The following is a 491,512-nucleotide window of genomic DNA, read 5'->3' on the forward strand; positions in this document are numbered from 1 at the left end:
CTTGATGCCTTAGCTTTCCTCACGTCCCTCTCTCAATCTGTCCCTCAGGTGGGACACTACCCGCATGGCAGGCAGCTCGAGCCTTTTTCAGGTGTCCCTCTCTCGTGGTGACTCCGGGCTCTAGTCTGCTGCTGTGCCTTTGGGTGTCTGTTGTGGCCAGGAGACCTGAAATCTCCTGCCCTCCGGTTTCAGTTGTGGGGCCTACAGCTCCCACACAACCTTGAACTCCGGTGTCCGGTTTCCTGGGCTCAATCGTGGGGTTGAGCTCAATCGCAGCTCCACTCCCAGTTTCTCTCCCACTTGCTCCTCCTTTCACTGTCTCACACAGACTGACCTTAATTCCTCCTCCAAGCCAGAACTTATACGAAAGCTACCCTGAAACCAGGTCTAGAGCTCCCCCTTCTGACCTGGAGTCAGGAAAGTGTTGTATGTAAGTGTTACCCGCTAAGAGGATTCCTTCTTGCTTCCAGGCATGGCACCTCGGGAGGCAGGCAATACCATTGTGGCAACCAGATTCATGGGGTGCCACAGAGGCATTACTGGAAAAAGGGAACATGACTCCAGGGTAAAAACATTTGGAGTGTGTGATCCTCCTGGAAGGATAGATGTAGAATAGTGATGATCGAGCACTGAACTGTTCGAGTGCTCAATACTCAAGTTCAGCGAATCAGACGCTCCAACCGTCTGGACTCCAGTAACGAGCATACTGGAAGTGTATGGGAATCTCAAGCATTTTTTCAGAGGACCCTAACTTGTGGACTGGTGAGAGCCATGAGAGGGAGAGGTAGAGGGAAATGGGCACGCTTGCCTATCACTGATGAAATGAAACTGAAAGTGAGAAGATACAGATAAAATATTATAAAAAAAAAACTTTTTGACAGTGAGGCTCATCAATGAGTGCAACAGGCGGCCACAAAAGGCGGTGAGTGAGTTCTCCTTCAATGGAAGACTTCAAACAGAGGCTGGACAGTCATCTGTCTGAGATGGTTTAGTGAATCCTGCATTGAGCAGAGGGTTGGACACCATGACCATGGAGGTCCCTTCCAACTCTAACATTATATGATTGTATGAACACCGAACAACAGAAGCCGCCCTCATAGCTGCAATAAGGACTATGACAGGTTGGGCTACATCAAACTAATCCAACTGTTTTATAAACAATATCCACTGATACATATTCAACATCATTTAAGGTATAATACCTTTATGGCAAGGACATGATCATATTGATCATGGACACTCCCAAATACATATTTTCTACAAAGACTCACGGAGTACTGTCCAAATTTAATAAATGATAGAAATACATTTTATTATTCAATGAATCAACAAAGTCAAAAATACAGACATGTCACTTTTGTGTCACTTGTCTGTATTTTTGACTTTGTTGATTCATTAAATACATTTGGACAGTACTCCACGAGTCTTTGTAGGAAATATATGTGCAGCGCCCCAGAGTCCTGGTCGTTGCAGTAATGTTATTCTTCCACCAGGGGGAGTGATGTTACGTCTGATGGCACCAAAGGAGTTCACCTTACCAGGTATCACAAAACACACAACACACTTCACACTCCAGCCACCAGGGGGAGCAAAGGTTCTATCCATTAGGCCACTCCTCACATTAGGGTAAAACTGGTAGTTGTAGGGAAAGTTAGGCAGTTCCTGGCTGGAGACTAAGGCAGAAAGGTCTCCCAGCCGAGCTGGCTGGAGTGATCTCCAGTCAGATCCAGACTGCGGTCTGAGGAGGACGAGGGTACACGGAGCTGCACCTGCCCCACGTGCGGCAGCATCCTAAGAAAGGATACAAAGAGAACTGTATTGTAAAGAGTGAGAAACGAAGTCATAGCACAAGGAGAAGAAAACCAGAAGGAGTCTTGTCCTGGGAGAGGCTGCCTCCTTCTGAAGCACAGTACCGGTAGCCAGAACACCGAGGGAGTAATAGACTCTACGCTTTAATTCAGAGACTGGCAGGGCAGTTAATTCTACGTTGGCTGCCTGACCATCATACACAGGAGGCAAGGTGGCAACTTGTGGAGGCCGGGGCGTCTCTAGGGTCCCTGTAAAAAGCCGCAGGCCACCAGTCATACGTGTTTTGTTCTATCCGACTACGGGGAACAGTGAGAGGAGTAATAACAGTGAGGACCTTATTGGAGCTTATGCAAGTAAGGACCTACTGTGTTACTGTGCGCTATAGGAAGGCTACTGAGTTCCACCTGGATAAGGGGACTCTGGAATTGCCATCGGACCGGCTGGACTCTGCCTACCCCGTGGTCTGCACCCTGGACTGTGGATGCTGAAGCCTTCAGTAAAAGTAAAGAGACTGCACCCTTTGTATCCTCGTTATTTGCCGCACCTTATACCATCCACCATCACCATCTACACTCCTGGGAAGCCCTGGGGATTCACTTCATCTGTGGGAAGGTACACCATCTAGCTGCCATCACATCACCCCAGTGGACCCCTAAGCAGCGTCGGTCACCCTGACCGAATACCACAGGTGGCATCACGAACACTATCAATCCATCCAAACTCTGCCTTTTATTGGGCGCCCCTCTTAGGGCCACGGGCCGGGTCAGCCACCGTGACATCCCCGCTGAAGAACCGAAGGACCCGGTACTGAGTACCCCATTACCCTTACGTGGGGGCGCTCCATATAATCCAACTGTTTTGATGGATTTAAGAAGTAACACATTTGCTGCAATGATAGCAAAAAAATATCATGATTGCGGCCAGAGGGACATGCTCGCCATTACTCATCCAGAGAATATGGGGGAATATATCAAACACTAAGCCCTCCTATCCTAAGACTGCATAGATCATAAAACGAACAACCAACTAAAGTTAATGCCTTCCTGCAGTAAAGGACCATTTCCATAACGCGGCTTGTGCTCCATAGGTTCCTAAATTGCGATGACATGATGCAAAACTAGCATGCAGCCCCATTTTGATATTTTGCCATCCTTCTTCTTTATGATCCCTATAATTTGAAAGTATTTATCCCTTTTCGTGCAATTTCATTATTTAGAGCAAAGTTGAGCTTTCCCATTTGCCCATAAACCTGAAATGATTATTTATTTACAGACATAACCTTGTCTGCAGTGAGATTATCTGAAGATAAAATACCAGCCCAGATGTATCTTATCTACGACTCCTTACCTCTATTACATGTGTGTCTAATAAGCAGCATCTGCAACAGCAATAACCGGACATATAGCAAAGCATCTGAGCTGTCAGTAATTAGAAACTAGGCAACAATCCTTTCTTCATCAGGATCACCTGAGAACCTTTTTTTGCAATAGTTTTCCTGTTTGGAAAGTCCTATCTGGGTTATTGAGGGAGTTCCTTATCTTTAGGGCTGTAGAAGTGTAAATGTCAAAATTCCTGGTGGTCTTGTAAATATGTTACTTGGGATGCAACGGCGCAGAAGATGAGGACACAGCGGGAACTTAACCAAAGATTATTATTACTCTAGCACAGTAATCTTAATGATTAGGATACAAAGTTAAACAAGGTTAGCAGATTATTAGAGACCAATATTAGAGAACTTAAGTCACTTCTGATTGAAGCAGCATTCAAAGTTCTGTGTACCGTACTTCTGCACCTCACGTTGCCGATCCCACGGAGGTCCCTCCAACAATCTACTCGCTTCTCTTGTCTCCGGTATTGCTCACTCAGTTCTGGCCCCAATCACTGAGCTCTGTTCCTGGTCTCCCAGATCTTCTCTCTGGTCTGGTTATTCGATTCTTTACTTGGGTCTGGTCACTCGTTACGGCGGCTATAAGCCAATCTCTCTGCACCACACGTCCATCCTCCTACAGGTTAAGGCACTGTGCCCTACCCTACACTGCCCTCCTTGGCCTTTTGCAATTACTAACTGTACCAGAGCTATCGCCTGACCCGGTGTCTCCTCTAATTTCTTACCCAAGGGAACATGCACTTCACTTTTCAGTTCCTGCTAATGCATTTCTCTCTCCTCTCCCTTTTCCTATAATCTTTGATGTTCACTTGCACTCTGTTAGGCATTAACTGTGTGAGTCTTCTCACTTGTCCAGCTCCTTACATTCCTCCCCTCTTTACACTTGCCAGTCCTCAGGCATCAAAGATCACTTTATGTCTAGATGCACCTCGGGGGCAGTCCCAGCGTCGCTAGTATCTGTTAAGCATTAACTGTGTGTCTTCTCATTTATCCATTTCCTTACATTCTTCCTCTCTTTAAACTCACCAGTCCTCGGCGATAAAGATCACTTTATCTCTAGATGCTCCTCGGGGGCGGTCCCATAGTTGCTAGTATCTGTTAGGCATTCCTTAAGTGAGTCTTCTCACTTGTCGATCTTCTTGCAGTCTATGGTCAACAAGCTAAACATAAATAAAATGCCTGTAACAAGTGAAGGGCTTTACATCTGCAACATATAAAGAGCCTAAACAAGAGAAAAATGGGCATGTGATAAGGGCAGAAGGTAAATAAAATACACAAAATGCAAAATAAGTCCAAAAGAAATAAAGTTTATTCAAATCTGCACATATAAGACCAAACATTTATAAATAATTAAAAAGAGCACATAAGCTCCATTAATACCCTTGGTGTTGCATCCTGATAAGTTCCCTGACCGAAATAATGCAAGTAGACCAGGGCGTCTCCAGGCACAGCCGGATGAGCAACGGTTACATCACTGACTCCATCATAGCAGGACGGAATGGAACCTGGTGACTTCACAATGGAGGGACGGGTGATGTACAGGAGATCCGCTGGGTGACCCCTTTGAGGGTTTATAGTGAAGGCGAGTGAGGATGTCAGGTATGTACCGGGAGAAGGTTTCACTTTTTTTTTACGTTTCCTCCCTTAGTGCCCTTACCCACTATTGGGGAAGGATTAGGAGAAACTTTGGGGCCTGGACAGAGATCTCCTTTCTGGAGCCGTTTATCAGAATCGGGAATGTGCAGACCTCCATGATAAGTCGGATACTTGTTGGGCTTCTAATTTAATGTAAACAATATTTTGAAAAAAAAAATGGGGGGTCAGGCTGCCTCATTCAGGGGTTCACCCAAAATTTGAGCTGAGCCTAAATTTGGTAATTTGGGGGATATTTCTTGCAATGATGAAAATTCGCTATCATACAGTAATAATATAACTTATAATGCCAATCTCTTCCTCCATACCCCGGGGAGGCCATTACTAATGGATGATGGACGACGTCATTCTGAAATCTCTTCTGTCTCTGTAGGTGTTTGCGAGAAAGTGAGGACTGTAACTACAAGCGTGCTTGTGACAATAAGAGATGCTGCTATTAAATGGCTGTCTCATTGTTCCTAGTAAGTAAATGGTTAATACAGTGGGGGCCACATCTACGGCGCCCGTAGTTCTTAATAGGGTGCATTTCCTGGGGTTGGACAATGCATTATTCTACACATTGCTTCCTTCTATAATTCCTGTCCATGATCTGGAGATTAAAGATTTTCTCTATTTCCTATTTTCAGTAACAAAACAAAGGTTCAGGAAGATGAGCTGATAGAAATAAAAACTGATGACCCAGGTAAGGACAATAATGTGGGTCTATAAAAAAAAAATCAGCAAACGGACTGCATCCATGTGGGATCCTTTTTTTAGTGCTTAAAGTCTAGGGGAACTTATTTTTGGGGTTGAAGAAAAAATGATGCTACCGTAATGGAAAAAGCGGACACGTGGACCAAAAAAAGATGACATTTTTCTCTTTGCATGCAAAAAAACCCCAAACATCTGAATGAGGCCTTACTTATTTTGAATTGGCCTCCTCCATTACACCCATAGAAATAATTACATTATCTTCTCTTGTTTTTCGCCAACAGATCATCCCATCTATATAAAAAACGAGGAAACAGTGGACTGGGTAAAGTCAGTGGAAGGCTGAAAGAGAAGAAGAAAGAACAAAATCAGGATTTCTAGAAAACATCAACAATATCATCATTACCACCAGTGAGATCATCACTACTATCATCATTGTTACCACCAGTGAGATTGACACTACTATCATCATCGTTACCACCAGTGAGATCATCAAGACCATCATTATCAATACTACCAGTGAAATCATCACTACTATCATCATCGTTACCAGCAGTGAGATCACCACTACCTACTGTACATCATCGATACCACCAGTGAGATCACCACTACCATCATCATCACTAACACCAGTGAGATCATCACTACCTACATCATCGTTATCACCAGTGAGGATCACCACTACCATCATCATCACTAACACCAGTGAGATCATCACTACCTACATCATCGTTATCACCAGTGAGGATCACCACTACCATCATCATCACTAACACCAGTGAGATCATCACTACCTACATCATCGTTATCACCAGTGAGGATCACCACTACCATCATCATCACTAACACCAGTGAGATCATCACTACCTACATCATTGTTGCCACCAGTGAGATCATCACTACCAGGGCCGGACTGGGACTAAAATTCAGCCCTGGCATTTGAAGTTATACAGGCCCACTTGTCACATGGTGACTATATAATATCTTTGTACACTTGTAGGTTACAAGAAGTGAGGGGAGTGTAACACGACTATATAACATATAATCACAGCTGTATCCAGCATTACAGCTTGGTCCTATTTATTGCTTTTAGTTGCAGTACCAAGAAAAGCCGCTACTTTACCTACATAACTGGATCTTGTAGATAATGAAGAGATTGAGACAACCAAAGGCTGTGGAACCTCATTCTGATGCTCCATACACTTTGCCTACAGCCACTTGTGGTTCCGCTTTGCAGCACGAGACCCGGTGACTCTGAAGAGCGGTGACATCAGTAACGTCACCGTTCTTCAGATATTCCGGGTCTTGCGCTGAGCTCGGCGACTGTGAAGAGCGGTATTGTTACTACCGTCACCGCTCTTCAGAGTCGCTGGGTCTCGTCAGGTCTGGGCTAGTACTGGGGGTGTCTGATAGACACCTCTCCATTACTTACACCAGGGATTGATAGCAGCTGACATCAACCCTAAAAATCATTACACATAACAGAAGTAAATGCTTTGGCGGCTGGGAAAAACAGTAGAGTTAGCGCTATTCCCAGGTGCCGGGTGCTAACTACAACTGTCATCATCCTTGCCTGGTCTCCCTGCGAAGCATTTCTGTTGTATTTACATGCACTGATCTCAGGCCACTAAACGAGTGTGATCGACAATACTGAAGTCGTTCGCTTGTTTCCCGGCCACTTTACACCAACAGAGAAAGAATGAAGGGAACAGAACAATCACAATTAGATCAATCTGTCACCATACAGTATCATGTTATCAGCAGCACAACTACAGTTTACATCGGCGCTGTGCTGCTGAGAACAAGGATTTCTGTTCCCACATAAACAATCCAATCACTCAATGAATAGGCAGCATTTTGCTTGTTTAGTATAATGCACCCCATAGTCCTCCATATATTATAATGTGCACCTCAGTCCTCCATATAGTATAATACACTCCTCAGTTCTCCATATAGTATAATACACTCCTCAGTCCTCCATATAGTATAATACACTCCTCAGTCCTCCATATAGTATAATACACTCCTCAGTTCTCCATATAGTATAATACACTCCTCAGTTCTCTATATAGTATAATACACTCCTCAGTCCTCCATATAGTATAATACACTCCTCAGTCCTCCATATAGTATAATACACTCCTCAGTCCTCCTTATAGTATAATACACTCCTCATAGTCCTCCATATATTAAAATACACTGCTCAGTCCTCCACACAATACAATACACTCTTCAGTCCTCAATATAGTACAATGTACTGCCACAGTCCTCCAAATAGTATAATACACTCCTCATAGTGCTCTATATAGTATAATGCACCACCATTGTCATCCATGTAGTACAATTCACTTCCCATAGTATAATGCACCTCATAGTTCTTCATATAGTATAATTATTCCCCATAGTCCTCGATACAGTATAATGCAGCCCACATATAGTATAATGATGCCACTCCAGAGTATAATGCAGCCACCCCACAGAATATATTGTAGCCCCCTGAGTATAATGTAACCCCCCCAAGAATATAATGCAGCCCCCTCATATAGTATAATGCAGCCCCTGCATATATATGGTAGCCCCCTCATAGAACATAATGCAGCCCCATAGAATATAATGTAGCCCCTCCATAGAATACAATGCAGCCCTCCTCATATAGTATAATGCAGCTCCCCATAGAATATAATGTAGCCCCCTCATAAAGTATGATACAATCACCCCTCATAGAACATAATACAGCACAGCCCACAGAAAATGTAATACAGCACAGCCCCATAGAATGTAATACAGCCAGCCCCCATAGAATGTAATAAAGCCCCCCATAAAATGTAATACAGCCCTTCCCCATAGAATTTAATACAGCACAGCCCCCATAGAATGTAATACAGCAATGTAATGCAGCCAGTCCCCATAGAATGTAATGCAGCCAGCCCCATAGAATGTAATGCAGCCAGCCCCATAGAATGTAATGCAGCCAGCCCCCATAGAATGTAATAAAGCCCCCCCATAGAATTTAATACAGCAATGTAATGCAGCCAGCCCCCATAGAATGTAATAAAGCCCCCCCATAGAATGTAATACAGCACAGCCCCCATAGAATTTAATGCAGCCCCCCCCCAATTGCCCCACAATCTAGTTATCACTCACTGATATATTAAAAAAAAAAAAAAAACAAAAAAAAAACACTCTCCTCACCTCTCCTCGTGCCCCGTGCTGCTCCTGGCTCCAGTCTCAGCAGCTGCAGTCTGCCCGCCCGACACACAGCAGGTGCGCGATGATATGATGTCATCTCGCACCCGCAGTGTCAGCGCGAGGTAGTGCGGGGAATGATGGGAGAGGAAGCGACAGCAGACGCTCCGGTATAGTTGAATGTGGAGTCGAGAGGAGTCGGCCCTGGCGCCGCTGATAGCGGCAGCAGCCCACTCCTGGCACCGGCCCTTCTGGCATTTGCCAGAAGTGCCCGATGGCCAGTCCGGCCCTGATCACTACCATCATCATCACTACCACCAGTGATCGGTTTTCTCAGCAGATCGTCAGCGTCCTCACAGATGAATCTAAAGTGAAAATAACATCATAAAGTTTCCTGAAAGCAAAAAAAACAAACACTTTCCTTAAAAATAAAAGCAGAAAATGTGATATTTCCACATTTATTCCTGTACGTACTGTGACAAATACTGTCTGTGTTTTCATGTTATAATATTAATTGCCCCCAAATTTTTTTAACTCTCAACATGTTTTTTTTTTTTTTTTACAATTGAATGAACACACTAGCTCTCACCCACCACAAAAATCCTCAACGGCTGGGATCAAGACAGATAAATTGCCAATTCTGCCAGTAGAAGAACTAAGAAATAATGTTAGATGATGCCGTGCTTGAGGATAAGTAAGCGGAAAGAACATGCAGCGCCCCAGAGATCTGGTCGTTGCAGTATGACACTCTGCCACTAAGGGGAGTGATGGTACGTCTGATGGCACTGGAGGAATTCCACTGACCAGGTATCACCAGCACACATTACACTTCACACTCCAGCCACTAGGGGGAGCAAAAGGCTTTATTTATTGGGCCCCTCCTCACACTGGTAAAACTAGGGGTTGGATAGAAAGTTAGTCAGAAGCTGACTAGGTTGGATTCAGGCAACATGCCGTGGCAGGGGGTGTTGCAGGGAGAAGACACAGGGGGGTCCCTGTCAGGCGTGGGAACCTGGCAGGCACCTAGCGACCAGAACAGAACGTTACGGAATCGCGCTTGCACACCCCGCGGCGGTATCCTAAGAAAGAGACACGAAGCAAAGGATATTGTGAGACAGTGAGAAACGAGATCAAGCACAAAGGAGAACCAGTAGGAGTCGTGCCGTGAGACCGAGGCAACATCCTACTGAGGCGTGTAGCCGGTGGCCGGAACACCAAGGGAGTAACTGACTCTACGCCTTACTTCAAACTCCGCAGGACAGTTAATTATAGGTTGGCTGTCTCACCTAAACACCTACGAAGACATAGGGGGCAACAGTGGGAGAGGGGCGTCTCTAGGGTCCCGGAAGACCTCCAGGCCTTCCCGTCATACGGGTGCGTCCTAGCCATAACATACCTGGGGGACGTTGAACTAGAAACATCTGGAACACATTAGAAAGAACGAACGAACGAGAACAGAAGTTGTGAGGACTATTCCGAATGCTCAGCAGGGTAGCACTACAACACACAGGCGCTATTGGTAGGCAACGATTTCCACCTGCAAAGGGAATTCTGGAAGTGCCCATCGGACCGGCCGGTCTCAGATAGCCCTATTAAGCGTGCTCTGGATTGCGGATCCTGAAGTCTTCAGTAAAGAGGTAAAGAGACTGCAACCTTGTGTCCTCGTTATTGACGGCACCTCACACCATCACCATCCACCTTACTGGGAAGCCCTGGGGACATACTTCACCTGTGGGAAGGTATACCATGCAGCTGCCATTCCATCACCCCAGCGGACCCCACAGCAGCGTCGGTCGCCCTGACCGAACACCACAGGTGGCGTCACGAATCCCTGACAGACTGTACCACCTTTATTGGACGCCCCTTAGCAGGGTCACGGACCGGGTATAGCCACCGTGACAGCTTCAGAACTGAACCAGAGAGGCCCGGTACCGAGAACGCGTGGCCCTGTGTCTGGGAGCGCTCCAAACACTTAGAATGATACAAAGCAATGGCCACTTGATGGTGCAGTATGGTCCACCACGATGTAGACCCTTTAAAATACCGCTAAGGCTTTGCCTGGGGTACTGTTGTGAATTCTGCTCTTGGGTTCCCTCCAGTGGTTGTTGGTGGGAATGCAGTTGTCTCTGACTCGCAATCCTGGCCAGGTGTGTCAGATAATTACAATTCTGACTGGGATATTTAGGTGTGCAGGATCCTTTAGCCCTTCCCAGTTGTCAATGTTTCTTTGGAAGTGTTGGATCTCTGCCTGGCCTCTCCTGCTTATCTGCCAGTTCAGCAAAGATAAGTGTCTGTTTCTTTTCCTGTGGCACACATGCAGTGTGCTTATTTTCAGTACTGTTCATTTGTTTTTCTTTTGTCCAGATTAGACTGTGTCTGTGTTTTCTCAGTCTGGTTGGTTTCACTGGAGTTGCAGATATACGCTCCTACATCTTTAGTTAGATGTAGGAAGTTTTTTTGTATATTCTGCTGTGGATTTTTTGAAGGGTTTTAATACTGACCGCACAGAACTCTGTCCTATCCTGTCCTTTCTAGCTAGAGTGGCCTCCTGTGCTAAATCCTGTTTTTTCTGCCTGTGTATGTTTTTTCCTCTCCGACTCACCGCCAATATTTGTGGGGGGCTGTCTATCCTTTGGGGATTTTCTCTGAGGCAAGACAGTATTCCGATTTCCATCTTTAGGGGTATTTAGTCCTCCGGCTGTGACGAGGTGTCTAGGTGTGTTATGTACACTCCACGGCTACTTCTAGTTGCGATGTTAAGTTCAGGTTTGCGGTCAGTATAGTGGCCACTTTCTCCAGTGAAAGTTCTCATGCAGCTCCAAGGTCACCGGATCATAACAGTACAACTGGCAACGGCTAAAGGATCCTGCACACCTAAATATCCCAGTCAGAATTGTAATTATCCGATACACCTGGCCAGGACTGCGAGTCAGAGACAACTGCATTCCCACCAACAACCACTGGAGGGAACCCAAGAGCAGAATTCACAACAGGGTACTGCAAATTGGCTAGCACATATGGTCATTCCAGAGGACCCCTTACAAAAGCTGATGCTGATTACTATGCTACCCAGAATGTACAAAACACAAGTGGCAAATAACAAATACATTGGCAGTCACCACAAAAAGGGTATAGATCCTTAGTTATAGGTAAACCAACATATGGGATCCACCCAGGGAGCTACTTGTTCCAATACTGCAGGTAAAGCAATGCCCAAATTATAGATATTGCGGGCAAGAAGACAGGAACATGCGGCCACTGGCTTACCTTGGGATTGCAGAGTAGCGTTCGGTCATGCGGATCGCGCAGCCAGTGTGTGCTCATAAGGGCCGAGAGGCCGCGAGAGTGTGGGGTGCTGTGTAGAACCAGGGAAGCCCTGACCGGTGGCGTCCATGGTTACCAGATGAGTAGAAATAAAATGGCCGACAGGCCCTGCTCACTGGTTACCAGATGAGTAGAAATAAAATGGCCGACAGGCCCTGCTCGCTGGTTACCAGATGAGAAGAAATAAAATGGCCGACAGGCCCTGCTCGCTGGTTACCAGATGAGTAGAAATAAAATGGCCGACAGGCCCTGCTCGCTGGTTACCAGATGAGAAGAAATAAAATGGCCGACAGGCCCTGCTCGCTGGTTACCAGATGAGTAGAAATAAAATGGCCGACAGGCCCTGCTCGCTGGTTACCAGATGAGTAGAAATAAAATGGCCGACAGGCCCTGTTCGCTGGTTACCAGATGACTAGAAATAAAATGGCCGACAGGCCCTGCTCGCTGGTTACCAGATGAGTAGAAATAAAATGGCCGACAGGCCCTGCTCGCTGGCCACCAGTTGAGTAGAAATAAAATGGCCGACAGGCCCTGCTCGCTGGTTACCAGATGAGTAGAAATAAAATGGCCGACAGGCCCTGCTCACCTGTGACGTCACACTAACTACGGAGCAGCGCTGAGATAAAAAAAAAGAGGCTAACCAATGCGTTTCGAAGGACTACGTCCTTGTTCGTCAGGGTACCGGCCTTAGTGTGAAAGCCATTATAAGCCGATAAGATCTGTAAGACTCATGCTGGTGTGGTAGATGGAGGCAGGTATATCTCGCCCAGGTGTTTGTCCTATGTGAATAAGGCCACTCAGTATCTTCAGGGTGCTAATGGGTTAATGATTGCAGGAATAAAAGATGACCAGCTGGGCGTTTCCAGTGTCTGCCTGGGGCACACAGATTGCCTGCCTGTGTGAGACAAACGTGAGTGAAGAGCTCTGCTCAAGATCTGTATGATGTTAGCTGGGTGGGAGAAGCCCCCCCAGTTGTTGAGATAGCAACGTATTTGTTTAGTTAGTGCCGGACAGGCTAGGGTTTATTTTTATGTTTTGTTTTTTGTGTTGCTTTCACGTTAATAAATCTGACCTGAGGTCAGCCTGCTCAGAAACCTGCTGTACGCCTCAGATTCAATGCACAAACCACGTGTCCTTTGACCCCAGCAAAGGCGATCCCAGAGTGTTTTGTCACATTGTGGTGGAGAATGCGAGCATACCGTGGCACAGGCGACAGCATGGAAGACGTGGTGAAAGCCTTAGTACAGTCCACTGCCGTACAGCAGCAGGCCACTGCCGCACAGCACGAAGCTAATCGCTTGATGGCCGCACAGCTGAAGGAGTTACTGGACATGACGGTTGCAGACCGCCAACTTCTCCAACAGGTGGCGCAGCGCCTGGTGAGCATGCCTGACGCTGACCCGGAAGCAGAGTCCAGAAGGATCCATGTGAGTCGATACTGGCAAAAGCTGACTGCAGAAGATGACGTCGAGGCATATCTGACAACTTTTGAGCGGACGGCATTGAGAGAGAAGTGGCCGAAGGCACGATGGGCCGATTTGATTGCCCCGTTTCTCTCCGGCGAGGCCCAAAAAGCTTACCATGATTTGGACCCGGAGGTCGCTCAGGACTTTGAGAAGCTGAAAGCTGAGATCCTGGCCCGGCTGGGTGTGACGACGGCTGTCCGTGCACAGAGGGTACATCAGTGGACATACCAGCAAGATAAACCAGCGCGGTCTCAGATGTTCGACCTGATCTACTTGACAAAGAAATGGCTGCAACCCGAGGTACTGACAATACCCGAAATAATCCAGCGGGTTGTCCTGGACAAGTACCTGAGAGTACTACCCCCAGCGCTGAAAAGGTGGGTAAGCCAAGGAAATCCCACGACAGCGGATCAACTTGTGGAGTTGGTCGAGCGTTATTCCGTGGCAGAAGGACTTCCCGACGACACCGCCAAACCCCGGACTGTGCCTCCTCCTCGTGGAACCGGTAAGACTGTTCCAGGGACCACGGGTGAAGGAAAATCGCTTAAAACTGTGGGGGAGGAGTCCGGGACTGCTTGCACTCCGAGACCAAGAGTATTGGACGGTGGTCTCAGTAGGGGACCTGTTAGGTGTTTCCGCTGCCATGAGAAGGGTCATGTTTCTGCGAACTGTCCTGTTACCGCTGAACCCATGCAGTGCGACGTTATAGACTCTAGAAAACGCATGTCTTTGGTTACACAGCTAGTGAGTGTGAATGCGGGTCAAAATGATACAGTGAAACACCTGTGTGAATTATCTGTTGATGGGAAAAATGTTGTGGCATTACTAGACTCTGGAAGTGTGGTGACTCTGGTGAAAGCTAGTCTGGTGGCACTTCCGTCTGGTCCGTCTGACAAGTTTTCTGTGACGTGTGTGCATGGTGACACCCGCTCGTACTTAACAGCGGTCATATGGATTTCTACTCCCTATGGGTCAGTGCAGCACAAAGTGGGACTCGTTCCCGCATTGTTACATGATATAATCCTGGGCAGGGATTTTCCCTATTTCTGGCAGTTGTGGGAGAATCAGTTACTCCTTCACGGTAGCTGTACCCGTGAATCTTCTCCCATGCCATCTGGAGGTCCCGAGTCCCTAGAGGAGACCCCACAGGAAGATGTTGCTGGGGAGGTTAGTGAATCTAACCTTCAGTACCCCTTCTCCGTCATGGCGGGGGAAACAGAGGAAACTGAGGAACCTCAGCGAGAGGCGGAGGCAGACAGCCATCCGGCACCCTGCCTGCCAGATTTGGGAGTCCAGGTGGATGACTTCCACAGCAAGCAAATGAAAGATCCTACCCTGACTCCGGCTAGGAAAAATGTAAAAATGATAGATGGGGTACCCGTAGAACCTGACACTAGGCTAGCGTACCCGTATATGGTTCTTGAAAATGATTTGCTCTACCAGGTAGAAAAAAAAGGGGAAGACACAGTGCAACGGTTAGTGGTACCCAAACCTTATCGGCGGAAGGTACTGGATTTGGCCCACGGACATATAATGGGGGGACATCTGGGGGTACAGAAAACCACAGAAAGGATATTGCATTGTTTTGTGTGGCCTGGAATACATTGTGATGTGCGTAACTATTGTGAGTCCTGTCCAGAGTGCCAAATCGCGGCCCCTAAATCTCAGTTCCGTAGCCCTTTGGTACCCCTTCCTATCATCGGGGTCCCTTTTGAGAGAATTGGGATGGATTTGGTTGGGCCCCTTCCCCGATCCGCACGTGGGCACCAACATATCCTCGTCATCGTGGACTATGCCACTCGTTACCCGGAAGCCGTCCCTTTGCGTAACACAGCTACCAAGACGATCGCCAAGGAATTGGTACAAGTGTTTAGTCGGGTGGGAATTCCAAAACAGATACTCACCGACCAGGGGACTCCCTTTATGTCGAGGGTAATGAAGGAGCTCTGCAGGCTCTTACAAATAGACCCGTTGCGTACGTCTGTCTATCACCCTCAAACAGATGGCCTGGTTGAGCGCTTCAACAAAACCTTAAAACAGATGCTCCGGAAGGCGATAGACAAAGATGGGAAGAACTGGGATTACTTGTTACCCTATTTGCTGTTTGCCATTAGGGAAGTTCCCCAGTCTTCCACAGGATTTTCGCCTTTCGAACTGTTGTACGCCCATCGTCCCCGGGGACTGCTGGACGTCGCAAAAGAAACCTGGGAAGGTCAAGTCACTCCCTTTAAAACGGTGATCGACCATGTAACACAAATGCAGGATCGTATTGCCGCTGTCATGCCCATTGTTAGGGACCATATGTTACAGGCCCAGGGAGCCCAGAGGCAAAGTTATGATAGAGGCGCTAAGGTCCGTACATTTGCACCCGGCGATAGGGTGTTGGTCCTAATCCCTACGGTGGATAGTAAATTCCTGGCGAAATGGCAGGGCCCATTTGAGGTCCGAGAAAGAGTTGGTGAAGTGAACTATAAAGTGTACCAGCCGGGTAAGAGAAAACCGGAACAGATTTATCATGTGAATCTGATAAAATCCTGGAAAGACCGCTCTGCCCTAACGGCGGATCTGCCCCGTCCGGTTTGTTCACCTACTGTACCAGAGGTGCAGGTTGCTGAGACTCTCTCAGAACGACAAAAATCTGAGGTTAAGCAATTTTTGTTACAGAACCGACAGTTTTTCTCCGAAAAACCTGGCCGGACGAAGTTGGTGAAACATGAGATTGTCACAGAGCCTGGCGTCACTGTTCATGTGAAGCCCTACCGGATTCCGGAAGCCCGCCGTGAAGCCGTCTCCCGGGAAGTGATGGCAATGTTGGACTTAGGAGTCATTGAGGAGTCACACAGCGCCTGGTCCAGTCCAATTGTGTTGATACCTAAACCGGATGGCTCCATCCGGTTTTGTAATGACTTTAGGAAACTGAATGCAGTTTCTAAATTTGATGCGTACCCTATGCCCCGGGTCGATGAGTTGATCGACCGGCTTGGTAAAGCCCGATACATTACGACCCTCGATTTAACAAAGGGGTACTGGCAGATTCCTCTGGCCGAGGCGGCCAGAGAGAAGACGGCATTTGCTACACCGGAAGGTCTGTTCCAGTATGTCTATATGCCGTTTGGACTTCACGGAGCTCCCGCAACGTTCCAGAGATTGATGGATCGTACCTACCTGGATGACATCGTAATTTACAGCATGGACTGGGAAACTCATCTCCAGAAGGTACAAGCCGTGATTGATGACCTGCGAGATGCAGGTTTAACGGCAAACCCCAAGAAATGCCACATCGGGCTTGAAGAAGCCCGATACTTGGGCTACGTGATTGGCCGAGGAGTGGTTAAACCCCAGATCGACAAAATACAGGCAATTCAGGGCTGGCCACAACCAGTGAACAAGAAACAAGTGCAGGCTTTCCTGGGGATTGCCGGCTATTATCGCCGGTTCATACCCAATTTTGCAGCCATGGCTACTCCCTTGACGGATCTTACCAAGGGGAAGGGTTCCGTCATGGTAAAATGGACCTCAGCTGCTGAAGAGGCCTTCCACAGCCTGAAACGGGCTTTGTGCTCTCAGCCCGTACTAGTGACTCCTGATTTCAGCAGCGAGTTTGTGGTACAAACTGATGCCTCTGATACTGGTGTCGGAGCTGTACTTTCCCAGGTGAGGGATGGAGTCGAACACCCGGTCCTCTATCTCAGTCGGAAACTGAATGTACATGAGCAGAGGTATGCCGTGGTTGACAAAATGGGCTCTCGACTCCCTCAAGTATTACCTGGCTGGTAGGAAGTTTAGGCTGGTCACAGACCATGCCCCTCTCAAGTGGATGCACCTCCACAAGGACCGTAATAGTCGGGTAACCCGGTGGTTCCTTGCCCTGCAGGCTTACTCTTTTACGGTGGAGCACCGACCTGGGGTGCAGATGGGGAACGCTGATGCCCTATCCCGAGTGCACTGTTTCAAAAGTGTTCTTGCTCGACCGGAGTGGTCTGAGCAAGGGGGGGGGGATATGTAAGACTCATGCTGGTGTGGTAGATGGAGGCAGGTATATCTCGCCCAGGTGTTTGTCCTATGTGAATTAGGCCACTCAGTATCTTCAGGGTGCTAATGGGTTAATGATTGCAGGAATAAAAGATGACCAGCTGGGCGTTTCCAGTGTCTGCCTGGGGCAGACAGATTGCCTGCCTGTGTGAGACAAACGTGAGTGAAGAGCTCTGCTCAAGATCTGTATGATGTTAGCTGGGTGGGAGAAGCCCCCCCAGTTGTTGAGATAGCAACGTATTTGTTTAGTTAGTGCCGGACAGGCTAGGGTTTATTTTTATGTTTTGTTTTTTGTGTTGCTTTCACGTTAATAAATCTGACCTGAGGTCAGCCTGCTCAGAAACCTGCTGTACGCCTCAGATTCAATGCACAAACCACGTGTCCTTTGACCCCAGCATAGGCGATCCCAGAGTGTTTTGTCACAGATCTCATAAATCATCAAGTAAAGAATTGTGTATAGGCTTATAGTAAATCAGTTATGCAGGTCTAGATCATTGTTGGTCATTTATTGTTTTTAGAAGACGCTATAAAGGTGTGTGCACACGTTGAGTCAAATTTCTGCACCTCTTGGCAGGAAAAATGCGCATTTCTGGTTAATTTTTGCCGTGTTTTTGGTGCGTTTTTAACTGATTTGAGAAAAGTCAATTGTAAAAAACGCACAGAGAATTGACGCTGCAGATTATCTTCTGCGTCAAATCGAAAGTCAAAAATACTCAACGTGTGCATGACGCTTCCCGTTTCTCATTCACTTAGCTGGCATCAGGATTGTTTCAGGTTTTTTCACAAAAAAATGAGACAAAAACGCACCCAATCTGCACCGTGTGCACGCAGCCTAATTCTACCCAATATTAACCAGCCGTGAGGCAAAACAAATCCGATAAAAACTACGTAGATCGATGGGGGACTCGAAGGCGAAGAGGTTGCACCAAGTGTGAAGAAGTCTGCAGCAAAAGATCCATGTATAAAAGTTACTTTATATGCTTTCTAAACCTACAGTACTTTCTGTATGTGGTTTTACATGTTTTTATATTTTTTGTCTTGATAGTATTTTATGTTTACCATAAAGCCCATTTTTATGTAATAATTCCCAGGGTGTGCACGATCTACATGTATTTTCCTGTCTCTTTTTCTCTGGTATACTCTTGTGTTTCCATACATAATGTAGCACCCTTGGATCTTAGATTTACATACAGCTCAGATTATCGTTCAGCGCACCCTTTTCTTGTTTATGAAACTTTGAACTTGAACGTCTGGTTAGAAAAGAGTTAAGAAAAGAAGATCTTCCGCTCAACAATCTGCAGAATGGTGCTGCCTGTATGTGAACGCCTCCTGCCCTCCCACTGACACAGGACAGTCCCTTTTAGCTATTTGTGATCCCTTTAAGCCATTTGTGCTCTCTACCTTTAATCCCCAGCTGATCTGCTCCTGCTCCTCCTCACTCCTGCCCTGTACTAAGAGTCCTGCCTGTGCAAAAGTCACAATCCAGGACAGTCCCAGAGCAACCAGTGCAAAGGCGCAGCTCCCAGTACACAATGGCCTGGTGGAAAGTGAGTTCTGCAGGGAGAGACGTCAACCCTGACCTTGCCAGCGAGAGGGAAAGCCCTTCCTTCAATGTGGAGACCCTCACTAACATTCTGGATGAAGGAGCCGAGGAAACCCGCGTCAGAAGAGCAGTAGGTAAGAGCTTCTTCAGGACCCCGGTCTCTGTGTAGGACTTCGCACTTATTCGGCTCGGTTCACACGTTGCTGATTTTGTGCACGTTAACTCCGCAGCATTTTATGGTATCGGCAAAGTAAATTAACTTTAATTTATTATTTTCTCTCTTTTTTTTTCTTTTGTGCAAAATTGACACGGAAACACAACTTTTACAACTATATTTCAACGGAGACCAAAAATCTGAAGGTTACGCTGCTTCTCTGGCATTGCTTTTTTGCCCTTTTTCATGACAACAACAGCAGCCGCAACAACAGCAGCAGCAGCAACAACAACAGCAGCAGCAGCAGCAACAACAACACACACACCTGGCTGCAATTTGTTTGAAGGGGAGAAAAAAGCAATCAGTATTTTACTCACCGTGCCCAGGTCCGGCACCGAGTCTCTGCTGCTGCCCTTAGTGTCTGTCACTCACTGAGCTGAGCAGCTTTGCCCGCGTTGACAGCACATGCTGCTCAGAATCGCTGACTGGGACTAAATGCTGGACCTAGGGATGGTGAATAAAGAAGTTTTTGTTTTTTTATAGGTTTATGCTGCAAATTTTAAGTGTCGTAAAAAAAAAATAATTCTGTATGTAAATGTAGTATAGCTGATTGTCGTTAGATAAAATGCATGGGGATGCGTCTTCTATGCCTTGATATACAGCGAGATGACGGTTTAACCTGCAGCGATGCCTCCAGTTGTGTAATAATGTACCCGCAATCAGTCACCTGGCAGCAAAATGATTATCAGATGTTTCTAAACTACAGGCTGTAAATGTGTTGCATAGTCAAAGCTCGAGAGTCACAACAGGCACGACTGTGCTGAAGTTCATCGGTCAGAAGTAACCTGCACCGATAATGACCACATGCTCCGAACACAATGCAACAGCACCGCAGACAAAGTATCCTGAGCGCCACAGTTTTTAGCCTAAGAGTCGAATATTCCTGAAATGGAGTCTAACCACTTTTCAACCATTTTGTTCAGCTTAGAAAGTTATGAAACTTTGCAAATAACTTTCTTAGGGGGCTTAGTATTCATTCTTGTAAAAAAAATAAAATAAATAAAATAAAACATGCAAGTGGCTTCTAACCCCTGTTTTTTTTATTATTTCCCTGACTTTAGCTGTACAGATATCATAACATGACCATTTGGAGTACAGATGATTGCAGTGATGGGTCAGCTGACCCATTACTGCCATCAGCTGTACTCCAAATGAGTATTTTATGATATCTGTGCAGGCGAATAGACTGGGCAGAGGTTAGACGCCAACTTTATACATTTTTTTTTCAGGAATGAAGACAAACCCCCCCTAATAAAGTCATTTGCAAAAGTTTCATTACTTTCCATGAAGGACAAAGGAGGAGAGGAGGGGGGGGGATAACTCCTTCATTATTTGGCATTCTAATACATGTACGTATCCACTCTAATTTCCCTAGTGAGCGCCATTAACAAGGACCCTGTCTTCAGCCGAGAATTCCTGTACTTCAAGACCCGCGCGGAGAGATATGAAGGAGGCATCAAGAACAGTATCCACTTAAGGCGAAAGATGAAGGAAATGGGATGGGACGAAAACGGACCAGAGATTACCTATATAATCAGGTTACTTATCTAGATCCTTATATATGACTGATAAATGGGAGGCATAATGGGCATCCACCAATGTACCCCAGGGCGGAGCTCTCCAGGTTGGGTCTTTGGCTGCCTGCCGTGGACCCTAAGGAACAGACAAAAGCTATCATTCAACGCTTCTGTCCTCTCCTTTCCAGGCTACATTGTGCTCCTTTCCAGGCTACATTGTGCCCAATGAGCTCTTTGTATTGTTCTCAGTGATCAAATGATCTCTGCCAGCCCACGTTGGCGCTGCCAGTGATAACAAATTATTTCAAGGAAAGCACGTAAACAGGAAAGAAAAAAAAGAAAAAAATTTGCTGCAATACCTGAGATTAAACAAAATAATGCATTTCCACTGTACAGGGGCTAATATTCCAGCCCAAGTTACAGGGGAAATAAGATAAATATTTTTTTTTTACAATTTTTTTTAAGTGTTGAAATGCACCCCAAAGGTCTTTTATGACTTTATGGGGGTCACAATGTGTGAAACTAAAAATAATTAAGTAAAAAAGCCAGTCTAAATTGTGGTTACTAACCCCACTTTCATTGTGGGGTAAAAAAAAGTCTATTATATCAAAAATATTATTATAGAGAGGGGAACATATTTTTTGTGGTCATAAAAAAAAGAAGTGAAAAGCAGACGTTTTTTTTCATTTATTTTCACACTGATAGCAATAAACAGACAGTATGGTAGTAACTTAAAAATGTAGACCTGTGTATGGCTAAAGAAAAACATTTCATGGTATTTGGAAATCTGAACGATAAAAAATTGTTGGCTTTTGAACCGCATGTACTGGGGGGAAAGTGCCTGGTCAGGAATGGGAATAAAAGGCTTCATTAGCCAGTTGAGGACTGAGACAATCTATACAAGAAAGTGCAACTTTCCAATAGTGACACCACTGTGGGTCATTGTTAGTGCGAGTTGACTCTTGATATTCCGGCCTTTTTTTTTTTTTCTACTATTATAGCGCACTGGGAGGAGAAATTGGTTTTAATATACACCATATTTTCAAGAAAACTATCAGTGCCTTGGGCACAGATGAGCAAATTTCCAAGTGGCTGCCTCTTGCAGATAATTATCAAATTTTTGGAACCTATGCACAGACTGAACTGGGACATGGTAAGTTTGTCCATGTCTGTATCTTCAAAATGTATCTGTTCATACATTTATTATATTGACTACCTGTAACTGAGGAGGCTGGTGACCTTGTTATGAAAATACATGTCAGAATGGCTGTATAATCCTCATTTTAAGCTTTAAGAATTCTGCTGAAGAGTTAGGGCGTATGTATGATCAAAAGGGCTGGCAAAGTTTGTTTTGATATTTTTTCCACAAATAAGTAGTACATGTGAAAATAAGAAACTTTTGCAATATATTTTATCAGAGAAAACATCTTCTTTCTCCTACTGACCAATCATGTTCAATTCACTGGTAAAATTTGTCTTCAGTGAATGTAGACTATCTCATAGCTGAGAGAGATGACAGTTAGTGCTTATAAGGTTCTATGGAACTTTCTGTAGAATGTCTTTGGCTCCTCCCCCTCTCTATAGAATTTTATAAGCACCAACTGTCATTTTCTTTCTCAGCAATCTGTGAAAATATTGTCTTCCCTGAATACAGATTTTACCTATGAATTTCAATCCAGGAGGTGAAAGAAGTCGATTTCTCTGATCATCTTATCACAAATGTTTCATATTTTTATGTGGACTATTGATTTCTGAAATAAGAAAATCTAAACGGTAATTACTTTTTAAAAGTTAATAATTGATCCAGGGACAAACAGAAAAGTTAATGACAGATGCATGATTCCTGCCGGTGAAGGCAATCGCTGGAGGTAAGAGGCCAGGATCCGGCGCCATGTCACGGGTTACCAGCTGTGTCGCCATGTTTGTTTTATGTCTCTAGAATTAATTTCTGCGTCGCCGACGCATCGTCTCGAAGCAAATTTTAACCGCTTCTGTTCTGTATTTGCAGGGACATATCTGCGGGGATTAGAAACCACAGCCACTTTTGACCCTAGCACCCAGGAATTTATAATAGACACCCCACAGATAACGGCGACAAAATGGTGGCCCGGAGATTGTACGTAATATCTTTAATTAGTAACGCCTCGAATTTTAGTCTTTTTATTTTTTAGAAAAAAAAATATATTTTTATTTTTTTTTTCATATGTACAGTAGGAAAAACCAGCACTCATGCTGTGGTCCTCGCCCAGCTTTGCAGCAATGGGAAGAAGTACGGCATGCATCCGTTCATAGTCCAGGTTAGAAGTCTTAAGGACCACACACCGCTCCCAGGTAACATCCCGAGTTTAATAGACCATGTAAAGGGAATTGTCTGAGAGGAGCATAATGTAGGGGCTGAGACCCTGATTCCAGCGATGTGTTAGTGGACTGCTTGGTGCTGTTTTGCTAGAATCCTTTCTGTAGATGTAGTCTCAGATTGCAAAATGGTGTATAGCTCTGCCCACAGTCCTGATTGGCAGCTTGCTGCCAATCAGTAGTGAGGGCGTGGTTAGACAAGTTGGCTGGTTTGGCCTGTGACATCTTGTTTTGCAGATAAAGCACTGATTGTATTAAAGCTACAGCCAGCACACAGCCTAATAAGTGAGACATCCCTGTAATCAGGTTTTATTGCCCTACTTTATGCTACTCTACTTTATGCTATGCAAAAACCTGCCGTCAGATTCCCTTTTATTATGTGGACTCCTAGTTTCGCCTTCCAGGACATTGTGGGAAAGGACAGGGCTGCCACCAGGAATTTCAGGGACCCCATACCGGCAAAATTTTGGGGCACCCTTGAAACTTCACCTAGCTCCACCCCAGATCATAATCCATCCCCCCTTCCCATCTGAACCTTCCACAGTCGCACTGCCCACTCTTGGAAAAATTTCACTTCTGCACCTTGGCCTCACCAATTACACATTAACAGTTCCTATCACCAAATCAAATTACATAGCCATCAGTTTTTTGTTTTATGTCGCCATGATGACTCTTGTAGCAGGCCTCTACTGTACTGTAACCTATTAAACATTTCTTAAAATATCCAATACTCTTTTTTAGCTATATCTTTATTTATTGTTCTTTAAGGGAATTTTTGATGTACATTTTTTTAAATGACCAAGAATATCACATACAAGAGACAAATACATCACACCCTGACCAGACCCCATATTACCACCACATAGTGACCAAATAATACCGCATACAAGGCACAAATATCATTACGCCATGACCAGACCACATACTACCACCACATAGTGACCGAATAATAACGCATACAAGGCACAAATACCATCGCACCATGATGAGACCACATATTACCACCACATAGTGACTGAATAAAAGCACATACCATGCACAAATACCACCACACCTTGGCCGGGCCACATATTACAGCACACAGTGATTGAATACTACAATACTGATTTTTAATATACAAAAACCCCCACAATATTAAAATTACCATAAGTGACAAACAGGAGCTCTGTACATAGTACACAGTGTACAGTATATTGTAAGTATACAGGTAATTCAGTGATGTCTCTAGCTGAAGTCCTTCATCTTTGCTTTTCTTCATCAAGCACACACTTTTTCCAGCCAGGACTCGTCTCTGCAGAAAATAACACGATTATCTAGAGCACCGCTTCCAGAGCACATTCTCCCAACTTATGCACTGAAGAAAATAAGAGACATCGTGTCGCCCTGCACAGTAATCACCCCCCTGAAAACAGTATCCTCAAAAATAAAATACATAGTATCCCTTAATTAGCCCAGCGTCGGACTGGAGCACCTTGGGCCCACCAGAGAAAATCATTCTTGGGGCCCACTATGTAGCTGCATAGAAAAAGATACAAGACCACCAATTGTGCCGTAAAACAAGCTAATATCAAGGTATAATATAATGTAGTACACATCTTAATTATGTAGCAGGGGTTGGGGTAGCCCCCTCGTAGAATATAATGTCGCCCCCTCATAGAATATAATGTAGCCTCTCTCATAGAATATAATGTAGCCCCCTCATAAAATATAATGCAGCCCCCTCTCATAGAATATAATGCAGCACCCCACAAAATATAATGCAGTCCCCACCATAGAATATAATGTAGCACCCTCATAGGGTATAAATAATGCAGCCCACCTCATATAGTATAATGCAGCCCACCACAGAATATAATGCAGCCCCCCATAGAGTATACTGCAGCCCCCTCAGAGGGGATAATGCTGCCCCCCCCTCAAATAGTATGATGTAGCCCCTAGAATATAATGTAGTCCCCTGAGAGAATGCAGCCCCAATACAGAATATAATGGAGCCCCCCATAGAGTATACTGTAGCCCCCTCATATAGTAATATGTAGCCCCTCAGAATAGAATGTAGTCCCCTGAGAGAATAATGCAGCCCCACCACAGAATATAATGCACCCCCCCATAGAGTATACTGTAGCCCCCTCATATAGTATGATGTAGTCACCCAGAATATAATGTAGTCTCCTGAGAATAATGCAGTCCCCCCACAGAATATAATGTAGCCCCCTCATAAAGTATAATGCAGCCCCTCTCCACCCCATCATTGTCCTCATCACCACCTCCATCATTGCCTTCTCCCCCACCCCTATCATTCTCCCCCACCACCCCATCACTGCCCATTCCACCACCTCCATCATTGCCTCCTCCCCCACCACCATCATTGTTCATTACATCATCTCCATCATCACCTCCGTCATTGCCTCCCACCACCATCATTGCCCATTTCATCACCTCCATCATTGCCTCCCCCACCACCATCATTGCCTCCCCCACCACCATCATTGCCCATCACCTCCATAATTGCCTCCCCCACCACCACCATCATTGCCCATTTTATCACCTTCATCATTGCCTCCCACCACCATCATTGCCCATCACCTTCATCATTGCCTCCCCCACCATCATTGCCCATCACCTCCATCATTGCCTCTCCCACCATCATTGCCCATCACTTCCATCATTGCCTCCCCTCACCATCATTGCCCATCACTTCCATCATTGCCTCCCTCACCATCATTGCCCATCACCTTCATCATTGTCTTCCCCACCATCAATGCCCATCACCTCTATCATTGCCTCCCACACCATCATTGCCCATCACCTCCATTATTATCTCCCACCACCACCATCATTACCCATCACCTCCATCATTGTCTCCCCCCACCAATGTCATTGTCCTTCCCCACCACACACACACACACACACACACACACACACACACACACACACACACAGCACAGCTCACCTCCCCACAGCAGCAGCACATCCCGGCAGCCTCTTCCTCGCCGGCAGCTTTCTGTATGAGACAACGCGCTGGATGATGATGTCATCCAGCTGGGCTGTCTCAGACAGGAAGCAGGATGCTGGGATGTGCTGCTCTGTGTGTACGTATGTGTATGTGGTGTGCTGCTCTGTGTGTGTCTGTGTGTATGTGGTGCGGTGCTTTGTGTGTCTGCGTGTGTGTGTATGTGGTGTGGTGATTTGTGTGTGTGCATGTGTGTGTGTGTGTGGTGCAGTGTTGGGGCTTTACATGCGGGCAGTGTTATCTGCAGCCTGTGGTTAACGCCGCCCGCTATTAAAGAGAAATGGTATTCAGACCTCTCCACGCCCATAGGGGCGTGGGGAAGCGTGAATATTCATTTTGCTTTAGCAGCGGGGACAGGATCCTGTCTCCAGCTGCTGCTACGATGGCACAGGGTGGGTCCCCTTGACTCAGGGGCCCCATAGCCACTGGTTTGGAGCCCCTGGAGCAGTGGGGACCCTAGGCAGCTGCTGGCCAGTATGCCAGCAGCAGGTGTCAGTGCCTGGGCCCACCGAATAATCCTCTGGTTCTCCGGTGGGCCAGTCCGAGCCTGCATTAGCCCCTACACCTACAGTGATAATGTCCCACATCCTTGCCCCTTCCTGTAATAATGTGCCTCATTCCTGGCCCCCATGTGTCTCCATCCTACAAAAAAAATAAAAATTCTCCTTACCTGGCCACAGTCCCGCGATGTCCTCTCTTTCTCATCCAATTGAGGAACTGGTGCATGGCAGTGACGTCATCCGACATGCGCACCAACGTTAGCTGCTGGCCTCTGATTGGCTGGCATCTGTTAACTAACGCAGTGCAGGAAGATGATGGTCGAAGCAGAGGACGCACGTTCAGTTACTGAATTGGCTGGATTTTGCCCCTGTGGCCTGATGAGAAGAAGCAAAGAGACGTGGGGTTTTGACAGGAACCTTACCCTCCTTGCTTCTGCTCACTGGGCCCCATACGCCAATATGTCCTGATGGCGGCACTGGGCAAGGAAACCGAGCAAGAAGTTTTCATTTTCCCCTACTGCACCACCACTGGTGAAATGAGGTATTACACAGTGTCTATTCAAATCAATGGTTTGTGTGTGGCCTTGACCAAGAGCAAAAATTGGGTACTTTTGAGCTAACAAACCTTCTTTAAAATAAAATACAGACCCCTTCAGGGGTAATTAAGATTGCCTTGTGCAGGCATGTACTACGGAGGACAGAGAATGAACGTCAATCCGATATTGCAGCCAGCATGCAGCCAGCGGGTAAGGAAAGGGCGAATCAAACACCCGAAAACCCCGCCCCTATGGCTGAAGATTGTTCCCTCCAAATTCAGGTGACAGAGTCCCTTTAATCACCAGGACAGATCATGTTTCCTTTTGTTCCAGGTATATCTGTTGGGGACATTGGGCCTAAGATGTCCTTTGAGAATATTGACAATGGTTATCTCATAATGAGGAATATTCGAGTCCCAAAGGAAAACATGCTGAGCAGATACTCGCAGGTATGGAGGCTATTCTGTGTATTCAGCACCACAGAGCCCATATAATATTAAAGAGCAGCTACAGTCAAGGACTAGCATTGGGTGGGGATGAACTGGGGAACTGCCCAGGACTTACATCACCAAAAGGGCCCCTGGCCAGAACAAGTCAGAAACCGCACTAATAAAGCCAGTGCTGCATTATAGGTCCAGTTTTGAAGGTTAGAAGAATCTTTGGCGATTATTGTGGTCATGTGACCAAAGGTCCTTCACCAGAGGTGTAACTAGAGTCCAATGAAAACATTTTAACCTCCCGTGTCCCCTTCCCTCAACCCTCGTATGTTGGTCAGATGTATGGGTCTTTTGTAGCTTTCTGAATCCTAAAGCGACATACGAGTTGCCCCTCCTATTTATGTCATAACTAGATGGTGGCCCAATTCTAACGCATCGGGTATTCTAGAATATGCATGTCCACGTAGTATATTGTCCAGCCATGTAGTATATTGCCCAGCCACATTGTATATTGTACAGTGACGTAGTATATTGCCCAGTCACGTAGTATATTGCACAGCGACGTAGTATACAGCACAGAGCCACGTAGTATATTGCCCAGCCACGTAGTATACAGCACAGAGCCACGTAGTATACTGCCCAGTCACGTAGTATATAGCACAGCACACGCAGTATATAACAGTGGCCACGTAGTATGTAGCACAGCCCACGGAGTATATCACACAGCCCACATAGTATATAACACTGCCTATGTAGTATACAGCACAGAGCCACGCGGTATGTAACACAGCCCATGTAGTATACAGCAGTGTGGGCACCATATCCCTGTTAAAAAAATAATTAAAATAAAAAATTAGATATATACTCACCTCCTGGGATCCAGCAGAGCTCCGGCGATAGGCGCGCGGCTGGCGCCATCTTCCGTTCCCAGGATGCATTGCGAAAGTACCCAGATAACTTAGCGGTCTCGCGAGACGGAAGATGGCAGCAGGCGTGAGCGGCTCAGCGGACAACGAAGGGCGAGTATAGCAGAATTTTTGTTTTTTTTTTATTATTTTTAACATTAAATTTTTTTTACTATTGATGCCGCATAGGCAGCATCAATAGTAAAAGGTTGGGGACACACAGGGTTAATAGTGGCGGTAACGGAGTGCATTACCCGCGGCATAACGCGGTCCGTTACTGCCGGCATTAACCCTGTGTGAGCGGTCAGTGGAGGGGAGTATGCGGGCGACAGGCACTGACTGCGGGTAGTAAGGAGCGGCCATTTTCTTCCGGACTGTGCCCGTCGCTGATTGGTCGTGGCTGTTTTGCCACGACCAGTCAGCGACTTGCATTTCCAGAACACACAGAGGCCGCGACCAATGAATATCCGTGACAGACAGACAGACGGAAGTGACCTTTAGACAATTATATAGTAGATGTCTCCATTCCTGGGCCCTTTCTAGGTATGTACTGTATGTGCTTCATCCTTGGCCCCATCCTGGTATATATGCACCCCCCCCCGGTATATTAATACCAGGAAGGGGACCAGGATAGTGGAGCAAATAAATCAGGAAGGGGCCCAGGATGAAGCACATATATATCAGAAAGGGGGGACATATATATACACCCCACGCACTTCCTACAATCCTTAATGGTATATATATGTGCTACATCCCGAGCCCCTTCCTGGTATATATGTACCCAATCCTGGGTCCCTTCCTGCTATATATGTCCCCCCTTCCTGATGTATATATGCTTCATCCTGGGCCCCTTCCTGGTATATATATGCCTCTAAACTGGGCCCCTCCTAGTATGTATATACCTCTATCCTGGGCCCCTTCCTGGTATGTATGCATCTCCTATCCCGGGCCCTTTCCGGGTATGTATGTACCTCCATCCTGGGCCCCTTCCTGGTATGTAGGCCCCTCTATTCTGGTCCCCTTCCTGGTAGTTAGGCCCATCCATCCTGGTCCTCTTCATGGTATATAGGCCCCTCCATCCTGGGCCCCTTACCGGTACATATGCCCCTCCATCCTTGGCCCCTTCCTGGTATGTATGCCCCTCCATCCTGTGCCCCTTCCTGGTACGTATGCACCTCCATCCTGGGCCCCTTCCTGGTATGTATGCCTCTCCATCCTGGGCCCCTTCCTGGTACGTAGTATGCCCCTGCATCGTGGGCCCCTTCCTGGTACGTATGCCCCTCCATCCTAGGCCCCTTCCTGGTACGTATGCCCCTCTGTTGTGAATTCTGTGGCAGAGCTCCCTCCTGTGGTCACAAGTGGTACTTCGGCTGATTCTCTCTGTGAGCTTCCGTTGGTGGAGGAGAGTGGTACTGCGGCTTCTGAGTTTCCTTCCTCAGGTGATGTGGTGAAGTCGTTAGGTGCTGCTCTATTTAACTCCACCTAGTGCTTTGATCCTGGCCTCCAGTCAATGTTCTAGTATTGGACCTGTTTCCTCCTGGATCGTTCCTGTGGCCTGCTGCTCTGCATAGCTAAGTTTCGCTTTTGCTATTTTGTTTGCTGTTTTTTCTGTCCAGCTTGCTTATTTGTTTTTTACTTGCTTGCTGGAAGCTCTGGGACGCAGAGGGTGTACCTCCGTACCGTTAGTTCGGTACGGAGGGTCTTTTTGCCCCTTTGCGTGGTTTTTTGTAGGGTTTTGTGTTGACCGCAAAATTTCCTTTCCTATCCTCGCTCTGTTCAGAAAGTTGGGCCTCACTTTGCTAAATCTATTTCATCTCTACGTTTGTCTTTTCATCTTAACTCACAGTCATTATATGTGGGGGCTGCCTTTTCCTTTGGGGTATTTCTCTGAGGCAAGGTAGGCTTATTTTCTATCTTCAGGCTAGCTAGTTTCTCAGGCTGTGCCGAGTTGCATAGGGAGCGTTAGGCGCAATCCACGGCTGCCTCTAGTGTGGTTGGAGAGGATTAGGGATTGCGGTCAGCAGAGTTCCCACGTCTCAGAGCTCGTTCTATGTTTTTGGGTTATTGTCAGGTCACTGTATGTGCTCTGACTTCTATGTCCATTGTGGTACTGAATTACCTTATCATAACACCCCTCCATCCTGGGCCCCTTCCGGGTATTTAGGTCCCTCCATCCTGAGCCCCTTCCTGGTATGTATGCACCTTATATGCTGGGCCCCTTCCTGGTATGTAGGCCCCTCCATCCTGGTCGCCTTCCTGGTACGTATGCCCCTCCATTCTCGGCCCTTCCCTGGTACATATGCCCCTCCATCCTGGTCTCCTTCATGGTATATAAGCCCCTCCATCCTGGGTCCCTTATCGGTACATATGTCCCTCCATCCTGGGCCCCTTCCTGGTATGTAGGCTCCTCCATCCTGGGCCCCTTCCTGGTACGTAGGCTCCTCCATCCTGGGCCCCTTCCTGGTACGTATACCCTCCATCCTGGACCCTTCCTGGTATGTATGCTTCTCCATCCTGGGCCCCTTCCTGGTATGTAGACCCCTCCATCCTGGGCTCCTTCCCGATACATATGCCCCTCCATCCTGGGCTCCTTCCTGGTAGATATGCCCCTCCATCCAGGGCCCCTTAATGGTACGTATGCCCCTCCATCATGGGCCTCTTCCTGGTATCTTGGCCCCTCCATCCTGGGCCCCTTCCTGGTACGTATGCCCCTCCATCATGGGCCTCTTCCTGGTATGTTGGCCCCTCCATCCTGGTCTCCTTCCTGGTATGTATGCCCCTCCTTTCTGGGCTCCTTCCTGGTATGTATGCCCCTCCTTCCTGGGCCCCTTCCTGGTAGATATGCCCCTCCATCCTGGGCTCCTTCCCGGTACATATGCCCCTCCATCCTGGGCTCCTTCCCGGTAGATATGCCCCTCCATCCGAGGCCCCTTCCTGGTAGATATGCCCCTCCATCCTGGGCTCCTTCCCGGTAGATATGCCCCTCCATCCTGGTCTCCTTCCTAGTACGTATGCCCCTCCGTCCTGGGCTCCTTCCTGGTATTTATGCCCCTCTATCCTGGGCCATTTCCTGGTATGTAGGCTCCTCCATCCTGGGCCCCTTCCTGGTATGTATGCCCCTCCATCCTGGGCCCCTTCCTGGTATGTATGCCCCTCCATCCTGGGCCCCTTCCTGGTATGTATGCCCCTCCATCCTGGGCCCCTTCCTGGTAGATATGCCCCTCCATCCTGGGCTCCTTCCCGGTACATATGCCCCTCCATCCTGGGCTCCTTCCTGGTATGTATGCCCCTCCTTCCTGGGCCCCTTCCTGGTATGTAGGCTCCTCCATCCTGGGCCCCTTCCTGGTACAGTTAGGGCCAGAAATATTTGGACAGTGACACAAGTTTTGTTATTTTAGCTGTTTACAAAAACATGTTCAGAAATACAATTATATATATAATATGGGCTGAAAGTGCACACTCCCAGCTGCAATATGATAGTTTCCACATCCAAATCGGAGAAAGGGTTTAGGAATCATAGCTCTGTAATGCATAGCGTCCTCTTTTTCAAGGGACCAAAAGTAATTGGACAATGGACTCTAAGGGCTGCAATTAACTCTGAAGGCGTCTCCCTCGTTAACCTGTAATCAATGAAGTAGTTAAAAGGTCAGGGGTGGATTCCAGGTGTGTGGTTTTGCATTTGGAAGCTGTTGCTGTGAGCAGACAACATGCGGTCAAAGGAACTCTCAATTGAGGTGAAGCAGAACATCCTGAGGCTGAAAAAAAAGAAAAAATCCATCAGAGAGATAGCAGACATGCTTGGAGTAGCAAAATCAACAGTTGGGTACATTCTGAGAAAAAAGGAATTGACTGGTGAGCTTGGGAACTCAAAAAGGCCTGGGCGTCCACGGATGACAACAGTGGTGGATGATGGCCGCATACTTAATTTGGTGAAGAAGAACCAGTTCACAACATCAACTGAAGTCCAGAACACTCTCAGTGAAGTAGGTGTATCTGTCTCTAAGTCAACAGTAAAGAGAAGACTCCATGACAGTAAATACAAAGGGTTCACATCTAGATGCAAACCATTCATCAATACCAAAAATAGACAGGCCAGAGTTAAATTTGCAGAAAAACACCTCAAGAAGCCAGCTCAGTTCTGGAAAAGTATTCTATGGACAGATGAGACAAAGATCAACCTGTACCAGAATGATGGGAAGAAAAAAGTTTGGAGAAGAAAGGGAACGGCACATGATCCAAGGCACACCACATCCTCTGTAAAACATGGTGGAGGCAACGTGATGGCATGGGCATGCATGGCTTTCAATGGCACTGGGTCATTTGTGTTTATTGATGACATAAGAGCAGACAAGAGTAGCCGGATGAATTCTGAAGTGTACCGGGATATACTTTCAGCCCAGATTCAGCCAAATGCTGCAAAGTTGATTGGACGGCGCTTCATAGTACAGATGGACAATGACCCCAAGCATACAGCCAAAGCTACCCAGGAGTTCATGAGTGCCAAAAAGTGGAACATTCTGCAATGGCCAAGTCAATCTCCAAATCTAAACCCAATTGAGCATGCATTTCACTTGCTGAAATCCAGACTTAAGACGGAAAGACCCACAAACAAGCAAGACCTGAAGGCTGCGGCTGTAAAGGCCTGGCAAAGCATTAAGAAGGAGGAAACCCAGCGTTTGGTGATGTCCATGGGTTCCAGACTTAAGGCAGTGATTGCCTCCAAAGGATTTGCAACAATATATTGAAAATAAAAATATTTTGTTTGGGTTATGTTTATTTGTCCAATTACTTTTGACCTCCTAAAATGTGGAGTGTTTGTAAAGAAATGTGTACAATTCCTACATTTTCTATCAGATATTTTTGTTCAACCCTTCAAATTAAACGTTACAATCTGCACTTGAATTCTGTTGTAGAGGTTTCATTTCAAATCCAATGTGGTGGCATGCAGAGCCCAACTCGCGAAAATTGTGTCACTGTCCAAACATTTCTGGCCCTAACTGTATGTATGCCCCTCCATCCTGGGCCCCTTCCTGGTATGTTGGCCCCTCCATCCTGGGCCCCTTCCTGGTATGTTGGCCCCTCCATCCTGGGCCCCTTCCTGGTAGATATGCCCCTCCGTCCATGGAGAACATGTCGTCGGGGCGGCTACCGGTATATTCACATTGTACCGTACAGACATCTCATGTGGGTTTCCTCCTGGTCACCAGGTTCTGCCCGATGGCTCTTATATCAAACGTGGATCTGACAAGATAAATTATTTCACCATGATTGCGGTGAGGGTTGGCATGCTGCAGGACGAGGTGCTGGAGGCGCTGATGAAGGCCTGCACCATCTCTGTCCGATACTCGGCTGTCAGACGCCAATCGGAGTTAAAGCCGGGGTAAGTCTGCCGTGTATTTGTCGCCAGGAACCTATGTCTACATTTTAAGTCAAGTTTTTTTAAACTTCTATTCAGCCATTAAAAGGGATATTCCATCTCTAAGATCCTATCCCAATATGTAGTAGGTGTAATCATAATATTAGCAAATACCTACAATTAGAAATGTAGTATAGTTCTTCTGATTTGCTATGTTGTTTACCCCATGTGGAGGGTATTGCAGTAGCTTCGGTATCCATGGTTATGACCACTAACTGTCACTATATGAGAAGTTTCCATGGTTGCGCCTAAAGTTACTTCAATGCCCTGCACATGGGATAAGTGACATAGTGAATCAGAAGAACTATACATTTCTAATCGGAGGTATTTAGCTACTATTATCATTATTACAACTACTATATATTGGCATAGGATATTGGAGATAGGTATACCCCATTAAATAAGCAATCACATTTTTTTTTTTGGATAACAAATAGCAACCATAACTGTCACCCAACTTTTTTTTTTTTTTTTAATATCCGAATTAAAAACTTCCATAGTCCTGTGTAATATAGACAGTCTTATCAGTGACTTTGCATCAACTTCTAGTGACATCATAGGTTCACTTGGTGACATCACTCGTACTTGTTTATGCTCCATAATGGTAGCCTCTGCTTAAAGGGGTTGTCCACTTTCTGTTATTGATCTGTTGAAATGTTAAGTGTGAAGTGTACAATCTCCCTGCGGCGCCTCCGCAGGGGAAATAAGTAATAACATGGTTCTAACTGAAATGAATGAGATATCTGTGCAATTCATAGGACACCAGAGAGGATGAGTTTTACTAAATAATTACTCCCTGAAATGGTAGTTGAAAATTGGTTTTCTAAACTATACAATCCATTGTAGCTTAAGGGGAATGTGTCATCAGAAAATTATCAATTGTTTAAATGTAATTTTAATTTTTCATATCACAATTTGTATTAAAATTAGAAATGTTAAAACTTTCACACTGACCATGATGGTCTTTTATTTATTTTTTTTAAATTTTTTTAAGACTAACTTCCTCTATTGGGAAATTCACAGGTACATTAGCAACACAAAACCTGTTTTGTGTGGGGTGTTTTTTTTTAATATATATATTTTTTTAATACAGCTCTTTTTGTGCCGACACATCCCCTTTAAATAGAAACTAAAGCTTTTCCCGTAGTAGAATAATTGTATGAAAACATCAGACACTTCAATTGTGGTCACATTTTTATGTTCATTATTTTTTTTTTCCCTAATTTTTCTGATCTTTATTAATTTTTTCCCGTAGGGACCGAGAACCAAAAATCCTTGACTACCAAACTCAGCAGCAAAAACTTTTACCCATGGTGGCAACCTGTTATTCCATCCATTTCACAGCCAAATATGTGGCAAAATTTTATGACGAAGTGTACGGCGAGATCCGGAAGGAGAACTTCAGCTTGCTTCCCGAGGTACCATGATGGTTTTTGTTAAAATCTTGTATTTTGGCAATAGAATGTGAATAAAGATCTGATATACAGTATATATGTGCACTACGAACCAAACATTGCATTACTTTAGATAAAAAAAAAATTATAAAAAAACTGCATGGAAAACAGTGTCCCCATTGAATGGCACCTATACCTTATTGTTGGTCCCTTGTGGGCTGCAGAAAAAAATGATTTCTCTGCCAGTGCAGAATTCAAGAACACAACTAATCCATTCATATAAGTTGAGCTGAAAGGCGATTATACCATGAACAACCTATGATAAGTGAGGATTCAACTGGTGGCACCCGCACTTATCACCAAAACAGGGTTATTAAATTTCAATAGGAATATAAATGCAGCATAAATATAAATAATGCAGCATTAACTATGTGTGTATTCACTATATGAATAATAGAAATACTATCAATAAGGTGAATAACCAGAAATAAAAAAATATATATGATATTTTATTGATTTATATAAGAAGTGATTTTTTAAAAATAGGAAACAGGGGAAGGGAGCCATACAGAATGAAAATTCACAATAAAATGTATAGAGAGTGGGTATAGTATTAATGGAAACATGTTCCCCAAGTTCTGTGTATAAATATGGTACAGGTTCATTAAAAATGCAAGTTAATGTTAAATTGAGGGTCTCTAATACTTACCATTTACCTGTCAACAAACATTAAAAAGGCAAACATGCCATGCGAATAACAGAAGAAAAAGAAAACCCCAGGACTCGAAACGTATGGAATATGATAGTTATATTCCCAGAATTAAATTTTATAGGCCTAGTACTTCTTGAGAAAGCCACCTGGCGAAACGTACGTCGGAGTCCTGAGCTTTCTTTTCTCGTGTTGTTCCCCATTACTTGGTATGTCTGTATTGATCTATACGGAGGATATTCTACACTTGCCATTCTGTCCATTTGACAATTATTTGTAAGCATAGAAAATACTCATTACATATCAAGACAGACATGCCATGTAATAGGGAATAACAGGAAACATAACCTCAAGACTCCAACGTACGTTTCGCCAGATGGCTTTCTCAAGGAGCGCTAGACCTATAAAATGTAATTCTAGGAATAGAACTATCATTTTCTGTCCTGGGTTTTTTTTTTTCTGTCTTATTCCTATGTGTGTTTGCCTTTTTGGTATGTATTGAGGGTCTGTTATACTTGCCGTTTAGTTGTATTTTTAAATGGTCCTGTTACCATATTTATACACAGACCTATAAATTTAATTCTCTAAGTTGGTCCGCTCTAGATTTGAATGAAGCGACATGCAATCGTGGTCCGTGAACTGGGACTTGAAGAATAAAATAAGTAGAGCGCCTCTGTTTAAAACTATGGGCACTGCGTCTGAGCTCCTTTTGCCTGTGCCACCATATGATTCTGCATTATTAGTAACCTGTTGGGACCTGGTCACCCTGATACGACTCTATAAAAATATCTTCTAGACTGTATAACACACTTTTGTCCTCTCCATACTTTTAGCTCCATGCTCTCACATCCGGAATCAAGGCTTTTGCAACAGAGATAAGTTCCAATGGCGTAGAAATTTGCCGCAAAGCATGTGGTGGCCACGGCTACTCCCTGTACAGCGGTATACCCAGCCTCTACACCAGGATTTGTGCCTCATGTACTTACGAAGGAGAGAATACCGTCCTGCACTTGCAGGTGGCGAGGTACTGCTAAGGAACGAGATCTGATATTACTTTGTTATTTTTATGTTTTTAAGTTTTCATTTATTTATGTTCTAGATTTTTGCTTAAATGTTTTGCTGGCGCCCAGTCAGGGACACCATTACCAACCAGCACCGCCTATCTCTCCTCTCCACCTGCCGGCGGCTGCCATGCGAGGACGCCCGCTGACTTCCTGAATCCAGAGGTGTACTTGAAGGCGTACGAGCACAGGGCGTACAGGTAAATGGAGGTTGTCACACGACTTTACTAACTTTTAAGAATGTTTTAACTCCCAGGATTTTTTTTTCCCCTCCAAAAAAACAAACAAAAAAAAACAACAAAAAACATTACAAGAGGGTCTCAATGTGGACTATACAAACTACCCTTGCACAGGAATTTTGCTTTCCAGCTGTGATTTTGGAGGTTAAAAGAAGGGGGGATCCCAAAATATTCAGGATGATTAGGAGGTAATGGTGATGGGGACTGGCGGACAGATCAAATACTCCCTCCAAACATAAGGAATTGGAGCAATGCCTACTTAAAGTAGTTATCCCCCAAAAATACATAAGATACAGGTGATCAGTGCATGATCACTGGGGGTCTGACTGCTGGTATTCCCACCAATCCCCAAAACGGGGTCCCAATAGTCCCCCGTCTGAATGGGGCACATGCTATTATTGCTCCATTACTGTCCATACAAGGGTCGCACATGCTCCATTTTCTTCATTCTATGCACATAGTGAACTTTGTCACATCCCCTTTCATTTTGGGGGCTCAGCGAGGGTCTCTGCAGCCAGAACTGTAAACTTCTCATTCCCCCCGATAAATCGGTGATTAATGTTCTTTATGGGACAACGATTTTGAAAGGGAAACGATCATCCAAAAACGGAACATGTACTCACCGGGACCGGATGCAAAATCATTATCTGGTTCCGACAACCATCACTCCCCACTAACATTTTAGTGCCGCGTTCTTATGTGGCGGAGGGGCTGTTGTGAAATCGTATATATAATTTATATTTTTCAGTCTCGTCGCATCTGCAGCAAACAAAATGCAGAGCCTGTTGAAGTCGGGGTCTGAGCAATATGTGGCGTGGAACAGAACATCCGTTGAGCTTGTGAAAACCTCAATAGTAAGTATGTGCTCACATTTACTGCCTGGCTACTTGACGTCGGGAGGCAGGAAAAAAAAAACCTTTTCTTGTTTATATCCCTTTGAGGATGGAGTGGCCTTACGCATGGTTGACCGCTGCTCCATTCATGCTCTGCTGAGCGCTTTTTTTCAGGAGTGGTGGTGGAGAGTCTGACCCGGTGGTCGGTCGAGCGTCGGACCCGGTGGTCGGTCGAGCGTCGGACCCGGTGGTCGGTCGAGCGTCGGACCCGGTGGTCGGTCGAGCGTCGGACCCGGTGGTCGGTCGAGCGTCGGACCCGGTGGGCGGTCGAGCTTCTGACCCGGTTGGCGGTCGAGCTTCTGACCCGGTGGGCGGTCGAGCGTCGGACCCGGTGGGCGGTCGAGCGTCGGACCCGGTGGGCGGTCGAGCGTCGGACCCGGTGGGCGGTCGAGCGTCGGACCCGGTGGGCGGTCGAGCGTCGGACCCGGTGGTCGGTCGAGCGTCGGACCCGGTGGTCGGTCGAGCGTCGGACCCGGCGGGCGGTCGAGCGTCGGACCCGGCGGGCGGTCGAGCTTCTGACCCGGCGGGCGGTCGAGCTTCTGACCCGGCGGGCGGTCGAGCTTCTGACCCGGCGGGCGGTCGAGCTTCTGACCCGGTGGGCGGTCGAGCGTCTGACCCGGTGGGCGGTCGAACTTTGAACCTGGTGGTCGGTCAGGCTTCTGACCTGGGGGGGTCAGTCGAGCATCTAACCTGGTGCTCCATCCTGGGCTAAAATTTCCCCCTTATATCAACCCGCGCAAGTCCTAGCGGTTGGACCTAAACCAGTCAATAAGTGATTCCCTTAAGGAATGCAAGAACTCTGACCTTGTCCTCTGTCTTTTAGGCGCATTCACATTTGTTGACAGTGAAGATTTTCATCTCGGCTCTGAATTTGGTCTCCGATCATCCTGAGATTAAGGTCGTCCTGAAGCGACTGTGTGACCTGTATGCGTTGCATGGGATATTCACAAGTGCTGGGGACTTCCTCCAACATGGCTACCTATCAGGGAAACAGCTGGACATGGCCACAACTGCTTACCTGGGGCTCCTGGCTGAGCTGCGGTGAGCGCAATATTTGGTGCATAGCGTTGTACAGGGATTTTGAAGAAATATTTCAATGTAAATTATTTTTCCCCTTTTTATCTGCAGGAAAGATGCTGTTCTACTTGTCGATGCGTTTGATTTTACAGATGACCAGTTGTTATCAGCTATCGGGACCTATGATGGGAATGTATACCATAACCTGCTGGAGTGGGCACAGAAAAACCCTGAGAACAAAAAGGTGATGGTGGCCTAGTTCTGGAATTGTGACCAATACTATCTTCTTCAAGATCTGCAGTCATCCTGTCAAAGGACAGATAAAAGTCATAACCAAGTAGGATCCCTTTAAGAAAAATAAAAAAAAAGCAATTTTATATATCCAATAAGAAAGTTGATCCCTTTTTCTCTCACATCTAGAAGTGCACTGAGGCGTGACTATGCACAACTAGCTCCTCAGCCTCACGCTGTATTCCCTGCCTAGCGCCTCTACCCTCTGGTTGATTGACAGGTTGTTTGCCCCCTGCACACGGCAGGGAATACAGCGTGAGACCGAGGCGCTGTAAGCAGATCATCACGCAACGATGTTCCTCCAAACACATACAGAACTTCAAAATGTAATTTCTCGCTGCTAGACTCATCACTTTAAGATCAACTTCCTTATTGTCCTTTGTTGGAGAAAGCGTGGTAGTGGTTAGCGGGGTGGTAATACCCCTTTAAATCCCCTATAACAAAAGTTCTGCCTCTGCTTGTGTAGATTTTCAATTGACTAAGGAAACCTTAGGCTGCGTTCACATGTTGAGGCCGCAATGTGGCTTTTTTTTTTCTTGCTGGAACAATTTTCTACAGTTTTCAAAACAAAAAAAGACAGTGTGAGCATAGTCTTACAGACCAGACAATGCTTCTGTCACGACACAGCTGTCGGGTGACCCAAGACCAGGGGCTCCTTCTCTGTTCTTAACACTTGGGGGCGCCCTAGCTCGCCCTGTTCCTCGAGATACTTCTGAAGGTGAAGATGTCAGGGCCTCTACCCTTGCCTAAACTCCCTCCGTCTGTTCTCTTCCCCCACCCACGGAAGAGGGGGCGCTACTGTGCACTGTAATACACCAATGCGACAAAGAAGGAAACACAGAAAATTACAGGCATGCAAAATATTCATTCACATGTAACCGCCGAATGCATCGGGGCATGGAGGTAGGGGAATAAACCAAAATAGGGGATAAGGAATTACCACTCATACAAACCAAACAACAATCACTGATAACTCCTCCAACTCGCCTTCTCATAAGAACTCCTCTCCCTCTATTAGCCATGCAGCAAATGCTAGCTCTGACAAGGATTTGTAACAGAGCCCAGATTATAAAGGGAGCGGCTAACCGAGCTCAGCTGTGAGCACAGGGATTTCCAACATGGCCGATTAACCCCTGTTCTGCCAGAAGAAAGAAACATTTAAAATTAAGGAGAAGTTCTTCTCAGCACTGGAGTAGGAGCAATGAGATGTTGCGTTCTTCTGGCTCCACACTGTCGCGGTAACCCTGTGACAGCTCCCTGATAGGGAAAAGTATGTGAATGGGTAGGAAGAAAGTAGCCTCTTTGCACCACATGCATCTAGAATTCAGTGTCTGATCCTTTTAATGAGTCTCTACCCGTGACTTATGCCCCAAAAAAACCACCCCACCAGGTGCAGATTTCAGTTGGAGACACCTTTTAGTGAGCAGAACTGCAGGGGTTACATGTTCTCTCTGCAGGAGACACCAGCAGTCCAGATACAATACTGATTCTCCTCTGCTATATGTGACCCTGGCCTCACTTTTTTTTATTATTTATTCTCGCAGGTGAATCCAGTGTTTGAGACCTACCTGAAGCCATACATGCAAAGCAACCAATCCAAATTATGAAGAGGATGCTCCTACAAGACCCTAGATGCTGCAGGAAGTTTTTTTTTTCGTTTTGCTTGCAGTTCTTACCAGCCGCTGATACTGGCAGCTTCGATACATTTTTTATATTGTAATACATAAGAGTGGCGGGAAAGGACCCAAGACCTCGCCTCTACTGGCGTTGGCCAACGTCTGGAAGCAGAAAATGAATTCATCTGGACTTGGGTCTTGTGAACCCCCGAAACTGCCCTCTTTGTGGCAAATGTCACGATTGTCCCACAGCGTCGTGTGCAGAAGGAAAATAGAATGTGAAAACTAAACTAAATCCATAATAACGTGTCCTGAGTGTCGACTGCGATCTCATGTGCAATTGTATAAAAAGAAAAAAAAATATATTGTATAATGCCAATAATAAGATTATAGGTTTATTCCCTTCTTCAGAGATGGATATGGCCGGCTAGTGCCGCTCTTGCTATACTTTGTTGACTTGTATTGCAGTGATGACCGCTGCAGCCAATCACTGTTCTCAGCGGTACACATTTACATCACTGCTGAAGTCAGTAATTGGCTGCAGAACTCGTGGCACATCACAGCAGCTGCGGCACAAGTCAACAAAGACTGTTGGGACCACCAAAGAAAGGTACTGAAGAAGTAGTGGGGTATTTACTAGGTTATTTCTTTACTTTTTAAAGTGGTTCTACTAAATCCTGGACTACTCTTGCGCAGGTAGCCTCTTCTCCTGTTCCGTCCGTGGATCTAGTACCGTTCTGGCAGTTGGCGCTGGTTCCAGAAGCAACGGCTTAACCATCTGGATGTCATGGGACCGCTGAAACCTACGATTGGCTGCAGTGGTCAAGTGAGTCAAACACCGTGTCTTCAGACGTCCTGTGCCAGTCATCCCAGCACTGCAGCCAATCACCATTCTCGGCAACCCTGTGACATCTGCACGGTTCATTGCTTCTAGAGCTAGTGCCAACCACCCAATCTGCCAGCGCGGGGTCTACGGTCCCCCCAGAATAAAGCATCTATAAAGCAGACGATCTGGATTGTGACCTGAACAGGAATCTTTTATTAGAATATCTTACGCAGGCAATACATTATTTCATAATTAACCAGATTTACAAATTGATTAATTCCACCATTTCTGTCTGAAGACTATCTAGAAAAACGAAAAGGTCTAATCTGAGAATAAAGAGGGGTTTGTACATTTGAATCTGCATAGATTCGGCTATGAGACCTGTATGCTAATACTGACGTATGTGCGGACAGCGCCCAATAGAAAACCTTCCCCGACCTTCAGGCTAAATATTGGTGATTACCGCCGGTGCGGTGAACGTGACCATCATGTCTCGACTCCATTTCATGCACTAAATACGGAAATAATGGTGGTCCACTGATGGGTAAAAGGGGCACTACGTGGTATCTGCTGGAGGAGTCTGAACGGAGCGATGGTCTAAAGTGCGCCCGACCAATCCTCTATGGCTGTAGACGATACGGACGAGCGCTGCACTTGCAGTTTCCGCCAGCGCCGCTGATGCCGTCCAGCAATCGGAGTCCTACTGACTTTGCATTGAACACACATTTAGTGGAAAAGTGATTCATGATTCGGAATACCCCTTAGGACTCATCCAGACGTCCGTGAGAATCGCTCAGATCACGGATCCCAACCGTTATGAGGCTATCGCGCTCAGATCAGCAGAGCCGCGGCCAGTCTGTGCGGAGCGATCCGTGCTCGGACCAATTTGCAGACATCTGAATGAGCCTTTAAATGCATTTTTTTTTTACAACAGCACACTACTCCCCTGTTTCCAGTTTGTTGGTGGCGGCGCGCTTTCGACACACAATTTTGGTTGGCGCCATCTTTGAGCCGCGTTGTGCGCATTCCGATGCTGCGAGAAGAGGCATCTTTGCTTTGCAGTGACATGAGGCTGACAGGTTCCTGCAAATCATCAAGCCGCAGAACATGTAAATGCCGAGTGTCTAGGAAACCGGCCACTTCTGATAGATAGACTGCAGCGGCGGCCGGTAACCTAAACAATGAGCGGTAAACGATAAAATCAAAAATCTTTCCCTTCCTTATTATAAGTCAGTGGGGTCCATTAGGTGCCACCAGATGGATCTGAATTGGGAAGAGAACCCATTTCATTAATGGTAGCTGCCGGTACAAAGTTTTAACCAAGTAAATGTAAACTTTCCAGTGGTGGAATGTTTCAACTTTTTTTTCTCCCTAATACATTACAATTGGTCCTGACCAACCAAAGACGTGGCCATGATCGCACAAAATAATTGGTTGGATGGTCACAATTACCCACCCATGGCCACCTTGTGCAAACCCATCAGGGTATTTCTTGACGCCGTTATCTGCCTGGGCCTTATCCTAAAATAACGGATACCAATATGGCAGCACCGGCTGTCGATCCGCATCATGTCGGCCGTGATTAGCGAATGTCCCGTTAGCGTAATTGGCGACAGTGGTTGTAAATTGCCGAGTCTTCTAAGGTACGCCCAAATGGCAAAAAAGAAAAAGTAGGCGCGCACTTACCCTGTTGCGGTGAATATCACTTTATTAGGACATATAAACAAACGGATAGCAGGGAGGGATAGGGTCAGCCACGGACAACGATCGTTTCGTGCTCTACGGCACTTCAACGGGTCCTCAAAGGTACGCCGCCAATGGCTTCTGCTCAAAGTCTCTCCCGCAAATTTGTTCTCTAACTTATTCAAGGTCAAATTTCGGAACGTCTACAAAAATTGATCATAAAGACGAAACTTCAGATTCTCCCCGAAGTTCCAGCACTAATCATCGGCCCGCGTTACCAACGTGAGGGTTCACATATCAGTATTAGGGGGTGGAGGAGGGTAATGTGCATTTCGGGTCGGAAGCCAATGTGGAAGCATGGAAGTTCCTCCATGTCTGGGCACATGCATACGTGCTGGGGAACAGGACGATGGAGGAGTTACGTTAGCGAGGCGATCCAGTTAATAAATAGGGATGTGCGCAGGCGCGGACGGGTCATCGGGGAGCCCGCATCAGTCATCCGTCTTCCTCGCTAGTCTGCAAAAAGTCCAGTTGTGCTCCACCGTGTTCTCGTTGGCCCGCTCGCTCATGTGGTGCACCCGCGTGTTCCGGATTGTGAAACCTTGCTTTGTGATATACTCCATCAGGTGGACCCTTAGGGAGACCTCCTGGTGGTAGTCGCACGGCCCGAAAGTAAACGAGACCTGGCAATCCCGAGTGTCCATCATGTGCTTATTCCATTTAGTGAAATGGTTGGCGATGCCCTCCAGTAACGCGTGCACCTTGGTGGTGATCGTCAGCTGGGTGATGATTACGGCCACCGGGTTGGAATACTTGGACAGTTTCCTCGTGCTGGACAGTTCCACCACTTCTTCAAAAGTGTCCGTGGGGTACAAAGGTTTGGGGTCATTGAGGCATTGTATTAAGGGTTCGATCTGGAAGAAATCGGCTTCTTTCCGCAGCAGATCGAACTCTTTGAAGTCTACGGGCAGAGTGAGTTCTGACGTCCGGAGGAAGTTCAGGACGTAGCGGAAAAGGGATCCATCGCGGTCAATGAAGTAATTGCCCTGGGAGTCCCTGGCGGTGGGGAAGTCGCCGCGGAACATCGCGCCCAACATGGAATCCGGATAACGGGTCAGTGTTGAGAGTGAGGTGGTGTACACGTGGCCCCCGACATTCAGTGTGACGGGATCGGTCATCTAAGAGACAGAATGACATTATTTAAAGGCTCACAGCAATAAAAACCTATTGGAGTCTTAAAGGGGTTTCCAGGACTTCCATACTAATAACTAGAGTTGGTGCAAATCGATTTGCAGGACCAGATCCAACGGTGAGAATCTCCCGGGATCCGCGGCTCTTCTATTGACTAGCCAGCCTGGTATGACGTACATGTGACATCGTGCCAGGATGGCGAATCAAGTCAAGAGCCGGGAGGTAGGCGGAAGTTCTTGGGGGTCCCGTACAGTGACCACAGATTACCAGTGTCTCCGAGGGACCTGGTCCTGCACCAACTTTACTGATGACGGTTGGGTCCTGACACTCGGTGTCACCGACGATCAGAAGCTTACAGCTCCAAGGTGGTCGGATGTACCCACTGTAAGGAGCCGGGACCCCTCAGACCCATACACAGCACAGTGGTTGTTTTCTGGTACTGGAGCTCAGCTCCTATTTAAGTGAATGTGAACTGAGCTACGGTACCCGAATTGTTATGACCTGGTGGTTAGGAGCACCCGGAATGACCTGATAGTTAAACCTCATACAGGACGAGCTCTGGGATGTGGGAGCTCTGCTGACCGCAAGCCCTAATCCTATCACACACACTAGAAATAGCCGTGGAGCGCTCCTGACCAGACCTAGGCGCCTCGTCACAGCCTAAGAACTATCTAGCCCTAGAGATAGAAAATAAAGTCTACCTTGCCTCAGAGAAATTCCCCAAAGGTAAAGGAAGCCCCCCACATATATTGACTGTGATTAAAGATGAAAGTCACAAACGCAGAAATGAAACAAGTTTCAGCAAAGGGAGGCCAGACTTACTAAATAGACAGAGGATAGGAAAGGTAACTTTGCGATCAGCACAAAAAACTACAAAAGACCACGCAGAGTGTGCAAAAAAGACCTCCGCACCGACTCACGGTGAGGAGGGGCCACTCTGCATCCCAGAGCTTCCAGCTAGCAAGACAAAATCATGATAACCAGCTGGACAAGAAAACAGTGAACAAATAAAGACTATCGGGAACTAAGCTAATGCAGGAGAAGGCAGGTCACCAGAGAGATCCAGGAGCGAACTGAACCAATGCAAAAACATTGACAGCTGGCATGGAGTAACGATCTGAGAGGAGATAAATAGAGCAGCCAACCAAAGGATAAACCACGTCACCTGTGTAAGGAGCCTCAGAAGCAGCAGCTTCACTCACAGCCACCAGAGGGAGTCCATGGACAGAACTCGCCGAAGTACCATTCACGACCACAGGAGGGAGCTCGACAACAGAATTCACAACACCGAATATTGCCCCTACACAGTGTACGGTGCGGTGGAAGCTGCAAACATCAGATCACTGCGGCGGCCAAGTGTCAAACCCCCACCAATATGGATGACCCCTCCTAAGCATAGACTAGCAATATCAAAGTCTTGGAAAACCCCGTTAAATAGTGACGGTATAGGAAATCCTGGCCCACTCCCTCTGGTTATAAACATGGATGGCCAAGCCTGTGCTGTAAGTGAGAAGAAGAAACAAAAAAATGTCTGGAGGAGACTTGTATCCCTACAGAAACAAAAGAAAAAAAGAATCGGGCATATCAAAGTTCAACATGCCCAATCCCTGGGATCTGCCATTGGGAAGAATCAGGACGTCATCATACTCGTTATATGGTCAGTGCGTCCTGCCAAATTCAACACGTTTATCTGACTTTCCTCTAAAGGGCGTCACCTGCACACACAGCATTTCACAGCCGGGAACAGTCTTCACTTACTTCGTTCCGCCCCAAGTATCCCCAGTCTCCATTATCCATTTGATCAAATGACTGATGCTTGGAATGAACCCGACGCTTGAATGCTGAGGAATGCATACACCGATCGGAGTCCTGCGCCTGCAAAACACATCAAAGGATTTCCACATTAGAATCATTACAGTCTTAAAATCTGTAGACATCTTCGAGGGGGAAAAGGAGGTGGATGCATTTTTGGCAAAAAAAAAAAAAAGAATAAATCTTTTTTTTTTTTTGCAGTGTCTACTGTTGATTGTAGAATGAGCTAAATAAGAATCGTTCAGTGAGCTTGTTCTTATAAGCGAATTAATAACTCTTATCTTTCTTATTCTGGGCTTCTCTCAGCTGATTCATAACAACGAAGTGCAGCGCCAGCTTCCTGTGGACATAAGTCATTAGAAGGAGGTATAAACTCTCTGTACGGGGCTTATAAAGTCATCAATGCTACACTGTCTATTGCCGGCTGCTGAGTTAATGGAGAATCCTTCAGTGAGCTTGTTCTGATAAGCGAGTTAATAAATCTTATCTTTCTTATTAGGGGTTTCTCTCAATTGATTCATAACCACGAAGTGCAGCGCCAGCTTCCTGTGGACATGAATCATTAGAAGGAGGTATAAACTCTCTGAACGGGGCTTATGAAGTCATCAATGCTACACTGTCTATTGCCGGCTGCTGACTGAGTTAATGGAGAATCCTTCAGTGAGCTCACTCTAAAGTCAGCGGATCTCGGTCCGAGCATGAACCACTGCCTGGCCGCGGGTCTCCTATCCCGAGTATGACAGCTTCATATATTTCTAGGAGGTGGTGACACTCGTGACCAGTCCAGGCCTTGCAGTCTATGCTCAGGCCGAGATCCACGGACGTCCGCATGAGCCCTTAGAATGAGCTCGCTGAATGATTCTCCGTTAACTCATTCTGCTACAGGAAGGCTATGGAAGGCAAAAGTGCAACATTTCTAATGAAGCCCAATAGCAAACACGATTTTAACCTAAAATACATGCATTAAAGTAAAAAAAAAAAATTACATTATAAAATTAAAAAAAAAAAAAAATCCCCAAAAGTAAAACAAATACAAAGATAAAAAAAAACCATAGGGTATCACCGAGTGCAGTAATTATTTGCAGGGTTTTCTCACGACGTCCGTCCAGTCCAGTGCATCAGTCCTCGTCCGGACGAACGCGTTGATCCAGATATCACAGAAGGATGGAAACCTGGAATAAAAAGGTGGAAGTGATGGAGCAGGAGGTTCAGACCACGGACATCTCTGCCGGCAGGAGCAGGACCCTTCCAGCTGGGCAGTCATCCATTTCATGCTCTGAAAACCGTGCAGGTGCAGTCTCCTCCTATCACCGAGTTAAAGAGGAACCTAACATTTGCCATAAATCATTTATTACCTGGAGTAAAAGCCGCCGTTCTCCTGAATCCGGCGTTGTTCTTCTTTTCTTCCTGCGCCTCTGCGTTCCCTAGATACGGCCCCATCTGCATTCTTTAGAAATGTAGCCCTTTTTACCAAGTGGGTGTGGTCATCAACTCTTCTTCTTGACGACGACCCCCATTTGGCTAACAAGACAAGATTTACAAGCAGGGAAGAAGAGGTCGTATCTCAGGAACAGAGAGGGGCAGGAACAAAAAAAAAAAAAAAATGACGCCGTATTCAGGAGAACAGCGCCATTTACACCAGGTAAAAGAAAGTTACATATGAACAGAGTGGATGACCCCTTTAAGAAAACATTCTTCAAATTAACGGAAATCTTGAATTTAGGCCATAATCCTAGTTTGGTGTTACTCCTATTTTTCATAGTTATATTAAAAGAACAAACAAAAAAAAACCCCAAAACATTTCATTCTTGTCTTGTGGCACTTGTTACCTTTACTGGCAAAATAGAAATATAAGACTTCTGGCAAAGGAATCGTTTTTCAGTAAAAAAGTCTTTCTTTATTTAGAAATATTCAGCGATAAAAAACAACAACATAGGAACCCCCCATAGGCCTGACGCGCTTCAGACCCAGTAAAAACAGGCCTTCCTCAGAGGATCAGCAATGTATGTACACAGTGACTGCACCAGCAGAATAGTGAGTGCAGCTCTGGGGTATAATACGGGATGTAACTTGGGATCAGTAATGTAATGTATGTACACAGTGACTGCACCAGCAGAATAGTGAGTGCATCTCTGGGGTATAATACAGGATGTAACTCAGGATCAGTAATGTAATGTATGTACACAGTGACTGCACCAGCAGAATAGTGAGTGCAGCTCTGGGGTATAATACAGGATGTAACTCAGGATCAGTAATGTAATGTATGTACACAGTGACTGCACCAGCAGAATAGTGAGTGCAGCTCTGGGGTATAATACAGGATGTAACTCAGGATCAGTAATGTAATGTATGTACACAGTGACTGCACCAGCAGAATAGTGAGTGCAGCTCTGGGGTATAATACAGGATGTAACTCAGGATCAGTAATGTAATGTATGTACACAGTGACTGCACCAGCAGAATAGTGAGTGCAGCTCTGGAGTATAATACAGGATGTAACTCAGGATCAGTAATGTAATGTATGTACACAGTGACTGCACCAGCAGAATAGTGAGTGCAGCTCTGGGGTATAATACAGGATGTAACTCAGGATCAGTAATGTAATGTATGTACACAGTGACTGCACCAGCAGAATAGTGAGTGCAGCTCTGGAGTATAATACAGGATGTAACTCAGGATCAGTAATGTAATGTATGTACACAGTGACTGCACCAGCAGAATAGTGAGTGCAGCTCTGGGGTATAATACAGGATGTAACTCAGGATCAGTAATGTAATGTATGTACACAGTGACTGCACCAGCAGAATAGTGAGTGCAGCTCTGGAGTATAATACAGGATGTAACTCAGGATCAGTAATGTAATGTATGTACACAGTGACTGCACCAGCAGAATAGTGAGTGCAGCTCTGGGGTATAATACAGGATGTAACTCAGGATCAGTAATGTAATGTATGTACACAGTGACTGCACCAGCAGAATAGTGAGTGCAGCTCTGGGGTATAATACAGGATGTAACTCAGGATCAGTAATGTAATGTATGTACACAGTGACTGCACCAGCAGAATAGTGAGTGCAGCTCTGGGGTATAATACAGGATGTAACTCAGGATCAGTAATGTAATGTATGTACACAGTGACTGCACCAGCAGAATAGTGAGTGCAGCTCTGGAGTATAATACAGGATGTAACTCAGGATCAGTAATGTAATGTATGTACACAGTGACTGCACCAGCAGAATAGTGAGTGCAGCTCTGGGGTATAATACAGGATGTAACTCAGGATCAGTAATGTAATGTATGTACACAGTGACTGCACCAGCAGAATAGTGAGTGCAGCTCTGGAGTATAATACAGGATGTAACTCAGGATCAGTAATGTAATGTATGTACACAGTGACTGCACCAGCAGAATAGTGAGTGCAGCTCTGGGGTATAATACAGGATGTAACTCAGGATCAGTAATGTAATGTATGTACACAGTGACTGCACCAGCAGAATAGTGAGTGCAGCTCTGGAGTATAATACAGGATGTAACTCAGGATCAGTAATGTAATGTATGTACACAGTGACTGCACCAGCAGAATAGTGAGTGCAGCTCTGGGGTATAATACAGGATGTAACTCAGGATCAGTAATGTAATGTATGTACACAGTGACTGCACCAGCAGAATAGTGAGTGCAGCTCTGGAGTATAATACAGGATGTAACTCAGGATCAGTAATGTAATGTATGTACACAGTGACTGCTCCAGCAGAATAGTGAGTGCAGCTCTGGGGTATAATACAGGATGTAACTCAGGATCAGTAATGTAATGTATGTACACAGTGACTGCACCAGCAGAATAGTGAGTGCAGCTCTGGAGTATAATACAGGATGTAACTCAGGATCAGTATTGTAATGTATGTACACAGTGACTGCTCCAGCAGAATAGTGAGTGCAGCTCTGGAGTATAATACAGGATGTAACTCAGGATCAGTAATGTAATGTATGTACACAGTGACTGCTCCAGCAGAATAGTGAGTGCAGCTCTGGGGTATAATACAGGATGTAACTCAGGATCAGTAATGTAATGTATGTACACAGTGACTGCACCAGCAGAATAGTGAGTGCAGCTCTGGAGTATAATACAGGATGTAACTCAGGATCAGTAATGTAATGTATGTACACAGTGACTGCACCAGCAGAATAGTGAGTGCAGCTCTGGGGTATAATACAGGATGTAACTCGGGATCAGTAATGTAATGTATGTACACAGTGACTGCACCAGCAGAATAGTGAGTGCAGCTCTGGAGTATAATACAGGATGTAACTCAGGATCAGTAATGTAATGTATGTACACAGTGACTGCATCAGCAGAATAGTGAGTGCAGCTCTGGGGTATAATACAGGATGTAACTCGGGATCAGTAATGTATGTACATAGTGACTGCACCAGCAGAACAGTGAATGCAGCTCTGGGGTATAATACGGGATGTAACTCGGGATCAGTAATGTAATGTATGTACACAGTGACTGCACCAGCAGAATAGTGAGTGCAGCTCTGGGGTATAATACAGGATGTAACTCAGGGTCAGTAATGTAATGTATGTACTCAGTGACTGCACCAGCAGAATAGTGAATGCAGCTCTGGGGTATAATACAGGATGTAACTCGGGATCAGTAATGTAATGTATGTACATAGTGACTGCACCAGCAGAATAGTGAATGCAGCTCTGGGGTATAATACGGGATGTAACTCGGGATCAGTAATGTAATGTATGTACACAGTGACTGCACCAGCAGAATAGTGAGTGCAGCTCTGGGGTATAATACAGGATGTAACTCAGGGTCAGTAATGTAATGTATGTACACAGTGACTGCACCAGCAGAATAGTGAGTGCAGCTGTGGAGTATAATACAGGATGTAACTCAGGATCAGTAATGTAATGTATGTACACAGTGACTGCACCAGCAGAATAGTGAGTGCAGCTGTGGAGTATAATACAGGATGTAACTCAGGAAGGATCAGTAATGTAATGTATGTACACAGTGACTGCACCAGCAGAATAGTGAGCGCAGCTCTGGGGTATAATACAGGATGTAACTCAGGATCAGTAATGTAATGTATGTACACAGTGACTGCACCAGCAGAATAGTGAGTGCAGCTGTGGAGTATAATACAGGATGTAACTCAGGATCAGTAATGTAATGTATGTACACAGTGACTGCACCAGCAGAATAGTGAGTGCAGCTCTGCGGTATAATACAGGATGTAACTCAGGATCAGTAATGTATGTACACAGTGACTGCACCAGCAGAATAGTGAGTGCAGCTCTGGGGTATAATACAGGATGTAACTCAGGATCAGTAATGTAATGTATGTACACAGTGACTGCACCAGCAGAATAGTGAGTGCAGCTGTGGAGTATAATACAGGATGTAACTCAGGAAGGATCAGTAATGTAATGTATGTACATAGTGACTGCACCAGCAGAATAGTGAATGCAGCTCTGGGGTATAATACGGGATGTAACTCGGGATCAGTAATGTAATATATGTACACAGTGACTGCACCAGCAGAATAGTGAGTGCACCTCTGGAGTATAATACAGGATGTAACTCAGGATCAGTAATGTAATGTATGTACATAGTGACTGCACCAGCAGAATAGTGAATGCAGCTCTGGGGTATAATACAGGATGTAACTCAGGATCAGTAATGTAATGTATGTACACAGTGACTGCATCAGCAGAATAGTGAGTGCAGCTCTGGGGTATAATACAGGATGTAACTCGGGATCAGTAATGTATGTACATAGTGACTGCACCAGCAGAACAGTGAGTGCAGCTCTGGAGTATAATACAGGATGTAACTCAGGATCAGTAATGTAATGTATGTACACAGTGACTGCACCAGCAGAATAGTGAGTGCAGCTCTGGAGTATAATACAGGGTGTAACTCAGGATCAGTAATGTAATGTATGTACACAGTGACTGCACCAGCAGAATAGTGAGTGCAGCTCTGGAGTATAATACAGGATGTAACTCAGGATCAGTAATGTATGTACACAGTGACTGCACCAGCAGAATAGTGAGTGCAGCTCTGGAGTATAATACAGGGTGTAACTCAGGATCAGTAATGTAATGCATGTACACAGTGACTGCACCAGCAGAATAGTGAGTGCAGCTCTGGGGTATAATACAGGAGGTAACTCAGGATCAGTAATGTAATGTATGTACACAGTGACTGCACCAGCAGAATAGTGAGTGCAGCTCTGGGGTATAATACAGGATGTAACTCAGGATCAGTAATGTAATGTATGTACACAGTGACTGCACCAGCAGAATAGTGAGTGCAGCTCTGGGGTATAATACAGGAGGTAACTCAGGATCAGTAATGTAATGTATGTACACAGTGACTGCACCAGCAGAATAGTGAGTGCAGCTCTGGGGTATAATACAGGGTGTAACTCAGGATCAGTAATGTAATGTATGTACACAGTGACTGCACCAGCAGAATAGTGAGTGCAGCTCTGGGGTATAATACAGGATGTGACTCAGGATCAGTAATGTAATGTATGTACACAGTGACTGCAGCAGCAGAATAGTGAGTGCAGCTCTGGAGTATAATACATGAGGTAACTCAGTATCAGTAATGTAACGTATGTACACAGTGACTGCACCAGCAGAATAGTGAGTGCAGCTGTGGGGTATTATACATGAGGTAACTCAGGATCAGTAATGTAATGTATGTACACAGTGACTGCACCAGCAGAATAGTGAGTGCAGCTGTGGGGTATAATACAGAATGTAACTCAGGATCAGTAATGTAATGTATGCACACAGTGACTGCACCAGCAGAATAGTGAGTGCAGCTGTGGAGTATAATACAGGATGTAACTCAGGAAGGATCAGTAACGTAATGTATGTACACAGTGACTGCACCAGCAGAATAGTGAGCGCAGCTCTGGGGTATAATACAGGATGTAACTCAGGATCAGTAATGTAATGTATGTACATAGTGACTGCACCAGCAGAATAGTGAGTGCAGCTCTGGAGTATAATACAGGGTGTAACTCAGGATCAGTAATGTAATGTATGTACACAGTGACTGCACCAGCAGAATAGTGAGTGCAGCTCTGGGGTATAATACAGGAGGTAACTCAGGATCAGTAATGTAATGTATGTACACAGTGACTGCACCAGCAGAATAGTGAATGCAGCTCTGGGGTATAATACGGGATGTAACTCGGGATCAGTAATGTAATGTATGTACACAGTGACTGCATCAGCAGAATAGTGAGTGCACCTCTGGAGTATAATACAGGATGTAACTCAGGATCAGTAATGTAATGTATGTACATAGTGACTGCACCAGCAGAATAGTGAATGCAGCTCTGGGGTATAATACGGGATGTAACTCGGGATCAGTAATGTAATATATCTACACAGTGACTGCACCAGCAGAATAGTGAGTGCACCTCTGGAGTATAATACAGGATGTAACTCAGGATCAGTAATGTAATGTATGTACATAGTGACTGCACCAGCAGAATAGTGAATGCAGCTCTGGGGTATAATACAGGATGTAACTCAGGATCAGTAATGTAATGTATGTACACAGTGACTGCATCAGCAGAATAGTGAGTGCAGCTCTGGGGTATAATACAGGATGTAACTCGGGATCAGTAATGTATGTACATAGTGACTGCACCAGCAGAACAGTGAGTGCAGCTCTGGAGTATAATACAGGATGTAACTCAGGATCAGTAATGTAATGTATGTACACAGTGACTGCACCAGCAGAATAGTGAGTGCAGCTCTGGAGTATAATACAGGGTGTAACTCAGGATCAGTAATGTAATGTATGTACACAGTGACTGCACCAGCAGTATAGTGAGTGCAGCTCTGGAGTATAATACAGGATGTAACTCAGGATCAGTAATGTATGTACACAGTGACTGCACCAGCAGAATAGTGAGTGCAGCTCTGGAGTATAATACAGGGTGTAACTCAGGATCAGTAATGTAATGTATGTACACAGTGACTGCACCAGCAGAATAGTGAGTGCAGCTCTGGGGTATAATACAGGAGGTAACTCAGGATCAGTAATGTAATGTATGTACACAGTGACTGCACCAGCAGAATAGTGAGTGCAGCTCTGGGGTATAATACAGGATGTAACTCAGGATCAGTAATGTAATGTATGTACACAGTGACTGCACCAGCAGAATAGTGAGTGCAGCTCTGGGGTATAATACAGGAGGTAACTCAGGATCAGTAATGTAATGTATGTACACAGTGACTGCACCAGCAGAATAGTGAGTGCAGCTCTGGGGTATAATACAGGGTGTAACTCAGGATCAGTAATGTAATGTATGTACACAGTGACTGCACCAGCAGAATAGTGAGTGCAGCTCTGGGGTATAATACAGGAGGTAACTCAGGATCAGTAATGTAATGTATGTACACAGTGACTGCACCAGCAGAATAGTGAGTGCAGCTCTGGGGTATAATACAGGATGTAACTCAGGATCAGTAATGTAATGTATGTACACAGTGACTGCACCAGCAGAATAGTGAGTGCAGCTCTGGAGTATAATACAGGGTGTAACTCAGGATCAGTAATGTAATGTATGTACACAGTGACTGCACCAGCAGAATAGTGAGTGCAGCTCTGGGGTATAATACAGGAGGTAACTCAGGATCAGTAATGTAATGTATGTACACAGTGACTGCACCAGCAGAATAGTGAGTGCAGCTCTGGGGTATAATACAGGATGTAACTCAGGATCAGTAATGTAATGTATGTACACAGTGACTGCACCAGCAGAATAGTGAGTGCAGCTCTGGGGTATAATACAGGAGGTAACTCAGGATCAGTAATGTAATGTATGTACACAGTGACTGCACCAGCAGAATAGTGAGTGCAGCTCTGGGGTATAATACAGGGTGTAACTCAGGATCAGTAATGTAATGTATGTACACAGTGACTGCAGCAGCAGAATAGTGAGTGCAGCTCTGGAGTATAATACATGAGGTAACTCAGGATCAGTAATGTAATGTATGTACACAGTGACTGCACCAGCAGAATAGTGAGTGCAGCTGTGGGGTATAATACAGAATGTAACTCAGGATCAGTAATGTAATATATGTACACAGTGACTGCACCAGCAGAATAGTGAGTGCAGCTGTGGGGTATAATACAGAATGTAACTCAGGATCAGTAATGTAATGTATGTACACAGTGACTGCACCAGCAGAATAGTGAGTGCAGCTCTGGAGTATAATACAGGGTGTAACTCAGGATCAGTAATGTAATGTATGTACACAGTGACTGCACCAGCAGAATAGTGAGTGCAGCTCTGGGGTATAATACAGGAGGTAACTCAGGATCAGTAATGTAATGTATGTACACAGTGACTGCACCAGCAGAATAGTGAGTGCAGCTCTGGGGTATAATACAGGATGTAACTCAGGATCAGTAATGTAATGTATGTACACAGTGACTGCACCAGCAGAATAGTGAGTGCAGCTCTGGGGTATAATACAGGAGGTAACTCAGGATCAGTAATGTAATGTATGTACACAGTGACTGCACCAGCAGAATAGTGAGTGCAGCTCTGGGGTATAATACAGGGTGTAACTCAGGATCAGTAATGTAATGTATGTACACAGTGACTGCAGCAGCAGAATAGTGAGTGCAGCTCTGGAGTATAATACATGAGGTAACTCAGGATCAGTAATGTAATGTATGTACACAGTGACTGCACCAGCAGAATAGTGAGTGCAGCTCTGGGGTATAATACAGGATGTGACTCAGGATCAGTAATGTAATGTATGTACACAGTGACTGCACCAGCAGAATAGTGAGTGCAGCTCTGGAGTATAATACAGGATGTAACTCAGGATCAGTAATGTAATGTATGTACACAGTGACTGCACCAGCAGAATAGTGAGTGCAGCTCTAGAGTATAATACAGGATGTAACTCAGGATCAGTAATGCATGTACATAGTGACTGCACCAGCAGAATAGTGAGTGCAGCTGTGGGGTATAATACAGAATGTAACTCAGGATCAGTAATGTATGTACACAGTGATTGCACCAGCAGAATAGTGAGTGCAGCTCTGGGGTATAATACAGGATGTAACTCAGGATCAGTAATGTAATGTATGTACACAGTGACTGCACCAGCAGAATAGTGAGTGCAGCTGTGGGGTATAATACAGAATGTAACTCAGGATCAGTAATGTAATATATGTACACAGTGACTGCACCAGCAGAATAGTGAGTGCAGCTGTGGGGTATAATACAGAATGTAACTCAGGATCAGTAATGTATGTACACAGTGATTGCACCAGCAGAATAGTGAGTGCAGCTCTGGGGTATAATACAGGATGTAACTCAGGATCAGTAATGTAATGTATGTACACAGTGACTGCACCAGCAGAATAGTGAGTGCAGCTGTGGGGTATAATACAGAATGTAACTCAGGATCAGTAATGTAATATATGTACACAGTGACTGCACCAGCAGAATAGTGAGTGCAGCTGTGGGGTATAATACAGAATGTAACTCAGGATCAGTAATGTATGTACACAGTGATTGCACCAGCAGAATAGTGAGTGCAGCTGTGGGGTATTATACATGAGGTAACTCAGGATCAGTAATGTAATGTATGTACACAGTGACTGCACCAGCAGAATAGTGAGTGCAGCTCTGGGGTATAATACAGGATGTGACTCAGGATCAGTAATGTAATGTATGTACACAGTGACTGCACCAGCAGAATAGGGAGTGCAGCTCTGGAGTATAATAAAGGATGTAACTCAGGATCAGTAATGTAATGTATGTACACAGTGACTGCACCAGCAGAATAGTGAGTGCAGCTGTGGGGTATAATACAGAATGTAACTCAGGATCAGTAATGTAATGTATGTACACAGTGACTGCACCAGCAGAATAGTGAGTGCAGCTCTGGGGTATAATACAGAATGTAACTCAGGATCAGTAATGTATGTACACAGTGATTGCACCAGCAGAATAGTGAGTGCAGCTCTGGGGTATAATACAGGATGTAACTCAGGATCAGTAATGTAATGTATGTACACAGTGACTGCACCAGCAGAATAGTGAGTGCAGCTGTGGGGTATAATACAGAATGTAACTCAGGATCAGTAATGTAATGTATGTACACAGTGACTGCACCAGCAGAATAGTGAGTGCAGCTCTGGGGTATAATACAGGATGTAACTCAGGATCAGTAATGTAATGTATGTACACAGTGACTGCACCAGCAGAATAGTGAGTGCAGCTGTGGGGTATAATACAGAATGTAACTCAGGATCAGTAATGTAATGTATGTACACAGTGACTGTACCAGCAGAATAGTGAGTGCAGCTGTGGGGTATAATACAGGATGTAACTCAGGATCAGTAATGTAATGTATGTACACAGTGACTGCACCAGCAGAATAGTGAGTGCAGCTGTGGGGTATAATACAGGATGTAACTCAGGATCAGTAATGTAATGTATGTACACAGTGACTGCACCAGCAGAATAGTGAGTGCAGCTGTGGGGTATTATACAGGGTGTAACTCAGGATCAGTAATGTAATGTATGTACACAGTGACTGCACCAGCAGAATAGTGAGTGCAGCTCTGGGGTATTATACAGGGTGTAACTCAGGATCAGTAATGTAATGTATGTACACAGTGACTGCACCAGCAGAATAGTGAGTGCAGCTGTGGGGTATTATACAGGGTGTAACTCAGGATCAGTAATGTAATGTATGTACACAGTGACTGCACCAGCAGAATAGTGAGTGCAGCTCTGGGGTATAATACAGGATGTGACTCAGGATCAGTAATGTAATGTATGTACACAGTGACTGCACCAGCAGAATAGGGAGTGCAGCTCTGGAGTATAATAAAGGATGTAACTCAGGATCAGTAATGTAATGTATGTACACAGTGACTGCACCAGCAGAATAGTGAGTGCAGCTGTGGGGTATAATACAGAATGTAACTCAGGATCAGTAATGTAATGTATGTACACAGTGACTGCACCAGCAGAATAGTGAGTGCAGCTCTGGGGTATAATACAGAATGTAACTCAGGATCAGTAATGTATGTACACAGTGATTGCACCAGCAGAATAGTGAGTGCAGCTCTGGGGTATAATACAGGATGTAACTCAGGATCAGTAATGTAATGTATGTACACAGTGACTGCACCAGCAGAATAGTGAGTGCAGCTGTGGGGTATAATACAGAATGTAACTCAGGATCAGTAATGTAATGTATGTACACAGTGACTGCACCAGCAGAATAGTGAGTGCAGCTCTGGGGTATAATACAGGATGTAACTCAGGATCAGTAATGTAATGTATGTACACAGTGACTACACCAGCAGAATAGTGAGTGCAGCTCTGGAGTATAATACAGGATATAACTCAGGATCAGTAATGTAATGTATGTACACAGTGACTGCTCCAGCAGAATAGTGAGTGCAGCTCTGGGGTATAATACAGGATGTAACTCAGGATCAGTAATGTAATGTATGTACACAGTGACTGCACCAGCAGAATAGTGAGTGCAGCTCTGGGGTGTAATTGATGCCAGGAGGACAGGTATGATGGCGGTCTATGTGCAGGAGACACAGGCATAGATATACGGACATTGTACAATAATAATCGTGTAGATCGGTCATAATGATCAGTTGCATCATGTGAATTGTGGTGTGATTGATATCAGGCAGATGTGACTACAGCAGGCGGTGACAGCCTCCATCCGCAATGATAGAAATAGAGCAGTGGTGCGATCGGAGCCCATCCCCGCCTGCCACCCCAGGCCGCACATCCCCGCCCTCACCTGATCGCTGTCTGCCCGGGTGTGATGTGTCCCCAGCAGGGAGATCCTCAGCTCTGCGATCACCCCGATGTGCACAGCGCCAAATCCGAGGCCTGGAGTGCCAGCCTGCGACTCCTCCCACAGATCCGTGGGAATTATACAAATGGTCCTCTTTCCTTCCCGTACACTTTTTTTTTCTACTCCCGTTCCGTGATTGGAGGTTGCATGGCAACAATTTCTTTTCCACGCCCCCATAACTCAATCGAAGGCACGATAGAGGCGTTGTACCGTATCTCACTTGTGATTGGTCTGCTCTGGTCACCTGCTGAAGAGGCTGTCATTGCAGGGCTCTGATTGGAGGAGGTCTCAGGCGAAGGGCGACGTCTTGTCAGAGGACAGAAGGAAGATGGCGGCGCTGAGGAGACTGCTCTGCGGGGGGAAGGTGAGGCGGGCAGAGGGGATGTGGGGGTCTGGGTGTGAGAGGACCCCGGTATTAACGCTCTCCGTGTCTTCACAGAGCCACGTATCCGAGGTCCTCCGGAGAGAATTCCACAGGAGCTCGCCCGCCGCGATCCAGGTGAGGAGCTCACTGCTCTGACTGACACTTGTCAGGGACTGTATGGAGCCTGTCTGTTCGTGATGCCCCACAATGCTGCCCTCCCCCCAGTGCTGCCCCCACAACACTGTCCTCCCTCCAGTGCTGCCCCCACAATACTGCCCTCCCCCCAGTGCTGCCCCCACAATACTGCCCTCCCCCCAGTGCTGCCCCCATAATACTGCCCTCTCCCCAGTGCTGCCCCCATAATACTGTCCTCCTCCCAGTGCTGCCCCCACAATACTGCCCTCCCCCCAGTGCTGCCCCTACAATACTGCCCTCCCCCCAGTGCTGCCCCTACAATACTGCCCTCCCCCCAGTGCTGCCCCCATAATACTGCCCTCTCCCCAGTGCTGCCCCCATAATACTGTCCTCCCCCCAGTGCTGCCCCCACAATACTGCCCTCCCCCCAGTGCTGCCCCCACAATACTGCCCTCCCCCCAGTGCTGCCCCCATAATACTGCCCTCCCCCCAGTGCTGCCCCCACAACACTGTCCTCCCCCAGGTGCTGCCCCCACAACACTGTCCTCCCCCAGGTGCTGCCCCCACAATACTGCCCTCCCCAGGTGCTGCCCCCACAATACTGCCCTCCCCAGGTGCTGCCCCCACAATACTGCCTTTCCCCCAGTGCTGCCCCCACAATACTGCCCTCCCCCCAGTGCTGCCCCCACAATACTGCCCTCCCCCCAGTGCTGCCCCCATAATACTGTCCTCCTCCCAGTGCTGCCCCCGCAATACTGTCCTCCCCCCCCCAGTGCTGCCCCCGCAATACTGTCCTCCCCCCCCCCAGTGCTGCCCCCGCAATACTGTCCTCCCCCCCAGTGCTGCCCCCGCAATACTGTCCTCCCCCCCCAGTGCTGCCCCCGCAATACTGTCCTCCCCCCCCCAGTGCTGCCCCCGCAATACTGTCCTCCCCCCCCAGTGCTGCCCCCGCAATACTGTCCTCCCCCCAGTGCTGCCCCCGCAATACTGTCCTCCCCCCAGTGCTGCCCCCGCAATACTGTCCTCCCCCCACCCAGTGCTGCCCCCGCAATACTGTCCTCCCCCCAGTGCTGCCCCCGCAATACTGTCCTCCCCCCCCAGTGCTGCCCCCGCAATACTGTCCTCCCCCCCCCCCCCCAGTGCTGCCCCCGCAATACTGTCCTCCCCCCAGTGCTGCCCCGCAATACTGTGCTGCCCCCACAATACTGCCCTCCCCCCAGTGCTGCCCCCGCAATACTGTCCTCCCCCCCCAGTGCTGCCCCCGCAATACTGTCCTCCCCCCCCCCCCCCCAGTGCTGCCCCCGCAATACTGTCCTCCCCCCAGTGCTGCCCCGCAATACTGTGCTGCCCCCACAATACTGCCCTCCCCCCAGTGCTGCCCCCACAATGCTGCCCTCCCCCCAGTACAACACTTTGTACCCATGCTTCAAAGTAGGAAAAAAAAAATTGTTGCACTCGTCCGATCTGTAGTATTTGCGGTAATTTGTTGAAAAAAAAAAAGTAAAGCAGGGGAAAGCGAGAGAGGTGGCAGACACTGAGAGGTGATGGCCGTTTTGTGGACATCAGTGCTTCCATTGATTTTGTGATGGGAGACACGGCCGACCATTTAGGCCACACGGGCTGCTCATAGGGGCACGAGGAACGTGCGGCCTGGAGTTGTGATGTTGAAAATCAGCTCTTGGGGACACTTTTTGGAGAAATGACCGTACCACTGGTTCCACCATCAAATGATTGTAACACCAAGCTGAAGACTTGAGGGGTCCAACTCCCGAAACATTATCACCTCAAACTGTAATCTTGTCAGTAGGAGCGGTGTGACGTTCCCTCTTGTAGCAAAATCTCCATTATTTCTTGTTGTAGGTGACCGTGCGAGATGCTATAAACCAGGCTTTAGATGAAGAGCTGGAACGAGATGAGAAGGTGTTTCTGTTGGGGGAGGAAGTCGCTCAGTACGATGGAGCATACAAGGTACGTGTATATTTAAGGTGTTTCTTAATTTTGGTGTGAACCAACTCTGACCCAGTCCAGTGATCAAGTCTGTAACCTCTGACTGCTGGATGTAATTCCTAAGAATCCTCCTGGAATCCATGGTTTATCGTTGCATGGTGTCGCATATGAGAGCAGCCATAGATTACCAAGGAGGCGATAGACTGGGTCCTGTAAATCGATGTGCACCATATTGTATGGGGATACACGAGGGGCGGTCATTAAAGATTTCCCCGATCCCACATCCAGAGCAATGGAACTTGGCACAGTTATTAGTCCTTCTCTCCATAGGTGCCATCTAGGGACACGCACTTTTCCCATCTCTTAAGTCAACAGGTTGCTCCAAAAGCCACGTTGTGACTTCGGAAATCAGAGTCTCATCGTCTGGAAAATGCTAGCCCTTCAAAAATAACAACTTCATTGTAGGAAAGAGGTGGCAGTCCGATGGTGCGAGGTCGGCGAATTAGGGGGATGCGGTAGAATTTCAAAGCCGCAGGAGCATGCTTCCATTTGGGCAGCATGTGAGTTGTGAACTGGCGCATTGTCTTGCAGAAGGCGGACACCTTTGGTCTCTTGGTTTTGATGGCCTCCTGCAATTTCCGCAGCAGTGAAGCATGGTATGCCCCAGTGATCATGGTGCCCTTTGCTAGGAAATCCATCAAAACTACTCCGTGTTGGTCCCAAAATACTGTGAGCATGACCTTGCCTGCCGAGTGTTGGGCACGTGCCTTCTTTGGAGGTAGTGAGTCATGATGCTTCCATTGCATCGACTGGACTTTAGTCTCAGGATCCTGGTGATGGATGCTGCTTTCATCCTGTGTGATCAGTCTGCTGAAAAAGTCTTACGTTTCAGCGTCCTGTGATAAATAGCAGTGGGTCGGGGGGAATCTTTAATGAACGCCCCTCGTATCGTATAACACACAATGTTGCCTTATACAAGCCAACAGCAGCTTCAAAGCCTGACTCTTTCAGTGTGTACAGGCACCGCTTCTGTAGTGTGATGAAGCCTGACAATCTTTCGTTGGAGGATGAGGGAGAGTCCAGGTCACGACTAGTCCTGTTTTATTGGTGTGTAAGTCCTATTCTTGGAGTCACAGCTTGAAGGGAGCACTAATTGACTGTTTATACCAAGTGCAGGAGTTCGATTCCGCGATTAGCAAAGTTCAGCGCACCTTCCCACCTACGGTACTTGTTTTCCATCTATCTCTGCCTCCCTCTTCTTTCACTGATTTGGTTTTTGCAAACCAATGAGTCAAGGAAGAGGAGGGAGGCAGAGATATATGGAAAATAAGTTGGTGAGAAGGTGCGCTGAACTGCTTGGCCGCACCAAAGGTGCACTGAGTGCTTGAGCTTAGTTTGAACAGTCATTCTTTCCTTTTTAAAGGATCTGCTGCTGTTATCATGGTGCCAGATACCACAGGAGACCTATAAATGTTTTGTGGAGTCCCTACCTCAGTTGGTCAGCCCGATACTAGCTTCTGAAGGAGGACCTACACAATATAATGCAGAGTTCACACCACCACGTGTTCCATTTACGTGCTGTCCGTGTGCACAATGGATAGCACAAGCAGCAGCGTAAGCAAAAATGCTCCCTATTATATTTTTTGGGGGTTGAGACTTGTCCATAGAACTCAATGGGAATGTAAAAGAGATGGGCAGAGCCATATCAAAGATTTTGTGGTAAACGGAGCTGGGCCTTCTTAATATTTTAACCTGGGAAGTAAAAGAAAAAATGGAGAAGGACAATGTTTCACATGGTTTTTGTGAAGCAGGTGGTTTCATGTTATGGGTGACGAAGGCAAGACATACCTTTCTACAAGTCTTCTTTCAGTGTATACAATAGTCCCCTTTTTTAAAGGTGTTTTGGGGCAAACATAAAATTTTTCCAGGTAGTTGAAGCTGTAAAAAAAAACAACAAAAACTAACTATGTGATATTTCCCTACCGGCACCCACCAGTATGGTCTGTGCTGATATTGGAAGAGGAGATGTCACTTCCTCAGCAGGCAACTGATTCGAGCACTGCATCCACACCGAATCCAGGGTCTGTGCCTTGTTTCTAATTTTTTTTTACATCTCCAAGATTGTGGAGAAATATTATTTTTACCCAGCCAACTCATTTGTTAGTTGTCCTCATTAGTTTTGGTCTGGAGGAAAAACAGAAGAACATCACTGCAGAGATCTAAGAAAGTAGGGAAGGAAAGGATTGATGATTGTTTTATGTTTTTGTTTGCGGTGGTTGGGTCTTTGTGACAATCTTTACCCACTATTGGGCTGTGTCCCAATGAATGAGGGATGTCCAACAAATCGCTGGTCATGGACTTTTGTCTCTGCTGAGGCTAGAAGCGCTGATGAGGACACGAGAACCATCCTATAAGCCAGGAGCCGTGATTCCTGCTCTGCTCCTGTTGTCTTACTGGTTTGTCTGTTTCTGATTTTCTTCCTTAACTCTTTTTCAGATCAGCAGAGGTCTTTGGAAAAAGTACGGTGATAAAAGGATCATGGACACTCCTATATCAGAGGTATGAGGCTTCTGTGATGATGGAGGTGATGTCGTTGGATGTTGGTTCTCTGAACCCCCAAAAAATAAGTGCTTGGCAAATTCTCATTGAGGATGTAGAAACATATAACGATCCTCTATAAAATCTAGAGTCCCTTCATTCAACAGCATTTGTAACCTTCAAGAAGAATCAATGGGATCCAAAGTTTCCAAAAAGTATCAACATTTATTTTCCAACAAATGCATCAATACCATAAAAAAGTAACCCTAAATAGATCACCACAAAATTATACAGTAAGTATAATGGACAAAAAAGAGAAGAAAGAGTAAAACTGTGCACCCTAAGATGGATGTTCAGAAAGAGTTAGCTAAACATATAAAAGGCCATATGAGATGAATGTGGGTGGCACACACAGAATGAAGAATGATATAAAGAGGTAAATACCCTTATAAGAAGCTGTGTATGTCACACCAATATACGTTGTATAGATCAAGTGGCCATATATATGTAGGACCGATACTATAACAGAACTGAAATTGCTGCAAATATAGTGTGTGAATACACCCTAATATTTGGGTATGTGCTCCCAGCCTGGATTAAGGCTTTACGTTAATGAACCTACTATAAGGGTATGTTCACATTCGGCATGTTTGTTGCAGATGTTTTCTGCAAAGAGTTTGCCACATTTATATAGGATTGTGTGTGGGCCAACCGGTCTTACACTTTTAGTTTGGGCACTACGGAGACTTGATGGTATCTATCATTTCAATAAAGTTTGCTCTTACAATGGGCCAAAAGTTAACAAAATTGCAAAGTACTTTTAATTACCCAAAGTGACATTTTCGATGCAAGCAAATCACGTTGTGCTGGTCGATGAGTGTCTCCCTATTGTCTAAAGGTCCCTTCACATGAAGCGACGCTGCAGCGATACCGACAACGATCCGGATCGCTGCAGCGTTGCTGTTTGGTCGCTGGAGAGCTGTCACACAGACAGCTCTCCAGCGACCAACGATCCCGAAGTCCCCGGGTAACCAGGGTAAACATCGGGTTACTAAGCGCAGGGCCGCGCTTAGTAACCCGATGTTTACCCTGGTTACCAGCGTAAAAGTAAAAAAAAACAAACACTACATACTTACCTACCGCTGTCTGTCCCCGGCGCTCAGCTTCTCTGCTCTCCTCCTGTACTGGCTGTGAGCACAGCGGCCGGAAAGCAGAGCGGTGACGTCACCGCTCTGCTTTCCGGCTGACCAACGCTCACAGCCAGTACAAGAGGAGTGCAGAGAAGCTGAGCGCCGGGGACAGACAGCGGTAGGTAAGTATGTAGTGTTTGTTTTTTTTTACTTTTACGCTGGTAACCAGGGTAAACATCGGGTTACTAAGCGCGGCCCTGCGCTTAGTTACCCGATGTTTACCCTGGTTACCAGTGAAGACATCGCTGGATCGGTGTCACACACGCCGATCCAGCGATGTCCACGGGAGATCCAGCGACGAAATAAAGTTCTGGACTTTGTTCAGCGACCAATGATCTCCCAGCAGGGGCCTGATCGTTGGTCGCTGTCACACATAACGATTTCCTTAACGATATCGTTACTACGTCACAAAAAGCAACGATATCGTTAACGATATCGTTATGTGTGAAGGTACCTTTACTTGCTGTCCGCTGCCTGTTGTCAAGTGTAATCCGTCTCTATCAGCAGAGACGCCAAGATTACAGGGAGTGGGAGGGTCTGGGCTTTGGGCCTCTGCTCCTGCTCTCCTGTCTGTCAAACTGCATCCCGACAACAGAAACGCGGGCTGTGAGTTTAGGGTAAGCAAGATATTGGACAATGGCAAATGCAATTCATGCTGGGAAATGAGGGGAAGGGATGGTCCATCATCTATAGTGCTGATAGTAGGAACTGGCAAATAGGAATAGAATGACGATTTCTAGATAAAATCGGGGTACGTTCTTGGACAGATTAGACCTATGTGCACTGAAGCAATTTTAACCCACCACAACATGACATACAGTTGTCACATGCTATGTTCCTGACTGATGCGGGCTGGCACACAGTCTCCATCTTTCTCCGCAGATAACAGATGACTTAACCCCTTTCTGACAGTGGACGGAATATTCCGTCCATGTGACCTGGGCCTGTTTGACCATGGACGGAATATTACATCATCACGATTGCCCGCGCTCATGGGGGTGCGCGGGCAATCGCCGTCGAGTGTCAACTGATTCTGACAGCTGACATCCGGCACCAGGGAAACTGTACCAGGACTTTCTCCATAAGCGGGTCATGTAAACTCCGTGTTTACACTTAAAAGAATCCCCATGATGTGGGGCACGTCCTGATGATTGTGTATTTCGTATACGAGATTCATACAGCGAGCTAGGCAAAAAAATAGTTGCCATAGCTCTAAGTAAAAGGGAGGTTTCAGCCTCTAAGTGAGGTCACCACAGGGAGTGCCTGGGTTTTGGGCTGTGAGATAACGTAGTGAGACTGCAGTCTTGCAGTGTCTTATGTCCAGGGTCTAGCTGCTTTACAGATGTGTGATGCATCTAGACTTGGCCCTTCCTCCTCAGCACACGGCCAGCCATGCTGACGCAATGATATAACGACCTGTAAGTGTTCTTTTCAATTTTAATCCTTTTTTTAATTTGAAATTGTATTGTACATATGATGTCTCCTTTATAATATCTTTTTATACCTCTGTAAACACTGCCTACCTACCTTTTCTAGAGCAAAATATAAAATTACTAGCTTGTCTCTCCTTGTTCTATAACGAACTGTTGCGTCCTCTGAGGTGAATTATGCTACTGATTTGGGTTGGCTCCGGACCCGGTAATAATTAAGAAAATCGGAGCTGGTAGCAGCATACTTTGTCCTATGCAATTGGACGTCTTTGCAGCGACCGGCGGCGTTGATAATTATTGTTCCCGCCTGTGTGGGAGTAGTTATATCGCCCTCGCTACAGCGTGCCCAATAGTCAGTACATAGCAGGCAGTCTTTCTGGCGACTAATTACCCTAGGTGCAGTACCCTGACGGACCTGAGGGTAAGGGGGCGCCAGAGAGCTGCAAGTTCCATACCGGAACTGGGATATAGATAAATCCCCTTCAGGAGGAACCAGGGCAACCAAACAACCCCGGTGTGTGACAAATTGGTGTTGGTTGTGGGGATGATAAAGGTATCCTCCCCATGAACCGCGACAGATTGGTGGGACACATGACATTTCCCCTCGCCGGGTGCTGAACGTGGCTCTTAATCATTCTCCCCTGCTCTGCCGGCGAGCAGGGGAGAATGATGAGTTGTATTTAAGTGATAAGAGACAACAAGCGGCGACTGATGGGACTGTTACTCCCATTAGCCTACCCCTGCTGCCGCTAATAACAGTGACAGCAGCAGCGGCTGATGGGGGTATTCATCAGCCGCCGCCTGCGCTATAAATAAATGAAGAAAACCGGCATGGATTCCCCCCGTATTTTCTATAACCAGCCAGGCAAGACTCACACCTGGGGGCTGCAACCCTCAGCTGTCAGCTTCAGGAAGGCTGGTCATCAAGAATAGAGGGGTTCCCTTTTTTTTTTTTTTTTTTTTAAATTAAATAATTAAAAAAAAAATAAATAAAAGCGTGGGTTCCCTCCCATTTTAACTACCAGCCTTACTAAAGCTCACAGCTGGTGGCTGGTATTCTCAAGCTGCTAAGGGGCCATGGATATTGACACCCTTCCCCCCCCCCCCCCTCCCCAAGCCTAAAAATGGCAGCCTGCAGCTGTCCAGAAAAGGTGCATGTTTTAGATGCACCAACTCTGGTGCTTTGCCCGGCTCTACCCACTTGCCCTGTAGCAATGGCAAGTGGGGTAATATTTGTGGGGTTGATGTCACCTTTGTTTTGTCAGGTGACATCAAGCCCACTGCTTAGTAATGGAGATGTGTCTATAATAAAAAAAAAAAAAAAACAGCATGGGGGACCCCTCTATTCTTAATATCCAACCTTCCTGAAGCTGACAGCTGAGGGTTGCAGCCCCGAGCTGTGAGTTTTGCCTGGCTGGTTATAGAAAAAATTCAGGGGAGCCCACACTGTTTTTTTTTTTTTTTTTTTTATCATTTATTTATAGCGCAGGCGGCGGCTGATGAATACTCCCATCAACCACTCCTGCTGTCACTGTTCTTAGCGGAGCAGGGGTAGGCTGATGGGAGTAATAGATCTCAATTCCAGCCAATTTGGGTGGATAAGAGGAGTAAAGGTACCTTCACTCATAACGATATTGTTAACGATATCGTTGCTTTTTGTGACGTAGCAACGATATCGTTAATAAAATCGTTATGTGTGACAGCGACCACCGATCAGGCCCCTGCTGGGAGATCGTTGGTCGCTGAACAAAGTCCAGAACTTTATTTCGTCGCTGGATCTCCCGTGGACATCGCTGGATCGGCGTGTGTGACACCGATCCAGCGATGTCTTCACTGGTAACCAGGGTAAACATCGGGTAACTAAGCGCAGGGCCGCGCTTAGTAACCCGATGTTTACCCTGGTTACCTTCCTAAAAGTAAAAAAAACAAACAGTACATACTTACCTAACGCTGTCTGTCCTCCAGCGCTGTGCTCTGCACTCCTCCTGTACTGGCTGTGAGCGTCGGTCAGCCGGAAAGCAGAGCGGTGACGTCACCGCTCTGCTTTCCGGCCGCTGTGCTCACACACAGTACAGGAGGAGTGCAGAGCACAGCGCTGGAGGACAGACAGCGTTAGGTAAGTATGTACTGTTTGTTTTTTTTACTTTTAGGAAGGTAACCAGGGTAAACATCGGGTTACTAAGCGCGGCCCTGCGCTTAGTTACCCGATGTTTACCCTGGTTACCGGCATCGTTGGTCGCTGGAGAGCGGTCTGTGTGACAGCTCTCCAGCGACCAAACAGCGACGCTGCAGCGATCCGGATCGTTGTCGGTATCGCTGCAGCGTCGCTTAATGTGAAGGGGCCTTAAGGGTACCGTCACACTATACGATTTACCTACGATCACGACCAGCGATACGACCTGGCCGTGATCGTAGGTAAATCGTAGTGTGGTCGCTGGGGAGCTGTCACACAGACCGCTCTCCAGCGACCAACGATGCCAAAGTCCCCAGGTAACCAGGGTAAACATCGGGTTACTAAGCGCAGGACCACGCTTAGTAACCCGATGTTTACCCTGGTTACCAGCGTAAAAAAACCAAACAGCACATACTTACATTCCGGTGTCTGTCCCTTGCCGTCTGCTTCCCGCACTCACTGACTGCCGGCCGTAAAGTGAAAGCACAGCGGTGACGTCACCGCTGTGCTCTGCTTTCACTTTACGGCCGGCAGTCAGTGAGTGCGGGAAGCAGACGGCAAGGGGCCTGACGGACACCGGAATGTAAGTATGTACTGGTTTTTTTTTTGTTTTTTTTTTTTTACATTTATGCTGGTAACCAGGGTAAACATCGGGTTACTAAGCGCGGTCCTGCGCTTAGTAACCCGATGTTTACCCTGGTTACAAGCGAACGCATCGCTAGATCGGTGTCACACACACCGATCCAGCGATGACAGCGGGAGATCCAGCGACGAAAGAAAGTTCCAAACGATCTGCTACGACGTACGATTCTCAGCAGGATCCCTGATCGCTGGTTCGTGTCTGGTTTTGGGTAAATTGATAGGTATAATCTAGATGTAGAGCCTACTCCTCTGCCCGATGATTATGATAATAGCATTTTAAGGATTTTTCTTGTTTTTTTTTTTTTTTCTTAATCTGTCGGGTTGACACATTTTATTTTTCTTCATGTTTAGATGGGATTTGCTGGGATTGCTGTTGGTGCTGCTATGGTAAGTGGATGAGCTTTGTGCCATCAGAAGCGTGTGTCTGTATAATTAATATATATAATTTTCCACGTATAACAGGCTGGGTTGAGGCCAATCTGTGAGTTCATGACTTTCAACTTCTCCATGCAAGCCATCGATCAAGTGATTAATTCAGCTGCCAAAACCTATTACATGTCGGCGGGCCTCGTGCCTGTCCCCATTGTGTTCCGGGGGCCCAATGGGGCATCAGCTGGCGTCGCTGCCCAGCACTCCCAATGCTTTGCGGCCTGGTACGGACACTGCCCTGGATTGAAGGTGGTGAGCCCCTGGAACGCCGAAGATGCCAGAGGTCTTATGAAGGCTGCGATCCGAGATGACAACCCAGGCGAGTTCTCTGATGATCTGCCATTGCTCTGCTGTTGTATTGCAGCTGTGCTGACCTGTTCCTGTAACTTTCAGTGGTCGTACTGGAGAACGAGCTGATGTACGGCGTCCCCTTTGAACTATCTGATGAAGTCCAATCTAAAGATTTTGTTATTCCTATTGGAAAGGCAAAGATAGAGCGACAAGGTAAGTTCAGATTGTTTTTTTTTTTTTTTTGTTTTGTTTTTTTGTCTTTACCTTACAGTGGCTTGTAAAAGTTTTGACACCCCTTGTCAGAATGACTGTTACTGTGAATAGTTAAGAAAGATGAAGATGAAATGATCACTAAACTGCCTAATAATTAGATTTCCTTTGTATTTTAGGCAAGAAAAAATATAATGCATGGTTAGCACGTAGTGCACCCCCTTTTGAAAGTATCACAGCTTGTAAAAACATTTTGTAGCCAGACAAGAGTCTTTCAATTGATGTTTGAGGGATTTTCATCCATTCCTCCTTGGAAAATTCTTCCAGTTCTGGAGATTCCTGGGTCGTCTTGCATGCACTGCTATCCACAGATTTTCAATGATGTTCAGATCAGGGGACTGTGAGGGTCGTTGTAAAACCTTCAGCTTGCTCCTTTTGAGGTCGTCATTTGTAGAAGCCATCCTCTTCAACTTCAGCTTTTTTACAGATGGTGTTATGTTTGCATCAAGAATTTGTTGAAATTTTATTGAATCCATTTTTCTCTGCAACACAACTCTGAAGAATGATTGATCCACCATCATGCTTAATGGTTAGCGATATGTTCTTTTCCTGAAATTCTGGGTGCTTTTGTTTTGTTTTTTTCTCCACACATATCTTTTTGATCATTGTGGCCAAAGAGTTCAATTTTAGTCTCATCGGTCCACAGGACTTGCTTCCAAAATGCACCAGGCTTGTTTAGATGTTCTTCTGCATACTTGTGTCTAGAGTTGAGCGAATTTTTAAAAAATGTGTGTCACGACCCATGTTTGGATTCGTGGCAGCTCTGGTTTTTGCTCTGTTTTTTTTTTTTTTTTTCTTTCAGGACCAGCAGGGGTTAATATCAGTTTTCCCCTGCTGGCTATGAGCTGTAGCTGCAGTATGGCTAGGTCAGCTGATATGGGTGGTGAATACTCCCATCATCCTTTAAATGGTCACCTGATGCATCAGCTGACTGTTGGTGATGGAACAATATACAGTGACCAAGCCTGAAGAAAGGATCTTGCTGGCTGCTATGGTGTATCAGCTGGTTTCGTGAGCTCATTATCCTGGTGCCTTTATTCTGCTGCGCGGTGCGCTGCAGCAGAGGAAGTTGAAGCTACGTTGTGTTTTCTCCTCGTCCCTTTCGTGTTTGTCACTGTCCCTTTGTGTGATACTATCTGCAGTGGTGAGGCTAGCGCCCCTTGCCGGCCAGTGCACTAGCCAGGGCAGTATTAGGTGACAGCGAGGGACAAGGTTCTGATGGTGGGGAGAAGGACCCACTTAGGGCGTTGGGGGAGTGCAGGGACAGGCTCAGGTTTGAGCTCGGGTGGAGACCATCCCCCATTCCCCCATTTCCCTATCAGTAGGGCCTTCCTCTCCCCATTTCCATCCCATTGTTAGTGTTGTGCCATCCGCTGACCGAACCCCCATTGGGTCGTGTCACATTGTGACATTATCACCTACCGTCACTTTTTTTCCGGTGAACCTGTGGCACAAGCACAGGCTTTTGCTCAGCTGATCCAGACCCTTGCTGATGAGGTTAAGGAGCTGCAGTGTCAGGTGGTGCAGCAGCTTCAGCAGTTGTCGGGCTTCTGGGTTTCGGTTCATGTGCAGGCTCAATCGGAACCCAAGATATCTCTCCCAGACAGGTTCTCTGGAAAGAGAGAGAAATTCTTGTTTTTCTTCAGGAGGCCTATAAATTGTATTTCAGGCTGAGCCCTAGTTCTTCAGGGAGTGCGGAGCAGCGTGTGGGGATTATAGTCTCCCTTCTCAAGGGTGATCCCCAATCTTGGGCCTTCTCCCTAATGACCGATTCACCATCTTTGTGGTCGGTGGACGAGTTTTTTTGTGGCATTGGCGCTGGTGTATGGGGATCCTGATGGCGTCTCCGTGGTGGAGTCTAGGTTCTGTAAAACTAAGCAGGGGGGCCGGCCGGCTGAGGAGTACTGCTTGGAGTTTAGGAGGTGGGTCACTGACAATAAGTTGAACGGCCCTGCTCTTAGGAGTCATTTTTGTCAGGATCTGTCACCTAGGCTGCATGATACTCTGGTGCCGTATGCTACTCCTGGGTCGTTGGAAGCCGCCATGGCCCTTGCTATCCAGGTGGATAGACGCCTCAGGGAAAGACATACACCAAATCTGCCCCCTGTTGTCCTTTCTGGAGAGGAGGACACATCGGTGCAGACGGACAAACCTATGCAGTTGGGAGGAGTCTCTTCTCAAACTGGTTCGTGTGGTATAGGGGCATGTTTCTACTGTGGTCAGACTGGTCATTTCAGCAATGTCTGCCCAACTGGCCCCAAAGTATGTGCACCAACTCAAAAGCCACGTCCCCCTGGTTGTGAGGAGGGAGGTGACCAGGGTGTGTGTATTTCCTCCCTCTTTTTCACCTCGGTGTACCATACCTGCTGAAGTGGGGTTACTGAGACTTTTCCGGTGCTTGTGGACAGTTGAGCGGGAGTCAATTTGGTGGATTCTCGCTTTGTTCAGACCCATGGCCTGATGGGTAGGACTCTGTTGCGACCCATTAGGGTTCAGGCAATTGACTCTGTTCCTCTCAGCCAGGGCAGAGTGGCCCAAGTCATATATATTAACCTGTGTGTAGGGACTGTTCATGAAGAGTCCCTGTCATGTAATGTCTTGGAGGGAATGCAAAGTCCCATCGTCCTAGGTCTTCCCTGGCTGAAGAAACACAACCCGGTTAAAGATTGGTGGTCCAGGGAGGTGGTCAGTTGGGACCAGTCTTGCAAAGACTGCTGCCTAAGAGCTACTGTCTCTACCGTCCTTCTTAAACCTACTTCTTTGTCTCCATTGGAGGCAGCTAAAGAGCTGCCAGGGGGTAGGGGCAAGACTCAACCCTCACCACAAGTAAGCCCTGAGTCTCGGAGTCCTCTTAGGAGGAGGGGTCAGGGGAGGGTGGTGGTACCTTCTGTGTATAGTGGGGGTATGAATTTGGTGACAGTGGGACGCCTCTGTTGTCCGTTTCTCAAAGAATTCGCCATCTTGTGGCAAACGCATGCGTGGAAATAAACGTTCAGGCCCGGACCTGGGTGTGAATAAGTATGGTGGGTGTCCACCAAAAACATCAGCTGATAGTCTGTGTCTGGGACCTGGAGTTCTAGGGTGATCGGGCCATTTCTGGTGGGATGGGTAGGACTCTGGTGAGACCCATTAGGGTTCAGGCAATTGACTCTATTCCTTTCAGTCAGGGGAGAGTTGCCCAAGTCATAGAAATTAACTTGCGTGTAGGGACTGTTCATGAAGAGTCCCTGTCATGTAATGTCTTGGAAGGTATGCCAACTCCCATCCATTCTCAGCCCGGGGACTTTCCAGCTGGAGTTAACCTCCATTAATGTACGTACACAACGTATTCCTCAGGTCGACGCTCTGGAGATTTGTGGTGCCGCCGGAGTCTACGTTATTACCATCTCCATTGGGCTTTTGCCGTAAACCTGAGAATCGGGTGACTGCAGAGGTGAACTCTGGTGGATCGAGGCGTCCTCACCGTACGTAGTTTCTGGTGAGGTCCGGTGTTGAGGGTTCAGAGGCCCCACCTTGAAATGGAGGTGTTGTCACAATCCATGTTTGGATTCGTGGCAGCTCTGGTTTTACTCTATTTTAGATATAGGTTTTTCCTTTCAGGACCAGCAGGGGTTAATATCAGTCAGCGGGGGAAAAACTATGAGCTGTAACTGCAGTGTGGCTAGGTCAGCTGATGTGGGTGGTGACCACTCCCACCATCCTTTAAATGGTCACCTGATGCATCAGCTGACTGTTGGTGATGGAACACTTTATAGTGACCAAGCATGGAGGAAGAGCTCGCTGGCTGCTGTGGTGTATCAGCTGGTTTCATGAGCTTGTTATTCTGGTGCCTTTATTCTACTGTGCTGTGCGCTGCAGCAGAGGAAGTTGTAGCTAAGTTGTGTTTTTACCCCGTACCTTTCATGTTTGTCACTGTCCCCTGTGTGGTATTATCTGCAGTGGGGAGGATAGCACCCCTTGCTTGCCAGTGCACTAGTCAGGGCAGAATTAGGTGACAGCAAGGGACGAGATTCCTGACGACTGTGGGGGGGAAGGACCCACTTAGGGCATTAGAGATCAGTGACAGGCTCAGGTGGTGACCATCCCCCATTTCCCTATCACTAGGGCCTTCCTCGCCCCATTTCCATCCCGTTGTTAGTGTGTTGTGCCGTCCGCTGACCGAACCCTCAATTCAGTTCCGATTTTTGATCGACGGCGAATATTGTTTTTACAATATTCGCCGAATGTCATTGGAGTTAATGGGAATAGAAATGAGCGAAATATGTTCGGAACCGATCATCAAACATAAATTTATCATGACTATGGCAAATTCAGATTCGGTGACTGATTCCGAACATATTCGCTCAACTCTACTTGTGATGCTGAATTTTATAGTTAAGACTCAGGAGAGTTTTGACTCTCCCATGAAGGGCATATTTGTGCAGGTGTTTCTGAACAGTAGAACAATGTTCAACAACACCAGAGTCTACTAAATACAGTGAAGGAAATAATTATTTGATCCCTTGCTGATTTTGAAGACCTGAACAGTCTACAATCTTAAGGGTAGGTTAATGTTAACATTTGAGAGAATATCAAAAATAAAATCCAGAAAATCACATTGTACAAATTTTATATAACTTTATTTGCAATTTGCAGTGAGAAATAAGTATTTGATCCCCTACCAACCATTAAGTTTTGGCTCCTGCACACCAGTTAGACGCTCTTAATCAACTCGTTACCTGCATTAGAGACAGCTGTCTTACATAGTCACCTTTATAAAAGACTCCTGCCTACAGACTCCATTACAGTCAGACTCTAACCTCTACAACATGGGCAAGACCAAAGAGCTTTATAAGGATGTCAGGGACAAAATCAGAGACCGGCACAAAGCTGGAATGAGCTACAGAACAATAAGTAAAACGCTGGGTGAGAAGGAGACAACTGTTGGTGCAATAGTAAGAAAATGGAAGAAACACAAAATGACTGTCAATCGACATCGATCTGGGGGCACCATGCAAAATCTCACCTCTTGGGGTATCCTTGATCATGAGGAAGGTGAGAGATCAACCTAAAGCTGCAAGGGAGGAACTTGTTAAATATCTCAAGGCAGCTGGGACCACAGTCACCAAGAAAACAATTGGTAACACATTACGCCATAAAGGTTTAAAATCCTGCAGTGCCTGCAAGGTCCCCCTGCTCAACAAGGCACATGTGCAGGCCCGTGTGATGATTGCCAATGAACTCCTGGATGATTCTGTGAGTGACTGGGAGAAGCTGCTGTGGTCAGATGAGATAAAAATTGAGGTCTTTGGCATTAACTCAACTCGCCGTGTTTGGAGGAAGAGAAATGCTGCCTATGACCTAAAGAACAACATCCCCACTGTCAAGCATGGAGGTGGAAACTTTGTTTTGGGGGTGTTTCTCTGCTAAGAGCACAGGACTACTTCACCGCATCAATGAGAGAATGGATAGAGCCATGTACCGTAAAATCCTGAGTGACAACCTCCTTCGGGCATTAAAAATGGGTCGTGGCTGGGTTTGCCAACAAGACAGTGACCCAAAATATGCAGCTAAGACAACAAAGTAATGGCTCAAAAAGAAGCACATTAAGGTCATGGAGTGGCCTAGCCAGTCTCCAGACCTTAATCCCTTAGAAAACTTATGGAGGGAGTTGAAGCTCTGAGTTGCCAAGCAACAGCCTCAAAATATTAATGATTTAGAGATGATCTGCAAAGAGGAGTGGACCAAAATTCCTCCTGACATGTGCACAATCCTCATCATCAACTACAAAACCTCTGACTGCTGCGCTTGCCAATGGGTTTTGCCACAAAGTATAAAGTCTTGTTTGCCAGAGGGATCAAATACTTATTTCTCACTTCAAAATGAAAATTGATATAATTTATTAAATGTTTTTTTTTCTTCTAGATTTTATTTTTCATATTCTATCTCTCAATGTTAAAATTAACGTACCCTTAAAATTATAGACTGTTCATGTCTTTGTCAGTGGGCAAACTTACAAAAAAAAGCAAGGGATCAAATAATTATTTCCTTCACTGTATTTCTGAAGGTCTTTTCCAGTCAAGCAGGGGTTCTGATTTGCCTCTACCAATCCTACGAGCAGCTCTCGCTGAAATTTTGCTTGGTCTTCCATACCTTATCTTTACCTCCACTGTTCCTGATAATCTGCCATATGTTAATAACATGACCTGAGGAAAGGGCAACTTGAAAACACTTTGCTATCTTCTTATAGCCTTCTCCTGCTTTGTGGGTGTCCACTATTTTCAGAGTGCTAGGCAGCTGCTTCGAAGAACCCATGACTGCTGTTTTTTTTTTTTTTGCACAAGGTTAGAGGCTGGGTTTTTAGAAAGCTGGGAAATTTGCATCACTTGGCCTTTCCTAACAGGCTACTTTAAAGTCTGAAACCTTGGTCGTAGCTATCTGAGCATACACAGCTCCAAGGGTGCCCAAATATTTGCATTGGCACATTTTTCCTTTTTCTAAGTTTTAAAACGACACTGCTCAAAAAAATAAAGGGAACACTAAAATACCACATACTAGATATTTCTGAATGAAATATTCCAGTTGCAAATTTGTATTCATTGCATAGTGGAATGTGTTTAGAACAATAAAACATAACTATAATGTAAATCAAAATGAATATCCCATGGAGGTCTGGAGTTGTAATGATGCTCAAAATCAAAGTGGAAAATCAAATTACAGGCTGATCCAACTTCAGTGGAAATGCCTCATGACAAGGGAAAGATGCTCAGTAGTGTGTGTGGCCTCCACGTGCCTGTATGACCTCCCTACTGTACAACGCCTGCGCATGCTCCTGATGAGGCGGCGGATGGTCTCCTGAGGGATCTCCTCCCAGACCTGGACTAAAGCATCCTCCAACTCCTGGACAGTCTGTGGTGCAACGTGATATTGGTGGATGGACCGAGACATGATGTCCCAGATGTGTTCAGTCGGATTCAGGTGTGGGGAACGGGCGGGCCAGTCCAAGCTTCAATGCCTTCATCTTGCAGGAACTGCTGACACACTCCAGCCACAGGAGGTCTGGCATTGTCCTGCATTAGGAGGAGCCCAGGGCCAACCGCACCAGCATATGGTCTCACAAGGGGTCTGAGGATCTCATCTCGGTACCTAATCGCAGTCAGGCTACCTCTAGCGAACACATGGAGTTGTGTGTGTGGCCCTCCAAAGACATGCCACCCCACACCATTACTGACCCACTGCCAAACCGGTCATGCTGAAGGATGTTGCAGGCAGCAAATCGCTCTCCACGGTGTCTCCAGACTCTGTCACGTCTGTCACATGTGCTCAGTGTGAACCTGCTTTCATCTGTGAAGAGCACAGGGCGCCAGTGGCGAATTTGCCAAACCTGGTGTTCTGTGGCAAATGCCAAGCTTCCTGCACAGTGTGGGGCTGTGAGCACAACCCCCATCTGTGGAAGTCGGTCACTCGGACCATCCTCATGGAGTCAGTTTCTAACAGTTTGTGCAGACATGCACATTTGTGGCCTGCTGGAGGTCATTTTGCAGGGCTCTGGCAGTGCTCCTCCTGTTGCTCCTTGCACAAAGGTTAAAGTAGCGGTCCTGCTGCTGGGTTGTTGCCCTCTTACGGCCCCCTCCACGTCTCCTGGTGTACTGGCCTGTCTTGTAGTGCCTCCAGAATCTGGACACTACGCTGACACACAGCAAACCTTCTTGCCATAGCTTGCATTGATGTGCCATCCTGGATGAGCTGCACTACCTGAGCCACTTGTGTGGGTTGTAGAGTCCATCTCATGCTGCCACGAGTGTGAAAGCACAACCAACATTGAAAAGTGACGAAAACATCAGCCAGAAAGCATTGGTACTGAGATGTGGTCTGTGGTCCCCACCTGCAGAACCACTCCTTTATTGAGGGTGTCTAGATAAATGCCAATAATTTCCATCTGTTGTCTATTCCATTTGCACAACAGCATGTGAAATTGATTGTCAACAATCAGTGTTGCTTCCTAAGTGGACAGTTTGATTCCACAGAAGTTTTATTTACTTGGAGTTATATTCTGTTGTTTTAAGTGTGTTTTTTTTTTTTGAGCTGTGTGGGGTAAGATATAGAATGTTACATAATTACATAGTTACATAGTTGTTAAGGTTGAAGGAAGACTATAAGTCCATCTAGTTCAACCCACAGCCTAACCTAACTTGCCCTAACATGTTGATCCAGAGGAAGGCAAAAAAAACCCATGTGGCAAAGAGTAAGCTCCACATTGGGGAAAAAAATTCCTTCCCGACTCCACATACGGCAATCAGACTAGTTCCCTGGATCAACGCCCTATCAAGGAATCTAGTGTATATACCCTGTAACATTATACTTTTCCAGAAATGTATCCAGTCCCCTCTTAAATTTAAGTAATGAATCACTCATTACAACATCATACGGCAGAGAGTTCCATAGTCTCACTGCTCTTACAGTAAAGAATCCACGTCTGTTATTATGCTTAAACCTTTTTTCCTCCAAACGCAGAGGATGCCCCCTTGTCCCTGTTTCAGGTCTATGATTAAAAAGATCATCAGAAAGGTCTTTGTACTGTCCCCTCATATATTTATACATTAACATAAGATCACCCCTTAGTCTTCGTTTTTCCAAACTAAATAGCCCCAAGTGTAATAACCTATCTTGGTATTGCAGATCCCCCAGTCCTCTAATAACCTTGGTTGCTCTTCTCTGCACCCGCTCCAGTTCAGCTATGTCTTTCTTATACACCGGAGACCAGAACTGTGCACAGTATTCTAAGTGTGGTCGAACTAGTGACTTGTATAGAGGTAAAATTATGTTCTCCTCATGAGCATCTATGCCTCTTTTAATGCATCCCATTATTTTATTTGCCTTTGTAGCAGCTGCCTGACACTGGCCACTGAATATGAGTTTGTCATCCACCCATACACCCAGGTCTTTTTCATTGACTGTTTTGCCCAGAGTTTTAGAATTAAGCACATAATTATACATCTTATTACTTCTACCCAAGTGCATGACCTTACATTTATCCCCATTAAAGCTCATTTGCCATTTATCAGCCCAAGCTTCTAGTTTACATAAATCATCCTGTAATATAAAATTGTCCTCCTCTGTATTGATTACCCTGCAGAGTTTAGTGTCATCTGCAAATATTGAAATTCTACTCTGAATGCCCCCTACAAGGTCATTAATAAATGTTAAAAAGAAGAGGGCCCAATACTGACCCCTGTGGTACCCCACTGCTAACCGCTACCCAGTCCGAGTGTGCTCCATTAATAACCACCCTTTGTTTCCTATCCCTGAGCCAGCTCTCAACCCACTTACACATATTTTCCCCTATCCCCATTATTCTCATTTTATGTATCAACCTTTTGTGTGGCACCGTATCAAAAGCTTTTGAAAAGTCCATATACACTACGTCCACTGGGTTCCTTTGGTCCAGTCTGGAACTTACCTCTTCATAGAAACTGATCAAATTAGTCTGACATGAGCGGTCCCTAGTAAACCCGTGCTGATACTGGGTCATGAGGTTATTCCTCTTCAGATACTCCAGTATAGCATCCCTTAGATTGCCCTCCAGGATTTTACCCACAGTAGAGGTTAAGCTTACTGGCCTATAATTTCCGAGTTCAGTTTTTGTCCCCTTTTTGAATATTGGCACCACATTTGCTATACGCCAGTCCTGTGGTACAGACCCTGTTATTATGGAGTCTATAAAGATTAAAAATAATGGTCTATCAATGACTGTACTTAATTCCTGCAGTACTCGGGGGTGTATCCCATCCGGGCCCGGAGATTTGTCAATTTTAGTGATTTTTAGATGCCGCCGCACTTCCTGCTGGGTTAAGCAGGTGACATTTAATTGGGAATTTTTATCACTAGTCATTTTGTCTGCCATGGGATTTTCTTGTGTAAATACTGATGAAAAAAAGTCATTTAGCATATTGGCTTTTTCCTCATCCTCATCCACCATTTCACCCAGACTATTTTTAAGGGAGCCAACACTATCATTTTTTAGTTTCTTACTATTTTTATGTAGTTAAAGAATATTTTGGCATTATTTTTACTCTCTCTGGCAATGAGTCTCTCTGTCTCAATCTTTGCTGCCTTGATTTGCTTTTTACAGAATGTATTTAATTTTCTGTATTTAATGCCTCCTCACTACCTACTCCCTTTAATTCTCTAAATGCTTTCTTTTTGTCACTTATTGCGCCCCTTACAGCTCTATTTAGCCAGATTGGTTTCCTCCTATTTCTAGCATGTTTATTCCCATACGGTATATACTGTGCACAGGTCCTATCCAGGATGCTAATAAATGTCTCCCATTTTCTTTGTGTATTTTTGTGTCTCAGGATATCGGCCCATTTAATTGCACCAAGATCCTCTCTCATCCGTTGGAAATTTGCCCTCCTGAAGTTTAGTGTCCTTGTAACCCCTCTATTACACATCTTTTTAAAGGATACATGAAAACTTATTATTTTGTGATCGCTATATATATATATCTCTTTCATATACATTTTGCCTGAAATACAAAGGTAATGTGTCATCTTGACTTTAGGCCTTTTAGAGATCATTTCGTCTTATCTTGCTTAACAGTTCACAATAACAGTAATTATGACTAGGGGTGCCCAAACGTTTACATGTATGTTATGTATGTATGTTCATGGAAAAACTAAAGCGGCCCATATACTGTACATAGGATGTCCACTATCTTCACTGAGACCCCTACACATAGGAATGCTGAGCATTTGTGTGATCTGAGACAGCCGCTGCCAATCTCCTGTGGCAGCTGCTTATGTCATTGCCGAATAAAAGGATCGAGTGTTGAAAATCAAACAGCTGGCTCCTTCTCTGGTTGAACGATCCCGTTGAAAACGCTGGGTTTAGATGACTTCTCAGTAAATACATAAGTATATCAAAGTAGAAAAGGAGACAGAAGACGGCACTGCCAACACCGTAAGGCTGCTAAGCTATAAATTATCAGGTGTATCTTATTAACCATGCGGTTACATGCTGTGCTCCATGATCTCGGGTGCTCTTCGAAAAATAACATTCCAGTCCACTTGTGTAAATGACAAGAAAAAGGAAGGCACTCACCGATCTGTTAAAAAATTCCTTACTTTATTGGATCTTCATTTAAAATCCATGGCCAGGAGAGTGAGTAACGGAGCTGAAGTGAGCAGGTGTAGACGACGGCCGTTTCGTGCTGTATAAGAACTTCTACGGGTCAGCATGTGGGAGGACGTGACGAAAAAAGAAATACCCCGGCCACAGCGTACTCCTCCCTCCCAGATCTCCTCCCACTGTGCAGCAAAATACATTACAAACAATAAAAACCACAATGGTGAAACATTATTTCAAATTTTGTGCAGATGGATTTGTAGGTAAGAATAGACGTAGAAATATGTGAACTTTAGCTTAAATGACAGATTATCACTTGGTTATAATGTGAAATGAATGTTTGTTTTTAAATAATGTTTCACCATTGTGGTTTTTAATGTTTGTAATGTATTTTGCTGCACAGTGGGAGATCAGGGAGGGAGGAGTACGCTGTGGCCGGGGTATTTCTTTTTTTGTCACGTCCTCCCACATACTGACCCGTAGAAGTTCTTATACAGCACGAAACGGCCGTCGTCTACACCTGCTCACTTCAGCTCCGTTACTCCCGGCCATGGATTTTAAATGAAGATCCAATAAAATAATTTTTTAACAAATCCGTGAGTGCCTTCCTTTTTCTTCTCATTTACACAAGTGCTTTACGTAAGTATCTTGGCAGAGTAGCGGGTGCACATGGTGCATGCGGAGCGCAGTTTCTACAGTCAATCTTTTCAACCTTTAGACTTCAGATAATATCTTCATTTGTCCCAACACAAAGTAATGTTTCTGACTCTCCCATCATTTAGACTTTTGCAGTTTAGATGTTGTGTGCATGCATAATGTGTAACCTTGCCCCTCTTTCCCCATACAGGCAGTCAGATTACCGTGGTCTCCCATTCACGATCCGTCGGACATTGCTTAGAGGCTGCCAACGTGTTGTCAAAGGAGGGAATCGACTGCGAGGTAAATGGATTAATCATGACGATTGGTAACTGCATATATTTTAATAATGTGCTCTTTCTCCAAGGAATATCACCTGTGTAGATGGGGCTTTATCCCGCTATTAATTGCACTTTGATTGCTAAGTTTATTCCTTACCATCCATATGTTGTTAATGCGTTTAACCCCTCGTCAAATTCGGCATGCTTGTTTTTAGGTGATTTAAAGACACCAACCCCCCGTATTAAGGCATTTTGTTTTGAACGTTCCTGTATCAAAAAATGCATCTTTAAAGGTGAACCTGTCAAGACAATTTTACCAAACCAGTGGTCTGGCTGTATAGATCTTAAAAACAACCACAACTGATACTCGTCTTAGAGTAATCTGATGTGCCAGCGCTGAGAAATTGAGCTTTAAGTCTCTCGCAAATTAGCTTGGAAATGCATTGGGTTCATGCTGTCCAAGTATATTGATGAATTGGGGGAATTATTGTCAGGATAACTTGCATCAGATTTTTACAAGAGGGCTATCTATCTTATTGTTCTGTGATCCTTACCGCCAGACGACTAGTTTCGTTAATAGAATGGTCCTGACAGGTTCCTTATAGCAATCGTGTATCTTCAAATTGTCAATGGATTAAACTCCCGTGCTTCTATAAAGGTTATCAATTTGCGCACCATCCGGCCAATGGACACCGAAACCATTGAAGCCAGCGTTGTGAAGACAAACCATCTAGTGACTGTAGAAGGCGGCTGGCCACAATTCGGAGTTGGAGCTGAAATCTGCGCGAAGATCATGGAAGGTAAAGAACCCTTATTGGAGAGAGAAACTGCACCCACAAATCATATCTGTTGTTCTGACAGATCCTGTATGTCCATTAGTTATACAAACAGTCCATAGACTTAAATGGGGGCTATATAATGCTTAATTTTCTCTGAGGTGGCACTCCAGGGAAAATGGTCAGATAATTTCTTTATTGCTGTGGTCTAAACAGCAGTTTGTTGTAGGTGGCATCTTTTCATAATGAATGGTTGCCCCTCTTTAGAGAGGATCTGTCACTTGCTAAAAGAAAATTGACTTAAATACTTTGTAAGAAAAAAAAAATCCCTGAGCGCCCCCAATTGTGATGCTTTTTTCCGTTTTGCAATACGTCGTTCCTTTGCAGAGATATTCACATTTGTTTCTTTTTTAGGAGCGCAGCATGTGAAATCTCTGGTTGTGGCGTTTCTTCAGTCTTCTCTCAGGGTGTGCACCTACATTGCTGTCACTCAGACACTGCCAATTACAACTCTGCAAATGATCTAGCAGTCTGACACTGCCACGTTGTGATGGTCATTGTGAGCGAGGGGTGAGAAACAAATCCCCCCCCAGAGAAGAGTGAAGAAACATTCTGTTGGTCTGCAATCAGAGATTTCACATACTGCCTCCAAAAAGGAGCAAATGTGAATATCTTCGCACAACCGCACACTTATACATGGATGTATCTTGCATTACATCTCTGCACCATACACTTAATATATGGGTTTTTTTTTTTTCATTTATTTTTTTCTCAAACAGGACCTGCGTTCAATTACCTGGATGCCCCCGTATTCCGTGTGACCGGTGCCGACGTTCCCATGCCTTATGCCAAGATATTAGAAGATAACTGCATACCACAAGTGAAGGACATCATATTTGCTGTTAAAAAGACCCTTAATGTTATTTAGGTATATCTTACAGTAAAGAGGTAACACGTCTAACCCATGGGTCTAACAACATCAGTACCTCCATGTTTGTCTTTTGGGTACATTTTTTTTTTTTTTAAATGTGCAAATATATTTTATGTTGGGGAAGACTGACTTGGAGGGGTTGGCCGGTGCCGATGACGTCTGCACAACCGGCAGGTATCGTGGTCCTGTCCTGTTCATTAGACCAGGATCCACGCACAGCACCTGACGGTCACGCAGACATCCTCTCTGCTAATTGGGGATGTGACTTCATCACAGCCATTTGCCTACTGCTATGGAAGTGAACGGCATAGGCCAATCCTGTAAGACACTGGGTCGGTACCTGATGTCTTCTCGTATGCCGTCCCTTTTAGACACTCCACCAAGTCTATCATATACTGGAGACGTGTTACAGCGCAGACAATATTTATTAGTAATCACCCATACGTCTGTATAAACTCGGAGGTCCACACGCCGTGACTGATGACATCTACAATGTTGCTTTGTATACAAATAAAATCTGGAATTTATTTAGTTTTGGGGTGGGTTCTTTTTTTTCCACCTCATTGAGGCTATCCCACAGTGATTAACAAAGAAATTTACAAGTATTGATGAGCGATTGTTCTGGGATAAAGCGTTATCTGAGCATGCTCAGGTGCTAACAGTGATTTCGGTGTGCTCGAAAAATATGTTAGGCTACGTTCACACTAGCGTTATGCTAGTGTGCGTCGGGTTAGCGTCGGGCGACGCAGCGGCGACGCACGCGTCATGCGCCCCTATACTTAACATGGGGGACGCATGCGTTTTTGTTAGTTGCGTTGTGCGACGCATGCGTCTTTTTTGCCGCAAGCGTCGGACCAAGAAAACGCAACAAGTTGCATTTTTCTTGCGTCCGATTTTCGGCAAAAAACGACGCATGCGTCGCAAAACGCAGCATTTTTGCGTGCGTTTTGCCGCGTTTTTGCGTGCGTTGTGCGTTGCGTCGCCGACGCAGCGGCGCACAACGCTAGTGTGAACGTAGCCTTAGTTGCCGAGCCTGCGTGTCTTGCGGCTGGCAGCCTCAACACATGCAGGGATTGTCTATTTGTTAGGCTGTCGAACAGCAGTGAGACTTGCAGCTACAGGGACTCGAACATAGTATTTGAGCACGTCGAAGTCACTCAGCACCCGAGCATGCGCAGATAACACCTTATCCCAGCGCGTTCGCTCATCACTAACAAGATTTGGTCAGGATATCAGTAAAACATGGCTGCTTTATTAAAAAAAAAACCCCATAACTGAGCTGCAAATGCAGCACATAATCTGTAGATGTCTGTGGCACTGGGTTTTGCTGCGGACAGGATCGGGACAAGTTTTCAGGCCGCATGATGTAATGAGAGTAAATCTTGAATGTTTCTATGCACGGCAGGAGAATGGATGGACACTTCGAAATCGGACATACTGGTTACCGACCACGGCAATTCTGGCTGCGGCTGTACCCCCAAACCTTTTGCTATATCGGCTGATGTGAGGAGAGGGAACAAGGGCAGGGTGCTTAAGAAATTACGTCGCTTTTTAAAACCTGGTTGGGAAAAAACTCTTAAACAGCAATGTGGTATTCCCACTGCGATCTATAGAAAGCCCATTCAAAATCTACTTTAAATGTTTGTTGTTTTTTTAATTTTGACTTTGGGGCATGGAGCTGGCTGTAGAGACATCCCCAAAAAAGATAAGCCTGATTTATTACTATGTCTTACTATGTTTATTTTTTCCATCTTTATATACAAGGTTGTGAACCAGCTTTTGTGTTTACAGGTTATTAAGCACTGACAGTGCTTCCTCCTCCTAACTCTGATCATGTGATTGTTGGGTGTAAGGGGGAGCAGGAGCTGAGGGGTCTTAGGAGAGACTCAGCACTGAAGCCAGAAAAACAAATTCTCCTGTAACTGGAAGTAATATACCAGCCCCAGTTACAGGTGCATTTTTTTTTTTTTATGCTAGACGACCTTATGGAGAACAGAAAAAAAAAATTATTTTACACACCAAATTAAACAAAATCGTAAGGGATAAAAAAAAGGCCCAGTCATGTTAACAATTTTGGGTTTGTGGTCTCTATTCTGATTTGTGGTGAAGGGTAAAATGTCCAGATAATGATGGCATTAAGTCAACAAGGTAATTCCAATTAAGATTCCTTTATATGATAAACTCACACAAGACCAAAGTTTGGGTTTATTATTTTTAATAAAAATATGACTGAATATACATTGTATTACTGAGCCCGATAATCATACACTAGATCCCTCTGAAAACAATTTAAAGTGCAAAAAAAAAACAAAAAAAGAAATGAGATTCTTTGCCGGCTGTACCTTCCATCTTCTCCTCTGCCCACCTCATGTAACGGATTTTGGTAATATAGTGAACACTGTAAACACGTGTGACTGTCCTAATGGAAATATTAAAAGTGATAAATCACGCCGCCGGGCGCCATCTTGGAATGTGCTATGTTCTAGATCAGTGTTCCCCAAGTCCGGTCCTCAAGAGCCACCAACAGGTCATGTTTTTAGGATTTCCTTAGTATTGCACAGATCATTGAATGCTTGCCTGTCCAGGTGATGCAATTATCACCTGTGCAATACTAAGGAAATCCTGAAAACATGACCTGTAGGTGGCTATTGAGGACCGGACTTGGGGAACACTGTTCTAGATCTACAGATCCTCCCAACACGTTTCCTAGGGCTGGAGCTATAACCGGGGGTAAATGGGTCAATCACAGAAGTTGAATGATGCCTTTTGTTACAAGCGGGTGTGGAAAAGGCGGCACTACAACTAGCGGAAGCGGTGCGCTAGGTGCAAAAACGTCATCAGAAAATGACCCAATTATTCAAATCGATGTTTTGAATTTGATAATTAAATTTTTCAAATCAAAGCCGATTTTTAATGTAAAAAAAATAATTTTGCATTGGCCGCTACGTATTAGTAGCAATAGACTGACTAATGGTAACTCTGAAGGGAGGGGAAGGAGGTGAGCTGTGACGTCCTCTATTGTGAATGGTGAATCCTTTTGTTAGCTAATGTATAAGAAGGTGATATTTTATAGTTCTGTGGTGATAATGAGACTGTCGTTCCTTGAAGGAAGTAAGGCCCCGATTCATCAAACGCTGAAGAAATGTGCAACTGTCGCCAGGTACGTGCCAGTTTTGGGATGAGTCAGTACGTGGTTACACCCGCCATACTCATCGTAGTGGTGTTTATATGCTAGAAACGTTACTCCGGTCCTTGGATGGAGCAAGCTTTCTGGCACACACCACTGATGAGTGGTGGCACTCTTATTAAGGAGCGTGCACTTCTTAATGAATTCGGTGCTTTCTTATTCATGTACAGCGCCTGTCTTCATGAATCAGGGCTTATGAGTCTAATATTAGGCCGGTGCGAATATTGTACTTTCTGATGAAACCTTCCTTTTAAAGGAGTATTCCCGTCATAGACATTTCTGTAATAGTCGCAGACTGTGCCTGGTGCATCTGTCTCAGAAAAGGCAAATAAAAATAAAACTCTAAGTCTTGCCCAGATCCACCTTTTAAAAAGTGCAGGAAAAAGTCCCCAAACGTCGTTCTGCTTTCATTACTGGTCTATAACCTATGGATGAAGCTGCCGCTGAGAGTCCCTGTGCCAGGAGGGTGAGGATTCCCTATGTAAAGGCATCAAATCATGACCAGACTTCAATTTACAGGTAAAATTATTTTTCTATTTATATACCCCCTATTCCTCATTTGATAGGTGGTCTGCAAGGCATGTTTACTAGGAGAGTCGGGATCTCTACTTTCCTACTATTAACCTTCCTTAAAACGTAAGGTGTTCTCGTTACCGAGAGCCTGCTATTCAGCGATAGGTTGTGAGTGGCGGTGTACATCCACATTCAGCTGATGCGGGGGGCGCTGTGGTCTGTCGTCACTGCTTTCTTCAGCCCTCCTTTCTTGAAGCTTTGGATGGAGTGGAGTAGGGCACCACGGTCTGTACCGTTCACAGCGGGCACGGCCAAGTCAGTTGGCATCTCTTTACTTGAAGGAGAGACAGGTGAGAATAGCGGAGGAGGCGGCGGCGGGGGGGCCGGTATCGCAAATGTAGACGTTCCTTAATTAAATCGAAAAAAAATGAATTAGCATAGAAGAATATCATATCACTGGTATTTTCTCTAATGCCAAATGTTCTAGATCTTTGACAGGTCTTGGTGATCTTGGATGGAGATGAAGAGGTGGAGCTGGTTTTTACACCTAATCATTAGTTTATATAGCGGAAATCTGCTCCTTTCTCCGCTTGTACCGCAATTATTTTTTCATTCTAAATTCGAAGATAAAATCTGTCTTCAGTAAATACAGACTTTCCCCATTACTAAGGCTAGGTTCACATTGCGTTAGTGCAGTCCATTCAACGGACTGCGCTAACGCAAGTGCCGACTTTGGCACAGCGCTAGCGCAGATGGAGCATCTGCTAGCTCCATCTGCGCCAGCAGTGACTGACCTGGAAACGCTGCAGCCCGCATCTTGGGTTCGTCACTCAATGACCGCACATTGCTAGCGCATGCCCATTGTGGGCAAGCGCTAGCGATGCGTCTGACGTGGCAGTCTATGGCGGCGTTAACTGACTACGTTACACCGCATTATACCGCGGTGTAACGTAGTCCGTTAAACGTACCACCATAACCCAATGTGAACCCAACCTGAGAGTAGATGACACTTGGTGCTCATAAAATTCTATGGAGAACTACTTGCAACATGTCGCTCTCTGGCTCCTCCCCCTACATGGAATTTTAAAAGCAACTGTCATCTCTCACTAAGGGCTTGTTTTCACTTGCGAGGAACATGTCCGTGTCTCGCATGTGGAAACGAAGCTCTGGCGCCGGCGCTGTGGAGTGGAGCGGAGCGTGCGGCCGCATAGCAACAAATGCAGCCGCACGCTCCGCTCCGGAGTGCCGACGCCAGAGCTTCGTTTCCACATGCGAGACACGGACATGTTCCTCGCAAGTGAAAACAAGCCCTAATGGGGAAAATCTACCTTCACTGAATACTGATTTTAGCATTGAATAATCACTCCAGGAGGAGAAAGAAGCAGATTTCTCTGATTAAGGTAAATGTCTTATTTTCATGTGGATGACCAATTTATGAGAAATTAAAACAACGCTGACTCTAAGAATCCAAGATCACACGTCTTGGCCGAAACGAGAATTTCAGCTTAAAGGGAACCTGTCACCCCGAAAATCGCGGGTGAGGTAAGCCCACCGGCATCAGGGGCTTATCTACAGCATTCTGTAATGCTGTAGATAAGCCCCCGATGTTACCTGAAAGAGGAGAAAAAGACGTTAGCTTATACTCACCCAGGGGCGGTCCCGCTGCTGGTCAGGTCGGATGGGTGTCTCTGGTCCGCTGCGGCGCCTCCCATCTTCATTCCTAGACGTCCTCTTCTGATCTTCAGCCACGGCTCCGGTGCAGGCGTACTTTGTCTGCCCTGTTGAGGGCAGAGGATAGTACTGCAGTGCGCAGGAGCCGGGCCTCTCTGACCTTTCCGGCGCCTGCGCACTGCAGTACTTTGCTCTGCCCTCAACAGGGCAGACAAAGTACGCCTGCACCGGAGCTGAAGATCAGAAGAGGACGTCATGTAATGAAGATGGGAGGCGCCGCAGCGGACCAGAGACACCCATCCGACCTGACCAGCAGCGGGACCGCCCCTGGGTGAGTATAATATAACGTCTTTTTCTCCTCTTTCAGGTAACATTGGGGGCTTATCTACAGCATTACAGAATGCTGTAGATAAGCCCCTGATGCCGGTGGGCTTACCTGACCCGCGATTTTCGGGGTGACAGGTTCCCTTTAACTTAAAATCTAATGGCCTGATAGAAAGTCAGAAAACATCTAGAAATTCAGGGTGGGGGGAAAATAAATGTGGAAAAATAAAGGTCTTAAGATAGCGCCAGGCTTGGTCACAGGCTGTGTGTGGTAGTGCAGCTTAGCCACACTGGCTTAAATGTGGCACAGCTGTAATACCGGACACAACTCCTGGACGAGAGTGGCGCTGTTTCTGGTACAAATGACAGAAGTGGCGCTCCAACCGCAATCTGTAGCGGAGTTCTTCAATATATAAAAGGGCAGACGGTCGGGGCTATTCGAACCTAGGTGCAATATCACATTACATCCGGGGGTGCTTTATGGGGGCACAAACCCCTTTGTGCCTGACATCTGCTGAGTTTTAACATGGTGGTCCGGAAATATATGAAGAGGTCATCAGACCAATGATCATGTATGAAAGAGCCCTAATATGAAGAGACGCAAAGAGAAACTACCGAGTATATGGTTTCTAATAAATCCATAGGGGCACCCCCCCCGTATTCTCATAAAGGGTGGAGGCACTGACAACATCAGCAGGGAGCGTCTATGTTCTCTGTATGCCACTTTCCTCCCACACTACCAAAGACAGATTACCTGGACTGTAATCACTTTACAATGGTCCAAAGAGCCTGTGTTCAAGAAATATCAACTCCCCGTATGGAGCTAGGACTGGAATACAAACACAAAATCCCCAGAAATGTATTGTGCATAAAAAAGGACCATTTCTAGGCGTTTTAAACCTGAAAACTTTGACAAATTGGCTCTTAAATGTTCACCTGCTGAAGTAGAAGCAGATCCAGCATGGAGGCAGAGGACTGGAGTAGGACAGCAGACGTTTCGGTAGAGGTCGGGTCAAGACGCCGGACTGCACCCGATCAAAAGGTGAGTATAAAGAGAGGCTCTCTGCTCCTTGTGTAGTGGTGGTATGGTGTAGATATAGTATCTGGATTATTTAGACTATACATTCATACAAAGATCAGTGCTTTTGAAGAGGCAAATTATTTGTAGGCCTCACAGTGCTGACATTTTCATTGTAAAGGGAATATACCATCAGAAAAGACCTATTGTTTAAAGTTTTTTGTTTTTTTTCATATTTCAATTTATTCAAAAATAAAAACAAACTTAAAGAGGTATTCCCATGTCTAAGATCCTGTATGTAGTAGGTGTAATAATAATATTATTAGCAAATACCTCCAATTAGAAATGTATAGTTTTTCTGATTCGCTGGGTCTCTTTCCTCATGTGCATGCATTGCAGGACCCTGGGTATCCATGGTTACGACCACTAGCAGCTAGGTTACTCACTATATCAGTGGTTGTAACCATGGATACCCAAGGTCCTGCAATGCCTACACATGAGGAAAGAGACCAAGCAAATCAGAAAAACGGTGCTACATTTCTAACTGGAGGTATTTGCTATTATTACACCTACTACATATAGGATCTTGGAGATGGGAATAACCCTTAAAAATAAATTTTGCCATTTCAAAACTAAACAAGGAATTTATATTAGACTTCCACTTCTTATACTTTCTGGAGAGCCACATGGAAATTGGCTCAGACGTTACTTAGCTGTAGTGGTCTGTTGCTGCCAAAATATGTGATGATTATCTTCTAATCTTGGCAGACATTGTACAGGAGGAGGAGGTGAGCTGTGACATCACCTATTGGGAATGGTGAATCATGTGATATCTACTGTACATAGAGCAGTTAACTAATCCCATCTGTGATGATAATGAGACTGCTGAAAAGTAAAGATGGGCGAACCCGAAAAGAAAAGTTTGGGGTCTATACCAAACACCTACTGTTCGGGCATGGACTTCACAAGTTATTGTTTGGGTTTGGCACCCCTGAACACTGGGTGTTTCTCACGCTGTTATCTGCATGACAGTACGCAAACACTGACTCTGATCGGCGGTAATATCATTGCTGCTCAGACAGTCGTGGTTCCCACGCTATCAAATGACAGCGTGAGCCAACAGCTGTGATCAGAGGTAAAAAGTTTACCTCTGGTCACTGGCGTTGGTTGATGGGACTACTACTCCTATCGGCCTACATTTGCTGCTGCTAATAACTGAGAGCAGGCGTCGCTGATGGGCGTATTCATCAGCTTGCGCTCTATATAAATTAAAAAACTGGTTTCACATGTATTTTTGATAACCAGCCAGGCAAAACTGACAGCTTCGGGCTGTAACCCTCAGCTGTTAGCATTAGCCAGGTAAGTTATCAAGAATAGTGGGGACCCCACTGAGTTTTTTTTTTTTTTTACTATTTAAATGTTTAAGAACCGGCGTGGGGTCCCTGGGGGGGTTTATTCTCAGGCTGTTAAGGGGCCACAGATATTGGGTCCCACACCAGCCTAAAAATATCCAGTAGCTGCCCAGAAAAGGTGCATCTATTAGATGTGCCAATTATGACGCTTTGCCTGACTTTTCCCTCTTGCCCTGTGGCACTGGCAAGTGGGGTCGATGTCACCTTTGTAGTGTCTGGTGATATCAAGCCCACAGCTTAGTAATGGAGAGGTGTCCATAAGATACCTCCATCAGAGTAGAAGAGGACTAGAACTCCAGTGTCACCTATTGGAAATAGCAATTCTAGAAGTCAATGTCAACCTTTTAACGAGCCTTGTCACATTACTTAGGATAAAAGCCAAACCAGAATCTCTATTTGCAGACACTGTGTTTCAGGGTATATCCCAGAGGAGCATTGCAGCTTTAAGTCTCCTCATCTCGGCATACTTAATATGTCACTCTCTGCAAGGAGAAATAATATTTCTTGGATCCTGGTCAAGTGGGAAGAGCCAGGCAAAGTACCAGAATTGGTGCATCTAATAGATAGATGTGCATTTTATGGGCGGCAGCTATCTTTAGGGGAGGGGTGGGGGCAATAGCCAAAGCCACCTATCAGTCTGAAAATACCAACTCCAGTTGTTTGCTTTAGCTTGGCTGGCTGGCAAAAATTGGGGGGAACCCACAATTTTTTTTTTTAAGATTACTTATTTAAATTATTTTGAACAACGTGGGAACCCCTCTGTTTTCGATAACAAGCCTTGTTAAAGCTGACAGCTGAGGGTTACAGCCTGCAGCTGTCAGTTTTGCCTGGCTGGTTATCAAAAATACAGGGGAACCCACGCCAGGGTTTGTTTTTGTTAATTTATTTAGTGTGCAGGCTGAATACTTCCATCAGCTGCACCTTCTCTCTTTTATTAGCGGCAGCAGGCACCGGCTGATGGGAGGAGTATTTCCATCAGCCGATAGCCAGTGACCACACGTAAACGTCTTCCGTCCAATCCCAGCGGCGCTTCCCATGCCATCATTTGACAGCGTGGGAACCACAGCTGTCTGACCGGGGGTATTGATTTTACTGCCGATCATAGGCAGTGTTTGAAGCGCTGTCAAAGTTTGAGTACCAGAACAATACTTTTTTTAATTTTTTTAACTGTTTGGCTGAATCCGCTGGCCCCGAATATCCAGGGGTCTGCCCATCTCTACTGAAAAGTCATCAGTAGAGAGCAGGAACCATGAGTCTAGTACCAGCCACAGTTGTTGATGTGACCAGCCCAAGAAGTACACTCTTTCTGGAGGATGAGGGGGTCCTGCAAATAGTATAACATGGAAAATTCTGTCTAAAATATGTGTTTCAAGATCTTTGCTTGCTGTACTACCATAAATGCCCACAATCTAATAGGCAAAACCAGGACATAAGCCTGTGACTGCCCCCAAACAAGAAACACCCACTTTTGTGTGGCATTTGTGCTCCTTTGTTGCGACAGCCTCCGCAACAGTAATACTACGTTCCTCCATGTAATACATTTCATCAGCCGAGGACTGGAGGGGGAGATTTCTGACAATTGCTTAAAATTGTCCTAGACTCCTTTTTTTTATCCAAGCAACCATCATACTATGCCAATAGGAGAGCTCTAACCTGGTTCATGGGTGAAATGCAAATGGCAAAAAAATTTTTTATTAAAACAAAATTCTGCAAAAATGTAAAATAATAACGGGACACATTAGTGTGGTGATGGGGCAATACTCCACACTGCCCTCGCATGGTAACAGCTGGCATTTTTTTTTTTTAGCGACAAAAGAAGCATTTTGCTTACTTTACCGATATTTCACGTTCAAAATGATGCATGCTCTACATAGAAGACAGCAGAGGAGGAAAAAAAGGACACCGATCAATAACATCTTAGACAAAACACACAAAAACAATATTACTCATCAGATATATAACAAAAAAAATCCACTGGTCTGTACACTAAAGAATGGGGACTTTTTGTTTCCTCTTTAACATCCCCCCCCCCCGAATTTTGTTCACCCACTTTATTAATAGTTTTAAGATTCTGCACTCCTTTCTTAAAGGGGTATTCCAGTCTAGAAAAATTAACAACTATCCAATGGATAGATGGATTACTGTTGTGTTCGGCCATCACCCTCCCTCCCATAGAACATGAATGGGGTAGCAGGGCACATACACGGCTGGCCATTACATTCTATTATTCCAGGCCACGCGTTTGCAGCCATGGAAGAACAATAGATAGGAGTCCCTGAGGTGGGACTCATCCCTTTATGAGGACTACATGAACAGGCATTTTAACTCTCTAAAGGAAAGCTATCTGCAGTGGCTTGCAAAATTATTTACCCTGAGGCTATGGCTTTTTACCTATTTTATTACATTACAACCTGTGTAAATATGTTTGTAATCTGATTTGTATGTAACTCATCAGCACTAAATAGTCTAAGTTGGTGAAGAGAGAAAAATATAGGCAGAAATTAAGTTTATGGGATTGAATAACTAAAAATTGGCATGTGCATATGTATTCACCCCCTTTTGCTATGAAGCCTCTAAAAATTTCTGGTGCAAGCAATTCCCTTCATAAGTCCCATGCTTAGTGACAGGACGTCCCCCTGTGTGCGATCACATGTCATGACATGTCTGTCAGTATATACACTTGACCTTTTCTGAAAGGACAAAGTGGCTGCAACGCCATTAACAAGAGGCTCCACTAACCAAACCCCATGAAGACCAAGGAGATCTCCAAACAACCCCATGAAGACCGAGGAGATCTCCAAGCAACCCCATGAAGACCGAGGAGATCTCCAAACAACCCCATGAAGACCGAGGAGATCTCCAAGCAACCCCATGAAGACCGAGGAGATCTCCATGCAACCCCATGAAGACCGAGGAGATCTCCATGCAACCCCATGAAGACCGAGGAGATCTCCATGCAACCCCATGAAGACCGAGGAGATCTCCATGCAACCCCATGAAGACCGAGGAGATCTCCATGAAGACCGAGGAGATCTCCAAACAAGTCAGGGACAACGTTATTGAGAAGTACAAGTCAGGGTTGGATTATAAAAAAATAAAAAATATCCCAATCTCTGATGTTTTCCCGGAGCACCATCAAATCCATTATCATCAAATGGAAAGAACATGGTACCACAATAAACCTGCCAAGAGATGGCGCCCACAAAAACTCTCAGCTGGGGCAAGGAGGGCATTAATCAGAGAGGCAGCACAGAGACCAAAGGTAACCCTGAAGGAGCTGCAGAGTTCCCGAGCAGAGGCTGGAATATCTGTCCGTATGACATAAGCCATAAGTCCTTAATCCAATGGAGAATCTGTGGTCAGACTAGAAGATCGTTGTTCACTAGAGGAAACCATCTGACTTGATGGAGCTTGAGCAGTTTTACCTTGAGGAATGGGCAAAAAGACCAAGTGGCAAGATGTGGAAAGCTCATAGAGACTTATCCAAAGCGACTTGCAGCTGTAAATACTACAAAAGAAGTCTCTACAAAGTACTGACTATAGGGGGGTGAATAGTTATGCACACTGAAGTTTTCAGTTATTTTGTCTTATTTGTTGTTTGCTTCAGAAAAAAAAGAAAACCAAATGTTCACAGTTGTCGGCATGTTCTTTACATGAACTGATGCAAACCCTCCCCCCAAAAAAACAAAGTACAATTCCAGGTGGTGAGATGGCAAAACACAAACAATGCCAAGCGGGGTGAGTACTTTTGCAAGTCACTGTAGTCATGAAATCAAAAGTCCTCCTGTAACCGAACCTTATTTCTACTGTCCTGAATACAACAATGTAAACAATAATGGTTTCTATGACTAAACTAAATACATTGAGGTGGATGTATAACTTGCAACCAATCACAGAGCAGCTTTAGCAAGCAAGCACATGGATTTTTTTTCCATAAAAAGATTTAGAAATATTTAAATCCATGAGAATCAGTCAGGAGACATCCTTTGTATACACTGCGGTGATGTAGCACTTGTATCAGGCTATGATACAAAACATACAGCGTTAGACTTTAATTTTTATACGCTTACGTCAGCTTGGAAGGGAAGAGATCTCTAAATACTGTGTCTCTTCCATGTCTAGATTCTCCATTTTGGCAAACTCATCACAGTTCCTGATGATGATTGGACAGCTCCTGACTCGGCAGTCTTCATACAGCCGACCACTAGCACACCATTTGCTGAGGGGTTACAGTACCCTTACTCTCTACATCGGTGAGGTTCCCAATCACTGGACCCCCACCAACTGAACACTTATTTATCCAGTGGATAAATGTTTTAGCAGAATGACCCCTTGAAAAAGTAATGGAATACCAGGTTTATTCTTCCTAATCTGAGGGCAGGATAAAAAGGTGATATTAGGAAGACGATTACCGAATATTGAAAGCCCATCGGTCACAAGTGATGTCTTCAAAATACATGACCCCGGAGTCCCCTGCCCCTTGCTGTTACATTGACAGCATTCTCTCTGCCCAGTATAGAATTACTGACCAAATACTGAACATGTGAACGTGGCCTGAGGGTATCGAACTTTTCATGATGAAGAGTTAACATAAATGTAGTTATATAGACAGCAATGACGAGAATGTGTTTAGGCCAAGGCGACATTTCTGACAAGCAGGGAGGACGACATTCTCCACGATGGGTTCAGGGAATGCTCCCGCCAATACACAAAGGCGCAGCGATGTCTTAGCATGATAGCGTGATGGAAACAATCAGCATGGGGGATATACACCAGAAGAGACAGCAATGCTAGAAGACATTTTTGTGGAGTCCATGACACTTATGGAATTTAAGCCACATTGACCGCTTCCATTTTGGGGATTGTTGTTGTTATATCCTTAATGACGTAAACACTACTCACAAAAGGTTTGGGATATTTGGTTTTCGGGTGAAATTTCAGGATGAACCTAAAATACACTCTAATCTTTTCAGGTGAACTTTACGTGACCATCTCTAAACTTTTGATCCACGTGTCCAACTGTTCAATGTTTCAGGACTTATTGCACAGCTTGCTGTTCTCCAACAAGGAGCTTAATGGCAAAATTAATAAGTGTTGGATCCATAAATTGCCCCATTAAATTTTGAGGTTCAATTAGACTTGGGAAAAAAACTGTTGTCCTCATCATGCTGTTCACATTTTGACATCATGAGACCAAGACGACACCTAACATTTGAAGATCAGGACTTCGCCATTGTGAGGCCTCAAGCAGGATGTTCTCAGACGGAAGTGACCACTTAGCTTAGAGGGTCACAGAGTCATCAGCAGGGTGCAACAGAGATACAGAGGTACTGGAAGAGTCACAAAGGCCGAAAAGTGGATGTCTTTTGACCACATCCAACACTGATGACTGATTCATTTTGAACAATGCCTTTCGGAGTCAGATGATGATGCCACACAACTCCAGCCACATTTAAGTGTCATGTCGGACCATTCGAAACCGTTTACATCAGCGTGGTCTACGTGCTAGACGACCGGCAGGGTACCTGACCACAGCACCAGACACAGGCGTCATCTACGCTGGACGAGGGACCAGTGGGCCTCCGTGCTGTTCTCACTGAGCAGAAATGATGGCCAACAATGTTGGAGACGTCAAGGAGAGTGCTATGCATTAGCCACTGTTGTCGGCGGCCAACCCTTGGGTGGTGGTGTTACGGTATGGGCAGGTTGTGTCTAGCCAATACAGAGCTGCCCTACACTTGGACCAGTCCCTACTACTTGAAGAACATCATTAATCCAGTCATTGTGCCTCTGCACGAACAACACCAGACGAATTTCATCTTCATGGACGACAATGTTCCAGCTCATCGAGGTCGCTCCATTAGGGAATGGCTGCTGAGACGGGGGGACCTCAAATGGAGCAGTCTGCACTTTCTCCAGCCCTGAATCCAATAGAAAACCTATGGAATCAGATGAGTCGCCGTGTAGAGGCTCGTAACTCTCTACCCCAGAACCTCAATGACCTGAGGGCCACACTTCAAGGAGAGTGGGATGCCATGTCTAAGCAGACAATAACTCCACTTGTGAACAGCAGGAGATGTCGTTGCCAAGCTGTAATTGATGCTCAAGGCCACAAGACAAGTCATTGAGACACTGGCATTTTTGGGGGTATATCCACCAATGTTATTATAGGCTTTTGTTTCAATAAACTGTTGGAGATGAGGAAACAATTACTGCATGCTTCTACTTAAATGTCCTCCTTTCAAGAGAAAATATCAATGTAGTGGGAACTTTTTACGTTTTCCGTACATTTTGCCCGAAAACCAAATATCCCTAACTTTTTGTGAGTAGTGTATGTCAATGCAATAGACTACGGATTGAGGTTTCTATGATGGCACTGTCAGAGGGAGTGACCCTTGAATTCCACATTGGGGTAGGGAGGATTGTGTCGCTCCGGAAGTTGTATGCTCGCCCTACATCTCAGGTCTGGTGGGAGAATGCGATTAGAGGGGACAATAGCGATCCTCGATAGATATCCCGTAGCAACTTTGTTTAGATATTTGGAGGAAGTCTCTAGTCACATCACTCCTCACCAACATCGATCACTGAATATTTACATAATTAGGAAAACCTGTCCGACATCTATCAATCAATAAATAATTATGCACCATCAGGCCTTGGCAAGAAAAAAAAACCTATAAAATACACAGGAGTGAATTCACACACGATAAGGAGTGTGTGCTAATAATGCATTTTATGAAATTACAGAAACACAACTGCTTTCATAAAAAAAGGGGCCACCCCTGTTGAATGGTGGACTATGGTACCTTCCTGATATAAGTAAATCAAAAACCAAAATAATATTGTAGTGCCACCTGTGAAGTGCATACTAAATGCACACAGTACCACGTAGAGTGTGCCATGCGGTGAAACTGCACATCTTATAAAGTGAGGATTCTGACCTTTGATATCCCACCAATCTAAAGAATAAAGTGGAGCTGGTGTCCCCTTTATGTTTTTCCCTACATTGTGTCCCCAGGTAATCTTTACCATCTGGCTAAAGTAGTGCTTCTCCACAGTTTTTGCAGAAACGCTCATCACAGTTACTGATGATGATTAGACAGCTCCTGCCACACAATTATAATGAAGGAAGGTACAGTTTAACCTCCATGACTACACAGTCTCAGCTTTTTTTTTTTGTTGTTAAAAAAAAAAATGAATCTGTCTTCCCGGCAGGGGATTGATAGCAGAGCATAGAGAGGAAGAAAGCAGAGTAACATCTCAAATTCAAGATGGTGTGTGAATAGAAGGCTGAAATGCGAGGAAGGGAGATTAGGAAACCTGAAAGAAGTCCAGAGTCTGATAGATAGTAGATGGGTGCAGTAATGGACAAAAAAAACAAATGCTAATATAACTATTTCACCCTGTCAAAGACAACGGTGGGGTATCTGCCACCCCCCACAATGGAGAGACACCGGAAATGGGAAGCAGAAACTGGCTTACACATTTCCTTTTTTCATTACTATAAATTATGTATCACAATAGAACATATCAAAGTGAATGTTTTAATTAAAAAGCCAAACTAATTTCTCTGCAGTAACAGCAACGTCCCTTTTATCCATTGCACCACAACCTGCTCGCGTGAAAAGGGTGGAAATATCTCAGCGCAGAATATTTCCGGTAAATGCGATGATGTGATGACGTGAGAGATCAGGAGGTGCAATGTGTGGACACAAAGCGTGCATGAGAGCAGCCGGTGCGGAGAGAAGCGGAGGCAGCTCTGGCCGGAGCGCACATCGCACCACAACTTACCTTCTAGCTGTTCCTGGAAAGGAAATTGGGTTAGTAATGACTGTTCCCATTTTATGACCAAATACTCAAGGGTTTTTTAGGTTAGTTCCCCTGTAAGGAACCAGGGCTTACAGTATCAGACCTAGTCCGACGTTGTCTGAAATGCCTGACCGGGTGAGTAAGGGTCTCCCATGATATCGGCAGCGGGGCTACGGATGGGGCATGTTGAATTTAAAAACCCATATCAGAGGGGACATACGCCGACATCAGAGGTGCCTGGCAGCAGCTTCCCAATCGGAACACGTGCACGCTCGACCAAACTGAGCGTGCACGTGTATGGGGTCTAGAGAGCGCTGTAAGCCAGGTGGGCTGAAGTGTGCAATCCATCTTAAAGGCAAGGTTACTGGGCTACACATAGACATGAAGAACCATCGATACTGACCTGCTGTTGAAGGTGGTGTCGGAGATGAGGGAGACGTCAAAGGAGAACTTGTTCCAGAGCCTGAGAACCAGAAATGACGGACGTATTTAATAGATGAAAAAGGAAGCAAAAGCTGTAGTGACTACAACTAAGGCCGGTTTCACACGTCAGTGGCTCCGGTACGTGAGGTGACAGTTTCCTCACGTACTGGAGCCACTGACACACGTAGACGCATTAAAATCAATGCATCTGTTCAGATGTCATTGATTTTTTGCGGACCGTGTCTCCGTGTGCCAAACACGGAGACATGTCAGTGTTCGTGAGAGCGCACGGATTACACGGACCCATTAAAGTCAATGGGTCCGTGTAAAACATGTACCGCACACGGACGTTGTCCGTGTGCAGTCCGTGTGCCGTCCGTGTGCCGTGCAGGAGACAGCGCTACATTAAGCGCTGTCCCCCCCACTGGTGCTGAAGCCACGATTCATATCTTCCCTGGAGCAGCGTTTGCTGTAGAGAAGATATGAATAATTGTGTTTAAAATAAAGATCTATGTGCCCCCCCTCCCCGCTGTTCTGAAAATACTCACCCGGCTCGCTCCCTCTGCTTCCTGTTCTGGCCGCATCTTCTACTGTATCAGCGGTCATGTGGGGCCGCCGATTACAGTCATGAATATGCGGCTCCACCTCCCATAGGGGTGGAGCCGCATATTCATTACTGTAAATGAGCAGCCCCACGTGACCGCATACAGGAGAAGATGCGGCCAGAACAGGAAGCAGCGCCAGCGAGGGAGCGAGCCGGGTGAGTATTTTCAGAACAGCGGGGAGGGGGGGCACATAGATCTTTATTTTAAACACAATTATTCATATCTTCTCTACAGCAAACGCTGCTGCAGGGAAGATATGAATCGCGGCTTCAGCACCAGATGCTGGTACGTGTGGTACCCAGCACGGTGCGTGTGGTACCGGTGCGTGTGGTACCCAGTGGGCACACGGGCGGCACACGTGTGCCACACTGATGTGCCACAGAAACGGATAATTCCGGTACCGATTTTTTCCGGTACTGGAATTATCTGGACGTGTGAGACTGCCCTAACAGATCTGATGAGAGTTGTAGGCGCTCGTAAACTGTGTATGGAGCCGTAACACCACAGTTCCATATTGAAGTGAATGTGACCGGCCACTACATAGCGTATAGTTGCGTTTCGGCTGGCTACCACCTCATTTCAATAGCTAAGCCAGCCCCCTTCTCCGTCCATGTATATACTGAGAGGGTGGCTGGATTAGCTTTTTGATATGTGCAGCCAGCCAGCCCCCTTCACAGACAGCAGCGGTCACTTGCTATCACAGGAAATACTCGTGCAGGAACAGAGCGGAGCGGCCGGGCCCTGGATTGCAAATTATGTGAATACTGTCATTTATTAGTATAGATTGTATTTTTTCAACACCTCTAAAGTGGACAAAACCTCTGTATGTTAAAAGAAAAAAAAATCTATAAAGTTATTACCTGAATTATTTGAGTTGTTGCATTTCGTGGACTGCTCCTCTCCGGATTCGCAGTTTGTGCGTTTTGACTTCTAGGGAATGCAAGAACAAGGGATATGGGGTGAAGACTTGGTCCTTGAGATGGAAAATGTGCAATAAAAGGGGTTTATGCTTTTCTAGAATAAAGCGCTGAAAGTTTCTAATAAAATATCGAGAAATGAGACTTGCTGTCAGTGAATAGGAACATTCTGGTACACACACATAATATATATATATGTACTTATATACACATATATATTTCTAGTTTACCTTTCGTGCCAGAATTTTCCTCTTTTTCTTCTCCTCCTCTGAGCCGTGATGTGACTGTGCTCGTGTCAGTCGTCTGTGCTGGTAGATCTACACGGTAACATGTGCGGGGAAGGGTTAGTGCCGGTGTGAAGACAGGCGGTCTATCACCTTATCTCTGATTTATAGTGATACATAAGAAACTTCTCTTTACAGATTTATAGATTTCAATATAAAAAGAAACTTGTGGTCAATATTGCCCCCTACGGTTACATAAAATTACCAATCACACTAAATACAAATATTACTATTAGGGGGGCTTTGTCTGACACCGCAAGATGAACAGGAACGTCATTGCGTTACTGCTTTACCTTGTAAATATCACAATAAAGCCCCTTTTTCTAAAGTAAACCTCCTCATCCTTTACGGAGACTCCTGATTTTTAATAATATAGTTTCCAGTTTTATAAGTGATGAACAAAGAGAAATCCCAGGGGTCAGACCCTTCACTTGTTGATCGGTGGGGGTCCGACTGCTGGGACACTTATCCCCATTAGCGTGCATGCTAAACCAGCACTCCATTCCCTATGTCCACTTTTTCTGGCAGCACCATAGAGAATGAATTAAGCAGTGGTCGGGCATCCGGTCGGCCCACCATCTTGTATTGAGCATAAAAGTTCCCCGTTCTCGGTGCGGGTCCCAGGGGTTGGACCTCCACCCGTCAGAGTTGTCCTGCGTATAGTTGATAGTTTCTTTTAACCGGAGAACCCCTTTAATGTCATCTCGGCACAATCTAATATTGGCAGGGACATTACCAGTTTCTGCTCCTCTGCGAGCCTCTTCTCCATACATTCTTTGGCTGTTTTCAGAGCTTCTTTTAACTTTGTAGGAATCTGGAAAATAAAAAAATAATGAAATTCGTTCCAGAATCGGAATGTTCGTACAACTCTTCGCTTTTTCCCATGCACAAGTTTTCCAATGGTCTCTCTAGTCGATACGTCCCATCCTCTCCCCTTTTTGTAATGTCAACTGAATCAATCCCCCTCTCCTCCAGTATTGGGAGACCAGCATTAATCTTTTCTGAACTTTGCTCCGAGTAGTATACAAGGTGATTGTGGGAGGGAAGTGGGGGCAGGCTGTTGTCACCCCGCAGGAAGGAAGTGTGGCGGGTGTGTCACCCCGCAGGAAGGAAGTGTGGCGGGTGTGTCACCCAGCAGGAAGGAAGTGGGGGCAGGCCTTTGTCACCCCACAGGAAGTAAGTGGGGGCAGGCCTTTGTCGCCCCGCAGGAAGGAAGTGGGAGCAGGCCTTTGTCACCCTGCAGGAAGGAAGTGGGAACAGGCCTGTCACCCTGCAGGAAGGAAGTGGGGGCAGGCCGGTCACCCCGCAGGAAGGAAGTGGGGGCAGGCCTTTGTCGCCCCGCAGGAAGGAAGTTGTTGCGGGCCTTTGTCGCCCCGCAGGAAGGAAGTGGGGACAGGCCTTTGTCGCCATGCAGGAAGGAAGTGGGAGCAGGCCTTTGTCACCCCACAGGAAGTGGGAACAGGCCTGTCACCCTGCAGGAAGGAAGTGGGGGCAGGCCTGTCACCCCGCAGGAAGGAAGTGGGGGCAGGCCTTTGTCGCCCCGCAGGAAGGAAGTTGTTGCGGGCCTTTGTCACCCCGCAGGAAGGAAGTGGGAGCAGGCCTTTGTCACCCCGCAGGAAGTGGGAACAGGCCTGTCACCCTGCAGGAAGGAAGTGGGGGCAGGCCTTTGTTGCCCCGCAGGAAGGAAGTTGTTGCGGGCCTTTGTCACCCCGCAGGAAGGAAGTGGGAGCAGGCCTTTGTCACCCCGCAGGAAGGAAGTGGGAACAGGCCTGTCACCCTGCAGGAAGGAAGTGGGGGCAGGCCTGTCACCCCGCAGGAAGGAAGTGGGGGCAGGCCTTTGTCGCCATGCAGGAAGGAAGAGGGGGCAGGCCTTTGTTGCCCCGCAGGAAGAAAGTGGGGGCAGGCCTTTGTCGCCCCGCAGGAAGAAAGTGGGGGCAGGCCTTTGTCGCCCTGCAGGAAGGAAGAGGGGGCAGGCCTTTGTCACCATGCAGGAAGGAAGAGGGGGCAGGCCTTTATCACCATGCAGGAAGGAAGAGGGGGCAGGCCTTTGTCGCCCCGCGGGAAGAAAGTGGGGGCGGAACTTTGTCTCTATCGCTGTAAAACTGCTTACAGAAATAATATGACATTCACTTTAGGACAAACAAGCCATTGGGCAATGGCAGGAGCAATGCATACTAGGAAGTGAGGAAAATGAGGTTCTGGCACCTATAGTGATGGCAGAATGCTGAAGTAAACTGGACAGTTCCTGCACACATTGGTGTGTGCAACATGCAGTTTTATCTTATTGTGGGGGATGAGGGCTGCAGGATTGTGCCTTTCTACAGATTTTGTGTGAAATAGACAGGAGTCATTTACAGTGGATTGCGAAAATATTCTCCCCTCTTGGCTTTTGACCTATTTTGTTACATTACCACCTGTGTGTAAATATTTGTTGTAATCTGATTTGTGTGTGATTCATCAGCACTAAATAGTCTAAGTTGGTGAGAAAAAAATATAGGCATAAATTAAATTTATAGGATCGAATAACTAAAATTGGCATGTGCATATGTTTTCACCCCTTTTGCTATGAAGCCCCTGAAAATTTCTGGTGCAAGCAATTCTCTTCATAACAAGAGGCATCACTAACCAAACACCACCATGAAGACCAAGGAGATCTCCAAACACCACCATGAAGACCAAGGAGATCTCCAAACACTACCACGAAGACCAAGGAGATCTCCAAACACCACCACGAAGACCAAGGAGATCTCCAAACACCACCACGAAGACCAAGGAGATCTCCAAACACCACCACGAAGACCAAGGAGATCTCCAAACACCACCACGAAGACCAAGGAGATCTCCAAACACCACCACGAAGACCAAGGAGATCTCCAAACACCACCACGAAGACCAAGGACATCTCCAAACAAGTCAGGGACAAATTTGTTGAGAAGTACAAGTCAGGGTTCAGTTTAAAAAAAAAAATATATATATATATATATCCTAATCTCTGATGACCCCCCGCCCCCCCCCCCCTCCCCACCCCCGGAACACCATCAAATCCATTATCATCAAATGGAAATATGATAGTAAAACAACAAAGCTGCCAAGAGATGGCGCCCACAAAAATGGTCAGCCGGGGCAAGAGGGGCATTAATCAGAGAGGCAGCACAGAGACCAAAGGTAACCCTGAAGGAGCTGCAGATTTCCCAGTATTTGTCCATACAACCATGATGAGCCGTACTCCATAGAGGTGGCCTTTATGGAAGAGTGGGCAGAAAAAGGCCTTTCCTTACACACAAAAATTGTTAGGCTTGTTCTGAGTTTGCCAAAAGACATGTGGGAGACCCCCTAAATGTATGGAGGAAGATGCTGTGCTCAGACGGGACCAAAATTGAACTTTTTGGCCACCAAAGTAAACGCTATATCTGGCATCAAACCAACACAGCTCAACACCCCAAGAACACCATCCCCACAGTGAGACATGGCAGCATCATTCACTGGGGATGTTTATTGGCAGCCGGGACAGGGAAAATGGTCCGAGATAAGGGGAAGTTGGATGGTGCAAAATACAGGGATATTCTTGATCAGAACCCGATTCAGTAAATGTTTTGGAGTGGCCTAGTCAAAGCCCAGTCCCTTAATCCAATGGAGAATCTGTGATCAGACGTGAAGATTGCTGTTCACAAGACGAAACCATCTAACGTGAAGGAGCTGAATAGTTTTGCTTTGAGGAATGGGCAACAATTCCATTGGTAACATGTGGAAAGATCAAAAGCGACTTGCAGCTGTAATTGCCAGAAATGGAGGCTCTACAAAGTACTGACTTTAGGTGGGTGAACAGTTATGCACACTAAAGTTTTCAGTGATTTTTTTCCTATTTTACTGATGTAAACCCTCCCAAAAAAAACAACAAAAAACCAAACTTAAAATCCAGGTTGTGAGATAGCAAAACACGGGAAACGGCAGGGGCTGAATAGCTGTGCAACTGTATGAACTGTGTAATACTAGTAACAGAGCTTAATCACACACTCCATCCTGCTTGCAGAAAGCCCTGCTATACTTATGTATAGTACAAATGTCGTTATTTGCTCTGACCGCACTTATTTTTTCCTTTTCTGTGTGCATACACGATTTAGGTTGTTGCACCACAATTCTGCAGACACTGGAAATATATGTGACAAATGACCACCCACCCAGTACTAAACCAAACAGTAACCATCCCCACAATGTACCTTAAACTGAGGTTTTTCCGTATTCATCAGCATCACGTCACTAAATAACCTAAATGGGGGAGAAGAAAGACATTTAATTTAAACTGGTGACATTTTAGGTATTTTCTACATCTTTGGCCCTTATGAACTGCTAACAGCATCTGCAATACTAATAACCGACCTGCAGGTGGCGATATATATGGACATTTTAATAACTTTTCATAACTTTTTCTTAACTTTCCAATATTCTTTCTATCTACTGGTTATAAATGTAACAAGACACATTCTAGCTGTAATTTCTCACTAAGCTTCTCTGGTGCGGATCTTTCCTATACAAGAAGCCCCTGAATATTTATCATTAGTGTAAACTCATTAAAAAACATATGTCACATGACTACAAACCCATCGTCTGTCGACATAAATGATGAGAAGACTCACGGCATCTGAAGGAGCTGGGGCACGGAAGGCACGCCCGATTTACAGGCTTCACACGACAGGATGGACTCCAGGACAGACACTGAAACAGAAGTTAGGCATTTTAGGCTTCCATCACCACTTTTACTATACAAACACTCACAATGACTTGTCATTCTGGCCTGAAGAACATGTACGCTCCATGCAACCTGCATGTTTAAAGCCTGATGCTAAACCAGCAAATATTACACTTTGCACAGAGCGTCAATTTACATAGACCCCTATAGCAAGTAGGGCAGATAAACGACCCTTCCTCTAACTGCAGATCTCGCGGGGGAACGAAGCATTGGACGTGTTGAATATCAACATCCTCACTTTTTTTCCTCTGAAAGCCAGATTATCCCTTTAATGCCAAGTTGGGTGCATTTTACAAATCAGAATTTCACCGGAAATGTTCCTCTCATTTAAAGTCTAAGATAAAGCGATTGTCTGGAGACAAGTTATCATCTATCTACTAGATAGGTGACAACTTGTCGATTGGTGATGATACGACCACTGGGACTAGCACCAATTGGTTGAAAGGGAACTTTTATTCCAGTTAGAATGGGAGTGACAGTGCGCTTTGAATAGTGACAGTTCGCTTTGAATAGTGACGGTGCTCTTTGAATAGGGCGACGGTGCGCTTTGAATAGAGCGACGGTGCGCTTTGAATAGAGCGACGGTGCGCTTTGAATAGAGCGACGGTGCGCTTTGAATAGAGCGACGGTGCGCTTTGAATAGAGCGACGGTGCGCTTTGAATAGAGCGACGGTGCGCTTTGAATAGAGCGACGGTGCGCTTTGAATAGAGCGACGGTGCGCTTTGAATAGTGACGGTGCGCTTTGAATGGAACAACGGTGCCCTTTGAATAGAGCGACGGTGCCCTTTGAATGGAGCGATGGTGCGCTTTGAATGGAGCGACGGTGCGCTTTGAATAGAGTGACGGTGCGCTTTGAATAGAGCGATGGTGCGCTTTGAATGGAGCGACGGTGCGCTTTGAATAGAGTGACGGTGCGCTTTGAATAGAGCGACGGTGCGCTTTGAATATACCGACGGTGCGCTTTGAATAGTGACAGTGCGCTTTAAATAGAGCGACGGTGCGCTTTGAACAGAGCGACGGTGCGCTTTGAATAGTGACTGCGCTTTAAATAGAGCGACGGTGTGCTTTGAATAGAGCGACGGTGTGCTTTGAATAGAGCGACGGTGTGCTTTGAATAGTGCGACAGTGCGCTTTGAATAGTGACAGTGCGATTTAAATAGAGCGACGGTGCGCTTTGAATAGAGAGACGGTGTGCTTTGAATAGTGCGACAGTGCGCTTTGAATAGTGCGACAGTGCGCTTTGAATAGAGCGACGATGCGCTTTGAATAGAGTGACGGTGCGCTTTGAATAGAGTGACGGTGCGCTTTGAATAGAGTGACGGTGCGCTTTGAATAGAGTGACGGTGCGCTTTGAATAGAGTGACGGTGCGCTTTGAATAGAGCGACGGTGCGCTTGCCAGACCTATGTCCCAATCATTCCCTTGGTATTGGGCTACAGAGTGTTGTCCTCTGCTTTTTCTGGCAGCCCCAAAGAGAATGAATGGAGCGGCAGTCAGCAATCCAATCTTGCACTGGGGATAAAAATTGCCGTGTGTGCCAAACTGTGTAGGTTCGAGTGGTCGGACCCTCACCAATCCGTTTGTTTGAGTTGTACAACGCCTTTAAGTTTTTATGGCCTTTTCGCTACATATTTTAGTGACCATCTCTTTAATAGTAGAGTGTCCCACGGTGCGGCTGGGAAAGTGGACATCGTTGTGCTGTAAATTGCCACATTTGTGTGCGGTGATGACCTTAATACATACTAAAAGTATGTTCTTCACCTGCCCAGGCCGAGCAGAATCTGCATCACAAAACTGCTGCAATCCGGAGTAAATGAGGCAACTAGAGACAAATCAGGAGACACCAAATGCGGGAAATGAATCCTGATGACAGTGGATGTAATCGGGGACAAAAGATGATGAGGCCGTTCTGTAATTACAGCGAATGTTCCCGGCTGGAGCTGCTGTGAAATTAGATTTGCTCGGTTGTCAGATGCAGGAGATTTGCAGACTCCACAAAAGCGTCCGTAAGTAAAAGCCGGAATATAAGGCAATTAATTCCACATCTTATCGCTTAATGTATTTAGCGCCGTGTGCCCTGACGATGCCGGGAGATCTGAGAGCTTTATTCATGGCGGCTGATGCCATCAGACACAGGTCACACGCATGGCAAGTTTCATAAGAGGAGGGAGGTTCAGCACCATGCCAGCACATTTATTTTTCTTAATTATCGATATTTCTTTGCAGATAAGTTTTCCTATAAACGATTACCTCCTACGCTGCCGCACAGAGATCTTCTGAGTTCTTCCTTCTACATGCTGAATGGCTTTTTATTACATATTTCATGTACATTTATCTTCCTCTTCTGAAGTAGACTGAGCAGAGAGCACTAGATGTATCATGGAGGGTCTAAAAGTTGGACCATCCACGGAGCTCAGTAATAATAATAATTTTTTATTTATATAGCGCCAACAAATTCCGCAGCACTTTACAATTAAGCGGGGACATGTACAGACAATAAATTCAGTACAAGGTAAGACAATTTAAACAGTGACATTAGGGGTGAGGTCCCTGCTCGCAAGCTTACAATCTACAAGGAAATGGGGGGACACAATAGGTGAAAAGTGCTTGTTATTTCAGGTCTGGCAATTATAATAAATAGGGATTTTCATATGAAGCTGCATGATCCGGTCATCAGCCCGTGTGTTTAAGTGCAATAGTCAAGTATCAAGTGCAGTTATCGTGTGCATGGAGGGTGTGGAGACAGATGAATAGTAGGGTGCAGATTCAGAGTAATATTTGGAAGGAGGGAACAGGGCAAAGTTAGTTTACTGAGTAGTTGATGTGGTAGGCTTGTTTGAAGAGATGGGTTTTTAAAGCGCGCTTGAATAGGTCGGGGCTAGGTATCAGTCTGATCGTCTGGGGAAGTGCATTCCAGAGAGCTGGCGCAGCACGAGAGAAGTCTTGGAGACGGAGGTGCGAGGTTCGGATTACGGGGGATGTTAGGCTTAGGTCATTTGTAGAACGGAGGGCACGTGTAGGGCGATAGACGGAGATGAGAGAGGAGATATAAGGCAGTGCAGAACTGTGGAGAGCTTTGTGGGTGAGAGAGATTAATTTATACTGGACCCTGTAGCGAATGGGTAGCCAGTGTAATGACTGTAACAAGATGGAGGCATCGGTGAAGCGGCTGGACAGAAATATGACCCTGGCTGCCGCATTCAAGATGGATTGGAGGAGAAAGTTTGGTAAGAGGGAAACCGATCAGAAGAGAGTTGCAGTAGTCCAGACGAGAATGAATAAGAGCGACAGTAAGAGTCTTAGCAGTTTCAATGGTGAGAAAAGGTCGGATTCTGGAGATGTTTTTAAGATGCAGGTGACAGGAGCGAGTGAGTGATCGGATATAGGGAGTAAAGGAAAGTTCGGTGGCGAATATGACCCCAAGACAGCGGGCATGCTGCTTGGGAGTTATGGTTGAACCCTCCAGGGTAATTTCGATGTTGGGTAGAGTGAGGTTAGTAGAAGGGAGAAACACAAGAAGTTCAGTTTTGGAGAGATTTAGTTTCAGATAGAGGGAGGACATGATGTTAGAGACAGCAGACAGACAATCCTTGTAAGAGGACGTTCACACTTCCACTTGTCTGTTCCGGTTTAAGAACAAACGGGATAATGTCAAAAACGGTCCAGTTTCATCACTGTTGCAAACTTAAGCAGAGAGACCACACTGGATATTATGGAGTCTGGCAGATTAAACTTTTAGAAACTTTTATCTTCCCATTTTGAATATCCTACCAAAGACAAAGAAATCAATAAGTCTCCCAAAAATATTACATTTTATTAATCAACAATTACGAACAATAATAAGAAGCCATGCTATTTAGCAATGGCATATAAAGAAACTTTTTTTCCATATGTATTGATCAAATGAAGTTCACAGATGGAGCTAAAAAAGAGAGACAACAAAGGGTACATAGAGTTTAGTTAGTAATCGAGTAATAAATTAGTCACATGGACATGCAGCATAGGAGAGTACATGAAAAAGCACATTCCTATGTGCCACCCCCTGAAGAAGCCCTTGCGAAACGTGCGTTGGCCTACATGGATGTACACTCAGGGACATGGGTAAGATGCAATTGTTTTGACTATGTGTTTGGTCAGTATTGGTCATGCTTGTAGTTGCAATTCACTGGTGTTATATGGTCATATACAAATGTGTGTTATACAATAATTAGGCCTTGCACATTTGTATTTTTTTGCTTGTTGTACATGATAATCTACTTTTTCATTTTTGTATGTGTTTGAGTGACAGCCACACTGATATTACAATCATCATAGTGATACTTTCTTAAGTGTGTTAGCTGCACACTATTTCACACACTTTTTGGTGATATATTCTACTTTTTGATGTACACTCCTATGCTGCATGACCAAGTGACTAATCAACTCTATGTACCCTTAGTTGTATCCCCCTTTTTTAGCTCCATCTGTGAACCTAATTTGATCAATACATACGAAAAAAAAATTTTCTTATATGCCATTGCTAAACAGCATGGCTTCTTTTATTATTGTTCGTAATTGTTGATTAATAAAATGTAATAGTTTTATAATTTTTTTTGGAGATTTATTGACTGTTTTTGGTAGGATATTCAGAATGAACGTAACAGCTTCTAAACGTTTAATTTGCTGGAGGAATACATAGCTGTTTATAAATGGTTAATCTGCTGGAGGAGAACATAGCTGTTTATAAAGGGTTAGTCTGCTGGAGGAGAACATAGCTGTTTATAAAGGGTTTATATGCTGGAGGGGAACATAGCTGTTTATAAAGGGTTTATATGCTGGAGGAGAACATAGCTGTTTATAAATGGTTAATCTGCTGGAGGAGAACATAGCTGTTTATAAAGGGTTAGTCTGCTGGAGGAGAACATAGCTGTTTATAAAGGGTTTATATGCTGGAGGGGAACATAGCTGTTTATAAAGGGTTTATATGCTGGAGGGGAACATAGCTGTTTATAAAGGGTTTATATGCTGGAGGGGAACATAGCTGTTTATAAAGGGTTTATATGCTGGAGGGGAACATAGCTGTTTCTACTGGATTAATCTGCTGGAAGGGAACATAGCTGTCTCTAAACGGTTAATCTGCTGGAGATGTACATGGCTGTTTCTAAAGTAGCAAATTGCTAAGAGGACAGAGCTGCTTGTAAACGGTTAATCTGAGTCTTTTACTGAATTCAGTACAAACCAGCCGGAGCCAAATGACACAGAAGGGACGGCTGTAGGATTTACCACTGCTGCTGTTCCCTGCCATCTCCTCCTGCTGCTCATTGCTCCTTATGTGACTTTGCTCAGGATGAAGAGAACAGGATACACACAGTCCAGCCTCCGCTCATAGTGGTATCATTCAGCTCAGAAGCAAAAAGTCTTACATTTCTACCAAAACAGTGAGACAGCAGAGCACATTTAGCTACACACAGCGACCTTTCTTACAGGTTCAGAGAGGACATTTGTTCATTTTCCTAATTATATATATTTGATAAAGGTTCCTACTTGGCGGCCTGTAATACAGGACAGGTCTGCACTCTGGCAAACAAGTGACAATCCTGAGTACAGGACCCACATAACAGGGTGTATTAAACTTATGTTAATTGGTGTTCTCACCAATTAATGATAGTTTTCGGAAACACAAGTTGTTGTTTTTTTTTTGTTTGTTTGTTTTTTTTTAATTCAGAACCCATTAGTTCTGCCAACTAGTCAGGGTCCAAACTTCCACTTGTGAATGAGCCGAATGTGGTACTGCAGCTTGGCTGAGTTGAGATTATGCGGCAGTACCAGGCACGGCCTTTGGACAAGGGTGGTGCTGTTTCAGGATGAAAATTAATATTTCTGTCTTATGTCCATTAGTTTATTTAGCGAAGACCGTACTCACCTACTGACATGGACGGAGCGGGAGGAAACTGGTCTACAGGTATAAAATCTGGAGGCCGGCCGTACGTCATTTCATATAGTAAGTGGCCGAAGCAGTGCACGTCAATACTTTCCAAAGTCTGCAAAATGAGGAGCACATCACCAAAAGGTCAGAGGAACGTAGTGTCTCATACTAAAGGTAAAGACTTTCTCCAAGCAGAATTGTACCGCTTCCCCGTTCTCTCCAGCACTGCCTGCGTTAGAAATCAACTTCAGGCTGGTGCTGCCGAGTCCGGTCCTACGTGTCACAGCACAGGCAGTCAGTGTGCGGAGCCCCCGCAAGGATGGCACTAGCTCTAGTAGGAAGCCTCGGCTTCTAGGTTTGTCTGCATCACCTCACCCCACTTCACAGCAACATATGATGTTGCATGGGACTGCAGGAAACATCAACTAAGTTATCCCTGTATCACCGGTGTTGTTACATGGGACTGCAGGTGACATCTACCACATCATATATGCCCAAAGAGTTATCACTATGTTATTCTGTAATGTTACATAGGGCTGCAAGTAACATCTGCCACATGATATATACCCAGAGAGCTATCACTGTTATCTGTGGTGTTACATAGGACTGCAGGTGACATCTACATTATGTGTGTTCAGTGGGATATCACTGTTGTCTGTGGTGTTACATAGGACTACAAATGGCATCTATTACATTATACAGGAGTTATCACTGTGCTAATATGGTGTGTTACATAGGACTGCAGGTAATATCTACTACATTTTATGTATTTCAGGGGGTTATTACTGTGTTATTTGGGTGTTACATAGGACTGCAGGAAACATTTACTACATTTTCAGAAAGGGAAACATGCCTTTAATTTTGGTTACCATTACTTTATTTTCATGGGAGGAGAAAGGGCGTGTAAATGGGCATGAGCTATTAAAAAAGAGGTGTGACTTATCCTGCACTCCCGGACAGGACTGCGAGCCCTGCGCAGCACCACGACAGGACTGCGACCCCTGCGCAGCACCACGACAGGACTGCGACCTCTGCGCAGCACCACGACAGGACTGCGGGCACTGCGCAGCACCACGACAGGACTGCGGGCCCTGCGCAGCACCACGACAGGACTCCGACCCCTGCACAGCACCACGACAGGAAGGACTGCGACCCCTGCGCAGCACCACGACAGGAAGGACTGCGACCCCTGCGCAGCACCACGACAGGACTGCGACCCCTGCGCAGCACCACGACAGGACTGCGACCCCTGCGCAGCACCACGACAGGACTGCGACCCCTGCGCAGCACCACGACAGGACTGCGACCCCTGCACACCACGACAGGACTGCGACCCCTGCGCAGCACCACGACAGGAAGGACTGCGACCCCTGCGCAGCACCACGACAGGAAGGACTGCGACCCCTGCGCAGCACCACGACAGGACTGCGACCCCTGCGCAGCACCACGACAGGACTGCGACCCCTGCGCAGCACCACGACAGGACTGCGACCCCTGCGCAGCACCACGACAGGACTGCGACCCCTGCGCAGCACCAAGACAGGACTGCGACCCCTGCACACCACGACAGGACTGCGACCCCTGCGCACCGCACGGCCGCCCGTCTACAGCAGGAACTTACATTGATTTTTCGGAACTGTGTGAAGTAGGATCTGTAGAAGGACGGCAGGCCGAGCAGGGAGTTCTCCAGGTCCATAAGCCGACACGTCTCCCCTTCAAGCATAACATTAGAAGCATGGAGGTGGCCATAGGGAAAGCCCCGATCATGGAGAAACTTTAGTACCTGGAGGATCCGGGGGGAAAAAAATGACACTAACATACGGCCGAAAAGAAGCTTCTATGAAGTCAGTTCTCCCTCTAAATTCATTTAAAAATAAGTTTTTCCTACAAAATATATTTATCTCCTATGGACACATGAGAAATGTCTGAAAGCTGGGACCTCGACCAATCACGGGAATGACGGTTCGGAAATTCTCTGTGTGAGTGAAGCAGCTTTCATTGTCTATGGGCCTGATGGAGATGTCTCCCTCAGGCCCATAACAGTAACTGCAGCAGAGGTCGTACATGCTCACTACCGCTCCATTCCCAAAGGGGACTAAGAGACCCCCTTTTCTCCTGATTTGTGGGGTCCCAGAGATTGTACATTTATAATCTATCCGGAATTAGTCAGTATACCACAGACAATGAATGGAGCAGCAACATCACCTCCGGGCCACGTTCTTACGGCCCGGGGGTGAACGCTGCACCGACCTAACAAGCATCATTTATCCAGTTGATAGGTGATACTTTTTCAAGATCCTTTTAAAAGTGTCAGGCTATGTGCACACGTTCAGGATTTCTTGCAGAAATTTCCTGAGCAAAACCGGACATTTTCTGCAAGAAATCCGCATGCGTTTTTTTCGCGTTTCTTTCTGGAGCTTCCCAATGCATTAAATAGCGGGAAAAATGCAAAAAATCCGCAAAATTAATGAACATGCTGCATTTTTTTTTACTGCGATACATTTTTTTTCGCGGGAAAAAAAGCATCATGTGCACAAAAATTGCGGAATGCACACAGCCTCAAAGATGCTTCAAAATCCACGTTCTGTCTCTTGACAGGCTCGGGGATCTATCCAGTTTCTCACCATGCTTTACACCGCAGCTCTGCTCATTTAAAGTCAAACTACCAGTGGTAAAAAAAAAAAAAATTAGATTGTCAGGCAACTACTAGATAAAAATTGAGGCAAATCAGCCTCAGAAAAGAACCTCCATATAACAGCACATTTGGTTCCTCTGTGCCTCTCACGATGCAAAACCCATAAAACTGAAGAAAGTGTTTATATTAAAAGAAGGGGTTAAAATAAGTGGGGGTCCAACTTGCAAAATTCCTCCAAACAACAGAATAAAGGGGCAGACGTGCTCCCGTCCATCATTTACACAGGTATAGTGCCACGCAGCCAGTTGTGGCCATGCGTGGTACTGCAGCTTGTCCACAATTACCCAGCTCTGAAGCCCATTCATTATTTTTTTGGTTAATTAATCTTTATTTATTCTGCATGATATTTTCAATCCTTCCCCGTAACCGCAGCTTTACTGCAAAACATGACAAATACCTCTAAAATCTGTCTCCCAAGTGTTTTGATTTGCTGCAGGTCCAGCCCTTGGATTTTTCTGGGATTACAATATTTCTTTAAAAATGGATCTTTAGGTTTGGCCTGAAAGAGAAAGGCAAATCAGCTGAAGCTAAAAATACACCAGGAAATGCAGGTACAAAAAAATAAATAAATAAACGGCGGTCAGAGGCTCGCTGCAGCCTGGGCGGGCGGAAGCTCACATTCACATTAATGCAAATCAGAGGGCGACGGAAGAACATGAGCTCCATCCACCGAGAAACGTACAACAAAGACCGAGAACAACCACGGTAGACAAATCCACGGGGCCTACTCTACATGGAACCTGCTGTAACAAGCTGCATAACCTCCGACGCGTCCTCTACCCCTGACCGTACACAACACGTGAACTCGGCCTAAAGGTACCAGGGGCGGATTTTAGGCGCAAATTTCTAAAATGAAATCCGCAGAGTTTCGGCCTCTAAAAAAAAAAATCTAATTTCAGATATCAGGAACTTCCTATATTCAGGATTTTTCCCTCTATGATGATCAGGGCTGTGGAATCGGAGTTCTAGAGTCAGAGTCCATTTCGGTGGAGTCCGAGTCGGTGTCATGGAAATTGAGGAGTCGGAGGTTTGGCTTACCGACTCCACAGCCCTGATGATGATGATGATGCATGATGGTGCACACTTTCCAAAATTGGAAAATCGAAAAGGAGCCACCAGTCCAGTGTCGCCGCTGTTACCTTGTAGATCAGATCCTTTAACGTTCCCTTTTCATTGAACGGTCTGATGACGAGGGCGGAGGACTCGCTGGCTGTGACGAACGTGACGCGGTGGATGTACGGATGCTGCCGAAATAGGACAAAATCTATCAATTTATGGAAAAAGGGACATGACGGCAAAATAATAACAGACGGTAAGGATGTACAGACAGACACTACATGTGCGAGCGGCACATTCTCTGCCAGAGACATTACTCTCCCGATGTTTTTGACAATAAAATGTGATATTTCTCAGGAGGCACGTTATAAACTGTCAAGAATGACAGCGGAGGGCGAGCGCCCGGCGCCAGAAAACTGGCAAATCTTTCCAGAGAATTAGGTCATCGGAAGGTACAGGGTCATTTATGGATGAAGGCCGACACTTGCTATTTCTGGTTCCTAATAAACCAATGATGTCAAACTTTTCCATTCTGTAGGGCGACACTAGTCGTAAAGTCTAGAATCAGAGCTTTTAGGATCCTCCGATGTCCCTGAAGTCATTGGCGAAAGATTCAGCCGTCAGGATTGTAAATCTTTAATATCCATCACAACATTAGCCTTATTTTTTCTATGGAGGCCCCAGTAGTGACAACAGGTCCATGTGGGACCGTGCCTGTGTGCAAGGAGCATAAACCCGAAATTTAATTATGTGGTGCAGGACGACGGTAACTGCACAAGACATGGCCGAATATATTCAAATGGAATCGAACTTTACAAAAATCCATGTACTCCATACAGATTTCTGGTAATTCGTGCTGCGCAAATTCAGCAAAGTACCGGCCAGCTGGGTGCTATCTTGCTGAACAAATCGTACCGGGAGGGCAAAAAGTTAAAAAACATAAAACGAAATACTCCTTTCACCGCTCACCTCTCCTGAGTATCGTAAAGTCACGACACGCACTCTAGATCGGGATTTCTGGCCACGAACATCATAAGGTAACAACGCCCCGACGCGCGCCACAAACTTGTGCAGGTAAATCCCGGGTCTGGTGATGACCGGAAGTCCCAGCTTAGAGTGCATGCCGTCACTACCATACAACGCACATCCAGGGGCCTACACACAGAAGTCCTCGCCTAGCATGAAGAGTCCCAGGGTTTCATCGCACACAGGGGACAGCGAGTAACAGAAGTGGTCGGAGAGGTGAGCGGGGAGGTAGTATTAGTAGTTTTGGGGTTTATTTTCTACATCTCACGTTTATTATCATCTGGGATCCCCCCAGATCACAAAGCAAAAACAAGGGACCTTCAATTCACGGTGAATAAATTCGCTGCAAATCGAAGTTCCTGGTAAAATCCGTGCGATTTGGCAAATTTGAATCTCATCAGATCCGCTCATCTCTGGAAGCAACGTGTACTCACCGTCCATGACGGCAGCAGTTTTATCGCACACTGAAAGTCTTTATCCTGCAGATATTTATCGGGACCCAAATCAGCCTAAAATGCAAAAAAAAAAAAAAAAAATCACATTTTTAGCAATTAGCACGGATCACTCTCAGTACCGCGGTGACGGTACGGCAATCACAAACTGTGTGGAATTAAATCTAGTATAATAAAAAAAAAAAAAGATCAAGTAAAGGAAAACTACATAAGAGGCATTTCCGGTGATTTTCACTTTTTGCTTCGGTGAGCTTCTACATTCACACTTTTTTTCGTTTTTTTTTGCACAGTATTTTTGCTGTAATTTTTTTTTTTTTATACGAGACCCAAGTCAGTCATCATTTGCAATTTTTTTTTTAGTCACTTTTTCTTTTTTTAAATCTTGTGACATTTGTTAATATTTTTGCACCAAATTTATCAAGATGGCGCACGCGATTTATGAATTTTACGCAAAACTAAAAACGCTGTTTATTTTTGTCAAACTTTTTTGTAATTTTGTTGGCCTAAACGTATAAAAAAAAAGCACATTAAAATAATGAAAAGTAAATAAAAACATCAAAAGCCAGACAAAAAAAAAGGCACACGTACAATAATGAATCTGGCCCATGGTATGACAACAATCACAGTTTTACATATTAGCGGTGCTAATGCTTATTTATTTATTAAGAAACTGCATATATGCATTTGTAGAATGTAGGGGGTCCAGCTTCGTGGGAACACGGCCTCAAGTCACCTAAGAACTAGGACTCAGCCAGGGTAAGGCACACGTACTCATCAGAAACAGATTGGGCATGTTGGTTTTCAACATGCCCAATCCTTTGGTCTCAAAACGTCAGAGATCTTTCTGTCGACCCCTATAGCAAATATACATCTCTGCCACCAGTGATAACTGCGAAGCACAAAATGCCCATTACGGATGAACGTACCCAGCTTAAGACGAGCGGCTCCTTTGGTTGACTCTTACACTTCATCAGGAAATATCTTTTCCGTAATCTCCAACCTACAGCAAAAGACACAAGACGATGCGGTCACCGAAAACCAAAGCTCCGGGGTCACTGTTCATGTTCCGGATCACATAGATGAACTCACCGATGTCCTTCAGGGGCTCAACCACCTCGAATTTGGGCTCTGATCGGAAAAACATTGAAACTTGCTGCAAGGCAACTTCTGCAGGGGAAAGAAATAGAAAACGTGAGGGACATCGGAGGTGCCGGACTCCGAGGGGCCCAGCTTTAATGTAGAGACGAAATTAAAGGGCTTGTCCAGCGTCGCTCACTTTTGCAGCGGAAGGGAGCAGTGCCAGTGGCGTTACGATGCCACATACTTGCCGATTGTGCATCTGCAGAGTGTCCTAACATCATCGGCACCGCTGAACCGTTAACGCAGGAGTGAACCGCGCCAGACAACCTCTTTAATAAATCATATGAACGCCTGAGTCAACTAGTAATAATAATAATTAAAAAAAAAAAAAATCAAAGAGTCCATTTTACCGCTTCGGTGCTATAGAGCTGCTCCCACTACCATGCTCTCTTACTGATGGTGAAGGCCAAGCACCACTGGCCACCAACTGGGAGAACAGCTTACAAATGGGGGTTCCTACAGATCAATGGCTGCCCCCTTGCTCAACCAGCTTGAAATATGCTTCTTCCATGCGCATGTGGAGTCTTTTTGCCGAATTTGCTTAGCGGAAACTCATAAGTTTTTGAGAAGTTTTGGAATTTGGAAGAGGTTTTGCACAGTTTCCGCTCCAAAAACTCCTCCATATTTCAATATTGGCGCTATCCAGCACTCCTTACTAATGCAATTCGTTTGCATTAAAACCTCGCTAATCGAATTCTCAAAAATACAATGAATAAAAGATAAAGTGAAAGACTGTAATAAAAACCGAGGTGTGGATGAAGTCTTATACATCACGACTCGCTATCCGGCTTCTCTGTGAAATAATTTGGCAAGTGACAAACGTTGATAACGAAAACAAGATTTCAGCTCCTGGAAGAGATGGTGTATGGAGCAGCGGCGACTGCATCATCTGGTGTTGTTCTGTTGTATTCCCATAACGCTGTGTGGTGAGGACAGAACAGACACGGTCTCATGCGGGGAGAGAGCAGCTGTAGCCCAGGTGTGTGCAGGCACCACATGCAAGCACAATTCTGCTTTACTGCAAACTTCCGTATTCTTCTCCTCTTCAGTCAGTGAGCCCTTCTAATTTTAAAACTGACCTGAGCACCTCCTTAAAACATGGTATCCCCCTCGCAAGGATATGCCGACATTTAGTGATAACTTTTACCCTGCATGGCAGTGCTCCTGACCCCCTGGCGGTTCCCCTGACTCCCTGGCAATGCTCCCGACCCCTTGGCGGTGCCTTTTGCAGGGGATGCAGCACTGAAGAAATGATTCTGCTCCTTCAATTTGTGGGGGTCCCAAGTCTCAGCTTTCAAGCAATGATTAAAGTGATGGTATATCCAAGTCATAGATTATTACTCTCTGAGATGGGAAGATTATTAATCACTGAGATGGGAATACCCCTATAAAAGTTTATTCTCCAAATCACCAGTTATTCTTAACCATTAGACATGGGTAGCTTGCTGATCGCTGGGGATTCGATCACTGGAAACCCCAACGATTCTGAGATTGAGGCTCTAAAACCCCCCAAAATGAGAATCTGCAGCCCTATCTGGAATGAAGCGGAGATGTAAATGGTTTACCTCCACTCCATTCACTGTCTATAGGACTGACGACAATAGCTGAGGCTTGTAGTCTGCTGGCAGTCCCATTATCTATACTGTCACATGGCGTTCACTCTTCATTTATAGAATCAGTGGAAGTCCTAGTGCTCGGATCCCACAGATCTGTACCTTGAGCTCAGTGACAGGAATGGTGGGAAACCCTTTAAAATAGGCTAACCAACCAAATCTACTTATCACCTATCCTCATGTTTCGTTGTGGGGTCGGGGTGGGGGCACGTGAGATCAGGATTTCTTTCACAATGTCAGTGCATTACAGAAGTCAATGGTAAGGTAGTCACACATATGCACCCCCGCTGCATCCCCATGGGGGGTACCCGGCCCATTCTACAACACAGACATATACAAAGACAGGACAAGGAGGCGCTATAATAGACCGCCAATCACATACCAGTGTAATTAGCAGAGTAATTACTGGGGTCAAGGAACTTCTTCACTGGTTCGCAGCCGCTAAGGATATGATTGGAGGTGATGTGGCTCAGATAATTCTGAAGTCCTTTCTGTCTCTCGGCTATGAATTCCCGGTCCATGTTACCTATCAGCTTCTTAGGAGGGAGAGGTAGACTTAATCCTGAGATCTGGGGGGAAAAAAAAATCAAAAGGAAACAAAGTTCAAATGTTGCAAAAACCAAACTTAGAAGAGCAAATGCACAAAGCTGAGCCTGGACCTCGGGACACGAGGCAGGGAAATCAGAGGCAGCACAACCGCACAGGCAGCGCACCCACAGAGGTAGTTCACCCGCAGAGGCAGCGCAACCCACAGAGGCAGCGCACCCGCAGAGGCAGCGCACCCACAGACGTAGCGCACCCGCAGAGGCAGCGCACCCACAGACGTAGCGCACCCGCAGAGGCAGCGCAACCCACAGAGGCAGCGCACCCGCACAGGCAGCGCACCCGCACAGGCAGCGCACCCGCACAGGCAGCGTACCCGCACAGGCAGCACAACCCACAGAGCCAGCGCACCCGCACAGGCAGCGCAACCCACAAAGGCAGCGCGCCCACAGAGGCAGCGCACCCCACAGAAGCAGCGCACCCCACAGAGGCAGCGCCCCCCACAGAGGCAGCGCCCCCACAGAACGTTCTTATACACTGCAACATTCCATGGCAGTTCTCTACTTTAACCCCTTCATATCGCAGCCATTTTCCATATTTTTCCTTTGCTGGATCTGTGTGTTGAGCTGTGGGGTTCAATTGGTTCCATTTATGAGAGTCACAAGATGCAATGATCGCTATTTATTACATTTCTTTTAAGGCAGGTACAAACCCCCCAAAACTGCCATTTTGGCATTTCAACATTGGCTTTGCTTTATAGCGTACTTTATGGGATGAATAACTTTCCATTGTGATAAATCAGAGGTGAAAATGGCAAATATGCTTTATTTTATATACGGTAGGTAAAAGGAGATGATTTTATTTTATTACTTTTCATTGTATTTTTACCTTTGAGCTTGTGACTGTTCCAGTATAAAGTGCTAGGCTGCACAGGAGTATCAAAATGTCAGCAACGTTGGCCTACTGATTGCATTGTAGAGAAGAGGTTGCGGTGGGCGATGGGCTGCCAGACGGACAGGAGGTTGGGGCAATGGGCTGCCAGGCGGAAGGGACATTGGGGCAATGGGCTGCCAAGCGGACGGGAGGTTGGGGCAATGGGCTGCCAGGCGGACGGGAGGTTGGGGCAATGGGCTGCCAGGCGGACGGGACGTTGGGGCAGGCAATGGGCTGCCAGACAGATACAAAGTTGGGGCAATGGGCTGCCAGACAGACGAGAGGTTGGGGTGGGCTGCCTTTCAAGAAAATCTGCCACCATTCCTGACTTGCTAGTTTTAGTAAATAATACTATTTTCCATTAAATAACAATTCTGGAGCAGGTTTTCTTAAATCTGTGTCGTGTCGTTCCTCTGTTATTCCTCCTAGAAATAATGACGTTGGCAGCCTGGTGTCACCATTCCCCTGGTGAACAGGGCATGTCCCTGCAGTCTGGCACTATCACCACTTGGATAGTGTGAGGGTGTGTAGGATCACGCCCCCGCCTGGTAACACTTGGCTGTCAATATTTTCTTTTTCCACCAGAATGTTATTTAAATAACCTCAAGGAGTGTATCCCATGCCTAGAACCATGGCACTTCCAAACATTAGTGTGCACACGCCCTTGGAAAAAGCTTAAACGCGAAACGCGCGTCAGGGGTGCCACAGTCATTTAAAAGGTACAGTACTCACCATCTTTACTTCCATCCCTAAGGTTTCCTATCCCTGTTCCTTACTATCATGCCCCCTTTTTTTTTGCTGTATACACCATAATTAGGCACTAATTGAAAACTTTTTCATACTTTTTCTGTGGCTGAATCACATTGAGGCAGTTACCATTATAGGGATTGACAATGGAATATATTTAAGGATATTACAAACACTGTCATGGGGCTTGTTATATTTGGACTACTTCACTATGTATGATATATAAAAAAGATTTTTGTAAGCTTCATTGCTCCACAAATTTATAAATATTTAATCTTCACTCCAATTCTAATAGCAGCTCCATTCTTAAAGGTGATGATTCACTTGTAATTTGTGTACCTTTTTTTTGGCTGTTTTTTTGCATATTGCTGTCCCCATACTAACTGGTTTTACTTTGAATCTTTTAATATTGTATCAATAAAAATTTTCATGTAATTTTATGGTATATAGCTTCCCGTCTATTTATTTGATTTATGTTATTTAAATAAATTGTTATTTAATGGAGAATAATATTATTTACTGATATAAGCTGTCCGGAATGGTGACAGATTTTCTTGAAAGGCAACCCACCTCCCCCTTTTATCCTCCAGCAGGTCTTCTGCTGTTCCGGAAGAGCAGAAGAACCGCCGGAGGGAGGGTCAGGAGCTGCAGAAGAACCATCGGAGGGAGGGTCAGGAGGTGCAGAAGAGCCGCCGGAGGGAGGGTCAGGAGGTGCAGAAGAGCCGCCGGGGGGAGGGTCAGGAGGTGCAGAAGAGCCGCCGGAGGGAGGGTCAGGAGGTGCAGAAGAGCCGCCGGAGGGAGAGTCAGGAGCTGCAGAAGAACCATCGGAGGGAGGGTCAGGAGCTGCAGAAGAGCCGCCGGAGGGAGGGTCAGGAGCTACAGAAGAGCCGCCGGAGGGAGGGTCAGGAGCTGCAGAAGAGCCGCCGGAGGGAGGGTCAGGAGCTGCAGAAGAGCCGCCGGAGGGAGGGTCAGGAGCTGCAGAAGAACCATCGGAGGGTCAGGAGGTGCAGAAGAGCCACCGGAGGGAGGGTCAGGAGGTGCAGAAGAGCCGCCGGAGGGAGGGTCAGGAGGTGCAGAAGAGCCGCCGGAGGGAGGGTCAGGAGGTGCAGAAGAGCCGCCGGAGGGAGGGTCAGGAGGTGCAGAAGAGCCGCCGGAGGGAGGGTCAGGAGGTGCAGAAGAGCCGCCGGAGGGAGGGTCAGGAGGTGCAGAAGAGCCGCCGGAGGGAGAGTCAGGAGCTGCAGAAGAACCATCGGAGGGAGGGTCAGGAGCTGCAGAAGAGCCGCCGGAGGGAGGGTCAGGAGCTACAGAAGAGCCGCCGGAGGGAGGGTCAGGAGCTGCAGAAGAGCCGCCGGAGGGAGGGTCAGGAGCTGCAGAAGAGCCGCCGGAGGGAGGGTCAGGAGCTGCAGAAGAGCCGCCGGAGGGAGGGTCAGGAGCTGCAGAAGAGACGCCGGAGGGAGGGTCAGGAGCTGCAGAAGAGACGCCGGAGGGAGGGTCAGGAGCTGCAGAAGAGACGCCGGAGGGAGAGTCAGGAGGTGCAGAAGAGCCGCCGGAGGGAGGGTCAGGAGCTACAGAAGAGCCGCCGGAGGGAGGGTCAGGAGCTGCAGAAGAGCCGCCGGAGGGAGGGTCAGGAGCTGCAGAAGAGCCGCCGGAGGGAGGGTCAGGAGCTGCAGAAGAGCCGCCGGAGGGAGGGTCAGGAGCTGCAGAAGAGACGCCGGAGGGAGGGTCAGGAGCTGCAGAAGAGACGCCGGAGGGAGGGTCAGGAGCTGCAGAAGAGCCACCGGAGGGAGAGTCAGGAGGTGCAGAAGAGCCGCCGGAGGGAGGGTCAGGAGCTGCAGAAGAGCCGCCGGAGGGAGGGTCAGGAGCTGCAGAAGAGCCGCCGGAGGGAGGGTCAGGAGCTGCAGAAGAGCCGCCGGAGGGAGGGTCAGGAGCTGCAGAAGAGCCGCCGGAGGGAGGGTCAGGAGCTGCAGAAGAGACGCCGGAGGGAGGGTCAGGAGCTGCAGAAGAGACGCCGGAGGGAGGGTCAGGAGCTGCAGAAGAGACGCCGGAGGGAGGGTCAGGAGCTGCAGAAGAGACGCCGGAGGGAGGGTCAGGAGCTGCAGAAGAGCCGCCGGAGGGAGGGTCAGGAGCTGCAGAAGAGCCGCCGGAGGGAGGGTCAGGAGCTGCAGAAGAGCCGCTCGAGGGAGGGTCAGGAGCTGCAGAAGAGCCACCGGAGGGAGAGTCAGGAGGTGCAGAAGAACCGCCGGAGGGAGGGTCAGGAGCTGCAGAAGAGCCGCTGGAGGGAGGGTTAGGAGCTGCAGAAGAGCCGCTGGAGGGAGGGTCAGGAGCTGCAGAAGAGCCGCCGGAGGGTCAGGAGCTGCAGAAGAGCCGCCGGAGGGAGGGTCAGGAGCTGCAGAAGAGCCGCCGGAGGGAGGGTCAGGAGCTGCAGAAGAGCCGCCGGAGGATCAAGAGCTGCGATGCCATAAGACAGGCAAGGACAGATGAGTATAAGGATTTTTTTTTTACTTTAAAACTTTATCAGTCCTCAAAAGAATCCAGTAAAATGGCGGCCGGCTAAATATTTGCATATCAATTCAGCAAAAATGTTGGTTTCGCTAATATCCTAAAATGTTTTAAAAATCTACGATTCAATTCATTAAAGATTAATCTCGCTCCTCTCCAGGCCCTGCACTCAGACTGTTCAATAGTATTGACAAGGAAAACTGCAACGCCTAATTGTCATTGAACGCTTAGATTTCCAGGAGTAACAATAGAGGAATGGTGAAAGTAAAAATGTATATGTCTTTTTTGTGTTTTTATCAATTCATTATAGTACTTACTAAAAAGCAATAAATACATGTCAGGAGAGCTGAAAGCGAATCGCATCTGAATTTTGGAGCGAAGCTTTGTTTTAATGATGATGAATCAAACGATCAGATGAATAAAAGAAAAAAAAAAGTGCCACAAAGCGTTAATCATTTGTACACATCTGATTTCATAGAGTCACATTTCAATCAGGAAACTAGAGCGCCGGAATAAAGAGACTTTTGATCAGTGAGCGGATAAAGCGCAGAGAGCAAATTTCTTTCATACCCGTAGCAAATGAGTGATTTTATCAGCAGTCCAGCTGACGGCCGCACCGGGGACTGATACAGAACAGCTGGTTCCAGGCTTAATTTAGAAAAATAATTATTAAATATGAATGCACGCATCAGATAAAAGCGCGCTTCTTCTTTAATAAGTGTCAGTGAGGACGGCTGCTGAGAAGAGCTGCAGTGACGCGTGTCTTCAGGCTGCTGGATAATGTTGCAGGGACAGACCTTAAAATAAGCCGTTCTGTTCCGCAGCAGCCTGGTTCTGTAACCTGAACTCGTAGTGCGCGCACGCAGGTGCCGCTCTTACGCCTCTGTGCATCATCTGTCCCAAAAATCCAATTTGTGCTCACTAAATAGGGAAGAAAAGCCCCGGCCCCTCTAACGAAGAAGAGATGAAGCGAGGACTCTGAGCGATGGAAATGATCAGTTCTGACAAGTGATTGAAGATCCAATTACACCTGGAACGAGGCACATTGGAGAGCAAAAATGGCGAGAGATGAGATGGCGAGGCGCGAAGAGCACAACCGGGGTCATGGGTGGTGATCCGGTTCTCACGCGTGACACCTTCATGCATCGAAGCGCGGTCACATCAGGGTCATTATGCAAAAAGCTGGATAAAAAAAAATGGATCCAAATTAGGCAGCATTTTCTCTTAAAGGGGTTGTCCATCATTTAAAAAAAGGCTCACAGATATATAATGCTTTAAAAAAAAAAAAAAAAAAACACCTGCCGAAGCAGCGTAAGCCACTCGGGTCCAGAAAACATCACGCCGCAGTCCTGGAGCAGACTAACGGAGCGGCCTGTGCTGGATCCACGGGGAGCGCCTCCGTGTGTTATTTTTAACCCCATCCATGCCGCTTGGAAAGTTTTAATTGAGATCAGACAACCCCTTTAAGAGTTGTAGGAGACAACTACTATTGGCAGCCACCATGGCATGTTTACTGTCGTGTCTGCCATGTCTAGGTATATGTAGCCCCCCGGATCCAGCATGGCGTGTACGGTACCTGCAGGCTGTTGTTGAGCATGTCAAAGTCACTGTATCTTCTGATTATCTGCAAGACACAACACAAATCACACATGAACCCGCCGTGGAGCCTTAGATGAGGGGAGAAGACAGTGCGGGGGTCCCGGTACGGAGACAGACTCATGGTACCGTAGTGCCTTGTGGGAGCCCCTGAGCACTTTACTTCTAGCTGCACTAAGAGCCGCGCGGAAGGTGAAGCTGCCCCCGATGAGAAAATAACACATCATCTGCAATTACAATGATGGAGAATTGTTTTGTCGCCGTCGCTTTAATTTCTATTTCAGAAATCGATAGAACAAGAGAAAATAAGAAACTCTCTAATATGTCTTATCAGAGAAATTTCTCCTCCCAGACTGATCTCAATTCAGGAGTAAAATCTGTATTCAGTGAAAACTAATATTCCCATTACCGAGATTGGAGAGGACTGTTGGTGCTCATAAAGTTCTATGGAGGAGGGAGGAGCTACAGACAGACATTCTGCAGACAAGAGATGACGGTTGGTGCTCATAAAGTTCTATGGAGAAGGGAGGAACTAGAGACTGACATTCTGCAGACAGGAGATGACGGTTGGTGCTCAAAGTTCTATGGAGAGAGAACTGTAACTCCAATCTGCAGAATGTCTCTCTAGCTCCTCCCCCTCCATAGAACTTTATGAGCACCAACTGTCATCTCCTGTCTGCACAATGTCTCTCTAGCTCTTCCCTCCTCCATAGAACTTTATGAGCACCAACTGTCATCTCCTGTCTGCACAATGTCTCTCTAGCTCTTCCCTCCTCCATAGAACTTTATGAGCACCAACTGTCATCTCCTGTCTGCAGAATGTCTCTCTAGCTCTTCCCTCCTCCATAGAACTTTATGAGCACCAACTGTCATCTCATGTCTGCACAATGTCTCTCTAGCTCTTCCCTCCTCCATAGAACTTTATGAGCACCAACTGTCATCTCCTGTCTGCAGAATGTCTCTCTAGCTCTTCCATAGAACTTTGAGCACCAACTGTCATCTCCTGTCTGCACAATGTCTCTCTAGCTCCTCCCCCCTCCATAGAACTTTATGAGCACCAACTGTCCTCTCCTGTCTGCAGAATGCCTGTCTCTAGTTCCTCCCTTCATCTTGAGAATGAATGCGTTGTGGGCGTGCTGCGTCCGTTGGGAGTGCATCGACACGCCCCCAATGCACTTTAAAGCTAATTTGCATGTGGCTTCAAAGCTCGATTTCTCAGCCCTGGAACATCGGATTACTAGAAGACAGGTGTCATTTTTATTGCTGTTCTAGGACCTGTGCAGCCAAACTATTAGGCTTAGTACTAAAAAATCCCTTTAAAAAAGATCCATATTTGAGTCCTGAGGGATGAAGAAAGCGAAGAACCAATGAAAATTAAAAAGTATTGAATGTTTTTCATTCTGGGTGAAGACGCAGAATTAGCATGTAACGCCTACACCCTGTATGTTTATATGTGGCAGGAAATAAACTGGGGTCCCGATAATTTGTGTTCCGCGTTGACACGATGGCGTCACATCGATTTCCCGCCGGCACGTCCACGCCGTGAATCTCGTTACAGTCGGTGTTAGAAAATGTCAGGACGGCGCCTTTTTCTCTCCGTCTTCTGGATACACAATGTTCTAGTGGACGGTGATATTAACGGCTGTGACTACGGGACGTGTGTGTAATGTAGAAGAAGACGGCGAGCGTGAAAGAGATGAATTACCTGCCAGCTGTTCTCCATGGATATGCCTCGCTGGACACGTATGATGTATTCCTGGCAAAAACAAAGGAGCAGAAATGAGTAATTTCCCCCTCAATTCCTCCAAACATCGGCCCCGGCTTAGTCATATAACACGGAGCAAGAGTATAACGCCTACAACCATCACCTTTAATGAAAAGACAAATAAAAAAAAAAACAGCGCCACATCTGTATAATGGCTGAATGTGGTACTGCAGCTCAGCACCGTCTATATCAAAGGATGGCGCCATTTCTGTAAGAAAGCAGTTTTGATTTTTTTTTTCTAATTGTGGTCAACCATCTTAAAGCGGATCTGCCCCCAGATAATTGAATAGATCTCTTAGACCTAATGAGGCAGGTGTACTTACTAATCTATGCCAGAATATCTATGCCGGAATGGCTGTATCATTCTTTTTTAATCTTTCCTGTCCGAGATTGTCTGAATGAGCTCTGGCCAGACTCAAATGCTGATCTTAATATCAAGATTATACAGCCATTCTAAAAATTGATTTTCAAAGTAAATACATTGGCCTCATCAGGTCTAACACCTGTTTAATAATTATGCAGTACGCATTGTTATATCGGCTCACAAATCGGCTTTACATGGGGTTTAAGGACAATTTTCTTTAAGTTAAATGCATTTTTTTGTAATAGGGTTTCAGTAAAAATGTTGCACCTTTTGGCTCTTGCCGTCACTACTTACCAGACACAGCCCAATGTACAATCGCTCACACCCGCACATTAGCCACAATGACCTATCGCTTATATTGAAGCATCTAATGAGCGTGTGCAAAAGTTACTGTGCAGGGAAGAGGCGGAGGGGAGCTGTGACGAGGTGCTATCAGCGTAATTTCTGCCTCTGATGATAAGGAAACTGCTGAAAACACTTTCAAAAAGGACCCAAATTCTGAGTCAAAATAAATTGCAAAAAAATAATTAAAAAAAAAAATTACATGTAACCCAAAAACATGATTTAAAACAATGGGACGTTTTCTGATAACAGCTTCCCTTTAAGCTGGAAAAAAAACAAGCTTTGCCGAATTCCAGTATGTAAATCTTGTAAGAATGTAAAAACCCTCGGCCCTCCAAAAACAACACGTCCACTGCTGTAATCACACATTAGATCACTGGATCCAAAAAGTTCAGTTCTCCAGAGCTGCTGGATGGCGGAATACAGGACGAGAAAGAAGAAAGATGTCAGAGTTGTCATTCTCTCACCAACCCCCGGAGTTACCTTTCTGGCAATTACCCAGATCTGTTCACCACTGGAAATAGCAGGAAATGGCTGGTTAGTCCATCGCTGGCTCTGAAAGGTCACTGCTATGGCCAGTGATCTAATCTATTGTGTTCGCTACTGCATATAGTGGTGTTATCAGTCATTGTTCAGTAGGAGGAGGAGGAGGTGAGCTGTGACATCACCTATTGTGAATGGTGGATCCTGTGTTATCTACTGTATATAGCGGTATTATCAGTCATTGTACAGGAGGAGGAGGTGAGCTGTGACATCGCCTATTGTGAATGGTGGATCCTGTGTTATCTACTGTATATAGAGGTGTTATCAGTCATTGTACAGGAGGGGGAGGAGGTGAGCTGTGACCACCTATTGTGAATGGCGGATCCTGTGTTATCTACTGTATATAGAGGTGTCATCAGTCATTGTACAGGAGGAGGAGGAGGTGAGCTGTGATATCACCTATTATGAATGGTGGATCCTGTGTTATCTACTGTATATAGCGGTATTATCAGTCATTGTACAGGAGGAGGAGGTGAGCTGTGACATCTATTGTGAATGGTGGATCCTGTGTTATCTACTGTATATAGAGGTGTCATCAGTCATTGTACAGGAGGGGGAGGAGGTGAGCTGTGACCACCTATTGTGAATGGCGGATCCTGTGTTATCTACTGTATATAGAGGTGTCATCAGTCATTGTACAGGAGGAGGAGAAGGTGAGCTGTGACATCACCTATTGTGAATGGTGGATCCTGTGTTATGTACTATATATACACAAGTGTAACCCGTCATTATAATTCTGTCTAATGAGACTGCTGGAAAATCTTCTCCACAAGATCTTTGGATTGGCGAGGGTCCCAGCTGTCAGACCCCCAGTGACTCATGAATAAACGATCATGTTCTCACATGCTGCTCTATTCCAGCAAGGTAACCCCAAAATTCCACCATGGTCCCTTTTCGGTCCCCAGGTGGAGGGTCACTTTAGAAGCCGTACAATATATGGTTTGCTACTTTACATGAACTTTTTCTAACTTTCCTAAAACCGTTCGCACACCATTTCCTGAGACCTCGGTTAGGAAAGCTGATGTGGAGCAATCTGGTCCCGGAGCGACCACAGATTGTGAAATCCTGGCGCAGGGAAGAGGCAGGAAACGCTGGAGTATAAATCGCCACTTCTGCTGAATCAGACCGTACAGAGAAATGGAGAAACATCGGAAGAGGACGAGCGGCAACAAAAACAGAAGAGAAGCTTACAAAATAGGAAAAGTGCAGGAAACGTGTAATCACTTATTGAGAAGAATGACTCCGACGACTCCGTGCTTCCCGCGCAGGTTCAGCAACTGGGCTGTTTGTCGGGAAAAGAAAATGCAGCGTTTGCAAGATTTTCTCACGCGTAAAAAAAAAAAGTAATTAAGCAGTGTAAAGCATCGTGGAGACGAATGCACAAATAACATCCAATAAAGATAGGGGGTTACTATTATTGAAAGCACCCACTGAAATCAGTAATGTCTGCGTGATCTACTGGTGCTGGGAGTGGCCCGTAGCTTATAGGGGTATGCAGACCCCTAAAATATATGTAAATGAGATAACAATTGTCAGAGAAGGGGCATGACTTGGCTGTGAAACCAAGCAGCCAGGCCCCTTCACACACAGCACTTATGACGAGTCAAGACCGCAAACAATCTCCTGTGTTAAGCAAGTGACCAGAAGCGAAGCTGGGACCAAAGCGGATACCTGTCGACAGGGGGTTTGGCATAAGTGAACTAGATTAGGAGGTTATATCTTCATTTTTAAGGTGCTCATTAATGAACATTTTTTGGGAACCGGACAACCCCTTTAAGGTAATGGTTGGATAAGGAGACCTAAGTGCACAAGCCTCATCGGTCAGTGGAGATACCTATGCATGGTCGTACAGATCATATACTGTAGCCATAGGGGTAGGAAAGTGATCCTGGTGTCTAAGGGGTGAACTATATACAGCACATGGTAACGGAGGGGTCCGGTTATATCTCTAAAATCCAGACCTGGGGGGGATCCGTCCACCTTCCTTTCAGACACTGGTGGTGGTGGCGATGATGGCGTTTTAATCAGGGCTGTGGAGTCGGAGCCCATTTTGGTGGAGTCGGAGTCATGGAAGTTGAGGAGTCGGAAGTTTGGCTTACCGACTCCACTGCCCTGGTTTTAATACAGATCCGTTTTGACATTATTGCCCCCAATTAGTTGAAAAGCTTACGGGATTCCCCCCAAAACATCCCCGATAGTGACCAGCTCGAAGTGCATGGCTGTGCGGCACTAGCTCGTTCTCCTGTAGGCAATGGGTGCCCGATAATAAATGTGGCCGTGCAGGAAAGGATTCTTGTCACAGAGATTTTATCTTTACCAGGTGATAAAAATAACTCCAGGAAACGCACAACTAGAAAAAAAAAGATCACGAGCCGTGACCGCGTGATCGGCATTCTACAACCTTACGTGTCCAAATCAGTGCGACCCGTGATCGTGCATCAACACATCTCTGACAAAATGACCGATGGGAGACTCTGCCAACGAGAAAATCTGCCGCAAACGTGAAGGCAAAATTTTGTATTTCTCACATTTACTGTTAGAAAAATAAAATAATTCTATGTGGAAAATATCAGCAAGAGGCGGCAGCTGTTACACATCAGGGATTTTTAGGTAATCTACAGACTGGATTTATGGCAATATTTGGAGGGTTACAGCGACATGTAAAAGTTTGGGCACCCTTATCAAAATGACTTATTATGAGCAGTTAAGCAAGTTGAAGATGAAATTATCTGTATTATATTGTCATTTTTTTACTTTTTTAAAAATTGCAAAAAATAAAAAATAAAATAGGCCAATTCAAAAGTTTGGGCACCCTTGGAGATTTGTGCGCTCAGATAACTTTGACCAAGGTTTGAGACCTTAATTAGCCTGTAATGGTTATGGCTTGTTCACTGTCGTAGTTAGGAAAGGCTCAATGACGTAAAGTTCCCATTTTTATAAAAAACAAAACCTAGCCTCCTCTAACCTTGTGCCAAAAAACAGCAGTCATGGGTTCTTCAAAGCAGATGCCTAGCACTCTGAAAACGGTGGAGGCCCACAAAGCAAGAGAAGGCTATAAGAAGATAGCAAAGGGGTTTCAAGTTGCCCTTTATTCAGATCGAAATGTAATTACGAAATGGCAGTTATCAGGAACAGTGGAGGTCAAGATAAGGTCTGGAAGACCAAGTAAATTTTCATTGAGAGCTGCTCCTCGGTTTGCTAGAGAGGAAAATCAGAACCCACGCTTGACTGCAAAAGTCCTTCAGAAAGATTTAGTAGATTCTGGAGTTGTGGTACATCGTTCTACTGTTCAGAGACACCTGCACAAATATGGGGTTCATGGAAGAGTCATCAGAAGAAAACCTCTCCTGCGTCTTCACCATAAACTTTAGCGTTGGACGCATGCAAAAGAACATCTAAACAAGCCTGATGCATTTTGGGGATGTTTAGGGATCTTTTAAAAGTTGGGTCTACAGTTCGAAGCTAGAAAAACCATAACAGCTGGCCTGCTTGCTGACAGTTTCTAATATAAAATTGAAAAATAAAGGCAACAAACCTGATGAGATGCTATGAAGCAGTCAGATTTTACAACTACTGACTTTGTTGGGCAAAGACAGGTTTCACTTTTCTATAGTCTATAGAAGAAAAATGTAATCTAAATGTGAAATTAGGAGGTGGAGTATGTTAGTCATAAGACATGACTTGTAGGTAGGCTATTCAGCACTGATGTAGTTTATCCTCTGCAATCCCTGGTGGGAAATCCTAACATGCAAAAACATATGCCTATTGGTCTCCCTTTGGATCAGCGTATGCTCACAATGAAAGTTATTAAGATGCGCATGCGCAGATTCACTGCTAAACTGCAATATTTAGCACATTTAATGGTTAATAAGGGTAAAACCTTGCGACAGGTTTCCTTGAAATGTGCGCTCTCCGCTTCTTTCTTCAAGAGTGCACTGCTCCTCTACCTCCCCGGGATAGTGCACTCCTGAAGATTGATAGTTCAGACCGGGGCATGGTTGGTTCAAATTGAGCGCCCGTTCGGGTTGCTTGCAGAGGTAACGTTGCCTCTGCAGCACTGGAGAAGTGCAGAGACGCTGAAGCTGGCCGCAGCATCACTTGTAAGCTCTAAGCTAAGGCATTGAGGCCGCTAGTGGTGGGCGCTCCTTGCCTAGGAAACCGGCCACTCAGACAGCAGAGGTGGCTGGTAACTAGACATCAAGCAGTGCACTAGAAAATGTTAAATCCTTCTGTATGTTTACAGCTGGGATAAATAAGCCAAACTGTGCTCAGCATTCACAGCACAGATGTTCCCAATAGCAGAGCTTTTTTGCCCTCCAACATTAAAGGGCATTTCTAGAAGACGCTCTATTCAGAGCACATGTGCCGCTTTCCAGGAACCTCACAGGAAGCTGCACCCCCCTAGTGAGAAGTAACACGCTAGGGAGTGGGCAGCCGATCCCACGTGGTGAACCCATGGCACTGCCGGAGTCAGGTCTGTTTCACCCACCTTCACGTCACAGGCAATAGAAACAGCTCTGCCGACACCACAACTTCTGCTACTCATTGCTAAAAGAAAAGTTTCCTGGAAGAATTAGTACAAACACATCCTCTCCGGGAGAAGTAAAACTACATAAAGAGACGGACTGCAGCCAATCAGGACGTCCGCTGACGCTCGGATGGTGTTCACGTTTCACCGTACATCTGAAGTCCTGCAAATGCCACTATACTGGGCTCCCATTTAAAAAAAATGTACAATTTTATTTTTACTGGATGTCTCAGGTCTGAATAGTGTAGTAAACTATACTATCTATATATTATGGGATCAGCGGCTTAGGTGGATTTACTATGCTGCAAGTCAGGGTGAGCGGCACAGACCGGAGGTGATGATGCAGCAGATCAAGACTACCGTACAGTATGTGGAACAGAGAGGACCAGTAGAGCGGGATACGCAGAGCCAAATGTGCAGACAGCTGTGGGGACAGCGCATAGGAACAGCAGAGCTGAGTAGGCAATCAGGAAACTTGTTTCTCGAAAACGAGGGTGCGGACAACACCTTGGAATAGCAGAGACAAGTAGGCGGGCAGGTATTTTAATGCAGCAGAGTTGATAGTATGAACAGCACCAGATAGTAGAAGCTGGTGGCTGGATAGGACTCTAGCACCTGAGGGCGGCAGGGCCCCAAGCGAGAGGGGCGGCTGGGTCCCGGGCGAGAGGGGCCGGCTGGGCCCCGGGCGAGAGGGGCCGGCTGGGCCCCGGGCGAGAGGGGCCGGCTGGGCCCCGGGCGAGAGGGGCCGGCTGGGCCCCGGGCGAGAGGGGCCGGCTGGGCCCCGGGCGAGAGGGGCCGGCTGGGCCCCGGGCGAGAGGGGCCGGCTGGGCCCCGGGCGAGAGGGGCCGGCTGGGCCCCGGGCGAGAGGGGCCGGCTGGGCCCCGGGCGAGAGGGGCCGGCTGGGCCCCGGGCGAGAGGGGCCGGCTGGGCCCCGGGCGAGAGAGGCCGGCTGGGCCCCGGGCGAGAGGGGCCGGCTGGGCCCCGGGCGAGAGGGGCCGGCTGGGCCCCGGGCGAGAGAGGCCGGCTGGGCCCCGGGCGAGAGGGGCCGGCTGGGCCCCGGGCGAGAGGGGCCGGCTGGGCCCCGGGCGAGAGGGGCGGCTGGGCCCCGGGCGAGAGGGGCGGCTGGGCCCCAGTGAGGAGTGTTGCTTGACTCCTAAGGCTATATTCACACTTTGCGGATTTTGCTGCGGATCCGCAGCGGATTTGACCGCTGCGGATCCGCAGCAGTTTCCCATGAGTTTACATTTCAATGTAAACCTATGGGAAACAAAAAACGCTGTGCACATGCTGCAGAAAAATCCGCGCGGAAACGCTGCGGATTACATTCCGCAGCATGTCACTTCTTTTCTGCGGATTTTCACCTGCTCCAATAGAAAACTGCAGATGAAAATCCGCAGAAGAAAACGCAGTAAAAACCGCGATAAATCCGCAGTAAAAACCGCGATGGGTTTTCACTGCGGATTTTGCAATTCTGCTGCGGAAAAATCCGCAGTGGAATCTGCAGAGTGTGAACATAGCCTTAGAAGGCATGTGGCAGCAGACTGCACTTGAATACTCAGGCAGTGCACAGCCTCCTGAGCCAGTTTTAAATTGCCTTTGATGAGGGCATCACAGGGAATGGCACAGATAAGCACAGGGAGAGCCGGTTGTAGGGGAAGGATGAACCAGAGCTCGGTGTTGGAGTGAGGACAGGTGAGTAACACTATTTATGTAGCAAGAAAAAAAAAATGAAACCTGAAAACGGCCAGTAGACAGTGCACTCCAGTGGCCGGGCTCCATACACTGTGAACTTGTGACAACCCCTTTCATTTCACTCGTTGTCCACCATTTTCAATAACTGCTCTGCGTTCCCCAGTTCATGCACAAGTCTCTTCCGCTGTCATTAAGCCGGGTAAGTGCCAATCTACAAGTAAAGTTCTGTTATAACAGGAGAACAATTGAGACAAAGGAGAGCTGTGCGCTTCGCCGAAAAGCCGGATCACAAACACGAATATGGAAGGGAACACAAAGAGCTGCTGTCATCAGACCGGGAGAGAACGAGCTGGAAAATGTGGCAAACGTTGCATTGAGCATCACGGCCGGTCCGGGGGAGAACTCGCTGCTCATAGAGATAAATCAAGTTGTATCAAGGTCAAGTATCATAACTGCAGAAGAGCGAAGGTCAATACACCGCAGACACGTCGCAGCTCGCCAATATTGACTTTCCACAGCTCATTGCATTTCTCCTCCAGAAAGTCTGGAAAACACAGCTCCACGCGCTTCACCCCATCATCAGTCTTCGTAGTATATTGCTGTAATATCAGTGCCGCACTGCAGGATGAGACGCTACTAGTACCATAAAAGTGTCAGGCGAGATCCCAGCTGGAATGTTAGTCCTGCCGTCCTTTTTACTGATACTGCCCCATTATCGCAAGTTTCCTCAACTTGTTATTCCACCATAGAAGCATGAACACAGGCCACCAATGCAAGACATATGTTCATGAAAAAATACACATACAAATGTAAAAGCTAAAGGAGGTGAATTGGTCTGGAATAATTTACCCAAGACCCTGTCAGTGCATTGAATTTGTAAGACACTGTTTACTTTCACATTGGTCTGGCATGGAGTTGCTCAGGCATTGTTCAATCTCACGCCTTGGTCAGCCGCAGGCATTGTTCAATCTCACGCCTTGGTCAGCCGCAGGCATTGTTCAATCTCACGCCTTGGTCAGCCGCAGGCATTGTTCAATCTCACGCCTTGGTCAGCCGCAGGCATTATTCAATCTCACGCCTTGGTCAGCCGCAGGCATTGTTTAACCTCACGCCTTGGTCAGCCGCAGGCATTGTTTAACCTCACGCCTTGGTCAGCCGCAGGCATTGTTCAACCTCACGCCTTGGTCAGCCGCAGGCATTGTTCAACCTCACGCCTTGGTCAGCCGCAGGCATTGTTCAACCTCACGCCTTGGTCAGCCGCAGGCATTGTTCAATCTCACGGCTTGGTCAGCCGCAGGCATTGTTCAATCTCAAGCCATGGTCAGCCGCAGGCATTGTTCAATCTCACGCCATGGTCAGCCGCAGGCATTGTTCAATCTCACACCATGGTCAGCCGCAGGCATTGTTCAATCACAAACCTTGGTCAGCCAATGTTTACTTTTTTAGGCATCACTAATTTAATTAAACTGTACTAATCCAAACTGCCATCTCAGGTGACCAAGACAAGATGGTAAACCTGGGAAATCACAAAAACAAATGGGTTTCACATACTGCTGTACTTGCTTTTTTTTCACTAAAAAGCAGTAACTTGATACCTGCGTTTTTTCAAGCGTTTTTCACCACCCTGGTTTCAATGGGTGAAAAACGCTGAAAAACGCTGAAAAAACACTGAAATAAATGAGATGCTCTATTACGCGAAAACCAAGAAAAGGCACAAAATACTGATGATAAAAACTATATGTGTGCATGAGATTTCTGAAATCTCAGACTTTCATGGACTTTGCTGGTACTGTGAAAAGCATCTGAAAATTTGCCTAAAAAAATGCAGAAAAAAAAAAAAAAGGTGAATAACGCAAAAACTGACCGGGGACTCAGTCACATGTCACACTGATGGTAATAACGGACACAGGGATGACACCCTGATGGTAAAAACGGATGCGCGGTGGGCAATGACGGACACGTGGATGACACCCTGATACTAATAATGAACACTGATGACCCTGTTACAGTTATTTCAGGTATGTGGTTAAACACGGACGTGTGAATGAGGCCCAACCTGATGCAGTTCCTGGTTAGCTTCTCCTCGCCCCGTACCAGTTCATTTAGGGACAGACCAGGTATAGCCCCAGCTCAGCTTTCTTTATCTGATGCTCCGCAGCCTTCTAGTTAAGCATACCTGGCACTGATCCACTGATTCATGATGGATGTGGTTGGAATATGATGACACGTTTCCTTTAACAAGATGACACAACCCCATTTAACTTTAGCATGTCAGCTTTAACATGGTGATCAAAGGTGACCGTATCCTTTAAGAAGGGAGGGGGTGACTAAGGTATTACAGTGACATAATGGTGCCAGAGCGGCTCACACCTCCTGCTCCTCTTATACTCGGAGTTACATAACCCTTCCACAGCGCTTGTTACAGTTACTATGTATTGTGCGGTGTGTCAGCGATGGCGGTATTCACCCGCCACATAGGAGGATATGTTGCAATATCCATACAGTCTGCTCCAGTCACAGGGTAAGACACGCTGTCATCTCAGATTCGGACTTCATTCTGCTGTATCACATGAGGACAATCTAATCTAACGGGAAACGTCACCTGATCCAAAAAAAAAGCATCATCAGAACCGGGGTCCTGATGAAGACCCTCGGTACCGGGGTCCTGATGAAGACCCTCGGTACCGGGGTCCTGATGAAGACCCTCGGTACCGGGGTCCTGATGAAGACCCTCGGTACCGGGGTCCTGATGAAGACCCTCGGTACCGGGGTCCTGATGAAGACCCTCGGTACCGGGGTCCTGATGAAGACCCTCGGTCTCGGGGTCCTGATGAAGACCCTCGGTCTCGGGGTCCTGATGAAGACCCTCGGTCTCGGGGTCCTGATGAAGACCCTCGGTCTCGGGGTCCTGATGAAGACCCTCGGTCTCGGGGTCCTGATGAAGACCCTCGGTCTCGGGGTCCTGATGAAGACCCTCGGTCTCGGGGTCCTGATGAAGACCCTCGGTACTGGGGTCCTGATGAAGACCCTCGGTCAGGGCTAGAAAGAGGGGGAAGTGGCACATCCAAGCATTCCAGAACAACTTTATTTCAATAGGAATTGTGTAATGCTCTCTTTTCACCAGTGGTGGCGCTGCAGGGAACATGAACACTTGTTACAGTGACCCCCCCCCCCCCAAATCACAGCTGATCGCTGGGATCAGGACACGGTTTCTAAAACAGCTCAAATTTTATTTTAAAGGCACAGACATGACTCAGTCAAATTTATTAAGGGGCACGAGCTTAAAGGGGACCTGTCACTTTCAATAGATATGCCTTTTTTTACCCTTTTTCTTTTGTTCCAACGCCCCTCTGTTCCTGAGATATGGCCTCCTCTTCCTTGTGCATAAATCTAGTTTTGTTAGGCAAATGGGTGACACCCATAGAGGAGTCTAAGTGCACGCCCACTTGGCTAACAAAACTGGATTTATACATAGGGAAGAGGAGGGCCATATCTCAGGAACGCAGAGGCGCAGGACCAAAAGAAAGACATCGCCGGATTCAGGAGAACGGCGGCATTTACACCAGGTAAGAAAAAAAAATAAAAAAATGTATAGCAAGTGATGGCTCCGTTCTCCCGCGCACAGCCCTTTAAGACTGGTCCCATTGTTGGTAGATTCCCTCCAGTGTCTTGTGGCATAAGGTGTAAAGGGTAAAATTAAGTTATAAAGTAGTGTGCGCAATTACCACTGAAGAGTCATGTGGGCGGTGCCATGCTCCTGGGAAGTCAGGGTCCTGATTGGACCGACATCCAAAAGTTAAGTCTGCGGCCTCCACGAGTAAAAGTCAAGGATGAGCTCCATCTAGTGGCCGCTGAAGGAGACAAGAATCTTATTATTTAAGTTTATGACTTTATTTCAAGATCAGAATAATGAGAACCGAGATTAAAAAAAATGAATAAATAAAAAATCCCAAAATAATATTCACGGCATTTCGGATCAGTGTTGATGAAATAAACAATATAAAGTTTACTTTACCAAACAAATTTTTCGACAATCCTGGTGTGAATATTTCTAAAAGTCGCCGTGCTGTAATGAATGAGAATTCTTCCCGCTATCACAAGTGGACATTAATGGGTTAATGGTAGGGCCGAACAAGGCACAAGATTCAGCTCTGTAAGAAAATAATGCGCAGGAAGCCCCCCACAGTGTCCGTCCACACAAAGATCCCATAGCCCCCCTATTCACCAGTCTGCTGTGAGAGCGTAACCCTTTCACGCCTGTGTCCTGACAAAGGCACTAGGCTGATGACGAAGACGGGGTCCACATACAAAACCTAACACCAACGACTTACCACGAAGGACCCCCAGTGTCCCCCATGTTTCTATATTTATGGGCTCCTTGTAAGAGATCGGGGGCTTTACAATACTCGGTAATATTACAGAGCTCAAGGGTTCAAGTCCCCAATAGAGACAAATGGAAAAAAAAAACACTATAGAAAGTGTAAATAAAAAGTATATACTATATATAGAATATAATAGAGAATACCTATAGAAAAAGGAATAAAAATTTAAAAAAAAAAACAAAGAAAGTGTAAAAAACACATGTGTATATATCCTATAGATATTGTAAAAAGAAACTAAGTAAAAAAAAAAAACACTAGAAAGTGTAAATAAAAATATTTCTATATGTATTTTTAAATAATGGAAAAAAAAAGACAAACACTATAGAAAGTGTAAATAAAAATGTGTGTGTATATCTATTGAATATAATGAGAGAAAAAAAATCTATGGAAAAAGTTTAAAAAAAAAATAAAATAAAACCTTATAGAAAGTGTAAATAACACATATATAAACCCTATAGATATTGTAAAAAGCAAAGTAAAAAAAAAAATTAAAAAAAACTTATGGAAATGTAAAAAAATTAGAAAGTGTAAAAAAAAAAAAAAAAAGTTGAAAAAAAAATCTATATAAAAATTGAAATCTTCCTTTTCCAGAACATGAAAAATGTACCGTAAATAAATTTGGTAATTTAATCTACCAATATAATGGAAGAAGAGATCAGACAGTGCGGACCCCAAAATGGTAACGGTAAAACCGACCGCTCGTACCGCATAACAACCCCTCTATCCTGATATAAAACTATAGACAAAAAATAATTTGGGGCCACAGGGAGGGGAGCAGCAGCCAGCAGTGCGGTGCTGATCTCTGCTGGTAGGTGAGGAGTTATGTTTTCCTCCAGTGCTGATGGTCCGACACGGCGGATGGTCCGGCACGGCGGATGGTCCGGCACGGCAGATGGTCCGGAATGGCGCAGAGTCTGGCACGGCGCGTGGTCCGGCACGGCGCAGAGGGTGGTCCGCCACGGCGCAGAGGGTGGTCCGCCACGGCGCAGAGGGTGGTCCGCCACGGCGCAGAGGGTGGTCCGCCACGGCGCAGAGGGTGGTCCGCCACGGCGCAGAGGGTGGTCCGCCACGGCGCAGAGGGTGGTCCGCCACGGCGCAGAGGGTGGTCCGCCACGGCGCAGAGGGTGGTCCGCCACGGCGCAGAGGGTGGTCCGGCACGGCGCAGAGGGTGGTCCGGCACGGCGCAGAGGGTGGTCCGGCACGGCGCAGAGGGTGGTCCGGCACGGCGCAGAGGGTGGTCCGGCACGGCGCAGAGGGTGGTCCGGCACGGCGCAGAGGGTGGTCCGGCACGGCGCAGAGGGTGGTCCGGCACGGCGCAGAGGGTGGTCCGGCACGGCGCAGAGGGTGGTCCGGCACGGCACAGAGTCCGGCACAGAGGGTAGTCCGGCACGGCACAGAGTCAGGCACAGAGGGTAGTCCGGCACAGAGTCAGGCACAGAGGGGAGTCCAGCACGGCGCAGAGGGTAGTCTGGCACAGCACAGAGTCAGGCACAGAGGGTAGTCCGGCACGGCACAGAGTCAGGCACAGAGGGTAGTCCGGCACGGCACAGAGTCAGGCACAGAGGGTAGTCCGGCACGGCACAGAGTCCGGCACAGAGGGTAGTCCAGCACGGCACAGAGGGTAGTCCGGCACGGCGCAGAGGGTAGTCCGGCACGGCACAGAGTCCGGCACAGAGGGTAGTCCGGCACGGCACAGAGTCAGGCACAGAGGGGAGTCCGGCACGGCACAGAGGGTAGTCTGGCACGGCACAGAGGGGAGTCCAGCACGGCACAGAGGGTAGTCTGGCACGGCACAGAGGGGAGTCCAGCACGGCACAGAGGGTAGTCTGGCACGGCACAGAGTCCGGCACATCTACAGAGGGTAGTCCGGCACAGCACAGAGTCCGGCACATCTACAGAGGGTAGTCTGGCACGGCACAGAGTCCGGCACATCTACAGAGGGTAGTCTGGCACGGCACAGAGTCCGGCACATCTACAGAGGGTAGTCCGGCACAGCACAGAGTCCGGCACATCTACAGAGGGTAGTCTGGCACGGCACAGAGTCCGGCACATCTACAGAGGGTAGTCTGGCACGGCACAGAGTCCGGCACATCTACAGAGGGTAGTCTGGCACGGCACAGAGTCCGGCACATCTACAGAGGGTAGTCCGGCACAGCACAGAGTCCGGCACATCTACAGAGGGTAGTCTGGCACGGCACAGAGTCCGGCACATCTACAGAGGGTAGTCTGGCACGGCACAGAGTCCGGCACATCTACAGAGGGTAGTCTGGCACGGCACAGAGTCCGGCACATCTACAGAGGGTAGTCTGGCACAGCACAGAGTCCGGCACATCTACAGAGGGTAATCTGGCACAGCGCTCATTACCGTACACAGGTAAGCGCCCAGTCACACTGTACTGACACCCGGCATATAACGCTCGCACTGTGACGTCACACGGTACTGACACTTCCTATATCCAGGTCACATGTCCGTGCTCGCGCCCCCGGGCTGTGCACACGGTACATACACCGGAGACCGGGTACATGGCACGGACAGCAGTCTCTGCACGCCGCAGACACCCACCGTGTGTGACTGCAGGCTCTGGCTGGCCTCTATGACGGCGGTGAGCGGGACCGTGTCATCCAGGAGGAGCTTGTTGACCGCCGGTTTCTCCATGAACGCCATCCCGGCGGCGGCAGGCGGACTACTGAGCGCAGGCCCGGCAGTGCCGAGGGGCGGGGCCAGGAGCGCGGGGTGGAGCGACGGTGTCAAAGTGGGCGGGGAAAGGTGGTGCTGCCATCGGGGTGGGCGTGGCTTACACGGAAGGGCGTGGTAATAAGGGATAAATGACTGTGAGGGGCAGAGCGAGTGTCAGTGCTGAGGAGACGTGCACTACAGGAGCGGAACCTGCAGGGGGCGCAGCATGTCACTCACTATGGAGTAAGCAGATGTCAGCAGCATTTACTACTAGTCATATAAGTGTGTACCTCTTTATATGATGTGTGTATACCTCTTTGTACGTGTATACCTCTTTATATGACGTGTATACCTCTTTATATGATGTGTGTATACCTCTTTATATGACGTGTATACCTCTTTATATGACGTGTATACCTCTTTATATGATGTGTGTATACCTCTTTATATGACGTGTATACCTCTTTATATGACGTGTGTATACCTCTTTATATGACGTGTATACCTCTTTATATGATGCGTGTTTACCTCTTTATATGATGTGTCTATACCTCTTTATATGATGTGTGTGTATACCTCTTTATATGACGTGTCTATACCTCTTTATATGGTGTGTATGCCTCTTTATATGATGTGTGTATACCTCTTTATACGATGTGTATGCCTCTTTATATGATGTGTGTATACCTCTTTATATGACGTGTACCTCTTTATATGTGTGTATGCCTCTTTATATGACGTGTGTATGCCTCTTTATATGACGTGTATGCCTCTTTATATGACGTGTATACCTCTTTATATGACGTGTATGCCTCTTTATATGACGTGTATACCTCTTTATATGACGTGTATGCCTCTTTATATGATGTGTATGCCTCTTTATATGACGTGTGTATGCCTCTTTATATGACGTGTATACCTCTTTATATGACGTGTGTATACCTCTTTATATGACGTGTATACCTCTTTATATGACGTGTATGCCTCTTTATATGACGTGTGTATGCCTCTTTATATGACGTGTATACCTCTTTATATGACGTGTGTATACCTCTTTATATGACGTGTATACCTCTTTATATGATGTGTGTATACCTCTTTATATGACGTGTATGCCTCTTTATATGACGTGTATACCTCTTTATATGATGTGTGTATACCTCTTTATATGATGTGTATACCTCTTTATATGACGTGTATACCTCTTTATATGACGTGTATACCTCTTTATATGACGTGTATACCTCTTTATATGATGCGTGTATACCTCTTTATATGACGTGTCTATACCTCTTTATATGACGTGTGTATACCACTTTATATGACGTGTATACCTCTTTATATGACGTGTATACCTCTTTATATGATGCGTGTATACCTCTTTATATGACGTGTGTATGCCTCTTTATATGACGTGTATACCTCTTTATATGACGTGTGTATACCTCTTTATATGACGTGTGTATACCTCTTTATATGACGTGTATACCTCTTTATATGACGTGTATGCCTCTTTATATGACGTGTGTATGCCTCTTTATATGACGTGTATACCTCTTTATATGACGTGTATACCTCTTTATATGATGTGTGTATACCTCTTTATATGACGTGTATGCCTCTTTATATGACGTGTATACCTCTTTATATGATGTGTGTATACCTCTTTATATGATGTGTATACCTCTTTATATGACGTGTATACCTCTTTATATGACGTGTATACCTCTTTATATGACGTGTATACCTCTTTATATGATGCGTGTATACCTCTTTATATGACGTGTCTATACCTCTTTATATGACGTGTGTATACCACTTTATATGACGTGTGTATGCCTCTTTATATGACGTGTGTATACCTCTTTATATGACGTGTCTATACCTCTTTGTGTGTATGCCTCTTTATATGACGTGTGTGTGCCTCTTTGTGTATACCTCTTTATACGATGTGTGTGTATACCTCTTTATATGTGTGTGTATACCTCTTTATATGATGCAGTAGCAATAAAGCTTTATGATGGCACATGAGTGATACGACTGATCGATGATACCTGAGAGTCATGTTAAAAGAAAAAAAACTACATTTGGGCCCAGAAATTCAAGTTCCAGCTCCGCATGCGAGTATCTAAATTCCAGCTGTTGGACTCCTTTGGCAGCAGCATTATCCTTGGAAAGGATCAGGCATGTCGACATTTTAACATGCCCAATCTTTTTATTTTTTTTTCTTCCAGCCAATCTTGCGGTACATTTGAGAGAGTTAGAAATTCCCATTAATTTTCGCACGTCCAGTAACCCCTTAGTGGGCACCCGCAGCTCCTCTTCTGATTAGTGGCATCCTATCAGGCCAGCTGATCAAAAGATAGGAGACAGATCAACGACTGCTGACCTGGGTCCTACCCATTTATTTCTTCATCTCCAATACTGATTTCCCACTGTTGAGTTCGGCATTTTCTGTTCAGTCCAGTCCAGATGGGCATGTGACCGCTGCAGGCAATCACTAGTCGCAAAGGTAAGTAACACTGTATCATGACTGCGGCGGTCATTTGTTAATCTATACCGAAGAGGAAGAACTGTGACCATTTGGAGAAGGAGATGCTGGATGTGTTGGATCAGAAGCGACAGAACAAGTTTGAAAATGGGCAAAATAATTATTTTATGCAGATATTACAGTGATAGTAACATAGTTAGTAAGGCCGAAAAAAGACATTTGTCCATCCAGTTCAGCCTATATTCCATCATAATAAATCCCCAGATCTACGTCCTTCTACAGAACCTAATAATTGTATGATACAATATTGTTCTGCTCCAGGAAGACATCCAGGCCTCTCTTGAACCCCTCGACTGAGTTCAGTGGTGATGCGGGAAGAAAAGCCATATTTTTGTTGATTACCGACCGCTTTCTAAGTGTGATCGGTCACATACCGGTCACCTATGGCTGCCGCTACTCACATTATCTGGTGAACTCCAGTGACCTCACACAAGGCCAATTAAATCTGACTGAAGAGTGTATCTGAGTGATGTAAGCCTTGCATTTGTTACCTTGGAGTTTGTTCCACCAGGTTACTGATCTGGTATCATTTCATCAAACTTCTGTTTGCTCTTACAATCTACATTTGTTTCCTGGCTCGGACCTGCAGCTCACTCTTCGCCTGCTGTAAGCATAACAAACTCCTTTCTGGAGATTGTTCACATTACTATTAATCCTGCATCACAGTATATCATCCCCATAAAGAAAAAAAAGTTTGTCTCTTCATCTCTGCTACCGGTGGCTTCCATTGTTTTATGAGTGAACGTGCTGGGATAAGGTGTTATGTGAGCATGCTCGGACAATATGTTCGAGTCCCCGCGGCTGCATGTTTTACGGCTGTTAGGCAATCCCCACGTGTTGCAGCTGTAAAACAAGCAGCCACGGGGACTCAAACATTATCCGAGCACATTTGCTCATGACTATTGTTAACCCTCTAGCCTTCTGATCGTGCACTCCACCTCCTAGCTTCAGGTGTTTTAATTACAGCAGGTCCAATACCCCTCCACAGAGAGAGAGAATTTTAGTCTAGGAAGAGGTTTCACATGTACCCATTCAGATGGAGACGTTTATTCTCAGCGAGGTAAGGCAAGCGTAGGACCTGGTATAAGAGAGATGCCGTAAAGAGGCTACCAGGTACACATAAAATTGGCCATTTTTATGCGCTAAAAGCTCTCATTTTTCATATTTCTAGTGCAGTAATGCAGTTCAAATTTTGTGTTTTCAAGTTTGCATGTTTTGGCGCTGCAGTGTGCTGCCTTATTTACTTAACTATTGTTAACCCTTTGTCTGCTGAAAGCATTACAAACTTTCCTCTGGATTAGTTCAATAACAAACGCTGCTGCTATCCCCAGACTGACTCTTCAGTTCCTGCGCTTTTCTACCCCCCCCCCCCTTATGTGTCTTCTGTTGCGTCTTGATCCTCACAGTTCAACTTGCCGTCTGTGCACATGAGGCTGAGTTTTGATGATGCCGCATATGGTTGGATGCACTTGAGCAGGTGGGCAATGGTGAAGGCTTAAAACTCGCGATAGGGGAAGGTTCACACTACAGTATGGCAGCTGTAATTTTTTTCCCTCTTTATTACAGCGACAATTGCAAGTCTCATGATCCGATATAATGGCAGTATATAGACGTATACTTCTGCTGGTTCGGGTCTGAAGACCCTCGTTCACACCAGGAATTGCAACAGTAATTCAGTCATGAGTGAATATTTACTACACAATTAAAAATAACCAAAATTATTATTATATTAGACGCCAATATTCTGGGTCAACGAAGCACATCGAGCAAAATCTTAAACTTAAAGAATATCATACAAAGTCTTACACTCTGATCAGTGGCCATGAATGAGCACTTTCACCGTCCCTTCCATGACGGTCCGGCCACCATTAGCGGCTACACAAGATACACTGATGAACGCCAATGATCTCTTTAGCGCCTTCACTTGTGCTCTTGCTACCACTTCTTCCCCAGCGTGGAGAGGTGCCGGGAAGCGAATGTCCTGGGAAAGGAGCACACAACCGTCCCCTGGCAGCTTCGTGCCCAACACGGCAGACACCAGGCCGTTGAGTAGGACCCCATGTACGACGGGTTTTTCAAATCTTGTGTTCTTAGCAAAAGTCTCATCGAGGTGCAGAGGATTAGTGTCACCAGTCAGCTCCGAGAAGAGTTTAACGTCCTTCTGAGTGAAGGTCCTGGAGATCTCGGCGCTGTCCCCTACCTGCAGGTGCGACAGCTTCCGTGTGTGATTACTGAAGCAACTTAACATGGAAAGGTTTGAGGAAACGGCCAAAGATCTTCCACCGGTGACCAAGTGATGGAGCATCCTGAGGAACGTCTAGTCCAGGACTAGTTCTCTGCTGTTACCAGCCAACGCCAACAGGAAAGGTGATGTCTGATGGAGAAGGGACAGAAGACGGCAAACATGTTGCTCAGCTATGCAGCAAGACTACAAAAACAAGTTGCCCCGGTCATGCATCGCTGGCGGAGACATGGTCACCAGATCCGCGCTCCATGGGAATTTACCTGTAACACACGAACGCTGCACTGCAGGCCCTGGTATTGTCCCAGCAGGGTCAGAGATGTCCACAGCTTCACAAGGCCACTGTAAGAAGAGATCACATTCAACAAATACGGATAAAAAAAAAAAAGAATGTAGATTATTATATGGCTTTATACACAGGACTGTGTGAACAGCTGCATTGAAGAACACTAAAGGCCAGAGAAACCTTTTAACGCGGAAAATGAATTTCACATGCAAGTTGTTATCTTTAAGATAATAAAATTGTTAAGTTTAAGTCTGCAAGATTCATTCTTTTATTCATTTTTATGACTGATCCAAAATTCAGATATTTCTCATGTGGGAGCGTCTCTCCCAGTAATATAGGCTGGATGTGAGCTCTGCTGTTTTCACTGCTCTTATATCAGCACAGCTTCTATCCTGCACCAAGTTCCTCTTCTTGTGTTTTCCTCCTTGTTTATAGCCTGCTTTTCTCCACCCTACCCGGATTACTTCCTCCCCTCTCCATGCTTAATTTTGCTTTTTGGAAGGAAATAACCAATAAACCAAAATTCTGTTCTATGACGTCTAAGTAAATAATTAGCGTCTTCCATATACAGACAGGAAATATACTAATTACGCCTTGACTTACACCCATTATATTTTACCCATTGGCCACAGCTACTTACCTGCTCTTGATCCTCAGTATGGCGCACAGGGTCTTTTCATCAAATTTTAACAGGTCCAACGGGAAGGAAGCTCCGACCTGAGAACAAGGACACAATGTGCAATTTTTAATCTTTTTCCATGTACAACAAAACTCTGAGGTCTTATTTTTTTGCTTGAAAAAAGTTTTGCGAAAACAACTGGTGAAAAATAATTTAAAAAAAAAAATGTCGCATCTTTATAGCAAATTTTGAGACAATCTGCTCAAATCAAAAGGATTTAAAAAAAAAAATGCTCAGGGGGAAAAAAAATTAAAGTTTAGAGGACCTCAAAACCTCAGTGTGAGCGTTGCCTGAAGCGGTGTGTTGTCTGAATGGAGAGAGAGGAATACGCTGCTGCCACAAACATCTGAGAACCTAGGATGAGGCATGTAGAAATTCGGCATATCCAATCCTTTTTTTTCTATTAACTGATTTTAGTTCGTCAGAAATAATAGTTTATTGTATATTACCTCTCCGTGCAAATCCTTCAATGCCGAGAGAATCAATGACTTGAACTGAGCTGCAGAAATCTTCGGGGTCTTGTCTTGAAAGACCCTGTAGATAATACACAGTCCGTTACATGCGGCGGTAGAGTTTGAGTAGTAGGAGATTTTATAGATACTTACAGCTGAGTCTTCAAGTAATGATACTCGGAGAAGTTCTTCTGCACGATCCTCTGGTACGTGGTGGCTTCTGCAGGTTTGGGTCTATCTTCCATGCTTATACATTCAGCTTAAAGAAGAGGAGAAGAACGTAGATGTCACCACTGGTGACTGCTTGAACAGACCTGCTTAGTTGTACGTTGCACATGGAATATTTAAAAAAAAAAAAAAGTTTAAAGAAAACCCAAATAAAATAGCAAAATAAGAAAAAAAAAAAAAAATTATATATATATATATATATATATATATACATACATATATACACACACACACACACACACATACTGCATATGAAAGGATATGGGTGACATCTAATGGTTAAGCATGACTATTACATGCATACATAAAAGGTAAAAGATAAGAGCATGCAGTGTATAGAGGGGTATTCTTCCAGTCTCGGAAAACTTCTGCCCCTGCTGCAAATTGTTTAAAAATTTTTTTTTTTTAACTCACCCTCCCCAGGTCCAACACTGAGTCTCCGCCACTGTTCCTTGTGCCTGTTATTGCCTGCAGTGCTGATGTCTCCTAGAAAGCGCTGCAGATAATCAGTGAGCGTAGAGAGTTTGCCCAAGTTGACATAATGAGCCGATCAGCTAAGTTATTGACTGCAGCACTGTCGACATGACAGCAGCGATTGTGACTCAGCACTGGACCTGGGGAGGGTGAGTGTGGGAAGAGGTTTTGTGTTTTTTTTTGGGGGGGTGGGGTGGGGGGTGATTAAACTGCGCATGGGAACAGGAGGTTTCCAAAACCGGAAATCCTCTGTAAGTGCCGCACATCTATAACACACGCCCTGCTACTGACCAATGAGCTCCGTAATGACCACCTCCGACGCGCGTTTTTGTTTTGGTGACCCCTGTCTGGGCTCCAATGAACTACACCAGTGATTTGCGCCATAGATCGCTGTAAGGGCTGTTTCAGGTGTCCGTGATAATCAGCCTGATCTCAGATCGCGATCCAAACATCAGACGATTACCTGAAAGATCCCTAATTATTAGCCGTTCTCCTTACTCTGCAAGTCCTGTAGATTAAGACCATAATAAGTGCTGTTTGCACGCAGCCTAAATTTTGCCCACCTGGCCAACGTCTGCACATTTTTAAAAAAAGAAAATTAAGTAGCCATTGGCCACCAAGGGGAGGCAGAGTCTCATCCACATGCAGCCGGCCGATCCAGGCGATATATGAAATGTGCGGCGTTTCCTGGTTATCAGCGGCTAGAGCAGCCACATACTCCCTACTAGGGGCTATCCTTTCAGGATGAGGCTTCACACTGCGAATGGTCATGTAGACGAAACTCTGCCCTCCAACAGGATAGATCTAGAAAAAGAAAAGTCTGCGCTCATCACCAAATATCCAAAAAGTAAGAGTCACTGAAGTTACACTCCATAGTTCACCCTTTTATAACATATCGATGCATTAAACGAGCTGCCTCAGTCCGTGTCCCCATGAGGCGAGTACAGCTGTTGTTACGGGGGGGAACCTAGTGATCGAGAAGGGGTTCTCCAAGTCGTGGACAACCCCTTTAAGTGTAAGAATCAAAGCCTTTATGCACTAAAAAAAATATGAAGAAAATGAAGTTATATTCTCCCAGCAGCTGCTCGTTTCCAGTCATCGGAGTAGCTATAATCCCCCTGCAAGTAATGTTTTTTTTTGGGGGGGAGGGGGGCTTTAGCCGCCACACTCCCTTTAAGCTTTCATAGAGCCCCCGATTCACTCACATGTCATCAATATCAGAACATAGGAGCTGCAGTACCAAAACCGGCAGTGTCCAGTGTGCGGAGCAGCTGTGGGGTCTCGGCTCGTGCTCTCCGGGCTCAATCCATCATTGCACTTTTGAGTTTAGGTTTTGGAATTTTTCTTTAAATTTTCACCTTCTTTAAAGTAACTTTTGTGTTCGCCCGTTTTATTTTCGTCGTTGCGGGCAAGGGTTTTATTTCCCACATTTTCTGACGATTCATCAAATATGACTTTTTTCACAATTGTACTCCCAAGTATTTCCCTCGCCCCCGGGAATGATTTTATGTCCGGTTGAAACTTTAAACTTTAGGTTAAAAACAAAAATAAAAATCCCTTCTGATTCTGTGCGACTCATGAACAGCCGGCGGGGCCCATAACAGTCGGATATTAAAGGGATTGATATTAAAGGGGTTGTGATATTAAAGGGATAGGTCATACATATCAGATCGGTGGAGGTCAGACACCAGGCAGAAACCTTTCTGTGTATTTGAGTTTTATGGAAGTAAAGAGTCCGACATGGCGTCCATTCACATGACGCAGCATGTCTAACTGTGCAGCTCTCTATTGGACACATAGTGGGGGGCACAGAGCAGAAGACCCCAACACTATGACATTGCCACGCCGCAGTATGGCGTAAGGACCAGGCATAGGTCTTGGAACATCCCCTTTTATTAGGAGTAACACTTCAGACAGCAGCAGTAATGGAGCACAAGCACCTGACTGACCACTTGCATTAATAAATAATTGAGTCTCTTCTATACAGTTAAAGCCACGCGTAATCCAGCACTCACCGGCATATTCCCCGGAGCAATGAAGCCCACAAGCGTCTGTGACCTCATGTTTCCCTACAAGACTATTCAGAAACTGATTAGGTTAGCGGCCATATTTGAGAAGACCAAAACGCATAGACGACAAATTATGTCTCAGCCAAAATGGCGCCTAACGTGGAGACATCACAGCAAGCGTGTATGCACTTCTCTTCTGTGCGCTGTGTAAACTTTTCCCCCGGGAACTGTAACATTGTTCTTAACGTTCCTAAACACAGAAGTCAAAGACTGTAGTGTACCGCCCTCTAGCGGACAAATAGAGTAAGGAGCGGAAGTCGTAACGAGAGAGAACGTAGCGTAATATTCGGTCAGAGCAGCGCGTATCTGTCTGTCTACCTCTCAGGGTCCAATATGTGGATACAGTATAAATACAGATTACAGGTTGATAGAGAAACAGATGTTTATAGCCTTAGAACAGAAAAGGTTGCTCAGATTTGCTAAATTTTGCATATTTTATATTATTTGCAAATTTGTAAATATTGGCCTCCTGAAATTACTCCAGATCAAGTGTCCACTTCTGTTGAGTTGCTTTATTAAGACACAGGACAGCCCTCCAAAGTTTGCAAGACGATAGATACTAATGTGTACCATGCTACGGCAATTTTACTTTTAGATTAAGCCACTTCCTAACTGCTGGGTCCTTTATATATGGACACATCAAAATATTGATCCTAGTAAAGCCCATTAGTGCTGCCACACAGTACAGTTTCACTTTCATGCTCCCAACAATGACCCTCACACACAGTATGATGTCCCCACAGTACATTCCCCTACACACAGTATGATGTCCCCACAGTACATTCCCCTACACACAGTATGATGCCCCCACAGTACATTCCACCCACACACAGTATGATTTCCCCACAGTACATTCCCCTACACACAGTATGATGTCCCCACAGTACATTCCCCTACACACAGTATGATGCCCCCACAGTACATTCCACCCACACACAGTATGATTTCCCCACAGTACATTCCCCTACACACAGTATGATTTCCCCACAGTACATTCCCCTACACACAGTATGATGCCCCCACAGTACATTCCACCCACACACAGTATGATTTCCCCACAGTACATTCCCCTACACACAGTATGATGTCCCCACAGTACATTCCCCTACACACAGTATGATGCCCCCACAGTACATTCCACCCACACACAGTATGATTTCCCCACAGTACATTCCCCTACACACAGTATGATCTCCCCACAGTACATTCCCCCACACACAGTATGATGCCCCCACAGTACATTCCACCCACACACAGTATGATTTCCCCACAGTACATTCCCCCACACACAGTATGATGTCCCCACAGTACATTCCACCCACACACAGTATGATTTCCCCACAGTACATTCCCCCACACACAGTATGATGTCCCCACAGTACATTCCCCCCACACACAGTATGATTTCCCCACAGTACATTCCCCCACACACAGTATGATGTCCCCACAGTACATTCCACCCACACACAGTATGATTTCCCCACAGTACATTCCCCCACACACAGTATGATGTCCCCACAGTACATTCCCCCCACACACAGTATGATTTCCCCACAGTACATTCCCCCACACACAGTATGATGTCCCCACAGTACATTCCCCCCACACAGTATGATGTCCCCACAGTACATTCCCCTACACACAGTATGATGTCCCCACAGTACATTCCCCCTCACACACAGTATGATGCCCCCACAGTACATTCCACCACATACAGTATGATGTCCCCACAGTACATTCCCCCACACACAGTATGATGTCCCCACAGTACATTCCACCCACACAGTATGATTTCCCCACAGTACATTCCCCCACACACAGTATGATTTCCCCACAGTACATTCCCCCACACACAGTATGATTTCCCCACAGTACATTCCACCCACACAGTATGATTTCCCCACAGTACATTCCCCCACACACAGTATGATGTCCCCACAGTACATTCCCCCCACACACAGTATGATTTCCCCACAGTACATTCCCCCACACACAGTATGATTTCCCCACAGTACATTCCCCCACACACAGTATGATGTCCCCACAGTACATTCCCCCACACACAGTATGATTTCCCCACAGTACATTCCCCCACACACAGTATGATGTCCCCACAGTACATTCCCCCACACACAGTATGATGTCCCCACAGTACATTCCCCCACACACAGTATGATTTCCCCACAGTACATTCCCCCACACACAGTATGATGTCCCCACAGTACATTCCACCCACACACAGTATGATGCCCCCACAGTACATTCCCCCACACACAGTATGATGTCCCCACAGTACATTCCACCCACACACAGTATGATTTCCCCACAGTACATTCCCCCACACACAGTATGATGTCCCCACAGTACATTCCACCAACACACAGTATGATTTCCCCACAGTACATTCCCCCACACACAGTATGATGTACCCACAGTACATTCCACCAACACACAGTATGATTTCCCCACAGTACATTCCCCCACACACAGTATGATGTCCCCACAGTACATTCCACCAACACAGTATGATTTCCCCACAGTACATTCCCCCACACACAGTATGATGTCCCCACAGTACATTCCCCCCACACACAGTATGATTTCCCCACAGTACATTCCCCCACACACAGTATGATGCCCCCACAGTACATTCCCCTACACACAGTATGATTTCCCCACAGTACATTCCCCCACACACAGTATGATGTCCCCACAGTACATTCCACCCACACACAGTATGATTTCCCCACAGTACATTCCCCCACACACTGTATGATGCCCCCACAGTACATTCCACCCACACACAGTATGATTTCCCCACAGTACATTCCCCCACACACAGTATGATTTCCCCACAGTACATTCCCCCACACACAGTATGATGTCCCCACAGTACATTCCACCCACACACAGTATGATTTCCCCACAGTACATTCCCCCACACACTGTATGATGCCCCCACAGTACATTCCACCCACACACAGTATGATTTCCCCACAGTACATTCCCCCACACACTGTATGATGCCCCCACAGTACATTCCACCCACACACAGTATGATTTCCCCACAGTACATTCCCCCACACACAGTATGATGTCCCCACAGTACATTCCCCCCACACACAGTATGATTTCCCCACAGTACATTCCCCCACACACAGTATGATGTCCCCACAGTACATTCCCCCCACACAGTATGATGTCCCCACAGTACATTCCCCCTCACACACAGTATGATGTCCCCACAGTACATTCCCCCCACACAGTATGATGTCCCCACAGTACATTCCCCCTCACACACAGTATGATGCCCCCACAGTACATTCCCCCACACACAGTATGATGTCCCCACAGTACATTCCCCCCACACAGTATGATGTCCCCACAGTACATTCCCCCCACACTCAGTATGATGTCCCCACTGTACATTCCCCCACACACAGTATGATGTCCCCACAGTACATTCCCTCACACACAGTATGATGTCCCCACAGTACATTCCCCCCACACACAGTATGATTTCCCCACAGTACATTCCCCCCACACTCAGTATGATTTCCCCACAGTACATTCCCCCCTCACTCAGTATGATTTCCCCACAGTACATTCCCCCCACACTCAGTATGATTTCCCCACAGTACATTCCCCCCACACTCAGTATGATTTCCCCACAGTACATTCCCCCCACACTCAGTATGATTTCCCCACAGTACATTCCCCCCACACTCAGTATGATTTCCCCACAGTACATTCCCCAACACACAGTATGATTTCCCCACAGTACATTCCCCCACACACAGTATGATTTCCCCACAGTACATTCCCCCTCACACAGTATGATTTCCCCACAGTACATTCCCCCACACTCAGTATGATGTCCCTACAGTACATTCCCCCACACACAGTATGATGTCCCCACAGTACATTCCCCATACACAGTATGATGTCCCCACAGTACATTCCCCCACACAGTATGATTTCCCCACAGTACATTCCCCCACACTCAGTATGATGTCCCTACAGTACATTCCCCCCACACAGTATGATGTCCCCACAGTAAATTCCCCCCACACAGTATGATGTCCCCACAGTACATTCCCCCCACACAGTATGATGTCCCCACAGTACATTCCCTCACACAGCATGATGTCCCCACAGTACATTCCCCCACACACAGTATGATGCCCCACAGTACATTCCCCCACACACAGTATGATTTCCCCACTGTACATTCCCCCACACACAGTATGATTTCCCCACAGTACATTCCCCCCCTCACACAGTATGATGTCCCCACAGTACATTCCCCCCCCCCCTCACACAGTATGATGTCCCCACAGTACATTCCCCCATACACAGTATGATTTCCCCACTGTACATTCCCCCACACACAGTATGATTTCCCCACAGTACATTCCCCCCCTCACACAGTATGATGTCCCCACAGTACATTCCCCCCCCCCTCACACAGTATGATGTCCCCACAGTACATTCCCCCCCCCTCACACAGTATGATTTCCCCACAGTACATTCCCCCCCTCACACAGTATGATGTCCCCACAGTACATTCCCCCCCCCCCCTCACACAGTATGATTTCCCCACAGTACTTTCTCCCACACGCAGTATAATACCCCACAAACACCCCTTGTCTGTGCGTCCTGCACCACAGTCTCTGCCGCCTAGTCACATGACCTGTAAATATCATATGGTGTAAAGATCCTTGTTGATCTTCATTCTATACACAGACTAAATGGTGGCACAGGTATCTGATGGCTCCTCGCTCCACCGTAATATTCAGCTCTGTGTCTTGAGGATACAGATGAAGCTAAAGTCAGGACATATCCTTCAACTTCTGGGACAGCTTCCCAAATTCAGGACTGTCCCTCTCTGGCCTTGGGATGGCTGAAAGATATGACACAGCACATATAAATGGATTTCTCGTCTTATTATATGGGTAAAATTGCAGAGTGCTTGTCATGCACCTCTTATTACAAAATCCCTTCCAATCTCAACATTTTTAATTATAAAGTTTACTGCTGATTACCACGGTAACCAGCCACTTTGGTGGCCGGCTTCTAAGGCAAAGAGTTTACTGTATAGCCTGTGACATTTTACACTTTCCAGGTAATAATTATATGAAGTGTGTAAAGTTCCAGTATGACCTCGACATTGGGATCCCCGTTACTGATTTTCATGGTTTAGGATGGAACCTTGTTGCACCATTACGCTTTGGATAATCGCAGCATCAAATTGTATACCTCTTTATGCAAATTGCCTCTTCTGAGAAAAAGAGGACTTAACTCTATAGCGCCACCTGTTGGAAGTAGCGATCCTACAAGTCACAATCAACTCTTTAACGAGTCGTGCAATATGACTTTCTCAGAAGAGGCAATTTGCATATTATATTTCCCAGAGGAGCATTGCATGGCGAATAAGCCTCCTTAGGCTGGTTTCACATTTGCGTTTTTTGCCGCTGCGTTTTAACGCATAAATACGCATGTGTCTTGTTTTCCTATATTTAACATTAAAAACGCATGCGTTTTGGCCACGTTTGACGACGCATGCGTCGTTTCGATGCTTGCGTTTTGGTGCGGAAATGCAACATGTAGTAATTTCTAGAGGCGTTTTTTTGCCGCAAAAAACCGCATGCGTTCGATTGCGTCAAAAAACGTATTGCTGTCTATGTAAACGCATGCGTTTTTAAGCACATGCGTTTGGTTGCGTTTTTGAACGCATGCGTTTCAATAGAGGAAAACAAGTCTAGACACTGATAAGCCACCCCCCACCATCAAGGTGATAAAGGGATCCAAACCCTAGCCCTAACCCTAGCCCCAACCCTATCCCTAACCCTAGCCCTAACCTTAGCCATAACCCTAACCCTAGCCCTAACCCTAGCCCTAACCTTAGCCTTAGCCATAACCCTAACCCTAGCCCTAACCCTAGCCCTAACCCTAACCATAATGGGAAAATAGAAATAAATACAATTTTTTAATTTTTTCCTAACTAATGAGGAGTTGATGAAGGGGGTTTGATTTCTATTTATAGTGGGTTTTCTAGTGGATTTTTATGATTGGCAGCCGTCACACACTAAAAGACGCTTTTTATTCCCAAAAATATTTTTTGCGTTACCACATTTTGAGAGCTACAATTTTTCCATATTTTGGTCCACAGAGTCATGTCACACGCCCTCTGTAGTCCCATTGGCGGTGTCTGGATCTTGATTTTTCTCTTGTGAAATTTCTCATCATGCGTACCAAAAGTGCAAACGCAGGAAAAAACGCATGTAAACGTGTACAAACGCGGTGGTTTTTTAACCGCATGCGTCAACGCATGCGTCTAAAAAAACGCTGCGTTTGTACGCGTTAATATGCGTTTTTTCCTCCACTTGCGGATGCGTTTTAAACGCAAATGTGAAACTAGCCTTACCTTGACGAGCCAGAGATGGTATGTCACTCTCCATAAGGAGAAACGATACCCCTTATACCTCTTTAGACATCCTAAATAATAATAATAATCTTTATTTTTATATAGCGCTAACATATTCCGCAGCGCTAAATGAGTAAAACTGATTAACGCAGCAATAATTCTACTAAGAAATTATGTTTTTTTATTAGAGAAGTTAAGAATAAATACAGTAAAATGAATCTTTAGCTCTCAGTAGTCCATTGCTCGTCATAAACAGCGCATTAAACTCCCGTCCTTTCGGCTTCTTACAAATCTTCAAATATTTTCATGTGTTTACGTTCTAAGTTGCTTTTTTATCTGCAAAATAATAATAATAAATATAATAAACAAGAAGACGCTAATAATAAAACCTCTCTAGATATCAAGCCTTCACCTTCATATACAGTGGGGTGCAAGTATTCAGACCCCTTTAAATTTTTCACCTTTTGTTTCATTGCAGCCATTTGGTAAATTCTAAAAAGTTCTTTTTTTTCACATTAATGTACGCTCCCGAAGATCACACATGAGAATAACCCTTCTAACATTTTTTGGACTATGTCACTATAAGGGTTCGTTCAGACGTATGATTTTTTTTTTTTTTTTGGTCCAGTTATTCTGATCGCAGAGTGGTATGAGTGTCATTCCATTTTCTTGCACGTGGCAAGATTTACAAGCTTATTTTTCTCCACCGTTTCCATTCTGACAGTCCGTGAAAATGGGACCGCACTCAGATGTCATTCGATTTTTATTTTATGGACCCATTGACTTTAATTCTCTATTATTATTTTTTTTTTTCATTTGACCCTCAGATCAGAACCGGATGTGTCTCCACGATTTTCTGTGGACTTCTCGATCCAAGGAAAAAATCGTACACATTAATGGCCCCAATGACTATCACAGGTACGATTGCTAATTGTGAAAATCATGGAGAGCGCATATATTGCGGCAACCTACCAGACACAATAGCGTAGCTTCTGATGAAGGGTTAAAGGGAATCTGTCAGCAGGCTTTTGCTATGTAATCTGCTATCAGCATGCTGCAGAGGCATAGAGCCTGATTTTAGTGATCTATTGCTTATTGGATTACTGTAGCTTCACTACAATCAGTGTTTTATCAGCAGAGGATTCTCACTGCAGGACTAGGTGTCACGTGCCAGGCAGTCCTGCTAATCTGTGTAACCCCACCCCTATCACTGATTGGCAGCTTACTGACAATGTACACAGAAATCTGCCAATCAGTGGTGTGGGCGGAGTTATACACGGCTCACCATTCTGAGTGAGCTCTGCTAGATCTGCAGCAGAGAAAAAAAAACAGGGATTCTATAAACTGCACCAGGCAGTCCAGTAAGTGACACCTCACTGGGATCCGGGTCTCTGCCCCTGTATTATGCTGCTCTCAGATTACATAACCAAACCTGCTAACATATTCCCTTTAGATGTGATAGAGGATGATGTGATGATTCCTGAGGTCTGACCGCTGGGACCCCCAGCGATCCTGAGAAAAGGGGCTCCTGAATGGAGGTGTCTCGTGCATACCATGGGGTCTGCTCTGTTCACTGTAAATGATAGTGCCATGGGCATGATCCTCAACTCTTCTCTATGGGAGTTTTCTTGAGGACCACACCCCTTTAGCTAACAAGTCAAGAATCTTATAAAGGGAAGAGGGTCCATATATCTGGAACGGTAAGGTACAGGAACAAAAGAAAAAAAAACTCCAGATTCTGGGGTAAAAGCAGAATTTACACCAGATAAATCAGGGGTGTCAAACTGCATTCCTCGAGGGCTGCAAACAGGTCATGTTTTCAGGATTTGGCCGGCTTCACACTTGCGAGTTTTACGGACGTAAGAGCGCAGAAACTACGTCCGTAAAACTCGCAAAAAATACGGCACAATTATTCTCTATGCCCCTGCTCCTATCTGCCGTATTTTACTGATCAGTATTATACGGCTTTCTACGGCCGTACAAAATCGCAGCATGCTGCGTTTGTCACCGTACTGCGCAAGAAATACGCCAATGAAAGTCTATGGAAGCGTGAAAAATACGGATTACACACGGACAAGCAGTGTGACTTGCGAGAAATACGCAGCGCTGTTAGAGAGAAAAGCTGGTAATTCAGTGCGGTGTACAGTAAAATCACACTGACAGCTTACAGTAGAATAGGTAGAATAAATGTGTACACATAGAATAGGTATATATATATATATATATATATATATATATATATGTCAGTGAGACACATATATGTATATATATTAATATTTATTCCAGCGCTATACAGCTTGAAAGCCGGTAATTCAATTACCGGCTTTTTCTTTCTCCTTCCTAAAACCCGACATGATTTGAGACATGGTTTACATACAGTAAACCATGTCTTCTCTCCATTTTTTTTGCATATTCCACACTACTAATGTCAGTAGAGTGTATCTGCAAAATTTGGCCGTTCTAGCTCTTAAAATAAAGGGTTAAATGGCGGAAAAAATTGGCGTGGGCTCCCGCGCAATTTTCTCCGCCAGAGTAGTAAAGCCAGTGACTGAGGGCAGATATTAATAGCCTGGAGAGGGTCCATGGTTATTGGCCCCCCCCTGGCTAAAAATATCTGCCCCCAGCCACCCCAGAAAAGGCACATCTGGAAGATGCGCCTATTCTGGCACTTGGCCACTCTCTTCCCATTCCCGTGTAGCGGTGGGATATGGGGTAATGAAGGGTTAATGCCACCTAGAAAGCCTGGGAGCCTGGGAGCTTTCTAGGTAAGTTCCCACGATCTATGAACATCCAGCAGAGGGCGCCTCACCGCAAATGAAGCTAAATATAGCTCATTGATCTATATTTAGACTCATTCCCCGGGGTTTTGCAGCGAGGAGTAGCATTGCATTAGCAAAGCTCCTTGCTGCAAAATGTTTTAACCCCTTCAGAAGGATTTACATCGTTGGACGTTACAGATCTGCGGAGGGTAAGTATATTGTTGGTTTATTATGTTTTTTCTTTCACAGAACGAGGGTCTTCAGTGACTGGATTGGGCGTAGAATAAAATACTCCAACAACCATTGTTTTTATTTCATTAAAATAATTTTAAATAATGTGTTTGTGTTTTATTTAACCCTTTACTACAATTGGATTAATAATGGATAGGTGTCATAATTGACGCCTCTCCATTATTAATTAGGCTTAATGTCACCTTACAATTGCAAGGTGGCATTAACCCTTCATTACCCCATATCCCACCGCTACACGGGAATGGGAAGAGAGTGGCCAAGTGCCAGAATAGGCGCATCTTCCAGATGTGCCTTTTCTGGGGTGGCTGAGGGCAGGTGTTTTTAGCCAGGGGGGGGCCAATAACCATGGACCCTCTCCAGGCTATTAATATCTGCCCTCAGTCACTGGCTTTACTACTCTGGCGGAGAAAATTGCGCGGGAGCCCACGCCAATTTTTTCCGCCATTTAACCCTTTATTTTAAGAGCTAGAACGGCCAAATTTTGCAAATACACACTACTAACATTAGTAGTGTGGAATATGCAAAAAAAATGGAGAGAAGACATGGTTTACTGTATGTAAACCATGTCTCAAATCATGTCGGGTTTTAGGAAGGAGAAAGAAAAAGCCGGTAATTGAATTACCGGCTTTCAAGCTGTATAGCGCTGGAAAAAATATTAATATATATACATATATGTGTCTAATGACATATATATATATATATATATATATATATATATATATATATATATATATATATATATATATATATATTTTTTTTTTTTTTTTTTCTTTTTGGGACACATGGATCATTTCTATAGCGGTATGTTGGTTTTGCAAGCCTGCGAGAAAACCACGCAGTACGGATGCCATACGGATTACATACGGAGGATGCCATGCGCAAAAAACGCTGACACACCCTGCCTACGGAGGAGCTACGGACCACTATTTTCGGGACATTTCAGCGTATTACGGCCGTAATATACGGACCGTATTTTCATACGCTGAGTGTGAAGCCGGCCTTTCCTTGTACTGCACAGGTGATAATTTAATCACCAACTCATTATTTGTGTAGGTGATTAAATTATCACCTGTGCAGTACAAGGAAATCCTGAAAACATGACCTGTTTGCAGCCCTCGAGGAATGCAGTTTGACACCCCTGAGATAAATAATTACATATTAATGATAAGGGGATGATATGTAAAGCCCAGGTTATACGGTAATGCTGGTGGTATGGAACCCCTTTCTTACCGCTGGTCCTATTGTTGGCATGTATAATAAACACAAGAACAAGATATTGTTAATACGAGTATACGTACAATAATGTGATGTATAGTGGATGAAACCCTATTGGCGTGGAATTTTTGGGATTCCTATAAAAATGAATGAACAGACACGTTCACCTTTCCTCTGACAGACGAGAACGCTGGGGACCTAATCCTGATCTAGAGGCAGGTGTCACCAGGGAGACCCTCATCGATCATACATTCATCGTACCCTATAATGTGCAGGATGATTATGCCCCTTTAAGGCTTTGTGGACATAGCTGTTTTTCTCGCAGGTGCAGAGGGGGAGGCTGCGACCGTGAGCGGGCATGTACAGGAGGTGGGTCCGCCGACACAAGAGCCTATTCCAGCTGGATGTGCGTCCAAGGACACACATTCAGCTGAAGTGTATCGCTGCCCCGGGACCTGTCAGCTCCCTGACCCTGCAATACATGCCGCAGGCCAATCAGAGGCGGCAGCTGACGTCAGCGTGCCCGTCATAAGCGGCACATGGCAGAGATGTCATGCGCACGCAGAATCAGCTGCAGGCTACAGAAGAGGACACCGTAACAGGATGGGTCTCAGGATGGGGACATTTCACCAGGAAAGGGACATTTCACCAGGAAGGGGCACAGGATGGGGACATTTCACCAGGAAGGGGCCCAAGATGGGAAACATTGTTATGGCATGGGGGACATTCTACAAAAAAAGGGACCCATGATGGGGGAAATTATACCAGGATGGCATATATTGTTACAGTAAGAGACCAGGATGGGAGACATTATATCAGGAAGGGTCCCAGGATGGGGGACATTTCATCAGGAAAGGGCCCATGATGAAGGACATTGTTATAGCATGGGGACATTATACAAAGAAGGAGCCAATAATGGGGAAAATTATACCAGGATAGCATATATTGTTACAGGAAGAAACCAAGATGGGGAACATTATTACAGAAAGGGGCAGAAAAGGCGAGGATAAGGGACTTTATTACAGGAAGAGGCCCAGGATAGGGGACATTATAACAGAATGGGGGTCATTATACCAGGAGGGGGCCTAGGATGAGAGACATAATTACAGGATGGGGGCCTAGGCAGGGGACATTATTACAGAAAGGGGCCCAGGTTCGGAGACATTATTACAGGAAGGGACCAGGATGGGGGACATTATACCAGGAAGGGGCCTAGGATGATAGACATAATTACATGATGGGGGCCTAGGCAGGGGATATTATTACTGAAAGGGGCCAAGCTTCAGGGACATTATTACAGGAAGGAGCCAGGATGGTGGACATTATTTCAGAAAGGGGATGAAAAGCCAGGGACGGGGGATATTAATACAGGAAGGTGCCATAATGGGGACATTATTACATGGGTCTAGAACGCTATCAAGGCTGATGTCCAAATTTTGCAATGGGGTCCATGGGATGATTCTAGTTACGCCACCGGATATCGCCTTTAATTCCGCAATATACCTTTTTCAATTTTTAATTGGTGCATATGGGTGACACATGCCACATCTTTACAGGGGAATAAATCGGAGCCTTATGTCACAGGAAGATGTTATAGGGAGATGTGAACGGGGCCCAATATGTCTGTTTAGTATTCTTGTGACTCTTGGGCTATACACAGGTCGTGCGGCCAAAGATTGCCACATGCCGCTGCTACGTCGCTAGTGAAGGGGGTCACATAATGACCTGTAAGACACCACGACAAGCAAGTGGAGTTGCAAGAAAATTCAGGGCTAGTTGGACACTTTGCGATTTACTCCTCACAGTCCTAGTACTTTGCATTATGCTGAGATATATCGGCAGTAGGCAGTGATTTTTTGGCTATACGACCCATGTCTCTGCGGACCCCCAGCCTATGAAGACATTGCACAGTATAAGATGCCAGGTCATTATTTTATTATATCCAATATAATCCATTAATCTGGAATCCGCATCCAGTTGTTCAGAAATAAGTAGCAGTTTATTATTATTAGGCCAGGACCATAGGAAATATTCCCAAGCCCCGTCTTACCTATTCACCTCTTCCTGCACGTCGTCATCCACTTCTGCTTCCTGCGATACATGGGTGGTCTGAGTTGGGGGCCTGGGTCATTTTCAGAAAGATAAAAAGCTAAATAATCCCATCACAAATAATAAGATATTTCCATTTAAAATGCAAAATATATTCTCAGGTTCTTCACCTTTGGGGACATTGTGTTTCCTTTACTTAAATTCATGTATTTGGGGCTAAAATTTATTTTTGCAATTGTGTATAATTAAACTTTTTGCACAGTTTGGCCTTTACAGGCAGGGCTGGCGTCAGCACCCGGCGTACCCAGACAAGTGCCGGGGCCCTGGCGAGATGGGGGCCCATTCAGGGCCGGCGTTAGGGGCAGGCAGCTGCTTAGGGCCCCCGCTCCACCAGGGGCCCTCAGCTAGCGGCACATGAGCAGCCGCTATGAGGCCTCTGTGAGGCAGGGGGGCCCGCCTGTCACCAGCCCCAACTCCCCCGCCGCATTGAACTACACCTGACGCTCCCTCTCCCATCATTCCTCACTCTGCCTCTGACACTGCCGCTGTGGGTGCACAATGACGTCATCGCGCACTTGCTGTGTGTCAGGCAGTGCAGCGGCAGCCGCCGAGACCGGAGCAGGGAGCAGCGCCCAGCACGGGCACGTTGAGAAGTGAGGAGTGTTTTGGTTTTTTTTTGTAACTATAACAGTGAGTACTGGACTATGGGGCCATTCTTGGGGGGAGGAGGGCTGTGCTGTATACTACATGTCTGTGCTATATACTACATGGCTGTGTTATATTCTACGTGGGCTGTGCCTGTGCTATATACTATATGGGCTGTTATATCCTACGTGGGCTGTGCTCTATACTGTATGGGCTGTTATATACTACTTGGGCTGTGCTATATACTACATGGCTGTGCTATATACTACATGGATGTGTTATATACTACGTGGCTGTGCCATATACTATATGGGCTGTTATATGCTACGTGGGCTGTGTTGTATACTACATGTCTGTGCTATATACTACATGGCCATGTTATATACTACGTGGGCTTTTTTATATACTATATGGGCTGTTATATGCTACGTGGACTGAGCTGTATACTACATGTCTGTGCTATATACTACATGGCTGTGTTATATACTACGTGGGCTTTGCTATATACTACATGGCTGTTCTATATACTACATGGGCCCTGTTATATACTATGTGGCGGTGCTATATACTATATGGGCAGTTATATGCTACGTGGGCTGTGCTATATACTACATGGCTGTTCTATATACTACATGGGCCGTGTTATATACTACGTGGGCTGTGTTATATAATATGTGGCTGTGCTATATACTATATAGGCTGTTATATGCTACGTGGGCTGTGCTATATACTACATGGCTGTGTTATATCCTACGTGGGCTGTGCTCTATACTATATGGGCTGTTATATACTACATGGCTGTGCTATATACTACATGGCTGTGCTATATACTACATGGATGTGTTATATACTACGTGGGCTTTGCTATATACTACATGGCTGTTCTATATACTACATGGGCCCTGTTATATACTATGTGGCGGTGCTATATACTATATGGGCTGTTATATTCTACGTGGGCTGTGCTATATACTACATGGCTATTCTATATACTACGTGGGCCGTGTTATATACTACGTGGGCTGTGTTATATAATATGTGACTGTGCTATATACTATATAGGCTGTTATATGCTACGTGGGCTGTGCTATGTACTACATGGCTGTGCCATATACTATATGGGCTGTTATATGCTACGTGGACTGAGCTGTATACTACATGTCTGTGCTATATACTACATGGCTGTGTTATATACTACGTGGGCTTTGCTATATACTACATGGCTGTTCTATATACTACATGGGCCCTGTTATATACTATGTGGCGGTGCTATATACTATATGGGCTGTTATATGCTACGTGGGCTGTGCTATATATTACATGGCTGTTCTATATACTACGTGGGCCGTGTTATATACTACATGGGCTGTGTTATATAATATGTGACTGTGCTATATACTATATAGGCTGTTATATGCTACGTGGGCTGTGCTATGTACTACATGGCTGTGTTATATACTACGTGGGCTGTGTTATATGCTACATGGCTGTGTTATATGCGATCATGAATTGTGGTATGTGTTAAAGGGGGGCCCACTGAGACTCTTTCGCCCGGGGCACTCAAAAACCTGGAGCCGGCCCTGTTTACAGGCTCCTGGTTCCCTGCACATTGAACTTTTAAAGGGGCTGTCTGGAACCTTTACATTGATGGCCGATTCTTAGGTCATCAGTGTCTTATAAATAGGGGCGAGACAATCAGCAAACCGGCCAATCAGCTGCTGACGTGAATAGGTGGCGGATGTGCAGTTCCCGGCCACTTTATAGTTAATGGAATTGTGCTGTGCAGCTCCACAACTGAGCACTTCCAGATGCCGCAGGCACTGGCAACATCTGATCGGCACGGGCACGGGGTGTCACTCTACCACCGATCAGATATTGATCATCTATCCTAAGGATAGGCCGTCAATGTAAAACTCCTGGAAAACCCGTTTCAGTGGTCTGTCGTCATAAATCAGCTGAGAAGTCCCCAGAAAAGAAAAAAAATAGATACAAGAGTAACAAACTCCTTCATTAGACCATCAGAAGGAGCTCACTCACTGATAGATTCTCAGATAGCACATTCTGCAGCCAGCAAAAGACAGTGCAACACAGAGGCTGTAGAAGTCAGACGGTGCAAAATATTTTATGAAACCCAATTGCAAAAATCATTGCTGAGCCCAGAATAAATGTATTTCAATAAAACAAAATGAGAAAAAAAACACTTTTATCAGGACAAGCAATACACATTAAAGATCTATCTGTGCATTTACATCACATAACCACTAGATGGTGCTGTGTCAATGCAAATTCTACATAACCTTGTTGTTTCTGGGCTAATAGCTGTAAATGGAGCAGGGGATTATGGGGACAGAAGATCTTTTCAGAGACCTTATATAATAATTCATGTTTTCCTAAAATGTATCTTTGGACTACAGAGTGACGACAACGCAGCACTGGGATGTGACATGCCGTTATGCCGCACTTTGAATGCTTCAAATGTGGCAAATTTGCTGCTTTGGGCACAGAGCAAAACTCGCAAAAATGGAAATCACATATTTTATATATTTCAATTCCTATTTTAAAAGAAAAAAGTAAAAGGGACAAACAAAAAAAAAAAACAAAGAGAAAATTTAAATCTGCAAATCAGTGATGTCAGGGATCCTGTAATGGTGCGAAGTCCAGTCTGATAGTCCTGACCGCGGGGTCAGGTGCCTGTTCTGTGATCTCACCCGACAGCTACGTGACAGTGATACCGCACATAGCTCTGTGCCATCCGCCTGGTTGTGTAATTCACCCTTGTAACTGATTGGTGGCGCGCTGACCTCAGAGACCCCAAAGATCCTCGCAATGAAGGTAGTGCAGCACTAGGACCCCTTTATTGTTTTACTACAGCACGACCATCACTTAAAGAAGCTCTCCTCCTTCCATCAAAGTTTTTATCCTCTTAATATATTTCAGTCATTAGATTACATAGCACTGTGTACGTACAATTGCTCATTTTACCTTTTCTACCCAGATAATTCTTCTCTTTTCTCTGCTTTATGTAGAAACAGGAAGTCTCTTGTCCCTGCATTTATCATTCTCCTCCTTAACTCGTGACCCAGTTGCTCCCTCTTTCCCCCATCAGAGACTTTCTCATTTACTCATGACTCATGCAGGAAAAATTTACCTCCCGTTTCTACATAGAGCTTAGAAGGATTCAGCTAGTCAGTTATTAATCACGTGATGTCACAGACCTAATGGAAAAGAGAAGAATCATCTGGGTAGAAAGGCAAAATGAGCAATTGTAAGTACACAGTGCTGTATAACATGATGACTGCAATATATTAAGAGGATACAAATTTTGATCAGAATAGGAGTGCTTTGTTAATTAAATGAGAATAACCCCATATATTATGGCCCATTACTCCATGAGTACATAAATAATGTCGGAGCCTACCTGCCTTCACTGTCATCCCTAAATGTAAAGAGAATAAAAAGAAATATTGGCATAGCGTCACTCCATGATAGAATAATACATCAATCATCTCCTGATCCAGAGTTAGGCTTTGTGCACACAACGTCTTATTCTCCGCAGAACGCGATGGGTTTTTCCAGCATGAGACAAATCAGGAAACTCTGGAGTTTTATTTTTTTCTGCAGCGTCTTTTTCCTGAACGTTTATTCTTTTGAAAGGTTTTTGACAGATTTTTCAGGCGTTTACAGCCTTAAAACATGTGTGCACATAGCCTTATAGCTTATTGTACTCCAGAGCTGAACTCATAATTCTGTTAGTAAAAATCACAAGGGGGAGGGGGGGGGGGGGGAGTAAATTTGTGAAAAAATTTTGGAACTTTTTAAAAAGTCAAATTAGTCAAAAACATCTGGAGATTGTGAACCCCACTGACAGTGGCGGGAGTGAAAAAAACAAAGAAAACAAACGAGAACAATGAATCTAAACGTTAAAAAAAAGCCAAATAAAAGGAGAATAATGAGCAAATTTTTTTAAAAAAATAGACATATGAAAGTGCGAATGCCATAATGAATCAGGTGCATATATACTTTTATGTGTGCCGTCTGATGGATCCACACAACACATATAACGTGTGGCATAAAAACTGTCATTTTAATCTGTATATTACTGCAGTAATAATAGTAACAGAAGAAAAGGAATAAAGTATAGCATGGTATAATATAAAGTAATAAAATATCAGATCTTACCAGTCTCCAGCTTCTCTTGCAACTAAAAGAAACAAAAGTCTCAGATACTTGTCATTCTAATAGAATTATATAAGAACATATGTCTCCAGTCCGTCTCACCAGTGACAGCTGATGGCCCGCAGCCCATGTCTGCAATGTGGCACCGGATCCCAGAATGACTTCTCTATTCCTGAGCTGGGATTTAACAGATTATTTTCAATGCTGATCTTAAAAAAAAAAAATGGAATTAATATCGGTGATTGCCATAAAGATGATAGGCATGATAGGGACCCTTAGAGGAAACGTTGGCCGTAGACATCGGAAACAAATGGTCATATATTGGCTGGTTACTATTGTCCCATGACAAACTGACGTCTGCGTAAAAAATGGATTGAGTGGGTCTCATTTTCTAAGTATCATGTGAGTGTATTAAAAAAAGATACACTGCTCAAAAAAATACAGGGAACACTTACACAACAGAATATAACTCCAAGTAAGTCAAACTTAAACTGTCCACTTAGGAAGCAACACTGTTTGACAATCAATTTCACATGCTGCTGTGCAAATGGAAGAGACAGTAGATGGAAATTATTGGCAATTATCAAGGCACCTTCAATAAAGGAGTGGTTCTGCAGGTGGGCACCACAGACCACGTCTCAGTACCAATGCTTTCTGGCTGGTGTTTTGGTCACTTTTGAATGTTGGTTGTGCTTTCGCACTCGTGGTAGCATGAGACGGACTCTACGACCCACACAAGTGGCTCAGGTAGTGCAGCTCATCCAGGATGGCACATCAATGCGAGCTGTGGCAAGAAGGTTTGCTGTGTCTGTCAGCGTAGTGTCCAGAGGTTGGAGGCGCTACCAGGAGACAGGCCAGTACACCAGGAGATGTGGAGGGCAACAACCCAGCAGCAGGACCGCTACCTCAGCCTTTGTGCAAGGAGGAGCACTGCCAGAACCCTGCAAAATGACCTCCACCAGGCCACTAATGTGCATGTGTCTGCACAAACTGTTAGAAAACGACTCCATGAGGATGGTCTGAGTGCCCGACGTCAACAGATACGGGTTGTGCTCACAGCCCAACACCATTCCAGATGCTTGGCATTTGCAACAGAACACCAGGATTGGTGCCATGCTCTTCACAAATGAAAGCAGGTTCACACTGAGCACATGTAACAGATCTGGAGATGCCATGGAGAGTGATCTGCTGCCTGCAACATCCTTCAGCATGACCAGTTTGGCAGTGGATCAGTAATGGTGTGGGGTGGCATTTCTTTGGAGGGCCGCACAGCCCTCCATGTGCTCGCCAGAGGTAGCCTGACTGCCATTAGCTACCGAGATAAGATCCTCAGACCCCTTTGTGAGACCATATGCTGGTGCGGTTGGCCCTGGGTTCCTCCTAATGCAGGACAATGCCAGACCTCATGTGGCTGGAGTGTGTCAGCAGTTCCTGCAAGATGAAGGCATTGAAGCTATGGACTGGCCCGCCCGTTCCCCAGACCTGAATCTGATTGAACACATCTTGGACATCATGTCTCGCTCATCCACCAACGTCACGTTGCACCACAGACTGTCCAGGAGTTGGTGGATGCTTTAGTCCAGGTCTGGGAGGAGATCCCTCAGGAGACCATCCGCTGCCTCATCAGGAGCATGCCCAGGCGTTGTAGGGAGGTCATACAGGCACGTGGAGGCCACACACACTACTGAGCATCATTTCCTTGTTTTGAGGCATTTCCACTAAAGAGCAAAACCAGTTTCCTATCTTAAAGGGGTCGTCCACTACTTGGACAACCCTTCCTGAATCCCTATGTCTCCCCTCCCCTCCCCCTGTAAAATAATATAATTTATATTCACCTCCGGTACCAGTGCCATTCCAGTGGTGTCGGGACTGGTTCTCCCTATGCCACAGGATCTCTGAGCTGGCATCACTTTCCTCTCCTACAGATGTAATTGACATCCAGAAGAAGTGAGGGAGCAGCCGCAGCTTTCATTTTCTTGGGATGTCTTGATCTGTGCATAGGAGAGGAGAGTGAGGCCAGCGCGGAGATCGCTTGGTATTGGGAGTACCAGTGCCGACACCTCTGGAATGGCGCTAATAACGGAGGTGAATATAAATATTATTTTACTGGGGGGGAACATAGGGCTTCAGAAAGGATTGTCAGAGTAGTGGAAAACCCCTTTAATAATTGTAATGTGTCCGTGAAAAACGTAAATGCTGCGGGCATGATCCTTATGGGATTAGATTTATTTTTTTTTGGCACCCATGGATATGAATAGGAGAATCTCATCCAAAATACGGATGAGGATTTTTTCACACTGATCAAGGTCATCTGATCAGCCCAATAAAATAACACTGGTCCATAGATGTCAGGTTTTTACATGCACATTATTTGGACAGAAAATACGTACCCCCAGAAACGAGACACTAACGCTATCTCTGTGTGAGAAGAAGAGCCCACCAGTCACATCCTCATCCATCACCTCAGCTGTTTTCCTACAGCCTGAAGCCGCTCATTCAGACGACCATTACTTTTTGAGTCCGAGAAAAACAGACCTTTCTTCAATGCGTGCTGGATCCAATTTTCATCCATTTTTGGTCCGTGTGTCCATTTTTACCAACAGTATGGTATTTTTTATTAAAAAAAAATCCAAACCTTTTCCTACCCATTAAAAACGGTAAAAAAAAACCTAGATCCAGATGACACATGGACGGCATCTACGTGTTTTCTGGGTAGGGTTTTCACGGACCCACTCATCTAAATGGGAGAATTTGATCTGCAAACTGGATTAAAATCAGAGGTCTTTTTTTGTGGACAATGGAACTGAAAAAAAAAAAAAGGACCCTTTGGTGGTCAGTTTATGACTTGGATGTCCAATGTCCATAAAATATCTTCTTTTCATATCTACAATTAAGAGAAATGCCTAAAACCGTTTCCCCATGTCTTCTTTGTAATGGATTCCATGAAAACTCATGCCATACGGATGGGCAGTGGCATCACTAGAGTCCGATGGGCCCGAGTGAAAAATTTGGACCTGGATCCCCTACCTGCATGTTGGTCGGATGTTTGGACTCTTGTGGCGTTCTAAATCCTATAATGACATGCGTATTTTCCTCTCATATAATAATATTGCCCTTCCTAGCTGTTTACTGTAAAAATCTCCCCCGTTGTGGCTCCCATCCTGAAATAATATATCATCCTAGGCCCCTTCCTGGGATAATATCCCCTGTGCTGGGGCACATACTGTAAATATGTACCCCATCCTGGCCCCTTCCTGTAACAATGTCCCCATCCTGAGCCCCTTCCTGGTATAATGTCCCCCATCTTAGGCTCCTTCTTGGTATAATGTCTCTCATGCTGAGCTTCTCCATGGAATACTGTCCCCTGTTCTGGGACACTTACTATAATAATGTACCCCAGCCTGGTCCTTTCCTGTAACAATTCCCCCAATAATGAGCCCCTTTCCTGTATTCTGTCACCCATCCTGGGACTCTTTCTGGTTTAATGACCCCATCCTGGGCCCCTTTCCTGTAAAATGCTCTTCATCCTGGATCCCTTCCTTGTATCCTCGGAGGCACGTTCAGCTGAACTACGCGCCGGCTTCGGCGGCCCACCGCCACCTCTCAGAAGGGCCTCATCGCAGCCGGTCGGTCGCACCCTTGGTGGATGGGGTCCTTATGCATATGGGCAGGCTTTTTGTGTTTTTTTTTAAACCCACACACATCTGAGTTATAAGAAAAAAAAATGGATTTATGTGAAAACTACCACACTGCTGTACATTGAGCCATATGTCGCATATGTACAGCATACAGACCGAAGATACGCTCATGCAAGCTTCACTTTAGAGAGTTTATACCAAGATCACAACATAATGGCAAATCGCTGGGGGTCTGAGCCCAGGATCCCCCCCCCCCCAATAACTACGAGAATATGGTTGCAGAGTCTAGTTTTAATTGAGCAGCAATCAGGTATGTGCACTGCTGGTGATAGGTGCCGACTAGTGATGAGAGAGTATACTCGTTGCTCGGGTTTTCCCGAGTACGCTCAGGTGATCTCCGAGTATTTGCGACTGCTCGGAGATTTAGTTTTCCTTCCCGCAGCTGGATGATTTACGGCTGCTAGACAGCCTGAGTACATGTGGGAATTCCCTGGCAACCCCCACATGTACTCAGGCTGGCTAGCAGCCGTAAATCATGCCGAGCAACGAGTATACTCGCTCATCACTAGTGGTGCCAACAACATGTTATCTTGGTAGAACACAGCTAAAGGTGACAACAGATCTTTGGATTCCATGCTAAAGTATCACTCAAGCGCATTGGAGTTTTATGGTTCCGATCTGTGAATGTCACCAGGACAAAGTGCAGGAATCTGGGCAACAGGTCAGTAATGCTGCAGAGTCAGCCGAGTTTATCAGTGCCGCACTAGGGCAAGGGTCACGAAATCTACACAACTATTACATTTCTCAATTTTGCCCAGCACCAAGTTTTTTTTCCCCTATTTATATTGCTGCACAACTATGACACAGCAGCTCAAGGATCCACAACGTTCGCTTTTAGCATGGGAAGACACAGGTTGCCCACCTCGCCTTCACAATGACATAATATTCCACTCACAGAGAATTACACTTTTAGGCGGAGGTTCAAATGTAAAAAAGAAATAAAAATTCTATATAAATTTATTTTACCTTTTTCCTTATGGTCCCTTTAAAGTAATAAAAAGAGTAAAAAAAATAATACAAGTAGTAATAATATGTATATTTATTAACACAAATGTGAATTGCATACTGGTCCATGGGTAAAGAAACGCAGAAATGAACCATAAATCCTTAAAATACTGCCCCCCTATGGCAAGTTAGCACAGAAAACCTTAGTATTTTATAGCCAGAATTAGAAAAACATTACTGCCCCCCGAAAAAAAAAGCGCCACCCCTATTTCTATTAAGGTGAATAGTTCAGAGCTGTAATACCAAGTACAACCTGTAGACAAGGGCGGTGCTGTTTTTACAGAAAAAAAGCCATATTTTTCTAATTTTGGACCTTTAATCTAATTATTTGTCACTGCCAATGTGCTATAACCTATAGCAACAAAAGCAGAGATCATGCAAATTAAGCATTAAATGGAAAAGCCTAATTTTTGACAATGTAGTATGCGCCTATTAAGCCCTGAATGATGATCTCAAGCTCTTGCTTCTTTGGCATTTTTTCTAATGGGGTAGTAGTGGTAATATTAGGAGGACGTGGTAAAGGGTTTTGGGTGAAATTTCCGCCTATAGCCATGCAGTGCTTATTCTGTAGCAGCAATATCATCCGTCGTGGGCACGGTGTCAAGGCTGACCTGCATATAATGTCATCTGCTTGGAAGGCACAGTGCCCAGACATTAGGGTTTCACTGCAATATTTTGCACGTTCCGACCATAGAAATTGGCTCATACTGTCAGAGTGACATCGTCTTACCGCCCATCACGATAAATAGGGTTACCGAACTTACTTGCATTTTGCTAGGTTATTAATTCATAGTATGGTTTCGGGTCAAGGGGCTCAGCGCATCAGTCCGAATTCAGGCTTTAACTCTGACAGTGCCACTGGGTACCATTTACAACAATAGTGCGGCCGCTGCAGTACCCATTATGTGCAATGCGTCGTTCTAAAGACTCCGCTGCACTGGAAGTAATCTGTATTCAGACACAGTCTTCTGTTCACAAGGAACTAAGCTACTTTCCTAGAAGGTCTACAGATCCCCTGAGAAGCTCAGAGAAATACAGCAATAGAGAGGAGCAGAGTCCGGAGCAGTCCTGAAGGTTTAATCATGCTTCTTATTGTTCTCTGTGGTTTGCAAGGAAGATATAAAGTCCACTATGAGCTTGGCTGATTTTCGTGGTCGCTCCATCACTACTGAATGTCCGCAGTTCTCCAGGATCTCCACTTGGCTTCCGGGGATTGCATTGGCTAAGACTTCAGCTCCGGAAACATCAAGTACCTAAAGGAAGGCAATAAAGAACGTATATATTAATGCCTAATACTTCAGTGAGGCTTAGTTTTAATGTCCATATAAAGATTCTCAAGAAGTGAAATCTTTCTTTCTAAGTCAGAAAGGGGGGTTCCGCTCCCGCAATGATGGACTCAGAAGGTTTAAGTATTCTATAGCTGAGCCATTCACTTTAATGGGCCTCATTTTAAGGGAATCTGTCATCAGGTTTTATGCCTCCCAATCTGGGGTCAACATAAAATATGGGGTGACTTATTGAGCGCCTTTTTATAAATATTACAGTTTTATCTGCTGCCAATTTGGTTCTTAAAACGGACACTCCACGGGCAACATGTATCAGACATTGGCTGTAGGATATGTTTGATCGGAGGGCTTCTTTAAATGCCACAACGTTTTAAAATCAAAATTTCTATACTCTTAATTTACTCCAATTATATTATACAGCACTATGTTCTTACAATTGCTCATTTTGCCTTTCTACCCAGATAATTCTCCTCCATGTAGAAACAGGAAGTCTTTTTCCCGCCCTGCAGGAGTCATCCCCTTCTTCACCTCCTGACCCAACTTCTCCCTCCTCCCAGGGACTTTTGCAGTGATGACTCATGCAGGGAAATTTGACCTCCTGTTTCTACATAAAGTTTAGAAGGATTCAGCCAGTCTGTTTTAAATCATGTGAAGTCATAGACCTAATGGAAAAAAGAAGAATTATCTGGGTAGAAAGGCAAAATAAGCAATTGTAAGTACAATGATTGACAGGTCTCTGCCTGCATGCATGTACAGGGAAAGAGCTGTCAATCCCGGTCAAATACAAATATATTCGTTTCTATCAATTACTGTATCTTCCCATTTCCTTTTTTTGGAGAACATATCCAGTACTTAGAGGGGGAAATCGCCACACGGTTCTCTGATCATTCTCGGCATGGATTAGTGGTAATAAATGGTTAAAAACACACCAAAGTTTGAGAAGAAATATCTGCTTTGCTTGACTTTTAATAAATTGATCCTAAAAATATCATTAGTGTTTTTTTTCAATACTCATCATACAAAATATAAAGATTCCACGTACCTGGTCCTGTCTGCCCCATATTATTTGGGTAGGAGCGGTGATTTTGTGCATGCTCTCATGTAGAGTGTGACGTGATTTCTCTTCTACCATATCTAAAAATACTAAACAAAGAAGTTAATTACCATTTGCCGGATAAAACAGGAAACTTTATTCAACCATTAACAAAAATCATAGCAAAAAAACAAAACAATCATATCTGCGAAAGGGGTCTCAAATGACGTTTCTTTAGGGTGTCCATATTTTTAAAAAAAGGGCTTCTCTGTTGAAGACAATGCCTTTTAAAAGAAAAATTGACATGGTTGGCAAACTTGGTTTTCAGAAAGTCAAAAGTTACGGTCGGCAATGATTGAGGTATTTCATTTGCTGATGTTTTGGTGTAGAATATGCATAAAGAGTTAATACTAAAATAAAAGTATGGTATATTCTTTTTTACAGTTAGAGACCATTTTGATTCATTGCCAAACAGTCATCTATTATTAATGCGATCGTTATACCAATCTGTAATCAAATGCCCATTCATTTCTATCCGTGTTCATTCATTAGTAATAGGGAGGTTTCTACGCTGCAGAATGTTATCATATGCGTTTGTTATAACTTACATTTTCTATAAAAATCATTGTGAGGGATGCGAACATCAACAAGTCCCTGTAAGACCTAAAAAATAAAGACAGACATTATTAGGATTAGATATAAAATACAGCTTGGTAGCCTATTATTGGCCGCCAGGCCTCGACCAATCAGAGACCGGCACAGCATCGACGTAGAAATCCCGCGTCGCTGATTGGTCGAGGCAACCTTTATGACATCATCGTCGCCATGGCAACCATTATGACATCTACGTCGATGCTGTGCCCGTCGCTGAATCAGAAACGTGAGATGTCTACGTCCTTTATGACATCATCGTCGCTGTGCCCGTTGCTGATTGGTCGAGGCCTCCAGGCCTCGACCAATCAGAGACGTGGGATTTCCAGGACAGACAGACAGACAGAAACAGACAGACAGACAGACGGAAAAACCCTTAGGCAATTATATATTACACTAGATTGTGGCCCGATTCTAACGCATCGGGTATTCTAGAATATGCATGTCCCCGTAGTATATGGACAATGATGATTCCAGAATTCACGGCACACTGTGCCCATCGCTGATTGGTCGAGGCAACCTTTATGACATCATCGTCGCCATGGCAACCATTATGACATCTACGTCGATACTGTGCCCGTCGCTGAATCAGAAACGTGAGATGTCTATGTCCTTTATGACATCATCATCGCTGTGCCCGTTGCTGATTGGTCGAGGCCTGGCGGCCTCGACCAATCAGACGCGGGATTTCTACGTCCTTTATGACATCATCGTCGCTGTGCCCATTGCTGATTGGTCGAGGCCTGGCGGCCTCGACCAATCAGAGACGCGGGATTTCTACGTCGATGCTGTGCCGCTCTCTGATTGGTCGAGGCCTGGCGGCCTCGACCAATCAGAGCCGGGATTTCCAGGACAGACAGAAAGACAGACAGACGGAAAAACCCTTAGGCAATTATATATATAGATATATATATATACATATACACACATACACAGTACAGACCAAAAGTCTGACTATGAAAATTGTACATTCACACTGAAGGCATCAAAACTATGAATCAACACATGTGGAATTATATACTTAACAAAAAAGTGTGAAACAACTGAAATTATGTCTTATATTTTAGGTTCTTCAAAGTAGCCACCTTTTGCTTTGATGACTGCTTTGCACACTCTTGGCATTCTCTTGATGAGCTTCAAGAGGTAGTCACCGGGAATGGTCTTCCAACAATCTTGAAGGAGTTCCCAGAGATGCTTAGCACTTGTTGGACCTTTTGCCTTCACTTTGCGGTCCAGCTCACCCCAAACCATCTCGATTGGGTTCAGGTCTGGTGACACTGGAGGCCAGGTCATCTGGCGTAGCACCCCATCACTCTACTTCTTGGTCAAATAGCCCTTACACAGCCTGGAGGTGTGTTTGGGGTCATTGTCCTGTTGAAAACTAAATGATGGTCCAACTAAACGCAAACCGGATGGAATAGCATGCCGCTGCAAGATGCTGTGGTAGCTGTTGTGAATTCTGTTGTCAAGCTCCCTCCTGTGGTCATGAATGGTACTTCGGCTGGTTCTGTCCATGGGCTTCCTCTGGTGGTTGTGAGTGGAGCTGCTGCTTCTGAGTTTCCTTCCACAGGTGACGAGGTTAATTCGTTAGCTGGCTGCTCTATTTAACTCCACTTAGACCATTGCTCCATGCCACCTGTCAATGTTCCAGTATTGGTCTTGTTCTCTCCTGGATCGTTCTTGTGACCTGTCTTCCCAGCAGAAGCTAAGTTCCTGCTTGCTTTTCTCTGGTTTGCTATTTTTCTGTCCAGCTTGCTATTTTGATTTTGTCTTGCTTGCTGGAAGCTCTGGGACCCAGAGGGAGCGACTCCGCACCGTGAGTCGGTGCGGAGGGTCTTTTTGCGCCCTCTGCGTGGTCTTTTTGTAGTTTTTTGTGCTGACCGCAAAGTTACCTTTCCTATCCTCTGTCTGTTCAGTAAGTCGGGCCTCACTTTGCTAATTCTATTTCATCTCGGTGTTTGTAATTTTCATCTTTACTCACAGTCATTATATGTGGGGGGCTGCCTTTTCCTTTGGGGAATTTCTCTGAGGCAAGGTAGGCTTTATTTTTCTATCTCTAGGGCTAGCTAGTTTCTTAGGCTGTGTCGAGTTGCATAGGGAGCGTTAGGAGCAATCCACGGCTATTTCTAGTGTGTGTGATAGGATTAGGGATTGCGGTCAGCAGAGTTCCCACGTCTCAGAGCTCGTCCTATATTATTAGTAACTATCAGGTAATTCCGTGTGCTCTTTACCACCAGGTCCATTATTGTCCTTACCACCAGGTCATAACAGGTAGCCATGCTGGTTCAGTATGCCTTCAATTTTGAATAAATCCCCAATAGTGTCACCAGCAAAGCACCCGCACACCATCACACCTCCTCCTCCATGCTTCACGGTGGGATCCAGGCATGTAGAGTCCATCCGTTCACCTTTTCTGCATGGCACAAATACACGGTGGTTGGAACCAAAGATCTCAAATTTGGACTCATCAGACCAAAGCACAGATTTCCACTGGTCTAATGTCCATTCCTTGTGTTCTTTAGCCCAAACAAGTCTCTTCTGCTTGTTGCCTGTTTTTTGCAGTGGTTTCCTAGCAGCTATTTTACCATGAAGGCCTGCTGCACAAAGTCTCCTCTTAACAGTTGTTGTAGAGATGTGTCTGCTGCTGGAACTCTTGTCTGGCATTGACCTGGTCTCTAATCTGAGCTGCGGTTAACCTGCGATTTCTGAGGCTGGTGACTCGGATAATCTTATCCTCAGAAGCAGAGGTGACTCTTGGTCTTTCTTTGCTCCTTTCCTGGGGCGGTCCTCATGTGAGCCAGTTTCTTTGTAGAGCTTGATGGTTTTTGCCACTGCACTTGGGGACACTTTCAAAGTTTGCCCAATTTTTCGGACTGACTGACCTTCATTTCTTAAAGTAATGATGGCCACTTGTTTTTCTTTACTTAGCTGCTTTTTTCTTGCCTTAATACAAATTCTAACAGTCTATTCAGTAGGACTATCAGCTGTGTATCCACCAGACTTCTGCACAACACAACTGATGGTCCCAACACCATTTATAACACAAGAAATCCCACTTATTAAACCTGACAGGGCACACCTGTGAAGTGAAAACCATTGCTGGTGACTACCTCTTGAAGCTCATCAAGAGAATGCCAAGAGTGTGCAAAGCAGTCATCAAAGCAAAAGGTGGCTACTTTGAAGAACCTAGAATATAAGACATAATTTCAGTTGTTTCACACTTTTTTGTTAAGTATATAATTCCGCATGTGTTAATTCATCGTTTTGATGCCTTCAGTGTGAATGTACAATTTTCATAATCATGAAAATACAGAAAAATCTTTAAATGAAAAGGTGTGTCCAAACTTTTGGTCAGAAAAAAAAAAAAAAAAAAATTATATATATATATATATATATTATAATATACACACACCCCAAAACTGCCACTTTTCATGGCTACACCTAAGATTAAAATCAAAGCCACGGAAAAGGGGAATTAAAATCCCCCCCAAAAGTCAATAATGTACACAGCACAATACTGATGTGACAACCATTCATAACCTACCAATCCATTTTGGCGGTGATTGCTTGGTGGATTAGTTCTAATACTTGGCCAGGCAAATACTGTTGCCCTTTATTGCTGCGTAAATTCGTGATTTTTATTTTTATTTTTTTTTTTGGGGGGGGGGGGGGGGGGTTTGGGGAATTCAATTCCTATTTTTGTGGTTTTGCTTTTAATTTTAGTGTAAGGACTTGAAAGTATGAGGATCCTTGATGTGGGTTGCGGCTTTCGTATTTTGGCCAAAATATCAGCTAATGTCTCATTTTTTGCACATGTTTATTGAGGGTGCAGCCAAGTCCATCAATGCCGAGCTTGTAAATTGGTGTCTCTGTCCTCGTGGGTTGCACTTATAGTGCTGGGCAGTCCGCCTGATCTAATAGTATGGGGGCACTAATGGGCTGTAATTCAGACACTGCACTACTTGTGTGTGACCAGCGCCCTATACAAGCCTTTTTTTGTGTGCAATTTCAATACTAAGCAATCACCACCTCCATGAACTGGTAGGTTGTGAGTGGTTGTCTCAGCGCCTTGTACCCGTGTGGCCGCCATCTTTATAATATGGGTTTGCTGCACCCTGATAGCTTTAGTTCTGACACCTGAGCAGGCAAATACTGTTGCCTTTATGGCAGTGTAAAATCATTGCTACACCTCCCTTAAAGAAAAAAAAAACAAAAAAACACTCGATCATGAAAGGATCACATAATTAAACAAAACACTTTTTTTCTGCTACAGTATTTTGTGGCATGGAGGGAGAAAAAAAACAAAAAAAAAAAAAAAACACGCTTTGGCAGACGTAAAGGATGTTCTGAAATGAACATGCCCTTTAAATATTATATGTATCAAAAGAAGTAGAATGGCACCAGGTGTTTTGCGCCTGCGCGCTTCAGACCTGGACCCGTTGAAGCGCGCAGGCGCGAAACGGCCGTCGTCCTCTTGCCTCCTCCTGCACCTCTCTCCTTACCAAGCCGCCTCTCCACTATATGTCTGTGAGTGTATGCTCTGAATAAAGGACATTTTCATACAGCAACATCGGGTGAGTGCCACTTCATTCTTCTTCATTTTTGGCTTTAAATATTATACTTACCAGTTTAATGTCACAGATGCATTTTTGTAATACAGTATGTGGATTTAATCGGTGACGTCAAGTTACACAAGGGAGCCGGTTAGTAGGGCAGAGGAGTCGCGGCCGCAGAGGATTGTGTGCCAAACCTACTATTAAGCGCCATCTGTGCCCTGCTCTGTAGAGAGCCGTTCTTGTACCGTGTCATATACAAAAGCAGCTAAAACACATTATCAGACTTGGAGGCCGTGCTCAGATTTCTAACGCAGCAGTAGAGCTGGAACACATGTTCGAGAGAAACTTAACCCAAAAACAGAAATCTTAGTTGCAACCAATATGGCCGACACTTTGGTTCCAGCTGTTTGGCCAATTAACTTTTTTTTTATGCTGTATTCCTACAGGATTGTACAAACGCTGGCTAGCTGCTATGGTAGCCATTGTCCTTTATGATACAATGGGCCTAATTTATGAGAAACCATGATAACAGTTCCTGTTACCCATAGCAACCAATCAAAGATCAGCTTTCATTTCGTTGCTCTAGAAAAATGAAATCTGCACTATGATTGGTTGTAACGTAAAGTTTTTGCCAATTTATTATACTATAGAGTCATGTAGGATACATATATATATATATATATATATATATATATATATATATATATATATATATATATATATATATATATATATATATATATATATATATACATACACATACACACACACACACACACTGATTCTGACCTGCTGCGGGATCTTGAATCGGACGTATGAACAAAGCTTCAGCATTTGCTCCATTTCTTCTGCAGTTGACGGAATGAGGGGAATTTTTTCATCATTGCCAGATTCCTTTATATCTTGCAGCTGTTTTAGAAATTTACTATCTGTAGGATACTGCAAACCTAGTTATGGGGGAAAAAAAACCCAGGATAAAGCAATCAATTTGACGCTGAAAATTGTAAGTCAGAATTATGCATCACAGTTTAGTAAACACTTTAAAATGGGTTAAACAGATTCTTCTAAAAATTAATGAAATATATATATATATATATATATATATGTATGTACATATATATATATATATATATATATATATATATATATATATATATATACACATATACTGTATATATATATTTCATTAAATTTAAAAAGAATCTGTTTAACCCATTTTCCAGTCTTCGGGGGACATGCCGTAAATGCAGTTATAGGTTTCAGCATTGGGATCTGCACCCATGTGGAAAGAGGAGGCCCCCAACCACCTCTTTCCCCATGTGAAAAGAGGGGGTTCCCAACCTACAGCACCCATATGGAAAAAGGGGGTCCCTAACCCATCTGGTAAGGCTGCTGTCTCATCCAAAAAGTAGATAGGCGGTAGCAAATGCGCTTGTCTCGACAGTCACTGCTATAGAAGGGAAAAGGAGGAGTCGTAATTCTGTTCGCTGAATAGGTCTGAGGGTACCTTAGATTTATGCTATATCAAAAAGTAAGCCAAAAAGGTTTGATATCTACAGTCATTGATTTCCAGTCAACAAAAGCGCGAAGTGCGCAAAGAATTCTAGAGTGGGAATTTGTCAATGGACCCTCAATCATCCAATAGTAGAGGGTTCTAGATGTTGGACCTGGCATTCCCATCCAGAATGTAAAACTGGCCATAAATTCACACAGTGAAAGCTGTATAACCACCTTTTGGGTGCCATGGTACCTACATATTCCACCCTCTGTAGTAACGCATGCCACAACGTGCATCTGTGTGGCCCAAGCTAACACAACAACGTTCCAAACTAATATTCATAGCCGACTGTTCCCATCTTGGAGGCGCATACTGTCGATACATTGGTTCCACCTGCGCCATTCCCAAAAAGACATATGGTATATGCCAAATGTTAGTGCCTGAACACTAACAGGATCAACACCGTAGTGTCGACTACATAAAACACGTCAACTTTCCAAATCCTAAAAATAAAAAAAAGTTTTACAAAAAGTATCCTATACCCAACTGTGGAGAATCTATTAGACCCAAAAACACGATGCTTGTGTGAACAAAGTATAGAACCGACCCATCAGTATGGATTTACAATATATAGTCCATGCATTTACCTGCAGGGCAAATAAGACTCAGGCTGGAGATGTCAGATGGATATTGGGAAGCATACACCCCAGCAACGCATCCCCCCATGGATGTACCGACAAGATGGAAAGGCTTTCTATTCAAATGTATGCTTTCAACGAACTGTAAAATTAAAGAAAGATGACATTTCAGATTTTCATTTCAAGAGTAGTTGTCGTTTTAATTTGTATTTCATAAAACCAATAGCACACAAGAAAATAGGAAACTTTGTAAATGGTCTTATGGGACAAATTGGGTTCTTCCTCTGCCAGGGCCGAATAACGCACCACTCCAGTGTTTTGTTTGTTTGTTTTTTTATTGCAGCGCTGAATTGGGAAAATTAATCTAAATTCACTCCTCTGGTATTATACTTACCAGCCGCTGTCTTCATCTTTTAACCGGCGCCGCTCTGGTTGATCTTCTGCAGGTTGTGACCTGCCGGATTACTCCAGTGTTTGGTGGGCGACCCGGAAGTCACAACTCACTGTAAGTCTATGAGATCCCAAACGAGACCTTCCATTGAGCGCTTGTGATCATTACCTCTGAACTTTGGCGAGTAAGAAGTTGACGTCACGAGATGAAGAGCTAAAGATGGCAGCTGGTGAGTATAAGACTAACGTCAGGGAACTTAGATTGGTTGCATCACTGCAGAGAAAGAATGAACACTGGAGTGGTGCATTAGTTCTCATTTAACTGGTAAAATCTGTATTCACCGAGATTCTAAGAAGGAGCAGGTATGGGCAGAACCTCTCCCCTTTCCAATTAAAATGAAATGTTAACAGTACTAACTGTGGCTATATCAACAATGTAAAAAATTGATACACCCTTAGGCTGGTTTCACATTTGCGTTTAAATCCGCAGCGTTTAAAACGCATCCGCAAGTGGTGGAAAAAACGCATGTAAACGCGTACAAACGCTGCGTTTTATAGACGCGTTTACATGCGTTTTTTCTTGCGTTTGCGCTTTTGGTACGCATGATGAGAAATTTCACAAGCTGGTTTTTGTTCATTCTGCTTCACAAAAATCGGAATAAAAAGCAATCAAAAATGTCACGTGCCCGAAAATGTTACCAACAAAAATGTCAACTCGTCCTGCAAAAAAACAAGACCTCACATGACTCTGTGGACCAAAATATGGAAAAATTGTAGCTCTCAAAATGTGGTAACGCAAAAAATATTTTTTGGAATAAAAAGCGTCTTTCAGTGTGTGACAGCTGCCAATCATAAAAATCCACTAGAAAACCCCTTATAAATAGAAATCAAACCCCCTTCATCAACTCCTTAGTTATGGAAAAATCAAAAAAAAATTAAAAAAAAAATGTATTTATTTCCATTTTCCCATTAGAGTTCGGGCTAGGGCTAGGGCTAGGGTTAGGGCTAGGGCTAGGGTTAGGGTTAGGGCTAGGGTTTGGATCCTTTCATCACCTTGATGGTGGGGGGTGGCTTATCAGTGTCTAGACTTGTTTTTCTCTATTGAAACGCATGCGTTCAAAAATGCAACCAAACGCATGTGCTTAAAAACGCGGCAAAAAAACGCCTCTAGAAATTACTACATGTTGCATTTCCGCGCCAAGACGCAAGCATGCGTCGTCAAACGCGGCCAAACGCATACAAAAAAAAAAAACACATGCGTTTTTAATGTTAAATATAGGAAAACACGACGCATGGGTTTATGGGAAAACACGACGCAGCAGCAAAAAACGCAAATGTGAAACCAGCCCAAGATCAAAATGTATGCCAAGCACCTCTTCTTCAATCTTTACAGTAAAAGTTAAAAAAATTTTGGTTTATTCCCCGTGTATTAGAAAGTTAAAAAAAAACAAAACACCAGGGTTACTTACTGGTAACAGGTTTTTCCGGAACCCATGACGGCACACCTGAGAGAGGGGATCCGCCCAGCCAGGACAGGAAACCCTACTGAAAATAAAAGGGCGGTACCTCTCCCTCGCTTCAGTTGGTTTTCAGAGCATGAGAGGCCCCCCTGGTTAGTACACATGGCAATCCAACACCACATCATATTAACTAAAAAAGCACCCAAAACAATAGTGCACACCGAAAAGGTGATAAAGGGGGGGGAATATACAGGTGCTGTCATGGGTTCCGGAAAAACCTGTTACCAGTAAGTAACCCTGGTGTTTTCCCTTCCCCCATGACGGCACACCTGAGAGACTTTGTAGAATGAAACCTTAGGGAGGGACCACCGCTTGGAGTACCCTTCTACCAAAGGTTAGGTCAGCAGAGGAGGAAAGGTCTAGCCGGTAGTGCTTGAAAAAAGTTGAGGGTGAGGACCAGGTAGCAGCCTTGCAAATTTGATCAATTGATACCTCAGCCTTTTCCGCCCAGGAGGTAGCCATGGCTCTGGTAGAGTGAGCCTTGATGCCTTCAGGAACCGGAGTGCCACCCGCAGAGTAGGATAAACTAATGGCCTCCCTAATCCATCTAGCAATAGTACTTTTAGCTACCCCACACCCTCTTTTGCTACCCTGAAAGGCTATGAATAGGGTTTGGTCTTTCCTCCACTGACTAGTCATAGATATGTACTGTAACATAGATCTTCTCACATCTAGCATGTGGAACTTTTGTTCCCCTGGATTTTTGGGATTACTACAGAAAGAAGGTAAGGTAATCTCTTGAGTCCTATGGAACTTTTGAACCACCTTGGGGAGATAAGCCGGGTCTGGTCTTAGAACGATCCTGTCATCAAAAACCTGAGTATAAGGAGGGGATATTGACAGGGCTTGCAAATCACTTACCCTACGTGCCGATGTTAGGGCTACTAGAAGAACTGTTTTAAGGGTAAGTAACTTAGGTGATAACTCCTGTAAGGGCTCGAAAGGGTGTTTAGTTAGAGCTTCTAAGACCAAATTTAGATCCCAAGGAGGGATTTTTGGGATAACGACCGGCCGAGATCTACTGCAAGATTTTATGAATCGTGAGACCCATCTATTTGAGGCAAGATTACAGTTATACAGGGCCCCCAAGGCTGAAACCTGAACTTTAAGGGTGCTGGTTGCTAACCCAAGATGTAATCCTGCTTGCAGAAATTCTAGGATAGGACCCACTGGAGCCACCTCCCCCAATGGTTCACCCAGGAAGTCAAGAAATTTTTTCCATGTCCTACCATAGATTCTAGAAGTTATGGGTTTTCTGCTTTTCAACAGGGTGGAGATTAAACCTGGTGAGAATCCATGGCGACTTAGTAACGCCCTCTCAAATTCCAGGCTGCCAGATGGAAGCCCTTCACCTGAGAGTGGGTTACTGGGCCCTGGGTTAGTAGGTCCGGAATTTCTGGCAAAATCCATGGATCTGTTACCGACATCTGTCTTAGAAGGGAGAACCATGGTCTCCTTGGCCAAAATGGAGCTATGAGGATAATCCTCGCCTGATCCTCTCTGATCTTCCGGATCACAGCTGGGATCATCACTATCGGGGGGGAATGCGTAGGCCAGAGAAAACTTCCAAGGTATTAGTAGGGCATCTACTGCGAAGGGATGTTCTCTTGGATTCAAGGAGCAGAATTTTCTGACTTTTTTGTTGTGAGAATTGGCAAACAAGTCTATTTCTGGTGAGCCCCAGGCTTGGACTATTTGTTGAAATATCTGGGGGTTTAAGGACCATTCCCCCTGTCTTAAGCCTCTGCGACTCAGGAAGTCTGCCTGAGTGTTTTCTATGCCCCTGATGTGTAGTGCCAACAGAGATAACAGGTGTTGTTCCGCCAGTTGGAAGAGGAGTTTTGACGCATTCATGAGGCCTTTGGACCTCGTTCCCCCCTGATGATTGACATACGCCACCACTGCTCGATTGTCTGTTAGGATTCAAGTATGGCGACCCTGGAGTAAAGGGAGAAAATGTCTTAGGGCTTTCTCCACTGCCCATAGCTCTTTTTCGTTTGATCCATAGTTTTTTTCTCGTATGGACCAGGTACCTTGTACAGAGTGAGATCTCAGATGAGCTCCCCAACCTGTACCGCTTGCGTCGGTCGTGATGATGTCTATGACCGGATTTTTCCACCGGACCCCCTTTGTCAGGTGGTGTTCTACAGTCCACCAAGCTAGGGAATCCCTTACGCTCAGGGAGAGACATAGATTTCCTTCTAAATGCCCTCTTAACAGTCTTTGAGCTGAGAGAACTTCCCACTGTAGTTGTCTTAGGTGGAATTGTGCCCATTCTACTGCCGGTATACACGATGTTAACGAGCCTAGAAGGGACATCGCCTTTCTGAGAGTCATTGCGGGTTGACGTATTGCTGTACTGGTCAGGTTTATTATCTTGTCCACTTTGTTTTGTGGAAGGAGGCAGAGCTGACGCTCGGAGTCCAGTATTAACCCCAGGAAGGACTGTATTTTTACTGGCAGTAGTCTGGATTTGAGGATGTTTATTATCCAACCCAGCTCCATTAGAGTTGATGTTACCACTGATATTTGATGAGTGCAGTGGGACTCTGACCTCCCTATTACCAGGAAATCGTCCAGATATGGGACAATTACTACATCCCGGGACCGGAGGTATGACATCACTTCCACCATCACTTTGGTGAAAACTCTGGGGGCTGTAGACAGGCCGAATGGAAGAGCTGTATATTGAAAATGCTTTACCTGATTTTGAATATAGAGAGCTACCCTCAAGTATTTCCGATATTCCTGATGTATTGGTATATGGTAGTAAGCATCCTTTAAGTCTATTACTGCCATGAAGCAGTGTTGGAAGAGAAGTTTTATGGTCGTGTTTATAGACTCCATCTTGAAAGTGTAGTTCTCTATGGATTGGTTGAGCTTCCTTAGATTTATAATAGTTCTCCAAGAACCATCCGGTTTTTGGATCAAGAAGAGGGGGGAGTAAAACCCCTCTCCTTCCTCCTGAACCGGGACTTCCTGAAGAACCTTTTTGTGGACAAGTCCCAAGATCTCGGTTTCTAGGGCAGATTGTTCCTGCTGAGACTTCCGTCGGGGAGTTATTATGAAGTTTCGTCTGGGAGGACAGACGAATTTTATTTTTAGGCCGTCTCTGATGATGTTCATGACCCAGATACTGGGGGAGATATTTACCCAGGCCGGAAAGAAGAGGGAGAGTCTTCCTCCCACTTCTGGCGTAATGTCATTGGGGGGATTTTTTTGCCGATGTGGGAGGGGCCTTTAAACATATAGCCCGATCCTCTTTTATCTCTAAAATCCCAATTTTTCCTCTCCCCTGGGGGGCGACCTCTATTATATCTTCTCCTCCGAAAAAAAGGTTTTTTAGGATCTTTAGGGATGTTGGGAAAACCTTTCTTTTTATCTCCTGCATGTTCCAGGATGTCTTCAAGTTTTTTCCCGTAGAGAAGTTGGCCGTCACATGGAATAGAACACAGTTTGTGTTTAGATGGCAAATCCCCCGGGCAGCCTTTGAGCCAGAGGGCTCTTCTTGCCGCGTTGGACAAACCCGCGGCTCTAGCTGTTAGTCTTGCGGAATCCGCAGAAGAGTCTGCCAAAAAAGCTGCTGTTCCTTGTAGCAAAGAAATATTTGCAAGGATGTCAGTTCTGGGTACTTTGTTTTTCAGCTGATCTTCTACCTGATGTAGCCAGACCATTAGGGCACGGGCCGTACATGTTCCCGCAATCGCCGGCTTAAGGCCCCCCGCTGAGGCTTCCCAGATGTGTCTCAGGAAACTATCTGCTTTCTTATCAAGCGGGTCTTTGAGAACACCAGAGTCCTCTAACGGAAGGGATGATCTTTTTAAACATTTGGCTACTGCCCCGTCAATCTTAGGGATTTTTTCCCAGGACTCAGAGTCTTTATCCTCAAAAGGATATCTCCTTTTGGATGAAGAGGGCAAGGAACCCATTTTTTCGGGCTTTTTCCACTCTTTGTCAATTAATGCTTTTATTTTTGCACTAACCGGAAACGTGCGTTTCCTTTTTTCTTCTAGGCCACCAAACATGACATCTTCTAGTGACCTAGGTGACTTCTCCTCTTTAAGCCCCATTGCAGACCTAACTGCTTTGACCAGTTTATCTACGTCCTCAGTTGGGAAACATGGACGACCTCCTGAATCACTGTCCGAGGAGGAATCTGAAGACTGGACAGAGGCCGAGGAGGTAGAGGGAGACCGGGATGTTTTATGACTCCCCTGTCTCTGAGAGGCATCTGAGTCTGTGGACGCCTTACGGCTTCTCCTTCTTGGTTCGCTAAGGGCCAATTTTAAGGAGTCTTTTATTTCAGCCTGTATTATGGCTTTTAGGCTAGTGGCAAAATTAGGGGTCTCTTGTATGGTTTTAGTAATGCAGTCAGCACAGAGATCCTTCTGCCACTGAACTGCAAGCGGGTTTCTACAAAGGGCACACTCTCGGTTCTTTGTTTTACCAACCGCTTTCCTGGACCCCTAGTGATCAAAACAGACAAAAATGGACCCTGTTACCATAAGGGTGACATTCACGTAGATCACTCACCACTACCGACAATCAAGGGTACCGATTTTGGAGGCTGGACAGATGCACGTGAAGCGTCCCTCCTGGACGCCGACGAATCCTGCCGGACAGAACGACTGCTGTTCCTACCACTTGAGCGGCTGCTCTTGGTATGCTGGTGGCTCGGCAAGGCATCTGGTGAGAGCTCCATTTGCTGCTGCTGCTGCTGCTGTGAAGGCGGCTGCTGCTGCTGCTCCTGTTGTCCTACTTCCATGGTGAAGTTTATGGACATGAGCGCGTCTTCTGTGGTCTAACCCCCTTTTATGGGGGGGACCACTGCACTCCCCGCCTCCTTCGGTGCCCAAATTAACCCCCTCCCACTCTCTGCCGTGCCGCCGGAGTTCCCTTTCACCGGCCGGCGTTCTCATCATGGGCGCCGCCATCTTGGATCCGGCGCCCGCCCCCGACGTCACGCGGGCACGCCCATTCCCAGCGTGCCTTGTGCGTGACGTCAGACGAGCGACCCGGAAGCGGCCACCGCACCTGGACGCCGGCAGAGAGGGGAGGGCGGCGTGGCAGCCATGGAAGGGAACACAGCCCTCTGACCATGCTGCTCAACGCCCGCTCGGACGCAGAGACCCGGGGGACCTGCGGACGGCGCTTCCAGACTCCCGAACCCGACGCACAGGCGCTGCCTGATTCTTCCACGCCGGGACGGGACCTGGGTAAGTGAACCGCCGTGTTCAGTAAGAGGGTCCCTGTCAGGACAGGAAACCCAACTGAAGCGAGGGAGAGGTACCGCCCTTTTATTTTCAGTAGGGTTTCCTGTCCTGGCTGGGCGGATCCCCTCTCTCAGGTGTGCCGTCATGGGGGAAGGGAAAAAACTAATACATGGGGAATAAATCAGTGGGTTTTTTTTGTTTTGTTTTTTTCAAACTCTTTTGATTTGCTTTTCTCATGTATGCTGATTTATTTGACTGTACTTACTGGGGAACACATGTTACGTAATAACGAGGACTCTATATCGGACTTTCAATAGGGATTATTATATTTTTAAGTCATTGTGATTTTGTCTTAGCTTTTTGATTCCTTCTATTAAGTGAAAAGATGAAGCAGATGGAATTTAATCATCTTATTCGCGGCATGACAGGGAAGATTGTAATCTCGAAAGAATTAGAGAGCAGTGGCATATCTCCGAAACGAGAGTGTGACATGTGTTTATCCGCAAGTGCAATCTATCAAAGTGCTATTAATGTGATTGGATCTAGGCTTTCCCTTTTGCATTTACATTTGTAAGTTATGTTCTACAACACTTTTGCGTGGTTGGCCGGTATCTGTCAAGGTTGACCAAAGCTTATGGGGGGGGATTCTTTATTATATAAGGCACGTACCTGGTGTATTCTTTTCACCTGACCACTGAATGAGTAGTCATCTAAAGCCGAGCGTGTGGTTCCCTCATGACCGGGCATATCCACGCAAACTAGGTGTAGGTTTTTTGGAAGGAACTGTGGGATAAGAAGAAAAATTTATGGAGTAAAATCTAAAATTAAAAATTTAGAAAACATGTAGCATAACAGCTCTACTGTATTTCGTGTCTCATATCTGGGCTTATCCATGAAAACAATTACCAACATCAATGAGAGAATCTGACAATCTCAAGCGTACGGTGGCTTGTCAAATATCTCTTGATAAAGAGGGATCGGACATGTTGGTTTTGAACATGCCTAATCCTTTGCTCCCAATAAGCTGCTACTCTAAGAAAGAGCCAAGTATCTTTCCGAGAGAGCGTTTCCTTGACTCCCATGGGCTACAATGGAGAATGATGGTGTCCAAAGTGACCCCTTCCTTTAGAAACCCTACGGTTGACCAGTGAGACAAAGTATACACGAAAAAAAAAAAGTTACTCACCTTGGCAATGGCTAGCCACATATCCTTGTGAGCAGAGAATCCGTGTAGCATGAGGATCGATGGCTTTGGCCCTGGTCGTCCTCGGGACGTGTAACAAAATTTGTAGTTCCCATAGCTGACATACTTGACCTGCATCCCCAACGCTCTGCGCCAGTACCTGCAACATATCCAAATGGATTTTTAGCCTCTCTTTATGGAAAGGCCCAGAACAGGCTTTTTAAAAGCCATTGGTTTTTGGAGAAAGAAGGTATAGCACACATAAAATTCCCATAGTGTCCACATAACGCTGGTATATTGTGCCTACGTAAAGTTTTCATACAAAATGAAAAATGTGAATATCCACCACTGAACTAATTACCAATATGCAAGAAGCTCCCATTATCACTTTTATGGTGGCTAATGGTAGTCGGAATGTCATCGCTTCAATGTCTTCACCTACTATCATCCATCACTCACACATGGTCAGGTGTTTTTGGTCTCCGTGTCGCATTTACTTGATGGAAGGCTCATTCACACATCAGTTTCACAGATAGCACTCATACCTATGATAGTCTATGGGGGTGTTCACTTGTCTGAGATGTTCTGGGGACTGAATGTGTTAAATACTAATTATTAATTGAATTATTCTTATTCTGGACTGAGCACATTGCTTCATGCTGACATTACAAAAAGCGATTTCTGTATATATATATATATATATATATATATATATATATATATCTCAGAGTATAAGTCAACACCATATACAGGGAACACGTGGTCTGTGGGACATATAAATAACGTCTCTTAGGAGGGTGGAGGTTTTTGTCACATGGGGGCTGTCATCTCCTGCCTTCACCATCATTCTCCATGGACATCAGACAAGTCACACAAGGAAGAAACAGCCGATAGCCATGATGACTTCAGACTTCACACAGACAAATGGCTTTTACCATTCAAAACTTTGGGAAAACAAGCGCTGATATTTACACATGGACAATCTGTTCGTAACTATATCATCTATTTTTATGTTTTGCTGCAATTTGGTTTTCCTGTGGACAATTCAATAAACCACTATACTTTTTATGAGAATATCATGACATTTTTCTTTAAGTGTAAGCACCTGGTGAATAGTCCGGATTAAATAAATGTGCAAAATAAGCATATTTAACAGAATGGTCCGTGCAAAATCACGGAGATATGTCCAATATTAATCTGTGTGTCAGATCAAAATCTGCAATGAAAGTCTATGAGTTCGTAAAAAAAATAGAAACAGACAGCACTTAGATACCATAGATAATAGAAGGTGGAGAAACTTTTTTTTTCTCTGTCATCAGCGAAACTCTGATAGATTTTAAATCAGTGATGTGTGAATAAGGCTTTACTGTGTAGACTGGGCAGTCCTGCAGAGCAGCACGCACGACTGCCATTTCAGAGTGAGAAACTACAATTTTCACAAGTTGTAATAATAGAAAATCGCTGCACTAGAAAGCGCATGCTGGTCCTGTGTAGTCAGGGAGGCCAAAACATGCAAAGAAGCACGATTAGGATTGTGCAAAGTACATCATAAGAAAGGCGGCACAGCCTAAATTTGTCTTTAAAAGGGGCTTTAGCCCACAGTATCGAAAAAAAAGTTCTATGGATGTTTAGAAAACATTAAAAAGAACCAGTCACACTGTTAGGGCAAGTGCAAACGACAGTTTTTTCTTCATCTGAGAAAATAGGTCCGATTATGATGAGTGTGATCTTATTTTCTTGGAAGTGGAGAGGGGAAAAAAAAAAATAAAATAAAAATGTCCACCTCAATTATGGCAGTGTATGAAAAGAAAACAAAAAAAAAACTGGCTGCACTATGATGTCATCAGAGTGCAGTACAGTTTATTTATTTTTTTTCATTGGACCCATATACACGAATGAGCAAGTGCCATCCGATTGTTGTAGGTGAATCGTACCTGCTGCGATTTTTTTATTCCCCCCCCCCCCTCTCGAACCACTTGATATGAGGAAAGGGTCATAGAATAGCATGGGTACGAGTGCGATCTGTCAAAACCTTGAAGAGCACTCGTCCGATTAAAACAGTCACCTGCACGAGCCCCTTACATTTACAAACATTTGGCTATAAAATCTCGCACCTCGAGTCAATTACGTAAGTGTCCCCTGGGCGTATCCAGCAGACATAACTATCCACATCAATGAAACAGACATGATCTGGCTTAATGTCTCCGATAGTCAGTGCAAATTGTAAAATCCCTACTTTTAGCAAAAGGAATGATGTTTCTTTTTCCCGTGTACATATGGCGATAATGTTTGATACGGATAAAACGTGGCGACAGCTTCCCTTTAACCAAAGCGCAATGCAAGACCTGAAAACGATTACATGTTTATAGGTGGGCAATCACTTTAAGAAAAAAACGGAATCTTACCAGTAATAAATTTTGATAAGTGCCGCTGGCCAAAGGAAGAAAGAGGTCACAAACGCCAATATTGGGATGATCAATGTCCCTCCTGCAATCAGGAACATGTTCAGTACATCCAGGTCCATGTTTCTCCTGGTCGGTTCTTGCCTGTAAGAAACAGAGGAAGGGAGGAAATTTAAGCAGGTTCTCCGATACTTTGCAAATTTTTGTACAAAATCTTCAGTTTATCTGCAATACAAATATATATACCGTATATATATTATACAGTACAGACCAAAAGTTTGGACACCTCATTTAAAGATTTTTCTGTATTTTCATGACTATGAAAATTGTACATTCACACTGAAGGCATCAAAGCTATGAATTAACACATGTGGAATTATATACTTAACACAAAAGTGTGAAACAACTTAATATACGTCTTATATTCTAGGTTCTTCAAAGTAGCCACCTTTTGCTTTGATGACTGCTTTGCACACTCTTGGCATTCTCTTGATGAGCTTCAAGAGGTATATCTCACAAATATATGGAACGGAGCCGATCCTATAAACTGTCATAAAACAGCCTGTGCCTGACGACGGATCTGTACCTGAAAAGCCAAAACTTTTTAACCCCTCATGGCCTTGCTATTTAGAAAAGCACTGCTGATGCAATTAAAAGCAAGCTGAAATACGTATGTTCTTGTATTGAAGGATTTTGACTTTTTCTTTTCTGTAATTCTATTTAAAAAAAAAAAAAAGGGACTTAATTAAGCAATATATGGTAAAGCAAAATACATCTATGCGCCAAATTTATATAATGCCGTTCAATTAAAACTCAATCTATAATGAAACTGCGGAGAGAGATTTATAAAACAGAAGTAGTAAATGGCCCCAAATATGCATCCTGTGCCCCACCATTATAGGATGGTGTATATGGAATACATTAATAAAGTGTACGGCAGATACACGTCCATTCTAGAGCTAAGCAGATCACGATGATCGGCCTGTACTACGGCACGTAGTGATAGAGCCAGGCTGGGAGTGCAGCTCTTGCCGCAGTCAGTCTCCAGCCGTCAGCAGTTTTCTCCTTGTGATCAGCATTATCCAGGTTACCAGAGCTGCAGATCTCAGGGCCATTCGATGTAACTCAAGCCCACCCCAATCATCTGCTTTTATCCCGAGATTCCCCCCCAGGCCATCAGCATCGCCCTCTGTGGAAGAACTTACAACAAGGACGCAGCTGTGGTCGTGAATGCAGCAATGACCCGGCACACACTCCGTCCAGTACATCAACCCTTGCCCCTCTCTCACCTGCTCCACCTTTGCCCAGTATATAACTGATAATATGAGATGGAAGACAGATACATTTCCTTTATTCCAGATTCACTGTTATGCCAGAACTGACAATCCAATCCCCAGTGCCAGGTGAATTTACATTAACCCTTAAGGATTCCATTTTTCACTTTTGCACTTTCGTCTTTTTTTTTTTCCTCCTCTTCTTCGAAGAGCCATAACTTTTTTTTCATATATTCCTGTCGACACTGCCGTTCAAAGTCAATTTTTTTTTATTTTTTACTTTTTGAATGACAGCATTTAGGCTATGTGCACATCAGGATTATTTGCAGAAATTTCCTCAACAAAACCGGACTTTTCCCGCATGCGTTTTTTCTTGCGTTGTTTGCACCTTTTTGTGCGGATTTTTTGCGTTTTTTTTCCGGAGCTTCCCGATGCATTAAATAGCGGGAAATCCGCTAAAAATCCGCAAAATTAATGAATATTCGCTGGAAAAAAATGCAACATAGGCACAAAAATTGCGGATTGCATTCTATTAATAGGATGATTAATGGATGCATTTTTTTCGCAGGTTTTATCGTGCTTTTATAGCGAAAAAAGCGCAAAAAAAACACGACAAATCCGGAACGTGTGCACACAGCCTGCTAGGTTCACATTGCGTTAGTGGGTGTCCACTAACGAACTCCGTTACATGGCATAATTGTCGCAATTAATGCTATGTAACGGATCCGTTAGCGCACCCATTGACTGCAATGTGCTAACGGATCGCTAACGCATCACAAACGTATGCCATTTTTGCCGTTATTTTCGGACGGACCTCGAACGCTGCTTGCAGCGTTCAGGGTCCGTTCCTCGCTAGCGCAGATCGGGCATCTGCGCTAGCGAGATTGCCAAACGCAATCCCTTTTTGGACATTGCGTTAGCACAATCCGTTAGCGTATCCGCTAAACGGATTGCACTAACGCAATGTGAACCTAGCCTTTACCGTATAAAGTACTGAAAAATATTCCAAGTGCATGTAATGGTGAAAAAGTACAAACCGCAGTTCTGATATTGTTTTTTTTAGACCGTTTACAGTGCACTAAAATAACCTAGTAATGTTATTTTCTGGGTCAGATATGGCAATACAAAACTGACTATGTGCACACGTTGCGGATTTACTGCGGATCCGCAGCGTTTTTTCCGTGCAGAAACGCTGCAGATCCGCAAGTGATTTACAGTACAATGTAAATCAATGGAATAAAAAAATTGCTGTGCTAATGGTGCGGAAAACTCCGCACTGAAAACGCTGCGGATCAAAAGAAGGAACATGTCATTTATTTGTGCGGATCTGCAGCGTTTATGTACCCATTCCATTATAGAAATCTGCAGGGGTAAAAACGCATGAAATCGCCACAAAATCCGCATAAAAAACGCATCAAACACGCACCTGTGTTTTCTGCCAAGAGATGCAGAATCCGCACAAAAAATTCCAGAGGCTAATCCGCAACGTGTGCACATAGCCTTAAAGTATATATTTGAGTGGGTAATAGTAAATTAGAACAGAACCTTAAAAAAAAAATGTTTTGTGTCGCCATTTTCTGAGATCGGTAACTTTTATGTTAATGGCCCTGGGTGAAAGCTTGTTTGTTTGTTTTTTTGTGGCAAGCTGACATTTTTATCGATACCTTTTTGGGATACATATGACATTTTGATCGCTTGTTATTACGGTACATTTTGGGGGAGAGAGTGGCGACAGAAAAACACCAATTTTTGGCATTCAGATTTTTTTTTCATCCTTTCTGCATTTACTGTATGGGAAAAAATAATTTTAGATTTATTAGGCTAGAGTCACACAACTGGATATCTCTCATCCTAGGAAATCGCTCCAATTATGCTAATTACACTCTGATCACAGTTTGATCAGTGTGATCCGATATTTTTCGAATGTGGAGAATAAAAGAAAAAAAAAAATTTTTTTTACATAGACCCATAGACTTGAATGACCAAGTGCAATCTGATTATCAAAGGCAAATCAAGCATGCTGCAATTTTTTTTCCCCCTCGAGTGGTCCAAGAAAAATTAATCTGGCACGTGTATGGCCTCAGTGAATAACATTGGTCCAAGTGCGATGTTTTGACGAATTTCACCGCTACCAAAACTTTGGGCATCTGCGTGAGCCCTTAGTTTGAGCAAGTATGTATGCAGCATTATTTAAAAAAAAATTCCCCCCTAACATATTAAACACCTTCTTCTCCACGGTATTCACGGTGGAAAATGAAATGCTAGGTGTAATCCCAAGAAACAATGAAAACCCTATATTAAGGGTCACCAATCTAACCCAATCTAACTGGGTCGCTGTGACCAGTGGGGTACCGCAGGGGTCAGTATTGGGACCTGTTCTCTTCAACATATTCATTAATGATCTGGTAGAAGGTTTACACAGTAAAATATCGATATTTGCAGATGATACAAAACTATGTAAAGCAGTTAATACAAGAGAAGATAGTATTCTGCTACAGATGGATCTGGATAAGTTGGAAACTTGGACTGAAAGGTGGCAGATGAGGTTTAACAATGATAAATGTAAGGTTATACACATGGGAAGAAGGAATCAATATCACCATTACACACTGAACGGGAAACCACTGGGTAAATCTGACAGGGAGAAGGACTTGGGGATCCTAGTTAATGATAAACTTACCTGGAGCAGCCAGTGCCAGGCAGCAGCTGCCAAGGTAAACAGGATCATGGGGTGCATTAAAAGAGGTCTGGATACACATGATGAGAGCATTATACTGCCTCTGTACAAATCCCTAGTTAGACCGCACATGGAGTACTGTGTCCAGTTTTGGGCACCGGTGCTCAGGAAGGATATAATGGAACTAGAGAGAGTACAAAAGAGGGCAACAAAATTAATAAAGGGGATGGGAGAACTACAATACCCAGATAGATTAGTGAAATTAGGATTATTTAGTCTAGAAAAAAGACGACTGAGGGGCGATCTAATAACCATGTATAAGTATATAAGGGGACAATACAAATATCTCTCCGAGGATCTGTTTATACCAAGGAAGGTGACGGGCACAAGGGGGCATTCTTTGCGTCTGGAGGAGAGAAGGTTTTTCCACCAACATAGAAGAGGATTCTTTACTGTTAGGGCAGTGAGAATCTGGAATTGCTTGCCTGAGGAGGTGGTGATGGCGAACTCAGTCGAGGGGTTCAAGAGAGGCCTGGATGTCTTCCTGGAGCAGAACAATATTGTATCATACAATTATTAGGTTCTGTAGAAGGACGTAGATCTGGGGATTTATTATGATGGAATATAGGCTGAACTGGATGGACAAATGTCTTTTTTCGGCCTTACTAACTATGTTACTATGTTACTATGTTATGTTACTATTATTATTTTGCCATTTATGTTTGGTGAAAAAGAGGGGTAGTTTGGCAGATTTGCATTTGAAAGGCTGAAACCATCTTCCCCACGCCATCTGATGGACTCGGTCAATGGATTACCATGGCTTGCGGGTCTGCCATGTTATTATTTCTACGAGGTCCAGTCTGTATTGCAATAATAGTGATTGTAGGTTCAAGTCTGCTAAGGAAACTAATAAAAAATGTAAAAAAAATAAAATAGAAATTAAAAAAAAATATATCTTTTTTTAAAGTTAAAATTTTTCCTAAACATAAACCTGTCTAGGGAGAGTCCGTATGCCCCCCATATATGTCTGATGATCTGCTGGTCCTGTTGATAGCGAAGCGTTTGGTCAATTTTCATCTAATGTGTGTGGGGACCCTAATGTGAATGGTGCCAAAATTGTCAGGATCAGCTGACATTAATCTAACGAGTATAAGGGTATGTGCACACGTAGAAATGGTCTTTGATTTGATAAATCCGCAGGGCAAAAACACTGCGTTTTTCCTGCGGTTTTTGTGTGGATTCCACTGTGGTTTTACACCTGCGGTTTTCTATTATGGAGCAGGTGTAAAACCGCTGCGGGATTCCGCACAAAGAATTGACATGCTGCGGAATGTAAACCGCTGCGTTTCCAAGCGTTTTTTTCCGGATCTGCGGATTGCGTTTCCCATAGGTTTACAGTGTACTGTAAACGCATGGGAAACCGCTGCGGAAATGCTGCAGATCCGCAGCAAAATCCGCAGCGTGTGAACATAGCCTAAGGAGAAAACAATGCAATTTATTGATAGAAAGTCCATTGTGGTTTATAGTACCAGTGTAGTACATGGGATTTCAAGAAATGTAATGCATGTCCTGCCGAGAATATCCAAACGGTAATATTGTACTTCAATGCGATGACAGACCGGGTAGTCAGATGACTTTTCATGTGCAAGATACCAGCCGACCATGAAAGACCCCAATGGCTGTGCACTCTACATAAACCTGAGGATAATCACAGCTATTGGGGACACACTATGGATCCGCTGAAGGGGCTAAAGTCATCCCTATATGGCTGCCGTCACACTAGCAGTATTTGGTCAGTATTTTACATCAGTATTTCTCAGCCAAAACCAGGAGTGGGTGATAAATGTAGAAGTGGTGCGTATGTTTCTATCATACTTTTCCTCTAATTGTTCCACTCCTGGTTTTGGCTGAGAAATACTGAGGTAAAATACTGACCAAATAATGATAGTGTGACGGCAGCCTATATCAGTAAACTGCCAGCGGCGACGTGTGTTGGCACACCCTTTACCATGACCATGGACTTTAGGGTTAGTCATTAATTATAAGTAAGCAGGTGCCAATACTGAGCCTTTATTGCCTTTTTTCCATTTTTGGGGGCGGTAAGACAAGAAATAGAGATGGCATAGCTCCAATATGCAGATTTAGATTTTCTCACTTGGGCCACGTTCACACGTTCAGTATTTTCTGAGTTTTTTACCTCAGTATTTCTAAGCCAAAACCAAGAGTGGGACAATAAGAAGAAAAGTGTAAGGCCGGGATCACACATGTGAGAAATACGTCCGAGTCTCGCACGGTAATACCCGGCATTGCCGCCGTCACTCAGGAGTGGAGCGTGAGGCTGCATAGCTCCAGAGAGACGGCGGCAATGCCGAGTATTACCGTGCGAGACTCGGACGTATTTCTCACATGTGTGATCCCGGCCTAAGAGAGACGGCGTCGCCACGTCTGTATTTATCATCCGCTCCTGGTTTTGGCTTCTAAATTCTGAGGTAAAAATTCACCAAATACTGAATGTGTGAACGTGGCTTAATCTAGGACAGAATCCCCCCTTTACATTATTAAAAAAAAAAATAATAATGGTGGGCTCCAACTAAATGAATGGGGGTCTGAATAAAAATTGTGGCAGATGGGAGTGTAATAAGAAAACAATAGAAGTTTATGGGGCCCGATTGTACGGACATATGATCTCATCATATCACACAGAGGTTACCTCAGTCAGATGTAAAGTATGGTGCCATCAGACGCCACATTAGTATGTTATTACTAGTGATGGGTGAACATGCGTGGATAAGGTGTTATCTGAGCATGTTTGTGTAGTAACCGAGTGTCTTTGGCGTGCTCGAATGATATTTGAGTCCCCACGGCTGTTTGACAGCCGCAACACATGCAGGGATTGCCTGTCGAACAGCCGCAAGATATGCAGGTGCAGGAACTCGAACATATTATTCGAGCATGCTAGCACCCGAGCATGCTCAGATAACACCTTATCCGACCACATTCGCTCATCACTAGTTACTATGGGAGAATATCTCTGCAATATAGCACAGTATGGAGGCACTATATGGCAGTACATAAAGTCCCTATGTCTCCTTAGTGTAAAACTGCATGGACTTTGGGTGCCTCATTACAGTCTCTATGATTACAGCTCTGCAGCATGAATGAGGCCTGTAAACACTTCATCTGTCCTGCACCCCATTAATAAATACTTATATTGTATAATAATATAGATATAGTAACATTATATATGTACACCTGTGCATGTGTCGGGGTTCACTGGGCATGTGCAGAGTAGGGTCAGAAGCTGAGCCTGCTCCAGTTATGTTGAACAGTCGGCACCTGACTCTAACTGCTGCAATCAGAGCGAGCTCCAGTCGCAGCAGTCTTAGGCTATGTGCACACGCAGCGGATTTGACGCAGTTTTCCATGCGGTGTACAGTACCATGTAAACCTATGGAAAACCAAATCCGCAGTGCCCATGGTGCGGAAAATACTGCGCGGAAATGCGGTGTATTTTCCGCAGCATGTCAATTCTTTGTGCGGATTCCACAGCGCATTACACCTATTCCTTAATAGGAATCCGCAGGTGTAAAAACGCTGGTGAAATCCACACAAAGAACGCAAAAAAATCCGCGGTAAATCCGCAGGTAAAACGCAGTGCATTTTACCTGCGGATTTTTAAGATTCTGCAATATTTCAACAATAGAGGGTGAACTTTTGTATATTTATTTTACAAACATTTATATATATTTAGTGAAATAAATATAAAAAGTTCACCCTCTATTGTCGAAACATTCATATATATCTATATCTATTTATGTACATAAGTGCATATTGCCCTCTTTTTTTTTTTTAAACATTATTAAAATCTAAAGAATAAAATAAAAATCAACGTATCGGGCCCAAGCTAATTGTCCAAACTAATAAAATATTATTCCATATGGTAAACAAAAAAAAAAATACAAATGGCAGAATTACTATCCCCCCCACCCCTTCCCATACAAGAAAAAAAAAAGATTAAAGAGGAATAAAAAAAAAAGCAAAAAAATTGTATGGACCCCAAAAATAGGGATAAAAACAACAACAAAAATAAAAACTCATAGAGCAAAAATAACAGAGTTCTTGCAGGGTAGGAGGAAAAATAGAAAGAGAAAAGAGGCCCTGGAGCCGGCCCAGAATATATATATACTGTCTAATAATACACTATAATATGGTAGAATATAATATATTAATATAATAATAATATGGTAGAAAAAAAACCTCCACTATTAGACGGCTCGACAGATCGCCTGCGCTCCAATGTCAGATCCATGAACTGTATTTTCTCCATTTTAGACCATGAAGGTGAAAAGAGAAATAAATATATCAATAAAAAAAGAGGGAAAAATAGAAAAAAAAATAAAAAAAATATTATCAATAAATAAAAAAAGAGGGAAAAATAGAAAAAAAATAAAAATAATAGTGCTAGTAAAATGCCCAATATTCCGCCTATTTTTAAACTACAATTCTGATATTTCTCCTTATTTTTCCGCTCTGGATAGATGAGCGCATCCTCTTTGGCGGAATACCGGTGACCGCGAATGACGGCTGCTGACGGACAACGATACGTCACGAATTGGGACAAGCGACAGCCGGACAGCAGAGGTTTTACTCAATGGTGACACATGGTGACATATACCAGAATGATGGAGCAGGAAACCTTGTGAAAGGGGCAGGAGGATGATGAAGGAGCAGTGATACAATGTAGCACAATGTGACACTGACATGATACAAAGTGACAGCCAGCAATCACCTCCTACACGGCCAGGAGGGAGGCAGGAGGGACCGATCACCTACCCGGCCCTGGCTCCGGAGGATCCTCCAGCTGGTGCCGGGATCTCACTGCTGGATCACACCCGGAACTGCCGCACTCTCATTAAAGGCGATGGATCAGATCAGAAGAGCAGCGACAGCAGTGAGTGCGCCGACCGAAATTGCCGCAGACCGCCACTAGATGGCAGTGACACTGCGGGAAGCAGCGCTGGTTCCTCTGTGTAGGGAGCCCGGGCTGTGCATGTGATGTGTCTGTGCAGCAGCTCCCAGCACTGTGCAGCCTCCTCACACAATAATAATAATCATCTGTATTGTTTTTTATATAGCGATAACATATTCCGCAACGCTTTACAGTTTGCACACATTGTCATCGCTGTCCCCGATGGGGCTCACAATCTAAATACAATGTAGCAGAGCTCAATTTGCCATGTGGGGAGCATGTAATTAACTATATAAATGGCTGCCTCCAAGGTCCTTCTCTTTTTTTATATTTTCCTATGCGCCTTTTTTTATTTTATTTTTCGATCTGTAGAGTTGGTTATTTTTATCACCACCATTTTGGGGCTTATACGATTTTCTGATACCTTTTTGTTAAATATTTTTTTGGCAGGCGACGGGAATGAAAAACAGCCATTCTGCAGTTCCAATGTTCTTTTTAGTTGCAGTTTTATTTTTTTAACGCTTTGCAATTTATTTAAAGGGATTGTCTACTGCTCGAACAACTACTTCTGAATCCCTATGTGTCCCCCTTAGTAAAATAGTAACACCTGTACTCACCTCCGGTGACTGCGTCGTTCCGGCAATGCTTCTGCCGGGGATCGCGATCCCTACAGCTTCTATCTCTCCCTCCGGATATAGGTGAACCGTCCAAAGGAGGGAAGAGTGAAGCCAGCATGGATTGGCCTCAGGGATTGCGTGATATAATGTCACGGGAGCCTCGGGAGAGCCAGTGCCGACACCACTGGAGTGACACCAGCACCAGAGATGAGTATAAGGCTAGGTTCACATTGCGTTAGTGCAATCTGTTTAGCGGATACGCTAATGGAATGCGCAACGCAATGTCCAAAAAGGGATTGGCGATCCCGCTAGCGCAGATGCCCGACCTGCGCTAGCGAAGAACGGACCCTGAACGCTGCAAGCAGCGTTCGAGGTCCGTTCGAAAATAACGGGACATCGCTGAAGCATGCCAAAAATGGCATACGTTAGCGATCCGTTAGCACATTACGGTCAATGGGTGCGCTAACGGATCCATTACATAGCGTTACTTGCGACAATTGCGCCATGTAACGGATTCCGTTAGCGGACACCCATTAACGCAATGTGAACCTAGCCTAAGGCCACGTTCACATGTTCAGTATTTGGTCAGTATTTGACATCAGTATTTCACAGAGTGGCCAGACGGAAGCCTCTTCTCAGTGCAACACATATGAAAGCCCGCATAGAGTTTGCTAAAAAAAAACATGAAGGACTCCTAGGCTATGAGAAATAAGATTTTCTGGTCTGATGAGACGAAGATAGACCTTTTTGGTGATAATTCTAAGTGGTATGTGTGGAGAAAACCAGACACTTCTCATCAACTACCCAATACAATCCCAACAGTGAAACATGGTGGTGGCAGCATCATGCTATGGGGGTGTTTTTCAGCTGCAGGGACAGGACGACTAGTTGTCATTGAAGGAAACATGAATGCAGCCAAGTACAGAGATATCCTGGATGAAAACCTCTTCCAGAGTGCTCTGGACCTCAGACTTGGCAAAAGGTTCACCTTCCAACAACACAATGACCCTAAGCACACAGCTAAAATAATAAAGGAGAGGCTTCAGAACAACTCTGTGACCATTCTTGACTGGCCCAGCCGGAGCCCTGACCTAAACCCAACTGAGCATCTCTGGAGAGACCTGAAAATGGCTGTCCACCAACGTTCACCATCCAACCTGACGGAACTGGAGAGGATCTGCAATGAAGAATGGCAGCGGATCCCCAAATCCAGGTGTGAAAAACTTGTTGCATCATTCCCAAGAAGACTCATGGCTGCAGGGCCGGCTCCAGGTTTTTGAGGGCCCCGGGCGAAAGAGTCTCAGTGGGCCCCCACTTTAACACATACCACGATTCATGATCGCATATAAAAGCCATGTAGTATATAACACAGCCCACGTAGTATATAGCACAGCCACGTAGCATATAACACAGCCACGTAGTATATAGCACAGCCCATATAGTATATAGCACAGCCACATAGTATATAACACGGTCCACGTAGTTTATAGAACAGCCATCTAGTATATAGCACAGCCCACGTAGCATATAACAGCCCACGTAGTATATAACACGGCCCATGTAGTATATAGAACAGCCATATAGTATATAGAGACACTTGCCCCATATAGTGCTGCACAAACGTTATTGCCCCATAGATGCTCCATACAGACACTTGCCTCCTTTTGCTATTGCTGCGATTAGAAAAAAAAATCACATACTCACCTCTCCGTCACTCAGGCCCCCACCCGGCACTTTCAATATTCACCTGACTTTGTTCCAGCCGCCGCTCCATCTTCTTCAGCATCTTCTGCACTGACGATCAGGCATAGGGAGCGCACTAACCACGTCACCGTGCCCTCTGACCTCATCGTCACTGCAGAGGACGTGGAAGACGGAGCGGCGGCTGGAACGAGGAGCAGGTGAATAGTGCGCAGCACTGCGCACCCCTCCCCGTTATACTCACCTGCTCCTGGTGCTGTGCAGTCCCTGCTTCCCGGCGCCGGCAGCTAGGGTTGAGCGAAACGGATCTGACAAATTCAAAAATCGTCGACTTTCGGCAAAGTTGGGTTTCATGAAACCCGGCCCGATCCTAGTGTTGGATCGGCCATGAGGTTGGTGATCTTCGCGCCAAAGTCACATTTCGTATGACGCTTTCAGCGCCATTTTTCAGCCAATGAAGGAGGACGCAGAGTGTGGGCAGCGTGATGACATAGGTCCTGGTCCCCACCATCTTAGAGAAGGGCATGACAGTGATTGGCTTGCTTTCTGCGGCGTCACAGGGGCTATAAAGGGGTGTGCACGCCGGCCGCCATCTTACTTCTGCCGATCTTAGCATAGGGAGAGGTTGCCGCAGCTTCATCAGAAGAAGGGATACAGTTAGGGAGGGAAGATTAACCCCCAAACTGCTTGTGCTGTAGCGATTTCCACTGTCCAACACCACCTTTTGTTTGCAGGGACAGTGGAGTTTATATTTTTGTGCATCAGCGCTGTAGCTTATTAGGCTGCATTATAAGGCTCCCTGATAGCTGCATTGCTGTTTGCACGCCGCTGTGCAAACCAACTGCTTTTTGTAAAAGCAAAAATCCTGTTGCTCCTTTCTGCACAGTTATCTTGTTTATTTGTCCACACTTTTGTGTGCAGCAGTCCTTTTTATTGCTGCCATACTTGTCCTGAGATCATTGTAGGGAGATTGAAATTGTACTACAGTTCTTGTATTTTTTCATATATCTTCCAGCCACTTTCTGCCACTTAGATTGTGTTGTTATATACACTGGGCCTGAGTTTTGGTTCAGTCTCCCCCCCAAAAAGTGAGATTCAAATTCTCACAAAGTGGATATACTGCAGTCCTGTTAGTTTGTTGTATATCAGCCAGCCACTTTCTGCCACTTAGATTGAGTTGTTATATACACTGGGCCTGAGTTTTGGTTCAGTCTCCCAAAAAAACGGGAGGTTTAAAATCTCAACACGTTTATATACACCTTCTACATTGTTTTACAGTACCATATAACGGTTGTTATTTTGGTTAGATTTTCCCAAAAATGAGGAAGTCTGGTGGAAGAGCCCGTGGGCGGTGGTTGCGAGCTGGTACTGATGGTGGTGGTGCATCTGGTGGTAGTGGCAAAAGCACAATAGCACCTAAGGCTGGAGGTGTTGAGCCAGCGTCATCGTCTGGCTACACTTGGCCTCGACGGCTCCCTTATCTGGGAGTAGGAAAACCGCTTTTAAAGCCGGAGCAGCAGGAAAAAGTTTTGGCTTTCATTGCTGACTCAGCCTCTAGCTCTTTCGCCTCCTCTTCAGAAAGTTCCATTTTTATACCTCCCTAAATGGGCTGACTCCCCCACAGGGCCGTGGTCACCACCTGGCGCAAGCACCCGTGCGAGTGCCATTTGCCTGGACAGGTGGGTGTGCCCACTCTTGGGCGACGGCACTGGCACAGGGTCCCTCATAGTACAATGAAGTGTCTCTGACGGTAGTGCTGCACAACCAACGTCAGACACACCGTCGTAATATGAGGGGCCCTGTGCCAGTACCGCCGCCCACGAGAGAGTGTTCCCCCCCAGCTCGAATAGTGCTCTACCACTTGCAATACTTACCTCTCCCTGCTCCACCACTGTGTAGTCTGTGCTGTTAAATCCTTCAATGGCACTTCCAATACAAATTTGTTGAAATGATAGATGATAGTTAAAATATACAGGAGCCCTGGCCTCCATTTAGACCTGTTAACACTTTGCGCCTACTACCACTGTCTGCTACTCAGCAGAGGAGCCCACCCCAGTACCTAGCTATGCCACCTGTTTAGTCCTGTTACCAATTTAGAACTGCATTTAGCCTACTTTTGTATTTTGGGCCTACTACCTGTGTCTGCGCCACTCATTACGATTGTCCTCCACTTAACAAAGCTCTGCCGCCTGTTTAGTCCTGTTACCAATTTTGAACTGCATTTAGCCTACTTTTTTATTTTGGGCCTACTAAGTCTGTCTGCACCACTCATTACAGTTGTCCTCCTCCACTGAACAAAGCAATGCCACCTGTGTACTCTCTGTTACTAATTTTAATCTGCATTTAGCCTACTTTTTTATTTTGGGCCTAGTAACTGTGTGAGCCTCTCATTACAGTTGTCCTCCTCCACTGAACAAAGCTATCCCGCCTGTGTACTCCTGTTACCCATTTTGAACTGCATTTAGCCTACTTTTTTATTTTGGGCCTAGTAACTGTGTGAGCCTCTCATTACAGTTGTCCTCCTCCACTGAACAAAGCTATCCCGCCTGTGTACTCCTGTTACCCATTTTGAACTGCATTTAGCCTACTTTTTTATTTTGGGCCTAGTAACTGTGTGAGCCTCTCATTACAGTTGTCCTCCTCCACTGAACAAAGCTATCCCGCCTGTGTACTCCTGTTACCCATTTTGAACTGCATTTAGCCTACTTTTTTATTTTGGGCCTACTAAGTCTGTCTGTGCCACTGATTACAGTTGTCCTCCACTGAACAAAGCTAGGCCGCCTGTGTACTCCTGTTACCAATTTAGAACTGCATTTAGCCTACTTTATCATTTGGTCCTGCTACCTGTGTCTGGCTGTCAGCCACTCATTACAGTTGTCCTCCTCCACTGAACAAAGCAATGCCACCTGTGTACTCCTCTTACCAATTTTGAACTGCATTTAGCCTACTTTTGGGCCTACTAAGTCTGTCTGCGCCACTCATTACAATTGTCCTCCACAGAACAAAGCTATGCGACCTGTTTAGTCCTGTTACCAATTTTGAACTGCTTTTAGCCCACTTTTTTATTTGGGGCCTATATCTGTGTTTCCTCCTCATCCTACCCATTGCCCAGCCACTGCTAGATGAGTCTGCTGGTACATTGACATAGACCACTACATTCCCCTTGCACTCTACACAGCCAGAATCTGACCTTGCAGAAAGTCAGGTTCCCCTTCCCGCTTACTATACCACCTTACACGGGGACAAAGAGGAAGGTGCAGATGAAAGTGCAGGTTCCTTCATCAGGTGAGGGGAGGAATACTCGTTGGCACTGGCACAGGGCCCCTCATAGTACGCAAAAGTGTCTCTGGCAGTGGGAGGCGCCACCCGCCGTCAAACACACCGCCGTACTATGAGGGGCCCTGTGCCAGTGCCAACTAGTGGGCCCCCCCTGTTTGCTCTGGATCATAGCACTTGGAAAGTTGAAATACTTACCTCTCCCTGCTCCACCGCCGTGACGTATTCCGCGTTTCCTGGGCCCACGAAAATCTTGAGCCAGCCCTCCGCCCCACAACTTTAGCCAAATGACCCCCTGTTTTCAATGCCTAACTATTATTATAAAGTAAATTAAGATTGACAAGCTTAAGCAATAAGAATTGATGTTTTTGGCATTAAAATGGGCACTGTAGGTGTTTTCCTGTCCTCCACACACTGCCGGCTTTGATTCCCCATTGACTTGCATTGGGTTTCGTGTTTCGGTCGGCCCCCGACTTTTCGAAATAATCGGGCGATTTCACCTGACCCGACTTTTGGCAAAGTCGAGTTTCGCTAAACCCGACTCGATCCTAAAAAAGTAAAAGTCGCTCAACTCTACTCTCTTGTAATCATGTGGCCTCATCACCATTTGTCTGCACTTTTTCTATGTATATTATTGATAAATTTAATAAAATGTTACAAGTTTTAAGTTCTTGATCACTTATACTCCCTCTATGCTGCTATAGGATTGTGTCATGTCCTGATGTTGTCTCTGGTGCAATATTCCTGTACTGATTGTTCTGGTGCTGTATTCCTGTAATGATGATAGTTCTTTCGTGCAGTTTTCATGTACTGATGGTGGTTTTGGTCATATACTGATGGTGTTTCCAGAGATGTATTCATGTACTGATGGTGGTTCTAGAGCTGTATTCATGTACCAATTATGGTTGTGGTACTGTACTCCTATACTGATGATGGTTATGGTGTTGTATTAATATGCTTATGGTGGTTCTGGTGCTGTATTCATGTACTGATGTTGTTTTGGTGCTGCATTTTTGTACGGCCAATGGTTCTGGTGTTGTATTCACGTGCTGATGGTGGTTCTGTTGTGTTCCACCATGTTCACCACCTCCATGAATGAGGAAACCTCATCCTGTAGCTTGTTTCTGTACATTTTCAGACAAGGGACTGGGAAATTCGATGGCTCTCAAGTGTCCAGGAGGTCTTTTACTCTGGGATCCTCACAGATGTTCTGGGAGCTTTGACAAATATGACTTATCCTTGCTACTTTATTTTTACACTTTTTAGTCTTTAGTGAAATGCTAGTAAAATAAAGTTTTACATCATGTAATAAACATGCAACATTTTTTTGTGCAAGGTGAGCCTGAATTGTGGCCCATTTTTCTTATTAAATCTCCCCTATTTTCCTCACATTGCTCTTTTATAAGCTTTCCGTCGTGGAGACACACGTCTCTTACACAATCCTGCATTATATTGGGGCCAATTAATTTTAATAACTTTCTCCGTATTTAGGATGATATATTCCAGACTCATCACTTAATAAATCTCTCCGTACAAATATGAGATCTTAGCGCACTGATGGGGACAGAGGGAACGGCCAAACAAAACAAGTGACTTTTGAAATGAGTGAAAGTTGAGGAACTTGTAGTTCCTATTCACACCACAGTTTAGTAGGGACGGGGAGCTGTACACACGACTTGTCTTATCCTGAACCATGAAGTTTGTTGCTCTGCTGTTCACCCTCTGCTTCGATGATGCTGTCGCCTTTCGAATTTGTTCTTTTAACATCCAGTCTTTCGGAGAGGTAAAAAGTGCCAAGCCAGAAGTGATGAATGTCATCGTGAAGGTGAGTCCTCCTGATCTGGACGCTATGGGTATTGAAGAGTAGGATTATTGTATAACGAACCATCATGAAATTTACATAGATGGTTTCTATAGACTCATTGAGTTGCATGTCTGAGTGCGATCCAAATATCCGATCAAACTCGGACAGGCTGCAATTTTTATTTCTTTTTCCGAGGAAAAAAAAACGCACTTGTGCCCCATAGCATAACATTGGTCCGAGTACGATCCAATGTTTTGCCAGATTGCATTTGGAACAAAAATACAGTCCTCTGCACCCGCCCTAATGATGAGCAATGTTATGACCTCTAATATATTTCTCTTTGCAGACTTTCTGCAGATATTTTTGCACAACTGGTACCAACCCAAATCTGGGCAGAAAATAATATTTTGTACTTGTTAAGCAATTTTCAATGCCGTAATTTATTTTCCACTTATTCCCTATTTTGCACAGTCATGTAGTTGTGCAGTGTAGTATCAGTGGTGGTGGTTACATCATGGCAGGGGATGGGCATTCATGGTATCATGGGTTAATTCTGAGCTTGTAAAGGACAGGGAGACGCACCCAAATGTAATGTTTATATATGAGAAGTGACTGATGTATTGAGGGGATGAAGTTTAGACAGAATATTGGAGAAAGAGTGTAAGTCTCTTGCCACGTTCTGTTAGTCGGAGTCCTGGTCTGTGTATTTGTACTTTCATCTGCTTAGGTTTGGAATATTGTCAGCAATCTGGATAATCCGGATTTTCCACTAAATCTCTTTTCTCAACAGAGATGCAGTGCGGGTGTGACTATAGGGGCTGCAATGTTGCAGCGGCGCTCTAATTTCTCATGGGACACAGTGGCTCCTCGGTTGCATAAGAATATCACAGTACTATAGATGTCACATATGTATCATACTTGCCAGCTCTGGTGGAATGTATGAGGCTCCCAGAATAATGGGAGACCTCCTGGACTCCCCAAAAAGTCAGCAAATTTTCCTGGCCATGACAAATTTGCCTCTTCGAAAACTGTTATTTTGGGGGGGTTCTTTATTCCCTGATCTGAGGATTGGGAGTAATAGACATAGAAGAGGAGCGTGCCTTCAGAAAGGGGGCATTAGCTATAACTGCTGCGATTCTTGCCATTAAAAGTTGGCATGTATGACAAAAATAGGTGTGATTGCTGGTAGTGGGCCAGCAAATTAGTACCCCAAATTTACCCGTAGGCTGCCACCTATCCGCTAGTTGTTTCGTGGGAGCTAAAAAATTGTGTTCTTTTATTCCTTCCTCTGATGATAATGAGTCTGCTGAAAACTCTTCTCGAAAGGACAGGAAGTGCATATCTAAAATAGCACAACAAAAGGAAACTCTAAGTATACAGAGACCCAAAAAAAGTATATTAAGGAAAATACATTTTTTATTAAATATTTAAAATCTGGTAATCCATAGCAGAGTAAAGCTAACCAAGCAGGACAGGAAGGTACACATCCACCACATGAAAAATGGTAAAAATTGAACACTGTATGGCACTATTATGTAATAGAAGTATGAGCTCACTATTCAAAACCAAATCTAATGTATAATAAATCAAGGCTCATAAGTACCATACACCAATGTAAGACTACATATACATAAGGAAATAGTATATACCAATGCTATCAGCATTCCACATGTAGCTGTTTAGAGTATACATACAGTATAATCAGTTGCAAAGTGCAGAGGAAAATGCAAAGTGCAAGAGGCGTTTACAAGCTAAAGTGCATATGTAGTGCAAAGGTTAGATTATATGAGCGAGATTACCTACATGTGGTGAGAGACCTGAGACCCCAACCTGCCGCCTCAACGCGCGTTTCGCTGATCTTCGTCAGGACAGGAAGTACATATCTAAAATAGCGTCAGTGGCCAGTGTGAAAATTCCAAGATTACTAACCTTGGGTTTTAATAAAGATCATGATATAGAAAAAAAAACCATTGCAAACATTTTTAAAAAAATACATTTAACACAAACTGGTCATTTTCAGTTGACTCACTCCCTTTAATGCCTTGACCATGGATGAATATAATGATGTTGAAGTGATAAATCGGAATTTCTTGGAGCTATAGCAATTTCAGGTGCTCGTAAGTTACGCACCGATGGCCTTGTTATTTGAATGAATGTTTGTGTCCTTTTTATGTATCTCAAAAGCAATAACAAATGGATAAAACATGAAATAAGAGGCCCACGTTTCTCAAAATGATCAATGAAGAAGATTTAAAGAGGTGATCAAAATTGTCATGACTTACGTAAAGGGTTTGTCTGTTATAAAAATGATATTTTGTGAAGACTCGGTGCTGTTATTAATGTTTATTCTGACGTTTCTTATCATCAGGTTGTTTCTCGCTGTGACATAATGCTATTGATGGAGATCAAAGATAGCACGGACAAAGTGATTAACTCACTAATGGCAAAACTGAACAGGTAAGTTTATATGTAGAGTTGGTGAGTCCCCATATTTTGGGTTCTTCACATTTCAGCAAAACCTACAAGAAGCTCAATATGGAGTGGCGCAAGTTGTGGTGCTGAAAAAGCTGCTTAAAAACGTCTTCAGCACTGATATGAAGGAAACAAAATAGGTCAACAGTGAATTAAATTTATTTTAACCAAAATACTTTATTGAAAAGTGACTTTTTTACCAAGTAGAATAAGTGATCTATCTAGCGCCACTTAGTATTGGTAGTTACCCTATAAGTCAATGTACGATCCTTGAACGGGCATTGTCATCTGATTTGGAATATTTTGCCAAACCAGAGTCTTCGAGATCCATAGATCGCATAGATAAACAATGTAGAATAGGGTATTAGTTCTCTCATTTATTATCACCTTGCAGGAAGGATTGTCAACGTACAGTCAAGTCTTGCAGTCCTAATTTTGTCTGTAGTGCTCCTTCCATAGATATTCATTGGTTTGTTGGTAACATAAGGAGAAGAACTGCAAAAACTCACTTTTCCTGTTTATCTACATAATTTGATCTCTCTTTCCTTAATGTCCTTTTCACACTTGACATATCAGTATTCGGTTTTAAAGTGTTTTTTTTTGGGGGGGGTAAACCAGCTTCCTTTTCGAATTCATTTGGAATGATTTAATGAATCGCAGATCATAAAAAAGAAGGATATCTATGTCCGACTTGTCTCTTTAGTGAAGTTCTATCAATTGGATGTAATTAGAACCTAATGATTACTTCTGTTCCCCCTTTTCTCTGTTCTCGAAAAATGTTCCTGAGTTGAAGAGATTTTCCCAGACAAGACCTTCAAATGACCCCACTAAACCCTAAATAGGACCTTTCACTGGATTTTTTATTAAAATGGAGTACCTTCTCCAATTGCCGTTGCTCTGCTGCTCATGGAACAGTTTTTTTTTTCCGTGCCCCTCTTTTCCAAAGTTATACCCCTGGTAATATAGGTGCAAATTTTCCTTCAACCAACTGGGCATATATCACAGAAAAAAAGCAAAGTCCCACAAAGAAGCTCTGTGGTATACGCCTAGTTGGCTAAAGCTACTCTTTAAAACGAGATGACCCCACTTAGGTTTTAAAGAGTATTTCCATCTAGAGCATTTATAGGGTATGCTGGAAATATATGATGATGCATAACATCTCTTAGTTAATTCAAAGTGGGCTTGAATTCCAGATTTTGGAATAAAAGGAGAGGTGGCTGCAGAATTGCTAGGCTACTTCTAAAAAGGCCGTTGTGAGCAAGTAAACATGGGACTTCTCAACAATTAGATCATATCTTAATGGTCCATAAATATCTAGGCTGATTGTACCCCTTCAAGATGATTGATGAGGTTTTTTCTTGGCCTCTTCCCATCTCAAAAACATTTAGGCTGGGTTCAATCCATGTACAAAATAGACCGCACATAGACAACACAAAGACCAATGGTCTGCACATGGACAGTTTTCTACGCTGACAAAATCCTTGAAGTTTTAAGAGTAGAGATTAGCGAATTGGGTTTGCAGGACCCTGGTCCAGTGGCCACGTCAATTTTCGGGAGCCCGGTGAACCGGCTACTAACTCGCGGTATCCCGGTGCCTCTTTTGATTAGATGTCTTGAATCGAGGTCAACAATGACATGGTGAGGTACATACTAATCAAAAAGGGGGCGGCGGTGTTTATGGGCTGGTAGGAGTTGGTTCACAGAGTTCCTGTCCAGCGCCCAGGGCTGTTGGACCAAGATCCTTCAAAACAATTGGCTCATGTGAAATCGGCTCTGTTTCATGTAACAGATGCAAACGCAATGTCTGGACCTCTGCTAAGTCGTGTATCTGCTACCAAATGTACACAACGTTGATCATTTTTTCCAGTAAGCTAACATGTATTTTTGTAAACCATAGTGACTCATTCTGTGGTTTTCCGAATTGTATGTGTGTATTGTTATCTAACAGTGGCCACGGAGGAAGATGTGTAAGGAAGCAGTAACACACATGATCCTGTTTCACTGCTGTTTGGGTTTGCTGCAGCAGACCTCAGCCCATGCGACCCTTTGAATAGGATGGATGATTTTTTTTTGTTTTTGGGGAAGTTCCAGTTTTCTGTTCCGATATTGGAAAAGCAAAATGTAACACTTAATGCCAGTATGAAAGTACCTGAACACTCCTGCACATCCAAACAGAACAGTCTAACCCTAAAATATCTTTGTTGCAAGCAGAATTGCTATGCAGTATAAATAATATGGTATAGATCTTGGCCCTATCCTAATCCTAACCCTAACCCTAATTTAACCCTAACCCTAACCTAATCACAATTATAGTATACATATTGTTTTTAGAGGCATCACATGTGCAAAAAAGTCTCCTTGTAGCTACAGAATCGGCAGTGTAAAAACAATACATACATATATGCAATCCTTAGCTGTAGATATGTGGTGAAAATTCGGTTATGACTCATGAGGCATTGGTATTAAAGTTGCAGTGTACTGTATGTATTCTGTCCTCACTAGCTGAGGCAGGCTCATACGTAGCTATACAGTCAGCTAAACCGCTATACCGGGGTCCAATAAGGAGACTGTGGTTGAGTCTGTGCTTTATTAAACGTAGTGGTATATTGATGCGGTGAAACTGTGAACAATGATATACATAGTATCAGTGCATGGTATAGAACAGATACATAATACACATGATATACATTATGCATAACATTTAGAAGGCTAGAAACTGAACTGAGAGTACAACTGGCTAGGCTAGGCTAATATGGAGCAGAAATATCTATAGGAAGCATAAAGACATACCGGCAATGCAATCGCAAGGGGGATGAAGTGAAGCGTCTTTCCTTGAAGGCAGACTGAAGAAAGTGAAAGGAAAAATGGAGGGAAATGGAGGCTGAGCTACCATAATGCATTGCAAAGGAGGAGGAGAATCAGACATGGATAATACAAAAACAAGATTGAACTGCCAACATAACTCTGGCCGCTAGAGGGAGCCAAAGCATCACAGATGAATAAAGGCATGAATATATCAATACTGTATACTGAGGAAACTGCAATTATGCAAGCAAATAATCAGGGTAACAATATTAGATGGCGGAGACAGAACACTCCCCGTCTGGCATCAACGGATGTCACTACTCCTTTCTTCCGAAGGCAACAATAGGACCAGTTCAGATACCGGTCTGGAAAATGTCTTAGGTTCATTCCCTTTTGTCATCCTTAGCTCAACTTTGTGGACGTTGCCGTCCTTGCTCGGGAACGTTGCGGTAACTAGGCCAAGTGGCCACTGGTTCCGATGAATCTGACAGTCTTTCACAAGAACAAGGTCACCTATGTTCAGATTAGGTTTAGTAGATTGCCACTTCGTCCGTGGCTGCAGGGTAGACAAATATTGTTTGCGCCACCTGTCCCAGAAAGTATTTGCAAGACTTTGTACCTGTCTCCATTGGCGCTTGTAGAGGTCCTTCGCGTCGAATCCTCCTGGAGGGGTACTGGACAGTCCCGTTTTCTGGGTAAGTAAAGTAGATGAAGTCAATAACAAGGGCTCCTCAGGGTTGTTAGGAACTGGAACCAGAGGTCTTGCATTGATTATAGCTGCAGCTTCAGCCATGAAGGTGATTAGGCTTTCGTAGGTGAGCCTCGCTGCTCCTTTACATTTTTCCATGTCACGAGTTCTGGTGGTCCTGAATGAGCGAGCTATATGAGTCAGGCAGGTAATGGCTCGAGTAAGTGACTTCCAACTTGAGAATCTGTCGAACCTGCAAGATCCAAGCTGGATAACAGAGGTCATTGTATGTAGTGTAGACACCTGAGGGCGGATTTCAGCATCTGAGTCCTCTCCTACTAGTTCGAAGGTGTCTGGAAAACATTCCTCAATGTACAAGAGTTTTGGTCCAGAGAGCCATGTTGTGCTTCCTAGTCGACTTGCGTCAACTGCTCTAGTTGCATGATCTGCGGGATTCTGGTCTGTGGGTATGTAATGCCACTGCTTTGGGTGAACTGATCTCCTGATTCGTAACACTCTGTTATTGACATAAATGTAGAATCGCCTGGTTTCGTTGTGGCTATATCCCAGGACTACTTTGCTGTCTGAGTAGAACTTGGCCTGTGTCAGGTCGATATCCATTTCGGATGCGATGAACTCCGCTAACTCAACGGCTAAGACTGCGGCACAAAGCTCTAACCTGGGTATAGTGTGCTCTGGTTGTGGTGCTAGCTTGGCCTTTCCCATGACGAAACCAATGTGGCACTGACATTTAGAGTCTACAGTTTTGAGGTAGGCAACAGCGGCAATTGCTTTGACAGAAGCATCTGCAAATACGTACAGTCTTTGGCTCTGTATCTCAGTAGATGGCACAGGGGTGTATGGTCTTGGCATATGCAAGTTGGAGAGTGCCGCTAACGAGTTCTTCCACTCTTCCCACTGGATCCTCTTATCAGGTGGCAGAGGTGCATCCCAGTCAGATGTTTCCCTAGTTAAGTCTCTTAGTAGGGCCTTGCCTTGTATAGTAACAGGAGCTGCGAAACCCATGGGGTCGTACAGACTGTTGATGGTAGACAGGACGCCTCTACGTGTGAAAGGCCTTTCTTCCTGGCTGACCTGAAAGGTGAAAGTGTCTGATTGTAGATTCCAGAGAAGCCCGAGGCTGCGTTGCATTGGTGCGGGGTCTGACCCCAGGTCCAGGTCTCTGAGACCATTACATAGGTCTTGAGAAGGGAACGCTTCCATGAGTTCTTGGCTGTTTGAGGCTATTTTATGAAGCCTAAGGTTCGAGCAGGCAAGCATGTCCTGAGCTCTCCTGAGAAGACTGATGGCAGTCTCATTTGAAGGCATGGCTTTTAGACAGTCGTCGACATAAAAGTCCTTTTCTATGAATTGTCTGACATCTGCTCCGTATTCTGGTTCTCCTTCCTGAGCTGACCTTTTGAGTCCGTAAATGGCGACTGCAGGTGAAGGACTGTTGCCAAAGATGTGCACTCTCATGCGATACTCTGTGACTTCTTTAGTAGGATCATTGTCTCTGTACCAGAAGAATCTTAGGAAGTTCCTGTCTCTCTCTCTCACAAGGAAACAATGGAACATTTGCTGGATGTCAGCGATGAAGGCAATGGAATCCTTACGGAAGTGCATAAGTACACCCAGCAGTTTGTTATTGAGGTCTGGTCCTGTCAGCAGAACGTCATTCAGGGAGACATCATTAAATTTAGCACTGGAATCAAACACGACTCTGATCTGGCCTGGTTTCTTAGGGTGGTATACTCCGAACATGTGTAGGAACCAGCATTCTTCAGAGTCTTTGAGAGTGGGAGCTAGTTCTGCGTGACGGTTTTCAAAAATCTTTGACATGAAGGAGAAAAAGTGATCTTTCATCTCTGGTTTCTTTTGCAGATTATGAATGAGAGAGGAGAAACGTTGTAATGCCTGATTTCTGTTGTTCGGTAGACGTGGTCTGTGGGTTTTGAAGGGAAGAGGTGCGACCCAGCTGTTGGTCTCATCTTTAACGAGTCCCTTGTCCATTACCTCTAAGAACAACTTGTCCTCTACCGACATTGCCACTTGGTTGTCCTGCTTAGTTCTCTGGAAGACTGTGCCCCCTAACTGATCCTCATAGCTTCCCGACACTATACTGCTGTCGTGAGTAAAGTCTATTAAATGATCAGGTAGTTGGATGCTGTGTGGCAGTTCCCTGACATGGAACTCATTGTTACAAGGTTGAAACAGAGATGGACGTCCTTTCTCCAATGTATTTGTCAGCATGCTTGTCACAGAAGATGGGGCGTGCATGCGTCCCAAGCATACGTTGCCAATTATGACCCATCCTAGGTCTAGCCTTTGGGCATAGGGAGCATTGTGAAGTCCATTGATATGACGTCTCACTTTATGAACCTGTAGGATATCTCTCCCCAACAGCAGAATTATCTGGGCCTGATGGTCGAGTTCCGGTATGAGGTGTGCTATTTGTTTTAAGTGAGCGTGATGGATTGCTACATCTGGCGTAGGGATTTCAGATCTGTTGTCTGGGATCTGGTTACATTCGATGATCGTAGGTAGTGGTAGGCAGAATTGTCCGTCTAAAGACTCGATCTGGTAGTCAGTAGCTTTCCTGCCTGCTGTTGTCACAGTACCTGCACACGTCTTTAAGGAGTAGGGAGTGCTTGGCCCTTTGATGTTGAATAGGTCAAAAAACGTTGATCTAGCCAAGGATCGATTACTTTGGTCATCTAAGATAGCATACAGTCTTACAGCTTGGTCTCTATGGCCCTTCGGGTATACTTTGACGAGGCATATTTTTGAACAGGCAAACAACCCAGCATAGCCAGCCACTAGACTCTAAAACTTAACATTTAATATGTATACCTCTAAAATTATGTGTACTTTAAAAACAATTTGGTGCTCATGTTTAAACGTGCACTAGACAAGAAAAATGGCATGATCTCACCCAATTGCTGTCTCTCTTCTTGTTGTAGATTCTTGTGCTTATTGAGAGCACGGCATGGGATGGAGACCAATAGACCTTTTCCAATGGGGGGGAGAAGAAAAGAAAAAAAAAAAAAAAAAATATAGCGGCGTCCTCCATGTGAGGGACTGCCTTATCCTCACATGGAGGACGCCGCTGAATGAGGTTATGTCTGCCACTGCAGAATACCTCCATTAACCTGGACATTTAACCTGGACATTTTATTCCCCTGATGAACCCCCGTAACGGGGAGGGAAACGCGTTGGGAAGAGAAAGAGGACATATCATCCAGGGTGGTTATACTAACCAAAGGGCTTCATTAAGTAGGCTCAAACTTGGGGACTGCCCTTGTTAGGGCGGGAGTCTTATACACGGGGCACGACAGGGAAGATAGCTTTAAACCCTTCCCCCCCACCTACCTATATTTTTTTTTTTTTTTTTTTTTTTTTTTCTTTTCTTCTCCCCCCCATTGGAAAAGGTCTATTGGTCTCCATCCCATGCCGTGCTCTCAATAAGCACAAGAATCTACAACAAGAAGAGAGACAGCAATTGGGTGAGATCATGCCATTTTTCTTGTCTAGTGCACGTTTAAACATGAGCACCAAATTGTTTTTAAAGTACACATAATTTTAGAGGTATACATATTAAATGTTAAGTTTTAGAGTCTAGTGGCTGGCTATGCTGGGTTGTTAGTTAAAAGTGGTCAGACGTGATTAGGAACGATACGTTCTGGTTTCTTTCTTTTTTCCTGCTGAATTCATATATTTTTGAACAGGACCTACTGTCTATTGTCCCTTTGCAGACCTCGGTGCATTGTGAAGTGATCTCTGGCGTAGCTGTATCAGTGTTCCTTTCCTCCCCGCCATGCTCACTGTCAGCTGGCGTGTTTTGTGTACTCCATGGAGCTGGGCCAGGGTGTAGAGCGGTGTTATGATCTGTGGTGCCACATTCTGTGCATTTTACACTGACCTTGCAATCCTTGGCGAGATGAGCTGTGGACGAGCAGCACTTGTAGCAGATACCGTTTTCTTTCAGGAAGCTTCTGCGATCTGGCATAGATTTTCCTCTGAAGGCTCTGCATTTCAGGAGAGGATGAGGCTTCTGATGAAGTGGGCACTGCTTGTCAGGGTCCTGCACCTTTGTCTCTGATTGGGAGCAGCCAGCAGACCTGTAATTAGAACCTGGAGAAGAAACATAAGTCTTGTGTACTGCCACAGATGTTCTGCGTGGATTTGCAGGTGGTGATGGTGTGGCATATGGTATTGCAAAGTCAAAGCTGGGATCGTTTCTAATTCTTGCTTGTTGGTGTATGAAGTCTACAAAAACGGAGAAGGGAGGGAATGGAACGCTGTGTTTGTATTTGTACGTGGAACCATGTGTGAGCCACCTCTCCTGTAGATTGTAGGGCAACTTCTGGACTATAGGGTTAACACCTCTGGCTGTGTCGAGAAATGCAAGTCCCTGTAGGTCGTCCTCGTATTTGGCAACTTGGACTTCCTTTAGCAAGTCGCTTAGCTCTCTAAGTTTCTGGAGACCTTTGTTAGATATTTTAGGAAAGTCATCGATTCTTTTGAACAAGGCTCTTTCTATTACTTCTGCTGAGCCGTAACACTCATCCAGCCTTTTCCAGATCTCTTTGAGGCCAGTCTCAGGGCGGTTTATATTAATGTCTCTGATCCTTACTGCGTGTTTGACTGACTCTTCTCCCAGGTATTTGACTAACAGGTCTATCTCTTCCCTGTGTTGTAGCCCCAAGTCTCTAATGACATTTTGGAAGGAAGCTTTCCAAGCTCTGTAACCTTCAGCTCGGTCAGTGAATTTCATGAGTCCCTTGGCAACCAGTTCACGTCGTGTGAAGAACTTGGCAAATTCTGTCGTGAACCGGTTGTTAGCAGAGTATACTGGTGATGGGTCGCCCTGATAATGATGTGAGGTGCGTTCATACCTGTTAGTGTCCTCATGGTGGCGCCAGCCGGTGTCGTATTGCTTCGGCCTGATGTACGGTGCGTCAGCAGGGTGATCCACGTTGGTTACCTGATGAGGGGCAAGGTAGTCATTAGCAGAGTTGTTTTGCCTCACATTTTCGAGTTTGTTTCTGTCCTGAGCCTCGTGACGACTCTCGCTCACTTCGCTGGAGGTGTCGTATTCTGGTTTTGGTACTGGTTCAGGGTTATAGTTTGGATCAGGAAGGTCATTAACATACTGAGATGTGTGTTGTGGTGAGTCTTGCAGTGGAAACTCTAGACTCGACGTACTGCTTTGGCTATGCAGCTTGGGATTTTGCGCGGCTTCTAGCGATTCTGCTTCGGCGAGGGCTGCAGCAGCTTCCCTTTTTGCTGCTAGGCTTTCTAAGGCGGCATCCACACGTGCCTTCTCTAACTGCGACCTTCTCTTTTGATCGGCTCTCTCTAAGCGCGACCTTCTCTCTTGAGCGGCTCTCTCTTCATCTATGCGTGCTTTTTCTAATTTAAGTTGCATCTCTTGGTCAGCAAAGCTCGCTCGTATTTTGGCAGCTTCAGCATTTGCGCGGGCAATGGCGACAGCGCTGCTGATGGATGTTGTCTTTGAGGAGACGGAAGTAACAGATCTTGTCCTATGCGATTTGTGAGACATGGTGTCTTGGAAAAGTGCTTGGCTGTGCAGAGATTGCTGTAGCTGTATTTAGTCTCTGAGTAGCTGGTGACTTGAATCCCACTAGTTGGATGGCTGCCGTTTCACTGTTCTGTCCTCACTAGCTGAGGCAGGCTCATACGTAGCTATACAGTCAGCTAAACCGCTATACCGGGGTCCAATAAGGAGACTGTGGTTGAGTCTGTGCTTTATTAAACGTAGTGGTATATTGATGCGGTGAAACTGTGAACAATGATATACATAGTATCAGTGCATGGTATAGAACAGATACATAATAATAATAATAATAATAATCTTTATTTTTATATAGCGCTAACATATTCCGCAGCGCTTTACAGTTTGCACACATTATTATCGCTGTCCCAGATGGGGCTCACAATCTAAATTTCCTATCAGTATGTCTAATACACATGATATACATTATGCATAACATTTAGAAGGCTAGAAACTGAACTGAGAGTACAACTGGCTAGGCTAGGCTAATATGGAGCAGAAATATCTATAGGAAGCATAAAGACATACCGGCAATGCAATCGCAAGGGGGATGAAGTGAAGCGTCTTTCCTTGAAGGCAGACTGAAGAAAGTGAAAGGAAAAATGGAGGGAAATGGAGGCTGAGCTACCATAATGCATTGCAAAGGAGGAGGAGACTCAGACATGGATAATACAAAAACAAGATTGAACTGCCAACATAACTCTGGCCGCTAGAGGGAGCCAAAGCATCACAGATGAATAAAGGCATGAATATATCAATACTGTATACTGAGGAAACTGCAATTATGCAAGCAAATAATCAGGGTAACAATATTAGATGGCGGAGACAGAACAGTATGCCCATATGTGAATCATGTTCCTACAGCTCCATCAGTCATACCTTTACAGGATCACACCTAACAATTTATTTCTAATGTTTTTTTCTTTCCATAAAAAATGTGCAGTCGTGGCCATAAGTTTTGAGAATGACACAAATTTTGGCTTTCACAAAGTTTGCTGCTTTTCTTATAGAGAGGCAATTTGTATTAACTGTAGATTGTTATGGAGAGTGATCAGATGGATTGCAAACAAGTGCAAAGATATCCCTTGCCATGAAAATTAACTTAATAACAAACACCCCGTTTCCACTGAATTTCAACCATGGCACAAAATGACCTTCTAACATCATTTCAGGAAACTCCTCAGTAGCTCAGGAGAAAGTATTCACTAGGACAAGGCAAGTCGTCCAGGACAGTCCCTTTAAGCTGCACAGTTTAATATGGAGTCTTAATGGCATGGTCCTATGGGAATAAAAGAAAAATGGTCTCTCTCCTGGAAAGATTGAAAATGATCTCAGTGTTGCCACTGCCGGAGGTAGCTACCCCTTAAGTCAATGTCCGACCCTTTAGAATGCCATGAAATAGAGATATTAACCAATTCAGACATCCTTCTACACACAGCTGTTTACTCCTCATCAGTGCAGGGTGTGGCTGGCGGACTTGAGTAGTACGCTGGGTGGTAAGCCATATAGGCATCGTACTGGCGACATAACAGTGCTCAGCCAAGGCCCCAAGGAATCATAGGGGTAATGGAGACTTTATCATAGACTTGATCTCAGGAAAGTACAGATTTTTCTATTTCCTTGCAGCCAGCCGGAGATGGAAGATGAATTTAGCTTAATCATTAGCCAGAGACTCGGACGCAAGACCTACAAAGAGCAGTATGCCTTTATTTATAGGTAAGCGGGTTATGGACGTTATGGCCGCCATCTTGTCGATACTTTGTGACTAGTGGACATGACTTCAGTAAGGCACAAAAAGCTGCATCTGCTGAAACTAATATTACAGCTTTGATAACATTTCCAAAATATTATGTCCATTGCAGGAAGCATCTGGTCATGGTGAAAGACTTTTATCAGTATCATGACCATCAGATTGGAGATATCGACGCCTTTTCTAGAGAACCTTTTGTTGTCTGGTTCAAAACCTATAAAAATGGTAAGATCCGTCATGGCTATAACAGGTATGAAGAGTGAACCCTTCATGGAAATATCAGTATTATTCTTGTATCTCATGCCGACATATTACGGTACGTTCCAATCTAAAATAATGGCGCAATCAGGCGACCATATAAATTGGACTGAGATCGGATCACAGTGCACGGACTGGCCACGGCTATCCTCACCTGAGCTTAACAGGTGCATAGAAATCCACAAAGCTGTCATGCTTGGGTAGGTAGAGCCGCCGGCCAGTCCGAGAGATGCGGTCCGCTGTCTGTCTGCTTTATACGGCTGGACTTGAAGTGTGCACACTGGATGCTAAATGATGGGAGCATGAAATCCAGGGGCAGATAAATAATTGGGGCCCAAAAGGTAAAAGGGGCCCACTTCCAACTCCAAAGCAGCCAGCATCACACAGACACCTTCTTAGACTGTTCTTGCCCAGGGGCCCTCTTCTGTCTGCATCCGCCCTTGGTGCAATAAACCATGGACATGCGAGTCACGTTGTAGGTCAGATGCATTTATAACCTTTTATCTTTAATGCGATTCATTTATTCTGTATTTCTCCCAAAAGATTTTGTGATCATCCCTCAGCACACAACACCCGAGGCTGCCGTCCGTGAAATTGATGAACTTTATGATGTATATCTTGACGTCAGGCAGAAATGGAAAGTTGAGGTTTGTCTGGGACAACATCCTGTCATTACACAATGTTATAATAACCATTATATTTGTCTCCGCAAGTCACATTAAAGGGGTTTTCCACTCTCAGGCTTGTGGACAATGTTGATTGTGTAACGTGCACACTGTTAGGATTTTGCACTGCTAGCCGGTTTGGGGACGTTGTGACTTGACCACATATATGCGATTTGCATAGTGCACAGAGAGAAGGAGATGAGAAGCTAGTCAGAACATGTAAATTGCATAGATGTGGTCACGTGATGAGTCTTCTTTCGCACTTCCGTCGTTCGGGGTGCGTCATAATGCAGTGAAGTGACGTATCGACGAATGTTGTGAAAATAGTGGAAAACGTGTGCAACGCATCCAGTGTTATGACGGATGCGTCAAAGGAGTTCCTGCCTGCATTTTCAGGTATAAAAAAATCCTTCCGGGCATGCTCAGAATGAAAAAACGGGATACGTCGCTGGATTCCTGTGTGTGGAGGTCAGCGACGGATCCTGCGTCCATAGGCTTCCATTATAGCCAACGATGGACAGCGCTGGATCCGTCGCTGACCGATTTTCCAACGTGCAGAAAAAACGTTCCTCTGAACGTTTTCTCCGTACGAGGGACCGCTATTTTCGACAGATCCAGTGCACGACGGATGAAACGGATGGCCATCCATCACAATCTGTCGCTAATACAAGTCTATGGGAAAAAAACAGAAAAATTAGCAGGATCCTGTTTTTTCAAAACTCGACGGATTTCGACAGGAGGAAAAAGACGGAAGTGTGAAAGAGGCCTAACAGAGCCAAATCCTAACAGTGTGCACATTACACACCATAAGTATTTGCCAAGCAACCGAAAATTTGCCCTTGAGTTAAAAACCATCTGTAATTGTACGTTTGATTTAGTTAATATGAAAAATAATAAAACCTGAACGTTAGTTGAGTACAAATTTCTGTTTATAAATCTCTACTGGCCATATAAAGTCAGAGGTTCCTATTGCAATCTGTGGACTCCACATTATTGATCATAATATGGCCCCGTGAATGAAGCCTAATGGACTGTACATCTCCGCTTTAGGACTGTTTTACATAACAATAGATAAATAGGTCAGGATTGGTGCACTCTCCAGAAAATGTGGTGCTCGAAGGAAAAAAGGCACAATATAAGAGAAAAGTAACCTCCGGCACTCAACAAGTCCACACTTTTATGTTCTCAATGAAGATAAATTTATTCAAAGACAGCCATCAAAAATTAGTAATAGACAAAAATTTCCAACGTTTCGGCGTATTGCCTTTTTCCCTCTAAGAAGGGAGGAAGTAAAGGGCTGAAGCATTCCAGGTTTCTCACTTTTCTGCCATCCCATCCCTGCTACATCAACAAGTGCTGGGAAACAACGACCTCGATTCATGAAGACCGGTGTTGTTCATGTTATTGTTAGACACTCTTGATTCATTAATTAATCAAGAGTGTCTGACCAGTGGTGTGCACCTCTGTGCGCAATGACAGAAATCTTACTCCAGTCAGTAAGAGACTCCAGTTCAAAACCCTCACAATGACATACAAAGCCATCCACAACCTGTCTCCTCCATACATATGCGACATGATCTCCCGGTACTTACCTACAGGCAACCTCCGATCCTGTCAAAACCTCCTTCTCTACTCCCCTCTCATCTCTTCTTCCCACAACCGCATCCAAGACTTCTCCCGTGCTTCCTACATACTCTGGAACTCTCTACCGCAACACATCAGACTCTCGCCTACCATAGAAACCTTCAAAAAGAACCTGAAGACTCACCTCTTCCGACAAGCCTACAACTTGCAGTGATCCTCAACCTACTGAACCGCCGCACGACCAGCTCTACCCTCTCCTAGTGTATCCTCATCCCTCCCCTGCAGACTGTGAGCCCTCGCGGGCAGGGTCCTCCCTCCTTATGTATCTGTGTGCCTTGTTTTTTGCTCATGTTTAATGTATTTGTCTATATTTGCCCCGTATTCACATGTAAAGCGCCATTGAATAAATGGCGCTATAAAAATGTATAATAATAATAAGGAATGCCATAGCTAATCATGTAGTGCCCCGTTCCACCCCAGTTCTGCTAAAACACACCAAAAGTTGCAACATATTTCCTCAGCTCCTTGTTGCACAAAAATCTTTCAAGTTTTCAAAGTGATTTAGGCCACTGGATCAAGACCAATGTGTTTTTTTTTTCTTTTTTTCAGGGATGTTTTCTCCTTTTCGTAGTCATTTAAACTGTGCCGATGTCTAAAAATGTGGGGTTTCCGGACTCTTAATATCCTGATATCTTTGTTTACACAGAACTTTTTATTTATGGGTGACTTTAACGCTGACTGTAGCTATGTCCCCAAGAAGTACTGGAAGAACATTCGCCTGAGAACCAACCAAGAGTTTACTTGGCTGATTGAGGACAATGTGGATACGACAGTAAAGAGCAGCACCAACTGTGCCTACGACAGGTAATGCAGAGGCTTGTATAGTACATAGGGCATCTCCTAGCAGAAATATCAACGGGATGGGTTGCTTCCTTTGATAATTTAATTGAATGTTCTACTTATAACATAAAAGGGAGCCAAAACAACAATTTGGTTGGGATCGACCAACCATCAAGTGTATATGGGGGCCTTCCAACTCTTCCCCTGATAATGTCGTGCAAGAGAAGGATCCAGCCAATTGTATTTAAAAGGCTGATCCTGTTTGATGCGGTTTGGCAGTGGCTCTCTCATAGAAAACAAGAGGACTCAGTCGAGTCGAGCATTCCTGTGTACACGGGACTCAGGAGAGGTGGATGTTGGCCAAACAGATTGTTCAGCTGACACTAATCTAATGTGTATGGCCAGCGTATGGGTAAGAGCTAATAGAGCGTCCATCTTGCATAAAAACTTGTTAAACAATGGCAACTTGATGTTACACCCTTAAAACCATGCGGTGAATCAGCTCTTCTCCTGCAAAATAAAGTGATTGTTTAACAAGCAAAAAAACAGCAATGGCTTCTGCAGTTTTTCGTCACTTTTTGGCTACAGTATAACAGCCACGCTCTCTGGCCTTTAAGAGGTATTCACATTTTATTAAATTGCTTTAGTTACCAAGCAACATGGAAATATGCAGGTTTGCTAATTGACATGATTTTTAACTGCAGTCATTCTTTTCCTGTGAAAGCTTTTATCTTACATAGTGTACAGCTAGTTTACAAGGAGCTCGACCACCAGTACCTGGCCGAGTGTGCACAGTAGTTATATTCCAGGAGATGAGTTTACGCCTTCGAATTCAGCCCCTCACAGATCTACGAGCTGCTCAAGAGAAAACTTAAGAATACCCTTTTAATCTATCAGAGAATCTTCCGGTGGGACAACTCTGATATTATAATTGGCCACGACTGCAAACCTCTCTCCCCTTTCTCTGTGTCAGTAATCCAAGGGTAACTCTCAAATTTATGTTGCAGTTTCCTCTGCCATAAATATAGATGAGGATTAGCTTTATTTTCATTTTCAGATGACACTTTTTTTTTATTTTAGCTGCTGTACTGGAATTTTTTCCTATGCATGTGATCGGAGTTGCAGAATAACAATTTTGATGCATAGGAGATCTGCGTGAAATGCGACATGTGTAAACTTACATTCACATTGAGGCTTTTTCAGAGGTTTCTTGGGAAAAAAATGAGCGCAAACTCTCCAAATCCTCCTCTAAAACATGGAGTTTCCACTCTGTCTTTGCTAAAAAAAACTAAAAAAGACTCAGTGGGAACACACACCAATATGGCGTCCATAGGTGTAGCTGAAAAGAATCATCTTTGGGGATATTCTGCCACCGATGTACGTAGGTGAGATGTGTCTTAGGGATGTGAGCACAGATCTCTGTACGAGCAATGGCAGATCGGTTACTTGCTATCCCTGGCCTCTCTCTTGCCGGTCCAGCTGCACGTGGATGATCCAAGATGGAAGATGCAGTGGCCAAACTTTTAGGTAGTTTATTCACAGTACCTTGACAAATGATGAGTAGGGAACATGATGGGATGAGGTAGAAGATGGAGGTTGGAGGATAGAGGTAACAGGAGAATCCTCTTGTGCTTTTATCTTATGCTTTATAACCAAATTGTTGACTCCATATTGCAGGATCGTCCTCTATGGCAAGAGGCTAGTGAACTCTGTAGTGCCAGGCTCTGCAACCGTGTTTGATTTCATGAAGGCCTACGGACTGACCGAAGCGGAGGTTTGTGGTTCACTATCATTCAGACATCATTGATCAAAGATTTTTTTTTTTTTTTAATGCAATGCACACAAAATGCAAAATGGATCCTCTTTTATATTTCTAGGCTCTGGAAATAAGCGACCACTACCCTGTGGAATTCCAGTTGACCCACATGCGTAAAAAGAAGATGTCCATGGCTACAAGATGAAAAGGGATCATTTTCTATATCTCAATTTTATTTTTTATACTTTTATTGATAAGTGTTATTAATAATTGCTAAACTAAAGAAAACTTATTCTCATAAAAATAAAGTGAAGAAATAACACCTAATGAATGTGACCACAATGAGACTCCGAGCTGGGATTCACTAAGTTAAAGAGCAGCTGTATTTTTAATGTATTCTTTCCTAATAACTTTTTTAGAAAAATCTACTTCTTTCTCCTCCAGGAGTAATCTTTCATTATCAAAATTCTTAATCTATGGGTGAAACGTGTGAAGACAGATATTCCCATGGCTGAGGTAGATGACGATTGGTGCTTCTAGAGTTCTATGGAAAACTGGAAATGATTGCAGTAAAAAGTCTGTGTCTGCCTCCAGCTCCTCCCTCCATAGAATTTTTAAAGCACCAACTGTCATCTCCAATCTCAGTAATGGAAAAAATCTGTCTTCATTGAATACATATTTTATCCAAGAACGGACTAAAGTAAGGCATCAAATGAAAATAATCCACAGGATAGATGATAAAGGTATGATCACTGGGCCCCCAATAATCATGAGACGGAGGTCTCAAAGAATGGTACGGCAGTGTGCATGGGTGACCACTGCTCTATTTACTGTCTATGTATAGCAATACATAAAATCTGAAAAAAAAAACCTGTAATATTTTGTACTTAGTTTTGATTAGCTTATCAATCTATCATTTACACATGCCAATTCTCCGAGAAGATTTAATGGGTTCCCGAAAAAAGGGTAGATGTCCCGGGCTACAGGAGGAGTGCCCCCTAATTGTTTTGGCATGTTTTCTGACCCTGATCTCATTAGACTAGATGCACGAGTGAAAACTCACAAAAAAATCAAAACTCCTCAAAAACTTGGAGGTTCTGATCAGTTTCTGGTCTATCCAATTCTAACTGGGTTTTCATGGGGAACATAGAAGGGATTGGCCGCTAGTTAAAATTTCTATGCACTGCACTAAAGATTTTACAGGAGAGCAAAACTTAAAAAGTTGGAAAGTCTGATCTATTTTTGAGTCCCATATTTCCCCTTATGATATACAATAGGATTTAAATACAGAGAAGAAGAAAGAAGAACCCCTCCCAAAACAGAAAAATCTCAGAAAAAAATGTCTTTATTCTGGAAATGATTAGAAACATGGGGTGCACAACTGACAACTGGGTTCTTCAAAGCTGTTGTGATTTAGTTCCCCTGAAGGGTTTCATAATGCATTGAAGGGTTTGGTCAGGACTTTTATATTGATGGTCTGTCCTGAGGATATTACATCAATATTTAAAGGGAACCTGTCACCCCCAAAATCGATGGTGAGGTAAGCTCACCGTCATCAGGGGCTTATCTACAGCATTCTGTAATGCTGTAGATAAGCCGCCGATGTTACCTGAAAGAGGAGAAAAAGAGGTTAGATTATACTCACCCAGGGGCGGTCCCGCTCCCATGGGTGTCTCAGGTCCCATCTTCATTCCATGACGTCCTCTTCTGGTCTTCACGCCGTGGCTCCGGCGCAGGCGTACTTTGTCTGCCCTGTTGAGGGCAGAGGAAAGTACTGCAGTGCGCAGGCGCCGGAAAGGTCAGCGGGTCCCAGCGCCTGCGCACTGCGCTTGTGCTTCGATTTTGGGGGTGACAGGTTCCCTTTAATCATTGGGTGCAACATCTGGCACTCTACCGATCAGCTGTTACTGGTGCCAGCTATGGCCGGATGTGCTCGGTTGTGGAGCTGCCCAGCTCCTTCAATGGAATAGTGGCCGCGGCCAGGTACTGCAGATCCACTCCTATTCAAATCAATAGGGGGCAGATGCGCGCTACTCGGCCGCTGCCGCTATACAGTTGACTTAGCTGTGCAGCTCCACAACTCAGCGCATCTGGTCGCCACCGGCATTGGAAACTGATGATTGGTGTTGCACCCCCAATTGATCAGATATTGATAACCTAAGGATAGACTATCCATCTAAAATTCCTGGACAACTCTTTAATTGTGATCTAGTTACATTATTTTAGGATATTTTGGATGTACCTCTACCACAATTCCTCTGATCTTCTAATGCAGTGGACTCCTAACCAGCATAGTGCGTTCCTCTGTGCACCACTTTCTGGAATACTCTTGCTTGTCAAAAACTCAATGAGCTTATCCAACACGTCAAGATGTAAGTTTTCTTGTATGTTAGAATGGAGTTCTGCCTTAAAAGGAACCGGTGATGTCCCTCTGCCCTGCTGATATAGGGTTAATTTGCAGGTTACCAGTGTTACAATGTTGTACAGCCACTTTACTGAAAGTGCACCAGGAGGAAATTAACTTTATTCCTCCTGGGAGCCGTCGGCTTTCAGTCATGGGAGGCCAGCTTTCAGTCATGGGGCATGCATGGAGCAGCTTCAGTCACAGTGAGTGGTGGCTACAGGCACGTCCTGGCACTTTGATTAACAGTCAGCTCTGCCATGCATCTATGCAGAGGTAGCTGTCAATCAAAGTGGCAGGGCATGCTGTGAGAAGCGACTAGCTGCTGTTGGCACACTCCTATGACTGAAAGCCAGCGGCCCCCATGACTGAAAGCCGGCTGCTCCCAGGAGGAATAAAGTTAATTTCCTTCTGGTTGCCACACTTTCAGTGAGACTTCCATGCAGCATTGGAACACCATTACCCTGCAGATTAACCCTATATCAGCAGGTTATTAGCGTTTAAGATTTTTTTAAAAGTACAATGCCAAATCCTCTGCTCAGTAGGAACTGCTCTGGTGGAACCGGTTTCCCTGCAAACTAGTGGTAATCCAGGCTGTGTTGCCGCTGCCTAGTAACATCTCGGAAATATGGCAGCTCCGACTAGATTATTATAGTGAAGATACAAGGTATGCCGATGGTAATTGCAGTGTCGTGTATCGCTCGGCCCTTTATTATCTGATTGCTCATTTCAAGCAGTGAATACATCAGAAGGATGACAAACAATACACAGCAGACATAGGCCAGTGACAGATGGCTTCATTGTCATGCTGGTATTACTGCTACAAGACCTAGACCTTCTAGCAAAAGGAAATAAGATCACAGCAAAACATTAGAGGGAGTCCAGCCATTGCAGTAGTAACACAGGTGATAAAGTGCACCCATACCACAGCCATCTGAAAGGAAGCGTGCAAAAAAGGAGCTATAAAAGTGTCACAGCATCCGGTCACTGTTGGACGGTACAGAGAGGATTCCGTTCCTGCTGTAGAAGGTGTCCTTCACGATTCGGGATCTTCCGTGGAACGGCGTTTGAAATTCATTAATGACATCCCCTGAAATGCAAATATTGGATGGTGAACATTGTACCAAATGTCACTGTAGTACTCCATCTCCCATCACCATGCTGAGGTCTCTGCGATTAGCTTATTAAAGAATAACTAAATTTTATTTTTTACTGATTTGGTTTAGCTTGGAAAGGTATGACACTTGTCAAATCACCCCTGTTGCTGACCCTTTACATTTCAGGCAGAAGGGCCTTTGCCTTGAAATTCTGTTGCATATTTACAGCTGGGGATGCGGTGTAAAGACACAGACCTACCATATTGTCATATGTAAAATATATATATATACTATCATATGGAAATTATATGTACAGTACATTTCATATGGTAGGTCTGTGTCGTATATGTATTTACTTATATATGGAGCATGGATGCCAATTCTCTCACACAGAAGTAAATGGAAAAATTGAAGCTCACACCGGTTCCTTTCCATAAAGCTTTTGTGAACACACAGATGTCATAGAGGGGACTGCTCACCACTCAGGATCATTCAGACATCCGTTTTTTTTTGCGTACAAGTGCTATATGCGTTTTTCACGATTAGCACTCGTACCTATACTAGTAAATGTTCCCTACTTTTTATGGAACAAACAAACGTGTTTGATTTTGACGAGTGTCAGATCAAAATCAACAATTCAAGTCTATGGGTTCGTGAAAACAATTGGACATCACTCAGATGTCATCCATGTGTTGTTCGTTTTTCACAGACAGCTAGATAAGAGAAGATAGGGAATTATGCAAGTTCTGTATTTATATCCTTACAGTAACAGATGTGGACCCTAAATTAGGAACATATAACTAACTTTATACAAGTCCTCTTACCTAGCCTCCAGCCATAATCCCAGGAGGACAATATGGGGTGCGGATACTTCTCCTCTGGCCCCAACCTTTTTCTCACTTTCAGATACAAGGACCTTCCTTTTCCTTCCTTGGAGAACCCATCATAAAGCACATGGGAGCTGTGAGGTGTGACCGGCCTCATTTCGGCCAAGTTAAGTATATCTAACTGGTCATGGTCACTTTCCTCTGTCCTGCTCACCAGGGCTGGAGGGTTTTTAATCAGAGGAGGAAGACTGGTCACAGCCTTTGGAATGAAGACCTCTCTCCTCTTCCTGGTGGTCTCCAGTTGGGGCTGTGTTGGGTGCTCTTTGTTATACTTCATCTTCCAGGTCATCCGGGTTAATGTTTCCTTCTCAATAAGTTCCTTCCAGCTGTTTTGGTTCCTGGTTGTCAACAGGTCTCTCATGTTGAGGAGTTATTAAGTAATCAGCTTTTTATGAAGGGCCGAGATCCAACAAGAGGAGGACACCAGCAGCCAGGCCTGGGAAATGTGATCAGTAGCTCAGTCAGAGTTTGCTGACATCTCCAGGGAGACAGTCGTATAAAGGGACTGGGCAGGGAGGGGTTGTGTGGACAAGCAATGAACACGGCAACTCAAGAAATAAGACCTGAATAAATAAAGAAGTACAATAATTCCGATACTAATGAGTGGATGGCTCCAAGTGTCTCGAATTAAGAACGTAGCAAATTCCAAGATCCGGTTGACTTTTTGGGAATGTTTTTAATATTTTTATATTATTCCCTTCATCCAATTAGAAGCAAAATGGAAAAAACCTACAAAATAGAAGTGAAGTTTGTACTGTATGATACCCCTAGTCCATATTTATACATTCAAAGGAAAGATTCATTACTATGGTCAAATTTAGGCAACCATCTCGTTAGACGCTTCTCTTTTCTTTATGCCACCTCGTGGTTGGCTTACTTTTTAGATCAATATTATTCCCCCAAATTTTGTCAAAACTTTTTAACCGGAACACTCAAGAGATTGGGCACTGCATGTATAATTATAGAGTTAATGTGCATGAAAGGCATATAGTATAAAGAGTAGACAAAATTAAAATGAAAACTACCTCTAGTGTGATATCGGATGAATAAAAAGAAAAAGGAGGTGTAATACACTGTTATATAAAAGGGAACTGGCCACCTTGTAAAATGCAATTTACCTGCAGATATATTGTTAATTGTTTTCATACTGAGTTTAGAATAGTTTATAACACGATGGCTCAGTGGTTAGCACTGCAGTTTTACATCACTGGGATCCTGTGTTCAAATCCCACCAAGGACAACATCTGCAAGGAGTTTGTATGTTTTCCCCGTGTTTGCGTGGGTTTCCTCCTGGTACTCCGGTTTCCTCCCACACTCCAAAGATATGCTGATAGGGAATGTAGATTGTGAGCCCCATTGGGGACAGTGATGATAATGCCTGTAAAGCGCGGTGAAATTAATGGCGCTATATAAGTGAGTAAAATAAATTGCATCTCTTCTAACAACTTTTTCCATTCAATATCAAACTAAGGGTAGTTGTTATTCCTCCATTTTGGTTTTGTCCATTCTCTGCGCGTCCTTGGATTTATGGGTTATTATGCCAGTGATGTTTTTTTTTTTTTTTTCTGAGAAGGCTTTGGGTTCCGGCTGGATGAATGTATTTTAAAGGCTAAAATAAAAATTAAATAAATAAAATTAAAAATTAAAATACAATTTTTCTCACTAGTCATCCTTGTACAATCCGTTGTTTTTTTTTCTATTCAGAAGCTATTAATCTTTTATAGGGCCGATTATGTTACAGAACTGTAATCCCTGTTAAAATCAGATGTCACTCCGATGGTCTGCATGGCATCCGATATTTTTCTTTTACTCATCTGATTTCTGAGTTAAATTGAAGCGCGCTGTGATTTTCTTTTCTCATGCCAAGAGCTGAAAAGCTTATACTCACCTCCCATGCTGGAACGGCGCCGGCACAGGAGGGGAGTATAGGCTTTATTATTTTATCAGGACCAAAGTTAAGGTACCTTCACACATAACGATATCGTTAACGATATCGTGAAGGAAATCGTTATGTGTGACAGCGACCAACGATCAGGCCCCTGCTGGGAGATCGTTGGTCGCTGAAGAAAGTCCAGAACTTTATTTCGTCGCTGGATCTCCCGCAGACATCGCTGGATCGGCGTGTGTGACACCGATCCAGCGATGTCTTCACTGGTAACCAGGGTAAACATCGGGTTACTAAGCGCAGGGCCGCGCTTAGTAACCCGATGTTTACCCTGGTTACCAGCGTAAAAGTAAAAAAACAAACACTACATACTTACCTAACGCTGTCTGTCCCCGGCGCTGTGCTCTGCACTCCTCCTGCACTGGCTGTGAGCGTCGGTCAGCCGGAAAGCAGAGCGGTGACGTCACCGCTCTGCTTTCCGGCCGCTGTGCTCACAGTCAGTGCAGGAGGAGTGCAGAGAAGCAGAGCGCCGGGGACAGACAGCGTTAGGTAAGTATGTAGTGTTTGTTTTTTTTACTTTTAGGATGGTAACCAGGGTAAACATCGGGTTACTAAGCGCGGTCCTGCGCTTAGTAACCCGATGTTTACCCTGGTTACCGGCATCGTTGGTCGCTGGAGAGCGGTCTGTGTGACAGCTCTCCAGCGACGCTGCAGCGATCCGGATCGTTGTCGGTATCGCTGCAGCGTCGCTTAATGTGAAGGGGCCTTTAGTTTAAGAAGAGGTTGTCCTACTGGTGGACAATCGCATTAAAGGGAACCTGTCACCCCGTTTTTTCAGATTGAGCTATAAATACTGTTAAATAGGGCCTGCGCTGTGCGTTACTATAGTGTATGTAGTGTACCCTGATTCCCCATGTATGCTGAGAAATACATTACCAAAGTCGCCGTTTTCGCCTGTCAATCAGGCTGGTCTGGTCAGGTGGGCGTGTTCACAGCGCTCTTTTCTTCTCCAGCTTTCCGTTGGTGGCGTAGTGGTGTGCGCATGTCCAAGGTCCGAATTCCCTGCGCCCACGTGAAGACACAGCGCGCGATCTGCGCTGTAATCCCTTGCATCGGTGGGGGCGGCCATCTTCCTGGGGCCGCGCGTGCGCAGATGGAGTGCTCTGCTGCACGGGGCTTCAGGAAAATGGCCGCGGGATGCCGCGCGTGCGCATTAGAGATCGCGGCGGCCATTTTCCCAAAGCCGAGTTTGCATCTCGGCTTTGGAAAAATGGCCACCGCGATCTCTAATGCGCACGCGCGGCATCCCGCGGCCATTTTCCTGAAGCCCCGTGCAGCAGAGCACTCCATCTGCGCACGCGCGGCCCCAGGAAGATGGCCGCCCCCACCGATGCAAGGGATAACAGCGCAGATCGCGCGCTGTGTCTTCACGTGGGCGCAGGGAATTCGGACCTTGGACATGCGCACACCACTACGCCACCAACGGAAAGCTGGAGAAGAAAAGAGCGCTGTGAACACGCCCACCTGACCAGACCAGCCTGATTGACAGGCGAAAACGGCGACTTTGGTAATGTATTTCTCAGCATACATGGGGAATCAGGGTACACTACATACACTATAGTAACGCACAGCGCAGGCCCTATTTAACAGTACTTATAGCTCAATCTGAAAAAACGGGGTGACAGGTTCCCTTTAAGGAACCACAGTCTCTAGAAGTATGGGGGACCCAGATATGGTTACACAGCGCTTGCCCATCAATGCTTCTAAGCAGAGCGCTACATCTTCTTCCCCTTTGACATGAAAATTGTCTCTTTGGAGAGGAAGAGTACATGGACTCCAGCACCACCTATTGTCCTCTCTGAAGAGACAATTTGCATATTTAAATTTCCCAGAGGAGCATGCATGGCTTTAAGACTCTTCACTCAGACTTGCCAGAACATGCCACAAGGAGAAATCTTAGCACTTAGATCCCTTTGACATAGAAACTATTGCATTTTGTTGCATTTTTTGGTAATTGATGGTACTGTTGCCTTTCCCAGGAAGCTGCTCATGTGGATATTCAATGTACCATAAAGAATAACTAAATTTTCAGATGTTTTTTTTCTTATAATTTCATCTAGTATGGAAAATTATGAAGCTTTGAAAATCACTTTATTAGGGGATTTGTTTTCATTCCTGTAAAAAAAAAAAAAAAAAAAGCATGTAAGTAGCTTTCAAACCTCTGCTTTTCCCCAGTCTATTTCCATGACTTTCCGGTATCGTAGGGATGAGAAAACATGGTAGGTGATACTCTTATCATTCGAGTATCACGATGATCAGATGTGCTCGTTACTCGGCGAGTAATGGTCGGTTCTCGATGTAAACCTCTAATCCTCGCTCCACATTTTTACACCTGGTACGCAGCCAATAAACATGTGGGGATTGCCTGTGAGTCACTGTAATGCTGTAGCCATCTTGGTGGTGGTATTATTGTAATTGGCTGACCATCTGACATCATCAGGGATTATAAAAAGACAGTCGTCACCTTGCTCGGCACACTTATACCATTGCACATTTCTGTGACACTAATTGGTGGGAGAGAGTGCTTGTCTAGGCCTGTGTGCACAGTATAATGGATCAGAAGCCTGTAGTGTTGATACTGTGTTGAAGCTGAGCCATCATACTAACTGTCCTCCTAAGGGACAATTGTTGGCAAAACAAATACAATCTGCATTTAGCCTAGGGAGGGAGAGAGTCACAGGAGCAGGAACAGTGACAGAATCCAGTCAGCAGACAGGGATTAGGCCTATGCAGTCCATTAGCATATATAACTACAGTTTTTTCCCCGTGGGCTGAAAAAATTGAATATATTTTGGTCCATCAAGTATTACATGCTTTGAGGTTTTTTTTGTGTTCTATAACACACCCAAAAATCATTGAAACATTTTCCTAGGCTACATTACTCAGCCATACACTATTCTGTAGTGTGTAGTACATTGTGATCTCTGCTAAAAAGCTTTTAAAATTTTTGTAGGCTTTCATTTCTCAGACATACACTGTTACGTGGTCTGTGAACCTTTCTTTGATCTCTGAAACTGAGAAAAAGCACCAAACCATTTTTCTGGTGCTATGCTCCTTCTATTTAGCACTTTTCCCATCAATTTGAACATTTTCACTGCCCCAGACCTCTTTACAGGGTCTGCCGAAAAAGAAAAAGACTTTCCCCTTACCTCCTATGTTCTGTTTGATGAATCCTGTCATAAATCACACTCTGTGAGTATCTCCAGGCTCTTTATTCACATCATGTCTCAACCTCCATTACATGAATTCCGAGTACAACAACATCCAACAAGTTCCAAACAAAGAATATAGAACACACATAAAAGTAGTGAGACCCCTAGAGGCCACATGAACATATAACATATTGCTACATCCTTTCTCTTTTAAATAGAGGAACAATAAAAGATACTAAACTAATGTATACTATGACAAAGTTAGAAATTAACCTAGTACGTCCAGTTAGATATAATCTTTGAGGTGCGCCGGCTTTTTGCTAATTCTGCCAGCTCTGGTAATATAAGATGTGTCACTTTCTACATCTGGTACATCTGGTAGTTCTTCTGATATTGTCTGTCTCTGGCCAGAGTCCTCACCCTGATGGTCAGCTGTCACTGTTGGTGCCTGACTTGTACTTGCTGCCTCGTTGTCTTGGGTGTCTGGATACTGTTCAAAAGGCCATGAATCATCTCTTTCTTGCGTTTTCCTCAAATATCTTCGATTCCTCCTTAGTCTTCTTCCGTCGTCTGTTAGAATTTCGTAAGACCGAGGTCCCAGTTTCTGGACAACCTTTGCCTTTTGCCAGTGTTTGTCAAATGTGGTGCTTGGCTGCAGCCGAATGTTGTCATTTCTCTGGAGCTCCGGCAGATCCTTTGCAGATTTATTGTAATAGAAAGCTTGCCTAGCTTGATTCTTCTGTAATTTAGCTTTGATGTTTCCCAGCAGCTTTGGCTCTAACAGATGACACGCAGTTGGTACTAGTGTCTTTGTACGCCTACTCATGAGCCTCTGTGCCGGACTGCTGTCTAGGCCTTGGGTGGGTGTGTTTCTATGATCCAGTATAGACAGATATACATCAGCACCCGCCTGGTTTGCTTTCTGCATGAGTCTTTTGGCTGTTTTTACTGCTGACTCTGCTTTCCCATTACTCTGAGGATATATTGGAGAAGACGTCTGGTGTTCAAATTCCCATTTCTTACTGAAAGTTTTGAATTCTTCCGACGTAAACTGTGCCGCATTGTCAGAGAAAACGATATCTGGAATGCCATACCTGGCAAAATGGGCCTTGAGTTTTTTAATCACTGTTCTCGCCCTTGTGTCCTGCACCAAATCAACCTCCCAGAAGTTAGAGAAATAGTCCACTGTAATCAGGTATTCTTTGTCATTCCATGTGAACAAGTCTGTTCCTATTTTTGACCAAGGCCTATGTGGAATTTCATGAGGTTGCAATGTCTCCTTTGGTTGCTTATCATTGCAGGATGCACATATTTCACATTGTGCTATGTAATTTTTTATGTGGTCATTCATTCCTGGCCAATAAACTGATTCTCGTGCACGACGTAGGCATCCTTCCATGCCTAAGTGAGAAGAGTGCAATGTCTTCAATATGCCTCTTCTGAGAACTTCAGGTATAACAGCCCTGTCTCCTTTAAAGATGATTCCTTGCTGCACTGACAATTCATCTCTTATGTGGAAGAATGATGAGACTTCCCTCGGAGCATGCTGCTTGTATTTTGGCCAGCCCTGCAAGATGACAGTCTTTAAACTCTGGAGACTTTTATCCTTCTCTGTAAAAGTCTGGATTTGCTTGACCTTTTCTTTTGACACTGCAAGGTAGTTACACATATTGATGGTTTCAATGTCTTCCTCCTCATCATTTGTGATCGGAAGGTAAGCTCTGCTTAGCATATCTGCAATCAGTAAGTCTCTTCCTGGACAGTACCCGATGTCAACATCATATTTCTGAAGTCGCAACAGCATGCGCTGTAGTCTCTTTCGGGCATTTAGTAATGGTTTCTTTGTAATGCTCTCCAATGGTTTGTGATCCGACTGCACTGTTACCCGTCGACCGTAGGTGTACTGGTGAAACTTCTCCATCCCAAATACCACAGCCAGTAGTTCCTTCTCAATCTGCGCATATCCCTGCTCTGTTGTTGTAAGGGCTCTGCTTGCAAATGTAATTGGCTGTTTGTTCTGCATTAATGTGGCTCCAAGGCCTTTTTCCGAAGCATCACATTGTACCACCACTTCTCGATCTGGATCAAAATACTTTAGGGTTGCTGTATCTGCAATCGCATTCTTTACTGCTCGGAAACCAGTCTCCTGGCTTTCTGTCCATTCCCAGCACACATCTTTGTGGGTTAGCTGTCTCAGTGGCTCACACATGTCTGACAGATGTCTGCAAAATTTTGAGAGATAATTCACCATGCCCAAAAATCGTTGTACTCCAGAAACATCAGTAGGGGTAGGCAAATCTTGTATTGCTCTCACCTTTTCAGGATCCACTTTGACCCCAGTTGAAGTCAGTCGATGACCAATATAGGCCACTTCTGTCATTTTCAATTTGAATTTGTCCAAATTCAGCTTTATGTTTTTTTCTCTGCATCTGTCCAAAAATTGTATCATCTTCTGATCGTGATCCTTGATTGCAGATTCCATATTTTCACCTTCTCCCACTACTAGGATATCATCCGCTATTGTCTTCACTCCAGTAAGTCCTTCCAAAGCCTGCATCAATTTCTGCTGGAATATCTCTGGAGCAGGTTTTAGTCCCATGGGCATTTTCAGCCATTTAAAGCGTCCAAATGGTGAAGCAAATGTTGTCAATAAACTTGAATCTTCAGTCAGGGCCACATGCCAGAATCCATTTTTTACATCACATACAGAAAATATTTTAGCCTTTGATAAATCTGGTAGAACATCATCTAATGTTGGCATTGGGTAATGATTTCGTTTCAGCGCCTTGTTTAGTGGCTTAGGTTCAATACATATTCTTAACTTGCCCGATGGTTTCTGCACTATGACCAAACTGCTGATCCAATCTGTGCTCTTATGGATTGGTGCTATCATGCCTCTTCTCTGTAGATCTTGCAGTTCTACTTTCAGCGGTTGCATTAACGCTACAGGCACTCTTCTTGTAGGTAATCTGGTGGGCTGCACTGTGTTGTCAATTTCTAGCCTATATTTACCTTCAAAGCATCCATCACCTTCAAATACATCAGCATACTCTGCTTTTATTTTCTGCATGTCCAAGTTGTGCTCTGCATTTAGTTTTGGATTTTGTATATCCTGGGCAACTTCAACAGACATAATGTTCTGAGACTGTACTTTTATTAAGTCCATTGCCTGAACTGCTTTCACTCCCAGTAATGGTACATGGTTACCACCCCGTAACACGGTAAATTCAACTCTATAACTCTTTCTGTTACATGGGTTTCGTATTTTTAGCTTACATGTCCCCATTGGTTTCAGAACACTTTTGTTGTACATCACCCGTACCTTGTCAGTTGGCTCAATAGAAACCTGTTTAGCAGATCAAATGAAATTACATTGCAGCTTGCTCCACAATCCAGCTGAAATCTAATGGGCTTCTCATCCAACAAGAATGTTGCATAAAGCTGCTTGGCATCCTTCACTACTGACTGCCCGACTACATTGACTTTCTCTGTTGTAGACTGCATTTGTAGCCATGTAATGTCCTCTGCACTGTCAGTGTCTGGTGTCACAGTGTGGAGCTCTCTGTACTGTTTGCCTCTTCCTTGCCTGCAGACAGCAGAGGAATGATTCTTCTTGCCACATGACCTGCAGGTTTCCCCATATGCTGGACACTTGGTTTTGTCTCTCTCATGTCTTTTCCCACAATACTTGCAGTGGACAGTGTTTATAGGGTAGTCTGGTCCTGTCTTTCCTTTCATAGATACTGCATGTACCTTGTCATCATCATTCTCACTCGTGCCTGCCATCATCTTCAGGCTGTGCTTTGTGAGCTCAGCAGCCCTGCAGATTTGCATACATTTCTCTAAAGTCATGCCTTCCTCTCTCAGTAATCTTTCTTTGAGATGACTGTCCTTTATGCCACACACCATTCTGTCCTTGATTAGACTGTCCCTGATCTCTCCAAAGCCACATGTTTCTGCAAGTCTCCTCAGCTCTGTCAGATATCTGTCCACATTTTCACCATCCTCCTGATGTCTTGTGAAAAACTTATATCTTTCCACTGTCTCATTCTTCTTTGGGTCACAGTGTTTATCAAATGCCTGCACAATGTCTGCTAGGAGGAGGTTGTCTGTGTCTGGGAGCAAGGTGTGGGCTAATTCTCTGCCATTTTCCCCAATTAGGTAATAAAACAGCTTTACTTTCCGTTTGTCATCAGTGGGGCCCACAGTCAGATCCACATACAGTGTAAACTCTTCCTTCCAATGTCTCCAAGTCTGGGACAGATTACATGAAGTGACATCCAGTCTCTGAGGGGGCTTCAGACCAGTCTCCATTTTTCTGTACTGTCAGGGAATCTGTACTTACAGTTGCAGTGATCTGTGCAGTTCCAGCCTCATATAAGCTCTAAGAATTTGCAGGTTCTGTGCCCGGCTGCCACCATGTTCTGTTTGATGAATCCTGTCATAAATCACACTCTGTGAGTATCTCCAGGCTCTTTATTCACATCATGTCTCAACCTCCATTACATGAATTCCGAGTACAACAACATCCAACAAGTTCCAAACAAAGAATATAGAACACACATAAAAGTAGTGAGACCCCTAGAGGCCACATGAACATATAACATATTGCTACATCCTATTATACTGGTTACTCGAAACAAGTACTTTGGGTTATTTTCTTGAGGCTTCAGATGAAGCCTTACCTTAAGACTTGCATCTTTGAAAAAGGCAGTAATCATTAAAGGCATCTAACAAATATAGCTAGTTACATTTAGGTATATGTGGAGCGAATAGTTGATGACAACCCCTTTGGTTCCTTGAACCAGAAACACATGGGCTACTTGCACAATGAACAAGTCTGTAGGAACCTGTTCACACACCACCAAGAAACTTGATGACACAAAAGAGCACAGCGAGGTCAAAAATACTTGTAAAAAAAAAAAAAAATTCACAGTAGTAAGCAAGTGCTAGTCAAAAGATGGAAAAACAGGGTATTTAGTTGATACTTTTTTTGCAAAAAAATGTATACTAAGCTGCTCCACCAATCGTCAAGGTGTACCCTTATAGAGCAGTCCTACCTAATGTATATAATCCCTATCTGATGTATTTAAAAACCTGATCATCTGTATAGTACCTGTATAAGCAGGGTTCAGAGAGGGAATTTTCATGTGGACATGCTGGATGGAACAGCTTTGATGCAAATGACCCATAAGGAGCGGTGGACTCCCCAGTCTTGTAGAAACAAGAGAACAATTACAGAACCAGAAACACATAGGCTACTTGCACAACGAACAAGTCTGTAGGAACCTGTTCACACACCACAAAAACTTGAAGACACAAAAGAGCACAGGAAGGTCAAAAATACTCTGTTGTAAAAAAAAAAAATCACAGTAATAAGCAAGTGCTAGTCAAAAGATGGAAAAAAACAGGGTATTTAGTTGATAGAAACTTGTTTGGGCTAAAGAACACAAGGAATGGACATTAGACCAGTGGAAATCTGTGCTTTGGTCTGATGAGTCCAAATTTGAGATCTTTGGTTCCAACCACCGTGTCTTTGTGCGACGCAGAAAAGGTGAACGGATGGACTCTACATGCCTGGTTCCCACCGTGAAGCATGTAGGAGGGGGTGTGATGGTGTGGGGGTGCTTTGCTGGTGACACTGTTGGGGATTTATTCAAAATTGAAGGCATACTGAACCAGCATGGCTACCACAACATCTTGCAGCGGCATGCTATTCCATCCGGTTTGCGTTTAGTTGGACCATTATTTATTTTTCACCAGGACAATGACCCCCAAACACACCTGTGTAAGGGCTATTGACCAAGAAGGAGAGTGATGGGGTGCTACGCCAGATGACCTGGCCTCCACAGTCACCAGACCTGAACCCAATCGAGATGGTTTGGGGTGAGCTGGACCGCAGAGTGAAGGCAAAAGGGCCAAAAAGTGCTAAGCATCTCTGGGAACTCTTTCAAGATTGAAGGGTACACCTGTGAAGTGAAAACCATTCCCGGTGACTACCTCTTGAAGCTCATCAAGAAAATGCCAAGAGTGTGCAAAGCAGTCATGAAAGCTAAAGGTGGCTACTTTGAAGAACCTAGAATATAAGACAATTTCAGTTGTTTCACACTTTTTTGTTAAGTATATAATTCCACGTGTTAATTCGTCGTTTTGATGCCTTCAGTGTGAATGTACAATTTTCATAGTCATGAAAATACAGAAAAATCTTTAAATGAGAAGGTGTGTCCAAACTTTTGGTCTGTACTGTATGCAAAACTTTACAGCCATATTACTTATTTATAGAAACACAATCCTATTACTTCTCTCTGCGATAGTATTTTGATAGGCATTGGTTCTTATGGACTTGGGGAAAATCTGGCTAAAAGTCTCTTAGGGCTCAAATCACATGACATTTTTGATGTTTTTTCTTTTTAGAGCCAACTACAGTAATAAACAAAAGGGGAAAGTATAAAACTTCTCTTTTGTATCCACTTATCCATGGCTAAGAAACCACATGAAAAACTTCCTCAAAAATGTCCTTCCTCAAAAAACAATGAAAAATCTGTACTTCACTGAAATTTCCCTTAAATAGCTTACTTTTGTGCGACCATGGATCGATTCGTAAAACACACACAGGTTAATCGTCAAACAAAAACATACAACCGAGCGTTTGGCATCAGATACTAAACCATTTATTCCAGTTTATTGATGTCTATGTTTGAGGTGTACAAAGTATTGAGTTTCACAGTGAGGCACAATGCACAGTAAAAAGCTTCTTATATCTAGTTCTGCTTTAATAGCTCTTCCAAATTTATTATTTTAAAACTTACAGAATTTTCTAGAAAAGTTTATTACGTCGAAACATTTAGCTATAAAGACATTTTATATAGAAAACAAAATAAAACCTATTGAGAAAGGTTCACTGTGTGATATTGTGCTATTTGGCTACAAGAATGAAGTATTTAGGAACCGCCATGGGCACCCACAGAATCCAAGCACCTGGATTAACCTTGTTTTTTTTCTATTTGTGCAAATAAATGATGCAGCCAATTTATACTTCGAATAATCATTTTACCATCTAGTGTTTTTGAGGTTTTAGTTTAGTTATTAGGTTATTATAATTTTCTCCATCAAGATACTTTCTACCATAGTCCTTAAGCCAGTCAGACAGTGCCGATCTAAAAAATCTCATTATGAGGTGACCATATCTGATATACAGTACAATTAGTGAATTCAAGAGATCGCAATATGCAGTAAGATGTGTAGAAGAAATTGCTTTGCTTGATACAGTCATCTACGTGATCTTTTAATATTACAAAAAAACTGAATAAATCAAGCACCACAGGCAATATGGTATTGAGGTAACTAATTTGGAAGTGTTTGAGGTGTTTATTTAAATTATTTTATTTCGATTAATGGGTATTTTCACAGGGCCATATTTTTTATTCTACCTTATGTCAATCTATTCCTTGACGCCCTTCACACCCACATTTTTTTTTTCAGTGTCTTTAAAAATTTCCATGTAAAAAAAGGTATGAGTTTTTCAAGTGTTTTTTACGTTGCTACTTTTGTAGCATGTGATTACTATTTTTTTTTTTTTAATATATACTACAGAAAAGCTTACAGGACAAAAACTTAGAGAAAAATAAAATAATACCCAGGGAATGTTGCATTTTGAAAAACAAATCCCACAAATCCCCAAAACACCACCGAAATGCTGCACACGCAGGGTTGTAAATCTAGAGACTTTATGTAGATACAGGAACAAATGTTGACCCTATAAAGTACAGTATTAGAGATGTTCTCTCCTAGAAAAAAATATTAAATTAAAATGGAGCATGCCACATATGTCATAGGAGACAAAAGGAGATTTGCTATGGCTCCATAGACATCCATGGGCACAGTATAATGGTTTAGTACATCTTCGAGCTGTATTACAGACATATGTATGAGCATTTCTTATTTAAGTGCAGAGTATTTTCCGGCGTATAAGATGACATTTTAACCCCTGAAAATCTTCTTAAAAGTCGGGGGTCGTCTTGTACGCCGGGTGCAGACCAATGCGTATATGGTGGGGGGGGGGGGTCCCGATGACGAAGAGGGGGCGTCTCACAGGAAAGTGTTAGTGGAGTATCCCCCTATTACCTCATTGTAGCTGCAGCGTGGGGTCTCTGTGCTGGGGAGCGGCGGCGGCTGCTCCTCTTTGTGCCGCGTGGGTGTTGTGGGGTTGCGGCTCCTCTTTGTGCAGCATCAGGGCTCTGTGCTGTGGGGCGGCGTATCTTCGTGCAGAGTGGGGGCTCTTCCGGCATTTCCCAATTCCTCAAAGCCCGGAGGCACCGGCAGCTCCATTGCTGCGATGCGGTGGCCTCCGGGAAAATGGCCGCTGGGGGCAGCGGACGCTCAGATTCAGATCTCATCCCGAGATCTCGGGAGACGAGATCTGAATCTGAGCATGCGCCGCCCCCAGCGGCCATTTTCCCAGAGGCCACCACATCGCAGCAATGGAGCTGCCGGTGCCTCCGGGCTTTGAGGAAATGCCGGAGGAGCCCCGAGGTTGCACGAAGATACGCCGCCCCACAGCACAGAGCCCTGACGCTGCACGAAGAGGAGCCGCCGCCCCACAACACAGCACCCACGCGGCACAAAGAGGAGCAGCCACCGCTCCCCAGCACAGAGACCCCACGCTGCAGCTACAATGAGGTAATGGGGGATACTCCACTCACACTTTCCTGTGAGACGCCCCCTCTTCGTCATTGGGACCACTCCCCCCCAAAAGGCACATTAGTCACCGGCCCTATAAGACGACACATGGCATATAAGAAGACCCCCGACTTTTAAGAAGATTTTATATTTTAACTGGAAAAGTTAGGGGGTCGTCTTATACGCCCAGTCGTCTTATACGCCGGAAAATACGGTATTTTAGTAAAAGTGATGAAAGTAAATTGTTGCTTTTAGTCCAAGAACAGAAATATACATTCCCATAAAGTGTAAACAGCAGAGATTAATCTGGAATATAATTTAATATTAGCAAGAAACTTCAGTGGTAGTGTGAATTTTTTATTTTTTTAGAATATCCCGATGACTAAACAGTGAGCAATAGGCACTAACCTAAAAAGAAAAAAAAAAAAAAAAAAAAAAAGAAGTACCAGGATTCTCACTACTTTCCCAGACCGAACTTTAGGAACACGAGACTGAGGACTACAAATTTGGATTATCAGTAGTTCCGTTACAAATCTAATAGTGAAGAAATCTTTCCAGTTCTATTTCATATCGATCCTTTAGACAATGTCATTGGTCCCGTTCTTACACGATTAATCAGATTGATCAGGAACGAGTTGGCATCGGAGAAGTTAAGCAATATCAAGTATAAATAAGCCCTTCCAGCCGTAGAGATTTTGCCATTAAATTACCAAAATGGACACCTAAAACATACAATTTTTTTCAATTCTCTAGTATAAAAAAGTCAAATATAAAATTACATTGAATGTTTGTTTTTTTCTCCTTTTGACACAATCTGCTCCAAATAATAAAGATCTTTTCTCTTTGCTGCAGAAGGTTCTATACATTTTATGGGACGGTGACATGGAAGGGACTGCCGGGGATGTGCTCTTCTCCCCATTTTACCACCAGCGTGTAATCTCCTTTCTCCTTGACGTGGTAATTGACGTTATATTGCTTATTTCCGAGATGTTTTACAGAGACTTCCTCACAAGGTATTGTCGGCCCATGTACACCAACTAGTAACATGTTAGAACCTGGGTGAGAAAAAGGGAGAGATGAAGTTTAGGTTCAAAATGGTGAAAGTTGGCCATAATGGAAGTCTTTTCTACGATGCCATGAGGAGATCAATACCATTTTGGAAACAGAATTGATCTCTCCAGTGGTCTGCTCTTGCCAACCTAAAATTGGCCGTGGCCAATGTAAGGTTATGTTCACACTAAGGATTTTTTTGGAGCTTTGTGGAGCAAAAAACCATTCATGAACTCTTCGAATCCTCGATGAAAGCTTAAAACTACTCAAAAACTTGTTTTTGCTTCCAAACCTCAGCAAAAAACTCAGTGTGTACATACCCTTAGGTTGGAAGGTTTCCCAGACCTTATGGTATACCAGAGCGCCCCAAATAAAACTGTCCAATAAATTCAACTAGGCCATGAGAGGACACTTCCTGTGCCCCCGCTCTACCATCGGTTCGAGCATCCAGAGAGGGAGCAGTGGGACAACATTTGTGCACCAGTGGTGCTCCCGTCAGTACAGACCATGGCTCTGCCCAAAACATCATGATATCCTCAATGGACATCAAGCAAGTAGAAGGATTGTATCGTACATCGTGACACATGAAAGCAGTTAAAGGGGTTGTCTGGGATTTATATATTGTTGAATATCAGCAAGCGTCCAACATTCGCCACCCCCAACCAATTGGCTGATAGCAGCCGGATGTAAATAGTTTATTAAGCGGAATAACGCAGATAGATACCTACGTTGTTTAGTTGCCGATGCAGAGTATGCAGTTTGTCTCTCATCAGCTGATCAGTGGGGGTGTCTGGTGTCGGACCCCCACGAATCTAATATTGATAACCTATCCTATGGCTATACTAGGTTTGCCATGGCAAATGTAGTGCCAACTCAAGCAGGAGTGACGCACTATGTCTGACCTTGTAAGACAAGACAAAAAAATATAAAAAAGTGTAGGTACTCTTATGATCATAACTAAATGAGACAGTTGTGAGGTCAGAGGGGTAAATTAATGTGACTTTTAAAGGCAGAGTTAATTTGTCCTTTAATCATCTGTTTGAAATGGATTGAGCAAATAAAAAGTGGGATCAGCTTCAAACTGATGAAAAACTGATCTGTTCACATGGACTTCATTGATTTAACAAACAGATCCAAGCAGCAATCAATGTGAACGGATCAGTTATAAAAGATCAATTTGCAAGTGGTCTTTTCAGAGAGGAATAGGTCTAGAACTCTAGCACCACCTATAGGAAGCAGCGATCCTAAAAGTCAATATTGACCCTTTTAACCAGCCTTGTCACTAGACTTGGGGTAAAAGTCAAATCAGAATATCAATTTGCATACAGTGTTTCGGGGTGTTGCTCCTCCTCAGTGCAAAGTATGAGGTCTGATTTTTCTAGGTTGGAGGCTCTGGGGACTGGGGTGTAAGGGGTAATGTTTCTCCTTATGGAGAGGGACAGGCCAAGTCTGGCCTGTCAGACTGAGGAGACTTATAGGCCATGCAATGCTCCTCTGGGAAATTAAATATGCTAATTGTCTCTTCAGAGAGGAAGAGGACCAGAGCTCTGAAATTGATCCTTTTTTTTTTTTTTGCTTACTGGATCCATTTCAAACGGATGATTTCTGAACGTGTGAACTCAACCCTAGACACCATTGTCCTCATGAATATGACAGAAGGACATGTCCCCCCCTGGCGGATTTGCTGCAGACGAGTCTTGATCAAGTCACAGGCAAATTTCACATTCAAGGTGATAAAATTTGTTTTGTTCACAATTTGCATTGCTGTGAGCAAGTACCGACAAATCTGCACAGGGAGTGGATGTGGGAGATTTTTAGGGTCAAGTTCAGGGATGTAACAACAGTGGGTGAAGGGGTTGCAGTCCAGTGGGAGTGGGCAAAAATCCCAAGAATAATATACATCGACCCGTGAAAGTTGGAGATTTTGCATTGGGCCCCACAAGCTACAAGTTGCACTATTAGGCCGGGGTCACACTTGCGAGTTTAATGCACGAGTCTCTTGCATCAATACCCGGCACTGCCGCCGGCACTCAGAACCGGAGCGTGCGGCTGCATAGAAATACATGCAGCGGCTGCAGCCGCAAACTCTGCTCCTGAGTGGCAGAGGCAGTGCCGGGACTTGATGCGCGAGTTTCTCACATTAAACTCGTAAGTGTGACCCCGCTTTAGTCAGAGGCTGTAAGAAATGAAAATGATGGGATTCCCAAGGTTGACAACAGTCCAGACTCTTACCGGCTTTGCTGCAGTCTACGTTGAAGCTGCTCTTCTGTCCCAGGTACGCCTTTGACAGACCGGCTCCTTTGGACGTGACTTTGCTGGCATCTGACGCAAACCTGGGCAGTGCACTATATACGGTCTCTGTGGATGCCCGAGTCACAGACTGCACGATTATGGAGGACGTCTCGCTGACACCGCCAACGCTGACCAGCCGCTGACCTGAGGGACCAAACTGCACCGTTAGGACACGTAATAAGGGGAAAAATGAAGATACATGAAACGACTAAAATCAGGAGAGTGTAAAGCATAAAGTCCAAGTGTCTGCAGCAAAGATGGACACTCTTGTGTTAACCACAAGGCATAATGTAGACGGCGCAGGCTTATTGGGAGCACTGGTTAGACGGTCACACCGGGGAATGTAGGGAATATATATTCTGACATTACAGCGACACAGAAGACGTATCAACATTTTATACAACACCGATCCTTGTTCTGGATTACCTTCCCGGAGTGACACACTTTGCACCTCCTTCCCTTCATGCCATAAAGGGGGTGAAGAAGGACCTGAATAACAAATTTATTTATAGCTCCATTACAGAATTTTCGAGCACATTTTTAACCAGCCTATGGCTATGTTCACACGCAGCATTTTCTTTTCTGCAGCCAAAAAGCCCAGTTTTTGCATTTTTGGCCAGAGAACTCTGAACAATTCTACAGACTTCCGAGCTGAAGTCTCTCAGATTATCTTGCACGAAAAGATTTTTTTCTGTAAAGTAATCTGATAGAAGAAGAAGAAAAAACAAACTCTATTATGGTACAGTACTTGAACTACCGTATGTTCGTATGCAGCATTTTTTTATGCATTTTACCGTACGAGCCAAAGTTATGACATTTTAGAAATCTCCTGCACACGATGGGTTTTATTTTTCTGAGTAAATTTAAAAACCTGCAGCATGTGAATTCTTTCAGCATTTACGCTCTTTTTTTCACCTGCACAAAGTAATGAGAAAGAGCAAAAATGCTGCAAACAGAATATGCAGCATCAACACAAAAAACCAAAAAAACCAAAACCAAGGCCATATCTAGAGAATAGGCCATATCTCAGGGATGCAGAGGCGCAGGAATGAAATAAAAACTATGCGAGATTCAGGAGAACATAGGCATCCACACCAGGTAAAAAAATACAGATTTACAGCAAGTGACAGATCCTTTTTAGGTATGTGTTGGGTACAATCTAATCCACATGTACAGTAGACTTCTCACCCACATTCTCAGTTTGAATATAGAGAGGCCATAATGTCACTTTGGTTATTCCCAAGGATGCACCATTATTATTCATTGTTTCTTCCTGATTTAATATTGGATTTACTCTCTTGATATAACCACAGGCATAACGAAAATCACTAAGTTCGGGATCAGAATATATAAGCCAGGACACAACCATCTAATCACCTGTAACTTTCGCTTTGAATGGACTGCCGAGGATGTGATTGGGGCCTCCATATTTCACCCCAATGGTGTAATTTCCTGGTGCCATTGGGGTATACAGCACTCTGTATCCTTCTGGACACTCCTTACATTCCATGGTCACCTTTGAGGGACCTTCGATGGTGACAGACAGCGCCCCAGGTCCTGCTTTAGTGGTGTTGATTGTGAATTCAGACTGTTTACCTGCCAAGAAAAGATGCGTTAATATTATTAGTAGACTTCACACTGAACAGATGATATTCTGGTGAAGGATGAAGTCCTACACCAAAATTATCAGAATTCAGGGCCTCAACTAAAGATCTGAACAAAAATATCAGATCATTTGGTGCTAATTTTTACAGTAAAATGCTGGGGCCCATGATGGAAACCTGATGAATCCCAGGAGTAAATGGGGTCAGTAGGGTGCCGCTGGTAGCCGGCATGTAGGTGGTCCAGGACTGCTGTTCATTACCGGTTTAGAGAGGTCGTCAATACAATACAGATGCTGTATAGGTCAAGACTGTCCATGTATTGGTGATAGTCTGTAATGGTGCACTCACACCAGTGGTGTAGAGCAGAGGTGTCAAACTGCATTCCTCGAGGGCCGCAAACAGGTCATGTTTTCAGGATTTCCTTGTATTGCACAAGGTGCTGGAATCATTCTGTGCAGGTGATTAAATTATCACCTGTGCAATACAAGGAAATCCTGAAAACATGACCTGTTTGCGGCCCTCGAGGAATGCAGTTTGACACCTCTGGTGTAAAGTAGGGATGGAGGCCCATAGCGGCGATTGCCCTGAGTGCAATTTTCTTAGGGGTACAAATTCTATCTTTTGAAATGTTCTATCCCTAAGAAATGAAGTCACTAATGCAAAAATCCAGAGCAGTGCGCGTGTGGACATCTATCCAAGTGTCCTTGATCTCCGGGTAAGTGATACTTTAAACTAGTTCAGCATCAACATGACAATGATACAGCCGTATCCTGTGGAAAACGGCAAAGAACCATGGAGTCCACCACTCTCCAGCCTGTAGGACCAGGCTGCGTAATGACGTCACTGCATTGTGAATTCTGTGCCAACCCACTCTGTGTACAGGGAAAGACTGTCACCCAAATTAGGGGAGCATAAACTATTTTTTTTGAAGGGGGTGAATCAAATTTGGCATTATTTTTTAAGGTGGACACTTGGTGCATAGTCTGTTTTAGTGGAGCGCTCAGGGGGCATAGTTTTAGTGGGGCGCTCAGGGGGCATAGTTTTAGTGGGGCGCTCAGGGGGCATAGTTTTAGTGGGGCGCTCAGGGGGCATAGTTTTAGTGGGGAACAGTTTTAGTGGGGCTCTCAAGGGGCATTACTTTCCTTACAGAGCACTGGAAATCTATGCTATGTCACTGACTACAGTAAAAGGTATATACCATTGATATATCAGAAATTAGCTATCAATGTCCGGGAACATGCTGCTGAGCCATGATGTGGCAGTGGGCACCCATGTGATACATTGGCAGGATGGGTCTTCGAAAATATAAGCTACTAGATGGTGGCCCGATTCTAACGCATCGGGTATTCTAGAATATGCATGTCCACGTAGTATATTGCCCAGCCACGTAGTATATTGCCCAGCCACGTAGTATATTGCCCAGCCACGTAGTATATTGCCCAGCCACGTAGTATATTGCCCAGCCACGTAGTATATTGCCCAGTCACGTATTGCCCAGCCACATAGTATATAGCACAGCCCACTTAGTATATTGCCCAGTCACGTATTGCCCAGCCACATAGTATATAGCACAGCCCACGTAGTATATTGCCCAGTCACGTAGTATATTGCCCAGTCACGTATTGCCCAGCCACATAGTATATAGCACAGCCCACGTAGTATATTGCCCAGTCACGTATTGCCCAGCCACATAGTATATAGCACAGCCCACGTAGTATATTGCCCAGCCACGTAGTATATTGCCCAGTCACGTATTGCCCAGCCACATAGTATATAGCACAGCCCACGTAGTACGGTATATTGCCCAGTCACGTAGTATATTGCCCAGCACAGAGCCACTTAGTATAGAGACTTAAAAAAAAAAAATAAACATATACTCACCTATAGCCCGTTGAAGTCCTGCTATACTTACCATCCGCCACCTTTGCCGCTCCTCGCCACGTTCCCGGGACCGCTCCATTGCAAGCGGCAGCTTGCGGTCCCAGGGCTGGTGTGAGCAGGACCTATGATGACGTCGCGGTCAAATGACCGTGACGTCACGGCAGGTCCTTGCCGCACACCAGCCCTGGGACGGGACCGGAAGCTGCCGCTTGCAATGGAGCGGTCCCGGGAGCGTGGCGAGGAGCGGGAAAGGCGGCGGAGGGTGAGTATAGCAGTTTTTTTTTTTTTTAAATTATTTTTAACTTGACCTATTTATAGTAAATATTTGAGACACACAGGGTTAATAGCAGCGGTAACGGAGCGCGTTACACCGCGGGCCGTTACCGCTGCCATTAACCGTGTGTAAGCGGTGGGGATTACGGAGCGGGCACCGGGCAGTGAGTGTAGGGGAGGGACTAATCGGACTGTGGCCTTCGCTGATTGGTCGCGGCAGCCATGACAGGCAGCTGCCAAGACCAATCAGCGAACGAATAACCGTGACAGAAGGACAGACAGATGGAAGTACCCCTTAGACAATTGTGTATATAGATTATTTACAGCTCTTCCTTATAGCTTATGCGGGAGAGTCCTTTTGATGCCTATATGCCCCATTGTCTTAGTAAGATGACCCCTTTAAGCAAACCGTAATTGTGAAATTTCTACATAAAACCTATACACATGGTAAAAATTATATATATATATATATATATATATATATATATATATATATTTTATATTTATTTATCTTTTTCAGATCTGTAACGCAACATTATCTGAAGTATTGTTCTGCGAGGTGGACTCATCACAGACACAATGGTTCATTTTTAATGGAATGTATGAATAGGGAACATCTGCTTTGTAATAATGAGCTGGCATAGCCGAAGGACAGGAGAACAAAACCCTGCACAGAATACCCTGCGTGGCTTATCAGAGCTGCACAGGCCGACAGCATCATGGGGACTGCATCATTTCCAGACCATCAAACTGTCAACACATCTCTCCTCAGCCAGAAAGCCGTGCCGTCTGCTCAGAACTGATATCTAACTACATTTACATGATGAGCATTGTGAAAAGGACAGAGAATAGAAATAGAATCTAATGAAAAGTGCAGAAACACGTCAACATACCCAACCCTACTGTCATCAGAGTAGTAAGGGAAAATATGGGAGTTTAAAAGAGAAGCAAAAAAATGTGACAGTAACATCATTTCCCATGTATTATACAACCCATACAAAAGAGAACGATACAGCAACTTCTAAAGAGTTAATAAAAAGAAGAGGACATGGCTGCTTCTCAATGGCTAATCTACTAAAAGAGGAAATAACTGAGTATAAAGGGTTTTTCTGAGACTCGCACTACTGTTTACATACAGTGAAATTTCCCAGATCAGATGCAAGAAGCCTCACAAATCTGTGAAGATAGTGAGTCATGGGAGAGTACAAATCCAGGCTCCATTTTAAAGGCCTAGAGATTTTCTTGGACTCCTTGTACCTATTGTAGTTTCCCCAAGAGAGGATACACTGTCTAAGGGTGCAAACAAAGCTTATTTGAGGAGGACAGAGGAGATTAAATTTCTGCCACATACTGGTGACAGATCTGGGGTTTTTAGTTTGTCCATGGCTGCCATATTAGTAACCCATGTATACCCTTCAATCACCTTGCAGGGTCAACCAAGGAAGCCCCTATTCTTTTGAACAACTTAGGCATCATTGTCAATATTGGCTGCCACATCTAAGAGGTGAAACCACCAGGCTTGACGTTCTTTCTGATCCCCACAGTTGCATCAGTGCATTGACAAAAATGTATGACATGATAAGCAAACCACATTAGTTCTTCTACCTGCCTAAATTTGGGGTATGGCCAGATTAAGAGTGTAAAACTCTACACCTACTTACGACACCAATTGTATTCATTTTAAATATAAAATTGCTGACTGTTTGGCAGTAGAAGACTTTAGATTGATGTGTGATAACTTGCTTATAGCACTCCTACCTGTAACACCTTTCTCCAGTCCAGCACCATAAGCCGTCACAAGAGCTGGATCACCCTCCTGTCCTGGTTCTCCTACCCTCACCTTGAAGGGGCTGCCAGGAACATGGCTTCCATTAAACTTCACATCAATAGTGTGTATGCCGTTCTCCCGGGGAATGAAACGCACTGCATACTTGTCTGCAGAAAACAAAATATACAATGTTGTGGTGGACACGGGTCTTTTAAGGGAAGCTCTAACCCCCAATGACAGATCTTGCAAATATTCACAAATTATGTGAATTCTTCTTTACAAATTTTTACCAATATGTCCTCACCTGGTTCCAGCTCCGAAACATGGCATTCCTCCACAGCTCCTGAAGGACTATGCACCTTGGCATCAATCTTGCCCTTAGCACCATTTAGTCTGATGGCGAATGACACCGGCTGATTGACCTTCAGACCAGACTCCTGAAAATTGCAATCCATATTAGAGATCTAACAAAACTTAAAACATTTTAAATTTAATGTGAAGGTTATACAACATTACTGAACGAAACAATAGCTCAATGCCACATTTGACAGTCCAAATGTTAGCCGGCACTCAAATCTTTTTAAAATAATTGCTTTATGGATCCAGTAGAATAAAAAAAAGGCACAAAAAAATGGTTGAACACAACAGCACAAAAATAAAAAAGGTAGAAAAGAAATATCCGCTGCGCTCACAGGCAACATGTTTCAGACCTACATTGTCCTTGACAAATGACCATGTAGGCCTGAAACATGTTGCTTGGATATTTCTTTTCAGCAGTTTCCATTTTTTTTTTTAACTTTTATACTACTGGATCAATTCAGCAATTCTTTTGAGAAGATGTGAGTGGTTGCTGTCATTTGGAAAATGATTGCCTGTCCTAGGAAGAAAGGATAGCCTCCACGCTTTGTGCAAACCAAAGAGCCAAAGGCTCTACATATGGATAGGTGTATTAACCCATTACTTGCCAAATTAGCAATTTTCTTATTTTTTTTTTTTGAATGACAGATTTTTAATGATTTGGGTCCTAATGAATCAGAAACATAATTTGCAAAAAAATTTTTCCTATTTTGTAAACATTCATTTTACAAACACAACACAAAAAAATTGGACCTAATTATAAAAATTATAAAATCTTAAGTTGCTAGAAGCTAAAGATTAGGCGTCCCAAAAAAATGACATTGGTAGATAATGGGTCAATATGAGGGCGAATTTACAGCATTTCCCAGAAGATTTCCATTTTGTAATGGCACTACTTTGGGGTCCCTATATCCTATTAATTGTTACAATTATTTAATTATTTGGCAGGAAATGCAAAAAAAAAAAAAAAAAAAAAAAAAAAGATTTTCTTTTGCTTGCATTTTTTTTCAGATGTTTACTGTGCAGTAAAAATAACAGAGCAACAGCATTTATTGACATTTTTTGTAGGATTTAGAATTATCACACGTGAAAAAAACATCTCACTAAGTGTTTTAAACGCTAACTTTTTACCCAGTCATAGACCCATTATTTTTATTTATTTTTTATTTCTCGTTTGTGGTTGTCGAGGGTCTAATTTTCTGCAATAAGGAGTTGCAGTATTGATTGGCACCATTCCAGGGTACATAGAATTCACTGACTAATGTCTCTAATTAATTTACTTTATTTTAGTTTTTGCATCATGCTGAAGAAATAATTCATGAACAATAAAATTATGTCTCCAATTTATTTATTTATGCATTTATTTTTTTCACCATGCTGTAGAAATAATAAACGAACTGCAAAATATTTTAGAAAAAAAAAAAAAAGATTTATTTATTTTATTTATTTGGGGAGGAGACTTTTTTCAGGCTTACGAAGAAAAGGGATTTAAGGAGGAACTCCAAACCTGGCGATAAAATTATCAAAAAAAAACTTTATTTAAGGCATGTCAGCCATGTTTAAAAACGTGAAAAGCACCTGGATTATTGACTGCAACATCTAAAGAGGTTCATCTGCCAGGATTGGGAAAAAAAATGGATCCCTGCAGTTGGGCCAAGAGCACAGCCCCAGCGAGATCAACATGATGAAGATGCTCCTCATGTCCGTCATGAGTCTTTAAATTATTAAAGGGGTATTGTAATCCAACATGTGCGCCGTAACAATCCCTCCCGGCGAGTATGATCTCTGCGCGCTCCATACAGAACACATCTGAGTGTCTTCTAACCAGGAGACAGTGAAAAGACAGAAAGCAGAGATCTTTAAAGCAAAGAGGAATTTATACAACAAAATATTTAAAATATTTTGAAAATTATTATTATTTTTTTTTTTAATTTTCCAGAAAATAACATGGATTTATGAAATCCGAAATACTCCTTTAAACAAATCGTGAAGAAAAATTCTTACATAACCGACTATCTTTAGGCATGTCAAGCATGATGTTCCCAAGGAAACGGCTTCCAGTTCAGTAATTTTGCATAGGAGACGTGCAGCTATGTCTTCAGCAAAGCTGCTCAGACCGGTGTAAAATAATAAATGTTGTACTGTACTCCTCTCCTCAATCCTTGTTGACCCCTAGGTTCCCCATTAGTAGTCTCGCAATAGACATGTGACCGCTGCAGTCAATCCCTGGCAGAAGCGGTGACGCGTCCCATGATTGGCTGCAGCAGTTGCATGATCGTCCATTCAGACTACAAAATACACTTTGGATAAGGAGCTGGGAAGAATTGGAACGGGAGCGGTAGGGGATCGGTAAGGGGAGTTTTGCTTCCATTATTACAATTATTATATTTTTCAATATTTTGACTATTTTACTAAAACAAATTTTTTAAGGAATTGTCCACTTTTGGGAAGCCCTCAGCAGCGGTGTCAACAGGATATTGGCGCAGGAGACAACAACTGACATCGGGATCAGGGGTGGAGACTCGGTGGGAATAAAGCACTTAAAGCAGTCAGGGGACAATGGATTCCTGAAACTGGAAAAGCCCTCTAAGGATGTCGTTTTCTTATACTTAAAGTTGCACATAGCTAGTCAATGCTTTTTTTTGTTTTCTTAGAAGCAGCGCCACTACTGCCCACCGGTATTGCAGCTTAGCCTTATTTATTGAATAATAAAGGCCAGTGGTGGCGCCATCTGTGGAACATAAAGCAATGTCTTTTTAGGTGCAGCTTCTTTGATCAATTGCCGATAGAGGAAGAAAGGTGGAACAGGTAATAAAGATATCGGAAGTCCCCAGATAGCAGGGACTTCTCAACAAACCGTCAGTTTCTAGCTAAATGCTAAAGAGGGACGGAGCTTTGCAGCGCTGCACAGGGATTCCTCTGTGCAGATGTGACAACATAATCACATTTGGGCTCTCTCTTTAGCAGGTAACCGCATCCATCGTAGAGCGAAATCCTGTCAAAGGTCTTTAAATGAAACACAAGAAAGACACCATAATGCCACCGTGACCAATTAATGACCCTGTGAATAGCCCTGGGGGAGAGAGAAAGTGTGGACACAAACAAAAAAACAATGAGTTTGAGGATCTGTTCACACTTGCATTTGAGGACGTCTTGCATTTTCGGCCATATTGGATGGGAAAAACACTGCAACATGAAGTGAAACCCAATGGACTCCATTATAAGCAAGGTTTCACGTGACTAACACGCACAAGCATATATGAGGTTGTGTGTATTGTGTGTGTTGTGTGTATATATATTTGGGTCAGGAGACTCATGGCCGATAAGGATATCACATTCTATCACGTTTGGATACAACAAGAAACTTAAAGAAAAGGTGTTGGCCAGCTAGGGGATGAGAGGACACTTTTTGCCTCTGCCAGATAAATGTTGGCCCATTTGATGTCTATGTGAGGACCTTAAAATAAGAAGGAGTCAACACCCAACCATTACTACTTTCAGAAGGCCGTGGGAGCTAAGAGTTAATATCGGATTGTTAGCTAGGGGTAATACGTCTTTGTTCTAGCTGTACGATATGAGATACACCATAATTTAGTCACACTCATCCTTCTCTGCTAGACTGGAGAACAAGGACTTAATGGGTCACTAGGTGGCAGCCAGAAGAGATGTTTCCTTGTGCCTCACCTGAAGACTTGAGACAGTGAGCCGGCGGGCGTCATCAGAGGGCGCGATGATCGGAACCATGAATGGGCTCTGTGGGATATGTTCATCGTTGAACTTGATGATCACTTCATAGTCACCTGAAACAAGGGAAAACGGGATGATTATTCTCCATATTAGCCTACGCATTACTCCCTTTCTCTCCTAAATCTTCCTCCATCAACTACGAGTGAGGTTATTGAGAAGTAAAAGGAACAGTGGCAACTCAGCCACAAAATGGAGACCCCGTAGTATTACAGAGCGGGGTCATCCACCCAGTGCTAAAATGCAGAGGGCAGAAAAGTCACCAACACTCTGCCATTTAGTTATGGTGAAGTGAAAACATAATGCTTCAGCACAAGACATTGTGGACAATTATGGCTTCCAACTTTGTGAGGATGGGCCTTTTCTGTTCCCCATGACTGTGCCCAGTGCGCAAGGTCCATACAGATATGGTTGGGAAGAGTTTGGAGTGGAGGAACATGAACGACCGCGTAGAGTAAGGACCTCAACATGAGCATCTGACCTCACAAATGCCTGTCTGGATGAATGGGTAAAAACTCCTACAGACACCTCCAAAATCTTGTAAAAAGTCTTCCCAGAAAAGGGGGAAAACCTCCACTGAAGGTAATTCTGACTAGTCAAACCCTGATGACTAGTCAAAGTGTGAACAGCAATCTAAACTATATAGATGTACGGTATTTAGCTCATGCATCACAGTATTTGGTTATGAAAAAAACATACCGGGCTCTTGAACAACATAGGAAACCCCACAGGATCCATCCTTTCGGTCCTCAAAGGAAATCTCAGCTTTGCTTGGCCCTTCGACAGCTATGGAAAGTCCACCGGCACCTGCTTCCCGTGTCCATATGCTGAATTCAGCTACCGAGATGCAAGAGAGCAGTGTCCAACTAAGTTATTCAATCTAGTTCATCCCATATGATGACTTTACCCTTTGAAATATCCCATTAATGGTGGATAATCCGGATACCATTGCTGGTTATGATTCCTACCTGGAATTCCAGCTTCTGCCCTCTCTAGACCAGGACCTCCGGCCTTGACTTTCTCGGCTCCTCCTTCTCCCAGTGGTCCCACTGTAAACTGGAAAGGACTTCCCGGTACGTGCTCCCCTCTGTACTTTACGCTCACTGTGTGCACTCCCATCTCTTGGGGTATGAAGCGCACGCAACAGGTGTTGTGGCCAAGGTCAACGATTTCGGCATCATCTGTTCTTCCCGAGGGACTGGTGACTTCAGCAGACAGTTCTCGCATATCGATATCTAGGAAGAACAAGTGGAGATGACTTACTGTCATGTCACCAGGAATAATATTACCCGCACTGTCGGAGCACAGAAAATGGATGCAATCAGCAAACCAGCAGACCATAGCGTACAATACTGGGCAGATGGAGAATTATCCTGCGCGCAGCCCGCATGCTTCATGCTTCAGTGGCTTGTACTTGAAAGGTTGAACGTAGACGGTAGACGATATTTTTACATGTCTATATTACTGAAAATTCTATTGTAACCTTAAAGGCGTTGTCCGGGATTAGAAAAGAAGTACTGGCTCCGTCTCGAAAATCAAACCCAGTGGCACCCAATTGAACCCATTTGGCTGGAATGGGGTCTGTCTGCTTTCAGGTCATGGGGTCATTACTTTATACAGAAAAATATTCTATGGTATTTTAGGCCAGACAGAGACTTCAATGCAGATCTGAGCAATGGTTTCACAGCACCAGTGTACAAAGTTTTTTGTAAGAGCAGACAGGCATAAGAATAGCGAGGCAAAATCTGGAGATAGCTTGAATCTACGTGAATTATTTCCTAACATATGTAAAATGCATACATATCAATGAAAAATAAATCTTAGTATTTTTGTTTTTACATAGTTATACATTTTTTTATTTTATTTATATATATATATATATATATATATATATATATATATATATATATATATATATATATATATATATATATATATATACATACACACGCACACATTATATTTTTGTTTAAATTTTTTATTATTTTGATTTGCTTTAAGTTAGTTATAGTATTTATTCATATAAATCATTGTCCATGAGAACCATTTCTTAATGAACCATTCACAGTTTAATGGGCAAATCTGACCTCAAAAACATAAGAGTAGTGCATGCAGCATTATTATTTTTGCATGATATTAAAGAGTCATTCCCCAAAACAAAGTTATCACCTTTCCATAGGAGTGGGGATAACATGCTGATCATTAGGGTTTGACCACTGGTAAGTCCAACGATCCTGAAACCGGGGTTCTGGAACCTCAAGAACAGGACTGCGGAGGTGTGCAAGTTCCACTTTATACATTCTTTATTGGACTGCTGAAAATGCCAAACCCTGCCTGTACTTGGCTTTATCCGGCAGTCCAATTGGCAATTAATGGAGGCAAATAAAATCTGTACCTCTGGTTCCCTAAAGGTGCTCTCACATTGCGTTCTGTGTCCCTTTCGGGGCATACATTCTAAATCCCCCACAAAAAGGGGTCCGGACGTATGAGGCAAAGGGGCCATAGACTACAATGGTGGTGGCATAGCGAACGTTCTCACTACCGAGCACCTTTTTCGGGAGTGTACTCCTACGGGAGTCAGCCATTCGCACGCATTCTACTACGTCTGAGTGTCCGCCTCCTGTAGGTGTACACTCCCGAAAAAAGCGCACGTCTGAGCGCACGTTCACTCTGCTGTCACCATTACAGTCTATTGGCCATGTAGCCATATATGTCCGGTCACCATTTTGTGGGGGATGCCCGATGGGGACACAGACCACAATGTGAAAGCGCCATAAGGATAGGGCTATGGAATCATTGGGGGTTCCAGCGGTCCGATACCTAGTTGTCAGCAAGTTATCAGAATAATAGGGGATAAATCATTTTGGAGAAAAATAGACGTTTAACAATATTTCCCCCCCCCCCCCCCCCGGCATGCGGTTTGTCCAGCTAGTCAACAAGCTAAATTCCTAGCCATGCTCAATATTATACACCACACACCCTCCTCCGGCCCGAGCGCCTTAGCTGCCCTGGTCAGCGGAGTACAGGGAGTAGACTGACGAGTCGGCTTCTGTCCTCTCGTGACAATGCCAATAGGAACCAAGTAACTATAAAAGTATAGGACACATTAGAACAAGATGGCATACAAATCGCAAATGTATAGAGTGATGTCAGGAGCGCAGAAGAATGAAGACTCCTCTACCAGCGGCTCATCTGCCATGAAATCAGAAGGATCAGAATCACCTGTCAGGTGAGAGTCGGGAGCCATCTCACCCACATCAGATGGTCGGGTACTTCCGCAAATATTGGTGGGCACGTCTGGCATTTATTTAATGTGTACGGGGGCCTGAAAGTTACCTAAAAGTTTGCAAGTGTGCGTTTTAGTCCTTGCAAAGCACAGGTTGCATGAAGCCGCGTGAGGTCCCTGCAGCACTCTACTATGGAAGGCATTGTTTCTTGGAGCCTGCCACAATTTTTCTTGTTGTTGGACCCCCGTCTAATAATGGCTCCCGCCAAACCAATCCTGTATCATCCATACATCACTTTTTTAGAAAAAAAAAAGCACAACGTGACGTAAAAAATAATTGCCATGTTGAGAAATCCTGAGGACTCGGGTTACTGTATGTAAACTGGCTGCAGTGCACTAATCCTTTTGGAAGCATGGCTCTGGCTAGATTATTGCTTGACATGAGTTTGCACTTGTAATTCCGTAAATCAGATCATTGAAAATATTTGACAAGTAAAAGGAGAAGCTGCAGATTAATGGGTAATCTCCTACCTGGTATTTTTAGGTTAAGCTCACAGATGCCCCCCACTGTGGCAACAGACGGTGCCTTTCTCCGCCGTGTTATGCTCTCCTTCACTCTTCCTTCTCCAGTTACTTTGGCTGTGTAAGGGCTTCCTGAAAACATATTAAAAAAAAATAAACAATTTAAAAAAACAAAGGCAAGCAATATAATTATGCTAAATATCATTTAACACTATACGGAGAAAAGTGTTGGGACACACATGTTAATCATTGGAATTACATTTTTCATTCAACTCCATTGCCCCGATGTAGGACATCCGGCCTGTTGCCCCCAGTGTAGGAAATCCAGTCCCTCGACCCCCGGTGAAGGACATCCAGCCCCTCGCACCCCAGTGGAAGACATCCAGGCTTTTAAGATGGTCTTTCTTAAAGATTGGTGGGGATTCAACCTTTGAGACCCCCTACAATCAGCTTGAAATGCCATAATGTCCCATATTGTATGGATGCAGCATTTTGTATGGATGCAGCAATTTGTCATGTTACCCCACAAATCAGAAGAATGGGCATCGTTATTCCTACAGAATCCCTGTAAGTCTATTTTTCAACAAAAAGCAGTTAAAGAGGACTATGCACATTCAATTTTTCACCCACAGATTTTTGGAGATTTATTCTCCATCTATGGAGAATCAACAGTGCAGCTTGAAATTAATGAAGTCACGTCATGGTTTTAGGTCCACAAGTTTAGGTTCACAAGGCCTGGTCGGTCTTACCCGGGACATGTTCATCTGCAAATTTGATTGATATGATGTAAATTCCTGGCTCTGTTGGGCAATAAGACACCTGGCAGGTGCCATCTTCCAAATCTTCAGTTTGTATATCAACTTTGCTGGGTCCTTCGACTGCTAATGAGAGTCCACCATAACCTGAGAGTAATTACATGAAAACAAACGATTAACACCCTTTAAAAAAAAACAAAACCGTATTTTAGGTAGCATCACAGATCGAGTACTAACCTGCTTCTCTTGTGTCTACAACAAAATCTGACATCTCATAGGTACGCCCATCTGTCAACCCAGGTCCAAAAACTTTCACCTTGCTGGCATCTCCTATCTCAGATTGATAAACCATGATGGATATAGGGCTGTTGGGCACATGGCGGCCATTCTTCTTGATGCTGACCAAATGTTCTCCTACCTCCCGAGGGATAAAAGAGATACCTGAAAAAAATATATATATCAGAATATTATAACATTATTTGTTACAGAATACAAAGTTGGTATTTTCTCTGTCCTTCATCGGAATTATCTAGGTACCATACGGGAAAATGGTCAAGGACCCAATGACTTTCCTCTACGCCTTGCATACATTTGGCAGTTTTACTTCTCAAGCAAAGGGATCATTATTAAGAGGCGCATACTAGTCATTTAATGGGTCCAGGGAGGGATCCAAATGGTAATTTCTCCAAGGTTTAAACAGTGTAGAGACCAGGACCACGACGAAGAAAGCTCCATATTACCGACCATCAAAGAAGAAGGTTTCAAGGAGAAACACATGGAGCTCATCGTCTCCAAAATTAATACTGCACCATATACAGAAAAAATTTCATGTTATGTAACTGCAAAACTTGGCTAAAATTAAAAAAAAAAAAAGAAAACATCACAAAGAATATAATAATCTAATAAACTAATCTTCGGCATTCATTTTGTGCCTACCAATGTGGTTATTGGGAAGTCTCTTCAGAAGGCAAGGCTCATCATGACCAGATGGGGCCTTAATGCTGGCCGTCAGCAGGCTGAGATCGGTCTCGTTGATATCCAGTAAGAAATCGGCCGTGGACCCCAGTTTGACTTGGGAACGCCTCCTGCTGTCATCTAAAGGCAGAACAGATGACATCACATCTAACGAGCCGCAAAAGGCAGAAACGACATTAAGCGAATTACACTGAAAGGTCATCGAAATTAGTTGCACAAGTTGAATAAATCAGCAATACATGTTCTCAGCTCCCAAGTCCCGGGAATTAATAGACAGCAGAAATTGATTCCTTCTGTGTTTCTGGAAATTATTTGCATATATGTAATGCAATTTATGGTTGGAGGATTTACATATTTATATAATTAATGCAAAGTATTACTAGGAGCTTAACATTAAGTAGATCAAAAGTAGAGATTCCATGGAAGATTCAAGGTAACCAGAGTTAATAGAAAGGGGGGTCCTCAGGTATCAGTCACAGAGTGACCCCTCACGAACTGGGAAATTCGATATCAAGGAGGAGGAGCACTGAAAGACCATTACAATCACTGAGAGAACCATGCAAGAGCACAGCTCCTCCTTCTGCTGCCCGACACTGATCAGTCTGATCAGCGCAGGGCAGGATGACAGGAAGCTACCAGGACCTGCACATCAATAAAGCTGCATGGATCCTGCAAAGCCTGAGTAACTGAAGGACATTTTAGGTCACGTCTACCCAACTGATGGTATATCAACCTCTGGAATAACCACTTCTATCAGGAGAACCCTTGTTCCAGCAAACGAATACAGATTGCTTGGTTCCTTCTCTAACCCAATATTGGACAGGGTCACCTCTCGGTCAAGTTGCTGTCCCCTCGCCTAGTGGAACATGTAAGGGACCCAATTCTATTGGGTATCAGAAATGGAAAACCCATGTATCTGATCAATGTGGCATACCCTGCAGATGCTTCTGGAAAAATAAATCGGCAACGCTGCGTGCACCGTGGGGATCCTATGTACGGAGGGAAACGTCTACATACAGCGCCCGCATAATGGCCAAGATCCAATTTTACATACATGATGGTCTCCTCTCGCTTACAGTAAAATTATTAAAATTGTTTTTTTTTTTTATATATATATATTATGATTTTCTTAGAGACATAATAATTAAATCCATTTTACCAGTGATTTTAGCAATAAATGGGCTTCCGGCAATGTGAGTGTCGTTGTATTTGACCAGGATGCTGTAATCTCCAGGTAAGGTCGGCAGGTAGGTGACGCTACAGGTACCATCTTTGTTATCAATGCAGCTAATTTCGGCTTTTGAGGGTCCTTCAATCGCCAGGTCAAGACCACCTAATCCAGATAAGTAGAAAAACAAATTGCGCAAAAGTCCAAAATGAGCACAGAACACAAAAACGGGACTTTGTATCTTTTATAGGTTTACAGAAATGCAATTATTACATGGAAGAAATGGAGGAAAGTCGTACCTTCTCCTGCATCCTCTGTAACAATGGTGAACGTGGCGGGCTTGTGTGCAACTCCATAGCTAAGGCCTGGTCCGTACGCTGAAACACTTCCAGTGTTGGGATAGTTAACATAGAACTGTAATGGACTTTCTAAAAATCAAATGAGAAATAAATCGTAGTAAGTCCTGAAGAAAAGATAAATGGAATAAAAGATGAACTATGGAATTATGTGAAAAAAATTTAACATTTGTCTAGGTTCATGTACAACTCTTGCACTACAATAATAGGCAAAAGAGGCAAAAGTTTATAAACGTTTTGAAATGTTAACATTGTTATATTTAAAAAATAAAATAATACATAAAGCAATAAAATAGTGTAACAATACAATATAAAACGAGTGGCCTTTCACCCTCTTACCACTGGGGAGCAGCACTAGAATACATAGTTACGGAAGCACCCAACAGAATTTATTTTTGGATTATTTTTGTGCCGCAGAACCTATTTAAAAGGTATTGCTGAGGTATGCAAAAAAAAAAAAAAAACCCTAGAAATATTGAGCGTTCTTGCATATGGTTGGAACAGTAACGAAAAAGCCACAGTTAAAAAAAAAAAATTGGAGATTTTGTTGCGTAAATGATTTGTATTTGCTTCACATTTCACCCTTTGTACTGCAAAATTCACAGCATAAATGCACACTGTGCAGATACCGAATCCGCAGTGCTGATTGATCTACGCTTCACATCACTGCACTGCATAGATGATGGAAAGAGAGAGCAAGAGAGCGCAGGCGAAAGAGAGCGAGCGAAAGAGTGCGAGAAAGGGAGAGCATGAGAAGGGGAGAAAGAGCGAGAGAAAGAAAGAGCGAAAGAAAAAGAAAGAGCGCAAAAAAGCATGCAAAAGAGCGAGAGAAAGAGGAAAAAAGATAGAAAGAAATAAAGCCATTTTTCAAGCACCAAAATTCGGGTCTTCAGACTTTTATGGGTTTTGGGTACAAGTTAGGGTACAGTTCTGGTACCGAAACTTTGGACTGAAGTTTGCTCAAACCCGATCTTCCACGGACCCGATCTTCCACTGGTCCGCTCATCCCTTGTCAGTATTTATGTGAAGACACTTAGCACATTTTGATGCCCCTCTCTGATACCACAAGAAAAAAGACTTGCAAATCAGACACATTTTGGTACTTTTCAGCCTGGCAAAAGGGCCGGGACTGGAGGATGAAGGGAAAGGCCATGGCCAGAATAGGGATTGTAGTAGTGTCCAGATAATGGAGAAGCACAAAAGCACCCTCACTACTTTCAAGACCACACTCGCCACAGCTAAACAAACCTACTTCTCATCTCTCATATCCTCCCTGTCTCACAACCCTAAACAGTTATTCAACACCTTCAATTCTCTCCTCCGTCCCCCAGCACCTCCTCCCTCCCCACTTATCTCAGCTGAAGACTTTGCCTCATTTTTCAAGCATAAGATTAATAACATCAGAGACAGTTTTGGTCAACAACCCCCAGAGCCCTTCCTCCCGACTTCCCAGCCCTCCACCTCCAAAACCAACATCTTCACCATTACAGAAGATTGACTCTCCACTCTACTCTCAAGATCACATCTCACCACCTGTGCACTTGACCCAATCCCATCCCACTTCATCCCAAACCTCACCACAGTCTTCATCCCAACCCTAACCCATCTCTTTAACCCATCACTAACAACTGATGTTTTCCCTTCAAGCTTTAAACATGCCTCCATCACACCTATCCTCAAAAAGCCCTCTCTTAACCCATCCTCTGTATCTAGCTATCGCCCTATATCACTTCTCCCCTATGCCTCCAAACTATTGGAACAACATGTTTACCTTGAACTGTCCTCCCATCTCTCTTCTTGCTCCCTCTTTGACCGCTTACAGTCAGGCTTCCGGTCACACCATTCCACTGAAACTGCCCTAACTAAGGTCACCAATGACCTCTTAACCGCCAAGAGCAAGCGACACTACTCTGTCCTCCTCCTCGACCTGTCGGCTGCCTTTGACACAGTGGACCATTCCCTATTATTACAGACCCTCTCATCCCTTGGCATCACAGACTTGGCCCTATCCTGAATCTCGTCATACCTAACAGACCGGACATTCAGAGTCTCCCACTCACACACCACCTCCTCACCTCGCCCCCTATCTGTCGGAGTCCCACAAGGTTCAGTCCTAGGGCCCCTGCTCTTCTCCATTTACACCTTTGGCCTGGGACTGCTCATAGAATCTCATGGCTTTCAGTATCACCTCTATGCTGATGACACACAGATCTACATCTCTGGACCAGATATTACCACCCTACTAACCAGAATCCCTCAATGTCTGTCCACTATTTCATCCTTCTTCTCCGCTAGATTTCTGAAACTTAACATGGACAAAACAAAATTCATCATCTTTCCCCCATCTCACGCGACCCCCCCCAACGAACCTATCCATTACAGTAAATGGCTGCCCACTCTCCCCAGGCCCACAAGCTCGCTGCCTCGGGGTAATCCTTGACGCTGATCTCTCCTTCAAACCACATATCCAAGCCCTTTCCACTTCCTGCCGACTTCAACTCAAAAACATTTCACGAATCCGTACATTCCTCAACCAAGAATCTGCAAATACCCTAGTCCACGCCCTCATCATCTCTCGCCTTGACTACTGCAACCTCCTGCTCTGTGGCCTCCCCTCTGACACACTCGCACCCCTCCAATCTATTCTAAACTCTGCTGCCCGACTAATCCACCTGTCCCCCCGCTATTCCACGGCCTCTCCCCTCTGTCAATCCCTTCACTGGCTCCCCATTGCCTAGAGACTCCAGTACAAAACCCTAACCATGACATACAAAGCCATCCACAACCTGACTCCTCCATACATCTGTGACCTTGTCTCCTGGTACTTACCTACACGCAACCTCCGATCCTCACAAGATCTCCTTCTCTACTCCCCTCTTATCTCCTCTTCCCACAATCGTATACAAGATTTCTCTCGCGCATCACCCCTACTCTGAAACCCTCTACCACAACACATCAGACTCTCACCTACCATCGAAACCTTCAAAAAGAGCCTGAAGACCCACCTCTTCCGACAAGCCTACAACGTGCAGTAACCACCGATCGACCAAACCGCTGCACGACCAGCTCTATACTCACCTACTGTATTCTCACCCATCCCTTGTAGATTGTGAGCCCTCGTGGGCAGGGTCCTCTCTCCTCCTGTACCAGTTATGACTTGTATTGTTTAAGATTATTGTACATGTTTTTATTATGTATTCCCCTCCTCACATGTAAAGCGCCATGGAATAAATGGCGCTATAACAAATAACAATAATAATTTTCAATGAAAACACCTTCTAAGCCTTACTATACCTGGAATATGGGCTCCATTACACTTGATATGTAACTCGTGGAGTCCAGTCTCTGTTGGCACATAACGCACAGATACAGTGCCATCCTTATTGTCAACAATATCTGCATGGGCGGCCTTGCCCGAGGGCATGATGACTTCACCTAAACAGCGGAACCAAAGAAATACGTGAAAAGGAAGTCCTGTTCAAGCATAAAGGCCATGTACACATTTGCACAAATTTCTTTTTTATTGTTCATTTACTTCCTAAATGCGAAAGTTAGGCAACTTAAAAAAAAAAAAAAAAAAACTTTCACCATTGTGCTCCATGGTGTCTGTAAGTTGGTTACTCAGCTCAAAGCTTCTGCAAAAATGTTACAGATTATTCTCATGTACGAGCAAATATGAACTACCGGTAATTATGTTGATCAGACTGATCACTCATTAATCAGAATGTGGTACATGGGCAACAGATTATCAAAATCGGATAAGTCTCTGACTTTCAAAAGACCTCTTGATCTGTGAAAAATCACAGACATCTGAATGACCCCATAGACTCTCATAGGCACAAGTACTATCCGTGAACAGGGGCGGATTATCAGAGGGTCAATATGAGCGGTAGCCCAGGGCCCAGTGGTCTGGGGGGGCCCTGAGCTACCGCACAGAGGACACACTGGGGCAATGCTGGAGGACACACTGGGGGGCAATGCTGGAGGACACACTGGGGGCAATGCTGGAGACAGTGGGGCAGATTGCTGGAGACAGTGGGGCAGATTGCTGGAGACAGTGGGGCAATGCTGGAGACAGTTGGGCAATGCTGGAGACAGCGGGGCAATGCTGGAGACAGTGGGGCAATGCTGGAGACAGTGGGGCAATGCTGGAGACAGTGGGGCAATGCTGGAGACAGTGAGGCAATGCTGGAGACACTGTGGCAGATTGCTGGAGGACACACTGGGGGCAATTGCTGGAGACACTGGGGCAGATTGGAGGACACACTGGGGGCAATGCTGGAGACACTGGGGGCAGATTGCTGGAGACACTGGGGGCAGATTGCTGGAGACACTGGGGCAGATTGCTGGAGACACTGGGGCAATGCTGGAGACACTGGGGCAGATTGCTGGACACACTGGGGGTAATATGCTGGACACACTGGGGGTAATATGCTGGACACACTGGGGCAGATTGCTGGACACACTGGGGGCAGGACTGGAGGCATGGGCAGAATGTAGACACGGGGCATGATTGGAGACATGGGGCAGGATGAAAGACATGGGGCAGGATTGGATCATGGGGCAGGATGGATACGATGGAGACAGATGGGGCAGGATGGGGAGATCATATGGTATAGAATGGATACTCATGAGGGCAGGATGGGAGAACATATGGCTGGAGCCAGGAATGAGATAAACGGGGCCAGGATGGCGAATATTATTACCATAGGGGCTAAATAAGGGATATTATTACTGCAGTGATGTATTTATTTTATTTTTTGAGTATACGGTTTTAAATGGGGGGGCGGTCCTGTTACTGTGTAGAGTGACACTATATCGCCTTTTTATCTTCATGTGGTGTAATGTAGAAGTTGTGAAAAATTAAGTAATGTGTTCTACAAGCGGAACTCGAGAACTGTTTTATTTCCTGCAGAAACGAGTCCTGGCTGGAAGAAATTATGGCGGTCTGTGCTGGATGAAAGATGAAGGACTTCACCTAGAGACGCCACTGGTGAGTCAGTGTTACCTATACACTGACACTATACACTATATACTATACACAGCGGTCCTGTGTACAATGTCACCAGTGATCACTGTATTACCTATACATTATATACAGAGCTCCTGTGTATAATACCACCAGCGAAATCTGTATTACCTTTACACAGACACTGCATACTAAGTACAGATCTCCTGTGAATACTGGCACTTATGGTGAATTGATAGTATATTGGTTTTTTTTGTTTGTTTTTTTTTATTACTGATCAGTATTGTAGTATTCAGTCACTATGTGGTGGTAATATGTGGTCTGAAAATGGTGTTATGGTATTTGTCCCTTGTATGTGCTATTTGGTCACCAAGTGGTAATATGTGGTCTTGACATGGTGCGGTGGTATTTGTTCCTTGTATGTGATATTATTCGATCACTGTGGTTGTAATTTGTAGTCTGGTCATGGTGCGGTGGTATTTGTTCCTTGTATGTGATATTATTCGATCACTGTGGTTGTAATTTGTGGTCTGGTCATGGCGCGGTGGTATTTGTTCCTTGTATGTGATATTATTCGATCACTGTGGTTGTAATTTGTGGTCTGGTCATGGTGCGGTGGTATTTGTTCCTTGTATGTGATATTATTGGTCAAGATATACCTAAATTGTATTGCAGATTTTAACAAATATTTAATAGGTTACAGTAGAGTAGGGCCCGGCCATTTTTCTGGAATAATCTGGTTCTGGTATATCATGAACCCCGTCACATGACCCCCCCGTCACATGACCCCCCCGTCACATGACACTCCCCCCCTCCCCCCGTCACATGACCGGGGGGCCCACAGTGTGTGAACAGCCCGGGGCCATGGCTACCCTTAATCCACCCCTGTCCGTGAAAACCGTGGATAGCACTCATACGTGTAAATCGTAAGTCTGAATGATGCCTTACAGATAGCAGCAGATAGGAGAATTGGATTTTACCCAGATCTGCAATGGAGAGGGGATAAAAAAGAAGTTTCAGCCTCAAGGAGGGCAGAGAAAACAGGCTGCAGATCAGTCAGTGCAGGACAGAAGCTGTGCTGATATTTGAGGTATTGAAAACCGCAGCACACCCAGAGCTCATACCTATTCAGCCTATATTACTGGAAGAGAAACTCCCACAAAAGAAAAAACAGAAACTTGAACTAGACTGAAAACTTAATTCCAGAAGGCCAGAAAATTAATGAAAGAATGAAAATTGCAAACAAAAACTTAGCGCAATTATATTAACTAAAGGTATTTGTAATATAAGTAAAAAATAATTTGTTTTCAATGCCTGCTTCATTTTATTGCAGTGTCATAAAAAAAATAGAATTTCTGTTTTTGACTCACCTGTTATTTCTCCTGTTCTTACGGCAAATGGGATAACTAAATCGAACGGCTTGAATCCCATACCATTCATAGAGCCAATTGGGGCATAGGCAGTCTCTGACACCTGGGAATGAAAACATCGTATGAACACTAGAAGAACATGGCTGCAATTGGAACTGGGGATTTTGCAAATTGACTTGTGTGATAGAAGAATTGCTTTAAAGGGTCAGATAAAAGGATGGTCCTTTATGAACAGTGGTCTGCTACATATGTCCTCATATAAGGAGGGACGGAGTGAGGCAGCGCATCTCCAAGTATATAAAAAAGCCACTGCACACTAAGGGCTTGTGCATATTCACCAGGACTGTCAGAATGGAGAAAATGGAAAAAAAATTCTCACTCCGACCACACTCGTGGTTTCCCTTATAGTTTCTAATTCTATGCATGAACAAGAAGGACCAGGAGGAGCATTTACTCTGCTCCCTCCCCCCCCCCAACAATAATATATGAATTTGCCAGAGACTTTTTTTTTTTTTTTTTTTATTTATTTTTCTTGCATGCTCCCCCACAATCTTTGCACACAGAATCAATTTGCAAAATTGCCGCCGTGTATGTGAACCAAAACTAAATATCAAAACTCCTGAAACACCAAAACAGGAAAAAAAAATAATCTGGAAAAGAAAATGATTTAGACATATCTGTGCAAGCAGGGTAGAGAATGACATAACAGTAGTCACGCGGCGGCACCATCATCTCGGGAGCTTAGTAGTGATGATTTTCAAGAACACAAACCAACAAAAAACAAAAACACATAAAACACAACAAAAGTGAAATGAAATAGTGAAATGTATCATGCAAGAAGGGAACAAGTCATCAAATCAAAAGAGGCTTCTTTCGAAGGTCGATAATAACATAAAAGGGATTGGATGTGATTTTTCTTTAGCTTGAAAAGGCAAAAACATGTCATGATGCAATAATAAAGAAATAAGAAAAATGATCAACGTGGCCGAGAGCGGCTCAAGCAGTCCTAAGAAGCAGCAGTGTCAATTCTGTCATGGAACAAACATGGAAGGAGAGTGGATCGGTTATATGGAGAGGAATATATATATATACCAAGGGTTCATAGCCTGGAGGACAGGCACTAACAGTCTGCTGCTGAGCCACTACTGGGACTTCATCTGTAGCCTGGCGTGGTGGAACAAAAAGGTCAATATCATTTCATCATGGAACAAACAACAAGCAGAACACCGTAATCGCCTTTTTCAGGTTTGGGCTAAAATGGGCATTTACAAAAATCCAATACATTTTATGGTCACTCCATCTCTTGTTGAATCTGCATTGAGAATCACAATGGTAAACCCAAACCGGAACAAGAGGTTCCTCCATCCAACGTTATACATTACATATAGTCTACGACAGCCACTTACCATAACAGTGAAGGGGCTATTGGGGATATCTACCCCACCAAAGCGGACATGTATAACATAAGGTCCGGTTTTAGCGGTGGTGTAAAAGATGTCATAGGTGCCGTCTTCGTTCTCGATGACATCAGCTTCTGATTCTAGACCGTCTGGATCTAGGATGCTACAAGTGACCTTTCCTTTTCCGGCCGTTGTGGCATCAACCACAAAACCAACCTCTTCACCGGTCTTCACAGCTGGTTGGATTCCAGGCCCTGGAAACACAAAAAGCAAATGGTGTCAACTTTTATTTTCTGAGTTGATGAACCTCAACTAGCGGTAACAAAACTCCTTAACGAGCACCACGTTGTGTTCAGGGCACAACTTTTGACTTGCCGCCATCTTTAGAGAATGATCACAGTGCCATGAATTGAACAGTCCCAATGTGATAACTTTATTGGTCTTATCTGGCCCCTTAGGTGCTGAGGCTGATATCGATCTGAGGCGTCTGACAGAGGGAGAGGTCTTCATCTGTCCCCTTCCTGCAATATACTCTTATTACAGCCAGGGGCCATAACAATGGTCCTGAGATCTGCTGTAAACATTAGATATACATCTATATAACAGATAGTCTGTCATTCAGTAATGCTTAAAAATAACATGTTACTCAAAGCATCAAGACTCCCAGGAGGACAAAAGTATGATTAAGTTGAAACATACTTCATTTGAAAAAAACAATTTATTATTTTTCTTTAATTTTTAAATAGTCCACATTGAAGAAAAGAAAAATCCTGATGTATTTGATGCCACCGCTGCTCTCGTAATAACCCATAGGATGATGATAACTGCCTGTCTACCCACATGATTGATGACCGTAATGTTCTTTTCTTTAATTTTATGTCATTTATTCCCTTTGGCCTATTTTTTTGCAGATTCTGCAATGACTTTAATTTGATAACATGACTTTATTCCAAATCCAGACACCTAGATTTAGGAAAACATTTCTAATTCCTACAGCCACCATTAGTGGAAATGTCATAGTTTATAAAGTATGGTGGGGGGCGGGGGGTGGGTTATAAAGCCTAAAAATAATGTTTGGAAATTATTCAGCACAGAATTTTGGACCTAAAAATGTCATGGTATGAAGAGGGTGGACACCGATTAACCCTTTGACTTAGATCTACTGTTTTCTGAATTACTCAAAAAGTCTGATCACCCCTCAAATCATCACGTACACCCCTCCATAGTACATGAAATTCCAAACTGCTGGATTCGGTTATGATATCAGTGTAATTGGCCGATTTTAGAGAAGATGATCCGGAAATAACTCACAATGGAAACTCTACAACTGACAAGTTCGGAAAGCGGATTTTATATCTCTTTCGTGATAATTTTTAGTCCCCCAAAAATTATATACCCATCTCAGAATACGTATGTAACAGTAGAATATTGAGAAAGCAGGGTTACAATGTCTTAAGACATCATAGATTGGGACAAAACAATATTGTTTTCCGCCTAGATTGGCTTCTGTTATTTTGCACATTTTTCAGGAAATCTCAGGTAGTGATGGCAAATGAAGACTTGGGTGAGACAATGTGTCAGGTTCGGTTTTCTCAGCCTGTTTTTGACCAAATCATATAGGAATGCAGAAGAAGGAGACGGCGAGGAGAGAGGAACAGGTGCAGCTCAAATAACCACATATAAAGAGAGCGATAACAAATGAGAAAAAAAAGGAGCAAGCGGGCAGGAAAAAAAACCTGAGAGCTCCAAGGTATAGAATTCCACTTAAGACAAATTCAACAAAAGAAAGTAATGTAGAAGTGGATGAAGAAACATTTGCTGTAATGTTATATATATATATATTTTTTTTTTTTTTTTTGCCCCCTCAGGACTATACTTGATGTAGATAGTAATGTTGAAAATGTACAAATAGCACCTACAATTCCTAAAAATTAGGCAATTGTCTGATGACATGCTCCATGTATGATTATACCTGCTGCTGTACACTTGCTGGCATCTCCAGAGGGCATTGCCCTAATTCTGTATGGAGAATAGGGTATATCATCGCCACCATATTTTACAGCAACCTGATAGCGGCCAGTTTTATCAGGGACGTAGGAGACGGCATATGTTCCATCCTTGTTGTCCAGGATTTGCGCCTTCTTTGGTTTACCTTCTTGGTCCTAACAGCAACAAAGGATATAAAAAACATTTAAAACACAAACCTCCCAAAACGTAATGACATACACATGACAGTATTGTGAACAGCTAAAGAAACACAACCCGAATCACAATATTGTTACAATAGAACAAACATCAATGAAAATTACTGCTCCCTTGGAAGCCATAGAGCGATCATCTTCAGTTACAACGGCATGTTTTGAGAATTTGCCCAGAGTGTATTCTTTGTCCATCTGCACAGATTTCGGAGAATATCCCCCCTAGGCTCCAAGTTTTCCTTTAATCCCTAAACAAACAGCAATGTTTCTCATTACACATGATTTACACTTTGTAACTAGCACGAGGGAATAGCATTAAATCCCCAGCGTCCAGCAATAGCCGACATCAGCAACTGGCGGAAACATACTGTCATCTCAAGCACTTCTTTTGTACCCAAAATCTTTATAGGTGTTGGATGTTTGTATGCTACAGCACTCCAAATCTGAGGCTTAGAATAGATTTAAAGCATTTTCCAGGACCACAATATTGATGGTCTATCCTTACTCCAGATGACCAGGAAACGATCATGGGGAGTGCCAAAATCCAGACCCTTCACCGATTTGATATTGATGATCCATCACAGATCAATATTGTGCTCCTGGCTGGTTGCAGCCATTACTAGAGGGCCACAAGAGCAGAGCAACAAAGTAGTCACAGCTTTGAGATAAGCCATAAATGTCTGAAAGACATAGGTCCCAGAGGTAGGACCTCCAACTGTCCCCAAAACTAAAGGTCCTCCAAAAACCAACCCACCAGAAGAGGCGACATCCAAAAAAGTCTACATGGAGAGATGGCTGTGCATGTGCGCCTCTCTCTCCATTCACTTCTATGGATTTTATGGAAACAGCCAAGCAAATGCACTATTTCTCCGTACCCTTGTTGGCCCACCAGGCAGGATGGAGGTCGGAAGACCCCATTCCAGAGATGGGTATGAATCTTAAAAGTTGGTCCACATCCATCAGTCATTTATGGCATATCCTATGGATAAGCTATAATTTTCCAAGAAGGGAATATCCCTTTGATCAGCAACTGGTGTGATTATTTTAGACATCTGACGTTTTGAGTGATATATGGAGTTCCTATGGGTCCATATTATAGGCCTAAAGATACCATGAGTGCTGTAAATATGGTGTTACCATATCCTTGCCCAGAAGCAAAACTATTGCATACCATCAATTCCCAGTAGTCACATACATGGACACTGATGGACAAGATCTATGACATGGGATCCCACATAGAACTATGGAAAATAAAAAATAAAAAACTACAAAGTGATTAATAAATAGTTTGATCTAAAAATAATAAAACATCAACTACAGTAATGTTTTATTACCCCAGTGGGACAATAGAAGGCATTTTAGAGCATAAATAGATCAGATTTTCATTATATTGAAGAGTGTGGGAACAAAACAAAAACATTTCAAGAATTAAAAACCCATAAAAATGACTTACAGTTACTTGAACAGAGAGATCTCCTAATCCGGCATCCTTAGCATTCACGGCAAAGTCAACAGGAAGACTAGCAGGAACCCCCTGTGAGCTGAGACCCGGGCCGCTGGCCGTCACTTTGCTTGGATCATATGTAGGAAGAACTTTAACTTTGAAAGGACTGAAAATAAAATGGAAAAATATATATTAAAATATAATAAGAAATAAAGTCGACTATGATGGAGAATGTACATAAAAAAGGATTATTCTGCTGGTGTTTCACAAATGTAGAGAAAAAGGAAAGAAGTACCGTAAATGATTTGGTGGTCAAAAAGAGGTTCCTAACTGCTGCAATTATAAATTCAGAACTTGAAGGCTTGTCGCTATAATACTGTCCATTCAGCTTAAATAGTCACTATTGCTTCTATGAGCAAAGACCAACGCAACAACTAGTAAAATGGCAAAGCTAAAGTGACATGATCACCCTGAAAAATCATCCCACCGTGCCAATCACTAGGGTCTTCCTTCTGTCTAAATTTGATGTTATCTGTCTATTTTCAAGTGCAGTCTGTCTCTATAGTGGCTCTTTGTCTCCTTACGGAAAGGAGGGGCGGCTCTTTGTCTCCTTATGGAAAGGAGGGGCGGCTCTTTGTCTCCTTACGGAAAGGAGGGGCGGCTCTTTGTCTCCTTACGGAAAGGAGGGGCGGCTCTTTGTCTCCTCACGGAAAGGAGGGGCGGCTCTTTGTCTCCTCACGGAAAGGTGGGGCGGCTCTTTGTCTCTTTACGGAAAGGAGGGGCGGCTCTTTGTCTCCTTACGGAAAGGAGGGGCGGCTCTTTGTCTCCTTACGGAAAGGAGGGGCGGCTCTTTGTCTCCTTACGGAAAGGAGGGGCGGCTCTTTGTTTCCTCACGGAAAGGAGGGGCGGCTCTTTGTCTCCTCACGGAAAGGAGGGGCGGCTCTTTGTCTCCTCACGGAAAGGTGGGGCGGCTCTTTGTCTCCTTACGGAAAGGAGGGGTGGCTCTTTGTCTCCTTACGGAAAGGAGGGGCGGCTCTTTGTCTCCTTACGGAAAGGAGGGGCGGCTCTTTGTCTCCTTACGGAAAGGAGGGGCGGCTCTTTGTCTCCTTACGGAAAGGAGGGGCGGCTCTTTGTCTCCTTATGGAAAGGAGGGGCGGCTCTTTAGTCTCTACAGAAATGAAGGGTGTATCTTTTCTCTGCTTATGGAGAGGAGGGGCTGGTATACACAGATAGTAACTTATTTTTTATTCAACTTTCGATGACCTGCAAGTCCATATAGACAATTTAGAAGGGTTGATCCTACTGACAGATTCTCTTTAATAGGTAAAAAGTTGCTTGATTTTACAAGCACTTTGAAATTTTACCCATTTTTAAAAATGCTCTTTGCTCTAGAGAACAAAGGGACTTTTAATTCTATATTATTTATGGTTTGTTGCCGAGAATACCAGTCTACCAACGCATGGCTGTTATCCTGGACAAAAATTGCAGTGCTTATAAGCTCTTCCAATCAAGCTCGGAAGCGGTGCGCTGAAACTACAGTAGATTCGATCAGTGTCTGTTCCACTGAGCTTGCAGCATCAGAGAGCACATAGTTCAAGTAAGTGGCGCCAAAATTACGCTACTGAAAACTGTCAATCAATTAGGAGAACACCGATATACGAGTTCCTAAGAAAACAAGAGGAGACAACCCCTTTAAACAAATCACATAATATATGTTTTGACCAACACTCACCTCCGAGGAATCTCTTCATCTGCGTATTGGACTGACACAGTGTAGGGACCCTCTACACTAGGGGTGTAAGCCACAGTATGTGTCCCATCTCCATTTTCTGTTATATCCACCGGCTCCACAACTCCTAGGGAAAAAAAACGAAATATAAACAGCCAATCATAACTCTTCAATTGTCCGGAGGTTTGCAGTAGGTGACTCTTGAGGTGTCATACCAAGACGTTGATGCTACTACCAATTACACTGGTGAAACAAGTGAGGAAATGGTCTCATTTTCTTCACATGTTTTATGGCCTTCAACGAATCCGATAAATGAACTGAGACCAAGAACTGATCTTGGGACAAAGGCCACAGAAAAATGGGACTTTGCCGAAATGGCCAAGCACATGTCAACAGAAAAGCCCATTTCTTTCATCCACGTCAACCATAGAATCCCTTTGAAGGTTCTTGTTAACCTCGGCTGTAGGGAATTACGGTTATGCAGTGCTCCAGGAGATTTTACAAAGATCATACAATTTCCAACCTTTTTTAGAAAATATATATATTTTTTAATTTAATTTTTAACTTTTTTCCAAACTGTAAATACGATCAGTTACCCTACGCGTCGGTTAAATGGATTTCTACAATGGAGTAGTTCCGTATGCAACCGATCTCCAGATCAAAAATGGCTGAAAAATCATTGACCACTATGAGCAATACTTCATTCATCTTGTAGACAACCATTGCTCTTATATACCGAGACATGAGATATTTGCATTTATGCTGGATTGTAAGAGGTTGTCTTCCAAGAAAATAAACCACAATCATGTATGTGCATGATGAGCATCAGATATCTTCATAAACTAATACATAGGCATACCATTTTTTTGTTTTTCTAGAAAAGGTGTAGAAATTGTAATCCATTTAGAAATTACAGATGTAGTAGAACTGAGCTCTCCATATAACAAAGATCGGAGTATCAAAACTTGGATCCAAAATAGGTTAAAGGGATCAGTCCTCCTAAGATGCCTATATGGTTATATAGGTCATAGGAAGCTGAATAAAATGAAACCTTGATATCTGCGATCCGATTTCTTATTCCAGAGAAATCCACGTTTTTCCTAATATGTAAATTAGTTGTTGAGATCTATGGGCGGAACATAGGGGTGGAGCCGCATATTCATCACTGTAATAAGCGGCACCACGTGACCGCTCATACAGGAAGAGCTGCGAGGCTGAGATGAAGCGCCGAGGGAGCTGGGTAAGGATTTTAATGCCAGCGGGCGGGCGCACAGGGGGAGGGAGGGGGGAGATTACCGGGAACTTTATTTTAACAAAAAAAATTTAAAAAAATGATTTTTCATTCCTTCTCTCCAGCGAACGCTGCTGGGGAAAAAGGAATGAATTCTGCATTCAGCACCCAAAGCAGGGGACAGCGCTTAACTCTAGCGCTGTCTCCTGCACGGTGCGTGTGGTACCCAGTCGGCACACGGCTGCCGCACGTGTGCGACACTGTTGTGCCACATAAGCACACGGACACGGATAACTTCGGTACCGATTTTTCCGGTACCGGAATTATCTGGACGTGTGGGAAAGGCCTTATGGAGTGGGTGATTGCCCACTATTGGAAGATGAAGCTTGCAATAAGGCACAAGTCACACACATGTGAAGCACAGTGCCCATCCAACAGCCTATTACACGCCCCTAATAGTCAATTAGGTGGGCTGCCCAACACTATAAGAGAGGTACAGGCCCCTGGAATACAAGGACATCATTGATGGGCCTGGCTGCACCCTGCAAAAAATATATAAAAGGTGCCTAATCGAATCCTGGAATAAGACATCGGATCGCAGATATCAAGGCATTATTTTATGCAGCTTCCTATGACCTACATGCCCATATAGACTGCTTAGGAGGGCTGATCCTACTGACAGGTTCCCTTTAAATGCATGTATTTGGGCCCAAAAATATATTTTTTTACAATTGGGCTTCATTAACACTTTTTCACCGTTTGGCTTTTACAGGCTCTGTATTTCCCTGAGCATTCAACTTTGATGTCATCTGTAGTGATAAATCAGCAACGAGCTCAGAAACAAGGAGATAAGAGAGTTGAATTTGTAACTCTTATCAGAATGAGCTCGCTGGTGGCTCCTCAGTTGCCTCATTCCACAGCGCTCATGAGACTGCAAAAACAACAGAGGCTATAAGACAAATGGTGCAAATTTCTGAATGAAACACAAATGCAAAAGTGATTTTTAGCTCTGGGTGCTTTTGAACAAGAAAAAAAAAAAAATAGAAAATGGTCACCAAAAGGTGGAAAATCTCAATTTTACCACATCTGCAAGTACAAAAAAAAAAAGAGGCCAAGTGACAGTTCATATAGAACGGTCTAGTTTTTGTCTTTATGTTATTACATAAAGAGAGAGCAGATTTTGTAATAATACCAGGACATTCACCTTATCATATAAGAGTCTTTTTTTTTTATATCCTAGGCATAGCAATTCTCATTGAGTGCAGTCCTTGGTATTATTAGAGCGATTTTTCATTATATACATTTCAAATGTATTAAAATCACCGAGTCATTATTGGAAAAAGAGTCCAGAAACCCCAAAGTCCGGTAGGGATTGTGAAGGAAGCAGCAGCAGCAAGCTATCCAGAAAAGCATATCCCAAATAAAGGAAGCAGAACCAACATACAACAAGGTTGCAGCATGCACATTCACATGGGACTGCCAATTTCTGATTTATACTCATTATTTATACACATAGACATATACTCAAATTGCAGGCCAGTAAGAACGATATTAGTTGGAACAATGGAGAGTCATCTGTCATAATTACATGACAGAACGCTATATATTCCCTTCATTTCTGTAAAAAAACAAAATAGGAGTTCTTAAAGGGGGCCTATCACTTGCCATAAATATGCAAGTTTTTTTTACCTGGTATAAATGCCGCCATTCTCCTGAATTCGGTGATGTTTTTCTTTTGTTTCTGCGTTCCTCCGTTCTTGAGATATGGCCCCTTCTTCTCTGTATGTAAATTAACTGGGCGTGGTCCTTAAGAAAATTTCATGGAAGAGCATGATCCTGCCCACGTGGCTAACAAGACTAGATTTCTATACAGGGAAAAGGGGGCCATATCTCAGGAACGGAGAGGCGCAGGAACAAAAGAAAAACAACGCCGGATTCAGGAGGACAGCGGCATTTACACCAGGTAAAAAAAAATTAATCATTTATGACAAATGACAGATCGTCTTTAATGGCACATTTCATTGTAGTTGTGAATAAATGGAAGTCAATAATGTCTTATGTAAGTGGCTATAAGATATAAGGCAGTTTATATTCTGAGGCACCGGTATGAGGGACAAATTTTCTAGAAAGTCATTATCTCAGATGAGCAATAGTTTTGAATAATCTTCTCATAGAAAAAGTGATGTATAAAATGTTTCATGGTAAGAAACAGAAGAACACACAACACATCGTGTAAATCTGCTGCAGGCTGTGAGTCCCCCCTATGTTCCCCAGCACTTGGTCGATATTCCCCAGTGATTTCCAAACTTTTTCACTTCCCAATCTTGTTCTCTTGTTAAATCCTGAGCACAAGGACCTGATTGTTCTATGCTCAGTCCAGCAATCATCAGTATAGTACTTGTCAGCTGACACCATTCTCCAGGATAGCCTGCTGCATCTCAGGTGTGTTCCCACGGGGTCTGTAACACAAGCTCAATTGCCCCCTCAGAGTAGTGACTACTGATGTCGATCAGGTAGCACAGCTCACAGTCTAAGAAAAAACTTCCACACAGCTTAGTTCTGAAGAGTAGGAAGAACTATATGTGATCAATTGAAGTGGTGTCATATATAATATTCTATTGCTTATAGGATTCCCCCAAATAGTTGCTTTGGATTACCGTACCTATAGCCTGACTGTGTTGGTGTCAAAGTGAGCATTGAATCATTGAACGTAAAAAAAACAAACAAAAAAAAAGGAATACATATCCAAAAACACACTATATTTGTTATTTTGTCTTTTATTAAAATTAATTTTATTACTGAGAAATATATGAATAAATTTTATTTAAATCTCAGGAGCCCAGTCAGTATCTGGCTGTAGAGCGACTGGCTGCAGTAGGAGCCTTTTTACTGTATGAAGAAGGATAAGAAGATTGTTCTACCAGTTGAAAATAGCTTCTTGAGGTGGCAGCTAATCATGTTTGATCCAACCACCATGGTTCATGATTAAAGAGGTTGTTTCAGGTCTTATTTTCATATTGCCCACAACTGTTACTTGCCACAGGCGAGTTTGAACGGGTGTCGCACGCTTGAAACAAAGTGGTTTACCCACAATTTTGATAAACTGCCAACAATTTTGCCCATTTGGGTTTTTTTTTGCAAAATTATGTCCAATTTGCCTTCTTTTCTCTTTTTTGTGTTGTTCCAATACAAACAAAGGAAATAAACGCATATACGGTAATTAAACATGTGTAATTGCAATAATTTTCTGGGAAAAGTACTTCATTTTCTGGAACAATTTAAAGGGTGCCAACACTTTCCGCTATGACGGTATATATGCCTGGTATTCTAGTTTACCCTCATTCAAAGAGCTGGGCAGCAATACTACCTACAGCCCTTGGACTGGAATGACCCCATTTCTTTGAAAAAGATCAACTTTTTTTATCATATTTCCCCATTTGAAACTTTTTTTTACATTACAGAGAAAGGTTGCCCAAGTAAGCCTAGTCTCGCCCATCAAAAACGGTAAATATGAGACCCAAGATTTTTCGAGATTAGGTTCTTACTAGCCAGTTACAGACTCGGGAATGCACCTCTTAATTTATAGTAAATCATATTCTCCACCAGTGAATATTGGAAGATTTAAAGTGACACAAAACCACAATCATTGACTAATGAGGAGCAGCCAGAGACAGACCAAAAACCAGAACTGATTAACATTCCACTTGTTCCTGGAGCAGATGACAAAAGTCCAAACCTGGCTCCTTTGCATCTCGCTTGAAGTCACCTTTAAAGAAATTTGTAATGGCTTTCATGGGGCTCCGTTTCGTTAAGGAGTCCGTTTCATTAGCTAGAAATAAACACTGTTATTGTCAATCACCTATCAGAACATTGTTACTATTAATTATGGGCATGGAGACACAATAACCCTGGGCGAAAAATATTAGAAACAACAAGGATAGCAGCAGATTATCTACTTTAGTTAAACAATTCAACTGGACATTTAAAGCAATGTCATTAGATTGGCAAGTTTCAAACTTATTGTCAGGGAGCAATAGCTGCCATGTCCATTAGCTGTAGTAGTGCTAAAGCCCTGATAATAGTTACATAGGATCCCAACTGCCTGGTATATGGAAGAATTAATCACAAACTGGTTGAGAGGTATGATATTTTCTGAAAATAGAATATACACGACTCTGAAAATTACTGTAAAAGGAGATAAAAAGGTAGTATACAACTAACATTTTAATGGAGGGTGTTTTATTTTAGGGGTGTCTAATCTTCAACTATTCTTTGAATTGGTGACAACTTGTAGATCGGTTGATGCAAACAGCTAGATCCAAGATCACCAGAACTATACCCCAGCTATCTTAACCAGTCCTTTAGACATCAAATTAAGTAATAGTACATAGTGGTATTTTTCAGTGATTAAGTGGGTTCCCAGAAATTAGACCCATAACAATTGATCAGACTTTTAAAGACTCTTTAAAACTGGTATACCACTTTAAAGAGGTATTTCCATCTTTTATATTTATGGCATATCCACAGGAACCGCAATGGGTACCTTCACCATCCCAAAACGAGATCTTGACAGGCACCGCTGTGAGGAGGTGGTTATATTTCCCATTCATCTGTATGGGAATTTTGACTGCCTTTCCACTGACAGCAATGCATTACAGGCCTCATTTCCAACATTTTTGCCACCCACATTAACTATACATTTATGACAGATCCTGTGGAATACCCATTTAAATCTAGGCACACACTAGATTGTAAGCAATCGATCTGCTGGGAAAGCAAAAAATGACAGAATTTGGTACAAGTAAGCAGCGGCAGTTGTATAATATATTGAGTGTCTTATGTGAATATGATGCAGGAAATTATATTAAGTGGTTATGCTGAAGAAGATACTGAATTATCAAATATAAAAGGGCTCTGGCATGTTAAAAGCTATGAGAAATAAAATGAAAGAAAGGCTTTCCAAAAGTTAGAGCTGAATCGTGCTCATGAAATGACAGGAAATTAGATATAAAATAATAAACCCAAAAGGTCCATCGCAGAGTATAAGTCTTAGAATCTCTTACCTCTGGGTCCGCTCACTGCAACACTAAGAGGAGCAATTCCGGCTTTGCTGGCATCTACAGTAAACTGCTGTGGTATTTTAGCCCGAACGGCATTTCCAAGTCCAATTCCAGATACCTTCACTTTACTGGGGTCTACGACATCTTTTGCAGGAACTTTAAATGGGCTACCTGCAGCATGGAAAATATAAAGACTCAGAAGGGAAAGTCCACGTCACAGTTATTACATTCCCTCTCATAGCGGGGCTGAAGTTCGTATGAAATCCAACAAGAGAATAAAAAAAGATTAAGTGGCAATTCTACACTCGTAAAGGAGTGTATTCGTTTTAGCCCTTTTGACTAATCAGATATAACAAGGTGGCTAAAGCAACAGGTGGAAGCATTATTGTTCTGTAGACCGGTGTACCAATACTTCTGGCATATTTGAGCCGCCCTTGTATTTTATGGATGACAATTTTCTGAATAGCCACTAAGTAATACAAAAGTTTCTCCTGAAGCAGCCACTGAATTTACCACAGCTTTTCCTTGCAGAATCATAGACTGTTCTAGTTCGAAGAGACCTCCAGGGTCATTGTGTCCAACCTCTTGTTCAATGCAGGATTCACTATACTATCTCAGACAGATGTCTGTCCAGCCCTATTTGAAGACTTCCATTGAAGGAGTACTCACCATCTCTTGTGGCAGCTTGTTCCACTCATTGATCAAACTCAATATCTAATCTGTATCTTCTCCTTTTCAGTTTCATTCCATTGTTTCTCCTGTTTCCATATGCAAATGAGAATAAGGATGATCCCTCTACACTGTGACATCCCTTCAGATATTTGTAGACAGCTATTAAGTCTCCTCTTAGCCTTCTTTTTGCAAGCTAAACATTCCCACATCCTTTAACCATTCCTCGTAGGACAGTTTGTAGTCCGCTCACCATCCTGGTAGCTTTTCTCTGAACTTGCTCTAGATTTTCAATGTCTTTTTTACAATGTGGTGCCCAGAACTGGACACAGTATTCCAGATGAGGCCTGACCAAGGAGTAGTGGGTGATAATTTCTTCACATGATCTAGACTCTACACTGTGTGCAGAATTATTAGGCAAGTTGTATTTTGATCACATGATACTTTTTATACGTGTTGTCCTACATCAAGCTGTCCAGGCTTGAGAGCCAACTACCAATTAAGTAAATCAGGTGATGTGCATCTCTGTAATGAGGAGGGGTGTTGTCCAATGACATCAAAACCCCTGATATAAGGTGTGCTTAATTATTAGGCAACTTCCTTTCCTTTGGCAAAATGAGTCAGAAGAGAGATTTGACGGGCTCTGAAAAAGTCCAAAATTATGAGATGTCTTGCAGAGGGATGCAGCAGTCTTGAAATTGCCAAACTTTTGAAGCGTGATCACCGAACAATCAAGCGTTTCATGGCAAATAGCCAACAGGGTCGCAAGAAGCATGTTGGGCAAAAAAGGCGCAAAATAACTGCCCATGAATTGAGGAAAATCAAGCGTGAAGCTGCCAAGATGCCATTTGCCACCAGTTTTGCCATATTTCAGAGCTGCAACGTTACTGGAGTAACAAAAAGCACAAGGTGTGCGATACTCAGGGACATGGCCAAAGTAAGGAAGGCTGAAAAACGACCACCTTTGAACAAGAAACAAGATAAAACGTCAAGACTGGGCCAAGAAATATCTTAAGACTGACTTTTCAAAGGTTTTATGGACTGATAAAAGGAGAGTGACTCTTGATGGGCCAGATGGATGGGCCAGAGGCTGGATCAGTAAAGGGCAGAGAGCTCCACTCCGACTCAGACGCCAGCAAGGTGGAGGTGGGGTACTGGTATGGGCTGGTATAATCAAAGATGAACTTGTGGGACCTTTCCGGGTTGAGCATGGAGTGAAGCTCAACTCCCAGACCTACTGCCAGTTTCTGGAAGACAACTTCTTCAAGCAGTGAAGAAAAACATGATTTTCATGCAGGACAATGCTCCATCACATGCCTCCAACTACTCCACAGCATGGCTGGCCAGTAAAGGTGTCAAAGAAGAAAAAATAATGACATGGCCCCCTTGTTCACCTGATCTGAACCCCATAGAGAACCTGTGGTCCCTCAAAATGTGAGATCTACAGGGAGGGAAAACAGTCCACCTCTCGGAACAGTGTCTGGGAGGCTGTGGTGGCTGCTGCACGCAATGTTGATCATAAATAGATCAAGCAACTGACAGAATCTATGGATGGAAGGCTGCCGAGTGTCACCATAAAGAAAGGTGGCTATATTGGTCACTAATTTTTTTGTTTTTGCATGTCAGAAATGTTTTTTTTCTAAATTTTGTGCAGTTATATTGGTTTACCCGGTGAAAATAAACAAGTGAGATGGGAATATATTTGGTTTTTATTAAGTTGCCTAATAATTCTGCACAGTAATAGCTACCTGCACAACCAGATATCCTCCTAAGATAGCCAAAGCTAAAAAAAAACACTCCGCAACTTCCAAAAATATTAAGCTTTGATATTTATGAGTCTTTTGGGTTGATTGAGAACGTAGTTGTTGATTAATAATAAAAATAATCCTCTAAAATACAACTTGCCTAATAATTCTGCACACAGTAGATGCTTCTCTTAATGCATCCCAAACTGTGTTTGCCTTTTTTGCTGCTGCATCACACTGTTGACTCATGTGCAGTCTGTGATCTATTAGTATACCCAAGTATTTTTTCACATGTGCTGTTGCTTAGTTCTATTCCTCCCATTCTGTAGATGTAATTTTCGATTCTTGCCAATATTTAGAATCTTGCATTTCTCCCTTTTAAAAACCTTTCTATTACTTGTTGCCTCAAGCTGCTCTTGATTCTGAATTCTTTCTCTGTCTTCTCTAGTGTTCGCTATCACTCCTAGCTTTGCATCGTCAGCAAATTTGATTAGATTACCTTCAGTTCCCTTATTCAGATCATATATAAAAACGTTGAACACCACTAGGGCCAGGATAGAGTCTTGTGGCGCCCCACTCGAAACACTCTTCCAATAGGACGAGCAACCATTTATTACCACTCTGAGTATGATCACTGAGCCAGTGATGAATCTAATTAACCATAGCCTTGTTAATCCCATACTTTATCATTTTTTCAATAACGATGGTATGAGATACTTTATCAAATGCTTTGCTAAAGTCAGGTAGGACCAAAGATGAGTAGGACCAAGGGTGAGCAGGTGATCGTCTTGGTGGTCTAATTCTGAAACTCCATGTAGTCTATGCAAGTTACTGGTATTTTCTATTAAGACACATTGTACATTACGGAGGTATTTTTTTCCCCTGAAATACTATAAAACCAGTAAGACATTAAGAGGAAAACCACAGACAAGACATGAAGTTACCTCATTCTGTCACTGGTCCATTAATAAATGGAACAGGCTGGATACAAAATCACAGTAATAAATATATATATCCCATAAAACGTGAGAGCAGCATAGACCACAGACAGCGCTGTTTATTAGGTTAATACAGCAACGGTCGTGATTTATACCTGGAAATATTCCCCCTTACCATTTTAACAGAAGAGACCAAGCCAAACAAAGCAAAGGGCAGGACCTCAACGTACCTGGAATGTGTTCCCCGTCATACGTGATATTAACATCGTATTCTCCTGGAGCGTAAGGAATATATTCCACACTGCAGCTTCCATCCTTATTATCTTTACAAGACATTTTGGATTCTGAGGGACCCTCGACTGTTATTCCCAGACCACCAATTCCAGCACCTCTGCAACAAGACGTTGAGCAGAACAATAGGTTAACCTCAACATTTATTACTTGACCCAGCAAAAAAAAAAGCACCAAGTTCACGAAGAGTTTAACAGCCTTTTGCTCCATTAGAACGAGATTATCAGGATGTAGAGTATATAGATAATACAAATATTGAATGTTGTGTTGTTCCAGATTTATGCAATTGTACTCATGCATTTGGTTGAGCACAACACAAAAATACAGAAATAACAATAAAAAAGGACAGGAGTTGAATTTGAAGAGGACCTGCCAGCAAGGAGAAAGTGGCAAGGTTTTGTTCCCATCTTATTCCTCCTGCCCCCATAACAATTTGGTTTTGTTCTTTGGCATTTTGTTTTTGTTTGTTTTTTGTTTTTTTAAATCCATCATTCGGTTCCAGACCTATTTTGTTATTTGGTGCATCCAATTATGTTATTTTTTAGGGTCTTTACTATTACATTGCTTGCTCGGTTATTATGCAGGGATTTGCACCCAGACAATCCTGTGAGCGATGCTATCTCGTAAAAGATAAAAGTTGCCATACTAGAGTGTATTAAACTATTAAAAACTATTAAAAAAAAAGTTTCAAATCAGTCTATTTGGAGGAGTTATAAAAACAAATAGATAAAAATGGAATAAGGGGAGCAGCAAGAGCAAAACTGGCCACTTTTGACCTGGTAACAAGTTGACTTTAACTTACCAACTAAGTTAATAAAACTTAAAAGTAGCAGAAAATGCTATTTAAAATAAATAAATAAATGACCTTTCTGTTTTGTTTCTTATGCAAATAAGGGGCCCCAATTTGTATTTACAAGCAGCCAACACTTGACCCATTAGGCCAGTTACAGCCTCGGTGGCCGTGTGTCCTACTGCTGCCATCATGGCTACCTTAACTGAGCAGTGATGACAATAGCTTGGCATGTGATGATACTAGCCAGCTTCTATGCTAGACTAACTGTAAAGAAAAGGCAAGAATTTTATTTTTTGTAACATTTGCTGCTTTTATTTTATTTTCTAGGGTTTGCTAACTAGGCATTTTTCTGGCCACCAACTATGGTTAGAAGTTTGGATATACCTTTTGTTTGAAGGAGTTGCTGTATAGAAGAATGAACCCCAATTTTTCATAGTATAGGAATGAGCAGCCACAAGAGGAAACCCTATTCATATACCCAATTAGGATATGTGGATATCACAGGGACTGTCTGACTCAGAACCATGTCCCCTACATGACATATCGAGTATTACCAATTACTAAGTTTTAAGAGTCTGTTCTGTAAGTATAAGTGTGTCCATGTATGTTATGCTCTACGTGCTGTAGTTATGGTGGGCCGTAGATTTCACCAACTTTAATAACTTCCAAGTCATTTTCTACAATGAAAGGGGATGTCTTTATGAGACAATTAGTTTAAAGTTTATAGAACGGGTATAAATAGTAACGTCTCATCAAAAAAGCTGCAGATAAACCGTATTATTGAAAATCCCCGATCATCTGGGAGTCAATGAGACCAGTGGGAGCCTCATTTTTGCAAAACTACAGAACATTAGCAATGGTAATTGTATAATAATCTCTTTCTTTAGCCACATGTTGGCTAGAAAAAAAAAAAAAGATCAATGCATCACAGTTCTGCTTTAACATGGCATTACTTGAGCCCAGGCGAGGACTGGCCCATAAGAGAACAGGAAAATCCTCCGGTGGGCCCCCATGCAGCAGCGGGCCACCACCCTCTTATATGAGCAGTACTTGGCACTACAGACTAAATTTAGTACATACAAACAAAGGCAGCATCTTATTCATTTACCAATCAACCCAGTTTATTCCTATAAAAATTTGTGAATGAGCATAAAGTCATTTTTAAAAAGCTGAAAAGTGGGGCCTGGAGTTGATATCCTTGGCACCCCCCGGTCCAAAAGTTGGGCAGATCATACGATATGTTAGTGAGGGTACACTTTACATCTGTACAGGATATGTCTTCATTGTAACATCATTTGATCATTGCTCATGCACGACATAACCTGAAAGCCCCATAAAAATAGACTTCAATGCCACGGGATTATTTCCAAGTGGGCTCAGGTCAGCTCCAAGTGGGTTTACTGGACCTCTAAACTGTGGTCCAACATCAAGCTCGTGGGCCACAATGCAAAATCGCCAACAGGGCCTTTAATAATGGAATTTTCATCTGGGCCATAAGGACTTTCTGGGCCCTCCTAGGCTCCAGGGCATAGGTTGCGATTTCAACCTCTGCACCCACGTTAGTTAGGTACCTACTTTGACTTACATATAATTGGATGATCCTTTCCAACCCTGATGGGGCATTGCCCAATGCAGTCATAAGTCATAGCCAATTGCTCACCACCACTACAACTTTAGGTCAGGTTATGGTTTTATTCTTCTTACCGTGTTATAACAGAAAAGGCATTAGGTTTGTTCGTTAGAGCCTCATGGAGCCCCGGACCCTTCGCCTTTACACGTGAAGGGAAACATCCCTCGGTCACTCCAACCTTAAAAGGACTTCTAGGAACAGGTTCTTCATCATAGGTCACCTCCACCGTATGGGCACCTAAGGAACAGAACATTATAAAGGGTAGCAAAATGGTGGCCAAGGAAAATGTTATAAATATAGATCTATGACTGCACTTCCCAAATCATTTTCCTGTTTTGGTTTCCTATTTCATAGACTTATTACTTCAGCAACCACAAAAGAGAAATGGGATCAAAACATATTGTGGTTTGGGGTTACGGCACCACCAGAAAAACAAACAGAAACTACTTTTTTTTCGGTTTGTACTGCCCTAAAGCAGCTGGTGCGTAATCAGATATGGTGTGTGTATACATTACATTTTTTCTTCATGAGGTTAGTCGTCACTGACGCTAGAGGCTGTTTAGCTGCAAATCCATCTATGCGTTAAATCTAAAATGTTACTGTGAAGATACAAAGACTGCCCGAAGTAAAACAACAACGTCAAATCTGACGCTATCATACTTTTTTTCTCACGATTGATTTCTGCTCAACTTGCTGCTTTTGAGCTTGTGAAGTTTCAGATCAGATCGGATGGAATTTGGACGCTCAGATGTCGGATTAAAGAAAACTTCATGGGATTACCGATGTATTTATATTTTAGCGATACAAGTATACCAAAAAAAAATTATTGCGTATAAAACAACATCGGACACATGGCCACCAAAAATCTAAAATCAGACTAATTTATATGAAAAGTGAAAAGTATAAAATGACCAGAGCTCCTGGGACCAAATGCAAAAAAATGGAGCAGGACCACACCAAATTGGGTGGTCAGTGCCCAAGGCAAGGAAAGCAGGGGCCGCCATATCATTAGTGCAATCTGTACAGCCGCATAGGGGCTCAAGAGGTGAAGGGGCCCGTTATCACCTCCACAGAGGGGGTTTTGTGCATTATGATGAGTTACTGGACTGTAAAGGGTCCATATATTGTTCATTTGTCTGTGAAGGAAAGTATCCCCCTAACCCATCAGCAATGCCCCAAGTAACACCTTAGGGGCGCAGTCAGACGGCCGAATTACTTGGACGACGATTGCATAGTAGAGCATGGACTAGCCGGTGGCTCTCCTGACCAGACCGTGACAGCTGAATAGAAATACATGCCATCATGCTCGGGTCAGCTGAGCCGCCGGCCAGTCCAAGAATTGCGATGCGATTATTGTCCGTGTTATTCAGCCGTCTGAGTCCTAAAATAAATAATGCCCCCTGATGGCGCCCGCAAAAAAAATAAAGTTCATACTCATTTAATCCAAACGCTATAGTACTCTTCTCTCCTACACGTAGAGCAGGACGGCACAGGTAGCACAACACAGGGCAGACATTGCGCCGGCTGCACAAGGATGTGGATACCTTATAAGTCACGGGTCTACAGCAGGACGGAGAGTCGTGGGGCCTATAGTTTCTGCTCTACTGCAGGATCCAGCTGTATCAAGCATCCAAATGGAGGACCCGGGACACCTGGCAAGAAATCTGGGCATGTTCACTGACCCACATCTTTGCAGCTAGCAAAGCCACTTCTTTGGTTCCGAAAAAAATTCAAACAAAGTTCTTTTTTCTTTTTCTGAAAAATAGCACCTCTAAAAATTCTGCATAAAGGGCAATCGCTGCTGTGGGTTTTTTTTCCCCCAAGCTACACCACTGCCTCATCTTTACACAATAAACGAACTTATGCTAGCAACTAAATACTGTAAGAAAACAACAACAAAAAAAAGTAAGGAGTGGCATTTATCAAAACCATACAATTTAATTCTATTATTAATGATGGCAATGCATTAAGAGAGCGAAACTTCGCAAAATGAGTGTGGCCAAATAATGGCAACAAGATTTACTGCAATTTTGAAAATGCAGAAATTGGTGTAAATAAAGCCCACACGTTTCTGATAATTTCCCTGCTATTGCTTCTTTTTTACATGCATTTAACCCCTATTGTATTAATATATCACTGTGAACGTGGCATGCACTACATATGTTAATGCTATGCATTTTTTCACATTTTTAATTACTAGTAGTAAGGAAAAATCTGTTCTGTTGGCCCAAAATTTGCATAGTAAAGTATAGTATGTTCAACTGCAGTGCCCATTACAGCTAATGCAGCTACGGTATTTTTCTGCTCATGGTTGACCACAGTCATATTTTACGGCCTCGATGGTTGAAATAGTAAAATATTGGTGCTTATCCCATATTTTACCTTTTTCAAAAGGCGTGTACTCCACCTCATAAGTGCCATCACCGTTATCTTTGACCAGGCAATCTGTGGACGCTCCGGATGGATTTGAGATCTTAGTTTTGATGTGATTTCCACCGGTTCGAGTCAGAGGTCGGGCATCAACAGTAAAATTGGTTGTAGCTTCCCTAAATACACCTGTACAATGAGATAAGTTCATAAAATATGCTTAATCTTCTAAATTTGTGCAAAAAAAAATGCTGAACCACACCAAAGATTGCATTGTATTGTCTTACCATCCCCTTCCACTCCAGGTCCAAACACTTTGATATTACTGGTATTCACTGAAGGATCAACCTTAACTCTAGAAGGAAACTTTGGCACTTGTTCCCCTCCATACTTCATGGACAATGTGTACATGCCAGCAAACATTGGAACATAGGTGACAGAATGGGTTTCATCACCGTTATCTTGGATGTAGACCTCCGCTTTGGAGCCAGAATCAGACACCGCTTCCATCGTGAGTACCCCAGGGCCTGCTTGTGAACAGTCAACGTGAATCAAGCCAGCCTCCCCTACTTTACCATGTTCCAAGCCAGGACCAGTGGTGATGACTTTTGTTGGATCAAAGGGCATTTCAACGTCAGCTTGGAACGGAGACCCTGGAATATGAGTCTCTTCGAACAGAATGTTCACAAAGTACTCTCCTGCTGTAGTTGGCAGATAGGAAACGGAGCAAGTGCCGTCACCGTTATCAGAACATTCAATTTTGGCTTCACAAGGTCCTTCAACGGTTAAGCCCAAACCTCCAGTGCCTGCTCCTTTAGTATCAATTGTAAACTCAGCCGGCTTCCCGACAAGACCTCCTTTCAAGCCTGGACCATAAGCTTTAACCTAGGGTTAAAAAGTAATTTATAAGCTTTATCTTCCAAATCAATATATGGCAATAAAAAAGTTACTAAAGACTCCAGATTACCTTTGTGGGATCGGGAGGTAAGGTGGCTTCCACGTTGTATGGACTTCCAGGCACTGGGTTTCCATCATAGTTCACCTCCACATTGTACACACCTTCCTCCTTGGGGATATACTTTACAGAGCTGCATTCTTTGCCGGTAACAGGCTCCACCAAACAAGGAATAGATTTTCTGCTGGGACTACTAATTTTCACATCTACTTTACCTTGGCCACCAGCACCCTTTGTGTCCACAGTGAACTCCTGGTCCTTACCAACTTCAACTCCTGCAAGCAGAAAGGCATAACTCCTTTAATAGGATGTTAACTAAACATCTGCAAATCATTTTGTACTGGAACCAAGGGAATATAAATAATTATTCTAAGATTTTCTTACTACTATCAAGTCCATTGATCTTTATCTTGTTTAGGTCCAAAGGAGCAGCAACACCCACGGAGAAAGGGCTTTTAGGAATGGGATCTCCTCCATAATTTACATCTACTTTCATCTTGCCCTAGAAAACAAAAGTTGTTAATAATAATATCATTTCGGTTATTTGTGTTTTAATCTTAAAATTTTGTAGCAAAAAAATATATTAAAATCAACAAAGTTGTGACATAAAGCAAGTGAAATGAGGAGATCTGTGCTTCATTTTCCTAGCTAAGGCTTGGTTCCTATTTGTCCTTTGCTCTCCATTGGGCACTGCACTGGGGGTTCTGTCTAAATAATAATAATAAGAAAAAAAAAAAAAGGTATTCCGACAGAAATACACACTAAATAAGGCAAGAAAAATAGCGGACCAAGTATTAACTATAAATAGCAGAAATTCAAATCAAATACAAATATATAACAAAATATAAAAGTTAAAAAGGCCGCTACAGATCATGAATGGCAGACCATTCGGAAAGCGGAGTAAAAACCAAAAAACCAAATATATGGAGATCAAGAATTATATTTAAAGGAGATATATATACAGATATATAAAAAAAAAATGGGAGAGACCATTAATACATTTTATATATACTGCAGGATCCAGCTGGCGGCCTCGACCAATCAGAGACGGGCACAGCATGGCGACTATGTCATAAAGGTTGCCTCGACCAATCAGCGACGGGCACAGTCTGCCGCGAATTCTGGAATCATCATTGTCCATATACTACGGGGACATGCATATTCTAGAATACCCGATGCGTTAGAATCGGGCCACAATCTAGTGAGTGTGTGTGTGTGTGTGTGTGTGTGTGTGTGTGTGTGTGTGTGTGTGTGTGTGTGTGTGTGTGTGTGTGTGTGTGTGTGTGTGTGTGTGTATGTATGTATGTATGTATGTATATATATATATATATATATATATATATATATATATATATATATATATATATGTGTGTGTGTGTGTGTGTGTGTGTGTGTGTGTGTGTGTGTGTGTGTGTGTGTGTGTGTGTGTGTGTGTGTATGTATGTGTGTGTGTGTGTGTGTGTGTGTGTGTGTGTGTGTGTGTGTGTGTGTATACACATACAGATCAATAGGGATAAATAATTATAGATCAAAATGAAACATGCGTAATAAATTGTAAAATGCCTTTATTAAATATAATTGGTAATAAAGTGGCACTACAAAGTGTGTCTGTACTTTGAGAGAAGATGCCAAATTTGTGCTATAAAGACAATTAATTATTTAAATATGTAAGAAAATATTTCAATATAAAAATGGCACAAAGGAGAACGGACACACAAAAAGGGAGAATTAGAAAAAATGAAAAAAAAAATTAATCACTTGAACCATGATGCGTGCCACCATGCTTATAGGGGCACATATGTATGCAAATAAAAATACGCAACACACACAATAGAAATCTAATGGTGTATATGGCTATGCACTAAAAGGCATATATAAATGTACTAAAATGATACTAACAAGCAAATAGTGCAAGCAAAGTGCAGATGTATAAAAAGTATATATAAGTGACCATGTGTAAAAAAATATATAAAATATATATATCCATATTTTGGACCACATGTGAGGTCTTGCTTTTCGCGGGACGAGTTGACGTTTTTATTGGTAACATTTTCGGGCACGTGACATTTTTTGATCGCTTTTTATTCCGATTTTTGTGAGGCAGAATGACCAAAAACCAGCTATTCATGAATTTCTTTTTTTGGGGGGGGCGGCGTTTATTCTTTGGGTCAGTACGATAACAGCGATACCTCATTTATATCATTTATATCATGATGCTGTATGGCGGCTCGTTTACAGCGGTACCATGGTTATTTATATATGTCTGTTTTTGTTTAGCGTTATGATAATAAAGCGTTTTTTGCCTCGTTTTTTTTACCGCGTTCATTAAAGGGGTTAACTAGCGGGACAGTTTTATAGGTTGGGTCGTTACGGACGTGGCGATACTAAATTGTGTACTTTTATTGATTTTTTTTTATTATTTAGATAAAGAAATGTATTTATGGGAATTTCTTTATTTAGGAATTTATTTTTTTTACACATCTGAATATATATATTTTTTTACTTTATAACATTGCCCCGGGGGAAGGGGGGGCAGGCAATCATGTTATACGGTCAGATCGCTGATCTGACACTTTGCAGAGCACTGTGTCAGATCAGCGATCTGACATGCAGGGCTGAGCAGGCGCTGGTATGCCATCTCCCTGCAGGACCCGGATGTAGCCCCACGGCCATTTTGGATCCGGGTCCTGCAGGGAGGAGACGCTTGGTACAAGGTGAGCACATCGCCTTGTACCGAGGGTCTCAGGGAAGCACGCAGGGAGCCCCCCTCCCTGCGCGATGCTTCCCTGTACCGCTGGAACGCTGCAATCATGTTTGATCGCAGTGTTCCGGGAGTTAATGTGCCAGGGTTCGTGACCACTCCTGGCACATAGTGCTGGATGTCAGCTGACATCCGGCCGGGATTGGCCGCGCTCCCCCCGAGAGCGCGGCCGATCGCATATGACGTACTATCACGTCAGTGGTCATACGGGCCCACCCCACATCGACGGGATAGTATGTCATATGGGATTAAAGGGTTAACATCCGTTCTGAGCAAAGAAATCGGGCGATATGATTCAGGTAGTCGTAGATCTTTATCTTCCTTCGGGATTACAACTATTATGTCCTCCCTCATGAAGGCTGGAAAAATCCCCCCATTCCTAGTCTCCTCCAAAACTACTCGTAATCTGGGTAATCTCCGGCGCAGGCATACTTTGTCTGTCCTGTTGAGGGCAGAGCAAAGTACTGCAGTGCACAGGTGCTGGGCACCTCTGACCTTTCCCGGCACCTGCGTACTGCAGTACTTTGCTCTGCCCTCAACAGGGCAGACAAAGTATGCCTGTGCCGGAGCCGTAGCGTGAAGACAAGAAGAGGACGTCATCGTAAGATGATGAGAGGCGCCGGAATAGACTTTGACACCCATCAGACCGGACTGCAGCGGGAACACCCCTGGGTGAGTATAATCTAACCTCTTTTTCTCATCTTTCAGGATACATCGGGGGCTTATCTACAGCATTACAGAATGCTGTAGATAAGCCCCTGATGCCGGTGGGCTTAGCTCACCTTCGATTTTGGGGGCAACAGGTTCCCTTTAATATTGAGCACAGAATTTACTTCAGCCTATTGGCTCGGCCCTCCACAATAGTCATGTTAGGGTCCCTGATGTGGTCTTTCAGGAAAATGTAATTGTTCACCCCTGACAGATAGATAATGTATACAGTCATGGCCGAAAGTATTGTCACCCTTGAAATTGTTCCAGAAACTGAATTATTTCTCCAAGAAAATTATTGCAATTACACATGATTTGTTGTACACGTTTACTTACTTTGTGTGTACTGGAACTACACAAAAAAAAATGAGAAAAAAGGGCAAATTGGACATAATTTTCACACAAAACCCCAAAAATTGGAACAGAACACAGTACCTACAGTCAAATATGGTGGAGGTTCAAAGATGTTTTGGGGTTGTCTTGTGGCTTCTGGCACTGGGTGCCTTGACTGTGTGCAAGGCATTATGAAATCTGAAGATTATTAACTGATTTTGAGTTGCAATGTAGCGTCCAATATCAGAAAGCTGGGTTTACATCCTAGGTCTTGGGTCTTCCAGCAGGACAAACATACTTCAAGAAGCCCCCAGAAATGGATGGAAATGAGTCCATATCTAAATCCCATTGAACATTTGTGGAGAGATCTTAAAGTTTCTGTTAGGAGAAGGCACTCTTCAATATGAGAGAACTGAAGCAGTTTACAAAAAGAAGAGTGCTCCAAAATTTCAGTTGAGAGGTGGAAGAAGCTTGTTGATAGTTATAGGAAGTGATTGATTGCAGTTATTTATCCCAAATGGTGCAACCAAATATTAAAGTTGAGGGTGCAAACACTTTTGTCCGATCCATTCTGGAGTTGTGTGGAATTACGGTATGTCCAATTTGCCTTTTTTTCGTGTTGTTCCAATACACACAAAGGAAATTAACATGTGTAATTGAATTTTTTTTTTTTAACTTTTTTTTTTTAAACTATTTTTCAGCTACTTTTAACAGCATGACTAAAGATGTATAAAATCTTTTACTGCCACGAGAGTTTCTAGTTGAATCTTAAGAAGGTAATCTCGTTTTGGTCTGAACAAACAAACATTTTAAGAACAGCCATAACGTTTATTTTCAGAATCACATCAGCCAGGCTCGTAGACAACAGCAGCCCACAAACTGGATTTCTTAGAGTCCTCTTACAAATTGTTGGCACAGGCACAGCGAGCTTGTTTTGTTCGCTTTGGCGCACGTGCTACATGTTCTGTGAATGTCCTCATGGCTGCCAAGGAGCTGGAATATATACACAGCTCAAACAACTCAATTGTAACTTGCCAGATACATTTTCCAGTCATCGCTCTCCAGCTAAATGTGTTCTGTATAAAAGGAAGAAAAAAAAAGGAAAAAAAGAAAAAGAAGGAGCAGACACCTCTGTAATTGCGTTATAATTAAGAGGAACACTGAACTGTGAGAATAAATTGCCTCCACGTCGCGGGTTATTAAGATGAACCACAAATTTTGCACAAGTGCTGAGTTGTCATTATTGATGTCGCGCAAGTTTTTTTTTGGAGGAGGAGAGTTAAACTAAACTAGATCTGAAACAAAGTTTGCCAATTAAAATGATATACTTTATTAAAGATTTCCCAGGACAAACTATGCACTTTATAGCGCTCAGTCCTCATGAAGCGGATGTACTTGCTTAGACAATTCATGTCAGAATGGCTTCATATTGCTGATTTTCAACTGAACTTTTTAGGAGTCCAGACAAAGTGGGAAACAGTGTATTCAGTCTCCAACCATCCAACCCATCAGCTGCAGCTTGTACTGAGTAGGGCGAGGTCTTAGCTGTAGCAGGGAGGAGGGACACTGAGGAACTTTCAATCAAGGTAGGTGGACAGAGATTGAGTAGCAGCCAGGAAGGAGAGACACTAAGGAGCTGTCAATCAGCCTGGGTGGATGGAGATGGAGTTTAAACTTCATAAAAGGATTGTACAGCCATTAGTATAAGGATTTACAGTATAAGGTAAGTAAACCGCTATAAAATAGCCATTTACTAAAGTGTGCCGCTTTGTATTGTGGAATTTAGCTTTAAATGTACAGGGACTCAATTCATTATCTTACAGTCTTTGAGATCCCAAACACCTTTTTGGTTTGTAGTCTACTAGGTTGACATTTGAGGATTTCAAGCGTTAAATACCACCTATCATTTCATTCATTCAAAGTTTAGCGATGTAAACCATATCCAAAACTCAAAATTTGAAGTCTGAAAATCAAGCCACCCATACCAAGCCTTAAGTTCACCCATTTCTGACCATCTGAGATCTACTGAACTTTATACAGAAGAGTAAAAAGATACAAGCTTTCAAAAACCGGAAGAGATTTCACTAGGGTCAATGATCAAGAAGGTCGAAAATCGTAATCACATTAGACTAAGAAGATGTAAGATTTTAGAGAACTGACCTTGGAGTAAATGACACAATAATGAGAGTTAAAATAGAGGGAATTTTGGTGTTTTTGGTCTTAGGATTCCTTCAGTCTAATACATGAAGAGTCATTTGATGTGATTTACAGAGATGACTGATGGTGTGCGACACACACAAGTTCGTCTTACGGCTCGGCGGTCAATGACTCTAGTACGGTGCACTGTCACATCAGTTTCTCTTTAAGACAAATCACACTACAAGTCTTACTGCGCAAGTATTCCCTAACTTGTATAGGATTGAAGATACAGCCATAAAGAAAGGTGTAGAAACGTTTCTAAAGAATTATTCCTCTACAGAAAAAAGAAAAAAAAAAATCAGATGAAAACTTAAAAAAAAAAAAAAAAAAGACAAATATTTAGAAAAAAAATTAAAATAATTCAAAGAAATATTACCATCTCATATGACGATATCCAAATGGTTACACAGACTAAGTATATTAGGAGTTTATGATCTATATAAACTAGTGGGACCATGTGTATTTTTTCTACTAAATCAATTTAGATAGAGTTCATTCAATTTGTCAGAAAAAAAAAAAAATTCTCTTTTTTTATTTCGAAGTCTGTGAAAAACGCACAGCACTTGGCTGGTATCAGAGTAGTGTCAAGATTTTTTTCCAAGTTGCATTGTTGATTTTGATCAGACACTCAGATTAATATTAGATATGTCTTGGATCACAGATATAAGAATGATCCCATTCATTATTAGACCTCATTTAGACATCCAATTTTTGCGTTTGAGCGCTATTTGGAGTTTTCACAGATCACACTCATAACTGGCAATACAAGTCTATGGGTCTGTGAAAAAAAAATTCTGATATCTGAGTGTGGACTGATTTTCACGGACTGACAGAATGAAGCTGGAGGAGAAACCTTTTCTTTCGCAAGAGAGAATCTGATGACACTCAAATCACATTCTTAAACTATGATCCCCCCCCACCAAAAAAAAAAAAAAAAAAAGGTCAGGCTTTGCCATACGTGGAAAAGTTGGACGTCTGAATAAGGCCTTATAGGTACAAGCGCTATCCATGAAAAGCACGGAAAGCACTCGTACACAAAAAAACGGAAATGTGAACGAGCTGTAACTGAGTAGTTATTTTTATTGCCTAAACTCATGACTGTTCTATTGGGGTATAGAGACTTTATAGGGATTTGGTCTTGAGACTTTAATACATGACACTACATTTTACCCTGTGGAGCAACCATGAAATACATGTCCAGACATGAGGAGATTAATTGCTGAGGGTTAGGCTAGGTTCACATTGCGTTAGTGCAATCCGTTCAACGCATAAGCTAATGGACTGCGCTAACACAAGTGCCGAAAAAGAATCGCGTTTATGTGATTGCGCTAGCGCAGATGCTCTATCTGCGCTAGCGGTGACGGACCCGAAAATGCTGCAAACTGCGTCCGAGGGTCCGTCACAGAATGACGGCACATCACTAACCCATGCCGATTATGACATGTGTTAGCGATGCACTACATAATGGCAGTCAATGGGTGCGCTAACGGATCCGTTACATAGCGTTAGTGTCGCTATGTAACGGATCCAGTCAGCGAACTGCACCTAACGCAATGTGAACCTAGCCTTAGAAAAGCAGGACAATCGACTGATCAGGGTGTTGACTACCAGTAACAAAAGAGTTGGCTTAAGAACTAAAAGCATTCAAATTATTGGGTTGATTTGAGTAGAAAACACTGCCAGTCCTTCATGGTCCATGTAGATGAGCAGATATAATCTGCGAACTAAGAACACTTGTTCCAAAATATCAACCCATGTAAATGTGCCGGCTAGCACCGATTATGCCGGCACAAAATGAATCATCATTATCGGCAGCACATCATCCCCTGTTCACATCGGCTTGTGTTAACAGGAGCCAATCGAGATGTTCATAGTCCATCGGAACTCATTAAGGGGGGAAAACTGACCCATCTAAATGGGACAAAACGTAGTTATGCTACATTGTGATATTGGATCTAAAGAAAAGTAAAAAAGCAAGTTTACAACTGTGGGTGCAGGTAAAGGATTCACCCAGTTTAAGCACAAGCAGCATATTGCGGTGCGGTCAGTGATTTATAGTCTACTTTTAATTGATAGAAAGAATCATTAAACATTACGAAAAGTAACGATCGATAAATACAAAAGAAAAGCAATATTAGGGAAACATTGAAAGTAAATGTACCAGAATTCCTTATCGATTTGCACCAAACTGATGTACATGTCTTATACCAGATTTGTTATGCATTTTTGATGTGGTTAGATTCTACAAAGATGATGCAAATTGTGGCACAAAACATTGGTCTAAAGTAAGCCATCCACGAGGTGTCCTACAGAAGAGAAAAGCGTTCTACATGTCCAGCAAGATGTGACCCTGTGTAGCATCTACTGCGCTCCTGCCAGAATTTTATTCCCCATTGTCCCCGAAAAACAGACAAATTAGAAAAAAAAAAAGTTATCCTTTTTGGAAAGTTGGCTCTGTTAGACACTATACATTCATTGTAAATACCTGTTGGACTGGAGTGTATCGGACGGTGTGGGAGTAATCGTAGTTATCGATAATTTCAAAGTCTTTCACGGCGTCCTCTGCGGTGGGTCCATTGAACTTGACCTCAACGGGGGCTTTTCCGGCACCTTTGGTAAATACTGTGAAGTGTGTGGGCTTTCCATTTTCAACCCCTTAAAAAAATTAATAAAAGATATATAAAGTTTAACACAAGAAATCTATATTGTTTGCCATAATCCAATGTTAACTCATGAGTTGCGTATGTGATTGGAGCTGAGCTGCGATACCGGACGCAGTCCATGGACAAAAGGTGGAACTGAAAGGAATACCTTTTTTTGCCTAATGTGAGAAAATCTATTCTTATGATCAGATCAGCATAGATCAAAAACTGACCGACTAAATCCTATATACCGTACATACCAGATTTATTGAGCCCAGGCCCTTCAGCCTTTACTTTGCTGGCATCATGCGAGGGGTCAACCTTAATTCTGAATGGACTAGAAGGGATTTCCTATTAAGGAGAAAAAAAAGCATTAAAAATCTTTTTACTAACACCACTGACAAAAAGCAAAATGTCTGGTAGACTCGTAAATGAAAATCATTATACTTAAAAAAAAAAAAAAAAATAACTAAAAAAATAAATAATAATTAATAGTAAAGAAATAATCACTATAACAAGCACATTAGTTGTCCTAGACACTGTATTCCACATTTCCTAACTACATTTGTTTTTAGGGGAAAAAAAGGCCAATAATCTCCTGTATGGCAAATAGTAGAAATATGATATTATCCAGGATATCAGTTGGCTTTTAGCCACTAGATAACTTAAGAGGTAAGTAGATGACTTCAGCCTTAAGAAATATTAGAGGTTGAGGCTGAGATCTCAGTTTGCGCATGCGTCACCTCCAATGCCACTTTCCTGAAGACCGTAGGAGGTCAATCTGCGCATGCGCCGAAGCAATTTTCATGAAGATCGCCACCGGAGAGAGCACCATCTACAGCAAAGCCCAAAATTCTAATGAATACATGATGATGAATGCAACGGAGGGGCCGTGGCCAAGCCCTCTAAGCCAAAAAGGCCCTAACCACAGTTTTGTTTTTTTTTCTTCATTTTTTTCATCCCTTAAACATTCCCTTTAATTCAGGACAGAACAAATGCCTGGAGCCAGGCTGCCAATGGAACTTGAAATGTTACCTCTACTACATAGATTTGTTTTTTTTTTTCATTAATATTAATCACAGTTTTTATTATCCTAGTGCTGTGTAAAGGAAAAAGACATGAGCAGATCCCAGTAATGATATGTCGTAAAGTCTACAAAAATCGCCCACCCCTGCGGCAACTGCTGTAGTAAACGATAAAGTTCCAAAACAGTCTTCAAATTTTGTGACACGCCAAGATAAATTTTTGCATTTCTTTCTAAGAAACGATCAAACGCACAACAATATTGTTCTTGGCTTTTGAAGAACCGCAAGTATATTTTCAGCTCTAAGTGGCATAAATTTGTGGAAGAATATTTCTATATTCCATAGCACCATTATTCACTCACCTCTCCAGCAAAGAGAACTTTAATGGTATATCGACCAGCGCCAGGGGGCATATATTTAACGGTAAAAGTGTCGTTTGCATTAGGGATGATGTCGAAATCAATGTCCTCTTCTTCTTCGCTTATTACACGGGCATCGCATTTAATTCCAACGCTTACATCACCTGGGGAAAAAAAAACAGAATAAAAGTTCGTACAAATGAAAAACTTAATTGGACTTTTCATATTTACTACTTTTTTTGTGTCACAAAAAAAAGGGGGAAATAAAATCAATATATTAAGTTAAAAAGGTTTTCTAAAAAAAAAAAAAATTGTAGGGAAATAACAGTGACACCAAACGGTGAAATGATTGAGATGCCCATAGCGCAACCAAAACATTTCAAATATGGATTTTTTTGTTGTTTTTTTCTTATTACTTTAAATGATTTTTTTCAAAAATTAAATGGATGAACTAGAAAGTTAAAAAAGGAAGTCGTAAAGTATAAAGGAAGTTCGAGGAGATATTTGACCACATACTACCTGGACTTTATTTTATGGGATGGCTCTACATTTTCATATATCTTGCCTGTATTGGTCCCTTCTTTCAGAAGGAAAAGCCTCTAGGAGACCATTTTTCACTTCAATTTTGAATAATTGTCTCAAAGAGGTTTCAAAATAAATGCAAACATAAAAAAAAACCTATACTAACGCTCTACTATAGAAGAGTCCAAGCTGTAGCTCTCAAGCTGTTGCCAAACTACAGCACTCAGCACTGGCTAAAGCCAAAGGTTGTCACAACTATGCTAGGAGTCGCAGTTTGTACCAGATGAATGGCAGCTGCTTAGACACTACAGCACTAGAGATTGAAGAAAACATACTGCAAAAATAGGAGGGGGGGGGGGAATAATAATAATAATAATAATATTATAAAAACTTTCCATTAGGAACTAGGTCGGTTGTAAAAACTATAACTCGTGAAGTAGATACCATAATAAGAAATATCAGTTACCTTCCCCGGCCTCTGTACAATCAACTGTGAAGTGCGTTGGTTCATTTGCCTTCAGACCAGTCTTCTCCACACCTGGGCCAAAGACCTTCACGTTTTGTGGGTGACTACCTTGCCCAATATTCACCTAAGTGACAAACAGATGACAAGTGGTTTCTAGAGCACTTGAAAAAAGAGGGTTAGAAGATCTACCACCTATAAATTTACATTTGGACTGTTTTGCTTGTGCCCCCTACCACAAACCTCAGCTCATATCACCCCGGTGGCCAGTAAGGCCGTAAAGTGGCCATACACATTAGATAGCCGTCCGCTGAATTATCCCCCATGCGTCTGAGTTCTCCTATGCTCTCCTGCTGCATAACTCATATGGCCGTAACTTTTCTGCCCAAAAAAACAAAATGGTAAGACACTTGAAATCCAACCTCCCCCCATCCTTCTGTCCCTTGACACAGTTGGTTGGCGCACAGTCGGGTGACCCCAATGAACATTAGGTGGTCAGCTGATTGGTACGTTGCTGACTTATCTAATGTGTATGCAGGCATTTATGTGCTTGTAGCAATACTGCAGGGTTTTTTAAGTATTACTCAACATGCACTGAAGATATTAGCTTGTCTATGCAAATTACCTATTTAGAGAGGAAGCGGACTAGAACTATAGCGCCACCTGTTGGAGCAGTGATCCTACAAGTCATTATCGACCCTTTAACGAGCCTTGGAATAGGACATAGGATAAATGCCAAACTAGAATCTCAATTTGCAGACACGGTGTTTCGGGGTATTGCCCCTCGTCAGTGCAAATATGAGATCTGATTTGGCTAATTGAGAGGCTCTGGACTGAGATCTAAGGGGTAACATTTCTCCTTGTGGAGAGTGACTTGCCTATGTAATGTATGTACATTAGAGATGAGCAAATATGCTGGGATAAGGTGTTATCTGAGCATGAGCATCTGCTAACCGAGTGACTTCAGCGTGCTTGAATAATAGGTTCGAGTCTCTGAGGCTGCAAGTCTCACGGTTGTTCGACAACTGCAACACATGCAGGCATTGCCTATTTGTTAGGCAATCCCTGCATTTGCTGCAGCTGCCAAACAGCCATTAGACATGCAGCCGCGGGGACTCGAACGTATTATTCGATCACACCGAAGTCACTCGGTTAGGACCCGAGCATGCTCTGATAACACCTTATCCCAGCATATTTGCTCATCAGTGATCACTAATGTACATGTCAGGGTCCTACGGAGAAAAAGACCCTCATTTTAAGAGCTCCTGGCCTGAGAGTGAAATAGAGTACAAGGAGGACACTTTCAAAGTTCCCTTAACCATGCAACCCGTTGTTCAGTATACAAAACTTATTTTATTTACCCCATTAGAAAGTTAACAGAGGGGGTCCTCCGATCAGGATCTCTTGGACAGAATGGAAAGAAGTTAGAAAATGGGTCTCTTGTTACGGATGATCTGTCAACCCATTAAATTTAAAATGGGACCTGTAGAATGTTTAATTTCCCCGATAGTGGCGCTACACAGAAATTGAACACTCTGATCATCGGGGTCCCAGTAGGTGGGAAACTTTGCGATCAGCTTATTCTAACAAGTAACTAGTGCTAAAATAGATTTCTACATTTGTGTACATTTCTAGAATTTATAGAAATCAATAAAAATATGTCATTAACGAATCTTTTAAAAAAAAAAAGGCCAAGCGCTTTTTACAGACAAATACTAGTTTATTTTTATTATTACTTTTTTAATTTTTTTTTTAAGTTTGCCATTTTGTAGGTACTGCAGTTTTGTTTCTGATGCACTAGCACAACTTCGGAAGTATGAAATGGACATAGACCTACACAAGCAAAATAATACCAAAACACACATAATAAATCCCATAAAAGCAAATTTATAAATAAAAAAACAGGATATAACAAAACTTACTCTGAACGGGCTGCTGGGTACACTCGCACCACCCCACGTGACAGCAATAGTATGTTTAATGGGCTTCACGGGATTGTACGAGCAGACATACGTGCCATCTGGTTTAGACTTTGTGTTGATATCCACGGGGCTGCCTTCAACATCCTGGTAAAAATAAATAATAAAATCTCCGGTATAAGTGGAAATGAGTCAGAACATATGTTTTTATTTGCCCGAGTCGGGGGTCACGTATACCTCAGCATCTATGTACTAATGCTCGTCGCCAAGTCTAAAGTTTTACAGTTTCATTACTTTATTTTTCTTAGTAAAAAAAAAGGACAAGCTCAGCATATATTGAGTCGGCGCATAACGTGCAGTCATTCCAGGAGAAAGCTGCCAAGTGGAGTCATTTGGTTTGATGGAAAGAAGTTCAGCCTGTCTGGGGTTGTGTGGTCGCCAAGAGAAGCTCAGCCGAGACCCCACAGTCTGAGGAGCACAGTGAGCCATTATACCCAGGAGGTCTCCACCAGAGGTCAACTCATCAGCCTGGAATTCATTAAACTTTATCCCCTTTTCCAGAACTTTATATTTTTTATTGTGTTGTTCTTATTTTTTAGATTTACCTGGGCAAAAATTTTTAAAGGTGCCATCCCACCGTCTTTTGGATCGACGTAAAATTCTGCAGGATTGTTAACAATGCATCCAGTTTTCTCCAGACCGGGACCGTATGCTTTAACCTGCAAAATAAAAGCAAAAATATATATACCAGTACATTAAAATTTACAAAATACAAATTCTGGTAAAAACATCAGCCCATGGCAGAAGCCCAATGGACCTCATTATAGTACATGGGGTGTGTCAGGTCTCATAGGTATCCAACATGTCAGGGATATAGCATTTCTGAATTTTCCTCATTTACAACTGGGAAACATGGCTGGCAACCATCAAATAAAAAATTGCAACTTTGACAGGGCTTGCCCTGATTTTCTTAGGGAAAAACCTGAGAAACTTCCCAAAACTTAAGGAATTCTGTCCACTTAAAATGACAGTATAATCAAAGCCTTTTAGGGGATATAGCTCCTATAAAAACCACAGCTAGAGGGCCGGATTTATTATTGAATTTGCGCTTTTTTACCATTTTTTTTGCCTTTTTTTGCTCACTTGTCAGTTTTTAAAGTTCCATTTTCAGTGTATTTGCCTGATTTTTTATTTTTTATTTATTAAGGCTTTGGTTTGGGGTTTCCAGATTGTTGTCAATTTATCAACCGTAACTTTTTATAAAGTCGTTAGTTTTTTTTTGTGCAAATTTATTCCAGTTCTCCCCTGGAGTCATTTTAGTGACACCTGATTTTTTTTTTTTTTTTCTGTGTGTCAATTTTGCAACATTTATGCAGAATATGTGACTTTTTGGGCTAAAAAGGTGCAATAAAAAGGGGAACAAAAAAAAAAACAGGATTTTTAGTTTTGAGAAAAATTCATTAACCACCTGTGCCATTTTTTAAGAATTTGGGGCAAAAATTACCAATAAATTTTACAAGAAAAAAAAAACAAAGAAACTTAAAAAAAAACCTGCAAATTATGAATAGTATTTTAATCACTTCCAACGTTCAGCAGAATCCGAAGTTAAAATCAAAGATGCCAATTAGGGTGCTCGGTGCACCCTGGGTATGGCGAAGAGGAACAGTGCACAGGTTTTGCATGCATTCACCGCCTTCACCTGTAATGGAGGAGATTTTAAAAAAAAAAAAGAGGAAAAGTTTTCTGGAAAACCGATCTTTAAGGGGAGTCTATCAAACTGATTGCTGTCTTTGTTTTGTGGAAACTGAGGGGTGCACCCTGAGTGTGGCCAAGAGGCTCGGTGCACCATTCTACCCACTTGTTTGGCATGTCGCCACCTCCCTTATGATTGACAGCGTTGACTCACCTGTGATTTCTCAGCAGGCAATGCTCCCTTATGGCAAGCCACCAATGTCAATTATAACTAAGGGAGGTGGTGACATGCAAAACAATGGGCAGAATGGTGCACTGAGCCTCTTTGCAACACCCAGGGTGCACCCTTCAGTTTCTGCAGAACGGAGGCATCGATCAGTTTGACAGACTCACCTTAAAGATCGATTTCATCCTCAGCATGAGGGAATCTCTACTGTGAATGTTTGAATGAAATTATTCCTAGATTACAAGGTAGCCGACAATTTAATGCTTCACTGGAAACCTGCGTTTGGCAGGAGTATTGAGTTACAGACGGAGCAGTCGATGTTCTTGTCGGGACCGTTCCAAAACATTTCCTGTCTCGGAGGCGAGCCCAGCAGCATGTTGCTCAGTTAGCTGTACGTGTAACATTTGCAATGTGCAACGTAAAGATTTTGATGAAAAACCATTTCTATCCCCCACAGGCGCAGGTGACATCACAAGTGGAAAACTTGACCAAGCCAATAAATTCATTACAAATGCATAGACGTTGGCTTACAAGGGAGACCACAGCTCAACAGATGTTGCTCCTAGAGAGGCTTTGCTCATGGAGACGTCAATAAAAGCCCATACACGGCTTTACTAATCTCACGATAGGAAATCTGGGATCCGGTCCTCTTCAGACAATTCTTTGTTAAATATTAGACATTGCAAGAAAAAAAAAATTCTGTTCTAGAATCGCAACCCAAGAATGTGCTAGATACCGAATCTAGAGATCGTTGACAAGTCGGCAGTACTATACACCAGTGACATTCTCTTTATATATGTATATACATCACTGAGGTTATTAAAGAGAACCTGTCAGCTCAATTTTGTAATGCAAGACATGGCTGTAATGGGGCCGTAATGCTGATCGAATTGATACCATTGGTGAAGAAATCCACTTTGTTGTTGTTCTTTAATGAACTGAAGTTTTCTGCTAGTCGGATTTCGGTGCACAGGGGCCGGACTGTGCACTGGGTCTCCTCCTCCCTCTCTGCGATTCCCAGCACCTCTGCTACCTTTGGTTTTTGACCGGTCGCAGCTGTGATTTCAGACAAAGGAGGCAGACCGGAGGCAAACTGAGAGGTCAGGGAATCACAGACAGGGAGAAGAAGTCCGGCCCCTGTGCACCAAAATCTAATCATCATAAAACTTCAAATGGTGATTAAAGAAGAATCACAAAACCGATTTCTTTACCAAAGATATCAATGCAATTGGTATTACAGCACCATTACAGCCATGTCTATACTTAACATTACAAAATCGTGCTGGCAGGATCCCTTTAAATGATTGTCTGAGGAATGTTTTGTCGCTCTGAATGCATCTGGGCAAATCTTCAAGATCCGCTGCTGGCAGTTTCCTTTGCAATTCCGGACCAATGGACATCCCAGATGGGATCAATAGGAGACGAGTCCGGAGACACTAGAGGCCATGGTAGTAGGTTTAGGACACGCAGGTTGCTCACAGTAGCACGAGCAACATGTGTCCTGGTGTTGTCGAGTTGCTCTCGGGACACTTTGGAGAAATGGCCGTATAAAGTATATAAATATACTTTAAGAGAGATTTTTTTTCTCCTTTAGCACTAGATATAATACCCACTTGTAATATATAAAAACAGTAACAGGTGCTTTTTTTACGTAATGACCCAACGGAGCTGCTGCCGCACAGCCTAAAAGTGTATTTACATCTACCAACAATACAGAAAGGAAGCAGGAACAGACAAGGAGTACATTCCAAAAGGAAGTAAGTGCCTTAAAATAAATACATTATATAACAGACGTCAGAAAAATGGGCTTAGGGCCATAATAAATGAATGTGCAACTGTAACACTGTGTTCTCTGTTAACTAAAAACTTTTGATATTGAAATTACAATAAAACTGCTTACCTTATCAGGGTTAAAATCCCCAGATGCAGGCTGGATGTAGGCCATGTATGGACTATTCTTGATGTCTTCATCATCACACATGATGTGAACAGCATATTCACCTGGTTCCTTTGGCCAGTACTTGACATCACAAGATCCATCACTCTGATCATCACACTCTATCTTTGCTTGAGAGGGTCCTTCAATAGCAAAACCTGCAGAATACCATGAAAAAAAAATCAAAAATCTGAAATTTGCTAACCGTGAAAAAATAAATGTTTTCTGTCTGTGATTTTTACATACCGTAAGTTGTCAAAGAAAAAAATAAATAAATTTAAATTGGCAACCCTGGATCTAAAACATCAAGGATTTAGGAATAAAAAAAACCTATGGCAATAAAAACAACATTGGGGGATAAACACATCAGCCCAAGATACTTGGGGGTTGTGGTGCCATTAGGCATCACTAGGACAGGGCCCTTATTCAAGTTTTGCCATAAGGTCCATTACATTCATACGTGTCCCAATTAAGAGTGATTCAATATTATTATTTATTATTATTCTTATTATTATTATTATTATTAATAATAAAAAACACACTTTTTTTTTTAGGGATGCCAAAAAATAACCATGAAAAGATAGTTGCTGTCTGTATTAATTTGATTCTCTAGAGACACATATCTTTACACCATTTCTGGTTACACATGCTATCAAGAGTGGTGTCCAAAAACGGGACACTGCATACGTATAGGGGTCGGTTTTGCTAAAGGACAAAGAACCAATATTAAGAAGCGCACACCGCTTAATGAATTTGGCGCAGTGTCATGCACCTCCTTGTGCTTTGCCAGAAATGCTTCTCCAGCCGAGAGCAAAAATTAAAAAAAGTACACCTTGCAGTAGATGTCAATGTGGTCAATGGTGGATGTATGCCCAGGCATTGTTATATAGAGCCATATGCTAGACATTCTAGGGATCCACACTTTCAGCTTTCACACAGGCAATGCGGTTTGGTCCAAACGTGCAGTTTTGTTGCTTTCATAAACAGCCTCTTCTGGGCACAAAGGTATAAAAGCAAATAAACCGTTTATTCAGCAGACACCTATAGGTCAGTGCAGGCTCACTCGAACAGATTGTAGTCCTTTCTTACGGAGAAAACGTTATACATGGAAAAGGTACGGTCCTACCAGTCTCCGTATCACCTTCAGCCTGAGATCAAGCAACTTCCAGCGCCAAACAAAAGTGTTAATCTTCATTAACAGTTCACACGGAGAAGGCCAAAACTTCCACACATTACTCTGTACCTCCAATGCACAGACTGCTCAGCTTTCATAGCTAACCGGTGAAGTCTCCATTCAGAGAGAGACCTGGCTAATCTCTCTCCCAGCTACAGCTCACATTTCGGCTGATCACTCACCAGCTTCAACCAACCCACTCCAGTCTGCTCAACATCCAGCAGACTGACACTAGGTGAACCAATTTGCTGATTCTTAAGGTACCATCACATTAAGCGATACTGCAGCGATATAGACAACGAGCCGATCGCTGCAGCGTCGCTGTTTAAGTCGCTAGGAGACGTCAAACACCGGCAACAGCAGAACGATGCAGGAGCGATCCAGTGACGTACTTATCGTTCTCGCTGGTTGTTGCTCCATGAAAAAACATTGCAGGCATTGTTGCTTTTGCTGTCAAACACGACGATACACGCCGACTTGACGACCAAATAAAGTTCCAGACTTTCAGCGACGACCACAGCGATGTCACAGCGGGATCCTGATCGCTGCTGCGTGTCAAACACAACGAGATCGCTATCCAGGACGCTGCAACGTCACAGATCCTTGTCGTTCTCGTTGGAAAGTTGTTCAGTGTGAAGGTACCTTTAGTCAAAACTAGGCAGGTGGATCTAATTAAGACCTGCAGTGTAAGGCTTTAACCCAATCCTACCTGGCTTAGCTACAACGTACGTACAGCCAATTACAAGATGTAAACAGTACTAATAGTATTCAAACATGTGTGGCCCTGAATCAAAGAGGTGTAATAAAATAATAAACTTTCAAATTCATTTCAAAACATTTCCTGACCTTCACAGAAAAACTTTATGTAGTTTCTAGAACACAGAAAAATGCAGTTTGGCAAGTCTGTGTATGTTTTTATAAAAAGACATGGAGCACAATTAGATTAAAAAAAAAAAGAGGCCTTTGTGACTTGCTAAGGAATCCTTGATGGGTTATATTGTCGTTACGTTAAGTATCCTGAAGTACTCTGGTTTAAAGAATAAATCTCCCGGTTTGATTTTCATCAATTTAGCAAACATGAAAAGCTGTGGAATTTGTTGGCAGGACGTATAAATAGCCAACAGTTTCCGTTTTGTCTAAACATAAAATAGAATGTATATAAAGTGTTTGTACATTTTCTACTTTGATTGACCACTCCTGGGCTTCATAAACTGGGTCCCGGGAAACCAGTTTAGGATTTTATAATCATTGAGTGTCTGAAAGACTATTACATTATGTGTTGTTTTCATTTGAGTTCTGTTAACTGATGAAAAAAAAAAGTTAATAAAGGGCAGGGCTAAAGGGGTTGGCTCAGTAGGCAGCTGCATAGGGTACCACTGAGGTGCCCAATTTATTGTAATAGCGAACTGCCGATGGTTGTGTCAGTAACTCAGCCTCACACTGAGCAATAGGCACTTACTGTATCCAATTGGTGCTTGCCAGGATTATATGAGTGGTACGGGATGGATCACTGGTGGACCCCAATACAGATAGGTTATAAGGTTTCCTCCTGTGCCCTGCATTCAGCACTGGTCACAAGGAATGGGATGAAAATAAAGGGACAAGAGGTGTATAGGACATTATCAGGAGTAGAAAATGAATGTCCATTTGACAGTCATCATGACCCAAGGGTGGTGAGGCATTGTCAGAAATCTTAGCCTTGGTTACCAAGAGAATTTGTCTCACCCAAGAGCTAAAGCCAAGAGCACAGTAGTTGAAAGGGTTATCCAGGCTTGGGGTACAAGTCTGCAGTCAGTCAAATAGGACTGTATACTTGTGAATCCTAACAGCGCGCGCTCAGGATTCTCCAGTGTTAGTGCCAGGAGTGGGCGGTCAGGTGAGTTGAGTGCATACTTCCGGCCACATTCCGACTAAATATGTCCGACCTCACGCAATTCACTTATGTTGAGGAAGGCTGCAAGTCTAGTCAGCATGTGACTGGATGTATGCAAATTCTATACTTGCAGACATGTGCCAGCCTGCTCCCGCCAATACCGGAGTATCCTGACAGCGTGCACACTGTTAGGATTCACATTGAGTGACTGCAGACTTGTAACTCAAGCCTGGACGACCCCTTTAATTCTATGGACTTTATTAAGCACTAAGAATCTTGAAGAGACGTCATGGTTCCCACAACTGGTTAATGCTCCTAGTGAGACTTTTTACCACCAGCTGCTGGCACAGGAACTGGCAAATAAAGATAAAGTTGTGCAAAGTGAAAAATTATTTTATTAATAGACTCTGACTGAAGATCTCCAAATTATGTAAAGCTATTGGAACACAATTCATTAGGACCGGCGTAGTACATGCTCGCTCCACTCCAGCCTTGCTAAAGTACAAAACACGGCATTAGCACCACATTTCTCGTGTAAAAGCTTTGATAACTCAACCCCATTGCATTGCTAAGAAAGCACTCTATTCCCTACAGAACCCAGATCTGCAGTGATCGGCTGTAATTACACAGTTCCATTCAAATGTGACGGTCATTTAAATAAATGGTTAATCATCATGTAATGCGTTGTCGAGTTGGGACCACCAGAAAAAAGCATTTGGCTGACAGCATTTAAAAACATATGGGAAATAGTGGATCTCTATTTCTAAGGGCCTATAGAAGGGGGGTCTCTGCTCCATAAAATCTATATACAGTGACAGAACATATGGAAAGAAGTTGTCTTTGAGAGACCTTGTTCCACATCTGTTCTGGGCATCCCGGTCTCCACTTCCTTCCTCTGGGTCCGCTGCCTTCAGTTGTGCTCCACGTCAGGTTTTGCAAGTTACCCTGCGTGAATCAGTGACATCTCCCTAGACCTATTTAAGGCCCCTTAGCACACACGCGCACACCTGTGCCTTGGGATTAAGACTCTAGCGTATTGTGTTTGGTGTGCTTTACCATTTGGGCACCCAACGTTTTGATTCTGCTTTGTTCCACAGCACCTGTACTACTGGTCTTGAGTTTCAAAGTGATAAAAAGACGTTTTTTTCAATCCAAAGCAAAGCGAATTAAAAAGCAAAATTCTTTATAGTGACTTAATTTAAAAAAATAAATAGTACAGGCATAAAAAATATCTGATGTTTTTTGAGTCTGACTGACTCAACAATTAAGAGTCAGCCAGACTCGAAACACATCAGATATTTATTATGCCCGTGCTACTATTTTAATGAAGTCACATTACTTTCAAGTGGAGTGGGATTCTTGGAGCATGCAGGACTGGAGGACTTATTGACTCCAGTCTCTCTGTACTTTTGGGATTGGAGAGATTGAGCCGGCAGCACAATGATGCTGCAGACCTAAACTGTCACTCAAGCAGGAGCGCCCGTCCTCCAAGGAACCAAGACTTTAAGAAACTGGGGACCTGTGAATTTCAGAAACTAAACAATGGGACCAACCCTAAAGGTACCGTCACATTAAGCGACGCTGCAGCGATATAGGCAACGATGCCGATCGCTGCAGCGTCGCTGTTTCGTCGTTGTGTGGTCGCTGGAGAGCTGTCACACAGACAGCTCTCCAGCGACCAACGATGCCGAAGTCCCCGGGTAACCAGGGTAAACATCGGGTTACTAAGCGCAGGGCCGCGCTTAGTGACCCGATGTTTACCCTGGTTACCAGGGTAAATGAAAAAAAAAAAAACAAAACACTACATACTTACATTCCGGTGTCTGTCGCGTCCCCCGGCGTTCTGCTTCCCTGCACTGTGTAAGCGCCGGCCGTAAAGCAGAGCACAAACAGTACATACTTACATTCCGGTGTCTGTCCCCCGGCGTCAGCTTCCCGCACTGACTGTGTCAGCGCCGGCCGGCCGTAAAGCAGAGCACAGCGGTGACGTCACCGCTGTGCTCTGCTTTACGGCCGGCCGGCGCTGACCCAGTGCAGGGAAGCAGAACGCCGGGGGACGCGACAGACACCGGAATGTAAGTATGTAGTGTTTGTTTGTTTTTTACATTTACAATGGTAACCAGGGTAAACATCGGGTTACTAAGCGCAGCCCTGCGCTTAGTAACCCGATGTTTACCCTGGTTACCAGTGAAGACATCGCTGAATCGGCGTCACACACGCCGATTCAGCGATGTCAGCGGGAGATCCAGCGACGAAATAAAGTGCTGGCCTTCTAGCTCCGACCAACGATGTCACAGCAGGATCCTGATCGCTACTGCATGTCAAACACAATGATATCGCTATCCAGGACGCTGCAACGTCACGGATTGCTATCGTTATCGTTGTTAAGTTGTTCAGTGTGAAGGTACCTTAGACTACAAACACTTACAAAGGTTATTTGTTTTAGAACTTTTTCATTGCAGTAGATTTCATTTGTGTTAAAGGCCTTTTCCATGGCTGGCAGCCAATAGAGGTGGGCTCCATTTATTAAATTAGCATGCGCCAAGGCATTCTGAAACATCAGACCAGATTACATCATGACCCCGAGTGGACTGAAATAAAAAGCAGACACTGGCTATACTGGACATGGATAGATTCAGTGCCCCATTATGCTAAGCACAGGTATCAAGTTAAATCTATTATAAGTTACGCCACAATCCTGGCTTTGGCAAAGGTTGAGGGGTTCGCACTTTGATCATAGGCCTAGGGGGATAGGAATAGTGATATATTGTGTGTTATTTGGAGCTGGCATGAGTCCGTGTGTCAGACTCTATAAAAATCAGAATATTATTAAATATTTTTTAGCTTGCCCGGGGGCATCTCTGGTAACACGGGTCCATGGTTTGTTCTCCATTACACTTTCTTCTAATAGGTATATTGATTTTCTAGAACCCCACTTCTTTTTTTAATAGAGAATGCTGTAAATCTATTTTTTTTATTTTTTTTAAATCTTTCACTAAAGATCCATGCGATTCCAAATAATTCTATATTTGGAATGTTACATGCTCTAAGCATTAGGCTGCCTTCTCGATTGGGAAAAGTGCATTTTAATATATGTATTTGTAACATGCTCACAAATGAGTTTTGTCTAAACATAAAAAAAAGCAAAAAACATAATAATAACAACAATAATAATAACTCTAATTATTATTATTATTATAATCATCATCATCCTAGGAATTGCTTCCTTCTCCTTTTAAGCCCACAGTAAAGCCAAAAAAGTCTGGGACTTTACTCCTCCTCACCCCCTCTACTCAGATGGAGGACTTCCCCTACATAGACTTTTGTAATGTACGGATCTTTGCTGGGCAGCAGTTGAAAGCAGCTTCTAAAAGAATGTGAATTGGTCATCGAAACAGCACTGCAGCATAGTGTTTGAGAAAGAATTTAGGAAAATAAAGTAATAAAACGTATTACAAAAACTCGTAGCTTTTGCAGTATTTGGAAGATATAATAAACATTATTATATGCAATTGTAGTTGCCATTTTTAAGTCGCAAATATGCTATATTTATTCACTGTTTGTTACAACACATGAGCATAACTAGAACCGTTGCAGCCATAAAGCTGCAATGGGAATTGGGAGGCTGGGGTGCAAGAGCTTTGCTCTTTTTGTGAGAAATAACTTGTTTTGTTTCGGCTATCTAGCACTACGAGGTGTTCTCTTATTTTGCGGTATTATTTATACTTTCTGCCATGGTTTTATCTTAATATTGGTAGATTGTAGGGGGTCAATATTATTTTGTGATGTACCCTATTGTTACAGAACCTCCACCAAGAATATGTTATGCAGTATATATTATGTATAATAGGTTCCATGTGAAATATATAACACAGATACACAGGGCAGGCCAATAGAAAAAGCAGGCCAGACATACATTACAATAGCCGCAGGAGGGCAGAGCCTGCTAATATTTACTGTGGGAATTACAAAGGTGGGGGAGGTCAGAAGGAGAATATCTTGTCCCCTCTGACCAGGGGCGCAGCTTGTGGACTGATGCATTTCACATGGAACCTATTATACATAATATATACTGCATAACATATTCTTGGTGCTGGGGGTTCTGTAACACCTATAATTTCTCATTACGATGCTTCAACACATGCCTACCTGATCACCAGTGACGTCACTTGTAGGGGGCAGCGCTCGTCTCTGCACACTGGGTATTCTTACAATGCACGGTGACAGTGCACTCTCTATTGCAGCCTTGTTATTTCTGATGTGAGCCAGCAGAAGAGTGCACTGTCACTGTGCACTGAGAAGAAGAGTGCACAGTGACAAATATCTACTGAGCATATATCAGAATTGACAACTGACGCATGCCAAGTAGAACAAGGACTAGGTTAGCTTCTGAAACAGAGGTCACTGATGATGATTCCCTTCAGGGAGGAGGAAAAGGCTGCGGAAGTGACTGCAGCTTCTGATGACACTTCTGCCCCCTGATGACACTTTGAGTATCCCAGCATGCACTGGAACTCTCAAACAAAGCATCATCAAAGAGGAAGTAGTATAAAAGAAATATAAAGCAGTTAGAAAAAAAGGATTAGGCCATGATATTTTTTATTTTTTTTTTGTTTTGGATCACCGCTTTAACAGAAAAAAAGAGTCAGGTTTAACGATGTCCAAGAAATGGCATTTATGTATCATCAATTCAAACATTTTTTGATGATACGTTTTCTGATTTTTCTGGAAGGAATGAAAGAAAAAAACAAAAAACACAATCTGAAGCTTTCATCATTGCTGCCAACAGAATTCCTCAGCACAATGGGCCATTCACACTAGAAATATGTGCAGCCTTTTGTGCATCTTCACTGTTGTGATTAAGGCAGAATAACGTCCCCGATAATAAAGCCTTATGGAATGGAATGGATATTGGTTGTTTGTATATCGATATCTTGGAACATAAAGAGACCAAACGACTTATGTTCGACAGTGAAAAAGGAACAAGGTAGAGACAGGAATGAGAAGGGATTCTGTGCGTGCACGATAATGCCAGAGCTCAATAGTAAATGGACTAATGCGGAATTTCTCAAGTGTTCAATTATACTATTCCACTGTCATTTCAACATGACATAGGGTATACGTGAGTTCCGTGACCTGGAAAAAATTACCCCAACCCCCTTAAACAGATCTCTTAATCTAAAGAATAAACTTCTAACGTACTCAAAACAGCAGACGGAGACATATGTTGGATTTAATTGGCCACAGCAGCCATTTTATTAAATAAAAGATAACAGAACTTTTATGACAACCCAGAATAGGAGGGGCGGTCCTCGAAGCCCCAAAGTTATAAAAAACTCAGTATCCCAAAAACTCCACAATGTTCAGCCCAGGATGAGTCTTACCCCCAGCCGTAAAGCACCAGCTCAGGGACAGATAACAACCAATCCTGGTCCACCGAACCCACCCCCATGCCAGGGGTCCATAAATCCACCTCACGCGGAATAACCGTACCGCGCCTTGTTAAATTCTCTCATGGGGTGTCCAGGACCTCTCAAGATCCCCACCCCATTGAACCACGATTTACCATTTCCACCGACTTCGAGGACCTCCACCCCCGCCACGAACACGAATGGCCTGACACCTTAGCCATTCATGTCCCTCCACACCTTCAAGCTTAATTCAATGCCACTACGGATAGCCAAACACCACATATCATTACCCACCGCGTTCAGGTGCACGCCATCAGCTCTCCAGTAAGCTCCTTGACCCGATTCCAAGTCCACATGTCTCACGGCCAACGCGCCATTCCTCACCATAAACCGAGATATGGCCCTGTTTATTTTAATCCGGGCCCTGTTCACTCCCTCGTGTGATCTAGCACCTCTCCATCTTTTACGGGGAATGATGTCGGACCACACCAACAACACTTTTGGAAACATGACCCAGAACCTCAGGATATCGAATTTGATATCCTTAATCAGCTCCCTACAAGACCGTTTAGCCAAATCATTCCCCCCTAAATGTATCACCACGATCTCCGGCACTCTATCCAGTCTAACAAAACGATGAAATTCAGGTAACCATTCCTTCCACACCATCCCCCTTTTACCGATCCATCGTAAAGTCACTGTCTCTCGAGAAAGACCCAACTGACGACCGTCCGGACGAACCGCAGCACGCAACGCAGCCCATACAACATACGAATGCCCCATGATCCAGACGAGCATCGGATCAGGCCCTGCAACACAGAAAGAAAGGCAACAAACAATTAACTTAACACAGCTTCTAACTCACAATAGGTTTGGGCGAACATACGACTGGAATCTTGAAGATTCCCACCTCCCAATTCTCCGAACCACATCCTCACCAAGGCCCCACCTAGCGGCCTCAGTCGCTGCCCCGATCCTGAAGGAGTGACCACTATATTGTGTTGCAGGTAAGCCCGCTGCCGCCAAACATTTCCTAAAAACAGAAATAAACTGAAAACGGGACAAGAAAGACCCATTTTCGTGCACCAAGAATGGCTCGTCTAACACCCCGCCCTTTGCCATGTACTTCTTCACGGATGCCACCGGGCACACCGGGGATCCTTCAACATTGAACAACACCACTTTGCACCCTTTCCCATACACGTCCGTTTTGGAAGCCTTAATAAACACTACCACCTTATTCCCTTCGACATCCACGTTTTCTCTTAACAAAATACCTTTTTTACTAACGGACGGGCTAACCAACTCACCTAACCGAAATGCCCCAAAGAAGGCCAAAGAAAAGGCTGCACAGAACAGAACCACTTCCCATTCGGAAAAACACACCTCTTGCAACTTCCGCTCAATGGCTGAGAGCACCTCATAAGATACGGGTCGGCGACCGTCCGAAGCCTTCCAGCCTTTCTTCCAACCCCGAACAACTTGCCGAACCAAGAAGGATTTCGTTATATCCTTACCCCCCCTCGATTTAAGGTTGAAGGCTAGCCCCGCCAGAAACTTATTCAAACGTGTCACAGACCAACCTGCCTCCCAATGATGACCTAAGAACAACAACAAACCATACTCCTCCTCCATATCCTGGTCCATACTTGACATCCAGGATTCCCACAAGCTCCAAGCCTGATTATAATGAGACCAAGATGAATCCGCGAGCGATTTGGTAAATAACTCTGTTACGGCCCTCGCGGCAGGTTCCACAACTCCACTGGACAATCCCGGCCCGCGCTCTCCGCCTGTGGTGCCAAATCCCGGAAAAGCTGCCACTGAAATTGAGAAAGAGCAACAACTATTGGATCAGGCGCTGACAAGCTAACTTCAGATACAATCCATAAGTTAAACTTAAGACCCAGGAAAACCAAGTGCTGCAAGACCTTCACTACTGCAGGCGTAGCCGCTGACAACGAGTTTACTGCCGTCACCGTTCCAACATGCTCACAATGAAAAGAAATCTTCAAATTCCTCAATTTGTCACCCCACAGGGCCAACGCAACTACCCTGGGGAACAAATGCAACAGTAGCCGGTTGTTTGTTAACCCCTCCTCCTTCCATTCTTCCGGCCAAGCCGCTGCTGACCAGCTACCATGAAAGAAAAGACCAAAGCCACTCATTTCAACGACATGCACCAAAATGCCCAAGGAGGTAGCATCTGCCACCGGCTGAATCCACAGAGATCTGCCATTGTACTCGTCCAGAAAATCCGCCGACATCTTCAAATCGTCCCGAAACTCTTTCTTTATCCTGATGAAATGCAAAGGGGACTTTACCCCTACTGTTGCCAAGGATAGGCGGCGGCAGAACGCTCGACCCATCGGCATGATCCTACATGCAAAGTTCAGTTTCCCTAACAACGATTGCAAACTGCGCAAATTTATCTTCTTCAAACCAATCGTATTAACCACATCTTGGCGCAACGCGGTAACCTTGTCTGCAGGTAGCCTACATTCCATTGCTACCGTGTCGATTTCAATGCCTAGGAAGCTCAACACTGTCACCGGACCAACTGTTTTATCCTCCGCCAAAGGCACCCCGAAGTTTTTTGTCACATTCTCCATTGTATGCAACAAAATCGAACAATCTGCTGATTCCGCTGGCCCTATAAACAGAAAGTCATCCAGATAGTGCGAGCATGAGCGTATCCCAGACACATCTTTCACCACCCATTCTAGGAACGTGCTGAAGGCCTCAAAGTAAGCACATGAAATCGAGCAACCCATGGGAAGACAACGATCAACAAAGAAGCCGCCATCCCAAAAACAACCCAATAAATGCAAACTGTCAGGATGAACTGGCAACAAACGAAAGGCCGCTTCGATGTCGGTCTTAGCCAGCTTAGCCCCCTTTCCACATGCTCTAACCCACTCCATCGCTGAATCGAATGATAAGTACGACACCGAACTCAACTCGGGATCAATACCATCATTAACCGAAGATCCCTTCGGAAATGACAGGTGATGGATTAACCTAAATTTATTAGGTTCTTTCTTAGGGACCACGCCAAGAGGTGAAACCCTCAGATTTGCAATCGGAGGGGCGACAAACGGGCCTGCCATTCTTCCCAGAGCAACTTCCTTATTCAACTTCTCCGACACGACCTCCGGGAATTGTAACGCCGATTTCAAATTTTTTCTTTTTAAACTAACATCCTGCTCAACATAAGGGATTTTGAAACCCTCCTTAAAACCGTCGCGCAATAAAACTGCAGCTGACCTATCAGGGTATCTACTTAGAAAGGCCTCCATCACGACCCACTGCACCGGAGTCACCCCTTTTGTCAGCTGAATCTCCAACTTTTTGCAGCGCTATGCACCCCCCCGCAGGTTGAACACTCGTGCCTATATTTACACTTGCTCCCGAATCTGCATATGCCATCATTGAAGGCGAAACACAGTCCCTTCTGCAAAGCCGCCGAGTGTCCTGACTGCCCTGAACTCCCGGCGCCCCCGTGAAAAGGCTGGCTAGTCTGACCTAAACGGGACGGGACCATAACTCTCATCCACAACGCTATGTCCTTGTGATCCCACCTGATACTTGGCCTAAAAGCCTTACGCTGACGAAACTGTTTGTCATAGAGTAACCAACCCTGTCCCCCATAGGTCCTGTAAGCCTCCCCTATGGCATCTAAGTAACAAAATAATGCCGAGCAATTTTCCGGGGCCTTCTCCCCGATTACGCTAGCCATAATAGCGAAAGCTTGCAGCCAATTTGAAAATGATCTGGGAATCAGCCTATATCTCCGTTTCTCCTCATCTTCTTTTTTAGAGTCCTCCCTTCTAGGTCTATCCAAATTAAATCTCTCTAGGGGTAAAAGAGAAAATATTTCTATGTACTCCCCTTTCCAGATTTTTTCCCTAACCTCTTGTTTTAAATGTGCCCCTAACGGGCCCTCGAAGCAGACATAGACCTCCCCCCTAGCCGCATCGTCTAGTTGCGGTACATCCTCCTTTTCCTTATCCTGCAAAGCTCCCTCACCTGGTGCATCAATTCCTGACCCAGGCCTTGGTGGTGTTCCGTCCTTCTCCCTTGATGAGCTCCCCGTGTCTGCCGCAGGACCCGCACTGCTGGATGTACCCGTAACTTCAGACAACTGTCTAGACCCCTCAAACGACCCCGTATTTCCCAACCAAGCAGCTGACGGCAAAGACCCCCTGCTAAGACCGGACCCCCACAAGCCCGCTAGCTCCCCTAAACCTCTAAGGATTAAACCCATACCCCCGCTAGCAACTCCCGAAGTAATGTCACTATTCCTAGCTTCAGGGGAAACTATGCCTGGCAAATTAAAGATAGGGAAAATGTTCTCACCTAGCTGCCTGGGTGCTGTGAGCCCAGCAGCCGAAGATCCAGCTCCCAGCCGAAGGTGTCCTGCATCCCGACCGGCTTGATCCGCGATGTTGCCCGCCGAACTCCTGGCGGCCGTATCCGTGTCCTGGCGACTCGGTGATGCCGTCGACTGCCCTGGTGCTGCGGAAAGGGAAAAGGCCGAGCCAGCATCCTGCCGCCCGATGGAAGATGTGCGGCTCCTTGCCACGGATACGTCCCCGGCACTGCGTACCGAAGCGACGGAATGTCGCCTGCCGGAATCCGGAAAATTTCCGCCACCACCAGCAGAGGACGCAGATCCAGGAAAGTTCCGGCCATCACCAGCAGAGGGCGCAGATCCAGGAAAATCCCGGCCATCACCAGCAGAGGGCGCAGCTGCAGGAAAATCCCGGCCAACACCAGCAGAGGGCGCAGAACTTGCAATATCCAGGCCACCACCAGCAGAGGGCGCTGCTGCGTTGAAGACTCCAGAGCTGTGCACTGCAGAAGGCCGCACGCTGATGCCAGGGCCAGCCGACTGCCGCCCGCATAATCCTCGGCGCTGAGGGGCCACCGCACCTGACCCCCGTCTCCTCGGCTGTCGCTGCCTCCCACGCTGAGCGGCGCCAGCGGGCATGCTGGCGGCCGCCGTACCGGCTCCTGCTCCTGCCGCCCCACGTCGCCCGGACACTGAAGGAGGGGAGGAAGGATCCACCCCCCGTTGTAGGCCCCGCCGCACTGGAGGATTCCTCCCGGCGCCGCGCTGTGAGGTGGAGGGAACAGCGCTGCTTACCGGAGGGTCCGCAGAGGGGCTCCTATTTCGGCGCCGGGCCCTGGGGATGATGTCCGGGCTTAGGCGCGCCGGAGGCCTAGTCCTCCGCGGCCGGCGCCCGTCCTGCGGTGCCTGCGATGGTGCTCCCGATGTCCCCTGGAGAAGGCTGTTAACGGATGCATTCAGCCAATCTGTCCCCTGGGAGCTGGCTGCCGTCCGGAGACGCTGGAGGATCGCTTCAACGTCCATTCTGGTAAGTGTGACAGAGATTCCTCACTTGTCACGCAGGCACCTAAAATGGATGCCTGCGTGAGGAGCGTGCCCCTTTTTATGTGCCCCCTCCCCACAGTCCCCTAGTTCCACCCCTTATTTTCAAAAAATGCCCCTAAAGCCACCCCTCAAGTTCCCAGTTAACCCCTTACCACCGTATCCCTTCTAACTGCTCCAGCTCCCCAGGTCCCACGTAACCCCGTCATGGCGGCCTCCCTTTACGTGCCGTGGGCCCCCAGTACGGCCTTTCTAACTTGGCATAAATCAATAGCACAAAGAAATGTAAGAAACGTTGTAATGTCTCTTAAAATAGAAATCGGCTTCTTTCTCCACTTATGAGCCACTAATGGATGATTGCATTACTTCTATGTCTATATGCTAAATTATATACATATACATCTATTCAATAAAGTATTCTATTGTGTGCGTAATATATAATACATATTACACACATGTACAATATCTAATAATTCTTTGAAGAACAGAAATGGAATAATGCACTATCACACTTTTTTTTTTTTTTAACACTTACCTAAAGTGCCCACTTCAGTGCCGATAGACTCTACTACAAAATCTGCAGACTTTCCTACTACGCCCCCATAGAGCCCAGGGCCCCATGCTCGCACTTTCTGGGGGCCTGCGTCGAGTCCCACGTGAACTTCAAATGGGCTGAAATGAGAGAAATAAAAAGTCTTGAGTGGCTGTATAGCATGTTCTAATGTATTATGCCATAACAGAAAGCATTTACCAAATCCTATGGTGACGAGACCAGCGATATACATAAATTAACGTAAATTAACATAAATTAATTCAGGAACCCGGAACAGCCCGGCAATATTGTATTGTTCTGCATTTATTGTTTTCAGAGTTTATTATGGGCTGCATAAGAATTGGCCTTATTTTACTCACTTACTGTACAGACCAAAAGTTTGGACACACCTTCTCATTTAAAGATTTTTCTGTATTTTCATGACTATGAAAATTGTACATTCACACTGAAGGCATCAAAACTATGAATTAACACATGTGGAATTACATACTTAACAAAAAAGTGAAGCAGAGGTGACTCTTGGTCTTCCTTTCTTGGGGCAGTCCTCATGTGAGCCAGTTTTTTTTGTAGCGCTTGATGGTTTTTGCCACTGAACTTGGGGACACTTTCAAAGTTTGCCCAGTTTTTCGGACTGACTGACCTTCATTTCTTAAAGTAATGATGGCCACTCAGTTTTTCTTTACTTAGCTGCTTTTTTCTTGCCATAATACAAATTCTAACAGTCTATTCAGTAGGACTATCAGCTGTGTATCCACCAGACTTCTGCTCAAGACAACTGATGGTCCCAACCCCATTAATAAGGCAAGAAATCCCACTTATTAAACCTGACAGGGCACACCTGTAAAGTGAAAACCATTCCCGGTGACTACTTCTTTAAGCTCATCAAGAGAATGCCAAGAGTGTGCAAAGCAGTCATGAAAGCAAAAGGAGGCTATTTTGAAGAACCTAGAATATAAGACATATTTTCAGTTGTTTCACACATTTTTGTTAAGTATATAATTCCACATGTGTTAATTCATAGTTTTGATGCCTTCAGTGTGAATGTACAATTTTCATAGTCATGAAAATACAGAAAAATCTTTAAATGAGAAGGTGTGTCCAAATTTTTGGTCTGTACTGTATATATTGCCCTTAATTCCACAGTGCTTCACAGACATCATCACTGTTCTCATCGGGGCTCACAATCTAGAATCCCTATCAGTATGTCTTTGGAATGTGGGAGGAAACAGGAAGAAACCCACGCAAACACAGGGAGAACATACAAACTTCTTGCAGATGTTGTCCTTGGTGGGATTTGAACCCAGGACCCTAGCGCTGCCAAGCTGCAGTGCTAACCACTGAGCCCCCATGCTGCTCACTATAGTGCTAACCACTGTGCTGCTCACTACTGTGCTAACCACTGAGCCACCGTGCTGCCCACTGTACAGTTCTAACTACTGAACTACTGTGCAGCTCACTCTATAGTGCTAACCACTGAGCCATGCTGCCCATCTAAGCAATGTTAATATCACAATTCTTCTGCACAGCTAAGACACAAGTTTATACTGCTGCAAAGCATATACTTCTAAAATAGGACACCTTTGCCATTAGATTTTGATGCCATGAACTTCAATTGTTAACAAAAATAGCTTTTTTTCTGGATGTACAAAAAAGCAGCATCCTGGTTTATTCTGTGTATGCAGTGTTTGTTTTTGGTTCAATGGTAGTCAGTAGCAGCAGGATTCGGTTGCATAGGCACCCTGTTGCATCCTGTCGTATACGTTTTTGTTTTTTTGCAGTTCTCAGTATAAATGCAGGTCTCAGCCATGTAGAAAAACGTGATGTGAGCATAGCCTTAGGGAGCCCCAAGGGCAGCAGCAACAAAAGGTCATCAAAAAGCTGTGTGTTGATAATGCGTGCAGATTAAGCTATTGAGTTACTGAATAGTTGAAAAACTGGCTTTGGTGCAACTTCTATTCTTTGGTTACCTGCAGGGTCGGCATCACCAACTGATGCACCTGGGAAAGTGTGGGGCCCTGGACAAATGGGAGGGCCCATTCACCGTCGGCAGGGGCATAACTACCACGGTCGCCATCACAAATGCTTCAGCTAGATGTGCGGCCTCAGACAATCATTCAGCTGAAGTGTAGGGCAGCGCGCAGACCCATAGGGCTAGTGCGCAGCAATACACGATGCAGGCCAATCAGAGGCCAGCAGCTGACGTCAGCGTGCACGTGACCTGGGGCGTATGGCAGTGATGTCTTGCACTCCTGTCGCAAGCTGAAGTCAATTGTGCGTTATACTATCTGTATGACTACAGTCTGTGCATTATACTACCTGTATGACTACGGGCTGTGCATTATACTACCTGTATGACTATGGTCTGTGCATTATACTACCTGCATGACTATGGTCTGTGCATTATACTATATGGAGGATCATGGGCTGTGCATTATACTACCTGGATGACTATGGTCTGTACATTATACTATATGGAGGATCCTGGGCTGTGCATTATACTACCTGGATGACTATGGTCTGTGCATTATACTATATGGAGGATCATGGGCTGTGCATTATACTACCTGGATGACTATGGGCTGTGCATTATACTATATGGAGGATCATGGGCTGTGCATTATACTACCTGGATGACTATGGGCTGTGCATTATACTATATGGAGGATCATGGGCTGTGCATTATACTACCTGCATGACTATGGGCTGTGCATTATACTACCTGTATGACTATGGGCTGTGCATTACACTACATGGACGACTATGGGCTGTACATTATACTACATGGATGACTATGGGCTGTACATTATATTGCATGGAAGACAATGGGCTGTACATTATATTACATGGAAGACGATTGGCTGTGCATTATACTAAATGAATGAATATGGGCTGTGTATTAGACATGGAGGTGCATTATGCTTTATGGAGGAATATGGAGGACTATAGGTGTGCATTATACTATATGGATTGCTATGGGATGCATTATACTATGTGGAGGACTATGGGGGTGCATTACACTATATGGAGGACTATGGGGGTGCATTACACTATATGGAGGACTATGGGGGTGCATTATACTGTATAAAGAACTATGGGATGCTTTATACTATATGTATGGTATTGAAGAATTTACAATACTTCTTACATTCCATGAGTGATACGTAAGTGAAATCTTTGGCATTGTACTATACCTGTATTTCTCTGCTGTATCTGTGCATCATTAATTGTGGTATGTGTTAAAGGGGCCCACTGAGACTCTTTCCCCCATGAAAACTGGTGCCGGATTACAAATACCCTCTTCTGCTGCTCATATACATACAGTAGCTGACAGCAAGCACTCATTTAGCCATCATCTACCTCTTTCGACTACACCATGCACATGAATGCTCTGCTCAGGCGAACATTCATGTTTTTTCCAAGGAGAAGCAGTTATGGCGGTTGCTGATATCCCGAATGACAAAAGGATAGTTGGAATTTCAAGGCGTATTCCCATCTTATCCACCTATGATAGACCATCTCTTAGCTGGTGCCCCACTTCTGGGGCTCCCACCGATCGTTAAAATGAAGAGATTACAGTTTTTTTGTGCACCATGGTGTCCCTAGCTATTTGGCTATGTGAGTAAGAGCAGCCAGGCCCATTCACGCAAACAGAAGATTCTCATGGTGACTGGGAATGACCCTGCGCAGAAGAAAAACTAGGAAAGACGCTGCACAGCTCAGAGGTAGTTCATTAGCAAAATTGGTGGTGTTCAATAAATTTGGACCCACCAATAAATATGGGAAATCCTAGGGATTTGCCCTCTTCAGGTTAAGAATATCTCCTCCAAATCTGCATTTACACTGACAGACCTTCTTAAAAACGCCCATTTCACTATAATCTTTCAGTGTAAACAAGCTGAAATTCAGCTGAGATGTACACTCATTCATTGGGTGAAATGATCTTTTGTGCAGCACAAAAGATAATTTTCTCAGCAGTGCATTGTCCTGTGTAAACAGGAAAAAGTGCTGCTGAGATCCACGGCAGCCTGGAGGCACTGAAGATCTGTAACCGAACACGTGGTTTACTGCCATCTGCCTGTGTAAACTTTATAGGCTAATAAATGACTGTCGATCAGTAAACATTTACCAATTAGTGGTCCTTTAGTGCTGTCGGTCAGTCTGTCCTTAGCGCTTACTGATACCTGTGATAGCCGATTGAGTAATTTAAAAAATGTAAAAAGAAAAGTTTAACATCTAGCCCTAATTGTGAACACTGACAATATTCATTAGGTACCTCTATCTCGGGCACATTCCTAAACGCTTTCGAAAACTCCCAAGAATGAGACTTGCGTAAGAGAAAACCTTTGCTGTGACCTTCGAAGAGTGATAGCATAACGACCAGCGGCAAGGCTTAGTTAATGTTTTTCCTGGATAATGGAGGTGCTATACATTCTGAAAATTTCAGAAGACCAACATAAAATCGCCAGTACAAGCAGAAGAAGAATATTCATTAACAGAAGTCTTGGGGGGAAAAAAATGGAAGCTTGGAGGAGTATGAAAGCATTTGATGATTATGAAGTTTCCCTTGTGGGGAACATCCGGCCCAGACATGCAATATTAAGTCAGTCAAACCTGACAATTTCACCAGGAGCGGCTGACCATCTAACATGAATGGGGGTGTTCCGACGCCTCCGGTCACAGATGTGAAGGGAAAAGAAGGATTGGGCATGTTGACTTTCAAGATGTCGGTTCTTATGATAGATAAGCCTCCACTACTTTAGAGGGAGGCAGCTATTAAATGTGATGATCATGGCAATATGATGAATTACACTTCAGAACCAGTCATAACAGATTTAAAAAAACTAAAAAAAAACTCTCACAATAAAAGTTTGCAGACTATATGTTCAATTTTTCTCCAGATCAGTGGAAACTTCTAAACAAAGATACATAACAGTGTATTAAACATTTACCAGATATCCTTTTTTCTTTACCTTTTCGGGATGTGATGTCCTCCCCAAGTGATGGTGACCACATGTTTTCCCGGGTGCAGGGGGTAATATTCAAACAAATGCACACCATCGACCGCCTCCAACTGTTTCACAAGCTCGTCCAGACCCTCTGCCAAAACACATCATCACGAAGTGAACATCTGAAAACAGCTTTTCGCCGCAGCAGAGAAGACAGATGAGTCTTCTAAATAGATTTGGTGGAATATTCAAGCCTTGGACAAGATGCCCGCAGTCTCCCACATTGACATGCTGGGGTTATGTCTGGAATGTCTAGCATTTTTAGCATCGTCAACATCTGGACAGATATCTGGTTCACTAGCGAGGACATATCAGATCTATTTATGAGAACGGAACATCAAGAGCATCTTCTGCTTTGTGAATTATTGGTGGTCTCATCTCTTGTCAATAAACTTTGCCCTTGTCACGTTAATAATATAAAGATGAGAATGTTCTTCTGAAACACAGTAAAAGCAGCTCACCACCAGCGAGCCAGGACCTAACCTTGCACAGATAAACTCCAGGATTAATAAAGTCCCAAATGCAGAGGAAATAGAAGATCCAGCAATGAAGGAATTTCCAAAAAAATATAATTTTTATTCCGTATTGCAATAAACAGAACAGGAGCCTCAAATCACTCAACATGTTTCCATAATGAAACCTTAAAGCGCAGTCAGATGGCGGTATAAATCATACAGAGATCGGACCGCACCGCTCGGACTGGCCGGCGGCTCTCCCAACCAAAGTGTGACAGCTGCGTAGAAGTGGGGAGAGCTGCCAGGACTATGGTCCGATTTGTATGGTCACCGGACTGCGTATCCGAGTGAAGAACTTTAAGCCCGCAAGGGCAGGGTCCTCGCCCCTCTGTATCAGTCCGTCATTGTTAGTTTGTTTACTGTATGTGATATTTGTAACTTGTATGTAACCCCTTCTCATGTACAGCACCATGGAATCAATGGTGCTATATAAATAAATAATAATAATAATAACTGCTGTTATTGCAAAATGGAATAGGAGTGATATTTTACTGGAGATTTCTTCATTCCTGGATCTGTTATTGTCTATGCAAGAATAGTATCACTATCAAGAATCACCTTACATATCTTCAGACAATGGAAGATGAGGATACTAAAAAAAAAAAAAAAAATGGGTTGACTGAGTTATGGGTTATATGGGGTGAAAAAAGTTAAAAAGTTTCCTTCATAAGATGTTATCCACTCCTCATAATCAAATGGGACTTGTATGAGAAAAAAATAAACACGGTTACATTAAACCAAATCTAATGGAAGGGGCTTATTTTAAGAACCGCTTTGTCCCAGATGTTTACAAGACTGTAGCTATGACTCTGATCGGGGTGTGTTCTGATACAGATCTGGTAATGGTGCATAGAAGTTTCACTGCCCGTAACAAATTTTCCAAGAAGGCTATCCACTACATAACACTCCAAACCGGTCTGCACAATACAATAAACTTTTATTCAAACTTGGTAACTCTCCTGGAACGTCCTAGAGCCTGCGGAATCGAGGGAAGATCTCCTGGAGCAAGACGAGACAAAAAAGGGGGAACTGGTCATCGGGGGAGATGCCAATAGCGGGCCACGGATTGATTTGTTCTCCGGAAGATAAGCTGTCGGCAGAGATGTCTGTTGGGGGCTCTCAGAAAACACAGGAGCACTCAAACGATCAAGATAGCCGTCAACCCAACGATTGACCGAAGCATCATTTGGGTGACCGCTATCTAATCCACTTGGAGGTGAACACCGGAAGCCATGGTTACCCACTCGAAACACGTAGGCCCATACTTCATTTTATGAGTTTACTCTGTTTTTACTGAACAATTAATAAAGAAGATTTATGCTACATACATGTGGCAATTTTGGATTTGCTACACAGGGGAAGGCTCCATGCCTTGAATTAAGCCTATCCACACTTGGTGAGCTGGTATACTTTTTGCTTTTTGGACAGCTATCTAATGTGTGGCTGGCTTTGACAAAGGGAACAGTAATAACCAACTGTTAATTTAACTGAACCGCAAAACTACCCAAGATACAATTTGATCATAGGGAACTGGATTATACGGTTGCACTGTAAATTTTACTACAACCAAATTTTATTCAAGGACATTAGCCAGTGTTGTGCATTTTTCAAAAACTCTTTAAAAAGTATTTGGTGTATCCCGTTCTACACATTATTAAAACAACTTAAAAAGTAACTAAAAATGAAAAGCTAATCCAGTGCATTAAGAAAAGGATCAGACACTCCTTCGAGGACAATGAAAATCTGTAACATTATTGTTCCAGTTTTCCAGCGGATAATAATTTTTGTCATTTCCTGCCCTTGTTCTAAGTCTGGATATAAAATGGATTTGCTATCAATTACCAAGTATTTTAGTTGGCAAGTGCAGAGTGGAGATTTTTGCATTAAACTATTATAAAAACACCCCAAGATTACGAATGTGTTTGCATAGAGTTTAACAATACCAGACACTTACTTGGCCCTTTTACGGAGACATGGAGGTCACCACTTCCTGCAGTTCTGGTGTCAACCTTAAAATCAGCAGTTTCTCTAATCCTGACGCCTTTGGGCTGCAAGCCACGTCCGCTGGCTCGACAAGCGTTTGGGTTGCAGGCTGTTGAAAAGGAAAGTGATAGGAATATGTTCTCAGATACTTGCACAAAGATAACGTCTTCATGTAGCGCGCACATATCTGTGCTTCAAGACGGATGGTGTTAAGATGGCTAGACACTTGAAATGCGTGAGCATGCCAGGCTTTTCAATGGAGCAACTAAAACGTGCATACCAGGAGCGTTTCTAGAAAACATGCTTATTTTTACTCTTATTAGTCAGTTCTCTCCTGGACGGATCATTTACTCTCAAAAACAACTCAAATCTGTCTACAGATCTGCCTTCAGTGAGGGATCAAATTATACTATTTGCTTATGAAAGTCTATGGGGAGGGAAAGAAGCTGGAGGGAGTCATAGACAGCTAATAAATAATGAAGGACACAAGACACATATGGGCCAGAAATAGTTTTAGTTATCTTGTATGCACAACAGATGATTCTGAAAATTTACCCTTAGTGTAGTTGCACGTAAAAAAAAAACAAAAAAAACAAAAAACAACCACCCGATATCAATATTTTCAAAAATTTAGAACTGCAAGAAACAAATGAAATAATAGTAAAATAGGACTCAAGGAAAGTCCAGACTGTTTCCGGATATCCTCTTGAACATTTGTCTAAACAAACTACTACTCAACACAACACCACAATGATAGAGGGGCTACTGAATAACCAGTTAATTAAAACCAGTCTTCATTTCGTTGGAATGAATGGAATGAGTGATGGTCTTTACTGGAGGAGTCACATCTGTGGTCTGTAACACTAGTTAGGTAGAGTAATGTCTTGTTCCTTTAGAATACAGTAAGACTTTGAGTATGAGTGGAGAGTACAGAAGCTATGCCTGTTGCTGGGCAGAGGGATAAGAGAAACTAGTAAATGTTCTAACATTGGGTCTATTCTACATTATTTTCTTTCTGTGGTTTAGGAACCATATGTCTATGAGTTAACAGTTAGAAACGTTGGTGAAATAAAAGTCTTCAGTTTTCGAGGTAAATGCACCGGTCATTAAACAAATAGTGTTAGTGTTGGGCAATCGGGGACCAACATCGTCTCGTTATTTTAATAAGATAGTTTTGTTTCATTTAAATAAGACCTGTTCTCTGTTCACATATGTCCAGTTTTGCTCTCATTTTGTTTCCACTGCTCCCCAGAGTATGCCTTTTTTTAAAAAAAATTAAATCCAGAGATCTGAGCCTTTCATTCAGTGCCACTTTTAGGGTTCGTGCACACGGCCGTAAAATTCTTCATTTTGAGAGAGATCAATAGGACCAATGTTATTCTATGGGGTCGTGGACATTTTTTTATTTTTAACCTGGACATGTAGGAGGGGAAAAAAAAAATCTCATGCACTAGTTGCATCGGATTATTGGCCATTCACGTCTTTGGGTCTGTAGAAAAAAAAAAAAATTAGACCACACTCCGATGACAAGTGCACTTTGCTTCTCACGGACCGACAGAATGGAGAAGATGGAGAATTGTTTTTTTCACCTCTGAGAACATGAAGATCACACACTGATTAAACGTTGAGTGTGATTAGCATAATCGGACAGATTTTCTCAGATGAGAGGAAAAGGGTCATGTTACTCTAGTCATATGGTCTTTTTTAAGGGGGCATGGCTCACAGGTTAATAATACAGAGCAGCCTAAAGAGAAGCCCCCTGTGAAAACCTGTGAGCAACACCCCCTTAGCAAAGACCATCAAACCTTACATTAATAAAAAGTCCCTTAAGTCTGGAACCATATAGAAAAAATACTCAGAAAACATGGGAATAAAATAAGAGCAAAAACAGTCTGCTGCTGATCGGTCTTTAGGCTAGAATCTCACGATCGACTTTCTCTCATCCAAGACAATGGGTCCAAATATGCTAATCACACTCTGATTCAGCGTCTGCTCAGAGGAGTCTGCTCAGAGGAGTCTGCTCAGAGGAGTCTGCTCAGAGGAGTCTGCTCAGAGGAGTCTGCTCAGAGGAGTCTGCTCAGAGGAGTCTGCTCAGAGGAGTCTGCTCAGAGGAGTCTGCTCAGAGGAGTCTGCTCAGAGGAGTCTGCTCAGAGGAGTCTGCTCAGAGGAGTCTAGTCAGAGGAGTCTAGTCAGAGGAGTCTAGTCAGAGGAGTCTAGTCAGAGGAGTCTAGTCAGAGCTTGGAGGGATACCAGTTACGGCAGTTGATGTGGGACCCAGAGGTGGCTTTTGAGACAAATCCTTTAAGGCTATGTGCACACGTTGCGGATTTTGCTGCGGATCTGCAGCGGATCTGCAGCTGTGGGTCCACAGCAGCTTTCCATGCGTTTACAGTACAATGTAAACCTATGGAAACCGCAATCCGCAGTGCCCATGCTGCGGAAAAAAAACGTGTGGAAACGCTGCAGGTTACATTCTGCAGCATGTCAATTTGTGTGGATTCCTCTGCGGTTTACACCTGCTCCACAAAAGGAATCCACAGGTGTAAATCCGCAGGTGAAATCGGCATAAAAACCACGGTAAATCCGCAGGTAAAACGCAGTACCTTTTACCTGTGGATTTCTAAAATCCGCTGCGGAAAAAAACGCAGAGCTCCATTCTACGTGTGCACCTACCCCAAATATATGTGCACATGTTAAGTATTTGGTCCAGTAATTTTGAATCTCTTGGCAGAAAAAAAAAAACATATTATGATACATGCGTTTTTTGTGCAGATTTTTCCCCACTCATTAGTATGAGTGAAATCTGCAGCAAAAACCACTGAAAAAAAAAAAAAAAAAAAAAAAAAAAAAATCGGCATGCTGCAGATTGACCGTAAATCTGCGCGTCAAAAATAAGCATGGTGTGCATGGGACGTTAGGGTTCTCATTTACTTTGCTGGAATCAGGAAATCCGTCAGGTTTTGCAGCAAATCTGCATCGTGTGCACAGGCCTTTAGTCTTGTCTTCCTATGAATCCGTGAATAAAAAAAGTTCTGTGTGCCTCGGCACGAAATTGTAGGCACATGAACGTATAATATGAGCTTAATCATTTCGACGGACGCCACATTACTGATCGGCATGACTTCAATCCATAATGCGGCCATATGCACAATTCCAACTACAATACATGGGGTCTAAATAATTGTTTATTTGCAAAATATATCTAAAAAAAAAAAAAAAAAAAACACCACCACAAATTAAACCATTATTTTAATGTTTACGTGTTCAGTACATGCCATGGTCCAAAGGTTAAATCACGAATGCACAAAACAGACTCCATTAATCATATATACACAATTGTTGTTAGATGACATGATGATACATGCAAAATAGAGGTGACCAAGTGACAATGTAAGGAACGGATATACTTTGCCATAGGAAAAGGCTTATTATTTAGTTCTGGGAAGCTGTATGTATCGTCACGGGCCCCATTAATTAAAACTGTCAAAGAAAAACAGCGTTGCCCATAGCAACCAATTACAGCTTCATTTTCATTTCGTTCACTGCTCTAGAAAAATGAAAACCGAGCTGTGATTGGTCGCTAAGGGCACTAAAACAAATTTAATCACTTTAGACAGTTTTACTACATTTACCTCATATAGAGGGCAACTATGTGAAAACTATGACTAAATATTCCCTCCGACAAACACTATGGATCTACTGAATAGGGCAAATATATCAAAACTACTATCTAAGCAAAAAACGGTCTTTGCCACCCATAGCAACCAATGACCGTGCAGGTTTAATTTTACCAGAGCAGTTTAAAAAATGAAAGATCAGTCCCGATTGGTTGCTATGGACAACAGAGATTCGTTTAGGCCATTCTGATAATGGATGCCCAATGTCTTTGTAAAACATTATTTCCCTGTATAGTGTTAACGTCGTGTGAACAGACGCTTATAAATCCAATAATTTAATGGGAGATCCTCAATTATAAAAGAAAAAACAATAGGGATAAAGATCAACGACATACACCAAAGACCCCTAAAAGGATAGACCACCTAGACGTGACAGGAAAAAAAAACATGTTGGGCTCGGATTATTGGGAATGGGGGTGACGGACGACATTTCCACGTGAGCAAACGTCAAGAACCTGCAAACTCTTACCAGCCCTGGCCTGAACACAACTATGAGGCCTAAGCAGGGACGTCCATTATCCAAAAAGAGCAGAGAACATCAGAAATTGGGGAGCAGAGATCTGGAAGCGCAGCAAGGAAGGAGGAGGCAGATGAGAGCAGAGCAGTTGAAAGCAGAGTAGAAAAATGTCTGAACAGAGCAAGAAGTCATTAATCAAAAGCATTGTAAAAGCCGAATATCGAAAAGCAAAATAACACTGGTTATAGTCCAGAAAAGCAGCGAAGAAAGACGTCCCATTAAAAGAGCAGCGCACAGATCTATCAGAAATTCCCAAAAAAGTACCTCAGCTTTGGAAAAGGTTTCATTTACTTAAATGCATGTAATGTATTACAAGCTAAAAATCATAGTTGGTTTCTTAAGAGACGTCATGTGCTCATACTTTAAGAAAATCAGCACGGAACTTTGGACCTAAAAAACTGCAAAATTGTAAAAGTTAGAAATTCTCTATAAAAAGCCTCTCTAATCACCAGTGACATTACCATATAGAAAATAGAGTGTATATATATATATATATATATATATATATATATATATATATATATATATATATATATATATATATATATATATATATATATATATAGTCACTGATACTTTGCGAAAAAGTGTGAAAATTAAAAGAAATGCATTATATATTTAGGATTATATGTGTTTCCAATGTCTTGTACTTACCTTCTCCGATATTAACCAGATAAGGACATTTGGGTATAACTTCCCCGCCAAAGTTGATATTAACACTGTGAGGCCCGGCTTTCATGGGCTTATAGGTGCAGCGATAGACACAATTGCCTTTATCTTCGAGAACAATATCAACTGTATTGTTCCGCCCCTGAGGATCTATCACTTCAACACCAATGTCTCCGATTCCAGCACCTACAGCAAACCCAACGATACAAATCTCAGAATGACATACAGAACAGACAAATAGGTGACTCCTTTAGAACTTTAATAAAGTTTGGGATATTTTTTCTCCAACTTTATCCATATTGCAGTCATAAAAGTAGGAATATATACTGGAGAGGTTCTGCTTTGAATATGTTTGAGCTAGTGATGAGTGAATGTGCTCGGATTAAGTGTTATCTGAGCATACTCGGGTGCTAACCGAGGGTCTTCGGCATGCTCAAAAAATGTGTTCCAGTCCCCGCAGCTGCATATCTCGCGGATGCTCGAGGGATTGTTTAACAGACTATCGAACAGCCGCGAGACATGCAGGAGCGAGGACTCGAATATATTTTTCGAGAATGCCGAAAACACTCGGTTAGCACCCGAGCATGCTCAGATAACACCTTATTCGGGCACGTTCACTCATCACTAGTAGGAGCATTTGATGCAATCTCTTCATGAACAATATCCAGATTAACAAGAACAACAATGAATGGCGGAGTCAGATCCCTTTCTAACCTTAGGTCTGTTTGCTTTATGTATTATATATTAGCTATTAATTTACATGCGACATCAGCCTGTGGGAAAATGTTTGTGCAGACACCAAAACGAAACCTCAGCTTTCATCCACGGAGGGCAGGAGCGGTGTTTTCCTTGGCTCGGCAATGCTAGTCACTGTTCAGTGGAATAAGAGCATCCTTTGTGTTTTCTGTTCTAAGTTTAGCAATAGAGAAGGAACTGGCTAATATTTCAGTCCGGGCTGCATTACCAGGAATGCTGCTCTGGCTAAACAGAGGAGCGTGGAAAGAAATATATAAATGAGCCGTAATTAATTTAAGAATATAATGACCTAGGTCACTTTCACTTTGTAGAAAAAAAAAGGCAACATAATGAGATCCATTTGGAAACAATAAAAATCTGTAATTTAGGATTAACTAGACCCGACAGGTGAGGCATAGTATAACATTTTAAACGGTAAAAAAAAAAAAGAAAAAATGAAACGTGTAAGAGTATACAAGTTTAGGAAAAATATTTGGATCAGCAGTTCAAAAGTAGCACAGATTTTTAGAAATAAAATAAAATTGAATCATTGCTCATAGTAGCTAGTTTCCTGCTCTCATTTTTCAAGTGACCTTTAGAAACTTTCAGAAGTTTCCCAGTTTCAGAAAATTATTGTTACTCGGCTACAGTTTGTGTTAGAAAACAAACAAACTGTGCTTTACTCACCTTCCCCTGGTCCAGAATGGAAACTCCACTGCTCCCGCTGCCTGCTATTTTCTGCAGTGCTGACAACATGGTAACCAATCAATGGCTCTGCCCCAGTAGACAGCACATGTCAACAGGAGACAATGAGCTCCCCGATTGGCTGCAGCGCTGTTCATGTGACGTCAGATTATAGCGCACACCAGGAGGAATGGTGGACACTCACTGCTGGCCTCAGCTACTTCAATATAGTGGAGTGAGGAGCGAACCTGCTGGGATAAGGTGTTATCTGAGCATACTCGGGTGCATGCCTTTTCTTTAAGAAAGTGCATTAGTCTCAACACTGTAAAAATGTTCTGGATACTGGTTGTCATCACTAAGTCGCCAGTCTGCATGCGGCATCTATTCAGATCAATCAGATGTATACACAGTTGTGCCCTCTAGTGGTGGCAATTGGCATCCAAATAAAAAAAACAAAAAAACAAAAAAAAAGACTAGCAGGAATTTTGGCCCTTATAGTGCTGGATTAAAGGGATTCAGAATAGAATCCAAAATAATAAAAATAAAGGCCCTTTTGGAATCTTTCTTATATCTAAAACATTTTCCTCCACAAAGGCTGGCACTGAATACAATGATCGAGTGCTGAACTTGGGAGGTTGCTTAAATACTGTATGCCCAGGCGGGAATTTTTAATACATTGGAATTTCTCATTTGTTTGTCTTCTTATCCTATCTGTCAAACTAAATATTTTAAGAGCAATGGCAGGCTAACACATCATAATCAGAATTGGCACCGACACTAGGGTTCTAATAATCACTACCAGCCTTGGAGAATCGTAAGTCATAAGATACATGAAAAAAAATATAAAAAGGAAATATTTGATGCAGATGCAAGTTTGCCTTTACAAATCCAGGATGCAAGTGCGATCTCCAGATGGTGACGACATTTCCTACATCAGGAATGTTCAGTTATAATTTAATTCACTAGTAAGTAAATGTATCGAGCACTGCGGTCAAGAACTTTACGGCTAAGTTCCCACAATCAGATTTTGATGCTGAGTATTTAAAAAAAATGCAAGCAACCTATCTTACTTAATGGGTGCGAAAATGCTACAAAATATCTCCAACATCAAAAACTCACCAAAATGCTCATTGTGGGAACTTTGCCTAAAGAACTAGAAAAAAAATGAAGACACATTTACAAGAGGTGCCACACTTCGGACCGTCCTCACAAGGAGTCCTGTGTAACATCTAAAGAGCACCAAACAGGACAAGGTCCTGACTTGCCCATAGAGGAAATAGATCAATGGCTGCACTAAAAATTTTCTGTGCTAAAGCAAGGAAATGTGCGATACATGAAATGGGAATAGCATAATGGCTTGTGAAATCTATGAAAAAACACACGAGATTCTTAGCACAAGATTTGGCCAAAAGTTGTGAGCCCATCCACCAAACGTCAAGGTAATCTCAGAACGGATGGGTGCCTGAGCTGATCTATTTGCTATATGACTTTTTTGGTTATGCACCAGTTCAGACTAGATTGCTGTTCAGTCAGTTTTCCTATATTTACTTTGCCCATAGAGGAGACCCCGGTGTGGGTGTCTATGGGCTCTGATAAGTGATGACTGGTGATTTAAAAGTCTATAGGAGACTTCATATTATAAACTTTATGCCAAGTGATTGGATAAATGAAACAGATGATGGACAGATGATGATTATACTATTATACAAGTCTTTCCGTATTAAAATTGGCACGTAATCCAAAGCAAAAGAAAACATATGTACGTTAAAAAGTCAAACTGGGATATCCCTAGATTTCAACGTTATGGTCATAAATAATCTTTTTTTTACCTGGCTTAAATGCCACAGTTCTCCTAAATCTGGCGCCGTTTTTCTTTTGTTCCTGCACCTCTGCATTCCTGAAATAAGACCCCCAGCATTTAAATCTAGCCTCCTAGCCAACGGGGCATGGTCATCAAAGAGACGCCCAGAGAATAGTTGATGACCACGCCTACTTGGCATAAAATACTAAGAATACAGGGAATATGGGGTCATATCTCAGGAATGGAGGGGTACATGAGCAAAAGTAAAATAATGCCAGATTCAGGAAAACCGCGGCATTTACACCAGGTAAGAAAAAACTTCCATCAAGCCTCAACAACAATATCCTGCCAGGTCAGCTAATCAAGAGGAGCCAAAGGTGTCAAACAGGTAGTTGATGGGTCGCAGTGTTACGGTCTAGCGGCCGTGAAATTCTGACCTGGCTTCTGGACTTCGGTCCTGAGAATCAATTCACTCATCTCTACTACCTATCAAACATTTGTGCCATAGCTTGAGAAGTCCAAAATATAAAAAAAAAAAAAAGTGAAAGTCAAGCAGCACAGCCTCCAATAGAACCCGGTGTGTAATAGGTCCTTTAACACTGGAAAAACTGCCGTACTCGGGAGGTGCTTGCGTATGAAAGCAGAAGGAAAACCATGTAGTAAAAAGAGAACAAAACGCGGCAACACTCACCGAGCCTGTGGTAGGAATTCGTCTTTATTGCAGCATGTGTACACGTATCTTCACGGCACGGGGGAGTGGAACAAGGAAAGAGGTGAGCAGGGAAGGGACGATGGCCGTTTCACGCCAACACCGGCGCTTCTACGGGTCCATGTAACCCGTAGAAGCACCTGTGTTGGCGTGAAACGGCCATCGTCACTTCCCTGCTCACCTCTTTCCTTGTTCCACTCCCCCGTGCCGTGAAGATACGTGTACACATGCTACAATAAAGACGAATTCCTACCACAGGCTCGGTGAGTGTTGCCGCGTTTTGTTCTCTTTTTACTACATAGCTTGAGAAGGACCCACAAATATCTCGAAATAGGAATATTCGTGTAAAATGGATGCCACTGCTCTACCACCCTCAGTGGAAGCCACTTTTGGGCAAATTTTGTATCAATATTGCAATAGTAAGAAAAGTATAAGCGCAAAAAAATGACCCTCTTAGAAATAAACATTGAAACAATATCAAGAAAATATGACAAAAACAATACACACCTGCTGTGTAAATGTCAAAATACGTTGGTTTATTGGCAATATTACCAGATGCCTCCAAGCCTGGCCCTTTGGCTGTCACTTTACTGGCATCTCCTAGAGCTTTCTCAACGTTCACTTCAAATGGGCTCTTTGAAATGTGTTGACCAGCAAAGAGCACAGTCACCTATAAAACAAAACATGAAAAAGCACAAGAAGTTTGGGCAACGCTCACGATTCACACAACCGGGTTTAACTAGCTACAGATCCAAGCGTGGAGTGTTAAAAGATTGACACCACCATAAAAATTAGGGTGGGCTGAGGCTTGCCTTGGCTTGTTAAGCATCACATTTCCTAAACTGTAAATCAATCTAAAAAGAAGAGTCTTCAAGCAACAGATCACAGATTTTATTTCTTTGAAAACGTGACAACAGTTTATAATGCTGAAGAAATTAATGAATCTTACATCATTATTTTACGACCAAGGCTTCTGCTTTGATTTAATAATGACCACAAAAGTTTTTTGGGAATCAGCCCACCGACTTACTGAACTGGAACTAAAAATGTAAATCAGAATTGGCTTCGGGGAGCGATGAAGTCATGACTGGACTGATTATGTCAACAGCTTGTTAATGACATCATCCTCACAACTTCTGCTAAACTTTAGACAATTTTGGGTCAAAAGGAGGTTAACTTTGCTCAAATTGTTTAAAGTAGAAATATCCTCCTTACATTTACATAGAGAACATAAATAAACCATAATGAATTACCATACACATATGTAGGCTTCATTTCATTAAAAAAAAAAAATGTGTTCAGTACAGAAATTTGCACATTTAAATCAGACAGAGGCTGCAAAAAGCTTCTCTTTAGTTGTCCCAAAAGATAGGAACAATATATAGGCAACCTACTAATTTTATTGAAAAGGGTGTAATACCTCATCTCACCTGCGGGTGCACTGTGGAAAAACTGAACACCTGCTGCCATGTTTCTCCATAGATTACAGCGGATAGCTGGGGTCTAAGCACTCTTAACTTTATAGCACCCTTCTCGCAAGGAGGGATTTGTTGAGAAATTATTTATAAATGAGCAATATGCATAAATACCCTTTCCGTATATCAATACAGACAGGAATGAGCCTCAATTGAGTTCTCATGCTTCAAAACTTACTTGAAAAATAATATAGTCTACAGTTTAACACGGAAGAGCAGCTCTGGCGCACATTCAGATGTTCAAGAATAGGAAAGAAAACTCAATTTAGACTAAGAGAATAGGAAGCACTTTAAAATTTATCGATCACTACAAGAAAAATTGTGCGTATCTCATTACAAGGAGACATGAATGAGCTGTTGTGTCTGAACATTTCTGATATCTGGACAGTCTCGGTGGCATTGTAAGAATGAGATATTGAAGATATTTTTAGTTTGAAAGCTCATTGTGCGATAAACTAATCATAAAATTTTCCATGTCAATCCGTGATCAGCTGTAATCTATGGGGAACCAGAGCGTAAGTGTGCCATATCCCTGCAGTGCCACCAGTGGCGTAATGAAGAATTATACAGTTCCTATAGAAAACAATTGTCAGTTTACGTGCTGAGTCCTCCAGTGTGGAAAACAACCCTTATAATATCTCTCTGCTCCCCTCTATAAATTCATAACTTACTTAATAAATATTCATATCCCAAAATGCAGACTAAGCGGACACTGAAATGCTCCAGCTTGAGACAAGATGGGCTGTAAAACTACTTGTAGCTCACAAAAGATATCCAGTAGGGATTTAATTACTGACATTAATACAGCATCACGTACATGCAGTGCTCGTCAGTTTGTGCCAGGATTTGTCGAGTCTCTCGCCAAGAAATGAAGTATGTTTTTCTTTAGGCATTTTTTTTAAATCTGTTCATTGATTGTCTAAACACTATGAAGTAGCAAAAGATGTAAGCCATATGAGTTTGTATTCCTAACATAATACCGCAAGCGGCACTTCAGAGATAGCACATACATGAGCAAACATTGCCATCCAAAAAGTGATCCAGTGGCCCAAAATATTTTCTCGAATTGTACCTTTTTTGAGCTTGAGTCAACATAAGAAAAGAAAATGGAAACACGAGATGTAATGGCATGAAACTGAAAGGGAGAAGATACAGATTAGATATTAGAAAAACTTTTTGACGGTGAGGGTGATCAATGACTGGAACAGGCGGCCACGAGAGGTGGTGAGTTCTTCTTCAATGGAACTCTTCAAACAGAGGCTGGACAGAAATCTATCAGATGGTTTAGTAAATCCTGCATTGAGCAGGGGGTTGGACATGATGACCTTAGAGGTCCCTTCCAACTCTAGAATCCTAGAATGTTAAAGTATCTATCAAATCCAAGATCTCACTACAGTTCAAAAACGTTGTGGTCAAGGTATACGATTAGCTTGAACACCACCAATTTACCTTATGGACACCAGTCACTTTAGGAACATACTCTACAGAGAAGGTCTTGTTCTTGTCATTGTTGGCTGTGACCTTGGCCTAAAAAAACAAAACAAAAAAAAAAAAATTAATCAAAGGATAAGAAAAAGAAGGAGGTGAACCAGCACCATTTACTTATGACATGGGTCATGTTTGATGTCTTGAGTAAATGTTGGAAGTGCTAAGGATGTTCAGACATGCTTCAAATTGCTATGGACCTTTAATTTCTGGAGCGGAGTCTTTGTCTATAGGATATCTAATGGACTAAATTCTGGGGGATTGGACTGTCAACTGCACCAGTGATTTTTTTTTTTAAACAAATAAAAAGGGCTATTAAAAAAAATAAACCAGTGAAAAGACAGCCAGCCATACACCTTAAAAAAAAAAAAAAAAAAATAGTCCCAATATACATGTCCCCAAACATCAGCATATTTGGATAAAAAATGGTAACAGTAATAATGTTTATTTTTCTATTTCTATGGCATTAGTTTCGAAAAATGTTTCTTACAGCTTTAATAAAATATTAACTCAACACCCAGTTATGGAGATAGCTCAAGTTATCTTCATACTTTGGAGAAAGGCATCTTGATAAGATGCGATGCCTGTCAGCTGAGAATGCAGTCATGAGAGATATTGTGATACCACCGGAGATCATTTTGTGCATTGTTCACAGCCATTCTCAGCGATGAACCATTTTGCTGCCGGTTAAGGAAGAGGTACTGGTGAAAGTGCATGTTAGGATGAAAGAGCAGGCGGTAACTCGAGACAGTCATTAATAGACAAGAGTGAAGGCTTCAGTAAGGCCAATCATAGGCAATCAATAAATGCTGCCGAAAGTAGAAGACACCTGACTTTAGCTGCAGCCTACTGTTGATATTTACAAACTCCTCTACTTTTTATACCTTGACATCATCTATACATAGATATAAGCAAAATTGTAAATACATTGAATTTATTTTTACTGTAACTAGCGGCAATTCACAAGATCAATCTGAATTACAGTCCAGAGCTGTATTCATAATTCTGCCGGTTGCTAGAGGAAACAATCAGACACATCCTTATCTACGCTCTTATAAGAAATAGCATCTATCCTAATATTTTTATATCAGATGATTGTACTAAAATTACATTTCCCATAATACGAATCAATGTGTAAATTTCTGAACATATAGAGCAATTGGAGAATTCATGTATGAGGCTGGAATAGTTGTGGAGAGCTTCTGCTCCAAAGATTCCTAATGAAAAATCTAACTTTCCAATGAAATTTGTGGTTTTTGGAGAGTTTCTGCTCCAAAAGCTCATGGAAGAAAACTCAGTGTGAACATATCCCAAAGGGGTGTGCACACTGTGTATATTAGGAGTTGGGGGACCAGCATCTTTTTTTTTTATATTTTATTTTTTTTCATATAAAGCAGGGCGCTCTAGGAAAAAGCAGTGCCTTTTTCCATAAGAGTGTTCTAAATCGTTCTTTCATACATAAGAGAGAGTGGTGGAAAGCCGAAACAGCTAGAATGGTTGGGTCAAGGCAGAATCCACCTGAAAAACACACCATGTTCACATACTCAAAGCCAGAAGCTCAGGATTAGCCTAAAAAAACCAAAAACGTTGAAACATTTTTTTTCTTCGATTCATTATACGTGGCGATTGATGATGCGGGACCAAAACTATTGATATGGATGGAAGTCCGCAAGGTTCACAGTCGCATATGACCTAACTCATTAACCTGTAGTACCCCCAATAGAAAATGAAACGTTTAGGGCAGCGCAGTGTATGTTCATACCCATTGAGATACTTTAATGGGGTACTTGGATTGAAAAACTCAGAGAAATACTTTTCTAGAGACACTACCTATTGATTGGTAAATCGTATTTATCACAATTTTGACTTTATAGCGGAACTGTTCAATTTAAACTCTTTGCTCCCTGCCATACCTCTTCCCTTATTCCTTCCGGGTCTTCCACATAAACTAAAACTTCTCCTTGCCCGGCACTGATTGTCTCCACGGTAAATGGCGCTGGTCTTTTCACCATATTCCCCGTAGGTTCAACTCCTGCAAAAACATTGAAAATCACGAATACAAACTTTGACATGCGTATTGATTTACACCAAAACGGTCATTAAAAAAATCTCTTATAAAAATAAATCACAACAAATGCTGAATTCTTATACAAAACTTCACCATCAACGGGTTGTCACCAAGTCAAAAGCAGCAACATATATCCCGGTCTGTGGCAACAACACACATGGCTATGCAAACACCATCGTCAAAGATAGAGAACAGAGACTCAAATGCCACCTATTGAAGGGGATATCGACCACTTGACTCGTCAAAGACTTCTCGACCACCCAACAAGTTTCCTACTTTGCACTGATGATGACCTAGAACCCCAGAACACCTGTCTACAAGGGAGTTCTTTTTAGAAAAGTGGATGGTTTGGTTTAATGTCCTAAGTCGCGATATGCAAGACTCTTAAAAGGGTTGATAATAACATCAAGATTGTATTAGGTGGACCTGTTCTCTTTTTCTTTTTGCACACCTTTTGCCCCAGGAATCATTATCGGGCTAAGAAGACTCCCTACACCAGCTTTGTACTAGCCTCAAAAGTGAAATTTTACCCCTTAACCAATACATCTGACATAAGTAATGGTCCGTTATTAAAAGGTATACGTTAGAAACTGATTTAACTGAGAAATAACAGAGAATTAGAAGTTTATTGTCTTGAGGGCAATGAAATATTAATCTACTAGACACCTAAAAGGTTTGAAGAATATGGCCAATCTTGGTAAACAAAGTATATTTTTCCCATACCAAGGTGTGTGGGTGCAGTTGACATCCCATAATTCTTCTACAGACTCACAATGCAAGACAATAAGGACACTTAATCCTCCAGCATATTTACTAACAGGCTGATCCATGACATTTGGAAAAAGTATGAAATCATATAAAATCGTTTTATAAATCTTTCTCTTAAAGGTTTTCATGGCACTGGGCGTTGTAATGACACTTCACACCTTGTCTTGTCTCTTTACCACACCTTTGTCTCTGGTGGATAAGACTTTCACCTCAGGATTAGTAAAGTTCGAAAAATCTCATATAAGAAGATAATTTTTTTGTTTATCCAGCAGAGCGTTATCATATCGTAAATGACATGACGGAACACATGTCTAGTCCGTATTTACCAAGGAGATCTTAAGTTATTAGGACATTCCTCGGTCTTCAAGATCCAACAGAGTTATTTCTATTCATTAGGAGGAGAGAACGTTCAGAAATCATTCTATCCAGATAATTTGGTTTGGAAATGGTGGTGACAATACGTGCCCTTATAATTTAGATAGCGGATAGTCGAAGGCTGGTTTAATTTACATCCATTTCACCAGACATATGAATACTTGGCCAATCGATCTTGTGTTTTCAATGGCTGAGCAGAGTAAACTGGTGTCGGACAGCTCTGGTGGCATAATTTTTCTTGGGAAGAAGATTGGAATCAAACTGTCCGATCCTTCTCTACCACAACATCTGAAGGAAAGTGTCGGAAGGCCCACTAAGGCATTAGATGGTCAGCTTGTCAGACTGAAATTGGTGGGTTTGTCCATCTTTGATTCAATGTGTATAAAAGGTCCATTCCATTATATGACACACCATTGCCTCTCTGCTATCAAAGTTGCATCAGTATTAAATGTGCAGATCAATAGTGTCACAGGAGAAGTCATCTAAAAGGGCATGTAGGTAATAGAAAGTTGAGTTAAATTATATCTTGATGTCTGTGATTGTATGCCTTATTCCAGTGAAATCCATTTTTTTCTTAATATGTAAATGAGCTGTTAAGATCTATGGGCCAGGCATAGATCTCCACAAAAATCTGCCTCCAGAGCTTATTTTAAATGAAAGTAGTACATTACCAGTATGAGACATGAAGATCAGGAGAGCAGACTGTCATTCATTACATGTTTCATGCCAGTAACACCACTAATATATTATAAGATATATAGATAGATAGATAGATAGATAGATAGATAGATAGATAGATAGATAGATAGATAGATAGATAGATAGATAGATAGATAGATAGCTATATATAAGCTCTGGAGGCAGATTCTTGGGGAGATCTATGTTCGGCCCATAGATCTTAACAGCTCATTTAGATCTATAAAAAAATGTGGATTTCTCTGCTAGGACATTGAATTGCAGATGTAAAAGGTAATATTTCAGTCAGCTTCCTAGGACTTACATGCCCATATAGATGGCTTACAAGGGTTGATCCCACTGACAGATTCCCTTTAATTGTCTCCCACATAACGATATATGAATCTCTTCAGTTCCTCCTGCACTATACTCTCATGTTACTTTAATAACGAATATGCAAAAGGAGAAAGTGAAGACCTCACCTCGACCGTAAGCTCTTGCTTTTTTAGGGTTCAACTTGGGCTTCAGTGGGGCTCCGGGTTTAAGCTTAGCTTTGGGAAACTGTGACAGGTAGGTCATAACTGAATGTTCATCCACATTTGGGTGAATGATCTCTTCTGGGGTGATCACCTGAAAACAAGCACATATGAATAAATAAAAGATCATCGCTTATTTGATATTTTATCTAGATTATAAATACTAAATGGTGTCCATTTATGGGTTCAATGTAAAAGTATAAATAATGGAGAATTTTCTACCCTTCCCATTTCTATAACTGGAAAGATTCTACTTAAAGAGAACCCGCCAGTATGATTTGGTTAAGTATCTAAATGGCTGTAATACTGATTATATTGAAAGCATTAATGGATAAATCTGCTTTGTTGTTCTTCTGTTATCAGCATGTGAAGTTTAATTCCAATTAGATGTTGGTGCATTGGGTCCTGACTGTGCACCGGGGCTTCTCCTCCCTGTCCATGATTCTCCCGCCCCTTCACCTGCTTCCGGTCTTTGAATGACAGGTTACTACTGAGCTTTCAATCAGAGGAGGCAGGTCATTCAAAGACTGGAGGCAGACGGAGGGGGTCAGGGAATTATCGAAAGGGCGGAGAATACCCAGTGCACAGTCCGGCCCCTGTGCACCAAAATCTAATCAGCAGAAAACTTCAAATGGCGATTTAAAGAAAACAGCAAAGCAGATTTCTTCACCAAAGGTTTTAGCTGTATTATGGCACAATAAACGGCCATGTCTCTACATTACAAAATCATGCTGACAAGTGCTCTTTAGATTGAGTTTTATTGTTATAGTGTAATAGGCAATCGCTACTCACACAGCCCAACTCCGTACTATCTTCTAGTTGGATACCCAAGCCTATGTTTTATCACTCAGTACAATTGCTTTTTTTTTTTGATGGCTTGCAATTCTTTTTCTATAGAGGTCCTGCTGCAATTACTGGAATGGGCAGTGTTGTGTTGTCGTTAAAGTAAATTATTCTATTTAAGCCACACAAACAAAAAAATTTTAAATAAGCATACAGCCGGCCTCCCTTCACACAGGCGGCCTCCCTTTTAGGGAACACGGACCAGTGGATGGTGACACATGAACTAATACAAATTACATAAACCATGATTAAACCCGCTTTGGGTCTTGAAAAAGAATTAAAAAACCTTAAAACTCACACACTTGAAGAATGCATCACACTATTTTGCAGTGTTTTTCCAATCATACCCAAACTTAAGGAAGTTATACCTCTTAAAGAGACACAGACGTGGGAAAAAATAAAATTCGACTGCATGATGATTCACCAAGTGATGTCTACAATAGCAAAGCAGACAGATTTAATGCTGTGTGGGCAAAAAGTGCGTATTACTGCTAAGGAATATCTATATGGAATCATTAGGGGCTCTGAATGAGAACTGTCAATTTAACAAGTCATTAAAAGATTCCAGCGTCCTCTGGATCCTTAAACATAATGTATCAGGATTAATATTAATTGTAGAGAAGATTAAGAAACACGCCTACATGTGACTCAGGGTACTACATTATCTTTAGACTTTCTTTCATTCTTCAACAGAAAATCAGGTAGAAAACTTGTTAGAATCTTGATTATCAGGTTTTGACATCTCTTGACAAGCAAAATTGAGACATAATATGAATATGCATGTATAACAAGTGGAAAGTAAGAGAAAATACAACAAAAATGTGCACTGTTTTTGCAGCGTAAAAATCAGATCCATTTTTCTCTTTTTCATCTAGAGCTAAAAAATTTACTATGATATTACAAATAGTTTGGTTACCTGAGGGACTCCGAGCCAATCATCTGCTTGCTGCATGGCCTCACGAGCATTATCAACTGGCTTATTGGGGTCCCACGTCTCCCAGTCAGGACACAACCCTGGAAAGAAAGGTCATTTTGAATCATGGTGTTCAATTTAAACATGAATAATACCCCAAAAATATGTACAACCCCTAAAAATTATCTCCAAATTTGTCAAGTTTGATTATTCCAAAACTCTGATCTACGCAGAAATTACCTGGAGCGCAGCTGTCAACCAAGGCACCAAGGGCTTTGCCATCTTTCCAGTTTTGACTGAAATTGGTGATGGGCAAATAAGGAATCTTGTTCTGAATCCAGCCCAGAAGTCTTTGTTTTGGGGTCTGATTTTTGGTCTCTTCATCACCCTCATCTTCCCACACTGGCATAGAGATTGAATAGTGTAGAATAAGTGTCCAGATAAGACCAAGGATCAGCTTCAAGTTTCCATCCACGATGGCTTTGCTGTCTGGGGGGAAAAATGGAGACTTGTGAAATTGAGGTCTGACTAGATTATATTTTTAAAAAAGTTATAGAAAATATAGATCACCATCAGTAGAAGCCATATATGATAAGGTCTCATTGGCAATGACACTTCAAGCTACTCAACACATGCAACTTCATTGCAAACGTACTTTACCTCTGAAGCCAAATACTCTGGCCAAAGTACTTCGCACCAGGGCTATGGAGTCGGAGCCCATTTTGGTGGAGTCGGTGTCATGGAAATTGAGAAGTCGGAGGTTTGGCTTACCGACTCCACAGCCCTGCTTAGCACCTGGATAACCTGCCCTGCAAGCCCCTTTCCCCAACCTTGGTCAATGGTCACTTGTGATCTTCTTTCTTGGATTGTCAACAAGTTCTCATCAGTTTTTAAATGTGAGGACCCTGCCAAAATTATAACGATATAAGTTTTCTTTCTGCATCAGTCATCTTGGGTGGAAAATAATGGAAGGGCTATAAACAATTTAATGCTACTAGACTATACTATTGCATCGTTTATGAAAGTGTTAGACATTTATGAGATAACCAGAGGATAGGTCACAAAAGCCTGGTAGCTGTGTCCCTTTATCTCATAGGCCTGCCCCTTGTTTGGAGAATTAGGTTCCCTTGACCTCCGTGACACCCCATGAATAGGCTGATGACCACCACATGCAGAGGGAAAATTAATAGAGATCAAGCATACTCAAGTGCCTTTACAACTTCCATAAAAATAAATGGAAAAAGCAATGTAACTGGCAGTCTGCAAGGTAGGATGGGTGTCATGGGATGAGAGCCTCACTCTCTGCATCGGTGCAGGTCCCTGCTACTCAACAAGGTAGAATGGGTGTCATGGGAGCCTTGTACTGCGCATCGATGCAGGTCTATGGCACTCAGCAAAGTAGGATGAGTGTCATGGTTGCCATGCTCTATGCATCGGTGCAGGTCCTTGACACTCAGCAAAGTAGGATGGGTGTCATGGGAACCTTGTACTGTGCATCAGTGAAGGTTCATGGCGCTCAGCAAAGTAGTATGGTTGTCAAGGGAGCCTTGTTCTCTACATAGGTGCTGGTCCCTGGTACTCAGCAAGGTAGGATGGGTGTTACGGGAGCCTCGCTCTATGCATAGGTGCTGGTCCCTGGCACTCAGTAAGGTAGGATGGGTGTTATGGAGCCTCGTTCTGTGCATAGGTAAAGGTTCCCGAGGTGGTGTCAGACATTATTTACAGTATCCTATGGATACACCATAAAGGTCCAAATTTAAAATTCCCCTTAAACTGTAGGTTTTAATTGAACTTTGGCATTACCATGACCTGAATCTCTAATAAAAATACGTATTTTCCAATTTGTCACAAAACAAACCCTTTAAAGTTGTATGTAAACAGAGGATTGCATTATATGATTAAATAATATACTGAGCAGTCACGGGCATTGCCACAAGTTCCTGAATGTTATACATTATCTATCTACAATAGACACAGGGCATAGAACATGTCTTGTCTCAATAACACATGGGACACAAAGTACCAAATAATGCACGAGTAACACGCAAAACGCTGGATGCGCGTGGCAAGAACAACTACTCCTGTCCATGAAATTGATTTGACAGGGAACATAAAAATAAGATTACAGTTAATCCTTCGTGAGAGTCGACATTATACATCTGACAAGGAACTACAGAAACGAAGAATAAAAGTGGTACAATTCCCATATTCAGTAAGGTTTTTTTTCCTAGCTGGTCCACTCCAAAATAATGCCTGAAAAATCTCTACTTTGAGCATTTTTTTTTACACTTCCTATTAATCTCTATTGCAAAACCACACTGCTAATCACATATTCAATCATTTGGTGGTTTATCAAGAATTCCCAAAAACAGCACCACCACTATTTACAGGTTATTGGCGGTAGTGCACCTTTGCATCAGACAATCCATAGAAGACAGTGGTACTGTTTTTGAAAAAATAGAAAAACACTTTTTTTTTAAATACTGGACAACCCTTTTAAAAACGCTCTTTAGTTCTTGCAAGTAATTAATATTATTTCATGTCAAGATAAAAAAAATGACTGGTTTCAGACATTAGGAGTAGAATCAAGGTCTGAAATGCAATATTCTGAAAAGCAGTCAACAACAAAGAGACCTTTCATAGAGTCTCCAAACACAAAGATGAAGGAATCGCGATATTTTCTTTATGAAGTGTAATAACTATTAAATGTTCTATAATCAACTGCGGCAACATGAGCTCTATAAAGAAGGGGCCAAGTCATGGCCAATCCCTGCTGCCAAGCCCCAGCCTCCTCCAGTATGTTAGATCATCACTGACGCCGGGAGCCTTGATAATGCCAAGAGGAAATCAACAGACTCCAAACAGAGCAAATGAGGATCGGCCAATGCAGACCACAGGCGCGGGGACTCAAATGTATTTTTCGAACACACTCAGTTAGCACAGGAGCATACTCGGAATACCATATATTTCAATGCAAGCGGCATGTGACTTGTCGGAGAGATTGTGGATTTTTTTGACAATCTAATTGCACTTATAAAATAGTCATTGAACTGCAGGCAAGTTCTAAAAGTGTTTATGGTCGCACGATTTGTCTGATCGTTGCTGTGCCACAGCCTTAGGGTTTGTGCCCACGGTCATATTTTCAGTCCAAGTACAATCCAATAAATCATAGGATCAAACTTGTACCACTGTGCCATGCATATGCTCGATTATTTTCTACGACCGAGCCTGTCCGAGGAACAAACCGCAGCATACCCAAATTATCAGATCGCACTCGGCCATACGAGTCAATGAGTCCGTTGGAACACCGGATTGCTCGTGGATGACATCTGAGTGCAGTCTAATTTTCACGGATTGACGGAATGGAGAAATTTTCCATCTTCTCTTCATCCGAGACACTCTGGGAGATCGCCTCACTTTTTTTTTTATTATTGTCTTACTGTGCACTAATACCCACATTTTGAACATCAACCAGCAATCTTGAAAATCTTGAGAAAGCAGAATAAAAAGTTGAACAACTTTATCACACAATACAAGGTCTTCAGTTGTCCTCAAGCCGGGTGACGGTACCGCTCCCAGGTGGGGCGTCAGACAACTTTAAATCATAAATCATTTGTTATGTTGCAATAAATAGGCGACAATTCTACAGCAACCTGATTTTTCATCACTCAGATTTCCCTAAAAACAAATATGACTAAGAGGCTGCTGAAAAACTTGACAAACAGGGGAACTCGTCTACTAATTAAAGGGGAAACACAATTTAATTATTTCAGCACTAAAACTTTGTAGTCCTTAAAATCCAAAAGCAAAATAAATAAATCACAGAAAGGAAGCGCGACTCTACTATTTACATGGAGGAATAATTGTTAGAAACAACTTCCTTTGCCCGGAGAAACAAAAACAAAAATCAAAGCCGTGCATTTGGATGCACACATTGACGGCAGGCTTTTAAGCCGATCATTTAGTGCGAGTTAATACACCGTAGTAAACACCTAGGAAAAAGCAGAGTCAAAGTCCAGGAACCAATATCCACAAAAGGGTTGGTTTACACATGGAAGGATTTGCCCCATACATCTGGATGGGGTTAGGAAAAACCCGATGTGGACATGCAGCCGAAACAACGACGTTCAGATACAAGTCCGGGCAAATATACCATTGGTGCAACCGACCAAGAGAAAAGAGGGCCACAACCACCTCTAGAGTAGGTGGAATTGTGCATTATTAGAAGCTACTAGATTGCAAAGGGCCCATAGATTATAGAAGAGGGCCCCTGTCCAAGGACAAAGGATAGATTTCTACAATCTGCAGAATGTGAACATACCCTAAAACGCTGCATTCAGCATCAGATTAGAAAAAGACAAAAGCCTAGAATGAATATGAAGGCAAATGAGGACAAGGATTATGAGGATGATGAGGATGATGACTCCATTGTTTGGCGTTTCATGACCTAATCCAGGAAGAATAGTTGGGGTGAAGCTTTCAAACTAAATACATTTTGACAACTAAAAATTGAAGATCCTGGAGACTTAAAGAGAATCTGCCTTTTTAGTTGACTTTTGTAGCTATAATGTGTGTATGTGACCATTATATGACTTGCATCATGTTTTTAAGATTAGTTTTCCCCTCTCTCCATGCACAATCTCTAATTTTCAGTTGTCTCTGAACTAGTGGGTGAAGCTAGCTGCAAAAGTGGCTTTCATATGGGGTACACAAATACAAGCGGGATTCCTGATCTATTGTGTCTATGTACCACATGTTCAGAATCATCACTATGGAGGACATTATAAAGGCAGCACTAGAGGTCAATCCAGCTCTGGGGGCGAGATCAAACTCTCGCTTTCTCAAACTCAATGAGGACAAATCTGAACTCATCATTACTGATGAGCGAATATACTCGTTACTGATTTCCCCAGCACGCTCGGGTGACTTCCGAGTATTTTTTAGTGCCCGGAGATTTTGTTTTCATTGCCGCAGCTGAATGATTTACATCTGTTAGCCAGCATAAGTACTAGTGGGGGTTGCCTGGTTGCTAGGGAATCAATCAATGTATGTAATCAAGCTGGCTAACAGATGTAAATCATTCAGCTGAGGTGAGGAAAACTAACGGACTATACATCGGTTTCCCCTGATGAGTTTATAGAAAACGAAACGCGTAGGGAAAATGTGTTTGGTATTTTGGGGTTAAATTACATTCCTGACAGTGTGGACGGGTACGTGTGTGGCCAGAACGGTGTATAGTCCGTCCACATCCGTGGGGGACCCTGAACCTAGGGGTATGCTGCGGACGTGAGTGATCTTACCCTTACGGAATAAGAAGTTCAGAGGTGAGATTGTTCCATTTTTTACACACTGTGTCTCCACATGAGTGACGGAGACAAGCTACATGCGGCTTTACTGCATTCCCACAAGATCGATGGGAATACAAAATATGCGGTTTGATTAACTATTTATACATGTCATGTGCTCCCCTGTAGGAGGCGCCTTTCTTCCCTTTCGAGACTGACACTGAGGCGTCTATGTGGACAGTCTCAGGAATTTGGTTACCTATAGATTTCCTATATATGGGAATTTGTTCTGTGAGTCCTTTATGTTTGCAGTAATAAGGACACATACGGCAGCAGCGGCTCAGTATTAGGGGATCAGGTGCAGTAATAGGGACACATACGGCAGCAGCGGCTCAGTATTGGGGTATCAGGTGCAGTAATAGGGACACATATGGCAGCAGCGGCTCAGTATTAGGGGATCAGGTGCAGTAATAAGGACACATACGGCAGCAGCGGCTCAGTATTGGGGTATCAGGTGCAGTAATAGGGACACATACGGCAGCAGTGGCTCAGTATTGGGGTATCAGGTGCAGTAATAGGGACACATGGCAGCAGCGGCTCAGTATTAGGGGATCAGGTGCAGTAATAAGGACACATACGGCAGCAGCGGCTCAGTATTGGGGTATCAGGTGCAGTAATAGGGTCACATACGGCAGCAGTGGCTCAGTATTGGGGTATCAGGTGCAGTAATAGGGACACATGCGGCAGCAGTGGCTCAGTATTGGGGTATCAGGTGCAGTAATAAGGACACATACGGCAGCAGTGGCTCAGTATTAGGGGATCAGGTGCAGTAATAAGGACACATACGGCAGCAGCGGCTCAGTATTGGGGTATCAGGTGCAGTAATAGGGACACATGGCAGCAGCGGCTCAGTATTAGGGGATCAGGTGCAGTAATAGGGACACATACGGCAGCAGCGGCTCAGTATTGGGGTATCAGGTGCAGTAATAGGGACACATATGGCAGCAGCGGCTCAGTATTGGGGTATCAGCAGGATGAGGAGTTTGTGCAGGTTGGGAATAGATGGTGATGGGGCTGGAATGTGAGAAGTTAAATGTGTCTTTGTTGTATTCTCTGCAGCCAAGTCCTGGGTGGAAGAAGTTGTCATGTCGGTCTGGGCCAGATGGAAAATACGGGAAAAATGAACGATCAGAAAGAGCGTCAATGGTAAATCATTATCTGTAACTGTGCAGTGATCTCTTATATGTTCTGTAGGGCTGGTATCTACCACTGACCATATGGCGGTAATTGTTGTGAATTCTGTGGCTGAATTCACTCCTGTGGTCACAAGTGGTACTGCAGCTTCTGAGCTTCCTCCCTCAGGTGTTCTGGTGAGCTCGTTAACTGCTTCATTACTTAACTCCGCCTGATGCTGCTATCCTTGCTCCTTGTCAATGTTTCAGTGTTGGATCTGAGCTTCTCCTGATTGTTCCTGTGACCTGCTGCTCTGTATAGCCAAGTGCTTTTGCTTTTTTGTTGCTTTTTTTCTGTCCAGCTTGTCTTTTGTTTTGCTGGAAGCTCTGAGACGCAAAGGGTGTACCGCCGTGCCGTTAGTTCGGCACGGTGGGTTTTTTTTGCCCCCTTTGCGTGGTTTTGCTTTAGGGTTTTTTGTAGACTGCAAAGTTCGCTTTACTGTCCTCGCTCTGTCCTAGAATATCGGGCCCCACTTTGCTGAATCTATTTCATCCCTACGTTTTGTCTTTTCATCTTACTCACAGTCATTATATGTGGGGGGCTGCCTTTTCCTTTGGGGAATTTCTCTGGGGCAAGTCAGGCCTATTTTTCTATCTTCAGGCTAGCTAGTTTCTTAGGCTGTGCCGAGTTGCCTAGGTAGTTGTTAGGCGCAATCCACAGCCGCTTTTAGTTGTTTTTAGGATAGGATCAGGTGTGCAGTCTACAGAGTTTCCACGTCTCAGAGCTCGTTCTTGTATTTTTGGGTATTTGTCAGATCACTGTGTGCGCTCTGATCGCTAAGCACACTGTGTTTCTGGATTGCCTTCATAACACCTGTCATTAGCAAACATAACAGGTAATATCCATGTTGGTCGTTATATAGAGATTATCTTCAGTAACAGCGCGGTCATCTGCTGAGGTTCTCCTCCACTATTAGGGTGCATCACTGAGTTGTTATCAAGGCTACCTGGTTAGAGGCCGCTCAGAAGCTTAGCCCTCCCCCTGAACCAAAACCCTAGCTAAACCTCTGTCTTCACCCCCTTACAATAATGAAACACTTCATAGAAAGCAGCAGCACAGCCTGTGGGTGTCTCCCTGACTCTGTCTTCCACTCAGATTCGCACACTCTGCTCCACCCCCTTCCCTCTCTAAAGACTTGAATGGACAGCTGTAATCTGATCCCTCAGTGAGATGAAATCAGTCATGTTTAGAGTAGGATGGCTTTAATAGTTTTCAAAAGTGAGTGACTAGGAGCCAAGGAGGAGGTGTAGGGTGAGAATTAGAATCTTTTCATTTTGAGGGATTATCAATCATCATGGACACTACTTCACAGGTTACACCATTGGAGTTTCATTACGGATTTTTACATATGCAATAAAATAAAATTGCATACGTTTCCCGATCCAATGCAAGGTTAATCATGGACACTACACAGTGTGCAACCAATATATTGTCTTTTTCTGTCATGGACCATACAGTTGTAAGTTAAATTTTGATCCATGGCTTGAATCAAGAAGGACAGGTTTCCTTGATTTTTTTTCTGGACACCAGGTCTGCAGAAAAAAACAAACATCCATGTGAACAGTCTCATAGACTGTAACTAGCATGTGAAAAGCGGATGTATGAATGACAAAAAGGCTGGATGACTTTCAGGACTAATGCTCGGTTGTGCTGGGAAATGTTTTAGGTCGACCTGATTTATATATAAACAATTAATTCCTCTAGTGATCCTCGCTCACCCCTGAACACAAGGTTACACAGTCCAGGCTTTGTATGGGAGCATTTAGGAGGGGGAAGCTGCCAGCCTCTGCTCCTGGCACACAGAGGTTATAATGTTAAAGCTCCAGCCAGCGTGTGTGTGGTCTGCCGGCTCAATTCACCGGTCCTCTGGCCCCAGTAATTACCCTAGGTCTTTACTGACCTATTTAGTGTGTTTTGTTTAATAGAAATAAAAGAAAAAGCTGCAGATACTATATTAAACAATATACGCCACAGGTCAGGAATTACATGAGTAATGTAACTCCTCACATGTAAAATAAATTATTTTTATATAAACAAAAAATTGTAAAAATCAGTGATGTCATCTGTTCCCCACAAACTAATGACATCACACGAATAAACTACAGGGGGAGTAGAGGTTGCAAACGCTTCCAATCCATGGAAGCCAAAAAGGGCAATATGATCCGTACTATAGCTGATAGTTGTGGGGTCCGGTTACCGGTTTCGTACTGAGGCCAAAAACGTCATCTCTGGACATCTGCTGGAATTGGGGGTCAAGTCCTAAAAAATATGCCCTTGTGGCGTGGGACGATTATACCATAGAGATAGCCCCTAGTGATGAGTGAACGTGCTCAGATAAGGCGGTCTCCTCTAACCGAGTGTCTTCGGAGTGCTTGAATACTATGTTGGAGTCCCAATGGGTGCACGTCTCACAGCCGTCCTGACAGCTACAACACCGGCATGGATTGCCCAACAAACAAGCTCGAGACATGCAGCCGCGGAGACTTGAAAATATTTTTTAAGGACACCGAAGACCCTCGGTTAGCACCTGAGCGTGTCCGGATAACACATTATCTTATCCGAGCATGTTCGCTCATAACTACGCTAGCCACATATCATAGAACGGCATCTAGTGTTTTGATAGCTGGGCTAGTGCATAATAAAAAAACATTAAAAGGGAAAAGTTAACAGAGTCTCTCGGATCACCAAACCCTTAGGCCCCCCAATTTGAGCCCTTTTGTAGCACCTAAAGCAGTGTTCCACAACTCCGGTCCTCAAGAGCCACCAACAGGTCATGTTTTGAGGATTTCCTTAGTATTGCACAGGTCATTGAATGCTTGCCTGTCCAGGTGATGCAATTATAACCCGTGCAATACTAAGGAAATCCTGAAAACATGACCTGTTGGTGGCTCTTGAGGACCGGACTTGGGGAACACTGACTTAAAGGAACTACATGCCCAAGGTAGGTAGTCTTAGCTTACTGACCCTATGGGCTTTCCATATGATGTAAGCAAGAGGGTCAGAAGGGAAAGGGGGCAAGTACTGGACATACTAGTCCCAGGAAAAACGGCCACCTAAATAGTGACAATGAGTGGTTGGGGCCCAACCTTCTTGCCAACACTAAGGCATTTTCTAATACATGCTTATCACCTTTCGTAGAACATCCTGAAGGCTCATAGAAAAAGGTCAAACCTCCCAGACTGCCGGAGAAGTTGGCAAATCTCTTGAGCGCTGCCGATTCTACAGAAACTTCCCAGAGAACGGGACTTCTAGAAGGTTTCTTCTGTAGACGGGATGCAAAATAGGCCAACAGCGTGTGTGTGGCTTGGACATGGGGTTGTAGTTATGGATCAAACTTTTACATGCAGTCTCGAGAAGAGCATGCCATGGACTAAGATTTATAAGCGATCAGTGCAGGTCTTGAAACATGAACGGAAATAAAAAAAGCAAAAAACACAAAACAGGTTTAAAGACTCAATAGCAGTAGTACGATGATGTAGTATGATTAATGCTGCGCCAATGCTCTGGTGATACGCTGACCCAGTGATCCAGAACGAAGTACAGTATGAACGACGGAAAATATCCCAGAGCTGCAAGCGTATATTCTAGTAGAAGTAAAACAAATTCATAATTAATCATTTCCACCAGTGGTAAATCTTGAACGCATGGTATTATTGATAGGGTCTTATCAGCCCTAACATCTGCCACTTTCATTGCAGGAAGGAAATTGTAGAACACCGTTACTGCTTGCAGAACAACACAATAGTATAACAATAGTGAAGATGTAAAACAGCAGTTTTGTCGCTAATTGTTCCATCAATGAGTCGTCAGCGGTTATGTTAGAAATTTCCATGTGATACATTGAGGATAGGTTTCCAATATCTGCATAGTAAACAGTCTCCAATAAAAATGCAATAAAAGAAAATTAACACACACACGCATGCAAAAATTCAAAGAACAAGCCAAGAACAAATCTGGAAGGTCTGCCATTTGAAGGACGCTCCTTTGTCACACCCAAGATTTTTATCGCAACTGACCTTATAGACAAACCTCAGGAGAGGTTTCAGTGGCCAAATATGTCGACATCTAGTTAATGATTCTCAAAATGTATGTTGACCTAAACTCTAGGGTCTTTCCTGCATCAATGAATGCCAGGAACAGCAGGAAAACCTCAACAGGTGCTACACCGTATCCCAAATCCCTCAAAGAAAACGCAAATGAAATGGGTCAGACATCTAACCCATGTTTCCACCATGAGCCTTTGGCCAGTTTTAGATATTGCAGATTTTTTGCATCAATTCTGCACCCATTAAGAAAAATGGGTTACTTGCAATTTTTTTTTAGTAAAAAAAAATCATCGTGGGAACATAGCCCAAGTGAATCCCCTCTCCACAGGTGGTAAAATTAGGGTATATGTTTTTATTAGTTTAGTTTCTTGTTCAAAATATTAAATTATTCTATGTTTGTGCCTGTGTGTCTAACAATAGGCATGATTAATTCCATTGTTAACAAACCTGAAAAAAAGGGTAAAAAAACAAAACACAACTTTGAAATCTTTCAGTCACAGAAAGTTTTGATTATTCCTAGTCATCGTGTAATATATATATAGTCATGGACAAAAATTTTGAGAAGGAGACAAATATTAATTTTTCCAAAATCTACTTCTTCATTTTTTCTAATGGCAATTTGCATATACTCCTGAATGTCAGAGTGATCAGCTTAACAGCAATTACTGTACTTGCAAAGTAAATATTTGCCCAGAAAATGAACTTTAACCCCCAAAACACATTTCAACATCATTGCAGTCCTGCCTTAAAAGGAGCAGCTAACATTGTTTTAGTGATTGATCCAGTAACACAGGTGTGGGTGTTGATGAGGACAGGGCTGGCGACCAATCAGTCATGATTAAGTAAGAATGACATCACTGGACACTTTAAAAGGAGGCTGGTGCTTGGTATCATTGTTTCTCTTCAGTTAACCATGGTTATCTCTAAAGAAACACGTGCAGCCATCATTGCACTGCACAAAAATGGCCTAACAGGGAAGAGTATCGCAGCTACAAAGATTGCACCTCAGTCAACAATCTATCGCATCATCAAGAACTTCAAGGAGAGAGCTTCCATTGTTGTCAAAAAGGCTCCAGGGCGCCCAAGAAAGACCAGCAAGCGCCAGGACCGTATCTTAAAACAGTTTCAGCTGCGGGATCGGACTACCAGCAGTGCTGAGCTTGCTCAGGAATGGCAGCAGGCTGGTGTGAGTGCTTCTGCATGCACTGTGAGGCGGAGACTCTTTGAGCAAGGCCTGGTTTCAAGGAGGGCAGCAAAGAAGCCACTTCTCTCCAGAAAAAACATCAGGGACCGACTGATATTCTGCAAAAGGTACAGGGAGTGGACTGCTGAGGACTGGGGCAAAGTCATTTTCTCTGATGAATCCCCTTTTCGATTGTTTGGGACATTTGGAAAACAGCTTATTCGGAGAAGAAGAGGTGAGCGCTACCACAAGTCTTGTCTCATGCCAACTGTATAGCATCCTGAAACCATTCATGTGTGGGTTTGCTTCTCAGCCAAGGGAATCGGCTCACTCCCAGTCTTGCCTAAAAACACAGCCATGAATAAATAATGGTACCAGAATGTCCTCCAAGAGCAACTTCTCCCAACCGTCCAAGAGCAGTTTGGCGCCCAGCAATGCCTTTTCCAGCATGATGGAGCACCTTGCCATAAAGCAAAGGTGATAACTAAATGGCTCATGGAACAAAACAGAGATTTTGGGTCCATGGCCTGGAAACTCCCCAGATCTTAATCCCATTGAGAACTTGTGGTCAATCATCAAGAGACGGGTTTACAAACAAAAACCAACAAATTCTGGCAAAATGCAAGCATTGATTATGCAACAATGGACTGCTATCAGTCAGGATTTGGTCCAGAAGTTGATTGAGAGCATGCCAGGGAGAATTGCAGAGGTCTTGAAGAAGAAGGGTCAACACTGCAAATATTGACTTGCTGCATTAACTCATTCTAACTGTCAATATAACCTATTGGTACTCATAATATGATTGCAATTATATTTCTGTATGTGATATAAACATCAGACAAACACTAATAAAAACCAGAGGGCAGCAGATCATGTGAAAATATAAATTTTGGTGTCATTCTCAAAAAGTTTGGCCATGACTGTATTATAGCACTAATTGCTGTGCAGCATGCCATATGAACAGATCATTCTTCACATGAAATCTCATTTCCCATCATTGCCTCTAATGGACTGTACTACAATAAATGTTTGCATTGGTAATGTAATCCTTCATTCTGATCAAGGATTTGCGTTTCGCCTAATCGCACTTCATCAACCATATAAAATACATTACTGAGTAATGTCACACAGAGAGCCCATGTATAACATCTCTTTGAAAAAAAGTTTAGGATCTGTTTAATTACTTTTCTCAATCAATCAGTCTGGAAGTTTTAACTCATGGATGAACGTCACAAAAAATTCCACAGTCTGTAGCATGGCTGAAGTTTATATCACGCACCTTATTAAGGAAGCAGACGGGACTTAATTGAAGGAAATTGCTGCAGGGGTCTACCTAAATTTAAAGGAAATGTCTACCCTAATAAATTTAAGGACTTGAAAGGTTTTTTTCATGTGAATTCATTACATACAATTAACTACATCGTTATACTCGCCATCAATTTTCTTAAAATTGGTTCAAGCAATAGCACCTTTAGAATATTAAGTATATATTTTACATATTTTGTAGAAACATTTCAATATTTACAGTATAATGGACAAGCATAAAAACACAGATCTATATACACACACATTACATACATGTTTGCATGCATATTATATGTATATATTACACACAGATATCTAGAGATACAGATATACATACATAATATATACACACATACATATAGAGGCGGGCGAAGGGGTGAGAGCAATATACATGTATACAGTGTGTGTGTGTGCGCGCGCATCACAAAAGAGAGTAAAACACTTCTTTTTAAAAAATATTCTATTGCATATTTTCATGTGACAACACTGGAGATCTAGTATAGAGAGATATTCAGCACACTCCAAAGTCTGATGCAAGTAGGGGTATTTAATACATACAGTATTCACAGTCACAAACGTTTCGGTCAAACAAAAGACCTTCATCAGTGTGTTGTAATGTTTACAAGGCGTTAGATTGCACACCCGTACTAATGTAGAATTTTGCATCAACTTATGAAGTATGGTAAGGACAATAGCTTCCAAATGGAGGGCTGACACTAGCTGGTCGAGCAAAGGAGGTAGATCAGGCTCATTCATAGAGGGCTAACCTAGCCGGTCATCACTATTCAGGATCCAGGGGTGAGGGACGCAGAATCCACCGCAGGTCCTAATTGCTCGACCAGCTAGTGTCAGCCCTCCATTTGGAAGCTATTGTTCTTACCATACTTCATAAGTTGATGCAAAATTCTACATTAGTACGGGTGTGCAATCTAACGCCTTGTAAACATTAGAACACACCGATGAAGGTCTTTTGTTTGACCGAAACATTTGTGACTGTGAATACTGTATGTATTAAACACCCCTACTTGCATCAGACACTTTTGGAGTGTGCCGAATAGCTCTCTATACTACGTCTTAAGGTCTGGGCACCTATTGTCATGCACCTCCACCTTTGGGCTGTGCTGACCCTTTAATTTACAACACTGGAGATCTGGAACTTTGATACAATATAATGGAGTCAGTGTACAACTTCCATTACAGTGTAAATTTGGTGTGCCCTCTAAATATGTCACACAGTTATTAATGTCTATACCACTGGCAACCAAAGTGATTACACCCTTAAGTGTAAATGCCAAATTGTGCCCAATTAACGGAACACATTAGTGTTACAAAGTCTCAGGTGTGAATGAGGGACACTGCGCTTGATTGGCCGCTGTCCCCTGACTGCGGGGCCCCCTTTCTGGGCTGTTATGGGTCTCCTATGCAGTGACGCTGGTGGAGGCTTGACCTCGCCTCCAGGGGCTGACCCCACCCCGCGATGATGATGACCACGTGACCGGCAGAACATCCGGTCTCTCCAGTCACCCTGGCGGCAACCAGGTGAGGAGTTCAAAGACAAAAGTGTCATCCCTATAGTCAAGCATGGTGGTGGGAGTATTATGTTTGGGGCTGCGTGAGTGCTGCCGGCTATGGGGAGCTACAGTACATTGAGGGAACCATGAATGCCAACATGAACTGTAACAAACTGAAGCAGATCTTGATCTCCTCCCTTCAGAAACTGGGCCACAGGGCAGTATTCCAAAGTGATATCGACCCCAAACATACCTTCGAGACGACCATTGCCTTGCTAAAGAAACTTAGGGTAAAGGTGCTGGACTGGCCAAGCATGTCTCCAGAACTAATCCCTATTGAGCATCTGTGGGGCATCCTCAAAAGGAAGGTGGAGGAGCGCAAGGGTCTGTAACATCCACCAGCTCCATGATGTCATCATGGAAAAGTGGAAGAATGTTCCGGTGGCAATCTGACACTCTAGTGACCTCCATGCCAAAGTGAGTTAAGGCAGTGCTGGAAAATAATGGGTCGTCACACAAAATATTGACACCATTGGCACAATTTGGCTATTTTCATTTAGGGGTGTACTCCATTTTTGGTTGCCAGTGGTTTAGACGTTAATGGCTGTGTGTTTAGTTATTTAGAGGGCACGCCCAATTTACACTGTAATACAAGCTCTACGCTGACTACATTGTGTCAGTGTCAGATCTTCAGTGTTTTCACGTGAAACGATACAATAAAATATTTACAAAAACGTGAGGGGTGTACTCACTTTTGTGATATACTTTATATATTACAAACACACAAACATACATTGTGATATTAAAGGAAAAAGCAACTAATATTCCTGGAGTTACAATTTTACTATTACCGCAAGTCACTTATGCGTAATGCAAGGACAAGAGATATGCGGTTCCCGGAAACAGAGCAGACCATATCTCAAAACTTTAGGCAACCCCTTTTTAAAAAGGAGGTCAGGAGATGTAAAAGATGGGCTTAGTGGAAACATTTCCAGAAGTAGCACTCACTAATTGCCCATGCATACGATTGTCGCTCGGCTTAGTGAGGGCGCTCCCAGCCGTAGAGAGGGGAAACGTACGTCTGAGGTCAGACGCAATTACAGAGTCTGGTTCTGTAGCTCTGGTAATAAATAGCAGATGACTAGAATAATGCAAGGCAAAAAAAAAAAAAAAACACCGGCACGATAAAGGCAAATTTAACATTACAAAAAATATATCTATCCCTCAAAATATAATTGGAAAAAATTGCAAGCCTCAATTTAAATTGCATGATATATAACATCCAACATAAAATTAATCTCCACGACTCGCACTACCTCAACAGCTCAACTATGTAACACCGTGCAACTAACAAGATGCCAAACCAGTTTTTCTGTGCATGACAAGGTCAGGAGGTTCCTTGGAAAGTGCGAGCCAACAAATTAATACAGAACAAGATGTTATTATACGGAAAAGATTGGGAACCGCACGACGGAGTATGATGTGTAAAGAAAACTTGTAGCATGAATAATCCCGGTTTGACTTCTTAAATACATTAAATGGGGATATTCTCAAAAAATCCCTCACCTGAAACAATATTTTTTTTAAGCTCCCCTATGGTGTTACAGAGAAAATGATTCATTCTGTAGGGCGCTACATATAGGAAGGTGTGCAGGCGGTTGTGCTGCAAGGTGCACATCGTGGAAATAGACCACACACTTTTGGGGCATGATAGAGTAAGGAGGACACTTTGCCCATATGGACCTTCGTGTGCCACCTTAATCTTCTCGATTACAATTCCTGCTACACACTGGAAATACACCAAATGGATCCGTGAGAAAAACCGAAGTGTGAATTTAGGATCCAAACATTAGGAGCCCCAAATGCCTATATGCTTCCTAAAATTCCTAGTCTACCCAATGAAGTATTTTCCAAGATGGGCAACAATTTGTGTGGCATCACATGTAACAGAAGTAGCCGGACAGGACTTTTAAAAAGCTTCACAAAAAGACCTGTTGTCTGTCTAGTGATAAAAATTCCCAATTAAATGTCACCTGCTCAACCCAGCAGGAAGTGCGGCGGCGTCTAAAAATCACTAAAATTGACAAATCTCCGGGCCCGGATGGGATACACCCTCGAGTACTGCAGGAATTAAGTACAGTCATTGATAGACCATTATTTTTAATCTTTAAAGAGTCCATAATAACAGGGTCTGTACCACAGGACTGGCGTATAGCAAATGTGGTGCCAATATTCAAAAAGGGAACAAAAACTGAACTCGGAAATTATAGGCCAGTAAGCTTAACCTCTACTGTGCATAAAATCCTGGAGGGCAAGCTAAGGGATGCTATACTGGAGTATCTGAAGAGGAATAACCTCATGACCCAGTATCAGCACGGGTTTACTAGGGACCGTTCATGTCAGACTAATTTGATCAGTTTCTATGAAGAGGTAAGTTCCGGATTAGACCAAGGGAACCCAGTGGATGTAGTGTATATGGACTTTTCAAAAGCTTTTGATACGGTGCCACACAAAAGGTTGATACATAAAATGAGAATAATGGGGATAGGGGAAAATATGTGCAAGTGGGTTGAGAGCTGGCTCAGGGATAGGAAACAAAGGGTGGTTATTAATGGAGCACACTCGGACTGGGTAGCGGTTAGCAGTGGGGTACCACAGGGGTCAGTATTGGGCCCTCTTCTTTTTAACATATTTATTAATGACCTTGTAGGGGGCATTCAGAGTAGAATTTCAATATTTGCAGATGACACTAAACTCTGCAGGGTAATCAATACAGAGGAGGACAATTTTATATTACAGGATGATTTATGTAAACTAGAAGCTTGGGCTGATAAATGGCAAATGAGCTTTAATGGGGATAAATGTAAGGCCATGCACTTGGGTAGAAGTAATAAGATGTATAATTATGTGCTTAATTCTAAAACTCTGGGCAAAACCGTCAATGAAAAAGACCTGGGTTATGGGTGGATGACAAACTCAGGGGCCAGTGTCAGGCAGCTGCTACAAAGGCAAATAAAATAATGGGATGCATTAAAAGAGGCATAGATGCTCATGAGGAGAATATAATTTTACCTCTATACAAGTCACTAGTTCGACCACACTTAGAATACTGTGCACAGTTCTGGTCTCCGGTGTTTAAGAAAGACATAGCTGAACTGGAGCGGGTGCAGAGAAGAGCGACCAAGGTTATTAGAGGACTGGGGGGTCTGCAATACCAAGATGGGTTATTACATTTGGGGCTATTTAGTTTGGAAAAATGAAGACTAAGGGGTGATCTTATTTTAATGTATAAATATATGAGGGGACAGTACAAAGACCTTTCTGATGATCTTTTTAATCATAGACCTGAAACAGGGACAAGGGGGCATCCTCTGCGTTTGGAGGAAAAAAGGTTTAAGCATAATAACAGACGCGGATTCTTTACTGTAAGAGCAGTGAGACTATGGAACTCTCTGCCGTATGATGTTGTAATGAGTGATTCATTACTTAAATTTAAGAGGGGACTGGATACCTTTCTGGAAAAGTATAATGTTACAGGGTATATACACTAGATTCCTTGATAGGGCGTTGATCCAGGGAACTAGTCTGATTGCCGTATGTGGAGTCGGGAAGGAATTTTTTTCCCCCAATGTGGAGCTTACTCTTTGCCACATGGTTTTTTTTTGCTTTCCTGTGGATCAACATGTTAGGGCATGTTAGGTTAGGCTATGGGTTGAACTAGATGGACATATAGTCTTCCTTCAACCTTAATAACTATGTAACTATGTCTAAGGCTATGTTCACACTGGGCATTTTTGCTGCAGCAAAACCTGATTTCTTGGCAGGAAAGAAGTTGTGGCAAAAACGCAGGTTTAGGTGCGTTTTTTGGTGCGTGTTTTGGGCTAACTTGTGTTTCTTTGTCCATACTAATGTCCATGACTTTTCTGCAGAAAAAAAGGCTGCAAATAATGATACCTGCGTTTTTGCAGCGTTTTTTTCCAACAACCATTCAAGCCAATGAGTGAAAAACGGTGCAAAAACACTGAAAGTAGTAACATGCTCCATGTTTAAAAAAAAAAGCAGCAAAGCACAAAATCCCGATGACAAAAAAACCCCAAAACATTGTGTTTGCATGAGATTTCTGAAATATCGAAAGGTTTGCTGGTACTGTAAAAAGCAGCTGAAAGTTAGCATTAAAAAAATAAAGCAGCAAAAACGCCGAGTGTGAACGTACCCTAAATGCGTAAAGTCACAGTAGACCGAATTCACACATCAGTGTTATGTCCATGTGACGTCAACTTTTAAGCGCTATCCATTCTGACCAATTCATTAAAATGTAGGTGTTTGGTCTGCAAATCAGACCAAGCTCTGAAACATCTCCATTTTTACTTTGCTAAAAATCAATTATTCGATAGGAAGCATAGGCTATAACGTGCCCGCTAAAAATAAGAAAATGGATAGCAAATGTGCATGAAAAGTATTTGCTCAACTGAAATGGCCACAGATTCAAACAATTAAAGTTTCACTTATACTTTTTATCAAATAAATCTGCTTCTTTCTCCACTGTCAAGCCACTTTTTCCCTTCCTGACCATCCACTCTTGAAAAAAAAAACAAAAACTCAACTCTGTCTTAGTCAAAACAAGACAGACTGCCCGCTCACTGAAGCCTCTGTTTACAGCTCTTACAGTAGTGGGGAGGAGGCACGAGGAACCCTCAGCACACTCTGAAACTCCCAGCAATTTTAGATCACTTCAATGCTGGATTCACAGCTACACAGTCCAGTACCGATGTACAATATCTTCTTTGCTGCTGCTTCTACCTGTCTACTAGAGATGATGAAGAATAATCCATCATGGCTCTATGTATGCTGTATGGAAAACATAATAGCAGCTAGCCTTAATGCACTAGCACAATGTCAACTGTTATGACCTGGTGGTCAGGACAATAATGGACCTGGTGGTTAAGAGCACACGGAATGACCTGATAGTTACTGATAATAAAGGACGAGCTCTGGGACGTGGGAACTCTGCTGACCGCAATCCCTAATCCTATCAAAACACACTAGAAATAGCCGTGGATTGCGCCTAACGCTCCCTATGCAACTCGGCACAGCCTAAGGAACTAGCTAGCCCTGAAGATAGAAAAATAAAGCCTACCTTGCCTTAGAGAAATTCCCCAAAGGAAAAGGCAGCCCCCCACATATAATGACTGTGAGTAAAGATGAAAATACAAACACAGATGAAATAGATTTAGCAAAGTGAGGCCCGACTTACTGAACAGACCGAGGATAGGAAAGGTAACTTTGCGGTCAGCACAAAACCTACAAAAAGACCACGCAGAGGGCACAAAAAAAGACCCTCCGCACCGACTCACGGTGCGGAGGCGCTCCCTCTGCGTCCCAGAGCTTCCAGCACGTATGACAACAATAAAAATAGCAAGCTGGACAGAAAAATAGCAAACCAAAGAAATACAAGCTGGAACTTAGCTTCTGCTGGGAAGACAGGTCACAAGAACGATCCAGGAGTGAACTAGACCAATACTGGAACATTGACAGGTGGCATGGAGCAAAGATCTAAGTGGAGTTAAATAGAGCAGCCAGCTAACGGATTAACCTCGTCACCTGTGGAAGGAAACTCAGAAACACCTACCAGAGGAAGTCCATGGACAGAACCAGCCGAAGTACCATTCACGACCACAGGAGGGAGCCCGACAACAGAACCCACAACAGTCAACTGATAACTATAGGTATAACCAACAGAGGTGGAAAACTGGTGAAAAATGCAGGATACAAGTTATGGTATTTAAAATCCAGAAATAATGTTATTCCTCCCGGTGAAAAGGGTTGCTTTAAATATATTCTGCTACTATAGATTTCTCAGCAGGATAACCTTAATTACAAGTAGATGTGAAAGGTATCACTCAACACAACCCATAAGAGTTGTGTGGTTTTAGTATGGCTGATTCATTCATAGTTACGTATGCTCTAGCCGACAATGTAATTTTAAAAAGTGTTGTTCTCTAGGCATCAGCTGGTTACGTGGAACATACATTTACCAGACTTTTGACAGAGTTCCAGCTTCATTACAAAACTTGTTGGTGAAGCACAAAGGCATCATTAGGAATCTGATGTAATAAATCGTAATAATTTCCCAGTAGACCAATAGTGACTGCTGTCACAACATTATATTAGTTTTGTCCAAAAATTGGCAAGAACGTGAATATTTTGAGCATATGACCAAGAAAACTGCAGATAACTCAATCTCTAATGGCATGAGGGACTGGCCAAGCTTCAGCTGCCAAACATGCTCGCTACTACTTGTAAAAGATGTAACCACCGCCTGTCTAACGAGAGGCAACATTGGATATAAAAATGGAAAGACGCAAAGCAGTCCTGTTTGGTAAGATTTAAGGGGTCAACAAGAATTACTTTCTAATACTGCCAACTTTTTTCCACAATTATATGAGTAATTGGCAAAACATCCTGCAAAAATATAAAAAAGTTCCTAGACACATATGCAAAAACCTGCAAATATGCCCTGCACCTTCCATGTGACATCTAAAATAGTTTTCGTCCTAATTTTTGGCTAAGGGGTAACTGGAGCCTCTGAGGTCATTACTAGAGTTGAGCGAATCTTTTGAAATTTCAAGTTTAGACTCTACGTGAAACTGCAAATTTCAAGAAGTTCAACACTAATTAAATCCTCCGTGGATCGATCAGCTCATCTCTACTTATTGCAGCTACAACCATGATGCCGCACATTAGACTGGACTAAGCACTGCCCAAGAACTTTGTCTACACAAGCCTAAAAGCAAAGGCAAGAATGAATTTCAATCTGCACTTTTGCTTTAAAATTCCTTAAAAGAAGTTGTCAACTACTTGTACAACTTCTTGTCTAACCCTCGCTTGCCCCCCCCAAAAAAACACAACTTATATGCACCTCCCATGCCTGCACTGTTCCGCGATGTCAACACTTGCTCTAAACGGGGCTCCCGTGCTGTTATGACATGTGACGCCGGCATCACTGTTCCCGACTTCAGTCGAATTGAGCATGAAGATGAAGTCCGAGATCAGCTGCAGCCCGGACTCACTCTCATGTTTGATTTGTTCAAAGGCAAAATGCTGATTGGGTGACGGCATCACAACAACCGCATAGGAGCCCCAGGACCGCGAATGCAGACACTGCGGGAACGGCGCAGGCACAGAAGGGGAGTATAAGCTCTAGTATTTTATGGGGGCCAAACATTTTGATCAAGAAGGGGTTGTCCTAGTAGTGGACAGCCCCATCAAGGTGTATTCTCAAGTTTGGAAGTGATCCCTATGAATAAAGGATATCTTCCTGAATGCTGAGGGTCTGACTCTGGGAACCCCACCTATCCCCAAAACTGGGGCTCCTTTTAATAACGAGGTGGTCAATCATGCAAACTTCCGTTTCAATCATTATAGAAGAGCTGAAGACCAGCCAAGCACAGCACTTGGCCATTTCCAGCGGTCCAATGAAGAATAATGGAGCAGCAGTGCACATAATCGAACACTGCTCCAGTTACACGGAACTATTCATATCCCGATATCTTGAGATCGGTGGGATTTCAGTAGTCAAACCCTCTAGTGATGGAGAAGTTACACGCCATACTATGGTTAGGGAAGAACTTCAAGCTTGAGGCAATCCTTTTCAAAAAGGTTCCAAACCATATTTAAAATTTCAGATAACTCCATGACACAACTTTAATATTCTGGACAGCAATGCAATCATCAAATAGGACAGCGTTATCGGCCATTTCAAGGATCCTAAGCTGAGGTGCAACTCCCTCCCCTATAATTACACCTACGATGTTATTTGATCTTTATTCTTATCAGAATTAAGTTGATGGATCACATCTGGTCATAGATAGCACCAGACCCCTAGTAAATCCCTCTAGCCACCAGCCCAGTTTCTCGACTCACATTGCGAGACAAATGAATACCAGTAAAAGTTTCATTTTTCAACCCCATGTGAGAAGGTTTAGTCATGAGCGTACGCTAAGAAATGATTTAATATGTCCTAGGAGAATAGTGTGGCGGTTCTTTAAGTCATTCTGAAATATTTCATGGACCATTGCAGCTTGTTTCACTTTTGGGGCTGGAGGCCACGGGCTCAAGAATTAACTCGGTTATTGTTTAGTCAATGCTGCCAATTGTTTAAAAAAATGTAAATCCTCCAAGGAAACCTATCAATTTGCACAAATTGAAAGAAAGCCAAAAGAAGACAGATTGGAGTAGGGGGGTTGAAAGTATAAAAATAAAAAAAAGCCAAAAATAGATCCATGTAATTACACGTAGTCCTTGTTAAAGAACATTAAGACTTTTTCAGCCATAGGGGTCAGATAAGGTATTTTCTACAACATGTAAGGATTTAGACCGGTTACCTGCCCATGAAAAGAACAATAAAAAAACATACATAAGCATAATAAGCAATGCAAACCCAATAACTGCAATGATAACAGCACGCCTCAGAAGATACTGGAACACGTGGAAAGGAATTTTTTATTCTTCATACATTATATTCAATTTGTTCTAAATATTTCCTTGAATAAACATTGTAAATTGTAAATCAAGTGGACAATGTCCTAAGAGAAAGATGAAAACGGATCTCAGCAAGACAAATGTGCATAAACGCATCTCAAAAGATGTGCGTTATATAAAATGTATGACGCAGGGACCCACCCATGCCGCCGGCCAAGCAAACACTGGCAGATATCGGCTTGCCAGTGTCGTCATTCGCTGCCCATACCGACACAACGAGTCACCTTTGCGTGGGAGTAGAATAATTTGTTTCTTTTTAAAATGTGCTAGAGAAGAACGGAAGGGGCCCAGGATAGGGATATTATACCAGGATGGGGGCGATTACTACAAGAAGTGGCCAGGACACGGGACACTATTACATGGGGGCAAACACGTATGTCTTTATTGAATTTAGAACACTACAAGGGCCTATACATCTGACCAACATGCAAGTGGGGGCCCAGGTCCAAATTTTGCACCAGGGGCCATCAGGCTTTTGTTATGCCTTCTTACATGGATACAATAAACTTTCAATTGTACTTGTACTCCACTCTGAGTGCGTGATCAGGCAGAAATGGTGCGTTCACCTCTTGAGTGGTGTGGGGGTAGAGAAAGTTAAGTGATCAGTGGAGGTCTCAGGACCCAGACTGGCACTGATCTGTTTGCATTTGAAATTACCCCCAAAAAATAAAAGCGTTAAAAATGATTAGTTACTATTTAGCACAACAAATTCTACCGAAGTCTGCCATCGGTATGAGGCCAACAGCCCTGTTCACCCCAATCGCTCTCATTCATGAATATACTGTAAATGTCAGAACTACTGTCATCTTCAAGAGGTTCCGGTTTTATGAATATAAAGCTTAAAAGGGTTATTCCCATCTTACTTAGTAAGTTATAAATCCATTTTACATTGTACCACGACTACTGGGGTTCTCACCTCAGGAACCCTTGCCAATCTCGAGAATGGTGTACTGCTTGCGCACACATTGGTCGGGTGTGTTCTCCTCCTTGGCTTCTCTCTACTGACGCCGTTCACTACACAGATACACCTGGTAGTGTAGTGAGTGGCGTCAGCGGGGAGGAGAACACATGCAGCAACTGTGCACTCATATGCCACCTGAATTTAGGCAGCGCCCGTTCCGGAAAGTGAGCGCCATCAATCAGAAGCGGGGGAGAAGTACACAACATACAAGATGCTGTGATATCACGATACACCGAGCTCTTCGCCATGCCAAATGTGCATCAAAGTCGTCTTCATAGCATTCAATGAAGCAGAATACGGAAATGTATAAGCCATGGAGCGCCAAGAAATGATCACTACGTGTTGACGGAAAACAATTTAAAAAATGAGGCACCACCAGCAAATTGTTGGCCACCGACAGTCATACGTCAATGACTCCCTACATGATTATTGTAGATATAGGACATATTAGCAGGACAGAAAATCTGCAAGCCGTACGTCAAAGTGTATTTAGATTCTATCAGGGAAGGAGTGAGGAATCCTCAGAATTCCGACTTTTCAATTGTCCATCAAAGCCAAAAGAATTTTTAAAATGTTTCTTGGAAACAAAGAAAATAGCTTGGATCTGTCTCCACACATAAATCAATAGCTGTTCATCAAGCAATCTGCAGAAAAGATTAGGATGTATGTATTCTCCTGGAAACAGAAAATCGTATTACCTAAGAGATTATCTCATCATTGGAGGATGATCATTCGATAAAATGAATGACTTCTTTCGGCAGTCATGGCAATCATTTATAATAAGACAAAAATGATACAGTCAATGAAGACAAGTGAGGATTGGAAATCCTATTATCCCGCCAAACTGACTGAACATCTATATTAAAAGCCCATTTTAAAAAATTGAGTTTAGTTTTAAATTTATGTTCCCATGTCAAGTCAAAAGATGATGAACTTACCGGCTGCCCTCGAAAAGAGACACTGCTTTTGTCTACAAAAACCCTTCCTGCGTCTGTTCTCTAGTTGCTTAGTGTCATAATGAACAAGCGATAGGATTTTTGTTTCCTAAAGCTGTACTCTATTTCCCTCTTGAAGGGACTACTTAAACAGAAAATGTGGAAAAGACACAGACATAGAAGAATTTACACAAATTCTGGTCAAAATGTAAAGATAACAGATAAAGGACCAGTTGGCTTTGGCCCATACCACTTTCCGATGAACCAATACAGAGTCCTCTTTTCAAAGTAACACATCATTGGGTATCTTGGATATGTATCTGGACGATAGGCAAGAAAACAAGATTTAACTATCAGGTTGCACACCCAAACTTTTGTGGTGGGGCTGTCAGAGCACCATACGAATTATTCTTCATTATGAGAAATATAATTTAGGACGAAGTCTCCTAACTCTTCCAGTTGCACCCATACAGAGTCATCATATCAAAAAGTATCACATAATTGGGTATCGTGGAGATGCACCAGGAATCCAGGATAGTCATGCATCATAGGGAACCAACCAAGTTTTGAAGAACCAGTTGCAAATCCCAAATTTTATCATGGTGTCTGATCTCCACACTAGTTATACTTCATTATTAGAACTTAGAAATTAAATACACGCCGATAAGAGTTAATGATGTCATCACATCCTTTTCGGAAGTTGATGTAAATCAATCGTGTGGATTACATTAAATCTTTCCAGAGTTCTCCTTAAAAGTCAATTATGGGCAGCTTTAAAGCAGGCCATTATAGACTTTCCACCACAAGTCAACATCATTAGTGTAGTAATGACCAGCGAGGTCATGTTTAAAGAAGGTAAAACCCTACGAGATTTAGGAGTACAGAAGTCACATAAAGCTCCGGTCCCATCAGAGCTGGGACCTAATGAGCAGAAATAGAAGATAACAGCAATTTAGAAAAAAAAAAAAAAAGTGTTTTATTGGGAGATCAGCAAATGTCAAATGTCCAAAATGTTAATGACGGACAATATGTTGGACCTTTTTCACAATGGAGTCTGCAACACAGAGAGGCTACACCAACCAAAGACTTTGAAAATGGTCCGGGATGGACAAAATGTTGGCCATTATTAACGTTTTGGACAATGGACATAAGTAACTGAAAGAAATTGTGTTTTATTGGAAGAGGAGCATATGTAGTGACGGGAGCGCCTATTTCTGCTTTCGTGGATAAAAACTTCTATCGCTGGGGACCGAAAAAGAAGCCTTGAGTGCTGACCAGAACACTATGTTGGACCGCTTTTTAAAGGGAATCGGTCATGAGAATTTTGTTGCCTAATCTGAGAGCAGAATAAAGTAGGGGAAGAGACCCTGACACCGGCAATGTGTCACTTCATGCAGTTTTGATAAAAAAAATCATTGTTTTATCAGCAGGAGATTATCACTAGAGGACTAGTAAACCTGCTGCCATGCATGAGCTCTGTCTAACCCTCGCCGCCCCACTAATTGATAGCTTTCTGTGTGCACTGTGCATAGACAGAAAGCTACCAATCAGTGGTTATACAGAGCTCAACATTCAGACAACTGCTAGATCTGCAGCAGTGAAAACTGTGATTTTATCAAAACTGCAGCAACGAGCCCACGACGTAGGTGGAAATCATGATCTCTGATCCTAAATCAAGCTTCTCTAAGATTTGGTAGCAAAATAATGGTGACAGATTCCCTTTAAGTAAGCGTCACCTGTAACTTTGAAGAGATGCTTTAGACAAAAAAAAAAAGAATAATGATGTTAAAAATAAAAGCCCAATCCAAAAGAGGAACTTTTCCTAAAGGGAAAAAAAATAGATGACTACACCCTTGAAACAAAAATGAAAGTCCAATAGATTGAAGACAAATGGTAATAAATAAAAAGATTCAGAGCCCTGTACATAACATAGGAATATGGAGAAGAAGAAGAAGAAGAAGAAGAAGAAGAAGAAGAAGAAGAAGAAGAAGAAGAAGAAGAAGAAGAAGAAGAAGAAGAAGAAGAAGAAGAAGAAGAAGAAGAAGAAGAAGAAGAAGAAGAAGAAGAAGAAGAAGAAGAAGAAAGAAGAAGGAAGAAGAAGGAGGAAGAAGAAGGAAGAAGGAAGAAGAAGGAGGAAGAAGAAGAAGGAAGAAGAAGGAGGAAGAAGAAGAAAGAAGAAGAAAGAAGAAGAAGGAAGAAGGAGGAAGAAGAAAGAAGAAAGAAGAAAGAAGAAAGAAGGAAGAAGAAGAAGGAGGAAGAAGAAGAAGGAAGAAGAAGGAAGAAGAAGAAGGAAGAAGAAGGAAGACGAAGGAAGAAGAAGAAAGAAGAAGGAAGAAAGAGAAGAAGAAAGAAGAAGAAAGAAGAAGGAAGAAAGAGAAGAAGAAAGAAGAAGAAAGAGAAGAAGGAGGAGGAGGAGGAGGAATGCCACTTCAGCGCCGAGACTCTTGGCTCTTTTCCTGCAGTTTTTATTTTTGGCTAATAAATGAACCGTGCACTTTATTATGGGGAAATGAAACACAGATGCCCATCTTACCCCATCATATAACAGTCAAGCTTTACAGGAAACCTTAATACGATAATATCATAGGCAGGATTTATTTTCAATTTATTGTTTTATTAAAGATTTTGTGAAATATGAAGAGTTTATTGTCCGCAAAAAGTCCCGTTCCTCATAGGTTAAGAACGGTTATTCAGACTTCTGTGCTACTTTGAGAGATTTTACTTTTTTTGCATAGTGGAAATTATTACTAATGAACCAAAGTGGATAGTTAGGACCCAGAAAAGTTAATCTGCATGTATCACGGCATATTTTCTGGTTTCAGATAACACATTACGACACATCCAGTAAGCAATGTCAAATTGGGGTTTCTTGGGTGCACTTGAGGAAGTTATCCTTTGATCACGAAACAAAAATGTGTGAATGTAGCTTGAATACGGACCATGATCTACTGACTGGCCACAGGTCTCCTGGCCTGAACTAGACAGCCTGAGAGGCACTTATGGCTGTCATTTTCAGATCAGAAGACCCGCGACTGGTCACATGGATATGTGAATGTAGCCCAAGGACAGTTGCGGTATGAAACAGTTAATTGAAGTTGGGAGACCCGCCGGTCAGGCTAGGGCATCCAGTCCAAGCACTGTCCATCTTTCACGGGCCCATCGTCAATAGACATTCAGTTACAGTTGTTTTTTTTGTTGAATGCATTTATCGTTCAAAATAAACCGTAATTATGAGTTGCAAAAAATGTTCTGCTTCAATTACGAGATTTGAGGACGCTGAGAAAGGACAAAATGATCAATCAGCGTTACACCAAGATACCAATTCCGTAAGGATAATTTGCACAATGCCATACTACAAATCATGAAGTTTGAAAGCCAGTTCCACGTGGAGTAGTCCTTTAATTTACAGCTTTCCAGGTCCTTCGATTTAAACCTCAAAAAAAATACACACTTTATTTATAGTGTTTGTAGCATTAGAAAAATTTGGCAGAAACCCATTAAGTCCTTGAGATTGCCAAAATTCTCAAAAAGGTTTATACCGCGGGGAACCCATTTAACGGAGAAAGCGTGGAGAAAGACATGTCATGATGTCATTGGTATTTGTGTATCGTTTGCTAAATGGGAAAATTTGGATCATTTTTTAAAACATGGTATAAAAATTTATTGGAGTCTCCAAGGAAGAATAAATCTACAAAGCTGAAGCAATAACTTAAAGCACATCCATAAATTTATGAGAGGTTAGACATTACATTCTTTGTAGTCATCCAATGCGTTTCGGATGAGTGGCGAATTAGCGCTGCAGAGAATTGTCCAAATCTTTCTGTAACATCCATGGTATAAACAAAAGGAAAACAAGTTCTATAGAACTCTAGTACCCATAACTTGTATTTTGTCAAGAAAGGAATTTAGGGCTTTCTAGAGTTTGTTCATTGAATCGACCATTAGAAGATGTTGTGGCAGAGAGTTCCGTAATCTCAATGCTCTTACAGTAAAGAATCCCTGCTGATAATAGTGAAGCATTTTTTCCCCTCTAAACATTTAATGATGTCCACTTATTAAAAACAAATCATTAGAAAGATCTCTGGTGCCGTTCATTCATGTAGTTAAAGGCATGTTCTCATGCAGTAATTTTAGCAGTGCGCCATGCCCCAACACCCTGGCTTTCTGTTTTTTTGGGGGCAATGCACTCCTATTATTCACAGTTTAGACCCGCAGTATGATCTTGCTGCCGATCCCGAACGGTGTGCTCACCTAAGCTGCAAGCAGAGGGAGCTTTGCAACATCAGAAATGTGCAGTGGCACTGGAACTTTCTGGACCCAGCCAATTTTAGAACAGTACTTGCAAGGTCTATTGCAAAGAGCTTATAAGGGCTGCTGTTGTGAATTCTGTGGCTGAATTCACTCCTGTGGTCACAAGTGGTACTGCAGCTTCTGAGCTTCCTCCCTCAGGTGTTCTGGTGAGCTCGTTAACTGCTTCATTACTTAACTCCGCCTGATGCTGCTATCCTTGCTCCTTGTCAATGTTTCAGTGTTGGATCTGAGCTTCTCCTGATTGTTCCTGTGACCTGCTGCTCTGTATAGCTAAGTGCTTTTTGCTTTTTTGTTGCTTTTTTTCTGTCCAGCTTGTCTTTTGTTTTGCTGGAAGCTCTGAGACGCAAAGGGTGTACCGCCGTGCCGTTAGTTCGGCATGGTGGGTTTTTTTTTGCCCCTTTGCGTGGTTTTGCTTTAGGGTTTTTTGTAGACTGCAAAGTTCGCTTTACTGTCCTCGCTCTGTCCTAGAATATCGGGCCCCACTTTGCTGAATCTATTTCATCCCTACGTTTTGTCTTTTCATCTTACTCACAGTCATTATATGTGGGGGGCTGCCTTTTCCTTTGGGGAATTTCTCTGGGGCAAGTCAGGCCTATTTTTCTATCTTCAGGCTAGCTAGTTTCTTAGGCTGTGCCGAGTTGCCTAGGTAGTTGTTAGGCGCAATCCACAGCCGCTTTTAGTTGTGTTTAGGATAGGATCAGGTGTGCAGTCTACAGAGTTTCCACGTCTCAGAGCTCGTTCTTGTATTTTTGGGTATTTGTCAGATCACTGTGTGCGCTCTGATCGCTAAGCACACTGTGTTTCTGGATTGCCTTCATAACACCTGTCATTAGCAAACATAACAGTACAAGGAGCCTAACTAATGATTCTCAATAGAGGGAAAGAAAAAGTTCTGACTTTTTTTTTTTCTGCTCTGTGTTCACTTTTTTTTTTTTCCCCTAGACATTTGGGTGATTCTGGACACAGGTGTGGACATGGATATTCAGGGTCTGTGCTCTTCAATGGATAATCTCGTTATAAATGTACAAAAAATTCAAGATACTATTGATCAGAAATCTATGTTAGAACCAAGAATTCCTATTCCTGATTTGTTTTTTGGAGATAGAACTAAGTTTCTAAGTTTCAAAAATAATTGTAAGCTATTTCTGGCCTTGAAACCTCATTCTTCTGGTAATCCTATTCAACAGGTTTTGATTATTATTTCTTTTTTGCGCGGCGACCCTCAAGACTGGGCATTTTCTCTTGCGCCAGGAGACCCTGCATTGAGTAGTGTCGATGCGTTTTTCCTGGCTCTCGGATTGCTGTACGATGAGCCTAATTCAGTGGATCAGGCTGAGAAAAATTTGCTGGCTTTGTGCCAGGGTCAGGATGATATAGAAGTATATTGTCAGAAATTTAGGAAATGGTCAGTACTCACTCAGTGGAATGAATCTGCGCTGGCAGCTTTGTTCAGAAAGGGTCTCTCTGAGGCTCTTAAGGATGTCATGGTGGGATTTCCTATGCCTGCTGGTTTGAATGAGTCTTTGTCCATTCAGATCGGTCGACGCTTGCGCGAGCGTAAATCTGTGCACCATTTGGCGGTACTGCCTGAGGTTAAACCTGAGCCTATGCAGTGCGATAGGGCTATGACTAGAGTTGAACGGCAGGAATACAGACGTCTGAATGGTCTGTGTTTCTACTGTGGTGATTCCACTCATGCTATTTCTGATTGTCCTAAGCGCACTAAGCGGTCCGCTAGGTCTGCCGTCATTGGTACTGTACAGTCCAAATTCCTTCTGTCCATTACCTTGATATGCTCTTTGTCGTCGTTTTCTGTCATGGCGTTTGTGGATTCGGGCGCTGCCCTGAATCTGATGGATTTGGATTATGCTAAACGTTGTGGGTTTTTCTTGGAGCCTTTGCGGTGTCCTATTCCATTGAGAGGAATTGATGCTACACCTTTGGCCAAGAATAAACCTCAATACTGGGCCCAGCTGACCATGTGCATGGCTCCTGCACATCATGCAGATTATGCAACACCAGAAAGCGAATAACTTCCTGATGTGGTCGTGTTGGGGTTGCCATGGCTACAAACCCATAATCCAGTATTGGATTGGAATTCCATGTCGGTATCCAGCTGGGGTTGTCAGGGGGTACATGGTGATGTTCCATTTTTGTCGATTTCGTCATCCACCCCTTCTGAGGTCCCAGAGTTCTTGTCTGATTATCAGGATGTATTTGAAGAGCCCAAGTCCGATGCTCTACCTCCGCATAGGGATTGTGATTGTGCTATCAATTTGATTCCTGGTAGTAAATTCCCTAAAGGTCGATTATTTAATTTATCCGTGCCCGAACACGCCGCTATGCGCAGTTATGTGAAGGAATCCCTGGAGAAGGGACATATTCGCCCATCGTCATCACCACTGGGAGCAGGGTTCTTTGTAGCCAAGAAGGATGGTTCGCTGAGACAGTGTATTGATTACCGCCTTCTTAATAAGATCACTGTTAAATTTCAGTATCCCTTGCCATTGTTATCTGACTTGTTTGCTCGGATTAAGGGGGCTAGTTGGTTCACTAAGATAGATCTTCGTGGTGCGTATAATCTGGTGAGAATCAGGCAAGGAGATGAATGGAAAACTGCATTCAATACGCCCGAGGGTCATTTTGAGTATCTAGTGATGCCGTTCGGACTTGCCAATGCTCCATCTGTGTTTCAGTCTTTTATGCATGACATCTTCCGTGAGTATCTGGATAAATTCCTGATTGTTTACTTGGATGACATTTTGATCTTCTCAGATGATTGGGAGTCTCATGTGAAGCAGGTCAGAATGGTTTTTCAGGTCCTGCGTGCTAACTCTTTGTTTGTGAAGGGATCAAAGTGTCTCTTCGGTGTGCAGAAAGTTTCATTTTTGGGGTTCATCTTTACCCCTTCTACTATCGAGATGGATCCAGTTAAGGTCCAAGCCATCCAGGATTGGATTCAGCCGACATCTCTGAAAAGTCTGCAAAAGTTCCTGGGCTTTGCTAATTTTTATCGTCGCTTCATCTGTAATTTTTCTAGCATTGCCAAACCATTGACCGATTTGACCAAGAAGGGTGCTGATTTGGTTAATTGGTCTTCTGCTGCTGTGGAAGCTTTTCAGGAGTTGAAGCGTCGTTTTTGTTCTGCCCCTGTGTTGTGTCAGCCAGATGTTTCTCTTCCGTTCCAGGTCGAGGTTGATGCTTCTGAGATTGGAGCAGGGGCGGTTTTGTCACAGAGAGGTTCTGATTGCTCAGTGATGAAACCATGTGCTTTCTTTTCCAGGAAGTTTTCGCCCGCTGAGCGTAATTATGATGTGGGCAATCGAGAGTTGCTGGCCATGAAGTGGGCATTCGAGGAGTGGCGTCATTGGCTTGAAGGAGCTAAGCATCGCGTGGTGGTATTGACTGATCATAAGAACCTTACTTATCTCGAGTCTGCCAAGCGCTTGAATCCTAGACAGGCCCGTTGGTCGTTATTTTTTGCCCGCTTCGACTTTGTGATTTCGTACCTTCCGGGCTCTAAAAATGTGAAGGCGGATGCTCTGTCTAGGAGTTTTGTGCCCGACTCTCCGGGTTTATCTGAGCCAGTGGGTATCCTCAAGGAAGGAGTCATTGTGTCTGCCATCTCCCCTGATTTGCGGCGGGTGCTGCAAAAATTTCAGGCGAATAAACCTGATCGTTGTCCAGCAGAGAAACTGTTCGTCCCTGATAGGTGGACTAATAAACTTATCTCTGAACTTCATTGTTCGGTGTTGGCTGGTCATCCTGGAATCTTTGGTACCAGAGAGTTAGTGGCTAGATCCTTCTGGTGGCCATCTCTGTCACGGGATGTACGTACTTTTGTGCAGTCCTGTGGGATTTGTGCTAGGGCTAAGCCCTGCTGTTCTCGTGCCAGTGGGTTGCTTTTGCCCTTGCCGGTCCCAAAGAGGCCTTGGACACATATTTCGATGGATTTCATTTCTGACCTTCCCGTTTCTCAAAAGATGTCAGTCATTTGGGTGGTCTGTGATCGCTTTTCTAAAATGGTCCATCTGGTGCCCTTGGCTAAAATTGCCTTCCTCCTCTGATTTGGTACCTTTGTTCTTTCAGCATGTGGTTCGGTTGCATGGCATTCCTGAGAATATTGTTTCTGACAGAGGTTCCCAGTTTGTTTCAAGGTTTTGGCGAGCCTTTTGTGGTAGGATGGGCATTGACCTATCCTTTTCCTCGGCTTTCCATCCTCAGACTAATGGCCAGACCGAACGAACCAATCAGACCTTGGAAACATATCTGAGATGTTTTGTTTCTGCAGACCAGGATGATTGGGTGTCCTTTTTGCCGTTGGCTGAGTTCGCCCTTAATAATCGGGCCAGCTCGGCTACCTTGGTTTCTCCATTTTTTTGCAATTCTGGGTTCCATCCTCGTTTCTCTTCAGGACAGGTTGAGTCTTCGGACTGTCCTGGTGTGGATTCTGTGGTGGATAGGTTGCAGCAGATCTGGACTCAGGTAGTGGACAATTTGATCTTGTCCCAGGAGAAAGCTCAACTTTTCGCTAATCGCAGACGCCGTGTGGGTCCCCGACTTCGTGTTGGGGATCTGGTTTGGTTATCTTCTCGTCATATTCCTATGAAGGTTTCCTCTCCTAAATTTAAACCTCGTTTTATTGGTCCGTATAGGATTTCTGAGGTTCTCAATCCTGTGTCTTTTCGTTTGACCCTCCCAGACTCCTTTTCCATACATAATGTATTCCATAGGTCGTTGTTGCGGAGATACGTGGCACCTATGGTTCCATCTGTTGAGCCTCCTGCCCCGGTTTTGGTGGAGGGGGAATTGGAGTATATTGTGGAGAAGATTTTGGATTCTCGTGTTTCTAGACGGAAACTCCAGTATCTGGTTAAATGGAAGGGTTATGCTCAGGAAGATAATTCCTGGGTTTTTGCCTCTGATGTTCATGCTTCCGATCTTGTTCGTGCCTTTCATGCGGCTCATCCTGGTCGGCCTGGGGGCTCTGGTGAGGGTTCGGTGACCCCTCCTCAAGGGGGGGGTACTGTTGTGAATTCTGTGGCTGAATTCACTCCTGTGGTCACAAGTGGTACTGCAGCTTCTGAGCTTCCTCCCTCAGGTGTTCTGGTGAGCTCGTTAACTGCTTCATTACTTAACTCCGCCTGATGCTGCTATCCTTGCTCCTTGTCAATGTTTCAGTGTTGGATCTGAGCTTCTCCTGATTGTTCCTGTGACCTGCTGCTCTGTATAGCTAAGTGCTTTTTGCTTTTTTGTTGCTTTTTTTCTGTCCAGCTTGTCTTTTGTTTTGCTGGAAGCTCTGAGACGCAAAGGGTGTACCGCCGTGCCGTTAGTTCGGCACGGTGGTTTTTTTTTGCCCCTTTGCGTGGTTTTGCTTTAGGGTTTTTTGTAGACTGCAAAGTTCGCTTTACTGTCCTCGCTCTGTCCTAGAATATCGGGCCCCACTTTGCTGAATCTATTTCATCCCTACGTTTTGTCTTTTCATCTTACTCACAGTCATTATATGTGGGGGGCTGCCTTTTCCTTTGGGGAATTTCTCTGGGGCAAGTCAGGCCTATTTTTCTATCTTCAGGCTAGCTAGTTTCTTAGGCTGTGCCGAGTTGCCTAGGTAGTTGTTAGGCGCAATCCACAGCCGCTTTTAGTTGTGTTTAGGATAGGATCAGGTGTGCAGTCTACAGAGTTTCCACGTCTCAGAGCTCGTTCTTGTATTTTTGGGTATTTGTCAGATCACTGTGTGCGCTCTGATCGCTAAGCACACTGTGTTTCTGGATTGCCTTCATAACACCTGTCATTAGCAAACATAACAGGCTGTGTGCATTCCCCAGGAGACCTGCCACCACTGAAACTGCAGTAGTAGCCAGTAACCTTGGTCACAACTTGTAAACAATAGACATAAAAATCCCTCCATTCTTGAGACCAGAGAGCATTTGTAATAATTGCACTTTCAGTGGATCTGTCGGGGCTTAAGTCCGACCCCCTCACCCCCCGCCGGAAATCGAGATTCGTGTATATGCATCAACGGAGTCTTTGACTACAATGGTACAGACTAAGTCACCTTGTCAGGCATCATTATCAGGTGTATACGCCTATTGGAGGCAGACACCCAGGTGTAGTAGACTGCATCTGGGAGTCCACCTCCAGTCTGTGTTTACACTCGAAAATGATGTCCGACAAAGCACACAGTGACTCCGTCTGCATCATTGCAGTCAATGGCCCTATTGGCAAACACACCCAAATCACCGCTTCCAGGTTGTTCAGAAGTAAGCCCCGACGGGTCCACTGAGCGTGGCAAAGAATGCAATGCGAAAGCATTAGTGACGAGCAAATATACTTATTACTCGAGATTTCCCGAGTACGCTCGGGTGTCCTCAGAGTATTTTTTAGTGCTCGGAGATTTAGTTTTTCTTGCCGCAGCTGAATGATTTACATCTGATAGCCAGCATAAGTACTAGTGGGGGTTGCCTGGTTGCTAGGGAATCCCCACATGTAATCAAGCTGGCTAACAGATGTAAATCATTCAGCTGCGGTGATGAAAACTAAATCTCCGAGCACTAAAAAATACTCGGAGGACCCCCGAGCGTGCTCGGGAAATCTCGAGTAACGAGTATATTCGCTCATCACTAGAAAGCATCCCAAGATATAAATTGCAAAGTTGCTTGTTTTAGTAAGCAATTTCCAATTTTACCTTTTTATGGTTATGAAAAAATCCCTTTAAACATCACAACTAGATTGCCCTCAAGACATTTTTTTATAACTCAACAACCTCTGACTTCGTGACCCGTCTTGGTAGTCCACCCATGACCTGTGGGAAGTCCACTCATTCCTTTAGTTGGATTCTTCTGCAGTCGCTCTATTTCAGCTGTGTCCTATACATGAGGACCAAACTTTAGAGGTTATTGCATTAAATTGGTTAAAAATATAAATCCTACATTTTCTGATGCTCACGCTGAAGCAGTGTGGGTTTCAGAAAATACAAAGCATTTCTACTGCACATTGGAGACCACAGATTATGCAATCTATGTGGGATCAATTGGATTCAACCCCTGAGATCCCTTGTGATCATGAGATTGAAGGGATCAAAGTGAATTATGGACCATCACATAGCCGTCTTCATTTATACATATACAGTAGCTCATGCGTATGCGCGATGTGCCCTATTCAAGTGGCCAGAGCAGAGGGTACCATGTACTGTTGCATGTAAGTGAATGATATGGTTACACAGTCCTCTTGGTTGGAAAAGGTCCCGAAGGTTGGACCCCACCAATTACAATGAACGGATAGGACATTAATGGGTTTTTCATGGACTAAAACATTGGAGAGACATCTACAAAAATCCTGTTACTAGTCCTTTAGGAATCAGTTCTTATGGACTTTTCTTGAAGAGATTATCTTCCTAAAGGGGCACAAGGAGGTGGTGAAGGATCTTCAGGAAATGATTTGTTTTAGCCACAGTAGAGCACCGATTAAAGGAGGCTTGTTCTGGTGGACTCCCCAAACTATATAAACTGCCAATAGGTTAAATTGGGAGTAATGTTAGATGCATGAGCCAAGAGGGTGCTCAAAATGAACAACCCCTTTAGCAAAAAAATAATATCTGGACTATACAAAAAGGAAACTAGAACATTTTCCCAAACATTTCAAACCAAAATTCTTTAGAAATGTTCTCCAAAGTGTCGCTCTTTGGGAACAGTTCCAAAGTTAAAAGTTGTCTAGTCCAAAGAAATGTTTCCCTTAAGAGAAGAGGTTCTTTATTCAGGATGGACAAATTGCTGTCAACTTTATGAGCCAATTAGACGACTGAAGGAGCCAGTCTGATTTTTTTCTCAAGCAATAACTTTCATAGACAGCAATTGAAACCAAAACAAAAGCTTTAGGCACCAGCAGCAAATATCGAGACTCCATGGCTACCGAGGTCCTGGGATCTGTCCAGCTCTACATTGCACCCTTATTATAGGCAAATGTCCTCGTATAAGACCGGCTCTACAAGACTGCTGTACCTGGCAACGCATAAATGGCAGCTAAAAAAAACTCCCGATAGGTCTCCAGTGAAGGGTTTAATTGTTCTATCCCAATGAGTGGGAACACGCTGACCTGTGTAACAGCACAAAACAGCCACAATAAAATGTAAAATCAATAAAACTCATGTCCGCGGGACTTAAGAGGACAATACTCTATTAGCCAGAGTTAGAATATCAAATGACAAATACAAGTGGAATGATGTACGCCCTTCCCGAGAGTATTGTTATAGCTTTCTAATCTATACAGTCATCCATCTGAACCCGACACCAGCATTGCATATGACCGCTGATTGACAAGTCGCCAGTTACGTGTTCCATGAAGTTGTTCATGATTCATCACAATAACCAAAAAAATAAAATTAACTCCTTTATTACATATATTTTACCCAGATCTTATATTTGTATTCTACAGATGATTCGATTTTCCGGCACTGAGATTTTAAGCAATAGAAGATTTTTTTAGTCGTTGTTGGCACAATGGCACCATATAGGCAACAACATTTTCTGGAGGGTTGTGTAGTCAGTCATTTACATTAAAGGGAACCGGTCACCAACTTGTAGATCATCTCCTGACTCCCCCTGTATAACTCTTTTGAATATGTAAATCCGGACGGTCCGATTGGAGTCATTGCTGCGGCGACTATTCCTCACCTCTGCTGCCAATCGCTGTCATCGGGCATTGATTGATGTGAATGATGCATCCTGTATGATCCGCATAACCCAACGAAATCTCGCACCTGTGCCGGGGCAACGCCAGCTCACGCAGGCGCACTCTGCTCTGCACTACCGCAGGCGGAGCATAAAACATAACTGCCCATGCCCGCAGAAGGACAGAGGAAAGTGCGCATGCGCGAGCTGGTGATGCTCCGGCACAGGTGCGAGATTGAGCAGGACGAGTTATCCACATCAAACCTGGAGGATGGTGGATTAGCAGCAAAGAGGAAGGATTGACAACACAGCAATGACACCTGTTGGAGTCGGACTGTCCGAATTTACCTACTGGGAGGAATTCAAAAGGTATTTTGGGGGGTATAAAGGGGAGTAAGGAGATAATATACAAGTTTGAGGAATAGAGCACAGGTGCTGATAAAGGTGGTAGTATTTGTTCCGACACTAAAAACTGGTGACAGGTTCCCATTCATCCTTATCCCCATTGGCGATCGCAAATAAGGCTTGAACAAAGAAAGGCGAATATTGTCTGAAAAAACAATTCTGGTGCCGTGAATTTACCCTTTACCTAGTAGTAGGTGGGAAGGAACACAAACAAACTCCGAGAGAACACACAACCCTCATTCAGGTGTGGTCCTTAATCAGAACCCAGTGCTGCCATAGTAGTTGCAGAACTAAATTTTTTTTTTCTATAAAGCATAAGTTTCATTATTCCATTCAGAAGGTTCTTAGGTTCTCTGCGGTAGAAATAACAGATCTTTTATGGGTGGCTTTTTTTTATTTTTACATGCGAATATATTTTATATATACAATTACATTGTAAAAGCCATTACATTTACAATGTAATTAATTTGGTGCATCTTAGATCCATAGACTTTTCATAAGACCAGCATTAAAAAAAAACCACAAGCCTCCATTGTGTTACACCACCTTAAAGAATATACGGTAAAAGGGCAAAATAAGCAGAATTTGAAAAATAAAGGACACAGTTTTTATTAATAAGCAGTGCAGCGTTAAGTCAAAGTAAACATCTGGAAAAGCTGAGGATCATCACGAGGTAACCATGTAAAAATATTATAAATGAAAAAAAGGGAAAAATACTAATTAATGAAAATTGACAAATATGAAAATAAAGCATGTGATTTATAGTGACCTACTGCAAGTAGCAATTGTATCAAATGCTGCAAAAATGACGGTCCATGAATACCGGCTGTCAGTCAGGTGCTTTATACATGGCCATTTTTATCAGAGGAAGAGAAATTTTGCAAATCAAAATAACTGAAAAAGTAACTTTTTATTTCTAAAAAATACAATGAGTGTTTATTCCTATGTTGGTGCAGGATTATGCAGGTAGTCATCGGCTGAGTAACTGACGCGTGTAAGTACACTCGGTCACATGAGGGTACATGCGGGAGTAGTTTCCACTGAGCTCAGTATCCTGGTTGCTAAAAAAAAAAAGCTACAACATGGTCACAAAGTGAACTCTGCTGAGTGATGGCTCCACCGGGCTGAAGCACATTGTGAGTAAAGATGAGCGAATATTTCAATATTCGGTTTGGATTACAACAATATTCACAGAACATAGCCGAACGCCATTGGAGTCAATGGAAGTAGAGATGAGCAAATGTGTTCGCAAACGATCAAACAAATTCAGCACGAATATGGTACCAACATGGTAAATTCAGATTTGGCGATCGTTTTCTGAAAATATTCGCTCATCTCTACTTGTGAGGAGTCTCCATGATGGGTATCCCAAATCTGCAGGCTATGGTAAGAGCACTGGAATATTCAAGGCTTCCAATGATCAAGAGCTGACCATTTTGGTGAAAAAAAAAAATCTCATGGCCATAGGACATATGGACATCAGAGTGGAGAAAGAATAACTTGACATTATTGGACAACCCCTTTAAAGAAACTTATCCAGATATTGTTGCTTTCTTCAAAAAACAAAAACAAAAAAAAAAAAAAAAACCAGTGCCACACCATTCCCCAGGTTGTGTGTGGTATTGCAGTTTAGCCTTAGTTGCGTCAATGATGATGAACTGCAATACTAACTGGTTTATAGAAAGGAGTGGCTGTGTTTTTGAAAGAAAATCATTTTTTATGAATCTTGACAAGACTTTAAAAAAGGTATACCGTTCTCAGCAAAATATTACCTATGATCACCAAGCTATGACTTGCCTACTTTGGACACATCATAGGAAGAGAGTAATCAACGGAGAAGGACATCATGGTCGGAAGAATAGAAGGAACAAGGCGAAGAGGAAGACCAGCAACCTGATGGCTTGATACTATCAAGGTAATGGTGGAGAAGTGCCTGGTGGACCTATCTAGGCTTGCACAAGATCGATCTTCTACAGATTGCTCATCCATCAAGTCGCCATGGCAGTAGTTTGAGCCGAAAGCCATTAAATGATAATAATCTGGATAGGTGTTAACTGGTAGATTGGTGTGGGTCCTACCAATTGGTAGCAACATTACCACTTGTTGGGTAATACCTTGCTTCACCTAAAACATCCATTGGCAAATCCCCAATTTACAGTAGCAGCCATGTGATGCATCTACTTGTAGTCTACTAATAGAGTCGAGCAAAAAGAGTGGGTCCCAAGACCAGACATCTCGTGGTGTCTAGTGGCTAGGCCTCACACAACATCGTTGTAGGCCCCTACAATGTCATACCATCTGAGGTGTAGCCACTAAGTTTCACGAGACATCAGGATGTCATGGGGGCTCTTAAAGAGGTGCCCAAGCTGGTGGCATCATGTCTGCTGAGGAAGTTCACCGGATCCAGCTGAAAGAGTATCAGCATAAATGTCGTGAAGGTCCAAGGCTCAACACTATCCTCTATTAGTGCAACTCTACAAGTAGAAGTCAAAGAGGGAATGGTTATCTATACTCTTTCCAAAATGGATTGGAATGTACACATTAGCAATGATGTGAGCTGCAGAAGAGATGTCCAATTTTCATAAACGCAGTCTCAAAAAGGATTTGCAATATAAAAGAATGGATGAAGGATTAAAAAAAAGAAAAAGAAAAAAAAAAGTCAGGTCGGTTTCTGACTATGGAGCACGTGCAGCTCTACACATCCTGTTCTCATAAATGCATCCTCTCCAGCATAATCCACCTGTAAGCTTCACATCCCTCCTGAACTACAACAACACTTGTCTGCTCTTCAACAACCATTTCCTGAGTTCTTGCACACTGCAGGAGCTCGATATTCATCCCGGGACATAAACAAAATGATTAGCCAGAACAATAGGCCCAGCAAGCCTCCCCGGCACCCGGCATACCTTGTAGAATACGGAATTCCTGGCCAGTGAGATCACCTCCTGCAAGGGGGTCCCAGAGTTACTTGAGTGTATTACTGGACCAAGCACTTCTATGTCCAGTATATCCCTCCTGGATTTTATCACAACCATTAGAAATCCTGACATTTCTACTAGTCAGCGAGTTTGTCCAGACTTAACCTGGAAAGTAGTGACTAGTGAGCATAAGCAGGACATACAGCAACGGCACATAAATTCGTTAAGTTTATAGTGATGATATATCCAAGCATGTTCGCCCATCACTATGCGCTACGTGGTACAAGGGCCTTAAAAAAAAAAAAAAAAAAAAAAAAAGGAGTACACGAAATGGTTTTGTATGGAATAAAAATATGCATCTTCCTTTATTTAACCTATGCCGTAAAATTGGACAGTTCTCTGCGTTTTTAGGAAAGGAAAACTGATAATGAATCTCACACAAGCTTTACTGACTGCAACATGGGGCCAAAATGCCACACTATGTGCAATGGAGTCGCAAGCTCTGCCAAGATCAACACTTTAAAAGTTTTACTGCAAATTCTGAAGTACGGTGGAGCAGGGAGCCAATAGCCGCAGGACAGCTTAAGCCTGCACCTGAAGAGACACAAGGACCACTTTTAAGACAGACACGGATGTCCTGATTAGGTCACTGCACATTGTAGAAGCGGCATCAGCCACTTTTATCACTGAAGTAACCTTAGTTTTTCTGGGGCAAAAAATAGGCCCCATTACTGTATCAGTGGCACAAGGTAAGGCCACACACAAAAAATTCAGCGGCACCGTAATGGGGGTCACAATAGCCCCCCTCCCAATCCCCGAGGCCTTTAGGATGCCATTAAACAAGCCATCAGGTTCTCATGACTGTGCCATAGATTCCAATAAAGTTGACAAATAACATTCTTATTTAACCACTGAGATGCCATGCCACCACTGCATCTAAAGGAGTCATGCAAGATAAGTCTGGCTGCAACTTTTTTTCCCCCACTGCAGCTTGGAGGGAGAAATTCTTCCACAATGCCTCTTCTTGAATTGGATTTTTTAAAGTTGCACTTTTCCACATAGAAAAGCCTTCAGTCCTCATTAGCCGCAGTACTCATTAGCCAATTGCTAGTCAAGAGAAAACTCAGCAGTGGCTTTTGACCATAACTATTCCAAATTGAATGGGAAAACCCTCTGTCCTACTAAATTTGTCTGTGGCAGGTCAGTTCCTGCTATTTATGGTTGCATTTTTCTGGCTGGAGAAGCCCAAACTATAACAGGAGTTATATTTAAGATCCCAGCTTAAGTGTGGAGTCTGCACATCTCACCCACCTACTCCCTGGAATGTCCAGAGTAATTGCTGTTACTGCTGTAATCTTGACAGTCACAAAGAAAAATGTAATGTGAGCCATGTAGGCATGTGCAACTATTAATGGCTTTTCAGGTTTATTCAGAACATATGATAAAATAATTATTCCCTGGAGCCAGAAGCATTCATCCAGGGCAGGATGAAGCAGAGAAGAATGATAGACTGTGAATACGTGTTACAAAACATGGGAGAGAATTGCATCCGTGGGGACACGTTATTAGGCCTCCAGTACAAGATCATAGGCAGGGTCTTAAAAAACAAAACAAAAACAAGCCATGATGGTTTTAAAATATTGGAAGATGCGAAACTTCATAAAAAAATTAAATATAATATATGCCATTGAAGTGAATGGGGGATGGGCTGCAGTACCCCAGTACAGCCACTACACGGCGTTTGGAGCTTTGGCATTCTGTTCTGGTGGGAGCTGACAACAGCTGATTGGTGGAGTGCCGGATGTCGGACTCAGACCTATATTTAGGATACCAAAGTCCTGGACAACCATAGCAGCCTGGTATGTATAGTCATATATGCATCGCCTACAAATAATTTACCCCTTCATAACAGCCAATCTATAGTGTAAAATAGTTTACTTCTAAATCTCATTATTCTTACCCAACACTCTACTCAAAAAAAGGCCAATACACTACTTCCAAACACTATACACATGTACAGCATGAGGACAAACAAAGCAAGCACACCATAAAAACATGACATTAATAATAATAATAATAATAATAATTTTTTATTTATATAGCGCCAACATATTCCGCAGCGCTTTACAAATTATAGAGGGGACTTGTACATACAATAGACATTACAGCATAACAGAAATACAGTTCAAAACAGATACCAAGAGGAGTGAGGGCCCTGCTCGTAAGCTTACAAACTATGAGGAAAAGGGGAGACACGAGAGGTGGATGGTAACAATTGCTATAGTTATTCGGACCAGCCATAGTGTAAGGCTTGGGTGTTCATGTAAAGCTGCATGAACCAGTTAATTAATTTTTTTTTTTTTTTTTTATATAGGCCACACAGGGATCGTTAGGTTAATGCATTGAGGCGGTAGGCCAGTCTGAACAAATGAGTTTTTAGGGCACGCTTAAAACTGTGGGGATTGGGGATTAATCGTATTATCCTAGGTAGTGCATTCCAAAGAATCGGCGCAGCACGTGTAAAGTCTTGGAGACGGGAGTGGGAGGTTCTGATTATTGAGGATGCTAACCTGAGGTCATCAGCGGAGCGGAGGGCACGGGTAGGGTGGTAGACTGAGACCAGAGAGGAGATGTAGGGTGGTGCTGAGCCATGGAGTGCTTTGTGGATGAGGGTAGTAGTTTTGTACTGGATTCTTGAGTGGATGGGTAACCAGTGTAATGACTGGCACAAGGTAGAGGCATCGGTGTAACGGTTGGTGAGGAATATGATCCTGGCAGCAGCATTCAGGACAGATTGGAGCGGGGAGAGTTTGGTAAGAGGGAGGCCGATTAGTAGAGAGTTACAATAGTCCAGACGAGAATGAATAAGTGAAACAGTAAGAGTTTTTGCAGAGTCGAAAGTAAGAAAAGGGCGAATTCTAGAAATGTTTTTGAGATGCAGGTAAGAAGAGCGAGCCAGTGATCGGATGTGGGGGGTGAATGAAAGGTCAGAATCAAGGATGACCCCAAGGCAGCGGGCATGTTGCTTTGGAGTAATGGTGGAACCGCAAACGGAGATGGCAATGTCAGGCAAAGGTAGGTTAGTAGAGGGAGAAAACACGAGGAGTTCAGTTTTTGACAGGTTTAGTTTCAGATAGAGGGAGGACATGATGCTAGAGACAGCGGTAAGACAATCACTGGTGTTTTCTAATAAGGCAGGCGTGAGATCAGGAGAAGAAGTGTATAGTTGGGTGTCGTCAGCATAGAGATGGTACTGGAAGCCAAATCTACTGATTGTTTGTCCAATAGGGGCAGTATACAAAGAGAAGAGGAGGGGGCCTAGGACTGATCCTTGAGGAACCCCAACAGTAAGGGGAAGGTGAGAGGAGGAGGAACCAGCGAAACATACAGTGAAGGATCGGTCAGAGAGATAGGAGGAGAACCAGGAGAGAACGGTGTCCTTGAGGCCGATGGAGCGGAGCATAGTGAGGAGGAGCTGATGATCCACAGTATCAAATGCTGCAGAGAGATCCAAGAGAATTAGCATGGAGTAGTGACCATTAGATTTAGCTGTTAGTAGGTCATTAGAGACTTTAGTGAGGGCAGTTTCAGTAGAGTGTAAAGAGCGGAAACCAGATTGAAGAGGGTCGAGAAGAGAGTTATCTGAGAGATAGCGGGTAAGACGGGAGTGGACCAGGCGTTCGAGGAGTTTAGAGATGAAGGGAAGATTAGAGACAGGTCTATAATTAGCGGCACAGTTTTGGTCGAGGGATGGTTTTTTAAGTAATGGATGTATGATGGCATGCTTAAATGAGGAGGGAAAAATACCGGAAGTGAGGGAAAGGTTGAATATTTTTGTTAGGTGAGAGGTGACAGCCGGGGAAAGGGACTGGAGGAAATGTGACGGAATGGGGTCACTGGTGCAAGTGGTCGGGCGAGAAGATGCAAGGAGCCTGCTTACTTCTTCTTCTGTAACTGGTTCAAAGTCAGAGAGTGAACTAGATGCAGTGGGGGAGGGAGGACAGTGCATGGTATGAAGAGATTGGGAGATGATTTCCTGTCGAATATGGTCAATTTTTTCTTTGAAGTAATTGGCCAGATTGTCAGCACGGAGATCCGTGGTTGGGGCCTGCGCTCTTGGGTTGAGTAGGGACTGGAACGTGTCAAAGAGACGTTTAGGGTTATTGGACAGGGAGGTGATGAGGGTGTTGAAGTAGGTTTGTTTGGAGAGGTGAAGGGCAGAATTGTATGTCTTTAGCATACATTGACATTAATAAACTTGGGTACACGTATCGCAGGTTGGGAACCTAGGCTCTATCTCCGCACTCTGTATGAGCCAAGATGTCTGCAAACATTGAATAAAACAAAATTAAACTGCGTTACTACAATATAGACTATACTTTAAAAAATAAGTTACTAAATGCGCACATTGGCCGATTGATGTGTGCTCACCAGCCACAACAAGGGTAGATTCCCATCAACAAAAGGCAATTCTTGTTGTGGCCGGTGGGCACACGTCAATTGGCCAATTTGCGCATTTAGTACCGACATTTTTAAAGTATAGTCTATATAGTAGTAATGCAATACAGTCATACAGTTACCAAACAATATGACTATAGGTGCAAATAATACATTCATTATAATAATTATTACCGCTATACTATTCCTGTATACCACACAGTATGCAATACTCTTACCGATAATGCCACTATACATGTGAATTTGAGGATGGGTTTTCACGCCCCTACCTCTTGTACTATAGAGAGTCACTCATTTTGTTTTCCAGGCCGTAGCTTAGGATCATTTTTCCCTTTTTTAGTGCTTCCAATATTTCCCTTCTCTGGAGGTGCCTTGTATTTTGGCTTTGCAAGTCAGATATATAAATTATACCCCATGTTTAAACCACACTAATAAAAACGTCATTTTTATTTTCCCTAAATAAACAGATTTTGGTCATTAGGATCAGGCCTAGTTACAGCTAATGGTTTATTTGGACAGCAACAGCGAACAATGACAAAGTAGGAAAGGGTGCGTTAAGTCGGCCAATATTCTCAGTAACCGATATCTTCAGTTTTATTTTTACCATTTCACATTTTACAGAATATGAGGAAGACAAGACTTCTTGTGCACGAGCGGGAGCCGGCTTCACATTGCTTCATTTCCCTCGCCTGTTGTGACAAGGTATTAAACTACCATTTCCTCTCCTACAGTATGTTGACCCAAGTAATAAAAGCGCTGTATTTGTCACAAAACAAAAAAGCATCTGAGCATACAGTGAGCACAAAAGCAAAAGGGACACACGTGAGTGCTAGTGACAGTAACCGTCATTACGTGGATGGTGACGCCGATTACAAGCCTACAGGGGAACAATAGGGCCAATGAATCCCCAGTCATTACATGAAAACATGCATTAGCAGAAAGCTGTGACCTATGGCGGCAAAATTGCAGGGGCGGAGGAATGTCTTTTATTTCTTCACTGTTCTTGTTTGTACAGATATGTCAACCTACTACAAAAAATATGCCAAGTTCGGATAAATATGGTCCTATTGATCCTTTTCCCCACCTAGCTGGTGCAAACTTAGACTAGATGGCCTAAAATGGGCCCAATTTATCCAAAGGGCTTATAGCGTTGAATAAATCTGCCTAATTTTTAGATGGTGTAATCTATGTTTAGGCCACCTAATATTTGGCCTATTGTGTGCCAGAACAATGGGTCACAATTTGGGAGGGGGGGGACATTAAGCCAAGCCCTTTTGTTTTTTTCTTTATCTACTCCCTTTTTGGTGAGGTCACACCCCTTAGTCAAATAAGTCGTAAAAACAAAATATGGGCAACTCATTAAAGATCGTTTTTATAGGCACAAGTTATGCCGTAATATTTGAACACTGCTGCAAAAAATTATGCCGTAATATTTGCACACTGCTGCAAAATACAATAGTGCTATGTAAAAGCAAAAGTAATTAAAACATAGTATGGGCCCTTAGGCATCCCCAAAAAAGTAAAACAAAAGAAAAAAAAATGCAAGGGGTATAATATGCACATATGTTTCCACCTTTAACCTTTCTTGAATTCGTTAGATTATATAATTTCTCATTTACCAATTGTCTATCTATATACACATATATCTATACAAAAAATGCTTTTTTTTTTTTTTTCAACATGCCATTCCTCAAAAGTATGCAATTGCCAAAAAAATAAAAATAAACCACAGATACGTTATATATATATATATATATATATATATACATACACACACACACACACACACGTTTATGTAACATGCCAGCTGCTGGGTCACGGATGGCATCGTTCAAAAGATATCTGTCAGGGCCACAAAACCACAGACATTAATTGTGTACATTTTTAACATATGGGTAATGGATGGCCAACGAAGAACATCCATCGTGGCACCCTTCAGATGTTCACCTTTCTGGCATATTTGTTTAACATCTTACACCGTACATCTTGGAAGATGTCAAGTTTAGGGAACAGTGAAAGAAGAAGACATCTGTACTTCTAGGTCATTTTTCCAAAAAGAGCATATGAAAAAAAAAAAAAGGTCATGTTAGAAGCCAAACTTTTTTGTTTCTTCTGTAAAAAATACAATAACAAATGATGAAGACAAAAGTTATTTAATTGGGCGGAAGGGGGACATGAAGTTAATTTATTGTCTGGCGTTTCCAACACTTTTTATTGTACCTTGTATCGGATCGTTTCAGGAGCAATTCTTGTTCACAGTTGTTTTATGTCCTATGCAGATTTGTTTCCTTACTGGTTCGGTTATTATTACTATGTTTCACATTTAAGAAAAAACTACAGGATGCTTTTAAATCAGAGCACAGATACATTTCTGTGAACGGAGAACGCAACCTTGATGTTTCAACGAAGACCAAACAAGCTGCAAAACAGATGTAAAACGATCAATCGCAATTTTCTCTCTTTCTCGTCAAAACTACTGCACTTTGGCGATAGTGCTGGAAAATCAGCACCTTAGGGGCATCCGCATAGCAGATACTTATTGTGCACATGCACTTTTTCAGTCCCCATTGCTTGGTTTTTTTGAGAAATGGGACTAGTATACAATATGCACTAAACCACAAACATATCACATCGCGGCACAGAAACCTGCATAGGAAAACATTACAGGGCTTCATGTAAAGTGCAGCTTCTGATAAGCACACAAGGCGATCTTTGGACGATGGAGGGGATTTCAGGTGATTTTTAGGGAAATGCCAAGGCTATAAAAAGATATTACTATATTAGTATTATTTCACCAATACGTGGAATCTAGATAAATACTAATAGAACAGATACATAAAGCTTTATTTTGTCCCAGTACAATATACACAAACCGTATTGACAAAACATTGCTAATGATGACTAATCGTATTTATATTTAACGCGGCAGCAAATAAGGACACATCTGAAAGTCAGGGCCTGGATGCCTCGTCTCCTGTGACCTTCGTCCTTTCCCATCAGGAATCACGTGGACTATGATTTATTTGAGACACGATTCCTATTCAGGTAACCACAGCAATTAAATATTTACATAGCGGCTGTAACCAAAGTGACAAACATGTAATATAAACTATTGCACATATTGACCAATCAGATCACAACTTTGCTTTTTAAACCTCCTTTGTAGATATGAGACATGGAACCTTACTGGTTGCCATCTGCAAAACTGACATGTTAAAAACGTGCGGCTGAACAGGTTGCATCAATGAAATCTCTGGCGTGATGAGTGAACGTGCTCGGATAAGCCATTATCGGACATGCTCATGTGCCGAGGGTCTTCGGCGTGTACGAATACTATGTTCGAGTGTGCCGAGTGTCTTCGGCGTGCACGAATACTATGTTCGAGTGTGCCGAGTGTCTTTGGTGTGCTTGAATACTATATTCAAGTGTGCCGAGTGTCTTGGGCATGCTCAAATACTATGTTCCAGTCCCCGCGGCTGCATGTCTCAGGGCTGCTCGACAGTTGCAACACATGCAGGGATTACTTAAACAGGCCATCTTTGCCTGTATTGTGGTTGTCGAACAGCCATGAGACATGCAGCCGCAGGGACTCGAACATGTTTTTCAAGCACGCCGAAGGCACACCTTATCGGAGCACATTCGCTCATCACTACCGCCCCTGCTTGATATTATTAAGTATATACAAGTGGCTCAGTCATTGAATTGGTTGTGTCCCCTTTTAGATAACTTTACCTGATGTGTACACTTGGTTGTAAAACTACAAATGTATACTTTACATTCCCCCTTCCAGGGTCCTGAGTGACATCCCCGGCAGCTTTCACGATCTCTGTCATTTGGCTGCAGCGGTGGTGTCATTGATAACACTGCAGCCAATCACAAAACTCAGCGGCTCTGAGCAGCTTGAGCTGTCTACACGGGCAGAGCTACAGAGCTCAGCGATTGGCTGCAGTGATGAAAAAGTGACGTCACCGCTGCAGCCAAATGACAGAGACTAAGGCAGTGGCTGAGACTTAGCACTGGACCCCGGGAGGATAAGTAAAGCAGATTTTTTTTTTCTTATTCTACAATGAACTGTACATGGGCTACTTGCACAATGAACAAGTCTGTAGGAACCTGTTCACACACCACCAAGAAACGAAGACACAAAAGAGCACATACATTAGGCGGGACTGCTCTATATGGGTATACCTTGACGATTGGTGGACAGCTTAGTATACATTTTTTTGCAAAAAAACATATCAACTAAATACCCTGTTTTTTTTCCATCTTTTGACTGGCACTTGCTTATTACTGTGATTTTTTTTTACAACAGAGTATTTCTGACCTCACTGTGCTCTTTGGGGTCTTCAAGTTTCTTGGTAGTGTGTGAACAGGTTCGTACAGACTTGTGCATTGTGCAAGTAGCCCATGTGTTTCAGGTTCTGTAATTGTTCTATTGTTTCTACAAGACTAGGGAGTCCACCACTCCTTATGGGTCATTTGCATCAAAGCTGTTCCATCCAGCATGTCCACATGAAAATTCCCTCTCTGAACCCTGCTTATACAGGTACTATACAGATGATCAGGTTTTTAAATACATCAGATAGGGATTATATACATTAGGTAGGACTGCTCTATATGGGTATACCTTGACGATTGGTGGAGCAGCTTAGTATACATTTTTTTGCAAAAAAACGTATCAACTAAATACCCTTTTTTTGCCCATCTTTTGACTAGCACTTATTACTGTGATTTTTTTTACAACAGAATATTTTTGACCTCACTGTGCTCTTTTGTGTCTTCAATGAACTGTACATATCAGGAAAAGTTTTCTAAGTGGAGACAACAGCTTTACTACTTGGAGACCCTGCGTTCATGGGTTCAAACTTGGGCCTGCAGGGGAAACAACCCAAGCTCTATGACTATGTAGACTCACTGGACGGTGGAAGGCAGCGGCTAGGATAGTTAGCCAGGAACCCAGCGTACAATTGCGTTATTTTTTAGTGTATTTTGCAGCATATTTCATATTCATTACAAGAAACCCCATTATGTACATTATTATTGGTGAATTTCAGGTAAACTGAGGGATCTTACTGAATTTTTGGCTTCCAGCTCAATGCGCACTGTAGACCCCCACCAACTAATCTCTCTCAGAAACTAACAACCTACACAGATTACAGTCCGTGCACCGGGCTGATGACAACGTGCAGAGTGAGCAAGCCTTCCATATCAACAGAAACCTGTTGTACACATCTCCTACCAACGCCAGACGTGAACAGAGGTCTCTTTATAGGGTCTACATTCCATGGAGAGCTGCTATACAGTCAGTGATGTCATCAGCACCATCCGCAGGGGTCCTTTTCCTTTCATCTGGTCTGTCTCGCCCCATGTGCAAACTCTCCAAGTAATTGTCAAGGTATCAAGTTCTATTAATAATGTCCTTCATACGGAGTTGCTGCTCTTAAAGGGGTTGCCTCATCTACTTTAAAAAGGGATAAAAAATAAGTGCAAATTACTTGTAAAATGAATTTAGCAACTTAATTCTTATAAAAATCTTCTCCAGTTGGAAGGATTTTTAATCCTTATAGGGTATTGCTCGTTGACAAGCATGCCAGCCAACTCAGAGGCAGTCAGTTTCCAAATCGAGGAGCATGCACTTGCAAGATGCTTACTATAGACCTTGCAAGCACTTCTCTCCCTACTCCTAAGTTTTTCCGATGCAGGTGCTCCAGTGTAAAAGTATAAAGACTCCATCCAAAGTAAAATTTTCCCGTATTCATTTACACCTCAGTATCCTTATTTTACCTCCATCATACCCTTTATTACCCGAAGAAAAAATACTACTCGTGCGCTTACAGGCTTTAGGGTAATGGAGAAGGAGATAGTAGGTTGGCGGGTTGCAGTAAGCTCTAATGGTGGTGAGGTGGCACAGGGTCATTGCAAGCTGTAAGCTCTTCTGAAGAGACAGGTTTTCAAGTTCTGTCTGAAGGCTCTGAATATGAGAGACAATCGGACGTGGGGTGATGTTCTGGAGAAGTCTCGGAGACAATTGGGTGAAGACTGTTCAAGAGTGGAGGAGAGAAGGAGATTTTGTGAAGAGCGGCCATTGTGTGGGAAGGTAATGGGAGATTAGTTCTGAGATATATGGAGGATACAGGTAATGAGCAGTCTTGTAGATCTGTCTTCATAGTCTAAACTGAATACGTTGGGAAATTAGAAGCCAATAAAGTGTTTTTCAGAATGGAGGCAGAGGGCTAACGAGGGGAGAGGGATGCAGAGTTCAGGCTGGACTGAAAAGGTGCAATAGTGTTAGGAGGCCACAGAGGAGAATGTTGCACTAGCCAAGGTGGGAAATGATGAGGGCATGCAATAAAATTTTAGTAGATTTGCAGTTCAGGAAAGGGGGAATTGTGGAAATACCTTTGCTTCTCCAAGGTAAGAGATTACAAACTCTAGTATTATCCAGCATTCACATTCTCTTCTTCCTAAATAGTGAATGTATGTTAGCGGAAAGTAGGGGAGAATGGCGTGAGAGGAGCGAAAGGAAGTACGACTATAATATACATACATACAGTATATACATATATCACATCAAGGTATATATACAGAAGGATTCCAATAAAAGCGGAACACAAAATCGGAGACATAAAAGTTACTGTATGGACCTATAAATTACAACAGGTGCCAGATGACAGATCAAGACCACACAAGATGACCTCTAAAAATTGAAATTTTCAGGTAATGAACTCTATGCTTGACTAAAGAATTGATCATTACATACATGTGCTGTCCAGGATTAGGCAAGTTTCAGAAGTCCGACATTCAAGGACTAGCCACAGATCTCCTGACCTGAACTCAATCGGAATCACAGGCATATGTGAGGCTGAGGAGTTCGGCGTCAGGAAACCTGTGGATCAGTTTGGACATTGTGGCCTGTACTCGGACCATGAATGTCGGACATGTCAGGCTAATCTTAACCTCAAAGTCTACTACGTCTGAGTGTCCGCCTCCAGTAGGTGTTCACTCCCGAAAATTATGCCAATCAGAGCGCATGTTTGCTCTGCTGGCACCATTACAGTCTATGGCTCCGTCAGCGTATACGTCCGAAACCCGTTTTGTGGGGGATTCGGACCTATGCCCCAATGAGGGCCACCTAGCGTGTCCCTAAACGCAATGTGAAAAAAAAACCTTTGAAAAACATTAAAAACTTTCTTCCGGAAACAGCACAACACTTATCTGTAGGTCATTTGTGCTATTACAGCTTAGTCCTGTTCACGTCGATGAAGTCGATCTCCAATACAGACAATTCCAGTTTCCAGAACAAACACAACCATGTTTTCCTAACCCATTTTATTCTCCGTACACATTCAACCTTTTCTGGCTTTGGATTACCTTTATGCTAGTAATATACATGTATTTATAAAACCATAAAATGCACTTAAAGAGCCTAAAACAAATAAAAGTTATTTTTAAAGAAAGGGAAATGGCCTGCCTTTGGCACAGACTACCAGTAGTTAAGTAGGAAACCACATCTCCTCCTTTTTGTACTCATTACATAAAATCCCTGGTGTCCACATGTTCACAAAACACATTCCAACCATTCACTCCAAGAGGATGCCAAACTCGTTTGTCTAATTAGCATGCAACCAGCATCAATGCTGATTACACTGGCTCTAAATTACAGAACCACAATTTTTTATTTTATTTTAGCGGTGAGAAATTCCGTTTGAGATTGCAATGTTTAACATGTGACTTTGAGCACAAGTGGAACACAGAGCTCCTATGTGCTGCTGCATGTCCAGAAATCACTACCATCACTCAGCAGTGACCCTACACCGTCACAAGACTCAGAAGTTTCCCATCCAGTCCTTCCTTACTCATTGTGTAACATTCTACGCTCTGCAGAGAACTTTCCAAATTGTAAAAATGCTACGATCGTTTATTGGATGGAAATGAGAAAGGAAAAATAAACTCTGCTACTTTTTAAATGCGTAAAGAATAACACGTAGTGCACTGGTTTGTGACGGCGTTCTTGTTGACTTTCGGGGAAAAAAAAAAAAAAAAGCAGCGGTAACAATAGCCAGAATCACGAGAACTGTCCAAAATCTGCTCCAGATTAAACACTCTTTCAATGATATATATCCGAAAAGTGAGGTCAGCCGAGGAAAACGTATCGTCAGCTGAAGTTTGTAAGGATCATAGCAAATGTGAAACATCCTCCATCGAGTGAAGAACTGGCTTTAGGAAGAACTTCATATTCATAAACTCTGTTTACACGGGACAAAATTGCTGTGGGGTATGTTCTTTATGGCTGCGGAATTTTCGAATGGACTTGTTATCAGAAAACTAACAGAGGATTACGGAAGGGTCACGTGGACGAGAGTTTGCCAAATTGTATTCGTTCCGCAAATTTTGCTTTCAATATAGAGAGCGATTTTGCTACAAATAGACTGTGGTTTTCACCTATCAAATGTTTCCATCATATGTGGAGGCATCTTAAAAATCAAGTACAATATATTAAACTATCAATTTAATCTATATACTTTTCATGGTTTAAAAGGGGTACTCCAATTTAAAAAAAAAAGTGGATCAAAAAGGGTTGTCCGGAATTAGAAAAATCGGTACCACTTTTGTATACTCAACTTCATCGGCAGGAAAAGTGCAACAACGTTTTTTTGGAAGAAAAGTGCAACAACGTGTTTTTTGGGGGGGCAGAAAGCAACCCTAATTTTTCAAATCTTGGACAAACCCTTTAAAACTAGAAGAGGTAGAGGAGTTTTTTTTTTATAAACTTGTGTTTTCTATAGACATACTATGTACATGAAGGGGCATTCGATCCTTTATCTGACAGGGGGTCTCAGTCAGCACAAAATGACTGTTCAAATTAGATATAGGTGATCTCTGCATCCTTGGTGTGGTCAAACAGTTCAGTGAACCTTCCCTTTTACTTATTTTCCCCCCCATCCTTGACCTCCTATTCCCAGATTGACAGCTCTGGGTTCGTGGGATCCAATGGAGGGTGGAGATAGAGGGAATATAAGTAGGTTAGAAGGAGCTCAGAATAAGCTTGGCCACACCAAGGGTGCAAGCTCCTGTGCTTGGTTTGAACACAGGTTTGGACGTTTGACATTTGTGTCAACAGACTCCATTTAAACTCAACCATAAATAGGGTAAAGTAGATATGCACTTTCTATGGTAAGATTAGGGTATGTGGCAAACACACAAACCTGGCACCTTTACTTTGGGTAAAATAGCAAGAATGGATAAGGTGAAATCAAGTCTGTCTGATCCTCGTTTCCACTAACATCTTGGGTCAGTCTGTTGGTCCACGCCAACATAAGAATACCTCCATGATCAATCTATTGTCAGCTATAGGATTGTCAAGGTTGGGTAGGGAGGTCATGATTGGTTCTTGGTTTTTACCTACAGAATAAAGAACCTGGAGCACTGATGTAAAATCTGAAACTGGGTCTACCTACCACGTGCCACATATTATACAGTTAACATTACCTGTGGCAGAAGGGTCTTTATGACCCATCAGGTACCAGTATCCACGTGTGAAGCCTCCAGACTGCAGTTGAGCAAAAAGATTTGCTGTATTCTAGCCGTTAAGTCGGTACTCCACCGAAATTCCTGCACCGGCACTCGAAAGGACTGGAATGCTGAATATATTAGGTCCCCGAAACGTGCGTCAGTGCAACGGAGTACCAACATGCTTGCAAATCTTTCTGCTCAACTCTACTCTTCATCTATTGGCCATTTTATTAGCATTTCCGTGGTTCAAGGTTACAGGTGATGACATATGATTCGACTGGTGATACCCCCTGAAAAAAAAACAAAACTCACCAATGGGCGAATATATAAAACTATATAAAAATGAATAAATAAATCATAGAGTACATATATCAGAGGCACCAGATTCAACATTTTTCTAATTTGCGACGTCCGGTATTCTAAGGTTATTTCTGGATGAATTTCTGTCCACTCACCGCAGAGCACATTTTTGTTCTGATATGTATTAGATATTAATGAGTGGCCCTAACACACATCGGCCCATCTGGTTGTGATCACACTGGCCTGAGACCATGGCTGGGAGCCTTTGTACATATTTCTGTACATACTTCAGACCTCCTCGCCTCGGAGCGGCTTGTGATGTGGGCCAGCTAATCAAGGACCGTGCACAACTATAAACACATCTCACCTTTCCTAGGCCTGCTACGTGCCAGGAAGGCTTACTCATGCTGGGGGCCGTTTTGGCTCGTTTTCCAGATTTGAATGACCTAGTTGGGAGCAAGTAAAGCTGTGATTAGTGTCCAGTAAAGCAGGCATTAACCACTCCAGTATCCTTAGAAAGGTGTTTCTCTTATCTCCTAGTAACCCGCAGATGCCACTCCACCAAGGTGTCACTTAATAACTGGGTAATCAGGTCTGGTGTGTGCAGCATGTCGCTTTCTGTGCTTTCTCCATCTGCTCAGGAAAGGATTTGATTTCAGAACAAACTCGTCACTTCTATCCAGGCAGAACTAACTGCAGAACGTTCAGAGGTCATCGGTGTTGGTTTACACACAGCCCTATGCAACATGCAAGATATAAGATTAGATGACAAGCTCTACTTGACTGCATTGTTCTTTAAGAATAAATTTACCCTTCTATGAAAATTACATTTTTTCCCCAAAAAAATTGTTTTGATTTTTGTTTTATTAAAAAAAAAAAAAAAATTGTAAAATATTCCCATTCCATTTTTTTTTTTTTTTTTTTTTTTTACAATGATGACTAGTGTTACACTTTGTTTTCCGCAGCTCAGTTGTCATCTGTGCTGCATATATGGGGACAAGATGAACAGTGACATAGCTTTTCTGTATACATGGGGACAGGAGGAGCAGAGCCTTTGCTCTATCTTATAGATAGGGACATCAGAAGCAGTGCGATAGCTTTGCCATATAGATGGGGACAGCAGGAGCAGTGCTATAGCTTTGCAGCGTAGATAGGGGCAGGAAGAGCAGTGCCATAGCTTTGCTATATAGATGGGGGAAGGAGGAGCAGAGCCATAGCTTTGCTATATAGATGGGGTAGGAGGTATAGATGGGGGCAGGAAGAGCAGTGCCATAGCTTTGCTATATAGATGGGGGCAGGAAGAGCAGTGCCATAGCTTTGCTATATAGATGGGGGCAAGAAGAGCAGTGCCATAGCTTTGCTATATAGATGGGGTAGGAGGTATAGATGGGGGTAGGAAGAGCTGTGCCATAGCTTTGCTATATAGATGGGGGCAGGAAGAGCAGTGCCATAGCTTTGCTATATAGATGGGGGCAGGAAGAGCAGTGCCATAGCTTTGCTATATAGATGGGGGCAAGAAGAGCTGTGCCATAGCTTTGCTATATAGATGGGGTAGGAAGTATAGATGGGGCAGGAAGAGCAGTGCCATAGCTTCGCTATGTAGATGGGGTAAGAGGTATAGATGGGGCAGGAAGAGCAGTGCCATAGTTTTGCTATATAGATGGGGAAGGAGGAGCAGTGCCATAGCTTTGCTATACAGATGGGGTAGGAAGTATAGATGGGGCATGAAGAGCAGTGCCATAGCTTTGCTATATAGATGGGGAAGGAGGAGCAGTGCCATAGCTTTGCTATACAGATGGGGTAGGAAGTATAGATGGGGCATGAAGAGCAGTGCCATAGCTTTGGTATATAGATGGGGGAAGGAGGAGCAGTGCTATAGCTTTGCTGCATAGATGGGGACAGCATGAGCAGTGACATAACTTTGCTATATAGATGGGGGTAGGACTTATAGATGGGGGCAGGAAGAGTAGTGCCATAGCTTTGCTGTATAGATGGGGACAGATAAACAGTGCCATTTTAGTATCACTAGAGTTAATGACAACTTTTTTTTTTTTGCTTTTTAGTAACTGTTACTCTGACTCAATCACTGGAGAAGGAACATGCACTCCAATCAAAGAATGCATGATGCCGCTTTCAGACAGGCATTTATTTATTTTTAGTGCCTGTATTACGAATGCAACCTCTGGACCAGGGTGCTACAACTCCCGCAATGAATCGGGGGAGGCTCAAATATTGTGTCTAAGATGGGCACAAGAAAGCACCCATGTCAAGTCAGTCTGAAAGCTGCCTTATAGTCTATGACATTTCTCTTATTAACCGACTCCTATTCATTTCAGTTTTCATAAAGGACAACACTGTTCATACAAACAAAGTCCAGAAACTTATCTCCAATATGGCTGATACCAGGTAAATTAAAACAATACAATATAAATATATACATTATAAAAGGGAACTCTACAGGAAATTTATGATGCGTGAAACACAGACAGCAGGAACCAGACACTGGCTGCGTTACTGCAGCCATGCACATTTTAGGTCTAAGGGTATGTGCACACGTCAGGATTTCTTGCAGAAATTTTCCTGACAAAAACCGGATATTTCTGCCAGAAATCCACATGCGTTTTTTTCGCGTTTTACATGCATTTTTTACGCGTTTGTGCGTTTTTTCCAAATGCATAGAATAGCGGGGAAAAACACAGAAAATCCGCAAAATTAATGAACATGCCGCTTTACCGCAATGCGTTTTTTTTTTTCGCGGAAAAAAACGCATCATGTGCACAAAACAGCAGAATGCATTCTAAATGATAGGATGCATAATGCATGCGTTTCTAATGAGTTTTTATAGCGTTTTTAATCGCAAAAAAAATGTGAAAAAACCTGAACGTGTGCACATACCCTTATTCCGAAATGCTGCAGCATTCCAGAGAAGCTGGCCGGGGACTACGAGTATCGAATGACTAGACCAAGGCTGGTGCTTGGTGACTTCTCCCCACCCCCATAGTCTGACAGATCTCTCTTTATGTGTGTCTAGAGAGTCTGGTAAAAAAGTCCAGGGGAGCAGGACAGAAGAAACCTGCCTTAGACTAGACATCCAAGATGTTGACCAGTCTCTCTAAAGTATGCAGCGTTTCAGAGTGACGGAAGAGTCAGATGACCATATAACTGATGAGGATCATAATGCAATACTCAGACTTTCGGACTGGCTGGCAGCTCTTCCGAGCTTCGTGTGACTGATGTCACGCTCAGGTCGGGAGAGCTGACTGTCAGTCCGAGCATTGCGTTGAGATCCTCGTCCAAGTTATACAGCAGTCTAAGGCTACTTTCACACTTCCGTCAGTACAGGGCCGTCTCCATGCGTCGGCCCGACGTACCGACAGACGTTGTGAAATAAATGAACAACGGGGGCAGCGGATGCAGTTTTTCAACGCATCCGCTGCCCCATTGTAATGTCCGGGGAGGAGGGGGCGGAGTTCCGGCTGCGCATGCGCGGTCGGAAATGGCGGACACGTCGCACAAAAAAAGTTACATGGAATGTTTTTTTTGTGCCGACGGTCCACCAAAACACGACGCATCCGTCGCACAACGGATGCGACATGTGGCCATACGTCACAATGCGTCGCTAATGCAAGTCTCTAAAGAAAAAACACATCCTGCGGGCAACTTTGCAGCATGCGTTTTTTTCTCCAAAACGACGCATTGCAACGTAGGCACTTTGTCGGACGTGTGAAAGCAGCTTACTCTTCCCCAAAAGTTAAATGAGTGCATTAACGTAGCCGGAGTCTGACTTGTATTACCCATGGTTCGGGCAGCATGAATTGCCTGTTAGATCTTCTAAAAACATAAGGTTCCCTCAAAAGGTGTTGCCCACTCTAAAGTAAAATTTCTAAAGTGTCAAAGTGGTGTAAAGTGTTGCGTAAAACACTAAATTTACCTCTAAATTGTGTATAGCTTAGCGGTTATGTTTGAGCGCCCCTGCTTCCATAGATAAATGGCGGTAGCATCCATGTTGGTAGGATGAAAGAAAATGGTGGTTTTGTGATTTACCTACCTTACTATTTCCCTTCTACAACTACTACTAACAGTATACAGGTGCTGGAGATCACAAAATTTCACGCATCTGGACATGTGATGAGCACATTTAGGTATTACTTGATGTCGAAGTTGACACAGCGTGGGAAACCCAAGAAAGTGTTCTTTTGGGTAAATCACGTGATTGCTGACAACATGCATCCCTTGCTGTTGAGAATCTGATCCAATGGTCTCGGATTATGGGCCCATGTGTACACATGGGTGATCACCCAATGAACGAGAACAACTTTGTTCATTGGGTGATTGAATCATTTATGCCGGTATAAAAAATAGAATTAGACTTACCAGTAATTCAGTTTCTAGGAACCTTCCACGACAGTCACCTTGGAGGACGTCTCCCTGCCCTAACGGGGGACAGGAAACACACAGAGGTTAAATAACCCTCCCCTTCCTGCTATCTCCAGTATTTTGTCTGGCCATACTAGCGTGAATAATTACCACCAAAGTGCAGGAATCATCCAGTGAATATCGGATAGGGAGGGAAATTAGTGCTGTCATGGAAGGTTCCTAGAAACCAAATTACCGGTAAGTCTAATTCTATTTTCTAGTCACCTTCCACGACAGTCACCTTAGAGTTATACCAATGTTAATTTCGTTAGGGAGGGACTACGGCCTGTAGAACACGTCTGCCGAATGTCAGATCCCTGTTGAAATTTAGCCTGTAATGTCTAATGAAAGTATGTACAGAAGACCAGGTGGCGGCTCTGCATATCTGCTCAGATGAGGTGTTGCCTCTTGCTGCCCATGATGTGGAGACCAACCGGGTAGAATGGGCTCTCAGCGAGATCGGCGGAGGGAGATCTTTTGCTGAATATGCAAGGCAGATGGCTTGCTTAATCCAGTTTGCAATTGTGCTCTTAGCAGCTTTCCTTCCTTTATTCTGTCCTGAGAACTGGATAAATGGATTCTGGTTGACCCTCCAAGCCTTGGACTGCTCCAGGTAGTGGAGGACTACCTTGCAGTCATCCAGGGTGTGGAAGTTTTCCTCCTTCGTGTTGGAAAGATTTGGACAAAATGAGGGCAAAATTACATCCTGACCCCTATGAAAATCTGAAACGACTTTGGGTATAAAGGCGGGATCTTGACGCAGGACTATATTGTCAGAGTTTATGGATAGGAAGGGCTCTTGAACAGACAAGGCCTGCTATTCTCCTATGCGCCTACCTGTGGTAATTGCCACCAGGAACACCGTTTTAAGCGATAGGATTTTAAGGGGTAAAGAAGACAAGGGGTAAAGAAGACAAGGGCTCAAAGGGTGGCCGAGTTAGACTATTGAGTACTAAATTTAGATCCCAGGGGGGGGAACCCGACTAGGGAGTCTAGGACGTAATCTGCTTGCTGAAGTCATGAATCTTTTGATCCAGCAGTGGCCAGCCAGATCCTGGTAAAAAAAAAAAAAAAGAACTAAGGGCCGATACCTAAACTTTTAGAGTACTCGGGGAGAGCCCAAGATCTAAACCCTTCTGGATGAAGTCTAGGATATGAGCAATGTTCGGGTGGAAGGGATCAGGGACACTGGGAAGACACCAGGAAGAGAACTTCCATACTTTGCCATAGATGGCATTGGACACAGGTTTCCTACTTTTTTGGAGAGTTTGGATAACCCTGTCTGAGAGGCCCCTGGCCTTTAAGATGTCGGTTTCAGTAGCCAAGCAGCCAGGTTCAACTTTTTGAGCCCTGGGTAAAGTAGGGGACCTTGAAAAAGGAGGTCGGTTCTTTGAGGAAGAAGTATGGGACCTTCTTCGGCCATTCCCCTCAAGGTGCTGTACCAACTCCGACCCGGCCACATTGGGGCAATCAGGATTGTCGAGACATTGTCTGACCGGATCTTCTGCAGCGTCTTTGACTGCATCGAAATTGGTAGAAAGGCGTAAGCCAGGTTGAAGGTCCATGGATGAACGAAAGCATCTATCACCAGAGCCCCATGCATGGGGCTGAGGGAGAAATATGTTTTTGATTTTGCATTTTGGGCATTTGAAAATAAGTCGACTTCCGGGATCCCCCATCTCGAGGTTAAGGATAGGAAAACCTCCTGGTTCAGGCACCATTTCCCAGGATGGACATCCTTCCTGCTGAGGAAATCCGCCTGGGTATTGTCCGAACCCTTCAGATGTACTGCGGAGATTTAAAGCAGGTGTTTCTCTTCCCAGAGAAATATCAGTGCTGCCACTAGCTTCAGAATGGCATACTTTGTGGCCCCTTGATGCCAAAGATAAGCCACCGTTGTTACATTGTCAGAGTAAAAACGGATATGATGGCCTTGGACTAGAGATGAAGCAGCTACCAGTGCTTCCTCTACTGCCTTTAATTCTCTCAGGTTGGAAGATCTGGAACCTATGTCTGAGGACCATAGTCCCTGAAAATATGTTTTTTCCACCACGGCGCCCCAACCTCTTCGGCTGGCATCTGTGTGAAGCACTTTCAGGGGGAGCTGGTCCCAGCTTACCCCCGCCGAAGGTTTCAGCCCTTTAGCCACCACGAGAGGGCTGACTTCACGTGTCCGGGGAGTGGAATTCTCTTGGACAGAGTGTTCCGATACCTCCGTGAGTATAGGAGGACGTGAGTCTGGAGGATTCGTGTATGTGCCTGGGCCCAGGATACTGCCTTAATAGACGAAGTTAGGGATCCTAGAATGGACATGGACTCTTTCAGGGTTGGGCACCATTGTTGTTTGAATCTGGAGATTCTTTGACAAAGGTCGCGCTGACGATCTTCGGGAAGGAAGGACATTATTTCCTCCGAGTCCAGGAGAATCCCCAGGAATGGTTTCCTTGTGGATGGTTGTACTTCTGGAGATTCGGGATCCAGCCTAGGTGCTCGAGAATACCTAGAGTTTTTGACACATCTTGGTTCAAACGAGATATTGAAGGAGCAATGATGAGAAGGTCGTCTAAGTAAAGGACAAGGCAAATTCCCTGAAGACGGATGAAGATGACCGCTTCTCTCATGATTTTCGAGAATACCCTCTGGGCTGAGGATACTCCAAAGGGAAGCACATTGAACTGGAAGTGAGTGATCCTGCGGTTGTGGGAGACCACGAACCTGAGGAAACTCCTGTGATCCGGATGGATCGGAACATGATAATAGGCGTCCCTCAGGCCCATCGTCGCCATTACCCAGTTTTGTCCGATAAGTGGGATTGCCGTTTTGATTGACTCCATCTTGAACCTTCGGTATTTGATGACCTGGTTCAAGGGTTTTAAATTTTATGATCACTCTGCATTTCCCGGAGGGTTTTCTTATGAGGAATAGACGAGAGTAATGACCTCTGCCTAAGTCCTGCTGAGGTACATGAGAGATCACTTTTTCTTGCAAGAGATCCCAAATTTGAATGAGAAGGGAGTCCTGAAGGTCTGGGGATTGTTCCAGGGTAATTCTTAGGCATTGGGGGCTCTCGAATTTCAATTTCAGTCTGAATTGTATGGTGTGGAGGATCCACTGGTTCATGGATATGGACTGCCATTGGGCGAGAAACAGAGTCGGCCCCCCACTGGAGAGTCACTGTTGCTGTTGAGGCACAAGGATATTTCTGCCTCTACCCCCCTTCGGGTAGCTCCATCAACCCGTTTTACCTTTTCCCCTAAAGTTCTTCCCAGAGGACTGGTCACAAGGGGGGTGAAAAAAACCCTTCCCCGCAACCTTTTGTTCGGGGAGCGATTTTTTTCCTATCGTATGCCTTATCCAGGATATCATCCAAGACTGGCCTGAACACATGGTGTCCCTGAAAGGGGATGGTGCAGAGTTTAGTTTTAGAGGTAATGTCGCCTCCCCAAGACTTCAGCCAAAGGGTTCTCCTGGCTGAGTTCGAGAGGACTAGGAACAGAGCAGCCCCACGAACGGACTCCCCTGAAGCATCGGCTAAGAACCCTGATGCCTTTTGAAGAAGGGGAAGGGAGTCTAGGATTTTCTCTCTGGGAGTACCCTGGGAGATATGTTCCTCTAATGTGCGAAGCCAGAGGACCAGGGCCCTGGCAACGCAAGTAGATGCGATATTTGCTTTAAGCAGGTTTGTAGAGGACTCCCAGGACTTCTTTAGGTGACTCTCTATTTTTCGATCCATTGGATCTTTCAATTGAGAAGAGTCCTCAAATGGGAGAGACGTCTTTTTAGTAACTTTAGAGACCTGGACGTCCACCCTGGGAACCTCCCAAATAGAATTGTCGCCCTCTAGGGGAAAACGGTGCTTAAAATCTGAAGGAACACTAAGGCCCTTCTCTGGGGAAGCCCACTCTTGAAAAATAAGGTTTTGAACATTTTCATGAATAGGAAACCCTTTTTTGATTTTGGGTTTCAGGCGCCCAAACATTTCATCCTGAACTAAATGTTTTACCTCCACTTCCTCAACCCCCATGGTGCTTCTTACTATGGAAACATGCTCATCCATATCCTCAGAGGAAAAATATTTTTTCCCATCAGGTTTAGGGGTGGATGTGGAGCCCTCATTTTCCCAATTATCGTCTGACTCAGAGGTATGAAAGCCATTTTCCTCTTTTTAGGGGGGGTGGGGGGGGGGGGGGAGGATGCGACACCTGTGGTTGGGAGAAGGATGCCATGGAGGTCTGTATCTCCTGTTTAATCAGAGTTTTTATAGTGTCCAGGAGGGAGGGCTGTTCAGCACGTAATATGTCATCCGTACAGGGTTGACTCAGCGTCTTCTTGTAGGCAGAAGGTAGCCGGGAGCCACAAACACCACACTTGCGGCTGGGTTTGTTCTTTGGGGCAGAGACCTTTTCTCCCTGAAAGAGAGAGAGGTATACTAAATGACCCATCTTAACATGGCTGCACAGAGAAGGGACCAGCCCAGCTACTCACGGTAGGAGGGTGAACGCTGGGATCTGCAGATGTAGCAGAGGGTTTGTCGCCGTCGATGGTCAAGCTATACGTAGTCACACAGAGATAGAGACACAGTATCTTACCTAGAGGCCCCTGACCAGGATATGAAGAAATCGAGGTCCAGCGTTAATTGTGTGCCCCTCCTCCTGTTGGTCCGTAGGGAGGCCAGAGACGACCCTAACATGCCGGCGATTCAGCCCCGCATGGAACGCAGGAGATGGCGTGCATTCCAGGGTGGAGCCCCAGGCCGTGAACCGGAAGTGTGCCGCTGACGTCACATCCGGCGTGCGCGAACCCGGAACTCCACTACACGTAGGAGGAGGACGACTCCGAGGAGCTCGAAAAGGACCCCGGCAGTACATCACCACCCAGCTTTGCCCCCAACAGAGGCATGGGAGGGGCGGGAAAGGGGGCCTGAGTTCAAGCAAGATGGAGATGGGCGCAGCCGCATGGAAGAGGAGAGGAAGCAATGCCCGACCTCGGCTGCCTGGCTGGTAAGAGTATCCAGGTGCTCCGTTCACCGGCCACGGCAGCCCCTGCAGGAACCTCTTCATGCCCTACTGGGGGACAGGAAAAGCACTGGAGATAGCAGGAAGGGGAGGGGTATTTAACCTCTTTGTGTTTCCTGTCCCCCATTAAGGCGGAGAGACATCATCCAAGGTGACTGTGGTGGAAGGTGACTAGAGAAATTAAAGTTATTGTCAATGCATCATCCCGAGTAATGAGATGTGCTGAAATTGACCCATCCTAATACATTTTAAAGGGAATAAATTTATCTGACAAAACTTTATGGCATTTTAAAAATGTTACTATAGAGTGGCCAACGCCTTTAAGAAACTGAAATGGAGAGAGTAGAGGAGGTTGTTATGACTCACTTTGGTTAAGGCCTACTTACACTTTCAATGTATTCTCAAAGGGCGAAACCTCAGGTTACACAAAAGGTGTCCACCATATCCCTATAGATTGCTGCCTAACACCCTTAGGTTTATTCAAGGACTAAATATATAATTCAACTACAGCTACAGAAAGTAGGTTCACACCCGAGGTACACAGTTCTTTGATAAGAAACCAGCTTCCAAGTCTTTGGCCACCTCAGGGAGTTAATAATTAATGTTTCGCCTGGGTACCCACACATCCTATTTAGGGCTGAGACCTAATGAGGTGGATTCTAACTTACCTCTGGGTACATATGTGCCACGATGAGTTCAGCTGGATGGTATTTGTACCATTGTACCAGAACCTCTTATCGCAGTACATTAATTAGGATCCTGACACAATCTGGCAGTCAGCTAATCTTATACGGATTTTTGTTTTTCTTTTTAAGCCAGGGGTGTTGGCATTTCTTGTGTCAAAAGATAAGAAAGGAATCTTATTTATTAAAACGGCAGATGTCCATGTACTTCTTCACCTCCAAACTGCCTGGTATCATAGAAGCATTCACAAATGAAGAATGTCTGCCAAGTCTGATTATCAACTTTTTTTTCCATATAATGCAGGTGATCCTTGGTCAGTTTGTTTTAGAGTACACTCCAAGAGCCCTGTAAATCGTACCGGAATGCACGCACTTTGTCGGCTCTCCCAACCCAAGCGTGACAGCTTCATATACAGTGTGTCTATAAAGTCATGGTGCACTTGGGACCAGTCACTGCAAAGCAACAAAAGACCATAGAAATGTGAAATTTGCTCCAAATAAAAGAAAAACTCCCAGTTTCATATCTATTCAGAGCTCCATTTGTTGCCCTACACACATCCAAACAATAGCATAAGCTTGTGGTTACAAGACGTCACAGACATGGCAGTGTATTAATCAGAGTTCAGTTTATCAAGAGTTAATTTGACTGGGGGCTCAGCAACAGTCTAAATGAGTTTGTGTTAGATTTGTTCTTGTTATCTTTTCTCAATGAACAGATCTGATGTGATTGGGCCAGAGAAAGGGTGGCAAAACGTAAAACTATAAAAGTGCACCATGACTTTATGGACACACTGTATTTCTATGTGGCAATCATGCTCGGTTTGAGAGAGATGCCGGCCAGTCCGCCTGTGTCATAACCATTTAAAAAAGAAGGTCTACCTTTGTGACCAATTTTTACTTTCTTTTAATGCATATTAGTTTCCTTGGTAACAGACTACAAATAGTACGTAGCCCGATTCTGCAATCATACCCTCATTTTTACCCTATTCCTTATAGTGTCCATGCATAGCTGTTGGTTGAAGACTCATTCTACCAACAGCCATCTCAACTCCCTCTGTTTAATCCACCAACTTCATCTTCTGTAATGTGAATCAGAAGCCACCATATCAAGTGGTCGGCCAGTCCTAATGAAATGGATTGGTTCAGGCAGCCTTAATCTAATGAGCATTATGGCCTTTCCTAACTACATATAAGACTAAAGGCTCCCATACACAGACCAACATCGGTTGAACCCTCCAATAATCGACAATTTTGGCCAACAGTCTCATATGTATGGAGACCCCCAACAGATGTCGCGGGAGATATGGATCTGGCATATGTAATTTCTAACTGCCGATCCAATTGTTCTCCAAGAGGTAAGACATCTCTAACCATGGCTCAGATTACATTGACGGCAAGACTGATAAGTTTATTTTAAGACCCGATGAGGGGGAACAAAAAAAAAAATATATATTATAACAAATGGGTTGTAAAATTTTCATTTTACGAGGGCACAAAGTCAGACTTCTAGATTCCAGTCTACAGGGTTCCTAAACACAAATTTGAGTGATTAACGGTCTCGTTTTACAAGTCTTGAGATTAACAATTCTTTAAGTCTTATCTTTTTTAAAAATCAGGTAACATAACTAAAAAAAAAATGGACATGCTGTACAGAAGGCAGAAAAGGAAGATTACCCATAAATTCATCCTTCGGGGCTTGTATCGGATGCAGAGCTTAAACTTGACCTTCCAGAGCACAAATTAGAGGCTGTAAACTCCAGAGCAGTTACATGGAGTACAATGGAATGTTTAAACAAAAGGAAATCCTTTATTTCCAATTTAAAAAAATGGACAAACAGCTGTGACCTCGGCGCCGCACAGTGGCTGATTTCTGCCCAGAAGGCATGATATAAAAATGGGAGTTCATGAGCAGGTCTTTTAAAAGTTAGGGGCTTGCGTATAACGGAGGATAATCCAACAAAAACATTCTAAGCGGAGAGAAAAAGAAAGAAAAAAAACAAAACAATTCTGTGCGCATAAGCATTAAAACATTTTTTTTATTTTATTTTTTTTTTTTTAATACAACATACTACATATTGCATCAGATATTTATTACTCTAACACAATGACCTGCTGCTGCAGAAAAAAATGAAAATAAAAAAACATCAAAATGTCATAGAGCCGTCACTGGCAATTGATATGGACTTTGTATAGAGCAGAGACCCAATGGGTAGTGAAAATCTTCAGAGCTTAAAGGGGGTGTCCAGGCTTGGGATAGTGAAGGCAGACTTGTGAATCCTCACAGAAGGTGCAGTGTGCACACTGTCAGGATTCTCCAGTCCCGGGAGATGGCTGGCGCATGACCGCAAGTATGCAATTTGCATCCATGCAGTCACATGCAGACTAGCCGTGTGCGACCTCACTCAATACAAGTGAATTGAGAGGCGCTGGATACGTCTAGTCGGAATGTGGCCGAGAGTGTGAAAATCGTGTACTTGCAGTCACATGGATGCCCGCTTCCGGCATTGAAAACTCCCGAAAAGTAGACAGTGAGAACTCACAAGTATGCAATCACGGAGTGATTGAAAACATGGACCCCCAAGCCTGGACAACCCCTTTAACATCTGTTAACTATAAATAGTAGGAAAAAAACAAAACAAAAGCACAATGGTTTTGTGTTGGCTCTAACACTGTACACACACTTGATCCACATTTCCAAAATAAGTTTATGATTGCATTGTATCTGTTATCTATTGGCCTCAAGAGGTGGCACTAAGAATTACACAAACAATTGCTTACTGCCAAAAACAGTGCTACATCTACCCACAGGTTGTGTGTGGTATTGCAGGTCAGCTCCATTAAAAAAAAACATAAAATAAATAAATATCTAAACAAAAGTAGAAGAAAAAAAAATATATATAGAAAAAAAAAGTTAGGACAGCAATAAAGGTTTTCCGAAGGACATCACACCCAATGTTTTTTTGTTTGCTCTAGAAAGGCGTAACTGGAATGTAGTTTATCGCAGTCATTGAGAAAACGACTGCTCTCAGTGCCAGTGATGCAGGGCGTGTCAAAAGCCTTTATCGAAGTTCACTCCCACCGTACAAACAAAAGAGGTCTTACTCAGAGTCCATGACAAACAGCGAAAAGTCCACGAAGAGCTCATGTGATGGCCTCATGCTAGGTCAGAACTGAGCTCATCCAAGAACGAAGATCAGGATTTATGGTGCAACCCTGCCCTGCTAAGTCACAACGTCAGACCATGGAAATCTCAGCATTGCGATGATTACCTGTTAGCAGCCATGGTGGATTGAATGGTTACTGCAATTAAAGTCCAGGAAGGGTCATCATAAATTTAATATGTTTTCCAATTTTTTTTTTTCTTTGTTCAAATTCAAAATATTTTTTTTTGCAAGAATGAATAAAGGCAATAAAAACCTAAAAGTAAAATCCTCAATAGCGCTGTAGAGATATGGTAAGAGTTGTACTTTATATAGATGGTGGTGTGGTCTTCTAGCAAAAATAAATAAAAGAATAAAAATATTCTTTTTAATGTTGGAGAAACGGACCACATGTTGAACCAATTCACAAGTCAGATGAGGACTTCTATTCAAGCTTGTACAAACCTCAATGACTATCAGGTTTTTTAGTATTTCGGGTGGCATTTTATAAAAAGATTTTAACATACTTCTTTTTTTCTAGGAATTTTTAGGTCCTTAATCATAATTTAAATAAAAATGTTAAGGGGGTTGTCCCGTATAATATTGATAATCTATGCCAAGGCAGACGACCATTGTTTTGGTCCGTGTGCGATTCGTCGAAACATCAGATCGTACTCAGACCAATGCGACAGGTGTCCCGATTTTTTCCTCGGACCAAAAAAATTAATAAATATTACAGCATGTACAATTTGCCTCCGATAATTAGATGGGTCTCATCCATTTATGTCTAAGGAAAACATCGGACCACACAATTTTCACAGACTGAATTGAGAAGATGGAGAAACTATCTCCTCCCTTTTAAACTTTTAGAGTGGGATCCATTTTTAATCAGAGTCTGATTAGCATAATTTTTTTTTCAGAAGGAGAACATTCTGTCATCTGAACCTGCCCTAAGGAGAAGTCATGAATATCAGATTGGTGGGAGTCCTGCACCCAACAACCCCCCCCCGATCAGCTGTTATTATCGCCAGTGGTGGCCTCATGTAAGCGCTGAAGATCCGAACACAAAATCTCCCGTGTGTAGCAGCAGCTGCCAAGTGCTGCACATCCTATTCTTTTAAAAAGGAGCCGATCTGCTGCTTCAGGCAGTGGCTGCTACACATTAAATGAAGTGGTTGTGGTCGGCTCCAGTAAGCACTTATATCTATCCGTCACGGAAGCCAATAGCTGATAGGTTGGGTTTTGTCCTAACTATAGGACAGGTCACAAATATTATAGGTATGGACAAACCCTTTAAGGAACGTAAAGGGGTTGTCCACTACTAGGACAACCCCTTCTTATAATAAATGTTCGGCCCTGATAAAATAAAGCCTATATTCACCAGCTGTACCGGCATGATTCCCGCGGTGTCGGCACTCGCTCTCCCCAGGACTGTGATCCGGTGGAATAACACAATGTCCGGCGCTCAATCAGCGCTAGTGTCATGGTCTCTGCCGAACATGAAGGGGAAGTCCGGGCTGCAGATGATCTCCGGCTTCCTCTTCCTGTTCAGTTTGTCCGAAGGCGGAGACCGTGACACCAGTGCTGATTGGACTCCGGCGTCACGTCACAACAACGCATCACAGTCCCGAGAAGAGCAAGTGCCGACATGGCGGGAACGGTCCGGCAGAAGAGTATAGGCTTTATTATTTATTCAGGGTCATTTAGTTTAAGAAGGGGTTGTCCTAGTACAGGTCAACGCCTTCAAGTGAAAATCCACAAAAATAATAATTATTATTATACATTTTTATAGCGCCATTTATTCCATGGTGCTTTACATGTAAAATTAAAGCAATAACTACAGAATCTCAAGATGAGAAAAAAATAAATGTGCCACTGACCCACAAAAACACAAGTAGACACAAATACACCGTTTAGTAGGTTATTTTAGATTTCTAAAACACCAGTATCTTTTTTGTTATGCACAGGAAAAGGCTATACAAAAAGCTTGCATTGATGGAATCTCCTCTAACTTTTTGATACAGGAAAGATATATATCTTGGTACTTTTTCTATCTAACTTTTTGAGCCATTTTCCCATTACGGACAGGCCAAGTTTACACGACTATTTTCAGTCTCGGTGTCGTCCATGAAAAACAGACAGCATTGGGGGTCAATTTTCATCAATTTTATTTTTATACAGATCCAAATCTGCGTGTTAGGGGTAGAGTATGTACTATTTTCTTCCATATGTTGGATTACTCGCCTATTCAATTCTATGGGTGGCAAAAAAGATAAAAGTCAGATCCGATACGGATCATCCAGTTTCTATGGATACGTTGCAATTCTATAACATAGGAAACTATATTTTATCTAGTAAAATTATATTAAATGCCGGTGTATAAAAACCAGATGCCATACGGATGACTTTTGAGATGAAAAATCGCCCCTTTTTTTATGGATGAAAGTAGGACAATGTTTTTATACGCCCGTGTGAACTTAGCCGCTATGGAAGCACCGGATTAATTTCTGGTCTTCTATATAAATCAAAAATGAAGTCTCCAGTAATTGTTCTACCTTTATCAAAGTCATCAGGGAAGCCATGCAAAAAGAACAATCTGTAAAAAGTAAATAATCTGATTTGAGGTGAACGGACCTAAAACATATTATACGAGTTGATAAATACGTCGTCCGGCTTGCTCCAGCCAGGCAAAGTGCCGAGTATTCCTGCGGCCTTCTTCCAAGTGAATCACAGTGCAAGGGAATTTCAGCGCGTTTGTTTTGACGTTTGCATTAATTAACTACGATTTACAAGAGGTTGAGACATGAGAATCTCAGCTCACATGATTTTATAAGGGTAGCTTGGTAACAAGGAGCACTAAGCGTTTCTCATCTCTGCCCAGAATGCAGAAAATCGCAAGGTCTTCGAGGGGCACCTCTCAGCAAGGACTCTCGCATTGTACCCGGCCGGTATAAGATTAATGTCCAAGGTTGTGTCAAGGAACGTGGGAATTAAAGGACGATTATTAATTCTGTGTTAACGTAGAAGGAACATGCCACACATAAGATGGGATGTTAGATATGTTTATCAAAACTTAAAGAAAAAAAAAAAATTAGAACAGATTATGCATAAACATTTTTTTGGTCTGGAAAGAACTCAAAAAAGGTTTTAAAATTCCAAAGAATAGACGGGAAGAATATTACAAAAAGGAAATAACCAGAATCGCCAAAAAATTTGAACTTAATTTTTATCCTCCTCACTCGATTTGGTTTATAGAAAAAAAGTGCATGGTTAGATGAAAAGGTGCGTAGCTGAAAGTATAAAAAAAAATCATGGGACAAAAATTTTGCACAAAGCAAGACATCCAAAAGGTGGTGTCTAAATATGCGGCACATGTTTCATATAGCGTGAGCCACACATTTTAAAACAGCCTAGTGTCTTAAATGTAGACAAGATTAGTAAAGTTTTTCCCGTTATCTCATGTCATGGATGAAATTGGGTTTGGTGGCCAAGATCAATTTGTCCGACACCAATGCAAGTCTAGCCGAAGCGAGAAGTCAATGGGGCTTGTGGGTATGATAATGCAATGAGACAAGACTGGCCAACAACGGGAAGCATATACACATTCCTGTGAATCTTCACATTTTAATCTGTGCACTGTAGAAACAGATGGAAGAAAGTCTCTGCTCAAGAATAATATATTGGCCCTTTCCAGTCTAATAACTCATCGCAATGGACAATTCCCCCTACTTCGGAGGTTGAAATAGACCCCTTACCTCTCGGGCCCCTGTGCGGTTGCACCAATGATATGTCCACCCTTGACTATACTACGCCTTTTCCACAATGCCACATCTCTGTGAGTCAGCCATCTTGCCTTGCATGTTCCACATATATTCCTGGAGTCTTAGGAGACAGAGGGGGATTTGGGTCACCTGGATGTAGCATAAATGCCACCATCGCCCAATCCTTCCAATAAAAACCACATTTGATAAATTTAGCTACTGAAAGTGTACAGGTAACTTGACATACAAGTTCCTAGTATATACTCCAAAGACATGACAGGGTTAATAAAGCCTTAGCTAATGGATGCCATTATAAGCACTGGGCAGTAGTGATGAGTGAGTATACTCATGGCCTAGCTCTAGGCGATTGGTGTGGAACCTATTTAGGGATGACAGAGAGGCAGGGTGTTATTAGATCTGCCTAGGGGTCTCCACTCCCCCTTTCCCTAGCGTTTGGTCTTCCTTCCCCTCTTGTTGCACTTAGTCTTCTCACAATGTGCGTGAAAGCCTACTTGGCTAAACAGACTAGATTCACACACCGGGAAGAGGAGTCCAAATCTCAGGGACGGAGAGGTGCAGGAACTGACAATAAAATAACACCGGATTAAGGAGAACAGCATTTACACCAAGTAAAAAAAAATATTTAGATATTTATAGCAAGTGATTGTTCCTTTTTAATATGGTGAAAGGCTTGAATACCATATGTATGGAAGGAAGATGCGGGCTATAACATTTTAACCTTGTCAGAGAAAGGTGACATAAGAAAACTCGTAACTTTTAATTCCCCTATTCTCTCCTGTGCCAAAATCCCCAGCTGCCGAACTCTATAGTCACAGGCCACTTGCACGTCTTCCATTTGTTTGCTCCAAACACGACAAATACTGTATATACCTCAGCAGCAGCCACTATCCAGCTGGTGGATTCAATGGTATTCAAACATCTTATAGATAAATCATAAAGAACAAAACAAATCTATAAATCTACTTATACAAGACCATCCCTGCATGTGTTCCAGCTGTCGAAAAGCCCTGGCGACATACAGCTACGGGGACTCAAACGTATTTTTCGAGCACTCCAAAGATACTCGGTTAGCACCCAAGAATGCTACTGACAAAATGGAGAAGGTGGAGACACTTCTTTTTTCACTCTCCACGTCCAAAAAAAAAAAAAAAAAAAAAAAAAAAAAAACTGGTGCCACTCTGATCAAACTCTGATCAAACCCTGATCAGAGTAATCAGACCATTTTTCTCAGATGTGGATAAAAAGGTTGTATGATTCTACTGTAAAAAGGGATTCTCTGGTTTCAAAAGATCCCAGTTGTCCGGCTGCAGTTTTTTTTCTTTAGTCACCCTCCCCAGGTCCTGCGCTGAGTCTCTGACGAAGATCTAGGTGTCTATGATTGTCTGCAGCGCCAGCTTCACATCGACAACCTTGTAGCCAGTGACCTTAGCTGTTTGTGCAGTCAACTCAAGCAAAGCAACTAAGATCATCCATTTCCTTCAGAGCTGTTGACGTGACTTCAGCGCAACAGATTCCGGGAGCAAAGGTGAAGGCTTGGCACTGGACCTGGGGAGGGCGAGTAAGGGACAGTGCGTTTTTTGCCACACAAACTACTGGCAGGAAACAGGGGTTTCCCGAAGATGGAAAATCCCTTTAAGTTACACCCAAGAAAGCTTGCAAAACTATACGAGATGCTATAAATAAAAGCTAATGAATGCTGCGAATAGTTGTGTATGAACCCTGGCAACCAACTGACTATTATCATGGTAAACGCCGTCTGCACAGAGTTAGGCTAATGAGCCCGCATCACGCGACCTTGCCGAAAAAGCTATCGCAACTGGCAAACAGATTAGAACACGAGCAGGAAAGCCCCTCGGATTCGGATATGATCGAAATTAGGAAGATCACTAATAAAACCCAGGAGTATGAGAAAAGCTCAGGACAAGAACGGACTTGTAAGGAAATCTAACATGGTGTAAGTCAATAGTGAAGGGAATATATTATATACTGGAAAATAGAAAGTGATTACAAAGATCAGACGAAGCACATTATGGGGACACATCTGCTTTTAGGAGGTCGTTTGGCTTTGATAAAATATACTAAATTAAGAGGAACATTCTGATCTTAGACATTTAAAGCAGTTATCCGTTCATCAAGCAATGGACGTCTATCAGAGGATCACATTAAAGGGATTATCCAGGATTAAAAAAACATGGGGCCATACCGGTCCATGAGTGGTGTGGCTAGTACAGAAGATTTGTGGCAGCGTACAGGCCCTGGACAAGCGTCTTGGATCTGCCATATCTCATCTAATTCATGATGAAATGTGGTGTCCAATATGACAAATCTCACTCCAGTCACTGACTGGAGTGAGATTTCTGGTGTGTTACATGGAGACAACTAGTCATTAGACGTTCCAGGTTCCTAAATCAGCAGCATCTGACTCCACTGTGACTCCTCATCAAGAGGGATGGGAAAAAAAATAAAAATAAATCAGGGGTCTACTCTTCATGAATCAGGCCCTTTGTCATCCCGTGGTTTTAAAGGGAACCTGACACTTGATATATGCCGCCCAATCTCGGCAACATGTTTCACGTCCGTTAGCCACAAAACATGGGGGATTGCCTGTGTTTGTCATGTTGTGGCTGTCTTACAGCCGCAAAACATGCGGGGACTTTAACATGTCACTTGAGCACCCGCGATACTCTGTGCATACCCGAGCACCCTAGGGAAACTCGAGTAACGAGCACTTGCGCTCATCACTAACGGTGACATCATTACTGTTGGAGGGGGCAATTAGGGCATCATTTGTTTTACCATGGTACAATACTTGTTTTAAAGGGGAATAATTTGTTTTTAGCTGGTACTCGGGGCATTTCTTGATCTACTGTGGCACAATTTGGCTTACTTGGTTATAGGGCGCGGTGGGTATAATACTTGCTTTGTCGACCTACGTTTTGTCACTGCTTATAATACCTGGCACTGTTACTGCCCAAAGGTTCCGAAAACCAATATTACAACCTCTTGACACACCTAATAGAAAGTGGCGCACTGCCGACTGTTGGGTCACTACCGAGTCAATGTTGATGGTCCATCCTAGGGAACTCCCAGAGACCGCCATTAATCTAAACAATACCCAAAAATGAACAAAAAGCTGTAGTTTCTTATCAAAGGGGCAATTAGGGTAATGCGTTAAATAGGGAAACGTCCAATGTATCATCACCCAAGATACAAGCAAATGATTTAAGTGTACTTTAAACTATTTTTTTTTATTAAAACCATTGTGCATTAATAACTACAGAATCCACAAATTAGTCACTAAAGTGAACCATGTTGTTGCTTGAAATACTGACGATCCTTAAATAGTACTAGAAAAAGAAAAATGAAAGTTTTATGCTTTGATGTTCTGAACGGAACAAATTTGTTTTACTTGTGCCTTTTCCCCTCAGACCAATACTTTGTGCATATTTCTGTTTTTAACATTTGGGAAGGAGATCACCGTCAAGGAAATGTGATTTTTATGACAGATTGTTAGCACGGTATTATACAGCCCAAGTTTCTCATACATGGGAAAAAAGTCAGGCGAGCTCGGTAAATAGATGGGAGCAGCATGGATTTAAGGTTTGGCCAGAGACCACAGAAGGCGTCCTCAGCGACTTCTTTACAGAGTACTAGTCATCTAATCAAACCATGAGGATACAAGAGAAAAATGAGTGTTGGTGTAGGATGTCAGAGAGAGACTCTAAAAAAAAAAAAAAAAAAAGTTAGTAGTTTGGCTTCAGCATATACTGTACCACGCAATCCTTCTCGGACCATAAGTCATGCCTGAAAAAATACTCTCCCCTTGAAGTAAAATTAGGGCAGATGGATAGGGAAACTATTCACGGCACCCAAAGGAACACCTTTGAGATACATTCACAAAACTGATTTGCAGCAAAAATGTATGCAAATATGTCTAAAAGTGCTTGGAGAAAAAAAAAATCATTTTGGATCTAGTGGAGCTTACAGACCCCATAATCAGAAGGGTCAACAGTCCCAGAGTCAGATACATTAATGCAGATTCGTGGGGGGGAAAAAAAACAAAAAACAAAAAAAAAAAACTAAACCACTAGAGCTAAAGGAGTTCAAAAGGCAACATCTAGAAAATTGGTAGTCAAGATTTAGGCCCCATTCAGATAGGTTTTTCACAAAAAAATGTTCCACTCATGAAAACGTATCCATTATGGTTTATGGGGGTCGGTCACATGTCTGTTTTTTGCAGATGCAGAATCCAAAAACAAAACGGCACATGTATGCCTTTTGTGTGTTATCGGCTGCTGTCCAGTTTTCACTAATGCGTAGGAAAGTTTTGGAATTTGATTTTTGCTTTTTTTCTCTGCATACAAGAGAAATAGTTTCTACCATCAGCATGGAAACCAATGTGAGGACCAAAAGCAGATGAAAAAAGTTGCTCTTAGCATATCAACAAGAAACAGTCTTTTTTTTCCACGGATGTCCTAATGAGTATATGAGTTTTGTGTATAATATTTGTTGTTCGTTATTTTACCACTTTTTATGGGGGACACAGTAAAAATTGTACTTTTCCATTAATTCTCTCCCGTGTACTTTTTTTTTTAAAGCTATTAAAATGACAAAATAAAAAAAAATAAAAAAAAGTATTAGTAAACCAACTGCGTGAAGGAAGTCTAAAAGGAATTAATCTTCATAAGTGTCCAGGAGAACATAATTCCATCAACATAAAATAAAACACAGGCCCTCATACAAGTCAGCGTTATCAGTGTTTAAATCATCAACAGATCACAGACGGAAAATGTTTCATCACAACCTCCAAAAATGTTTATACTAAACAACCCGAACCTAATCAGCTGATGAAAAGAGCCACGTTAGGCCGTGGTTTACAATGACATCACTGGGGCCTCTGGTTTCAGTTTTGGGGGAACTGATCGAGTCATCATATCATCTTGATAAAACATGAAGTCTTGAAATTTCTGGCAATGTTCAGCAATATAAAAAAGAAAAAGTAACAAAATAAAAAGAACATTTTGCTCCATGAACACACATATTGACCACATTACTAGATGTCTGTAGCAAGAGATCCCTCGATGACTAAGAGGATTTCAATGTAGTCGTATCTGAGTCGGAGTGGACACCTTCTAAGTTATGAAGTTCTGAGGAGCATCACTTCGAGAACAGGCTCTACGGGTCGTATTGGGTTGTCATTTCTTGTGGATATGGATCATCACTTTTTTTTCCTAATATTGAGGACTGATAAATAATTCTATTTGTTTTTTTCAGAGCAGAGAAAGTACATTTATGTAATAATACATGAGTGCATAGGGGATTGTATCATCAGGGATGACACCTTTCAGAAACCATGTGCTGCAACAATCAGTTTATCGCCATCCTGCTCCCAAACGCTGATTTTGATCACAAAAAAAAAATAAATAAACAAACAAAAGCAGATATACAGTAAGCGAGCTGTACTGGAGAAGAACATCATGGTCAGAAAAATAGAAGAACAAAGCGAAGAGGAACACCAGCAACCCGATTGCTTAATACAATCAAGAAAATGGTGGAGAAGACCCTGGTGGAGCAATCTAGGCTTGTACAAGATCGATCTACAGATCATTCATCCACCAGTGGAGAAGACCCTGGTGGAGCGATCTAGGCTTGTACAAGATCGATCTACAGATCATTCATCCACCAGTGGAGAAGACCCTGGTGGAGCGATCTAGGCTTGTACAAGATCGATCTACAGATCATTCATCCACCAGTGGAGAAGACCCTGGTGGAGCAATCTAGGCTTGCAAAAGATCGATCTACAGATCATTCATCCACCAGTGGAGAAGACCCTGGTGGAGCAATCTAGGCTTGTACAAGATCGATCTACAGATCATTCATCCACCAGTGGAGAAGACCCTGGTGGAGCGATCTAGGCTTGTACAAGATCGATCTACAGATCATTCATCCACCAGTGGAGAAGACCCTGGTGGAGCAATCTAGGCTTGTACCAGATCGATCTACAGATCATTCATCCACCAGTGGAGAAGACCCTGGTGGACCTATCTAGGCTTGCACAAGATCGATCTACAGATCATTCATCCACCAGTGGAGAAGACCCTGGTGGAGCGATCTAGGCTTGTACAAGATCGATCTACAGATCATTCATCCACCAGTGGAGAAGACCCTGGTGGAGCAATCTAGGCTTGCAAAAGATCGATCTACAGATCATTCATCCACCAGTGGAGAAGACCCTGGTGGAGCAATCTAGGCTTGTACAAGATCGATCTTCCTACAGAGTGTTCATCCATCAATTAGCCATGGCGACTAACAATAATGAGTAACAGGGCAGCCATTCAGATGAGATAAGTCCATCAGAACAAGTGCTACGATCATAGTTCTGGCTCATGTAAGGGGGCTTCCAGGGACGGGACCACCATCAACGATGTCCATAGTTAGGAATTTTTGAGTTAATACATGGGGTAACTAGTAACTATGAGCATGTTCTAGGTAAGAAAGGAGCTCATAGTTAGGAAGAGGGTCTCTTTTCTGGAGGAACTTAATTTGTTCATTACATGGACAGACCATTCATTTCAATTGGAGCAGTGTAACCGTTTTCCTTTTGGTGGCGCTAGTGGGAAACTAAACTGTTTTTCTATACAGATTACAGCTGATTAGCAACGAGAGAGCATGCTCGGGTGCTAACCGAGTGTCTTTGGCGTGCTCGAATATCATTTTCAAGTCCCCACGGCCGCATGTCTTGTGGCTGTCGAATAGCCGCGAGACATGCAGATGCGACGGTTCGGACATAGTATTAGAGCACGCCGAAGATGCTCTATTAGCACTTGAGCATGCTCGGATAACACCTTATCCGAGTACGCTCGCTCATCACTACAGCCGATTACAAAATATTGTAGCATCAGGACATCCCATGATGATCACACTGTAGGGTTGGTGTGAATCTATTCGCACCACCCAGTCCATCGGCTGTGTCAGTGAGCGGCAGTACAGCTTTTTTACCTGACAGAATCCACATCTCTTCTTTTGATTAGATGGCCTAGTGTGATGTCATCATTGTGGAGTGATGCCCATGTGATGTCATGCCTAGGCGGCCAATCAAAAGTAGAGTTGTGGATGGTATCAAGTAAGAGGCAATTCTTATGGATCCGCCCGTTGGCGACAGATTACCGATGTGGCCAACGAACTGGGTCATGCGGATCGATTCGCAACAACTCTCTCATATCGGACTCTTCCAACATAAAGGGAATCTGACAAAAATCGACAAACCCTTTTCCATTCAGCAGGGACCTTATCCCTGAATTGTATATACTGGGGCTCATGCATAAAATCATAGGGCAGCCAAGAAGTGTAGGTGTTTCCTACAGCATCCAAATTCGAGGTTTTTTTTTTTATTGAGGACTAAAATGAAAGACTATATTATTGATTGCTATTGGTAATAGCTCGCTTTTTCTGTACACAAGATTTTGAGGGTAAAAGTAAAAAAAAAAAAAAAAAGGACATTTCAACTAGCAATGATGAGGCAGAACATTTCTGTAATATTAGAAAACATGGCTGGAAATGTGCATCGCAACCAATCACAACGCAGCTTTCATTTTACCAGAGCAGCTTTTCAAATGAAAGCAGAGCTCTGATTGGTTGCTATGGGCAACAGGTTTTCTTTAAGAGGCCCAGTGACTACTGATGAAGATTCAGAATTTCACTTCCCGTTATACGAGGGACTCGTATAGGGACAGGAAGCAGTTTACGTAATTTTGTAAATGTAAATCAATATTGTATGCCAAGACTTTGCTGACAACTTCCTTTCTTCTTACCAGCGATCACACTCCGGCAATAATTTTACTAGCAAATCATCCGGAAGCATCAGTAATTAAAGGGCACATATCAGCTGCGCCTCAGCTTAAAACATATTATTTGCTTCAAGGTTATTGAAATCTTTCAAGTTTCACAAAAATTGGGGTGAGGTCATACTGTTACTTTCGTTGTAATTAGGCTTTCTGCGGGTTGACACCTTATTATGGCCGATTCTGAGGAAAAACAATCGAGAGCACTGGTTTGTGCACAAAAAGGAAGTATAGGAGGTTGAATCGGTGACATTAGAACTTTATTAGGCCAAACATATTGGTTTAAAAAGGTGTTGGGTAGGATTTAGTTCATCAATATCAAATCAGGGAGAGGCGAATACATGACACCTACACCAATCAGTGGCTTCACTTCAGAAGCAGCAAAGCTGTAGTACCCAGAGTGACCACTACACAATGTACGGCGCTGTGATGTTTAGGCTCAGTTCACACTTTACTTCTTGTTGCAATGGGAGCTGCAAACAGCCAATCAATAGGAACGTTGAGAGTCTGGAATCCATCGATCTCATAATGATGACCTATCCCATGGATAGCTTATAAATATCCAAGTCCTGAACAACCCCTTTAAATTAGTCAATACTCCACCATCTACTGAAACTATAAGAAAATTAGAAACCACCAAGGAGTTACCTGACGATATAAAAATGCTGAACAATCAAAATTGGTGGAACCACCCAAAAAAAAAAATTCAAATAAAAAACACCCGCCCCCTTCACCACAAAATCATTTATGACTCATTTACTGGAAGAAATAAGTGGTGTCTGCTGCGCCGCTTCTTACAACAGAGCACGTCATATAAAATTGGGGGGATGGGGCAAAGAAAAAAAATAAAAAGAGGAAAATGTATACTTTTTGTGTGGGCATGGGGCACGATATTTGGGCTGTGTATGACCCAGTGAATATACATGGTTCATTATAATGGGGATAGTCAATGAAAAAGGACAACTCATGACACCTGCAAACCAAACAAGACAAGACTAGCACTAGGAAGGGACGGACGTTTCTGTGAATGGCCCATCAATCACCATGCTCCAAGAAACAGCGACAGATTCCCTTTTTTTAATGCGTTAATATGGGTGTGAATACAATCGGGTCTTCTCCAAACACAAAGAAAAAAGGAAGTTGTTTTTCAGAAGCAAAAAAAAAAAAAAAAAAAATGTTAAAAGGTTTCTGTCAGTAAAACACTTCACCTACCACACCCCGAAGCTCATGTTTATGAGGAGAACGGAGTTTGGGTGAGATCATTCCTGGCAAGGAACCTAGTCAATGATACATGTCAGGGGAAGAGAGACTTGGAGCAGCTCCTTAGGCCATACGGGTGTCCATAAATGTTCCAAAATATGACCTTTTGCATGAATTACATACACAATTTAGTGTGGGCCGTTGAGATAAGATAATTTTCTTGCATCCTTGTGATATTTTGTGCCTAGTTACGCTACTAAGATTCTTCTTTTTGGGAGTCAGCTTTTTATTGAGCTGTTGACTTTCTGCAGATTCAACCGTTATGTTGGAGAGGGTAAGTCTAATCTGTAGTAATCAATCCTTCTTATGTCTCAAATCATGGACAAATGCAAATAACTTTCTATTCCTAGTACTGGTTGCATACATGAAGGATTCCATGTTGGGTATCTACGAGTTGTATTTTTCCTTCATTATGAATGGTCACCAAATTCAGAATATTTTGGGTGGTATCACTGTACAATGAATGCTCCTATACATTGGCCGGTTTGCCTGACTTTAGTCTAAGCAGTGGGATCGGCCGATAGTCTAACTTGTATGGAGATATTCCATGTCCTCCCCAACAAATGATGTCGAGGAAGAGCGGGATAAAGAAGCTGAGTGTTCGGGACTATTGACGAGTGAACATGCTATACGAGTGTCTTCGGCATGCTCGAAAAATATGTTCAAGTCCTCGAGGCTGCACATTTGATAGCTGCAACACATGCGGGGACTGCCTGTTTGCTGGGCAATCCCCGCATGTGTTGCGGCTGTCGAACAGCCGCGAGACATGCAGGCGCAGAGCGTAGAACATATTATTCAAGCATGCTGAAGACCCTCGGTTAGCACCAGAGCCTGGATAATACCTTTTCTGAGCACGTTCGCTCATCTCTATTTGGGACCAATCCCTTCTTCTCCCTGGAGATATGCCACTGCCAGAAGTGTTTGGTAGAAGCTGTCTCAAAGAATACAGGAAAGCTTGGAGAGATTGCTACTGGCTAAACAGATCTCATGTGTATGCGTGCCTTAAACTGTTCACGTTACAGCTTTTTTCTTGTTTTTCTATTTTTGTTATTTTTAAAAAGCCAAGATTGGTATGACAAATCCATTCCAAATAGATTTCAATGAATCCCATTGATTTATTATGGCCACTGACATTCCTACAAATCTGACTGATGAGGCACAACAGGAACATGGCTTCCTATTAAGTACAGCACGAAATGCTTGTGCACCATTCCAATGATTATACAAGGTTTCCACAGAAGATTTTTAAACCAGGGTGTTATTTCTCTGTCCTCAACTTATGGGTCAATTCCTTATCTCCATTCTTGGTAACCAAGTAGTTCCTCTGGAGAGAGAAGGCTTGCACAATTTTTCAATACCCAAGGGTTTGGGACTAAACAGGGCTTGAACCCTAGTTCTTATGGGCCCCAAACTAGCTTGCATGTAAGCTATGTACACCCTTGATGGGTCATCTCATCATCTTGGAGGTTTTCCACCCTTAGTTAGTTTGAGCCCGAGTACACACTACAACGTTAGGAACGAATGTTGGTCTACTAATTGGAACTCAACCTATGAGGTTTGTTGAGTTTAGGTCAGGAGAACAGCCACCGATTTCAACATTGCAGTCTAAACGTAGAATGTGAATGTCGGACGTGTGAATCTGGCTTCAGCCTGAAAGGGTCATACATTTCCAAGATAAGATATGTCCGCCACCTATTAGGTTCTCTTATTTCTGGAATAAAAGGAATTATACAAGGACATTCTTGAAGAAATCTTATTGTAATGTCCCAAGTGTTCCACTCCGCGAGAACCTTAGAATGACATGTTACAACAGCACATTTCTTCTGTATCTTTGTTCACAAACAACTTTGTAGAAATTTCAGTCTTTTGTGTGTCAAGAAAATATTTGGATTTACTGCAGATGGGCAATTTTTGACAGAAACCAAGCTGGTTTCAGGCCGTTCTCTTACCACCTCCTCAGGCGGGTCTCCATAGTAATTCTTGTTGGTGTTTATCAAAAACAAAATTATATACACAGATTTGGAGAGAAATGTCACATACCACACATCCATTAGTCAAGGCTTTCTATTTTCAGAAGAAGACAAAAAAGAAAAAAAAAAGAAAAAAAAGTTAAGAGAAGACCACAAATTATATCCCATCTGCTGTCCTACAACGCAATGTATGGGACATTCCACGAGCTGCACAACACACACACAATCAGTAATAGGTTTTATGCGTTTCAGATTTATGGTATTTCATAAAAAGTTAAAATTACCCACAAGCAAACAAAATGAGATTTACCGTACTTTTTTCCCCAGAAACAGCACAACTCTTCTCAATAGCATCTAGTATTGAAGTTCCTAATCATTTAAAAAGGATCCAACAAATTATAGGAAGTGAGTTGCAATGGTTATCAGAGTAGGAGACCCAAAGTTCTTCGTTCCTCCCCATCACAGTGTCTACCCTAGAATGTCTGACCAGCTTTCCCCACTGATAATGATTATTGTCTGGGGATTTCGAGAGGACAGGAGAGTCCCATGGGGATTATCTCATAAGCCAGCTTCTTTTACATAAAATAGATATTTAAGCTTATTTTCCTTGCTCTATAGCGTCAAAGTATACAGACCAACAGTGCTCAATGTCCATATCTGGGCTCACAACTTAAAGCCTCTTTCAGTATGTCTTTGGAGTGACATACTGAACCAAGGGGCATTGCAAAGCAACAGAGCTAAGCACTGAGCCACCATGTTGCAACTTTGCCCTTTTAATAAAATAAACCTTCTTGAAGCACTATGTTGGTCCCCAAAGGCCGAGAAGAAGACAACCTAATTGACCAATCTGTAGCACTAAGGTCTTTATTGTATTGGTTATTTGTGAATCCTCCTGGGAGTTATTGCTAACGAGACATCCTAGGGGTACAATGGCAAATCTGCAATTAAATACGAAGATGCCCGTGTTCTGGGTCGTCCTTCAGGATCATTAACTCTGGTGGGCCTAATGAACCCCAGTAAGGGATGAGAGTCAAAGAGCCAAATAATTTGGATGAGAATCGCAATGCAATGCTCGGACTGACCGTCTGCTCTCCCGACCGACCAGAGCATGAGCACTACATAGAAATACACGTCGGCCAGCCCAAGCATTGCGTTGTGATCCCCATCCAAGTTAAACGGCCGGCTAACTCTTCCTTTAGGCAGTACATGACAAGCATAGACCCCTACAACATAGCTGTTGGCCGAATGATAGTTTGGCCAATAATTCACCTCTAGAGCGTTCGTTCTGCTGAGCCTTCTCTATGAGAGCTGTTGCCAGACATCTCTGCCACTGGCTTTTCTGACTGAAGAAAAAAAAAAAGAATCTACTGTCTGAAATTGGACATTCCAGAGTCTTATCTCCCTCAACATTGTCTGTTGGGGGCCCCTATACTCATTAGGCTTTCCACTGAACCTGTCGATATCGTCTAACGTGCATTCTCCAAAGCTTGACATCGCCTAAACAATTGCTATTGACTATGAACCGTACTTGTATGCTGGATAATCATATCGATCATCACTGAGCTGATGAAAGGCATCGCGTTTTACTAGTATTTTTCTGTTATCACTGTAGTTCATAGGTGACTGTGCGATACGTAGACTGACTTATCTGCATGTAGCAGAAGGAGATATATAAACACATACATATACATACACACATATATACACACTAAATAACATTCTCCCAGGAAAAAGCAACTTATTTATCAGTTAAGTAGAAGTGACTATACAATTTGCGAGGAATGTGACTGTCATTAGCTGTGTCACTGGTGGAGAATTGGTATTTCAGGAATTTGTGAACTGGAACATTTTGCCAACATTAGTTAAACTTCTACCAGTATGCGAGTGACAGGTAGAATAACTTCAGGGGATGTAGCTTTCATCCAGTGTAGCTCAATCCATGATATATATGGGTGGCATATTTCCAAACATTACTTTTTATTAATTAGGAGTATTCATAATTTAATGGAGGTCTAGATGTCTTTTGTGATGAATATGATATTATAGGTTATGGGTAGGGATTAGTCCAAGGTTCGGTTCAGGCACCAGAACTAAAATCCGAACTTGAACCTCATAGAAATCAATGGGGACACAAACTTTAGAGCTGGAAAAAAGAACTCTCTCTCATTCTGTGTCTGGTACGAACCCCGATCGTTACAGTTTGGGTTCACTCGTCTCTAGTTACGGGTACTAGACTCGGATGGGACGTTGATCCGGGATCATCATGTTAGGCGACAGGCTGAACTAGAGTGACTTGAGTCTTCCTTATGATTTAGTTATATCAAAAAATAAGATAGGACTGAGCTAGCCCTGGGTATGGACCGGGGACATCATCAATTCTGGTGACATCATAATGTGAATTAGTTTGATAAAAGTAAAGCTGAAATAGGTATATAATGTATTCCATAGGCAGGACCCATTATGTGCGTGGTGGTGGTGGTGGAAGGAGGACATTAGAGTGGTCTCCATTGGGAATACCCAAGTGTTAAGTGAGATATTTGTATTGTCCCCTTATATACATGTATAAGTATATAAGGGGACAATACAAATATCTCGCTGAGGATCTGTTTATACCAAGGAAGGTGACGGGCACAAGGGGGCATTCTTTGCGTCTGGAGGAGAGAAGGTTTTTCCACCAACATAGAAGAGGATTCTTTACTGTTAGGGCAGTGAGAATCTGGAATTGCTTGCCTGAGGAGGTGGTGATGGCGAACTCAGTCGAGGGGTTCAAGAGAGGCCTGGATGTCTTCCTGGAGCAGAACAATATTGTATCATACAATTATTAGGTTCTGTAGAAGGACGTAGATCTGGGGATTTATTATGATGGAATATAGGCTGAACTGGATGGACAAATGTCTTTTTTCGGCCTTACTAACTATGTTACTATGTTACTATGTTACTATGTTATAAAAGAGTTTTCTGACTCGGTTTATTAGTCTGGATACATCGAGCGTCTACTTTAGTATCTCATACTCCTATCTCATCATAGCGCTGTGCAATTAATGGCGCTATATAAGCGAGCAGAAATAAACACAGACTTGCATCGACAACTATCCGGTATGTTTTCATTGCCTCATGGCTACGTTCAGATGATGCAGAGGAAAAATTCTGCCTGATATAGACAAGAAATATAGATTAAAAAAATTCTGCATTTTTTTCCCGATCAGTACATGGCGGCATCTTCAATGCGCATATCAATCAAATGCCCCTGAATGTAACATAGTTATTAAGGTTGAAGGAAGACTTTAAGTCCATCTAGTTCAACCCATAGCCTAACCCAACATGTCAGGGATGCGATAAAGGGAAACATTTTATAAAGTCTTTTCCTTTAGTTTTTGGCTGTCGAACTGACATTAAAAGGTGATTATTTTTGGGCAGTGCATTTGCCATTGTGTCATAAGGCGAGTGTCTCCAGCTGGTTCCTTATCAGCAGAGAACAGGCCTAAAGTAGCTCGTTTCAACGCCCACGTTGGTGCAGAGCAAAGTCCGGACTGACGACAGCGCTCACATGTACACGATACACTACGCCTCATTCTCAGCAGAAATGATAAAATACTGAGCAGATCCTAAAATAGTGATCTGACTAATAGCATTATCCCCCACGGCATCTCTTACGGGAACTAGTGATGAGCGAATGTGCGCGGATAAGGTGTTATCTCAGCATGCTCGATGTGCTCAAATAATATGTTCAAGTCCCCGTACCTGCATGTCTAGCAGATGTTCGACAGCCTAACAAAAAAGTAATTCCTGTATTTGTTTTTTTTTTTTTGGGTCCATGGGATTGAAGCATTGCAGGAATTAATATGTATTTAAAATATTGATCTTGGGAGGGAAAAACTTGGATTTGCCAGTTCTATAAATAGGTAAAGTAGAAATATGGCATTATTATTTTTTTGCTAAATGCAGCAGTGGGCAATTGAACGTGGATGCTTGAACACATAGGTGTGAATGACCATCATTAGGGTAATGTGCTATAAATGTAAAGCTACTTTAAAGCCTCCTTCCTCTTGTGCGTGATAAATTCATTAACACGTTTATGCAAACGAGGCCTAAAACTTCAAAAAGTTGCAGCTGCAACTGATGGTTGAGGGTCCAGCTTCTCGACCCATCGTCAATGGGAAAAAAAATAAAAAGTCACGTCTGTCCATATGTTTCAGATGTTGTAGAGTGAAATGTAGCATTTAATGGCCACCACTCAATCGAATGGCCGACCATGAAATACTGCATCTGCCAGGGGGGCTCTGTCCTGACTCAAAGAAGGATCCAACCTCCTATGAGGTCTATCTATACTCAAGGCCTCGCTCACACTGCTGAATAAATTGGACGAGAGCAGCGTGAGTAAATGCGGCTGTGCTCATCTGCAAGTTTTTTCTCAGCTCGAATCAGTCGGAGAAAAAAAAAAAAAAAAATATAGGGAAAAAAATAAAATAAAAATCACAACATGATGCCATTGCCTGTGAGAGTTGTATCGAATTCCCGATGCGATCAGTTTGTGCAAAAAAAAAAAAAAAAAAGAAAAAAGAAAAATAAATAAATCACACGGCCCATGCGTGTGCTATCCGATTTCTTAACACACGTCTCAAAGAAAGCCAGATATTTTTCTGCCGAGTTCAGTAAGTTCACAGCTCACGAATTTTCATGAAAAGAGGTTGCGACTTGCATATACAACTTATTTACTAAAGTTTTCTGCCCCCTTTTTGCAAAAAAAAAAAATTAGTCTGGGTGGGCTATGCCAAATCCGATCTAGTATAGCTTCATAGCCGTGTGAACGCAGAGCTGAGGAATATGGAGCACGCTACCGGAACATGTCGTTTTTTTAGTGACGAGCGAGCGGTCTTTGATAAAGTATTATCTGAGCATGCTCTATGCTAATAGAGTATCTTCGGCGTGCTTATAAAAGGTCCGAGTCCTCACGGCTGCATATCTCGCTGTTCGACATGCAGCTGCGGGGACTCGAACATAGTATTCGAGCACACTCAACACACTGTTAGCACCCGAGCGTGCTCAGATAACACCCTATCAGACAACGCTCGCTCATCACTAGTCCTTAAGTGCTAGTAAACACGCACCATTTTCCCTAATATCATTTGAGCGCAGATCAAATCATTCGTTTTCTGCGGCGTTAATGATCATAATCTTCCTTGTAGATTGTAAGCTCTCACGAGCAGGGTCGTCTTATTTTGCTTTATTATTGTATTGTTAACGTTGTTACTTATGACTGTTGTGTTTGAAACTGTTAAACTGTAAAGCGCTGTGGAATATGTTGGCGCTATATAAATAAAGATTATTATTATTCTTCGTTTCCTAATCTCAAAGGGTTTCTTAAATTAATAACAAGGATAAGAAAAAAAAATAAAAAAAATAAATAAAAATAATAAATAATAATAATAAATAAAAATAAAAATAAAAAAATAATTAAAAAAAATATAATAATAATAAATAATAATAATATTATGATCCTGATAATGAGAATTTTACCCTGTCTCTCAGCCAGCACAACACTGGCGCCATCAGATATTACGTTCCTCCGAGATGTCATAGAGCCGCACCTGCCCTGGACCTCTCCTGTGTACCTGTACGTCGCCCAGGCCACACCCTGCCTTACCTGCAGCCTGAACACAATGATGAGAAAAAAAAAAAAAAAAAAGACAAACAAAAGGGTTCATAACAATCCCTGCCATCAGACGGAGGTCACAGGGAAGCACAATGCGACAGGTGTGCACGCTCACGCCTGCAGAACGCCGCCATATAGGAAACGCACGTAACAAGACATATAAAGCAAGCGATCCAGATAAAGAGAACAGCCTAGACAATGTATCAGCTCTAAACAGTTTTTACAAGGCAGAGAACGAACCCTAAATGTCACGTTCGCTCTTAACCCTTTCCTCTCATGACCTGGAGATGATTGAACGCTCGTCGTGCAGTGGGGCAACGATCCCGTCACGTCGCCGGTTACAACGTCCACTTCTACGTCGCCAGGTATAAGAAACTCATTCAATTAAAAATTAACAATTTTTTGAATTACGCTTTTCCCGCAATGGGCTCAAAGCCACATCTGCGCCTCCGAAAACCCGAATTAAAGGTTGGTTATACAAAAAATGTCATTCATACCTATGGACACCAGCTTAATGTTCTCTTTTTCCAAGAATTCCAAGGCTACGGACACGTTCTCCAGCTGCATCTGGCTGAAGGTGGGCCTTTGGTGGTACTTTCTATACATCCTCTTCTGGCTCAGCACCTCCAGGAGGGCGATCAGTCGGAGACCATCGCTCAGGTCGGTCTGCAGGTTGCCAATCCTCTTGTTGACACATTTCAGGTGCTCGTTGCACCAGCGGGTAAAGGTGTTCTGCTGGATTTTCTTCCATGGGGCATCCTCCGCCAGGTCCTTCTCGGTCACTGGCATTGTACACCACTCTGCTTTGTGCAGGAGATATGGGGAAAGCTGCTATGTGTGAGCTGGAGCTGTAAGTGAATGTGATCCCTCTCCTGGTTGAGCTACTTCTGCACATGTGCAGAACTCCTCCTCCTCCCCAGGTTCTCCCACTTCTCCTCCTCATCGCTGGTCATTGTTGCCACCTACTGGGTACTTAGGAATTTGTTTCCGTTGTCGCGTTGTTACTTATTTTTCGAGTCCGAAAAAGACAAAAGTATTATAGGAGCGATACATAAAATATTACATTTTTCACTTTTACGGAGCACAGAAACTTTGTAATATATTGTACTTGTTTTATTATGTATACCCCTCCTCACATGTAAAGCGCCATGGAATAAATGGCGCTATAATAATAAATAATAATAATAATAATATATCTTATCAGAGAAATGTGCTCATTCTTCCTCCTGGACTGATCATTCATTCTCAAAATTCTCAATTCACGGGTAAAAATGTCTTCAGACTTTCCCATTTACTGAGAGAGCACTTGGTGCTCATAAAGTTTTATGGAGAACTGTAACTCCTCCCTCCTCCATGGGAATTTAAAAGCACCAATTGTCATCATCTATCTCAGTCGTGCCAATAGCTGTTTTCACTGGATTTTTAAAACTTTTACCCCTGAAATAAGAGTGAAAGATCAGTCCAGGAGGAGAAAGAAGCAGATTTCTCTGATCAGATATATTACAGCGTTGCTTTTTTTTAAATCTTGTTTACTATTGATTTATGAAATAAGAATTAACATTAAGGCTAGCGTGAAGAATAAGAATTGAAAAGGGCATGAAATAAAAAAAAAAATTGTTATATATTTTTTTCATTGCAATTATTAACATAGGAAACTGTATTGTTAGTTTTGTTTACTGTGAGTGATATTTGTGTTTTGATGTAACCCCGTCTCATGTACAGCACCATGGAATTAATAGTGCTATATAATTAATAATAATTATTATTATATTATTAAATTGCTTTTCATTTTAGTCGAAGGACTTGCAAGAGAATTAACAGGTTGTTAGATTGTGTGTTTTGGCCAAAAATATTAACTAAGACCTCATGTTTGCAGGATGCAGCCTGACCCTGTAAAGTCAATGGGGTGTCTGTCCCTGTGCTAAGTAGCATGCCCGATCTTACAGTATGGGTGATGCCATCCGAGTGAGGTCTGATTTTTTTTCACGGATCTGTAGACTTCCATTGTTGATTGTAATCTGACACTCAGATCAAAATTAGACATGTCTCCGTAATTTTGCACGGACCACTCAGTTCAGGAAAAAATCACATGTGAATGTCCCCTTTCCCTATTGTAGGTACGGGGGTTATCCTTAAAAAGTTCCGATAGCCCTCGTACCATAAAAACGGATGTGTGAATGAGGCCTCAGACTACGTTCCCACAATTAGCTTTGGCCGAGTGTTTGATTTTGCAGGTTTTGTGCATTTTTTCAGCAAGTAAAACAGGTTACTTGCATTTAAAAAAAAAAAAAAAAATGCTGCGTAAAAAAAAATCACCAAATACTCACCGTGGGAACATAGCCTTAGGGTATTTTCACACGACATCTTTTTCAGGGTTTGGAGGCGGTCCACTAAAAAAAAAATGCCTGCTAAACGGCTCAAAAAAAGGCTCCAAAGAATCTTCCCATTCGTGTCTGTGTGAAAAAAAACAACTTACCGTACTTTTCATATATTCAGGCTCTTCAGCGTCTTTTAACCCTTTCAGGTTTAAAAAAAAAAACACCAAATGAAATGAGCGGTTGATTCTTCAGGCATTTTCCTCTACGAAGCTGCTCCATACTTTGCGATAAGGGTCATTGGGAAGCCACCACAAGAGCATTTTTCTTTTGCTTTTGTTTTTCAGTAGCGTTTTATTGCCTAATGGATGTCAAAAAAATCAGAAAACCGCCCAAAAAATGCTAAAAAAACAAACAAGAAAAACGGCAAAAAAATCTCCAAATTCCCCCCCCTCCCCTCCAAAAATGTTTGCAAAAAATATTAATAAACCTCTTCAAGATATGTTAACAAAAAACACTCCAGGAGAAAAAAAAAAAATCATCTGAATTTCCTGAAAGTGTTCCTGGTCATTTTATCATACCTGAAAAACATTCCTTAGGCAATGTTCACACTTAGCCTTTATTAATGCATTTTTTCTGCTTAAACAGAGCAGGTTATGACCATAAACCTACAGTGTAAATTAAGCTCGCTTTTGTTGCATTTGTTTTATGTTGGGGGGGGGGGGGTTTATGCATTTTTTGGAGTTAAGCTATTTTAATCTCAATGTAGCGAAATGCATAAAAAAAATTGAAATAATTGACATTTTATTTTTTAAATACACTCAATGGTCAGAACTGGAAGAAAAAAAAAACACTGTGTAAGGGGATTTTAAAAATCGTTTTTGTACGTCACAAAAAAAAAAACACCGTGAAAAAAGCATTAAAAACTGTGTGTGTGAACAGACAATCAGCGACAGTTCTTACTGCTGTACTTCTTAAACAGGGGGCTGAGGATGAACATAACTGTGGTTGGGTCTCAGAGGACAAAGGACACAGAAACCATTTAAGATAAAGACAATCTTATCAAAATAAACAATAAATCATGTTCTGTATAAAACATGTATATTCTGTCTAAGGGAAGAGTCAAGACGGCTGTATAACACGGACTGGGATCACAATGCAATTCCCGGACTGGCCGGCGGCTCTCCCCACTGAGCGTGACATTATGTATTTCTATGCAGCAGTCACTCTCTGGTTAGAAGAGCCGCCGACTAGTCCGAGCAATGCGTTGTGATCCCCGTCCAAGTTATACGGCCATTTGACTCTTCCCTAATTGTGACTTTTGAGGGATCTACAGGAGTAGCTATGGTGAGCCTCACGGGAAAACCGATCTTGCAGTGATGACATCCCATCCATCAGTCAGATATCACTGTAAGGACTCAGACGGCCGTATAAATCGAACCGAGATCGGAACACAATGGACGGACTGGCTGGCAGCTCTCCCCACCGAGCGTGAAAGCTTCTTGTATTTGTTTATGTGCAGCTTTAACACTAAAGTGAGGAGAGCCGCCGGCCAGTCCGATCTCGGTCCGATTTATCTGGCCATCTGACTACGCCCTAACTGTTCACTGGCCATAGTGACCTTGTGCTGTAAGTGCAAATATAAGTGACGAGGACAGTGAAAAGATCATGAGAATGGGGGCCCCCAAGTCCAGATACAGCGGCAGTGCGTAGGCATGACCACCACTCCATGTCAGATCACTGGGACTTGGGTATATAGCATAGCGATGTATTCAGCTATATTCGCCAGTCCCATAGATGGATAGAGCCGTAGCTGAGCGAGCTTTCTTGCAGAAATTCCATTGTATATATCCGGAAGCTCCATTTAGCCATAGAAATTTCTGCAACAAATGCCCCATGTGAACGGTCCCCTAGTATGGACTCCTTGACCGGTCGCCATCGACAATACGTAGTCTGGTTCTCTAGTGCACAATGGTTTTATAACTCTTTAATAATGAATCTTCACGTCCTGATTTAGCAAGTTTACAGCCTGCGGCGATGATACATGCCAATGACACATCTGAAGAACTCGTCCGTCTGGTCCTTTATCAGTAAAGGTGACTGGTGTCCTCTGCAATCAGCCATTGACTAGAGGACGCGTCCATGGGGATAGGCCGTCACCGTGCGCTCAGGGTGGATTTCTAATGTAGGATTTCGGGAGGGAACGGTCTTTACCAGGTCTAGACGTCTCCTTGTATGAGCTGTATACAGGAATGTACGGTGAATGTGCTGAAATCACCGTTCTGCACGCCTGTATTACACAACCTGCCTGTATTATACACAAGGTGTGGTCGGTTCTTCTCATTTATTTTGTGTCACCATCAATCTGGATTAGGCAACGCATGGAGACCGGAGACCAGAAATTAGTATTTAAAGGGATTTTTTTGTTTTAAAAAAGTCATAAATTTATAATTACTTAAAATTATCACCATTATGTCTAAGGGGCGAGGGGTAATCACTTGTAAATTTTTGTCTGCCATCCCATTACACTCTCATAAACCCGTCCTAAAATGTAAATTGGACGATTTGGGTATCGGTCATGACATGCATTGGACATACGTGTACCACCGCGCCAGCGTTCCTGTTCAGATTGACAAGCAGCAAACCTGTGCACAATGTGTGATGTATTCAGTGAGACTGACAAGATTTTTTTTTTTTGGGGGGGGCATGGTCTGTGGCTGCAGTATCTGTAATTGACCATGGACCAAATGTTTTGCACCTACAGTATATACTATTGCATCTTAAATGGTCTCTGACATTCAACAACATTTACCTAAATCAATAGTTCAAGTGAATATAAGAAAATTTGTAATTTATCTTATCAGAAAAATCTGCTTCTTTCTCCACTTATAAGCCATTTCCCCCCTTCCCCGCTTTCTGAACTCATCATTTACTCTCAAATGCTAATATTTGCCTTGATCAAAGGAAGAGACTGCCAGCTCACTGAAGTATCAGGTTACAGAGTGCTCCGCACAGTGAGAGACTATATAGATCCTATTATAGCAAATTTATTTTACTTCAGTGCTGCATTCACAGACACACTGCTTAGTAATGCTATATAAAGTACTCCATGCATCTGCTGCCTGTCTGATACATAAGGAAAGAGTGAGGTAAGAATATATTAAGTCTCTGTGAAATGTATATGGGAAACATAATAGCAGTTAGTCTTCACCCACCAGCTCAGAGATAACAGAAAGTTAGAATTTGTACCTGCAGAGGAGAAAACTGGCAAGGTCACACTAACCTTTGTAGCAGAAACATACTCTCCTTCCCCAGGGCCACCAATAGGGCATTAATACCCTTACTGGTGTATGGGGCCCGGTGAGCAGAAGCAAAGAAAAAGGGTAGGGCTTTTGCTTCTGCTCACTGGGCCCCACGGGCAGGAAATCTCCCTTTGCTAATGAGATGTTAGCGAAGGGAGATTTTTTGGAGTGCCATATACATCAACAGAACTGCAGTGCACGCAGCTTGGAGCTCCCTCCTCCTCTTCTGTGATGTGCTGGTGACGGCACCTTAAGCTGTGATGTCATTGCACAAGCACCAGCACATATGCACGCTGGACAGTAGGGGTGCAGGGGATTGTTTGAGAGGTAAGTATGAAAAACATTTCTTTATTTTTTTCTTTAATAAAATGAATTAAATAATGATGAATTAAGGGTGGGAGATGGGGGATAGCAAATGATGAATTGAGTGTAGGGGTGGAGAGTAAGTCATGATGAATTGAGGGTGGGGGAGAATAAAGAATTTTGTATTGAAAGTGAGGGAGAGTAAATAATTATGAATTGAGACTGGGGGCTGGGAGAGAGTAAATGATCATGAGGATGGGGTTGGGGAGAGCAAATGAGTATGAATTGAGACTCGTGGATGTCTTCAAGTTTCTTGGTGGTGTGAACATGTTCTTACAGACTTGTTCAATGTGCAAGTAGCCCATGTGTTTCTGGTTCTATAATTGTTCTCTTGTTTCTACAAGACTGGGGAGTCCACCACTCCTTGGGGGTCATTTGCACTTAAGCTGTTCCATCCAGCATGTCCACATGGATATTTTATCTCTGAACCCTGCTTATACAGGTACTATACAGATGATCAGGTTTTAAATACATCAGATAGGGATTATATACATTAGTTAGGACTGCTCTATATGGGTATACCTTGGCGTTGGTGGAGCAGCTTAGTATACATTTTTTTGCAAAAAACGTATCAACTAAATACACTGTTTTTTTCCATCTTTTGACTAGCACTTGCTTATTACTGTGAATTTTTTTTCCAACAGAGTATTTCTGACCTTACTGTGCTCTTTTGTGTCTTCAAGTTTCTTGGTGGTGTGTGAACATGTTCTTACAGACTTGTTCAATGTGCAAGTAGCCCATGTGTTTCTGGTTCTATGATTATGAATTGCGACTGGGGGATGGGGTACAGCAAATGTCACGGCTCCTGGGTATTACTGATGCAGGGAGAGCAAGGAACACAGAGCCAGGAGATGACGAGGTACCAAAGGGGAGAGACAGAGGATTGTCAGAAGAGAAACCAGAGGTCAGAAATCCAAAAGAACAAACAAGCAGAGTAACGCACGGAGAGCAAGGAACACAATTGCAAACTGAGCACACACTCCAGGGGTCAGGCACACAGACAAGACGAACGTATAGCTGACAGGGAATCCTAGTCTGGAGTGAGTATAAATACCCCTCCCAGATCCAAAGGGAGGCCAGCAAAATTAACCCTGAGAGAACAGGACATTAACCATGTCCTAACCATGACAAAATGATTATGAATTGGAACTGTGGGATGGAGTACAACAAATTACTCTGAATTGATACTGTGGGATGGAGTACAGCAAATGATTATGAATTGAGACTCATGGATGGGAAAGAGCAAATGATAATGGGTGGGGTGTGAGAGAAAATTATGATGAATTGAGGGTGGGGGGAAGCAAATGATTAATTGAGGTGGGTTGTCTTATTACTGTGCAGGGAGACACTATGCCACCTTTTTATTCATCTGACAATGTGTAGAAGTTGGGGGGAAAAGTGAGGACTGTGCTCTGGAAGCGGTGCTCTAGATAACTGTTATTTTCTGCAAAGACGAGTCCTGGCTGGAAGAAGCGATGGCAGTCTGCTCTGCATGAAGAAGAAGAGTGAAGATGAAGGACTTCAACTAGAGACGTCACTGGTGATCACTGTATCATCTGTATTCTGACACTATATACAGAGCTCCTGTGTGTAATGTCACTGGGGATCCCTATATTACCAGTACACTATACACTAAAAAAGGTGGAATGTGCTCTTTAAGACTACTCTAAAAACTGTGTATTATTTTGTGCAGAGACAAGTCCTGGCTGGAAGAAGTGATGGCGGTCTATGCTCGATGAAAAAGAAAAGCGAAAATGAAGGACTTCAACTAAAGACATGACTGGTGAGTCAGTGCGCTACCTGTATACTTACACTATAAACTGTACACTATGTACAGAGCTCCTGTGTATAATGTCACCGGTGATCCTTGTAATACCTGTACACTATATACAGAGCTTCTTTGTGTAATGTCACTGGGGATCCCTGTATTTCCTGTACACTGACACTATATACAGAGCTCCTGTGTATAATGTCATTGGTGATCACTGTATTACCTGTACACTGACACTATATACAGAGCTCTTGTGTATAATGTCACCAGTGATCACTGTATTACCTGTACACTGACACTATATACACAAAAATATTTTGGCCAAAACAAAAACTGATTGCTATGTGTGTGATTTGGTGATGGGAACTCTTAGTGTGTGATTGGTGAGGACGTAGTGCAGAAGTGAAATTTTTCCAAGAGTGGGCGGTGGGCCTGTAGAAGGTTCAAGGGGTAGAGGTAGAGCTAAGGTGGAGCCTGGGTTGAGTCTCATGGGGGCCCAAAAATGTTGCCAGTATGGGGCCCTGAGATTCCTGGTGGCAGCCTTACCTCCCCATCCTTGATGAAAGAGGATCAACAAGGGTTGAAGATGCTTATTTAATGTGGCGCAAAATGTGTATAATAATTATGTCTCAATTAGAAGAAAAAAAATTTGACACACAACATATAGTGCATTTTACATTTAATTTATAATAATAATCATAAGTAATATCTGAGCACAGTAGTTTAAAAAAACCATGGAAAATGCCACAAAAAACATGATTATTTTTAACAAAATAAGGGTATTCTTACTACTCTAGCACTTCATGCCCATGGACTGTGTCTGTTTTTTTTCACCTCTGCTCTTTTAAAGGGGTTGTCCACTCCTCTTATATTAATGACCTATCATTCATAAATGCAGAGCAGATAGAAGCTGATCAATGGGGGGTGTCATGTGTTGGACCCCCACTGATCTGATATTAACTATCCTAACGATGGGTTATTATTACTATCACACAAGTGGACCACCCCTTTAATTATATTAGGTCTGAGCTGCAATATGAGGCAAAGAGATGGACATAATAAGCAAACGTCCCTTTAACTGCTTACAACTGAGCTAAGTGAGGAAGTCACACATGGGTACCCCAGCGCTGCAAAGCAACAGTGCTAACCACTGAGCCACCGTGCTGTTTTCTTGTGCAAACAACAGCAGATTTTAAGACTAAGGTGCTTCATTCTTTATGTATAATAAATGTTGCAACAATGTGCGTATCCTTTAAATGGTTTACAATTACATTAAGGAATGGGTTTCACGCGTGGCATCATTTCAGAGAAAAGTGACATCAGGAAGTAACATACTGTTCAATTCAGGGGTTTTTTGATATATAATGTGACAGAAGCATAATGTAGGGACAGAGACCCTGATTCCATCAATGTGTCACTTACTGGACTGTGTGTTGCTGTTATAATAAAATCAGTGTTTTATCAGCAGATTATCACTACAGGACTAGATGTCTCATGCCTACTAGTCAACTGCTCTGAATAACCCCGCCCCCACCACTGATTTGCAGCTTCCTGCCTATGCACAGTGCACACAGCTGCCAATCAGATGTGTGGGCGGGGTTATACACAGATCAGCCCTCTGAGCTCTGTTACATCTGCAGCAGATAAAACAGGTATTTTATCAAAATGACAGAGAGCAGCCCAGTAAGTGACACATGGCTGGAATCAGGGTCTATCCCTATGTCATGCTGCTCTCAGATTACATAGCATTGTTTAGTTCTAGATCCAGTTACATTTACTGCGGGTCCATGTGCTCATACTGAGTGAATAGGTTTCTGGATTTTATGGTGAATGTGGAATATGTTTATCGATCAACAAAGAAATATTTGTGGTTCTACGGGAATAAGAATTCTAGAATATTCTGCTTTGTTTATTACTGAGGTTGCAGTGCGGCTTTATCTTCCATAGCACCAGGCTGTGGAGATATTTATTGTGATTCTTGCGCAGACTGGAAGAAATGTCAATGGATTTTGCATCTTGAGCGACGTGACATGCGAGACGACAATGTGAAAACAGGAAGCCGAGCGGGAGGGGGCGGCAATATAATGAAGGCCGAGCGCTCGCTGCCCGGTCACACCGCGATGGCTGCCAAGGCTAGGTATTATCGATCGCAAATTCTGTATGGGAGTGAAAAAAAACAAAAAAGCAAGGAGTATAAAAAACAATGCAAAAAAGGAAGGTGATCCCAGATTGGAGGCAATGGACATTAGTTCCAAAGTCGTAAAGGGCTTGTTCGGCTACATAGTTCATCAATATCAGATTGGTCAGATTGGTGGGGGTCCATGATCCAACACCAGGCGCCCCCCCCATGATCTTTATTGTTATTAGCCCCATATACTGTAAAGATGGAGTGAAGCGGCACAGTTACGCTCAGTGTGTTGCATGCGCAGCCCAGAACAGCGCATCATCTCCGATTCTCCTTAGTATAGGTGATCACTATCATATGACCGGACATATACATGATCCCTATGTGTTGTAATCACAGACCAGCAGTACGAGCCAATCTCACATAACGACAATCAGCATGATCCCCGTATGTGCCAGGCAACAGTGCCAGCAAAGAGCCCTAAAGTGTCCCCCTGTATAAATAATGCCAACAGAGCGCTTTCCTTCACATAATCAAATAATAAAGGGCTTTTTTGGTTCTGGCTCCAACCTTGGTCTGCCCCTGTTCCCTCCTTGGTGGGCGTCTCTCTTCTTCTGGTTACAATAGTAATCCAATCCCCGGTGATGTCATGTCCCTTTGCCTTTTAAGGCCCACTCAGGCTGCCGCATGCTGCCTGAATATTCAGAAAGTTCAGCATTCACTGACTACCAGGATTCGGTATAGTGTACCTCCTGAGAATGTGCCTAATTGGGTGAAACAGGACACATATCTGCAATTCATCTCTGCTGTTCCTGGGTTCTGGCTGCACACTCAGCTTTATCACTCTTACTCATTTCAACCCTGTTGTTCTCAGGTTCAGTTCGCACCCTGGGCCTACAATACTGTGCCTGTCTGCCAATCTGGCTCTGCTATTCCTGGGTGCTCTCCACACATTGTGCTTTGCCGATCTTACTCTGCTATTCCTGGGTGCAGATCGCATACTCAGCTCTTCTAAAAGTTGTGTGCCTGCCAATCCGACCCCACAGTTCCTAAGGGCTGTTGCACACTCGAAACTGCTATGCTAACACCATGCCTGTCTCTCTGCTGTTCCAATGAGCCGTCTGCACATTCAGCTCTTCTACACCAAGGTACCTGACTTCATACGTGGCTGGGCCTGTCCATACACCATGCTCCAGTTGTCATCCGTTTATCCTGCGCCACTGTGTTTGCACCAACAACCCTCGGTCCAAGCTGTCCATGCAGATCTTTGGCTTACTAAATCCACTTCACCAGGTGAACCATCAAGGCTATTCTACCAGTATTCTTCCCATACATACATTCGAAAGAACTTTATGCCCCCTTCATATGCTAAAATTCTTGTTGTCACGAGGGGACCTGATTGAATATGGCTTCCATTGAAATCCATTGTAGCAGTAGAAAAACAAGACCACGTGAATTCGGGAAATCTCCCCTATTGATGGAGACTCCCAAACAATCCATAAAGCATCGTTTTAATGCTATATATCAAATGACTTAATTTATTGGGCACCTTAGTGCTATACTAGGACTCTGCAGCCTCCTCCTGTCCAGGTGTTTCTTAGAGGAGCCATCATGTCACTAGTGACCTCCCCTAAGAGGAGCCGCCGTGTCACCAGTGACCTCCCCTAAGAGGAGCCGCCATGTCACCAGTGACCTCCCCTATGAAGAGCCGCCGTGTCACTAGTGACCTCCCCTAAGAGCCGCCGTGTCACTAGTGACCTCCCCTAAGAAGAGCCGCCGTGTCACTAGTGACCTCCCCTAAGAGGAGCCGCTGTGTCACTAGTGCCCTCCCCTAAGAGGAGCCGCCGTGTCACCAGTGACCTCCCCTAATAGGAGCCGCCATGTCACCAGTGACCTCCCCTAAGAGGAGCCACCGTGTCACCAGTGACCTCCCCTAAGAGGAGCCATGTCACCAGTGACCTCCCCTAAGAGGAGCCGCCGTGTCACCAGTGACCTCCCCTAAGAGGAGCCATGTCACTAGTGACCTCCCCTAAGAGGAGCCAAACCACTAGTGCCCTCCCCTAAGAGGAGCCGCCATGTCACCAGTGACCTCCCCTAAGAGAAGCCGCCGTGTCACCAGTGACCTCCCCTAAGAGGAGCCGCCATGTCACCAGTGACCTCCCCTATGAAGAGCCGCCGTGTCACTAGTGACCTCCCCTAAGAGCCGCCGTGTCACTAGTGACCTCCCCTAAGAAGAGCTGCCGTGTCACTAGTGACCTCCCCTAAGAGGAGCCGCTGTGTCACTAGTGCCCTCCCCTAAGAGGAGCCGCCGTGTCACCAGTGACCTCCCCTAATAGGAGCCGCCATGTCACCAGTGACCTCCCCTAAGAGGAGCCGCCGTGTCACCAGTGACCTCCCCTAAGAGGAGCCATGTCACCAGTGACCTCCCCTAAGAGGAGCCGCCGTGTCACCAGTGACCTCCCCTAAGAGGAGCCGCCGTGTCACCAGTGACCTCCCCTAAGAGGAGCCGCCGTGTCACCAGTGACCTCCCCTAAGAGGAGCCGCCGTGTCACCAGTGACCTCCCCTAAGAGGAGCCGCCGTGTCACTAGAGACCTCCCCTAAGAGGAGCTGCCGTGTCACCAGTGACTTCCCCTAAGAGGAGCCGCCGTGTCACCAGTGACCTCCCCTAAGAGGAGCCGCCATGTCACCAGTGACCTCACCTAAGAGGAGCCGCCGTGTCACCAGTGACTTCCCCTAAGAGGAGCCGCCGTGTCACCAGTGACCTCCCCTAAGAGGAGCCGCCGTGTCACCAGTGACCTCACCTAAGAGCAGCCGCCGTGTCACCAGTGACCTCACCTAAGAGGAGCCACCGTGTCACCAGTGACCTCACCTAAGAGGAGCCGCCGTGTCACCAGTGACCTCCCCTAAGAGGAGCCACCGTGTCACCAGTGACCTCACCTAAGAGGAGCCACCGTGTCACCAGTGACCTCCCCTAAGAGGAGCCGCCGTGTCACCAGTGACCTCCCCTAAGAGGAGCCGACTTGTCACCAGTGACCTCCCCTAAGAGGAGCCGCCATGTCACTAGTGACCTCCCCTAAGAGGAGCCGCCATGTCACCAGTGACTTCCCCTAAGAGGACCCACCATGTCACCAGTGACCTCCCCTAAGAGGAGCCGCCATGTCACTAGTGACCTCCCGGAGCCACATTGTGGGGATGACAGGTGATGAATGTAACGTAACTCATATGACAGATATGGGTGAAATCATTGGATTAAACATATTTGAGTGAGTTTACTCCTATCAAGCTGCAACTAGAAATAATTACCTGGGAACCATTTATAGAGATTACTATTACATGTCTGCAAATGTCCAGGCCCGTCAGCAGCAGCCAGACTGAACTATAGGAGTTTAAAATTACAGACTGCAGGAAGGGAATGGCTAAGGCTCAGTATTTCCTACCTTTGTGCATTCACAATGCCCTGTGCTAATAGGATAGCCGTTCTTCTTATTCTCACTGCAGGCGGCATTACATTAGTAACTTCAAGTTCCTAAAAGAAGATGTGTTCATACTGCATAAAGGTTCCTGAACCGAACTTGCCTGGATGGAACGTCCTAATATTTCTATATAAAAGCTCTATACAAACATACAACGGGTGAAAAAAAGTATTGAACACGTAACCAATTTTCTAAGTAAATCTATTTCTAAAGGTGCTATTGCCATGAAATTCTCACCAGATGTCAGTATTCAGTCCACACATGCAAACAAATGATCCATAAATGTCCATAGTTATGTGTAATAATGAGAAATGGCACAGGAAAAAAGTATTGAACACATGAAGAGAGGTGCAAAAAGCCATAGAAAGTCATGACATCAGCTGAAATGAATAAGTAATTAGGAAGCAATCCTGCCACTTAGTGACAAATAATATCGGCTGCTTCCACTGAGGGCTTATAAAAAGGTGTATCATTACCAAGGTGCCACACAAGAAACATCTCATGATGGGTAAAACCAGTGAGCTGTCTCAAGACCTTTGTAACCTTATTGATGCAAAACATACTGATGGCATTGGTTACAGAAGAATTTCGAAACTACTGAAGGTTCCAGTGAGCTTTGTAGGGGCCTTAATCCGGAAGTGGAAAGAACATTATTTCACCATAAACCAATTGATGAATGATGCAGGAATGATCAGAAAAGAATTATCAGAAGAGTTGTCTCCAAGAGCCAAAGATCAATATATTTTCTTAGAAAATTGGTGGTGTTCAGTATTTATTTCACCCTCTGTGCATTACTTAGTATGATGTGGCTTTATTCTTTATTTTTTTTTCCATTGTCTTTGCTCGTTCCTTTTGGGTGTTGCGTTCGGCGGCCACTGTGAGTTGTTTTGCCATCAATCGGCATAGAACGCCTTCTATAACCAACAGGCTCCCATGTTAAAAAAAAACTTTTTTTTGGGTTGTTGTTACTGGAAACCTTTGTATTTGCAGATTACACTACTGCATATATCAGAGGAAAAAAAGACTAATGTGTAGATGTAGTACACACTTGGCTTCTGTGAGGTTTATTAAGGCCTTCAGGAGCACAACCTCTAAAAGAGGACCGATCACCAAATCAAGTGATCCATTCCTCAAGGCCAAACTGTTTCAGCTCCTTCAAGTTAGATGGTTTCCTCTGGTGAACAGCAATCTTCAAGTCTGACCTCAGATTCTCCATTGGATTAAGGTCTGGGCTTTGACGAAGCCACTCCAAAACATTTAGACATTTCCGCTTAAGCCACTGGAGTGTTGCTTTAGCAGTATGCTTTGGGTCATTGTCTTGTTGGAAGGAGAACCTCCGTCCCAGTCTCAAATCACTGACAGACTGAAACAGGTTTTGCCTAGGAACATCCTTGCGATTCGCACCATCCATCTTTCTCTCGACTCTGACCATTTTCCCTTTCCCTGCTGCCGAAAAAAATGCCACCATGTTTCACTGTGGGATGGATGGTAAGCCTTAGAAGTTTTGAGTAAGTAAAGGCTTTTTTTTTCTGGCCACTCTTCCATAAAGGCCACCTCTGTGGAGTGTACAACTTATTGTGGTCATATGTACAGATACACCAGTCTCTGCTCGGGAACTCTGCAGCTCCTTCAGGGTCACCTTTGGTCTATGTGCTGATGTCTGATTAATGCCCTCCTTGCCCGGGCTGAGAGTTTTTGTGTGCGTCCCTCTCTTGGCAGGTTTGTTGTGGTACCATGTTCTTTTCATTTGATGGTGCCCTGGTGGAACATCAGAGATAAGGATTCTTTTTATGTACCAAACTCTGACTTGTTTGTTGATCTCCTTGGTCTTCATGGTGGTGTTGGGTTAGTGGTTCCTCTTGCTCAATGGTGTTGCAGCCTCTGTTGCTTTTCTGAAAAGGTGTGTAAATGTGTACCTGGGACAAACATGCTCTCCTTCCCTCACTACTAATGGGGATAGACTTTATGTATATTTTAAGTGCATAGATTGCACGTTTTATGAGTAACAATGTAAATGACAAAGTATGTAGCTTTACAGCTATTTGATATGTGGATGACAAATTAATTTTTATAATGTTAGATTGTGGTATTGCATTAAGATAGGGACAATATAAAGTTGGGACGTGAGTGCAGACTAGGATCAGGATAGAACTATTCCTTTGCTATACATAACTAGGATATAGGAACAGTCCAGTTTGGAAGAGGCAAGGTCGATATATGAAGAATTTCCTGGTTGTAGACAGAGATAGTGTTGATTAGTTCAGATAAGATTGTTTGCTGCGGAAGTTCAGGGCCAGAGAACAGGAGATACGGACTGCGCGAGCAGCAGTGACAAATTTCTGTGGTCCATCCAGGGCCTACGACCTGAACTAGGTATGGAAGAGCGTGCCTTAACCTTCCCCTAATGGCAAGACAGACAAGAAACGACAATGGGAATGGGGTCAGGATCCTGGGGAGGCAGGCAGGACATCCCAGGGGCCAAATGTTCCAGAAAGGAGAGGGATAGAGCAGACTAAAGAAACCATTACCGCTCTGATGTACTGTGCTGTATCAGTGATAAAAAACTAAACTTGATCTGCTGAGTAGAGTTGAGCGAATTTTTCAAAATTTGGTTCCGATTACAATCGGCGGCAAATTTTGTTTTGGCAATATTTGCCAAACGTCAGTGGGAGAAGAAATAACCAAATATGTTTGAAACCGATCTTCAAACAAATTCGACACGAATAGGGTACCAATACAGCAAATTCAGATTCAGAGACCAAATCTGAACATATTCGCTCAACTCTACTGCTGAGTAAAGTTGAACGGTTTAAAAAGGACAATGTGTCCGCTGTCGACTGTGCCTGGGTCTTGGAGCGCAGAGCAAAGGAGTCCTCTGGTCAAAAAGCGTTATCCAACTTACATGGAGCACACACCAAATGGGATATTATTTACTTGTGGGGTGCCAGGGTATGGGAACAGAGCAGCCCGTGCCCACAACTACTGCCTTGTGCAGCTTACATCCATACTAAAGTTACCGTCACACATAACGATATCGTTAACGATATCGTTGCAACATCACGCTTTTTGTGACATAACGAGATCGTTAGTGGGATCGTTGCTATGTGTGACAGCGACCAACGATCAGGCCCCTGCTGGGAGATCGTTGGTCGCTGGGGAATGATCAGGACCTTTTTTTTCGCCGCTGATCACCCGCTGTCATCGCTGGATCGGCGTGTGATGCCGATCCAGTGATATGTTAACTTGTAACCAGGGTAAATATCGGGTTACTAAGCGCAGGGCCACGCTTAGTAACCCGATATTTACCCTGGTTACTATTGTAAAGGTAAAAAAAAAAAAAACAGTACATAATCACATTCCGATGTCTGTCATGTCCCCCGCCGTCAGCTTCCCTGCACTGACTGTCAGCGCCGGCCGTAAAGCAGAGCACAGTGGTGACGTCTTTTCAGAACGCAGCATGTTGCTACAATGAGCAAAACACGCAAGAACACCGCAGGTGACCTGCCAGTGACCTCAGGTGCAGTTTTGGTGAGGATTTTACCTGCATAAAATCCTGACCCATGCCTGAAGCAATCCTGAACGTGGACACATACCCTTATACTTACCAGCTGGGTAAAGCCATGAGCTGCATCACATTTAAAGCATCACTGCAGCATTTTTTGTTATTTCACCGCTGGAGTGGCGCTTTAAGGCTATGTGCACACGTTGCGGATCCGCAGCGGATTTCCATGCGGTGTACAGTACCATGTAAAGCTATGGAAAACTAAATCCGCAGTGCAAATGCTGCGGAAAATACAGCGCGGAAATGCTGCATTGTATTTTTTGCAGCATATCAATTCCACAGGTGTAAAAACGCAGGCAAAATCTGCACTAAATCCGGTGGGAATCCGCAGGTAAAACACAGAGTGTTTTTACCTGCGGATGTTGCAGAATCCGAACGGAAAAGTCTGCAATGTTATCCGCAACGCGTGCACATACCCTAAGGGTATGTGTCCACGTGCAGTAAACGCTGCGTGTTTGACGCTGCATAGAGACGCAGCGTCAAACACGCAGCGTCCAGATGTTACAGCATAGTGGAGGAGATTTAATGAAATCCCGTCTCCACTATGCGGCCCTGCGACTCCGGACATGCGGCGCGTCTTTTAAGATCGCAGCATGTCCGTATACCTTGCGGCGATGCTGCGCCGCCACAAGGTATAGCACAGGGCCCTATGTGTGGGGTGCGATGATCCCGGATGTGTGCCATGAACACAACCAGCATCATCGCGTCCCAGAAGGGGGCGGAGCTTAGCGCAGAGCAGGTTTGCCGCTCCGACGAAACCGCTGTCCATCCTGATCGTGGACACATACCCTTAGAGGCGCAGTTACAGCTGCTGTGACTGAAACTGTACCGGCACCGCCCACTAGGCTGCAGTGAGGAATGAAGTTAATTTCCTCCTGGCATCGTGACTCTCAGTGCAGGCGACACACGGTGTCAGAACACTATTAAATACTGTGTTTTGTATAGGGGAGCTGTGGGGCATTATACTGTGTATAGGGAAGCTGTGGGATCATAATATTGTCTATAGAGAAGCTGTGGGGGCATTATTCTGTGTATAGGGAAGCTGTGGGCTCATCATCCTGTGTAGAGGGGAGCAGTGGTGACATCATACTGTGTATAGGGGAGCTGTGGAATAATCATACTGTGTATATTGGAGCTGTAGGGGCATTCTACTAAGTGTAGGAAAGCTGTGGGCCCACCATACTGTGTATAGTCAAGCTATACAGGGACGCTACTTAGGGGACATTATTAAATGTTAAGTGGGCACTTAAAGGGTCACTGTCACCCCCTCCAACCGTTATAAACTAAAAGAGCCACCTTGTGCAGCAGTAATGCTGCATTCTAACAAGGTGGCTCTTTTAGTTTTTGGTGCATTTATTCCCAAAATAAAGCGTTTTATAGCTTCTCCAAAATACCTTTCTTTAGACCTGGAGGCAGGTCTTAACTTCCCTGCTTGAAACGCCACACTGCCGTCACTCAAATCTTCAGGGGCTCCAGGCACCGCCCCCTCCGCGCTGTTTTCGCATGAAATCCGGCGCCTGCGCTGTGTGGTACTGTCTGGTGCAGGCGCAGTGAGCACTGGCTGTCTGATGTCACAGCCAGGCTTGCAGACTGCGCCTGTGTGGCCACCCACCTTGGGAATCCCAGCCCCGCAGTGTGTTATGCATTATGCACACTGCGGGGCTGGGATTCATAGGCAGGGCGGCTGCACAGGCGCAGTCTGCAAGCCTGGCTGTGACGTCAGACGGCCAGTGCTCACTGCGCCTGCACCAGACAGTACCACACAGCGCAGGCGCCGGATTTCATGCGAAAACAGCGCGGAGGGGGCGGCGCACAGAGCCCCTGAAGATTTGAGTGACGGCAGTGTGGCGTTTCAAGCAGGGGGGTTAAGACCTGCCTCCAGGTCTAAAGAAAGGTATTTTGGAGAAGTTATAAAACACTTTATTTTGGGAATAAATGCACCAAAAACTAAAAGAGCCACCTTGTTAGAATGCAGCATTACTGCTGCACAAGGTGGCTCTTTTAGTTTATAACGGCTGGGGGGGGGGGGGGGTGACAGTGACCCTTTAAACATTATTGTTATTGGGGCACTCAGAGCACTGAGACCATCAAAATTTCATATGTGGTATTATTACTTTTTAGGGACAAAATGTGGAGGGCACTAGCACAGGGCATTAATGTTTTCTAGGGGTGAATTTTATTATCTAGAGAGCACAAATGAGTCATTATTACTATGTATGGGGCTCAGTGATGGCATTACTATGTGGGGCGGCACCATTATTGTACTACACAGCCGGTGCAGTAATAGGGACACATACGGCAGCAGCGGCTCAGTATTGGGGTATCAGCAGAATGATTAGCTTGTGCAGGTTGGGAATAGATATGGACGGTGCTGGAAATGTGAGACGTATGATGTGTCTTTGTTGTAATCTCTGCAGAGAAGTCCTGGCTGGAGAACTTCAGATGGAAAAGATGGGAAAAGTGAACAACTCCATATAAGAAAGACCATCAGCTGTAAGTCACCATCTAAAACTGTCCAGTGATCTCTTATATGGTCTGCAGGACTGATATCTACCACTATATGGTCTCCATATAGTAATATCAGTGTTTGTTTTTGTCTATAGATGTACTAGCTATTGAACCCGTTCTACGCCCGGGTGGCGAGCATTTATATTGGTATATTGTCTCCATCATGGTATGTGCTGCTCCATCCTGCGTCCCCATCCTGTCATGCGCTGCTCCATCCTGCGTCCCCATCCTGTCATGTGCTGCTCCATCCTGCATCCCCATCCTGTCATGCGCTGCTCCATCCTGCGTCCCCATCCTGTCATGTGCTGCTCCATCCTGCGTTCCCTTTCCTGTCATGCGCTGCTCCCATCCTGCGTCCCCATCCTGTCATGCGCTGCTCCCATCCTGCGTCCCCATCCTGTGATGCGCTGCTCCCATCCTGTGATGCGCTGCTCCCATCCTGCGTCCCCATCCTGTCATGTGCTGCTCCATCCTGCGTCCCCATCCTGTCATGCGCTGCTCCATCATGCGTCCCCATCCTGTCATGCGCTGCTCCATCCTGCGTCCCCATCCTTATGTGCTGCTGCATCCTGCGTCCCCATCCTTATGTGCTGCTGCATCCTGCGTCCCCATCCTTATGTGCTGCTGCATCCTGCGTCCCCATCCTTATGTGCTGCTCCATCCTGCGTCCCCATACTGTTATGTGCTGCTCCATCCTGTGTCCCCATCCTTATGTGCTGCTCCATCCTGCGTCCCCATCCTTATGTGCTGCTACATCCTGCATCCCCATCCTTATGTCCTGCTCCATCCTGCGTCCCCATACTGTTATGTGCTGCTCCATCCTGCGTCCCCATCCTTATGTGCTGCTCCATCCTGCGTCCCCATCCTTATGTGCTGCTCCATCCTGCGTCCCCATACTGTTATGTGCTGCTCCATCCTGTGTCCCCATCCTTATGTGCTGCTCCATCCTGCGTCCCCATCCTTATGTGCTGCTCCATCCTGCGTCCCCATCCTTATGTGCTGCTGCATCCTGCGTCCCCATCCTTATGTGCTGCTGCATCCTGCGTCCCCATCCTTATGTGCTGCTGCATCCTGCGTCCCCATCCTTATGTGCTGCTCCATCCTGCGTCCCCATCCTTATGTACTGCTGCATCCTGCATCCCCATCCTTATGTGCTGCTGCATCCTGCGTCCCCATCCTTATGTTCATGCTGCATCCTGCGTCCCCATCCTTATGTGCTGCTGCATCCTGCGTCCCCATCCTTATGTGCTGCTGCATCCTGCGTCCCCATCCTTATGTGCTGCTGCATCCTGCGCCCCCATCCTTATGTGCTGCTGCATCCTGCGTCCCCATCCTTATGTGCTGCTGCATCCTGCGTCCCCATCCTTATGTTCATGCTGCATCCTGCGTCCCCATCCTTATGTCCTGCTCCATCCTGCGTCCCCATACTGTTATGTGCTGCTCCATCCTGCGTCCCCATCCTTATGTGCTGCTCCATCCTGCGTCCCCATCCTTATGTGCTGCTCCATCCTGCGTCCCCATCCTTATGTCCTGCTCCATCCTGCGTCCCCATCCTTATGTCCTGCTCCATCCTGCGTCCCCATACTGTTATGTGCTGCTCCATCCTGCGTCCCCATCCTTATGTGCTGCTCCATCCTGCGTCCCCATCCTTATGTCCTGCTCCATCCTGCGTCCCCATCCTTATGTCCTGCTCCATCCTGCGTCCCCATACTGTTATGTGCTGCTCCATCATGCGTCCCCAACCTTATGTGCTGCTCCATCCTGCGTCCCCATCCTTATGTGCTGCTCCATCCTGCGTCCCCATACTGTTATGTGCTGCTCCATCCTGTGTCCCCATCCTTATGTGCTGCTCCATCCTGCGTCCCCATCCTTATGTGCTGCTCCATCCTGCGTCCCCATCCTTATGTGCTGCTCCATCCTGCGTCCCCATCCTTATGTGCTGCTCCATCCTGCGTCCCCATCCTTATGTCCTGCTCCATCTTGCGTCCCCATACTGTTATGTGCTGCTCCATCCTGTGTCCCCATCCTTATGTGCTGCTCCATCCTGCGTCCCCATCCTTATGTGCTGCTCCATCCTGCGTCCCCATCCTTATGTCCTGCTCCATCCTGCGTCCCCATCCTTATGTCCTGCTCCATCCTGCGTCCCCATACTGTTATGTGCTGCTCCATCCTGCGTCCCCATCCTTATGTGCTGCTCCATCCTGCGTCCCCATCCTTATGTGCTGCTCCATCCTGCGTCCCCATACTGTTATGTGCTGCTCCATCCTGTGTCCCCATCCTTATGTGCTGCTCCATCCTGCGTCCCCATCCTTATGTGCTGCTCCATCATGCGTCCCCATCCTTATGTGCTGCTGCATCCTGCGTCCCCATCCTTATGTGCTGCTGCATCCTGCGTCCCCATCCTTATGTGCTGCTGCATCCTGCGTCCCCATCCTTATGTGCTGCTCCATCCTGCGTCCCCATCCTTATGTACTGCTGCATCCTGCATCCCCATCCTTATGTGCTGCTGCATCCTGCGTCCCCATCCTTATGTTCATGCTGCATCCTGCGTCCCCATCCTTATGTGCTGCTGCATCCTGCGTCCCCATCCTTATGTGCTGCTGCATCCTGCGTCCCCATCCTTATGTGCTGCTGCATCCTGCGTCCCCATCCTTATGTGCTGCTCCATCCTGCGTCCCCATCCTTATGTGCTGCTGCATCCTGCGTCCCCATCCTTATGTGCTGCTGCATCCTGCGTCCCCATCCTTATGTGCTGCTGCATCCTGCGTCCCCATCCTTATGTTCATGCTGCATCCTGCGTCCCCATCCTTATGTCCTGCTCCATCCTGCGTCCCCATACTGTTATGTGCTGCTCCATCCTGCGTCCCCATCCTTATGTGCTGCTCCATCCTGCGTCCCCATCCTTATGTGCTGCTCCATCCTGCGTCCCCATCCTTATGTGCTGCTCCATCCTGCGTCCCCATCCTTATGTGCTGCTCCATCCTGCGTCCCCATCCTTATGTCCTGCTCCATCCTGCGTCCCCATACTGTTATGTGCTGCTCCATCCTGCGTCCCCATCCTTATGTGCTGCTCCATCCTGCGTCCCCATCCTTATGTGCTGCTCCATCCTGCGTCCCCATCCTTATGTGCTGCTCCATCCTGCGTCCCCATCCTTATGTGCTGCTCCATCCTGCGTCCCCATCCTTATGTCCTGCTCCATCCTGCGTCCCCATACTGTTATGTGCTGCTCCATCCTGCGTCCCCATCCTTATGTGCTGCTCCATCCTGCGTCCCCATCCTTATGTGCTGCTCCATCCTGCGTCCCCATCCTTATGTCCTGCTCCATCCTGCGTCCCCATCCTTATGTCCTGCTCCATCCTGCGTCCCCATACTGTTATGTGCTGCTCCATCCTGCGTCCCCATCCTTATGTGCTGCTCCATCCTGCGTCCCCATCCTTATGTCCTGCTCCATCCTGCGTCCCCATCCTTATGTCCTGCTCCATCCTGCGTCCCCATACTGTTATGTGCTGCTCCATCATGCGTCCCCATCCTTATGTGCTGCTCCATCCTGCGTCCCCATCCTTATGTGCTGCTCCATCCTGCGTCCCCATACTGTTATGTGCTGCTCCATCCTGCGTCCCCATCCTTATGTGCTGCTCCATCCTGCGTCCCCATCCTTATGTGCTGCTCCATCCTGCGTCCCCATCCTTATGTGCTGCTCCATCCTGCGTCCCCATCCTTATGTGCTGCTCCATCCTGCATCCCGATCCTTATGTGCTGCTCCATCCTGCGTCCCCATCCTTATGTCCTGCTCCATCCTGCGTCCCCATACTGTTATGTGCTGCTCCATCCTGTGTCCCCATCCTTATGTGCTGCTCCATCCTGCGTCCCCATCCTTATGTGCTGCTCCATCCTGCGTCCCCATCCTTATGTCCTGCTCCATCCTGCGTCCCCATCCTTATGTCCTGCTCCATCCTGCGTCCCCATACTGTTATGTGCTGCTCCATCCTGCGTCCCCATCCTTATGTCCTGCTCCATCCTGCGTCCCCATCCTTATGTGCTGCTCCATCCTGCGTCCCCATCCTTATGTCCTGCTCCATCCTGTGTCCCCATCCTTATGTCCTGCTCCATCCTGCGTCCCCATACTGTTATGTGCTGCTCCATCATGTGTCCCCATCCTTATGTGCTGCTCCATCCTGCGTCCCCATCCTTATGTCCTGCTCCATCCTGCGTCCCCATCCTTATGTCCTGCTCCATCCTGCGTCCCCATACTGTTATGTGCTGCTCCATCATGTGTCCCCATCCTTATGTGCTGCTCCATCCTGCGTCCCCATCCTTATGTGCTGCTCCATCCTGCGTCCCCATACTGTTATGTGCTGCTCCATCCTGTGTCCCCATCCTTATGTGCTGCTCCATCCTGCGTCCCCATCCTTATGTGCTGCTCCATCCTGCGTCCCCATCCTTATGTGCTGCTCCATCCTGCGTCCCCATCCTTATGTGCTGCTCCATCCTGCGTCCCCATCCTTATGTCCTGCTCCATCCTGCGTCCCCATACTGTTATGTGCTGCTCCATCCTGTGTCCCCATCCTTATGTGCTGCTCCATCCTGCGTCCCCATCCTTATGTGCTGCTCCATCCTGCGTCCCCATCCTTATGTCCTGCTCCATCCTGCGTCCCCATACTGTTATGTGCTGCTCCATCCTGCGTCCCCATCCTTATGTGCTGCTCCATCCTGCGTCCCCATCCTTATGTCCTGCTCCATCCTGCGTCCCCATACTGTTATGTGCTGCTCCATCCTGTGTCCCCATCCTTATGTGCTGCTCCATCCTGCGTCCCCATCCTTATGTGCTGCTCCATCCTGCGTCCCCATCCTTATGTGCTGCTCCATCCTGCGTCCCCATCCTTATGTGCTGCTCCATCCTGCGTCCCCATCCTTATGTCCTGCTCCATCCTGCGTCCCCATACTGTGATGTGCTGCTCCATCCTGCGTCCCCATCCTTATGTGCTGCTCCATCCTGCGTCCCCATCCTTATGTGCTGCTCCATCCTGCGTCCCCATCCTTATGTGCTGCTCCATCCTGCGTCCCCATCCTTATGTGCTGCTCCATCCTGCGTCCCCATCCTTATGTGCTGCTCCATCCTGCGTCCCCATCCTTATGTGCTGCTCCATCCTGCGTCCCCATCCTTATGTCCTGCTCCATCCTGCGTCCCCATCCTTATGTCCTGCTCCATCCTGCGTCCCCATACTGTTATGTGCTGCTCCATCCTGCGTCCCCATCCTTATGTGCTGCTCCATCCTGCGTCCCCATCCTTATGTGCTGCTCCATCCTGCGTCCCCATCCTTATGTCCTGCTCCATCCTGCGTCCCCATCCTTATGTCCTGCTCCATCCTGCGTCCCCATACTGTTATGTGCTGCTCCATCCTGCGTCCCCATCCTTATGTGCTGCTCCATCCTGCGTCCCCATCCTTATGTGCTGCTCCATCCTGCGTCCCCATCCTTATGTCCTGCTCCATCCTGCGTCCCCATACTGTTATGTGCTGCTCCATCATGCGTCTCCATCCTTATGTGCTGCTCCATCCTGCGTCCCCATCCTTATGTGCTGCTCCATCCTGCGTCCCCATACTGTTATGTGCTGCTCCATCCTGTGTCCCCATCCTTATGTGCTGCTCCATCCTGCGTCCCCATCCTTATGTGCTGCTCCATCCTGCGTCCCCATCCTTATGTGCTGCTCCATCCTGCGTCCCCATCCTTATGTGCTGCTCCATCCTGCGTCCCCATCCTTATGTGCTGCTCCATCCTGCGTCCCCATCCTTATGTGCTGCTCCATCCTGCGTCCCCATCCTTATGTGCTGCTCCATCCTGCGTCCCCATCCTTATGTGCTGCTCCATCCTGCGTCCCCATCCTTATGTGCTGCTCCATCCTGCGTCCCCATCCTTATGTGCTGCTCCATCCTGCGTCCCCATCCTTATGTGCTGCTCCATCCTGCGTCCCCATCCTTATGTGCTGCTCCATCCTGCGTCCCCATACTGTTATGTGCTGCTCCATCCTGCGTCCCCATCCTTATGTGCTGCTCCATCCTGCGTCCCCATCCTTATGTGCTGCTCCATCCTGCGTCCCCATCCTTATGTGCTGCTCCATCCTGCGTCCCCATCCTTATGTCCTGCTCCATCCTGCGTCCCCATACTGTTATGTGCTGCTCCATCCTGCGTCCCCATCCTTATGTGCTGCTCCATCCTGCGTCCCCATCCTTATGTGCTGCTCCATCCTGCGTCCCCATACTGTTATGTGCTGCTCCATACTGTGTCCCCATCCTTATGTGCTGGTCCATCCTGCGTCCCCATCCTTATGTGCTGCTCCATCCTGCGTCCCCATCCTTATGTGCTGCTCCATCCTGCGTCCCCATCCTTATGTGCTGCTGCATCCTGCGTCCCCATCCTTATGTGCTGCTCCATCCTGCGTCCCCATACTGCCTCTGACCCGCTCGGCGCCGAGTGCTGGGGGGCCTGAGCAGGCGGGGACACCGGCGCGCTGTGGGGGTCAGGTACCGGTATCGCCGCCAGCTCAGGCCCCCCCAGCACTTACTATACTCACCTGTCCGGCGTTCCATCGCTGAGCGCCGCCATCTTCCCGGTCTCCTGGCTGTGACTGTTCAGTCAGAGGGCGGCGCCGGCGCGCATTAAGCGCGTCATCGCGCCCTCTGAACTGAAGGCCACAGACCGAAGACCGGGAAGATGGCGCCGCTCAGCGATGGAACGGGGACAGGTGAATATAGGCCGATACTCACCCTCCTGGCGGTCCCTGCTTCTGCGGTGGAGATCGCGGTGTGTGTTCAGTGTGAACGCACACCGCGATCTCCCGGGAGCGTCGCTCTGTGAGGCCCAGACTGCGCCGGCGCTTGCGCAGTCTATAGAGGCTTCGGACAGAGTGACGCTCCCAGCGTTATATTATAGATTTTCAGTCAGAGTGCGGTCATCTGCTGATGTTCCTCTATGCTCACAATTAGGGTGCACTACGTAACTGTAGTCAGGGGTACTTGGTTAGGGGCCCACTCAGAATTTTCGCCCCCCCCCCCCTAAGCTAAAACCCTAGCTACGCCTCTGGGGTGAATACTTTCTCAAATCACTGTAAAAATAAATCTATAGATATATTTAGTGGTTGAAAAAATTTTTGTGAACCTTTGTTAGAACTTTTTTTTTTTTTTTTAATGTGGTCAATTTTGGGGTACAAAGGACTTTTGATCTCTTTATTGCATATTTTAATGTAACTGAATTGACTGAAAAATGGCAATTTTAGAGTTTGGATTTCCGTTTTCTTTACACCTTTTCACTCCAAATCAGTACATTGTGACATCAACGCATAAAGACTGCAGAAAAGCCGGGGTTGGGAAAGCCACATATGGCTTTATCTCACTGCACCCAATAAAGTGATTTGCAAAGTTTCATAACTTTGTGTACTGGACAAAAATATATATTAAAGTTTATGTTTTAAGTAAGCAGTATTGGTGTGCGGTGATAGTAATGAGTGCTGGCGCAGTCCTCGCCGTCACGGCCTATTAGCAGCGTCCTAAGTGTATATATTTGGGAGCTGGTCTATAACAAGCTCTGACGAGATAAAAGAAATATTTCGCATTACTGGAAGAGAAGCCGCGTGATACATGAGACGGCATTAACTGCAGCACTATAGGCAGAGCGTGAGGTCATCATCTTCCTGTAAACCAGTTACCTCATGGTCTGTAGCACCTAACATATAAATACAGGCAGTCAGGAGTCTGGTATGTACGGCGGCCATAGTGCCGGGGGACCGGATGCATCTTTATACGCACACTGAACACTTACAGGTTTCCTTAAAGGGTATGTGCACCTTTAACCATCCTAAGTGACCTTACGTAATGGGCGCAACCTCAAAAACTCACCCAACGCTCATTGTGGTTCCTCCTGAAGAATATGAAACTTTGAAAAATAAACTCATTTACACCATTTTCAGCCTCCTACTACATTCTGGACCATTGGATTTATATCCTCTTACTTCCAGTACTCTCAAGAGAGACAGCCGGCACAGGTGAGGCCACGCCGTGAGGTCCTGAAGACCACAGAGTGGTGGTGGGGCAGGGAGCTGAAGGCTCATGGCTCCCTGCTCCACCACAAGATCCAGCTGTATCAGTGCCATGTTAAATGTGGCACTAGTAAGACGACCGGGGCGTGTGCACTGCCCTGAACAACCTTCTCTCTAGTTACCCCACTCCTTTATGCTTTTAAGATTTTGAGCCTCTGTTGTGTCCCTACTGCACCCATGCTGGTAGGGGGGATAGCTTACTGATCGCTATGGGAAAGACCACAGAGACCTGCAACAATCCAAAGAACAGGGATATGCAGACCCCTCATCATGAATAGAGCGGACGTGCACATGCTCGGCCTCCGCTCCATTCATTGTCTATGAGACTGCCAGAAAGAGGGGCGGTGCTAAGCTTTCTCCAGAAGTCCCATAGACAATGAATGGACCAGAAGTAACAAAATAAATAAATTAATAAAGAAAAATGCACACTTCCACTCAATTCAGTATTTGGCTCTGTTCTCTGGATCCCTGGGGGTCTTAAAGGGTTATTACTAAAATTTCCATTAAAGTCCACGTGTAGCACTTATTTTTTTGCAGCATATCCATGGGAAAATTTGCACATATTACATCAATGTAGCTGGGAATAGAAGGTAGGAAATTTGCAATATTTCTGCAGGCACGCTCTAATTGCTGTGCAGGTTTTTTTGCAGGTACAGGTGGATCGGGCTTTTCTTTAAACTCCATTCATGTGTATGTTATTGTAAATGTTAACACATGGGGGTGGCGGTGGCATGGGGGGTGGGGTCAGAACAGTTAATAATTTAAGAAATAGAAGTACAGAGAGGAACATAAAGTGCATGTATACTAATGCCAGAAGCCTCGCCAACAAAATGGACGAATTAGAACTAATGTTGTTGGAGCATAATTATGACATGGTGGGGATATCTGAAACGTGGCTGGATGAGAGCCATGACTGGGCTGTTAACTTGCAGGGCTATAGCCTGTTCAGAAATGACCGTACAGATAAGCGAGGGGGAGGGGTGTGTCTATATGTAAAATCATCCTTAAAACCCATCCTGCGCGATAATATAGGTGAATTTAATGAAAATGTAGAATCCCTGTGGGTGGAGATAAGGGGAGGGGGAAAAAATAATAAATTACTGATAGGGGTTTGTTATAAATCTCCAAAAGTAATGGAAGCAATGGAGAATATCCTCGTAAAGCAAATAGATGAAGCTGCGACTCAAGGAGAAGTCATTATTATGGGGGACTTCAACTACCCTGAAATAGATTGGGGAACAGAAACCTGCAGTTCCAGCAAAGGTAATCGGTTTTTGACAATTATGAGAGACAATTACCTTTCACAACTGGTTCAGGACCCAACAAGAAGGGGGGCACTGCTAGACCTAATATTAACCAACAGGCCAGACCGCATATCAAATATAAGGGTTGGGGGTCACTTGGGAAATAGCGATCACAAAATAATAAGTTTTCATGTATCCTTTAAAAAGATGTGTAGTAGAGGGGTTACAAGGACACTAAACTTCAGGAGGGCAAATTTCCAACGGATGAGAGAGGATCTTGGTGCAATTAACTGGGACGATATCCTGAGACACAAAAATACACAAAGAAAATGGGAGACGTTTATTAGCATCCTGGATAGGACCTGTGCACAGTATATACCGTATGGGAATAAACATACTAGAAATAGGAGGAAACCAATATGGCTAAATAGAGCTGTAAGGGGCGCAATAAGTGACAAAAAGAAAGCATTTAGAGAATTAAAGGAAGTAGGTAGTGAGGAGGCATTAAATAAACAGAAAATTAAATAAATTCTGTAAAAAGCAAATCAAGGCAGCAAAGATTGAGACAGAGAGACTCATTGCCAGAGAGAGTAAAAATAATCCTAAAATATTCTTTAACTACATAAATAGTAAGAAACTAAAAAATGATAGTGTTGGCACCCTTAAAAATAGTCTGGGTGAGATGGTGGATGAGGATGAGGAAAAAGCCAATATGCTAAATGACTTTTTTTCATCAGTATTTACACAAGAAAATCCCATGGCAGACAAAATGTCTAGTGATAAAAATTCCCAATTAAATGTCACCTGCTTAACCCAGCAGGAAGTGCGGCGGCGTCTAAAAATCACTAAAATTGACAAATCTCCGGGCCCGGATGGGATACACCCTCGAGTACTGCAGGAATTAAGTACAGTCATTGATAGACCATTATTTTTAATCTTTAAAGACTCCATAATAACAGGGTCTGTGCCGCCGGACTGGCGTATAGCAAATGTGGTGCCAATATTCAAAAAGGGGACAAAAACTGAACTCGGAAATTATAGGCCAGTAAGCTTAACCTCTACTGTGGGTAAAATCCTGGAGGGCATTCTAAGGGACGCTATACTGGAGTATCTGAAGAGGAATAACCTCATGACCCAGTATCAGCACGGGTTTACTAGGGACCGCTCATGTCAGACTAATTTGATCAGTTTCTATGAAGAGGTAAGTTCCGGATTGGACCAAGGGAACCCAGTGGATGTAGTGTATATGGACTTTTCAAAAGCTTTTGATATGGTGCCACACAAAAGGTTGATACATAAAATGAGAATAATGGGGATAGGGGAAAATATGTGCAAGTGGGTTGAGAGCTGGCTCAGGGATAGGAAACAAAGGGTGGTTATTAATGGAGCACACTCGGACTGGGTAGCGGTTAGCAGTGGGGTACCACAGGGGTCAGTATTGGGCCCTCTTCTTTTTAACATATTTATTAATGACCTTGTAGGGGGCATTCAGAGTAGAATTTCAATATTTGCAGATGACACTAAACTCTGCAGGGTAATCAATACAGAGGAGGACAATTTTATATTACAGGATGATTTATGTAAACTAGAAGCTTGGGCTGATAAATGGCAAATGAGCTTTAATGGGGATAAATGTAAGGTCATGCACTTGGGTAGAAGTAATAAGATGTATAATTATGTGCTTAATTCTAAAACTCTGGGCAAAACCGTCAATGAAAAAGACCTGGGTGTATGACAAACTTAAATTCAGTGGCCAGTGTCAGGCAGCTGCTGCAAAGGCAAATAAAATAATGGGATGCATTAAAAGAGGCATAGATGCTCATGAGGAGAACATAATTTTACCTCTATACAAGTCACTAGTTCGACCACACTTAGAATACTGTGCACAGTTCTGGTCTCCGGTGTATAAGAAAGACATAGCTGAACTGGAGCGGGTGCAGAGAAGAGCGACCAAGGTTATTAGAGGACTGGGGGGTCTGCAATACCAAGATAGGTTATTACACTTGGGGCTATTTAGTTTGGAAAAGCGAAGACTAAGGGGTGATCTTATTTTAATGTATAAATATATGAGGGGACAGTACAAAGACCTTTCTGATGATCTTTTTAATCATAGACCTGAAACAGGGACAAGGGGGCATCCTCTGCGGTTGGAGGAAAAAAGGTTTAAGCATAATAACAGACGCGGATTCTTTACTGTAAGAGCAGTGAGACTATGGAACTCTCTGCCGTATGATGTTGTAATGAGTGATTCATTACTTAAATTTAAGAGGGGACTGGATACCTTTCTGGAAAAGTATAATGTTACAGGGTATATACACTAGATTCCTTGATAGGGCGTTGATCCAGGGAACTAGTCTGATTGCCGTATGTGGAGTCTGGAAGGAATTTTTTTCCCCAATGTGGAGCTTACTCTTTGCCACATGGGTTTTTTTTGCCTTCCTCTGGATCAACATGTTAGGGCATGTTAGGTTAGGCTGTGGGTTGAACTAGATGGACATATAGTCTTCCTTCAACCTTAATAACTATGTCTATATGCAGCCTTGAGGTTCTCCATACAGATGAGGTTCCTACCTAGATGTGCTTGTCACACACACTTTTTTTTCACCACTTATAGAGATCTGATGTGCTTGGCAATTTTTTTTACAGAATCTCCATGTTTTTTTTCTTTTCTGTAGGGTGACAAGCACCTACAACGCCATGCGAACACTTACATATCTACAGCCATCTTAATAGGTCTTCTATGTTCCATACTTTTGCCCATTTGAAGCGCACACGTAAAGGAATGGCCTAAAAGCCTCATTCAGACAGCTGTAATGTGAGGTTTTAGCTTCTGTATAATGGCCACAAGTCCTTCTCTAGGATCCTCTTAGTTCAGGCTTAAGAAGTAATGTGTTATGTTTTTATTTTCATAAAGCAATAGCATAAATTAAAATAAGAAACTCTGACATCTCTTATTACACATCTGCTTCTTTCTCCTCCTGGACTGCTCATTCATTCTCAATTCAAGGGTAACAATTATTCATTGACTACAGATTTTCCCATTACTGAGACTGTTGGTGCTCATAAAGTTCTACGGAGAACTTGCACCAGAACATCTGTCGTTCTCTGGCTTCTTCACCCTCCATAGAATTTTACAAGCACCAACTGTCAGTCAGTAACGAGAAAATGTACATTCGCCAAGTACAGATTTTATCCATGAATCGAGAGCGAGAGATCTAGGCAGAGAAAGATTTCTACGCTACAATAAATTACAAAGTTTCTTATTTTCATGCGTACTATTGATTTACGAAACATTAAAATGATGGTCACGCTGAGGCCCAGACACCAATGATTTTCTCATATGCAAAAAAAAAAAAAAAAAAAGAGATTTATATATCCATCTCTGTACTGTATATAATACAATGAAATAATATTAAGAAATATACTACTATAAAAATATAAACATTAAAAATAAATATATATTAATAAAATATTACTATACTAATATAATAAAACAATATATTAATATAATATATTTATTACTATGTTTATACTTTATTAATCTATTTATATTAGTATATTTTATTAATATATAATAAAACATTAATATATTTATAACATACACATGAATATAATAAAATTTACTAATATAAAATATATTTATATTAAAATCATAATATATTAACATAAAATGTTAATATAAACTATATTAATGAAACAGAAAATTAGCTATAACCACGCCAGCTATGAAATAGCATATTGATGCGTTTCAATCATTAGTGACACTTCTCACACATCCACATCAACAAAATAAACTCGCCACGTGGAAATTCCAGAGTAAAGTTATTTATTAAATCATGCACATCACAATTGTTAGTGCAAATAGTTTAATCTGTAATCTGTGCTCCAGAGATTCTATGGAACCATTTTTTTTTTATATCTTTACAAAATAGATTTAAAACAAATTATTTACTTTAAAAAAATGTCATTCTGAACCTTTTCTTCGTAGCGTTTCAGAACAATATTTGCAATAACCTATATACAAGAGGTACCGGGTACCACTGGCATAGGAGGGTCGTGGTTGGGGTGGCTTGCGGTGGTGGAGAGTTAATGAGAAACGCATGTTATGTGCACGTGCCAGTCCAAAAACCGCAAAAAAAAAAAATCTCCCGCGAAGGAAACTGCGGTGGACGTGGCTAGAAGGATTATCCTATAGATTCCTATGCTTCTGTCTATGAACATCCAGCAATAGACGAGAGATCTGAAGGCAGCGTGCTATCTAGCAAACACACATGAACATATATCGGCTTGTCTGATACCACGACGCATGGAGTCAGGAGCTGCAGCCATCAGCAACAAATAGGGAGACTGTCAGCAGAAAATGACTGTCCAAACAAAGCCCAGGCAATCTGAGACCTTCTTCACCTACCTCGGACTCCTGTACAGAAGTGGATCAACGTGGAGATAGAAAGAAAACGAGTAGGTGCTGCTTAATTGTTTTTTTTTTTTATTGTTTGCAGATGTGCTTGGTCTGAACAGTCGTTTTCTGCCGACAGACTTTTTTTTTTTTGTAAAACGGGCACCGGACGGCTGATGATTGCAGCACCACGACTGGCGATGATTGCGTTAATGCGGCCCCATGCAGCGAACGACCACCAATGATTGAAAAAAGTTTTCATATACTAGAAATTATTAGAATGGAAAAAGAAAAAACAGGTTTATGTTTTTGTTTTATTTCTTCAAAAAATATCCACCAAGGAAGCTCTCCGACCATCGGAAACCCACTTACCAGGGAACGGTAGACCCCCGAACCTCCTCATATTCCGCTGATACTATGTACACAGTGCACAGTGGATGTGCGGCCAGCCCAGGCATTTACAAGGTGTAGTGATGTGGCATGAAAATGTGCGAGAACGCGTCGGGGTGGGGGGTCTTTGCGTCACTACAAATGCGGAGGGGAATAATGGGGGACAGGAGGACGTTTTTAATTCAATAATCACTATGAGATCTGTACAGAAATCCTAGGGGTAGAACGGGAGGTCCGCGAGTCGTGAATCCCACGATGATATGGGGGCGCCCAAGTCTAACGTAGTCCGCAAGAAGAGAAGTACATAAAAAAAAAAAAAAGTATCTTACATGATTGGGACATGATAATGGAGAACACAGCCTTTACATATGGATACTATGTGCACGGGTTTCAATCAGTTTTGGCCCCTGATGAATCCAGTCCTACAGCTTTGATCAGGTGAGGAAATTTAGCCCTGGTTTCCAAAAAAAAATATTAAAAAAAACAAAACAAAAAACACGAACAATCCAGATGAATGAAGCATTTACAGGTCATCCACGAGTCCCGCATATCTGATTAGCGTCACGGCTCGTCAAAACAGGATCACATAACAGGATCACATGGCTCTTCCCTTCCACTCTACCAGCAGCGGATTACATCCCGGGGGTCACAGGCAGCAGAACAAGAGTTGAGGCTTCAGGCGGGCGTTTCATACACAGCATGGTAAGATCATGAGATCGACAGCTTTTTCTGCACAAAAATAACCCCCACGTTCAGGAGGACCACCAGAGCAACACGTTTTCATAGGTCAAATGAGAAAAAAAATTTTAAAAAAAGCTTACGGGTTTTCAACTCATATGCAAACATATGGGTCACCATGGTTACAGACTACAAACAACGTAGTCAGACTCCGCTCCTATTTCCTGCTGGTTCCTTTGATATATACTAACCTACCGTGTTTATGCTAGCAAGTAGTAGGGGATAAAGAAAAAGGTAACAAACTACACAAGGCTTGTTGGTAGACTACAGACACACACAGATCTGCATAGGAGCTGCAGACACAGAACGGAAGGGTTTTAGTTTACATATTTTTAAAAAAAAATTTTTATATAGGTAGGTGTGTGTGTGTGTGTGTGTGTGTGTGTGTGTGTGTGTGTGTGTGTATATATATATGTATGTATGTATGTATGTATACTCACCTACTCTTGGCGTGGTCCCTGCTTCCCCGGCGCCCCAGCTTCTTCCTGTACTGAGCGGTCACATGGTACCACTCATTACAGTAATGAATATGCGGCTCCACCTCCCATAGAGGTGGAGCCGCATATTCATTACTGTAATGAGTGGGAACGGTGACTGCTCAGTACAGGAAGAAGCTGGGGCGTCGGGGAAGCAGGGACTGCACCGCGCCAGGACCAGGTGAGTATACAGGGAGGGGGAGCGCTGCGCGATAGTCACCTTTCCTCGTTCCGTGCGTCGCTCTGTCTTCAGCAGTGACGCTCAGGTCAGAGGGCGCAGTGACATGGTTAGTGCGCGCCCTCTGCTGAACGTCAGTGCGGAAGATGGAGCCGCACCGGAACGAGGAGCAGGTAACTATTGAAAGTGTCGGGGGCCAGAGCGACGGAGAGGTGAGTATGTGATTATTTTTTTTTTATCGCAGCAACAGCAAATGGGGCAAGTGTCTGTATGGGGCATCTATGGGGCCATAAGGTTTGTGCAGCATTATATGGGGCCATAACATTTGTGCAGCACTAAATGGAGCCATAACATTTGTGCAGAACTATATGGAGCCATAACATTTGTGCAGCATTATATGGGGCAAGTGTCTGTATGGAGCATCTTATGGGGCCATAATCAAGGTTTGTGCAGCACTATATGGGGCAATTGTGTATATGGAGCATCTTATGGGGCCCTTATTAACCTTTTATGCAGCATTATATGGGGCATATTTTAATATGGAGCATCTTATGGGGCCATCATGAACTGTATGGAGCATTATATGGGGCTCCTGATTCAATATGGATATTCAAAAACACTTACCCTACTGATGTCTCAATTCATTTTACTTTTATTGGAATCTATTTTTACTTTTGACATTTACCGGTAGCTGCTGCATTTCCCACCCTAGGCTTATACTCGAGTCATTAAGTTTTTCTAGTTTTTTGTGGCAAAATTAGGGGGGGTCGGCTTATACTCGAGTATATACGATATATATATTTTTTTTAAATGTGTAAAGGTGGACATGGCCTATTAAGTAACATTAATGACACCTTTCATCTCGTACAAGCTTTAACCAATTAAAGACCAGGCCATTTTCTCCTGTTCCTAACCAGGCACATTCTGGGTATTTTTCATAAACGAGGTTCATACAGCTGTCCTCTTTATTTGTAGTTTGAATATTAAAAATTTTTGAAGCTTCCTTTTCATGATCGATGGGGCCTAATTTTTGGGATTTCCGAATGCATTTTTGTTTGTTTATCTGTGGAAAAATTAAGGAAATCTGTCTGTTTTTCACATTATATTTTATTTATTTTTTTTGTTTTTTGGCCTACTAAATTTTGCTCCCCTTTCCATATAAATTATTTTTATATATCGGACACATTTCTTCTCTAAAGCGGTATGGCTAATAATGATTTTTTTTTTTTTTTTTTTCATTTTTGCTCTGCTTTTCATATATTTTACACGTTGTTTCCTTTAGGTCATAAAAGACTTTTGGGGGAGCATTTTAACATTTAAATCCTTTTTTTTTTTTTTCAATCTGATTTCCCCTGTTAACTGGGGCCGGTATATTAGCCCCACTTACAGGGCAAATTCAGCCTCGTTGATATACAGCAGAACTTATTGGGTATCGTGGAATTCAGCAGCTCCTACTCCTATTTTTTTTTTTTAATACGACTGCCTACACCCAGCCTAAGTGATATCGGTAGCCATTAGTGAACAGCTGTCCGTTTTTCTTGCTCCTTGCCTTTAAGACTATACTTGGGGGGTGAAGCACACCTCAGAGGCCAAAGACATTACTTTCCCCAACAAAAATATACATTTTTATCTTCATCTGAAAATGTTTTGCTTTTTCGTTTCCTTCAAGTATAAACAGCTAATAAATAGTCACTGTATCCCATTAGGTTCTAGCGAACATTTTCTTAAAGGGACGGCTCTCGCCTGTTTCGTTACATCATCACACAGGTTTGGTTAGGAGAAACAACATTTTCTGGACCAGACGAATACCAGGAGTCAGGTGGGGCTGGAGGATTGTATAGATATCTAGGTTGTATTATTTTTGCTCTTTTTTAATTATTATTCTGTTTATTTCTTACTTTTTATAGTGGGGATTAAAAAGAATTAAATCTGCTCCAATAGTGGTCCAAAAGTATTTTGTGCATCCATGTAGTTTGTACCACCTTCATATTCTCATATATGTTGACTGCCATTGTGTGCTCACTAGTGACAAGCGACCGTGCAGATAAGGTGTTATATGAGGATGCTCAAGTCCCACCAGTGTCTTCTGTGTGCTTGAAATATTTGTTCAAGTCACTGCGGCTGCAAGTCTCGCGGTTGTTCGAAAGCCTAACAATCAGGCAATCCCTGCATGTGTTGCGTCTGTTTAACAGCTGCGGGGAGGTAAACATTTTTTGAGCACGCCGAAGACACTCGTTTAGCATCCGAGCATGCTCAGATAACACCTTATCCCAGCACGTTCGCTCATCACGTGTGCAGTGAGCAGACTGGGACCGCCTCTGCGATGTGGGGGAAAAAGTGGGCAAATCTGATCAGCTTATCAATGCCATACTTTAAGTGTATATTTTTTTTTATGGCAAAAAAAAAAATTAAAATAATAATAAAAATACAGTCTTTCATTCTTTACAATAAGATTCTACAGTAAAACATCCACAAACCCAAAACATCATAAATAATTTGGTACCAAGAAGCCTGCTGGAGGCCATAAAAGTATTTCCAATACCACCAAACTAGACTTTAAGAATCCCATGAATGTGGCAAGCAAGGTTCTGCCTACTGTAGGATAACGTCATGTGTTTATTCCCCTGTTGGACAAATACATATATTACAGTTTTAAAGCAATTGCCCTACTACGGATCTCTTTCAGAGATTTGTGAGTTTGAGTTTTTTAGTTTGTTGTTTTGTGTTTTTTTTTTTTTAAGAGGTAAAAAGGAAGAGTAAGGATCCGTTTTGTGTTCTCCAAACATGAGCGTCTGCCGGCTTCGATGGAGGATGGTACATGGCTTGATAAGCGGTCTCATGGTGCGCCTCTGCTGAGGCCGGGGTACAGCATCACGGCAGTCACAGCAACCAACACCGCTATCCCGGTCATCCAAGGCCACTGTCTCTGCGGGAAGAAGACGGCGTTAATATCCTTTAATGGAATATACATCTTTATTACCTTTTGCTTTGTTAGGTCCGGAAGCGGAATATCAGTTTTTATCCACATACTTGTCTAATTTTCCCTTTAATATATTTAATGTGAGAGCAGTATAATGTAGAGCAAGAGACCCTGATTTCAGGGATGTGTCACTTACTAAGCTGTGTGTTGCAGTTTCAAAACAATCAGTGGTTTATCAGCAGGAGATTATCTCTAGTGGACTAGGTGTCACCTGCACAGCAGTCAGGTTTATCTGTGTAACCCCGCCCCCATCACCGATTGGCAGCTTGCTGACAATGTAAACAGGAAGCTGCCAATTACATTTGTGGGCGGAGTTATACAGAGCTCAGCCTTCTGAGCACTGGTGTATGTAGAGCAGAGAAAACAGTGATTGTATCAAAACTGCACAATGATGTCCAGTAAGTGATACATCGCTGGAATCAGTGTCTCTGCCTCTACATTATGCTGCTCTCAGATTATACAGAGTACAGATTCCTTTTAGCACCTTTTCTAAAGAGATGCAGGGCTTATTCCTGCCCTACACAAAGTCCTATACTCATACATCTCCGATAGTAATGACTCACAGCCCAAACTATAGTATAGCAAGCGAATAATGTCGCCAAATGACGGGGAGGGATGATGTGGATAAGAAATGATCGACACAATGAGGATTTCGGCAAGAAGACGTTGACATGGGGCTGGTCCTAAAGAACAAGAAGTCCTTCACTGGGGGGTGGTCTGGGACGTAACGACTTCTGAAACTTTGCAAGCCACAGAAACGCCGCCGTTACTCGTGGAACCGGTATGAAGATCCCAGACATGAAAAAAGTGGAGGAATCGGTAAGAGGAGAACATTCGACTTAAGATCCTGTTTACACCACTAGTGTCAGGTCTTCAGAACGGTTTGGGGGGCATTTGATGGAAAGAACAAAGCATTGAGCAGCACGCTATGTAACCAAATGCATGCATGCATGGCTATTATTGCTTAGTTTTAAAGGGTTAATAGCACATTATTGCATGCGCCATAAATGTGTCTGACAGCTGTGGACAAGTATCTATCTCCAGAACTGGGAATCTGGGCCAGTGAGGCGGCCACAGGATGAATGGAGAGGTGGGCATGAGGGCGCCTCTCTACTTCTAAAGAAACTAGGACCCCCATGGATCAGGTCCCAATAGTGAACCAAAAAATAAAATAACCCCCCCCCCCCCAACATGTTTCTAAAGAAAGACTTCTCTTATGAACAGAATAATCCTCTACCCCTAATGTAAACTGCGATCTGTAAAAAATAATATCAGGATATTAATAGGTCACACAGCTAGGTATACCACATTGTGTTATTCCACAGATTACTGAGAGTTATTAGAACATACGAACAAACTCAGGAAAAAATGCCATGATGATTTCAAGCTAAAGAAATGTATAAGGGATAAAGCATTCAGAAAGGAATCGAAGCTGGAGAAAAACAACAATTGGGGTCTTCGGAGAATAAATCCATAATAATAATGACTTGCATGAAATTTTGCTATGGATTTACTGCGGATTTCACCCCCGTTATATTAAAAGTAAGGAATGCAGGGAATAAAAGAACAAAAAAAAAATTAAGTTTAAAAGCTGCAGCAAATCCGCAGCCATATAGTATAAATGCTAGAGATGGGCGAATCGATTCGCAGGACCCAGGTCCAGTATTTCATGGGCGCCCTGGATCCACCTAATACTTACCGGCATCCACAGCTCCTCTTTTGATTAGCCAGCCTGGTGTGACAGCCGTCGTGGTGTGACGCCCAGACAATGTTACGCCAGGCCGGCTAATCAAATAAGAGGAGCATGTATCAAAAAAGTAAAATACTGACTCACCACCGCAAAGAAAAACGCAAATCGTCCTCCTTTCAATGATGCTCGGTAATCTCCAGGCCGGTATAGTCGAGTAAACATATGATAACTTGCAATCCAGCATCATAGAAAAAAGTAAAAGTTCATTTATGCGGAATATAAAAAATTGAAAGCGAAAAATAACTAAAAACAAAACAAAAGACCATTGGTAGCTGACGCGTTTCCAATTCCCAAGACACCATAATTATATGACTTCATGATTAAGGATGTCCGAAATGCACACGTTGGCACACCTTCTGACTTAAGTGCCCTTAATAGTGATAAGCGAGCTCGGATAAGGTGTTATCTGAGCATGCTCGGGTGCTAATAGAGAGACTTCGGCGTGCTCAAAGAATATGTTCGAGTCCGGCGGCTGCTCGACAGCCATGACACATGCAGCAGCAGGGACTCAAACATATTTTTCGAGCACACTGAAGACAGTCGGTTAGAACTCGAGCATGCTCAGATAACACCTTATCCCAGCACGTTCGCTGATCACTACTAAGGACACTTACCGGAGACCAAAACGCGTTAGCCTCGTTTTTTTGTTTTTTTTTAATTGAGATGGTTCAATAAAGATGAACTTTTACCTTTTGCTGGATTGCAACATATATTTTTCTATTTCATCAAAAAAAATGAGCCAAGGATGCCGGCAGGTAGGAAGTGGATCGCAGGGATCTGGTCCAGCGTGCGGCACAGACTACTGACCTGGGTCCAGTGACCTGATTGGCTCATCTCTAACATATTGACTATATATTCTAACAATATCCCATTCACTGAAGATATATAAACAGGACATGTAAATATTTATTTAGTGGCTCGTTATTGCTGTAGTATCCATCTTGGCAATTTGCTAGAGCAGCGCAGCTTCTGCCGCCTTTCTGAACGCTTCATTTCCAGCACGGAGACCACGATGACGATACTGGAGGAGAAGTCAGTGTTTAGCGCACACAGGAAGAGACAGACAGATGTTAATGGTTAGTAAATCCCGGGTTAGTCTGGCGGGGACAGCGCGTCCTGCTACCTGACCATGCACTAATGTTACACAGATGGGTCATGTAGTGGACAGTGGAGGACAGACAAGAGCAGTGTGTACCTTTCTCTACCACAACAGGCCGTAACACCAATACAGGATAGCCACGAATACGCCGAAGAATACGGCTGGGACGGGAAGTAACGCGGAAGGCTGAAGAAGGGAAGGGATATTAAAAATCACTCAGGTGCTCCAATCAACATAAAGCCAGAGAACGTGATCGGACACAGATCAATCAACCTGCGAGTATTGGATTCAGAACATCTCATAGATTAGTAATGCAAATCATGGGGAGCAAATTTTGGCATGTGCTCCTGAAGCTCCTCATTTCCAGAATGGACCGGTGTTCCAGAATCTCGCCAGACTAGAAGATAAAGTCTGGAGGACACCAGTAAGAACACACTGGGATAGGCCAGGGTAACGGTCCTTTGGCTGGGATATGTGGGCATCTTTTCTATCCTTTCCACTTGGCACAAGATGTTCAAATTTGGGCAGTAAGTAATGCATATGTTTTTTTCCCCCCCGAGCTGCTCATCTCATTCGCCTCAACTGGAGACTTCTTGAGCCAAGTTGAAAGTTAGAGAAGGAAACATCTGTACTTCCATGATCACCGACATCATCTCTGACCTGATCTGTCAACTCTGTAAATGGAAAAACACTTATTACATGTAGCATGGAGTAATGGTAAAATAACCCGGCCCACAGTCTGAAGTTCTGGAAATGACCCAGGAAGAGGCCACCGGAAGCTGCCAGTGCATTGGGCCATTGGAATGTATACCGTATTTTTTGGACTTAAGACAAACTTTTAAACAAGAAAAACTCTTGCTAGAAAGTGAGCGTGTCTTATAGCCTGAAGGCAGCTTCCTGTGATGGGAGGAGAACGCAGACACCAAGTCCTTCCTGATCACAGAGAGAACGGCTCTCCTCCTGCCCGATACTGATGGATGTGGTCAATGCAGAGCAGGAGAGGAAGCTGCCAGGGACTGCACGGAGACTGCACACCCCACGCAGAATGAAGGACCTTCCACTTCACTAACTCCAGCACCTTTCAAGTCATGCGATTCACGTCATGAAAGGAACTGCAAGGTGTGGTAATATAGCGTGTGTGCACGTATATGTGTATATGTAGCAGAGCTGTGTGTGCCTATAAAGTAGAGCAGTGTGTGCGTCTGTAAATGCATATGTAGCAGAGCTGTGTGTGCCTGTAAGTGTGTATATATGTGCCTATATAGCAGAAATATGTGTCTGTATGTGCCTATGTAGCAGAGCTGTGTATGCCTATATAGAAGAGCTGTGTGGGTGCCTGTAACTGAATATGTAGCAGAGCTGTGTGTATGCATATATGTGCCTATATAGCAGGGCTGTGCGTATGCCTATATGTGCCTTTACAGAAGAGCTGGAGCTGTGTGCATGGCTATATGTGCCTATATAGAAGAGCTGTGTGTATGCCTATATGTGCCTATATAGAAGAGCTGTGTGTATGCCTATATGTGCATATGTAGCAGAACTGTGTGTATGCCTATATGTGCATATGTAGCAGAACTGTGTGTATGCCTATATGTGCCTATATAGAAGAGCTGTGTGTATGCCTATATGTGCATATGTAGCAGAACTGTGTGTATGCCTATATGTGCATATGTAGCAGAACTGTGTGTATGCCTATATGTGCCAATATAGAAGAGCTGTGTGTATGCCTATATGTGCATATGTAGCAGAACTGTGTATATGCCTATATGTGCATATGTAGCAGAACTGTGTGTATGCCTATATGTGCATATGTAGCAGAACTGTGTGTATGCCTATATGTGCCTATATAGAAGAGCTGTGTGTATGCCTATATGTGCATATGTAGCAGAACTGTGTGTATGCCTATATGTGCATATGTAGCAGAACTGTGTGTATGCCTATATGTGCATATGTAGCAGAACTGTGTGTATGCCTATATGTGCATATGTAGCAGAACTGTGTGTATGCCTATATGTGCATAGATGTGTGAATGTCTATGTGCATATATGTAGTAGAGCAGCGTGCTTGTGTATATGTGCATATATGTAGGCGAGCTTTGTGTTTGCATAAAACACACTGAAGAGAAAAAACTAACAATAGATCGGTAACATCCTTTATCACTAACTTTAATGCATCAGGGAAGTTTGAATAGGATTTTTTTCCCCCCAATTTTCTGCAGTCGAAACCTGGGGTGCGTCTTATGGTCCGAAAAATACGGTATTTCCATTTTGTTTGCCATGACATCGGCCTCCCACTTTCTATAAACTCTTGTAGGCTTTTTCTATGAGAATCACCACCTCTGTTTTTACCCCCAGGAACATTCTTCATGTTTATTTGGTGCAGCCAGAACAGACATGGTGGACAGATTTAGTCACAAACATCAGTTATTCAGTGAAAAAGCAACGTGTCAATCACTGCTCACATCACAAACTGGTGGCAAACATGTGACAACGTGACTACAGGACTGCTCAGTATGGAAGTTCCCGAGGATCGAACTAGGCCTTGACTAGTTGTCGACATGTGATTTCATTTTAATTGCTAAAGTTTAAGGAATTTTCCGTGAATAGAAATGTCATTATAAATAACTTCCTAAATACCTTTTGACTAGCAAATCACAATTGATTTGTCTAGGGAGGTGATTACTGTAGAAATAAAATGACCGCGGTCTCATTACACTGCTGTGCACCCAGTCTATCTGATCAAATACTAGAAATACCAGGAGTGCGGAGGTAAGAAGAGGCTGCTCACACTGCTGTCTACCCTGTCTATCTAATACTGGAGATACCAGGGGTGCTGAGGTAAGAAGAGGCCACTCACATTGCTGTCCACCCTGTCTATCTGATCTAATACTGGAGATACCAAGAGTGCCGAGGTAAGAAGAGACTGCTCACACTGCCGTCCATCATGTCTTTCTGATCAAATACCAGAAATACCAGGAGTGCTGAGGTAAGAAGAGGCTGCTCACACTGCTGTCCACCCTGTCTATCTGATCTAATACTGGAGATACCAGGAGTACTGAGGTAAGAAGAGGCTGCTTACACTGCTGTCCACCCTGTCTATCTGATCTAATACTGGAGATACCAGGAGTACCGAGGTAAGAAGAGGCTGCTTACACTGCTGTCCATCATGTCTTTCTGATCAAATACCGGAAATACCAGGAGTGCTGAGGTAAGAAGAGGCTGCTCACACTGCTGTCTACCCGGTCTTTTTTATCTAATTCTAGAGATACCAGGGGTATTGAGGCAAGAGGAGGCTGCTCACACTGCTGTACACACTGTCTATCTGATCTAACACTGGAGACACGAGGAGTACTGAGGTAAGAAGAGGCTGCTCACACTGCTGTCCACACTGTCTATCTGATCTAATATTGGAGATACCGGGGGTGCTGAGGTAAAAAGAGGCTGCTCACACTGTTGTCCACTCTGTCCATCTGATCTAATACTGGAGATACCAGTGCTGAGGAGGTAAGAAGAGACTGCTCACAATGCTCTCCACCCTGTCTATCTGATCTAATACTGGATATACATTGGTGCCGAGGTAAGAAGATGCTGCTCACACTGCTTTACATCATGTCTTTCTGCTCTAATACTGGAGATACCAGGAGTGCTGAGGTAAGAAGAGGATGCTCACACTGGTGACCACTCGGTCCATCTGATCTAATACTGGATATACCAAGGGTGCTGAGGTAAGAAGATGCTGCTCACACTGCTGTCCATCATGTATTTCTGCTCTAATACTAGAGATACCATGAGTCCTGAGGTAAGAAGAGGATGGTCACACTGCTGTCCATTATGTCTTTCTGCTCTAATACTAGAGATACCAATGGTGCTGAGGTAAAAAGAGGCTGCTCACACTGTTGTCCGCCCTGTCTATCTGATCTAATACTGGAGATACCAATGGTGCTGAGGTAAGAAGATGCTGCACACACTGCTGTCCATCATGTCTTTCTGATGTAATACTGGAGATACCAGTGCTGAGGAGGTAAGAAGAGACTGCTCTCCACCAGGTCATTGTGAATGACAATATATGGTATAGGTTAAGGTATGACTAAGTCACCACAGTGGAGCTTCCTACTGCACATGCACACATAACAGTCCACTGACGGATTTCAGTAAATGTAAAAAGGTGGCGGCCACTTTAATTCTAGAATGAATACCTCCCAAAATAAAACAATTATGACTTGCTAATGAAAAGTATTTTGAATTGATATGTGACATTTTATATAGAAATTTTTTTCTATATTCCCTTCCTGGATGACCGTATTAAAGGTACCAATAGGTTTCACATTGCAAATAAAACTTAAGTGTGTAAATTTGAGGGGACACGTCCACATGTGCCATTACTTCAAGAGTACTGTACGACAGCTACCACTCCATGACATCAAAGTTTCCTAATGAGGATGAAAAGTCATGCAAAAAAAAAAAATGTAACAAAGACTCCTAGGGTTGTGCCCAAGCACAAAAATATCCGAGCCTTGCGAGTAATCGTCCCTCATCATGGAGCCTTAGCAGCACTGACTGCACGGTGTGGTGTCCAGGCTTCTAGACCAAGTGGCGTCACATGCATCGCTCACCGATCCAGGGCACGTTACATCACATGCACGTCCACAGGACACACACTGCAAACTACCATCTGCACAAACGCGACTCATTTTTTACTATTAAAGAAAAATGAGTCTGTTATGTTCCGGCTTGTTTCGTTCGTTTCCCCTATACCTATACAGAACATATTCCATATGAAGAGTTCTCAATAAAATGTATCAGGTCATTAAACTCTCCATCAAATTGGTGCACGTGGCCATACTGTGCTCTTATAAACCGGTTCTTAAAGGGATTCTGTCAGCAGGTATTTGCCATGTAATCTTAAGACAGCAGGAGATAGAGGCTGAAACACAGAATTCAGGGATGTGTCACTTGTCAAAGTGTGTGCTGTTTAGCAACTGTGAAAGATGTATCACTAAGATTGACATTGCTGGACTAGTCAGGCAACGCCCCTCTCCTGTAATAAGCAGCTCACTGCCTATGGACATTGTACACACACTGGTGTGGGTGGGGCTAGCTTTCTCAGCTCTGCTTCATGCTAAATATTAAAGCTCTGATTGTGTCAGAACGGCTGCACCCAGTAATCTGAATGAAACATCACTGGATTCAGCTTCTCTTTGCCTACATCATGCTGCTCTCCGATGAGGAAGCAAAAATCTGCTGACTGATTTCCTTTAAAGGGACTCTCCAACTTGATGATGAAAAGCGAGTACACATATCCTACGTACAATCACCCTACCTGGTGACCTCCTTTGGCCTTCAGAGATCAGCGATGTGGTCCCTCTGCATCCAAGATGGCCACTGCAGCAGCATAGGGAGCGATTTGTTAAGCCTGAATTACATCTCCCCACTTATTTGTGCTGTGGTTCACTTTCCACTGTGGTGGTCATCACAGAAGCATGAAGACCGGAATGGTGGTCTCCATACAGGAGGTAACAGGACACCAAGTAGGGTAACTATACATGATAAATGTATAGTCGCTCAGTCGGTATAATACTACCATGTACGTTACAGAAAAGTAGACAGACCTCTCTGTTTTCAAATGGAAAAAGGTGTATGGAGGCACTCCGACTCTCCCCGATAAATGAGAGAAAAAACAAAACAAAAAGGAAGGATCGAGGATGTTGAGTAACACACCCAATAATTTTGTTCTCCCAGGATAAAAAATCCGCCCTCGGGGAGCATTTGTGATCCCCGGGGGAGGGTAGATAGTAATGGTAGATAGCCATCGCTTAGACTGACTCGTGTATCAGCACGGTGGTAAAATGTCATGACATTCACGGTCTACAAAGAATAGCTGGCCTCGCAACTTAAATCTCCAGAATGTCTAAAAAAAAGAAAAGCCGTTCTATAATATATAATAAGCAGTGATGTAATAAAACAAATAATGGCAGCCCTGCAACAGACGCTGCGGCACATTAAGTAAAGCATGATGGGTAGTACGTGAAGTCATTTTCAACCTGTGCTTTGTAAACCACAGCACATATAATAATGGCGGTCAGGAGTCCGGTGCGGGGCGACTGCAAGCGGCATGATGGAGGCGGCACTTACATTATTATTCCCCTTCTCCTGCAGCAGCTTTAGGTTCTCTTTACATTGTTTCAGCTCGTCAGCGATCATTTGCTTTTCTTGTTCGGTTTTCTCGAACGTCATTTGCAGCTCCGATAGTTTCACTTGTGTGTTTTCATACTAAAATAGATTAAAACCACAATCAGGTCACCAGTACGAGGTCATCACTGGATAATGGCCGTATTCTGGTCAGCTCTGTGCGGTGGGACAACGCCTGGGATGCTGAGCCATATTTATAAAGGATTTAATGTTTTTATGTATCAGGAAAAGTGATCATATTCTAGATGCCATAGACTGAGTGGAGGGTTAATGTGCACGCTAGACGGCCGCTCCATTCATCCTTCTAGCCACGGCCTTCTGAAACAGTGATTAGACCCCCCAGCTGGGCTAGCATTTATCACCTATTTCATAGGTTTTATTGGAATATATTATTTTTTTATGTTTCCAATGTAGATTTTTTATTCTATACTCTGTGCGGGATTACGCGGACAGCCATAGCATTCAGAGATATGCCCAATAGGATCCACAGGGACCGAACTGCAATAGTCTGGGCACGCACACAGACTCCGATGGGAAAGTCTTCTAGACATGCTCAGTGACCTGTGCAGAGAATATTGTACAGGGAGGGGGAGGTGGTGATCTGTGATATCACCGATAATCAATGGTAGATTCTGCGTTATCTTAGTGTTGAATTTCTATAATAAGGAGATGACAACCGGATAGTGAAATTTACAAATTAAGTATCAGATAAAGATGAGTCTTACAGGCCAGCATGAAAATTGTAAGATTTCAGAGGATTTTTTTTTAAAATTAGACACATCTACTCATTTAAAGATTTTTCTGTATTTTCATGACTACGATAATTGTAAATTCACACTGAAGGCATCAAAACTATGAATTAAAATATGTGGAATTATATACTTAACAAAAAAGTGTGAAACAACTGAAATTATGTCTTATATTCTAGGTTCTTCAAAGTAGCCACCTTTTGCTTTAATGACTGCTTTGCACACTCTTGGCATTCTCTTGATGAGCTTCAAGAGGTAGTCACCGGGAATGGTCTTCCAACAATCTTGAAGGAGTTCCCAGAGATGCTCAGCACTTGTTGGCCCTTTTGCCTTCACTCTGCGGTCCAGCTCACCCCAAACCATCTCGATTGGGTTCAGGTCTGGTGACTGTGGAGGCCAGGTCATCTGGCGTAGCACCCCATCACTCTCCTTCTTGGTTAAATAGCCCTTACACAGCCTGGAGGTGTTTGGGGTCATTGTC

The 491,512-nt window shown here is 43.7% G+C and overlaps 11 protein-coding genes and 2 long non-coding RNA genes across 27 annotated transcripts in view; 4 read left to right on the top strand and 9 right to left on the bottom strand.

The window, feature by feature from the left end:
* The first annotated feature begins 18,913 nt into the window (after window positions 1–18,913).
* ACOX2 (acyl-CoA oxidase 2) lies at window positions 18,914–41,585 on the top strand. Its single transcript, XM_069736642.1, has 14 exons — window positions 18,914–19,224; window positions 20,680–20,842; window positions 21,823–21,974; window positions 22,830–22,937; window positions 23,033–23,152; window positions 27,556–27,671; window positions 33,772–33,944; window positions 35,236–35,398; window positions 36,917–37,107; window positions 37,183–37,344; window positions 38,132–38,237; window positions 39,100–39,317; window positions 39,405–39,537; window positions 41,129–41,585. Exons 1-14 carry the CDS (start codon window positions 19,080–19,082, stop codon window positions 41,189–41,191), a joined length of 2,013 nt encoding a protein of 670 aa, XP_069592743.1. The 5' UTR covers window positions 18,914–19,079; the 3' UTR covers window positions 41,192–41,585.
* Window positions 41,586–44,200: 2,615 nt separating this feature from the next.
* On the bottom strand, window positions 44,201–59,679 carry KCTD6 (potassium channel tetramerization domain containing 6). Its single transcript, XM_069736643.1, has 4 exons — window positions 59,559–59,679; window positions 47,776–47,884; window positions 46,659–46,775; window positions 44,201–44,887 (listed from the first exon to the last, which is right to left on the bottom strand). Exons 3-4 carry the CDS (start codon window positions 46,752–46,754, stop codon window positions 44,201–44,203), a joined length of 783 nt encoding a protein of 260 aa, XP_069592744.1. The 5' UTR covers window positions 46,755–46,775; window positions 47,776–47,884; window positions 59,559–59,679.
* Window positions 59,680–59,865: 186 nt separating this feature from the next.
* Window positions 59,866–85,285, top strand: PDHB (pyruvate dehydrogenase E1 subunit beta). Its single transcript, XM_069736647.1, has 10 exons — window positions 59,866–59,979; window positions 60,055–60,114; window positions 61,975–62,082; window positions 64,558–64,620; window positions 70,386–70,421; window positions 70,497–70,782; window positions 70,857–70,967; window positions 82,978–83,069; window positions 83,706–83,847; window positions 84,603–85,285. The coding sequence occupies exons 1-10, from the start codon at window positions 59,944–59,946 to the stop codon at window positions 84,749–84,751; spliced, it is 1,083 nt and encodes a 360-aa protein (XP_069592748.1). The 5' UTR covers window positions 59,866–59,943; the 3' UTR covers window positions 84,752–85,285.
* Window positions 85,286–86,952: 1,667 nt separating this feature from the next.
* On the bottom strand, window positions 86,953–144,203 carry PXK (PX domain containing serine/threonine kinase like). Of its 2 annotated transcripts, XM_069736646.1 has the most exons (19): window positions 144,049–144,203; window positions 129,575–129,625; window positions 127,850–127,897; window positions 121,934–122,120; window positions 119,888–119,965; window positions 119,725–119,798; window positions 118,781–118,855; window positions 117,404–117,508; window positions 116,662–116,763; window positions 115,191–115,352; window positions 113,567–113,684; window positions 107,552–107,630; window positions 107,135–107,183; window positions 103,654–103,731; window positions 102,864–102,950; window positions 102,577–102,646; window positions 101,092–101,151; window positions 94,711–94,745; window positions 86,953–88,861 (listed from the first exon to the last, which is right to left on the bottom strand). In XM_069736646.1, exons 1-18 carry the CDS (start codon window positions 144,148–144,150, stop codon window positions 94,729–94,731), a joined length of 1,542 nt encoding a protein of 513 aa, XP_069592747.1. In that variant the 5' UTR covers window positions 144,151–144,203; the 3' UTR covers window positions 86,953–88,861; window positions 94,711–94,728. The 2 variants fall into 2 exon arrangements, with proteins under 2 accessions (XP_069592747.1, XP_069592745.1); XM_069736644.1 differs by lacking the exon at window positions 94,711–94,745.
* A 154-nt stretch (window positions 144,204–144,357) lies between these two features.
* Window positions 144,358–148,309, top strand: LOC138647570 (uncharacterized). Its single transcript, XR_011315001.1, has 3 exons — window positions 144,358–144,405; window positions 146,397–146,674; window positions 148,120–148,309. It is a non-coding gene; the product is annotated as an uncharacterized lncRNA (long non-coding RNA).
* A 76-nt stretch (window positions 148,310–148,385) lies between these two features.
* On the bottom strand, window positions 148,386–149,018 carry HTD2 (hydroxyacyl-thioester dehydratase type 2). The gene has a single exon (XM_069736648.1). The coding sequence runs from the start codon at window positions 149,016–149,018 to the stop codon at window positions 148,527–148,529; it is 492 nt and encodes a 163-aa protein (XP_069592749.1). The 3' UTR covers window positions 148,386–148,526.
* RPP14 (ribonuclease P/MRP subunit p14) lies at window positions 148,386–153,185 on the bottom strand. Of its 2 annotated transcripts, none has more exons than XM_069736649.1 (6): window positions 153,090–153,185; window positions 150,526–150,631; window positions 150,370–150,454; window positions 149,882–149,958; window positions 149,219–149,297; window positions 148,386–149,087 (listed from the first exon to the last, which is right to left on the bottom strand). In XM_069736649.1, the coding sequence occupies exons 2-6, from the start codon at window positions 150,615–150,617 to the stop codon at window positions 149,031–149,033; spliced, it is 390 nt and encodes a 129-aa protein (XP_069592750.1). In that variant the 5' UTR covers window positions 150,618–150,631; window positions 153,090–153,185; the 3' UTR covers window positions 148,386–149,030. The 2 variants fall into 2 exon arrangements, with proteins under 2 accessions (XP_069592750.1, XP_069592751.1); XM_069736650.1 differs by lacking the exon at window positions 153,090–153,185 and adding an exon at window positions 151,366–153,057 and having other exon boundaries at window positions 148,952–149,087.
* Window positions 153,186–159,728: 6,543 nt separating this feature from the next.
* On the bottom strand, window positions 159,729–170,965 carry LOC138647108 (uncharacterized). The gene is made up of 5 exons (XR_011314881.1): window positions 170,769–170,965; window positions 170,670–170,691; window positions 169,909–169,926; window positions 165,847–165,918; window positions 159,729–159,906 (listed from the first exon to the last, which is right to left on the bottom strand). It is a non-coding gene; the product is annotated as an uncharacterized lncRNA (long non-coding RNA).
* A 4,423-nt stretch (window positions 170,966–175,388) lies between these two features.
* On the bottom strand, window positions 175,389–204,685 carry ABHD6 (abhydrolase domain containing 6, acylglycerol lipase). Of its 6 annotated transcripts, none has more exons than XM_069736654.1 (10): window positions 204,524–204,675; window positions 196,326–196,455; window positions 195,743–195,883; window positions 193,341–193,497; window positions 192,824–192,937; window positions 185,041–185,173; window positions 183,685–183,842; window positions 178,297–178,351; window positions 177,698–177,798; window positions 175,389–176,622 (listed from the first exon to the last, which is right to left on the bottom strand). In XM_069736654.1, the coding sequence occupies exons 3-10, from the start codon at window positions 195,859–195,861 to the stop codon at window positions 176,446–176,448; spliced, it is 1,014 nt and encodes a 337-aa protein (XP_069592755.1). In that variant the 5' UTR covers window positions 195,862–195,883; window positions 196,326–196,455; window positions 204,524–204,675; the 3' UTR covers window positions 175,389–176,445. The 6 variants fall into 6 exon arrangements, with proteins under 6 accessions (XP_069592755.1, XP_069592753.1, XP_069592756.1 ...); XM_069736652.1 differs by lacking the exon at window positions 204,524–204,675 and adding an exon at window positions 196,945–196,991; XM_069736655.1 differs by lacking the exon at window positions 204,524–204,675 and adding an exon at window positions 196,945–196,974 and having other exon boundaries at window positions 196,188–196,455.
* Window positions 204,686–211,894: 7,209 nt separating this feature from the next.
* On the top strand, window positions 211,895–230,788 carry DNASE1L3 (deoxyribonuclease 1L3). The gene is made up of 8 exons (XM_069736658.1): window positions 211,895–212,078; window positions 214,426–214,514; window positions 225,227–225,316; window positions 225,463–225,575; window positions 226,152–226,255; window positions 228,564–228,721; window positions 230,375–230,471; window positions 230,575–230,788. Exons 1-8 carry the CDS (start codon window positions 211,947–211,949, stop codon window positions 230,656–230,658), a joined length of 867 nt encoding a protein of 288 aa, XP_069592759.1. The 5' UTR covers window positions 211,895–211,946; the 3' UTR covers window positions 230,659–230,788.
* A 2,744-nt stretch (window positions 230,789–233,532) lies between these two features.
* Window positions 233,533–235,328, bottom strand: LOC138647574 (protein SPMIP1). Its single transcript, XM_069736659.1, has 2 exons — window positions 234,776–235,328; window positions 233,533–233,944 (listed from the first exon to the last, which is right to left on the bottom strand). The coding sequence occupies exons 1-2, from the start codon at window positions 235,197–235,199 to the stop codon at window positions 233,826–233,828; spliced, it is 543 nt and encodes a 180-aa protein (XP_069592760.1). The 5' UTR covers window positions 235,200–235,328; the 3' UTR covers window positions 233,533–233,825.
* A 13,316-nt stretch (window positions 235,329–248,644) lies between these two features.
* On the bottom strand, window positions 248,645–444,221 carry FLNB (filamin B). 2 transcript variants are annotated; one of them, XM_069736663.1, is made up of 46 exons: window positions 443,828–444,221; window positions 354,240–354,488; window positions 354,003–354,100; window positions 352,190–352,337; window positions 349,735–349,853; window positions 347,786–347,863; window positions 345,369–345,531; window positions 340,918–341,118; window positions 336,041–336,178; window positions 333,536–333,662; window positions 328,548–328,684; window positions 314,124–314,317; window positions 310,911–311,024; window positions 310,309–310,452; window positions 308,390–308,513; window positions 307,405–307,565; window positions 306,278–306,368; window positions 305,861–306,030; window positions 297,759–297,876; window positions 297,387–297,649; window positions 296,707–297,304; window positions 296,435–296,608; window positions 294,127–294,289; window positions 291,569–291,729; window positions 287,990–288,157; window positions 281,699–281,822; window positions 279,976–280,132; window positions 278,297–278,486; window positions 276,331–276,578; window positions 276,017–276,088; window positions 274,925–275,027; window positions 271,880–272,020; window positions 268,529–268,657; window positions 268,221–268,394; window positions 267,023–267,181; window positions 266,324–266,527; window positions 266,081–266,233; window positions 265,341–265,463; window positions 262,552–262,818; window positions 262,283–262,420; window positions 261,524–261,639; window positions 257,787–257,919; window positions 257,473–257,649; window positions 253,334–253,552; window positions 251,897–252,100; window positions 248,645–249,669 (listed from the first exon to the last, which is right to left on the bottom strand). In XM_069736663.1, exons 1-46 carry the CDS (start codon window positions 444,117–444,119, stop codon window positions 249,482–249,484), a joined length of 7,812 nt encoding a protein of 2,603 aa, XP_069592764.1. In that variant the 5' UTR covers window positions 444,120–444,221; the 3' UTR covers window positions 248,645–249,481. The 2 variants fall into 2 exon arrangements, with proteins under 2 accessions (XP_069592764.1, XP_069592765.1); XM_069736664.1 differs by lacking the exon at window positions 276,017–276,088.
* Window positions 444,222–480,861: 36,640 nt separating this feature from the next.
* The window catches only part of SLMAP (sarcolemma associated protein), a 105,810-nt gene continuing 95,159 nt past the window's right edge, over window positions 480,862–491,512 (bottom strand). For 4 of the 7 annotated variants that reach the window (XM_069736667.1, XM_069736670.1, XM_069736669.1 and 1 more), the window contains 2 exons: window positions 490,226–490,363; window positions 480,862–481,191 (listed from right to left, as the gene is read on the bottom strand). In XM_069736667.1, the coding sequence (XP_069592768.1) occupies window positions 481,102–481,191; window positions 490,226–490,363 (228 nt within the window). In that variant the 3' untranslated portion in view covers window positions 480,862–481,101. Of the gene's footprint in view, window positions 481,192–484,190; window positions 484,281–490,225; window positions 490,364–491,512 lie in introns of all 7 variants that reach the window. The other 3 variants (XM_069736668.1, XM_069736666.1, XM_069736671.1) reach the window with 1 other exon arrangement.

This window comes from Ranitomeya imitator, chromosome 8, assembly GCF_032444005.1.
Source record: "Ranitomeya imitator isolate aRanImi1 chromosome 8, aRanImi1.pri, whole genome shotgun sequence".
Lineage (NCBI taxonomy): Eukaryota > Metazoa > Chordata > Amphibia > Anura > Dendrobatidae > Ranitomeya > Ranitomeya imitator.

Bases quoted from the DNA above. Each gene is read 5' to 3' on its own strand.
- LOC138647574 (XM_069736659.1), bottom strand. From the start codon at position 235,199: ATGAGAGACCTGTTGACAACCAGGAACCAAAACAGCTGGAAGGAACTT. The intron at 233,945-234,775 runs GTAAGAGGACTT...TTTGCATTTCAG, and splicing joins GGATTATGGCTGGAGGCTAG to GGGATGTCATTAATGAATTT.
- PXK (XM_069736644.1), bottom strand. From the start codon at position 144,150: ATGGCGTTCATGGAGAAACCGGCGGTCAACAAGCTCCTCCTGGATGAC. The intron at 122,121-127,849 runs GTACCGTACACG...TTTTCCCCCCAG, and splicing joins TGCTCAACAACAGCCTGCAG to ATCTCAGGATTAAGTCTACC. The intron at 115,353-116,661 runs GTATTTGTCATG...CGGATCCTCCAG, and splicing joins TTGGGAGACAGATTTTAGAG to GTACTAAAGTTTCTCCATGA.
- HTD2 (XM_069736648.1), bottom strand. From the start codon at position 149,018: ATGCTCCATCACTTGGTCACCGGTGGAAGATCTTTGGCCGTTTCCTCA.
- ABHD6 (XM_069736651.1), bottom strand. From the start codon at position 195,861: ATGGACCTGGATGTACTGAACATGTTCCTGATTGCAGGAGGGACATTG. The intron at 193,498-195,742 runs GTAAGATTCCGT...GATATGTTGCAG, and splicing joins CTTATCAAAATTTATTACTG to GTACTGGCGCAGAGCGTTGG. The intron at 185,174-192,823 runs GTACGTGCCTTA...TTAATTTTACAG, and splicing joins AGGTGAAAAGAATACACCAG to TTCGTTGAAAGCATACATTT.
- RPP14 (XM_069736649.1), bottom strand. From the start codon at position 150,617: ATGGAAGATAGACCCAAACCTGCAGAAGCCACCACGTACCAGAGGATC. The intron at 149,959-150,369 runs GTAATATACAAT...CCTTGTTCTCAG, and splicing joins TGAAGGATTTGCACGGAGAG to GTCGGAGCTTCCTTCCCGTT. The intron at 149,088-149,218 runs GTAAATTCCCAT...CTTCTCCATCAG, and splicing joins GCAGCGTTCGTGTGTTACAG to ACATCACCTTTCCTGTTGGC.
- DNASE1L3 (XM_069736658.1), top strand. From the start codon at position 211,947: ATGAAGTTTGTTGCTCTGCTGTTCACCCTCTGCTTCGATGATGCTGTC. The intron at 214,515-225,226 runs GTAAGTTTATAT...ATTTCCTTGCAG, and splicing joins CTAATGGCAAAACTGAACAG to CCAGCCGGAGATGGAAGATG. The intron at 225,317-225,462 runs GTAAGCGGGTTA...TGTCCATTGCAG, and splicing joins CAGTATGCCTTTATTTATAG to GAAGCATCTGGTCATGGTGA.
- FLNB (XM_069736663.1), bottom strand. From the start codon at position 444,119: ATGCCAGTGACCGAGAAGGACCTGGCGGAGGATGCCCCATGGAAGAAA. The intron at 307,566-308,389 runs GTAACTGATATT...TTTTTTCCCCAG, and splicing joins TTGTACAGAGGCCGGGGAAG to GTGATGTAAGCGTTGGAATT. The intron at 257,920-261,523 runs GTGAGGCACAAG...TGCAATTTTCAG, and splicing joins TCACTGTCTCAAGTCTTCAG to GAGTCTGGTCTGAAGGTCAA.
- ACOX2 (XM_069736642.1), top strand. From the start codon at position 19,080: ATGGCCTGGTGGAAAGTGAGTTCTGCAGGGAGAGACGTCAACCCTGAC. The intron at 20,843-21,822 runs GTTACTTATCTA...CTACTATTATAG, and splicing joins GAGATTACCTATATAATCAG to CGCACTGGGAGGAGAAATTG. The intron at 37,108-37,182 runs GTACTGCTAAGG...TTTATGTTCTAG, and splicing joins CTGCACTTGCAGGTGGCGAG to ATTTTTGCTTAAATGTTTTG.
- PDHB (XM_069736647.1), top strand. From the start codon at position 59,944: ATGGCGGCGCTGAGGAGACTGCTCTGCGGGGGGAAG. The intron at 60,115-61,974 runs GTGAGGAGCTCA...TTCTTGTTGTAG, and splicing joins GCTCGCCCGCCGCGATCCAG to GTGACCGTGCGAGATGCTAT. The intron at 62,083-64,557 runs GTACGTGTATAT...ACTCTTTTTCAG, and splicing joins AGTACGATGGAGCATACAAG to ATCAGCAGAGGTCTTTGGAA.
- KCTD6 (XM_069736643.1), bottom strand. From the start codon at position 46,754: ATGCATTCCTCAGCATTCAAGCGTCGGGTTCATTCCAAGCATCAGTCA. The intron at 44,888-46,658 runs GTAAGTGAAGAC...TCTGTCTCTTAG, and splicing joins GATACTTGGGGCGGAACGAA to ATGACCGATCCCGTCACACT.